Source organism: Lissotriton vulgaris, chromosome 3_1 (genome assembly GCF_964263255.1).
Source record: "Lissotriton vulgaris chromosome 3_1, aLisVul1.2, whole genome shotgun sequence".
Classification (NCBI taxonomy): Eukaryota; Metazoa; Chordata; class Amphibia; order Caudata; family Salamandridae; genus Lissotriton; species Lissotriton vulgaris.
In genome coordinates, this window is record NC_141689.1 from 1310452797 (window position 1) to 1311029512 (window position 576716).

At 46.5% G+C, this 576716-nt stretch overlaps 1 protein-coding gene and 1 long non-coding RNA gene across 2 annotated transcripts; one reads left to right on the forward strand and one right to left on the reverse strand.

Annotated features, from left to right (window-relative positions):
- Positions 1-56999: 56999 nt before the first annotated feature.
- On the reverse strand, positions 57000-432154 carry LOC147727809 (uncharacterized). Its single transcript, XR_015309517.1, has 3 exons — positions 432049-432154; positions 324842-324971; positions 57000-57114 (listed from the first exon to the last, which is right to left on the reverse strand). It is a non-coding gene; the product is annotated as an uncharacterized LOC147727809 (long non-coding RNA).
- LOC147727810 (uncharacterized) lies at positions 217455-220321 on the forward strand. The gene has a single exon (XM_086961783.1). The coding sequence runs from the start codon at positions 217579-217581 to the stop codon at positions 220282-220284; it is 2706 nt and encodes a 901-aa protein (XP_086817909.1). The 5' UTR covers positions 217455-217578; the 3' UTR covers positions 220285-220321.
- Positions 432155-576716: the final 144562 nt, after the last annotated feature.

The window sequence follows — 576716 nt, forward strand, 5'->3', positions numbered from 1 at the left end:
AATTGTCTAGTCTGATAGCTGCTGAACAAAGGTGGTACAGATAAACGAGCTACCATCCTGGGACCGGGTACGTACTATCATAGTTTCAAGGTTACTTTACCTGTGCCCTTCTCTTATGAGAGTGGGAGCAGGCCTACCTACTGGAAAAGGCATGCAATGACAGATAGGTCTATTTATTAGTGCATTGAGGCTCAACCCTGGAAAAAAAAGGAAAACATTTGAGGCTGTTTTCTGCTGAGACAGGAAGTATGAAACAGAAGCTTAATTTCGATCATGGTACAAAATGGTGGCTGAATACAAAATTGTGCCTCAAATGCTAACCTAACTCGAACAGTGCTGGAAGTCGACTAGACACATTTTGCAGTCCAACATAGGAGCTGGAAGTAGAGAAGGTGAATGAACAATAAATATGTCTTCAAAATGTGTCTCTATCTTGTCCCGTTTATTGTGCTTTCAAAGGCAGAGGTCAAATGTCAGGCTATGTCTTTTGACAAATTTCTGCTTGATCATTTAACGTGGAGATTAGTGTTTACTTTTCTTTCTCTGGCTACTAAGTGAGAGGATTTTTTTAAGTGAACTTATCAACAATGTTGCTGCAGTAAAAGGTGTGTGAAAGGAAAGGCTATAGGGTGTCATTAGACTGCACAAATACATCAAAATATATCAGCAATTAAGAAAGCACACATGAAATAAGTTTTTGTAATCCTGAAGTGAGAACAAAACTAAGAATTTTAATAGGATCAAAACATATCAAGACACTTTATTGGATGATGCGCAATTGCTAAGTATTCACTGAAATCCAATTTCCACATATTGTCCTTTGTACAGTGTTAGAAATGGGAGTCTCTAATTGGCAATAGTTTGCACCTTTGTCCAAATAGGGGCCCTTCCTTTTGTCAGGATATGGGAGATACACTCCTAAGATAACCCTGGTTTACCCCCTTGGTAGCTTGGCACAAGCAGTCAGGCTTATCTCAGAGGTAGTGTGTAAAGCATTTGCACATACCCAACAGTAATACAGTGAAAACACTACAAAAGGACACCACACCATCTTTAGAAAAATAACCAATATTTATCTTTACAAACAAGACCAAAAGGATAAAAGGCCAACATACAGTAATCAAAAATAGGCACTTTGCAAGTATGACTCAAAAATGCAGTTCCTTGAAGTCGATAGCTCCGTCAGATGGTACTGTGCCGCTGAAAACACCAGAATCCAACCGTTTCAGGCGAACGCATCACTGCGGACCAGCTTTAGTGTCAGCAGACTCATAAACAGTACCTTTGGTTCTGGCCGACTGCATTGGTGCAGGCCAGTTGTAGCAACCATCATGGTTGCGATGTGAAGGATAGCGGTGCGGTGTGCGGTGACCTCAAGTTGCGGTGCAGGTAGTAGCTAAGTGATGGTCGCCGAGTGGCGTCGGTGAGACCAGGGCTTGCGGTGCAGAGTGAGCCAGTGCTCATTGCGGTGCTGACAGGTCACGATGCAAGTGACAGAGCTGGTTGATGGGAGCTGGCGTGGGGCAGCCCAAACTGCGGTGTGGGACGTGCGGTGTGTCGTGTAACTTACCAACAGTGACCCAAACAAAGCTGCGGTCACACGTCTCGCAGTCAGTAGGCAACAGGCATCAATGTCGTTGGTGAGACCAGGGCAGCAGAGTGAAGCTAGGCGGTGCAGAGTGTGGTGCCCACAGGACGCGGTGCAAGCAGTGGCTCGGTCGCGGTGGCAGCCGTCATCATAGCTGAACCAAGGTTGAGGTGCGAAGTGCGGCAGTGCCCTCTGGGGTGCCTTCCGGACACGGGCCGAAGCAATTTAGGTGATGGTGCCGACTGCTATCCCCCTTTGTGGCAACTGAAACCGAAATTTTCAGAGGCGGTACCCATGGGTAAATGAAGTCTTTGCCGTCCCTAAGACTTCGAGAACAGGAGGCAAGCTTTATTTCTAGCCCTTGGAGATACTCAGCACAAGTAAAAAAAGTTCAGTCTAGTCTTTTCACTGCCCAAGGCAGAAGATAGAACTGCAGACCAACCCACAAAATCAACAACACAATAATGGGGCAGTAATCCTCCTAGAATTCTTCCAGCTCTTCCTTTTGGCAGGTTCCTTGATTCCAGTGAATTCTAAAGTTCTTGGGTCTGGGCCCCGATATTTATGCTGAATTTCTCTTTGATCTCTTGGACAGCGAGTGGCTGTGCTAAATCCAAAACAGTTTGGTCCTCCCTGGCCCAGCTTCTAGGCTGGAGGTGGGAGACTGGGCCCATTCAGGTGTAAGGAAATCTCCTCCCACTACTCTAAATGTGGCCAAGGTCTATCCAGCCCAGCCCTGACTCATCCAGGAAAGGCAGGACACACCTTGACCCCCCCCCCCCCCACTGGCTGTATTAAGAGAATGCACATCCCCAGACCCTGTCACACCAAAGCCAGACAGTCAATCCACAACCCAGCAGAGGCACACAGGATGGCTAAGCAAGAAAATGCCTACTTTCTAAAAGTGGTATTTTCAAACACAGATTCTAAAAGTCATCTTTACTAAAAGATGTATTTTTACATTCTGAGTTCAGGTATGTTGTTAACCTCTGTTTCTCTATCTTGTCCCAAAGGGAAGATATACTTGTAAAATGTTACAGAGTATTCCCCATTCTATCACTTAGGACAGATAGCCTTTCAACAGTGAAAAAACAAATAACAGTGTAGTGGACTATTAGGACATGTCACACACATCAGGACATGTCCTACCTTTCACATACAGTGCACCCTTCCCATAGGGGCACCTTGGGGTGACTCACATGTAATAAAAGGGAAGGTTAGGGCTTGGCAAGTGAGTGCACTTGCCAAGTCAACATGGCAGTAAAAACTGCGCACCGACACTACAGTGGCTCTGGCACTCTCAGTGCACCTCCCTAGGGACTTACCAGTAAATCAAATATGCTAATCATGAAAACACCAATCCATAATCCAAGTTACAGTAGGAGCACTTGCACTTTAACACTGTACAGCAGAGTCCAAACCAGGAGGTCAGAAAGCAAAAAGACTGGGGAAACATGACAATAGATGCCAGGTCTAACATGCAGTTTATAGTTTATTCAGTAACACTTCATGTTTCTGCACATTTGGTCATAATTTCAATGGCAATGTTCTGTCTGTACATGACAGTGCACAACCACACCATGCTCTAGTAATATCTTTGCGACGGTAAGTTCCAAAATGCACCACCACCTACATACCACACCCTTACCACTCTCTGCTAAATGGGCATGGCTTGTTTGCTACAGTCACTTTTGGTGTGATGCCTGAATTTTTCACAATTCCTATGACTTCAGTAATGTAAGAGTGATGGAAGCAGCCTCACACTGAAAACCATTCCAGCATCACTGGTGGAACGCCTAAAGAATGTTTTGGAACTTTCCTGGAGTGTGCTACCTCCCTAGTGATTTCTTAGTCATAAAAAGAATTATGGAACAATTCACATGTGGATGCCCGGTTCCCATTCCCCAACCATGGCAATTTTTATGATATACCCCACATAACCACAGCACAGCTCAAATATTTCTACTGCATTGGATGTTTGCCATTTCTCACGCTGTAGTATACGATCCATGGACGTGCGCTGACTAACTCCAACCCACAGGTCATTTGTATTATTGAAGCATGTCACATTTAATTCAGGCAATTTGACTTGCAATTAAAATACATTTTATAACAGATGTGCAGTCGAATTGTAAAATACATTTTATGTAAATGTTAAACATTTGCAATGTTATTGTCTGGATTTTATTTATGTTTCCCCTTGTAAATAATTACAGAAACATGTTTCCCAAAAATACGCAATCCTGTTGTCTACAGTGAGCTCTGATGTGCATAGTACATACACCTGAGACGATGTAACTGCACTCTGGTTCATGGTGCGACCCATGCAAGTATAGAGACTATTCTGCGTGCTCGTTAAGCGCAGTTTTTGCAAGTGAAGAGTGAACATAGGGAATGAGCACAGCACAGCTGCCTACAGAGCATCGAAGAGGCAGACGAGGGCGGAGCGGCCAAGGGAACGTGTGCGACTGGGAGAACAGATGCTAGTTAATAATTGTAATGACCGCTCTTTAAAAGCCATAGGCAGCACTTATCCAGTTTAGAGAACCCCTATTATCATAACAATTTAATGGGTTCTGGTTGCACTGCCAGTCAAGGAAACCGAGGCATTCCGTAGCAGAGAAGAGAGGTCAGAAATTGTTTTGTGAACGCGTACTTGTGTATATTATCCTTGGTATGCTTGTGCATATGTGTGCGGGGGGGGGGGGAGTGTGGGTGGGTGTGTAGGTGGGTGTGTGCATGTGGGTGGGTTGGTCAATCAATCAATCAATCAATCAAGAATTTGTAGAGCGCACTACTTACCCGCTAGGGTCTCAAGGCGTTGGGGGGGGGGGGGGGGAGAGGCTGCAGCTAGTGGTCGAAGAGCCAGGTCTTGAGCAGTCTTCTGAAGGCAGGGAGGTCTGTGGTCTGACGTAGAAGGAGGGGGAGGGCATTCCAGGAATTGGCGGCGCGGTGGGAGAAGGATCCGCCCCAGAAGTGGTTCTGTGAATGCGCGGGGTGGTGACCAGGGACAGGTCAGCGGAGCAGAGTTTCCTGTTCGGTATGTAGAAGGAGAGTCTGTCGTTGAGGTAGGCAGGGCCGGTATTGTGGAGTGCCTTGTGTGCGTGGATCATGAGTTTGAATGGGATTCTTTTGTCGACGGGGAGCCAGTGCAGGTCTCTTAGGTGCAGGGTGATGTGGTCTCGGCGTGGGACGTTGAGGATCAGGCATGCAGAGGCGTTCTGGATTCTTTGGAGTATGTTGATGAGTTTGGACGGGGCTCCGGCGTAGAGGGCGTTTCCGCAGTCGAGTCGACTGCTGACGAGGGCGTGTGTGACGGTTTTCGGTGTGTCCATCGGGATCCATCTGTAGATCTTGCGAAGCATACGGAGGGTGTGGAAGCAGGAAGAGGAGACCGCGTTGACTTGGTTGGTCATGCTGAGCTTGGAGTCGAGGATGACCCCTAGGTTGCGTGCATGGTTGGTTAGTGCCGGGAGGGGTACCCAGTGATGCCGTCCACCAGGAGTCTTCCCACGCTGAGGGGTTGGGCCCGAGGATGAGGATCTCCGTCTTTTTCGTGTTCAGCTTGAGTCGGCTTGCCTCCATCCAGTCGGTGACGGCCTTCATGCCCAGGTGTAGGTTGGATTTGGCGGTGAGGGGGTCCTTGGTGAGGGAGAGGATTAGCTGGGTGTCGTTGGCATCGGAGATTATGTTGAGGTTGTGTATTCTGGCGATGCGAGCGAGGTGGCCATGTAGATGTTGAACAGAGTTGGGCTGAGGGAAGATCTCTGGGAGACGCCGCAGATGGTTTCGGTGGTTCCGGATTGGAATGGGGGGAGGAGGACTCTCTGGGTTCTGTCGATGAGGAAGGAGTTGGTCCAATCCAGGGCCTTGTCTCTGATTCCTGCTTCGTAGAGGCGTGTGTGGTGGCAGACGGTGTCGAAGGGGGCAGAGAGGTCCAGGAGGATGAGGGCCGCTGTCACGCCGTTGTTGAGTAGGATTCTGATGTCATCGGTGGCGTCGATGAGGGCGGTCTTGGTGCTGTGGTTGCTGCTGAATCATGACTGGGAGGGGTCCAGGATGCTGTTGTCTTCTAGGTAGCGGGTGAGCTGGGTGTTGACGATCTTTTCCATGACTTTCGCCGGGAACGGAAGCAGGGAGATGGGCTGGAAGTTCTTGAGGTCGCTCGGGTTGTCCTTGGGTTTCTTCAGGAGGACGTTGATCTCGGCGTGTTTTCAGCTCTTCGGGAAGGTGGCGATCTCGAAGGAGAGGTTGATGATGTTGCGCAGGTGAGGTGCAATGAGGTTGTCGGCTTTGTTGGCGATGTGGTGGGGGAGCGGGTCAGACGGGGAGCCTGAGTGGACGGTACTCATGGTCTTAGTTACGTCTTCGGTGCTCACGTTGGTCCAAGAGGTCAGGGGATCGTGGTTGGTGGAGCTCGGGGTGTTCGTCGTGGCAGGGTCTGTGGGGTGCGTCTGGGGGTTGAAGCTGTTGTGGATGTCAGTAATTTTGCGGTGGAAGAAGGCAGCGAGGGTGTCGCACAGGGCTTGTGAAGGCGGGATGTCGTTGGTGCAGGAGCTGGGAGCGGAGAGTTCTTTCACGATGTTGAATAGCTCTTTGCTGTTGTGTGCGTTGTTGTTGAGGCATTCTTTGAATGAGGTTTTTTTGGTGGTCCCGATGAGGTGGTGATTGTTGCGGATGGCGTCTTTGTGGGCTGTGTGGTTGGCGGGTGTTCTATCGTTGAGCCAGATGTTCTCGAGTTTTCGGCTGGTGCGCTTGGAGGCTAGGAGCTCCGGGGTGAACCAGCTGGCTCTCTGGCTGGAGTCTCTGTTGGTGGGTTGTTTCATGGGTGCTACGGTGTTGGGCGCAGTCCTCCATCCAGCGTCTGAGGGAGTGGGCCCCCTCCTCGGGGTCGGTGGGGCTGGTCGGAGGGTTGAGTGCGAGGTGTGTTTCTAGTCGTTCCTTGGTGACTTTGCCCCAGCGTCGGCAGGGGATCTGTAGAGTGCGGTGGTGGGTAACGGGTTTCTGGAAGGTGAAGTGGACGGAGTGGTGGTCAGTCCAGGTGAGCTCGGTAGCATGGCTGAAGATGACGTGGAGGCTGGCGGTGAAGATGGCATCGAGCGTGTGGACGGCGAAGTGGGTCGGGGTAGTGACGATCTGTTTCATTCCGAGGGTGGCGAGGTTGTCGACCAGGGTGGAGGAGTTGCTGTCGTTGTTCTCTAGATGGTAGTTCAGGTCGCCGAGCAGGATGTAGTTGGTGGAGGTCAGGGCGTACGTGCTGATGAAGTCGGCGATGGAGTTGCAGAATTGGGGACGTGGGCCGGGTGGTCTGTAGATGAGGGTGCCTCTGAGGGTGGTCTTGGGGTCAGTGTGGATCTTGAAGTGCATGTGCTCGGTGGCGGTGAGGGTGTCGTCGGTGTTTGTGGAGACCTTGATCGTGTTCTTATGGATTATAGCGATGCCTCCTCCGACTCCATTTGTGCGGTCTCTGTGCGAGATCTTGTATCCGTCGGGGATGGCCACTGCGATATCTGGAGTGGAGGCTTCGTTCATCCAGGTCTCGATCAGGAAGGCGACGTCTGGTGAAGTGGTGGTGAGCAGGTCCCAGAGCTCGACGGCGTGCTTGCGTGCGGAGCGGGTGTTGAGAGGATGTAACACAGTCGGTTGGGTTCTGTTGCTGCGGTAGTGGGTGCTTCGGCGTCGCTGTTGCAGGTGAAGTTGCAGTTCTGGCAGGTGAAGGGGCCGTGGGTGCGCTTGGGGGTGGCCTTGTAGCAGTCGAAGGTCCGTCTGTGGTTGAGAGCGAGGAGGGTGCTGGCGTCGTAGCGGAGGCAGGCGACACAGATGGTGGGGAAGCCAGGGGTACTGGCACTGGGCGCGGTCCAGGTGCGGATGGGCGCAGATGGGCTTGCCTTAGGCGTGCCTTCGGCGCACCAGCGGCGCGGCCGCACAGGGGCCGCCATATATAGGGAGGTGGGGAGGGAGGATCAGCTGGGAGGCGGGATGTGGGTTGACCGGGCAGCAAATGGGCACGGGGGCCAGGGCCGCCGGGGGCAGCGGCGGGAAAACAAACTCGGCGAAGAAGCTGAAGAAAAGGAAAGGCAATAAAAACTGGAAAAGCGGGCAGGGGCACAAGCACACACTGGGTACAGAGTGAAAAAGGGTAGGGGCACAGGCACACCGGAACCAGAAGCAGAAAACGGGCAGGGCACTGGCACACAGCAGCGGGAGAAGAGCGGCAGCAGCGCCGAAGAAGGAGGTCGGGTGCGGGCAACAGGAGCGAGTCAGCAGGCAGGAGGCAGCAGGAGGGCACAAGTACAGGTGGCGCTGCAGCTGAGGGGGAGCGACCTACCAGGAAGGTCAAGGGTCGCTCTGGTGTGGAGGTGAGTATGTATGTGGGTTGGCGTGTGTGGGTGTGTATGTTTGTGGGTGTGTGTGGGTGGGTGGGTCTGTTTGTGTGTTGGTGTGTGTGTTGTGTAGGTGGTTGGGTTGGTGTGTAGGTGGCTGGGTGGGTGTGTGCAGGTGGTTGTGTATGTATGTGTGTGTGTGTGTGGGTGGGTTGTGTGTGGGTGTGTAGGGATGTGTGGGGGGGGTTTGGGTGGGTGGGTCTGTTTGTGTGTTGGGTGTGCTGTGTTTGTGTGTTGGGTGTGTGGGTGGGTGAGTTTGTGTGTTGGTGTCTTGGTGGGTGTGTGTGTGGGTGTGTCACGGAGCCTCATGTGTAGTTCAAGCTATGAGGATCGGATACGTCCTCCTAGTACCGTAAACCTTGACAGAACCAAACATACCCTCTCTTTGCCAGGACCGGTGCAGTGTGAGGACCAGTGCACTATGAGGACGGGTCCCTGTAGTGTTTCTAGGCACTTTTGAGCAGGTGTATCACGGCGTAAAAGGCAGTTATATTCGCTTTGGTCCTCTTTACCATCTAGCCCAGTATCACAGGGCATGTCGGGATATAATAGTAAATAGACTCTATCACGGTCAATGGCAAATTACAAAGCAATGTTGATGCTGTCTGTATTGGGGTGTCTATTTCTCTTATGTGTTAAGTAGCTGGTGGGGCTTGTTTGGGGGAGCCTGTGTCTGTTTTAGTTGATTAAAACAAGCTCGCACTCCTCCACAAAGAAGAACGATCGTGCCCTGTATCAAGAGCAGGCTGGTGCAAGGCAAGGAGTAGATCTGGACGCTCTGCAGCTCCTGTCCCAGCGAGAGAGGCCTTTGGCTCTGGAAGACACTTCACTAAATAGATTTTGGTGACAACTAACTCTTCTACTGTTGTTATGTTTTCAGGGTGATTGCCCTTGATGTGCATCCAGGCCTGCTGTAGACTAGCGCTCTAGTAATAAGGCCGTTCAACAAACCCATGTAATAAAATGTAATACTCTCTTTTGAGCCGGTGATGGAGGAGGGAGGCCAGGGGGCTCGAGTTCGCCATTATCTTATGAAGCAACGCCCTTGAAGGCACAACGAAGAAACGTTCTCTTAGAATATACTGCTGCGCAGGACGAGGCTGAAGCTTATCTCGTATTCCATCTGTACAAAGAATCCCTCACCCTTAACGGGCGGTTTAAATCACCTTTAGTATTTTATCACTGTCCTTTCCAAAGCAGATTTATTTTATTTTATTTATTTATTTGGTTCCCTCTGGTACCCTGGAAGCCTGCCCAGCCGTTTCGGTTCGGCGCCTAGGCAGTCGGGCCTGGGTGAGACAATTAAATGCAGGGCACATTTCTGTGATTTCAAGGAAAGCCCATCAAAGTGCGGCTGAAATGCAAGTAGTGTTTTCGGTAACCCTGCCCGACTTCTGGAATTCGGCATTTAATTTATGATGACTGTCCAAGTTCCATTTTTCATTCCACAGTTTTGAGTTTCACAGAGAGTGGTGGCTTCGCCTGGTTGTGGTTTCCCGGCAATACCGGCTTTCGACATTATTCCCATGCCTGCCTTTCCGGGTTGAACGCTCCTAGTCAGCAAGTAGCATGACTTGCACAAAATGCAAATAGATAAAGTATGCTACAGCCATGTTGTTATCTCTAATGGTGGTTCAAAGTTTGTGTTTCTATGGTAGGCATGGAATCTGGCTGCAGGCTGTAGACTGTCTTAAGGAGAGAGATACACATTGTCGCTGTCATAAACTGGCTGCCTTGTCATAATCTACATGTGATGCAAAGCTCAGTTTTATGCAAATTGTGACCAGCGATAGCAGGATTTACTGACATTGCCAACTCGCTTTTACGTGGACTAAGTTCACTACTTATGATTCAGTGGACTTGGACTTTATCCTTACAAATGTAGATTCCTCACACCTAAATTGAAAAGGGTGACGAACAGCTTTGTGAATCTGGCCCCTATGATATGTAAAGAACAATGGTGTCTGCTGGGTTCATTCAGAAAAGAATTCCGAAACGAAAGGGAGGAATGAAAGGTGTGATATTAGTGGAAGATATAATCAGGGCAAAACTTGTCAACACACAGTACACTTGCTGTTTAAGAGTTAAATGTACTTAACATTACATAGATTAGCAGCTATGAGCAGAATGCGGCCCCCGGGGGAAGTGAAGGTCACAGACCAGTCTTCCCCCTGGGTATTCGCGCAATAGTGGAAGGACAAGGCGGCGGATCTAGAGGGGTTAAAGAAAGGGGTGGGATTGGGAGGCCATATAAGGTAGAAGGAGAGGAAGATTCGACCTCTTCCTGACACCTGAGCACCACCGGGAGGCTTTAGAAAGTTTGTTAGGAAGTTGGTAGTTCGGGGGTGGCTGGGGGACAGGTGGCCGATTTGTCGACCTGCCGGAGGGTTAGCAATGTGTTGTGGCGGGGCCAGGGAGATTGTTTCAGTTTGCGGTGCCCCCAGGGAGAATTGCGACGTGGCAGCTGGCTTTGGCACGAGGTGCGTGCGACTCTGATCAGGCCGAGTGGAGAGGTCCCGGCGGGCGTGTTCAGCAGGCGCAGACCTAGGCCTCGATGGGTTTTGCGAGGAAAAGTTGTGCAAGCGCGAGGGAGGGCCGGGTGCTGCCACGGCAGTGGTTTTGCGGGGAGGAGCCGCCACCGGACACGTCGGATGTGGCAGGTGTACTGACGGAGCCACCCGGCCCATCCATACATGCATGCACGCACACACGTAAACACGCATGCACGCATTCATACACCCTGAGGGCGCGAGACCGCTCAAGGTCTTCGGCCCGTAACTACAGTTAGTGTCTGTGTGCTATGATTCACAGAGTGAAGACTAGGCCCCACTAAGTGGCGTAGGCGTTCCCTTTTCCCTGTACCTCAACACTACACTTGGCGACAGAGGGCGGGATCTTAACACACCTCACCACTGTGATCGCAAGCAGCCGCAGGTCTTGCCCTTGCGGAGCTCACGCCTTGGTGTTCGAGCCTGAGGCGATCGTGGCGCACTTGTGACTGACTCGTAGAGCTGTTGGCTGGCCGTTGTACCCGCGGCCCGGCAAGAAACTGTCGCCGCGCACTGTCTTCACGCCTGGCGTGGCGCCAAGGTGAGCCCTCACATCTAAGCCGCCTGCAGCGTGTGGACCCGCTATTCTCGGCAGCGCAGCCCCCACTGAACCAGTAGGGGGAGCAGGAAGCCTAAGTATTGAAATAAAGGACACGCATCAAGTTTCAAGCTGTCATCCCCCCCACACATACATTCTCTCTATTGGACAGGCCCCCAGGAAGGGCTCGCTCCCCCCTGCATGATGGAGCCCGGACACCGGCTCTCCATGTGCTACCCACAGAAGCAACCTGCAACCTGTCCCCTACGGGACGCCTGCCCTCGAACATCTCTGTGTCACTGGCCCGGGCCACCGTCAGCACCATTGCCCGGGCCCAGCCGCCATCTTGGACACTGCACCACGAGGCCGCGCGGCCTCAGCTCGACCCCAACCCTGGGCCTGGCCAGGCCCCGACATCCCGGCACCACCATCCACCCAGGAGGTGAACGGACCACTTGGCAGGTCAATGGGAGAGAGGAGTGTCGATGGCTCTCCCCCGCCAGGTGCCGATCGCCCCCAGCCTCCCCGGGCACTGGCTCCACCCCCCTGCTGGGTGTCTGGACTCCCTCATCCCGGACCTCCGACCTCCAAGCGCGAGGGTCCGGACATCAAAGGGCGCCAGACCTATAACTGGGGCAGCTCCAGAGCAGGAAGGCAGTTGTATCCTGGAGTCGAGAGACACCGTGAAGAACTCATCCTTGACGGACTGCTGGCGCTGCCGCAGCCCTGCCTTGTGAACTGTCGTCCTGCCTGCTGGCGCTGCCGCGGCCTTCTGCAACCTTCATCCTCGTAGGGACCTGCTGGCGCTGCCGCGGCCCTTTGCAACCTACGTCCTCGTCGGGACCTGCTGGCGCTGCCGCGGCCCCTTGCAACCACCATCTTCATCGGGACCTGCTGGCGCTGCCGCAGCCCATTGCTATCTACGACCTCCTCGGGACCTGCTGGCGCTGCCGCGGCCCGACCTTCTAGAACGCCGAGCTCGAGGATTGTGAGCTATCATCATTCCACCTCCATGCCAGATTGGTAACAAGACTGTCCCGCTACCCCCTTTCCCTGCCAGAGACTAGAATTGAGAGGATCCTCGTATCCTGATCTCACTGTACCGTCTTACCTTACTTCAAGAACTATATATAAAAAGCGTTAAACCTTATCTCTGTGTGGTGTCCATCTGTGGGGGGGAAGTTACTAGTCTGTACAATCGCTAGGAGACGGCTCTCCCCGGAGGCCTCTCCCCTTGTCCTCGGCCGACCCTCCAGGTCCCGTCTAACATTGGTGGCCAGCGGCGCGATCCGAACCAACGCGTAATCATACAGAGAGTAACTCACCCCACGACTAAACCACAATGTCAACCAAAGAGAGCTGATCCACAGAGAAATTCCAGATGGAAAAACTAGAAGAGTACAGCCATCGAGAGCTAAAACAATTTTGCATAGAACTAGGCATTGCTACCACCGGTCTGAGCACGAAAGAGGACTTCAAACACGCCCTAGAATCTTGGGCAGAAACAGGTACCGCCAGACCCCGGGACCAAAACGCCGAAGCACCAGAGACAAACACCACTCCGACCGAAGAAAGAAGAGCGGGTCTCTCCCGGGAAGAGATCCAAGAACGAGAAAAAAGCAGACTCCACGAATTAGAATTGGCACGGCTCAAGTTGGACGGAGAACTGAAACTGGCAGAACAAAAGATAAACTTAGAACACTTACGGCTCCGAGAAGAGCGAGAAGAAAAGCAAAGACAAAGAGAACTCGAAGAGAAAAGACTGGCATACGAACACGAGCGCAAGCTGCAAGCTCGCAGAGATAGAAATGCGGTAACAGAATAAAGAACTAGGGGTGCCCGAGCAACCGCGCACTCCAGGCGCTACCGAACCAAAGGTCCACATCCTCAAAGATGTCGCCCGAGAATATTATCGGAACAACGACATACAACAGTGGTTCAAGGCCTACGAGATCGCCATGACCTCCCACCTGATCGATCGAAGTGACTGGGGAGCCGGTCTATGGGGAGGTTCGTCAATGAAGGCCGCAATGCCCTGCTACAGCTCCCGGACCATCAGATGTCATCCTATGACCACATGAAGGCCGCTCTCCTCACTCGATATGGGCTCACGCCCGAGATGTCCCGCCAGAGGTTCCGCGACTGCACACGGATCCCGGGTACGACTTGGGTAGAATATGTGAACTATTTCAGCCGAGCCTTCGAGGGATGGATAAAGGGGAGCCACGTAACCACTTACGAGCAACTCTTCAACCTCATTGTGTGGGAGCACCTCTCCAACAACTGCTTTGTCGAGCTCAGGCAGCACCTCCTCGACAGTAAATTGACTGAACCTCGGCAGCTCGCCTCTGAGGCTGACCGATGGGAAAGCACCCGAGTGGCCCGGAGTGGGCCAAACGAGCAGAACAGAACCAACCAAGGTCACCATCGTCCCCGAGGAGGAGGAGGAGGCCAGGGCCCCGGCCGCTCCCGCCAACACCACCCCGCCCCCGGCCGGTCGGGGAAACCCCCCGATGCGCCCAGGGTTCCGAGCCAACGTTACTTGCCACCGGTGCCAGCGAATCGGCCACTATGCCAGCGACCCGAACTGCCCAAAGAACCAGACTCCCGGGCCCCGCCAGGTCGCTGCCGCCGCCCTAGGAGAAGAGCAAATCTCCGAAGAACATGAAGAGTATGAGCAGGAGCAGCCCGAGTGGGAACCCGCCGCCATGGTCCTAGCTTGCCTAGGGGGAAGAGACATCATCCCGCGGGTCCCCCTACCCGCCAACACCAGAAAATACAGCCAGTGGGTGAACATAAATGGGCGCAAGGCCGAAGCCCTGCGTGACACGGGGGCCAGTGTGAAGGCTGTCCGCTGTCACCTGGTGACCCCAGAACAAATCCTGCCAAACGTTCTTTGCCCCGTCCGATCGGCCGACAGTTCTGGGAGCCTGTGTCGGATGGCCTGCGTCCCCTTCGAATGGGGAGGAGTGTCCGGCATGCTAAAAGTGACTGTCCGCGATGATGCCCCCGTGGACTGCCTCCTGGGGAACGATCTCGAGAGTTCCCCGTGGGCGGCCGTTGAAAGAAGAGAGCACCAGGGGATGTTGGGCCTCCCGGACTGGGCGTGCGTAACAACCCGGTCCATGGCCGCCCGCACCATCCCCAGACCCAAAGAACCCGAATGGCCAGCACCTCCTCCCCCGATCGCTCCAGAGGAAGACACAGTCCAGACTGACCCCCCAGAACAAACCCAAGAAGGGCCCGCTCAGCCCCAAGACCTTCCAGACCTGGCTCAGTGGCGCCAAGAGGGGGGGCCCACCCAGGAACAATTCCGGCAGGAGCAAAAGACCTGTCCCTCCCTCGAGGGATTCCGGCAGCAAGCACTCGCCCAGAGCGCGGGAGACACCGCAGGGGCCCACTGGATCTATTGGGACAATGACCTATTGTACAGCGAGCAAAGAATAGCGGAATTAGGGGCCAGTCGAGTGCTGGTGGTGCCCCTCCGCTTCAGAGACTTCCTTTTGAACTTGGCACATGATGTCCCCCTGGCTGGGCACCTGGGGCAAGACAAAACCTACAACCGCCTGGTAACCCACTTTTACTGGCCAAAGATGCGAAATGACGTCTCCAACCACTGCCGGGCCTGCCCCACCTGCCAGGCCAGCGGAAAGAGCGGCCGAAAACTCAAGGCACCCCTGCAACCATTCCCCGTCGTCACCACCCCGTTCGAAAGAGTGGGAAAAGACATTGTGGGGCCCCTGGACCCCCGAACAGCACAAGGGCACCGATTCATCCTGGTCCTGGTGGACCACGCCACCCGCTATCCCGAGGCCGTTCCCCTTCGAACTGTGACAGCACCAGTGGTAGGCCGAGCCTTGATGGGGATCTTCTCTCGAGTGGGCTTCCCCCGGGAGGTCGTCAGCGACAGGGGCACGAACTTTATTTCCAAATATATTTAATCCCTCTGGCAGCAGTGCGGAGTCACCTACAGATTCACAACCCCCTATCACCCGCAAGGAAACGGACTGGTCGAGCGGTTCAACCGCACTCTCAAGGGGATGATCATGGGGCTAGAGGAACCCCTACGCCGCCAGTGGGACGTGCTACTCCCGTGCCTCCTCTTCGCCTACCGAGAAGTCCCCCAGAAGTCCCTCAGCTTCAGCCCCTTCGAGCTCCTGTACGGACACCCTGTCCGAGGGCCCCTCAGCCTAGTGAAAGAAGAATGGGAAATGGCCCCCCTGAAAACCCCTCCAGACGTCTATAAGTACCTCCTGACCCTCCGCAATCAGACCAGGCGATTCAGGGAGATCGCTAAAGCCAACCTTGAAGCCAGTCAGGAGGACATGAAGAAATGGTACGATCAACATGCCTCCTCCATCGAGTTCGAACCGGGTCAGCAGGTGTGGGTGATGTCCCCCACCGAGCCTTGTGCCTTGCAAGATAAATGGACAGGACCCTTCAAGGTGATCGAACGCAAGGGCCCTGTCACCTATCTCATCGACATGGAATCCCCCCGGAACCCCCTCCGGGTCCTCCACGCCAACAGACTCAAACCAACCTTCGTGCGCTCAGAGCTCAGCCTACTGATGGCTACAGACAGTGGGGCGGAAGAAGACTCCGAGCCCCTCCCTGACCTGCTGAGGACCCGTGAGAAAGATGGTTCAGTGGACGGGGTCCGACTCTCCGATGCCCTGACCCCAGAGCAGCGCCAAGACTGTCGGGCCCTCCTGCTGCAGTTTGCAGGCCTGTTTTCCCTCACCCCCGGGGTCACCCCCTGGTGCCTTCACGACGTGGACACCGGGGACATTCCCCCTATCCGACACCGGGCATACCAAGTACCAGATCGGGTGCGCGCCTGCATCCAAGAAGAAGTCGCCAAAATGCTCACACTCGGAGTCATCGAGCCCTCCGACAGCCCCTGGGCCAGCCCAGTCGTACTGGTCCCCAAAGCGGCTGCCCCGGGCACCACCCCCGAGCTCCATTCTGCGTCGACTATCGGGGTCTGAACGCTGTCACCCGAACCGACGCTCATCCCATCCCCCGAGCAGATGAACTGGTTGACCGCATGGGGGCTGCCCGCTACCTGAGCATCTTCGACCTGACAGCGGGCTACTGGCAGATCGGCCTCACCCCTAGGGCCCAAGAACGATCCGCCTTCTCCACCCCGGATGGACACTACCAGTTCACTGTGATGTCATTCGGCATGAAAAACGCTCCAGCCACTTTTCAACGACTTGTGAACCAGGTATTGGCGGGCCTCGAAGAATTCAGCGCCGCCTACCTGGACGATATCGCGGTATACAGCCGCCACTGGGCAGACCACCTCCGCCACCTCCGAGAGGTCCTGCAGGCCCTCCAACGAGCCGGCCTCACAATCAAGGCCAGCAAGTGCCAAATTGGCCAGGGGTCCGTGACCTACCTCGGGCACCAAGTGGGGAGCGGTCTGGTGGCCCCTCTCCAGCTCAAGATCGCTGTCATCCAGTCCTGGCAGCCCCCCGTCACCCAAACCGAGGTATGAGCCTTCTTGGGGCTCACCGGATATTACCGGCGGTTTGTGAAGGACTATGGCAGCATTGTGGGGCCCCTCACGGAACTCACATCCAAGAAACACCCAAAAATAGTCAACTGGACCCCGGACTGTCAAGCGGCCTTCGAGAAGCTGAAGGCCGCCATGTGCACCGCCCTGGTGCTCCAGGCCCCCGACTACAGCCGTGAGTTCATCGTCCAGACTGATGCCTCAGACCATGGCATTGGGGCCGTCCTCTCCCAACTGAACCCCGAGGGAGTCGACCAACCAGTGGCCTTCATCAGCCGACGCCTGCTGGCCCGAGAACAGCGCTGGAGTACCATCGAGCGGGAGGCCTTTGCAGTAGTGTGGGCCCTCAAGAAGCTCCGTCCCTACCTCTTCGGTACCCACTTTCGGGTACAAACAGATCATCGCCCCCTGCAATGGTTAATGCAGATGCGGGGGGAGAATCCCAAACTGTTGCGTTGGTCCATCTCCCTGCAGGGGATGGACTTCACTGTGGAACATCGCCCGGATCAAGACCACGCCAACGCGGATGGCCTGTCACACTTTTTCCGCCTCGACGAGGAGAGTCCCCAAGAGGATGGGTGACTCTCCCCGCCTTCAGCTGGGGGGGGGACGCATGTTGGACAGGCCCCCAGGAAGGGCTCGCTCCTCCCCCGCATGACGGAGCCCGGACACCGGCTCTCCATGTGCTACCCACAGAAGCAACCTGCAACCTGTCCCCTACGGGACGCCTGCCCTCGAACATCTCTGTGTCACTGGCCCGGGCCACCGTCAGCACCATTGCCCGGGCCCAGCCGCCATCTTGGACACTGCACCACGAGGCCGCGTGGCCTCAGCTCGACCCCAACCCTGGGCCTGGCCAGGCCCCGACATCCCGGCACCACCATCCACCCAGGAGGTGAACGGACCACTTGGCAGGTCAATGGGAGAGAGGAGTGTCGATGGCTCTCCCCCGCCAGGTGCCGATCGCCCCCAGCCTCCCCGGGCACTGGCTCCACCCCCCTGCTGGGTGTCTGGACTCCCTCATCCCGGACCTCCGACCTCCAAGCGCGAGGGTCCGGACATCAAAGGGCGCCAGACCTATAACTGGGGCAGCTCCAGAGCAGGAAGGCAGTTGTATCCTGGAGTCGAGAGACACCGTGAAGAACTCATCCTTGACGGACTGCTGGCGCTGCCGCAGCCCTGCCTTGTGAACTGTCGTCCTGCCTGCTGGCGCTGCCGCGGCCTTCTGCAACCTTCATCCTCGTAGGGACCTGCTGGCGCTGCCGCGGCCCTTTGCAACCTACGTCCTCGTCGGGACCTGCTGGTGCTGCCGCGGCCCCTTGCAACCACCATCTTCATCGGGACCTGCTGGCGCTGCCGCGGCCCTTTGCAACCTTCGTCCTCGTCGGGACCTGCTGGCGCTGCCGCGGCCCCTTGCAACCACCATCTTCATCGGGACCTGCTGGCGCTGCCGCGGCCTGTTGCTATCTACGACCTCCTCGGGACCTGCTGGCGCTGCCGCGGCCCGACCTTCTAGAACGCCGAGCTCGAGGATTGTGAGCTATCATCATTCCACCTCCATGCCAGATTGGTAACAAGACTGTCCCGCTACTCCCTTTCCCTGCCAGAGACTAGAATTGAGAGGATACTCGTATCCTGATCTCACTGTACCGTCTTACCTTACTTCAAGAACTATATATAAAAAGCGTTAAACCTTATCTCTGTGGGGGGGAAGTTACTAGTCTGTACGATCACTAGGAGACGGCTCTCCCCGGAGGCCTCTACCCTTGTCCTCGGCCAACCCTCCAGGTCCCGTCTAACACTCTCGCACTAGTGGCAACTTGGAAAAACAAAACACCCCAGGAAGGAAAGGAGGAGAGGAAAAAAACGGTTGGCACACAGCAAGATTAAAGCTCTTCACGTGGCAAATGAAGCCCTGCCTGACGCTTGGCACCACACACCCCAGCATTTATGTGCAGCCTGCTAGGTCCTAGAACCTGACATTGTGCAACATAAAATCAAACTCCTAGGTTACCAATCATCCAGTGCCAGTAGAGGGTAAATCATTGTGAGTGGCACACCAGTTGGCCCGCTGACTTACATCGGCCAGGGCAATGAGTCAAACCGCTGCCGCTGACAGCACTGTGGGCCCTGCTGCACAGGCCCCACAAGTTGCTGCACCCCAGAATGCTGTGGTACTGCCGGATGGCACTGGCGCACAAGGGTCAGCTACCTCAGCTACCTCACCGGCGTTTAACCCACCGACGCATCTCGGCCATGGCGTAGCTGCTCCTCTGCCACCTTTCAGTGAACTTTCCGATCCCTCGACTGCTGCAGCCCAATGGCGGCTGTGGATTGGTCGACTGGACCACTATTTTGTTGGCGTTAGAGAAACTGACGGAAGAGTTAAGCGATCTTTGTTAATGTGCTATGGAGGTGATGAGCTGTACGAGCTGTTTGAAACCCACCTGACAGGGGTGAAGCTAACGTTTACACTGCGGCAGTAACTGCTCTGAACCGATACTTTGACCCACGTGTCAACCCAGACTATGAGTGGTTCAAGCTGCGCCAAGCACGCCAAGGCAAAAATGAGTCCATTGACACCTACTATGCGCGCCTCCGCAAACTTGCGACAGCTTGCGAATTACCGGACCAGAGAACGGAACTTCGGGCGCAACTAATACAAGGGTGCAGGTCGGTTCAGCTTCGGCGCCTCATTTTATGACAACCACGCATCACGTTGGATGAGATCCTTGTGCTGGCCCGGTCGCACGAACTATCCAAAGCCCGCGCAGATGAGATGGAAGCAGCGCTCCACCGATCGGGACCCACAAATCGCACACCACCCAACAAGGAGGAACACCTTGATGTAATCCACCGGCGGCAGCAGTCGATGAGAGGACCTGCGAGGGCGAATTCTCACTCATCCTGTGGGAACTGCGGAATGGATCACCCTGCCAGTGGAAGGTGTTTTGCGAAGGGCAAGAAGTGTTCCAACTGTGGAAAACAGAACCATTTCGCAAAGGTGTGCCGGAGTGGCCATAATCGTCGTCCATCCAACGCAGGAGCAAGAGGACCCACACGAGGAGTGCATCAGTTGTCGCTTGAAGAACCCGGTCCTTGCAGCGACTCTTCCCGTGCAGCGTTCAACCTGGATGATGAAGACGACGAAGTGTACTTTGTATTCTTTGTTGGCAGGGATAGCGCACGAAGACGGCAGCCACCAATGTGCGATGTGCAGATTGCAGGATCCCCAGTACACGCTCTAATTGATACTGGGGCCTCAGTAAACGTTATGGACAGCGTTCAATATGACCGTCTCACCCATCGCCCATCTCTCTCTCCGTCCAACGTGAAAATCTACACCTACAACAGTGATGATCCGCTACCCCTTCGTGGAGTAATTGATGTGGTGGTATCCAGTAATGGCAATGAAGTGAAGACGAAGTTCCACGTCACCGGTGGGAAGCGTGGCACGCTGCTCAGCTGCCATCCAGCCGAAGACCTTCAACTGGTGTTCTTCGCTAACCAGGTGCACGAGCTGCACGCTGACATGATGCTCAGGGATTTTCCCAACCTCTTTCGGGGTCTAGGTTGCCTCAAGGGCAAAACATTCAAATTGCACATTGATCGTACAGTACGACCGACAGCGCTGAGGCACAGAAGGGTACCGTTTCACCTGCGGCCGCAGGTGGAGGAAAAACTACGGAAACTTGAGGATCTGGGTGTCACCCCTCATGGTCGCCCCAAAGCCAAAACAACCCGGAGCAATTCGTCTATGTGTGGACATGCGCCTCCCGAACAAGGCCGTCAAAAGAGAGAGACACCTCACTCCCACGATGGACGACATTGTTGCGGACTTAAACGGGGCACAGTGGTTCTCAAAGTTAGACCTCAATGCGGGGTACCACCAACTAGAGCTCCACCCAGACAGTTGTAATATAACCACCTTCTCGACGCATGTCGATTTACGGCGTTACAAATGGCTAAGTTTCGGTGTTTCCTCGGCCGCTGAGGTGTTCCAGAATGCGATCAAAGAGACTCTTTCTGGGCATGCCGGTGTCATCAATTTGAGCGATGACATCCTTGTTTTTTCTAAAACACTCGAGGAACACCATGCGCATCTCAGGGCTAACCTCCAGCGCCTAACAGATCACGTCCTTACCCTGCACCGGGCCAAGTGCTCCTTTTACCAGGAGTCAGTGGAATTTTTCGGATATGTGTTTTCCCGAGATGGACTGCGCGTCGACCCAAAGAAAGCAGAAGCCATACGATCTGCGCCTCGGCCTACGTCGGCCACGGAAGTCAGGAGTTTCCTTGGGATGGCAACGTATTGCGGTCGGTTTATCCCTAACTTAGCCTCCATTGCTGAACCCATGCGCGCTTTGACCAAAGCCGGCCAACCTTGGACGCCCTGATTGACGATAAGGTAATGGCTTACTTTCGCCCTCATCGCCGCACGGAAGTTGTAGTGGATGCAAGCCCAGTCGGGCTTGGCACAGTGCTCATGCAAGAGACGGAGAGCCACGAATGGGTTCCTATCGCCTACGCCAGTCGTGCCCTCACTGTGACCGAAATGCGTTACGCACCGATTGAGCGTGAAGCCTCAGCGATAAAATGGTCCTGCCACCATTTTCACTTGTACCTATATGGCCATGAATTCATGGTTGTCACGGACCACAAGCCTTTAGTGCCCTTTTTTGCAGGAACGAACAGGCTCGCCCCTCCAAGGATAGAACGGTGGGCTGTCCAATTGCAAACGTATCGCTTCGAGGTTATCTACTGACCAGGAGCAGACAACCAAGCGGATTTTCTGTCTCGGCACCCCAAGGTCACGTTCCCGACAACGGATCACGAGGACATGGAAGAGGTGGAGGAATTTGTGAGAATGCTGTCGCAAGATGCTTGCCCAGAGGCCCTCACACTCGAAGACATAGGGAAAGCCACTGAGGAAGATGAGTACCTTCGCCGAGCTAAGGCAACGCTGGCAGACCGAAGCCGGAAGCACTTCCTGGATGGAGCAAGCGCCCTCACAGCCGAGGAGAAGTCTTTTTGTCAGCAGATGTGGCAGGCTCGAAGCGAACTCAGTGAAGGGCCCCATGGAATAGTACTGCGTGGCACGGCCATTGTAATTCCCACAAGCCTGCGGAAAGAAGTAGTGCGGCTCGCGCTTCAGGGCCACCAAGGGGTGTCAAAAACTAAAGCACGATTGCGCAGCAAGGTATGGTTCCCAGGAATGGATGCTGCAGTGGAAGAAGAGGTGCGTAACTGCCATTCGTGCAACATCACAGGCCTAGACCCTGCCCCACACCCGGTCATCACGGAGGAACCATGTACAGAACCATGGACGAAGCTAAGTATTGACTTTGGGTCCTTCCCAGATGGGAGACACACTTTGGTGATAATAGACTCGCACTCACGTTTCCCCGTGGTCGAAGTGGTGTCATCCACCGCATTTGCCCATGTCAAGATAGCGCTGGACCGTACGTTTGCCATGATGGGCCTGCCCACCGAAATAAGGTCAGACAACGGCCCACCTTTTCAAGGGAAGGAATTCCAGGCGTATCTAGCAGCACAGGGAATTTGTCACAGGAAAATCACGCCGCAATGGCCTCAGGCAAATGGAGAGGTCGAGAGGTTCATGCGTACGCTGAACAAAGCCCTGCAGATTGGGGTTGAGAAAGGGGAAGTAGCAGAAGAGTGTTTGTCGCAGTTTCTGAGTGCATACCGTCAGACGCCCCATTGCACCACCAAATGTGCACCAGCGCACCTACTGTTTAGAATGTTCCAAGAGACTGTGTACCGATAGGGCCCTCCTGGCACCCGCCAACACTAGACAAGAATAATACCCAGCTAAGAAGGAAACAAACCAATGAAAGAGCAAGCCGGTCAAGGAGGGCGAGGCCCAGGTCCCTGGTAGTTGGTGACAAGGTGGGGGTGAAGAATCGATACCTCAACTGGAAATATCTCACAGCGTATGAACCTGAGTTGTGGGAGGTCGTAAACGTTCGTGGCACCATGGTGTCCGCTACCAGAGGCAACAGAGCTGTGACGCGGAACATATCCTGGTTTAAGCGTGTCACAAGAAGTCAAGAACTTGATGGGCCCACGTCTGCGGGCGTGGACTATAAGATGGAAGATCAGGCCCTAAGTGAGACACTGCCAAGCCAACCAAGGGAGGACACCTCACCAGCAAAACCAGGACTGGAAATGACCATGAGTAGTGAAGGCGCAACCGGCGCAGCTGGGACTTCGGAGGAGTGTGCTGGAGAGGGGGAAGGTGCCGAGGCTCAGCGGAATCAGAGGTACAACCTCCGACCAAATCCAACTCCCAGCCAACGACTGAAGGACTATGCCTGGACACTGGGTCCTGGACAGATGCCCCCATGAGAAGGACTATAGATCTATGAGTCTGGAGGGATGTACTGACGGAGCCACCCGGCTCATCCATACATGCACACACGCACACACGTAAACACGCATGCATGCATTCATACACCCTGAGGGCGAGCTTGCCCGCAGGGTATAATTAAATGGGCGCGAAACCACTCGAGGTCTTCGGCCTGTAACTACAGTTAGTGTCTGTGTGCTATGATTCACAGAGTGAAGACTAGGCCCCACTCTGTGGCGTAGGCGTTCCTTTTTCCCTGTACCTCAACACTACAGCAGGTAAGGGGGGGCATCCTGTGCTGGGGGCGGGCGGTGGAGCCTCGCTGCGCGCGCACCTGCAGCCTTGTTAGCTGCTGCGGCGTCATCGGTGGTTGCGTTGCATGCTGCCTTCGCCCTGGGGTGGGGTTGGGGCTGGAGCCTGTGTGCGCGGGTGCTGGGGTCCTTTTGGTGGTGGTGGGGGGGGTTCTCACCCGCTTTCTGGCTTGGGGGGCCGTGTCGGGGTGCCTCAAAGGGGGGGGGCGTTTTTCGCGCCCAGATTAAGCTCAGGGATGCTTTTTGATGGCAGCTGTTTCTTGTTTTTTCGGTGGCATTCCATCCCTTACCCCAGACAAGGGCACCTTAATTTTGTAGTGGGCTTTTTTATGTGTGGTTAGGTGCGGGCTGTGGGCATCTGTTAATGACGTTGCTAAAAGCCAAATCTGTTTCCATCAGGAATATCCTTTTCTAGCAGTGAGGTGGAGGTATGGGCCCATCCATTATGGGAACCTGCACCATTTAGTTGGTCATGGTGCGCCGGAGATAGCTGGGGGTTCACGGCATGGGAGGGATGGAGGGGGGGTTGTGCGTCGGGTTCTTGTCAGAGTTTGCAGGTGGCGCTGTGAAGGGTATAGAGGACAGGGGTGAGGGACTGCCAGCACGGCACGAGGCACGTGGTGCTTGGGCCCTCCTGGTTGTGGCGACCCGGTAGGGCGAACCAAGGCTGGTGGTCGAGCCCGGCAGTAGGTGTGATGCCAGCGGGGGGCACAACGGCCTTCAAACGCTAGCCAGAAGCAGTAGGGGGGTCCGCGGTGGCCTGCCCTCCATCGGGGGATCGCGCAGTGACCGATACAGCTTTCTTACTCGGACAATGTCACGAATATAATGTTACAAATATAATGCACAAGAGATGGCATGGATGTTGAGGGGAAAATGGGTCGGCTGGCGTGGTTGTGTGGGGCGCAGTAGGGCTCTGGGGTAGTGTGAAGGAGATGTTGTGCAGAATGGTAGTTGTGTGAGAAGGGCTGGAGCTGAGTGGGTTGCTGCGGGGGGTGCATGGTAACTGGACTGTTTCCTTTTTTGTTGCAGTGGTCAAGCGTGGCCATGGAATGACCTGCGGCTATGGCCACGGTTGGCACAGCAGCTATGAACAAGCGGAAGGTGTACTAGTTTAACCCTCAGGTATGTGATTACACCTGCGGCTTAGGAAGCAGAAAGGTTTTGCGGGTGGGGGTATCCTTTCTTGGGCTAACTGGGGGTCATGGGGTCGTGGCGATAGAGGTTTCCTGGGAGGCAGGCAGATTTTGGTTGTGTGTTGTAGGTGGCGGCATGCTTCACATCATGGCTCATAGGATGCGCGGGATAGGGGCTTGTCGGATGGGCTAGCCACACCAGGGTGGGGGCCAGTTGTGACAGTGTAATATGTATGAAGGTAAGATGTTCTTGCACTTTAAGGACGGTTGATGAAGTAATTTCATATATGTTCTAGAGTTGGAATATTCTGTTTGGGATAGCTATGTGTATCATTCAAAGGAGAAGACTTCATGAGAGAAGTACTGGTGGTGTGTTCTTGCATGAATAAATACTTTATTTGAATATAGAAGTCTCTACTTGGATTGCTTGGTAGTAAACCCTTACTACAGATGGGTTATACCGGTTGGTTAAAGGTCTTAGTATCCGGGATTGTTTGCATTGCAGGTTCCTGAGGGCGGGTGGGGCATGTGAGCCGAGTGCAGGTGGCAGGTACAGTCTACGACAGCGAACACGGGTATGATGGCGCTGCTCAAGGGGTAGTGGGGTGAAAGTAATGCGGTGTCGGGCGACTGACGCGTAGGCATGGGCGGGGTATTTTGGAAGATTCATAGGGGGTGGTGTGTTTTTTGGCGGAGGAACGAGGTGATTCTGAAAGCGAGACATGTGTGCCGGGGTGCAGGTGGCGGTTCTGGGTGGCCATTGTTTGGTCAAGTGAGCATGATCGAGATTTAGAGCTGCTGTGTTATACTGTCTATGAGTTTTCCGTTGGACTGGTTGCTTGGTACTGCACACCCTGGAGGCGGGAGTTTATGGTTCAGAGGGAGCTGCGGAAAAAATGGGGGCCATAGGGGGGCAGGTTGGGTTGTGCTGGGCAGTTGGTGATGCCCAGATGGGGCGCGGGCATTTCGAGCAGAGCAGAGGCAGTGCGGAAAAGATGTGACGGAGGTGTGCCTGGACGTGGGGCAGTGAGGGCCGGTTGTAGCGGCATTATTGGTGTCGGTTTGTTCAGGGGCAAGGGGGGTGTGTGTCAAACATAACAAGGAATTGTGAGTGGAGGATGTTGGGGGGGACGTTGTTTTCCTTCCGAAGGGGAGAGGCGTTACTCCTGGTTTTATCTGGCCTTTTGCATAGGCAGGCTGTTTTGTGGCAGGGTTATCATGCGGAGGCGTATGGGTCTTGGGGTCCTGGGGGGGAGGGCTGCTGACTCGAGGTGCCGGGTGTACAGGATGGTGTCTGTGGCGACGAAGGTACTGGGGGCATGGGTTTTTTGCAGAGGTGTTTAGGACGACTGTCGTACGAGGGCTGGGGACCACGATGCATGTCTTGCAGGACAAATTTTTTTTTTTCTACCATAGGATCTGGGAGTAAAGCGGGAGCCAGGGCAGTCGCAGCGTTTGCAGGAAAGGGGGGAGTCTGACCCATTGCATTCTGCCGGAGAGGAAGGAGCAGATCCAGTCGAGGGCCTTGTCCTGGATTCCTGCGTCGTAGAGTCTGCGTGTTAGGGTGCGGTGGGAGACTGTGTCGAACGCCGCTGATAGGTCTAGGAGGATGAGGGCTACTGTTTCTCCTTTGTCCAGTAGGGTGCGGATGTCGTCTGTTGCGGCGAGGAGGGCGGTTTCCGTACTGTGGTTTTTTCTGAAGCCGGGTTGGGAGGAGTCGAGGATGTTGTGTTCTTCAATGAATGTGGCGATTTGGCTGTTGATGGCTTTCTCGATGACTTTCGCTGGGAAAGGGATCAGGGAGATGGGTCTGTAGTTTTTGAGGTCGGTGGGGTCCGCTGAGGGTTTCTTCAGGAGGGGGTTGGCCTCGGCGTGTTTCCAGTCGTCGGGGAACGAGGCGGTCGCCAGGGAGCGGTTGATGGTGTGGCAGAGCATGGGTGCGATGGTGTCAGTGGCTCTGTTGAAGATGTGGTGAGGGCTGCCCAGTCATCAATCGCTGGTTTCCGGGTTTCGGGGTGGTTGGTGAGGGTTCAGTGTGTTGGTTGTCTTCGTCGAAGTTGTCTTAGATGCTGTTGATTTTGTGGTGGAAAAAGGTGCTGAGTTTGTCGCAGAGGTCTTGTGAGGGAGGGATGTCGGTAGATTTGCTGGTGGGTTGGGCGAACTCCTTGATGATGCTGAAGAGTTCCTTGCTGTTGTGTGCGTGGGTGGAGATTCTGTCTTCAATCGCTTTTTTCCTCGTTTCTCTGATGAGTTGATGGTGAGCGTTGGTGGCGGCTCTGAAGTTGTTGTGGGCTTCTGTGGATTTGGGGGTTTCTCCAGGCCTTTTCGAGGCGGCGGCATGTGCGCCTGGACTCTCGAAGTTCGGTGGTAAACCATCTGGCTTTCTTGGCACGGGTATTGTTGTTTTTCTTGAGGGGGTCTATGGTGTTGGTGCTGTCCGAGATTTAGAAACGTGGGTTGAACTCCGTAATAAGTCCCTCCATTGTTTGGGCAGGCATTGCGGCCTCACTGAGGTGTTATTCAAACACTTCAAAATGGCTAGACGGGTTGCGTGGGTGGGCAAAGAAAGAAAAGTGCTACAGGGTGATTGTGTGGTTCTGACGTTTAGTGATCCCAGATTAGTGTATACAATCCTAAACAGGTTAGGAAATGTCACCTTTAGTGATGATGAAATAAAAGTATTGCCGCTAGGAGCCTTATATCCACCAAATATCGGTACATTTAGGCCCAAAGGGAAATATCCCATTGTAGGTCCTGACTTTAGAAAACCCATAAAGGACTCCCTCAAGGGATATCCAGGTGGTGAGAACATTTCATTGTATAATCCTTTTGAACCACTAATGGATCTGGACGAATTAGATTGAACCATTGCGATCACAGGGAGGGAGACTAATAAAAGCTTGATAGGAATCCATTATACCATACAGATATTTATCTTGCAAGCATAAATGGATATATGCTAAATTGGGCAAAAGTGGATCCCGGGGCATTCCTCTCAGGCTTGATTAACAACAGTTCAGAGGAAATAGCGATATGCCTCTCACAGGATACGGAGGACAAATAAATATTTAATGCCTTCCTTAAAATCACAGCTGAGGCCAGGAAGTTATTAACAAGGCAAAAACGTCAAGGCCAGCAGCCCTCACTGGGTTGGTTTGCCAAGGAATGCAATGAGGCCCTATCCCATTTAAAAAAGGCCCTGCATGATGAACCGAGGTGCAGGGAAAAAATAAAGCAGGCAAGATCACTGTACCATTTGGCCCAAAAAACATGCAGATCAACTTTAAAAAGGGAGCAGTGGGATGCCCTACATGAGGCCTGTATAAATAAAGAAAGCACTGGTTTCTGGAAAGCGGTCAATGCCCCTTTTTTTGATAACAGAGAGACAAATCTCATAGACATGGCCATTACTGGTGACATGTGGGTAGACTTGTTTTCAGGGCTCTATACGGACGAGACCATAGATGTTAACGTGATAGAGACAGCTGTATGGAGAGTAAACAATACTACTGATCAAGGACCATTTCCCCTAGAGATCAAGATGACCCTTGAGGAAGTCACTAAGGCAATCAATGATAGTGCCTCAAGGAAAGCACCAGGGCCAGATGGCATCCCGGTGGATGCTTACAAGTCTAACATAGGGCTATGGGCCCCACTTTTAACTAATGTATTAAGTAGTTGTATCCGTCATGGGTTTCTTCCAACCTGGGCGGAATCCATAGTGATACCCATATTCAAGAAAGGGAACAGAAACAAACCTAAATATTATCGCCCGATATCCTTATTGGATGCCTTCATGAAAATAGCGGTTATTTTAAACAAGCTTGAGACCTGGGTCGAAGAGACAGGTGTTTTATCAGTCTTCCAATATGGTTTTCAACCAGGTTTAAGCACCATTGAACAGAGACTAAATCTGTCCCTGATCATTGATAAATATACAAACGTTAAGAAGGGGGAACTTTTTCTCACATTCGTGGACCTAAGCTCTGCCTTCGATTGTGTCAAACACATCATGCTGTGGGAAACCCTTATAGACCTAGAGCTGGACCCACCACTGTTGTTGTTCATAAAGGAATTATATAGGGGTGCTGGTGCGAGGGTACGGTATGAGAAACGGGGAGAATGCTCAGGCAAGTTCCCCATAAAAAGAGGGGTAAGGCAGGGGTGCATTCCTGCCCCCTTGCTTTTCTCTCTCTACATAAATAGCAAGGGACAGTACATGAGGGTGTTCCAACACGATTACCCAACTATTAGGGACAACCCTGTTCCTATTTTATTATATGCGGATGACGCTGTCATAATGTTACGGATACAGCTGGGCTTGCAAAGGTCGGTCTCAAATTGTGTTACTTACATGACGAAGCGGGGTCTAAAGGTAAATATCGCAAAGACATTTACCATGAGCTGTGGAACAAGATTGAAGAAGACATGCAACATTTATATTGATTAAAAAAAATCTTGAGCATGGACAACTTCTCCTATCTAGGTGTAACTTTTGACAGGAAGGGCTCATGGAAAGCGGCCATAAACAGCAGAAAGCTGACTCTCTTGAGAGCCATAGGAGCTGTAACTACCTTTTCAAAAGACTAGGTGGAAGACCTGTCCCTGACTTGTTGTCAATTTATAAATCTAAATGCACCTCAACAGGGACATATGGGGCTGGCATATGGGACATTGTCACGGGTCTGACTTGCAAGAGACACTAAAACCTAATGACTGGTGGTGCGCCACCCCCCTTTCACCTTGCGCCTTGTCTCCACAGCCTCAGACTGATACATGGCACAAGGAAGACGGAGACCCCGAGACTGAGTGGCCAACCGGGGTGAATGTATACGGCTCCTTTAAGGCCGAATGTGGTGATTGCGGAGCCACGCCCCTAGTGACGTCAAAAGCAGGAAGCACAGGATCGACGGCGGACGGCGTTTCCCTCGCAGAGGACATCGAGGAGGAGAGCAGCGCGGAGCGAGAACGAGGAAGAGAAGCAGACGTGAACGACAAGCCAGGAGGCCAACGGTTGGACGATTCGCCCTGCCACGCACCCACGGGAGGAGCGTGGCTAAGAGAGGTACGGGGCCGGGTCGCGGGTTGGGTTGGGAGGCGGAGACAGCCCCCTGTGTGAAACTCCCCGCAAGTGAAACCCTTTCCTGATCACGAGCACCCTCTGGCACGCCCGTTTATAACTTGAGCACTTCACAGGGTTCGTCTTCCCTCACTCCCGGTCCTTTGTGTAATTATTCCCAGAGTGCAGGCAGTAATTCGCCTTCTCTTCATTTCCTTTCTTTTTGGTACCACGTGGGATCCCGGTGCTGAGACGGATCAAGACAAGGACTTCCACGACCAGAAGGCACTGCGACATTCAGCGTTCTAAAGAGACTAGAGACTCATTTCGGTTACATGAAGAAAACGTACATTACAATAAAGCCCTCCTTGAAACCCTTAATTAAAGCCCCAGTGTTTCTCTTTGAGCCGGCATCCCCGGCACCAGTGGTCGAACCTCCTAGTACTTCAGAGCCCCCGGGACAATTGGTGTCAGAAGTGGGATCCCCTTCACCATCCATCTGTGAGAACAAGATGGAGGCCCTAATCGACCACCTCATAAAGGGGCAGGAGAAGTTAGAGTGGGCGGTTGAGAACCAGCTGTCCATTGCCCAGGCGGACCGAGAACTGTTTACTAAAACCATGACAGCACACGTGGAGGGCCTTAAGTCCATACCCCTACCCTCCGTCCAACAGGCAGCCACGGGCGAGGGGCGTATACACACTCCCCATCCATCAGGAATGGCCCTTCAAAAGTATGTACCCGGTGAGGATCCTGACGCTTTTCTGGTGAATTTCGAAAGGGCGGCTCGGGCCATGAGCTGGCCTGAAGACAAATGGCCGTTCTTTCTCGCTCCTCTCCTTACAGCCGAGGCCCAGTCAGCATACCAAGCAGCGAATCCCCTGGGGACACCCCCGTATGCGACCATTAAGATGGTCATACTAGATCATCTAGGGCTGGATCAGGAGGCTTATAGAGTCCGATTCCGAAAAGAGAAAGGGGTTCCTGGAGAAAACCCGAAAACACTGTTCTTCAGGTTAAAAATGGCAGCTGATAAATGGCTACGCCCCGATGTGTGTACTAAGGAAGAGATACTGAATAAAATCTATGTAGAGCAGTTCATGGAGGCGTTACCCTATGCGACCCAGCGTTGGCTTAAACAGCATGTAGGCCTGACAGTGGAACAAGCCATAGAAATGGCATCACAATATGCAAGGGCCCAGCCTAAGACTATTCCGTGGGAGCCTGAAAAGACCTCCAAAGTTGCTCCTATCACCAAAACTGACAAGAGGCCGAAACCAGTACCCGAGGCACCCAGACCGTTCAAACCAACCGGAATGATGGTTCCTATGACAAAAGGTCCCCAGTGCTTCGACTGTGGCGAGTGGGGCCACATCGCCAGGATGTGTCCCAAAAGGAAGAGCCATGAGGAACCCATGGAAGTCGGGTATCTGCCCCGGACTGTGATGTATTCCGCCGAAATGGGCAGCACGTTTTACGTGAGTATAAGGATGAATGGGTACCAACTAAAAGCATTGTTAGACTCCGGGTGTAGGCAATCCATTGTACAGTCAAGGTTTGTTACCCCTGCCCAGATGAATCACAAGAGTCCCGTGTACATTAGATGCGTCCATGGGGACGTGAAGCCATACCCCGTGGCCTCAATCTCCATTACACCGCAGGATAGAGACCCCTGTACTGTTAGCGTGGGGGTGGTTGATTCTCTGCCTGAAGATATGATCCTGGGGACCGACAATCCAGAGTTCCTGTCCCTCTTTAGGGAACACCTTTCTAAATCAAGGCATAGGGCGAATATTCCATCCTACCTCTCCCCAGAACCCTGGGTTATTGATCGTAGCTTTAGATTCACTCAGGCTGAGGATAAAACCCTCTTCCACGCCTGGGAATCCGCCCATAACTCTGATGATCAGACATCACCAAGATTCCCTCGGTTCCTGATCAAAAACGACTTGTTGTATAGACAAGCCAACCCGGAAGCAGAGTTGCAACTGTTGGTTCCCCAGTCTTTTAGGGAACAAGTGTTATTCTTTGCACATGCCCACTTGATGGCCGGACATGCCGGCAAGGAAAAAAACACCGACTGCATCCTACGAAACTTCTATTGGCCGGGGATTTACAAGGATGTTCAAGACTTCTGTGCACGGTGCGAGGTGTGCCAACGAAGAAACACACAGCGTCCTCCGGCTGCTCCCCTACAACGGATGCCCATAATTGGGATCCCATTCGAGTGAGTGGGCATGGACCTAATAGGACCTCTACCTAAGACTGGGAGAGGCTTTCTATATGCTCTGGTGATCGTAGATTACGCTACCCGGTTTGTCGAAGCTTTTCCCCTGAAGAATACCACCACAGCTTCCATTGCTGAAAAATTCGTGGAACTTTTTACACGGGTGGGTTTCCCTAAAGAAGTATTGACAGACCAGGGAACTCCGTTCACCTCAAAATTAATGAAGGAAGTGTGCGCCTCGCTGGTTATAAAACACTTGAAAACCTCAGTGTATCATCCACAAACTGATGGTTTGGTGGAGAGGTACAACCAGACTCTGAAGCAAACCCTAAAGAAAATGCTGACGGCTGAAGGGCCCACATGGGATAGACTCCTACCTATTGCCCTGTATGTGATAAGAGCCCAGAAGCAAAGCAGCCTAGGATGCTCATCGTTCGAGCTGCTTTATGGTAGGTTGCCCCGGAGTCTCCTAGACATCACTAAAGAGATGTGGGAAAACGAGATGTCCCAGGAGCAAAAATCCATGTTGGAGTATACCTCTCAGCTCCGAACCAGACTAGGTAAATTAAGAGAACTTGCATATACCTCCATGGAGCAACAACAGGAGAGGTACAAGAAATCCTATGACAAGGGCAAGAGACTGAGATCCCTGGAGGTGGGAAAATGGGCTCTCGTGCTATTACCTTCCATCAGTAATAAGAACAAGAACAAGTGGCAAGGCCCCTATCAGATTACTGAAAAGATTGGAAACACCACCTATAGACTCAGGTTAACCCCTACCAAGTCACAAATCTACCATATCAACCTCTTGAAGGAGTGGTTGGGACCCCTACCCCGGACGGGACAATTTGTAGGGCAGATGGATGCCCGACATACCTCCACTCTGGACCAGTTGGTGGTGAACCCAGAGCTTTCTCCCAAGGAAAGGCAAGATTTACTCGAGACCCTAACCCCGTACGCAGAGGTGTTTTCCGACTTACCGGGAAGAACAGAATTAGCAGAACACTGCATCGAAACATTTCCTGGAGACGTAGTAAAGCAAAGACCCTATCGAATACCGGCAGCAAGGAAAGAAACAGTACGAAAAGAAGTCCAGGACATGCTCGAATTGGGCATCATACGCCCTTCACAGAGTCATTGGTCATCCCCGATTGTTCTGATTCCTAAACCAGACGGTACCAAAAGATTTTGTATGGACTTTCGGGCCTTAAATGCAGTCTCGCAATTTGATACGTATCCAATCCCTAGAGTCGATGACTTGATCGAAAAAATTGGAGACGCTAAATATATCACCACCATTGACCTCACAAAGGGGTATTGGCAGGTCCCCCTTTGTGAGGAGGATAGAAAGAAAACAGCTTTTGTAACGGATGAGGGAGCATTTGAGTTCACAGTTCTGCCGTTCGGCTTACATGACGCTCCAGCTACGTTTCAGTGCCTGATGAACAAGATCTTGCATCCCTTTTCTCACTTTAGTTCAGCCTACTTGGATGACATAGTCATATACAGTCAGAATTGGGAGGAACATCTACGGCACTTACAAACCATTCTGTCAGCACTTCGAACAGCAGGACTCCACATTAACGCGAGAAAATCGCGAGCAGCTTTACAAAGTGTGAAATACCTAGGCTATGTGTTGGGCGAAGGAACCATCGCTCCACAGAGCGAGAAAGTAAGAGCGATAGCAGCTGTTCCGTTCCCCAGTACTAAAAGAGACCTTAGAGCCTTCCTTGGCCTGGTAGGTTATTATCGGCGCTTTATTCCAGGCTTTGCAGAGCTGGCAGCTCCCTTAACCGATTTGCTCCGCAAAGACGCCAAAGCCAAGGAATTCAGTAATCCATCGACAGAGGCCTTACAAGCATTCCACCTTCTGAAATCCACAATGACTACAGCTCCTGTTTTGATTTCGCCGGATCATAGCAAACCCTTTCTGTTGTCCACGGACGCTTCCAATCAGGGGATAGGTGCTGTACTATCTCAAATCAAAGAGGGCATCGAACATCCGATCCTTTATGTCAGTAGGAAATTGTTCCCCAGGGAGTGTCGATACTCCACCATCGAAAAGGAGGCCTTAGCCATAAAATGGGCAATCGACAAGTTAAGATACTACCTGGAGGGCAAGCCCTTCGTTCTCCATACTGATCACGCTCCCCTGAAGTGGATACACCAAAACAGTAGTCACAACCCCAGGGTGTTACGATGGTTTCTGTCATTACAGCCATATTCGTTCACGGTACACCATCGTAAAGGAAAAGACAATGCAAATGCAGACTTTTTGTCCCGTGTATTCCCTCTCCCTGATCGCGAGAAGCCAGGGGGGGAGGTGTGTCACGGGTCTGACTTGCAAGAGACACTAAAACCTAATGACTGGTGGTGCGCCACCCCCCTTTCACCTTGCGCCTTGTCTCCACAGCCGCAGACTGATACATAACACAAGGAAGACGGAGACCCCGAGACTGAGTGGCCAACCGGGGTGAATGTATACGGCTCCTTTAAGGCCGAATGTGGTGATTGCGGAGCCACGCCCCTAGTGACGTCAAAAGCAGGAAGCACAGGATCGGCGGCGGACGGCGTTTCCCTCGCGGAGGACATCGAGGAGGAGAGCAGCGCGGAGCGAGAACGAGGAAGAGAAGCAGACGTGAACGACAAGCCAGGAGGCCAACGGTTGGACGATTCGCCCTGCCCCGCACCCACGGGAGGAGCGTGGCTAAGAGAGGTACAGGGCCAGGTCGCGGGTTGGGTTGGGAGGCGGAGACAGCCCCCTGTGTGAAACTCCCTGCAAGTGAAACCCTTTCCTGAGCACGAGCACCCTCTGGCACGCCCGTTTATAACTTGAGCACTTCACAGGGTTCGTCTTCCCTCACTCCCGGTCCTTTGTGTAATTATTCCCAGAGTGCAGGCAGTAATTCGCCTTCTCTTCATTTCCTTTCTTTTTGGTACCACGTGGGATCCCGGTGCTGAGACGGATCAAGACAAGGACTTCCACGACCAGAAGGCACCGCGACATTCAGCGTTCTAAAGAAACTAGAGACTCATTTCGGTTACATGAAGAAAACGTACATTACAATAAAGCCCTCCTTGAAACCCTTAATTAAAGCCCCAGTGTTTCTCTTTGAGCCGGTATCCCCGGCACCAGTGGTCGAACCTCCTAGTACTTCAGAGCCCCCAGGACAGACATTGAACGTGCTGACCAATTACAACGCTGTGAAAACGCTTTTTTGCGTTATTTACTGGTGGTTCCAAGTTCAACTGCCACTTATTGCTGTCATAGAGAACTTGCTCTTTTACATAGTTCTGACACCATAAAGATTATCCCTCTTCTTCTATGGCACAAGTTATGGGTGTCAGAGATGGGTTTCAATAGGGACGTACTTAAAGATTGTCTTAAGCTGGATGATGTGGCAAGTCTGCCTTTGATCAGTTATATAAAAAGTATGACACACGATATAGGCCACCCGGAATATTTCTATAATCCCAGCAGCTTGGAATCTGTTTCTAGAAAGTCCCTCAAGACACACTGTCTCAAACACCTAGAGGATAAACTCCAGTTTATCGAGAGAGAAAAGAAATCGGTAATGGCAAATCATTTGATGTCCACTTGCATAGGTATACAACCTTCCTTAACATTTGAACAGAGTAGTTATTCCTGTATGCTTCTGGCCCGCTTTCGCAGCGGGTCTTTTTTTAGGATGGTCACTTTTCCTGATGTCAACGATTGGCCAGAACATCATCCTATTTGCCCATGTGATGACATTTCTAAATTGACCACAATACACTGCACTTTATTTTGTAAATATTATGTCGCACAGAGGAAAACATTTTTATTGCCCATTCTTAGAAGATGAAACCTAAAACAATGCACAATAGCCTTTTTTAAGAATATAAATGCTAGAAAATGAATATATTATTGCAGCTACCTCTTCCTTCTTAAAGGCTGTTATAAGGTTCAGGCATACTTTGTGAAGTTATTGGGAATATCTGGTGTTTTGTGTACCCTTTCTTGTATATATATAGAATTTTGACATGTATTCACGCTTTTTAAATGGATTGTACTTTTTTTGAATTACAGTGCTGTATGGGGGAAATGGTATTTGTTTTAAACTATTTTTTTAATATTGTGCTTTTATGATTTCATTATATGAAATCGAATAAAGCTCACTGAGTTTAAGTTTGAAATAGGGGGCTCTTTTTTGTGTTTTCCATTTTTATTGATGTTATTTTTCTTGTGCTATTACTTGTATCTTATCTCGCCCTGTGGGCCTGCTTTGTAATATTTTAAATTGTTAGTTTGGTTCTTCCGAACATTTCTCCTCAGTTACCCCATTACCGACTTGTCTTGCTGAGGAGGAGCGTTGGAGGTGTTTCAACTATGGAATAAATCCTGACAACTTCATATGCATTAGCGTGATTAATACAAAACAATTTTGGCGACGAGTTACTGTTGTGTTGAAACACCTGTCCAGATCCACTATTTTGCCTTGAAATTTAATTTTCAATTTTACGAGGAAATTCATCAGATCATCTCATCATTGAGGAATTCCATACCTTAGAGGATACACTGTTTAATTTTGGAGTGCCTTTCGCGGATTTGTGGAATTGGTTTCCAAATTACTGTGTCGCTCTGCCGGACAACTCACCAGGTTACCTGGAATCCGTTGTGAGCATTGTTCAAATCTGGAACCATTACAGTGAAGGACTCTTCAGCTCCAACCAGCATCGGTATTCCAGCCTTTGTCACTCCGGACTCTGGAGATTTTTCTGGCTGTCGGATTCCAGCGTTTGCGGTCCCTCGAAGCATGCATCTGTGTGACTTTTCACACATCATGTCACACAACGCGGCGCCATCTTTGTTTTTTTTTTATCTACACAGAGCAGCATTTCTTTTCAGGATACTTGAGTTGTCGGCATCCAACGTTCACTAAGAGTTAAATTTTTAAAATTACACCAATCTCATGCGGAATTGCTACAAGAGGAGTCGCTATGTATTGGTAACTTGTAAAATATTTTCCTTCTTTCACTTGACATTCGTCCTTGTGTAAAGCATATTAACAGCATATTGAAGATTATAGTGAACTAGTCCCTTTGGGTGAAGTCTGGACACTATATCATAACAATTCCTTATGATATGGCTGCACAGAATTTCTCATTACAACCTCCTCAAGCATTTTGGCCTGCAGGGGGCAGTCCATGCATGAAATGGACAGAATGGAAGATTTAAAAAAACAATTAATCAATGCCATCCATGAGGAAAATAAGATGTCTCCTTTAAGGAAAAACACAATTTGTTTACATTCTGTTGGACCTGGCGCAATAAAAGCTTACGAAGAACTGACTAAAGGGGTTGTAGGTGGGGATGTCAATGTTTTCAATGCTATCCTGAAAGATTTTGATAACCATTTTGCTCCTAAGGTGTGCATAGGTATTGTCAGGTATATGTTCTTTCATAGGAAGCAAGAGGTTAATGAATCCATAGATGAAAGCGTTTAGCAGATGATTGTAAATTAGATAATTTATGACATCAATTTATTAGGGACCAGGTTGTCATGCACACCAAAGACCCGGCTATTTAAGAGAGGTTGTGGATTATTGGGGATGCAGAATTGAAGGATATTCTAGCCATTGTAAGGAAGGCGGAATTATCTAGTTGCAGTACAAAGATTCTCAAATCCGATGGTAAGATTGAATCCGAAAGCACTGTTAGCAAAATCAAGACTAAGAACGTGGAAATGCATAGGAAACCTAGTCCTTAAAGACAGGATTCTATCAAAAATTTCAGTTGTATTCGTTGTGATAGCAGTTCCCACTTAGCTTCCAGCAAAGTCTGTCCTGCCCTAAAGCAAAGATGTTCTAACAGCAACATTGTAGGTCATTTTGCGAAAGTATGTAAGAGAAGGAAGAATGCTAAAGTCAAATGTGTGGATGGTGATATACCTAGTTCTAGTGATGAAGAACAGTTAATCAAAAAATTGTCTTCTCACAATTTAACAGAATTTAATAATCAAGAGGAGTATGATTCTAGAGAGTTATTCCTACTTAACATCAATAACAAAAAGTTGATAATAAGAAGAAACCTTTATGTTCAATATCCTTAGGTGGAATCAATGTGTTAATGTATGCTGACTTGGGGTCACCTTACATTATAGTGGATGAAGTGACATGGAGAAATACATTTGCCATTAAGTTGAGGGGTGATCTGCTTCCACCGGATATTCAGCTGGAGGATTTTCCGGGTGAAGAGATTGATATGGTTGGTTTTTCGTTCTTTGTAGTTCAGGTTTAAAGGAAGAGAATCCTATGGGAAACTATACATAGCCAAAAAGGGTCGAGTTTTCCTAGGATGAAAGGATCAGGGTAATTTGGGAATAATTCTCAACCCCAACAGCGCAAACCCTGTTATGATATTAGATGATAATGTAGAATTATGTAAGGATATCTTAAACAAATTCCCAAAGGTTTTCTGCAAGGAAATAGATAGAAACAATGATTTTGAACACTACATCATCTTAAAACCTGATCCTTTCCCAAAGGTTCACAAAGTGAGACATATTCCTAGATGCTTAGGAAAGAAGTAGATTTGGAACTTGTGAAGTTAACCAAGGCAGATATTATTGCACCAATTGATTCCTCGCAGTGGATTTCTCACTTTGTCGTCACCCAAAGTAGCAATGGAAAATTGAGACTTTGCATTGATTTGCACCATTTAAACAACAATATAGTCGTTGATAGATTGCCTTTACCTAAAATTTCCTAAATGTTAACTCTCATAAAAGATGCTAATTGGTTTTCGACCATCGACTTTTCAGCTACGTACCATCAAATACCTTTAAGTGCAGATAGTAAGTCACTCACTGCGTTCATTACCCCATCAGGTTGTTTTCAGTACAAGAGATTACCATTTGGCCTTGCATCTGCCACAGCTATTTTTCAAAGGATAATGCATCAGCTTTTTGGCAAACATTACAATGTACGCTGTTTCCAGGATGATATTCTAATTTTCGGCAAAGACAAGGAACAGCATGATGAAGTTCTGAGGCATGGGTTGAGCATCCTAGGGCAAAAAGGTTTGACTGTTGAACATACTAAGTGCAAATTTGGTGTAAAATACATTACTTATTTAGGTCACGTTATCAGTGGTGTGAGAGTGTTAACCGAGCCTGCACTGGTTGAGTATATTGTAAATGCTCCCCACCCTAAGAAAAAGGATGAGGTATGGTCTTTCATTGGATTAGTAGAACTTTACTCCAAATTTGTACAGCTGCTTTCAGGCAGAATTTTTAACATTAGACAATTACTCAAGAACAGAAACAAATTCCTTTGGAGTGAAGAGTGTCACAAAGAATGTGTGGACATTAAGAAAGCAATTGCCGATGCACCTGCCTTATGTAGTTATGATCCTAATCTTGATAATCGCATTATGGTAGATGCTTGAAACAAAGGTTTAGGTGGAGTCCTCTCTCAGGTTAATCATGAGGGTAAAGAATGTATTGTTGCTTATGCGTCAAAAGCTTTATCACCTACTGAAGAAAATGTTTCAGTCATACAAAATGAAACCCTTGCATGCATATGGGCTTTAGAGTATTTCAGAACGTGTGTATGGGGAAAACATTGCACTGTTCGCAGTGACTACAAACGGTTGGTAAGATTACTAACCACTGAAGGGGTATTTAATGCTTCTGCCAGAATTGCCAGAATGTCTTCAAGATTTCAGGATTACATTTACAAAATTGTTTATGTTCCTGGGAAGGAAAATATCGTGTCAGAATTTTTTTCACACATGCCTACTGAATTACAAGATAGCCCTGACCAGTAGTGGGAAAATATTCAGGTTGCGTGATAAACTGTCCGTACACCCAAGTAATGTCTTAAGAGGTGAGAAAATCATACCACCTTTATTCCTCAGGCTAAGTATTATTACAATTTGTCATGAAGGACATGGTGGCATTGTTAAATCAAAGCAAAGGGTTAAATAGTGGTTTTGATGGCCTGGAATGGATTTGTGTATAGAAAGAGTTGTGAGAAATTGTTCTCGTGTGCCAACTCTGATAAGACCCTTGTCACCTTGATTCCTGAAAGTACTGACTTATCATTCCTAGACAACCTTGCCACACAGTAGCCATCGATATCATGGGGCCTTTTGGTAAACAGGGTAAATACATTTTATCCCTCATAGATATCTTCTATAGATGGCCTCTTCTTAAATTGTGGATAAAGTTTATTCTGAAGAAGTTTTGAAATGTTTGGATAAGGTTTTTGTCGGTGAAGGTTTTCCTGCACTTCTTATTAGTGACAATGGAGTTCAATTCACTTCTAAGATTTCAAAGGATTATTTTGAAAGGGTTGGTTTAAAACATCATACTACCTCTTTATATAATCCAAGTGGGAATAGTATGGTTGAACGTTTTAATAGAGTTCTTAAAAACTCTATTCAACTAGCCATTGCTAATAATTGTGATTGGGAAATGGAGATATATTCAAAACCTTGTGGACATATAGGACCACACCACATGACGCCTTAGAATTATCACCATTTGCAGTAATGAGATGAAGAAAAGTCAGAACCAAATGCAATCCTGAATGGTTGTTTAATACTTCAAGACCCAGTGTACCCTTGGGCATTTTAAGGTCTAGGATTGAAAGGAAGCATCTTTAATACAAGGAGGCGTATGACCTCAAGTTTGGTACAAAAATTTGTAATGTCAAGGTGGAAACTTGGGTCAAGGTAAAAAAAAACATGGAAGGTAAGAAAAGTCAAGAGCCAATTTTCTGAACTCATGAGAGTCACTAAAGTTCTGTGCAATGCTGTTCAATTAGATGATGGCAAAATGTGGAATCTTAAACGCATGCTGTGTTGAAAGGTAACGTTAATGTGTTCGAGAACCGTATAAAACAGGACAACCAGAAGAGGAATTTGGGACTATTTGGCATTGATGATGAATTTTCCTGTAGCAGTAGCTCAAAGGAAAATGTGGGTGTGCCCATTCCTGATGTTCATGCTGCTGATAATCTGGTTAGTGGTCACGTTGAACATGGTTCTGAACAACCTTCTGTTGGTAAAAACATCATGGCTAGTGTTGGGTCTCGCAACGAAGGTGTGGATGAAGGAGGCCGCAGCACACGTATTCATATGAAACCCAAGTGGTTGTTGGATTTTGTGTGTGATGATTCTTCCAGATAAAGCCATGCTTTATGTTTTTTCTTTTCTCTGGAAGGGGAAGATGTGTTGTGTTTTCCATTTTTATTGATGTTAATTATATTGCGCTATTACTTGTATTTTATCTTGCGCTGTGCGCGTGCTTTGTAATCTTTTAAATTGTTAGTTTGGTTCTTCCGAATGTTTCTCCTCAGTTACTGCATTACTGACTTGTCTTGCTGAGGTGGAGCGTTGGAGGTGCCGAGCTTCTGAAGGTGTTGCAACTATGGAATAAATCCTGAAGACAATGGCGGCGATTCCGATCCAGTAAAAAGCGCTCCGAATTGCTGTACGGAGTGTTTTTCCCCGTACGAATCGTACCAGAAGGCGTCCCCGTACGAATGTGCAAGTACGATCACAACTTAATGCGTCACTCCGTACGTCCCGTAAAAAACACCGTACGAATCGAAAGTCCGTACGAATAGCAGTCGGCTGACGCTCGACGCTACGTCCGGACGTAAATAGACCGCGTCTCCCGAACCACAAAGTACGATCCGTGTTCCACACACTCCGTACGGCTCTTTTCCTACGAGCGCTCAAAACTACCGTAAAACCAGACTCCGGCACGGCCCGCACCCCGGTACCCGACAAGCAGGAAATGGACGCCATCGTCCGTGTAATCCCTATCCTATACGCCCACCACCTCGTACTGAGAAACCGACGACGGCGCAGAAGGTGAGTACAACGAGGTTCTACATACCTGTACGTCTTGCTACACGCGCACATCTCCATTTCACGATTGTAATGTCTGCCCATGTTGCGCCACACACTCCCGCGGTACACCAGTGCAATACGGACACCGACCGTACGTACGTCATCGACCAGGGGGTACGGTACGTCACCGCACTACACCAGCGCAATACGCCGCACCTACGTCATCGACCACGGGGTACGGCAGGTCAGTACTACACCAGTGCAAAACGGAGACCGGCCGTACCTACGTCATCAACCACGGGGTACGGTACGTCACCGCACTACACCAGCGCAATACGCCGCACCTACGTCATCGACCACGGGGTACGGCAGGTCACCGCACTACACCAGCGCAATACGGACACCGGCCGTACCTACGTCATCGACCAGGGGGTACGGTACGTCACCGCAATACACCAGCGCAATACGCCGCACCTACGTCATCGACCACGGGGTACGGCAGGTCACCGCACTACACCAGCGCAATACGGACCCCGGCCGTACCTACGTCATCGACCAGGGGGTACGGTACGTCAACGCAATACACCAGCGCAATACGCCGCACCTACGTCATCGACCACGGGGTACGGCAGGTCACCGCACTACACCAGTGCAATACGGACACCGGCCGTACCTACGTCATCGACCAGGGGGTACGGTACGTCACCGCACTACACCAGTGCAATTGACGTGTGGCACATACGCCTGCAATGTTATTGTAAGTGTAAGTGGTGAACACAACACCCCCCAGTGCCCAGCATCGGAGTTTGTGCCTAACCCCCCCCCCCCCAGTGCCCCCCAGTGCCCCCCAGTGCCCAGCATCAGAGTGTGTGTGTGGCTAACCCCCCCACCAGTGCCACCCAGTGCCCAGCATCAGAGTGTGTGTGTGGCTAACCCCCCCACCAGTGCCCCCAGTGCCCAGCATCAGAGTGTGTGTGTGGCTAACACCCCCACCAGTGCCCCCCAGTGCCCCCCAGTGCCAAGCATCAGAGTGTGTGAGTGGCTAACACCCCCACCAGTGCCCAGCATCAGAGTGTGTGTGTGGCTAACACCCCACCAGTGCCCCCCAGTGCCCAGCATCAGAGTGTGTGTGTGGCTAATACCCCCACCAGTGCCCCCCCGTGCCCCCCAGTGCCCAGCATCAGAGTGTGTGTGTGGCTAACACCCCCACCAGTGCCCAGCATCAGAGTGTGTGTGTGGCTAGCCCCCCCACCAGTGCCCCCCAGTGCCCAGCATCAGAGTGTGTGTGTGGCTAACCCCCCCACCAGTGCCCCCCAGTGCCCAGCATCAGAGTGTGTGTGTGGCTAACCCCCCACCAGTGCCCCCCAGTGCCCCCCAGTGCCCAGCATCAGAGTGTGTGTGTGGCTAATACCCCCACCAGTGCCCCCCAGTGCCCAGCATCAGAGTGTGTTTGTGGCTAACACCCCCACCAGTGCCCAGCATCAGAGTGTGTGTGTGGCTAACACCCCCACCAGTGCCCCCAAGTGCCCAGCATCAGAGTGTGTGTGTGGCTAACACCCCCACCAGTGCCCCCACCAGTGCCCCCCAGTGACCAGCATCAGAGTGCGTGTGTGGCTAACACCCCCACCAGTGCCCCCCAGTGCCCAGCATCAGAGTGTGTGTGTGGCTAACCCCCCCCACCAGTGCCCCCCAGTGCCCAGCATCAGAGAGTGTGTGTGGCTAACACCCCACCAGTGCCCCCCAGTGCCCAGCATCAGAGTGTGTGTGTGGCTAACCCCCCCCACCAGTGCCCCCCAGTGCCCAGCATCAGAGTGTGTGTGTGTGTGGCTAACACCCCACCAGTGCCCCCCAGTGCCCAGCATCAGAGTGTGTGTGTGGCTAACACCCCCACCAGTGCCCCCCAGTGCCCAGCACCAGAGTGTGTGTGTGGCTAACACCCCCACCAGTGCCCCCCAGTGCCCAGCATCAGAGTGTGTGTGTGGCTAACACCCCCACCAGTGCTTCCCAGTGCCCAGCATCAGAGTGTGTGTGTGCCTAACACCCCCACCAGTGCCCCCCAGTGCCCAGCATCAGAGTGTGTGTGTGGCTAACACCCCCACCAGTGCCCCCCAGTGCCCCCCAGTGACCAGTATCAGAGTGTGTGTGTGGCTAACACCCCCACCAGTGCCCCCCAGTGCCCCCCAGTGCCCAGCATCAGAGTGTGTGTGTGGCTAACACCCCCACCAGTGCCCAGCATCAGAGTGTGTGTGTGCCTAACACCCCCACCAGTGCCCCCCAGTGCCTAGCATCAGAGTGTGTGTGTGCCTAACACCCCCACCAGTGCCCCCCAGTGCCCAGCATCAGAGTGTGTGTGTGGCTAACACCCCCACCAGTGCCCCCCAGTGACCAGCATCAGAGTGTGTGTGTGGCTAACACCCCCACCAGTGCCCCCCAGTGCCCAGCATCAGAGTTTGTGTGTGGCTAACACCCCCACCAGTGCCACCCAGTGCCCAGCATCAGAGTGTGTGTGTGTGGCTAACCCCCCCCACCAGTGCCCCCCAGTGCCCCCCATTGCCCAGCATCAGAGTGTGTGTGTGGCTAACACCCCCACCAGTGCCCAGCAGTGCCCAGCTGTTACATAACAACATACCATTGTGAACATCATTACCATCAGGAGATTGACACATGTTAACATACCTACATTTGAACATCACATCAGCTCCCAGACACATAGCAGTCACAGACATTATCACACAAACTCTACTTCAGAAAAGTAACATAAATGCTTTATTCAGCTGCTCCAAAAAAGAAAAGCAAATAAGAGTCCTTGCTCATTTAAGGCCAATGGCCAGTCCAAAAAAGTCTGAGCAACAATATGTGCCTCCATGGGTGTGATCACACACTAACTTGCCTGCACATGGCGTTTAATCCGCAGTGCTAACTATGGGGGCACCATCTGTGGAATCCTCCGGCACCGCATGGACAGGAGAGGGAAGGACAGGCGGAGTGGGTGCAGGTGTAGTGGATTCATCCACACTGGCCGGTGCAGCGACGAAAGTAGCTTCGTAAACCTGGCTGCACACCTCAGCCAGTGTGGAAAAACTACCACCTGAACCCGGGGACGCATTGGGGGTGGAGGTAGAGGGCTGTGAGTCTGTACTCCTGGGTGTGTGGATGCGTGTGTGCGTTGTGTCCCCTCTCCCTGTGAGTGTGCCTACATCCCCTTGAGATTGCGTGCGTGGAGCTTTGAGCTTTTTCTGACGTGTGGGTGTGCTGGGTGTGTGTGACCTGTGGCGTCTGCGTGTATGTTGTGTAGATATGGGAGAGGCAGAGGTGGATGGGTCTGAAGGATGGGTGGGGGAGACAGAGGCTGCTGGGAGTAAATTGCTGCCATCAGTGTTGACTCTATGGCAGCCACACTCCGACGTAGATCAGACATGGCCGACGACATGCCCTCCATGAACTACACCAACTGTGTAATCAGTTGTGTATGTCCATGGAGGACAGTCAGTATGGATGTCTGACCTACTGCAATCTGTCGGAGTAGGTCCACAGTCTCAGCACTGAGGGCAGCAGGGGACACAGGGGCAGGGGCTGCGGTGCCAGTAACAAAGGAGACACGGGTGCTAGCACGGACCCTAGGGACATTAACGACTGGGAGGGTGGAGATGGTACTGGAGGAGGGGACGCCAGCCAAAGATGATGGAGAGACCATTGTAGCATATTCCCCCTCCTCCTGAGAGTCTGACTCGGAGTTGTCGGCATGGTAAGATGTGTCAGTCACATGTCGTCCGGCCAGCAGACTCTCATCACCCTCCGTGCCACTGCCTCCCTCCGACTCCTCAAAGCAGGTGGCACTGTCGGTGTGTCCCTCTTCGTGGTCCGCGCCTGTGTCCCCTCCAGATTCAGATGATGATGCTGTGGGCAAGGAGAAGAATAATAACATATCAGTCACGTGTACACATCAGACATGTCAGCTACAATTCATTAGGCTTCATTTCTGAACATGGCATGCATCATGAGTCACAGGAGACTGAACACTGCACAATGATAAGTATAGTTGTGGCCAATTGCGAGAGACACTACGCATAATGTATAGTAGGATACAAGCAACAGTGAATGGAAAAATCTATCATGAGCGACACAATGATGATTGACTGCCTGACAACAGGATAGCTGATGAAGCATCACAGCTCATTTACACACCCAGCCACCCAAACCCAGACCTGCACATGTTGAATTTCCTTACACCTTGTGCCACATGGGAAAAGTCCTTCCTGAAGTGACATGTGATGCCATCCTGGGACCTGAACCAAGTGTAACATCACCTCACATTGGCATCACAGCTGTTGACACCCCAAGCCTCATTGTGTGACTGACCATCAATAGTAATTACAAAGAACATTTGACTTATGTGGCAACTATGCACACACGCACTGCCCAGTGTGGGTATGCATAAGCCCAAAATATTGCACTTGTACATTGTGCACCTGTAGCCAACACATGACTATTTGAAAGAGTACCATGGACAAAGGCCACTGAGGCTGACTCGTGCAGAAGACACATGTTTAGACTCAAGATCAGTGCCCAAATATGTAGAACAGCAGACAGAGTGCACATGTGGTGCCACATGTAAGGTTCCAACAGGTGTCACAGACCCCCCCTCCAACATGATGATGTGCAAAGGAAGATGCATACATAGACATAGCACCATAGGAGTACATGTGAAAAACAAACATCATCCAAAGCGCAGGTGAAAAGTGGATTAGGGCAAGGCATGTAAAGAAGCAGCTGCAGAAACGGGGACATTCTGAGGCCAATGCATGGAGTGCCTGTCTGACCACAACACTCAAACTATGGGAGTGTAACCATTCCTTTGAGCACTGCAGGGAGCATGTGATACACATCACAGCAAACAGACATAAACCTACCCACTACTTGCTGCTGTCCCTCCTGCAACTGCCTATGGAGGTCTGGGAACACCACTTCCAGGACCCGGAGCATGTTGGGGGTGAGGTGGCGGGTGCCGCCATGCCGGCGTGGAGCTTCCAGCTTTAGCTGTACTCTGGCGATGCGGCGGCTCCAGCACCGGATGTCCTGCCACCTCTTTTTGATGTTCCGGAGCCTCCTTCGAGGCCCCCCCTCGCTCCTGACAGCCCTGGCGATGTCCAGCCAGAGTTCACCCTTCTCATAGGCAGATACCTGTCACAAATGTAAAGTAAAACAGCATCAGTACACCTGGTCCATGTTCCAAACACACACATATGTGCACCAAAAACTTGATGATAACAGGGCATTGTAAGATAAACACATTAGCACTTTTGGGCACAAGTATGTGGCATGTGAGCAAACACCACTGCATGACATGCCATTGAAAGGCTACAGATGACATGATGGGTGCTAAACACTCTCCCAGCATGGCACTCACTGAGCAATGTATGCTACGTCTGGGTGCACTGCAGCACGTGACACGCTGTCACACACCCCACTGCAACAAATAAGCCTCTAGTAACAACACTGTACACCCTGGCACTCACTCCCAACAACATTGCATCTAGACACTATACATACACAGTGGCTATAATGTCACACACAAAACAGGTGCACACTCCAAGGTATTGCACACATCACTCTCCTGATCCTCTGGTCTCCCATACAGCTTGCTGTAGTTAGGCAGGAGGGCATCCAGCAGGGCCTTGTTCTCACCATCAGTGAATGCAGGTGCCCTCTCCATGCTAAGCAAATCAGGGTCCAGAGGATTCAGAGACAGCAGCTGTGGTTATCACACCAATGTTGTGCAGGCAAGTGCCCTACCACAGCCACATGCTGCCTTATATCTGTGCTGCAGAGGGGCTGTGAGTCCAAGGAGTAGTGTCTGATAGGCCACCATAGTTAGCATCCTACGTTCCATCCAATCACTTCACACATAAGGACATGACACACATATGCATGGTTTGAAAACTGAGCCTGAGCTGAACAACAACTTTTGCAACATTGTATACTTTTGCCCAACTGAATTTTCCCTAACACCTGTAGGAGGCTCAAAAAATTCAGTATCCATGACAACCTGGTTGCATTTTGATCTGTCCCCTGTTCCCCTAGATGTCCCCTATGTATTTAATCAAATACGCACACAAGTAAGGTGACATTGCCCTTGCTAATGCAACCCATTCAATGGTGCAACGAGGCGTACACACGCGCGTACCATTGGGGTATGCTTTGCTCACGTAGGTCTGAAAAGCAATAGGGAAACGAGGCGTACACACGCACGTACCATTGGGGTACGCTTTGCTCGCGTAGGGCTGAAAAGCAATAGGGAAACGAGGCGTACACACGCACGTACCATTGGGGTACGCTTTGCTCGCGTAGGGCTGAAAAGCAATAGGGAAACGAGTCATACACACGCACGTACCATTGGGGTACGCTTTGCTCGCGTAGGGCTGAAAAGCAATAGGGAAACGAGGCGTACACACGCACGTACCATTGGGGTACGCTTTGCTCGCGTAGGGCTGAAAAGCAATAGGGAAACGAGGCGTACACACGCACATACCATTGGGGTACGCTTTGCTCGCGTAGGGCTGAAAAGCAATAGGGAAACGAGGCGTACACACGCACGTACCATTGGGGTACGCTTTGCTCGCGTAGGGCTGAAAAGCAATAGGGAAACGAGGCGTACACACGCACGTACCATTGGGGTACGCTTTGCTCGCGTATGGCTGAAAAGCAATAGGGAAACGAGGCGTATGTACAGTGCGTCAGACATGCTCAAGTGAACGTTTGTGTAGGCTGCGTTCCTGACCTCCTTCATGTCACCATTGGGAGAGTGACTCCAGGAAATCACATAGCAGGGATGTACTCTACCCTCATGTTGACAATGTGGATGCATACATCAGCATGGCATCCTCACATCAGCATGCCCCAAGTGTGGCAGACATTGAAGGAGCACAGGGACTGTGACCTAGTGCCTCAGTTGATGTGTGAAGAGCTGGCAAGACTTGTCATTACTCCTTCAGCACATGTGCATCACATGCATACAACACTTTGCACCGGCGTAACGTCTACAACATATTGCGATGCACATCAACACTGGACTGCCACACCATTCAGTCAGGGAACTGGCACATGATGACAGCAACATGCCCACTGTGACAGAGGTGTAATAGACGCACAGCATGACCCTGACTCACCACGTCATGTGTGTGCCATATGTGATATTGTGCTTGCTGTTTGCATATGAAATGTTCAGGACAGTATCATATTACTCACCTTAGAATATCCCACGTGTCATCCTGGACATGCCAATTTCCGCTCAGTAGTACACTTGTGTGTCGGTAGGCATGTCCTGCGGCCCACCGTGTGCTGTTGGCGTTGTGTGTGCCGTGATGACGTTGTCTGGGTACTCATACGTGACCTCAGCGTGCTCACGTCAGGTCCTCTGTATTAACAACACCTGCGCTGGTCCCGTATAAGTGTATCCTAACTCATCTTTGAAACAAGATCATAGTACGATCACTTCTGACCATTTCACTTGGATTGTCTGACTCAGGACGGTGCCAATAGGGATGTCCATTTCAAAGCCTGTGAGGATTGCAACCCTCTCATGTTGGTGACTGACCCTCACCGTCGGTGTCTCCACAGTGTTCACGTCAAGCAAGACAAGTAGAGCGGCTCCGACTGCTGGGACCAGACATGAATGCAGGTGTGATTGGTCACACATGCCGCTCAGATTCCAGCAGTTGTCCCTGCAGCACAATGGCTCATGGTCTGGACGTAGGAGGAGTGCCTGGGCGTGGGTGTTGAGACATCATTGCCCCTGGATTTGACATCAGTCCTCCAGGGCCAAGTCCAGGGCCAAGTCGTCAGGTAACCCATATATGTGAAAGAGATGTCATCACACTTCCTAATCTACACAATGCACGTGCAATGCTGCATGGGATTCGGGTGACACAGCCCACGCGGCTCTGTCAAATTTGCAGCGGTTGTAGCCTGCACCACGACCTGTGGTCCTCATGTCCATGATGTCCCTCACACCACCAAAGGCCTACGCAGCGGATTCTAGCCCAGCGGACCCGTCTGGGGGCACTTGCGCGTCTGGTGATTTGCCCGTGACGCCATCACTCACTTTGTCCCTGCCGCAGGCGGCGCATTTGTGCCAGACCCGCTGTGACTGAAAGGATCTGAATGTTGATCCTGGTCCTCGCTGGTTCACGGAGATACAAAAAAGGGGGTTGCTGCACTGTTCCTGTATAGAGATAGGGAAGTAGGGGAAGTTTTACCTGGCGTGACCAAGGGTGTTCAACTTCCCCTACTTCCCTATCTCTATACAGGAACAGTGCAGCAACCCCCTTTTTTGTATCTCCAGTACTTTGTACGGACACTTAGCTGCTACTGGACCTTCCACCATCCTGAGTGGTAAATAGTGTCCTCTTGCCTCCCTGCTTTTGAAATCTCCTCGCTGGTTCACCTCACAACCTCACTGGCAACTGTCCCCCAGGTGCCAGCCTTTGCGGCGTTCTCGGGTGGTGGTGTCCCCGTTACCACACCCTGTACGGCACTGGCGTGGGAACTGTGTGGCACTATACCGCCATTAATGCTGCAGGGGGGATTCAACTCCTACGAGCCGGTCACAGCTCATGACAGGCCTGATTATCATGAAATGGGTGTCAATGAGTATTGGGAGGGTCTTGAAGACCCACTGACACATGAGTGTCGGTCCCAAGGTGACAGGACAGGTGGACTGGGGCATGCAAGTGGTCTGGACACCTAGCCAGACACTGGTGATGTCTCTACTCCAAACCTGTTAATGGATGAGCGGCCAACGTACAGTGTAATGTTTATGTGTGTGGCCATAGCCTTGGCCAATCATTTCCCTGTTGCCGCAGTGAGGACCAACCTCCTCACTGAGGTCCTTCAAGTGCAGTCACGCTCCGCTGAGCGTCTGCAGGCCTATCCTGAGGAATGTACTGTATCTATATTGTTCTGCATGTACAGGCACGCTGCATGTTTGGCTGTAGATAGGCACGTTGTCACACGACCACACTCCTCCCTGGACCGGCCATGTGCCCTGTCCTCCCACCCCACCACAGAGAGCATGGCCATCCTGCCCGCCAAATCACAGACTACATTCCCCCAATCTCTGCTGTAGAGGGTATACAAGAGGTCTGAGCAGTACGGACAGATGTCATCATCCTCCCTGAGTCTGGGACTGAGGTCTTACAACATCACATGCCTCTTTGTCTGCTTCCCACACTGTCTGTGGGACATGGTTGTGTAACTGCTGGCAGAGTGTGCGTTGTAGGTACGGGCAATACTTGGCCAAGCACTTGTAGGATGCCAGTCAGCAACACCGTATTTCATCCAGTGATGACTCAATATCCCCGACTCACATAGATTGCATCCAGGGAGGCAAATTTGTCAGAAGATTGGTATGTATTCAAAGTCAGGAACATGCTACTTACTACTGTTCCATTATGATATGTTGTTACGAAAGGTAAGTAACCAGTACATAAATTTCTGTACATCTTCTGTAGGAGCATCCATATTGTGTCCTTGCCGTGATTACAGGGTTTCTAATGTACGCACACCATGCCACTTGTGTTAATGAAGCGCTCATATGTGTGATGGCATCACAGACCATTTGTGACTAATAAAACAATAATGCAGTATGATGATGTTCATGTAATAGTTAGGGATATATCACACCGCAACATGACTATGTCAGAACAGTGTAAATGATGCCACATGTGGTGTGTGTATGGCTGTAAGCTGTCTGGATGTGCAGACAACCTCCTACTGACATTCACATGCCGTGTGTCACTGAGATGATACATTGTCATGCTCAATAAGACCTTTCCATCAGATATTTCGTATGCATGTCATATCCATTCCACAGACCACAGGTCTTGTACTGTTCACGGAGGAGTGGCTGGGAGTTTGAACATGTTACAACAGTGTGTCTCCCATGCCACACTCACACTTATCTAGATTTGTTGAAGCAGTGTTGCTTGTGCCATGTACATTGTCATTGTCTTAGTCAGACAGTTGAACACATTTCCTGATATTTGTGTATTGCAGGGCACCCCCTCTAGAACGGCCGTTACCTGACTTGGAAGCCATGAGGGAACCCAATTGCATCCGTCGTTATCGCTTTACCAGACAGATGATCAAGGACCTGACGGACAGGCTGGAGGCTCACCTGCAACCACGACACAGGTATCCAACGGCGCTGACACCCAAGGTAAAGGTGATGGCAGCCCTCCATTTCTTTGCCACAGGTACGTTCCAATTGACCATAGCTGATGTGGGAGGATGTCTCAGACCATGTTCAGCCGTGTATTGACAGATGTTTTGGCTGCGATGTTGCTCTACCTTGATGAATTCATCACATTCCCTACTCCAGAACAGTTGACAGATGTCAAGGGGAAATTCTATGCCCTGGGACGCATGCCACATGTTATTGGTGCAATTGATGGTAGACATGTTAGTCTGGTGCCACCACAGGCTCAGGAGCAATCGTATCGCAACAGGAAACACTACCACTCAATAAATGCCCTGGTGGTGTGTCTTGCCAACATGATTATCTCACATGTGTCTGCACGTTTTCCAGGATCGTGCCACGATGCTTTCATCATGAGGCGTAGCAGGGTGCCACAGATGATGCTGCAGCTGCACAACCACCGGGCATGTCTTGTTGGTGAGTATACTCTGTCAGCTATGTATGTCAGTATGTCACACCTTCTTCATCTGAATCATATTACACACTCATTTCCATGATGTGTATTTGCAGGAGACGCTGGATATCCAAACATGCCGTGGCTCATGACTCCACTACACAACCCCAGGACAGCTGCAGACCAGCGGTACAACAATGCTCATGGGAAGACCAGGCGGGTGATTGAGCGGACATTTGGAGTCCTGAAGAGCCGGTTCAGGTGCCTGGACAGGACAGGCGGAGCCCTCCAATATAGCCCACGCAAGGTGTGTGACATCTTCACTGTGTGCTGCATGCTTCACAACATGGCAGTGGAGAAGGCCGTGCCGCTCTACCTTGACACTGATGAGCTGGAACATCCGCCCGTAGAGGATGAAGGCCTTGCCCTGGATACCAGTGATGAGGAGGTAGAAGATGATGTCTGCAGTCACCTCATCCGCAACTTCTTCTCATAATGGTGAGTCATAGCTGGTTATATGTAATACATGTATTAGAGAGTTGCATGGGTAGCATGATGTGTATGCAGCAGACTGTATGCATTGTCACTTGGATGTCTGTAGTGCTGTGTCACACAGGTGCAGATGTAATGCAACACACATACATGCTATGTGTGTACTTGGAATGTACAGGTGTACTATAACAACTGGATATTGTACAGGACATTGTCAGAATGACATTGTACAGAATTTGACCCCTTGTGTGCCACTCTCATCCACAGCTCACCCTGTCTGTTGGCCGTTTGGGTCATCGTGGTCACCCTGCTATTGCTGAAGATGATTGCAACGTGAGCCTAATCAACGGAGCATGCATGGACATGTGGAGAAGTCATTTTGGGTAAGGACTCATACGAGGCTGTTTACCGTTGGTATGTGTTGAAACGTGTGGTACATGTTCATGTGCATGTAGTGCGACCATGAAAACATGCAACAACAATATGCTACTCATTACATGTATGCCCACTCCCATGACAGGATAGTCACCCCATCTGACAGTCATCTGTTGTAGTTGTATATTCTGGTGGATGCATCAATATGTGTAGACATTGCCACTGCGACATTGCATATACCATGGTTTGACATTGTATCAGAGGTCTCAAACACGGACTCTGTGGGGGATTGCAGCATCACTGTGTGCATTTGAATTGACTGGATCCTCGCCTCCACCTTGTGGGACAGTCCAGTTTGGTTGCCATTCCACCATGTCGTGTAGGTGTTGCCCACTGTATGTTCCACATGTCCTGAGAAATGTCCAGTGAATCTGTGGACCTGGATGCATTGCCCCTTGTTGCACTATTTGATGTCACTGTCATGTCGTTACCTCCGTGCAGGTTGAAAATACTGCTCCACCAGCCTTCACAGTGAGTAGCACTTCTGTTTTGAATCACATGATGCCATGTATGTTTTGTTTGAGACATGACAATGTTGGGATGATGCATATCTCAATTATTGTGTTGCACCATTGGAGTGGGGTCATGCACATGATTCTGGAGTCCCGTGCAGCATTTACGTGCAATGGTAGGGTATCATATTGTGGTTTGGTTGTACTTCACTTCCAGTTGATATTTCTTCTAACAGCATCTCATGTTTTGCTTACTAATGCTATGTTGATAGATCAAATGACTGGCTACAGAGTGCCTTCATTGCATGTAGGTAATTAGCTTCCTCATCATATGTGATTCTTACAGCTGTTGTGGGTGAAGTAAATTTTGCCTACATGGCCCTTATGGGTACACATGATCAAAAACAGATATTACAGTCTGCGTAAGTAGCATTGCCAACTGTTGTCATTTGTTTGTGAGGTCCACCGCATCTGAGCCAGTGAAAGTATTTTTACCAACATAGGTCACATTGCATGGTTGCTCACTTGTGAGCGTTTCACAATACTCTAATGGATCACAGACTGTCCTAGGTTTTATGTGTCCGTGTCATTGCATCGGATCTGATGTGATAGCATGATGACTAATGTAATGTTGTCTCCAGTCATTTTACTTCACAGGTGTGACTTGTACAGTGTATCACATGAGGTTTTTGTATTAGCAGTGACAATGGAATGTACTCCTAATGGTTATTTGCCTCTGTTTCAGGTCTCCCTCCCAGCAGTTCCTATCCTCTCCTTCCGTCGCCTGATCACCCTTTTGTGTCTGTCATTTGTACTCAGACCAAGGGGCTATTTGGAGGTGGAACCCTTTGAGCATCACACCACTCTGATGAAGAAAGGTACGGCCAGTCCTTGACAGGCTTCTACCCAATATTACTGCTGCATTACAGGTGACATCATTAATAGTGTCATTTTGAGTCCTTGCCAATGCAAATGTATGTTTGACAGTGCTCCATGGGCTCACAATGTAATTAACTCATGTTGTGCATGACGTGTGTTTATTTTTAAGATTCTGCCGCCTTCATGTCAACGGACATGTCCTTCTAATGTGCATGTTTAGTATTTGGCATGTAGTATGCTTATGCTTGTTGTGTTGACGTGTCCAGCGGGCACATGCATGGTGTATGGGAAGGCTGTAATACTATATTTTGTGTAAGGTTGATGTCTTTGTAGCAGCTGTTCAGCTTTCCACACCCTAGCTGTAGTCTACACCTGTTGACGCTGTGTGTCCTGTGCCCCGCTTGTCTGTAAGGGCCCTGATACAGTGACTGGGATCTTTGGTCATTAGTGTGCCATTTTATTTGCATTGACCCAGAGTGAGTCAGACACTCCTGCCTTCACATTCACATGTAACTCTGTGGCTTGCAAATGCCCTTGCGGTATGTGTCCATTTGGCAAGTTGTCACAGCCCTCCTGCCGTCATGTCTTCACTCATTGCTGCTGCATGCTCAGGCACGATGCAGCACACACGATCCAGGTACACAGACACCCACAGGATGACCCTCCTTCCATCCTTTTGTAGAGCATGCTCCTGCCACCCTACACACAGACAACACCAGACAATCACCCTCCTGATATCACAATGCTTCTGACTCAGCCGCCACTGCAGCTTATGTGTTTGTGTGTGCAGCACATACTGGCACAACTATGCAGATTGACATGACATTGGGTCTACGTACCACCAGGTCATGTGCCGTGTACAGCACACACACACCTTCCATAGGCACAATATTGTACATTGTTACCTTGTCAACACCACAGCAGGAAAAATCATCTTGCTAACAGTCACGTGGCAGTAAACAACCTGGTCACACCACTTCGACATAGCTGTCACAGTCAGTAAAGTTGCCACAGGGGACACACACCATGACCACGTCTCTTGGGTGTGGTGTGATTTACCCAGTCTGGTGTAGGTATGTGTCAGACGTGGGTAGTTGTTCTGTATGCGTTGCTCCCATAACAGGAGTCTAGTACTTGTAGCTACATAGGGGTAGGTCACCTAGTCAGGTGTGCTTGTGTAGAGAGTAACAGCCCATTGCCCACAGTCTGTCCTGCCACCCTTGTCCTTTGCGACATTCATGACATCCACAGTACTGCATCATGTTGATGATAGTTCACATAACCCTAGGACACATTTGTAGGTACTCCCTACGTGGACAACTAGTTTTGTCACAATGATCTGTACACCTCAATGTGACTCTCCTGGGCCTGGCTGTGATGGCAGTTTGGCATCCAAACCCCCCTCCAGCATTTACTATCCCACACAGTTGTGTCTTGCCATCCATGTATGTAGTTGTTAGTGATTACTGACCGATGTGTGTCCTCACACGGAATCTGATACAAGTGTGTGGATTGCTGCTGTTTGTTGCATACCCTTGCATTGTATACATTTGCACACACATATCATTTTATGCTGTGGTTCAAAGATAAATCAACAAATGCGTATGTGGTTCAGTGTATTTATTTGGTGATCTTGTGCTGGAAACGTGAATAGGTGCTGTACATAAAGGGGTGGAATCCAAAGTTCAGTGGTGGAGATGAGATGCCTTACAGTTACTCTCAACAGAGTCCAGGCCACAGTGCTTGGCATCATCGGGTAGACTGTGACCAGCAAGTCCATGTGGGAAAGTCGCATAGGGGATACTGTTGCACCCAGGGGCAATATGCCAGGTCCTGTGTCCTGGGAGTCGTGCATGGGCCACTGGCCCTCAACATCTTAGCCGTGGACGACCCACCTTCCTTGGGGGGCCCTCAGGTGCAGGCCTGGACGATGCATGGGAAGCTACGTCAGAGAGTTCCTCCTCCTCCGCCTCCCCCCTCCCTGCGGCTGGTGTCACACTTTGCCGTGATGTTGATGGCCTTGTGACACAGGGAGGGTTCTGTATGTTGGCAGCTATCTGACGTAGAGATTGGCTCATTTCCCGATGCACCGTCAAGAGCTGAGCCAGACTTTCCTCCACCGTCCATAATGTTGTTGTTGCCTGGCTATTTGCTCTGCCTGCTGTTCTTTCACCTGGTTGAGGACCTCTGCAAGTTGGCCTACCTCCCTGGTGTCCCGCCGGTATGCCTCCAGGATGTTAGTGAGTTCAGGCATACCGGTCCCTGCAGCTGGCTGTCCAGATTCCCACTTCCGCCTTGCACCTCTGCTACCACCCTGACCCACATGTGCACCGCCTGCACTTGTGGGCACATCCGGTCGACGGGCCCCCCGAGTGCTGGCAGAGTGGAGGTTGTCAGCCACCTCAGGGGCGCCCGACAAAGGGTGTCCCTCATCAACAGACAGGCCCTCTGATGGATCATGTGCAAGGCTCTGACCTGTCTGCTGTGATGTGGTGGGAATGGTTCCGATGGTTGGCAGGGATGTAGCTGGTACAGTTGCTGCAGGTGTTTGGGATCCAGAGGTGCCAGGTTGGTTGGGGTCATCCACAGTGCGTTGAGTGGCATGGCTGTCGATGTGGTCTGTGTCCGGCTGAGCCTGGGACTGGAATCCTTCTCCCCCCTGGGGGGGGGCTCCACACGTTGCCCTGTGTGAGGGAGAGAGAGACACTGTTAAGGCACTATCAAGTGACATATTGTTTATTTATCCATTATCTGCATCACTGTTCCACATGCTTTACATTGTTGTCATTGTTCAGTTGTGCCTGTAGTGGTAGTAAATTGACATGTACTCAGGGGTATTTTCATTCTTCCATTATCTTGACAATGACGGACACAGCCATTGCTGTGTCTTGTATTGCCGGCACAACACATGTTAAGCATTGCTCAGGTTGACGCAACTTCCAGGATATGGTGAAAATCCTTATGCCTGCGTCAAGCATGCACAGAGTTTAGATGCAGCATGTTGATGTAAGAGACAGGGCATCATAAATTTGCATGACATCAACTACTTTGGATGTATTTTGCTGTTCCGTGATGGCCACACAATGCCAACACCCCTGGACCTGTACACACACTTATCGATCATGGCTTTTGAACGTGTCACTTCTCTGAGACGCATCACTTTGTCAATACCCATGTCCATGTTGTTACTTACGTGCATCCACATCAGTCATGAGATGGGGCACGTGCATTGTTTGGAAGGCACAATGGACTGGAGCTTCTGCAATGTGCATGTCTTACTTGTATGCATATTCATATGAGTGAGTGTTTAGTTGTGATACATGACAATTGTGACATTGTTGCACTCCTATGCTTGTCCCCAGGGGTCGAGTTTCTGTAAGGGGTGTGTATGACAGGCCATGTCAGTAGTTTGCGTGTGATTAGCAAGCCTCCATCGTTAATAATTTTGCTGCCCCCTGATGTGGCATGCTGGCATATTTGTGATTTTGGGTTCATGCACAGGATGTGTGACCTTGTCCTGGTGTTTGTGTTTGCGGTGATCACATGAGAGACTTGTGGTGCCTACACCTGTGCCCATTGTGTACTACAGACCATTCCCAAATGTGTGTCCTGACACAGTACATTGTCCACTGCAAATGGTGGATGTGTTGCAGGCAATTAGTAGATGACTGCTGTCCCTGGACATTCATCTCTATGGTGTTTTGAGGGCCTGTGCAGTGCTTGGGTGTACCTGTCTGCATGCCCAGGGGGCTGAGGTAAGGTGACTGAGGCAGGTAGACAGAGGGATGGAGGGAGACAGAGGGAGGGAGGGAGTGCAACAGGGGGAGGGGGCGACAGGGGGAGGGGGCGACAGAGGGAGGGGGCAAAAGAGGGAGTGGGCGACAGTGGGAGTGGGAGAGAGAGGGAGACAGGGATGGAGCCAGGTGGTTTGTGCGTGCTTGCTCGCTACACTGCCTTACTGTGCCACAAAATGTTGATTCTCTGGAATGCCGGGCCCCGGGGGAAGCAGAGTCGCAGACTAGTCTTCCCCCGGGTTCTTTTGCGCAGGGGATAGGCCAGGTAGGGGAAGGGGAGGAGTCAGGGGGTGGGTATTTAGGCGCGGGGGAGGAAGGGAACTTCCTCTTTCTGCGCCTGGCACCATCGGGAGGGAGGTCAAAAGGAGGTTAGTTTAGGAGTAGTTATTCTTGGAGTTACCGTAGTGTCAGGTTTGGGTAGGAGTCCGTCCGGAGCTGTTTCACGGCAGCTGGCTTTTTTTTGTACAAGCCTGTAGCATGGTTTTTGGCGAGATGTCGGGGGTATCCGCGGTACAGGTCCGGGAGGCCTTGCTGTTGCTTGCGAGGGCCGGTCGGGAAAACCTTATCCAGCCGGGGGTTTTGGTCGAGGCCTGGGTGGGGGCCACCAGGGGCACACGCGCTGCCTCGGCCGGGGTTAAAGCCGCGGTGATGGCCTGGCAGGATGATGAGCAGGATGCTGCGGGCCCGGATTGACGAACGGAGGGGGGCGGAGTGCCCAAGGACCCGGCGCAAGGCGGGAAACGCTGGAGCCTGCCCCCGCGGGCCTTCCATCTGCTCGAGTTTTTGCCTGGGGCCTCGGGGGCGGCCGTGAGGGCCGCGCCCCCGCGCTTCCGCCCCAAGGGCCTCTGCTGGTGCCGGCAGGGTGAGGGGCAGGCAGACAGCCTTTCTCGGCCTGCCCTGGAGCAGGCGGGAACACCAGGTGGGGGGGGGGCCCTGGGTTTTCCGGGCGGACGGCTCTCAATGATCCTGGGGAGGATGTGCTTGGGGACGCCTTGCGAGAGTCAGAAGGGCTGGAAGAGGTGGCCCACATTGACCTGTCCACCGGCTCTAGGGCTGGCACGCCGGCCATGGCGAGGCAGGTGGTGGTGGGGGAGCTGGTGGGCCGGAGTGGGACCCCCACTCTGGTTCCCATTGGCGGGCCTGGTTGGGTTCCTGGTTTTCCGCAGTTGGGTTTCTTCCCCCAGGGGGCTGACTTTTTCGGCTACAGCCCGCACCCTCCCCCTCAGATCTGGGGTGCCGCTTCCTGGGAGGACAGGGCCCGGGGAGAGAGGATCTTGGAGCAGATTCAGGAGGTCAGGTGGGCCGAGGAGACACGGGCCAGGGTGGGGGCCGTGTGGGGCCATGAGGTTGAGGGCCTTCCCACCCCGACCTCTGAGGAGGAAAGGGAAGCGGAGAGGGAGGAGGAGTCTAGGAGGGTCAGGGCCAGGAAGGCAGTGCAGGTCCACCCCCCCAGGGGGGGTATGGCAGGTGTAGTGACGGCCAGGACGGCTTTGAGGCCCGATGGTGCTGGGGCCCGCTCAGGTTTGAGCGACCTGAGGGGTGGGTGGGGATCCAAGCCGGCGGCTGTCGGCAGAGCCCGGGGTGCATTGCAGGGCGCAAGACGGCTCCAAGACGCAGGACGGAAGCAGTAGGGCAGTCCGCGGCGCCTGTCCCTCCACCGAGGGCTCGGGCACCTGCAACGCGTGGCGGATCTTGAGTGTGTGGGCGGGGAGGTGTGCAGAAAGGTGTGAAACGTGCGGTGAAGGCGGTGGACAATGTGGGTGTGGATCTGGAACCGGTGCTTGAGTTGGATTATGGTGCCAAGAGTGATGAGCTGGAAGACGGGGAGGTGCGGGATGACTTGGAAGGCGTAGGCGGCGCAGCGTACAACGGCGACCTTGGTGTGTTACAGGTCAAAACGGCGACAAAGACAAAGGCCGGATCGGTGGCAGTCCAGGTGACGGAGTCCAGAGGACGGCCCCGGGAGCGGACCTCGGCACTCACAGGTGAGGGTGCCTGGTGGGCAGCTTGGGAGGACGCCCCGCGGGGGGGGGAGGTCGGAAGTGGACTTGCAGGTTGGTGGGTGTGTGGGACGGTTCAGTGCGGGAGGCGGTGAGGCCATCAGGCGATCCACCCGGGGATGGTAAGGAGGTGGATGGTAAGTCGGTGACTTTGGGGTTGCAGACGGACAAAGGGGATGGTAAGGATGAGAAGGGAGTGAAGGTGACTGAGAAGCTCCCATATATGGGGCCGGCGATGCCTCTGGGGTCGCATCTCTCGGAGAAACTCAAGGAGCGGATCTGGAAACATGAGTTTGTCGATGTCTTTAAGTTGCTCCATAGGGAGGTACAGGCTATGGAGGGGTCTAAAGAGGAGGAGTGGGAGCTGACGAGGTGCCCTAGGGTGCCGGTGACGATGGAGAATTGGACGTCAGCTTTCTTGATCTATGCCAGCGTTTACTGCTAGAGGTATTTGGACAGGGCGATTGCACTTTTTGAGTACATGGATATCATTCGCAAGGCACAGATGCAGTTCGGAGGTTTTTCTTGGTTAAGCTATGATGAGTAGTTTTGAGCAAGGGTTAGGGCGAATGCCGAGATGTGTTGGGGGGAGGTGGATCATGAGCTTTGGATGCAGTGGATGGCGTTGTCGCACTCCACGGCGTCCACTCACACGGCCAGCGGCCTACCGGTGGTGTGTTGGTCTTTTCCACTGCGTCCCGGCCAAGGCGGGGCGGGGGGTGGAACAGTGGCCAGCACCATTGTCTCGGGGCAGCAGTCCAAGCAAGGGGGTTATTCCACGGGGGCCTGTTGGAGTTACAATAGGGGGTATTGTTCCAGGTGTCCCTGTACATTCAAGCACGAGTGCTAAAAGTGCAGCGGGAAGCATGCCTTTACGCAGTGCCTCACGCTCGCCACCCCCTCGGAGCAATGGCGGAACGCCAGGGGGCAGGGTCAACCTGGACCGAAGGGCGCCTACACCGGTTAGGGTGGAGGCGATGGCCCCGTGGCTCTCGTGCTACCCGGATCAGGAGGCTGCGGCACGGCTCTTCTGGGGTTTCACTGAGGGCTTTAGGGTGGCCTACCAGGGTCCCATGGAGCACCGTTGGGCCGAGATTTTGAGATCTGGCAATGAATTGCCGGGGGTTGTGTCTGCTAAGTTGAGGAAGGAGGTTGAGGAAGGAAGGGTGGCTGGGCCGTTTACTGACTGGCCGTTGCAGGACCTGATCATTTCCCCGTTGGGGGTGGTGACGAAGAAGGAGGAAGGGGAGTTCAGGATGATTCACCATCTGTCATGGCCGGAGGGCCATTCGGTGAACGACTTTGTTGCAGTGGAAGATTCGAGAGTGCTCTACGCGTCGGTGGACGATGCGATCCGCCTGGTGAGTGTGTGTGGGACGGGAGCGGAATTGGCGAAGTGTGACATCAAGTCTGCTTTCCGTTTACTGCCTATTCACCCGGCGGATTTTTTGCTCTTGGGCATGCAGTTTGGGGGGGCCATCTACGTGGACTAGGTTTGGCCCATGGGGTGCGCCATCTCCTGCGCTATGTTTGAGCTCTTCAGCTATGTTCTGCAGTGGGTCTTGGTGTAGGTCAGTGGGTGTTGTGAAGTCACTCTCTACTTGGATGATTTCCTCTTCCTGGGACGGGCGGAGACCGGGGAATGTGGCAGGGCCCTGTCGTGGTTCCTAGAGATGTCCTAGCATTTTGGTGTGCCTCTGGCGCCCGAGAAGATGGCTGGTCCCAGCTGTTGCCTCACCTTCCTGGCTATAGAACTGGATTCGGTGCGTTGTTTGGCGCACCTTCCTGCGGCCAAAGTGAGGGAGATTCTGGCATGTTTGGAGTGGGCTGTGGGGGAACTGCGGAATCCTTTGAGGGCAGTGCAGAAGCTTCTGGGTTTCCTGAACTTTGCGTGTAGGGTGGTGCGGGCAGGGCGGATGTTATGCAGGCGGCTCGACATGGCCATGTCGGGGGCGGTGCTTCCACATCACAGGGTCAGGATCTCCATGGGTGTGAGGACGGACTTGGGGACATGGGTTACCTTCTTGCAGGACTTCAACGGTGTGTCTTAGGACTTTGACGAGGAAAGGGCGGTCTGGCAATGCCAAATTGACTCTGATGCGGCAGGGTCAGCGGGGTTTGGTGTCTTGTGGGATGGCAGGTGGTGTGCGGAGAGCTGGGCGGCCTCCTGGATCAAAGAGGGCAGGAGCATTGCCTTGTTGGAATTCTTCCCTTTGCTGGTGGCACTGGTGGTGTGGGGGAGGAATTTCGAAATAGGTCAGTGCTCTTCCACGTCGACAATATGACGGTGGTGGAGCTGGTGAATCATCAGAGGGCAAGGGACCTGAGGGTGATGTTGTGGAGGTTCATGTTGGCGTGTCTGCAGTTGAATGTGGTGTCTCGGGCTAAGCATGTCCCTGGGGCGAATAATGACATTGCAGATGCTTTGACTCGTTCGCAGTGGCATCGGTTTCGACACCTGGCACCGGGAGCAGATACGTGCAAGACCGAGCTGCCGGCCGGCATGTGGGCCTTGGGGGAGTGAGGATGATTGGGCTGGTGGAAGGATCACTGGCTGCGACCACAAGGAGAACTTATTGTTTAGCATGGTCTGAATTTAGCGCTTTCATGGGATGGACGGTGGATGGGGTAGTGAGTGGGGAGTCAACTATGGTACAGGGGCTGAGGAGTTACGTGTTGCCTTGCATGGATCGGGGTTTGACTGCGGCTACGATATCTGGAAAGTTGGCAGGGATATCGTTCTACTGTGTTTTGTTCCTGGGCTTTGACCCAACTAAGGATGTGATTGTGGCCAGAATGTTGCAGGGTTGGGGCAGGGAACGTGGGGTGGGTGGGGGTAGGCTGAGAGAGGCAGGGACGTTTGAGTTGTTGGTCAGGCTGGTGGGGATGTTGGCAGAATGCTGTTATGACCTGGGTGAGGTGGGTCTTTTCCGCTTGTGCATGGTGTGGATGTTTTTCGGGGCGTTCCGGGTGTCTGAGCTTTTGTGTATGAGAAGTGGGGCTGGGAGGTTGTTTGAGGAGGTTTGTGTGGATGAGGGGCGCTTGGTTATTTGGCTGCAATGCTCCAAGACGGATCAATTGGGCAGAGGCAAGTGGGTGTGGTTGAACGAGTCTGGCGTGGCGGTTTGCCCAGTGTTGGAATGGCAAACTTTCCTGGGGACAGGGGGGGTGCGTTGTGGGGAGATTTTTTGTCACGCATCTGGCGCAAGAGTGACGGCGGGCCAGTTGTTGGCCGTGTTGCGTAAGGCCTTGAGGCGTTTGGGCATGGATGTGGCTGGTTTTGGGACCCACTCTTTCCGGATTGGGGCTGCAACTGCGGCGGCAAGGTTGGGTTGGTCCTGGGATAGGATTAGGAGGATTGGGCAATGGAAGTTGCGCTGTTGTGAGAGGTATGTGAGGAAGTAGGATGGTCCCAGGCAGGATGTTGGTTGTTTTGGACTGTTTTTCTTGTTCTAACATCTTTTTCTTCGTAGGTTGCGTGGGTGGACCGGGCGGTAGGACAGTGACTTGGATTGTTGGGCACTCCTTCGTGCATTGGGCATCCAAATATGCGGAGCAGCAGGTTTACAGCCGTTACCTGGGACTGAAAGGACACTTGCACGAGGTACAATGGTGGGGCAGAAGTGGAATGCGATGGGGGGCACTACTGCCCTGGCTTGCAAAAAGTGGTCCCACAGAGGGGATGGGCGGATTTGTTGATCATTCTTCTGGAGGAGAACGACCTGGTGCAACTGTCTGCATTGGCAGTGTTACAACTCGGGACCTGGAGGTTTTGAAATAGAGGCTTGCGGGGACTTGCATTGCCTGGACGGAGTTGGTCCCCAGAAAAGTGTGGAGAGGGGCTGTGAAGCATGGAGCCATAGAGAAGGCTCGGAGGAAGCTCAATAGGGCTATGAGACTCTACTGTGCGGACAAGGACATTAAGGTTATTGCACATGGCGGGATACGACTGGAGGAGCCGTTAGTTTTCAGGGATGACGGGGTGTACTTGTCCCAGCTGGGCAATGCGTACTACATGATGGAGATGAGAGATGTGGTGAGCAAGTTGTGGAATGAGGCTATCTGGTGTCGCAGGGAGTGAATGTGGTGGATGGGCAGCCCTGAGGGGGGGGCAGTGAACCACCCTACAGGGGGTTCACAGGTTGGCAGGACTTTTAAGGGACAAGGGGGTCAAGAGCGGGCACACCCATCCCTTGGGGGGGAAGTTTGTAGGGCAGATAGAAGCGTGAATGGCACGACGCAAGGAGTGGGGCTGGATGACGAGTGATTGAGGGGCAAGAATAAAGCGTGATTGGAGCCTCTAGGGCTTGGTGATGAAGCGGGACGAGTGAAACGAATGAGGGGGCAGTGTGAGTGGGGGTTTGTTGTTATTATTATGTTGATGTTACTGTTATGTTCAGATTCGCAGTTCTGGTCTAATGAAATGGCCTTTTACGCTGACACTGCGTGGTCTGTTTATTGCGCAAGGTGTGTCCACCACATGAAATTGTTTGGCAACTGTAGTATACTATCTTGTGTGATATTTCCCTATCCCTGTGCATTGGGCATGGTACTTGGGTGTGTCCCTGGGACATATGGGATGGAGTAGCCTCCTACCCTCCACCTTCCACCCTTTGTGCCTCCCCCTTGCATCAATCCCCATTTTGTTTAGTCATGCTGGGACTCATGGCCACCCACCCCATGCTGCTGGGCACTGTTGTAAGTCCACCCCTGTCACATGTTTTTCTTGTACACTCACCAGGCTCAACGGCTCCTGCTATTCCGTGTACTCCCGCCGGTGCCAGCAGCTCCATGACTTTGTGCTCCCAGGGATGGTATACAGGAGGTCTGCGGGGACCACCACCTCCAGTGTGGTGTGCAGCGGTGTACTCCTGGTCCATCTTCCTCCTGACCATCCTCCGCAGATCATACCACCTGTTCTGGCAATCCGCCCTGGTGCGCCTGATGGGTGCAACAGCATTTACCCGGTCTATGATCCTCTCCCACAGGCGAGTTTTTTCTGCCATGCTGGTCTGTCTGACCAATGTGCCAAACAGTTGTGGCTCAACTCTGATGATTTCATCGGTAAGGATCTCCATTTCCAGGTTGGTGAACTTTGGATTCTTGGGTGTGCCCATGGTGTGGTGTGTATGTGATTGAGGTGGTGATGGTGTGTATGGATGAGGGTGTGTGGTTGTGATTGTGAAGGGGGTGGTGTGGGTGTAGATGTGATAGGGTGTATGTGTGAAGGTATGTGGCTGCAATTGTTGGTGTGCTCTCAGTTTCTTTGCTATAATGGGTATGTTGCAAAGGATGATAGGTTGTATGTGTGGAGCCTTTTATAGGTGAAGATGTGGGTGTGGCTTATTTTGAATTGGTTGGGTGTGTCATATATGGGGTGGGTGTCAGTGTTGAACTCTGTTTAGCTGTGACCACTTCATTCTTACTCAATGGTGTGTACACAGGAGACATATTTGGTGTTGTTGTGGTGTTTTGGGTTTTGGCGTTGTGTGCGTGCGGTACTTGGGCGTGCGATCGAGTTGTACGGGCCGTTGGCGGGTCGGGGGCTTGCGTACGCTTGTTGGGGGGGTGTGCGTGCGGTACTTGTGCGTGCGATCGAGTTGTACGGGCCGTTGGCGGGTCGGGGCTTGGGTACGCTTGTTGGGGGGGATGTGCGTGCGGTACTTGGCCGTGCGATCGAGTTGTACGGGCCGTTGGCGGGTCGGGGGGCCTCGCGTACGCTTGTTGGGGGGGGTGCGTGCGGTACTTGGCCGTGCGATCGAGTTGTACGGGCCGTTGGCGGGTCGGGGGGCTCGCGTACGCTTGTTGGGGGGGTGTGCGTGCGGTTCTTGGCCGTGCGATCGAGTTGTACGGGCCGTTGGCGGGTCGGGGGGCTCGCGTACGTTTGTTGGGGGGGTGTACGTGCGGTACTTGGCCGTGCGATCGAGTTGTACGGGCCGTTGGCGGGTCGGGGGGGCTCGCGTACGCTTGTTGGGGGGGTGTGCGTGCGGTACTTGGCCGTGCGATCGAGTTGTATGGGCCGTTGGCGGGTGGGGGGGCTCGGGTACGCTTGTTGGGGGGGGTGTGCGTGTGGTACTTGGCCGTGCGATCGAGTTGTACGGGCCGTTGGCGGGTCGGGGGGGCTCGGGTATGCTTGTTGGGGGGGTGTGCGTGCGGTACTTGGCCGTGCGATCGAGTTGTATGGGCCGTTGGCGGGTCGGGGGCTCGGGTACGCTTGTTGGGGGAGTGTGCGTGCGGTACTTGGCCGTGCGATCGAGTTGTACGGGCTGTTGGCGGGTCGGGGGGCTCGGGTACGCTTGTTGGGGGGGGTGTGCGTGTGGTACTTGGCCGTGCGACCGAGTTGTACGGGCCATTGTCGGGTCGGGGGGGCTCGCGTACGCTTGTTGGGGGGGTGTGCGTGCGGTACTTGTGCGTGCGATCGAGTTGTACGGGATGTTGGCGGGTTGGGGGCTCGGGTGCGCTTGTTGGGGGGTTTGCGTGCGGTACTTGGCCGTGCGATCGAGTTGTACAGACCGTTGGCGGGTCGGGGGGGGCTCGCGTACGCTTGTTGGGGGGGTGTGCGTGCAGTACTTGTGCGTGCGATCGAGTTGTACGGGCCGTTGGCGGCTCGGGGGCTCGGGTACACTTGTTGGGGGGGTGTGCGTGCGGTACTTGGCCGTGCGATCGAGTTGTACGGGCCGTTGGCGGGTCGGGGGGTCTCGCGTACGCTTGTTGGGGGGTGTGCGTGCGGTACTTGTGCGTGCGATCGAGTTGTACTGCCGTTGGCGGGTCGTGCGTGCGGTACTTGTGCGTGCGATCGAGTTGTAAGGGCCATTGGCGGGTCGGGGGCTCGGGTACGCTTGTTAGGGGGGTGTGCGTGCGGTACTTGGCCGTGCGATCGAGTTGTACGGGCCGTTGGCGGGTCGGGGGGGCTCGCGTACGCTTGTTGGGGTGTATGCGTGCGGTACTTGTGCGTGCGATCGAGTTGTACGGGCCGTTGGCGGGTCGGGGGCTCTGGTACACTTGTTGGGGGGTGTGCGTGCGGTACCTGGCCGTGCGATCGAGTTGTACGGGCCGTTGGCGGGTCGGGGGGGGCTCGCGTACGCTTGTTGGGGGGTGTGCGTGCGGTACTTCTGCGTGCGATCGAGTTGTACGGGCCGTTGGCGGGTCGGGGGGGCTCGCGTACGCTTGTTGGGGGGGGTGCTTGCGGTACTTGTGCGTGCGATCGAGTTGTACGGGCCGTTGGCGGGTCGGGGGCTCAGGTACGCTTGTTGGGGGGGTGTGCCTGAGGTACATGTGCGTGCGATCCAGTATGGGCCGTTTGGGGGGGTAGCGGTCGTGTAGGCTTGCGCGAGGGGTACACGTGTGGTATGTATTGATTGCGCTTGCTGTGAGGCATGGGATCCCGTACGAATCCATCTTCATGCGCGACTAATTTGGCCCGTACGAATCGCGTCCAGGGTTCCCCAACCGGATCGTACTTGTGTGGTTGTACGGCAGGTTTACAAATCGTACGGTTTGATTTCCGACGCAGAGTCGTACGGAGGCTTCGACTGTTGTTCGTACGGATGGCTGATATTCGTACAGGAATAGGCGCAAAAGGATCGTACTACGCAGGTCGGATGGTTTTATACGATTCGTACGGATTCGGCTACGAATACGATTCCTACGTGGGATTTTTTTTACCGGATCGGAATCGAGCCCTTTATTTGCGTTAGCGTGATTAATACACAACACTCTTCCCCATGAAACCTGTTTACACTCACACTCATTTTCATTTCAGCCTCTTAGAACCCTTGGCATTTTGGAGGGCGATTGGCATAAAGAAAAGAAAGTTATCCTTTAGCAGCTAAGGAGCATGCCACAATTTTATCATCTGTGCCTTATATCCTGTCTGTGGACAAACACGTTCTGCTCCTGGCTGCAAAGTCTAGACTGACTTAGAAGAGGGAGCAGTGTAGTGTATTGCAAGTGTTTGCAAACATTATGGGCCTTATTTACAAACATTTTACGCACAGCAGTGCAGCAGGCCTTCCTGCTGCGCTGCTATGTGTCAAAAGAAAAGGGCAGGAATTCGCCATATCTACAAGATACATCGCATTCCTGTCCTTCTCCCCTGCACTGGCACACAAACAGCAGTGTGTGCCAATGCAGACACCCTTGGGCCATGTTGCAAGTGTGCTTGCGTTGCAGGGATGACTGTTTTTATGCAGAAAGAGACACCTTATATGATAGAGGCACGCATGGCTAAACCATACGTGCCAATACCACGCAGCCCAAACCACAAATGCATCTTAACCATGCATTCCTTTACCATGCATATCTTTACCATACACGTTTGTGGTAAAGGCATGAATGGTGATGGGGTATGTGCTGCAAAGATCACCACTACTCTGACCCCCCTCCCGCTAAGCTATATAACCCCTACCTGCCCCCCCCGCCCTGAGGCCCAAATCCTTTCCCCAACACTCTCACCTCTGCACTGTTCCTAAAACTACCCCAACCCCTTCACCTCCCTCTGCCCTGAGGCCTAAAACCATGCCCTTTTACATACATTACCATGACCCCACCCCACCCTGCGCTGTCCCTAAAACTATTCCGACCCCACACACAGCCCTTATGCCCGACACCCTCCTAACCCCTAATTTAAAAAAACTACCCGACCACCCTGTGCCATAAAACCGAGACCAACCCCCCAACCCTGAAAACTACCCCAACCCCACCAGCACTTAAAACTACCACAACCACGTCCCCAGCCCTGTAAACTACCCGACCTTCCAGCCCTGAAAACTACTTGACCCCCAACCCTAAAAACTAACCCTCAACCCATACAAACTGTCCCCATGCTCCCAAAACCCATCCCCAGTACAACCTACCTCACCACGCCCTCCGTTTCCTCGTCTGAGGTCTTCCTGCAGTGGCGGCTCCTCCGCTATGGCGGAGGAGCGCCACCCACTGCTTTTGTGCACTTCACAGTAAAGGAAATATAAAATGATACTAACTTTAAGTGATTATCATTTTATATTTCCTTTGTTGCTAGGCGGGGCTGCTCTACTCTCGGAGCAGGGCAGGGGAGGAGTGGTTTACACTTCTAAGTGCGTAAAGACAGTTTGATCGGTCCTCTTGGGCCGCCCAAACCAGTCATGTGCACTTTCCCCCTTCTCCATGCAGGCTGCATTACAGCCTGCATGGAGAACATGCCCAGACCCCCATTCCCTGGTTGAGCATAGAACCAGGAAGCTCAAAACCAATCACAATGCTGCTTTGCAGCAATTTGATTGGTCAGGGGAGCGTGTGGGCCTACCAATCACAACGCTGCATTGCAGCATTGTGGTGGTGCAAGGGAAACTGGCTGTTCTTCGCAGCTTCCTCTTCCAGGAGGAGAGCAGGAGTTGACAGAGACGCGGGACCAGCAGCACGGTAAGTGAATAAATATTTTATTTCGCTATTGCTCGCCCCTGCGCCCCCACCCCTGCCCATGCCGTGCCCACCCCTGCCCCAACATCCATGAGTCAAGCAGCCAGAAGCTAGACAGAGCACTGCCATAACCACTCATATGCATTGTTAAGGCAAGCGTGATAGTGATAGCTTAGTCGAAACACACGTGGCTGAGGTCGTGGTGTTCCGACTGTTTCCCATTTATGACATTTTCCTCTCTTCTATGTGTGCAGCAGAACGCAGCACGCATAGAAACAGGAAAAAACAAGGAGAAATAAAAGTATTTCTCCTAGATGCGTCAGATAGGAACCTGACGCATTCCCAGGATTACGATTACTCGTAAATCTGGGAATTATTCAGATTATATTTTTTGCTGCGTGGGAACACCCACAGCAGCAGCAATGGAACGCTTCAGGTGGCCTAATAAAGATGGCAGCTAATTGCACAACAGGAGTGTCAAAAAAGTGTCACTTCAGCGGCACAAAAGTGATGCCAGAGCCTCAGAAATTAGGCCCTATGTGCATAGTTTTGACAATGGAGATCATAACTAACGGCATGGGTGCATGTGAAGGATACTTTGTGGCCACCAGCAGTGCACTTAACTGATCGAGAACATCTTTAGATTTGTATCTATTACTCTTGAAAGATAGGGGACAGACGATGCCCACAAACGACTATAGTGACAGCCCCATAATCCACTTCTTATCATCTTGTATCTTTGGTGCCATAATCAACTCAGAATGTACACAAAAGATTTCCTGGGTTATGGCTGCCTAACTACACATAGGCAGTTGTCACTACAATGCATAAGGCAAAGGGGGCCAATTCTAAAAAAAACTCTGTCGATAAAAATTCTGCTTCAACCGGATTTTTCAGACTTTCAAAAAGTGGGTTGCTGCCCAATTTTCAAGACTTAGAAATGGAAGCTGGAGTTTAACTCCAGCCTTTGCACACACATCTGCATGGACTCAGCTACTGTTGGTACTTCCAAAATGCTTAGTGCTGTCCATTTCCTAGTGTCTGAGATGTGGAGGTATACCCTCCTCTGAAAGTCCAAAGTCAGACCCTGGAGTTCAGAGATGTGGACACAGCACTGCTTCATTTGAGCCGGTGGTTACAGGTGGGGCCCATCTGCACTCATTTTTGGGGACTGTCACGTATTTACCTCATCTGACTTTGACCTAGAGCAAGAGATAGGAAAAACACACAAGGGGAAAGAAGGAGAAAAAGAAAGACAAAAAAACTGTGACAAAGGAAGAAATTTGGAACCTACACAATGGACATACATCAGCAGTGATTATCTGGTGGTGGATTTAAGGGGCAGGGCCACTTCATTATCCAAGTTGACCCCCGCCCCCGAGTATGAAGCTGCCAGCCTGGAGCTTTTCTTGCCCACAAGATGTGATTGATTCCCATTTTAAGGTACCAACACCTTCTTGCTTTAATCCAGCAAATGGAAGTTTCAAGCTTTTGCAAACTGATCTCCAAATCTCCTAAGTAATTGATGCAGTGATTATATTTACCAGCCAACCCATGATCAAATACTAAGGGGTCTATTAGTATCTCGGGCGGATCCCCACCACCCTCATGGCGGTGGCGATCCGTCCACCATTTACCACCGCCGCAACCTATTACCCCCGCCATATTATGATGGTGGGGGGACCCCGGCGGATGGAAAGACCGTCCGCCGGTTTTCTGCCCATCGACGAGTTGACCGGGCAGAAAAAGGGCTTGGTATGGTGGCGGCGTCGATACCTCATAAAGAAGGCACGCTCTGTTGAATAGCACGTACGCACAGGACCTACAAATCTTCTTGATGGAACTTATGGAATTTACCCTCATGAACAGCTACTTCACATACAAAAAGAGATGGTTCACCCAACGTAGTGGAACATCGATGGACAATTGCACCGCCCCGGCGTACGTAAATTTGTTCAAGACATCATTCGAGGAGCAATACATTTATCAGAGTCAGGAATGAGCAACACAACTTCTTATGTACGCAAGGTTCATCGATGATATCTTCCTGGTGTGGAAGGGCAATGTTGAATCTTTGATAAACCAATTGGAAATACTAAATAGGAGAAACAACCGTATTAGTTTCACATGGCAAGTCAGCAGCAATAGTATCCAATTTTTAGGTCTCGCCTTTTCCATTCCGAAGGAATGGAAAATGGAGAGAATTCAAGTGCTCAAAATACTCGTGAAACCAAGGGTTTTTTTGTGCGGTTTTCTTCGAGTTCACGTGAATCACGTGACCAAACAAGCACGCGCATCAGCCTCCCTACCTCCCTCCTAATTGCATTTTTTCACGGCCACCACCACATCAAAGGGCTTCTCCCAGCGTGCGCTCTGCGGCTTCTCCTCCCCTAATTATTCATGGCTGGCCGGTCACATGTAGCTGAAATTCAAGCGTCTCCTTGAAAGTTATTTTGAATTCCTTTGCAAACACTTCATTTTAAACAGGAAGATTTGTGGCAGATGCTGGAATTCCAAGTTTCATTTCCAACCTCCGCCTACCTTTCCCTCCTTTTTTTACAGCGAATCTTGCGCAAGTTTCATTTCCAAACTCCGCCTACCGTTCCCTCTTTTCTTTACAGCGAATCTTGCGCTAAGTGCTGTACACGGGATCCTGTACTTGTTTTTAGAGAACTCTTATAAAGTGTTACGTCTATCAAATGCTACGTAGTATGTGTGATTCAGAGAACGTGTCTTTAGAAGACATTGAAGCTGGGAAGTTTCACTCAGAGCAACTAGAGCCCCATGGGACTAATTAAAAGTATTGATAGGTTGAGTGCGCTACTGAGGCGTAGGCGCATCCCTGCGGTTGGGCACACTTGTGTGGTTTGTTGTAACAATACAACTGACTCCAATAAAGTTCACAAATAAAGTCTCTGTGTTTTATTTCAAATGTTCATTTTTAAATTCATTAATTTTCATAGGTTGATGTTCATAATATCTCGTTGATCATTTTCTCAACTTTGTAAGATAAAGATTTATCAAGAAATGCTCCAATGCATTTCGGACCCGAAGGGTTCTTTATCAAGGAGCGCTGTAAAAAGAAACAGAATATAGCTCTAATCAATGGCTGTCTAATGTTCGAATCATGCAATATCCTAACATAAACTAAAACATCATGCAACAATGTGTGCACGTGCATGCTAAGTGACAAAACTAAAGAATGGAAAAAATGAAAAAGTAGGAGAATAGACGTGCACAATATAATAGATCGGAGTGTAAAGAAGGGGTGGATCAAGGATGGGGTGGATTCGTGAAAATGGCTGTCCGCTGGTGCGCGTTAAAAGAGGATTTAACCAGGGGTGGGAAGGTGCGGGGAAAGGAAAAGGTAAACACGCCGCTCGTCCGAGAAGAGACTTACGTGGCAGACTTAAGTCGAACCACTAGTAGGATCTGGGGAAAAAATAATGTGATGATCGGGTCAATACAGGACCGCTGTCAAGTTGGCCTTCTCGGTATGGGTAGAGCTGGGATTTAACTTACTTGGGAAAGTAGAACGCACAAGGCGTATCGCGGGTGTCTGTAGCAGAGTTCAGGGACTTCGCGTAGTGAACGCGGAGTTCTGGTCGAAATCTAAAAGGGTGGAAACAGACAAGGGACTGGTGGTGGCTGGTGTGGGGAGGGCGGCCATCTTGGAGTGGGGTTGAAGCGAGAAAAATAAGTGAAAGAAATAGGCTTACACAACAAACAAAAACAGGTTACAATGTATCCAAAGTGTACCCATGTGGTACTACAAATAGCAGCTGAGTTCGATCCGGTCATTGAGACCGTAAGGCTTCAACGATTGAAGTCTGTATATCCATGCAGTTTCCCTCTGTAGGAATACTTTGTTAATGTCTCTTCCTTCAGTTTTGGGCATAGTCTCAAGAACGAGGAATTTGAGTTGGGCTACATTGTGGTTGGCTTCATTAAAATGGGAAGCCACACTGGACTTGGTGTTTTTGGTGCGAATATTAGATTTATGTTCGTTCAGACGGGTTTTCATCTTCCTGATAGTTTATCCAACATATATCATGCCGCAAGGACACTTTAGTAGATAGATAAGGTTTGATGAATCACATGTTGCGTCTACATTTAATTTGATTTTGAACCCTCTCAGGGGGTGATTAAGACGGTTACCTCCCTACCTTGAGACCATAGGTCCCAACCCCTGCGCACTTTTGCCAATGGGATATACCCAACAGTAATAAACACTCTATATTAAATCATACAAATTATTTCACTATATAATTGAACATTTATTTTGACACCATAAATATTCACTCATTATGTTTACTGTAGAATCATGATTAATATACACGTAGTACATATCATACAATCATATCTTCTTGTACAACATTAATTTTGACAATATTCTTCTGTATTCATTTCGAGATGCTCTATGCATTTCGGGTCTCACAGGACCCTTCATCAGGAGGAAATGCCATCTATAAAGACAATAATGCACAGCAATAAGCTTTATATAGCAACTGGGGTGAACAATGTAACATTTGTAAAAGAGAGAGCAACATGCTTTCTTATAATGTGTGAAAAACTCCATCAAAAAGTGAGTGTGGAACCCAAACCATCACCACTGTGCTATCACTAAAACCTAGAAACAAAATACCAGCTTATTTAATGCTTTTTAAACATTGCGCGTAATACCTGAAAGATTGAAAACAACCATCTATGAAAGAGACACAATGGTTTAACTAGTTCCTCGAGACATAAAATAACTCCGCCTTCTGGACTTACCAAAAGGTTTCGTGTGGATCAAATCTTAATTGCTGAATATTCGTGGTTGATCCTTCGTAAAAAGCGACCGCATTTTAGGCCCCTACAACAACAGGAAATAGGCACAATGTCTATTACAGCCCTCATTCAAAATACAGTGTTCGACCTTCATTACTAACTCGCTCGCTTTCAAAACATTCCATGAATCTTACCGAATCCCTTGGAAATCAAGGTCTCAACTCCGCTCGACCGATTCTCCGCATGAGAACAACTCCGCAAACTCCGCGTCCGCGGGAACACAGTTACCAGCGAGTACGGTAGTGAACACTAACAACGGACTACCTTTCTTCCGTGCAATGCGGCCGCCATAGCTGAAGGGTGAAAACGACTCGACTGCTATCATAAATGAGATATGTAATATTCCAAATCCATGAAGACTGTATAACAACTCGACTTGTACCATATGCGGGATACGTAATATTCCAAATCCACTATAAAATGCATATCCACAATACAACCCAAGTCAAACGCTCATATAAGTGTGCTTCAGAAAACAAAAATGTGTGGAAAATGTTCGACGCAGTGGCATGGCAAAAAAAAAACTGGTGACTCAACCAAAAATTAGTGACACAACCAAAAGTTAAGGTGTGGAAAATATGAGTGTGTGAGCATGCTTTATACACCAAACTAGACATATTTACAATATTAACAATATATATACACATGTGTACTAATCAACAGTTGACCACAGTGATGAGCAAAGTTACAGAAAACACGATAAATCTACCCTTTCATTTAATCCTTTAGGTTCTTGGGTACCCAGCTTCTTTATCCAAAATATTTCTCTCTGAAGGAGGGATCTGGTGCGATCCACTCCCTCTGGGAGAACTACCTGTTCTAACACTGAGAATTTTAATTGAGATATGCTATGTCTCTCATTGGTCCAATGGGAAGCTAAATTGTTTTTCATATTTTTGTTTCTTATCGTGCTCTTATGTTCTGAAATTCGCACTTTTAGTTTTCTTTCTGTCTTACCTACGTAAACTTTCCCGCAGGGACATTTTATGTAGTATATCAGGTTCATAGAATTGCAATCTGAGTTGTGGTGTAATTTTATTTCTTTTCCTGACAGGGGATGATGTATAGTATTGCCAGTTATGACGTTGCTGCAGTGCACACAGTTTGTGCATTTTTTCATACCTCTATTCACTGATGTATCCTTTTTGTGTGATGAGAATTTCAGAATCTCTTTAAGATTCTTGGACCTTGTAAATGCAAAAAGTGGTTTAACATCATATAAACCTTGAAAATCTGTTTCCTTTTCTAGCAAGACCCAATGTCGGTTGATAATGTTCTTGATTTTTTGGGTACTGGTGTTGAATTTAGAGACAAATACATGCCTTTCCTTTTTATCCTTTGGTTTCTGTATTAACAAATTTTTACGTTCCATAGCATGAATGCGTTTATTTGCTTGTTCTATGATGTTGGATGGATAACCTCTTTGTTCATACTTTTTTGCTTGAACAGTCAATTGAACTTCCAGATCACTTTTGTCTGAGCATATCCGCTTTTTTGTCTTACTTAAAATTGAAGACAAACAAATAATCACAAATCTCTTCAGAAAGGACACAGATGTCAATAATGCTTTAAAATACCAAAGTTTTAATCCTCCAAGCTTAAAAAAGAATCTCCCCTTCTCACAATTTATGAGACTGAAGCGGATATGCTCAGACAAAAGTGATCTGGAAGTTCAATTGACTGTTCAAGCAAAAAAGTATGAACAAAGAGGTTATCCATCCAACATCATAGAACAAGCAAATAAACGCATTCATGCTATGGAACGTAAAAATTTGTTAATACAGAAACCAAAGGATAAAAAGGAAAGGCATGTATTTGTCTCTAAATTCAACACCAGTACCCAAAAAATCAAGAACATTATCAACAGACATTGGGTCTTGCTAGAAAAGGAAACAGATTTTCAAGTTTTATATGATGTTAAACCACTTTTTGCATTTACAAGGTCCAAGAATCTTAAAGAGATTCTGAAATTCTCATCAAACAAAAAGGATACATCAGTGAATAGAGGTATGAAAAAATGCACAAACTGTGTGCATTGCAGCAACGTCATAACTGGCAATACTATACATCATCCCCTGTCAGGAAAAGAAATAAAATTACACCACAACTCAGATTGCAATTCTATGAACCTGATATACTACACAAAATGTCCCTGCGGGAAAGTTTACGTAGGTAAGACAGAAAGAAAACTAAAAGTGCGAATTTCAGAACATAAGAGCACGATAAGAAACAAAAATATGAAAAGCAATTTAGCATCCCATTGGACCAATGAGAGACATAGCATATCTCAATCAAAATTCTCAGTGTTAGAACAGGTAGTTCTCCCAGAGGGAGTGGATCGCACCAGATCCCTCCTTCAGAGAGAAATATTTTGGATAAAGAAGCTGGGTACCCAAGAACCTAAAGGATTAAATGAAAGGGTAGATTTATTGTGTTTTCTGTAACTTTGCTCATCACTGTGGTCAACTGTTGATTAGTACAGATGTATATATATTGTTAATATTGTAAATATGTCTAGTTTGGTGTATAAAGCATGCTCACACACTCATATTTTCCACACCTTAACTTTTGGTTGTGTCACTAATTTTTGGTTGAGTCACCAGTTTTTTTTTGCCATGCCACTGCGTCGAACATTTTCCACACATTTTTGTTTTCTGAAGCACACTTATATGAGCGTTTCACTTGGGTTGTATTGTGGATATGCATTTTATAGTGGATTTGGAATATTACGTATCCCGCATGTGGTACAAGTCGAGTTGTTATACAGTCTTCATGGATTTGGAATATTACATATCTCATTTATGATATCAGTCGAGTCGTTTTCACCCTTCAGCTATGGCGGCCGAATTGCGCGGAAGAAAGGCAGTCCGTTGTTAGTGTTCACTACCGTACTCGCTGGTAACTGTGTGTCCCGCGGAGTTTGCGGAGTTGTTCTCATGCGGAGAATCGGTTGAGCGGAGTTGAGACCTTGATTTCCAAGGGATTCGGTAAGATTCATGGAATGTTTTGAACGCGAGCGAGTTAGTAATGAAGGTCGAACGCGGTATTTTGATTGAGGGCTTTAATAGACATTGTGCCTATTTCTTGTTGTTGTAGGGGCTTAAAATGCGGTCGCTTTTTACGAAGGATCAACCAGGAACATTCAGCAATTAAGATTTGATCCACACGAAACCTTTTGGTAAGTCCAGAAGGCGGAGTTATTTTATGTCTCGAGGAACTAGTTAAACCATTGTGTCTCTTTCATAGATGGTTGTTTTCAATCTTTCAGGTATTATGCGCAACGTTTAAAAAGCATCAAGTCAGCTGGTATTTTGTTTCTAGGTTTTAGTGATAGCACAGTGGTGATGGTTTGGGTTCCACACTCACTTTTTGATGGAGTTTTTCACACATTATAAGCAAGCATGTTGCTCTCTCTTTAACAAATGTTACATTGTTCACCCCAGTTGCTATATAAAGCTTCTTGCTGTGCATTATTGTCTTTATAGATGGCATTTTCTCCTGATGAAGGGTCCTGTGAGACCCAAAATGCATAGAGCATCTCAAAATGAATACAGAAGAATATTGTCAAAATTAATGTTGTACAAGAAGATATGATTGTATGATATGTACTACGTGTATATTAATCATGATTCTACACTAAACATAATGAGTGAATATTTATGGTGTCAAAATAAATGTTCAATTATATAGTGAAATAATTTGTATGATTTAATATAGAGTGTTTATTACTGTTGGGTATATCCCATTGGCAAAAGTGCGCAGGGGTTGGGACCTATGGTCTCAAGGTAGGGAGGTTCATGTTTTAGACACAGTTAGGACAAACGTGTCACCCGTGCAGCACGCCGAACAATTCAGAGTTTGATAACAGAGGTTCCGAACTCAGATAAAACTTGCTAGCATTTAGCTTAACAGAAGTTAGTGCATCTCTATTCTTATTAAAAGTGATTAAGACTGTTCCCTTGAATTATGTTATTGCAGTTGTTGCAATGGTGGCACGGACGTGTGCCCGTGTGATTCAACGGTTCATTGGTAATGTTTGATAGAATCTCTTTGAAGTTCTTTGAGCGAGTGTAGGCAAAGATGGGTGGTTCCTGAAATAGGTCGCCAAAGTATGGTTCAGAGGATAAAATCCGCCAGTGTTTCATAACAATATTTTTGAAAGTTCTTCTGGATGTCGAGTATCTGGAGACTAAAGCCATTATTTTGCTGTCTTTCTTGGTTGATTCTTTGAGGGCTTCTGAGCGAGGGATCGTAGATGCTCTTTTAATGGCTTCATTGACTGTTTCCTCAGGGTTTATGTTAGGATATTGCATGATTCGAACATTAGACAACCATTGATTAGAGCTATATTCTGTTTCTTTTTACAGCGCTCCTTGATAAAGGACCCTTCGGGTCCGAAATGCATTGGAGCATTTCTTGATAAGTCTTTATCTTACAAAGTTGAGAAAATGATCAACGAGATATTATGAACATCAACCTATGAAAATTAATGAACTTAAAAATGAACATTTGAAATAAAACAGGGACTTTATTTGTGAACTTTATTGGAGTCAGTTGTATTGTTACAACGAACCACACAAGTGTGCCCAACCGCAGGGATGCGCCTACGCCTCAGTAGCGCTCTCAACCTATCAACAGTTTTGACGCATTAGGACAGTTGCGTCACCTGCTGGAGCACCTTTATCTTTCATGAAACATCCCTAACCATCAAACTAAATCACCCCATAAAACTAAGCAGTGCGCCGTGCCAATACCCTTGTTTTGAATCCACTAATTAAAAGTATATCTGCACGATTCCTCTAAATGAACGCACTATTACCAGCTGCACAAAATACTTGTTTAGATTCGACTTCTGGCTTCCCACACAAGCCCGAGCGAACGAGTGTTATCTTCCTGGGCCGAAAATCACTTATGGTCACAGGAGAGAGTGCTTAGAAACTGACTACCACCTGTAAGCACTAGATACAAACCGGGCATGGGGTCGAAGGGTATTGGTGTGTACACCGTATACGGCAATGGAACTCGCCCTTCCCGCCAACCTCTTACACTGGTGCAATTCACAACATCGAATACTTCGAGCAGTGATAAAGAGACTATTGAAAGTGCCCAAAATTTACAAAAAAATACTTTGGAAGAGACACAATGTCTTACAGCCTGGGCCTTGAACGGCGCAGCCCGCTCAGCCCAGTGGCAGCGTCACTGGAGCAGCAGATACCCCCCGCCCCCAACTTCACCCCATCTTCCTCACACCTCCAGGACCCCCCCCCCCACTCACAACAAATGCCAATCTTTCCATACCACCCAAAGCGCTGTCCCAGTAAATCCGATTTCGGGCCGGCTCCGCTGGCTCAGTAAACAAGCATTGAAAATGCAATAGGTCTCGCCTTAACTTTACTTCTTCCATGCCATTCTTACCTCTCCCTTACTGTCGTTCTGCCCACAGCGCTTTCTTCTGATCTCCATTTCTTCTAGCCACGCTATGAATTCGACTTCACTCTGCCTTCTCCCTAAGCAAACATTTAAAATGCAATACATCTCGCCTCTACGCATGTTTAACCTATTGGCATTATAAATGACAATGCCTTTCTACTTATTTTTTTAAAACCAAATCATAAATAAATGGCATTCTCATTTACAATGCCAATAGCTCATTTTTTAGTGGAACCCATTTCCAGCTTGCAAGCCTGCCTGAAAGCACCATCTAATTTTAGTTCAGCATCTCAATATGCAACTATATGGTAATGACGCTTCGTCACATTTCTTTGCCTATAACCAGTGATTTTATTCTAAGGAACTTTTTAGCCCCGTTTCATTGGTTGCCTCTGCCATCATAGACATTAACTCCTATAGCACCATCAAGGGTCAAGTGATATGCTCCCGGACACTACAGGAAAGGCTTGTTATACCCTAGATTTTACAGAGGTATTTTGTAGTGGTATGGCATGCTGAAATGTATTGTGATAACAATAATATTCATTATCTTTTAAGTACTCACTAATGCTATGGTGCACAGGACAAACAAAGCAGGCATTAAAACAAAAAACAAACAAGCATTTGCAATGCAATAAGTCTCGCATTCACAAGAGTTTGTGCTATTACTATTGCAAAAAACAATGCCTTTTATTTTTGTTTTCATTTTAAAAACATAAAGGGCTTTGTCATTTACAAAACCAATAGCTCCAACTTTCCTACTGCGAGACCTATTGGCAACGCCAGTGCTTGTTAGATGTGGAAATCATAAGAGAAGGAAATCAATTTTGCACGAACTTGTATCGTAAACCCACAGATAGGAACAATCTCCTAAAATACGAAAGCCACCACCCTCAAGCTCTCAAAACGCACCTGCCCTACTTTCAGTTCCTCAGGGTCAGGAGAGTGGTCTCTGAAACACAAGAATGTCAACAGCAATTGGACATCATGGTGCATCGATTTCAGGATAGAGGATACCCTGAAGTCACTATCAAAACAGCACTAGTGAGAGCACTAAATAAATCCAGAGAAGAACTTCTCATCAGCAAGAGCAAACCTTCAGAACAGAGGATCACATGTGTTAGTAAATTTCGAATATGAGCTCCCAGTTCAAATCCATTATAAAAAGACATTGGCAGATGTTAAAATTGGAATTAGACTTCAATGGAGCGTTTGCCAAAGAACCACTATTCGCCTTCACTAGAGGCAGGAATTTGGGAGAGATGTTAAAAACTCCAGAAGAACGCCCGCCAATGAATTCTTTTCGTGGAACAATTCCATGCATGAACTGCAGTAACTGCCATAACATAATGAAGGGAAATACCATTTCCTATCCAATGAAAGGACATAAGGTTCCACTAAAGGTCAACGCTACGTGTAACACTATGAATATAGTGTACATGCTCAAATGCCCGTGTGGGTCAGTATATGTTGGGCAAACAGGAGAGAAAATTCAAGACCCGACTAACGGAACATAAGAGCAACATAAGAACAGGATCGCTCAAATCAACGGTGGCAACTCATTTCCTTGAAAAACATCACCACATTAGTCAATTGCGGGCTTGTATACTGGAAATAGTCCCCAAAACCGAAGGCACTCTTAACAAGAAAAATCTACTAAAGCGAGAAAACTACTGGATTTATCACCTTAACAGTCTAACGATCGAACTGAATTTATATGCTATTTATAAGCCCTAAGAATATAGTCATGATATCCCGCCTTGTCAGATCCACGTTAGCTTCCGGGATTCGGTATGATGCACAAAGGGGTCCACCTCCCGACGTCCCCAACTCTGGATGGAACTCAGAGTAATGAGGCAATCAGGTGAGGGAAAAAAGCAGAAAATAATGGCCCGAACCGCTGGGAAGGGGATGCCTGCAAAAAAGAACACAGTGTAAATATACAACATATACAGTCTACTCTCTTCAAGATCTCACTAAGACTGAACTAATACCTGTGGTCTAAAACTGCCGAAGCCTTCTCTCTTCAAGATACCAATTAATGAACACCAATGGAGATACTCCTCTCCGAGACCACAAAATACCAAATCTACAACAGATAATGTATAAGATGTTATTAATACAATCACACGGGCTATTCAACTAAACACTCTGAGTGAACTCATACATACCAATATGTCACTCGACAAAGTTCACTCCACAAAGAATAAAAAGGGAGAGCATCCAGAGTTCATAAGTAGGAGTTGAAGTTTTGAGTGGATATAACAAGAAATAGTTCCAATAAAGGTTCCAGCGGTTCACAACAAAAATAATAAACTCAGAGTCATTGGTTTCCCCTAATGATGAAAACTCCCAGCGCCAGGCAATAGCGCGAGTGAACTAAATAACATGTATCCAGCGCCTAGAATCCAGCGCAAGTAGAAAGGAAAATAAGAAGATACCCCGAGCCCACTGGCTCAGACTCCAGCAACCTTTGAGGCTTGAAATATCAGCGTGGGGTTCACTGAATGCAGACTCCAAAACAAAACAGAAGCCCCACGTAGATTCCACTCTCAACACTTACGTCAGCGTGAGAGGAACACAAACACAGTGTACAGCAACCAAGGCGTTCACAACGCGGCTCCAACGAGAGTCCTAGCGAAGAGAAACGTTGAAACTGACCTGTTACCTCACGCAGCACGACGTGCTGCAAGTCCGAGGAACAGTGGTAAATAATCCAGGAAACAAACAACACCATCTGGCGTTGTGGAACGTAGAACATAGCCAAACAAGGAAACGGGATCCAGACAAGCGGCAACCTCCGGATAGTAACAGAATTACTGTGGTACTGAAAATTCTGGACCCTGCTATTGTGTGGTACCGAAGCACTACACCCGTGTCGAAAAATATCATCATATCATGACGATTTTAGTATCGGCAGACCGGTAATGATTAAGACATTATACCTATGCTTTTGCGTCTTGATTGAGTGACGCAATCACCTTGAAATCGTACTTTCTGCCTTGAACCCTCGGGTTCCATTTTGTGAGCGGCATCCATTTTGTGATTGCCCTTACATAGTCAAAATGACCAAAGCCGAATTCGATCTGAAAGGACACGTACACCTTTGCTGATTCCTCTGTGACCTGGGCGAGCTGACTCCACTGCCTCAAGCCAAACCTGTTCGGGCAGTTCCTATCCCAAATGGCCGAGCGAGATTAGCATCAAAGCACAACATGTCATAAACCGTTCATCGCATACAAGCTACGTTTAATCACACACACACCTGTCCCTGTTTTCTTCTTTATGACTAGTTTTACAAGGAGGAGGTGCCCGATTTTATTGGGGGTCCATCGATATCTGATGAGAGTTCTGGGCCTCGCCAGGTAATCTATCACGAACTGGACAAAATGAAATGTGGGACTGTCATCATGACTCTGCTTTTCCTTTATAGTAGAAATATTTATATGACTAACTGTAAAACAAAGAATTCTTGCCTGAAGCTTATTTTTGTGTATAAAAAGAAGAGGCTGGTTCTGTAAAAACGAGCAGTCTCCTGAGAACATACATGCGCTTCATGCTGTTGTACTTCTAGGATACCTGTTACTGGTTGCAGCCAATAAACTCGATCCTTGACATCACCTAGAAGACTCTGTGTTTCTGTGGTCCGAAACAGGAAGAACTCAAGAGGTCTTTGGGTGTTCCCCTGGCACCGCCGGGTCCATAAAAACCCGTTACCTCAGTTTGCGCCCATGGTGGGGCGGTATCAAGCGGTGTCGGTCCAAGCCAGATGTTCGTGAGGAGCTTCGTGTAAAAATTCCGGAGGACGGCCAGCCACTTCAGCGACCCCTGTATATCGACGTGGTCCCGAAGGTCTTTGCTGCGAGGTTCCCCGCGTCCCGATGGCTACGAAGGACTGCTGCCCTGACTATTGCCCTGTTTTGGACCCTTGATGCTTGGTAGAGCGAAACGATAGACGAGTCTTCTAGTGACGTCATCGATCATCGATACTTCAGTTAAGTATAAGTGGAGCGTCTCCCAGTCCTTAGTTTGGTTCTTAGTTTGATATCCTTTGGGATAGCTTTGATTTGGAACTTGCAAGCGCCAAAGCCGAGGGACTCGTGTATTCACGAGACTATCATATTCGATAATCCTTTGAAGTTTGAAGCTAGACTAGAGAGCGAAGATGCCTGGTCTTAGCAGACTTGGAAATTTGTTTTGTCTTGGTTGTAGTAGGGACTCCCGTTTGGAGGACTCGTGTCCTGTTCCTCCGATTGGAACTCCAACATACGAGCTCTATGTGAAGCATGGCGTAGGCCCTATCACATATAACGAAGTGTGGATCCGATACACCAGAAACGATGGTGTTTTAAAGTGGCCTCAATATGGTAGCTTTGACACAGAGATTTTAGATAATCTAGAGGTTAAACTTTTTAAAAAGAAAGCCCGGCCGGCGATGTTTGACTCCTTTCGCCTATGGCGCAAAGAAGCCAAACAGAAAGAAATGAAATTAGCTAAGAAAAATAAACGAGGTATGCCAATGGTGCAAGCTGCCATTGCATTCAGGGATAATGAGGAAGAACAAGAGAGTGAACAAGCGCTTAGAAGTAGGAAGTTAGCTGTAGATAAATGCTACCCAGTTCTGCCGCGAAAAGGACGAGGATCAAAAGAAGAACTTGATAAGGTTGGTTGAAAAGCTTTATTTCGATATAAAAGCATATCATAAAAGCATTACATTACAGCAATAAAAACAGTTAAACAATGTACAATATAAAAATCTACAAAATCAGCGGGAATGTCAATGGAGTGAATTATTAGCCCAGACATAGGGACAGGTTCAAGCAAAAAAACACATTACTGGAGGAGTGATTTCTTCGCAGATCTTATCCGCCAAGCCCAGCCCAAAAATTTTGCCATGCAACAGGCGAAGAATGGACGAGCATCTGAACGTAATATGCGTAAAGCTTCCAGGTGTGATCTGGTGCCCAAACTCCTACATAGTGGCTTCAGCCATCTCGACCTGGGCGCTGCATATGCACAACACTCAAACAACAGATGGGCAATGGACTCAACCCTTGAATCACAAAAGGGGCAATATGGAATGGTTTGTAATGGTGGTTTCCAAGTAGAAGTTAACAGCCCTAAGGGAAGTACTCCTACCCTAAATTTGAAGTACAATGATCTGTCGCCCGGGTTATGAATTAAGTCCAGGTATGGTTCTCTATAGGGGAGCTCCTTGATTAAAAGAAACTCAAGAACAGATTTGCATTGCTTAGTATTGCACATTCTCTCATTAGCCACCCATAACCAGTAAGTCTTCTTGAGCATCTGTTTAGAAGGTGCTGTTCTGTTGACCCAAGCGTCTCCTAGACCCAATTCATGGAGAAGCCGCTTGACCTCCCTGAGCCAGCTGACCTTGTGCCAGCCCGCTAGGGATAGGAGTTCTCTTAGGGCATCAGCATAGCTACACAGTTCTGGTACTTTCCATATCCTGGCCCATAGTAAGAGGGGGCGTAGCCTAGCTTGCTCACATATTGGGCGTCCTTTAATCCTTTAATGTCTCATTTACTGAGTTCTCCACCTCCATATGCGCAAAGTGCTACAGCACCGCAGCAACCTTTGGTTGTACAACCCCCTATTGTTGGACAACAGGTTCTAATACAAGCACCAGCTCCTCTTCAGCTTGCTTCTACTCCTCCGGCGCAGCCCTCTCAAGGGCTGCCGCCTTTGCTACATACTCCATCTGCTTTCTCTACGACTTCGCCTACTGCTCCAACTGCTTATCCTAATACTCTGTCTGCTACTGCCTTGACATCTGCTTTCCATCAGCCTGTCTTTTCTGGCGTATCTGCCTTTCCACACCTGAATTAACGTACACTTGGATATGGATTACAAAGTGTTGATGTGCATTATTTACAAGAACATCTCATCATGAATAAATTGGATGTTTGAATACTTTCCTATTTGGATTACGATTTGTTGTTTAAATGGAACATTGAATTAGACCACTGGTCTCTCTAAAGTAGTGCGCAGGGCCGCCCTCTCCCTAGGCGGGAGAGCTTCTTTTGCAGCCTTACTCTACACACTGCCTGGCTAGACAGTGTTTCCCACCCTGCAGCACACGAAAACCCATCACAATCCTCAGCTTGTTGGATTATCTCAGCTGTGCGAGATCCACCACTCCGTACGTATCTGCCTTTCCGTCAGTTTCACCTTCTGTTCAACAGAGAGTGGCAAACACTGTCATTGGTCTTTTCTCACCTTTCTTTGGGTCGCCTAATACGACCCCTAACACAGAACATAGACAGTTGCGGAGTCGACTGCCTGACTATCAAGAGAGAGAAGTACTGAATGAGTTAGCGCGTAAATGGGTTACCAATACTGTAAAGTATGATGTTCAGTCCGTTATGGAAGTCTTCCGTCAGTGGGAAGCATCTACGCAGAGATATGTATTTGAACAGATGTGTGTATATCTCCGTGAAGATTTGAAGGGTAATGATCCAGAATACGACATGCCTGAATTATTCCGTGCACGGTTCAAGTTCGCAGAAGGCATGATTGTGGGTGCTGATGTTGAACAAGCGATTGAGACGTTGTTGTCTTATAGGAGTAAGGGAAGCAATTCTCGATCACTAGCTGAGCATGACATGCCAGTTAGGAAAAAAGCGCGACAGTATCCCATGAGAGCAGTTCCCCCAGTTTGGAGGGAAGGTGATGCAAATGCTAATCCAGCCATTCCGCCGCATTTTCAGCATGTGTGGGTACATGTCCCTTGGAAAAGATCTGAAGTTTTAGCGCTCAAGTAGACATTGCCTGATCCCCGTAAAAATCCTGCAGGGTATTATAAGGAGTTATCGCAAACTGCCAGCTCCTGTATCATGAATTTAGCAGATATAGACATGTTGTTTGGAAATGTTGTTCCACAGCCCTTGTGGGGAAAGATTTGTCATGCAGATCATGACCAAGAGTTAGGTGACACATGGGTTAATATTGCTGCTGCTGATGCTAGACAAGTTGGTGGCTCTAAGCCCGAGCCTTTAGTAGCAGAACTTCCTGGTAGAAGTATCACATATATGAAGACTTTAATGCCTGAATTGCGTGTGAATTGGGACAAGTTGTCTGCGTGCAAACAGAAAAAAGATGAAAATGTGTCCGACTTCTTCACAAGGTTTGAAGAGACTTTCGTCGATCATAGTGGTCAGGATATGGCTACCGAGGGTGGCCAAAGATTGTTTGTCGACAAATTTGTACATAATTTGCTTCCTGAACTATGTAATAAGTTGAAGGATTCAGAGAGTGCTTGGGCTGTTTCCACGTCAGCGCAGATTTTAGCTACAGCCCAGTACTATGAGAATAGGCGCAAAGACGAGCTAGAGAAGGCAGATAAAAAGACTAAAGAATTCAAAACTAAAGTCCATCTACAACAAGCTTATCCGCCTCGTACTGCTAGTCAGCACGATTATCAGCAACACCAGCAGTATTCGAGAAACTCGCAAAGAAACGAGTCTTCTCAACAGCGTTTACCATATGGACCAAATCAGTGTGCGTATTGTAAGGAACAGGGTCATTTCAAGAGTAGTTGTCCGGCTTTGTTACGACGTATGAATAGTGTTTCTGGTGCAAGAGGGCGAGGTGTTCAACAGGCTCCTAGAGGTAGGGGCCGTGGAAATTTCCCCCAGAATGCTCCTTCTTTTCCGCCTCAGAATTCTATGAACCGTTTTGACCAACAGAATAACGCATTTTCTAGGACAGCTTAGTACTATGTTGATGACTACTATGCAGAAAACGAGAATGAGGGTAATGATTGCTAGGACAGCCATAGACAAAGAGAGGGAGTTGTTTCAGTTCCAGTAAATCAGAATGGACCTTATGTTGAGGTGATTACATCAGGTGTGTCAGAGCCTTTTCTGTTGGATACTGGTGCTACAAAGAGTTCTATTATGCACTCAAAGCTCCTTGGCGCACCTTTGTCTGGCGAAATGAACGTTTCAGTAGGTTTTTCTGGCGCCCCGGTTAGGAACCCGATCTCTAGTCCTATGTCCCTTTCTGTTGGGCCATGTGAACTAGAAGCACCCCTCATTCTTACAACAGGTTGTGGTGAAAATTTGTTGGGATTGGATCTGTTAAAGAGATTATATGCGACTTTGTACTGTTCTCCTTCGGGAGTACAACTTACACTGGGTAAGAAAGTGGTTTCTCCAATGTATTTGTCAAAGGAAAAATTTCCAACTGAATTGTCTTCTCTTCCGGATATACTTTGGGCTACTGGTTCTAATGATGTGGGTCTTTTGGAAATAGCGCCATATGTTATAACATTGAGAGCCAATGTTAGACTGCCACGTATTCCCCAATACAAGATCTCTAGCGAAGGTGAAAAGGCGTTATTAGCAATCATTTACGATCTGATTGAGAAAGATGTCATTGAAGAGACAACAGGCAACATCTGTAATAGTCCTGTTCTGCAGGTTTTGAAGGGTGCTGATCCTTCCCAACCACCTGTTTATAGGTTTGTGATTGATCTTAGAGAAGTGATTACAATTGTTGTGCCACAGTTTCCAGTTGTTCCTGATATCACTGCCTTATTGACTATGATTCCAGCTTCAGCCACTTGGTTCTCGGTGATTGACTTGAAGAACGCTTTCTTCAGCATCCCGATTGCCGAGGAGAGCAGAGATATTTTTGGCTTCAATTTAGGAGGCCGAAGTTTCCGCTTCAAACGCGCTCCTCAGGGCTACTGTGAAAGTCCATCTATATTCAGTCAGGCTCTGAAATCACAGCTTGACACGATTGTTTTACCTGACGGCGCGACCCTTATTCAGTACGTAGACGATTTGCTGGTCACTGCAGATACTGAGGAGATTTGCAAACAAGCCACTTTGTCATTGTTGCGTCATTTATGTGATCTGCGCCACAAAGTCTCTCTTTCAAAATTACAATATTGTCGACAAGAAGTGACCTACTTCGGTCACATCTTATCGAAGGAGGGAAGGAAGCTGACCCCAGAAAGAATACAGGCAATTGCAAAATTGGGTGTCCCAAGGACACAGAGAGAAGTGCTTGCTTTCTTGGGCATTACATCATATTGCAGACAATGGATACCGAATTTCTCCTTGTTGGCCAAACCTTTGGTGGCATTAACTTGCAAAGATACACCGAAACCCATTCCATGGTCTGAAGAGTGTCAGAAAAGTTTTTACAAATTGCGTGATGCATTGTGTTCGGCTCCTGTGTTGGGTACCCCCGACTACAGTAAGCCTTTTACATTATATGTCCATGAGAAAGAAGGTTGCCCATTATCAGTCCTGACACAGTCTTTTGGGGGCAAACAGCGTCCATGCGCGTACTTTTCGGCAACTGTAGATCCGGTAGCTCAGGCATTGCCAAGTTGCTTGAGGGCCACTGCGGCAGCAGCTGTCTGTATTTGACAGTCTGCTGGGTTAGTAATGAATAATACACTAATCGTCAGGGTCCCACATGCAGTAGACATTTTGCTAAACAGAACAAGCACACAGCACTTAACTAGTGCTCGACTGTCAAGTTATGAGCTGACACTGTTAGCGAGTCACGTACACATAAAGAGGTGTGACACACTCAGCCCAGCCACGTTATTGCCCATTCCAGTAGAGACAGATGAGGTCGAAGAACATGACTGCTGTTTTAGGACAGAAGAGGAGACAAAAGGGAGAATAGATTTACAGGACACTCCTCTTGCTGAATGTGATGATACCTTATGGGTTGATGGTTCATGTTTCAAGTTGCCGAATGGTGATACAACTGCAGCATATGCTGTGACAACATTGCATACGATTGTTGAAGCTGCACGTATCCCACATAATTCTGCGCAAGCAGCAGAATTGATTGCACTTACAAGAGCATGTGTGTTGGCAAAAGGAAAACAAGTGAATGTGTACACAGACAGCCAATACGCCTTTGGCGTGGCTCACAGTTTTGGACAATTGTGGAGAGAACGTGGGTTCTTGACGTCGCATGGTACTAAGATCCAACATGGTCAGTTAGTAAATGAGCTTCTCGAGTCACTGACCTTGCCACTACAAGTTGCGATTGTGAAATGCAGTGCACACAAAAAGATTCAAGACGATGTTGGTCGTGGTAATGCGTTTGCAGATGAAGTTGCAAAAGAAACTGCAAGGAATGTGATGAGTCGAATGTATGTTGCAGGCCCTGCAAGATGGATTGGTGATGTTGGTATGTGTGAAGATACGATTGAAAGTGTGAAGTCCATCCAAGCCGAAGCCACAGAGAAAGAGGTGAATGAATGGAGAGAACAAAAGGGTAAATTGGATGCGAATGGTTGTTGGATTGAATTGTCAGAACATCAGAGATGGTTGTTACCCGATGCGTACGTGCTTGCAGTGGTGACAATGGCTCATGGGATGGCTCACATCAGTGTGAAAGGGATCTGTAAGTTGTTGGCTCCAGTATGGCAGAATAGTAGAATCCCTAAATATGCAGAGAATGTGGTCAAGAATTGCATGGTGTGTCTAAAGTACACACCTGGTAAGGGAACTCCAACTCCAGCTGGTCATTTTGCACCGCCAACATACCCGTTTGAGGTTTTGCAGCTAGATTTCATCCACATGGAAAGGTGCAACAATCTGAAATACGTACTCGTTGTTGTTTGTGCCTTTTCCAGGTGGGTAGAGGCGTATCCCCTTAAGGACAATACTGCCTTGTCCACAGCCAAAGCCCTTGTCAAAGAGTTCTTCCCTAGGTTTGGAATGCCTAGAATGGTCTGGAGTGATAACGGGAGTGAATTCGTGGGACGAGTGATGAAGAAAGTGTGTGAGGGGCTAGGCATACAACAGAAGTTCCACGCTGCAAATCACCCCCAATCAGCTGGATTAGTAGAGTGCTACAACGGCACGTTAAAGGTGAAACTGGCCAAGATTTAAGCAAGCACAGGTCTTAAATGGCCTGACGCCCTGCCTTTGGCACTCTTATCAACAAGAATGACTGCTCACTCTAGAGTGGGACTTAATCCACATGAAATTGTGTTCGGCCGCCTGGCCAACATATGGGGAGTGCCAAGGCCCACCAGGTTCAGTGAAATAGAGCATCCTGTACTGCTTGACTATCTGTATGAATTGACGGCTAAATTGCGTGTTTTACACCAACAGGTCTACGGCAGTCTACCTCAGGCCTCTGAAACTCCAGGACACCCTATTGATCCCGGAACCTATGTCCTTGTGAAGAACTTCCAGTGAACGAAGAATGACCAGCCCCGCTGGACCGGCCCCCATCTAGTCCTTCTCCCACCAGATCCACCGTCCGAGTGGAAGGGAAAAAACATTGGGTGCATGGGAACCACTGCAAGAGGGTCCCTCTGCCCCTTCCATATGACCGGTGGGTCCAGGAGGGATTTGCTGACTCTGAGGTTGAGACTGTGCCTCGCTTCCTACCCTTCAGTGATGCACGTCTGAAAGGAACTACTTCTGAAAAGGACAGCGACAACATTTTACAAGAAGCTGTGCCTCCGTCAATTCGATTGAACACTGCTGAGCCTGAACTTTTGTTTCTAGACCACACAGCACCTGGTCGAAACCGCTATAACTTGAGGCCAAGACCTATGACTATGGACAAATAAAAAAGTTTTTCTTTTTGATTGTGCAGCTCTCTCATCCAAGAAACTTGCTCATTTTTTGATTTTCGAACTGCCATCCGGTTCTGCTGCTAGGGTCGCGGTTGCCACAGTCTTTTGAGTGCTGCTGGAGACGGTTAGGTCGACAGTTCTGGTCGGTCTAAGGGAGTTGCCCTAAACTGACAGAAGCACTCCTTAGCAGAATCAATCTCCCACCGCGGGCAGCAACTTAGAGGATGGAGTTTCCCAAGATGGAGAGACCTGCCAGATCTACGAATTTTGAAACGAGAATATGCACCGTGATGGCAAAAACACGATTCTTAATAATATGCATTTTCATGTTGTGTAGCATAATGATGTTTTTAATAGGCTATGCTTTATTCACCTTTCGAGTATCATTTGCACACACGACGCAGCCCACACCTCCTCCTACTGTTTTCCCGCACTCTTTTCACCCTCTACCTGAACACGAGTCTGCCAGAAGATAAGAATTTATAAATAACTCATTCGTCCAGCTCCTACACCAGCACCAGGTTGTAATGAACACAACAAATTGTTGGGTATGTGGACTTATGCCACACACGACAGATAAGGGTATCCCGTATTTTGTCCTGCCATTTAGCTACTATGGTTCTTTGTGGTCATTTCAAACAATGTTCCTATTTGCCATAGAACCATATCCCCCGTGTCCCACAGGAAGCAACTCAAGCAACAAGGCACTAGTGGCAGGGATCAGAAATATGAGCAGAGATATCGACACGTATCGAACGATCCCCAAAGATGAATTGAAGGCGTACAGTAGATGGAATATAACTAAATATGGAATTTCCTTGAGTGAGAGCCAGCAAGCAAAGAAATCCTCCCCGATCTGGATAGTACCCCATCGAGGTCACCTATGTCTGCAGGGAAATGGCAAAAACCCCAGAGCTCAGTTAGGAAAGAGTGTCTGTACTGAAACTTACGTTTTCTCGTCTCAGACCTCCCCTTCATTCCTAGCAGCCAAGGGTACCTACTTCGTCTGCCATGATAGAGCATATACATGGCTGCCCCCTGACTTCTCGGGCACATGTTTTATCTCGTTCCTGTTGCCACCCACCTAGACGGCTGAGGCAGATTACCATCAGACAAGGACAGTTAGGGGTGTTGTGAGTAAAGACGACACTGCGGAACAGGACTTTGGGGTTTTCGCAAAAGGTTTTCTGCCGTTTTGGGGGCCTATGGTGAACAGCAGGAACATTCGCCAATTGACGAGGGTAGTTGAATCCGCCGTGATTGAAACGGCTGGTGCCCTTAGTACCTTGACAGCGGAGCTCCAGTCGGACCGCCTTATGACTCTTCAGAACATGGTTGCCCTAGATGTCATACTTGCAGACCGTGGTGGGGTATGTAAAGTGATCCAATCCAGTTGCACCATTTTCATCCCCGACAATGCTCCGACAGTGTACCAGGCCATCTCCAAACTGCATAAGATCTCTGAATCCATTCACGTGGATAAAGGGGACTGGTCATTGACGGGGTGGTTCTGGGAACTGATATCTGCCTGGGGATGGAAGAGTCTAATATTCATTGGAATGGCCTTAGCCATTCTGTTCATGTTCTGCCTGTGTGTACAGTGCGCTCCTGTAATATGTGGCCTCTGTGCTACATCATGTGTAAGGAAGCCTGTATCAAGAGACTAACTAAGTAACAGGATGATGCTACAGCAGCATCTCAATGACTTTATGAATACGGACCTGGACTCAGATTAGCATGAGTATAGGTTGTTGCCTATATAAGGGCAAAAGGAGGGTCTATGGTACTGAAAATTCTGGACCCTGCTATTGTGTGGTACTGAAGCTCTACACCCGTGTCGAAAAATATCATCATATCATGACGATTTTAGTATCGGCAGACCGGTAATGATTAAGACATTATACCTATGCTTTTGCGTCTTGATTGAGTGACGCAATCACCTTGAAATCGTACTTTCTAACTTGAACCCTTGGGTTCCATTTTGTGAGCGGCATCCATTTTGTGATTGCCCTTACATAGTCAAAATTACCAAAGCCGAATTGGATCTGAATGGACACGTACACCTTTGCTGACTCCTCTGTGACCTGGGCGAGCTGACTCCACTGCCTCAAGCCAAACCTGTTCGGGCAGTTCCTATCCCAATGGCCGAGCGAGATTAGCATCAAAGCACAACATGTCATAAACCGTTCATCGCATACAAGCTACGTTTAATCACACACACACCTGTCCCTGTTTTCTTCTTTATGATTAGTTTTACAAGGAGGAGGTGCCCGATTTTATTGGGGGTCCATCGATATCTGATGAGAGTTCTGGGCCTCGCCAGGTAATCTATCACGAACTGGACAAAATGAAATGTGGGACTGTCATCATGACTCTGCTTTTCCTTTATAGTAGAAATATTTATATGACTAACTGTAAAACAAAGAATTCTTGCCTGAAGCTTATTTTTGTGTATAAAAAGAAGAGGCTGGTTCTGTAAAAACGAGCAGTCTCCTGAGAACATACATGCGCTTCATGCTGTTGTACTTCTAGGATACCTGTTACTGGTTGCAGCCAATAAACTCGATCCTTGACATCACCTAGAAGACTCTGTGTTTCTGTGGTCCGAAACAGGAAGAACTCAAGAGGTCTTTGAGTGTTCCCCTGGCACCGCCGGGTCCATAAAAACCCGGTACCTCATTACGCGCACCTCCTGTGCGCTCACACTTGACCTTTATCATCTAAGCTCCTCCCTTAGCCAAAGAGCATGCTGTGCGATGTAGTCCTGATGCATTACGTAGGTGCATTGGACAAACCCTGACACGCCTAGTATAAGCTTAAGTCCTCATTAACCTTCTTGGAGCTCTGAGAGCACTTTTGATACACAAGGTTTGACTTAAGCGAATATTGACATTCCTTACAAAGCCTCTTGAAGTTTATTATGTGCTCTCATAAACAAATATTGACAAAAATCTAATAATGGTAACCGGAGATAAGAATTTTTAAATTTGTAAGTAAAAATTGTACCAATGATAGTCTATGGTCACAGTAGACGAGGGCCTAGGTACAATTTCAAGTTGACCACAATGGAGCATCAGTCAGGTATATCAATCATGTTCGATCTAGTCAATGATTTTACCTTCTGACCCAGTCTTTTTTTAGTCCCAATCAACCAGAGAAGTACAGATGTAAAAACACCCTTTTGCTAATTCAGGGGAGGCACTTAGAGACTCAGAGGGTATCAGGCAGCGGCCAACATAAGGATCCAGTCCAGGTCCATTTGTCACTGGTCAGCTTGGTATTTCCATGAAAAGGCCTCTTGCAGCTTGTCTCCCTGTAACCATGCAAGAGGTCATCCAACTGACCCTTGAAGTTCATCTCTTTGTCCTGGGTGCAAGAGGGAGCAGGTCCAATCTTTCAGGTTTCCTCTTAGGTCACAGACAGCAGGTCCTGTTCTCTTCTGTTCTGCTCTACCACAGGTCCAGAAAGTGCTCTGGAGAAGGTACCTGGGGTGCCACATTTATGATTGCCATCAGCTAGTGCTTGGGGTAGCTTCTGGCACTCCCTAAACAATGGGATAGAAGTTTATGGGACAAACCATACCCAGTTTTTCAGTAGCTCATGTTTTTCTTATTTCAAGCAGATGCTTTGACTTACAATGCCATACGTCAGGGCATTTTCAAGATGGCAAAATTCTTCAGCCGCCCTAAACTTGGGCTCTGAGGCTGGGGTGTGCATCTGAGTGTCATACGTAAATCACCTCTGTCATCCCAGATCTAACACTAAAATCCAGTTTTAAGCAGGCACTTTAACCACAACAAGCCCAGAGACAGAAGTCTGGCAGGACAAAAGCAGGGTCTTTCAGCAACCAGACTGAGGATACACAAGAATTGTTTGGTTACTCTTTTCTCTCTCTTTTAGGTATGCCCCATGTATTACATGTAACTCAGTAGACCTGTCAAGAAGTGTTTGACAGTGTGGTGTCACATGATGTCTACAGCCTAAGCTCTGAATAGTCAGTGGAGATCAGAGAAGTCATCCCTGTCCATTCAGGTCAGCCAATTGTTTTCTCTTGGGGGCATTTCAGATCTCATTGAAAACTTACTCAGGTCAAATACAGGCTGGGAAAAGCTTGCGAGGTAATACAAATTAACATCCCAGAACTACAGGCAGGGTAATGGTGACTTTTTAAAAATTACTTTTCCTTAATATTCATTGAAAATCCTTCTTTACCATTGACTTGGATTTTAATAACTATTACAAATAGTAGTTTTATTATTTTTCTATCTGGCCCCATATTAGTATTTTAATTTGGACTCTGGTTTTCTCCACAGGAAATCTAGGCGTGCCACTGCGAAAATAGCTTTTTAGGCCTTTTCACTGTAGGGACATGGTGACATTAATTTTCTACAAGTCCCAATAAAAAATACAATGCACGCTACCATAGGCGTAACTAGAGCCAAAAATTGGGGAGGGGGGGTGGCGGGGTTAAGAAAAAATGTTGTGGGCTAATTCTTCCAGCAATAGGCAGAGTGAAGATGCAGGGGCTCTAAGAAGGGGTGAAAAAACAACAAAGCCTCATTAACAAGCAAGACTTGTGAAGTACTCGGGTGTGGCTGTGTGTGTGCTGGGCAAGTTGTCTCAGCCCGGGCTGCCACACACGAAGGGGGGGGGGGGCAGAAGCCCTTTGAGCCCAATGGGCGTTGTGCGCCTGCACCCTACCTTGTGGGCTACAAGGCCTACTCATTTATGGCCTATTGATATTTAAAATGGAGGTTTTTGCCTGTTGAAAATAGCTATTTTAACAGGTCACACTGCAGGTTTTGCACTGTAGCAGTCATGCTACAAAGAGTCGCCCTGAAACGATATTTATATTGCCACTATAGTAGAAAAGTCAATTTTGTCATTTTTAAATGGCAGCACAGGCACTCTAATCCTAGTTAGCAGAGGTAACGTGCACAGAGTTCTAAAGCCAGCAAACATATAGGGTCCAGCAAAAGGTGAAAAATCCTGGATGATCATGCAGGAAAGGGGTTTTCATACATCTGGGGTTTACCTTCCTCTATTTTATCAAGTTTAGTTTGAAGAATCAATTTTGATGTAATTGTGATACCCAGTCCCGGGATAAGGCACTCCCTAACATTACATTTCATGGAAGGAGCCAGGCTCATTCAAGGCAACAGTGCCACGGGTGCCAGAGATTAAAGTGGTAAACTTTATAGTACCTAGAATGTGGCACAGTGCTTTTCAAAACTGCTTCTTCAATCTTATACATATATTAAAATATACAGCATTTCACTGAAATATGGACTAATTTCTAAATGTTCTGAAATCATGCAGGGATTCCCGTCAAAGTCTGCTCTTCCTGCATTTCAAACAATTATTGGCAGTGTATTACTGCACCTTTCAACATTGAAATAAATAATGATGCCTGGAAAGCCACAATGTATGTCACACAGTTAACAAAGGTAGGTTAGACAGACCTGAAGTAGGCAGCCACTCCCCAGAGCAGTTGGCATTGTCTCAAACAAAGTGAAAGTGCATTTGAAACATAGATAACAAAATAGCTGGGCAAAGGTTGCCCTTCCCAGAGGGATGGGCATATCCGTGATGTGGTGTTAGTTTATGAATCACGAGCAGTACACAATTTGGGATCTACATAATGCCCATTTGGTGCCATGGTTCTGAGTGTTACACAAATCAGAACACTAAACATTTTAGGTCAGTTGCTAATAAATGTTTGGCTATTTTGATCCAATTGGTTAAGTTGTCTATATCACCTGTGAGAGTGAGTGAGTGAGTAGTTAGTGAGTGAGCGAGTGACTAATCAGAAAGAACATAGGTCCCCAGTCTGGGCACGGTGGCAGTTTAAGTAAGAGTAGTGGAAAGGGATCCAGTGCCTCAAGGGCAGTGACAGGAAAGTCTGTTGATTGTCGGAAGAGGGAATTTTGCCTGAAGGGCATGGACAGGGTGGGGAGAAACAAGAGGAGCATGGCGATCTGACAGAGCGAGGGTGGAGGTGACCGTAACCACTGGGTGTAAGACTTGCAGATGCAACAGAAAACAGTGAGGGCGGAGTTTGTGCCTGGCTGCTAACTGAATCACCAGCTCCAGCGGCCGACCAGAGGGCCCGATTGTAATGAAGGACTCAGAGGACCACAAGACCATGCTTTAGGCCAAGGCAACAACTAGAGATGGACGTGGTCCCTACCCGAGAGCCGTAGAGAAGGCACTGCCGCTTCCTGAGACGTTTGTCTTGAGGCAAGTGAGGTATGGTGGTGCAGCAGGACTGGAGCAGCTGTGGCTGGGTCATTAGAGGTCAGGGTGGCACAGGAGCCTAGGAAGGGGCAGTGTGGCAGTCTAGTGGGATGCATAGTACTCCTTTTGGTTGGGCTGTGTTGTGCTGGACTCCAACACCCATAGCACTTCTCAGCTGGAGAAGGCAACACCCGAGATGGAGGATCTAAACATCACAGAAAGCCATTGACACAGGACATGCAGTAATCCTTGTGGCTGGGCTGTTTTGAGCTGGACTTTAATGATCATAGTTCCACTCAGCAAGAGGGGACAGGACCTATGAAGGGATCAAACTCCTAGCCCATCGCCAAAAGCAGGCCCGTCTGCGCCGGCAGAACAGACCAGTCCTCACCTCTAATATCTGCTATGCAATCCCTGGAGAAATGGGGAAATGCAGATCCACAATGAAACCAAATGAACTGGTAGAGGGTAAAAGTGGACCAGCTTATTATCTTATTTATTATCTGCGGTGGAGGCCCTTAACAAAGAAATTATGAATGTAGAGGAGGAGTTAGCCCTACATGTTTCATCTGTCTCCAACATTCCTAAACCTGCTATCCTCAGTCCTGTCGCACATAGCTCTATCAATCCCATATCCTCTGCTGTAGGAGTGACCAACTTTGTGAAGAAAGAGGCTTTATCCGATGGAAGAAAGCATATGCTGGTTCAGGCTGATGTTCAAGACGAGAGTGCTAACCCTGCCCCTTTGACCCAAGAGCCACCTTTGGACCTTCTGCCCCAGCACATATGAGGAAAAAAAGAGACATGACAGGCCGAAGAGTTAAGGTAACGAAATTCCCACCCAATCATGTGAAAAGTTCTGAGGGTTCAACTGCTGAAGCTGAGATTAGTGCTATGAACTTTTTATCAGACAATTGTATTATAAAATTGAACTGTTAATCAAAGGGCTATTTGAGCCTATGGCAAAAATTCTTGATCATCCTGAACAAGTCCTCTCTGATCTGATGGTTAAGCTTAGCTTGCTCACTCCATTCCTGAGCACCAAATATTTTGAAAGAATTAGGGAAATGGATTTAAAGATAAGACAGGGAGAGACAAATAAAATTGGGACCCCACAGTTACCTAAATTGGTGCTCGGAGATACTTGTGGGTGTAAAAGTGGATAATTGTGACCCAAGCATCTCAGTAAGTGGAAATGCAGTTGCAGTCCCCTATAGAGGCCACCCTAGGTACTATGACCATCCAGAAGAGCTCTTTTCAGTTTCCCCATGGCCATGGTGAGGATCCCTTTGCACCAATCCTCAAAGGAGGAGAAGATTAACTGTCCAGCACATGTCCTTCCGAATAGACCATATAGATAAATATAAAGTGAGCAGTTCCGAGGAGGAGGAAGAAGTCTATTCATCCAAATCCTGAATAGTTCATACCATTCTGAACTTATCATAGGCAACATAGTTGGAAAGCACAGGCCCTCACCCACCAAACGGTGGCATGCTTCATCAACGGGCTGTGCTAGTCGTTGGGCCAACGCTGCAATGCCCAACAGACCCCACAAAAGGTCTCTTTCCGGAGATGTTTTTCACGAATATATGATCTCATCCCGCATTCTTTTTCTCCGCGGGGAATCACAACGCAGTCGTTATCACGACCGCATTGTGATTCCGCTTACCATTACTCCGCAAGTCGTAACAGCGACTTGCGGAGGGGGGCGCTGGATGTTGGATTAGTATAATTTACTATTCGAACTCCAGTCTGTGCGGACACTAGGGAAGGTGTTTGATTTTAAACCCAACACCTCCCCCCCTCCGCAAGTCATTGTCTGACTTGCGGAGTAATGGTATGAGGAATCACAACACGGTCGTAATAACAACCGCATTGTGATTCCCCGTGGAGATAAAGTTTCGTTGTAAACGTCGTTTACCGTTTTTCACGTAAACCTAGAGGACCAGGTTAGCATGGCCCTGGTGTTTTCATAAAGTAAATTGGCCAAATAAGTGATAAGAAAGTAAAAAGTGGAAAAAGTTAAAATTAACTAAAGGCGCCCTAAAACTTTTAATTATGGGTAGTCTTTGTTAAGATTATAAATAAAGATAGACCACAGGGAGTGTCAATGTTCACAAATTCAACATATTTGTTGCCTTACACCATCCTCAAAAGGATCAATGGCATTTTTCAGGACCAAAGTGTGGGCCTGATCTAGTTCTTAGATTCAGAACTTGAATGGAAAAGAAATCGGGTGGTAAGTAATGTAAGCAATTCTGTAACAATACCCACAGTTCTGCCACCATGGGACAAGGGCAGGCTAATATGCTAGGACCCTCCAGACTACAAGCAAGCAATATTAAAGTCCGAACATCCATGGGTTCCCAAGGGGATCTTATCTTTTGAGGATTCCGGCTTAAGCAACACTAATGGTAGTCTCCTAAACATGGGCAACAACCTTTGGATATTACTACAGAATGGCATTTTTATAATTTTTAATAAACCTGGAGTGGACACTCAAGTCAACTTCAACTTTATTCGGTTTCAGATATATAAAACCATAAAAGTTATCCGTACAAGAAAATTTCAAAAGATCAACACAATTCATCACAGTAAAAAAACAATTCACAGCAATCCTTGAGATTAAAAATAAGGTACAAGAATTCAGATGCCCATAATCAGAGTCCATATTTTTAAAAACATGCCAGCAAGGTTAACCCATCCCAGGCCTTTAAATATATGCATATAATTTAAAAATGAACTTGGATCGTGGATCTTATTAATGATTAATCAGGATATAAGCCATGGCCCTTGTAAGTGTTTAGTCAAGGCACGCCTTAGACTTTACCACATATTTCAGATAAACAAGGACAAAACAAATACATTCATCCTTCAGCAGTTGTAAGTACAGGAGAGCTGGGCGAGCTTGTTTAAAATCCAACCTCTTTAAAATGGGCACAATAAAAAACTTCCGGGGACCTCATAAAATTTGCAAAATGGTATAAAGTGTAGCAGATCCTGTGGAGACTCTCCATCACAGCCACAAGGTGCTAACAACTGCCCTCTACTACTCCCACTCGGTTTTGCGGGCAGGAGGTGAAAGAGATCCAGGCAAAGTCTGGTCAATAAAAAACTTTCATGAATTGTAAAAAACCCCAGGAGATAAGGCTCAGCTAGTGACATTGTCTTCGACATTACAAATGTATGTACACTAGGTTTGCACAGTTCCAGCTCTTCCCCCTCCAATTTCCTTAGACTGCCAAAGGACTCCCTTATTATCCCCACATTCTGTTTGGCTATTCGTTGAGGGTTGGTGTACAGTTCACCTCGCCCCAACCTTTCAAGGCTACTCTTGATATACTTAAGCCAAGGTATATTAAGCGCATGATCAAGGGACATACACTCTTTTAAGATCGTCTGGCTCAACATTAATTCCTTGCTCAACAAAGTTTTTATCCAGAATGTTAGGGAACGGAGTGCCAGGATATCACTTAAATAAGGTACCCCTAGTTCCTTGTGTACAACCATATCAAATGAGCCACTAGGAACACCCACAAGATGCTTCAAGAAGTTGTTCTCTGCTACCTGGAGATCGTCTGTATTGATGTGCCCCCATATCTCGCTTCCATAGGAAGCTGTTGCTACACTCTTGGCTTGGTAAATCTTCAACAGTGCTGCAATAGGTATATTTCCCATACTAGAAACAAAGTTGAAGATGGACGCATTCAGCCGCACCAGATCCCCCTTCTTTCTTTGTTTGAGTGGGCCCCATTTCACCTGGGCATCCAACATGAGCCCCAGGTATGAGAAGACGTCTGTGTAGGGTACCTTAGCCGAACCTTCCCGGAACTGGAAACATTTATGGGGGGCGTGTCCCCACTTGCATGACATAGGATTTCGAATCGTTGACAGATAAATCCCGCTCCGACATAAAAGCGGAAAAGGCATCAAGTAGGGTTTGTAACCCCCTGGCAGTCCTGGATATAAGGACTGTATGCTCAGCATAGAGTAGTACAGGTAGACCACATCGGCCTACATGGGGATAATCAACCTCTGTTGATAAAAGGGCTCTATCTAGGTCATTAATATAAATATTAAAGAAAAAGGGGGCCAAAATACACCCTTGGCCTACGCCTCCTAATATCAAAATTCCGTGACACGTGTGGGTCCTGCGAAAATCTAATGTTGGCCTTGCCACAATGGAGGTCTTTTAAAAAATTAACGGTGTTGCTGTTTACCCCGATATCTTTCATGGACTGCCACAATTTGCTCCTATTCACACAATCAAATGTGGAGGATAAGTCCATGAAAGCTAAAACAATAGTGCCAGAACATGCAACTGTGTATTTGCTAAGAATCATTGTAAGGTTAAGGCACTGGGCCACCGTGGACCGACCTGGGCGGAACCCGTACTGAACATTGGAAAGTATATTATGTTTCTCTGACCAATTGGTCAATCTGTCTAAAAGCACCCAGCCCACCACCTTGACCACGGAGTCCAGCAACAAAATCGGTCTATAACAATGTGTGCTATCATGGTCACCCTTTTTAAAGATTGGTACAATGCTCGAAGTGGCCCAGGACTCAGGGTATCCGGCCCTTGCCGCCGCATTAATTACGGCAACAAGTACTGGGACCTAGAAAGAGGGGTCAGATTTGAAAAGGTCACTGGGGATGACGTCCGGTCCCAGGGACTTTATTGCTTGTACACCCGGCAACACCCCCCTCAACCTCCCTTAGTCCAAATATCAATATAGGGGCAACTTCTTCTTGACCTGACTTAATGGGCAACTCAGGGGAGCTCTCAAACATTCTTTTGAAATGAAGCACCCAATCGTCCTCTGTGATGTGTGCACCTAAGGCACTACCTTCAGCATGCTCTAAAAAGGGGCTGTTGATAATGCTTGAAAATCTTGAGCTATTCCTCAGGGTACTAGCATCGGTCAGCTTCCACCAAGCATCCTCATTTAGAGCAGACTTGCGTTTTGCCAGTTTCAACTTATAATCCTTACGGATTGCCCTAACCAAGATCTTATCTCTTGGGCTCCTGTTAAGGGCTTCGCACAGTTTTTTAGCCGTGATCCAGCAAGAAGAATCAAACCATCTAGGATTCGAGGAGACTGTCCCACGTGCTGGGGCATTTGAAAGGTCACTTACTCTAGCAGAGATACTTTTAAAAGCATTAATAACCTCCCCCGGGTGTGTGTGCTGCGAGATGCACATAGCTATTCGCTAGCGCACAATTCTGTAATCAATTTATGGAAGGCATCTGGTGAAATCTGTGTCCACTTTAACCTTCTTCTGCCATCTATCGGTCTTGTTAACCCCTTTTGCTCAACTCTCCTTTTACATATCAAAAGTGACCCACAAAGTTTGACACACAAAGGGTTGTGATCACGAAAGGCACTTTCTTGTATAATAAAACCACAAAATGAGGAAAGTAAAATCAATTAAATTGAGATAAAATCAATAATTGTGCCACCCCTCTCCCTTTAACGGAGGGAACAACTGCCTTTCTGCAAGGATCATTTAGTGACATGAGGGACGATAAGTCAAATTAATGTAGGAGATTATTCAGAACATCCGCCTGGGCAGAGTGCTCAAAATGCATCCCACTCATGTGAGGGCAACCTAGATCAGCCAGTCTTGAAGCCATGGGGTCACCACATGAGTGTATGTTAAAGTCTCCTGTGATTATAAGGTTTTGAAGCTCAGCTGTACAATGATGCCTAATGAAGGAACCCAACATGGTGATGTTACACCCACCATTAAGGCTTGATACAGAGTTGTAAAAAGTAATAAGACCCAATTTAATAGACCCCTTTCTTAAAACCAATGATTGACTACAAGGGCTTGGTGGAGACGAAACCTGTATATGGCAATCCACGGCCACAGATATATAAATAACCAGACCGCCCTTTGGTCCACCAGCTGTAGAGGGGGTGACCAGGACAAAATAGAATTTATAGCCCTCCAAGAATACATTTCAATTTATCTGCCAAGTTTCCTTATATCAAATCACATGAAATTGTTTCACAAATGCGATCTGAAAAGTTGTTAGCCAAACCCGCAACATTCAAGGATATTACATTATTATTTTGTACACACATGGCTTTGCCCTAGAGAGCCCTGCTGGGCTGTAGGATTCACTGTGTCTGCCTTTGGGGAACCACCAAGTCAGTCACAAGTGTCCATTCTAGACAGGGGAGTAAATCTATTAGCAAGCTCCAGAGACTGTGGACCAACATCCTGCCATCACATGGGTCTATGTGTGCAGGGTAAGCTGGAGCTGGAGGCAGATTCAGATGGACGTTCCCAGTGGATGAAATTCTCTGCTGCGGACCATCATTTGGGACCATATTATCAAAGTTCAAATAATTGCACCCAATTTGGTCTGGTTTGTAGAAAAACCCAAGTAATAAGGCCACAATGGACGATTTTAAACCAGAAGGAACAAAATATGAACTTGTAAATAAAATCTTTTCAGCAATATGAGGCCTATTAAAGTTTATGATGACACAATCCCCTGGTTATGATTTATAAGAGCTACCAACCCAGCTCACTCTGCGCAACATATTAATGTTTTTCTCCACCCTAATTCCGAATTGTGTATTGTGTGATAGCCAGTGTAAGACTTTGTTCATTAGCAGGGAGAAATCGTCCTTAGTGCCCCGTGCGAGGGTTGGCACATTCCCCCATACCACTACATACAAGGTTGATTCCACTAGCAGATGTATAACTGGTAAACCCTGGGCCTGGGGTTCCCCTGCCCCCTGGGGCTGCACCCCTGTTGGCTGATTTTTTTCCTGGGGCTGCAAAGTCAATCTGCCCCTGGGATTATGATTTCCACTCTGAGGGGACAGTGGCTGGCTTACACTAACTTGACCCCCCTGTGACTGTAGCTGGCCACTAAACTTTTTAGGCAGGTTGTCCTGGTTAGGTGGATCCGATAGAGAGCTTTGTCCTGGGTGGTCATCTGGCCCTCTATTTGATACAGGTGAAATAAGGCATTGAAAATCCAATAAAATTACGCCAGGCTTCGTCAGACACTCCGTAAGGAGCTGGGCAGATGGAGACACCTCCTGTCTTTTGGCTGGGCAGAGTAGCTGCCATAAAAATGACCATTATTCCGCAAATCCTGTACATATTTCATGTCATTCCGCTCCGTCCCCCCAAGGGTTGGATCTGCCAAAACCAGTCGGAGCTCGCTCGGGTTCATTTGGAATGGTAAGCGTCCAAGAACGAAGCTTAGGCTGGCAATGTTGCCACGGGAGAGGGGAGGCCTAGGTCTGCCTGACCTGATGCTATATTATCAGGCGGCCCAATTCCGGACCCTGGTGGAGTGGAGCAGGTGGGAGTCAGAAAAACACTGGCTCTTTCAGGATCAGGCAGTGGCGGGCCGCCCGTTGCAGGAGGTTCCTTTCCTCCATAGGCAGCAACGACCTCCCAACTTGTATGCCTCGTTTATCATGAGAGTCCCGTTGGAGGTATGGGACCAGACCAGCACCAAGCACGACCTGTCAACATTTACGTCTCCCCTTACGCCGTTGCTGGAGAACCCGGATTTCGGGCCTGGGCGAGACATCCAGGCTTTCGCCCGATGGCACCCGGCGGGGTGTAGACTTCTGTTCCACTTATATACAAGAGAGGGGGTGGCTTCCTTTGAGAATTTGAGATGGGAATATGGCTTGCCGGAAACAGAACGGCTTTGCTATTTGCTAGTGCGTCACTGGGCACTCAATGCCTAGGTCAGGGAAGGGGCAGATCGGAAACTCAGTCCTTATGAATATTGGCTAATTACGCGGAAGGCGGATAAACAGCTCATATCGGACTAGATCGGTACTCACGCGTTTATAACGCAGGAAGGGCCCGCTGGGAGAGGGAGCTGGGGCGGTTATTGAGCAACAAGGAATGGGAGGGCATCTACTATCGAGCACGGCACTCCGCCTACCATATGGGTTTGACAGACACCTTCACTAAACTGGTGACATACTGGTACACGCCTGAGAGGTTGCACGAGATGGATCACACAAGGGAGGCCTCCTGCTGGCGGGGCTGTGGTGAGAGGGGCACGTTGGTCCATCTGTTGTGGGACTGTGCACAGATTCAGGGGTACTGGAAGACGGTCCTTGATGAGATAGACGCACACTTTGACACGGAAATCCCAAGGTTCCCTGCCTACGTACTGCTAGGTTTACCTAATGCTATCACCTACCCGTTGAAATTACGCAGGGGCAGATTGATTGCTATTGCTCTGGGCTCCGCCGTTAAGAACATGCTGGCCTTTTGGCGCACCCTGCATATCCCCACATTCCAATGTTGGTTGCATCGCCTTTGGTCAGTTCTGGGTATGGAAAAGTTATCACTAATCAAGGCAGGGGATGGGGCCAAGTATGCGGAATTGTGGCGGCCATTCTTGTCCGTGCTGGCTACAGAATTTAGAGAGGTGTCATGCCCCATATACTTGCGTTTGTTACGATTGTCACAGGTTGATTCTTGAGACGCTTTGGAGTGGACGGAGGTGTTGACATGGGGGGGCTCTGGACCTGGAACGTGGGTGGTGGGAGGGTAGGCGGGGGGTGGTGTGGAGGTGGGGGTTGGTGGGTTGGATCTTGTTTTTGTTTTTTCTTCTGTATGCAGGCTTGCTTATACAGCACTGTCAGGCGTGGATAGAGCTTCGTGGTTAACTGGGCTCAACAGACATTCTTGTCCCTGTGTTTCTATGCCATTTTCCTATCCATTGCATGTCTTTCGATTCATGGAATCTTATAATGTCTGTGTGCGAGCTGATTTCTCAATAAAAAGATTTAATACTAAAATCCAATAAATTCTTTGCGATCGATGCCTGACAATGGATTATCAGGCCCAGCTTGGAGTCCAGCAAAGTCTTCATCGATGCTTGGAAAGATTCCAGTGCACCTATCAGGTCTGACTTGGACAGTATTGATGTGGTAGTTCGGGCTTTAGGGAGCAGATTGGGTTGTGATCTTTTTACTTTACCCCCCCGTTGTTTGGGATTTCCTTTTGGTACCTGTCCCTAGCCCTAACCCTGCCCCTACATCCTCCAACTCAGTCGCAGGTAAGCTCCCTTGCATGGGTGCCTTGGGTATTACTGTAAGTTATTGCCGTCGCCACGTGCCCTTGATTTGAGTTAGCTTAATAGCCCCTGTGGGCGTTAACGGTAACGGCAGGGGAAATGGGCAAACGATGGGCTGTGGAATACGGGGTTGACCCACTTCCATCAAGCATCCTAGTGTCATTTAGAAGAAGAATGGATGGATCGTTAGCGCCGTCTGCACTGGCCAGTGTCACATGTGTGTTTGCTTATGTAGAAGATGGAGCAATGATAGGGGACCTAGAAAGACGCTGATTGACCAGCTCAATCTCCTTATCCAGGACTGCTGCAGCACGCCGAAGAAATGAGTTCATGGTAGTCACTGGGGCGGTGTTGCCTACGGAAGCCCTTCCAGAGGCTAAAGTCACTTTAAGCCTAGCCATGGTTGATCAGTAATGGCAATTTAAAATATTTTGCTAGTGGTAATTAACTCCAGGGGGTTGGAAAAAAGATCTGTGATATAAGTATAACAGAGTACAACACCAGGAAACTCTGAATCACAAAGGCGCTTCTACAGGTTTCTAAAACGAACTCCCCTACAAACCGTGATTTATATGCAGGAGTAGAGCAAAGTAAGACCGGGCACCTTCCTACCTTCTCCTCAATCACTGCGAGCTCCATGCAAGGCCAGGGGTAGACATCCGGGCTCCACTGGGGATATTGATGAAGTTTCCAGTGACAGACCTAGAGAGTAGGCCCAGCCCAGCCTTGACCGGTCTCGGACTGGCGCAGAAGGGCCCGCCCTTGGCCCAAGCGTAACCCGTGCACAGCCTGGGGAGCCCGCAATCCCTTTAGAGTGCCTCCTGGCGTGAAACAAGCATATTGGGGCCTCCCTGGCACTAGGGACTATGGGCTTTGGAGTCCCCTCTTTATCGGCGGTACTTGCAGCTCAAACCTTACTGCAGCACTGTAGATATGAGCTCTCGCGCTGCAGGAGCCCGCGCCCCCTTTGAAGCGCCTACTGGCGCGTAACGAGCGCATTGGCGCCTCCCTGGCTCTAGTGACTATGGGCTTTGGTTTGCCCTCTTTGTCGGCAGTACTTGCAGCTCAAAACTCACTGCAGCACTGTAGACACTCATTTATTGGCATCCACTAGTTCGTATAAAGTCAATTTTTCTACATACATACTGGCTATACCCCTAGGTTTTTTTCTACAGACCTGAAGTAGCGACTGCTGATGACTTGCAATCGACAATCCACTCTGTTAATTATGTTAGAGTGATACCTACTGTTTTTTCATTAAAGATCTTCAATAGATGTGAACCTTTGAGTTCATTGGAAATTTCAAACAAAACCCTATCGGTCCACACCACATATAGCCCTGTTATACCTTCTATGTCTTGTATGAATGGATTGGAACTCGTAAGTTGGCATATTGCAAGCCTCGCTAGTAAGCTTACTAATGTAAGATACAATTATATTAAGGGTTTTGATATGATCTGTTTGCAGGAAACATGAAACACACCAAATTGTTTCACCTGGAAGGGTAAAGTCCTTTTTTTAGACACTGGATTCAGTCGAGCTCTGGCAGAGCTAAAGGAGGCCTAGTTATTTTGGTCTCTTTACTCCTTAGGGGCAAGTTGGTTGAGATAGCTTCTGTCACACCTAATTTCCAGGCTCTAAGAATTACCCCTCCAAGTGCATCTACATTATTATTGTTGCATTTTTATAATGCCAACCCATCACCATTCAACCTGGTAAACCTACCAGTTTTGAGTTCCTTTGTGAAGGGTTTAGGGTTAGGTTATACAGAGCCTGCCAATGTGTTATTAGTTTGTGATTTTAATATTTTTCTGCACGAGGGTTTGCACTGAAGTTTTGGTAAGCCATCGCGCTGTCGGCCCTGGGTGGGGCTTGTAGGATACTGGCTTTGTATATACTATGTCAAACAAGGAGAGAGCAATGGATTTGCAGGGGTGCATCCTTGTCCCGATTTAAAAAATCAACTAAACATTGTGGATGAACCCACTAGAAGAGAGTTTAAACAACCTCACTGTTGTGGTTAGCTGTCTCTGAGACCCATTAGGTTTTTAATAAAGACCCCTCACTCACCAACCTAGTTGGTGTCATGCTTCATCATTGGCGTCCCAACCGGATGGCCGAATGCCGCCCGGTTCTGCTACGATGCCTGAGTACAGCGGAGCGGGTATCGTGTGTTGTATGTTAGGAGTAAATTAAAAAATATCTCTTGGGACCCTTGTCTGTAAAATTTATGACGGCCCAGGATATTGTTAAAAACAAGTGTGGCAACCAGTGGAGCGATTGGCTCCTTGTTGTCAAGTTAAGGTCTACATGTTTCAGCCCATCAAAAACAGGGTTGTCTGGCTTTCTTCAGAACCATGTGAGTGGCAAAAAATCACGCCACGTGAATATAATATCCAACACCTGCGCTAAGGTGTGTAGTGCTGTGTGTAGGTTTCGGTATACTAACGGACACTCAGTAAAAAACCTGTGGAGAAAAGGAGAGACAGGACAGACACATAAACAAAGCAACATAAAATGAAACCTTATGGTTGTGCCACCGGTTATTCCATTGAGTAGGAAGGACACATAAGCATAATTTGGCTGCACCAAGTGCATATCTTGCTTACATTAATGTGTATCTGTGACTGTTGGATGCCACAGTGGTGAGGATGTATCAAGTCAAAGCCAAGTGAGACTACATGCGAGCGCATGGTGCATGTGCTAGTCTCACATATAAATTAGCTCTGTGACTAAAAAAGAGTTATGCAAAGCATGCAACTGTATTTTAAGCGCAAGATAGTGGTGTAGCATGCCCCTGTGGTTATTAAAAGGACACATGGTAGAATCTCCCTGTGTTGCATTCAGTGAGCGGCGGCATTAATCATGCAGCTAGTGATGGCCACAAGTGGCCTGGCTGGTCTGGTCATGTTTAAATACAGTAAAAAAGATTGTGTGTGCAAAAACCTAAATGAGGAGAAAGAAAGTGCACATAATTACACTATGTTCTAGTTCTCTGCAGAAGTACGTGGCTTGGGAGGGGTCTCATCTGTAGTTACATACTGCGGAAATATGAGAAGAATTAGTGTTTATAAAAGATTAACAATGTTTTTAGAATACAGAGAAAGAGTTACGAGGCCTTACTTTGTCAAGACGTAGACCCGCAATGTACCTATGGTGGTGTCCCATGGTCCCGGCTGCTCGTGTTACCCGGTATGCGAGCTTTGTTAAATGCGATGAGCCCGGCAGCTGACGTGCGGGCGTGCACGTCGGGGAACAGGAGTCTGAAGAAGCTAGACTTCTGATTGTGAGTTAACGGCGCATGCGCTGGGTGCCATATTGGATGAGGGGTCCATAGTTTTCATGTGCATGTCCAATCTGATTGTGCTAAATGAAAGAATCCAATGTAAAGGCCTGATGTGAGAAATAATAATAAGTCTTAATGGAAATAAGGAATGGTACGCAGATGTTTTGCATCACAGAGACTGGCAGAGCAATCTATTGCGAGTGCCCGTGAGTAATGGAAGGTACATGTAGTATGAAACTCGTGCGCTGGTCATGTGTAGCGTCGGTATAGTAATGTCAGTCAGATGTTCACTGGGATCTGGACAGAGCAATTTATTGTGAGTGCCTATGTGCTATTGAAGGTACACGTAGTGGGAAACAGGTGCGCTGGCCATGTGTAGTGTTGGTTTAGTAACATCCACCAGATGATTACTGGGATCTGGATGGACTAGATCTTAAGGTGGGTACCGCGATGTTGGCGCTGGATGGGAAAGTTACGTGACAAAGCCAGTTGCTAAAAAGACATGGTATGAAATTAAAATGTGGACGTAGACTATATGATGAAAAATGACGGGCAAGCTATTGCGAGTGCCAGTATGCTGTAGATGGTACGAATAGTAGGTACTGGTATCATGTAAGTGGTGCCCTGTGTGAGTATTGTTAACAATGTGAAGCGGACAGTGTGGATGACATGGCAAGCTATCTCACGGTGGTTTGTTGAGACAGTTCCACAGTATATTGTCATTAAGGCCTGGACAAAGGGTAAATCCATCTTTCTTCCTTCTCCAGTAGACGCTCTGTATGTTGGGCGTTTTAGGGTTTAATGTCTATCATCACCCATCGCATGTCATTGGTGGTGTGGCCTATCTCCAAGAAAAGGTTAGTCAATCGTGTAGTGTTTTTCTTACACCTGATGGTGCTGTGGTGCTCACAGATGCAGGTCTTTATTTTTCTACTGGTCATGCCAATGTAGATGAGATTGCATGGGCAGACAATGCGGTAGTTGGCATGTGTGGTATTGCAATTTGTATGCTGTCTGATTTGCCAAGTCTTCCTTGGTTCTAATTGCATGCTTTTGGTAGTTTCTGTAATGTGGCAGACACTGCAATTCCCACACGGGAAGTGGCCGTAATGGTAGGGAGACCCTAGGCATTGAGGAGTGTTTTTGTGGGTCTTGGCAGAGGGACCAGGCATGTTGATACTAAGGTGTCTTTGACAGATCTGGCTTTCTTGTGTGAAAGTAAGGCTTGTTCCCATTGCAATTTGCCAGTATGCAGTATCTTCAGTTGTTTTTAATGATTTTAGACACTTTGTTGGAAACTGCATTGAAGGTGGTGACACACGTGAGGGGGATAGGTGTGGGGGGTGTACTCTAGGCTCCCATGGTCCATCCCGATTTTGGTTTCTTGCACGTTTCTTGGCTTTCTCAGTTATTTTCTTTGGGTAGATGCGGTGCTGTAGTTTGGTGATCAAGGCGTTTACCTGTTCTTTGAAGTCATGTATGTCACAGCACTTCCTGCGCAGTCAGCAAAACTGCCCATAAGGGAGGTTCTTGCATAAGCTTGTGGGGTGGAAGCTGGTATAGTGTAGCAGGGAGTTGCGGGCTGTGGGCTTAAAGTGGGTTTTGCTTTTGAGCCCTCCCTCTATTGCTTGTATATCTAGGGCCAGAAAGGTCATCTAGTGCCTGTGGATGTTGTGTGTGAATTTGAGGTTTGGGTCACAGGTGTTAATCAACTGGCAAAATGTTATTAGGGAATGGGTGTCTCCCTCCCAGATCAAGAGGATGTCTTCAATATAATGTTTGTAAAATTTGATCTGGGCAATACGCTGTAGGTTGTTGTTGAGCAGATGGTTCATCTTAAAGTTGTAAACATACACACCTGCCACGGTGGAGGAAAAAACGCTCCCCATGGAAGTGCCGTATTTTTGTAGGTAAAGTTCTCCCTCAAACTCAAAGTAGTTACCTTTGAGTGCCAGTGTAGCGCATTCCAATATGAATCTCTTGGGAATGTGGTAGTTCCAGGCGGTACTGTTCAATGTAGATTCGAGTACTGCAAGGGTGTCATCTTGAGCTAGGCTCGCGTCTAGGCTCTCAACGTCAAGACTGACAAGAAATGAGGTCTCCATGTTGTAAGTCAGGCTACTGATGAGACCCAGAAGGTCTTTAGTATCCTTCAAGTAGGTGCAGGTGGATTGCACTAAAGGTTGTAGAAAAAAAAAATCGCAGTAGTGTGAAGGTGGTTCCAGTAATGACCCTATGCCGGAGACTATCGAGCATCTGGGTGGTGGTATCTTGTTCTTGTGTAACTTTGGTACTGTGTAAAAATATGGTATTTTTCCTGGGGCAGTGGTGAGGAACTGTGCTTCTTGTTTAGTTATCTGTCCGGTGGTTTCTGCTTCTTCAACTAGATTAAGAATACAGGTTTTGAGAGATTCACTCGGGTCCTGTGTTAGCTTTTGATAGCTCTTATTGTCCTTCCATAACAGACGGGCACTCGCAATAGATTGTTCTGTCAGTCTCTGTTATGCATAACATCTGCGTACCATTCCTTATTTCCATTACGACTTATTATTATTACTCATATCAGGCCTTTACATTGGTTTCTTTCATTTAGCACAATCAAATCGGACATGCGTATGAAAACTCCGGGCCCCTCATCCAATATGGCCCCCGTGCATGCGCCGTTAACTCGAAATCAGAAGTCTAGCTTCTTCAGACTCCTATTACCCGACATGCGCATGTCAGCTGCCGGGCTCACAGCATTTAACACAGCTCGCATACCGGGTAACACGAGCAGCCAGGACCACAGGATACCACCATAGGTACATTACGGGTCTGCGTCTTGACATATTAAGTCCTCGTAACTCATTCTCGCTATTCTAAATACAGTGTTATTCTTTAATTTTTTTATAAACACTAATTCTTCTCATATTTCCGCAGTATGTAACTAAAGATGAGACCCCTCCTGAGCCCCGTACTTCTGCCCAGCATTACAACATAGTGTAATTATGCACCCTTTCTCTCTCCTCATTGAGACTTTTGCACACGCAATCCTTTTACTGTTTTTAAACATGACCAGACCCGTCAGGCCATTCATGGCCATCACTAGCTGCATGATTAGCGCCGCGGCTCACCAGCTGGAGAGATAAGTTGGGTTCTTGGGCGATGCCTGGCCACTGTCGGTTGGGCCACCCAAGGCAGTGGGGTGTCTGGTGCAGGGGTGTATTTGACTTCGGGTCTTCTTACCACCTCCAGTCGCAGTCAGGATTACCCTTTAGGTAGAGGCTGCAGGTGTCGTCTTGAGGCTTGCTGGAGCTCAGGGATCATACACAAAAAGGAGCATAAGGGGGAAATAATAATCAGTTTGCCCCCCACTCATTAACTTGTAAATACACTGAACCTGATTATTCACAAATACTTTTAATTAACGGATGTCAGGAGCAGTTTAGACACTATCTCTGCTCGCGGGCTGGCTGCCTTTTACAATTATTGCCCTTCACCTCCCGATCAGAGTGTTCAATTTCTACTATTTGTCAATATACCAGACGGCGTTACATCTTGTGAATAGCAAGAAGAAAAAATGTGTGAAAGGTCGGAGGGTACTTCACGTAAGCATCACAAAGGGAGCTGCTGGTTGGTACTCACCAATTTGCTCACTCTATCATCATTGGTAACTTTCATAACCATAAAGAAAAAAGGAAAGTGTCTAGATTTTGAGAGGTGAAGAAAAGAAAAAATAAGTGGTGTGTATAAGAATGCACTGTAAGTCCTTGTGTCTTTCTATACTAACTGGACTCGGTCTTGGAAAGAAAGAAAGAGATTTGCTTCTCCAAGCTAAAATGAGGTGTAACTCGCTTGCAAACGAACATACTTTATTGGGTGCCATGAGTACCCTCAGCATAAAAGAACGGCATGTATTTGACCATTTTCAAATAAGAAAGGCTGACATGTTTTGTTGCCAATCTATTTGCAGGAAGTTCATCAGGGCTCGGGGGCCTGTCTTCATCTCACTGGCACTTCAAGCTTAGCCTGTGGTGATTGACAAAAGAAAAAAGAAAGATGGTGCCAACCATTGAAAACACGTAGAAAATCAATGACTTACAGCGTCTCCAGAAGGTCAACACATGTAAGCCTGTGGAGGTAATATATTTACCAGGTGGTTGCTGTCATCTCTCGTACCCGCAACACACCATTACTGGGTGCTCACACCTTTTAGCCACGCATCCCCAGAAGTTAGTCAAGGTCGCCGCACCTCAACCTGTAGGTGTATATATGTATATCTTAGTAAGTACACACTGTTCTACTCATGTTGCTGTTCCCTACAAGCCACCTTGTTGTTCACAACCCTGCTCTCACTCACATACATTTGACTATCTTTTGTGGGTTTATCATACCTCCAGAGGGCCATTGTGTCACACAGCACTGTGCTCAGTGCCTTTTGATTATGTCATCTCTCATCTCTCGCACAATACCACTTGGGGAGACACCCCCATTCTTTATGGTTCCCTGTTACCACTGTGGCCTCTGCTTCGTACCCAGTCACGTTACACACGGCAATCGCACGTCCTTTCAAAAGCAAATACCGCAAGTGTTATCTGGGTCACGCCCTTCGCTTTACTCGATACCAAGCCCCATGTTGTACGTCAAAGGCTTCCTACTTGGTCAACGGCCATTTGGAACGGTATTTCGAGCTATACCTAATATGGTGTCTATCTTGGCATCTAAGCTGCACTCTTAAAATGTTGTGCTTCGCATGCTTTCTGTAGTGCTGTTAGCACTCTAGTGTACGCACGTTGCACGCATCCCTACATCCGCAGGCCAGGCTTGGCCTGCGGGGTTGAATAAATGGAGGGTGCGCGCTCGAGCACGTCACTTCCGACTGGCACTGGGTGTGAGGCTCACTGGTTGCTGCTGCGCGCTACCACCCCTGCGCAAGCGATCACGAAGCAGGGCAGGCCCTACGCCCTGCCCCACAACATTGGCGATGAGTGGAGGGAGCCCAACCCTCGCCTGTACGCTTCGACCCTGCCGGAGTGGTCTGCTCGCCTTCGCGGTGCCTACCGCGTGTGACCCGGCGGATCCACCTACTTCACGGAGCCGGCGCGCTCCTCCCTGCCGGGCCCCTGCCTGCTGCGCGGTGCCGGTCCGCCACGCTAGCTGCTCTGGGTAAGGAGCACCTCCTACGTGGCTCGTGCTTCGGCCTGCTGAGGCCTGGTGACGCCTGGAAAAGACGCAGCTGTCGACGACCGCCCGGAGAGTGGACCCTGGGGCGACCCCTGCTGTCCCCCGCTTGCCGACCACGAGGCGCGTGGTTTTGGCGGTGAACACTGCCGTGCCGCCATGGTGGATGCTGATGCCGTGGCGCCCGTTATCAACATTCCTTTCCAACACGCTGCTGCTGGGGTGCTACCTCCGTTCAGTGAGGCGAGCGATCCATCCACGGCCTCGCCTCGATGGAAAATCTGGCTGGAGAGGTTAGAGAACTATTTTGTGGTCACGAGGGAGACGGATGACACAGTGAAAAGATCCCTACTACTCCACTATGCAGGGGACGAGGTGTTCAGACTTTTCAAGCACCTCCCCAACCCGAACGCAGCGACCACCTATGCTGCTGCAGTCACCGCGCTCAACAACCATTTTGACTCCCAGTTAAATGTCGACTTTGAAGTCTTCAAATTGGGACAAGCCCGCCAACAGGAAGGGGAATCCATGGACCAATTCCACACCAGAGTGAGGGAGCTGGCCAGCTCCACCGATGAAGACCAGCCAAGGGCCATACGACGTCAATTGATCCAGGGTTGCCGAGATAAAACACTCAGGGGCCACATCCTGCGGAAACCAGGGATCTCCCTGGAAGACATCCTCATTTTAGCTAGAGCCCACAAACTCTCAGACGCCAGGGCAACGGCTATGGAGCAGGCCCTACACAAAACTCCCGCCAAAACTGAATCCATCAAAGTTGAACGCGCCGACGCAGTGCGGCCTCGAACACGTGGCCAGGCGCATAAAGGATACCGCAGGGACCCGCCTCCAGCTCGCTGCGGATAATGCAGCCATGAACCTCATGCGGCCAAAGACTGCCCGGCTCAGGGTCAAACCTGTGGAAATTGTGGAATCCCTAACCACTATGCGTCCGTCTGCCGGAGAAAGAATCAACCCAGAAATTCCAAGAAGCCGTGGACGCCCTCCAAAGCCGTCTGCCAGCTATCACTAGCAGACCCGCCACCGGAGCAACCGGGAAAACACCTACCTACAATCTACGACGACTCGGACTCAGAAGACGAGGAAGCGTATGTGATCTCATTTGCCAGGGAACTGAAACAAAGACGACGGCCACAGCCAACATGCGTGGTAAAAATGGGGGAGAATGAGGTAAAAGCTATCATCGACACAGGCGCTACTGTCAACGTCATGGGGCTACAACAATTTAATAAGCTTCGCCCCCGCCCTGAGGTCCTGCGCTCCAAGACCAGAATTTTTGCCTATGGAGCAGATACACCACTACCCCTCAAGGGAAAATTTGTGATACCCATTCGGGCAGATGAGACAGAAATATCAGCGACGGTACACATCATTGACCGGGAGGCTGATACCTTGTTAAGCAGCCACACTGCTGAGGACCTAAAACTGATCGCGTTCGCCAACCGGATCAGAACCCATCAGGTGGACAAGTTGCTAGAACGATTCCCTGAACTGTTCAAAGGACTAGGCTGCATTAAGTGCGACCCTATCAAACTCCACATCGACAAGTCTGTCACTCCCAAGGCACTACGTCACCGGCGGATCCCATTCCACCTGCGGCCGCTGGTGGAAAAAGAACTGGAAAAACTTGAGAACCTGGGAGTCATCGAGAAGGTAACAGGGCCCACCCCATGGGTTTCCCCCATGGTCATAGTGGAGAAACCCAAGCAGCCGGGCGAGATTCGCCTATGTATTGATATGCGGTTGCCGAATACCGCCATCAGAAGAGAAAGACACTTGACGCCCACTATGGACGACATAGTGGCCGATGTAAACGGCTCGAGATGGTTCTCGAAAATTGATCTCAACGCAAGCTACCATCAACTGCCCCTCGCGGAGGAGAGCCGCTTCATCACGATGTTCAGCACTCACCTGGGCCTTCGACGATATAAGCGCCTCAATTTTGGAATATCGTCAGCGGCGGAGGTATTTCAAAATACCATCAGAGAGCTGCTGTCAGGTTTGCCGGGGGTGATTAATGTCAGCGACGACATTCTAATCCATTCTGCCACTGCGTCTGATCACTATAAACATCTGCGGGATGTCTTGAAAAGACTGAGCACACACGGAGAAACCCTCCACAGGGACAAGTGTCAATTCTTTCAATCGTCAATCGAATTCTTTGGCTTCGTTTTTAACCAAGAGGGAGTTCAAATTGACCCAAGGAAATCTAAGTCCATAAAGGATGCCCCCGCACTGAAATCACCAACGGAGGTGAGGAGTTTCCTTGGGATGGCTACATATTGTGGCCGGTTCATACCAGGCCTTGCAACACTCAGCGAACCCCTACGAGCACTAACGAAAACGGACGCCAAGTGGCAGTGGGGCCCGAGAGAACAAGAAGCTTTCCAGGGGATAAAGGATGCCCTCCTTGAGCATGCAACATTATCCTATTTTGACCCCGCCAGACGGACTGAAGTAATTGTCGACGCCAGCCCGGTGGGCCTCGGGGCAGTTCTGACTCAAGAACACGAGCCTGGCCAATGGACGGCTTTAGCTTTTGCAAGCAAGGCACTGACCCCGACTGACACCAGATACGCTCAAATTGAGTGGGAGGCCCTGGCAATCAAGTGGGCTTGCAGTCATTTCCACCTGTATCTACAAGGTCACTCATTTATCATGGTGACGGATCACCAGCCCTTAGTGCCTCTCTTCAAGGGCACTGCCCCACATCCACCACCGCGAATTGAGAGGTGGGTGATCCAGCTTCAAACCTATGGTATGGAAGTGGTATACAGACCGGGAGCCAAGAACCCGGCTGACTACCTGTCGCGCCACCCGCTGCCTCATGAGCCAGTACCCGTGGACGACGACTGTGAAGAATACGACCGGTGGGTAGCACTCACCTCCTGCCCCCAATGCATGACCATCGAAGAGATCAAGGAAGCAGCAGTGGACGACAACCCATACATGAGGTCGCTAAAAGCTGTACAGGAAGGATCCTGGACCAACTACCTACACCCTCCTGACACTTGGACAGCCTCAGACAAAGAAGCCCTCACAAAGTTCTGGCACGTCCGCCACGACCTCAGCGCCACGGAAGAGGGTGTACTGCTGAGAGGAACACGATTGGTGATACCACAGCACCTTAGATACCGGGCCACTCAACTTGCTCATGGCGGACACCAGGGCTCCACGAAAATGAAGGCACGCATGCGTGAGAAGGTGTGGTTTCCTGAATTAGAAGCAATGGTAGAGGACTACGTGAAAAACTGCATGTCCTGACAGCTAACGAGTGATCCCGAAAGACCAGCCCCAATAATCACTGAGGAGGCATGCACAACCCCCTGGGCCAAGATCAGCTTGGACTTCTGGAGCTTCCCGGGGGAAGGACACACATTGGTGGCTTTTGACTCGTACTCCAAATATCCTCTAGTGGAAAGGGTGTCTTCCACCGCCTTCACACACGTGGGACCGGCGCTGGAAAAAACTGTTCACCATGTTTGGTTACCCGGAGGAGATAAAGAGTGACAATGGGCCACCGTTCCAGGGAGCAGAGTTCGCCACGCTCCTGAAAGCCAGAGGCATCTCCCACCGACGCATCACACCTCAATGGCCACAAGCCAACGGGGAGGCAGAGAGATTTATGCGGACTCTCAACAAGATGTTCCGGATAGCGGTGGTAGAAGAGGCTGATCCCGAACAAAGGTTACATGAGTTCCTAAGGGAATATCGAGGAACTCCCCACTGCACTACCCAGAAGAGCCGGTGGTCCCTCATGTTCCAGGGCCGACGCCGAGACCTCCTCCCTACGGCCCCAGAGCCGGCGCCAAGTCCGAATAACACGAATGAAACTCAGGAACGTCGACGGCAAAACAACCAGCGGGCGAGTCAACGTCGTAGAGAAACACCACGTCGACTATATCGAGGAGATCGGGTAGTCATAAGGAGCAGACGCCCCGGAGGAAAGTTCCAGACCTTCTACGAGCCAGGCCCATGGACGGTAACAGCTACGAAAGGGACCATGGTGACCGCTAGAAGAGAGGGAGAGGAAGTGTCGAGAAACACATCATGGTTCAAAGTGGTTCCCCCTGGGCCGCGGACGGACACAGGAGACGCAGATAGAGCCGGTGAGTCACCCCGACCCCGGGCTACGACACCTGAGGAAGACGGAAACCCAACAGCGGACCATCGAGGGCCAGTGCCGGAGTCTGCGGGTGGAACACCGACGATGCCGACACCCGTCCGGAATCCATCCCGCAACAGAGAACAAGGGCCAAACAACACCCCACGGTACAACCTAAGACCCAGTCCACCCCCAAGCCAGAGACTAAAAGACTATGCCTGTCAGCTGAGACCCTGAAGCTGTCATCCAAGGGACACGCAAGTACAGAGCAATGTCTTAGAAACTGTTGCAATGTGATAAACGTTTATAGATGGGACATTTTGCAAAAAGTTTATGAAGTTGGATAGTGATGTAGTGCTGTTAGCACTCTAGTGTACGCACGTTGCACGCATCCCTACATCCGCAGGCCAGGCGTGGCCTGCGGGGTTGAATAAATGGAGGGCGCGCGCTCGAGCACGTCACTTCCGACTGGCACTGGGTGTGAGGCTCACTGGTTGCTGCTGCGCGCTACCACCCCTGCGCAAGCGATCACGCCGCAGGGCAGGCCCTACGCCCTGCCCCACAACACTTTCTACTCAGCCACAAGGGCATACTGGAACAATGTTCCGTGTTCTAACATCCATTGTGCGTGCCTTGGCATCTTGGCATATTGTGGTTCAAATGCTTCCTGCTCTGCCACGAGGGCCATATTGGAACGGTAATACGTATTCTAACTTAAATGGTGTATATCTTTGCATCCAAGTGATGTATTGGGGTATCAGAGATCAGAGGGGGTAGAGAGACGGGGTTACATCCAGGTCAAACTACTCAGGCTATTACAACAGGCTCATCATGCTTGGTCACAACACAGTGGTAACTAAATCAGTATAACATGATGTAATTTCTCATTTTTTCGCCAACAGGGTACTGTTGTGTTGTTAATGTAGTTGTAGTGTATGCAGTTATGAAGTGACTGGGGACAAACAAAATGGGTTAAGATCAGTTTAAAAACCTGTTATAGGACCCTGAGCTTCTAACTGGGTTTGACTTGTTCGCCCAATATTTACTGTCTACTGCCTGAGTGTTTCAGTGGGTTGATTTTGATGGGCTATCAGATACATCCATAGGTGTGATATGATGTTATTGCTAACCAACCTCTACTGTTCTATCTACCCACTTTATTCCACTCAATACAATCATTCAGGCCTATTTGGTCCGCCTTCTCTGTGAAGATCCTTGATAGTATGTCATCAATACTGTGTGGATCACCCACTATCCTCTCAAGCACAGTCCATTTCAGGTCCCTGAAATTGGGTTTTTGTTCCTGATAGTACTGAACCAAACTTGTGGTCAATTTCTCCGCCTTGAGGGAATTGATATGCTCTTATATCCGCAACTTCCCTTTTCGTGACTTGAGACCAATGTAGTGCATCCCTCAAGCACAAATAAGTCAGTAGATTACGCGTGTGGTATTACAGTTGCTGAATTTATTAAGGTACCACGTCCTGCCGCTTGCCAAATGTATACTTTTGGCTGCCTCAGTAAGATCACAGACCTAGCAACACCTACAAGGGTAATGCCCCTTTGGTACAACTGATTCTTTTTTTCTGCTGAGTAGGGTGGGTGGGGACCAACACTGGCATATCGACACTTGAGTGGGCCTCCCTGCAAAGCACGTGGATATGCCCCCTCCAGGCTCAATCAGGAGCTGTGCAGCCAGAGAGCTGTGCTGAGGGGGCCCCCAGCAGCTTGGGAGCCTCTGCACTGCGGGGGCTGCAGGGGCCTGTGCTATACCCCTGGGGACCAACCGATCTCATAGGTTGGACACCCTTCTAAATGCAAACCTTGGGGGTGGCATCTTTGTCTCACTTGTGTCCAGTAGTGTCCAATGTTTTTTATTATCTGCCTGATTTTGGTTGACAGGGGATCGAAAGTACTGACCATTGGTACACATGCCTCTTTCTGCCTCTCGTTCCTTTCTAACAGGGCCTCAGGGGGTATTTAAAGATCTTTTCTGTGCCCTTTTCACCGCCTTAGTTGGATAGGCTCTGTTTTTAAGCTTATTCACCATATCCTCAGATTGTTCCATATACCCGGGTCTGGATCGCTGGAGCGACCTCCTCATGGTGCTGGGCCACTTGAATTCTGGCCAAGGGTGTCGGGTGTAGCATGGTGCAAAATTGCAGAGCTGCTTGAAACTGGATTCTGTGGGGGAGTCTTTGTTGAGCAAATCCGGTATTCACAGGAGACAAAGTCTGTAAGTTGAGTGCAGGGCAGGTCCTTTGGGCTCTGGGGTAGCTGCTGGCTGCTGGACATGTCGGGGTTTCCTTTGTAGGCAGGTCGGAGTCGGGACAGGCCGGTAGGGCTGGAGCAAAATCAGTTGGTGTCACCTTCTTCCTGGATCAGCATGGCTCTTTGGTCCTTCTTCTTTCTTCCTCGAATCTGAGGAGGCAAGGTTTAGGGTTGCTCCTAAATACGAAATTTAGAAGCGTTACAGGGGTGTGCCGGTCAGGACCAATGAGTCTCTTCCTTGGGGTGAGTACACCCCCTATTAAACCACCCTTCAGTGAGAGTGCTTCACCTCGCCTCCCCCACCTGAGGGGTAGGGTTGGCAAAGTGGGTCCTCAATTTTCCTTCCGATTCTTCAGCCCAAAGTGGGGGTCAAAAGCAGGGGGAGCCATTAGCTGTAGGAAGAAAAAGGCAGGGGAGCTTACAAGGGAGGCCTTTTTGGTGTTTTCCCCTCTCATGGATCCAGCCCATCCTGGGGGAGGAGGCATGACACCTCAGCCCAGGATGGGCTTTGTTTCTGGACCCAGAAAGGGGGGCCCTCTACTCAAGGAACCAGAAATCTGTCTTGTGGTAGCAAATGGTGGGCAGCCTTTCAGGAACCACATCAATGCTGGTGGTTTTTCAGGGGGCATCTTTAAGATGTCCTCTGTGTGCATTTTACATAAGTCTCACACTGGCATCCGTGTGGGTTTAATGTGCTACTAAGTTTGCTACCAAACTTCCCAGTTGTCAGTAAAACCAGTATAGGGCTGTGGAGTTCATAATGATCAACTCCATGACCATATACCCTTTATAGTTACCTAAAAAATGTGAACCCAAATGTAGTCTCAGGGACCTGGGTGCAGAACAGTACATAGGAACAAAGGTCCCAGAAAGCAATTATACAACACATAAAGTTAAGATGGATCAGACCAAGCAATTCGGACAATACAAAAGATATTTGTTGCACTCAGTATTGTTTAATCACACTGGACATCGGTCTCAGTATCATTTAAACATTCTAGCATCTAAAGTGTCACTAGAAAAGGAACAAGAAAGGAGGGAAGATGTTGGGGTGGTTGTGTTCAAGTGAGGATAAGGAAGTGAATGAAATATACAGTGTACATCAGAAAAGTCTGTTATTCAGAAAACACATGGCTCATTTCTCGAACCTATTATTCAACAATTTATCAAAACAATAAATAGCCATGATTTTAAACAGTAACACAGTGTTGAGTCTTTGTTGTTCAAGCTGGCAAGCAATATAGATGTCGACGTTTCGACCCCAAGAAAAATGTAGGCGGTTATATCCCTAACACCGGGGTCTTCCTCAGGACAGAGATGGTAGGGAAGGGAGGGGGAGTAACCTAGGGATAAAGCATATAACAATAGAGGAGTATCCCCTCGATAGCAGAGAGAAAAAATTCTCTGGGCGTAGGCTTCAGTGCTCAATTCAGCACAGTGTGCCCCAACCTTTTAGCGGATAATGCATATCCTTATAGAAGACCCCTCACTCACCAACCTAGTTGGTGACATGCTTCATCATCGGGGTCCCACCCCATAGGCCGAGTGCCTATAGGGTGTGCTGCGACACCTGACTACAGTGGAGCTGGTTAGTATTTTCTTTTATATGTGCATAACGATCAACAAAAGTGAGTTAAAAAGGGCCAAAACTACTCACTGCAAGTGTTTATTCTTGAGTGCTTGAACCCTTGTTAAAAACGTGTGGCACCTATGCCTAGTTAGGTAGACTTTGGTGTCAAGAGAAGTGTTTCTTAAAAATAGCCAATTGTGCTATGTGAGGTGTGATATTTACAATGCTATTGATTAAAAAGGTCTACATGTTTCAACCATTGTATATATTCATTGGTTTTCGTCAGGACCGTGTTATTGAACTGGGTGGTCCACACACGCTAAGGTGCGTCCTGCCCTAGTCCAAGTTGGAGTGCACAAATTGTGAACTCGTGTAAAATAGTGCGTTTTTCTTTTTAAGAAAAAACCTGTAAGGAAACAGGAAAACAAAAGACAGGAAGGGGTCACATACCGGGGTTGACAATACACATGTACTACATTTAACACATATATTGCTGCTCTTTACCCCATTCGACTCAATAGATGGGGTTATGCCAGCGTTTAGAATCACACAGTGGGATCCATCTATTGCGCCACAGTGCTTCAGTGTTTTACCGGACTGTGCCTATCAGTTGATGGACCAGCCCCAAGAAGGAGGTGTCGAACTGATATTGGCGTCTGGGTATATTTAGTGAAATAAGGGCGGCGTACTATGGGAGAGTGATCTTGGTGGTGTTGCGATGTGGACGGCTGCAAAAAATTGTGAGCAGTCGTGACGTCGCAGTCATGAATCGCGACTGATATATAGCTATTAGCTTACGCTTCGTTGCGGCACTACCGCTTCATGGGCACCAACGCTTCCAAGACGGCAAGAGTCCGTCTCCTGAAAGTTGAAAAAGAACAGATGCCCAGTTTGGATTTGCTGGCTTGTTTGGTAGGTTAAGTATAGCCAACGGGATCATGTGGCAAAATCATTTCCACATTCAGGTATGCCCAACGTTACTTACTTGCAGCTTCTGTTCATGAGGCGGAAAACCTACTTGGTTCCGGCTGGAGGTGCCCCGAGGAATGACCGGGTTGTTCGTAAAGTAAACCCGATGCATAGGTTGGTGAGTGAGGGGTCTTCTATAAGGATATGCATTATCTGCTAAAAGGTTGGGGCACACTGTGCTGAATTGAGCACTGAAGCCTACGCCCAGAGAATTTTTTCTCTCTGCTATCGAGGGGATACTCCTTCATTGTTTTTTGTAATTAATCTCGGGGACCAGGAGTTCCCACCTCACATAATTTATTGTAAACTTCCCTCACTCTCTCTTTTGTTAATGAAGATTTAGGCAGCGTACAGCTGCGAGAGTAAAAACACAATAGACACCACACCACACCGGCAATATCCATTGTAAATATGGCCGAAAACCAGGGCCTCTCCTACAGCTCTGCTGAGATAGAGGAGATAATGAGTAATCTATCGGTGTTTGCGGATGTTAACATAGCACAGAGCATTTCCACAACAAAAGATTGGGAAAACCTAACAGAATTTAAGAGGAACAGAATCAGGACCATTCTACACGGGACAATACTTAAGCAATATTTGAACAACAACATGGCACCCAAGGGGCTACTAGTTTCCAATGCACCTCGTATCTTCCTTGAGGATGAAGCATTCCGAAAAGACTGGGCAGCCATAGCGTGGCACTGCACGCATGACTGGATAGTCTTAATCCTGAAAACAGCCCTAAGACTTTCCGAAAAAATCCAGGTAGAAATCCAGGTGGCGGAAGGGAATATGAAAACTACCATCACAGGCTTCAAGAAGAAGCTTGATGAACTAAATAAGGAGATGACGGATTACAAAGACAATCTGTCACAACAAAAAGTGCAGAAGTTTCAAAAAGACCTGAAAAGATTCTCAATGACCAAAGCATATCCATACTCAGATCCAGAGTATGTACCACCATCTAAAGGAGAAGACAACTCAGATGTCGCCAGCAATGCATCAAGCAACACATCTAACTCCAGTGGAAACTCAGGTGGAGGGAGCACAAAACAAAGGGGGAGGGGACGTGGTAGAGGGCATGGAAATTGGCCATCCTTCAACCCAATGCCAATGCAAGGGTCTGTTGATCCTTATTACCAGCCACAAAACATGGGGATGTATGGTTGGCAACCTCCCTTCCAACAACCTTTCTTTCAACCCAATCCCTACAGACTGCCTTTTTTGTACCGGGGCGGAAGAGGACGGGGAAAAAGAAAAAACCAGAATCAGGGGGGTCAAGTGCACTGGGCACCGGAAGATCCGAGTGGGAACCAGAACAGGCACAACCCTCAACAAGCTGGACCGAGCAATCGGAGAACTTAGTAACAAACCTCTCAAACAGACCCTTGAGCATAGCCGAGAGATCAGTCCTGAATAAAGGCTTAGGCTTTGTACCCACAGCAAATCTGGATAAGTTTAGACTTCATTGCGAACTTTCATCTTTCTTTCGTAAATTGCGATTGAAAGCTTTCTTTGAAAAAAGAACTCACACAGAAGAAAACTTGGATACTAATGAAACAGGACTAAGGACAAAATCCACCTTTACTCCTCCACCACACCTGATTCCTGTCGAGATTTCCACTTTTGAGCAAGCGGTCTTCAACGACATTGAAAATACGAATCCCCAAAAACCATTCATGAATCTGACTAAGCAAGAGAGAATTGCCCTTGAAAATTTGCGAAATTGTGATACCATTGTCATTAAGCCTGCAGATAAAGGCGGAGGCATTGTTGTGCAAGATCGCACAGCTTACCAAACTGAATGTCTCCGACTTCTAGCAGACCAAAACAGCTATCGCAGATTACCAATGGATCCAACAGAAGACCTGAAAAGTGAAATTAAGTCACTAGTGGAACACGGTGAAACTGAGGGATTCATATCAAAACAAGAGGCTGATTTCCTTTGTAGAAGTGAAGGGAAAATCCCCTACTTCTACACCCTTCCTAAAATACATAAAAACAAGACACCACCCCCAGGCAGACCGATTGTCTCTGGAATAGGGTCAGTTCTGGAACCACTGTCGCAATTTTGCGACGTGTTTTTCAAGACAATGGTGCAGAAGACAAGCACGTACCTCCAAGATACCAAAAGTCTATTACAAATCCTAGATCAACTCACCGTGGAGAATGACACGATACTGGTGAGTTTTGGCATTGAGAGCCTGTACACCAGTATCCCCCAGGATGCCACACTGGATGTATTAGGACGAGCGCTAGAAAAGGAAGAGTGGACTTCCAGAACCCCCAGACAATTCATCTTGGAATGTGCCAGATTGGCACTCAAAAGAAATTATTTTGAGTTTGAAGACCAGATATTTCTACAGACAGGGGGAACATCCATGGGCAGCTCTTTTGCGCCGAGCATAGCGGGATTATACGTATATGACTTTGAAGAAAAATACATCCTCAGTGAAACAAACCCCTACAGCTCCAACATCCTAATATGGCGTAGGTACATTGACGATGTGCTGACCATATGGAAAGGCACCGAGGATTCCCTAACCTCCTTTTTTAACTGGATTAACACCTGTGATGAGCACCTACGGTTCACCTATGAAAAAAACCCAGATACACTGGTTTTCCTAGATGTAACGATCACTAAAAAAGAAGGAAGACTGACAACTGTCACCCACTACAAGCCAACCTCCAAAAATAACCTACTGCGATTTGAAAGTTTCCACCCGAGACCCTTACGTGAGAACTTACCCTATGGGCAATACTTAAGGATCCGCAGAAATTGCAGTGAACTGGGAGATTATAAGAACCAAGCCCAGGATCTCACCCAAAAACTGCGAAACCGGGGATATCCAAACAAAATTCTTCAAAAAAGTCAAAAGCGTGCGCGAAATCAACCGCGCGCATCTCTGTTGGAACATACAAACAAAACAGTTGAAGAAATCCCCTTGACATGTGTCACTACTTACAACATTATTTCCAATGATGTCTCCAGAATAATAAAAAAACACTGGAGTATCTTGAACACAGGCAACCTGAGGTGGGAGAAACCCCTTTTCTCGATTAAAAAAGCACGGAGCATAAAAGATAGAATAGTCAACACAAGACCAATAAAGGTGGCCCCAGAAAAAGAAACACAAACCAATTTATGGGGTTTACCAAAAGTGACAGGCCACTATAAATGTGGTAGTTGTAGTGTCTGCCCATACACCAAGAATACCAAAACTTTGCAGTTGGAACCTAACAAAATCTGGACAATCAGAGGACAGACAAATTGCAACAGTGAAAATGTCATTTACAGACTTACATGCCCGTGTGACCTACATTATGTAGGAATGACGAGTAGGAAGATTGAATTACGAATTGGTGAGCACAGAAGCACTATCAGGTGCAAAAAGACAAATACCAGACTCACGGAGCATTTTTTGTCCGCAGGTCACACACCCGATGACCTTCAATGGACAATTATTGAACAGTTGAAGCCAGGAGCTAACCTGACCCAACGACTATTCGAAAAAGAACAGAGGTGGGTTTATAGACTCTCCACCCACAAGTCAGGCTTGAATGACAATATCCTGTGGAACAGTGTAATGACATAAAGACCTGTCCTCTTTTCTCAGTTGGATAGTAGTACCAAACGTTCATCCTTAAACTCTGATTAACCAACATAACATTGCGCAAGAAATCCCTGTGGTTGTTAACCCTGGTTCTGTCCTCTGTTCTAAAAATTCCCAACGCTTTAATATCCCGCGTGAAAACTTCCATGCTGCTGAAAGGCGAAGGGCCATTGCAATCTCCATGGTAACATAAACAGCTCTCGAATTGGGCTCCGTGGAAGAATAATACTACCTTCTGTTCCCACCTCCCAATAATCCAATTGGCCTATCGCGACCCACGTGATTAGACCACATGACGAGGCCACGCCCAACCAGGAAATGCATCGGGTTTACTTTACCGGTATCTACGAACAACCCGGTCATTCCTCGGGGCACCTCCAGCCGGAACCAAGTACGTTTTCCGCCTGATGAACAGAAGCTGCAAGTAAGTAACTTTGGGCATACCTATATGTGGAAATGATTTTGCCACATGATCCCGCTGGCTATACTTAACCTACCAAACAAGCCAGCAAATCCAAACTGGGCATCTGTTCTTTTTCAACTTTCAGGAGACGGACTCTTGCCGTCTTGGAAGCGCTGGTGCCCATGAAGCGGTAGTGCGGCAACGAAGCGTAAGCTAATAGCTATATATCAGTCGCGATTCATGACAGCGACGTCACGACTGCTCACAATTTTTTGCAGCCGTCCACATCGCAACACCACCAAGATCACTCTCCCATAGTACGCCGCCCTTATTTCACTAAATATACCCAGACGCCAATATCAGTTCGACACCTCCTTCTTGGCGCTGGTCCATCAACTGATAGGCACAGTCCGGTAAAACACTGAAGCACTGTGGCGCAATAGATGGATCCCACTGTGTGATTCTAAACGCTGGCATAACCCCATCTATTGAGTCGAATGGGGTAAAGAGCAGCAATATATGTGTTAAATGTAGTACATGTGTATTGTCAACTCCGGTATGTGACCCCTTCCTGTCTTTTGTTTTCCTGTTTCCTTACAGGTTTTTTCTTAAAAAGAAAAACGCACTATTTTACACGAGTTCACAATTTATGCACTCCAACTTGGACTAGGGCAGGACGCACCTTAGCGTGTGTGGACCACCCAGTTCAATAACACGGTCCTGACGAAAACCAATGAATATATACAATGGTTGAAACATGTAGACCTTTTTAATCAATAGCATTGTAAATATCACACCTCACATAGCACACTTGGCTATTTTTAAGAAACACTTCTCTTGACACCAAAGTCTACCTAACTAGGCATAGGTGCCACACATTTTTAACAAGGGTTCAAGCACTCAAGAATAAACTCTTGCAGTGAGTAGTTTTGGCCCTTTTTAACTCACTTTTGTTGATCGTTATGCACATATAAAAGAAAATACTAACCAGCTCCACTGTAGTCAGGTGTCGCAGCACACCCTATAGGCACTCGGCCTATGGGGTGGGACCCCGATGATGAAGCATGTCACCAACTAGGTTGGTGAGTGAGGGGTCTTCTATATGGATATGCATTATCCGCTAAAAGGTTGGGGCACACTGTGCTGAATTGAGCACTGAAGCCTACGCCCAGAGAATTTTTTCTCTCTGCTATCGAGGGGATACTCCTCCATTGTTTTTTGTAATTAATCTCGGGGACCAGGAGTTCCCACCTCACATAATTTATTGTAAACTTCCCTCACTCTCTCTTTTGTTAATGAAAATAAAGCATAAAACACCTTAGAACCGGGGTCAACTCGAGAGATCCACATGTAAAAAAGGGCCTATGCTCAGAACGGTTATTACCTTGTGTAGCCTTTCCATGAAGGCTAAGGACGGAGAAGGGTGAGTGGGCTCCTACATCAAGAGGGTGAGAACCAGCACACGAAAGGTGAAGGTGCAGTGTCAGAACAAAAATTCATACTCTAATTTGGCGAAACGAGGACCAGAACTTTCTTCATAGAGAGTTAAACGTTTGCTGGTTCCTGTCGGATTAATCAGCTGGACCTGACATAGTTAATGTAATCTGAAAATACAAATGAAAAAACGCTATAAAGACCTAAAGAATACCATACTAGTTCGACCGCATTATATTATAACACGTGTACACAAAGTTAAATGTAAGCTGGGCTCTGCCGGATTAATCGGCTGAGCCTGACATAGTTCCTAAAATATGAAAACATAAGTGAATAAACACTATTGAGGACCTTAAAACTGATGTGATAACACCACAGTGGCTCACTCGCATTAAATTGTTACACGTGCTGCGAAAGGGAATGAAATACCTGAGCTACTTAAAAGACGTTGGGCAGAAAGGTCCCCGGTTCCGAGTGAATCTGTCGGCAAATACAGAAAGAGTACCGGTTGGAGGACCGAGCAGTACAAAAGGAACGTGCGTATTTAACTGTGCGTAAGGTAAACATTTTTCATGTTGCGACTGGCAATTATCGATGGATAAAATTACCTGAGCTTTTATATAGAGGCCACAATGGTCCTGGTTTCTTACATGTCTATAATGAAGAACAAGCATTGGAAATGAAATAGGTCTCGGATTTATTTGAATTAGAGCTAATGGCATTGTAAATGGCAATGTCTTTTAGCCATTTTTTATGGAGTGTATGCATGTAGAGTGTAGTGGAATTATGTGGGTTGGATTGGAATTGTAGCAATGGTGGCATGCTGCGCTTTAGATGAATATGTTTAAAAGTAAAGTGCACCATACTGCGATTGCTACAATAGTTAATTGTGGATGTGTTAACAATTGATGTGTGCACTGATGGCTGGTTGTGTGTGTGCTTGGTGGAATTGTGCACTGACGGCTGGTGGTGTGTGTGCCTGGTAAAAGCGTGCACAGACGGCTGGTGGTGGGTGTGCCTGGTGAAAGCGTGCACAGACGGCTGGTGGTTTGTGCGCCTGGTGAAAGCATGCACTGACGGCTGGTGTTGTGTGTGCCTGGTGAAAGTGTGCACTGATAGCTGGTGGTGTGTGTGTGTTTGTTGAAAGCGTGCACTGATGTCTGGTGTTGTGTGCCTGGTGGAAGCCTGCACTGACGGCTGGTGGTGTTTGTGCCTGCTGAAAGTGTGCACTGACGGCTGGTGGTGTGTGTGTGTGTGGTTGTGTGTGTGGTGGTTGTGTGTGTGGTGGTGAGTGTGTGGTGGTGAGTGTGTGGTGGTGAGTGTGTTGTGTTGAATGTGTGGTGGTGAGTGTGTGGTGGTGAGAGTGTGGTGGTGAGAGTGGTGTGTGTGTGTGTGTGGTCATATGTGTGTGGTCTTATGTGTGTGTGTGGTGGACTTAGTTTGAGTGTTCGTACCCTGCACACTCACACACTGCCCCTAAACACACACTGCTCACCCTGCACACTCACACACTGTTCATCCTGCACACTCACACACTGTTCACCCTGCACACTCACACACTGTTCACCCTGCACACTCACACACTGTACACCCTGCACACTCATACACTGTTCACCCTGCACACTCACACTCTGCACCCACACTCTGCACCCACACTCTGCACTCACTCACACTCTGCACTCACTCACACTCTGCACTCACTCACACTCTGCACTCAATCACACTCTGCACTCACTCTGCACTCACTCCGCACTCACACTGACTCTGGACTCACATTCTCACTCACTCTGCACTCTCACTCACTCTGCACTCTCACTCACTCTGCACTCACATTCACTCTGCACTCACATTCACTCTGCTCTGATAAGCGTGGCTCAAATCCACAGGAGTGACTTACAGCACTCACCTATAATTACCTTACAGGAAGTCAGCCGGACAGTGGAGAAGTATAAACAAAAGTCTTTATTAGGCCAAACAACACTCATGTGAGAGGGCCCTGTCCGACCTCACTCCTGGGAGTGCGAACGAGAGGACTGACTCTCTGCATCACAGCAATACATTATAATGCAATACAGTAAATGGGGTACGCCCCTTGTGGAAAGTTACTGAGCCTCAGACCAGTAGACAATGCTCTCATACAGCAGGCATCTGCACCTGCAAGGGATACATTATTATCTCTGCTCAAGGCCATGGAGCTAGGCTTCGGCGTCTCTGGGCATGAGAACATTACAGATAACGAGAAGTGTTAGTTTCGGCCACAGTGAGCCGAGAAACGAAAAACTGCTGTCTTAGTATATTTCTGTATTCCTGCGGGAGGGGCATGAGCGAGCAGAGCCCGCAGGCACAGAGAGTTACACAAAATGGTGGCACACAGGCTAAGCTAAGAAACTAATATGGTCACGCATACATTTGAATATAAGTAATAGGTAAGAATATGAATTCAGCATAAGTGTATATACGAACTGCATTAGTTAGTCATATGATGCTAATTCATACGTCATCATAGGGTAATTAGAGCATCGAAAAGTGAATTCTATCAGACCCTCCTTTTAGCATCATTGGCTAACTATAGCCTCATTTATTTGCATAAAGGTAGTGCCGACATCCATTCTAGGGGCAGGACTATATGTCTTCAGTCTAGAACATCTTCTGCAATAAACATCAACCAACTCGCATCAGCAGGAATTTCAGTAATCATGGAGGTGGTATATTGACCCGGTAACTTCTTTTTCGGACGTATATTTGCAGCACACATTGAGCAACATGGAGGGAGGCAATATATGCAAAGGCAGCAGGACAGAATTACACTCACCACTCCAACCAGACCCATCAATATTTTTCAACCCCAAGAAGAAAAGGCACCCCAGAGCCACCCTTGTAGAGACCATGTCCCATTGTCTTGGTGCAATTCAGCCGCTAGTCTATGCAATTTTTGTACTGCCAAGTTAACAGTGGGGGCGGAGTCTGGGATATAAACACAGCAAGATGTCCCGATGACGCGACAGGCCCCGCCCCTATCAGCTAGTATGACGACAAGGACCATCCTATTCTGGATCGTAAATAATCTCATAGCCTGAACTTCAACAGAGATGTTAGTCGTAATGTCAGCCTCAACCAGAACCACCTTTTCCATTACCCTAGAGAGTCGTCTAATAGCTCTACTGTTGAATATAGGACCCCAGCTAGGAAGCAAACCCTTAGAAAAATCAGTCCATTGCTGATACGAGGTATCTGTCTGATCAACGTCCTCTACCTGAAGTTCCCTCCTTTTACGCTGCTCTTGCGGCTGCTCCTGAGGACTGGGGAATTGTCGATGAGTTCTGTGGTAATCAGAGGGAGCCACATACACGGGAGGAATCATATAAGCCAGGTAGCACACCCCACCCCAACCCTCGGGCAACCATAAGTATCCATTTTCACCGCAAACAAAATAGACACTGGGTGGGGCAATCAAAGAGGGGCTAACGGGCAGGCGTATTGAAGCAGTCACATTACAAGAGCTATTTCCAACCTTTATGGGACCCCTCCCCTCTATACAGAAAAATGGAGGAGGACCCACTACAGCCAGGGGTATCAAGGACTTGGAGCTGTCGTTACTCTTAGGGGGATGCCTATAAGACAAAGTTGCATTCAATTTCATGAAACTATCCCTAAGTCGATCAGTATCATTAGGTGTCAAGAATCGACCCAACCTTTTCTCACATGTCTCTATAAATTTTTGGTCAAAACGTCCGTCAGTATATATTCGTCCAAGGGAAGCTGAAGGCAAAGGGCGTACTCGCATGGTCATTGTCCACCCCCTATTCTGCAGCCGTGGAGTTAGGGAATCTGGCTGTTGGAAATATTTAACAAGACCTATAAGGGTGTACCATCCCACACAACTATTTATCGGAGTCAAAGGAAGAGCAAGGAATCTATCTTTTTTATAAGCAGCAGAAGGCAAAAGCCCACAAACCCAGCAATCTGTCATGTTGGTAGTGGCATGTGCATGATGCAAAGTCTTAATAAAAACATTGTCTTTATAAGTCTTACGTATCATTCTCTCACCATAATCGACAGTGATCATTTTGTGTTCTGGAACAGCAGTAGGTGTGGGTGCAAATGTATGAACGGGATAGTATTTATCTAGGAAAAACAGTATTCCAAGAGTCACCAGAAAAGCAACTAAAACAATTATGATAACTACTATTTTACCCTTTCGGGAAAGGGCCAACCAGGGGGAATCAGGCACACGTCTCGGGGGAGCTGCAAAAGGCTGCTCCTCATCAGGAATGGGCCGCCCAAAGGGGTACATATCTAATGATCGTTCAAAATTATCAAAAATCAAAAAAATAAAAATCACACTGTTACTAAAAAAATATATAGTCCCAGACAATCCTCGACCGGCCAGAGGGTTCTTCAACCCTTAAAAAGGGATCTTCTCCCTGTGTCCTTCAAAGCCTCACAGGCAGGCTTTTACCGTCCATACCTACTCCAACGTCGCTGTTCAATTATTTGAAACAAGGGAAGCACTTAATTCGGGCCCCGCGCCACTCTATAGTCTCAAAGAACACAATCTTCGGCTAAACACCAGGGCTCTTACAAGTCCATCCCTACCACTAAATCTTCTTTTTCAGAATGTCCACTAAGCCCTTCTTCCAGTATTTAGTCCATCATATTCCAGCACTGTACTTATTTTCTTCGGGGCCGCAAATTATAGCGAGTGCTCCCTGGCACTTTGGGGTCAGAAAACAAAGCAGGTGTATCAGCGGCAGATGCTGAACTTTCCGATATCTCTTTGCTAGCAACAGAGGGAGTGGTAGAGCTCACAGTATTCTCAATTCCGCTTCGCTCTTCTCCAATCAGTGAAGCATCCGAGAAAGGAACATACCACGGGATATGTTCACACTCCTGGTCAGCGATGCCATCTTGTACCCATTGATCATAGGGCAACGGGAGCGGGACCCTCTTCACATGAGAGGCATGGGTCCACGCTTTCCTGCCGTCAATCCGAAGCGCCGTGCGTGTAGTGAGGAGCACCTGGCGAGGCTCTGACCACCTCGGTTCCAAACAAGACTTCCGCTGATATCTTCGGACGACGACCCAGTCCCCCGGTAGGATGGTGTGTCCAGGCCCCTCTGGCAACGGTTTCAGAGTGTCTGCTACCTGCTGATGAATAGAACGAAGATCTTTAGTCAAAGCATACAGATAATCTGTCAACAAAGGGTAAGGTATTTCAGTAAAACATTTAGGCCTAGGCACTCCCCAGATATTGGCCGGGCGGCCGAATACCACTTCGTGTGGAGAAACGCCCATTTTTGCATTTACAGTGACTCTCGTGGAAAGCAAAGCTAAGGGAAGTGCATCTGGCCAACGGAGACCTGTACTCTCACATATTTTGGCCATCTTGAGCTTGAGCGTGCCATTAAACCGCTCCACGAGTCCTGCTGCCTGAGGGTGTAAGGCTGAATGGAACTTCTGCGTTATGTGCAGACCTTTACTAATTTGTTTCACTAATTCTGCATTAAAGGACGTGCCATTATCACTCCAGATCACCCTAGGTAATCCGAAACGGGAGAAATACTCCTTTATCAACATTTTCGCAGTAGACATGGCCGTGCAGTCTTTCGTTGGGAACGCCTCCACCCACCTACTAAAGGCACATACGACCACAAGGACGTACTTCAAGTTATTGACTCTTTCCATTTCGATGTAATCCATCTGAATCACCTCAAAAGGGAAAGAGGGGGGTGCAAAATTTCCAGTTGGGACAGGGGTACCTTTTCCAGGATTGTGTCTCAAACACACCATACACTGACGAACCAAATTGGTGGCCATCTTAGAGATATTTTTATTGCTCCACACCGGGTCTAACAATTTGCAAATACCCTTGGCGCTCACATGGGCAGGCCCATGTGCCATTGTCACTACTGGAAGGACATACGCATTCGGTAACATCCATCGTCTCTTGTCTGTCACATCTGTCCAACATTCATCCGCATCCAGTCGTCCCTGCCCATCCTTCCATGCTCTCAATTCCTCATCCGTCGCCTTGCTTTGTATATTTTTGACACTCTGTACCGTGTCTGTGAACATATGAACATCTGGGACCCATCGTGCTGGCCCTGCCACAAACATTCGTGGTAATTTTTCTCTAGCAGTCTCTTTTGCTGTCTCATCGGCAAAAGCGTTGCCTCGCCCGACATCGTCCACTATTGTCTTGTGTGCGCTACATTTTATCACAGCCAATCTTTTGGGTAAAGTCAGTGCCGTTAGCAGTCGTAATATCAGTGGACCATGTTGGATGCGTTGTCCATGGGAGGTCAAGAATCCCCGTTCTGCCCAAAGTCGCCCATAATTATGAACCACGCCAAAGGCGTATTGGCTATCGGTGTAAATGTTCACATCCAACCCCTCACTCAACTCACATGCTCTCAGTAAGGCAATAATCTCGGCAGCCTGAGCAGAATTGTAAGGTATTCTAGAAGTCTCTACCACCGTCTGTAATGTCGTTATTGCATATGCTGCTGTCGATGGCCCGTCTGGCAATTTAAAACAGGATCCATCGACATACAGTTCCCCGTCTGGTTCTTCCATGGGCCTGTCTGTCAGATCCACCCTCCCCTTTGTCTCTTCCTCAGTCCTATACAGACAGTCATGTATGTCATCATCATTTGTGTCATGTGTGTCAGTATCTGTGGGGATAGGTAACAAGGTGGCGGGGTTCAATGTGGCACACCTTTTAATTGTTACATGGGGTGCAAAAAGAGTCATCTCGTAACCTGTCAGACGAGCGCTTGTTAAATGCTGCGTCTGTGTCCTGTTCAATAAAATGTCCACAGCATGCGGTACCATTACTGTGAGGTCTGATCCCAGCACGAGCCCTGCCGATTGTCTTATAGAGACCGCAGCAGCCGCCGTGGCTCTCAGACAGCTCGGCAGCGCTCTTGCCACATTATCGAGCGTTGCAGAGAAATACGCACACGGTCTCTGCTTCCCCCCAAAACACTGAGTTAGGACAGACAACGCGCAACCTTCTGCCTTGTGCACGTAAAGAACAAAAGGCTTCTGGTAATCAGGTGTTCCAAGAACTGGCGCAGAACACAAAGACGTTTTTAGTAACTCAAACGCTTCCTGACATGCGGGGGTCCAGGGTAGGGGTTCGCGCACTTCTTTGGTAGTCAGATACAATAGGGGTTTTGTTAGTAACGCATAGTTAGGTATCCACTGACGACAATACGATGTTATGCCTAGGAACGCGCGCACCTCTCGCTGCGTGTTAGGTATTTGCATGTTAGTGATCGCTTTTATGCGCTCCGGCGTCAATCTCCTCCCCACTTTCGAAAGGAGGTGACCGAGGTAGGTGACCTCCGTTCGACAGTATTGAAATTTCGGAAGGGACACTTTATGCCCCCTTTTAGCCAGATGGTGTAACAATTTTACAGTAGCATCCCGACAACCCTGTTCATCATCCGATGCTATTAGGATATCATCCACATACTGCAACATTACGTTGCCAGGTGGAAGTTCCAGGTCATCCAATTGTGCCTTTAGAGCCTGACTGTATATACTAGGACTCTCAGTGTACCCTTGAGGAATTCTCTTGAAGCGGAAGCTTCGGCCAGCCAATGAGAATCCGAAGAGATAACGGCTTTCCTCATGTACTGGAATACTGAAGAAAGCATTTTTCAAATCTAGGACAGAGAAATATTTGGCTGAAGGTGGAATCATAGTCAATATTGTAGTGATGTCCGAGACCACCGGATACTGTGGCTCCACCACTCTATTTACCTGTCGCAAATCAATCACAAATCTATAAACATCAGGAGTATTATCAGTAGCATCAGGTGACCGTCTTTTAAGTACAGGCAAAATGGGACTGTTACATATATTCGAATCAGTTTCTTCCACTACACCAGACTGTATTAAATCCTGAATTATTTGTAACAAGGCCTTCTCACCCTCCCTAGGTATTCTGTATTGTGGAATTCTGGGCAATTTGGCTCCCACCTTCACTCTTATTGACACCGGGGCAATATCCATTCTCCCTACATCATTATCACTGACAGCCCACAAGCTGTCGGGTATGCCTCGAAACTCAGGTGGCAGCGGGTCGTCTTTTGAAAAGCACTGTAGTGGGCGGGCAACATTGGGGCCTAGAGTAAGGTACACGCCATCCGGAGAACAATAAATGGTGGCATGCAATCTCTTCAATAAATCTAAACCCAACAGATTTTCTCCACAATTTGATGTCAATAAAAACGGTGAATCAAAAGTAAAGGGACCAATCGTTAACGTGAGAGGTTTAGAAATGGGGCTAATCACCGGAGTTCCTGCGAAACCCACGGATATGTTATTCTTGCCAGACAGAGCCGCCCCTGGGACCCGAGAACGAGCCACTGAACTTTTCATTGCACCCGTATCCACTAGAAATTTCTGTTGAGACCCTAGTAAGTCGGCTTCGACATAAGGTCCCCTCTGATCAACTTCCATAAGTACTGGTCCCATGCTCTGTCCTACGCTGTCCTAGTTGTGGGAGAACCCTGTCACATGGTCCACCAAGTAATCATCGTTGTAATACTGGCCCCCACTCCTCTGTGACTGTTGTCTATCTGTCCCGTTGTCAAAGTAATTGCCTCCCGGTCTCCCGCCTCCTTCTGATCGCGCAGCCTGTCTCCCAAAATCACCACTGCCCCGTCCTCGTCCTCTTCCTGGACCGGTACCTGACTGAAGCAACGGGCAGTCTCGCCACCAATGCCCTTCCTGCTTACACTTGGCGCACTGGTTCGGTCCCAGCCTTTCCCTACTCTCACCTCTCCCAAAACCACCTCCGCGACTCAGCGCCGCACCTCTTCCTCTGCCTCTTGCCACCTGCTGCAACAAAACCCTCGTCTTCAAATCTTTAGCCTTCTTCTCCTGCTTGTCCTTGTTCTCATTTTCCCTGTGCTCGTAATATTGCGTCATACTTAGTATTCCCGAAGGAGAGGACGTCGTCCACGTGCTCTCCGACGCTTGCAGTCTGGCTGATATTTCAGGCAATAAATTTGTGACAAACCTGTTAACAAAGAGTCGTAACCCTCCATCCTGTGACACATCCTGTCCACTAAAATCCATGAACGTTTCCTCAAACCTCGTAAAGAAATCTGAGACCGCCTCATCCTTCTTCTGCTTGCAAGCCGTCAACTTGTCCCAATCCACCTTTTTCGGGGGAATAAGGGAGTGCATATACTTTATTATGCGCCCCGGTAAAGCTAATATTTCAGCCTTCGGCTTCTCCCCTGGCTTACGCTCCTTGTCCCAGTCCTGTAACTCTTGCCATGTACCTCCCAGTTCCTCCCTATGATCCGTACCTTTCACCTGCCGCCACACATCAACCGGGACCAAAAGCCCGAAAAACAATTCAACATCGGCCAACGTCATCACCGTAGAAGACGCCGCTTCCGTAAGCTCTTTGTAATAGGCGGTCGGATTCTTTCTGGAATCCGGCAGCTGAGCCTTCAACGACAATACCTCACTTCTCTTCCATGGCGTATACACCCATTGCTCCTGAAAATGCGCATCAATTCTGTTCCTTGTAACAGCCCTCGTGACTGGGTCTAACAACTCGGGGACCTCAGGATGAAAAATAGGGTGCACCTCTCGCATTGGGTGGAGACCTGGGAAATGGGGTGTACCTACAGAGGGCAATTCATTCCTGTATTGCAATAGCGCGCGCAGACTACTCATCACTTCCTTCACCCCCGTGTTCGTTCTGTACGCTCCAGCCTGTATATCCCGCAAAACCGCCGGAGCCACACCTCCATATCCCTGCTCCCATAGCGGTATCAATACACCAGCCATGTGCCACAAAGCGTGCTGCTGCATCAATGGCTCAAAATCTTTCATGGTGGACCAGATATCTTCGAACGAATAAATATTATTCCTGGCCCATTGGCATGCCTGGTTAGCCACCATACTTTTTTCATCCAAACCAACTGTAGAACGTGTAAGCAGCTTCCGTACCTGTGAGAACAATCCGCTACCTGCACCTGCGCCGCAACTCGGTGTTAGCATCTCCTGACTGGGGGTGGTACTAGCTGAAACAGTAGGGAGTGCTAAAGAAAATGGTGAGGGGGCAGGTGAAGTGGTCTGGAGTAGAGAAACGAGGGGTGTCGAGGGTAGGAATTGTTGGGGTGCACTCGCTGAAGGACCTGCACTACTAGGGGCCGAAAGTGGCAAGGAGGGGTATAATGGCTGCGGGGCATAAGGGGGAGGGGGTCGGGCATTCAAAATGTCCTCCATCTCATCTGGGTCGTCCTCTCTCACTACGTAACTTTTATTTTCCTTCAACCTACAAAGTCTATCTGCGCGCTCCATGCGTAGTGCATTCTCATTCCCCACCTGTTCCTTCGCTTTCTGCGCCATAGTCTGGGTGGACTTTTTAAACTCCTCTTTCTCCTCTCGCATCTTACGTTTCCTGGCCTCTTTCTGCCACACTCGCAAAGAGTCAAACATACTCTGGCGGCTACGCCTAGCAAACAGTTTGTCTTGCAAATAATCCAATTTAGCTTCATCAAAAGAACCCGTCAAAGGCCATTGTAAATCCACATTATCAGCAGTGTACCGATGCCACAAAGTACCAAACAAAATCGGGACCAGTCCATGTTTAACATACATATCAAAACTCGGTGTCCCTTCAGGGGGTGCAGGTTGGCTCTCGGCCAGTCTAGTATCTGAGGGTCGACAACAGCATCCAAAACATCGTAACTTGCTAAAACACGGCATCTTTACTTTATCTTGAATCACAACTCAAGTTCATTCACACACAAACATATAGACGGACATCAGAGAACCACGTACACATATACAATATCTCCAAACACGTGTTACCAAATGGGACAAGGCCCGTCGACCAAGTCCTGGGGAACCTGGACTCTACCGCAGACCGAACAGTACGTTAACTGTCCTGAGGACGGGGAACGGATCAGCCACCCATGCGGCACTATGGATCGCTGCGCACTTTACCGCGGGAAACCCGGATCACACCTCCGCTGAATCACCACACTAGGAGTCAGGGTAAGCGCACCAGAGTCTACCCACAATGAGCCACGCTTTCACCACAGTACCATTCGGTCGGATCGCTACAAACAATTATCTCGAAATACGTCCCCAACCCCGTCAAGTCTGTCAGAGCACCAACTCGTACTCTGAGTTCCCCGGAGCACGCTAGCCCCAGGAGCACGCCGGCTCCTTAAACCATCGGAGACACTCTAGTCTCTCGGAACAATCCCGTTCTTGCAACAATCACAGGTGGACCACTCACCTTCCGTAGGCGGCACCGACCTCTACCGTTCTCCACTTCCGGCTGCCAGGACCAACACGGTCAGCTTCAAGTTCCGCCTTCTGGACCCCGGCGTAAGATCCGAACCGGGACCTCTCCCGATCAGCAGGGTGGGGCAGCGCTGCGAGAACCAAGCTCGGCATCAAATGGGATCCCGGGCCCACCGTGCCGACCAGCGGGTCCCCGGCCTTCTGCTACCCACTTACGGGTGAGAAAGATCCTTATCGCGGGGTCCCTATTCGGGCGCCATCTGATAAGCGTGGCTCAAATCCACAGGAGTGACTTACAGCACTCACCTATAATTACCTTACAGGAAGTCAGCCGGACAGTGGAGAAGTATAAACAAAAGTCTTTATTAGGCCAAACAACACTCATATGAGAGGGCCCTGTCCGACCTCACTCCTGGGAGTGCGAACAAGAGGACTGACTCTCTGCATCACAGCAATACATTATAATGCAATACAGTAAATGGGGTACGCCCCTTGTGGAAAGTTACTGAGCCTCAGACCAGTAGACAATGCTCTCATACAGCAGGCATCTGCACCTGCAAGGGATACATTATTATCTCTGCTCAAGGCCATGGAGCTAGGCTTCGGCGTCTCTGGGCATGAGAACATTACAGATAACGAGAAGTGTTAGTTTCGGCCACAGTGAGCCGAGAAACGAAAAACTGCTGTCTTAGTATATTTCTGTATTCCTGCGGGAGGGGCATGAGCGAGCAGAGCCCGCAGGCACAGAGAGTTACACAAAATGGTGGCACACAGGCTAAGCTAAGAAACTAATATGGTCACGCATACATTTGAATATAAGTAATAGGTAAGAATATGAATTCAGCATAAGTGTATATACGAACTGCATTAGTTAGTCATATGATGCTAATTCATACGTCATCATAGGGTAATTAGAGCATCGAAAAGTGAATTCTATCAGCACTCACAAACACTCACTCTGCACTCACTCTCACTCTGCACTCACTCTCACTCTGCACTCAATCTGCACTCACACTCACTCTGCACTCACACTCACTCTGCACTCACACTCACTCTGCACTCACTCTCTGCACTCTCCTCTCACTATGAGATTGTTCTTCAAGTTGGCAGGTATGAAATGCAGGTGTGAGAGAACTTCACCAGCTCCTCCTTGAAGCCACAGGTGGCCTTAAGTGGCCTCAGGGCTTTAAGTGGGATGAAAAAATTGGGGAGGTCTCTCAAAGGAGTGTGTCCGTTCTAATTTAGAGCGTGACTTGAAACACGTAAGCTTAAAATCTTTGCTTACCATAGTGTGACGCCTAGCTGGCATTTTGCTGCTTCTGACTGCATCCAGATATATAATACAGCAAGTAACATTACCCCTACAACAAGCCAGGACTATTGGCTTTGTCAATGGTTGTTAGTTGCATAAGATAAATAAGCAAAAACTTTGGCTTCGTTGTATAGAACATTGAAAATACGTAAGGTCTGAAATGATGAGACTGTGAACGAAATATAACGAGTCTTTTCGAAGTTACATCAAAGGCAGAGCTAAGATGTATCTCAGCACCTGCTTTTTACAACTGCCGGTGCAGAGCACCGGACCCGGCTCACTTAAAGCCGTGAGTGGCCTCATTCACATACATACTACGCTGTGCTTTCTACGCTCTGAAAAACAAACCCCACACATCAAGAGGCGGGGATTCCAAGGAAATCGAAAAAGTCTTACTTCCTACAGGTCAGAGCGGTTATGTTTCCTGTTCCCTGTGAAGCTCTCCGGTGATTCTGGCTTTGTCCACGGTTTATAAATATCATTATCGCAATATTGAATATTCATCTCCATGCCTGTAATAGAAATTAAAATTAAAAATGCAGATCCACGCAATAAGCACTACAGATATGTTTTATAAGGCTGCCGCCTTTTATTGGTAATTTTCGTGTCATCTGCTATTTCTGAAGAATGCACGAGCCAGCGTACCAGCACAGCTCCAATTTCCTCCCGCACGGAAGGCATTGCATGTCAGTGGGGGATTTAATTTGCACAGTGGGCGCTGCCGGGTTCCATCTTCTGCAGACGCTCAATTACTCACCCGACCTGGCGCCCCTCAGTAAGTGCGGCGGGCATGGCCTCACTCACCTGCCATCCTGGGGGGATGGGGGGGAGGCTTTGATGGGCTGTTCCCTAATGTGCACGGAGGGCCATATTTCCACTTTTCACAGCCATAAATAACTGCGCGCCGGCTGCAGGAATTATAGCGCCTCTCGGCCCGCTGTCTGCGCAGTATTATAAATGTGTGCGTAATATGGAGTGTTGAAAGGGAGAGGCCATTTCTGCACAGAGGTCGCAAATTGAGTTTTCTTCCCAGATGAGCATTTATTTACATACCAGCCCTAAAGCACCTATGTGTGATTTTTTTTCTGACACGTTGAGGTGTAGAATGCTGCGGCTCGTCGCCTGCCATCAACATCAAGTCTTTTCCCGCCGTGCCAGCCTTTAAATGCTAAAAAGAAACGGAGCCGCCTTTTAAAATGTGTCATATGTCAACTTTTACGAATACATTTTTGGCTACTGTTTTCTCCTCACCTCACAAACCTTAGATATCAAACATTACCCATCCAGATCCATTGCTGGGTACACTGGCCACTACGACCGAAGAGCAGAGAGTAGCCGGAGGCATCTGAAAAAATGCACGGCGAAGAGCGGGTCGGTTCGTGGAGGCAAGTCTGCGCTGCGAGGGGGCCTGGCCACGAGAGCACACAGCAAAGAATGGTGCACACGCGCCCGGCATCTGTCTTCAATTACCGCGGGCCCTGACAGCTGGTAATTGAAGAAATATGCCCTTCTGCTGCGCGTGTCCGCACAGAATATGCACTAGGCGGAGCAACTCTAACGCCTATGGCCTATTGGGTGCTGGCTTGTAAAAACACACGCATTCGAGGCCCAATTGCCATGCAGCTGCCAAAAAAAAACAGCAAAAATCACGAGCTTTCTGGAAATCGGTAGGTAAGATTTTCGAAGCACTCAGAAAAGGACTCTTAAGCCACGCCCACTTCGAGGGACGTAGGCCGAGCCCTAAAAAGGGTACCAGTTAGTATTGCCGGCTTTCGCACTAGGACTGTGCGTGAAAAATGACTAATGAGTGAGAAGTCAAAAGCTTCCCGATGACTCACCGCTGCTCGTCTCTGATGTCTCCGTACTCAACTACCCAACCGGAGCTCAAAACTCAGCTGTTAAATAGAGCCGTCAGCCATGCTTGTCGATCAAGCGTGCAGACACTCAGTGCTAAACATTAATGACAGCGGAAGTGGGAGTAAGTGAAGAAAGACTTGCAGTAAATGGCTGGAAGGGAAAGAATCTTCTAGATTATACCCTGTTCAATGTTAAATATTAAATATTAAAACGGGGGAAGGAACTGCATACCCATCGCAATAGAATTATAATAACTTCGAATGCCTGCATGTTCAATACATTCTTACTGAAAAACTCGCTGTGAGATGGTGTGGTCATATCTCTTGTTCCTGGCATGTTGGGAATTGCAAACCTAGACTAACTGAGTCTCGTTGGGACTTAGACTTGACCAAATTGATAACCATGGTGACATTAGGCATGTCTACATATTTACATATTCACATAATTAGCGTTGTTATGAAAACACCCTGAATAAACAAAGTCTTGTTGGGACTTGGAATACACAAAATCAGTAACCATAATGCCATCTGGCATATTTACATATTTAGCTTTGTTATAATTACACCGTCAATAAACAAAATATCACAGGCAAAGCGGTCTGAGTACGTTTGGGTGTTATCTATGTTACATCACATGCTAGATTTGCATTTCAAAGATATTCAGTGCCAGAGGCACCGAAAAATTGACCACATTAATAGGTTTGTAGAGGAGATAAAGGGAACCTCCAATAGTTCTTATAGTAATAAACAGAACATAGGAAACAATACAATTACTGGGTTATTGTGTAGACAGTACATCCATGAAAATACGTTCTGTTTGCTAGATTCAAGTGTCAGGCAGGCAAATTGGGAACGGCTAACCTCTGATACATTTCTTCCTAGAGACCGCAGATGCACAATCGATCCGAAAAAATATGGAACCTACCACCAACACTGGGCCACTTTAAGTGCAGGCAGTGCAAGGCTTGTCTGACAACCATCCAAACTAAAGAGTTCACCTACAAACACCATGTGATCGCTTTGAACTCCTTTACCAACTACAACACAAATAACGTGATCTATGGCATTGCATGCCCGTATCATCTCATCTATATAGGTCAAACTCAACAGAAAATGAAGGCTTGCATTCTCCAGCACTGTAGCCGTATATGATGTGGTGTACAGGGAGCGCCGCTGATGGAACATTTTACAACTATGGACCACAATCCAGATGAATTGCGATAGGTAGTACTGGAAAAAGCTTCCCTGGGCTCCATGGGAGGGAACATTGGAGCAATATTCAATCTGAGGGAATGTAAATGGATGTCCGCATGCATGCTGTCCGCCCCCGCAGCACATTGCGGGAGAATCCTACACTGCTGACTGGTAACCCTATGACATGCGGAACGGCCGCCATTTCGCAACTCTAATTGGCAAGGTGAGCCGCTAACTGAGCGACCCCTATTTGCTGCCGTAGCTGTGAGGCTGCGATCCGTGTTGGTGACTTGGGAACGGCGACCCTGGGAACAACGCGCCTAGTGCACTGCTAACTCTGCAACTTACCGGGGCTCTGTCACGCTTCTCCGCACGGCCTGCAGCTCTTGGTTGATGGTCGTTTGCTGCCCCCGCATCTCAGCATCACTGTAGACGGTTCCTGAGCCCTGTGTCGGCGGTGAGGCTTTCTTGGGGAGCGGCCGCGGGTTTGATCTGGTGCGGAGCTCTGATTAAACAGGGGTCAGCTGCAGCTCTCGCAGAAGAACAAACGCGCCGCCAATGCTGACAACGAAACGGGGGAGGTGCCGCTAGCGTTCTGCTCAGAATATCAGCATGGGGCCTCACTGCATCCTGGCACCGCATGGTGCACTTTCAAGCTGCGCCCTTTGGAGGCCTGAGGGCATCGCTGGACTGACTTTTGCTGCCACAGGACTAAAAATTGCAAAAAACACAGTTGATGGACAGAATGTAGAACAATGTCATACATTCACCCCAGAACAAGGATCTGGGCCTAAATCCATCGTTTTTTTGCACTCCACACCACCCTGGGTTAGACACTGGCTACATGCAAATCAGCTCTGACCCTGTGCCTCATGGGAACAGTCCAGTCCGAACTGCCAAGCCATGTCTTTCCCAGACCGGAATCAAGCATCCAAGGACCGGTTTCCATTGTCTAACCCGGGGTGGTGTGGAGTGCAAAAAAACGATGGATTTGGGCCCAGATCTTTGGACTGGGTTGAGTGTGTGACATTGATCCACATTCGGTCCATCACCTGTTGTTTTTGCAAATTCCGCCCTAAGTGCGCTGGGGATGCCCAGACGTGGGTCCCAGGCACTCCACACCACTGGAGTCAAGCTAGCCGGGCTGATGAGAGGTGTTACCTCGAAACCGGTCCGGTCCTCGGATGCTTGATTCCGTTCTGGGAAGGACATGGCTTTTGTAGTTTGGACTGGACTGTTCCCATGGGGCACAGGGTCAGAGCTGATTTGCATATCGCCATTGTCTAACCCGGGGTGGTGTGGAGTGCAAAAAAACGATGGATTTGGGCCTAGATCTTTGGACTGGGTTGAGTGTGTGACATTGATCCACATTCGGTCCATCACCTGTTGTTTTTGCAAATTCCGCCACAGGACTAAGGCCTATATTATTAGATCAACGGCAGTTTATAGTGCTGGCCTCACCCTGTGAGTGAACTACGGCCTGTGTCCCACTGCAGTGCCTAATACTAGCACCTCCTCTGTCTATCCGCCACTGACACAGGCACATGTATCACGCTGCCAGTTCTTGCGGCCCCTATCTTACTCACCTGCTGGTGCTAGGAGTGGCAGGGGCGTTGGGCCACTGCGGCAAGCATAGCTTTCACTACACATTGGACGGACCTGTCTCCTGTGCTCTGCTTCCTGCGTGACGCCCCCAGTCCACTATATATACAAACAGCAGAGTAAGCTGCACTTTGACGCTAAGAAGCACATTAAGCCTCAGACCCCAAACGCCTCGGACACTGACCCGGATCCTGAACCCGGAATGATGACGAAGCTGTAGCACTTGATGCTAACTATGCCACAGAGCTTGCAGTCCATCGACGCCAAAATCGATCACGTCATCTTGCGCATGGATACCATGGTGACCAAGATCGACAAGCATGGGTCACAGATTGCGGAAGCAGAACAGCGCATCTCGACCACGGAGGATCACGTGGAGGTCATCGGCACATCCTGTACCTACATGGAGAAGCTACTGGAGGTAATAGGACCAAAGAATGAGGACATTGAAGCCCGCTCTCGCAGAAATAACCTCTGCATAACTGGTATTTCAGAATCCACCAACACTGGGCCCATGGAGTTGTATGTTGAAACACTGCTGTGCTCATTATTGAAAGAGCTCACCGCTCATTAGCTGTTCGACCAGTCCCTGGTGCCCCGCCTCGTCCCATAATTGCCAGACTTCTGAATAACAGGGACCTGGACACAGCACTCTGTCTGGCTAGGGAAAAAGGCAAGCTCGACTACCAAGGCATGAAGGTGGATCTCTTTCCTGACTTCACCATCGCTGTACTACAGGCGTGCCAAGAATTCCATGCGGTCAAGAAGAAACTACAGGAGCTCCATATTCAATACGCAATGATTTACCCTGCCCGACTACGAATTCAACATGCCAGGAAGGCGCGTATCTTCTGACACCTAAAGAATCGCTTTAATATGTACGTATGATCAAGCAACAGGAGATGCTGCGAGAGAGAGGTGTGAACTCTGACTCGGAGGGATGAACACGTGAGATCTCTGGTGTGCTTTGTATTTTGTTATTATGGTGTGCATGCTCTGTAGGGCTTTTGCATTTCGTATGTTGGGTTTTTCTTTGAAGGTGAGGTGGCTACTTAACAATGATGGACATTTACCGAACTTCTTTGTTTAACATGAAAATTTTTTTGCATGGTACCTGTATGTACCTTGTGTTCCTGGCTAAGTAGGAACTCTTATGATTGATGTTATCACAATGTGGACTCTATGCTATGTATCCTTACTAATTAACGTCAGGTCGTGGGTGGATTAGCCTATATATACACATTCTGACCCACCCTGTTTACACGGGGGACCGGGGGCTGCTAGTGACCCACAGTAAGGGAATTCCCCAAAAGGTTTCATTTTCTGGTTGGGCCCAGTTTGGAGCCCCTGTAGGGCTACTTTTTTTATCCACCTTCTCATGAAACCTGATTCATGGATGTTAATGGTCATTTATTGTTCTGTTTCAGGGGGGGTTCATTCACGGCATGATTTCAGTGCTGAAATGGGTGGGTGACTGTTGGGGAACACTTTACTCATATGATGGCATTGATTATAGTATGTTGGCAGGAATTGACTTGTATGATAAGTGCGCCCTAGAAAATGATGCACTTTTCATCACAGACTTTACAGACATGGCTGACTCCAAACGCTCCATAATCTCTTGGTTGAGTTGAAATGTGCAAGTGCTTAATAATGCTAAGAAAGTACAACTGGTGTTATCTTATCTCGATCAGCACCATATCCAATTTGCCCTATTGCAGGAGACACATCTTGCCTAGCGGACAGCCTCTCATGTGGCCACTAGATGGGCCGGGGTACGGTTGGCTGCCTCCTATTCCTCATATGCGAGAGGGGTTATGATTCTGGTAAAGAAAGGCATTCCCTTTGAGCTGACACATGTAGACGAAGATGACGAAGGGCGTTATATTATAGTACAGGGTACACTTTATAACACGCGGCTAACCATTGTGAACCTATATGGACCTAATATTGACAACCCTGCCTTTTTTGAATATGTGGATAACAAGGACCCCTGTAGAAAATAGATACAATTCCTAGGACAGGGAAAACAAAATGTGTGAATCAAACCTAGGCATATTAGACCAACATAGAGGGAATTAAGGTTGCAGTGGAGGAGAACAATTGAGGCAAAAAATATTAAAAATTGTATTATTTTTAATTAAACATACATGTAGTAAAAGTTACAGCTCATAATAAAGAAATCCAATAATATACAATAAAATACATTAAAAAATTTACAATTTGTCAAAATAATCAATTTAAAATCAACCAGTGGCAAAGATTATTGTCAAAACAGTGGCAAAGATTAGTGTTGAAGCACGGTCGGTGTTGGGAAAAACACCTTCTACAGGAGCCACAAATACTTTTAAAACATGGAAGATGTTATTTTCAAATATCTGTGTACGATATTGGAATAGCGGTATTCTAATATCATTTAAAAACACGGGACAGTCTTGATGGAGATGTCACTGTCTGCACCTATTTCTTTTTGGTCGCTTCGTTAATCCTAACGAGGTTGTATTTATTTTTAGATGCTCCTTAGATTCTATTCTTGGATATTTGTGGGACAGTCGATAACAATGATTTCATCTGGCCCAATAGGAACTTCCTAGTCCGGGATATCATACGGGGTTGTTATATAGTCCCCAAGATAGTTGCAGTAAGTGCGAATTACTTGATAGGAGTCAGGTAGCGATGTGAAAATAAAACGCGACTTCCTAATCTGTTGTCGGTCGCTATGGCACAGGATCAAGAAATGCGAGTCAAGATGCGGTCATTCGTAAAATGCATAGGAGCAAGGACAGGAGATGGCTGTCGGCGTCCTCTTGGCAGTTAAAATCGGCAACCTGCCTTTTTTGATACACTATGGAGTAAGCTTTGTAAGTTGTCTTCCTCAGCTATTATATGTGGGGGCGATTTTAACATGGTTTTGGACCCTTGAGTGGATCGGGTAACTGCAGGAGAACCCCCACCCCGGAGAGCTGCTGCATCAGTGCGCGATGGCATGTGGTCCTTGGGCTACACAGATATCTGGAGAATGAGACACCCACACACTAGAGAGGGTACATGTCATTCATATGGTCGACAGTCCTGGTGGCGCATTGACTACTGGCTGGGTACACAGGAGGTCTGCACATGGACTACTCAGATTAAACACTTGCCCAGAACATTGTCGGATCATTCCCCAGTGGTTCTTAACATGCTGCTACCATCTCATACCTCCTCCCTTTAAATGGCGACTGCAGTCTTCCTCGTTGTTAGATCAGGTATTTCGGGAGGGAATTCGGGAGGCCATTTCCGATTACTTTTCACTTAATACTGGGTCCGTCCAAACTATGGAGATGCTCTGGGAAGCCTTCAAAGTCACGATACAGGGAGGCAACGAACACATCTCCGATCACCTTAAAGACCTCCACTGGCTACCCGTCAATAAGAGGATCACTTTCCGCCTGCTTACCCACGCACACAAATCACTCTACGACATCGGACCAGATTGCCTCAATTCACGACTGTCCTTCTACACCCCCTCCCGCCAACTACGTTCTTCCAGCCAAGCCCTCGCCACTGTACCTCGCATCAACAAGACCACCATGGGAGGCAGATCCTTTTCCTACCTGGCTGCCAAAGCATGGAACTCACTCCCCGCGTACCTTCGCCTTACCCAGAACCACCTAGCATTCAGAAAGCAACTTAAAACATGGATATTTGACAAGTAACCCTCCTCTCCTTCCTAAGCGCCTTGAAACCCTCTGGGTATGTAGTGCGCTATACAAATTCCATGACTTGACTTGACTTGAAGTCTGTGCGTCACACCATGGCAGATCTTCAGCGCGAACTGCGGGACTTAGAACACAAATATGACACTCAGGCAGATCCTGGTACACTAGCGCTTATCAAAGGGAAAATTATAGAATATAATGAAATGGATGCTCAAGAGATCAATCATCAATTACGCCGGTGCAAAGCACGTTATTATGGGGAAGGGGGCCGGCCAGGGAGAACATTAGCTAACCGTATCCTGGAGCCTCACTTTAAAGCGTATATGGTTCAGGCAATCATCGCGGGTGATGACACGCATTATGCCACGCCCACCATACTGCACACATTTGCGGACTGCTACACCAAGATGTATGCTCAACAGCCGACTGGTGACATGATGGAGCTGGAACAATATCTGGACGATATTGCCTTGGTGTGGCTATCGAGAGGGCAACAGGAGTTTCTGAGACATCCGCTCACATTGGGCGAAGTGCTGGATGCCGTTATGGCATTGCCCAATGGGAAGGCAGCGGGTTGCCAGCTGAGTTTTATAAAGAATATATTGATCAACTGGCCCCATGCCTCCTTCAACTATATGAGGAGGCGTATGAGACTCAATGTTTGCCGCCAACTCTGAGAGAGGCTCTAGTTGTCGCACTTTTAAAACCTGGGAAGCCCACGGATAGATACGAGTCATACAGACCCCTATCCCCAATCAATACTGACGTAAAAATATTGGCAAAGGTCTTGGCAACCAGGCTGCAACTACTTCTTCCCATAATGGTGCTTTCTGACCAATTGGGGTTTGTCCCAACCCGATCTACATTGCACAACCTGCGTACACTGTTTGCTGTGATGCATGTGTTGAAGCCCACTCTAACGGTGGTGGTGGTGTTCCGAGACGCTGCCAAAGCTTTCAACCCAATTTCCTGGTCATATATGGCTACTATTCTACACCGCATGGGTGTCTCCTTTATCTTTACTAATTGGATAAAATTATTATATACCAATCCTGTAGCACGGGTTAGAATTAACAGGCAATTATTGGAGGAAATTCATATAAAGTGTGGCACACATGAGGGGTGCCCGTTGTCACCTTTGTTATTTGCTCTCGTCCTTGAAACCTTAGCCTGTATTCTTAGACAGTGCCATGCTCATACTGCTTTACGATTTTTACAGCGTCCTCTTGCTGTCTCCATGTATGCAGATGACATGGTGCCGTACGTTCACGAACCTGCATGATATCTTGCACAGCTTATACAGGAGTACATACAATTTGAATGGTTCTCAGGACTGGGCATCAACTGGTCTAAATCGGTTGTGCTCCCCCTCACAGACTGTAGCCATCCATTCAACATGGACTACCCCTTATCCTGGTGTACTGACACTGAAATATTTAGCAATATGGCTCCACAGGGATCCAAAGGCTGTCGTACAATCTAACTTTGGCACTGCCATCACGCGGCTTGAGGGGCAAGTCAGTCATTGGATTAGGCTACCATTGTCGTTTGCGGACCGAATAGCGCTGATGAAGATGGTGATTCTTCCACGCTATTTGTATCCTTTTTTAAATATTCATGTATATTTAACACAACATTTTTTTGACCTGCTATGTTCCCTTTTGATCACATTAGCCTGGGGAGGCAAACAATCTCGGCTTAAGCGGGAGAACTTTTCCCCTTCCTACTGAACAGGGGGGTTCGCTGCACCTGACTTCCATCTCTACTATCTTTACGCGCAGGCGCATTATGCGCACAATTGGCAACATGACCCAGCATACATCCCATATGTCGAGGTGGAGGCGGGTGCTGTGCACCCAATACAGCTCAAAGCCATGATTGTCAACAGGCACACGGTCTTCGAAAAAGCGGAGTTTGACACTGTACAAATCACATCTAGGGCTTGGCATGAACTAGGTAAAATAGGGCAGAGGTTATCATTGTACGCACCCAGCATGCTGCTGCTGCATCACGCAGAACTCTCTGTCACTGGGGAAGCTAGCACATTAAAGACCCTCAAGGATATGGTGTCCACAATGGAGAATGGAGAATGTGTTCCCTGGAGGTCAATTTATAACTTCAGATAATAGAAATGCCCGGGGTACTGTTACCGCCATGCACCTCTTTGTTTACACAAGGCTGTGCTCCGCTATGCGTGCGCTCTATCCACAGTTTCCTACAGAACCTCCGGCACTAGAAGCACTACAACTTATATACACCACTACATCCAAAGCCAAGCTGGTCACTAGACTCTACCAGGCATAGCAGGGGGAGGTAACTGCTAGGGATGCATCTGTGTTAGCTAAGTGGAATGCCATGCTACCCACACCGCTATCTGAAGCTGATTGGGTCGCTAGTTGCCGCTTAACGGGTCAGCTGATGGAGAATGGTAATTTACGGTTGGTGCACTTTAAATATTTGCATCAGCTGTATTACACTCCCATTCAACTTCATAAATATGGATTACGGGACGCTGACAAATTGTAAACACTGTGGAGCACCTGGCGCAAATTTTTGTCATTACCACAAAGTACATGAGTATTAGACCTCAGTCACACAAATTTTATGCCTGGTGATAGCAGAACCGATTGAGTTTAGCCCACATGTATGCCTGTTAGGTATTGTCTCTAAGATTAAGGCATCTAATAGGAAGTTTGTGTCTATAGCACTGTTACTAGCGAAGCGCAGGGTCTCCATATGTTGGGGAGGCAGGCCGGTCCCTACCATCAAACAATGGTTGCAAGACCTGACTTACTGTCGGGATCAGCTCACTTGTTATGCAGAAGAATTGCCTGTGACGTCCAAGCCCGAGATATTTGGGGGCCACTCACGTCTTATCTACTATGGATAATGGACATTTGATGCATGGTATGTTTTGTAAGACTGCTCTGGCTGCTGCACTATTTTATCAATAACTGCCATGTCTGTGTATATCTGCACAATTGTATTTTGTAACACTGAGATCTGTAAGTTGTATTTTTCTCTGATCTGCCAATATTGTACCAATGCCCTAATGTGGATAAATGTATGTTGTTCTTTACTTTTGAAAATGCATAAATAAAATAGAAAAAATAAATAGAAACTATGTCAGGTCCAGCTGATTAATTTGACAGGGCCCAGCTAACGTTTAACTTTCTATGAAGTAAGTGACCATTTCTGGTCCTCGTTTTGCTAAATTAGTATATGAATTCTTGTTCTGACACTGCACCTTAACCTTTCAGGTGCTGGTTCTCGCCCTCTTGATTTAGGAGCTCACGCGCCCTTCTCAGCCTTCATTGAAAGACTACACATGCTAATAACCGTTTTGAGCATAGGCCATTTTTTACATGTGGATCCCTCGGGTTGACCACATTTCTGAGGTGTTTTTTGCTTTATCACTAGGTTACTTCCCCTCCCTTCCCTACCACCTCTGTCCTGAGGAAGACCCCGGTGTTAGGGATATAACCCCCACATTTTTCTTGGGGTCGAAACATCGACATCTATATTGCTAGCCATCTTGAACAACAGAGATTCAACCCTGAATTACTGTTTAAAATCATAGCTATTTATTGTTTTGATAAATTGTTGAATAATAGGCTCGAGAAATGAGCTACATGTTTTCTGAATAACAGACTTTTGTGCTGTACACTTTATCCTTCATTCACTTCCTTATCCTCACTTGAACCACAACCACCCCACCATCTCCCCTCCTTTCCTGTTCCTTTTCCAGGTACACTTTAGAATCAAGAATGTTTAAATGATGATACTAAGAGACCAATGACCAGTGTGATTAAACAACACTGAGTGCAACAAATATCTTTTGTATTGTCCGGACTTTTTGGTCTGATCCATGTGAACTTTATGTGTTGTATAATTGCTTTCTGGTACCTATGTTCCTATGTACTGTTCTGCACCCAGGCCCCAGAGACTACATTTGGGTTTACCCTTTTTAGGTAACTATCTCAGAGCAGGTGCATACCTGTGAGGTATGATATTGATTTAGTCAATCCTTTGAAAATGGAGAGACTCTGTCTTACACAGAAGTATATATTGATCAGCTATTACAGGACCCCACTAATAATTTTCTTTATGTGACCACCCTGAACATTGACTTTACTTTAAATGATCAATTTGTATGCCTAGAGCGTCTAGAGAAGAAATTTGTACAAACTTGCCTACATGGGCATATGTTGACCAAGTACTTGCAGGCCAATATTATCCCGGTTGGACTGCAGGTGCGGAACAAGCCAGCCATCTTCGTAGACTTACCGAAGTTCAAAGAGGGCTTTAGTTTAGTTGACAATAATTGCTCATGGCACTGGATGGTGCTGGGAGTAGAGACAGCGGCAGAACAGGTACAAGTCATTATAGGCCAAATCACTGCACTGAAGACAGAGATTGCTGGGACTCTACACTCAAGAATGTCAAAGACGCCTTGGAACATCTAGGCAAAAGATTAAAATACTTTGAGACAACTGCCCAGACCAAGAAATTTGAAAAACTAGCTAAGGATATTAGGTATTACGAGAAGACAAATTTCTACCCTTATCTACAAGAGGACTACTACAAACAGGATAACCAGGGGTGTTTCAACAATAGAGGCTGAGGTGGTTTCCGCAGACGTAGGAACTACACAAACTTTTCGGATTCATCCTACAGGACAGACAGCAACAACGAGCAGCCAGGCACAAGTGGAAACTATAGATACCACCATACATGGTACCTACCCCAAGGACTCTACCCCTCTCCCTCTTTTTTAGGAGAGGGCCAATGAAGACCACTCATAGGTCGAGGTGGGAGCTGGCCCAGAGGACAACAAGGACAGTTGGAGAACAACAGCAACTGGGAGAGAGGACGCAGGAAGACACAGAAGCAGGTTTGTTTCCATCCAGAGAACCATTTAGAGATCCAAGCCCAAAGCAGGGTCTACAGGTGATAAGGAGACAGCAGAACCCTGTGGTGAATATTTCCTCCTACACAAAGATGAAGAAACTAGTGTTTTGAGTAAAGGTCTCCCTTGTGCCGACAGCACGGCCCAATGAATTTGCACTTAAAACAGAACTCCATTGTTTCTTCAGGATAATTCCTCTCAGATATTTCTTCAATCACTCCCCCCCATCAGGAGTGACTTCATAGACTGGATTGAGGATTCATTCGACGTTTGTCCTACCAGCCAACCGACTGACGCATAAGATCCTGACCTATGAGAGTGTTGTTTTGAGGGGTACATCTAAAATACTGAAGGAATACAAACTAACTAAATATAACATCACCAGGCTGGAGAAGGAAGCACTGACATCCTTGAAGAACAATAAGGATATAGTGATCAAGCCAGGGGACAAGGGCGAGGCCATTGTTGTGCAAGATGTCATTAATTATGAAACAGAAATCCTGAACCAACTCCAGGATGGAGTGAGCTACTTGTGGATCGGCACAGACCCAAGGATCTTGCGCAAGAGATACTTACCCTTACCACACAAGGCCTTGAACAAGGTTTTCTGATTAAACATGAGGTTATGTATTTGAATCAGAAACAACCCCGGTTGCCTACACTATATACATTGCCCAAGATCCACAAGGACCCACTGAATCCACCCGGGCGACCCATCGTCTCGGGATGTGGCTCGATGCTTGAACCCCTGAGTAGATACATTGACCCATTCCTCAAACCCATAGCTGAAGCCACTCGGGCATATCTAAGGGACACAATGCAAACAATCAACCTAGTTGACAAACGCCTGATTAATCCCAATAGTAAACTTCTTGTGGCCTGCGACGTTGTGTCTCTGTACACTAGCATACAGCAACAAACTGTCCTTGAAGTAATGGGTGAAGTACTGGATCAGCGTACGGCCCCTATGACAGTTCCAACAGAATTCATCATTGGTCTCCTACTTATTGCCATAATGAAAAACGTTTTCTTTTTCAATGGCCACTTCTACTTTCAAACTAAGGGAGTAGCAATGAGGGCTGCTTTTGCCCCAGATTTGGCCATCATCTTTATGGGCCGTTTTGGAAAATCTTTCAGCTAAGAAAACCCCTACTTTGAGAAGGTATCCCTGTGGAGGTGGTATATCGATGATAAACTAATGATCTGGACCCGTGATTCAGCTGAACTGGGCAACTTCCACTCCTGGCTCAATGAGCGAAGCCCCGACATCCAATTTACTATCCACTCTGATTCTAGTGAAATTGACTTCCTAGACATAACCATTAAGACTGAGGACAATCAACTGTACACCACCCTTTATCGCAAGCCTCCTGAGAGGAACTCTCTCCTGAGGTATAACAGCCATCACCCAAGAGGACTCAGAGATAATCTCCCATTTGGCAATTCCTACGTATCCGCAGGAATTGGTCCAAGACGACTCACTACTCGGCTCAATCGGATGACTTGTGGAACTGAATTATAGAGCAAGGCTACCCCAAAAGGCTCACCAAAAGGCTCACCAAAAGGGCACAAAAATGGGCTTGGTAGAACTTGCTCACACCCAAGGAGCAGAAAGATGGGCTTATGGAAAGGATGATATGCATCGCCACCTTCTCGACGTAAAGCCATGCTATCAAGAAGGCCATCAATAGACACTGGGGACTGATATCAGACGACATAGAGCCAGACAATCCCCCATGCGCTCTTTTAAGAAAGCGAAAAGCATCAGGGAGCACGTAGTACGTTCCTTCCTAGAGACCGCAGATGCACCATCGATTCGATCAATGTGGAACCTACCACCAATATTGGGCCACTTTAAGTGCGGGCAGTGCAAGGCTTGTCTGACAACCATCCAAAGTTTACCTTCAAACACCATGTGATCGCTTTGAACTCCTTTACCAACTGCAACACAAATAATGTGATCTATGACATTGTGTGCCAGCGTGATCTCATCTATATAGGTCAAACCCAACAGAAAATAAAGGCTTGCATTCTCCAGCACTGTAGCCGTATAAGATGTGGTGTACAGGGAGCGCTGCTGGTGGAACATTTTACAACTATGGACCAAAACCCAGATGAATTGCGATGGGTAGTACTGGAAAAAGCTTCTCTCGGCCCATGGGAGGGAACATTAAAGCAATACTCAATTTGAGGGAATGTAAATGGATGTCCCTCCTGGACTTCATACAAAATGACTTGAACGAATCAGAGGTTAGCCATGCCCTATTTGCCTGCATGACACTTGAATAGAGCAAACAAAATGTATTTTCTAGGATGTACTGTCTACACAATAACGCAGTAATTGTATTGCTTCCTATGTCCTGTTTATTACTATGATATCTGTTAAAGGTCCCCTTGATCTCCTCCACAAACCTATTAATGCAATCAATTTTTCGGTGCCTCTGGCACTGAATATATTTGAAATGCGAATCTAGATGTGATGTAACATAGATAACAACCAAACATACTTAGACCGTGTTGCCTGTGATATTTTGTTTATTGACGGTGTAATTATAACAAAGCTAAATATGTAAATGTACCAGATGGCATCATGGTTACTGATTATTGTACTCCAAGTCCCAACGAGACTTTGTTTATTCACGGTGTATTTATAACAACGCTAATTATTTAAATATATAAATATGTAAACATGCCTAATGTCACCCTGGGTATTGATTTAGTCAAGTCTAAGTCCCAACGAGACTCTGTTTGTCTAGATTTGCAATTCCAAACATGCTAGGAACAAGCGATATGACCACACCATCTCACAGCGAGTTTGTCAGTAAGAATGTATTTAACATGCAGTTATTTTAATTCTATAGCGATGGGTATGCAGTTCCTTCCCCTGTTTTAATATTTGACATTGAACAGGGTATAATTTAGAAGATTCTTTCCCTTCCAGCCATTTACTGCAAGTCTTTCTTCCGTTACTCCCGCCTTCGCTGTCATTCATGCTTAGCACTGAGCGTCTGCACCCTTGATCGATATGCGTGGCCTACGGCTCTATTTAACAGCTGGGTTTTGAGCCCCGGTTTGCTAGTCGAGTACGGAGACATCAGAGACGAGCAGCGCTGAGTAATCGGGAAGCATTTGGCTTTTCACTCATTACTCATTTTTCACGCACAGTCCTAGTGTGAAAGCCGGCAATACTAACTGGTACCCTTTTTCTGACATTATAGACATGAAAGAAACCAGGACCATTGTGGCCTATACATTTAAGCTCAGGTAATTTATCCATCAATAATTACCAGTCGCACGATGCAACACGTTTACCTTACGCATGTTCCTTTTGTACTGCTCGGTCCTCCAACCGATACTCTTTCTGTATTTGAACAGAATCGTCCTTCCGAGGACTCAACTGTAAGAGCAGGCCTCAGCCAGACCCGCTAGTGCAAGGGGTTCGCCCTTCTCTGCACAAAGTCCTCAGACCAATAAGAAGAAGTTGGCATGAAAACTGGAATAGAAAAAGTAACATTTATTACACCTCATGAGGGGGTACTATGGTTCAAACAGTACCCTCCGGTATTGCAAGAAGTAGCACCACGAGCCAAGAAAACATGGTTTATTTATACCCGCACAGGGGCTCAAAAGAATGCGGTACAAACACAAGAGCACAGTTTATGTACATATCAGATAATATCGAGAGGCACAATCGATCAGTGGGAGGAGCTAACAGTTTTGGGGGTCGACATACACATTCCTATCTGGAACTAATCACTAACAGATGTGGACTCTACTTGACATGCGCGAAAGTGAGGGATGCTAAATATAACTTGTTTCCGGGCAGGTTTCAAGCGCCGTAGACAGGAAGATAGGACAAAGCACGTGGTCGGCATGAGGTAGCATATAGCAGACAAAATGGCTGCCGCAAATACAAAATGGAGTCCGCTAAATGTCAAGATAAAGGCTAGAACTAAGATGTCTTCTGCTAATGCTTAATCTAATCGCTGTCAAATTACAACAGACAAACCTTTCAACATTAGCTGAAGACATTCACTCTTCTGGGATAATCTAAATACTCATCTCGTATATCTATTCGCATTATGTCAGCTACTTCCTTATTTAGCATGTGTTGTGCTTTCGTTTCTACAATATTCTTCCTAGTCGGCATACAGGCAGTAATGCACATAGAACATAGCATTGGGCCACAATGAATACACATACAACAGGTGAAAATCACTGCAATAACGATACATAGAACAGTCAGTAGTTTCCAACCCCAAGCAGAGACTAGAGCCCAAAACCATCCAGTAAAAGACCAAGTGCCATTCTTTGCATGAATGTCTGTAGCTATCTTATGCAGTTTAAAAATTGCATCATACACTGAGGGCGAATTGTCAGGGATAAACACGCAGCAACTACTACCGATAATTGTATATGCTTCTCCTCGATCTGCTAGCATCACGTCCAGGACCATCCTATTTTGGAGCACTACAATTCTAACAACTTGCAACTCCTCAGTAATATTTCCTAGCGCTATAGCAGTCTGGTTGGTGACAGCTTCTACAACTCTAGTTAACCGTCTCACTTTCCTGCTATTCAGTGCAGCACCCACAAAAGAAAACAATCCCAAATTAAAATCAACATACTGCTGTAGACTAGTGTCTGTTTGATCCACTTCATCAGTGCTTATTGTCCTCTTACTTCCATTTAACGAAACATTTTGGTACAATTTAAAATCTCGATGATATGATGCAGGTGCCAAAAAAACAGGAGAAACATAACATACACCTGACAACCCAACTGGTAGTCGATGATATCCATTACTGCCACATACTAGATATGTGTTATGAGAAGCTAAAAAAGAACTATTATTTATACCATTTACATTCAATACTGTAATGCAATTGCTGACTCCAACTGGGATATGTCCAAAACTTTGTACACATAAGTTTTCTTTAGTCTTTGTAACAGTAATCACAAATTGTTCACTTTTGGCAAAGTCTCTTGTGTGGGTGAAGACATATAGCGTAGAAGAATTTTCTGGTCGATATTCCTCCCATTCCCATATAGTTTGATTGGCTTGAGGATACCCATCTTTGTCCTGGTAACACTCTTTATTCAAACAGAATAGAAGTCCACCTACTGCAGGTTTCCTAGTTGCAAACAGTAAGGTGTACCAGGCTTGATAAGAGCCATTATGCGAGAAAGGAAGTGGAATAAAAGGCGATCCTCCTTTCTTTTGATGCACTGGAATCATCCCACATACCCAACAGTTGGTGATGTTCGTAGCGTCATGGGTATGGTGAAGCATCTGAACAAAAGTGTTATTAAGAAACGACTGGCGGTGTTTCTGCTCATGATACCGAAGAGTGAAATGCTGGTGCTCCTCTGGGACGGGAGTAGAAGCAACAAGCAACCTCATGAGCAGGAATCATCACCTTAACAGACCAAGTAGTTACTGCTATAATTGTCAAAGCTGCAAAAATTCCTATAACACCTAATATTTTCCTTTGTTTGTTCATTTTAGCAAGAAAATCAACTCTCTCTAAAAAAAAACAAAATCAAAAATAATTGTAGGAGCTCTTCTCCCGTGGGTAGACGTTGGTTTTTTCACCGAAGATCAAGACGGATGTCACTACACTACGCAGGGATGATCCCCCCCTTGTCATATCGGCATTCCGTTTCCACTACTCAGGGCGGTTGCTCAACCTGTCTCTGCCAAAACTGTAGATTCTTTCCTTGGCCTCAAGGTGTATCGCGATGCTCCAGGGATGATCTGGTCCGGGAAGAACTCCGCAGATTCGTCAGGTGATACAGCATGGCCTTTCTCCGTAGTCAAGATCTCTCGATGATCGGTCAGCACAGCAGGTTCCACCAAGGTCGACAATACCTTGCGACAATGGGTACTATGCACCCAATTTTTCTTGTTCGTGACTCGAACCGCTGTTCTCGTGGCAAGGATAACCTGTTCTGGTCCACGCCACCTCGGCTCCAGGCTGCTTGACCTCTCAAACACTTTCACCATCACGAAATCACCAGGTCGGAGTACATGGCCATCACCTGCAGATCTGTCGGGGAGTGCCTCTCGAACCTGTTGATGAATAGAAACCAAGCTGTCAGTTAATTGTGCCAAACAGTCATTCATTAAGACACAAGGTACATCATATACAGAACTCGGTTTCAGAACTCCCCAAATATTCATCGGCCTCCCAAATACCACTTCATAGGGAGTGAGGCCTGTTCGAGAATGTGGTACTGATGTAATAGACAATAATGCCAGAGGAAACACATCCGGCCAAGTCAAAGATGCAGAAGCCTGAATCTTCGCTATTTTCAACTTCAGAGTAGCATTATACCTTTCCACCAATCCTGCTGATTGTGGATTGAACACTGCATGGACCTTCTGTTTAATTCCTAATCCTTTCAGGACATGTTTGATAACCTCCCCAACAAAATGAGGTCCGTTATCATTCCATAAGAATTTTCAAACACCAAACCTCGGGAAGAATTCCTTCAGCAACACTTTTGCAGTAGTAATAGCAGTATTGTCCTTCATGGGGTACGCCTCAATCCATTTACTGAAGGCACCACTAAGACATACTTCAAATTATTACAACGCTCAAGTTGGATATAATCCATTTGCAAGACTTTGAAAGGTGATGTTTGTGTAGCAAATCCTCCAGCTGGAGTTTGCGTCCCTTTCCCAGGATTATATTGTAAACAGATCAAACAAGATTGTACTACTCTCTTAGCTGTGCTAGCAATTTCTGTATGCCCCCAAACTTGCGCTAGCAATCTCGTTATTGCTGACGCTCCAACATGTGCTAGCCCATGTGCCATTTGAACCATAGGTTGTACAAAGGCTATAGGCAGCTTCCATCTATCCATCTGCTTATTTCGCCAACAACCTTCATCATCCAACTCGCCCTCTTCAGACCATCATTCACATTCCTTTACAGAAGCAGATTTCTGTATCTCTCATACTTCTTGCCTGGCATCATGCCAACGCTCAGCTTGTGACTTCACTACATACATAGAAGTAGTCCTTCTCTGCGTCGCAGTCTCACGTGCCACGGGATCTGCAAAGGCATTCCCTTGTCCAATCTTATCTGTCACTTTCTTATGCGCACTGCACAATAGCTATTTGCTTCAGATATGTCAATACAATCAAAAGATTATTTTCTAAATCTCTGTGCATTATCTGCATTTCGTGAGATGTGAGAAAGCCTCTTTCCTTCCAGAGCAGGCCAAAATCATGCGCCACTCCAAAAGCATGGCGGCTATCTGTATAGATATTCACACATAGATCAGTACTAAGTTCACATGCTTGTGTCAAGGCTATCAATTCAGCTGCTTGAGCCGATTTCTGTGGTATGCGAGCTGTCTCCACTATTGTCTCAAGCGTGGTAATTGCATACGCGGCTGAGGTCGTACCATCTGGTAATTTCAAACAGGACCCATCAACCCACAATTCACCATCCATATCTGGAAGGGGCGTATCTTGCAAATCAATGCGACCCTTTGTCTGTTCCTCAGTCAGGAATATACAATCACGTGTTTCTCGTGACTGGGGCTGAGTCGCCGGATATGGCAACAAAGTAGCTGGGTTTAAAATTGCACATCTCTTCAATGTAATGTGAGCAGCTAGCAATGTCAGTTCGTATCCTGTCAAACGAGTGCTAGTTAAGTGCTGCGTCTTTGTCTGATTTAAAAGGGCATCAACAGCATGGGGTACCAGCACTAACAGCTTATGTGACAAAACTATTCCTTCACGCTGTCGTATTGACACAGCTGTTGCTGCTACTGAGTGAAAACACCCAGGCAACGCTTGGGCAACAGGATCAAGGACTGCTGAAAAATAAGCACAGGGACATTGCTTATCACCATGTAACTGAACTAAAACTGACAACGAGCATCCATCTTTCTCGTGCACGTAGAGTGTAAAAGGCTTCGTGGAATCTGGTGTACCTCACACTGGTGCTGAACAAAGGGCTTGTCGTAACTGCCGAAAAGCAGTTTCACATTCATCTGTCCATGGAAGGGGTATTGGAGTGTCTTGTCAAAAGTGCTAGCAAAGGTTTAACAATGTAGGAAAACCCCAAAATCCATTGTCTACAAAAAGAAGTAAGACCAAGAAATGCATGCACTTCTTTCTGTGTCGAGGGTACTGGTGTGTCTAAAATTGCTTGTATGCGATCTGATGTCAATGCCCTTCCTTCCTTAGACAAAAGGTGACCAAAGTAGGTTACCTTTGGTCTATAATATTGCAATTTCTTTCGTGACACTTTATGATGATGTGAAGCAAGAAAGGAAAGCAAAGACAAAGTGCATTTCTCACATTGTTCAGGGGTATCGGCTGCCACCAAGATGTTATCGGCATATTGTATGAGAGCCACACCTTCAGGCAAAGCAAAGGAATCAATCTCTCTTTTCAATGCTTGACTGTAAATACTCGTACTCTCGGTATAGCCTTGAGGAACTGTACAAAATCTATACGATTGATTATTCAAAGTGAAACCGAACAGATATCGGCTATCAGAATGAATAGGAATCGAAAAGAAAGCATTCTTCAAGTCTATAACAGAAAACATAGTCGCTGTTTGAGGAACCAAAGTGAGAAGTGTCGTAACATCAGAAACCACAGGGTATTGTGGTACTACGATCTTGTTCACCTCCATAAGGTCTATAATGAACCTGTAAACTCTAGTATCAGTGTCTTTTTTCAAAATCGGGAGAATCGGGCTGTTACAAACATTAAATGGAACTTCCTCAACAACCCCAACTTGAATAAGATCATGTACAATTTATGTGAGTGCTTCCTCACCCTCCTGTGAAATTCTGTATTGAGGCAAGCGTGGTAACACAGCTCCCTCCTTGACAATAATGTGTACCGGTGGGATAACCATCTGGCCCACATCAGTGTCTGTGGTAGCCCACAAAGTTTCAGGGAGTGAAGCTAATGAAATATCCTCTAGAACAAGACAAGCTCTCTCAGTCCCAGAATGATTATCATTCAAAATGACACGCACTGCTTCAGGAGAGCATCGTATTGTGGCTCTGAAATACTTGAGCATGTCGAGACCCACAATATTGTCTGGTGTGTTTGGAGAAATCAGAAACGGACATGGAGCACTAAATTTATCAACGTGGAATGCAAGTGGTTGTGACAACGGGCTAAGGGAAGGTGTTCCATCAAAACTTATCGAAGTAATAGTTACGCCAGACAGGGGAGCCCTTGGAACCAATTGTTTAGACAAAGCGCTACGAGTAGCTCCTGTATCAACCAGAAACCGATCAGTAGAACCCAAAACATGTGCTGCAACATAGGGACCCGTCAGATCTACTGGAACTTCAACTGATTCCTTACCCCATCCTAGGCAATCCTATGCATGAACAGAATCGTAAAGGTCAGGCTGCACATAATCGGACATTGGATACTGATTTCGTCTATCAAAGGTGTTAAACCTATCCTGTGTTCGTACATTGGTGTCGAATCGAGCACGATCATTTGTATTTCCTCTAGGCCCTGAATAACCTGAACGATTTCTCATTTGTCCCCGACCTCGCGAACCCTGTTGAGCACGCAACACTGGACAATCGGCCATCCAATGGCCAAATTGCTTACAATACGCACATTGATTAATAGACAAATTCGAACGAGTATAGGGGGATTAAAAGATCCACGTCCGCCTCTATCATAACCTCTAGAGGGCGGACCATAAACTTGAGCTAACCTAACCTCCGTTTTCAGATCTTTAGATTTCTTGTCTTCATTGCCTTTCGCTTCTAATTCTTGACGCTCATAATATTGAGCCATCGTTAAAACAGATGCTGGAGAAGATGTAGTCCAAGAACTTTCACTGGCTTTTAAATGGCTGGCTATCCCTGGTAACAGATTCGTAACGTATTTATCGACAAAAAGATGTCTGCCTGTATCATCTGTCAAAGACTGACCGCTAAAATCATGAAAAGCTTCCTCAAAACACGTAAAGAAATCAGAAACCGATTCATCTACTTTTTGTTTGCACAATGCTAAAACAGTCCAATCTATCTTTTTAGGGGGGGTAACAGTTTTAAGCTTAGTCAATATAACTTATGTGGCTTTTGAGCGGGTCCCCTCTCCACATCCAATAGTTCTAATTCTCTCCATTCCGTGCCAAAAATAGCTCGATCGTCAATTCTACGAACGGTCCTCCACATATCCGGTGGTAATATCAACCCGAAAAATAAATTGATATCACACAAAGTTATGGTACAGGAATTTATAGCGCCTTCAACTTCCTCATTGAAAGCGGGTGGATTTTTACGTGGATCGGGCAATGCTGCTTTAAGCGCCATTACATCTGCCCTATTCCAAGGAGTGTAGACCCAATTATAAATAAAATAACCTTTAGCATCAACAGAATTTTTATAATCCTTGTCACCCGTTCCTTTAGGAGGAACATACAAGGGCGCGGCTTCTCGCATGGGCTTCATATAAACTGTCATTTGCTTATCTGTTCTGAAGATAGAAAACTGTGACCCTCCGGTCTGAGATTACTGCGCAGTCTCATCTGCAAGCTTTTTCTTCTCCTTCAAGTGAACTGCCTCAGTTCGTAATTTAACCAACCGTCTAATCGTGTCAGCCACCTGAGAGAAAACAAAAAGACCATCACGCCTGTTCTTACAATCAGCTGCTACATCATCAGGTTCTAAATCTGGAGTGAATTTCCAAAATAATTCAACGACTTCTGCAGCAAACGTCTCAGTGAAATACATCTGCTCCCTTTCCGGCCACCCCTGTGTACTAGCTAAAGATCGAGAGCAGGATCAGTGCTACGTAATGCCTTACGAGCAGCTTCTCTGATATCAGCTGCACATTGTGCGGACAGCATAGAACGGGTGTCCCGGCCCTTTCGTTGTTCTGAATCGGAATCCTCACCACCATCGGACGGAGCGGACGGAACGGCATACGGAGGTGGAGGTCGATCTAATAACAAAAAATCATCTTGTGGTTTATTAAGGACAGGATAGAGAGGTTGTCGAACAGGGTATTGGCCAGATACCTGTTATCTATGTTCTTTCTCCTCGCTCTCTCAGCTCTTTCGCTTCTTTCTTTCTCAACTCCAGCGCTTTCTCATACACATTCTTCCGCTGCTCCTTCTCAATCAATGCTTGCTCACGTTTCGCTTGTTCATGGACTTCTTTCTCCCACATATGCACACATTCAAACATAACACGTCTAGACTTCCGCTCAAACATACATCGCTCCACATACTCAATCTTTCGTATATCGAATGACCCATGTATAGGCCAACGTAACTCAGGATTCTTTTGGTATATTTATTCCACAACGTGCTGTACATTAAGGAAGAAAGACCAAATTTTATATACATATCCCTTTTAGGCGTCCCCTCTGGGGGAGCCGGTTGCGAGTCTTCAAGTCTAAGTCGGGCCCCATTACAAAAGCAGCACATCCTTCGAAGTGCGCTGAAAACAGGCATGCCAAAAATAATGCAAAATATGCAGTATTATACGCCAAGTGGCACTTAAGGTACTTCTAGTACGTTGCGCCGTTCAAATTTGACTCACTGAAGAAAAATATCCACATTGCCTGCCTACATGTGTTATAACGCATATATCAAATCATACAAATACTCATACAAATAAGACTAGTCTTTACCAAATACCAAATATGCCACAGTAAGTGTTCCTAAAACTACCTTACCATACAAGGGCATCCAAACCCATAGTACGTGCCGTAAAACAGCCCTTACAAATCATAGGGTGTCCAGGTTCCAACTGCCAAGTTCTAAATTCGACCAAATGGCCACTGCACAGCGAATCGACAGAAGAGATCTCAGTCGAGGACCGGCGCCACCTGGATGGTCAGATCGGAAAGAAGGGAAAAACGCCTTGGATGCCAAGACTCAGGTCTCCTCTGGCAGTGATCACGTCCGCGGCGAGATCCAAATCCTTCGTCGCAACCACTCCTTTGGGCATCTGAGTCGCCGATGAGCCCCACCTTGGGCGCCAATTTGTAGGAGCAGGCCTCAGCTAGACCCGCTAGTGCAAGGGGTTCGCCCTTCTCTGCACAAAGTCCTCAGACCAATAGGAAGAAGTTGGCACGAAAACTGGAATAGAAAAAGTAACATTTAGTACACCTCATGAGGGGGTGCTACGGTTCAAACAGTACCCTCCGGTATTGCAGTATAATAAAACAAGGGGACCCTTCTAGGTAGTTGAGGACCTCAGGTAGTGACTGAATTTATAAAGAACAAAGGTCCTAAACTCTTTTGGTATCTTTGTAATTGGTAAACATAGGCTTAAATAAGAGCTATGTCACTTTTTTGTCCTAAGTCCAGTCGGACAGAGGAATATTTAATGCAAAGAATTATCAGGAATATACAGATATGTGAAAAGGAACAAATAACAAGGCACAAGCCTGTACCAAGTCAAAAAGAAGGACAACACAAGGGGAAGCAATTAACAGGCAAACACAGAATGGAGCAAAGTGTGGCTTACAGTACAATGTAATCTTGCGTAAACTCAAACCAACAGTAACTGCAGCACATATTATACAGTTTACAAGTGCAGTACTGTTAAAACAGTCGACGTAATGTTTCGATCCCTATCTCGAACAATAACCTGGGATCATCTTCAGGACTACAATAAATGCTTTTGCCTGAGTAAATTTAAAAGCCTTCGGGTTGTTGGGAATAACAAGTACTGGCTTTGCGTGAGTGGCGGCGAGGCAAGTCTTCCTTTGGTTGTAATACGCAATTACTCAGCGACCTTCGCACAATGGCGGGATGGGAATCCAAAAAGGGAAGCTAGGTGGCAACTGCAAAATTATGCAGTGCACTGCCTTCAGGTCCGCAATAGGGTCTCCGAAGCCGACGTGATGGATTACATCTAGGTTAGCGCGATGGCTTCACCAGCGGTAGAGGCGGTACAAACGCAAGAGCACAGTTTATGTACATATACAGTAATATCGAGAGGCACAATTGATCAGTGGGAGGAGCTAACAGTTTTTGGGGTCAACAAACACATTCCTATCTGGAACTAATCACTAACAGATGTGGACTCTACTTGACATGCGCGAAAGTGAGGAATGCTAAATATAACTTGTTGCCAGGCAGGTTTCAAGCGCCGTAGACAGGAAGATAGGACAAAGCACATGGTCGGCACGAGGTAGCATATAGCAGACAAATGGCTGCCGCAAATACCAAATGGAGTTTGCTAAATGTCAAGATAACGGCTAGAACTAAGATGTCTTCTGCTAATGCTTAATCTAATCGCTGTCAAATTACAACACAACAGTCAGTAATATAATATCAATGAAAAAAGTTTCTTTCTTCAGTTGTAGGTCCAGTCAGCACAGTTTCCCGGATTTATTAGTTCCAATAATCAAAGACAATTCAGTTCCAATTCAAAGAGAATTCAGTACATCCAGTTCCAATTCACAAGATATACGCACAGCCAACACGTGTTTAGTCTTGTCAGTATAAGGCAATTGACTTCTTCAGGGCTGCAACCCAAATAACAACATATACGATAATAGCATCATCTAACACTATTTACACAACATTATCAATACTGTTCCAGGCTAAAGAATCATTAACTGAAAATCAGAAGTAAGTATACACCCACAAGCCAACCAGTGTAAACAGAATAGAGGGAAAGAGCCAAGTTCCTCAACAAGATGTCACCTACATAGTGTGCCAAAGAGTAAACTCCATTACTATACATCACTAATTCAAGAAGACACTACCAACCTTATTCCAATCTTGAAATACAAAGTTTCCTCACTTTGGAAGTTCAATTCAAATCATAAAAATAACTGTATTCTTCAAATCAAAACAATGGTCACTGCAAACGCATAAGTAAAGGTACGTCTCACCATGTTATCAACTTCTCTGCTTGCGAGAAAGGATTGTAAAGGTTAACAGTAATTACTGATCATCACATAGCTAATGTGCCTGCTATATACCAACCTACATAGTCCCAAATTGACATACCACCGTAATAGAAATATACAATAAGCAGTATTTAAATTAAAGACATCAGGCCTCCCCAACCACACAGAGCCACCAGCAATCTGTGTTGCTAGGCGCTGTGATCGATAACGTAAAATCACACCTATTTGTGCCAATGGCCACCTATAAACAGTCTTCAGCAGTATTCCAATAAGTAAAGTAATTCCTCCGTAATCCACAGTCAAACTTGAACAAAAAAATCACCTGCAAAAACAAAAGTGATATTACATTAGAATTCCCGTTTTAATCTTTGTAAGAATCAATATTCATCTCAATACCCACATCACACTCACCTCCAGTAATCCCAGCTATACCATAATTTCAAGTTTATCTTCCTCTCGATCTGCACCCAGTAATCAACCCGCAACTTCACGTGTATGTGATCTGTAATCATCAAACAATTCATATAAGAACTGCAACGTATCGAAAACCAACATTTCACAAACCCCCCGTGCTGAGCGCTCACCTCAACTCCGTAGCGACATCCCTCTACTAACTCCGGCGTCCCACGTAAGCGCCATCTTTAAATGGCTATTTATATGCTTCCTACGCGGGCGCCATCTTGGACTAGTTCTAAAGTAAGGTGAGACGCGTAACAATACCCCAAGTGCTAAAAATCAACTTGGTCACCCCTAGTGATGCCACTGTAATGTAAAAATTCTCTAAACTCCCAAGTAATATGTAAAGGTCAGTGAGTACACGTACAGTGTCTCAAACACTAAATCACGAGAAGCCCGTTATCACACAGAACCAAGTCTCGTTCCGTGGTTATCACCATATCTAGTTTAGCTTCATACAGTAACCAATAATATACACCAGACCTCTCAATAGTATCCATTCTCACAATAATATCAAGCATCAGTATATCGATGCTAATGTCAAACCAAGACCTAATTAATCAATCTATTCCGCAGTACCTAGCGAGCTACCATCTGAGTCCATATGGTATATTACTCAATATATGTCAAGACATTACTTAGTCCTATGCTGCAAGACTCTCAATAAGCATTCAGGGATATCGTCAGTCACAGATGCACAAGTACAATACCGCTACTGTAGGGACCCAAATCTTGCCCTCCCATGTACTATACCAAGAATGTGTATCATAAAAGTTGAGTAAGTCATCAAGGAGGTAAGTGTGAATAAACTCTGCCACGACGCACAGATACCCGCCCAGTCAATAGGGGTGCGCAACTTCCAATTATGTAACTGCGTGCCTCAAACACACTCATGTAAGGCAACTAATGCCATAAGCTACACCACATAAACATGTACAATCTCCGTCAATAGTACCTCCATTGTAAGTAGGTATTGATAGGGAAAGGGAAGTAGAAGGAAAAAAGAAAAGATAGCAGGAGATTTAGTCTACTCCTTAAGTACATGAGATAAAAATAGCATTCCTTTTCAAGACAAGGTCCTCACTAGTCCATTCCTAACATCAAAATAATACATTAGCAAGGTATATATAAATTCGGCCTCCTGCATTACCAACGTACATACGGGATAAACACAACAGTAGTCACCATGTACATTACTAGTCCTCATAATCGTTTCATACCACACATGATAATAAGTAGATCTTATAATATGACGAACATAGCAGATAAAATTAAATAGATCACATGATAAAAGAACACAGCAAAATCATACATAACCACGGAGACATCATTCCTGACCTAGGAAATACTGAAATTCATTGTCTATGTTCAAACCCCGTTCCACATCTTTAAGTTTCATCAACCAAAGAACCTCTCGCCTCCTCAGTCGTAGTTGTCTATTACCCCCTCTAGGGTCTTGTCTTACATGATCCATACCGTGAAAGCTAAAGACATGCTGGTCTCTGTTCTCCTGATTCCGTATAGCATGTGATGCAATAGGGTACCGCGTATCCCCATTTTTCAAGGCTCTGAAGTGTTCCATCATCCTGTCTCTAAGTCTCCTGATCGTAATACCTACATAGATCATATTGCAGGAACATACTATTACATATACTACATATGTCGTGTCACAATTGATAAACATGTTTATAGTATGGTTCCCTGTATCATTGTAATTAAAAGTTGTTACTTTATTCATGACCCATCTGCATGAGCTACACCTACCACACTTATAAAAGTCTTTCAGTTTGTTCTTTAACCATGTCACTTGCTCGGGTTAATTAGGGTAACTAGGACTCACCAGATTAGCCAATGTCAGGCCTCTCCTAAATGTAAAACCAGATTTAGTTGTGAGGTAAGGCAATAGATCATTATCTGTTCGAAGTAAATACCAGTGCTTCCTGAGGATAGAGAATAGTCTCTCACTATCTGAGCTATAGTTAGTAATTACCCGTATAGTATCTACCTCTCGACTCGTGGTATCAGGCTTAATAGTTTCCAGAGTCTTCGTACGCTTGAGACACCTAGCTCTAGTCACTGCCTTATCAATCACCTTCTTCTCATAGCCCCGTACCAAGAATCTCCATGACAAATCACTCAGGTTATGTTCAAAGTCACACTCATTGGTACAACTCCTCCTGGCACGTACCATTTTGCCGTATGGTATTGCATTAACCTGCCCTGCCTGCTCGGGTGACAGCTTCAACTAGTAGGTTTCCTATACATCCTACTACATAGTTTGTTGTTGTCCACAAAGAGCTCTATGTCTAGGAAAGTTATATGATCCTCATCATATTGCATAGTAAACTTTAGATTCAGTTCATTATCATTAAGGTAATCAAAAAAAAACCTTTAATTCATCCACAGAACCTGTCCAGATTAGTAGACAGTCGTCTATAAAACGACTGTAAACAAAACACGCCTTACCTACTACTACTACATCAAAAATTCATTGACCAACAGGGATAATCTGATGAGCCATCTAGATCCTCCAAGTGTGTTAAATAATACTAATCTCATGGGTCAAGGATGTGGGTTTAAAGAAAAACAGAAAATTGTCCCCAATACCACAAACAATATGTGAGCAGCAGAGAGAGCGCCTCACGGTCGTAACTCCCGATGGGGTTCCTGGTTAACAGTGCCCAGTATACCCACTTCTCATCATCGGTCACTCTCTCTGTGTGCAGTGTGAAAAAATGACCAAAAAGTGACCAAGTATATAAATACTAATGGTGGTATGTAAAGAAAATAGCCAAAACCAGAGAGCATATTTGTAAATAGTGTACCAGTGCACCTATGACCCCAAAAAAATATAATAAATAAACTAATGTGTTAAGTTCAACCAAAGTTTAAAAAGATTTTTGGTAAGGGTTGCTAGCTCTCTATCTTTATTCTGTTGCTGCAAGCCTTCCAGATTAAAAATGGGTTTTCATATACCATACAAGTTCAAAGTGCCGACATGTTTCATTGCTCTCCTTTCAACAATTTCATCAGGGCAGTTTGGGGTTCTTGGTTCGTAATCATCACACTATGTATATATCGGTACTGTATCAAGGAATAAAACACAACACAGAGGTAAAATCATAAACACCCCTCAACCGGGGGTTTATATTAGCGGTCACTCACACATAACCCATAGATATAAGGGCCAAGGAATTACCTTATGATTGCCACATCCGGACGTACCGGCAACCATACAGAAGACCCCGTGTCAACTGATCACGTGTCCTTCGGTAACTTGGTAAAACTCAAGCCCGCTGGGAAAATAAGTGTATACAAGGAAAGAGCAATCATTATGAGCCAAGAGGTACAGGTCTTAATTCAACACTCACAACTGTATTTTTCGCAAAGGGCTTACTACCTTCTCATAATTCTGATGCATAGTCTGTCATGACAACTGGGCACTACCTAGCTTCATGGAGTCACTGTCATTCACTTACTAAGATTTCAATGAGAGTCCAATTGGAAATAAGTGCATGAGAGGAAAGAAATTGAAACTCTGCTTTTGAATAAAACTGAGAGGCTTAAAAAACCACTGCACTGCTACATTGCAACCCATGACATGACTCCAAGCAGTAGTCTAGAAAAATTAAGATACTTATAAAGTGCTGTGATGTGCTTTGTTTTCAAAATAGTAATAGTATTGGAAACAAACTAATTCACTCTTTAAAAATTAATATCATAGCATCCGATTGATCTCATGAAATGCTTGACTGCTTTGGCTTTGGTTATTATCCAGCAACACTTTACATCTTGGGATTTTCAGACCCAACGTACAATGTAAAAAAAAGGGGAAAAAAACAAGCACCATAATGAAGCATTGTGGTAAATGGAGAGTCAGGAATGGCTGTAGGTGTCTCACAGTACAATGGGCAACTATGCAAAAAGTTTATAAGCAAGTTTCCCATTGTGATTTTTGGCCCAGTTTTTTTTTACCCAATCAAAAGCTCTGCAATGAAATGGTGAATGCACAAAGAATCCATGTCATGTGCTGATCTTAGAATTCAAGGGATTAATGTCAAACATTCAAACTCCTCTAAAATACTGAAGCTGGCTAAAAATGGACTGCCCACCACAGTGACAGGTCCGATGGACTATTGGACCAATGCTTTGGCATCACTTGCAACCCTTTGGACATTCTGTGTATTAACAGCAACAGAAAGTGTCTGAACTGAGAAGTTGAACCGAAAACCTCAATGCTGGTGTCTGTGTGCAGAGCCGAAGCTTTGGTGTGCTTTCACGAGTCCCAGCCACTCCACTGAAATATTGTTGAAACGAGAGCCCAAGTGCTCTGAAGAAGCTGTTGCTGGTGTGCAAAGCCTCAGACAGTTCTCCACTCCGGTACCTGCCTCCACAGAGCACTGCCTTCATGCAGGCCAACAGGTTCAAACACTGATCTACGCTGTGGCTTCAGCAACAGCAAAAACACCAGCTTCCTCTGCATCCAAGGGAGCTCAGGTAAAGGATTAAAAATTAACTCTGGATCCAGTGCCACTTCACCACCTGCAATGCGCCGTTGACCTAAGTCCCCACTCTATTCCATTACCAGCTCATAGCCTCTGTCGTATTGCTTCATCCTTTACCTCTTATGCCTGCTTCGCCCTTCTGTAGCATTTGCCTGCTTTCTCCTCTTGTACCAAATAGACACCTGCTCCCAGCTTATCCCCACAGCTTCAGACTGATCCTCAGTCCCTCACCATCCCCCAAAGCCTCAGCCCTGATCTCACTCATTTCGCCATCACTCTCCACTCTTGCACCGGCCACGAAGTTATAGATGGTACTGACTAGGTATCTAAGGCCTCCTTTACAAGGCCATTGTGCCACCAGTGCCTAATTTTTTGTGTGATGCACCAGCGGTTCAGTGTGCCTGCTCCTAGTTACAAGGCCACGCAAAGTAACCCTGCATGACTTTTTGTGGCCTTGTAAATATGAGCCCCTTTCACACATTACTCTGCGTCAAAGAGGCGTCCATGGGTGTTGCTGTGGGTATTTCCACGCAACATCCATGGAACCTGACATTCCCAGATTTAAGTTTTATAAAGCTGGGAATGCATCAGAATGCTACACTCCACAGGGGAGGTGTAGGAGTGGCGCAATGAGGAAAAATATTTGTCATTTATCATCATTTTTTCCTCTTTCTATGTGTGCTGCATTCTGCTGCATGACTAGAAAGAGGAAAATGCCATCAAAGATCGTTTTTGTGCAGGAAGGTGTCTCTTCCTGCACGAAACAAATCATACCTACAACACAGGTATCGGTGCAACAAGATGCTAGGGTGCCTGCACAAGCACATGGCAGCCAATAGTGAACCAGCGCAGGGGAAAGTACTCAAATGCATAGTATTGTTGTTAATACGATGTACCCTGTGCTTTTATAATGACGCAGCTAAGCACAGCAAAATGGCTTGCGGCGCAGCACCATTGTTTTGTAAATGAGGCCCCTAGTTTTGCAGAAAGAACAGATATTTTGCAGGTGCCTATTTGAAATGTGTATATTTATTACAGTTGGGTAATTTTTAGGTCTTGCCTGTGAAAGAGTATGGGCTGCTTGCGCATGCACTCTAGCTTGCAAGACATATGTTATACAGTAAGGGGCTTTGCCAATACTTGTTATGTGTGCAGCATAAGAGGTGAGCTCATATCAATGTTGGGTGATTGTGAACAGTGTGAGTAAGTGCTGTGTGAGTTTTGCGGGTTTAGGGTGAAAGGTGTGCCAATGTTAGTGCAGGACAAGCTACAAGTGCAAGATGAGAGAAGGGCCCATGTGAGTACCGGGTGAGAGGAGTGCATTCAGAGTGAGAGTAATGACGGCAGGGTGGGTGGTGTGAGCAGTGTAAATGCAGAGGGAGTTATGTGTCTGTGTGCATTCTGGGGGACAAGTGTGCCTGTGTGAGTGCAGTGTGAAGGGCAAGAGTGAAGGGTGAGCTGTGATTGTGAGTGCATGGTGTGAGAACTTAGGGCAGGGTGAGTGGTGTGTCCATGTGAGATGTGGCAGACTATTGTGCCTTTGTGCAAGAAGAGAGAGCTGCGTGAGTAATGGGTGAATGCAGTGCCTGTGTGAATGCAGGTTGAGCAGTGTGCCCATGTTAGTGCAGGAAGAGAGACGGGAGCGGGAGTGCATGGTGAGTGGTGTAAGTTCACGTTGAGTGTTGAGCCATTTTGAGTGTTATGAGTGCAGGTTGAGTGATGTGCCCATGTGAAAGTAGGGTGAAAGGAGAGAGTGCAAGGTGAGTGTTGTTAGTGCAGGGTGAGTGAGGAATGTGCCCATTTGAGTTTGGGTGCGGGTGAAAGTGCAGAGGTGAGTGGTGAGACTGCAGGATGAGCAGTAAGAGTGACAGATGAGTGGAGTACCATGTGAGTGCAAGGTAATCAACATGTGTGCAAGGTGAACTGCATGAGTGCATAGTGAGATCGCTGTGAGTGCAGACTGAGTGGTGAGACTGCAGGGTGAGATTGACAGGTGAGTGGAGTGTCATGTGAGTGCAGGCTGAGAGGTGTGTTCCTGGGGGGGTAGAAGACTTTCCTATTGGGTGGCTAAGCTTTGGAATGAACTCCCAGTCACCACCAGGTTACAACCTATTAGACCCCTGTTTAGGAAAATGCTTAAGACCTGGCTTTTCCCCTCATAGGGAAATGAAGCATTGCCTTCCCCGAAACAGTACACATTACTTGTTACATTCAGCGCTAAGATGCCTCGGCATTTGTGCGCTCTATACATGTTTTACTTACTTTACTTATTTACTCTGTGTGCAGGGTAAGTGGAGGGTGAATGGCAAGAGTGCATGGTGATCGCTGGAAATACAGTGTGATCACAGTGAGTGCACGGTGAGCATTGAGAAGGATGGATTAGTTGTCTAAATGCAGGCCAGTCACTTTGAGAAACTCAGCATAATTGTTATCCTTGGTAGTGAGTGGGGTCTTAGATATAATTTGTAATTATGTATCCATCAATGATGGAAAGTGGAGGAAATAAATAATCTGTGGGTCCTGCAACAAACTTTCTGACTATTGATATGCTTTGATATGAGATGTAATGCTATGACTTGAAAGTAACAAGCATTTGCAATGCAATAGGTCTCGCATTAGTAATGTTAGAGGTATTAGTATTGTAAATGACAATTTTTTAATTTATATTTTTGTTTTGAAAACAGCGAAATTAATAACTTTGTCATTTACAATGCCAATAGTGTTAACTTTTGCAAACCTGACACCTATAGCATTTGTAATGCAATATGTGTTGTATTTACATGACTTAGATGTATAAATATTAAAAATAACAATGGATTGTATTTTTTTCAATAATTAATACTTAAATAAAAGTTATTGTAATTTATAATGGCAATAGCTTAAACCTTTGCAAATAACTTTTTGGAAGATTATGTTTAGTGTATTTTATTGTGTTGAAAATACAAGAACAGACGTGAAATATTAAAAAAAAATTGTGACATTTGTAATAAAGTTTGAAACATTGAGAGAACATATTTGAATCAGTTGTTGTTGAATGGTTGCACAGATTGATGCTGTAGTGGCTCTGAATGATGTTGTGGCGGCGACGAGTGATGCTGTGGCGTTCAGTGATGCTGTGGTAGCGCATAGTGATGTTGTTGTGCCCCTGAGTGATGCTGTGGTGATGCGATGGATAGTGAGGGCGATAGATAGATAGAGGGAGGGCGAAAGATAGAAAGAGGGAGGGCGAGAGATAGAGGCAGGGTGAGAGATAGAGCCAGGGCAATAGGGAGAGGGATTGAGTGTGGGCGAGGGATGGAGTGTGGGGCAGGGGAGGGATGGAGTGTGGGGTGGGGGAGGGATGGAATGTGGGTCGGGGGAGGGATGGAGTGTGGGGGGAGGGATGGATGGAGTGCGGGGATGGATGGATGGAGTGCGGGGATGGATGGATGGAGTGCGGGATGGATGGATGGAGTGGGGGGATGGATGGTTGGATGGAGTGGGATGGATGGATGGATGGATGGAGTAGGGGGATGGATGGAGTGGGGGGATGGATGGTTTGGGATGGATGGATGGAGTGGGGGGGATGGATGGATGGATGGAGTGGGGGGATGGATGAATGGATGGATGGAGTGGGGGATGGATGGATGGAGTGGGGGGATGGATGGATGGATGGATGTAGTGGGGGGATGGATGGATGGAGTGGGGGGATGGTGGATGGAGGGGTAGAAGGGAGGTAGAGGGGAGGTAGAGGGGTAGTAGAGGGGTAGAGCGGTAGTAGAGGGGTAATAGAGGTGTAGTAGAGGGGTAGTATGGTAGAGGGGTAGTATGGTAGAGGGAGTAGAGAGGTAGAGTAGAGGTAGAGGGGTAGAAGAAAGGTAGAGGGGTAGTAGATGGGTGGTAGAGGTGTAGAAGAGGGGTAGTAGAGGGGTAGAGAGGTAGAGTAGAGGGGTAGAAGAGAGGTAGAGTAGAGGTAGAAGGGTACAATAGAGGTAGAGGGGAGGTAGTGGGGTAATAGAGGGCTATAAGAGGTGTATAGGTGTGGTAGAGGGGTAGTAGAGGGGTAGAAGAGGGGTAGAAGAGGGGTAGAGAGGTAGAGTAGAGGTAGAGTAGAGGTAGAGGGGTGGAAGAGAGGTAGAGGGGTAGAATAGAGGTAGAGTAGAGTTAGAGTGGTAGTAGAGGGGTAGTAGAGGTGGTATTATGTGTGGTGTATTTATGTAGCATTGAGTAGAGTGTAACTATGTGGCGCGTTATTACGTGGCACAGAGTGGAGTGTGAGAGGGAGGAGTGATAAAGAGAGGGAGAGGGAGTGAGAGAAAGAGAGCTACAGAGAGAAAGAGAGAGAGGTTTCGTCAAGAGACAGAGAAAGATAGGAATAAAGGAGAGAGTGAAAGAGTGAGAGAGAGAGCAAGAGAGCGCGGGAGAGACAGAAAGAGAAAGGATAGAGATAGAGAGGGAGGAGAGAAAGAGATAGAGGGGAGAGAGAGAAAGAGATAGAGAGGCAGAAATAGAGAGGAGAGGAAAGAAAGGGAAAGAGTGAGAAAGAGATGAGGAGAGAGAGAGCTAGCGAGAGTGGGAGGGATATTGGGGTGATTTTCACTTCCGAAATGAATAAACTAAGGCTGTGAGAAATGTGGGCACTAGGAGGTGCTGTACAACTGTTTCTGTATTCTGCACCTACGTTGTTGAAGCTCTGGACCTCCCCAAAGCTGAGACTTAAAAAGTCCCATACATAAGAAGATATTCTTTTTCCAAGGATGTTGTGAGATACTAACCTGCAGTTCTAATCTGCCCTTATTATAAATAATTGTTAAAAGGAATTCCTCCCTCAAAATAATTCCTTCTGATACGCTCGCTAAGGTTTGCTTATTACAGCCAATTAAGTGTATCCTGCAAACAAATGGCTACGCAGGATTGCTTTACAAACAAGACAAGCTGGAGTTAGCCAAATGTTGAGACACAGCCCACTGAGAACATCAAAGCTGTGAGAAGCTGTCTGAAGAGAAGGAAACAAAGCCGTAATTGAAGGCAGGGTGAAAACCTGGTGTAAAATAGCAACAGGGAAGGGGCGGAGAGGAGGCACTGAAGAAGAGCTGGAACACGCTTTAAAAAGCCTCAGTAATAATAAAAACAAGCATTGGCGCCGCGCGGCAAAATAATAGTTGCTCTTGCGTTTTTCGTTTTTTTTTTCAAATCTTACTTTTAACAGCAAAATAAAAAAACATTTCTTGTCGAGCAATCTTGTGTTTTTTTATTTAAACAATGAGGGCATTTTCACAGAGTTAATAGCCAGATATCATGCGGTTTCGCTTTTACGTCCCTCAAAGTAGAATAAAAACAATTTACTTGAGATTAGCAAACAGCTCAATGCGTGTACATGGTATTTGTATAGCACAAAGCCAAACACCAGATTACTGTGCAGGGTAAAAAGGCACAGATCCAGTGAATAAATGATTGGATGAATCGCTGGGTTCTGAAAATGTATTGCATGTAGAATCCACACACTACAAAGGCTGAGCAGACACTGGGCACGAGTAGTCAGATCAGCATTCGGGCTAGCTATAATTTTAATCAGGAGTTTCCCGTTTACGTAAGGGCAGCAGGCACCAAGAGATGTATTTAGTTGGATGCGAAGTCTTCCATGTAGAAACAAGCTCAATGCGCAAGTGCATAGCGTGCTAGAGAGAAGGGGGGTGTGATAAGCGTGAGGCGAGAGATGGCCTGGCGGCCGTCAAAGTGAAAGCCGTGGGCAGTGAATAAATTAGGAGAGGAGAAATGCCTGAGGCACAGCGCACGCTTGGGGATGCCTGTGGGAGGGAGGTTGGTGGCTTTGATGTGCACGCGCTTTTTAGGTCAATGCGCTTGCGCATTGAGCTTGCTTTTCACGGGCACAGCATCAAATCGCCCGATAGTTAAGCTCTGGTTAAGCCCCAATATCTCTCGCAAGCTCAATGCGCAAGCACATTGGCAGGCTCGACCTAAAAAGGATGGATGTGGTATAACTGCCAGAGCTGCTGGCTTTGAGTTGGTGAACAAGGTTCAAGTCACAGCACCAGCTCAACATCATGTGATCCTGGGCAAATCACATTATCTCTCTGTGCCTTCAAAAATGAATGTTTCTCAGTATAATGTAACTGGTGTTCATGTAAAGTGCCTCAATACCTTTGGTGGAGTTCGAGCTATATAAAAAAAAAGCCTAAGGTTACTTTTGCATGGAATGCATTCTCAAACTGTGGCAGCAAAAGTAATTTGCAACTTTAAGGAATAGGCAGAGTGGAGATGCAGGGGCTCTAAGAACTGGTGAAAAAACAACAAAGCCTCGTTTTCAAGTAAATGGTCTTTTAAAGACCTGTGAAATACTCAGGTGCGGCTGCGATAAGAAGCCAGACCAGCCAGCCCACAGCAGCTCAAGAAGTGTGTGTGTGTCCGGGAAGCTGTCTCAGCCCGAGCTGACACACAGGACGCAGGGGACTAAAGTCCTTTGAGCCCTATGGGCGTTGCGCGCCTTGCAGCGATAATGCTCTCAGTCAGTGGCCTAACACAAAATGACAGGGCTTCGTGCAGAATGTGATGAAGCGTCCATTTATCACAGATATTTATTGACCTTGGGGTTGAATGGGACCCCCTGGAAAATTGCTCCCCGACCCGCACCACATAGGCTGCAGGCAGGAACATGAGTTGCACCCTGCGTTCTGTAAACATCACAGAACAGCATGCCTAGGGGCTCATTTCCGTAAATCTGATAAGAGTTGTTAGTTACTTTGGAAGAAATTATGATTTTTCTTGAACAGACCTGTTTTGCCACCAAGAAAGGTTAACTATTTTGAGGGAAAGGTAAGAGTTATGTGAGAAGTGTGAGCAATAAATTCTAACTTGTCTAAAACAAAATAAGAATGTCTTAAAAATTACTTGTTAAAGGGCCTTCATAGTGTCTAGTACTAGTTCGAGATGACTCTTTTTTTGCAATCTTGAACTGATGGTATTTTTTCTATAGGTCGACATTGGAAATAAGTCCTTAAGGGAAAACGAGTATAAACATATACAAATATGGTATCTTAGTTTGTAAACTTGAATGTGATCTGCAAATCTGAGGTATGAATATCTTAGTGTTGACAAACAGTTCGTTGATACTGGAATCGAACATGATCATAAAAGAGTTGCCTCTTATACAACATGTATGGGGTTAAACTCCATATTCTATATTTTCAGGATAGTGCAAGCCACTGAGGATTACCTTTTCCATATTGAGACACAAAACTACTGCCCAACTACCTTTATAAGGCCACCGTAAGTGGCAAAATCGTTTTCAATATACACGTTGGTGCAGTTTTTTCCTTACTATATGTGACACAACTGTTCTCACTGTGATATTTCTTTCCAGAATGAGTATTATTAACTGGTAATCCTGTACCAGCACTACAAATATGATTCATTCAATTCAATTGCAGTGTATGTGACTTGAGGTGCCTCTTGCTTTGATTAGGGTCTGGAATCTACTATAACTCCTAAATCAGGTACAAAATGGGCCTTACAGGGGACTCGTCCTCTGAGGGTCATTGGGAGATGGAGGCAAAATTAGCCCCCTCATGATTAGAGAAACATATTAGAGAGGCCGGATATAAGACTAGATTACGCAGAGTTTAACTTGGTGAGAAAATATCTTCTAGATAAAAGGTAGTTCTGCCACATTAACTTTTAGAAACGTATCCCAGACGTTAAATGTCAAGGGAAACATAAATTACGACTAACTTTGTAGCTTTGATCATTCAGAGAGTCCTCCAAGAACAAGAACCGATTCTCCAAACTACATTTATTATCCCGCCCAGAGACACAGCCACCTTCCCTGGGAAGGGTGAAAAGGGAGTCTGAAGGGTCTGGTTACTCCAGCCATTGGGCTCATGCTGACTATTATTTGCTTGCCCGTCCAGCCGACACGGCTTGGCTTTTCGTGCTGGCTCCACAACTGTCTGGCAGTCTTTGTGGTGCTTCTGCTGAACTATGGCGACTTACATTAGCCTCTTAATTAAGACTTCAAAAGCTCCTCTATTCCGTAGGCCACAGCAAGTTTTGTTTTGCTGCTGGCACCGCAGAAACCGTGGTAGTTTCACGGGTCCCCCAGGCACGTACAGTGCGTATTTCTTCAGCGCCTCTCCTCTCCATTCTCCGGGCGCGGATTCTGTCACCATGCTTCCGCTGTGCATTCAGCCATGTTCTTTAAATTGATGTTTTCGAACACCACCAACAGAAAGACGTTCCTGCATTGAACTCTACAGCTTTGTTCCCACAGGCGTACTTTTCCTTTCTTTTAATTCCTTTTAAAACACATTTTAGCGATGCAAGCAAGCTACGGCTCAGTTTTAAGGTGGTAATTTGTGTTTTGAGCTTCAGGGGAGGCTGAAACAGATGTCTGTCCTTTATGCACTTCTAAAATCGGCAGCCTAGCCATGAAACTTTTGTATGATACACTTATTAAATATGTACCCCACTCTCACCCATCCCCACTGCACCAGATACCCTCTGCTCCCTTGCCTTCCTGGTGCCTCCCAAGAAGAATCTAGCCTATTCTGTTGCAGATCTCCTAGGCTATACAGCTGAAGCAGAAACACACAGGACATGATTCACAACATGCCTCTCCGATTGTGTGTGTTTGTCTAAGGCCTGGCACTGTGCTTTAAGTGACCCCGCTTGTTATTGTTACCTTCCTGTAAATGACTTAAGTCTGGTAATGTCCGTCATGTTGGCTGTTCGAGGCTCGGAATATAGTGATAAACAATTTACTGTGGCTTGCGAGCTGCATTAATCTGGAAGTCAATCATGACAACTGGTGCAGGGCAGACACCAGGGGCGTGCAAAAGGATGCCCAACAAGAGTGTGCATAGGTGATCATCGTGCAATAACCACACTCCACGTTGTTGTATTAGCGTAAAAAGCCATTTATTAGGACAGGGTTGCTAACATTCTATTAAAATTTATTAACATGAACAATATTTCACATCATGCATCTTGACATGTACCAGGACAGTTCCATTCTCCCTGCGCCATTCACACTCACCCTCTTTCAATTGCCCAGATGGTCCACATCCTTTTCTTCATTCCTCCCCCTTTCACTCACTGACCTCGTCCCAAATAACCAGTCATTCCTTCACTTGCCCTACAAACATTCTCCCTTGAAGACCATTCCCTTGGTCGTCGCATCCCGTACACCTCCTTCAGTCACCTGTGTTCCCCCCCCCCTTGAAGGGTGGATCTGACTGCATGTGACTAACCACGCCCTAAAATACTGCCTACACCCTGCAACCCTGCAACCTGCCTAAACCAGCAATGCTGTTAAATCAGCCACCACCAATAGCCTCCTACAGACTTTAGGGTGGGTGGGAGGACCTCAAACAATTTTCACCTCCATGTCCTGGTAGTTCTAGGCATCAGAAGAGGCCAGTGTCTCATTCAATATCTATATATAGCACCCTTAACGCCCGCCCCTTCCTCTGACCTAACCCCACTCTGGGGGCCTACATAGTGATGCATATGTCTTCTTACCTATTCATAAAGAGTGAGAATGGATGTTTATGCAGACATGGATAGTGTGGCTCACTGGTTAGAGGCGGCAGACCCGAGAGCAGAGGACGGCCCGGGACCAGGGTTCGATTCCCGGCGCGGCAGGTTTCTGGACCAGGGTCAGCGGACTCGATAATTCTCTCGCCTCGGTGCCACTCTGATCAGCGATCACACTCGGCAACTCTGGGCATTAGCTTGCCTCATCTTCACTAACGGCCCCACCAGACCGCCGGGGATGCCTGGTCTCACCCTGGAGATACCCATTAAGGGACCATCTCTCAGGGAAGCCAGGAAGGGTTTCGCAGCGGTCGAAGCGCCTTGGGACCCTACGGGTAAGTAGTGCGCTATATAAATGCCAATACATACATACATGCTTAAAATTCGGGCCTCCCCGACATGCCTGTCCTGTGCTGAGAGAAAGACAACAGGGCAAAAAATAGATTTGGGGCCTGTGAACTCTGATCTAAAGGGAGTGGAGAAATAAATGTAGATGCAAGCATCTCATTCATGCAGTACACATTGTATTTTGCAGGGTATGCACCTGTTACAACGCATTTTTTACTCCGCACTACCACTACAACGCAGGCATTACAACGCATACCGTTACAAAGCATGGCGCTGGGGGGCGCTCTAGGATAAGAGGTAAGTTTAATTTACTATCCAACACCTTCCCTAGGGTCCACGGGGACTGGAGTTAGAATAGTAAATTATACTTACCACTATCCAGCACCCCAAAGCGCTATGCGTTGTAGCGGTATGCGTTGTAAATACCGCGTTGTAATGGTATGCGGAGTAAAAGTATGCGTTGTAACGACATACATCCATTTTGCAGCTGCTAAGGCATAGTATTTAAACTGTGATATTTTTAAAATTGAAAAGTGCACTAGCGCTCTTTTACTTGTATTTCGTTCTGAGGGCTGATCTGCCCTAGCTCCACTGTGTCCCGATCCCTTGTCCTCGCGCAGCAGATTACTTGCTGACGCCGGACTGGAAAGGGACAAGTCGCCATCTTGGGGGAAATTGGAGGGGTGCAGACTAGTTGTTCATCTTCCCGCCCTCCCAGGGATTTAAAATCGAGCTAGAAGCGCCCGCGCGCTTATCTTGTGTGAACGCTCCTGAGGCGGAAGCCGGGAGACTGTATGTTTCAAACCCTCGAATTTTAAACTGTGATATTTTTAAAATTGAAAAGTGCACTAGCGCTCTTTTACTTGTATTTCGTTCTGAGGGCTGATCTGCCCTAGCTCCACTGTGTCCCGATCCCTTGTCCTTGCGCAGCAGATTACTTGCTGGCGCCGGACTGGAAAGGGACAAGCCGCCATCTTGGGGGAAATTGGACCCCTTCGCAAGACCTCTGCAACTCCCCCGCCTCCTTCTTCCACAACAAGATCGCGGACATACACAACAGCTTCAGCACTCATCCGACGAACACCACGACCGAACCACCGCCCCCACCACCACCCTCCGCACCTGGACTCCGATCAGCACCGAAGACACCGTCCGCACGATGAACTCCATCCACTCCGGATCTCCGACCGACCCCTGCCCTCACCACGTCTTCAACAAGGCCGACGCTGTCATCGCACCCCACCTGCGGGACATCATCAACACCTCCTTCGACACCGCTACCTTCCCGGAGAGCTGGAAGCACGCCGAACTCAGCGCTCCACTCAAGAAACCATCGGCTGACCCCACCGACCTCAAGAACTACCGCCCCATCTCGCTGCTCCCGGTTCCTGCAAAAGTCATCGAGAAGACTGTCAACAGACAGCTGGCCGCCTTCCTCGAGACAAACGGATCCCTCGACCCCTCGCAGTCTGGCTTCCGGGCCAACCACAGCACCGAGACCGCCCTGATCGCAGTCACCGATGACATCCGAGCGCTGCTCGACAACGGAGATACAGCGGCCCTCATCCTCCTTGACCTTTCCGCGGCCTTCGACACTGTCTGCCATCGTACCCTAGTACAACGCCTCAGCAACGTCGGATTCCAGGAGAAGGCACTGGAGTGGATCATCTCCTTCCTCGCCGGAAGGACACAGAGAGTCCGCCTCCCCACGTTCAGATCTGAAGCCACCGAAGTCATCTGCGGCGTCCCTCAAGGCTCCTCGCTCAGTCCAACCCTCTTCAACATCTACATGAGCCCACTCGCAGACATCGCACGCCATCACAACCTCAACATCATCTCCTACGCCGACGACACCCAGCTGATCCTCTCCCTTACCAACGACCCCGCCACCGCCAGAACCAACCTTCACGAAGGGATGAAAGAGGTAGCCGAATGGATGTAGAACAGCCGCCTGAAACTGAACTCGGACAAGACGGAAGTCCTCATCCTGGGATCCTCACCCTCTGCCTGGGACGACTCCTGGTGGCCCCCCGCCCTAGGCAGCGCACCCAAACCAACAGATCACGCACGAAACCTGGGCTTCATCCTGGACTCCTCCCTCTCCATGACCAGACAAGTCAACGCCGTCTCCTCGTCGTGCTTCAACATCCTGCGCATGCTACGCAAGATCTTCCGGTGGATCCCCACCGAGACCAGGAAGACGGTCACCCAGGCCCTCGTCACCAGCCGTCTGGACTACAGCAACACCCTCTACGCCGGAACCACCGCCAAACTCCAGAAGAGACTCCAGCGGATCCAGAACGCCTCAGCACGACTCATCCTGGACATCCCCCGTCGCAGCCACATCTCCGGACACCTGAGAGATCTGCACTGGCTCCCGGTCAACAAAAGAATCACCTTCCGTCTCCTCACCCACGCACACAAAGCCCTACACAGCCAAGGCCCAGGATACCTCAACAGCCGCCTCAACTTCTACACTCCCAAACGCCAGCTTCGTTCAACCATCCACGCCCTCGCCGCCGTCCCCCGCATCCGTAGAACCACCACAGGGGGACGGTCCTTCTCCTACCTCGCCGCCAAGACCTGGAACTCCCTCCCCACCCACCTTCGCCTGACCCAGGACCACCTCGCCTTCAGGGAGCAACTCAAGACCTGGCTGTTCGAGCAGTAGCGGACCCCCCCCCAGCGCCTTGAGACCCTCTGGGTAAGTAGTGCGCTATATAAATTCGATGATTGATTGAGTGATTGATTGAGGGGTGCGGACTAGTTGTTCATCTTCCAGCCCTCCCAGCGATTTAAAATCAAGCAGGAAGCGCCCGCGCGCATATCTTGTGTGAACGCTTCTGAGGCGGGAGCCGGGAGACTGTATGCTTAAACCCCTCGAATTTTAAACTGTGATATTTTTAAAATTGAAAAGTGCACTAGCACTCTTTTACTTGTATTTCGTTCTGAGGGCTGATCTACCCTAGCTCCACTGTGTCCCGATCCCTTGTCCTCGCGCAGCAGATTACTTGCTGACGCCGGACTGGAAAGGGACAAGCCACCATCTTGGGGGAAATTGGAGGCGTGCGGACTAGTTGTTCATCTTCCCGCCCTCCTCACGCCCAATAAATGTGTATAGGATTTCGTCCGCGCAGCGGGCGCGCAGGCGGCGCGCCAAAGGCAAGCCCGTCTGCGCACGTCCTGCCAGTCCTGCGCCTCTCGCCAGAGATGCTGGTGGTGATTTGCCAGTAGGCGAGTTTATTCTAGAAATGAGATGCTTAGCTTGCGCCCTTCTAAACTCCAGGGCTGTTTGGCCCCCTTTGATCCCATGAGTGGCCCGGTTACATGCTTTTGTGATCAATTTAGTCTTCCGAATTCTACTACTATAGGAGCTTTTAGTACTTCTTCTGCGCAGCAACGATTAAAAGTGCTCCAACTAAATGTAAGATCATTACCGAAGCACCATGCGGAAATATTCGATCTCATAGTGGACGAATCTCCGGATATCCTTTTCATTACTGAAACTTGGATGAGTGATGATTTAATGACCATTCCTAACTTAGCACTTCCGCCTGGAAATTCGATCACTCTGATAAATAGGGCGTCTAGAGGGGGTGGCATTGCTGTGATTACTAGATTGGCCTACTCCTGCTTTCTTGAGAAGATTAACCTAAAAGGGGGTGAATGTGGACATTTTAACAACACTGTTAACACTCATTTTACTTTTTCGGGGTTATTAATATACAGACCCCCTGGACCTATGTGCGGGTTTAATACTTCTCTCCTGGAGATCGTAGAAGCCTTTGCTATGGGATCAGATAACTTCAGTATTTTGGGCGACCTTAATTTTCACTTTGAGCTGGAGCATGAACCGATGATTTGCACCCTGATTGCTGATCTAGCAGCCTTCCAGCTCTTCCAACTAGTTAAAGGTCCTACGCATAATGGAGGCCATACGCTGGATCCAATCTTTACTAATATTGAATCATCTAGCACCTCTGTTCCTACACCCATTGCCTGGTCAGACCATTTTATGGTTGAACTGACCTTTTGTATCTCCACCCCTGACATGTGTAAAACTCAAAGAGCCGTATGCAAAAGACCTTGGCGTAAACTCCGCTTAGCGGATTTCCACGCCCTCTTGGAAACTGATCCTTTGGGCCTTTTTTCTGATGTTGAATCAGGTTATGACTCGTTCTGTACTTGGTTAACCCGGGCACTAGATAAACTTATTTCAGTAACATGGGGTATAGGATGCACGCAGGACGCCAATCCTTGGTATAACAATACTTTGGTGGGCCTCAAGAAGATCTGTAAGAGGTATGAACGTGACTGGAGAAAAGACTATTCCACCGAGAAAAAGGCCTGCTATTTAATACAACTTAAGATATATCACAAAGCCATCTGCAGGACTCGGGAGGAGCACTATGCCACCGACATAAAAATCAGCCCCAATCCTGCTAAGGTGATTTTAAAAATTCTTGAGGAACTCAACACAAAGAAACCCGCTACCAATATTGTTACTTCGGCAGCTCAGTGCGAAGAGCTAGCCTCCTTCTTTGTGGAGAAGATCCGGGGCATCTATCAAGCCTTCACTCCTGTGACTCAGCCCTGCTGTAGCTCAGACACGAGACTCAGTTCTGTCTCTAGGTTATCGGCTATCCCCTAAATCTCTGATGAAAGGTTCGGTCAGCTAACTAAGTTTATTAAATCGGGCTCCCCGGCGGACCCCCTTAAGCCTGCCCAATTCAGAGACTCTTCTCTGTACTGTCTTGCCCCGTTATATAGCCTTATTAACGCCTCCTTTTCGGCCGCAATTGTGCCAGTTAAGTGGAAACAGGCATGGTTCTCTCCTATACTAAAAAAGCCCACCTTAGACCCTCAGAAGCCCGAAAACTTTAGACCTATATCGTTGCTTCCTTGGGCTACTAAGATTGCTGAGGTCCATGTAAATTCCATTCTTACCAATGTTTTAAACACAAATGACACTCTGGATGAAACTCAGCACGGGTTTCGTGCCGGTCATAGCACGGAGACGGCGCTCCTGGCTATGACGGAGCATCTTCGGGCCTCTCTTGATCAGGGCCAAACGGCGTTACTGATCCTATTGAATCTCAGTGCCGCGTTTGACACTGTCTCCCACCAGATTCAGCTCTGCCGGCTTGAAGAAGCAGGGATCACGGACATGGCTCTTGCTTGGTTTAGGTCTTTCCTGACCAACAGATCATTTCGTGTTTCCACTCCTCCCTTCCTTTCTAGGGCGTACTCTATTGAGCAGGGTGTTCCCCAGGGCTCGCCTTTGAGCCTCACCCTGTTCAACCTGTACGTTCAGCCGCTGGCTGCTGTCGCCAAAGCATGGGACCTTAACATCGTGTCGTACACTGACGACACGCAGCTAGTGGTTGCCCTATCGGAAGGTATTGCTATGGACCATCTCAAGTTTAATGCAGGCCTGGCTGCTGTAGCAGAGTGGATGACAGCTAACTGCTTACAACTTAATGCCGCCAAGACAGAGGTGCTATTGGTGGGTAGAAATACGGAATTATGGGGAGACCATTGGTGGCCTTCTACTCTGGGAAAAGCTCCTAACCCAATTCAGAAGTAAAGAACTTGGGAGTCTGGTTAGATTCAACATTAAGCTTCAGCACCCAAACAAAAAAAGTTGCCGCTACTTGTTTCGGCATACTACGCAGTTTGAAAGCAGTCTTGAAATGTTTTGACCCTGCTACCAGACAACTAATTGTTCAATCTACGGTGTTGTCCAGCTTGGACTATGCCTCCTCTCTGCTCCTGGGTGCTAATAAAGTGGAAATTGCCTGTCTGCAACGCATTCAAAATGCGGCTGCTAGAGCCTTAATAGGCCTGCCTCGTTTCAGTTCTACCTCCAGAACTATTCGGAAACTCCACTGGCTTCCTGTAGCCCAGCGGATACAGTTTAAGGTCTTATGTATCTCATTTAAAATCTTAAAACAGTCGAACCCTAAAATGCTGGGGCCATTGCTGAAGATGTATGCGCCTACGCAGGCTCTACGTTCAGCTGGCCAGAATCTGGTTGAGATCCCCCGGTTCAAGCGATGCAGAGCCGGTGGGCATTCCTTCCGTTTCTTAGCAGCAAAATTATGGAATACTCTACCAGTCCATATTTGAGAAGTAAAGGAGCTGTATCAATTCAGGAAAGCCATCAAAACTCATCTATTTCCTTTGCTGGGGCAGCTGTGCGCTTTATAAATCTCATAACATAACATAACATAGTATTTGGTCTCCTTCTTTCTTGCTCCCTGTAATGGAACTTTCTAGGTGCCCGAGGAATTAAAGAAGATAGGATCAACTACAATTTAACAATTACAGTGTAACCCATTTTGCCACACAGTACAACTCTAAGTCGGAAGATGGGATTAAGTATGCAGCATTACAAATTCATACCCAGACTGAGATACTCAAGTCGCAAGAATAAATAGTAAAAATACAAAATAACCACAGGCAGACCGAACGGTCTTACAAAATTTAGTCTCATTCACACGAAGCATACAAGAAATTTGGTGATAGCAATGCAAAATATAAGGAAAAGAACTTGCTGATCTGTTTATGATTAGCGGTCTTCTTTCCTGTTATGCGTGAGGAAATTCTAAATCCCCTAATCAACTCTACTCTAACTAATACTGGATGAGGAAACTCTAATTAGAGGCCTTAAAGGAGAAAGGTGTCAGCATAGCAAAACCTCTGTAGAAGTTCTCTAAAGGAAAGGAATATTGTATAGCATAAAGCCACATAGCAGAGATGCCGGAAAGAGGTGTCTACCGCTCGTAGTCTAAGAAGGAATCTGAATCTAGCTAAAGTGTTATCTCCAATCACACCCCCCAAAAGAACCGTTGAGAAATCCAGATTATGTGTCTCATTACTTTCTACTTTCACACAGTAAAACTTGGCAAGTACACTTGAAACTCCTTTCCTTTAGGCCGCACATCAGAAAGTTCTTGGATTCCTCCTGTCTCCCAACTCTGTACAAGTTGTAGTACCCTCTTTATTTATTAAGGCTTCTCATCGTTGCCAAAATATACTCTTTTCGAGCCCCACTAACTCTGTTGATCAATGAGCCCTTTCTATTCATAAGATCACACAACTGCACATGGAGAGGAGAGAAAAACACTTCATGCAAAGCTTAAACATTAAGAAATCCAAATTAATAAGGCCTTTGGTCACCTTAACATAGCAAGCATCTGAATACATGTTAAAATGCATGATTATAGATACGTATACAGTAAAATATAGATACAGAGTACTATTCAAATGAGTATATAAAGATATATGAGTTAACAACATTATTTAAACCATACAAATGCAGATGTATATATATATAGAAACTGCAATTCGATGATCCTGTAAATAAAAAGTTAGTTATGAACACACATATATATGTCGAGATTACACAGTGAATGCACTTTCTGTACTGTTAGTGCACCACATAATATGAATAATGTTACATCACATGAGTACATGAGGCCATGTGGAAAAATACATAGATATTTGTATATGTGGCCTGGTCAAACATGAAAGGGTGGAGCCAAAATTACATGGCACCAGTCCCCCCTCTGATGGCTAATCAAGCCATCACAAATTACAATTAAATCATTCCAGGCAGACCATCCAAAACCTTATGGTCTTAAGCAACTTTTGTCTAGAGTCTTCCATTCGTTTGTGCCATCATAACACCTATTCAGACTCTCGCCCAACTCTACATCAGCACGCTACCTCTTCACCCCATCTAACTAGTGCCTATTTGCATCCCTTAAAGATCATAAGTAGGAATAATGCACAAATGGCAATTATCAAAAGCGGTTTCAAAATAGTGGCCAGAATTCCTGTTCCCAAGCTTCCAAACCAATTGCCTATTGAAGCAAATCCACTTCCAATAGCTTACAAAGCACCTGTTGCTTCTAACTCTTTCAAATCTTTTGTCAACCCAGATATATTATAAATATATTTCTCCAGAACCTTACTTACATCTGTGATTTAAGCACAGCATTGCTGAACTTTTAACATCTTGCAGACTCCGCCCAATTTTGCAAGTAGAAGGTCTAATGCAAGTATGTTTTACAAAACCATAGACATTATCGCGACCATTTCCGTATTTACAAGTAGTAAAGAATTTATGGTACTAGTAGCCAATTTATCCACTTTTGTAGACTGCTTTCTAATTTTCAGATCATTCAGAACTACTCCTATAGATGGGATTATGGCACCAAAAATATCTCCTACAACTTCCGCTCCACAAACACCATGTCTAGTTCTAGGTCTTGTTTCCCATAGATGATCATTAAAATGTTCCATATGGTAAAACTAAGGAAAAACTATACCAAGATAACATGTACCATGCCATTTATTAGGCAATTTAAAATTAGCACACTGTCCACAAATAATGTGCACTCCAGGAAACACAGGATCCTGTACCTTCAAGAAAAGGTCATTTTTCCTTCTTGCCTCGAAAACATGTTAACATTCACTCTTCCCTATAAATAATGGGTCTATTTAACTCTGATCAACATGTATACCCAGCTTTCCCTTATGTTGCCAATCTAAGGTCAAGGTGGGGAAATTTCCCTTCACCTGATGGTCAATTTCTTTATTACTCCACCTGTGGTGTCTCTTAAGATTTTTTTTATCAGTTTCAGATTTAGACTCTAGGGGCTAGATGTACACGGACTCTCTGGAGACACAATCGGGGCACTTTTCCCCTCACTGTTCTCCCCTTCTGTATTCACAGAACGTCCCCGGGGAGTACGGCCCCTTTAAGTCCGCTGCCTGGGCCGGTCATGTGACGGGATCACATGGTGCAGACGCACTGAAAATGGGAGACGCGGAGGAAGTTCGGCGTTCGACAGGACCCGCCTGTGAGGAGTAAACGCTGGTGACGACCTTCGAAGTCTTTCCATGGAACAAGTACTCGTCGTTGAGAGAGGACGCAGACCCGGTTGCTGGCGAAGACGTCTTGCTACTGGGAAGAACGGACGACCGACAAGAAGGGCAGCCAGACCCTAGCTGGCAACGCGCTGACGCCCGCCACGGCCCAGGAGAAGGGTCGTGGCTCCACAAGGTACGGGGACGCCTTGGGTTAGTGTGGGGAGGTGAAAGGGTGGAGCGTAAGAGTGGAAGCAGTAAGGGGGAGCAAACCTAGAGGCGTGTTCTCCACAGCACGAGCGCTACACTGGTGACTGTAGTGGTGGCTTCCCTGCACTTTCCCCGGCACACCCGCGACCTAGAAAGGAAGGAAACCCCCTTCCTAACTGTTCTTTTCTGTTTTCTTCTTTCCCTGGGGTCCAACTCACCAAACCACGGAGCAACTAGTGAAGGAAGAGGCTGCCACAAGACACAGAGGTGTTGGCCTATAACCCCAAGCCATAACCAGACTACAACTCCCATAATCCTCTACTGGGGAAACAATTGAAGATTCTTTAGTAGCCCGTTTTTTGGAAGAACATTTCCATACCCTCTAAGTTTGTTTGCCCTAATAAAACTCATCTTAGTGAACAGCAACCCACTTTGTCCTGGTCTGCTTCTCGCCCACGTTACACGTGGTGCCAGAAGTGGGATCTGGTTCGCCTCACGATGGAAAACTTAATTCAGCAACTAATCCGTGGGCAGGAAAAGCTGGAATGGGCAGTAGAAAAACAGATGACCTCTTCCCAAGCAGACCGGGAACTTATGAGAGACAGTCTGGCTAACCATGCAGACCAAATGAAGAAAGTAGCAGACGACAGGCGGGAGTTAACAACACAACTCCAAATAAGGGCAGGAACCGGGCCAAACGTATCTCTCCAGAAGTATGTGACAGGAGAAGACCCAGATGCCTTCCTTCTTAACTTCGAAAGGGCGGCAAGGGCATCTGGGTGGCCTGAAGCTAAATGGCCTTTCTTCCTAGCACCCCTTCTTACTGGAGAAGCACAAGCCACCTACCAGGTGGCTAATCCTAATGGCAATACTCCGTATGCAGAAATAAAGGACTTTATATTGGATCATATGGGCATGGATGCTGAGGCATATAGGGTACGGTTCAGGAAAGAACGCGGCACCGCATCAGATAACCCCAAAACGCTGTATTTCAAGTTAAAAGCAGCAGTGGATAAATGGCTAAGACCCCGTTCACAAACAAAGGATGAAATCATGGATATGATTTATATAGAGCAGTTCTTAGAGGCCCTGCCATTCCCATTCAAAGATGGCTGAAGCAACACAAACACCTAAGTCCTGAACAGGCTGTAGAAATGGCCTACGTTTTATAGGGCACAACCTAGGGCGTTACCATGGGACTCTGACAAACCCACAAAACCAATGGGAGGTCCAGTAAAACCTGAAAAGAAACCACTAAAGGCCCTGCTAGACATAGTAAAGCCAAGAACACCCCGTTTAGAACCACCTCCCCTACGTAATCCACAGTGCTTTGAATGTGGAGAGTGGGGTCATATAGCACGTAACTGTCCCAGGAAGAAACAACCCGAAGAGCCGATGGACATTGGATGTATTCCCCGTTCCAGTCTATATTCTGCGGAACTAGGACCCAGCTTCCACATAAGTGTCCAAGTAAAGGGTGTACAAGTGAGGGCGTTGCTAGACTCAGGATGCAAACAGTCAGTCATTCTCCAGTCCATTGTGTTACCTCTCCCTGATAAGGTGAAAGACTCTGTACCAATTAGGTGTGTCCACGGGGATGTGAAGGTTTATCCGGTCATCCACGTCCCTGTCACTCTTCCCCAAGGTCAGACTATAGATATCAGGCTTGGGGTTGTTCCTAGTCTGCCCGAACAAATGATAATAGGGCAAGACAATCGCTCATTCCTTAAAATGCTAAGAAACAAGTTGCAGAACATCCCTTCCACATCCGGAGCACTGCCTACTCTTCTAACCCAAGCTCCATGGGTCATTGATCGAAGCTTCAAGTATGCTCAGAAAAACGACCCAACCTTACAATCAGCATGGAATCAAGTTCAACAAACACCCAATAGTTACCCTTCTTTCCAAACAAAAAACGACTTGTTATATCGCATAGGGAAACAAGGGGATGATCCCCAGTTGTTGGTGCCTCAAGCTTTTCGGGAACAGGTTCTTTTTTTGCCCATTTGCATCTGCTCGCAGGGCCCAGAGGGGCCCAAAAGACAATGCAGATGTTGTTGCGACATTTTTATTGGCCTGGCATATTTTCACAAGTCACTCGGTTCCACCAAGAATGCGAGATTTGCCAAAAAAAGAACCTGTACAGGCCACCAGCAGTCCCATTACAACCATTGCCGATTGTGGGTAACCCATTTGAAAGGATCGGCATGGATCTCATTGGTTCGTTGCCACGTACCAAGAAGGGCCACGTCTACGCTTTGGTCGTGGTTGACTATGCCACGAGATACCCGGAAGCCTTCCCTCTACGCACTCCCACAACCCGCAACATTTCTGTGAAACTCCTGGAGCTCTTCTCACGGGTTGGTTTCCAGCGGGAAATACTTGCCGATCAGGGTACCCCCTTTGTCTCTAAGCTAATGGGACAAATCTGTAAGTCTTTGGACATTTCCCACATTAAAACGTCTGTATATCATCCCTAGATGGATGGACTCTGTGAGCGTTACAACGCCACTTTGGAATTGACATTGAAGAAGCTTCTAACTGTCGAGGGTAAAGAATGGGACCTGCTGCTTCCTCTAGCCTTGTATGTAATCCGGAGCCAGGTTCAAGCCAGTCTAGGGTGCTCCCCGTTCCAACTCCTGTATGGGAGGGAACCTCAGAGCCTTTTGGAGATTACTAAGGAGGTATGGGTGCAAGAGAAGTAAGAGGATACTAAAAATTTTCTTGAGTATACACAGAACCTCCCCTCACGACTCCACAAACTAAGGGAGTTTGCTGATTCCAATATTGAGAAAGCCCAAAGACAACAACAAACAATATATAACAAGGGAAAGAAGTGGTGCCACCTCAATGTAGGGGATTGTGTGCTGGTCCTTTTACATCCAACCTAGGGAAATCACGGTCAGGGTGGCAAGGCCCATATAAAGTCACAGAGAAAGTAGGTTTAACATCTTACAAGATACAGATCAAACCCAAAAAGACCCAACTGTATCATATAAATCTACTCAAAAAGTGTCTAGCCCCCCCCTTAAGATGTACATAGCATAGACCAACCATCCCAGAACGAAACTACTCTGAAGGAGTTGGTAGTCAATTCCGATTTGTCTAAGGACCAAGATAGGCTCCTTCAGGATACCTTGAGTGCCTTTTCCCATCTTTTCTCCAACATACCAGGAAAGACCCAGTTAGCTGAACATGCCATAGAAACACAAGTAGGAAAAATAGTAAAACAGAAGCCCTACCGCATACCAGCTACCAGGAGACAAGCCATAGAAGATGAGGTTAAAAACATGCTAGACCTAGGCGTCATAAAGCCGTCTAAAAGCAATTGGTCCTCTCCCATAGTGCTCGTGCCAAAACCGGACGGCTCAGTTCGCTTTTGCATTGACTTCCGGGCTGTACACTCTATATCAAAGTGCGACTCTTATCCCATACCTAGGGTCGATGAGCTGATAGAGAAACTGGGGGAGGCTCAATATATTACGACTCTTGACCTCACAAAAGGCTATTGGCAGGTGCCTCTCAAACCAGAAGACCAGGAAAAGGCTGCCTTTGTTACACCAAGCGGCTTGTACGGATTTACAGTCTTACCCTTTGGGTTACATGGGGCCCCTGCCACATTCCAACGCCTCATGAACAAGGTATTGAGAGAATATCAGGAGTACTCCTCCGCAGACCTTGATGACATCGTTATATTCAGCCCCGATTTGGAAACCCATTTACAGCATTGTACCCAGGTTCTTAAGTCCCTTCAAGAGGCAGGTTTGCATATCAATGCAAAAAAATCCAGAGCAGGGTTTAGGAAAGTGAAATACCTTGGGTTCCTTTTGGGAAACGGTGTTATCGAACCGCAATCTGAAAAAGTAAAGGCTATACTGGAGGCCCCTTTTCCATCAAGCAAGAAAGAGGTTAGGGCCTTCCTGGGGCTCCTTGGGAATTACAGAAGGTTCATCCCACAGTATTCTGAACTAGCCGCTCCTCTGACCAACCTACTGCAGAAAAACATTAAGACGAAAGACATCCAACACCCCTGCGCGAGCGCCAAAACAGCCTTTAAGAACCTAAAAACAGCTATAACCACAGCCCCAGTTTTGAGGTCTCCTGATTTCTCGAAACCTTTCTTGTTACACACAGATGCATCCGAACACGGGTTAGGGGCTATGTTGTCCCGATTGTCTCCCGAAGGGGTAGAACACCCAATCCTTTTCATTAGCAGGAAGTTATTTCCCCGTGAGCAGAAGTATCCGATAATAGAGAAGGAATGCCTTGCTATTAAGTGGGCGATTGAGAAACTAAGATACTATTTGGAGGGGGCCCATTTCCTTCTATATACGGATCACTCTCCCCTACAATGGATGAGTCGCAACAAGGGAAACAATCCACGAATATTGCAATGGTTCCTTTCCCTCCAGCCTTTTTCTGTGAGGTGGTCCATCGGAAGGGAACCGACAATGGAAATGCTGACTTTTTTTCACGGCTTCCTATGTTCCCAGAGCGTGAACAAACTGGGGTAGGGGTGTGTGAGGACACGGACTCTCTGGAGACACAATTGGGGCACTTTTCCCCTCACTGTTCTCCCCTTCTGTATTCACAGAACGTCCCCGGGGAGTATGGCCCCTTTAAGTCCTCTGCCTGGGCCGGTCATGTGATGGGATCACATGGTGCAGACGCGCTGAAAACGGGAGACGTGGAGGAAGTTCGGCGTTCGGCAGGTCCTGCCTGTGAGGAGGAAACGCTGGTGACGACCTTCGAAGTCTTTCCATGGAACAAGGACACGTCGTTGACCGAGGACACAGACCCGGTTGCTGGCGAAGACGTCTTGCTACTGGGAAGAACGGACGACCGACAAGAAGGGCAGCCAGACCCTAGCTGGCAACGCGCTGCCGCCCGCCACGGCCCAGGATAAGGGTCGTGGCTCCACAAGGTACGGGGACCCCTTGGGCTAGTGTGGGGATGTGACCGGGTGGAGCGTAAGAGTGGAAGCAGCAAGGGGGAGCAAACCTAGAGGCGCGTTCTCCACAGCACGAGCGCTACACTGGTGACGGTAGTGGTGGATTCCCTGCACTTTCCCCGGCACACCCGCGACCTAGAAAGGAAGGAAACCCCCTTCCTAACTGTTCTTTTCTGTTTTCTTCTTTCCCTGGGGTCCAACTCACCAAACCACGGAGCAACCAGTGAAGGAAGAGGCTGCCACAAGACACAGAGGTGTTGGCCTATAACTCCATGACATACCCGGACTACAACTCCCATAATCCTTTACTGGGAAAACAATTGAAGACTCTTTAGTAGCTCGGTTTTTGGAAGAACATTTCCATACCCTCTAAGTTTGTTTGCCCTAATAAAACTCACCTTAGTGAACAGCAACTGAGGTTCCGTGACGATTTGAACCCGTGTTTTCAACATTGTCGTAAATACATAATTTTGGTATCAGTGGACCGCAAATGATCCATTTAACATATCCTGGTGTTTTCGCTATGCTACGAACAAGAGCACTCCTGTTATGAACACATTTCTGATCTACCCATGGCATCCATCTTAGATCACGGAAGCCATTTTGTGTTTCTTGCCCTCACGTAGACAATGGACACGCAGTGACCCCTTTTACCTAAGGACACGTAAGCGTTAGCCGGAGATTCACCTTGCTAGTGACACGTGCACCTTAGAACAGAACACGCCATGGCTGCATGACTCGACAAAAGCTGCCTCCTCTGCCCGAGGCCAGTCCTGCTATACTGGTTCTCGTATTCGTTGGCCTGATCATGATTAGGCGGCCGAAGCTGGTAGCCTTGCCCATTTACGACCCACAAACATCTCTTATCCTGCTTTTCTATCTTCTATACCTGGCTCTGCTCTTTTCCTTCTGGGCCTTTATTAGGGGGAGGTAACGAAATTTACGATGAGGCGGTCCGGGTCTTGAATGAAAAGTTGACATGGAATTATGATGGAAAAGTGGGAACCCCTCGTTCGTAATGTTTTGACATCAGATATTGTCGACGATTCCTGTGCAACGCCAAATATTTATTGTTTAGGACACAAAGGTTTGGGAATGTACTAACATGTAAAGAATTTGCCCGAAGCCCAATTTTTAGTATATAAGGAGCAACCCTTTCTGTACAAATCGAACAGGCTCCTAGATACTGCCCGTGTGTAGTTTCTGTGACTTCTGTGTCCCTGCAGTAATAAACCTTTGGCCTTTGACGCCACCATCGAGAAGCCCGTGTTTCTGTTTATTTGTGCACCGAGACAGGTAGAACTCCGGGGTCTTCGGGTGTTATCCCTGACATCTCTGGACGGAACCAAAAAGTCCAGAACTCCAATTGGCGCCCAACGTGGGGCGACGTCATTCGGTACCGGTCCAAAAGCCTGAAGAGTTCGAGAAGCTTCGTGTGAAGATTCCTGAGGGAGGCGCCCCACTTCATCGATCCCGGCATATCGCAAAAGTGGCCCGACGTTCTCTTCCACGAGGGTTCCCGTTCGGACGGCTGCAGTGGTCCGTTGCCTTGACCGTCGCCCTGTCTTGGACCCGAGGTGCAGTCCTTAGTACGGCGAGACGTGACGGGTTTCTCCTTGGTGACGTCTTCAGTGCCTCAGTTAAGTATTAAGTGGTTGCTAGTTGGTTACTTCGTAAGGGTTGTTCCTGTTTGGATAAAATCCTTTTTAGTTCTTGGTTTGGTTTGGTTTCGTAAGATTATCACTGGTTGTTCTAGTTACGATAATCTATTGGTTTAGTTTGGGTATCGATACATTAGTTCGCTTTTGGTAGGCCTAAGTTCTTGGTTCGAGTGCACATTTCTGTTTGTGTTTTTGTTCGTTCTGTGTTCCGGATTATAAAATGGTAAGTCGGAAAAATTGTATGTTGTCGTGTTTTGGTTGCAACAGTGATTCCCGGTTGGAAGACTCATGTCTGGTTCCTCCGATCGGAACTCCTCTATATGACCTTTATTGTAAACATGGTGTGGGTCCTATATCTTATAATGAGGTGTGGGTCCGATACACCGAGAAAGACGGTGCCCTTAGTTGGCCACTGCATGGTAGTTTTGAACCCGAGGTCCTTGATAATTTAGAAGTGAAATTGTTTAAGAAGAAAGCCCGGCCGGCAATGTTTGATTCTTTCCGTTATTGGCGAAAAGAATCTAAACAGAGAGAAATTAAAAGATTGAAGAAAGAACAGAAAGAACAAGAGTTGACTTTAGAACAGGCTGCTAAGCAGCTGCAACTCAATGAGTCTGAGAAAGCAATAGAGGTGGCTACTAGAGAGCATAATTTAGCGATGGACAAGTGCTACCCTGCCTTGCCATCGAGTACAACTAAGACGGTAGAGGACTCCGAAAATGATTCTCTATTGTCTTATTTGTTAAGGTCACCCCCACCGTATGCACAGGGTGCTACGGCTCCACCTCTACCGAATGTTCAATTACCGGTTGCTGGACAACCTGGTATTCCTGCTCCTGCTCCCCTGAATCAAGCTCCTGTACCTCATGTGGTCAATGTTAATGTTCCTTCGGCACCCCCTCTTCCAGGGTTGCCGGCTTCTTTACCTGTACCGCTTACACCTATTGTTTCACAAGCTACTTTGCCTGGCACTCCTACTGTTCCTGTTTTATCTGTTCCAACTGCTACTGTGTTTTCTACTTCTGCTAGTATTATGACTCCGCTTTCTGTTCGTCGGAGAATCACTGATTCTGTCTCCAATATTCTGTCTCCCTTCTATAAAACTTTAATTAAGACTCCTGCCTCTGACTCTGTACAGAGACGTAGTCAGCTTCCCAGTACTGAAGAACGGGGAATATTAGATTCCACCGCTCTTAGATGGATTTCAAAAAGTAGAAGATATAGTACTAGAGATGTATTAGATACATTTATGCAATGGAAAGAACCGACACAACGATATGTGTTCGACGAGATGTGCTCCCTTTTGCGTGACGAATTAGAAGAAGATGAATCTGAATCAAATCTAGAAGAATTAATTAATGTTCAGAAAGAATTTGCTGCGGGTATGATAGTTGGTGAGGATATAAAGGAATCGATGGAACTAATTTTAAGCTATAGGAATGATCCATCCCTTCGTTCACCGAGAGAGCTAGAGAAAAATAGTACGAAGCAGAATCGCCAATATCCAATGAGGGAGGTTCCTCCAATTTGGCGCGAAGCTGTGCCAGCTGATGTGAACCGTGGTATTGCTGCCGCTCCGGCCCAGTTCCAGAGAGTGTGGATACACATTCCGTGGAAGCGAGCTGAAGTGTTAGCAGTGAAACAGGCCTTGCCAGATCCGCGTAAAAATCCTGCCGGATACTATAAGGAGTTAGCGCAGACAATTGAGGCTTGCGTGATGAATTTAGCGGACATTGACATGCTATTTGGGAATGTAGTTCCGCAACCAATTTGGGCTAAAATTCGTAAAGAGAATCATCCAGTTGCCCTAGGTGGTGACTGGGCAGCTATCATAGCGGCGGATGGTCAGCAAATAGGTGGTTTCAAACCCGAACCTCTAATTGCTGATCTTCCAGGTAGGATAATTGAGTTAATGAAGACTCTGATGCCAGCATTGCGCGTTAACTGGGACAAGTTGTCCGCATGCAGGCAGAAGAAAGACGAAAGTGTCTCCGACTTTTTCACAAGGTTCGAAGAGACTTTTGTAGATCACAGTGGTCAGGATATGAGCACAGAAGGAGGACAGAGACTATTTGTCGATAAATTTGTACACAATTTGTTGCCAGAGCATATCCGCCTCGCACGAGTCAGACTAATACACAGCAAGGGTCATATCAAAGGACAGAATATAGTTCGCCAAGGCCTCAATACCAGTGGAACCAGTGTGCCTACTGTAAAAAGGAAGGTCATTATAAAAATGACTGTCCGATCTTAGCACGGAATAATGCTACAGCAGCTCAGAGAGGTCGTGGTGGTTCCATGCAAAATTCTAGAGGACGAGGTGCTATGCCTCCACAAACGAATGATCGTCCTTCCAATCACTTTGATCAGCGAAATGGACAGTCTGCCCAACAAAATAGATCGCAACAGTATCATGTTGAAGACTATTGTGAAACTGATGAAGGATTTCAACAAACTGAATACTAGGACAGCCATGGACAAAGAGAGGGAGTAGTATCAGTTCCAGTGGATCAGAGTGGGCCTTATGTCGCAGTAGCAACATCAGGTATAGTCGAACCGTTTCTGTTGGATACTGGTGCCGCAAAAAGTTCTATCATTCATGCGAAACTCCCTGGCGCACCTTTGTCCGGCTTAACAAATGTTTCAGTAGGTTTTTCAGGCGCCCCTGTTTACAACCTCGTATCTGGTCCTTTGTCTATTTCTGTTGGACCGTGTCAATTGAAAGCACCCTTGATTTTGACGACCGGTTGTAATGAAAATCTGCTTGGTTTAGATTTGTTAAAACGCCTGTATGCGACATTGTACTGTTCTCCATCAGGAGTACAGCTTACATTGGGTAAAAGAATCACCTCTCCGATGTACTTGTCAATGGATGCGCTCCCACCAGAGCTCCGTTCTCTCCCTGATACTCTTTGGGCGACTGGTCCTAACGATGTGGGTCTTTTGGAAATTCCACCGTATGTAGTCACTTTGAAAGCAAATGTAAAATTTCCACGAATTCCTCAATACAAGATTTCTAGTGAAGGTGAACGTGCACTATTATTGATCGTGCAAGATTTGATTAAAAAAGGCGTGGTTGAGGAAACTAGAGGAAATGTCTGTAACAGTCCTGTATTGCCAATTTTGAAACGTACTGATCCCTCAAAGCCTCCAGTATATAGGTTCGTAATTGATCTTAGGGAGGTTAATAAAATTGTGGTTCCGCAGTTTCCTGTGGTTCCAGACATTACTGCATTGTTAACGTTGATTCCTGCTACAGCTACATGGTTTTCAGTTATCGACTTGAAGAATGCCTTTTTCAGCATTCCAATAGCCGAGGAAAGCAGAGATATTTTTGGCTTCTCTCTAGGAGGTCGAAGCTTCAGGTTTAAACGTGCTCCACAAGGCTATTGTGAGAGTCCGTCCATTTACAGTCAGGCATTAAAAAGTCAGTTAGATTCCTTTGTACTTCCTCCTGGTTCTGCTTTAGTGCAGTATGTAGATGATCTTCTAGTGGCTGCAGATGACAAGGAAACTTGCAAAACAGCTACAATTTCGTTATTGCATCATTTGTCTAATTTGAATCACAAGGTGTCACCGTCGAAAATGCAATATTGTTGCCAAGAAGTGACCTACCTAGGTCATCTCTTGTCAAAGGAGGGAAGGAAGTTGACCCCAGAAAGAATAAAAGCAATTACGCAGATGAGTGTTCCCCGCACACAGAGAGAAGTACGTGCCTTTTTAGGTATTACCTCATACTGTAGACAGTGGATCCCAAATTTTTCTCTTTTGGCAAAACCATTGGTAGCTTTGACTGGGAAAGGTGTTCCGAGTCCGGTGCCATGGTCTGCTGAATGTCAGGAGAGTTTTTCTGAGTTACGAAATGCACTATGTTCAGCTCCTGGTTGGGTACACCCGATTACAGTAAGCCATTCACGCTCTATGTTCACGAGAGAGAAGGTTGCGCGTTGAGTGTTCTGACACAGAGATTTGGTGATAAACAACGCCCTTGTGCGTATTTTTCATCAACATTAGATCCAGTAGCTAGAGCGTTGCCTAGTTGGTTGAGAGCTACAGCAGCAGCTGCAGCTTCCATTCGACAATCTGCTGGTTTGGTGATGAACAACATGCTAGTGGTCATGGTTCCTCATGCCGTGGATACACTCATGAACAGAACAAAGACACAGCACCTTACCAGTGCTAGATTATCAGGCTATGAGCTGACACTGTTAGCGAGTCATATTCAGATCAAAAGATGCAATATATTGAATCCAGCAACATTGTTGCCGACTAATCAGGAGTCGAGTGATTCTAAACCCCATGATTGCTGTTTTAGAACCGAGGAAGAGACTAAAGGACGAATTGATTTAAAAGACACTCCGTTGTCAGATCCAGATGGCACGTTGTATGTTGATGGGTCATGCTTTAAATTGGAGAATGGTGATGTGACTGCTGCTTACGCAGTAACGACTTTGAGTACGATTGTGGAGACTGCAAGAGTGAGTCAGAATTCTGCCCAAGCTGCAGAATTAATCGCTCTAACGAGAGCGTGTGTTTTAGCTAAGGGAAAGAGAGTGAATGTGTTCACAGATAGTCAGTACGCGTTTGGTGTGGCCTGATGGAGGGTCCCGTTCTACCATCTAACATCACCAGAAAGGAGAGTTCTGACAGCCTTGGTAACATGAAGGTCTGATGTGGGCCCTGCATGATAAAAATCTGAAAACATGCCAAAATAACTAGCTTTCCTCATTAGTAAATAAAGGCCCCAGGGCCCACTATGCATGCAGGCTTACAATCACACGTTTCTGTGCACCAAAATAAACAAGATGAAAATAGGCCTTCAAAAGAGTGTTTAGCTTCACTGTCAGCTCCCAGACCAACACCCTCACACACACACACACTTACCCTGGTACACGTGGTACAGCTTCCTGAAACCTCTGCTAACGTTATATTTTGAAACATAGCTTGCACAAGTATAAGCAGCAATTTCTAGCAATAAACAGCATCTATCATGGAAATTCACACTTTCAAATATGTAGAAATGTGCGTGACAGAAAAATGTCCTTTTTTAGTAATGTACAACATGTAACCATTGTGTTTAGAAAGAGGTTCCGGAAATATTCTCTTTCAAAGGTACAAGATGTTCTCTTTCAAAGGTACAAGATGTTCTCTTTCAAAGGTACAAGATGTTCTCTTTCAAAGGTACAAGATGTACTCTTTCAAAGGTACAAAATGTTCTCTTTCAAAAGTACAAGACGTTCTGTACGGAACATAATGTACTGAAAACATTTCCTTCCGGTGTCCAAAACACTTGTGGTTAAACCACCTGCACCAAAAGGCCAGGGGCCAGCGTCATCATAGAACCCTAGTTCCTCAAATTTGGGTATAACAGGCCCAACTGTCAAATCTGAAAGCAGACCTTTCCTGCGGGTGCCCAGCTGCATGAGCGTGGAAGGATCTCTCGGCTAGCCGAAGACTATCTGACTTGGGACGTCGACGCCTCACTCAGGTTGTGGATCTCCCGGGGCAGATAGCCCATCTCTCTCTCTCTCTAGATCTCTGACCCTTCAACTATCTCTCTTCATGGATATATTCCTGTATGGTAGGCTCCTTTTAACATAGGTAACTGGCCTCACTCTCAGCCATTTCCAGACACTGAATCAGTAGCAAAATGTTGTGTCTTAGCTAAATCTACTTGCACCTTCTTTGCCCTGCCCTCATAATTCAGGGCTCTGATAGAAATGTGCAATCTATGACAATGGACCTGTCTCAGATGGTTGGCCCATAGATAGTTGGGCTCTATATTCTTGTACTCAGTAGTGTAGCATCTTTGATCATCTGTGTTTATGTTTTTTTTAAATACATTTCACTCCAGTATTTCTTTGAGATATTTTGAGCATTAGTCATCCAGCATTCTTACCAGACTGAGCGAAGTCTGGGTCATATTTAGAAAATTACATTGTTGCTTGAATTGATATGCATTTAGCTCTTTGTTTGTTAATTGAAAAATAAAGTGCCACTCCAACTGGAACGTCTGGTATCTTACATTTATATTCCTTTTCTTACTCAGTGAAGTGCTGTGTTGGTGATGTGCGAATTTTAGCCACACCTAAAGGTGGTGACCACTGACCGAAGGGGTCAAGACCTTCCCCTTCACACGTGGCGCCCAACTTCATCGTACCTGCCTGTTCCATTCTGAGGAGGAATTCGGTGGTCTACCACGAGCCGCATTGGGTGCCCCCGCCGCAGCCTCTTGCCTAACATTGGTGAGTCAAGGAACGTTTTATTTTTCCCCCCTTGAGTCCCGGTGTTGGCTATTTGGCTGTGCGGGCCCCGTGTGCCTGGTTCTGGGCTAGACTCCTAACTCCCCCCACAGAATTGCACATGGTCACGATCCAAGAACCCTCTGTGCCCCTCAGTGGTCACATTTTCTAACTTGTCATTTACGATTTTCATGTCAATGGTTCTGCGCCTCATTTTTGCACATATCTGTTCTTAACAATTGCTGTTGTGGTTTGTGGTTTGTCGGTGTCAGACAATTCTCTCTCTGTCGGTTCCAGGCCGAGGAGAGCGCCTCTGTGGTTACTCTTTCCTGTCAACTACCCCCAGGTTTCTGATCCCACTCGACAGTTTGAGTCTGTGAGCTGGGTGTGGTCCGGACTGTACAGGTCCTGACTCGGGTTTGAGACCCACCCTGCCCCTTTTCTGTGGGCAGGTTCCTGATCCCTCTTCCAAGTCGAGTCTTGGGAGCTGGGTGTCCCCTGGAATTATCCAGGGTCGGAGGTTCTAGGTTCTCCACTGGGGGTCGTTTGACTCTGACTTTCACACTCTGGCATCCTTGCCACCTACCTTTCACACTCTGGCATCCTTGCCACCTACCCTTACCACTGCCTGCGTCCCTTCAATCTTTACTAAAATACTACACTGTCTTCTTTCCTTTTTTTCTCATCGTCATACCTTTTTTTTTTTCTTCACCGCCTTCTACTCCCCCACCCACCCCTCCCTTCACTCCACTTCTCAGCTTTACTGTCCACCGCTCTTCTGTCCACCCCTCTTCAATGAGGGCTCTGCCTTCGCTTTACTTTCCTCCAGACCTATTTTTACACGGTCTGGCTGTATTATTGTACATTTCCCAGCCGCTCCTACGGCCACCCAGCCAGCGCCCCAGCCAACGCCCACGGACTTCCTGCCTTTCACACCAGCAGAAAGAGGAACTGCTCTGTGCTATCTGTGGTTCATTCCGCTCATCGCGGACTCACTTCCTCCCCTGGCGCAGCAGCGCCACTCTGCCTCACAGCTCCCCCGAGCACCCACCCGTCTATACCATTTAAAATCTACACACGTTCTCTCGCTCATCTTTTCTCCTCTTCCGTGCTCTTCCTTCATTCTTTTTCTCACCACCACTGCTACACTTCTCTCTCTCCCTATCCATACCTACCTCTTTCATTCACTCCACTCTGGTTTTCCCTCCCTCCTCTTCACATTTATCACACCCTTGCCCCTGCCTGTGCTTACATTGCTGCTGACATTATTGTACACTGGGTCATGGATATCTTCAGGTCATTTATCACATTGTCAAATAAGTGACACTTCTTGGTAATTGTTCTGCTTTTCAAGTAGTGAAATTTAATTTCTACATCGTTCTTTTATTTCATATTGGTCATTGATCTGCTCTTCACGTACTGACATTTAATATCTACATCGTTCTTTTATATCTTGGTGATTCATCTGTTCTTCTACATCGTGTACTTCAGGATGCATCCTCTGTATGTCATCAGTATTTATTGTTCTGTCATTTGTTGATTATGTACTATGTTGAATATTGACCCTCTCAATTTTATGTTTTGTTCATTTGCCCTGCTCTATGTCACATGTGCTCTTGCATTCATGTGCTTTGTGTAAGTAGCATCTGTGCTTTGTGACACCAATTCCCTTCCCTGTGACCCATTGTTCCCTTACTCATCTCTGCCCTGCCCCTCCCCTAGATACAGTTTACCACACGCCTTATAAATACCCCATTCCTCGCACGCCTCATTGTTCGCATTGCCTTTCCCACATTGCCCTTCCTTTCTCCACACATAGCACGCCCATTTTGTGCCAATCATTTGCTTCACAATTGATTGCCAACAGGAGGGAAGAAGTCATTCATCCTCTCTTGCCTCCCTACATCCCTTGCCTATACGTGTTATGCCTTACACCCGCCTATTTCCGTAATGTCCACTAGCCCCCCACACATTCATCAGTGTACCATTCAGTTCCTTCACGGCATACCTGACCTACTTCACAATTCCGCAACCAACGAGTTCACATCCCTTACCGACAAAGACCGCACCATACTCAAAGACGCATGGACGCTTTTAGGAGCTAATCTTACGCCAGGCACCCAACTTAATATCTCCACCCAAGCTCTTGATAAACTTCCAGACATATCTCTTACCCCACCATCCCCAGACACCGCTGCCCCTCAGCAGTTATATACAGAGGACACCTCTAGTTCTGGCTCTTCCACCCTATCTGTTCCCCACTCACTTCCCCCTGAATGCCCAGAGTACCCATATCACCCTGCTACCTCACCCATTCTCATCACTGACGACGAGTCTTCACGAGATTCAATTCTCACCATTAACAACGATTTTTCACTGGAATCAATACTGTCAGGTACCACATTTGAAATAGTATACATCCCACCGCCAGAAGGAAGAGGACCAAACTCTCCTCAACCATCCGGCCCCAACGAAGATACATTACCCCTTTTGAGAGCACTTCTGTCTGATCCCTCATAAAATCCTGACCCCAGCATTCTGCCACACCTGCAGAGTCCATCACACTGCTCCAACTTTCACATAAGGGAATGTGCGATCATACCACTGATCATATCACCATATTCCTGATAAACAACAACGTTGTAGGCATTTCTGACGGCCACCCCTCTTGTTTCGTACACGTCACACCCCTCAGTAGCACTGTTCTTCTCTCAATATTTCGGGCACTCAATATCGATTACGCCTACCCTCGTCAAGTCACTCTATCTCTCGCACCAGCATTTTCACGCCCCGCCGAGCCTGTAGTAAAGGCTCTCCCACACAAACAGTTCCACGCACCACCGCCCCCATAGTAAAGGATCACAGCAGCACTCACTACACCTCTGCATCACTTGCCTAATCAAATCACAGGAAACAAACCCCATGCAGGCTCTTCAGGCAGTTTATGATAAACGAATATTTGGCACGTCAGTGCATACAACTCCAGAGTGGATCTATATAAGGATCCGCCTACTATCCCCAGGCCTAGAACTTCCCACTGTATTCGAGTCCTCCTGGCCACGGAACCCACTGCAAAGCAAAATTCGCGACGCCTTTGCCCGTCACAATCTTGAATTCCCTGACTTCTCCCCAGAGGGAAAATACAGGGGACCTGACGAAATAGATTTAAGATTCATACTCTACCACATCGTCTGTACTGAAGTAGGAGAAGAACTCATCAGAGACCTGCCTCCTCACGACTCTAGTCCTGCACAAACTTCACAGCACACAGACCCTAGCCCTCACAACGTCTAGGCGAAAACACAACCAGGCAGGGTTGCTCAGTTTCTCATATATACATCAGACGGTATCTCACACAGGTCTGCAGCAACCATATAGGCACTAAGTAACCTCATGAATAGGATACAGAACCCCACCGTGTATAAAACACCGCACGGCTATCATATATATTTTATTGTGCATCTTGCAAATTTGGGAGGACCAGCAATCCTGTCAGGATTCTTCCCCAGACACCCACTCCAGTCTCAGATAGCAGACGCCTGCTTTGGTGGCCAACTCCAGTTCCCTGGTTGCACCCCCACACAAAATAGAGAGTTGCAAAAGGAGGTTTATGACCACGCCCTAGCAGGAGTAGCAGAAGAACTCGTGCCTGATCTCTAGAGAAGCGTGGCCAATACCCCACATTGAAGTCCCTGCCTTGCCGGCCCACAAACATCTTGTCATGGCAACACCACTCCAACATGTCCTGAAAACTTTCAGTGCCCAAGAAAAACGCATACTCAAACACTGTAGGGAGCTTCACAAATTAACAAAGAATATGGATTATCCGTGGCCCTCTGAAGGTTCTTTTGACGTAAATACTCTCGAGCACGCCACCACGTTCCTAAACACCAAATATTCTGGAGCCAGATTACAAAAAAGGAAAGAAACCTTAGCTCTCTGGCGTATTTTTAAAGAAAACACGCAAGAGCATCCTGCCACCCTGCCCACTGCACCTTCTGCGCCCCCACCATATCAGGCCAATGGCATGTACCCTGCCCTAGGATCAGCAAAGAACAAAGAACTAGATTTACAGAGCACAACTAACTCCTTACCCACTGTCGGATACGATCAACTCCCAAGTGACCTCTTTTCCACACCCGAACACCCTCCACCAAGTGGTGACGGTAGTACTGCCTCATCGCCGCCACCCGGCATCAGCAGTGGCCCACTACTCCCCGTCACAGGTCCAACCACCACACCCGTCACAATGCAAGCCCCAGTCAGTCCCCTCCACGTAACCCCTGCCGCCGGTGGCAGTCCAACACTGCACGCCACAGTCCCAGGGTTGCCAGGACAAATAAGTGCGCAGTTTTCACTGCAACTGAACCCCACCTCCGTCCCAGCCCTACCGGGTGAGGAGGAGGACGAAAATGCGGACTGTAGGTCCATCGCCTCACCAAACAATTCACACGCGTCATCACACCACTCCTCTCGCCATGCACTCCCGCACTACCATGATCCCAATAGCCTCCGCGAGGCCAATGCTCCACTCTCTCAGGACCAAGGGCCCACTTCGCAAAAAGATATGCCCTTTTGCGGCACAAACACAGCCGAACCGTTGATAACCTTCGCCTCGGTTCACCAACAAAATAAGGACAGGGAGACACAGGGCCCGCCGGCACCTGAGTTGATCCATTATGACAACTGGAGACCGGCCACAGAGCTCAATAAAAGCCTAGAGTGCAGTCCCAACGGGGATACCCGAGCAGACATGATCAGCAGTGAAGCACCACACGACCCTGACCATGACGACCTAATGCGGCTAATGCGACGCGCGTCATGTAAGCTAGAACACATCAGCGACAGGCTATCTGAGACTCTCAGAATCACTCACCCCAACACGTCACCCACCCAGCAAACATCACAGGCCGATCCCTTTGGAGGTGCTGAAGGGACTAGGGACCCAGGCCACGGTCAACTACAGACACTACCTTTCCCGTCCACATCCATGCAAAAAGTGGGTCCCTCTCGGGACATGGGAAACTATGAAAGACTACCCGGAGTACAGTACCATGGGTCCCCCTCCCAGAGCCACCAGACTACTGCGCCTGACCATACACCCATGCCCATTGGGTCGTCACAGGTCCATTTCACACTCCCTGACACACCATCTCGGCATCTCGCGCCCATAGCAGACCCGTTTGCTCAACTATCCGCCCCAGCCATGAGAGACTCCCTCAGCCCGTCACGCGCCCCAAGCTTGACAGAACAACCAACAAACCCATTCTTTGACAATCAGACAGAACGTCCAATAAACCCATTCTTTGATAATCAGGAATTATCAAACACAAGGGACCCAGTGAGGAAAAAGAAGAAAAGGACAACGGAGGTAGAAAGACTAACTGTGTTGGGAACACACGGACGCCCAGAGGACATCGCATACGATGCCCCTGGCAATGACGCTCCCATCAAATACCAAGTCACCGGCACCGCCTCCATGCGAAACACTCGAGCTAGAACAGGCAATGGCATGTTCCTCAGCAGGCCTTGTGCCCTGCGGGACAAGGACCTTACTCCCAACCAAATAGTGGAGATAGGCGAGAATTCAGACTTCGCTGTCATCCCCTTCACAGACAATCTGGCCGGATGGACAGAGTCCCTAGCCCCACAGATGATCCCCTGGCCAAGGGAAGGGTCTTTCGAACCACAGCATATGGCCACAGCTGTAGAATGTATCCTGGAGGGTGTAGGGGATGAAGACTGGGATTACGACTATATGCGAGCCAGTCTCGAAATTTGGCAGAAATATGCCATAAGATACGACACCACAAGACCAAGATATCCAGGTGTAGGGATTAGCCGCCAGATGCCGCTAATATACAAAACACCAGGGGCCCCCGCCATATATAACTGCTGGTCTTATGCAGAAAAGGAAGCCATTAAAAAGAACCTTCCACCCCTCACAGAGGGTGCCAGCAAATGGATAGTGGCCCTAGAGAAGAACACCACCGGCACCAAACCAGGGATTGGAGACATGAAAAGTTTGCTTATATCCGTCATGGGAGGGGAAGCAGAAGAAATTTTCACAAGTATCAGTAGAGGATTAATAACAATGAACGAGACAAAATATGATGGGGAACCATTTGATAAAATAAGGGCGGCAGTCTGGACTAAGTTGAAATTAAAATACCCTGATGTTCCCGACATTGGGTCTCTCATGTCTCTGACTATGCAAACAAATGAGGACCCTATTAATTTCATTTCTAGAATGAAAGAAAAATGGCATCAAGAGCTAGGTGACTCCTGGAATACAACTGGAGGAAATAGCAGGCTCTTTTACCACATGGTTAAGAGGGGATTGCCAGACGACGTGCAGGAGAAATTAGATGGGGTAGTAGCCATGGAAGCAAAACCATGGCCTGAAATACAGGACCACATCATACATTTCTGCAAAAAGAAAATAGAACAGGAAAAAAGTAGACAATTAGCCATTGAAAACGCAGCCGCAAAGCTAGTACAGCAGAAGCTTAATAAGAAAAAGGATACAGTGGACAATCTCATGCTGGCGGCACCAGTCAGCCAAATGACAGCTGTCACCACCTTTCCACAGGACGCTCGAAATGTCCTCGCCAACAATCCCCAGCCCCCTCCACAGCAAGTGCAGCAGCCTGCCGTGCAGTATGCGCAAGCACAGCCGCAGCCGCCACAAATACAACCAGCCATACAGTATGTACAGACTTCACCACAGCCAGCCATACAGTATGTGCAGACTCCACCACAACAGACAGTACAGTATGTGCAAGCCCAGCAGCAGCCCACAGTGCAGTACATCCAACAACAGCCCCCGGTGCAGTATCTGGCACCACAACCGGCCTACAGTAATGACCAACATCAGTATTACAACAACAACAGAAATACCGGGATGCAGGGAAGGGGCAATGGACAGCAAAGGGCCCAACCACAGTCAGGCCAACGTACATGCTTCTATTGTCACAAGGCGGGACACCTGCAAAGAGAGTGTCGCTCTAGGATTCGAGACCAAGCCCAGCAAGTTATGGGTCTCGCCCAACAAGCACCCCTGCAGTTACAACCACAACAACAAATGTACGCACAGGCACCCCAGATGGTGTATGCTTATGCCCAACAAGCACCGCAGCAGAATATGCAACTAGCACAGCTCCAAACACCTGTAATGACCCAAGCTCAACAGCCATCCACAATGATGCAAGTTCCCGTGCAACTGCAGCAACAGTCATCCTCGTACCAAGCGATGCCCCAAGCCCAAGCTGCCCCACCACCAGGTGGTGTGGTAATCACTTCCAATAACCCATTTGCACAAGGCACCATCCAGCAATACTCACGCTAGGACAGCCCACAGACAACTCTTGTGTGCCCAGTTTTATCATGCATCATGAGCGGTGAAGATGACCCCACCGTCCTGGTCACGATAAATAACAAAACATATAGCTTCCTCATTGACACAGGCGCCACGTACTCCTGCATTACAGGCGGACACCTGCCTATTTCTGATCAAGTAGCGGACACACAGGGATTCTCTGGGGCAATAGCAAGGGTCCCCTTCACAAAGCCAGTACCCCTGCAAATAGGAGACCGGGTGCTGGAGCAACAACTGCTTTATTCACCACACTCTCCAGTCAACCTTTTAGGGAGAGACCTAATGGCTAAACTGAACATGACTATTCACTTCCATGAGAACGGAACAATGGTTTGCTCTATACCTGGCACACCCTTAGCTAGAATGATGGCACTCACAGCTCAATCTTCCCTGACAGATCAAATGAGGGCTCGCCCTGTGGATGAACAATCGTTCTCCACCGCGGTACACATCATTGTAGCCAACACACCTGAACTGCACCAGCGCACTGTCCAGCTCCCGAAGGAATTTCTCTTTCGTCCGGAGTCCCAGCACTTTCACATATGGGACAAAAGCATGATCCTAGGCATACATGCTCTTCACATTACACCTACATACGGGGCATTCATAGCAGGAGACGACAATATGCGCTCCTGGGCGTGTGTAATTTTCATACACCCCGGACACCAAGTGAGGGACATCTCAGATGAACAGCTCTTTGGTGATCCTGACAACCATCCAATAACAGAGATTGTCTATATGGATGAGGTACCTCTATCGGTGACGGTAGAAAAAAGAACGCCCACTGCCCCGCAGGAATATGACTCAGTGCGTGAAGCTGACTTAGCTCAAGTCCCGCCACACCTGTGGACCACTGGTCCCAATGATGTGGGCCTCATCCGCTCTGCTACTCCCTTTAAGATAACACTGAAACAAGGCGCGATCCTACCCAGAATAAAACAGTACCCACTTTCCAAGGAAGCAGAGGAAGGCATTGCCCCAACAATACAAGCCCTGCTAGATCAAGGAGTCATATACCCATGTGTATCTCCAGTTAACACCTGCCTTTTTCCTGTGCGCAAGGGCAAGACCAATCAGTGGCGTCTAGTTCATGATTTGCGCTCAATTAACAACATAGTGGTACCAGAATTTCCCATTGTCCCAGACCCTTCCGTCATCCTCACCAATGTTCCCCCGAATGCACAATACTTTTCGGTGATTGACCTGAAAAATGCGTTTTTCAGCGTCCCCCTTCACCCAGACAGTCAGTACCTATTGGCTTTCGTATTCGGCGGGGTGCAAATGACTTACCGGCGTTTGCCTCAGGGGTACTGTGAGTCCCCGAGCGTATTCAACAGAGTCGTCAAAGAGGACTTATCGAACTTCCAATGTCACAGTACCTTACTGCAGTATGTCGATGACATTTTGCTCTGCAGCACTACAGAATCCCAGTGCAGAACTGATACAGTCTCTCTGCTCACCACACTAGCTCACAGAGGCTACAAGGTGGACAAAAACAAACTTCAGTACTGCCAAACAGAAGTACAATACCTCGGTCAGTTAATATCAGCATCAGGGAGACGGGTCACGCCAGACAGAGTTAAAGCCATCAAAGGGACATCAGAGCCCCAAACTGTCAAAGACATGCAAAAGTTCCTAGGATTAGTGAACTATGTCCGCCAGTGGGTCTTTGATTTTTCCACAATAACTGCCCCTTTGTTGAAAGCAGTTAAAGCAGCCAAAGACAGACGCAACAAAATAGACTGGACACCTGAAATGACAGCATCCTTTAAACAGCTCAAAGATGAAATAACAAACGCACCAGTGTTAGGCACACCTGACTACACAAAGGAATTCTACCTCTTTACCCACTGCAATGGCCAGGTCATGACTGCCGTCCTCACTCAGAAATACCCAATGGGCCACAAGCCCCTTGCTTACTTCAGCGGAATGCTAGATTCAGTCATGAAAGGTCATTACCCCTGCGAGCAAGCTCTTGCTGCGGCAGCCTTCGCAGTGGATAAAAGCACACCCATTGTCATGGGATCCCCTTTGACACTATACACTGAGCACGCTGTCTTTGCCATAATTCAGAAAGCTAAAACAACATTGACAACACAAAGAGTGTCAGGTTATGAAGTCATACTGTCGTTACCCACCCTGAAGGTTGTTAAATGTCACACAGTCAACCCAGCCACATTCTTTGCCCATCCCATTGCCGCATCTGATGATGACACCCATGACTGTGCCACATATTGTCCCGATGAGTCAGGAGCAGCAAAAGAGGACCCCCTGCCAAACAGCACTGTATATTTTGTAGATGGGTCCTCCACAATAGACCAAGAAACAGGGATCAGATACACAGGAGCCGCAGTGGTTAGGGCTCAGCAGCATGAGTCCTCTGACTCCCTAGACATTGTACAACAAATTACATTGCCATCGCACTACTCCGCCCAAGCCGCTGAACTAGTGGCACTAATTGCCGCTTTAAACAACGGGGCTGGTGACCGCATCACTGTATATTCAGACTCTGCATATGTCACAACAACGACACACTCAAGCATCTTGCGCTGGAAAAGGCGCGGATTCCTCAAATCAGATGGAACACCGGTATGTCACAAACAATTGTTGGAAGAACTAATAGAAGCCCTGACACTTCCAACAGAGGTAGCCGTTGTCAAATGTGCTGCTCACACGAATGGACAAGACTTTGTGTCCAGAGGCAACGCTCTGGCAGACTGGGCAGCCAAAGCTGCAGCCAGACCCCCCCTACCTTTCACTGAGCATGACCCACACAACACCCCAATTTTACTTGCCCAAGCTGTAACACCAACAGAACTGACAAAGACAAATGAAGACAGTGTACCCTTAACACCACACACAGACAACAACAACGACACAAACACCACCCCTCTTGATCCAAATGCTTTCTGCCCACTCGATGACACACAACCATACGATTTCATTGCCCAATTGCATCTCAGAGAGATACAAGAAAGTGCACCACCACAAGAGAAAGAGTTATGGAAAAAGAGGGGAGTACAGCAGGACCCTGCTGATTTTATTTACAGACAGACCATGTCCGGAAAACCTGTCATGCCACAAGCCTTACTGCAGGTAGCGTTAGATCAACTTCACCTTCCCGCACATGTCTCCCGAGATAACATGTCCACCACATTACAAGCAGACTGGTTCATTCCCAATGCTTATGAACTAATACAGCTATTTGTTAACAAATGCATCATTTGCCAACAGTATTCCCCAAACCCAACTCTCAAAACTGTTGCCTCCACTATTCCTAAACCTTCTGGCCCATTCAAAGAACTCCACCTTGACTATGTCGACATGATTGATCGGTGCCAAAATTACCGATATCTCATTGTGGTAGTATGCCCCTTCTCACGGTGGATCGAAGCTGGACCATGCGTCCACTGCGATGCCAAAGCAGCAGCCACATTCCTGCTCCGTGACGTCATCTCCCGCTTTGGAATTCCTTCCGCCATCAGGACTGACAACGGAAGCCATTTTTCAAACGCCATCTTCTCCTCTCTCACCACAATGCTAGGCATCAGACACAAGCTGACATCCGCTTACCACCCCCAAAGCAATGGCATCTGTGAGCGCCTCAACGGTTTACTCAAAACAAAAATAAGCAAAATTAGCGCCACCATTGGCAAAAAATGGCTCTACTGTCTCCCACTGGCCCTCTTCTCATTAAGAAATTCCCCGAGCTCGGATCACCACCTCACCCCCCACCAACTTGTCACTGGACGATCCATAAATGTAGCAGTCCCTCCCAGCAGGCCCAAAACTGATAGCGAGTCATCCTCTGAGATTGTTAAGGCTGAGCTTTATGACTTCCTGTGCACACTAACCCGCGCTGCGCAGTTCCTCTCTGTCCAGGTATCCAAAAGGAAGGAGAAGGGCCCCATCGATCCTGAGCTCCCACCTATCCGTCCTGGAACTCTCGTCTTCATCCGGAGGCACGTCAGGCGTTGGAAAGATCCTAAGTTTGACGGACCCTTTGAAGTGATTGACTCTTCTCCAACTGCCATCCGGATAGCCGAAAGGAAAGCATGGATCCACAGGAGAGACGTCCGCTTCGATCCTGCACCTGCGCAGCAACAGCCAATGGACTAAAAGAGGGAAGCAACATGGCCATGATCCCCCTGAATGAGGACGACGACTTCCCATCCACCGTTCCATCCATCATTGAAGAAGAAGAAGAAGAAGAAGACGTCCACGAACATAGCGCCTATGAAGCAAAGTTATGTATACTCACTGTTCTTATGTTTTGTATTATTGTTGGAGTGGCACTAGCAACATTCAACTGGTATATCTTTTTTCTTGCTGTAAAAAGTTATAGTGATAGAAACAGCCAAGTTGCCTCACTGCCTATTGTTCCATCCACTGTACCAGCGGTCACACTCAAACAGCAAAAAGCACCACACAGCACACTAGGTCCTGAACTCCCAGAAAACAGCACTGCTAGCAACACGTCCATTAGTGTGCACCTTGAGCTCTCACCCAGTACCCCAGAGGAAAGGACTAGCCCCTGGAATACAGCTACCAACGCCACAGAACGAGTGTACCGTCGACACCCTCCCCGCCACCATAGACCACGTAGATTTGCCTTCGCCATACCCCCATACATGACAAAGTCGAAACCCCGTATCCCCTCCCCGTTTGTCCCCGGCACCCATATAGACACAAGACACAAGCCCAAAGGAATGTCGCTAAAAACATTCCAACATCTCGTGCAAATACAAGAAGGCCTAGGGCCCATGCTCAGCCTACCCCAAATAGTAAGGGACCATTCAGTCCACTCCTCTATGGTAGACAACTCCTGGTACAGGGACATGACAGCAGTTGGGAAAATAGTAACAAATGAGTCTTGCTACGTATGTTCCTACATTCCCCATGCAGTAGGGGCTGACAGACTGATTTTTCCCAAGGAAGTTCCACCACACATAGCCACATGCCTTCTTCACTTGTACCTCTGCCGGATAAAAGGGCAGATTCGGGTCCTTTCAGCCCGAAAGGAAGTAGTCTTTGTAAACACCACTACATGGGATTACATTTACACTGTGCACAAGGTTGTCACCGACCTAGCTGAACTCGGGGAGGAATTCAAAGAAATGCGAAGGACAGGGGTACAGGACATGGATTGGCAGGAACAGGGCATTAGGAAACGGGGGTACATAACAAACAACACACCCCGGACAGGATGTGATCTATCATACAGACACCCCCACCCCCCAGGCCAACGCCATTGCACATGCAAGGATAGGACAATGCTACGCCTCCTAGCGCAGGTCTACCTTAACAACAAGTGGCAGAGCCCCGGAGGGTTTTGGTGTAAGGCGGCAGCCTTGGGACCCCCTTGGGCGGACGGGAACGAAGGGGAAAAGTGTGGTCAAATATGGGCTGAGGAGAGCGGGAGGTACACGTGGAGTGGGGAAGGAATGCCAGAACATAAAAAAGGATTCAAACTAAAAAACCCTTCTCTTTGTTTCATAGGAAATGGCTCGGTGGCTGTTGGGCGCAACACAGATTGTAATTCCACGATTTTCAGCTTCGATATGCAGTTCGGCACCACTACTCTAATGGATTATTACTGGGCTTGCGGAGAGCACCTCTATCCCCAACTACCTCCTCAGTGGCTCGGACTGTGTACCTTGGTAACTTTGCATGAAATTCATCTGGTCGTACCAGCATCAAATGCTTCCCACATCCTGTCACATCCAATGACGGGTGACCTGACATTCCTCCATCGACACCGGCGAGCAGCAGAGTACTTTGCAGGAGAAGCCCGTGGTAAGGTCCCAGAAGAGTTCCGCCTCTTCAGCGAGGCCCAGCTTTTCTTCGGAGGGGCATTCCCAATGTTTCAAACTCAAGCTACTGCCCGTTGGCTGGAAGTAACTCGCTATGAGGTCATGAAAGCAATAAACAGCACCAGGGATGGCCTAAATGCAATAAGGGAAGAACTGCGCCCATTACGACTAATGGTTCTGGAACATCGCTACTTCCTTGACATGCTAACGGCCAAAGATGGTGGTCTGTGTCATCAAATAGGGAAATCCTGCTGCACTTTCATACCTGGAAACGACGAGGACAACGGATCCATATCAAGGGCCATTGAGGAGTTGACTAACTTGGGAAAAGAAATGATCGAGGAAGGAGGTGCCCCTGCAGACATTATCCCAACGAACTGGTTCGACTTTGACTGGATGCCCTCCTGGCTAACTGCTATTCTAAAGCTGATGATACCCATAGTCGGGATTATGGTCTTTCTGTGTTGCACCTTTCAGCTGGGGAGTCACTGTATCAAGAGATTGAGCACAAAAGCGGTAGGGATGAATTATGCTAGGACAGGGATTTACCAGACACCAAAATATGAAGACATAGATCGGGCTCCTGGGGACGGGAATGGAGAACAGGTACAAATGATCGAGCTGGGACAATGTAGTACACATCCAGCACCACCTGACACACACTCTGGAGTACCATCAGCCCCACCTCTTCCCCCAGGTAGAGACACACTGAGCAACGACACTGCAGATACTCAGTATGAGCGCCTGCTCAACAAATCAGGTCAACAGTATATCCAACTACTAAGGTCAGACGAAAATGTTGCACGTCCAACTAGTTTTAAGTGCTATGTCAATGACATGCCATGGATTCCACCATTAGCAGAAAATTCAACAAAATACTCACTTAAGAGTGTGTTCATAAATGAACAAGAGGGGGCAGATGATGGAGGGTCCCGTTCTACCATCTAACATCACCAGAAAGGAGAGTTCTGACAGCCTTGGTAACATGAAGGTCTGATGTGGGCCCTGCATGATAAAAATCTGAAAACATGCCAAAATAACTAGCTTTCCTCATTAGTAAATAAAGGCCCCAGGGCCCACTATGCATGCAGGCTTACAATCACACGTTTCTGTGCACCAAAATAAACAAGATGAAAATAGGCCTTCAAAAGAGTGTTTAGCTTCACTGTCAGCTCCCAGACCAACACCCTCACACACACACACACTTACCCTGGTACACGTGGTACAGCTTCCTGAAACCTCTGCTAACGTTATATTTTGAAACATAGCTTGCACAAGTATAAGCAGCAATTTCTAGCAATAAACAGCATCTATCATGGAAATTCACACTTTCAAATATGTAGAAATGTGCGTGACAGAAAAATGTCCTTTTTTAGTAATGTACAACATGTAACCATTGTGTTTAGAAAGAGGTTCCGGAAATATTCTCTTTCAAAGGTACAAGATGTTCTCTTTCAAAGGTACAAGATGTTCTCTTTCAAAGGTACAAGATGTTCTCTTTCAAAGGTACAAGATGTACTCTTTCAAAGGTACAAAATGTTCTCTTTCAAAAGTACAAGACGTTCTGTACGGAACATAATGTACTGAAAACATTTCCTTCCGGTGTCCAAAACACTTGTGGTTAAACCACCTGCACCAAAAGGCCAGGGGCCAGCGTCATCATAGAACCCTAGTTCCTCAAATTTGGGTATAACAGGCCCAACTGTCAAATCTGAAAGCAGACCTTTCCTGCGGGTGCCCAGCTGCATGAGCGTGGAAGGATCTCTCGGCTAGCCGAAGACTATCTGACTTGGGACGTCGACGCCTCACTCAGGTTGTGGATCTCCCGGGGCAGATAGCCCATCTCTCTCTCTCTCTAGATCTCTGACCCTTCAACTATCTCTCTTCATGGATATATTCCTGTATGGTAGGCTCCTTTTAACATAGGTAACTGGCCTCACTCTCAGCCATTTCCAGACACTGAATCAGTAGCAAAATGTTGTGTCTTAGCTAAATCTACTTGCACCTTCTTTGCCCTGCCCTCATAATTCAGGGCTCTGATAGAAATGTGCAATCTATGACAATGGACCTGTCTCAGATGGTTGGCCCATAGATAGTTGGGCTCTATATTCTTGTACTCAGTAGTGTAGCATCTTTGATCATCTGTGTTTATGTTTTTTTTAAATACATTTCACTCCAGTATTTCTTTGAGATATTTTGAGCATTAGTCATCCAGCATTCTTACCAGACTGAGCGAAGTCTGGGTCATATTTAGAAAATTACATTGTTGCTTGAATTGATATGCATTTAGCTCTTTGTTTGTTAATTGAAAAATAAAGTGCCACTCCAACTGGAACGTCTGGTATCTTACATTTATATTCCTTTTCTTACTCAGTGAAGTGCTGTGTTGGTGATGTGCGAATTTTAGCCACACCTAAAGGTGGTGACCACTGACCGAAGGGGTCAAGACCTTCCCCTTCATAGTTTTGGCCGTTTGTGGAAAGAGAGAGGTTTCATTACGTCCCATGGGACTAAGATTCAACATGGTCAGCTAGTTAACGACTTGTTGGAATCTCTAACCTTGCCGACTGAAGTTGCGATTGTGAAATGCAGTGCTCATAAAGCAATCACGGATGATGTTGGTCGTGGGAATGCTTTTGCTGATGAGACCGCTAAACAGACAGCTAGGAATATGATGAGTAGAATGTATGTTGCTACGTCTGCAAGATGGATTTCGGAGTCTGGAATGTGTGAAGACACAGTGGAAAGTGTGAATGAAATCCAGAAAGAGGCGACTGAGGAAGAAAAGCTTGCATGGAAAGAGAGTACGGGTAAATTGGACTCGAGTGGGTGTTGGATTGATTTGTCGGAACAACAGCGTTGGATGTTGCCTGATGCGTACGTGCTTGCAGTGGTAACGATGGCGCATGGAGCAGCGCACATCAGTTCTAAAGGGATTTGTAAGATGTTGGCTCCAGTCTGGAAGAATGATGGGATTAGTAAGTGTGCAGAGAGAGTGGTGAAAAATTGTATGGTATGCCTGATGCATAATCCTGGCAAGGGAGTCCCCACACCTGCTGGTCACTTCGCTCCTCCTTCCTGCCCCTTTGAAGTGATTCAGTTAGACTTCATTCACATGGATCGTTGCAACAACCTAAAATACGTCCTAGTGGTAGTTTGTGCTTTCTCCAGATGGATCGAAGCATATCCACTGAAGGACAACACTGCCCTGTCCACTGCCAAAATTCTTCTCAAAGAATACTTCCCTAGGTATGGCATGCCGCGGATTGTATGGTCAGATAACGGAAGTGAGTTCGTAGGGAAAGTTATGCAGAGTGTGTGTGCCGGTTTAGGAATCAAGAAATTTCACAGTGCGAACCATCCCCAGTCTGCTGGTTTAGTTGAAGGTTACAATGGCACCCTCAAGCTGAAACTTGCTAAAATACAGGCATCCACGGGTTTGTCCTGGCCAGATGCACTACCCTTGGCTTTGTTATCTACGAGAGCGACTGTACATTCTCGAGTAGGGCTTAGCCCTTATGAGATTGTATTCGGTCGTCCTGCCAATATTTGGGGGGTGCCTAGGCCAAAAGAGTTCAGACAGCTGGAATATCCAATGTTAATTGATTACCTTTTCGACTTGACTGCTAAATTGAGTCTTATTCACCAACAGGTTTTCGATGCATTGCCAAAGCCACCGGAGAGTCCAGGTCATCAGCTGAAACCTGGAGATCAAGTCGTCATCAGGAATTTTGCAAGAACGAAAAATCTTCAGCCCAGATTCGTCGGCCCCTTCCAGGTGCTGCTGGCGACGAGAACTGCTATTCGTGTGGCCGGAAGGAAAAATTGGATACACACGACACACGTCAAACGTGTGCCCCTGCCACTTCCTTACGATAACTGGGTGAAGAAGGGAATCGGTGCCTCTGAGTTTGAACGAACACCCAGGTTTATCCCTTTCAGCGATGCCGAACTAATAACTGACACATCGAACTCTGGCTCTCCTCCTGAAACTGTCCCTTTGAACCCTGAACATTTGTCCTCTGCATCAGAAGAAATGTTGCCATCTGCGAACTTGAACATTGCAACCCCTGCTGAAAGTACACTGTTTCCAGATCAAACAGCTCCTGCTAAACTGAGATACAATTTACGATCTCGCAATATGGACAAATAAAGCAGGAAACTGCCTATTTTACACATTTGAAATTTTGACACTTTGCCTCCAGCCAGGAAGTTTGCTATTGTTTTATTGTTTTAAAATTGCCTTGCCGTCTGGGTAGCCGTAGGGTCGTGGCTGTGTGCCTAGTTGAATCTGCGGGGGTCAGACACTAGGTCGATCTTTCTGTTAGTTCTGGGAACTCCCAGGGCTGATAGAGGCATTTTCATCTACGTACACATCATCAGTGGTCGCGAGCGGATTGTAGAAGATGGAGCTTCCTGAGCTGCAACGAGAAAATGTAATTTATGTTCGCAGAAATAGACTGTACAGAATTCTTCACAGCAAATGCTTTCTAATGCAATGTGCCATTACGTTTTTGATTGTTTTGATAACGTTGGTGGGTGGAATCGTTTTTGGTGTACATTTAATTCTCATGCCAGTAACTACAGTACCTCCCCTTGATCTTGCTACTTCTACTGTTTCTTCTATGCATTCTTTTCACTCGTTTCCTGAACATGAGCAAGCTCGACGCTCAGAATTCATTAACAACACTTTTGTACAGCTCCTACACCAACACCAACTGGTAGTTAACACTACAGACTGCTGGGTGTGTGGCTTGATACCCCACACTATGGATAAAGGCATTCCCTATCTGGTTTTGCCTTTTAGCTATAATGGATCATTTCAGGCCTTTCAGACCATTTTTGCCTATGCCCTTGAGACCTATCCTCCGCGTCCACCACGTTCCACTAAATACAACTCTGCCAACAAAGCTTTAGTCCAGGGAATTATTGACATGATTAGAGACGTCAATAATACTCCATTTTACCCTAGAGATGAATTACGGGTGTATTTGAGTTGGAACTCTACAGAGTATCGCCTTAGTTTGGGAGAAAGCAAGCGTAAAAGCTCAACTCCAGTCTGGGTCGTACCTCACCGAGGTCAGGTCTGTTTGCAAGGAAATGGGAGAAATCCGAGAGCTCAGCTAAGGAGGAGTGAGTGCGTTGAGACTTACGTGTTTCCGTCCAACTCTTCCCCTGCCTTTCTTACTGCTAGGGGTACCTACTTCATCTGTCAAGACAGAGCGTATACATGGTTGCCTGCTGACTTTTCAGGTTCATGTTATGTTGCTCGATTGTTGCCTCCAACGTACACTGCTTCTCCAGACTATCACAAGACCAGAGTAGCAAGAGGTGTCTTCAGCAAGGAAGATACCGCTGGTCAGGAAGCTGGAGACTTCTTCAAAGGTTTCCTTCCGTTCTGGGGGCCTATGGCCAATAGTAGAAATATACGTCAGCTAACACGGGTAGTTGAATCCACTATTACCGAAACTGCTGGTGCCCTTAGCAACTTGACAGCTGAGCTTCAGGCGGATCGTCTCATGATGTTGCAGAACCGTATGGTTCTAGACGTGATACTTGCAGATCGAGGTGGGGTATGCAGAATGATCCAATCGAGCTGCTGTGTTTTTATTCCCAATAATGCTCCAACTGTCTATGAGGCAATCTCTAAGCTACATAAGATTTCCGACTCTATACACGTAGACAAGGGAAACTGGTCCTTCATGGAGTGGTTTTGGACTCTAATATCAGCGTGGGGATGGAAGGTTCTGATGGTCATTGGTGTCATCCTAGTATTTCTATTCTCATGCTGCCTGATTATCCAGTGTGGTCCCGCTTTGTGTAGTCTCTGTGCTGCAACATGTTTCAGAAAACCACCTGCGTTTGGAGAAAAGGCGCGAGAAAGAATGATGATGCAGCAACATGTCACTGACCTGATGAGCATAGAGATAGACTCGGACATCGGGTGATTGCCTACGTTAGGGCAAAAGGAGGGTCTGAGGTTCCGTGACGATTTGAACCCGTGTTTTCAACATTGTCGTAAATACATAATTTTGGTATCAGTGGACCGCAAATGATCCATTTAACATATCCTGGTGTTTTCGCTATGCTACGAACAAGAGCACTCCTGTTATGAACACATTTCTGATCTACCCATGGCATCCATCTTAGATCACGGAAGCCATTTTGTGTTTCTTGCCCTCACGTAGACAATGGACACGCAGTGACCCCTTTTACCTAAGGACACGTAAGCGTTAGCCGGAGATTCACCTTGCTAGTGACACGTGCACCTTAGAACAGAACACGCCATGGCTGCATGACTCGACAAAAGCTGCCTCCTCTGCCCGAGGCCAGTCCTGCTATACTGGTTCTCGTATTCGTTGGCCTGATCATGATTAGGCGGCCGAAGCTGGTAGCCTTGCCCATTTACGACCCACAAACATCTCTTATCCTGCTTTTCTATCTTCTACACCTGGCTCTGCTCTTTTCCTTCTGGGCCTTTATTAGGGGGAGGTAACGAAATTTACGATGAGGCGGTCCGGGTCTTGAATGAAAAGTTGACATGGAATTATGATGGAAAAGTGGGAACCCCTCGTTCGTAATGTTTTGACATCAGATATTGTCGACGATTCCTGTGCAACGCCAAATATTTATTGTTTAGGACACAAAGGTTTGGGAATGTACTAACATGTAAAGAATTTGCCCGAAGCCCAATTTTTAGTATATAAGGAGCAACCCTTTCTGTACAAATCGAACAGGCTCCTAGATACTGCCCGTGTGTAGTTTCTGTGACTTCTGTGTCCCTGCAGTAATAAACCTTGGGCCTTTGACGCCACCATCGAGAAGCCTGTGTTTTTGTTTATTTGTGCACCGAGACAGGTAGAACTCTGGGGTCTTCGGGTGTTATCCCTGACACCTCTGGACGGAACCAAAAAGTCCAGAACTCCACAACCCACTTTGTCCTGGTCTGCTTCTCGCCCACATTACAATAGGTTTTACCGATTCTAAAATACCGAATTTTACCGATTTGGTATTTTAGAATCGGTAAATCCTATGTTGGTAAATATTCGGTAAAAATTACCGAATTGTTAAGATTCAGTAATTACCGAATCCGCATTTACCGATTCGGTAATTGCCATTCATTCCTATGGGCCTCCAGGCCCAAAGGAATGAATGTCAACTACCGAATCGGTAATTACCGATTCGGTAAAATTGGAAAAAGTCAAGAGTGCCAGGGTATCACTTTGACACCCTGCTGCACCCCTGATAAGTGCTTGTGTGCACATGTGACACACATACATGCCCTAAGGGCATGTATGTCTGTCACATGGCACGGGTGTAAATGCACATATTTGCATTTACATAGGAATTCGTTATTTACCACCAACTAATAGTTGGTGGTAAATAACGAATCCTTTAAGCCCAGAAGCACTGTTTACAGTGCTTCCTACATCTCATTTACCGATTCGGTAAATACCGAATCGGTAAATGATGATTCGGTAAATACCGAATCGTTAAATACTGATTCGTTATTTACCGAATCGGTAAAAAAGCCTCCTACTTAGGAAAAGGCTATTACCGATCGGGACCGGCCGAATTCGGCCGTTACCGACTGGTAAAAGCCTACCTACATCTAGCCCGTGATCTCTTTTATTTTCCACTAGATTAAGGAATTTCATCTCCACATCTGACACTGAACAAGTCAAAATATGTCTCTGTGCATATGCAGTGTCCAGTGGCTTAAGAGACACAAAATATTTGACTGCAATCTCTGCAGCTTTAAAATATGAATTCTTATTCAAATGTTTGAACATAGGAACTTCTAAAAGGACTAAATCATAAATCAAAAAATAATATTGGAAACTACCCTTTCTATAGAATATGCTTAAAAGCAATGCTTTAAAAAAATGCGTAAAAAATGAAAATAAGTTACGTATATCAAAGGAGGTGTTACCCTCTGAAACAGACGTAGGCAACTGAGTGCACACATAACAATTCCTTGTAGTAATAGTGGTCGGTTACGATGCAGCCCGTAAAGGCTACGACCGACGGTCAGGACCTTCCGGGCCACATTGTAATCGGCCACTCAATTTACTTTCTGACTGCCGCATTATTATGCTGTGGGCCGGAAAGTAAACCAGCTGGTTATTCAGGCTGGCTTCTGACACGCTCAAGGAGCCAGTTAGCCAGTCGGAACTGGCCTCGCAATCCCAAAGGGCGGGCCTTTTTGCCCTTGGGATTACAATGCACGGATTTTGGCATGGTTTCAATGCTGGCCTGTCCGACATGGAAACCGTGTTGGAAAGCATGTTTGGAGGCCCAGTGCAGGGCCCTCTTATGTGCATGACCTCCAGTGGGGGGCCGCCCTGTTGATCCCTGCACCCCATGGCAGGCACCTTGCGGTGCCTGCCACGAGGTGCAAGGAGGAACACCACCTCTCATTGCTCAATGGGAGCTTGTGTTACAGTCGTAACACGAGCTCCCATTGAGAAATGGGAGTATGCGGCCGAACAGTGTTCAGTTGCATTGTAATTAGCTGTTCGGGACTGACGACCTGAGGTCAGTCGTTCCCAGGACTGAGATGGTGTTGGGCAGACGCAAGTCTGCCCGACATCGTAATTAGGCCCATAGTGTCAGTGTATTCATAAAGCAATCTAAAATAAGTGTTTGAAGAAAAACCTTTCCTGTGTGCAATTTCTTAACCCCACAACAACTGTAGGTTTCTATCAGTAGAATGTGGTATAGTAGGAGCAACATTAGGCTTGATCTCAACTGAACTATATGTAGAGGAATATAACCCTGTAAGCAATACGACTATTAGTGTGCCTGCTATGCCGTATCTACACCTATTAATATTAGAATTGGCTTCCATTTCTTACTCAGAACCTAAACTTTTGGGTGGAACATAGCAGCTGCAGAATCTTCTCTATTGGTTTCTACCTTTGCAAACAGCAAAAACAAAGTTCAAATGATATATAATAAGAATATGTACAAAACGTCTTCGTGAGTCTTCCTTAGCCCTACTCTGTTTTCTTCTAAAGGACAACCTTGGGCTCCTTCAGTTGCCTCAGTACTTTTCTTTCTTCCCTTCAAAGTCTATGTAAATGTCTAATAATAAATGGTTCAAGTTCATTAATAATCAGTTCCTGAATTAAGTGTTTCAGCTCATCAACTACCACAGGGAACTAATTCACATTCAGGAAAGGAAACTCAGCCACATCCAGAATAAGATGTCTCAAGGCACTCAATCTCACTACTACAGGAAGTTCAAAAGTAAGATCGAACTGAAGATCAAGTTCCCGAAGTTTTAATTGAACTTTCACAGTGATTCCAGAATTTCAGAACTAGTTCTCCCTGTCATTTGGAAGCCCATTCAGGGGAAGAGTACCTCTGACAGGACACTCTTCCTCGCTTTGACCTTCTGAGTGCAGTCTCCTCTCTTCTTCTGGCACTCAGATTAGAATCCTCAGTATCCTCTGGGATGCCTGGGAGGTCACCTTCTCCCTCTGGGTTCAGTCTTCCCTTCGCCTGCCTTTATGCCAAGCTCTCCTGCAGCCCTCCATGGTTCCACAGCATTAGGACATTCGTCCGAGTCTGGCTCAGTCACAGCTATAGGACTAGCCTTTCTTTTTTGTAGTTTCGACAACCAACTCTCCAGGCCCCCCTCAGGTCAAACAAGCACCTTTTCAGGTTCTTTCTGATACCCTACATCTTGACTAACCCCGGAACTCAGAGAGTATGAGCAGCATGTACTAGTTGGAGAGACCACAGCACTTCACAGCAGTTGTGGTGAGAAGGATCAACTGGGAGGGCCCACACCAGTAAGGCTTCAGACAACTCTTTGGACATATTTCTTCATCAAGACCCAGTCTCTGGGACTAAGGTCATTGCACTGCTCCTGATGAGCTGGAGCAGTGGTGGCTTCAGCCAGATGAGAGACAGAGCCCACCACATCAGCCAGTCCTTTGCAGTAATCAAGTATCAGGTCATCAGTAATGTTCACAATGCATTTATAGGCGCAGCTGCAACCTCATTGCCCTGCCCATGATGATTTCATGGGGGGACAATCCTGTCCTACAGTCAGGTATGCTGTGTAGACTCATCAACACAAGCAGCAAAGCATCAGGCCATTTCAAAGACATGAAAGCACACACTTTCCCAAGTCTGCATTTTAAAGTCCCATTGACCTATTCCACCTGACCCAAAGCCTCAGGTCTGTAGCTTCAATGCAATCTCTATTCAACCTGTAAAGTGGCACACATCATCCTCTATATTTTATTAACCCAACCCTGCTGTTCTGCCTCTGACACTTCTTCCTGTAATCTCTTGACTTCCTCCCAAGTATCATCTGTTGTTAAGAAGACATTGTACTTGGTCTTGTCTGGCCCCTCGTTCGTATGTTTACCATTGGAAGTACAAGAATTATGTCACTGGACAAACCATGGGTAAAAGCAGCAGGTGTGAAGCCATGGTGATTAAATTTATGGTTCGCCAAGTGTCACTGGATACACTGCTGGGGATGGTTCAAAGTCCGTCTCGGGCTGCTTCTTTTCAGCAGGGGTTCTCGCCTTTTCGCTCTTGGCCAATTGCTCTTCGGTGGACCTCTTGTGTCAGGTTTCCCTCCAGGAAAAAAAGAAAGGGAGAGGCAATAAGTTCTCGGACCGACCTCCAGTATACTCAATAGGCTGCTTTTTAAGGCAGTGGAAAAGGGGTTCTAGGAAGAAAGCAAAACACAAAATAAACAATAGTGATTGTGATGCAAGGGTGGGAAATGTTATCCTTCATGTGACCCTAATGTCTCCCTTCACACCCAGCCTGGGTTCCTCCCATCACCTGGGCTTGTGTCCTGGACCTAGCAAGATACCCAGGATCTGCCCTCTAAACAAAAGGGAATCTCTGTCTTCCCTTCAGTGTACCGTACAGACTCCATTATAAGCCCGTTAAGTAATCCTGGGTGAAAAACCACCCGCCCATCAAATGCCCGCCTGTTCGGGCCACTTGCCTGAGGCCGTGGCTCGCTGGCAGAGCCAAGGCTGCCTCATCCAAAGCGCCTTCCCCTGAGAAATTGACCACCACCGGTCTGCTCTGCCCCTGCTGGTCTCCGGTCTGGTCCGTGATCTCCACCATTGTCTCCCCTGGCTCCCGCTGTTCTGCTGTTTGCGGTTCTTCATCTCTGTCGCTGCTGAACGCTCTCTTCTTCTCACGCAGCGTACTTGTAGTCACTTCGGGGGTTGGCTGAGATACTGGGATCCATCACCCACGGACACCGAGGACACCTTTGAGATACCCCTGGGTCACAAGTAGTCATCCTCCGAGGGTGCCCAGTCACACATTATAAGCACAATACTTTGCAACCTCATCAGCATATGTTTCACCAACAGTCACATAATCATCCCCATGTCAATGTGCAGCACGCTTGAAGGCTGCAATTTCGTTAGGCATCTGCACTGCCTCAAGAAGCTTTTGAACTTGTTCTCTATTCAGATAGGTGACCCCAAGGAGGTCATAAACCTCCTTTGGGAGCATAACAGTACAGAATCATACACAACACCAAAGCCATACTGACTATCATCTAACTGCCTCACTGCGGTCACCCAAGCCATTATTGCCTGCTGGATAACAATAATCAATGCCTCACTTCAGCAGGGCTCTATCCCAGACCCCTTGAAAGCCGGTTAAGTCCTTCTTATCCTAAAAAAGCCATCGCTGGACCCCTCTTCCCCCGAGAACTTCTAACCTATCTCCAATATCTCTCTGTTAGCTAAAGGGTTAGAAAAATGTGTCCAACAGCAACTAAGTGAGCATATCAAGAACTTCCACCTATTGGACAACTTTCAATCTGGCTTCAGACCAGGGCATAGCACGGAAACCACAATGCTCCACATCGTGGATGATGCCCTACAAGGACTTGACCAAGGCAAAACCTGCCTTCTAATTGTGAGAAGTTGGCCTGATTATGTGATGTCCACTATTCTAGTGGGCACCCTGTATCAGTCCAAACAACCCTTATGGTGATGGTTGTAAAGTCAACCTTATAGACCAGCTATCCTAGAGGTAGCATGTACAAAGCAGTCTTGGGCTAAAACTTCAGAGGGCATGTAAAGCCAGCTGTTTTACCATATGTAACTCCTTTAATACCAAATGAAAGGACACCACACAGGTTATATATAAAATATATATGTATTTATTTCTAACACAACCCGCCTGAACTCTTTATGAGGTCAGAGGCACAAGCACATAACAAGATACTTAATTATCATACCATAAGTTGCACAATATACAGTAGAGCCCTAGGGGCACTTCAAACCATATACTAAAATAGTGGTATAAGAACCATGTCACAAACAAAGGATAAGCCTAGGGCTGGGGCTACACTGTACTACCAAAGGATAGGAAGTAGGAGGCCCACAGGAGGCGTGTGCAGTGTCTTTACACACACACGAGTTACCATAGAGTTAGAATGCGAACAAAAGAAATAGAAACTTGTTCTTTTAGGTCACTTCCGGATGGACTAGGAGAAAGCTACCGAAAACTGGGACACTAGAATAGTTAATACCCACAGGAGCACCGGAGTACTCGCGTTACCTCACCCACAGGAAGCAGGTGCATAGGTGTCAAAGTGTGTCGGGTTTCGTAGCTGAATCCTATGGAGCCTCGAAGAAAGATGCTACAGGCGACCAGGAGAGAAGTGTCCGGTTTGATCCAAGGGCAGATCAAGGATGAAGAGTACCTGAAAACAGAGGGGACAGAGTCTGGGTCACTAGCCAGTGACCAGGAAGGAACCAGAAAGGAACCAGGCGATGTCGCGAAGCAATCAGGTGCTGTCATGAAGCTTGTCTCTGCAGCCACGTGGACCAGGAGGTGTCGACGACAACCAGGAGCTGGGCACAGATTTTCCCGCAAAGGATCTCTCTGTCAGCGGTGTCGGCTTCTGGATTGGAGTCAACAAGCCTTGGCTAAAGCAACCCACGCAGGAATCAAAGATGGCTTCTGGATCAAACCAGCAAGGCGTGATGGGCTTCTCCTTTTCGGGGAAGCAAGGGTCAGCCTTGATCAACCAGGCCAGCAGTGGAAATTCAAAGGTTCAGCGTCACAGAGGCCACTAGCCAATGGTCAAGTGACCGGACAGACGCGTCGAGCAGAAAAATGCAAAGGGCCCCACACGACACTTGTGGAGTGTGGAGGGCTGATCTTCGGTGCAGATGATGCTCGGGGCTGGGGCTTCTCAATCTCCAATGCAGAAACTTCGAGGGTGCCTCAGAAGTTGCACGGAAAGCAATTTGCAGGCTTTCCAAGATGGCCGCTCCCACGTCTCTCGTCGCCTCCATGGGTCTCAGCTTTGCTGTGGCTGTGGATCGGGCTGAAGGAAGTCTGGAAGTCTGGGTCTTGTCAGGCTCTGTGCTCGGGCTCCGGTGGGAGCGTTGACAAAGCAAACAGTTGATCAATTGATGGTGCCTGCTTGGACAGGGTGGTCACTCCTTGACCACAAGGGAGATTCTTCAGTCTTCTATCTTCAAGTAGAACGTCAAAGGTCCAGAGTTTCGTTTCAAGTTTCAGTCAGGATAATTCTAAAGTCTCTTGACTCAGCTCAGACCTATATACCAATCGGAGGGGCTGGATTATCTGCTAGGTCCCTCCTATGGGTGGGACCAGGGAAGGGGGTGGTTACACCCCTTTCCCTTTGTCCAGTTTCGCGCCAGAGCTGGGGCTGGAGTTCCCCAGCAACTGGTTTGAACCGGGCTATGCATGGGACACCTTGTGTGCCCCAGGCAGTGTCTCATTTCATTCAGCTCTCCCTGCCCCAATACACTATGGCCTGTCTGGGGTGGTGCTAGCACCTCCCAAGACAGGAAACCTATTGTCCAAGCCTCCCTCGCTGGAAGGACTCCCAGCAGCAGGAGGTCAGACTTGTGTCTGTGGCAGTAGCATCCATTTTGTGATGCTGATGCTCTGGTTAACTTTAACCGGGTTTAGTGGGAACAACATGTCTTCTCCCTCTAGAAGGGTGGAATGCTACCCCCGTCACCAGGACTGGCGAGGGGGTAGTATTCCAAAGCGTATGACACTTACATGAAATGTTTTGATAAAGCCAAACCAAAGTTAGCGTTCAACCGCGAGGATTGTAATGCACTTAAGAGTATATGGTATGGCTAAATCATAGAACAGCTATAAGGACATGGTTCCGAAAGCTGCAGACAGGCTCAGCTCATACTAGAGCCTCATCTCACATAAAACCAAGCACTCTGCCTCCAGGATTGTTAAGGCCTGCCATAGGAGTGACTTATAGGCATAAATGTGTCTATATGTAAAGTTAGGTATAGGGATACTACACGGTAGCAAGAAGTGATTACACGACCATGCTCCATCTGAGTGATCAGCCAGTTGTGTCAATGTGAGTGACCAGCCAGGGGTGGCATAATACATGCTGCAGCCCTTGGTAGGCTTTGGATGCACCTATGCCCTAGGTACCTAAGGTACACTATACAGGGGCTCATAAGGTGACCCAATATCCAATTGGAGATGTACCTAAAGTACATGGATTCCATTTTACAGTGAGAGCAGATAGCCTGGGGCCCTTATTAGCAGGTTTCCAGGCCAACTAAGTCGAAAACCAGCTAAACACTAGGCAAAAAATCTGGGGTAACCATAGTCGGGTATCCACCTTCCTACACTAATCCTCCTAGATCTATCCTCCGCCTTCGATACGGTCAACCATGATAAACTGCTGAGGAGGAGCTTTGCGCGCCTCCAAGATGGCCACGTGAGCTTAGGGCTCTCGAGACCCCCGTAGCCCCCAGAATATATCCTGTCGTTTTCCTGGTCACTGTGAAGTGATTCTTGCTGCGTAACCGAAGGAGTATTGGATACTGAAAACCGCATCCCCAACGTGCCCCGGAAATCGGAGTTGGTGAGTTGAAAAGTTTGAGGCCTGTCAGTCTCGAATGTCCGGTACTTGGGTTGGCATTGTGCCCGAGGTGAAGTGCGAAAACAACAGCGCTGGGTACCGGAAGTGGCCTGCCAGGCCCTGCAACTTAATTTGGTTTCACTTTTGCTTTGGCCCGGAGCGCTTTTCATCCCCGCTGGAGTGCACTCCAGATTATCGGAGACCCTAGGCGGTGACAGTGGGCCATATTGTGAGGATATTTCGACAAAGTGGAGACCTGTGGAATCGAAACCGAAGATTTGGGGTATAAGTCGCGCCAGTGAGGGGGCTGAGGCCTGGGGTCTTTGCCGATCAATGGGCACAACAGAACTGCAGATGGTTAGCAGACTATCCTAAAGAGTCGAAAGCAAAGGATTCGATATTGGTCCAACTACAACGACTATTGAGCACTGCCGCCCCAAATTGGATGAGGAACATAGGATTGTCCCAAAATGGTGACCAAGCGGGAGGGTGATAAATGGCAATCGAAGACCACTAGGGGGTCAAGGTATACCCAATCTAGCAACATGGACCGATATTCGCAAACTAAGGGATCGCCTACCTAGTGGACTGGGAAAATCACAAGAAGGAGCAAAAGAAACCTCTGCGCTGGAAGCTGAGCCGACGCTACAAGATGTGATGGCCACCATTGATGGGGTCAAGTCCTCTCTCGGGCAGAAGATGGAGACCTTGGCTCATAAATTGGACACTGTGTCTATTGAGGTTAACTTGATCCGGTCAAAAACACACGAGGGTCCCTGAAAATAAGTGCTTGGGGGAGGAGGCAGGGAAAACACTGTAATCAAGAACGAGAGGACCCCCCTAGGACTAAATCTATGAAAAGGCAAACACTCTAATCTTTGAAAAACATCATTAGAGAGAATTTCTTTGAAAAAACATGTATCTATTTATTATTATTTTCTGAAATTTTCATTTGTAGATCCAACAGCAATAAGGACATCAATATATATACAAAATCTATTTACATTTCAAAACATATGTGACGCATGCCCTCTCACAACTTCATAGCAATCTCCAATCACACCCATCCTAACCATCATCAGTCATACCAATCAACAATATATACAAAGAACACAAATAATTTACAAAAATATATACCATTGGAAACAGACATACAAAAGCAAAACAAAACAAAAGGCGCTGACGCGCATTTCGGAACAGGACCGATATCCACCAATCCTTCGTCAGGGCGCAAATGAATACATGTAGTCTCTTCTGTAACTTCTCAGAACATCAGAAGTATATCCTTAAGTTCAAGATATGAATCAGTAGATACAGTAAATTGTATAAATTATACGTTGAAAATTAAACTCAGGGCTGCAGCTTCACATCACAGTATTCGGTCATTTAGACAATATCCCTATCTTCAGACAGGGAATTGCGTAGATGGTACACAAGCAAAGCAGGGTGCTTCACAGAAGGAATGAAAAGGACTCAAAATAAGAGGGCTGTAAGTCAGGGTATATTCATAGTGATGATTCAACTAGCGATGAGTAGGATCAGACTCAAAACTCCTAACGATATCTCCAGGTAGAGACACCTCACGATCGGGAGGAGCACGTACCCGGAACAGGCTCCTAGATAGAGACAACCGTCTTATTCGAAAATGTAGATAAGGACCTGATTCCTTATACAGTCTTCTGGGCGCAAACGGATAGCGCGTCTCTTGTGGGAAATGTCGTGGTGTGAGTCCCACGGTAAAGCCGGGGCGGTCCTTTGATCCGAACAGACCTCACGAAGATGAGTGAGAAGGTGAAATCTCTGGACATTAAGACGGCTAGTCTTGCGGATGATGTAACAAAATTACAATCGGAAGTTCGGACTCTGAGGGCCTCAAATGAACTGGTTGTCCGTCGACTGGAGGATTTTGAAGGTCGGGCCCGAAGAAATAACGTACGTATTATTGGAGTGCCGGAAAAGGCGGAGGGGCAGGCTGCAGATCTCTTTATCAAAGATATAATACTCAACCATTTTACTCCCAAAGGCCTGAGCAATTTCTTCGCCGTTGAGAGAGCACATAGAATTCCCGGAGGAAGAGCACGTGTTGGTGCCACGCCCCGGCCTTTGATAGCGAGAATATTCAATTTTAGGGACAGAGATGCGATCCGCCAGGCCTTCAGAACTGGGGGCTCTTTGAAGTATGAAAACTCATCCATCAGTTTTTTCCAGACTTTACGCAGGCTGTCCAGAAGCAGAGAATGAGCTTTATGGGGGTAAACAGAAGCTTTGTGATAAGGGACTCAAGTACGCCATGATGTACCCCGCCATGCTGAGAATTGAACACGTAGAGAGGGTTTTTATTTTTTTTGATAAGCCGGAGATCGCTGCGGACTGGTTGGACACTATAACTGCTCAGCAAGAGCCCCATGCACAGAGTGGAGATAAAGAAGAGGGTTCGCAAGAATAAGTACTGTTATCAAGGGAGCTGGGGAGGTTTAGGGAACGGACTATTGTTGTAATGTTTCCGACAAAATGTTTAGCATATTGAATATGGGGGGTCAACGGGCTATCGGTGGGTCTCCTTCCTCCTCAGACCTACTTTTTTGTAGTTTAGTCTAGATGTTGGGGCGGCAGGCACACTGCAAGTTGGGGAGGCTTGATAGTCGTACGCAGGGGTGCAGGGTAAGGGGTAGTGTAACGAGAAGTTTGGGGGGAGTGTTCATTTTTCGTTTTGTTTTTTATGTTTTTTGTGTTTTTGCAAGGCATTGTATTTCAAGATTGCTCATTAATGGTGCAGGGATCAGGATAGGGTTGGACCTTCTTTATGTTCCGTGATGGGGGTAAGGGGTTGAGGGTATTGAGTTGGAATGTGAATGGGTTGGGGGATAAAATCAAGTGCAGTGTGGTTCTGCAGTTTCTCAATAGGCATTCCCCGGATGTGGTCCTCCTTCAGGAAACACACTTGGTAGGGAATGCATGTAAGGCGATGCGTAGAAAAGGCTATCGGCTGGTAGCGCATGCGGGATTTACTTCGGAGTCTCGGGGAGTTGGGATCCTTCTTAAAAATTCTCTCCCATTTGTAGTTGACTCTGTCGTCGCGGATGAGAGAGGTCGATATATAGCGGTGTCAGGACGTTGGGAGGGATACACTCTCTCCTTGGTCTTGGTTTATGTCCCCCCGGGTCTGCAGAATACTACTTATCCTGCGCTAGGGAAGATTATTCTGGACCTTCCTAGCAGATTGTTGATTCTGGGTGGAGATTTCAATGCTGTGGTCTCCGGCACCATGGATAGGTATCCGCCCGTGACGTGGGACGGGCACAAAGATGGCTACCTGACTTTATGGAGGCTTTGGATCTAGTAGATGGCTGGAGATTGTTTCACTCTAGTCAGCGACAGTATACCTTCCACTCGGGTGCTCATGGTAGTCTTTCTCGAATTGATTATGGTCTAGAGCCGGCTGCCCAGGCGTCGTATATTACTGAAGTGCAGCATCTGGCTAGAGGCATTTCTGATCACTCGCCGCTTTGGCTCAGATTTTAAATGACTTCGGGTTCAAGTGGTAGAGTCGCCCCCATCAATCCTTGGTACTTGCGTAATCCTAAGATTCGCAAGGATTTGTTAAAAGCATTGGAGCAATATTTTCAGGAAAACGAGGGTTCAGTTTCCTCTTCGATCTAGTTGTGGGAGGCCTTTAAGACAGTGATTAGAGGTCAAGCCTTGTCCCTGATCACAGGAGTTAAAAGCAGAAAGAGGAAGAAGTTGTGAGAGTTGAATCGGAAATAGCAAACATCGAAATGGAAATAGAACAGGAGGTGTCCCGCGCTAGATTGCATGTTTTACAACTTAAGCAGCTTGAGTACAGGACGCTAGTCACTGATAGTGCTAGAGCCCTGAGCCGGGAACAACAAGGGCATCTATATGACGTGGGGGACAAGGCCGGTAAACTGATTGCCTGGCTGGATAAGAAGGATAGAGCGGATCGGGTGGTTCCTGAGATTGAGACAGAGGAGGGGACTCGTATAACTGACCCTCAAGGGATAGTGGATAGTTTTGCGGAATATTTTTGTAAAGTTTACACTTCCGTCTCAGATAGGCCGGAGGAAGATTCGTGTCTATTGCTGAGGGATATTCAACTTCCATGTCTGACTGAGGAGGATAGCGACTTTATGGATAGCAAGCTTACTGTCGATGAGGTAGCCCTAGCGAGACGCTCTTTGAATTCGGGGAAAGCGATAGGTCCCAATGGTCTCCCAATTGAGTTGCACAAGCTTAGACCAGGAAAGATTGCCCCTTATATGAGAGACATGTTTTTGGAACCCCGAGAATGCGGGATGCTGCCCCAAGATCATAGACTGGCCTCGATAGTGGTGATACATAAGGAGGGGAAGCCGAGATCCAATTGCGCTTCGTACAGGCCGATCTCATTGTTGATTTCGGAACCCAAAATATTGGCTAAAGTGTTGTCTAATAAATTAATCAAAGACATTAGTGAGCTGGTACATCCCGACCAATCTGGATTTATTCCGCACAGAAATACGGCTTTGAACCTAAGGCGGTTACACGGGGTGTTGGCTAAATCGCATGCCTTGCGAGAGCCGGTCATAATAGCATCACTGGACGCAACGATGGCCTTTGACACAGTGGAGTGGCCATATCTATGGGCTGTTTTGGCTAAATTCGGTTTTGGTTCAGAGTACATTAGCTGGGTGTGTCTATTGTATACTGAGCCTCTTGCGCAGGTTGTTGTGAACAATCGTGTCTCGGCGCCATTTTGTCTGGGGCGGGGCACTAGGCAGGGTTGTCCGCTTTCCCCCCTTTTGTTCTCGCTGGCTCTCGAGCCTCTGGCGGCTTGGATCCGCTGGGAGCCCTCGATTATGGGTATTCGTTGGTCTCCACAGTTCGAAGACCGAATCTCTTTATATGCTGACAACATATTACTTTATTTGACCTGGCCCAAGAAATCCCTTAACGTTCTCTGTGATGTATTGGCTTCCTATGGTAGGAATTCGGGATTGATAATAAACTGGACGAAAGCTTATCTTTATGTATTATGTGGTGACGTCCCCATCCTGCCTCGGAATTGTCCTATTCAGATCGCTAAGGAAGGGTTCAAGTATCTCGGGATTTATATTTCAACGGATCCAACAATTCGATATGACAAAAACCTTCTCCTTCCGCTAGCTCGGCTGAAAAGCGACGTGGCTGGCTGGAAGAAACTTCCGCTCTCGCTGTTGGGATGGGCAGCTCTTTTTAAAATGATGTCCTTACCCCGTTTTCTTTATAAGTGGAAGAAATGCAGCGTAGCCTACTTTGGGAAGGCAGACCACGTATAGCATTGGATAAGTTGACGCTCCCATGGTATGACGGAGGAATTGCCCTCCCTGATATCAAGAGATACTATTGAGCATCGCAGTTGGGAGCTATAAATCATAGTACCTACGGGTCCAATACGGATCCGGGATATGCAATGGATAAATGGCTGCTCCCTGGTGGTAATAATAATAGAGCGTTGTATACCAAGTCCATAGAGAAAAGTCTGATGGGACCTACCAGAGTGGCGGTACGTATATGGCATGATGTTACTAGCTCACTGGGATGGAAAAACCGCCTGACACTGGAGAAGTGTGGCTCAATGGTTAGAGCGGCAGACCCTGATGCAGAGGTCTAGCCTGGGACCAGAGTTCAATTCCCCGCCTCGGCGGGTCTTGGGCTCAAAAATTCCACGGACCTGATATTTCTCGCCTCGGTGCCTATTCCAATCATAGAGTCCCACTCTGCAACTCTGGGCAATAGCTTGCTTAATCTCCACAATGGCCCCCACAACGCTAAGGATGCCTGGCCTTCACCCTGGGGGTGTCCAGGAGTGGATGCCTCACAGGGAAAGCCAGGACGGGTTCCACAGCGGTATTCGTACAAGCGCCTTGAGACCCTTGCGGGTGAGTAGTGCGCTATGCAAGTATCAATTTACATTTACATTTACTCCGTTATTTGGATCTGATAGGTTGGGCAGGCTATGGAACACAAAAGGTTTTGACAGATGGAACTTGATAGGGATTACTACTGTGGGCGATATTTGGGCAAAGGGGAGGGTTAAGTCATTTGCTGAATTACAAACTGAATATGAACTAAGTGGGACTGAGTATTTTCGTTATGTGAAAGTGAGACCTGCATTGATGTCGGTATTCCCTGAAGGGGAAGAGATACAAGAGGCATCCCGATTGGAAGATAGAATACTAAATGGGCATCTGCCTCATAGCATCATTTCTCTCATCTATAAAAAAACGGATAAATCACAGAGCGGATCTTTTAGTAGATTTGAGGGACAAGTGGACGTGAGATGGTGTTGAAATTGATGACAAAGATTGGCAATCTGCAGTTACTTCCCCTAAAGAAGTTGCGATTCCGGCGAGACTGAGGCTCGTCCAGTTGAAAATACTACACAGGGTTTATGTCACTGGTCCACATCTGATTAGAATGGGTTTAACGGAGGAAGGTCTGTGTAAGCGTGGATGTGGTCAATTGGGGACGTTTCTTCATATCCTGTGGGAATGTTGATATATGGTAGACTACTGGGGTACTGTCCATGATGTCATGCAGGAAGTAACAGGTGTGGCTCTCTTGCCAGAAGCAAGGAGATGTCTATTGAATATTTGGGAACAGACGGAACTGAACACTGTACAAACTCAGTGGGTTACTCTAGGGGCCATGATAGCTAAGCGAAATATAGCACAGCATTGGGAATCTGAACGGCTGCCTACGATAGAGGGGTGGAAGGAAAGTATGGATTGGTGTATGTTCCGTGAAAAAACTATTTATCTGGCAAGAGGTTGCCCTCGGAAGTGGAATAATGTCTGGGATCCATGGAATCAGTACAGAGGAAATATTTATGCGCCACCTGCAACTGTTGTCTTTGATGCCCCGCTTTCCCCATGACCCCTACATGGTAATATGTTTTATATCTGTGCCCCCCCTCTCGCCAATATTTATTGTATCACATTTTGAATTTGTGAGCGATCCTCTTCTGTACTAAGCACCTGTGTATTTATTGATGCCTTGTTTTAATAAAAAGAAATACAAAAGAAAAAACCATGATAAACTACTCGAACGTCTTAATCAGGATGGGGCTCGATGGCGTGGTCCTAGTATGGTTTAGGTCCTTCCTACAAAACCGATCTCAGAGATTCCTCATTAACGGTACCTTTCAGCTCCCACCCCAGTCACAGTCGATGTGCCCCAAGGTTCAACCTTACCACCCACCTTCTTTAACCTTTACTTAGAGCCTCTCACTGAAGTTCTTCGTACCTCCAACATCTCCTACCACATGTACGCGGACGATACCCAAATATAATCAATATTACATCACTTGAGGAGATCATGACCCTGAACGGTTGTATGGCATTACAACGCGGGCTTTTACCACGCGTGCCATTACAACGCTGTTTTTACAACGCAAGTTGTTACAACAACTTGTGCTGTAAGCACTGGATAGTGGAATAGTTTAATTTTCTATTCCAACTCCGGCCCACATTACAGTAGGGAAGGTGTTGGAATAGAAAATTAAACTATTCCCTATCCAACAGCGCCCTCCAGTGCAATTCATTGTAACGACTTGCGTTGTAAAAGCAGCGTTGTAATGGTAGCGCGTGGTAATACCCATGCTGTAAAGGCTGTTTCCCCCCTGAACAAGACCCTGAAACTAACTGTCCAATGGCTTGCCGCTAACCAACTGAAACTCAATGCAAAGAAAATTGAATTCATCCTGATATCCCCCTCTAAAGCCAACCCTGAGACCGAGACTTGGATCAAAGCCATCACAGCCTTAAACTGCACGTCGACCATTGTGAACTCTGCCAAATCCTTGGGCATACTCCTCGACAGTAACCTGAACATGCATGACCACATCAACTCAATGGATCAGCCAGATTCCACCTGAACTACCTGTGGAAGCTAAAACCCTTCATAGATGCTCTAAACTTAAAAATGGCAGTCCAGGCACTAGTCATATCGTGACTGGAATATGGGTGCTTCACCCTCACTGGTTTACCCAAAATTTCTTTGGCTCCTCTAAAAGCCTGCCTCAATGCGGCCACACGATTATTCACAGGCACCAGGAAATTTTACCACATTTCTCCACATTTGAAAGCACTAAACTGGCTCCCTATGAAAGCCAGATTACAACTGAAAATTGCATGCATTACTCACAAGGACCTCTACACAAACTCCCCTGCCTATCTGGTGCAGAAACTGGTGATGTCTGGAGGAACCAGGAACTCCCGGTCCGCTCGAAACCTTCTGCTCCAACCTGCTTGCTTTCAGAAAAAAAGAACCTACAATAGGGCATTCTCCGGAGCAGCACCAACAATTTGCAACTCTCCCCACCTGACATCCGAAAAATCCCCTCTCTATCATGCTTCAAGAAGGAGACCAAAACCTTCCTCATGGGCAAATTCCTAGGCCAATGACATGCTTGCACCTACCACAGTGTGTCTATCGGACCCATAACTATTGCCTCTTCTGCAGTTTACCAACTCGCCCTGATATGTAATCGTGGGGCTTCTGTTTCTGTTTTTACTGATCCCACTATAACTGTAACCTATGCTCCTCAGCTACCCTACCCCGCCCCAAACCTTGTATATTTCTGCACTTGAGTTTATGTTGCTTTGTTATCTCGCTGTGTCGCATTAATAATAATAATAATAATAAGTTCGCGCTATATAAAACATTGAAATAAATAAATAAATAAAATCAGTGAAAACGGTCACTGTTAGCTCGTCAGAGACACAACATGCTCTACTAAGAGCAATTAATTCAGCCACTTGTGCAGAAGAGCGCTCCTTGGAGCCTCATGGCTTCTACTACTCAGTGTACAAACTGTATAGGCAGCTTGTAAATTTCCTTCATGGTCTCGCAAACACAAGCCACTAACAAACAAAGCAAACTCAGGTTCATCTGCTCTTGGCTTGGTGCACAGTTCAGTAACATTGACCCAGTCATGCTCTACTTAATTTTCATCACTGTGCATCTCAGGGAAGGGCAACTGTTTTCAAAAACAGAACATCATTTTAAGGTTACATTTTCAGCTGCCAGTATGATCTGTCCATACTTGGACAGGCGGCTGTTCGTTAAGTATTGAGTGCAAGTACACGTCAACAGTATTTCCAAAGAGTGAGGCACGTACACTGTTAAAGAATGACTCATTACAATGCCTTCATACAACTTCATGCTGACACCCACAGTGGCCATGATTTAAAGCATCCGGGCAATGCTGCAGATACTGGATCAAGGGTAGCAGAGAAATAGGCCACCGGCCTACGGACACTTCCATGAGTCTATGTAAGCACTGAGAGAGCGCAGCCCTCCTTCTCACTGCAAAAAAGCAGAACCACTTTGTTATAATCAGATATTTCTAGTTACGGAGCATGGTAGAGGCTTTCTCTCTAATCTAGGTGGGCAACCAAACAATCATTGTTCCAGTGCACCGGATTGGACACATCCATGTGTGTCTGCCTCTGTAAAGGCTTGGCCACAAGGGAAACATTTGGGTTTGACTGGTGACAGTAACCCCACCATAACCAAAACATTCTAACTTCATTCTGTGTTGTGAGGTAATAGAAATTTTAAGGTAGCCAAAGTGTCCCCCAACTCGCACCCTATCCATGCACCCATGTTCCTTGTATGTCGTGTAACTTCCGTCCTGTTCATGCTAGAGAGACGCAAATACATTTGCGTCAATCCTTAACATGTTAGCTATCCAATCATACCAAGAAATCCTGTTAAACATGTTCCTAAACATACGTTGCCACTGTCTTTATGTGGTGCACTTCTGAAATTCGCACACGTTTTCTCCATGTTTTCCTGACCCAGTCAAGCTAGACCCTTAACGAGGCCTCTCTGCCTCATCTCTCCTGTCTCCGAAAGCTGCATGCATCCCTGACCCCTGCCTTACTTCCTGCCAGCGCGGCGGTGCCCGGCTCGGCCTGGACTGCCTGCCAAATTCATGTTTTGGCTACAGGTATCTGCTCAGCCTCCTCGAAAACACATTCCAGTCTAGTGAAATAGGTAAACATCTTCCCGGCTGCAGAGCAAAGGGCCCGGCCTTTTCTGTCCCCCTTGCAAGTGATTTACTGACTCCGTTACCATGGTAGGCCCATGGCTCCGCACGTTGCACCCAGACACGTATGCACGCACTAGCTTTTAGTATGGGATGGCCCCTGCCCGAGAGACCTTTTACTTCAGACACTACATCCTCCAAACATAAGATACCAGATATGCTATAGGTACAGGTTGCCCTGACACTCCAGACACCAGACTACTCCACTAGTGCTAAAGTCACAACCCCCAGTTTTACGTCATGCTAGTTGCGCGCCCATCCGGGTTAAGGGTTTCTGCTGATCCTGCAACTTCTCACTTTACATCCACCCACATGTGACGATTCTTGTGACGTTTCTCTGACATGTACAGTACACGCCCATGTGTACGCCTCTTTTCACGCCTCCTCTTACGCACATGTGTTCTTATCTCACTCTTTTTCACCTGTTACGCCTACTGTATTGGATTCAATTATGTTACTTTACTATATATAATGTGTAATGTTAATAAAACGTTGACTGTCCCTTCCCGAACCTTAGTGGTGACGGAACATGATATCCATCCTCGAGGATCATTGATCATTGTCCATTAAAGCCCGTATGACTCAGATACCACGGACTCTGCCTCTCTTTTGAATGAGCTGTCTTGTAATGATAATTATGCGGAAAAATGTTTAGGTAAATTTATTTACCACATAATTTGGCGCCCGAACAGGTACCCCCCTTCCCCACACGCCGGTGAAGTCACGCGGCCTTTGCCCCCTTCCACAACCCCGACGGAAACCGTGCACGTTGCGGGGTTTCCCGCTATCTTCCCTCGGGTCCACGAGGGAGACGGAGACTGCGGTCCGGCGTCCAGACGAGGCGGTGAGGAATGCGGAGGATCCCGACCAGAGCCCTAGTCGAGAGAGCAAGGTCCGAGGTGTCCGGAGGCCCACCTGTTCCGAAGCGCATGCGTAGAAGCGTGATGCGTTGTCAGATGTCGTAGCAGTCCAGTCCAGTCCAGAGTCCAGTCCAGTTTCCGAGGCCTTCAGTTTCTTTGCTTCCCGGTGAGTACCGTTGTTGGGAACGCATCTAGACAGGTTCATTGATTTGTGCCTGGTAAAGACAGAGTTGGGTACACAATTCTGGTCCTGACGTGTTCACTTAGATGGATGCGGTCCGACGTGTCTCTTTATGAGACCGGTCTGTAATGTTTTAGCAGTGCATCTAGTTATCCAGTTTATGGTTCAGTTCATGATTGTTCAGTTTCAGTTTTATCCCGAGAAATTTACTGTATTTTCTGTGTTCCAGGTATTTCCAGTTCGACATGTTTTAATGTGTTTCAATGTTGTGGGGTGAATAATTGTTTACTGTTTATTACCGTGTTTATTGTGCTCACGTCCGAATCACTCTAGAAATGCCGCTGTTTTCGAAGTTACGTCAGATAGGTACTAGGAAAGGGATACTTGAAGAAGCAGTTCCTGTCCCACCTAGGGACACTCCAGGATATTTTATGTACCATAAACATGGCTTAGATGCTGTGTTGTATTTAGACTTATGGGTGGAATATACCAAGAATCTGGAGGAGAAGTTTAGATGGCCTGCCTCAGGGACATGGGATGCCGAGTGCATCATGAGAGTAGAAGAAGCGTTATGGAAAAAGAAATCCAGACAATCCCAAAAGGATGCCATAGAATTGTGGCGTAAAGAATCGCATAGACGAACAGAAAAAGAACTCAGGAAAGCCGAGAGAAGTAGAGAAGAATCCGAAAAAGCCAGAGAAAAAGAGTTACTAGAAGAAGGAGAACAGGTCAGATCAGAACAATTAGACCGCCAAAGAAATGCACTCATTACAGGCTTGTATCCAGTCTTAACCGAGGGCCTGCCCAAGGCGACCCCGGTAGTACCCCGTAACTTGCCAGCACCATTGGTCCCGACTAAACTCCACCATAAAAAGACCGCAGCAGACATTTTCCTTTCTTCCTATTTAGATGACGTAGCTCCCGCATATACCAATGTACCCGTACAACCTGCTAATAATAATATGCCACAGCATATTCCTGCTGCTCTAGCCACGACCCCTCCACGTCAAGATTTACTTCCCGCACCTGCTGCTATTTCTCCCTCTGCTGCTGCTGCTATTGGTCCCCCTACTATTGGTCCTCACAATCCTTTTGCTACAGATGCGACTCAGAGTCAGTCGTCCCCGTTAAATGTACCTTTCCCACACGCTATGACGTCAAGTCATGCTCATGGTTCTGCTTCAGGAGGTGCTTCAGGAAGCCACTATCACACCCCGCCACAGTTACATCGAGTGACAATGAGAGAATTAGCTACACAGCGTACTCCGGCAGCGATGCCTCATGAAAAACTTAAACAGTATTTGACGGATTGTAGATATGATCCAGTACCTGGCAAGACAGGAGACATGATGTTAGCTTCGTTACGTCTACGACGTGTTACAGATTATCAAATGTTATTACCAGAAATGCCAGAACATCTAGACAAAATATATCATTTTATTAGGACAGATGAAAGACCAGAATGTGTCCGTGAAGCCATGGCATATCAGAAAGTTGAGACACAAGGTTTACTATTACGATTCTTGATTAATTGTTTGATAAGGGAACAAGATCAGACAGGTGTTGTTAAGGAAGAGATGAAAGTTCTAACAAAATGGAGTCAAAATATTGCGGAAGGTAAACATGACAGACAGAAGTGTATAGAAGCTATGACCAGAAAGGTCCGTAAAGAAATAGTGGCGATACATACCAGACAGAAAGCCGAAAAAGAAGCCGAGTCAGACAAGTATGACTCCTCGGAGGAGGAGGAGGTAGAAACAGAGACTCCAGCCGAGACAGAAGATAGAATAGCGTACGTAGGTAGAGTGAAACTCCCTAAACAGTATTCTCCTGATAGACCTTTTGATAGACCAATTTGTCCAGGAAGCAAGAAATGTTACCTTTCCCCGATACCAGAGCAATGTTCTCTTGAACATATATTCCAAGTTACTGATAAAATCCTGAAAGAAAGAATAGGTTATCATGAACTCACTACCTTACGTGATCAGGAACTAGCCCGGTCAGCAGTCCAATTATCCGGGGATGATAGTATATGTAATGATGATTTAGTAGTGCAAACATTTTTAAGTCTTACTCCAGAAGAACAACGTTTAGCTGGTATATACATGACCCAACATCTCATTACACAGTATGAAAACCAACAATCTGATCCAGGTCCATTGTATAATCTATTACAAGACTTACTCCTGAGAAGATGGAGAGGTCTAGGTACCGATTTAATTGACATCATTCTAGAACAACGTCACAAATATAGAACTTTCCTGACTCCACGTCATGTTTCCGTTCCACCCCCAGTAAGACAACCATATCACCTAGACAGACAGAACCCTTTACGAGAAGTACATCCAATCCGGAAACCCGACGACACACTTGAACGTGTATTCGTATATACTCCTTTGACTAAAATGGAATTATTGGAAATGAAGAAAATTGTACCTTGTCACGACAAAGATCCTGCAGGTTTCCACCGTGAACTAAAAGACATGTTACTCATGGGAGATTACACATATTCAGACATTCTTAAAATGCTAAAAGTATTATTACCAGCAGGAATTTACGAAAAACTGAAAGAAAAAGAATGGGAGCTGGGAGATAAAAAGATTGTTTGGACTGAATTAGAAGACGAAGAAAAAGGACGTACCCCAGGTTTAGGTCTTGGGGACAAAACTAAAGCATTGCCAGGATTGTTAGTACAGGTTTTGCCTAGATTATTGACTGTTAAAAAGGAAGATTGGGATGCAATCTCAGCCTGCAAGCAGAAACAAGACGAAGACACTAGTGATTTTTATTCCAGATTCGAGAAATGTTTTATTATTAATAGTGGCCTGAAAACAAGTAGCGAATCATTCCCACATCTTTTTGTGACCAAATTAGTCGAGAATTCCTTGCCCCAGGTTAAAAACAGAGTATTGAAAGTCGAAAGTACATGGCAAGCTAATACGCCTTCACAAATGTTACAAATGTTACAGTACCACCAGAACAGAATCAGAGAGGAACACGATCATGAACAAAGGCGCATGAAAGACACGAAAATGAAAGTACTAATTGCCCAGTCTGTACCAGCAAATGGTCAGAAGGGTGGTAACACGCAGAACACACAGACCAGTCATTCCACAGGCCCAGTTAAAGGTAATTGCAATATTGCAAGCAGCCAGGTCACTTTATAAGTGATTGTGCCGTTCTCAGACACAATATTGCTACAGGCAAAACTAAAGAAAGACCACGTCCGCCTAGACCTGAACACGTTCAACAGAATATTCCACAGAATCCGCAACCTCCACAGCACGTACAGCAACAGACAGTAGCTGTACCCCAACCCCAACCTATTGCTGCAACTCAACATGTCACGTCACAAATGTACCAGTATGCACAGTCAGATTACCCTGATTATCAGCAGTACACATGAAACAGCCTAGAGAGGGAGGTTGGCTTGCCCCTTATAGAGGTTCCTGTAGATCAAGATGGTCTCTATGTACATAGTCAGGTATTAGGGAAAGACAGAAAATTTTTGATTGACACAGGGGCGAGCAGAACTACCATTAGTCATGACGAGGTTCCAGGGGCACCCCTCTCAGGCTCACAGAATGTTTCCCTTGGATTTTCAGGAAAACCTATTGTTAACGAAGTATCACAGCCAGTTCCCCTTGCAGTTGGTCCATTGTCCCGTACTACAGATTTATTGCTTACCAAATCATGTCCTGAAAACCTGCTTGGTATTAAAACACTGAAAGCTCTAGGAGCTGTTATATGTTGTTCTCCGGAAGGAGTGAGACTGTTCCTACGTGACTTTAAGGGTCACTATGTTTTGAGAGATTTTGATGTCAGATTGCAAAATGTTCCACCGCATTTATGGGCGCAAGGTCCAACTGATGTAGGTTGTATGCACATTACTCCCTATCGTGTCACACTCAAGCAAGGTGTTGTGCTGCCTCGTATCCGACAATACAAATTGCCCCCCGAGGCTGTGACAGCCTTATTGAAAATAATTGACGAACTCATTGCACAGGGAGTGGTCGTAGAAACTGACTCCAATGTATGTAATTCTCCAATCATTCCGATTCTTAAACGAACTGACCCAAATGCACCTCCCGTCTATAGGCTGGTGATCGATCTCCGGGAACTTAACAAATGCATAGTACCACAGTACCCAGTGGTCCCAGATATTTCATCCCTATTGACTGCCATTGATTCCGAAGCAGCGTTCTTTACTGTAATTGATCTTAAGAACGCTTTCTTTAGTGTTCCCATTCATCCGGAAAGCCAATATTTGTTCGGATTCTCATTAAATGGCCGCAGTTTTAAATTTGCACGTGCACCTCAAGGGTTCACAGAAAGTCCCAGTATTTACAGCCAAGCCCTGAAACGACAATTAGACAGTATTCACATGCCTACTGACACTGCTCTACTACAGTACGTTGATGATCTGCTGATCACAGCACGGACCGAACGTGACTGCGAGAGCGCGTCACTGACAGTCTTGTTTTTCCTTGCCGACAAGGGGCACAAGGTGTCCCCTTCAAAGCTCCAATTCTGTGCCCAGCAAGTGGTGTACCTTGGGCACTTGCTGTCCAAGGAGGGGAGACAGTTGACACCAGATCGTATCCAGTTAATAGCACATCTGCCACAACCCAAGACTCAAAAGGAAGTACGGGCTTTTATTGGCCTCACTTTGTACTGCAGACAATGGATTCCCCAATATGCATTTCTAGCCAAACCACTTATTCAGTTGACAACACAGGAGGCAGCGACTTCGATTGTCCTCCCTTGGACTCAGGAACATATACAAGCTTTTAATGACTTGAAGAAAGCTTTATGTCAAGCACCAGTTCTAGCGACACCATGTTACAGCAAACCTTTTACACTTTTTGTCACAGAACGCGACGGCACAGTGTTGTCCGTTCTCACACAAGATCAAGCAGGACACCATAAGCCATGTGGTAATTTTTCCAGTACATTGGATCCCGTAGCCCAGGCTCTGCCTGCGTGCCTAAAATCAGTTGCAGCAACAGCTCTAGCTATCAGACAAAGCGATTCAATAGTGTTAGGACATCCCTTGACCGTACAGGTTCCACACTCCGTGGAAGTACTTCTGAACCGAACCCAGACTCAGCACTTGACCATAGCACAACTGACAGGTTATGAACTGACACTGTTCCAGCCACACATAGAAATCAGACGATGCAACATACTTAATCCTGCCATATTGTTACCCTCGAGTACAACAGATCCAGCACCACATGACTGCGTAGAAGTCATTAATACAGTAACTAAGCCCCGACAGGACTTGACAGACATTGCATTATCCGATCCAGATCTGACACTTTACGTGGATGGCTCATGTATGAGAACAAACACAGGAGAGTTAGTGGCCGCCTATGCAGTGACCACTGAAACTGAAGTTTTAGATACGCATCGTATTGACACACTATCTGCTCAAGCTGCAGAACTTATAGCCTTGACACAAGCATGTATATTAGCCAAGAACAAGAGAGTAAACATATACACTGATTCACAATATGCATTCGGAGTCGTTCACGACTTCGGAGTTCTTTGGGAAGAGAGAGGTTTCTTAACTTCTCACGGTACCAAGATCCAGCATGGCCCCCTCATTCAAGCCCTGTTAGAAGCAATACACTTGCCTGCAGCCATAGCCATTATGAAATGCAAAGCACATACCAAAGTCACGGACAGAATTTCCCAGGGTAACGACCTGGCAGACCGTACAGCCAAATTCACAGCTCAGACAGTAATCCCGACCGACATGACAAAGACTACACTGACACATTGCCTGACAGTTAAGGATCTCATTCTAGATGTACTCGACATACAGACACATGCCACACCAGACGAAATCAAGAAATGGACTGAACAAGGAGGGATCCAAACAGATCAGGGATGGATGACGAAGGGAAGAGCTACATGGTTCCTCCCCGACTCTATGGTTCAAGTCATTATTAACACAGCACATAGTCCAGCACACTTAGGAGAGAAAGCTATGTTAGACAGTTTACAGAATCTTTGGTACAACAAACATTTACGAGCAGCAGCAAAACAGAAAGTGCGTACTTGCATGATCTGTTGTCAGTTCAATCCAGGAAAAGGTGTCCCCGTGGAACAGGGTGGATTTCATCCTCCTGACCATCCTTTTGAAGTCCTCCAGATGGATTATATCCAGATGGACCGATGCCGAGGTTTCAAATATGTTCTCGTAATCGTATGTGCTCTTTCCCGATGGACAGAAGCATATCCAGTACCAGATTACACTGCCCCGACCACTGCCAAGCAGCTGGTTCGTGAATTTTTCCCACGATACGGCTTGCCCCGTGTCGTGTACTCTGATAATGGACAGCCATTCTCGTCCGAGTTAATGAAACAGGTGTCACTCCTGTTAGGTTACCAGCGGAAGTTCCACTGTGTCCGACATCCTGAAGCCGCAGGTCTCGTAGAGAGACACAATCAGACTCTGAAAACCCGCCTTGCCAAGATTTGTGCCGAGAAAGGTGTAGATTGGATAGTTGCCTTGCCAGTTGCACTCTTTTACATGCGAATGGTAGCTCATTCTAGGACAGGGCTATCCCCGTATGAGGTGGTCTTTGGAAGGCCTCCGAATATGTGGGGGACGCCTATGCCCCGTAAGATCACAGATGTTGATAGTACTATGCTGACAGATTACTTGGCTGCATTGATGTCTGCACTACAATCTTGTCGTTCACAGGTCGCAGCTGCCTTTCCGGACAACACCCAAGTAAAGCCACACAAAGTCCGCCCTGGTGATATCGTCTTGATACGGAACTTCGACCGGAGGAGTCCGCTGGAACCTAGATGGAAGCAGCCGAAGTTGGTTTTGTTATCTACAAGGACTGCCGTTAAGGTGGAGGGGAGGAAGGGGTGGCTGCACTCGAGCCATATTAAAAAAGTTCACGGACTGTTGCCAGACTCCCCCTTTAAGGACTGCCCCCTTCCTCCACCTCCAGAGACTGAACCTAAACTCCCCCTGCTAGATTTAACTCCTCAGCAAGAATACAAGCTAAAATTGAGGTCTAGTAAGTCAGACAGTTTAATTGTTTAAGTCCCCTCCTGGGTGAAGCGGTTAGACAGGTTCCTGACATGTACAAGTTAGACCCCAATAGAGAGAGAGATAGACAGGAGATCAAGAAACAGAAATATTGTAAACATCTCCGAAGTCATTGTGTTATAACATTGCTAATCATGTTTTTTCTGAGTCTTACGATAATCTGTATAAGTTTAATGTTACATATGCTTTTTCCTATTGCACATTCTTTTTCGAATGACACTGTGGAACACACTTTTAGTGAACTGCCCCCACATGAGCTTTCCTATCGTTTAGCAATGCGCAACAATACATTCATCCGTATGTTACATCATTCACACCAAACCAGCAATGCCACTAATTGCTGGATATGTGGCCGACTCCCTCCCTATCAGAAGTACAAGGGAGCTCTGCCCCTCTTTCCTTACCCGTTCACACATAATGGTTTGTGTGGTGCATGGTTTACTTTAATGTCCTCCCTAGATAGTAAGTCCAAAATTTCCCAAGGCAATTGGATATGGGGAAACCTGAATACAGTCCTGAATAAAGCATGTTTTCCAGACGCAGACGGTCTCCCACAAAGGACTGGGACCGATCTAGAAAATGAAGTATATGGATTAGGTAATTTTACACTTAACCTCATGATCCTGAATGTGCAGTCCGAGACTAATTCGGATTTGCCGTCTATTACAGTTTTACCAGTAAAAGGTGAATTATGTGTCAGAAAAATTGGTTCAGTACATCTAGGACACAGTGATTGTGATTCTGTTGTCGAATTCAGTGATAAAGGCAAGTCTACTTTCAAAGCTTCCCGACATTCCTATTTCATTTGTGGTCAGACTGCCTATTTGCGTCTACCTCCAGACTGGGATGGTACTTGTTTTATTGCATTCCTACTGCCACCTGTTTTTCTAGCCCCATCTGATTATCATAGAAATTCTCGCCTCACTCACGTTAGACAGAAGAGAGATCTCCCAATAGTCGATCAGACTGAAACTACATGGGAACAATACACAGACTTCAATAAAGGATTCTTTCCTTATTTAGGCACTGTCTCAAATAGTAAACTTATACGCAAATTGACCAGAATCCTTGAAGCAGTAGTGAACGAAACTACTTCTGCCCTAGGTAACTTAACAGAAGAGCAGTCTGCTATGAGACTTGTTGTTCTTCAGAACCGCCTTGTCCTTGACGTCATCCTGGCCGATAGGGGCGGGGCTTGTAGAGTCATCGGATCCAGTTGTTGCGTATTTATTCCTAATAACGCGCCATCCGTGTATAAAGCCATAACTCGGCTTCATGAAATAGCTCATCTGATACACCAGAATCCAGGCTCCTGGACTTGGTCCGGTTGGTTCTGGAGTGTAGTATCTGCCTGGGGATGGAAGCTACTGTCATTCCTGGGAATCGCACTGCTCATAGTATTCAGTTGTTGTCTATGTCTGCAATGTGGACCAGCGATTTGCGGCTTGTGTGCCACAGTCTGTATTCCCCGTCCAAGTCCACGTTCCCGTTCTCGAATAAAAAAAGATGAACAAATGATGCTCTATGAACAGATAGATGGTCTCATGAAAATAGATATATCCTGAAGGGTGTAGTAGGGTCCAAGGAGGGAATGAGGTAATAGAAATTTTAAGGTAGCCAAAGTGTCCCCCAACTCGCACCCTATCCATGCACCCATGTTCCTTGTATGTCGTGTAACTTCCGTCCTGTTCAAGCTAGAGAGACGCAAATACATTTGCGTCCATCCTTAACATGTTAGCTATCCAATCATACCAAGAAATCCTGTTAAACATGTTCCTAAACATACGTTGCCACTGTCTTTATGTGGTGCACTTCTGAAATTCGCACACGTTTTCTCCATGTTTTCCTGACCCAGTCAAGCTAGACCCTTAACGAGGCCTCTCTGCCTCATCTCTCCTGTCTCCGAAAGCTGCATGCATCCCTGACCCCTGCCTTACTTCCTGCCAGCGCGGCGGTGCCCGGCTCGGCCTGGACTGCCTGCCAAATTCATGTTTTGCCTACAGGTATCTGCTCAGCCTCCTCGAAAACTCATTCCAGTCTAGTGAAATAGGTAAACATCTTCCCGGCTGCAGAGCAAAGGGCCCGGCCTTTTCTGTCCCCCTTGCAAGTGATTTACTGACTCCGTTACCATGGTAGGCCCATGGCTCCGCACGTTGCACCCAGACACGTATGCACGCACTAGCTTTTAGTATGGGATGGCCCCTGCCCGAGAGACCTTTTACTTCAGACACTACATCCTCCAAACATAAGATACCAGATATGCTATAGGTACAGGTTGCCCTGACACTCCAGACACCAGACTACTCCACTAGTGCTAAAGTCACAACCCCCAGTTTTACGTCATGCTAGTTGCGCGCGCATCCGGGTTAAGGGTTTTTGCTGATCCTGCAACTTCTCACTTTACATCCACCCACATGTGACGATTCTTGTGACGTTTCTCTGACATGTACAGTACACGCCCATGTGTACGCCTCTTTTCACGCCTCCTCTTACGCACATGTGTTCTTATCTCACTCTTTTTCACCTGTTACGCCTACTGTATTGGATTCAATTATGTTACTTTACTATATATAATGTGTAATGTTAATAAAACGTTGACTGTCTCTTCCCGAACCTTAGTGGTGACGGAACATGATATCCATCCTCGAGGATCATTGATCATTGTCCATTAAAGCCCGTATAACTCAGATACCACGGACTCTGCCTCTCTTTTGAATGAGCTGTCTTGTAATGATAATTATGCGGAAAAATGTTTAGGTAAATTTATTTACCACAGTTGTTGGCAGTTTAATTTGCAGAATCGCCGAAATCCTTTCCTGTGATACCTACCAGACTCCTTCTCAATGTGGTGATCAAGGTACAAAACGTCCTCTACATAATCCCCTTCAGAATACCTTGTTGGATCAGTGCCTCTATTACCTGGGTTATTCTAACAACTATTTTGGGTGTCAAATTGTACTGTGGGGTTCTGGGGTACTCAGCATTTGGTTTTATCGGTATGCAGATAGGCTCAACTCCTTTGATAAGTCTAGTGTCCTTTCCTGAAAATCCCAAACTTCTGAACTTACAGTAGCTTCAAGATCCAGTGGTATTTCTTTGCTCGTCATCATAGGGTACAGTGCAACAGCTGGCATTTGATTAGCCAATTTGAAGGCGAGATCCTCGTCATGGGTCTGAAACTCCACACCTCTCAGTGTCTCAGAAAATGGTATAACTCAGGTTGTAAAACAAGTCACGTCCCAATAAACTCACAGGGCTCAAAACACAGACCACAAATTGGTGATTAGCCTCAACATTTCCTATTGCTACAGGGACCTCTTCAGTAATGGGATTCCTCATTTGTTTATCAGCAACTCCAACAACTTGGGTACTTCTTACTGAGAGGGGTATGTCTGGAACTTCCACTGTTCTCACAATAGAACAAGTAGCACCTGCAGCAACTAAAAAAGATATGGTGCGGCCATTTACCTCACCATCTACAAATAGGCCAATCTGGTCTACCTCCAAGACTACCCCAAGCATGAAAGCTTCCTCCCCTCTCCAGGAGGACTGATCATAGCCATAAGAGTCATGCGATACTGGTGGAAAGGTTTGTTATTCTGGAAAACGATTCTAGTGCACATTTGAAACCTGATTCGAAAAGTATTTAGGAACATTTGCATCCTACTGTGGTATTGGGGGTTGTGGACAAAATGTAAATCTTGACCTAGTCAATATCCTGGGGTTACACTTCAGACTTCACCATGTCATCCCCTGGTTGTACTTTCTTATTACTAAGAATGGATCCCTGGCTGGTTCCCTCTCATGCCACTCCATTGCTCTCTTATAGGGTGTTAATAAGTCACTTGGGACCACAATATCAAAGTATTCAAATCAGTCCATAAAACTTTTGAGATTTTTCAAACCGCTCAACTTTTTTGTACCATTCCACAGGTTTCTCTCTTAACCAGGGAAAATCATTAGTGAATGACGCAAGATCACTCCTACTCCAAGGTACATGAAGATAACCTCCACTAAGTACCCCTCATAATGGAAAACTTGTAGCTCCTGCTTCCCCCTATCCAGGAAGGAGGTGTTTCCCCCATCGATCTTTTGGGACTTTTCCTTTTTGACCATTTAACTTCCCACTTATCCAGCTCACTTCAAATCCGGATGCTTTGCATCAATTCCCGAATTTGCATCTTTATCCCCAGTACTCTCATATTCTCTATATCCTGATCGCAAAAGCAGAGTCGGTGGCCCTTCTGTAATGCCTTTGTACGCTCTAAATTGACTTAATATTTTTGAGCTATTGAGCCGATGGCAGCATGTCTCAGACAACACCATAACGGCCAGAGGGTTGGGATTCATATCCAGGGGATTCATTGTCTGACTGTCAGATTTGGGGGTCTCTAGTTGGCAGAGGTAGGTGCCTTTGACGAAATAGGGACCCTTGCGTCTAGTCAGGGTAAAGGGCTACACTCCTAAAATAACCCCTGCTCCCCCACTTGGTAGCTTGGCACGAGCAGGCAGGCTTATCTCAGAGGCAGTGTGTAAAGCATTTGTGAACACATATAGTAATACAGTGACAACACTACAGATGGATACCACACAGGTTGAATTATAAAAATAAGTATTTTTATATAAACTTAACACAAGACCAAATGACAAAAATCTACAATACTGTACTCAAAAATAGACTTAAAAAATAGGATGTTCACTTAAAATCTATAGCAACCAATAACTCCAACGTGAGTTATCACGACGTCATGACAGGAGGAATGCCAAAGTACGGCGCCGACCGAGAGGTGCGCGGCGTCCGACCCGGAGTCAAACAGACCCCCAAAGAACAGTACCTTGGAAAAGCGATGAAAAACAAAGACAGCTCACGGAGTCGGGGAGGTGCAGCTTCATTGGCGCTGCACGGCGTCGGTTCCTTATGACCCCAGGGGAGGTGTAGACTCGGTTTCTTACTGCAGCACAGGAGAGGTGAGACGGCGATACCTTACTGCGTTCGGGAGGGGACGTCAAGATGGCACCAAAACCACAGTTCCTTACAATGTTGTGCTGTCGATGGATTCTCGGTCACTCACGTCGAGGATCAGCCTCGCAATGTCGATGTCAGCTTCTGAGTCGATGCGGCCCAACAGCAGGCATCGGGACCAGGGCACAAGTCGGAGCAGCGCTCACAGCTTCGGGCAGGTTACGGCGTCGTTCGCTGGCATCGATGTGGCACGGCAGCCGGCAGCGGGTCTAAGGTGTAAGTCAGAGCAGCACTCACTGGTTCGATGCAGAAGACCGCATCGCTCGCCGGTGTCGGTGTTGCAATTTCCTTCTGCAGCAGCTAAAACCACAGTTCTAGATGCAGGCAAGCAGAAGGGGTGAATTCTTGTATCCCTGAGACTTCAGGCAGGAGGCAATCTCAAGTTCAAGCCCTTGGAGATCTTCCTCAAGATGATGAAAACACACTCAGTCCTTTTCTCCTTTCTTTGGCAATGAAGCAACCACTGCAGGCCAGCCCCAACATCACACAGATTAGGGGCAGTCTCCTCATTCAGTTCAACGGTTCTTCTCCTCAGCAAAGGGTTGTCTTGATTCCCAGCAGTGATCTAAAGTTCTGGGGTCTGGGTCCCCTCTTTTATACACCCAAAATCCTTTGTCTCTGAAGGCAGAGAGTGTCTGTGCCTAGTCCAAACCAGTTATGTGCAGTCCTGGAGCACTTTGTTTATAGGACTCCTTTTTTCCTTTGACAGTGTGGGCCAGGGTCATCAGACACACCACAGGAGGTGGAGCCAGCATTGTGGAAGGCAGGTACAGCCCTATTCAGGCCCAGGTGCAACTCCTCCCACGATTCTACATGCAGATAGGTCTATTCAGCACTGCGTTGACTCACTCTGTCTCCTGGAGCCCCCAGCCCCTGTCACTCAAAAACCAGACAAGGAATACACAAATTAGCAGAGGCAGGCTTGGATATTTTAGGCAAGAAAATAACTACTTTCTAAAAGTGGAATTTTCAAACACTGGATGTTAAAACCAACTTCACTAAAAGATGTTTTTCATCATTCTGACTAAATGTGTTTTTCTACCACGTTCCCTGGGTCCATTAGGATTGTAAGGTGTTATAATCAAACTGCCCATTCTGGCCCCTGGGCAACAGGTAGCCTTGCAATAGTGAAAAACAAAAATGGCTGTAATTCACTATCAGGACAGACACACACATCAGGGCATGTCCTACCTTTTACCTACAATGCACCCTGCCCTTGGGCCTACCTTAGGGGTGACTAATATGTAGAAAAGGGAAGGTTTAGGGACTGGCAAGTGGGTGCACTTGCCAAGTCAACATGGCAGTACCAGACTGCACACAGGCTCTGCAATGGCAGGCCTGAGACACACTTTACAAGATGCTCCAATGGGCGGCACAAGCAGTGCTGCAAGCCCACCAGCAGCATTTGATTTACAAGGCCTGGGCACACGCAGTGCACTATACTAGGGTCTGACAAGTAAACCAAACTAGCCAATCATGGAGTCACTAATCCATACATAAATTTACCATAGGGAGCACTGTGGCACTCAATAGCAGTGGTACAGTGCCCAACGGATCTAAAACCAGCAAAAACATAAGAGGTAAGAGCAAAAAAATGGAAGGGAGACCCACGCCAATGGTGCCAGGTCTAACACTGGCTATATGCAGATGACATCACGCTGTATATAAACAACCCTGATGAGCACATACTCCCTATTCTTCGTGAAATCACTAAATTTGGTGGATTGTCAGGAATTCATATCAATTGGTCTAAGTCAATCCTTTACCCCCTAACTGACTGTACAAAACTTTTTGAGCTTGACTACCCCTCAAATGGGCGGATGGGCCGGTCAAGTACCTTGGGATTTGTTTGAGTCGTTATACACAAGAACTCTGGAGCATGAATCATGGGCACACTCTTACCTGGCTAGAAGGGGAGATGAATACCTGGTCAAAATTGCCATTTTCATTAGCTGGAAGAATAGTGATAGCCAAAATGGTAGTCCTTATTATATCTCTTTGTAAACCACCCTCTCCCACTCACCCAAACATTTCTTATGACACTGCTCTCCCTGATTGATTTGATTTGATTTGATTGAGGATTTATAGAGTGCGTAGCTACCCTCGGGTGTCCCAGCGCTATCGTACCACCTTTACAGTTCTCCTAGGGAAGGATTATTGGGGGAACAACCAGGTTTTCAGCAGTCTGCGGAATGAGAGTAGATTGTTTTCTCTGCGGATGTTGAGGGGGAGGCTGTTCCAAAGCTTAGAAGCGTTGTAAGAAAAACTGTGCACGCCCGCGCGTGCCTTCCTTATTCTGGGGATACTGGCTAAAAATAGGGCGTTCGACCTGAGCTGTCTGGTGGTTACGTGAGGCTTGATAAGGGGTTTCAGTATGGGAGGGCCTTTGCCTTGTAGGATTTTGTGGGAGATGCATAAGGCTTTGAAGGCAATGCGCTCTTGGATGGGAAGCCAGTGCAGTGCCTTGAGGGAGGGTTTGGCTGAGCATCTTGGTTTCGTCCCCGTTAGAAGCCTTGCTGCAGCATTCTGGGCATGCTGAAGTTTTTTTATGACAGCTATTGGTGCGCCCAGGTACAGGGCGTTTTCATAGTCCAGTCTCGATATAATAAGGCCCTGGATCAGAATTTTCCTTGACTAGGGGGATAAGGGGGAGGATCTTACGGGCTGCCCGCATGAGCCCGAAGCAGGTGCCGACTGTCTTTCTTGCTTGGGCTCTGAAGCTAAGGTCCTGGTCGAGCCAAAAACCCAGGCTTTTGATTTCTTGTTTTGGTATGGGGGGGGGGGGGGGGGGGGGGGCATGCTAGGTGGCCAGGCAAGGGTTTTGGGGAGTTTGCTTGGGTTGTCTAGGAGCATGATTTCAGATTTTTCTCCGTTAAGTTTGAGTCTGGAGTCGCCCATCCATTTTGATATATTTTATATTTTGCAGGCATGTGACTAGGTTCTCCATGGATTGATCAGCTTGGTTGATGGAGACGACTAGTTGTGTGTCGTCTGCATACATGACAACCTTAATGCCGAATGGTGAGGCGATGTCGTCTAAGGGGGCCATGTAAACATTAAAAAGAGTGGGGCTCAGGGAGGAGCCCTGAGGAACCCCACAATTCAGGGGGAGAGCTTTGGAGTGGCCATAGCTGTCTGCCACTTGAAAGGTCCTATGTTCCAAGAATGATTTTAGCCATGCCAGGGCGGTCCCCGAGTTGCCGTTTTTTTGGAGACGGTGGAGGAGGATGGTGTGGTCCACCATGTCGAAGGCGGCACTCAGGTCCAGGAGGATCACTGCCACTGATCCTCCTGCGTCCAGGATGGACCATGTTTCCTCTGTTACGGCTAGGAGGGAGGTGTCAGTCCCCTGACCTGGTCTGAACCCTGTCTACGAATGGCGGAGGAGGTTATTAGTCTCTAGGAATGTTGAGAGCTGTTCATTTACAATTCTCTCAGGCACTTTACTGATGCCTGGGAGGAGGGAGATGGGTCTGAAATTCGAGGGGTCCAGGGGGTCTAGGTGGGGTTTCTTTTTTTTTTTTTTTTTAAACCTTTATTGCAACATTATGAAAGTACAAGTATGGGCCTACAACCGCAGGGGCCGGCCGCTAGTCATAAGTGTAACCAGTCATAGCACGGTGTAACACAGCTCATCAGCCGACATCCCTGAGGTCCGGCAGCGAATCAGGATGAAGTTCATCTTGGAAAGCATGGATAGGTCACAGGATATACTGAAGGTTTCATTTTATATTATATAACTAGACGGATCAGGTGCCATACAATCAAGCTAAAGGAGACGGGGTACAGGCCAAGAAACAGGATATACGTTCAGAAACAACAATATAAGGAACCCTGGCGCCAATTCTTATGAATCGAAGTGAACAACAATACAGAATACAGTTTCGTAAGCGCCGGTTCCCAGAGCCTGTCCACCCGGACTTTTGATTAACCTAGGAAGCGTAATCACAAGATTCCAGAACACAGTGTAATTAGAATAGAACACAGACGATACTGACCCGAAAGGAAAGAGAGGGAAGGGAGAAAAAGTCCATAGAAAATAAGAAAGGCAAAATAACCCCCCCCCTCCAACCCCCCACCCTGCACCCCTGCCGATGGCTATAGCCTAACCCCACTAGCAGCGTGCCTGTCGCCCTAAAGAGCTAAAACCCTAAAAGAAGGGAAAGAAAGAGGAAGAGTGGAGGAGGGCCTAGTAATACATACCCCCGGCCCCTTAGTCCCCCCCGCCAGAAACAGACACCCCCTATCACAAAGAGACAGATGTGGAGCGACCCTTATGAGAGAAATTAGGGGGCACCGTGACACACCGCCCAGCCTCTTAAATCAAACCATTGCAAATCGAACAGTCCTATTACCATTTCAAACCGCCCGAGTTGATTAATCTCACCCCTGACCCTTCCGGACCAGCACACGAACCCTCCCCAGCGGGACCCAAAGGCATACAAGCAAGTCATAGAGGAGAGGGAAATCATCGAGAGTCAGTCCGTTACCAATTGCAGCAAGTAGGTCCACAGGAGCTTCAGGTGCAGGAAGTCTCCCTCCCCCATCAAGACAGTCCCGATGATCCTTGCCCCGGGGTCGCAACGTTTCCAAAAGGGGGGGGGAGACGACCACAAGATGAAAAAAGAGTCTACAACACAAGTCTCCGGGAGTAGGATGTCAGTCAATACCTCAAAAGTCAATAACGGTGGAAGGTGCGGTGGCGCACTCACGACCTCTAGGACACCATCCTCCAGGGCTTCATCCGATGATTCCAATACTCGCATCCCCACGGGGTCCTCGCAGTGAGTCAAAATGGCCACTGCTTGAATGGCTACAGATGGTAGTTCCAATAGTGGGGCAGGGTCCGGTACAATAAGCAGCATCCCAGATAGGCTTGCATCAATTTTATTCATTGAAACAGTTACTTGTGATTGAAACACCCAGAGTTCTGCCAGCAATGACCTCAGCGATGGCTCAGACACATTTCAGTCCATGGTCTCACGCCCGAGACCGATCACAATCACCTCCCGAGTGAATTGGTGTCTCCGGGGGCGACAGACAAGGATCACGAGAGGGCAAGCGTGGACGGTGACCCGTCGTTCTCCACAGCCGCGATCACCCAGCTTAACGCCGCAGGCCGGGCCCCCGAGCCGCCGGACCCCGGAGGGGACGGCACCGGGTCCGCGGGATGGGAACCCCCACCTGCCGTCAGTAGCAAGCCAGGTCACCTCTCCAGCAGTGCTGAGCAATGAGAACAATCACTGCCAATTCCGGGCGCAAAAGAAGCCTCCACTACGATCGACCGGACCCTGCCTGGGTCTCTCAGTCGTTGTTGTTGCACTACCACCTGGCCATGCAGATACTCGAGGCCCCGGCTTCACCGCTGGAGTAGGCCACAATCTTAAACACGGTGCAACTCTGTGAAACCAGCCGATAAAAATTCCCGGATTTCACCCTCGGAGTGAGGAACTGTTCATGCACGCAAGGGCTGGGTGTAAACTCAGGATATTGTGCAGGATCTTGCGGCGGGATACGGAGGTCGGCGGAGCCGGGAGCCTAAGCAGCCATCTTGCTTGCTGTCGTAGCTCCTCCTCCCTAGGTGGGGTTTCTTGATAAGTGCCCGAACTGTCGCACTTTTCCAGTTGATGGGGACTATCCCACTGGAGAGAGAGGCATTTATCAGCCTAGTGAGAAGGGGGGATATGGTGGAGGCTACAAGTTTCAGTTTACTCATGGGGGCTGGGTCATCCGGGGATCCACTCTTCACACAATTGAGAGTGTCCACCAACCTCTCGATGAATATGGGGAGGAAGGCTTTCAGGGCAGGGGCTTCTGGGTCAATGGGCCTAGTTGGGAGGTCGGTTAGGGGGTAGGGTTTGGGGAAAGTCATTTTGATCTTGAGGATTTTGGATGAGATCGGAGGCAGACTGCGGTTCGGGAACCTTCATAAGAGATTTTACTATGAGATAGGTCTCCCTGTAGGAGTTGGAGGCAGCTAGGATTTTTCCTTCGTAATAGGAGGCTTGAGTAATTTTGATAATGGTTTTGTATTGCTTTATGGCCGATTTATAGGTTTCTTTGTTGTTTTTGTTCCAGTCTTTTCTCCAGAGTCGTTCGAGTTTTTTACATCTTTTTCGGGGATCACGCAGTTCCGAATGGAACCAGGGAGATTTGAACGAGCCCCTCTTACTAGGAAGCTGTTTGACAGGGAGAACTGCGTCAAGGGAAGATTCTATCTAATCTCAGATTTGGATGTCAGCTAGTGAGGGATCCGGGTTCAGGGTAGGGGTGGAGGCTAAGAGCTGGCTGGTCCTGGCGTCCGTGTCTAGTTTGTGCCACGGGTGCAAGGGTGCTTGGGGTGGACGGCTGACGCTGATTTCAGTGGAGATTGGAATTTTGAGAACGATAAGGTGGTGATCTGTCCAGGGGATGGGTAGGGGTGGGGATGTGGAGAGTTCTGGAATATTAGAAAATATGGGATCCAAGAGATGACCCTTGTTGTGGGTGGGCAGGAAGTTTTTCAGAGAGAGGCTGAGTGCTGAAAGATCTTCTTTGAGGTCTCCCGCTATTTTGTTCCCAGGATCATCAAAATGGATGTTAAGGTCTCCTAGCACTGTGAAATTAGAAGATAAACAGGCTAGGGAGATGGCGGTCTCCACCAGGGAGTTAGGGAACTGTCCTAGTGGGCCCGGCGGTCGGTATATGAGGAGACCCAACAGAGTTTTCTCCGGGGAGAGATGTAGGGAGAAGTGAGCGTTTTCACAGTTGAGGATGGGACTGTCCTTGAATTGGCAGGTGAAGTGGGCTTTGGTGATTATTGCTAATCCGCCTCCTGATCCTTGAGGTCTGTCTAGATGTTTAATTGTATAACCCGGAGGAAGGGCTTGGACTATATCTGCGTCAGATGCTGAGTTGATCCAATTTTCCGTGAGAAACAGCACTTCTATGTCGTTTTATTTCAATGCTGTGCTTGGGGAGGGATCTACAGTTGAGGAGAGCCATTTTGATTATCCTAGCTTTAGGGGGTGAGTGGGGAGCGAGTTTGTATGAGCAGTGGCTACATTTGTTGTTATGCTGATCTGGAGAGATTGAGTGAAGACAGGGGTCTAAGGTGCGCGTTGCCAGTTTCCAAAGAGTGTCTGGGGGATAGCTAATAGGTGGTGGGGTGAGAGAAACAGGGGGGCTGGGCCCTGGGCTCGTAATGGCGTGGACGGGTGCAGACGGGCTTACCTTTGGCGCGCTGGCGCCGCTCCCGCAGCGCGCGTCCGCTGCGCGTCCGACCAAGGCACATCCTTTTGAGGGAAGTGGGAGGGGGTGTGGCCTCGGGCGGTGGGCGTAGCCTCACTTCCCTTGCTGATGGCGGCCATTGTTGTCAGGCCCGCGGCAGCGTTAATATCAGCTGCGCGGTGTATGAGAGCAGCTCTAAGGAGGGGGGAGTGCTCGAGGAGATGTGCAACCAACAGGTATTAAAACAATTTTGAGTTCAGTGCTTTTTTAAAAAACGGCGATCGATTTCTTCCGGCTTCCACCTCAGGAGTTGTCTGTGTCAGCTAATGCGGGCTAAGAGTCAGCGCGTCTTATATAGTATGCAGGGGGGGGGGCGTGAGCTCGGGCAGTGGGCGTGGCCTCACTTCCCTTGCTGATGGCGGCAATTGTGGTCAGGCCCGCGGCAGCGTTAATATCGGCTGCGCAGTGTATGAGAGCAGCTCTAAGGATGGGGGAGTGCTCGAGGAGATGTGCAACCAACAGGTATTACATTTTTTTTGAGTTCAGTGCTTTTTTAAAAAACGGCGATCGATTCCTCCCGGCTTCCGCCTCAGGAGTTGTCTGTGTCAGCTAATGCGGGCTAAGAGTCAGCGCGTCTTATATAGTATGTAGGGGGGGCGTGGCCTCGGGTGGTGGGCGTGGCCTCACTTCCCTTGCTGATGGCGGCAATTTTTGTCAGGCCTGCGGCAGCGTTAATATCGGCTGCGCGGTGTATGAGAGCAGCTCTAAGGAGGGGGGAGTGCTCGAGGAGATGTGCAACCAACAGGTATTAAAACAATATTGAGTTCAGTGCTTTTTTAAAAAACGGCGATAGATTCCTCCCGGCTTCTGCCTCAGGAGTTGTCTGTGTCAGCTCTGATGATTTCATTGGTAAGGGCAGGCAAGCAGGCTAGGGTCTCCTGGGAATTACTCTTGCTCCCGCTTAACAAGGGCAGACTGGGAGCACCAGACATTTTCCATATGCCTACTGCTCACAAGCCCAATTTCTTCATAATGCGCTACACCCGACCCCGTTTCAAGCACAGGTAGGGATAGAGGTGGACAAAACGGCTCCCATTTTCTTGAATGTAGCCATATATCAAACATACCGTCGACCCAGAAATGAAATCGATACAACTGAAACACTGCGCTGGGCATGGGACTGGCTGTGAGGCAGGGCTGGTGCTGACTCACATTCAAATAAAACCTTGCCTGCGGGGAATCACCCTGATCAGTACAGTTTCCCTCTGTGCAAACGGTTTACTACACTAATCATATTCACTTTCATGCATAAAGATAAATGCCCCTATCTAAAGTTGGCTGTCAATGGCATCCCACACAGACATCACAAACCTTAGCATACAATTACAATACAGTATGTTCTACACTTTTTAACATTTTCCCAGAATCCTAGGCCACGTTGTACCTGTTATCAACTTCAGCTTAAAAACTTTAAACACTGCATTCACACAACTTTCAAAATATCTCCGCCAAACATCATTCAATTGCTATAACACTGCAAGCAAAGCATAAGTCGTACATACGCAACCCTATTAATACTCACTCCTCCACTGTTACCACTCCGCCACAAACCACTAGAACTCTGCCGACCCTCCTACTCAACACATAGGCTCTAGGACTAGGATTGGGACTGGGACTGCGACTAGGAGCCTAAATATTGATGTATAAAATCTCTTGACTCCCCTGTCTCAGGACCTAAACGTCCTCTGCTACCATCTGCTAAGGCATAGTAATTTGGCTCTGTCTTCCTTGCCCCCTATAATGGAACTTTCTAGGTGCCCAAGGAATAAAAGAATCTAGGATCAACTACAATGTAACAATTACAGTGTAACCCATTAGGCCACACAGTAAAACTCTGAGTTGGAAGACGGGAATAAATATGGATTTATTACAAAGTCAAAGCTAGACTGATATACCCAAGTCTCAAGAATATACTATAAAAATACAGATGAATTGTTGGCAGACCGAATCATTTGACAAATGTTGTCTCATTAATATGAAGCAAGCAAAGAATTCAGTGATAGCAATGCAAAACATTAGGAATGATGACCTGTATATGATTTGCAGCCCTCTTACCTATTCTAATTCTACTCTAAATAATGCTGGATGAGGAAACCCAAATTAGATCCATTAAAGGAGAAAGGTGTCAGAACACCAGTAGATATTTTCTAAAGGGAAGGAATATTATATAGCATGAAGTCATACTGTAGTGTAGTTCCTATATTCCCAATAGGCTATGCGCATTGGAATACTATATCCTATAGATCAGAGGTAGGACTGAGGTCGACTAGGTCTCTATCGAATATATTAGACTTAATTGTGAGTGCCAGATAGCTCAGAGGTCACTAGAAACTTTCTCAAATTCACAAGAAGGGATTCGTTTCTGACCACCGCATAAACATGACAACTGTGTTTCCCCAAGATAAAACTGATCTTCAAAGTCGTGGAAACAATAGATAGATATTTCACTCAGTCAATCATGCATGCTTTTTTCACTAGAGGTGCAGAGAAATAGATAGACGGGGGTTTTCAATAAAAAGGTTTTATTGAACAGTCTTCTTTCTCAAGCATAAGAAATGAACTGCTACAATCGTAAAACTGGTTGTAAAATATAATACATACAGTATAAAGAGTAGAATTAAATAATACTGTAAGAGCATTGTATGGTTCCTAAACCATAGATACATACATACATAAAAAACAGAGGCTAAAAGTACTCAACTAGTGCTTCTAAAATACGCCTACCCCGATATACCTAACTTAAGCTTAGTACGAGGGAAGAAGTAAGTGTGGTGGAGCATAAATATAGGATTCTTTTGCCAAGAATCTGTCCAAGATTTCTCTTAGGGTCTAATCAGTTCCGTACCTTAGTTTGGAATGAAGAAGGTCCGTCTCAGGACTCGATTTCCCAACAACCTGCAAGGGTAGCTTGGAAACACTGGAGCTGGATTTCTCGGCAAGAGAAAAGACAGCGTCTCTCTCAGTGCATCTGCTGGAGGGTCAGCTTCCTTCGGCACTTGCTGTAGCAGGATGCGTCGGGTAAGTAGATAGTCGAACTGCTCCAAACCACTGTGTGTTTGCTAAGGCAAGTGTGGGCATATTTATACCTTGAAGTTGCCGAGTTTGACGTAAAGGTGGACAGAATAACGTCATTTAAGACTCTTGGTTCTTTGAAAACTCCATGAGTTCTTGGACAAGTCAGATCTCGAGGAAGGGAAAGTCCCTAGCTGCTGAAGCCGAGTTTTCCAAGAAATCGTTGTAGATTTTCGGAACTAGTGGAAGCAGCTTTGCCGTATTTGGACTGTATGAGCTATGTCTAAATATGGTTATGATTATTATGCCTATATAAGGACATAGGGCCAGATGTTGGTTGCCTAATACCGGTCAGTAACGGCCAAAATTACTGAATTTCGGCCGTTACCGATCGGTATTAGGCTTTTCAGATGTAGGTGGCATGATTGTAGGATTTGGTATTTTACCGAATCGGTAACTTAAGGAATCAGTAAATTACCAAATTCCTAACATACCGATTCGGTAAATTACCGAATCCGTAATGTAGGGAGCACTCAAATGAGTGCATTTCCCATTTTAGGATTCGTTATTTACCACCAACTACAAGTTGGTTGTAAATATCGAAAACCCTAAAAGAAGCAATTTTTTGCAATTTAAAACAGTGACATGTGGCAGACATACATGCCCTTAGGGCATGTATGTATGCCACATGTGCACCCATGCACTATTGAGGGGTGCAACAAGGTGTCAAAGTGACACCCTGCCACCCTTCAATGTGTTCCCCTTTTTATCGAATCGGTATTTACCGAATAGGTAATTCCCATACATTCCTATGGGCCTCCAGGCCCATACGAATGAATGGGAATTACCAAATCGGTAAATACCGATTCGGTAAATACCAAATCATACCGATTCGGTAATAGTTACCGAATTTTTACCTACATTGCATTTACCGATTCTAAAATACCGAATCGGTAAAATTTGGTATTTTAGAATCGGTAAACGTGGTTTACCTACATATGGCCCAGAGTGATTTATACCTATATTTATACCTATACAAGGGCATGAATCGGGAAATTTACAATAGTGTCCTAAAATAGTTTACAACACCCACTCCACACTATTATGTTCATCTAAGAGTAAATACTAAAACATAGAAGCCAGAGTATGTGTTTTTACAATCCCACCCAAAAAATACATGTATTTAAAAAATGGTCGTACATAAAATGAGCATTTGTACAGTATGCATCTAAAAGCAATGATTTCATTGTAAGCATTATGGTATGATATTAGAACTGCAACCAAATGAATCACGAAATTTACATTTATGAAATGGCTCTAGATACAGAAGAGAAAGTCGAGACCATCCCATAGCAGAATATGCAAGCATTAGGTCATTATTGTTTCCAGGAAGTAGTCAAAGAATTCTTGTTCTCTAAGAATAATTCTACTTTAAGCAGATTACTGTGTGCCAAAGTTCAGTCTGTTTTGGAAAAAAGTCAAATTAAATTGTAGTGAGAGTTCCAAACTTGGAAGCTTTTATTTTGAAAAAAGTGAAGGTCGAACTTCAGAGTTCGAAAGAATGCTGTGTGCTAATTTCAAAAGTTATTCTCGGTGTCAGGAGAAAACATTAAGTCATCCAGGCTGGCAAAGAAATCGTCTACCGCAGTAGATGAAAGTTCAACTACTTCATAAAGAAGTTCAATTGAACACAGATGTGAAGCATCGCCCTCAGCGTCAGCCGCATTAGCAATGTTCATAGCAGATGGTACCTTTGTGCCTGTTGGTCCGCGTATCTCACCCCCAGTTGGATTTGCCGGTGAGATCTCAATGAATGCCGTCATCAGGATTGGTAGCCGTTGGAGGCAACACAACAGATAAGCCGTTACCGGACCCAGTAATGCGTCAACATCCGTTGGCATAGCCGATGGTAGTGTTAGACAGATATCTAACACACATTCTTGTCCACAAAGCAGGCATCATAGAACAGGTAAGATGCAATATTGCCAGATTGGTCTGAATGACAGGAACCATGTGGTATTCAGATCTCTCAAACGGCCAAGCCAAGCCTGTGTTATTCTGTCACGATACCTCACGGCCTGGAGTGCATTCTCCATGCTGACTTGGGTATTGCTGGTGGCCAGATTTGCCATAACGGAGCAGGAGGAATAAATATAGTATCCCTGCTACAGGTCCCAAAATGAGAGGCAGGCCGCCGAACACAGAGTGTACGAAGTTAGGAAAAATGCCCAGGACTGCTTCAAAGGGTGCTAACAGTCCCAAAGAAATCGTCTTAAATACATGTGCAATACCACTGGTATCAGACATGTTAAACATACGACCTAACATTTCTGTGAAATGTATTGGGCAGTTTGTTGATAATATTGCATGTATCTCTGCAGAGGACCTTGCAACTTGTAGATCATACGTCTCTCTGGACGAGTTCAGTGGCACAGTTTTTTGCAAAAGAATGGCTTTCATTCTGCTTAAAGTATCAATTCGTATAGAAGAGATGTTCAGTGAAGGCCATAGTGGTGACTCCCCGTCTGTCTTGGTTTTAGGAAACAATACTTGCATACAACAAGTGACCTGGCTGACACACTAACGAGATAGCCAATTCTTGGCATCATTCCACAACAGCTTTGATCATTTAACATAATGTAGCTACCATTGGAAAGCTGCCTAAAAACTGGATCTATCACCGCTGTGGGCGAACCTTGCAGGTGGCAAGAAAGGTTATTGGAAGAACCCTTGCAGGCTCCGTGTAAATTAATACCTTGACATAACAATGTACCGCTTAGTGAGTTTTTAAACTTTTTACCACTAAGAAATGCCTCTTTTCCCCAACTCCAACATTTGTGTGTATATGGTAAATCCCAGGTCAACTTAATGTATTCTTTACCCAACCTTTCATACAGGCCTGCTGGTATGTGTTTTAAGCAATACTGAAACTGGAAAGTCGTCACTGGGATCGTGATGGTGCCATGTATTATCCATTCAACTGATGATTTCTCAGAAACGGTCAAAGGTAATCTCTCCAGTTTTTTATGCTCAGCACCGTATAATCTGCTCCCCTCTGTGCCAAAGAGATTTGTTTATCTGTAAGGTTAAACACAGTAAACAATGACATAGTGTTGAATAAACGCCAAGGCACATAGCCTGAACGAAGATTTTGTAACGTCCAGCCTAGCAGCATTATAGAACGTAATTGAGACTGGCCATGTTGTAACATTAGCAAGTCCTGTTCCATTATGTCTATGGCAGAGGATACAATGCTGTAAGCAACAATCGGTGTACAAAGTTCCCCAAGGAAAGCTAAAAACTTTAGCTAGTATACTCTCTCATTCAATTCGACTAGGGGTGGTGTGAGGGTCTATAGTGCATGGTGTAGACCCTTATTCCAGAATGATGGGATGGTCCCCCCAGAGGTCATAACATTTGAAAGAGCAGTCCTGAGAACCATGAGGAACGTACCATCAACTAAACCATTCAACAATCTTTCCAATGCTGAGAGACAGGCAGCTTCCTCGCTTGGTCAGGATACCTCGATTGTCATCAAACAAGCCGACAAGGGGGGTGCCACCGTCATTCTAGACTACGACGATTACGATCTGGAATGCAGACGTCAACTGTCTAATTCAAACCATTACAGATTATTGACAGAGGACCCAACGAACCGACTGACGACTACCGTGATGTCCCTGGTGCTTGAAGCAGAGACCAACGGTTGGCTAAGTAAAAAAGAGGCAGAATTTCTGGTAACAACGGACCCTGTCATTCCGTATTTCTACATTCTGCCCAAAATACACAAGGGCATCACCCCAGTCCCAGGAAGACCCATCGTGTCTGGGATCGGTTCTATTTTAGAACCCCTCTCCCAATTCTGTGACGCTTTCCTGCAACCTTTGGTCAAACTCATCCCGTCTTACCTACAGGACACTAGAGATGTGCTTCGTCTCATCAACGACATGGATGGCAGAGAGGACATCGATTTTCTGCTAACACTCGACGTGGAAGCGTTGTACACGAATATACCCCAACAGGCAACGCTCGAATCGGTGGAATCTCTCCTCAGACAAGAGGAATGGATGTCCCCTACTCCAGTCTCCCTCATTATGGAGTTGGCACATATTGCGCTTACCGAAATTTTTTTTAAATACGAGTCGAACTTGTACCACCAGATACGCGGGACATCTATGGGCTCGACCTTTGCGCCGAGCCTGGCCTGCATCTACATGGCATCGTTTGAGGAAAGATGCATCTACCCCCCAGAACACAATCCGTTCCGTGAGAATCTCACTTGCTGGCGTCGATACAGTGACGATATCTTGGTGTTCTGGAAGGGGGACCGGACGACCTGTGAGGCGTTCTGTACGTGGATAAATCAACAAGACCCGTTTCTGAAGTTTACGGGCACCATTTCGAGTGAATCCATCCCTTATTTGGACCTCACCATAGTACTGGAACCAACCACAATCAGCACCACCCTTTATAAAAAGGAGACCGACAGGAACAGTTTGTTGCCTTACAATAGTCACCATACGAGATCCCTGAGGGACAATCTACCATTCGGTCAATTTCTCCGCCTCCGGAGAAATTGCAGTTCTACCAATGACTACAAACGACAAGCACGCTCCCTACAAACCAAACTTCTGGAACGTGGGTATCCCACCCGCCTTTTGAAAGAATCTACCAAAAGAGCCCTCAATAACAACAGGGAGGCTCTGCTTGAGGTGCATCCCAAGACACCAGATGACAAGATCACCTGTGTTACCTCGTTCACCAGAAACTCTTCGTTTATCAAAAACACTATCAACTCACACTGGGGCATTCTTAACTCCGCAGGGTTGGAGCTACCACGTCCACGTTTTGCTTTTAAAAGGACGGCAAACCTTAAAGACACCCTTATCCATACCCGTCCAAAAAAGACCTGCATCCAGAGTGTCAATACGCTCTGGGACCTGCCCCCAGTCACTGGACATTATCGATGTGGTACTTATGTCGTATGCCCACAGACCATCCAGGGCAAGACCATTGTACTCAATAACAATTTCACGTGGACTTTCAGCAAACATACGAACTGTAACAGCTCCAGGTGCATTTATGCCTTGATCTGCCCATGTGAACTGTTATACATCGGGATGACCATGCGTCCCGTTAAACAAAGGATTATGGAGCACAACAGCAACATTCGATGTCATAAAACACACACTAGACTTTATGACCACTGCAAAGAGAAAAACCACCCTCCAGACAGCATTCGTTGGACTGTTATTGAGTCCCTACCACATCTCAACCAACAGGCACTCTTCAAACATGAACAAAGATGGATACACCGATTGCAGTCTGAGACATTGGGATTAAATGATGGGGTGCCCTGGACGACACTCGCCAGATAGCTTGGATTCTGGACCTGTTGTTTACTTTCATATGCCTTGTGCTTGCCTTATTAAGACATCTCAGTCCACTCTAAGATGGCGCCTACGTTAGTATGCACAACCCGCGCCGTCCGTAAGCAAACCCTTCCTTTCTGTTTACCTTTGGGTGCCGTCACCTAGCAACCTGACGGACCCGCCCACGCAGCGCGCAAACCTTCCCTTTATTTAAACCCGGACATTGCCTTACTACAATGCCGGCTGTCCAGTTACTCGGTTTCCAGTGGGAGGGGTAGGTGCAGAGAAGCCTGCCTGCAGCGACTTTAGAGGTAAGGTGTCGGGCAATAATATCGCTCGCGAGCAGCTCTCCTCACATCCTTAGTCACGGATGCCCGGTTGGCTTTATGTAAATACCCAGCGGCCTGCCTTCCTCTCCCCTTAGGATCCCCTCACTCGCTGCTGGCCCCACCTGGACAGCTCGTGAGGCTCCCTTAAGGAAACTAAAAGGGTAAGTGCACCGCCGTTTTGTAGAACTATAACGGGACGCGCTACCGGTTTTTTAAGGGCACTCGTCTCTGGTTCCTCCTTCTCCCTCGCAATCGGAGTCGGAAGCGCATGCACCCCCCAACCGCGTGCTGGTTGATAAGAACCAAGTACCAGCGTTTGAAGTTACCTTTCTACAGAGTGTCAAACTCCGATTTTGGGTTCAGTCTGTGTGGCTTTTGACTGTATATGGCTTACAAATTGAGACCACTACCTTTGATCACTATAGTCACACGCCGCTGCTGCGAGAGGTATGATTGACACTGATCATGCCACGTGATGACCTGATCCACCACGCATGCTGCATAGCCGAGATCACGGAAGAAATAAACTTGTTCGGGCATGCTAGCTATAGCGAGCCAACACGGCAGCACAACACAGTGCGAGATGCCTACACGCACTGAATGAATTGTAATTTTATTCTCTCTCTCTCACGATAGCACTTTTACGCTGTCACCACCTTTGACAGGGTCGCACACCGGGCACGCATGTTCTGACACTTTGAACATAGGCACGAACAAGAAAAATCTAAAGTCAGATTAACGATGCCATCATTTGTGTCTGTTGTTGTTTCTTTTTACTTTTCTTTCAGTTCCCAGGAAGCCCTCTTTGCGGAACCGTTTCTGTACGACACCTTTACAGGTCGTATATTGGTGTTCTCCTAATTCAGAGAATCCAAGCAATTTCTATGAGCACATAGGTCCTGATGAATCGCCCTTAGGGCGTGAAACATGTCGACCGTCTTTTCACTTTAAGGGTTGAATAAGGGTTGGTCCCATTGTCAACCACCCCTTAATACCCCTGTACCTTTTAATCAAAGCAGTGAGCCTGACCATTAAAATATTCACCAACAGGACTCTACTGACTTTTTTTAAACCACTCCACCCTGCTCACGATTGCACTCCCTTAGGCCCCTCACACACACACACCCGCTGGCCCAGAATAGAAGATCTCCGCCAAAGTGCAGCACCCATCGCTGCCCGACGGGCATTGCACCGCCAGCCTGCCGAAGGAGCAGGATACAGATGATGACGCTGGACGGTCATCGGTTGGGACTGCAGTTGTGGTCCTACCGGTAGCCTGTGTGAGGTATCCTTACATTCTGGAATAAGGGTCTACACCATGCACTATAGACCCTCACACCACCCCTAGTCGAATTGAATGAGAGAGTATACTAGCTAAAGTTTTTAGCTTTCCTTGGGGAACTTTGTACACCGATTGTTGCTTACTGCGTTCTAGGACAAGTACTACTGGACCCCACTAAAAATCGTCCTCCTCTATTCCCCCTTTTTGATATCAGAGGATACAATGCTGTCCAAAGAATATATGCTGGACGACAGAGTTGTTAACCCATTGTCAACTACAGAGAGTGATTTCTCTAAGTTTAAACAATCAATTTCTCGTATTCTTTCAGCTGTTTCAATTTGTGTGACTTTCCAAGCTTCATTGTATGCAGCGTTGATACCGGCGTATATGAAACATTTATGACGTGGATTACGAGGTCCCAGTAAGAATTCTCGTAAATCAACGCCATCTTTAAGCAAAGATAAGTGTTGTTTTATTTCTTGAAGTGTAGACTTCTGCAGCAAATCAAGGCATAGTTTACCTACACTATAAATTGTTATTATCCCTGGATGTTGTCTTTGGATATATATTCGATTCGGCCGAGTTATTGTGAACCCTTGTGTCTTGTTCAGGAATCTATCTTGACAGTTATTTGAGTCTGTGGGCCAGATTAACAATGTTTTCCATTCAGGATTTGTTCTGTTCAGTTGTAAAATATAGTTTACGTCTACCTCCTCACCTGAAGTTAAATTACCAACAGGTATGGGCTTAGGTATGGACAGTTTGTTTAAATCTTTTATCTTAGCAATGCCAAGACAAGATGTCTGTTGAATAGTGTCATTTAAAAACATCATTTGTTCTGGGATGATGCAGGCTCTGAACACTGCTTCTAAACCTTGTACCTGCCAGTCCTTTGTGCCCCAAACAGTTTGGGTCTCAATGTTGTCTTTCCAAAAGTCAAAGTCTAAGGTGGACAATTGAGCATAAAAGGCCGCAGAATAAAATTGTTTAGTATTTGTCAACACACTTTTCATGCCTGTCTTTTTAAAAAATGTCTGGGTTTGTAACATTAAAACCTGTAAAATATGGAAATGTTCTAATAAATGTTTTAGAACTACCTTTTGGAGGTGTTGGGCAAGGTTCCCATTGATTATAAGTTAAAACATTTCTAGGGTTTGCAGATTTATGCAAGTAATGATGGCCAAAATTATTAAAACAATACATGTCTTCATAATTTGATGAACCTTCTAAGTATTCATATTTTGTAAATTTAGCTGACATTTCTAAGTCTGCCACATATTATTAACAGTTTCAAAGTACCAATCATCAGAAAATGTGCTGGGTGAAACAAAGTCACTCAAGGAAACTTTAAATTGGTGTAGAATTTTCAGCAGCTCGACAGGGCCATAAATGTCATAATCAGTTGTATTCCAAGCTATTCCACCAAGTAGAGGAACCACTGTGATGTTCACTGATGACAGGTCTCGTTGTTCACGATGAGATGACTTGTGTGGCTTCAGGAGCAAGTTGATGTTCTTACTTGCTGTGTTCATTTTAATGTGTTATCCATCTATCAGCTTTCCCAAACTTAAAACAAGAATGAGCCATAGCAGGAGATAAAATACACCTAATCCAATCCGAAATTCAACCCATGGTGACACCAGATATGTTTTTGCAAGCTCTTGACCAAGTTCAGTTAATTTTTTCTTGAAGGTTTTATTTGCTGGAGTAGTTTCAGGTTTACTGGGATCCTCAGAAAAGTTATCAAAGTTGATAAAATAGCCAGAGGCAGTTCTGTCAATTGTTGGTATTGCATCCGGATTCTCTGAAATCGCTGGAGTTGCTTGGTCCCTTGACATATTAGTATAGTCAGATGCTACTTCATTGTAGATGGGAGTTTCTTGACGAACTGTTATTTGGGTTTCAAGAGGCACAGGTTCCAAGGCTTTGTTGCATAGTCCTTCTTTTCTTACTTTAGAATCTTCAAAGGGGATGAGTCTTTCAGTTTGAACCTCTTTGATAGTAGCAAGATTTGGTCGTCTGCTACATCATGGGAGCCCACTGGGTCTACTACTTATTATCGGCCGCATAGTTTGGTTTTACCAGGTCAATTGATACAGACCGGTTCTCCTTTCTTCTAGCAAGGGGCGGCAGTAGCACTGTTCTTGATCCGTGGATTGCTAGTACAGGTATTGGTTTTCTGTAAGAAGGCCCAAATTCCTCCTTGTCCGCTAATTTTTCCCTGACCAGATCCCCAATCTTTGGAATCCAGACAGGTCTTGCTGGGACAGGTGGTTTTTCTTCAGTGGTCGTTGGCTTTTCACTGTTGTTGCTTAGACTTCTTCTTGTTTCATTTGAGGCCTGTAAAACAGTAAAAACGATCTTTGATATCAAAGGGTTTTTGTTCCACCACTGAAGTGTGATGATTGAGATCTTCAACCAACATTCTAGTACCAAAAAGGATTTCATATGGAGTGAATCCACCCCGAGAATTTCTTGGCAGGTTATTAAGACTATGTTGGACATTTATTAGATGTTTGACCCACCCATCACCCGAACCTAATACCCTAGCTATTATAGATTGCTTTATGTCACGGTTTTTTCTCTCCACAACCAAATTTCCCTCAGGATGGAATGGACTCGAAAATTGCAATGCAACGCCCAAGCTGGCCATGGCCTCCTTGTAAGCCCAAGAGCTAAAAGCCGAACCCTGGTCAGAATGTAGCGTGCCGATTGCGTATGTGCCAATAAAGACTCGTAAATCTTTTATAACAGTTTGGGCGTCAGCAGAGTGCTGAGGCCACATCCAAATTAATCTTGTCCTAGTATTTGTGGGACCACTTTTGTCCATTGGGACGTTTGAGCGTGGATAGTCTAATGCAATCGAACAATGGTGTCTGTACTGGGCTGGCTACACTGTTCTCAGGAATCTGGTGGTGTTCAAAGCTGTGGTATTTGTAACAGTCATCGCAATGAATTCCGAATTCGTATACATGAGCTTTCATCCCTGGCCACCAGCACATCTCTTCTAATTCTAATAGAGATTTAAAGATCCCTTGATGTATCAGACCCTCTCCCATATGTGCTTCATGAATCAGAGCACCTGTCCGGTTCCTGTTTGGAATTACCCTATCCCCCACTAAAGGGATTTGAGCAAAAGGAACAGAGTTTGCATCAATTATGTATGCATATTTGAGTGGATAATTTAGAGGTAACACAGCTCCGCTGCCTTTGCTCGTGGCATTGACGGCAAGCATGGTTTCACCGTCTATTGTTGTTTTTGAACGAGTGATTGCAGCTATGGAAGCTGTTTGCAAAGCTGCCTTCGCGGCTTCATCAGCCAATGAATTCACTTTAACGTGAACGCCATCACGCTGATGACTCAGTGTATGGATCACGTGAGTCTTTTGTAGTTCTTTCTGCAAAAGAACTACTTGTTCCCAAAGCATTTTATGCTTGATTGGGCCACCTTTTGCGTCTTTAAAACCATTTTGAACCCAGTTCTGCAGATATTCATTATAAGACTGGACACAGTAATACGAATCGCACACTATGAGTGTGGAGAATTCGCGATCGGTATTTTCAAGTGCCATCTTGAAAGTCTGTAGTTCAGCTCGCTGAGCTGTACAGTCTCCTAGTGATTGAGTTTTTGTGACCACGGGTCAGAATTTACCATCGCGCCAGCAACCTTTAACAATCGCGCATGCAGCATTATTAAGCTTGTTTATTCCCAATTGCGGGCTATGCTGATCCGTCTGTATATATTATACAGCCGTAATGTTCTAGAGGTAGAATTTCAGTAGGCAGAGAACATTCTTGTTCGTATTGGAGAAATTCTTGTGTCTTCAAGTAAGGGTCAAAAACGTATGCAACGTCTGTTGCAGCAAGAGAATTAACCCATTGTATCCATCTTGGATGTAGAGCTTTTGCATTTGGAATGCTAGCCTTTGTCACTGCCTCTAAGGCAAGTACAGGTGTAACAACTTTTATGCGTTTACCCTGTGCGAGGGCTCTCTCCTTTGCTTCAGCCGCCTGAACAGCTGTCAGAATTGTTTCTGTTAAAGTGAATTTCATTTCAGCTTGTGTGTACAGGTGTGATTTGTAAGCTATTGGTACCTCTTCACCATCATTAAAGGTTAGGTATGTGAATGTTATGTTATGTTATGTTATGTTATCGGTATTTGTTATGCGCACAGCTGCTCCAGCGAAGGAGCGTCCTGGCGCAGTGACAAGGTAGGACATAACATAACAAGGAACTGAACAAGGAAAGACCACTAAGAAGACTGACTAAAACAAGAATGTTTTAATAGCTTTCCGAAAAAGCTTGAGGTCCTCCAGCAGGCGGATTTCAACCGGAAGGGAGTTCCAGATGGTTGCAGCTTTGACACTAAAAGAGCGTCCACCCGCACGACAAAGCCTGAATCTAGGGACCACAGCGAGAGCCTGGCCTTGAGATCGCAGGGTACGTGTAGGTACATAAAAGGACAGGAAGCTAGACATGATCTGGGGACCTATACCCTTCAGAATTTTAAAGGTCAAACAAAGGACTTTAAAATGGATTCGCTTCCTCACTGGAAGCCAGTGCAAGGAGCCGAGGACAGTTGAGACAGGACAAAATCTGGGCAGGCCGACAATCGCTCTAGCCGCAGCATTTTGTACCCGTTGTAAGCGGGTGATTTCTGCCAGGTTGGCCCCCACCAGGAGAGAGCTGGCGTAATCCAGGCGAGAGATGACAGTGGCCTGGATTACCAGCTGCCTGGTTGGGGCATCAAAAAATTCGAGGACTGGTCTTAAGCCCCGAAGGAGGCCAAAACAGCACGCTGCTGTTTTCTTGGTGTGGCCAATGAAGGTGAGACCAGCATCCAACCAAACTCCCAGGTTTTTCAGTTCCGACACCGGAGTCGGAGTCGGTCCCAACTCTGACGGCCACCATTGAACACCCCATAATTCCACTCTCTTTCCGACAATCATAACCTCTGTCTTGGTGGCATTGAGCTGGAGACAGTTCCCCATCAACCAGCTGGCCACCGCCTTCAGTCCATTCTGGAACCTGGGGGCATCTTGTTCCGCATCCCCGCTGAGAGTAACCGCCAGCTGTGTGTCGTCGGCATATGAGACCAATGTCAGGCCCCACTGCCTAGCGACCTCAGCCAGCGGTCTCACGTACAGATTGAATAACGTGGGGCTCAGCGAGGATCCCTGCGGAACCCCCATGGCCAGCGGCTGGAAGTTGGACTTGAAGGGAGGGATGGCCACACAGAAGGAAAGATTGTCGAGAAAGGAGCGGAACCACTGCAAGGCCTGGCCCCCAACGCCAATCTCCTGTAGCCGGTGCAATAGGATGCTGTGGGAAACTGTGTCAAAGGCGGCACTGAGGTCTAATAGTATCAGCGCCGCCGTTTGACCAGCATACAACACCGCTCGTAGATGCTCTACCATCACGAGGAGGGCGGTTTCCGTGCTGTGCCCAGCACGGAAGCCATTCTGCAGAATCCGCATCTCCCTGGGATGATTCGGATTACAAGGTTGCGTACATTGTCGCATGTTTGTAAGTGTGTTGTTGCCAACATGTCAGTTTGTACTGAACGCAAAATTTCTGTTTGTTTTTTAGTCCAATTAGTAGGTTTGAAGTCAGGTTTGATTAGTTCGTAGAGAGGTTTAACCCATTCTGCGTAATTCAGATTGGAAATTCTTCCGAAGTTTAGGAATCCTAAAAATTGACTGTAAGTTTTTCAGCGATTTTGGAGGTTGGAGCAGAGCACATTTTTCTAAAAAATTGACTACCAGGTTTTTGCCTTCACTTGAAAGTTCGTATCCTAAAAATAGGACGTTGAGGTGGGCAATTCTTGATTTTTCAAAGTTGAATTTATACCCTTCAGAGGCGAATCCAAGTATTATGGTGTTCACCCTGGTCAAGTGCCTGTCCAAATCATCATCTGTAAGATAGATGTCATCGACATAAGATAATGCCTCATCATCGTACGTTTGTAGTAACTCTGTTACACTGGCTGAAAATAATCCAGGACTGTTCTTGAATCCCTGGGGGAGGCGACAAAAGTGTTGTTATGTCCCCATTATTAAGAAAGCGGTCAAGTACCTGCTTTCAGGTGCAATGTTTTGACAGAAGAAACCGTTTGAAATATCTAATGTAGTTTTATATTTCTTGCGAACAATGTTATTAATTAGTGCTGCACTGTGTGAATTTTTGTACTGCAAATGTTTAAATGTCTGTAATCCAAAACTAGATGATTTGTTTTGTCTGGTTTGGAGACAGGAAACAAAGGATTGTTCATGGACGAGGTGCATGTTTCAATCACCCCTTGGTATTCAAGTTGATCTAAGATCTCCCAGACTTGCTTTTTAGCTTCCTGTTTTACTTGATACTGCCTCTGAGCAGTAGGTTAATTTTTTTACTGAATTTATGGTGAGGAGAATCCTCATCCCATCCTACATGATTTTTATATAATGCTGGAGCCTGGGCCACAGCCCATTTTCTGACATAGGTGTATTTTTTATGAATCGAAATATGATCTAGAAGGCTGACATAATGATCTATTCGCCATGTGGGCACTCCCTGTCAAACTCAGGTGGCCAGTCTTTTTCAGCCAGAAGGATGTCATAACCCTTAGATAGTTTTTCCCAAAAGAGTGCTTTTATTTTTCTAGTTATGTCCCCTCTATCCGGAGTGTTACTTCATATAAATGATAGGGTACACTAACTCTGGTGTCGGCAGTTTCAACCTGAATGCATTCATTCAGATCCACTGTCTCCAGATGATCTTTCAGGATCCTGCGAGATATGATGACCTCTGCTGCACTGTCCAGCATTGTCTGGGCCCACTCCCCGTTCTTGAGTTGTGTCCTCAAGATCCTCGGCATGTCTGATTTTAATACTTGCTACTTGTTTTTTTTAATTGAGTTTTCTTATTTTTTGGAACGTGTTGATCGTCTTTGGACTTCACGCGTTCTTCTTTGTGTTCTGATCGTCCTCTTCTTTCGGATTTCTGCGAGGAAGTCTGAAAGGTACGAGAGGATCTTATATCAGTATCTTGATATCTATCAGGTTTTCCTAAATTATACCTATTTCTAAGGCTATATCTCTTTTTAGAGTACTCCTTTTGAGGAGATCTACCTCTGGACTGAGAGTGCTTCTTTTTAGGAAGTGGCTGTCTACTATTTTCCAATTTCTTTTTAGGAGTAGTTAGATCATTTTTGATGAAAACGTTTTCAGGATTTTCTGTTAGTACGGGCTTTACAGGTTTCCCTCCCAAACTATCTCTTCCTAGTTCTTCATAGGATTTTTCAATAATTCTGGCAAGTTCATACGGTTGCTCAGTAATATCGAGTTCTTTTAATTTTTGGCGGATTGCCACAGATGCTGCTTCACCTTTAATGTTAGCTAATAAGATAGCTGAGCCCTGTTTGAAATCTTTCAGTAATTTCATACCAAGATTCAAAGTTGGTTCTGGACCGTATTTATTTTTAATCTGTCTCAGAACATCTGGTATTACCGTCATAGACGGGACACCATGTGTTTTTGTGTAAATTGAAGCAAAGACTGTACCCCAAGTGTGACAGTCCTCCACGTGTGGTGCAATAACCATTGGTAAACAGATTGTTAGAATCCTGTGTTTCTTGTGAGGTGTACTATTGGGAAATACGGCCTCTATTTGAGTAATTTTCTGGACTAACCAGAATGGAATTTGTTCCCTTTTTCCGGGCAATTTACCGATTACTGACTGTATAGTCTGTGGTGTGATTTTGTTTGTATTCCCCTGATGAGAGGTGTGCTGTGGAATTCTTATAGCAGGTTGGACTGTTAAAGTCCGCATGACATATTGTACCAATTGTCTATGTATTTTAATTAATTGTTTTAGCTGAGCTAACAGTTCTACATCTGACATTCTTTCAATGTTAGGATGTGGTGTATAGCTGGCTAGCCGGCCATGTTGCTCCTGGTCTACCTAGTGGACCGAGCCTGGTATTGTGATTTTGATGTTGTAGGGCGCCTTTCAACCAGAGCTGATGCTCTTGGTAAGTTAGTGGAATTTCAACGCCCTCAAAAGGAACGTATTCTGCTGGATGTTCTTCCATCTTGTAGAAGTGGAACACCTGTGTTGTTGGATTTGCTTGTGGAAAGATAATTCATGAATAGAATACCTCTGTCTGCCGATATTCATGTGCCTCTATGACAAATGTGACTCTACTACCTCTTGGTGATAAGCCATTTTCTATAAGCTTTATAGCTATGGTTTTCCACACATTTTCCGGGATGTTTATAGCATCCACGTCGTCATGTCGGAAACCTGTAGTGTCAAAATCTGGTTGGTTTGCATTTACTGCAGTTCCACTGCCCCCAGGATTGTCTTCGTCTGACATTTTGTTTAAGAAGTTTGCAGAGCAAGTTTCAATGAAATTGAGATTAGGTTCTGTTTTTCATGCGTTCTGCTGTCTGGGAGCCCTGCAATCCTTAATCTCTGTCGCCGCTGGCCCTAACGAACCTTGCTGGCTCGTAGTCCTCCTGCCGCCGCAACTACATCCAAGCGGCCGCTGAGAGGAGGACTACCTTTCCCAGCGAGCTAAGCGGCGGACACGTCATACACGCGCCCGGAGGCGCCTTAAATTGTGCTCACCATCCGCGTCGCTGGAGCGCGTGGGAGCGCCCGGGGCAAAGCCCGGGCAAAGGGCGGGCCGTTTTGTGGCCATTCGGGGGCCGAAGGAGGCTGGGCTGGGACACCCCCCTTGGCCCTCGGCTGATCTCTCCACAGGACCTCACTACACTGTAAAGTTAGAACTGTCTACACTGGCTTGCTGGTCTACTGTCTTCAATTAGCCTTTCTTGTCCATCATCATGCCCCCCTCCAAATCAGTTAAACCACCCAAGCCCAACATGCAATCACTAACAGCTATTGATCGCATGTTACCAAGGACCATCGGAGTAGTGACAACCGCTATTGAGCACACTGAAAGACGCTTGTCGCTACCCGTGGGCTCACTGCCCCCACTTTCCATAATCAATCTGTCAGATACCACTAATAACTCTCAGGATTCTTATCTACTACCATCATTCGTATCCCTTCCACGTATTCCACCTGTGACACATGTATAACACATTCAAAAGGACACTAGTATTACGGAATTGTCTTCCTTGCACTCCACGGCACTTTGTCCATCACTGGCTAATGACATCAGTGCTTCTTTGGGGGTAAATAATTAATTGAAACAACAGGAGAGAAAGGGTTTCTAGGACCACTCTTTTACCCCTTACAGATAAATTTATATCAATCAACATAAGAGTGTCAAACAAAGGAAACAGACATCAAGAAAGGGAACGTGAAGCCAGATGTGCAGGTAGTCAGTGTAGAGGTTTACACCGACTGTAGATTCCCATTTAGTAAAGAGATAGAGTGCACGTGCTTAGTGTGGAAAAAGGACCCTCAGGCCCCAACTAAAAGTTGGTAGCCAGTTGTCTTCATTGGGTCCCTGATAGTTTGAAAGGAACATGAAATAGTGATGGGAAAAGTGCTTTAAAAAGAGTGTAGGCTACTCATCCGGCAATTCGTTTTATTGAGAAGGTAGCTCCGACTCTATTAAAAACGGTGAAAAAAAGGATGGACTGGTGATTGGTTGAGTTAGTTTGAACCAATAAGTCCTCACAGTAGTGACAAGTAAACAAAAATGGTCAACATGTTTCTGCTTTAAAGCCTAAAGTCAGCTCAGCATTCATCAGGACCAGAACATTCATTCATACTCCTTGGTGGACACGCACTAAGGTATCCTAGCCTAAGGTGTAGAAAAAGGAAAAAAAGTGGACTAATACAACCTGATTTAGTAAGAGTTCCTATGGAGGATAATATCCAGAGGTCTCGCCTCATTAAGGGAGACAAAAAAAATGTTATAGTCCGTTTTCGAACATCATGGGCTGGCGGCAGGGGGAAACCTTCACGCTCGGTCAATTTGCTCCTAAGCGACTCCCCGCCTGTGAACCTGCTTCAGCCACGTCCGCCGCCTTTGGTGGTAGGCAGCAAGGTCATGTCCCCCTCACACCAACTTGATGCCCAAGATAAAGAGGGAGATATTAGCATTCCCCTCCAGTTACGTGAACAGATCTCCCTTTCCAACCCCACAATAGACTTACTAGAAAATGAGGCTTCATTAGAAGGGACTCCGCTGTCATTGCCCCAACAACTTACTCTCTTACCCATAATGACTAAGAGTCAGGTTGCCCACAGAAAGAGGAAACGAGGGGTGGACCTACTTCAAGGTAGAAGCGCTAAGTCTAGGAAGAAAACGGATACCAAACAAGGGAACGCAAAGAATATAGAAAAAGAATCGACATCAAACGAGACAAATTTGCCAAATAATCACATAGCTCCACCCCCTTTAATCAAAGAATTGATAGGGAATTTCGAGCATTTGATCAAATCGTTAATTTTACCCATAGTACATAGGTTAAAAATCATCTCAGAAAAGCTAGGAGAACTAGAAAGTACAACTCAAACCAATGTAGAACTCACTAGAGAACTTATTAAACAGACATCTAAGAACACAGTATGTAGGAAACCTACTATCCCACCAGCTTCCCAGGAAAAACACACTAGATCTGACAGTAAATCAATGAAAGGGCAAAAAAAAAACAAATCTACTTGCGAAAACACCGATATGGCGCAACTCCCACAGCCTGAGTTGGCTCTTAAAAACCCTACACCTATATCTCAAACTCAACAAGGCTTAAAAATACAGGGGATAAAAGCACTAGGGTCGTTGCAGCAAACAAAGATTCCAATGCTGGAAATAAAAGCATAATAGACGCTAATGGGGCTAAAAATAAGGTTAAACCCACATCTGGTAAAAATAACCCTATTTCCCAAAATAGGCTAGAAACCAGAACTCGGCGTGAGATTCAAATTACGTTTCCTCCTGAATCAGCTCCCTTTGTCGCTGTGTTGACAGGGGTTCTTGAATTACTTCCAGCCCAATACGAGGACTACGGGAGCCTCAAAAACAAATCAATATACTGGTTAAAAAGGAATAGACCCCTTCCCCCAAATATTAACGGCGAGATCCTACATGTAAGAAGGACCAAATGGTTGGGCGTTAGACCAAAGGACATCAGTGGAGATGTCATAATTATCAACTTTAGAGACTACAGAGTTATAAACTATCTAAACGACTGGTATCAGGAAAAGGAGAACTTAGGTATACAGCTGCAGCATTTAAACTAATTTTACCCTAGGACACTGATACTACCCAAACACCAACAGGAGTCTCAACATCGTAGAAACCATGAGGCTTATCATTATTCACCCACCTTAACAAATAGATATCACGCTCTCCTAGGTCTAGAAGGTGTAGACTGACGTACCCAGGGACTCTCTACTAAGGTAAACCCCCAATCCCAATCACATTTTCAGGCTAACAACCATTAGCTCACCCTGAACCCGTAGTTATTATGAGAAATGTAATTGGTTCACTTACTCAAACCACTAAAATTGATTCACCTCCAAAACCTCCAAATAATTCGCCATTCCCCTTAAACACAGAAACCCCAGGCTCAATCATTACTTGGAATGTGGCGGGCCTAGCTGGTAAAATTGAAGATACCCACTGGCAGATAACAACAATGACCCATTCCATCTTTGCCGTGCAGGAAACATGGGCAACTGAAGAACTGCATCTCCTCGGTTACAAAACATTCTCTACACCAGCCATACCTAGTAGAAGAGGTAGACCGAAGGGAGGTTTATCCCTGTACTTATCAATCACTACTGGACCAACCGTCCTAAAAACCTACCTGGATAACAACTATTACCAAATTCTAAGTACCTCCCGGGGTCTTCAAAAAAATGTAATCATAATAAACTTTTATAACAACATCCCAACACCAGAAGTAGAAACGGTAATCAAAAAATGTTCAGCTATTCTTAATTCTATCGAAGAATGCCTAACTGGGGACATGACCATTATTTGGGTAGGCGATTTCAACTGCTCCATATGCTCAATGAGCTCAAAGGGGGTGTGTGGCTTAGAGGGAGAAGACCATGGGGCGATATTCCATCACTTCTACCACACAAAGTTTGGGGACTTAATGAATAACATAATGGGAGATTACTCCCTGGCCTTCATCAATGAGCTTTGTAATCCACCTAAAACATTTAGCCCAACCTTTAATGGCAGAGGAGCAAAATCAATTATAGATTTTGCACTATTTTCAACCCGTTACGCTGCCCTGGTAACTAACTGGGAGACTGTTAATACAGCTATGAGTGATCATTACCCTATTTCGGTCACTTATAATTTCGACTTTAATAGCCGACTTCAATCCACCCATACTCACTATGACCTGAACCCGACCCTTGGACAAAAAAATGGGTTTTCCATTAAATGGGAGAAAGTAATCCCAGAAAACTTTATAAAAAGTCTGACGACTTCTACCCTTAACGATATTAATGTTTGCCTGTCCTTAGAAGAAGATCCAACCTCTGTTCTTAGATCCTTTGGTAATATCTGCTCCCGTATTAAAAAGCTTTTGACGAGAATTCCTCGTAATACCATTAAGAGTTCCCCAGGCTGGTTTGATGGAAATTGTAGAAGGGCACTTACTGCACTCAAAAAAATCCACTAGAACACAGATTAGATCTGCAAGACGTAGATACCGCTCTGCTCTAATTAACAGAAAAAAGGATCTTAAAGCTAAAGCCTGGGCCACTTTGCATTCGGCGTCCGAAAAAAAGGACAATGTTGCCTTTTGGAAGGCCGTAAATGCACCGTTCTATCAAGAGCGGTTGGGCCCCTGCATAGACAATGCAATTTCAGCACAGGAATGGGTGAAACATTTTCCAGGCCCTTTGTAGTATTCCCGCTTCCCTAGAAGATTCCACTCATTTAAGATCTATAACAGAAAACTCGGGAACTTCCTTTCCAATAGATATCCATTTTGAATTGGAAGAGGTTCAAAAAGCTTTAAAGGAAAGTCCAGCGGCAAAAGCTCCCGGACCCGATTGTGTTCCAATTGACATTTTTAAAAATCTTCCTGATCTCTGGGCCCCAATACTTACAAAACTACTAAATTCCTCATATCAAATCGGTTTTATGAAGACTTGGCAAGAGGCAGTCCTGGTTCCCATATATAAAAAGGGCGATAGGGATGAGCCTGTCTGCTATCGGCCTATTTCGCTTTTAGATAGCTTAATGAAAACGGCGGGCAGGATCATTCTTACTCGAATACAGGAATGGCTCGAGGAAAATGAAGTTCTATCCCCACTACAATATGGATTTAGGAGAGGGAAGGGAACGATAGAACAGGGTCTAAATCGTGCCCTCATTACCTCAAAATATATACATGCTAAAAAGAACAACCTATATGTAACATACGTAGACCTTAGCTCTGCGTATGACTGCGTAAGGCATGATATTTTGTGGCAAACCTTAGGGGATATTGGGCTAGATAACAGGATTCTTACTTTTATCAAAGAACTTTATTTTGGGGGCTGGTGCCCGCGTGAGATACGGCAAAAAAGGAGAATGCTCAGATTTCTTCCCCATTCACAGAGGAGTAAGACAGGGGTGCATTCTTGCACCCCTGCTTTTTAATCTATATATAAACGATGTGGGTTCTTTCCTAACACAACACTACAATGATTACCCAGTAATCAAGGGAAAATCCATAACCATACTTCTATACGCCGATGATGCGGCAATTTTATCACAGACAAAGAGGGGATTACAAAAGGCAGTAGAAATATTTTCACACTATATGAGTAAAAGGGGGCTTCATATAAATGTCTCCAAGACCTTTACTATGTCTTGCGGTCCAAGGAAAGTTAGAGCACCTTGTAACATTATCTTAGAAGACAGACGTGTTGACCTAGCGGACACTTTTTGTTATCTAGGTGTGCATTTTGATAGACGAGGCACTTGGAAACCCGCAGTCAAAGCGAGAGCCCTAGCTTTTAACAAAGCAACTGGAGCACTCCTAAATTTTGCCAAAAAGATAGGATCGAGGCCACCTAGGGAGCTCCTCCAAATTTTTAAAGCAAAATGCGTCTCAATAGGAACCTACGGAGCAGGTTTATGGGGATTACAGCCTGTGGAAGCAATTCAAGGAATAGAGAATAAATTCCTACGATATCTCCTGGCAATGCCAAACAGCACATCTACATACCTGCTCCACGCCGAGCTTGCTATACAACACATCTCGGATATCATAAAGGTGGCACCAATTCTACTTTGGCATAACATCTGGACCAACCCTGCCACAACACTAAACAGAACTATAATAGAGGACTGCTTCTTGTGTGAAGGGGTAAAAAACATTACATGGCTCACTTATATAAAGAATATTGTATCTGAAATTGGTCACCCGGAATATTTCTCAAAACCAACCACAATGGATTTAGTTTCACGATCCACGCTAAAAAAAACTTTGCTGGAACGCCTTGAAATGAAAAGATGGAACAAAGAGAGGTCCAAGATATCAGTTATCAATCATGATGATGGTACATTGCACAGAAACATTCAGCTGTATCTTGTAGTAGACCAACCTTTTTTCTTCCGTAGGCTCCTAACATGCTTTCGACTGGAAACGTTTTATAGATTAATAACGCTCCCAAGGTGTAATGACTGGTCCAAAGATAAAATTATCTGTCCTTGTGATGAGGTGTCAACCCAATCCAATATTCATTGTTCTCTCTAGCGCACTTTCTATTTACACCCAAGACGACAAATATTAAGACCTCTTTTGCTATCCTGGGGAGTAAGAAAGTCAAGAGAGGCATACAACAAACTAAGGATATTGGAAGATTACTACACCATTAACACCATAACCATGTATCTGAGAGCAATATTGAGATTGAGAAAGGCCATCATAATTGAATAACCGTTGCTTCCTTGATGAATTAATTTTTAACCATTTTTCTACTGAAACCTTTTGTCTAGTTTTTAGAAACCAGTTAGACTGTATTTTATTATTGGTTTTCTGTTTTTAATTCATAATTGTACTCATGATGAATTTTAATGATTGTGATTGTTGCATATGCTTTTATGAATTGTTTTTACACTTCGAATAAAGCTTTTTGAACTTGAACTTGAGATAAGGTGCACAATATTTTGGAACACTGTATCCTTCAACGTTGAACAAAACCAAAACTAATTCATAGGATTTTTCGTCCTACTCAGTTTATGGCGGATATTTTATCCTTTAAACACACTCTAGACGTCTATTGAGTTTTTACGAGATAAAGGTGTCTCTGTGAAAAGCACAACTGAGTTACTCTAGTATCTAGAGTTAAATTAGTGCCTTACCAAACATTGGGCGCCATGTAGTGTAGTTCCTATATTCCAAATAGTCTCTGCGCTTTGGAATAATATATCCTATAGTTCAGACGTAGGACTAAGGTCGACTAGGTCTCGATCGAATATATTAGACTTAATTGTGAGTGCCAGCTAGCTCAGAGGTCACTCAAAACTTTCTCGAATTCACAAGAAGGGATTAGTTTCTGACAACCGCATAAACATGACAACTTTGTTTCCCCAAGATAAAACTGATCTTCAGAGTCGTGGAAACAATAGATAGATATTTCACTCAGTCAATCGTGCATGCTTCGCTTCACTAGAGGTGCAGAGAAATAGATAGACGGGCATTTTCAATAAAAAGGTTTTATTGAACAGTCTTCTTTCTCAAGCATAAGAAATGAACTTCTACAATCGTAAAATTGGTTGTAAAATATAATGCATACAGTATAAAGAGTAGAATAAAATAATACTGTAAGAGCATTGTATGGTTCCTAAACCATAGATAAATACATACATAAATAACAGAGGCTAAAAGTACTCAACTGGTGCTTCTAAAATACGCCTACCCGATGTACCTAACCTAAGCTTAGTACAAGGGAAGAAGTAAGTGAGGTGTAGCATAAATATAGTATTCTTTTGCCAAGAATCTGTCCAAGATATCTCTTAAGGTCTAATCAGCTCCGTACCTTAGCTTGGAATGAAGAAGGTCCGTCTCGGGACTCGAATCCCCAAAAACCCACAAGGGTAGCTTGGAAACACTGGAGCTGGATTTCTCAGCAGGAGAAAAGACAGCTTCTCTCTCAGTGCGTCTGCTAGAGGGTCGGACTCTTTCGGCACTTGCTGTAGCAGGATGCGTCGGGCAAATCGAACTGCTCTAAACCACTGTGTGTTTGCTAAGGCAAGTGTGGGCATATTTATATCTTGAATTTGCCGAGTTTGCCTTAAAGGTGGACATAATAACGTCATTAAAGACTCTCGGTTCTTTGAAAACTCCATGAGTTCTTGGACAAGTCAGTTCTCGAGCAATGGAAAGTCCCTAGCTGCTGAAGCCGAGTTTTCCAAGAAATTGTTGTAGATTTTCGGAACTATTGGAAGTAGCCCTGCCTTATTTGGACTGCATGAGCTATGTCTAAATATGGTTATGATTCCTATGACTATGTAAGGACATAGTAATTTATACCTATATAAGAGCATGAATCGGGAAATTTACAATAGTGTCCTAAAATGGTTTACAACAATACCATATAGATGCAGCAAAGAGGTCTGTACCTCTCAAAGACTAAGAAGGAATCGGAATCTAGCTAAAGTGTGATCGCCAATCAAACCCTTCAAAAGAACCTTTGAGAATCCCAGATCATGTGTCTCATTATTTTCCTCCTTCACATAGTAAAACCTGGTAACTATACTGGAAACCTTTTTCCTTTGGTCCGCACATCAGAACGTACTTGGATTCCTCCCATCTTCCCAACTCTGTACAAGCAGTAGTCTTCCCTTTGTTCATTAAGGCTTCTCATCCTTGCCAAAAGATACTTTTTTCTAGCCTCACTAACTCTGTTGCACAATGTGCCTTTTCTATTCGTAAGATCACACAACTGCACCTGCAGAGCAAAGTAAAACATTACACACAAAGCAAACATTCACTTTGAAGCTTAAACATTAAGAAATCCAAAAGCTGATGGCCTTTGGTCAACTTAATGTGGCAAACATCTCAATGCATGTTTAAATGTATGACTATAGATATGTATACTGTAAAATACAGCTGCAGAGTACTATTCAAATGAATACATTAGTATATATGATTGAGTAAACAACATTGTTCAAACCACATTAAAAAAGACGGTGCAAAAGACTTGAGCGATTATGGCGAAAATCCGACAGTATTGAAGCAAAAGCTATCTATAGGAAGGCAGTGAATCAATTTCATAAACTAAAACATATAGCCATAAAAGATTACTTTGCCAGTCAAAGTAAAGCATCCAAAAACTCCACAAAAGAAGTTTTCAAAATTGTTCAAGGCTTTATGAAGGCAGAGGCCTTGAAAAGCAACATAACCCCTTCGGAAACTCTTTGTGAGAACTTAGCAAGTTTTTTTCATGGAAAAATTGAAGATATATATACTTCATTCACTGAGAGCGAGTGCCCAGTTACATCTAGGTCCCCAATCTTAGAAACTTGGACAGACTTTGGCCCTTTTAGTACGGAAGATTCGCTAAAACTAGTGCAAAAAAACAAGTCTGGCTCTCCCCTGGAACCCCTCCCGGCCAGATTCTTCAGCACATTAGTACGCTTGATTAACCCCTCATTACATGAACTTTGGAATACCTCATTAAATACTGGCATCTCTCCATCTCTATGGAAAACAGCCTTTATACAACCCATCCTAAAAAAAGAAAATGCTGGTCCGGCCATTCTAAAAATGTTTAGACCCATTTCCCTTCTACCAGCCCCAGCTAAGGTTCTTGAGAAGGAGGTTCAAAAACGGCTGTCTAGCTTCCTGGAATCCAACAAACTATTGCATGACACACAATCTGGATTTCGCGCTGGCTACAGCACCGAAACAGCTCTACTGGAAGTAACCAAATCTATCCGAGAATCCCTTGACAAAGGCTGCTACACAATGCTGGTGCTGCTTGATCTGTCAGCAGCATTTGACATGGTGTCGCACAAAATTCTGCTTGACAGGCTCAGGCATTTAGGGATTTCTGGGACCATGCTGGCCTGGTTCCAATCCTTACTTGAAGGTCGGGTCCAGAAAATACGATTACAGCCATTTGTCTCATCATCTCGCCCCCTAATATGTGGACTCCCTCAGAGATCGGCCCTTAGCCCGATTATTTTCAATGTCTATCTTCGCCACTAGCCCCACTCATTGAACAGCATGATGTTAGTGTCATCTCATATGCTGATGATACTCAGCTGATTTTTTCTTTCGAGGATCATTCGGAAGCAGTCCTCAAAAAATTTCGAGAATGTCTGGCTGATACATCCACCTGGATGACCAGAAACTGCCTGCGGCTGAATGCCGAAAAAACTGAAGTTCTTTTTTTTTAATCAACCATTATCCCCTAGATCTAATCTTTGGTGACACCCGGCACTCAATCCAACTCCTTGTCCTGTTCCATCAGCAAGAAATCTGGGTTTTAAAATTGACGAGACTGTGTCATGTAAAGCCCAGATAGCTCAAGTTTCATCCACATGCTTTTGGAAACTAAAAGCCTTGCGTAAATTCCTTCATCCGCTTCCGGTTGAATGTAGGAAAACAATTGTTAACGCATTAGTGACATCCCAACTGGACTACGCTAATAGTCTATATCTAGGCCTGCCAGCCTACATGTACAGAAAGCTGCAGACAATACAAAACGCTGCCGCAAGGCTTATCCAAAACATCCCCTTAAGACATCACATTTCACCACACCTACGTGCCCTTCACTGGTTCCCAGTAAGAAAACGCACAGAATTTAAAGCACTTGTTTTCAGGTATAGAGCAATAAATGACACTGGTCCATGCTATCTAAGAAAACGCATCCAAAAACTAAGACACACAAGAAACCTAAGGTCAAACTACCAAGAACTTCTTGTCATCCCCCGTTTTTCAAAAGCCAGGCTGGGTGGACGGTCCTTTTCAGTAAAAGCAGCCACCCTGTGGAATTCCTTACAGCTACAAATCAAACTTGCCCCATCTGAACCCAATTTCCGTAAATTAGTGAAAACGTGGCTCTTCAGCCAATTGTAGTTCAGGCGGGTCACACTATGTTGACCTCATTTCAGCCGCGTAGCTAGGGGAGGGCGGACCGCCCCAGGCGGCACCATTTTGGGGGCGGCGGCCACGAGGGACTGGCAGGCAATTGCGGTGGCCTTTATAATTTATTTGGGGACACTACTTTACTACTTTACAGTAGTGTCCCCAAATACATTATAAAGGCTGCCGCAACCGGACGCCAGTGCTAGGCGCGCGGCCCGTTTAAAGTGCGCAACTGCTACCTGCAGCGTGCAGCACACACACGCCACGGCACCAACTAGAATAGGCCAGTCGCATGCAGAATTAACTTCTGCAAGGTTGACTGCGACGGGCGGGAGGCTGCATGCAGGCTAACACAACTCCCCTTAACACTCAAAAGTCTGATGGACCACCGCAGACAGCTCAGTATTGCTGGGGACGATCGGGAGCACTTCACTTCAGACACCACCATACCTCTGTCTTACTCTGGCTTAGAACTGAACAGACGAGGTAACATTTGTGACTGCACTGCAGCTGGCCTAAACGCTCTCATTGACTCTTCTTTTACTATGGCACAGATTTTCTTCACAATTGCCCGACATTCATCATATACATTTTTTTTAAACGCGCCTTTAATTCAGGGTCTGGACAGCAGCGTGCGCGCGATCTCTACAGGTCATCAAAACAGCTGAGACCTTTGCCCTGCTCCAACCCCCCTCCCCCGCACACGTCCAGGTTAGGCTGGGTTATATTGGCATTTGGGTGGCACTTAATTTGTTGGAAGATAATTGACAAACACTCAGTTGCTAGTGCTTACTGCTGTAGTAGAGACTTTTCAAAACGTGCCTTTGAAAAAGAAAATGGACTCCATTACACTCATAATTACACCGATTTTTAGAAAATGTCAAACATAAGCAATCTGAAACCTTGGCAGCTATGGGAGAGTCCTGCTCGCGTCGTCAGACATGTCAGGCCCAGCTCTACAGACAAACAAAACTGCAGCTAGAAGCCTTATCGATGAGCAACTCTGCCTTTCTTCTGCTAGGTCTCTGCTGTTAGAGCTCAGAGCACAGCAGTCGAGTCATCACCTAGAAAGAGAGCCTGTATACACAGCAGAGAATTGGCTAGCACTGCACATCTCACAGCAAAGCACGTGGAAGCTTGAAGATGCAGTAACGAAGAGGCCAGAAATTTCTTTTTTTAGTTAAAAAAAATATTTTGAAGTTCTCTGGTTACGTGTTGTTTTTTAAGATACGTTGTGTTCTTATTGTATTCAGGTTTGATGCAAGGGACATGAATATCGTTGCACACTGTCTAGTTGCGCAACTCTTTCCTGTAAAAGTGGTTACTTTCTTAACCTGTGCCAGCCAGCCTCCCTTTGGCATACAAACCCCAAAATGCTGTATTACCATCAGCACATTTCATTCATCATCGTCAAAGTGAAATGATGGGTTTCTGCACAAAATTGTTTCTTGTAGCATTTTTATTCCTTTTGTTAATGACAAACTTTCAGGGCAGTTGTAATTTATGTTCCTGACACCCAGGAAATTCCACGTTTTTCGTATTGCGTTTTTCGGCTTGGTGTCTGCAAAATGAGATACAACTGCCCTGTGCTTTGGAGCAGTTTTAGGCCCATATGCATCAACGCATTTTCCCATAGACACAGAATGGGCAAAACCCTTTGATGCATCTGGCCGTTAGTTTTTTGTTAGTCAAATAGGTGTAATTATTGATGTTTATATGTTTTTCTTGTCTAATTGCTTGATTTTGATTGCGAAAAAATGTCACTCATACTTGTTGAATGTCCCTCATAATTACACTGAAATTATGAAAATGTCACACCTAAGCAATCTGAAACCTTGGCAGCTATGGTATCCTGGTGCTTGCGAGCCGAGGACAGGACATTTAAACCCGGCAGAAAGCTTCCTCCGCCGCAAGAGCACTGTTTGTGGAATGGGAGGGGAACTTCATATGCAAGAAACTGAAAGGTGAACAGTTTACCTTGCAAATGAGCAATGGTATTAGCAGGCATAAAACGTATAAGTGCAATAAAACTCACTTTCTTTCAAGACTGGGTTAATCTTAAACTTCAGTATTATCAGGTTCGGGGGGGGGGGGTGAGTTAACTGTTTGATGGTGTGCTTAGAAGCAAGTCGACTTTTTGTCGGGAGAAATTTAAATGTGGTCGAGATTTTGTCAGTCTTCGTTTCTGAGCCTAAAATGTTGCAGTCAATGTGCTTACGTCTGGCCTAGAGACGCCTGATGTTATCCCAAACGTAATGAAATAATAAATACAGGGCTTTCGGTTCCCCCAATTCATTCATTGGTCTGTTCATACTGTCAGTCAGATTTACTTCCGCCCAACATGGTATGGGCTCAGTGCGTCAGTCAACTTGACCCATTTGCTGGTGTGCACTGTGAGTGGCAGCACTTTACCAGCGTGTGTGTGCTTAGCCGCCTGAAAAGGATGGCACTTCAGTATCAGGGGAGGTATGTCAAGGCTGCTGAGACACTGCTTCAGTTTCAGTTTTTTATACATTTGGCAATTTATTTTTGGATATTGCAAATGTTTATAAAAAAAAGACATACAAAAACAATTTCACACTTTTCAAGGCCTAGTCTATTTTCTTTGCCAATCCTGGTTTCATCAGGTTCTCAGAAGCTACTCTGGGTCGTTCAAGGACCTGTGGAGACTTATTGATCTGTTTCCCCATGTTTTGATGGTTTTAAGCTTTGCTCATGCTATGTATCTGCATTGCAACATCTCATCACACCTTATTGTTGGTTATTCTGAAATGGAAATACAGTGTGATAGAATGACAAATGAGGGGGTGCATTTGAATACTGGGATCAGAGCTGTCCTGCAATTCATTGTAGTGGGACGTGTGTGACACTCAAGGAGGTTTTGGTTGTGATCTGGCCAGATGTTAACCCTGCACACCAGGGTTGCTTTGGTTTAGTTCATGGTGATGTGAGCAGGTTAGTGAAAAAGCTAGAAACGCATTCCTCTGGCACTTGGATCGTTAGCAAAGCAATCCGTGTCCTGTCATTTGTACATCCCAACATAAAGGTCAACAAGGAGGCGGCCTCATGCCATGACCACAGAGCTGATGACGCACCACACAAAGTCTTCCTGCACAGACTGTGCAGCTCAGGGCCAGCTTTAGCACTGGTGGCATCCAGTCAATAAAATGATCTTCAACAGCTGGAAACTGTATGGCACCAACCTATGATGCATTTGAGCTAGAAACGTTTTATGTAGAGATCTGCAATTTATATAGCAGATGGCGGATTATGTGGAAAGAGCAGCAAATCCATATTTTTGTGGATGCAGCTCCAGATTCCTGCCATATTTTCAAAGTAACTGATATGTAAATGAGTCCTATTTAGATTTGCGGCATGTAAATATATACTATACTCATATTCTGAAACTGTATCATTGATCATGCCTTGCTGGCCCAGCCGCGTATTGATGGCCACCGCTGACTTAGATCATGTTTCAGTGAACATTTAGGGCATTCAAAAATTTGAATGACCTGAAAACATCCTACAGCACCCCATTGTTCCCGCTCTATATTAATATAACCCTGATGTCAAACAAATAGAGTAGAGGACATTTTTTTAAAATATCACACTACTACACTGGAAGCTAATTCATACTGTAGCCCTTATATAGTGTATTCAACTGTGTAGCCTTGGACTGTGTCATGTATGTGCATGTAACTTGCATGATCCAGGTAACTATCAGCAGCAATACTACGTGTCTCTCTGACCTGTTTCAAGTGTTCAACGTCCTTTTTCCCCAGCACTACACCCCCCCACCCCCCCTACCCCAGGCGGCAATTTGAGGGATAGCCCCGGGCGCCACAAGCTCTAGCTACGGACCTGCCTCATTTCCCTTTCTCTGCTTAGCGCCGGGACACTCCCATTGGGGGTAGCTGTGCGCTCTATAAGATGCATAATAATAATAATAATAATAATTAATGCAGATATATATAGGAATTGCAATTTGATGTTACTGTTATGAAAACAGTATTGATGCACACACATATATATGTCGAGATTACAAATTTCTGTACTGTTAGTGCACCACATCATATTAATAATGTTACATCACACAAGTACATGAAGCCATGTGTAAAAATACATAGATATGTGTATATGTGGCCTGATTAAACACGAAAGGGTGTAGCCAAAATTAAGCTGCTCCAATGATAAAAAATAATAAAAACGTTCTCTTCTAGTGTGGGGGATTCAAAGCTGGTTTCCAGTACAGAAATACAATTGCACCCTCATGGCTTGTCCAGCAATCTTCTGAAGTTAAACAGGTTCTTTAGCTCATCTCTTTGATTTTTATAAATAAAAGAGTACCTGGAAGTTAAACGCATACCTAACAACGTTAGTTATATTATAAAAATGTGGTGAGGGGAATGTAAATCTGACATTTTGTAGCAGGTTGAGTGATCATACAGGGCAAGATTTAAAGCTGGGTATTAATAGAGATCCTCAGGTTTCTAGGGGAAGAGCATATTTCACAAAATTAAGCCTACACCTTAGAGTAAGTTTATGATTTTTTGCAATTCACTAACTCATTTTAGAAGTGGTACATTTATAACTGCCTATCTTTTGTATGCAGAGTCTCTGCCACGTGTGTAGAGATTTCACATTCATTAAAGACATTACTCTCAAAATTGCTCTATGAATTGTAAAAAATCATAAACTTATACTAAAGTGTAAGTTTCTGTTTTTGAATCAGGTCAGAAATTTTTAATTTGCTGTAACCACTGATGAAAATGGTAGGGATGTTAAGGTGGAAGAAAGTCCATTATGGATTCTCCTGTAGATTTAGCATTTCTTCCAGAAATCAAATGATCTTCCATATTCACTCAACTACAAATCAGGCTTCGACTCTCCAAAAGAACACCAACATGTGAAGCCATCAACTTTTTTAACACAAAGAGGAAAGCTAACATTTCTTATGTCCCTCTTTGAACTGTTTGTGGAGAAGATGGCCTCAGGCATGCATCAGTCACTCCAGCAAAGTTATTGTCATGACATTAAATGTTAAATGTCGTATACTTGTAAAGCACACAGCTGCCCCAGCAAAGGGGCGTCCCGGCACTGTATACCGCTGGGGAACCCATCCTGGCTTTCTCTATGAGATGGTCCCTCCTGGGCATCTCCAAGGTGAAGACAAGCATCCCCGGCGCTGTTGGGGCCGTTAGTAGAGATTAAGCAAGCTATTGCCCAGAGTTGCTGAGTGGGACCCATGGTTGGAGTAGGCACCGAGGCGAGAATTATCGAGTCCGCTGACCATGGCCCAAGACCCTGCCGCATCTGGAATCAAACCCTGGTCCCGGGTTGACCTCTGCTTCCCGGTCTTGCGCCTCTACCCAGTGAGCCAACCAAAGCCACAACACTTAAATACTAGTAGAATAATAAGTGTTTTACACACCTATCTTGGTGGTGAAAACCCATACAGCACGGCATCCAAAGTAAATTCACTCTTTCTGACAAGCTAAGAAATGCATAGGTAAGCAGTTAGGTATCACTCTCTCCTGGTAGAAGAGGGCACCACGCTGACCTAAAGGCTGCCACACCTATTCAACTAGGCAGGGGACCCAAGAATTATAACAGACGCATACCCTCAATCTAAGACTTGCAGGCATGCAAAGATTTGTATGGTGTGTGAGATCTCTATAGTCACGAAAGCAGGAAGAGCACTTGTTGCCATTTTAAAGTTAATATTTTCAGAACAAGCAGCACGGTGAACTGCTACTTATATAACAGAAGAAAGTAACACCAGGACTCTAACCAAATACTAAAAGTAGAAACATTTTGAGAGGCATTTCTGAAAACTGGTCTGAAAGCGGGACATTAATTCTGAAGGGGAACCTGATTTCAGCTTAGTAAGCATATTCTGGTCAGGCCTCAACACAAGCCTCAGTGAAACTTCGCTCAAACCCTGGTATCTATGGAACAGGTAGCAGATGCTTCCACAAGGAAATATGTGTTAAGTTCAAGTAGTAGCTACAACTATAAAGCTAAAAAAACATATAATGACACTCCAAAACCAATTTAGAAAAAGATTGAAAAATGTAATGAGTAGAAAAGGCACTGTCGGACCTGGCCCTTTTTGCAGGGTTATCCCTAAACCTTTTGGGCCCGATTCACAGAATGAACTTAAGACTCAATCCTAAACTTACTACTGTTTTGGTATTCACAAATTGCACTTACTACTTTTGGTATTCACAAAATGAATTTACTACTTTTGGCATTCACAGAATGCACTTACTACTTTTGGTATTCACAGAATGAACTTACTCATTTCAGTATTCACAGAAGTTAGTACTCCTAACTTTAGGACTCCTAAATGCCTTCTGTGAATACCGAAAGTCTTAAAATTACGATTTTCTCAATTTAGTAGTAGTAAAGTTAGGACTCATAACTTTAGGACTCCTAAATGCCTTCTGTGAATACCGAAAGTCCTAAAATTACGATTTTTCTCAATTTAGCAGTAGTAAAGTTAGGCCAAGGGGTTAAACGTGATATTATTGCTTTACACCTGTTTGGCATATTTAATTTACTTATCAGTTCATTTTAAAGTGGTATGCCATATACCCAGGGCCTGTAATTTAAATGCTACTAGTGGGCCTGCAGCACTGCTTGTGCCACTCACAAAAGCAGCATTTCAGGCCTGCCACACTGACTTGGCATTTAAAACTACTTGCCAAGCCTTAAACTCCCCATTTTGCTACTAATAGGTCACCCCTAAGGTAGGCCCTGTGTAGCCCTATGGATAGGGTGTGGTGTGGGTAAAAGGTAGAACATGTGCCTTTATTATGTGGCATTTCCCGGTAGTGACAAACAGCCTATTCGGTTTCTCACTACTTTGAGGCCTACTCCTCTCATAGGCTAGCATTGTAATTTCCTTAGATGTGTTTAAGTGATAATTCCTGATCTGAAAATAGTATCGTGGCCATGTTTGGTATGTTTAGAATGGTAGTTGGTAATCCTGCTTACCGATGTAGTTGGATTTTTAAGACTGTTTTAGAAATGACACTTTTAAAATGCTAACCCAGTATCAAGGAAGATCTAAGAACCGGTTCACCACTTTCTCCGAGTTATCGTCCTCGGACTCATCTGGTGACACAAATCCACGAGAACCCGAAAGAACTATTACAAGAGTTGAAAACTACGTCTATAGTGAATTTATCAATGAGAGAATTGTCACAAGCTGAAAAATCGGTTCTTGAGCTGGGCATCAATATTGTCCCATCCACACGGACTGACTTCGCAAATTTTAAAAATAGAGACACTTGATCTTTTTCGTAAGATCAGATTGAAGGTATTCTTTGCAAGAAAAGAATCTCAAGGAAACCAAGAAGCGTCTGGTTTAACTAACAAATCAACATTCATCCCTCCCCCACACTTGATGCCTAAACAAGTAATGGCGTTCGAACAAGCCGTCATGTCCTCAATTTGTCATCTTGAGAAGCAAAAACAGTTCATCAAAATGAATATTTCAAAACAACAACATGAGGCAATCAAGAATCTACAGAAGGAAGATTTGGTGATTATAAAACCTGCCGACAAAGGCGGAGCCCTAGTTGTGTGGGCCAGGCATCTGTATGTAGCTGAAGCGAATAAGCAAATTCTGAATAAGGAATGATATCGACAGTTGAGCGAAGGTCCCACGCGTTCAATTGAAGAGGAAGTAAAAGAAAAACTTAAATGGGGACTGGACGAAGGAATACTGGGATCAAAAGAGTATGAGTTCCTGAACAAAGGAAATCCACAGACCCCAGTGATTTATTTCCTACCAAAAGTCCACAAGAACATGGTGGATCCCCCAGGGAGACTGATCGTCTCCGGGTGTGAGTCTGTATTAGAGTCGGTTGCCAAATATGTTGATATTTTTCTGAAACTCTTTATCAACCTTGAACCATTGTATTTACACGACACAACCGACTTTTTAAATAAAATCGAAGGACAACCATTTGATAGCTACTCACATTGGCTAGTGTCGTTTGACGTAACATCGCTGTACACACAAATTCCTCAGGACGAGGCCCTAAAAGCAATGGAGGCCTACCTGGAAACAATTGTAAGACCGCACCGAGTGCCCACAGTGTTCATTCTGGATTTGGCTTGCATCGCACTGACACGCAATTACTTCAGATTTGAGAATATATTTTACATGCAGGTGAAAGGCTCAGCAATGGGGTGTCCCTTTGCCCCAGAAATGGCCACTCTGTGCATGGCCCTATTTGAAGAACGGTTCATTGACAATGACAATCCTTTCAGTGAATATATCACTCAGTGGTATAGATACATCGACGACATCTGGTGTGTTTGGAGTGGACTAGAAAACCGATTAATACAATTCCATGAATGGTTGAACATGAGACACCCAGACATCAAGTTCACGATGACGAAAAGCCGTTCAGCTTACATTTCTTGATGTAGAAGTCTTTGAAGAAAACCAAAGATTGACAACGACATTACACCGAAAATCAACAGATAGGAATACCATTCTTCACTATCAGAGTTCTCATCCCAGTAATCTAAAAAACAATTTACCATAAGGACAACTGCTAAGAATCAGATTCAATTGTGCAGGTAAAGAAGATTTCATGGCCAATGCATCTATGTTCTGTGACCAACTAAGAGATCGGGGTTATCCCCGCAAACTGCTGAAACATGCGGTCAAAAGAGCGTGGTATACCCCACGGGAGACGTTGCTAACCAAAAGAGTAAAAACCACTGATGGAAAAACTTGTATGTGTATCTACTTTTGGCCCCCATACCAACAAGTACAAGAAAATCATTCTATCAAATTGGCACCTCCTTTCACAGTTGGAGTACCCAATTGGAAAGCCCCTATTTGCCATGCGCAAAAAGAAATGCATTGGCCAAAAGACAATTCGAGCAGATATGGGAACAGCACCTACCAAAGTTAAAGACTTACGCACACATTGGAATTTACCTCCCATACGAGGTCATCGCAAGTGCGGAAACTGTTCAGTCTGCAGTATGACTATCGAAGGGCAAGAGTTTACACATGATCGCATCAAATGGACCCATTCCGAATTCACCAACTGTAAAACAAGAAATATTGTCTATGCCATCAAATGTCCCTGTTCCAAACTCTATATTGGTAAAACTACACAACAAGTAAACCAGCAAATTGTGCAACACAGATCGCGCATAAAGAATAAAGTACTGACTGCCCTGATGGTCCAACACTTTGTGAACCATAATCACTCAGAGAAAGACTTTGAATGGACAGTTCCGTCCAGTGTCAAGCTGCCTCAACGCGCAGGAAATATGGAAAACATGTTGGCCAAAAAAGAAGCGTATTTAATTCTGAAATTCCACTGTACGACTAAAGGATTGAATGACCTAACAGAATTGAATCAAGTGTGAACAAGAGCAATGACCAAAGATGCTAATAACCGTGATTGTTTAGCCACATTTTCAACAACCAATGAAATGTATTCTACACTGAACGACACTCACACTCCAAACAACTACGAGTCCCATAATCCTTTTGAGACAAAGAACAGGAAGAAGAATGTGTATAAGCAGAGCCAGCACAAGCACAGCATGATATGCGTTTGTGGAGAGACACCACCATGAACTGAAGTCCAAGGAACACCACTGAAATGTGAGTTGAGTCATTGTTTCGTTGGGAAATGACCTGCCATGGAATGTGGTTAAAAATCAGCAGCGCGACTTAAAGAATGCAGGGCCATGTGGAGAACTGGTAAACATGCGCGCACTGCAAAAAGCGCTTCTGCATTAGACTGAAACCGCAGAGATGCAGACATTTAATGTCCGATCTGCGATGTTGGGAATGCCACAGCACGCGAAAGGCAAACAATACGGCTCCATGAACCAGCAGCAGTAGTAATACTATCAGAACGATGCGACGCGCACGCAGCGCGAGTACGAAATAAATGGGCGCACACACTTGAAAATGCACAGCATCGATTAAGTTACCTCCTCCCTCTCTCCAGTTCTGACAGGGAGTCATGACTATATAAAAGAAGACAAGGACGAAAAATCCCTCGCTAAAACAACCCCTCGTCAAAGAAGACCAACATCCACAAGTAAGGGAGATGCCACAGCTAGCTCGTCCTGTGCTTAAAATAGTGAGTTACAATGTTTTATTAATGACTACTATTTAGTTTTGCTCTAGGGCGGAATACAAAGCCCCAAACAAATGCCCTGGTTAACTTCAAATTGAAAATATGGACGCAAGGTGGGAGTCATCGGAAAAGAAGTGCGAAGACTCCTGTAAGTTCTATAAATATAGACAGAACCGAATTAATATCTGTAAAAAGTGATCAGACTCAAAGCCCCATATTCATATAATAAATTTGCCTATGTTTAGGTACAGAAGAAAGACCAATAAGAGAACGATCCACAGCAAAGAAGATTAGGTACCCAAAAAGCAGTGCCCGATTTGCCTAAAAAAAAAAAACCTGAGGTCCAAGGGACACTGCTGAAATTTTGGACAGGAAATCATGACTATATAAAAGAAGACAAGGACGAAAAATCCCTCGCTAAAACAACCCCTCGTCAAAGAAGACCAACATCCAGAAGGTGGACTACAAAGCCCCAAACGAATGCCCTGGTTAACTTCAAATTGAAAGGTGGGAGTCATCGGAAAAGAAGTGCGAAGACTCCTGTACAGAAGAAAGACCAATAAGAGAACGATCCACAGCAAAGAAGATACGATTACACCGTGGTCTAAGCCCTGATGAGAATCCCCTAAGGCAGAGGGGGATTGGAAATGCGTCGGCACATCCATACTTACCTGCGAGGGACGCACATCAATTGAGACTCTAGAGAGGGGGTCACTCTATGAAATATACCCCAAGAGCAAACTTTCTTGAAAGACAGTTGTCCCCGCAGTCTACCTGTAATAAGCGCCGCATTGAACTGCATAACGATAATTGTCCTAGCCCTTACAGGTACTGTTTGAATTACCGACTGGTGTAATTGTATGATTTGTATGCATTGTTGTTTTTTCGTTATGTTTTGTTCATTTTGTTATGAGTTCATCAATATACGTTCATATAATAGTGCATATAATGAATGAAATTTGTATTCTTGTATTGCAACAAAAAATATTGAAAGGTTGCTTTAAATTAACTTAAACCATTACAATTGTGAAAGTAAAGTGCAATGTCTTGTCGCGTTGTATTTTGAATCTGCAGAAGTAATTAGCAGTACTCAAACTGGTGGCCAGGTAACCCTTTTTAGAAAAAAGTATTACACGTCCTACCCGGCCCCCTTAACGGACGTAACCCCTATAGTTTAAATTAACTTTTAGAAAATGAGCGTTTCTGTGCTCATATCTCTACTGTTTTGCAGCGTATTTTGCAGCCTGGCTCCAACCCACGTCTAGGGTAGAGTGACAGCTATTCTTTTTGCATACTTCCCAGACAGTCATCATGCAGGAAGGGCTCAGTGTGACATGTGAGGTATCTGCACCCAATGGAATACTGATAGCCTTCCAGGGCTGGGGAGATGGAGGCAAAGCGTGCTTTCATTTGTATAGGCTGTGTCCTTTCATTACACAAAGGGCTGATTGATCACCTAGTGATGTCTGGAGCCAGGGCTGGGGTTGAAAGGGAGTGTTGTGCAATTTTGTAAGTGACCCCTAGATCAAAAACATTTGGAGTATAAGTACAGGGGCTCTGACCCCATTTTGGGAGAGCACTTTTAGAACTGGGACTGAACCTCTGTCAGAGGAACTGCTTCTTGTTTGTTGCCCTGTAGCTTGTTGACTCTGGTGTCACTGGAGACACTTCATGGGACTTGTAACAAGAGCTGGTGGCTCTACATTTGCACATTGCTAGGAGAATGTCTATGCTGCCAGGAGAAACAGCCATTCTACTTTACTGCTTTGCTGTGCTGGCCTGCTGCCTAGTGATTACTGGTCTAAAGGAGAGACTGGAGAAACCAAACACAAGGAGAAGATGGACTGCCACTTTACCAGTACTTCGGATATGCTAGCCTGTTGCTTTTCCATGCTTCTGCATACCAAGGGTTTTCCCCAGGCTCATGGAGTTGTCCTTATGTCCTATTTGGTGAGGTCTGCATTCCGCCCAGGGGCCAGCGTGTCCTGTGTGCTGCAATGGTGAACTGCTGCCGCAGCGCAGAGGGAACTCTTTGAGCACTATGGCTCTGGCACCTGGTGCGTGCTCCTTATATCCCTCAGAACCAGTGCTGTGTGAGGCACCCATGTTTCCTTGACATATCACCATAGTTGAACTATGGCTGCCACCTTCAACCTCAAGGCACTGAGGGGTCGCAAAGGAGGCATAGTCATGCCACACTCCTTCTCGCACGGCTGCACTGAGGAGAGGTCAGTTGCCTGGGCAACACAGAGATGCCTGTGATGTCAGTACTATCGCCAGAGGGAATAAACCAGTGCTGTGCTTCCACTAAAGCCATACCACACTACTTACGACAGACCCGTTGTTTGAGCAGCTCCACTTGGTGACAGTGGTAACGGCAGCGGTCTGATAAACCCTGGAGTGTCCCGGACGCATTGCCACCGTGGCTGTCCAATTTTAAAGTTCTAAATTGAGTCAGTAACTGCTGCATGTAACTGCAGGCAGTTGCCTTGTTTATGCCCATGTTGATCTTGCATACCTCGGGGCACCTGTTCACTCCGGTGTTTTCTTATGGGGTGAGACCTCGAGGGAGACCCCTGATTACCACATGATTTGAAATTACCATATTACAGCTATTAGGCACACAGATTCTACTGTGCCCTGCCCTTGGTGACTAAATCACTGTATAAAGCATAATAGGAGCATAGCAGTGCTGTGCTCTATGTTTTGTAACATGTAGTGATACATGTGTTTTTATCCATTACCTGCACAGGATATGTGCTGCATTATTAATATATCGGTACAAAAGGGGGTGGTGATGGACTGAGCATCTGAATCAATCAAACACTCACACCCAGTCAAAAGATCTGGGTTTAATCCATCAACGTTCTTTAGCCCACTCTGCCACCCCAGTTCAGACATGGCTATATGCAAATCAGTCTGACACTGTGCCTCATGGGAACAGTCCAGTCCGAACTGCCAAGCCATGTCTTCCCTGGACTGGAAACAAGCTACTAGGAACCGGTTTCTGGCATTCCAGCCGACTTCAGCCCGGCTTGCTTGAATCCAGTGGCAAAGTGAGCAAGGGACTCACATCTGAGCATACCCTGCCACACTTATGGCGGCCAAAAGCGGTACAAAAGGGGGTGGTGATGGACTGAGCATCTGAATCAATCAAACACTCACACCCAGTCAAAAGATCTGGGTTTAATCCATCAACGTTCTTCAGCCCACTCTGCCACCCCAGTTCAGACATGGCTATATGCAAATCAGTCTGAACCTGTGCTTCATGGGAACAGTCCAGCCCGAACTGCCAAGCCATGTCTTCCCTGGACCGGTAGCAAGCTACTGAGGACCGGTTTCTGGCATTCCAGCCGTCTTCTGTCCATCAACTGTGTTTTTTGCAATTTTCACCCCGAGTGGGCTGGGTATGCTCACACAGCTCTGATGATGCACCTCAGGCACGGGGCTGATGCAGTTATTATTCACACAGCTCTGATGATGCACCTCAGGCACGGGGCTCACAGCTGTTATTATTCACACAGCTCTGATGATGTGGTGTGGGCAGAGTATTAAGGCAGAGTGTTGAAGGCAGAGAGCAGAGTGTTGAGGGCAGAGGGCAAAGTGCAGAGTGTTGAGGGCAGATGGCAGAGTGTTGAGGGCAGAGGGCAGAGTGTTGAGGGCAGAGTGCAGAGTGTTGAGGGCAGAGTGTTGAGGGCAGAGTGAAGAGGGTTGAGTGCAGAGTGTTGAGTGCAGAGTGTTGAGTGCAGAGGGCAGAGTGCAGAGGGCAGAGTGTTGAGGGCAGAGTGGTGAGGGCAGAGTGTTGAGGGCAGAGGGCAGAGTGCAGAGTGTTGAGGGCACAGTGTTGAGGGCAGAGTGTTGAGGGCAGAGGGCAGAGTGTTGAGGGCAGAGGGCTGAGGGGAGAGTGTTGAGGGCAGAGTGCTGAGGGTAGAGTGTTGAGGGCAGAGGGCAGAGTGTTGAGGGCAGAGTGTTGAGGGCAGAGTGCAGAGTGTTAAGGGCAGAGGGCAGAGTGTTGAGGGCAGAGTGCAGAGTGTTGAGGGCAGAGTGTTGAGGGCAGAGTGTAGAGTGTTGAGGGCAGAGTGCAGAGTGTTGAGGGGAGAGGGCAGAGTGCAGAGGGCAGAGTGTTGAGGGCAGAGTGTTGAGGGCAGAGGGCAGAGTGTTGAGGGCAGAGTGTTGAGGGCAGAGTGCAGAGTGTTGAGTGCAGAGGGCAGAGTGCAGAGTGCAGAGGGCAGAGTGTTGAGGGAAGAGGGCAGAGTGTTGAGGGCATAGGGCAGAGTGTTGAGGGCAGAGTGTTGAGGGCAGAGTGCAGAGTGTTGAGGGCAGAGTGTTGAGGGCAGAGTGTTGAGGGCTTAGGGCAGAGTATTGAGGGCAGAGTGCAGAGTGTTGAGAGCAGAGTGCAGAATGTTGAGGGCAGAGTGTTGAGGATAGAGTGTTGAGGGCAGAGGGCAGAGTGTTGAGGGCAGAGGGTTGAGGGCAGAGGGTTGAGGGCAGAGTGTTGAGGGCAGAGTGTTGAAGGGATCCTTTATTTTGGCATCAGTGTGGATGAAACTTTGAACTGTATTGTATTGTAATTGCATTTATATAGCGCTTACTACCCCTGACGTGGCGTCAAAGCGCTTTTTCGGCGGGTAGCACGCTACTCCGGGACCCGTAGAAGATTAGTGTTGAATTAGTATAGTGAAACATGCAAGTACATTTTATGTGGTGGATAGGTTAGGCAGTTATTTGGATATGAAATGATAGCAGAAGGATAGAGGAGGACAAAGGTTAGTATTTATTTATTGCTTGTTGACTCACGGTATTCCGGAAGCCTATAAAGGATTAGTGGTGAATTAATTTGGTGAAATATGAGGTAATTTTAGTGGTGGATATTAGTCTGTTACTTGGAGTGAAAAGGATAGCGGAGGGATAAAAGGGGAAGAAAGATTAGCATTCATGTAGCATTTGTTACCCCTGATGGGTGTTGAAGTGCTTTTCTGGTGAGTAGCGCGCCACTCCAGAACCCATAAAGGAATTGTGTTTAAAATTAGTATAGTATAAATATGAAGTCATTTGAGTAGTAGATATGTTATTCAGTTATTTGGGCAGTATATTAGCATAGTTGAATATGGTATTTGGGAAGTGAACATGTTAGTCTGTTAATTTTGATTGAAAAGGATAGTGGAGGGATAATAGAGGGAAAGTTTTTTTGTTGTTTTTTTTAGGTCTTAGCAGTAGGAAGAGAAATGAGAAAAAGGGCAGCATTTCTGGCCCTAGTCCCGAACAGGCTCAAACAGGCAACTACCCTTGTCCTCTCCGCCCTTAGGCTCGATGCCCGGGCTGAGACGCACTAACCCTGGCCTTGTGTAGCCCTAGTAATCAGGTGACCCCTTCAGCCAATAGGAACACTAGCCCTAACACTATCCAATCACAACACTAGCCCTAAAATCTAGAACCAATAGGAGACCAGGACCTGACTGGAAATCTTAGCCCCAGTCCAAGCACCCAATCAGTTCAAAACCCTGATCTCTACTTCCAATAAAGGCCTAAGCCCTACCAGTAGTCCCAACCCAAGTCCAAGCAGCCAGTGGTACAGGTAGCCCTAGACCCTACTTCCAATAGAAATCCTAACCCTAGCCCTAGTCCCAACCCTACAATGATTGAATCACAGACCCAGAAACTAATCAGAACCCTCAAATACCCAACCAATGAGGACATTAATCCTAACCCAATAGAAACACCAGATACAACCAATCAGTGTACATATATGCCAACAACTAGCTGACCATATAAGGTCCCAGCGACCTCAAACAAGGTTTGCTCACCAGGAAGTTGGAAGTTGCTTCTCCTGTTCAATCAATCAATCAATCACTGCATTTGTATAGCGCGCTACTCACCCGGGAGGGTCTCAAGGCGCTGGGGGAGAGGGTTAGGTCCCTGCTCGAACAGCCAGGTCTTGGGCTGCTTCCTGAAGGAGAGGTGGTCCTGGGTCGGCCGAAGGTGGATGGGGAGGGAGTTCTAAGTCTTGGCTGCAAGGAGGAGTGTGGCTCAATGGTTAGAGCGGCAGACCCTGATGCAGAGCTTTGGCCCGGGACCAGGGTTCAATTCCCGCCTCAGCGGGTCTTGGGCTCAATTTCCTCGGACCTGACAATTCTCGCCCCGGTGCCTATTCTAATCATGGGCCCCATGCTGCAACTCTGGGCAATAGCTTGCTTAACCTCCACTCCGGCCCCAACAGCGCTAGGATGCCTGGCTTCACCCTGGGGGTGCCCAGGACTGGACACTTCACAGGGAAAGCCAGGAAGGGTTCCACAGCGGTATGAGTAATATCGCCAGGAAACCGCTTGGTGGCAGTGCGCTCTACAAATACCTTGACATTTACATTTACATTTAAGGTAGGAGAAGGATCTTCCTCCGGCAGTGGCTCAGCGGATGCGTGGTACGCAGGCGAGGGCGTGGCTCGCTGAGCGTAGCTGGCGGGTGGGCGTGTAGAAGGTCAGGCGGTCGTTGAGGTACTTTGGGCCCAGGTCGTGGAGAGCCTTGTGTGCGTGGGTGAGGAGCCTGAACGTGATTCTCTTGCTGATGGGGAGCCAGTGCAGGTCTCTCAGGTGTCCGGAGATGTGGCTGTGTCATGGGATGTCCAGGATGAGTCGTGCGTAGGCGTTCTGGATGCGTTGGAGTCTTTTTTGAAGTTTGGCTGTGGTTCCGGTGTAGAGGGTGTTCGCGTAGTCCAGTCGGCTGGTGACGAGTGCCTGGGTGACGGTCTTCCTGGTTTCAGTGGGGATCCATCGGAAGATTTTGCGGAGCATGCGCAGGGTGTTGAAGCATGATGAGGAGATGGCGTTGACTTGTCTGGTTATCGAGAAGGAGGAGTCCAGGATGAAGCTGAGGATCCGTGCATGGTCCGTTGGTTTGGGAGTGGTGCCCAGGGCAGGGGGCCACCAGGAATCGTCCCAGGCGGAGGGCGATGATCCCAGGATGAGGACTTCCGTCTTGTCTGAGTTCAGTTTCAGGCAGCTGTTCTTCATCCACTTGGCGACGTCTTTCATCACTTCATGTAGACTAGCTCTGGCGGTGGTGGGGTCGTTGGTGAGGGAGCGGATCAGCTGGGTATCGTCGGCATATGAGATGATGTTGAGGTTGTGTTGGCATGCGATGTCTGCGAGGGGGCTCATGTAGACGTTGAAGAGGGTTTGGCTGAGTGAAGATCCATGTGATACGCCGCAGTTGACTTCGGTGGCTTCAGATCTGAACGGGGGGAGGCGGCCTCTCTGGGTTCTTCGGCCGAGGAACGAGATGATCCACTTCAGTGCCTTCTCTTGGATTCCGATGATGCTGAGGTGCTTTACTAGGGTGCGGTGGCAGACAGTGTCGAACGCTGCGGAGAGGTCCAGGAGGATGAGGGCCGCTGTTTCCCCGTTGTCAAGCAGGGCTCTAATGTCATCGGTGGCTGCGATCAGGGTGGTCTCAGTGCTGTGGTTGGCTCGTAAACCGGACTGTGAGGGGTCGAGGGATCCGTTTGTCTCGAGGAAGGCGGCGAGCTGTCTGTTGACGGACTTTGGCAGGAAAAGGGAGGAGCGAGATGGGGCGGAAGTTCTTGAGGTCGGTGGCGTCCGCTGTGGGTTTCTTCAGGAGGGCGCTGAGCTTGGCGTGCTTCCAGCTCTCCGGGAAGGTGGCGGTGAGGAAGGAGGCGTTGATGATGTCCCGGAGATGGGGTGCGATGATGGCATCGGCCTTGTTGAAGACGTGGTGGGGGCAGGGGTCGGTGGGGGATCCGGAGTGGATGGAGTTCATCGTGCGGGTGGTGTCTTTGGTGCTGACCGGGGTCCAGTTGCAGAGGGTGGTGGTGGCGGGCGTTGGTTCGGTGGTTGGGTGCGTGGTCTGTGTTCAGAATCTCCTAGGAGACAGACAGGCTCAATCCACACTTAGGACTTCTGCAGGAAAAGGCTTCACTAACTCAAAATCTAACAATACTGTTTGAATAAAACGTTACTCCCCCTGCTGGACAAAAAACGAAGTGCACAGGCCCAGTAGATACAGTTTAAAGAGCTCACAGAAGCACCCTTTGATGTAGAATATCCCTGTTGCTGGGGGGGGGGGGAGGGGGCCTGGCCTCACTGGCTTGTGAACATATAACCCTCACACCGTGCCCATTCCGTGGAAACCATAACTATGCCCCCCCGCCCGTCTACCATCCTTACCAGAAAGTTAGCCAACAATGCGCTCTATTGTTGCGGTCGTTGTTGGCCGCAGTTTTATTATGATTGTACATATGCTGGTTATACATTTGTCATTTGCGAACTGCATGCTTGTCATAAATCATACATATCATAAACCATCCTGGGCTGATACTGTTGTGGTACCTCTCAGTTCGTAAATGGCATGCCCAAACCAGTTCTTTTGTTAGTTCTTGGTAGTCCTCTTTGTTTGTCCCTTCTGGGATCACCATTTGGCTGATCACCCACGCCCTCTGCGTGTAGGGAGGGTAGCTTCTCTCTCTGGAGTTAGGCCCCCAGCTCACTACCTTTTGCGCCCTGCCGTCCGGCCGGGTCTGGGCCGCGAGCGCCGTCGCCTTTGCTACTACGCTCTTTGGCGCGGCCACCTCACCCTGCCGTGCGGCATCCAAAAGTGAGTGGCCCTCATCCTACACACCGCCTGTCGGTGTGTCTCCTCTGCCAATCATTGTACCAATTTCCGCCACGCCGCAGGTAGGCTACCGTCTTTCCGTGGCTCCCCCCACGACAAAATTGTTTGTTTCTTTTTTTTTTTATCTGCAACCTGCGAGGACCATTGTGCCCCACAAGTTGTCCCAGAAGACTCTCATCCCTCCGACGGAGAGATTTACCCCGTCTGGCCCGTACAATTCCGGGCGTCCTGGGTGATTCAGACCATGTCTGGCAGATTCCAGCCCGTTTGTCTTGCAGAATTTGTGCATTGCGATGTTCAGTTTTCTCCTGGCATTATCCACCGCCTTGTTGGACTCTGTGCCCCTCCAATGCCTCCTGCTAACCATCTCGGACCATATGACCGTCGTGTCACCGAACCATGTAGCCGCCCTGGTGAGGTCCGTCTGGATAGCCTGCCCCAATGCTTTGCGTCCCATCTGGGTCAGGTCGTTGCCGCCGAGATGAATGACCAGGACATCCGGATGCCATGCTGAATCTGCCAGTAGATTGTCCAGTGTTGCTGGTAGTTGATTCCATGTCATCCCTGGCTGCCCCAGCCAGCTAATGCATGTTGCTTTGGGTTTGTTCGCCAACCTGTGTCCCGACTGCTGCCACCAGGTCTCCATCCTGGACAAAAAGAAATGTCCCACCACCCATACCAGCCGTGGGCGTCTCCCTGCTGAAACAAGCATAGCAACATTAAGGTGGCATGCTGCGCACCAATACCTTTTGACTGCAGACTGGGGTGCGGAGGTGGAAGTTCTGACACCCTGCCGTGCGGCATTCCAAGGTGCCCTACTTGCTGCTCCCAAAGTGACTGCCCCTCCCCATTCAATGCCTGTTCAGTTTTACAAAAATTGAGGCCGGATGTACGTCTTGTAGGCCTGGGACCGCCATCTGCCGACGGCGATTCTTTCCTCTGGCATGCCATGCTGCGATGCCGAGGTGGCTGCGCCGATTCTAAAAGAGTGAGGGGCAAAGCATTCCGGGTGGAGCCCGTTTTTTTGGAAGCCCTGGCGCATAACCGCAGTGAATTGGAAATTGCTCAAGTTACTCCCATCCTGATGTGTGAAGAGCAGTCCTTCGCCTGCACCTGGCGTCCGGAATGCATTGGAGCCACATAATCCCGCCCTTACCTGCCTTGTCAGTTTTTGACCTTCTTAACCTTATCTCTACTGCCTTTATTAAGGGTCTGATGTCTGAGGCCTGGAGACACCATTGGGCCGGGCCCCGCTAGTTAGATGCCACCAATTCGCTGATGTGGAAGGCGCCAAAAAATGCAGTGGTAAATGCTGCCCTGAAGAGTTGAAGTTCAAAACTGTCTTTTGTAACCCATACTAATGCTTCTAGTAGCTGGTCCAGCTTTTTAAAATCAATGGGGCGCCTGGTGTCCGCCCTTACCCCCTCAGCTCTTTTCCACCCTTTTAATGCTGTTTTGAGGTATAGGGGCGCCGTGGGATCCTCCCCGTGTGGATCTTGGCAAAATGGGCAATGGCTACCAGATGAGCCTGCGCCCACGACCTTGTCTTTTTGTTATTAAATGCCCACTGTATAAATTTCTCCAACGCTGTTTGTGTCCCAGCCCTATTGCCCAGTGACTGTATGCCCCCAATTCTCATTACTGTGGCTGCGTACTTCTTGTACCTTCTGGTTGCCTCGGGGGTAAGTGAGTGATTTACCAGTGTGAATAAGTCTATCCCCCCAGGTCACACAGGTATGCCGGGAAAGGGGTCATCTCCCTGTCTTCCCCTGGCACCAGCTCTCTGAATAGTTTCATCTGAAATCGTGAAAGGGCGTCTGCCGCCGTGTTCTCCACCCTCAGCACATGGCGAGCCTTCAGCTCCAAATTTCCCTCCAGCTGCAATTTAATCAACTGACGCATTAACCTTAACGTGTCAAGGCACCTCGCTGCGCCTTTGCTAATGGCCTGTACTACCCCCTTATTGTCAGACCAGAGGGTTAGCTTCATGTCTCTTAGCTCCTGTTTCCATATTGTTAGTGCCACTATTATTGGAAAAAGTTCCAAGAACGTGATATTACTGGTGGTGCCCTGTCTGTGCCATTTCTCCGGCCACTGGCTCGCACACCACCTTTGCCCTAGGATTGCCCCATAGCACAGGCTCCCTGCCGCGTCCGTAACAAGGGCTATCTGTTTGGCTGTCACCCAACCCTCTCTCCATATCAAGATGCCATTAAAATTTTTGAGGAACTCATCCCACAAGAGTAGGTCCTGTTTAACCCCTGCTCCTAGCCGGATGTGGTAGTGTTTGTGGGTGATGCCTGCTGTCAGCTGCGTCAAGCGCCTGGCAAAAACTCTCCCTGCGGGAATGACCCTGGCCGCGAAATTGAGTTTCCCAATCAGGCCCTGCAATTCGCGGAGTGTGGCCTTACTCCGGCCAGACAAGTTCCTAACCTCCTCCCTGATATCCTTCACCTTGTCCTCCGGCAGCCTGGCTGTCCCAGCTATGGAGTCCAGCTCCATGCCCAAGAACGTAAGTCTCGTGGTTGGGCCCATGGTCTTTTCGGATGCTAAGGGGACCCCCAATATCCCAGCCAGCTCTTCAAAAGCAGCCAGGGCGTCCCCGCATGTGGAGGATCCTGCGGGGACAGTGCACATGAAGTCATCCAAGTGATGAAGTTTCCCACCCCCGGGTGTCTGTCATGAAAGGCCCACTCCAGGAAGGTAGCAAATTGTTCAAAATATGCACATGATATGGCGCAACCCAGGGGCATGGCTTTGTCGATAAACAGGTCCCCCTCCCATTGGAAGCCCAACAGGTGAAAACTGGCAGGGTTGACTGGTAAGAGGCGAAATGCGGATTCAATGTCCGCCTTGGCCATTAGTGCCCCTTTACCTGCTGCCTTTACCAGGTCAATTGCATCATCCACAGATGCGTAGCCCACTGAGCAAGCCTCTGGGGCGATCCCATCGTTCACGGAGGACCCGTCAGGGAATGAGAGGTGGTGTATGAGTCTAAATTGCCCTGGCTCCTTCTTGGGGACCACCCCCAGGGGGGAGACAACTATGCCCTTGTGCAACTGTGGAGGGAGAGGTCCCTCAATTCTGCCCAATGACTTCTCTTTATCCAATTTGGCGCTCACCACGTCAGGGTAGTTGGATTGCGGATTTTAGATTGCTGGCCCCCTCTAGTGGCAGAGGGCCCATGAATGGGATCACAAAACCATCCTCAAAACCTCCCACCAGGACCGTGGCGTCTGTTCTGTTATGGTATTTGTTAGCTAGTCTGTGCAGCTGTTGTGTGTTAACTGGGGATCTGGCCAGCTGGCAATCTTGCAGGTCTCTCAAATCCCCCCCACCTGTTGTCTTGAATCTAGTGTATCTTATTCTTGTTTTTTTTGTTCCTTTTTGGCTCACGCTTACTCCGACATGCCACTGCCGGGTGCCCTCCCCCGCAGCTTGAGCATGGGTGCTGGAATTTGCACGCGGCGCCCCATGAGCAATCCCCGGCATCGTATTTTCAGCAAATGGCCGTGGCACCATCGGGGGACAGGGGTATCCCTGCCCTGTGCTTCGCCCTGTGGAATGACCTGCCCGTTCCCTTGTGGTGAGAGCTCCGAAAGGACTGGTCGCTTTTTCCTGCCCAAGCTTTTACCTCCTTGGCCACTAGCATCTTATGTATAAAGCCAGAAACATCCTCCTCATTCCATTCCATCTCAGGGTGTCTCTGCATCTTCAGCCTGAAACCCTTGTCATATTCCAGCCAGGCGTCCCCCGGAAACTGCCACTGTGCCCAGTGAATATTGACCTCGTAGAGCCATAAATCTGCGGCGCAGCGCGGGAATCTTTCAACTATAATGCAAGCCATAATTCTAAATGCATCCAGCCAATTGTCAAAGTTCCTTTCCTTCCTAGCGCTGCGCCTTTCCCTCCTGTCCTCGTCCTTCTTATCGCAAGTTGTGAGGTCCAGTCCCTCAAGCTGGATCTCAAGCAGGGAGAAAATATCTATAAATTCTTTACGCCATATCCTCTCCTTGACTGCCAGGGGGATAAGACAGGCTACGCCGGTGGCTCTTGTGACAAATACGCCAGACCGGGGGACGGCCTGGTGTATGGATCAGTAACTAGACCCTCGTGCGTTGTCGTACTTGCAATGCTATTGTACCCCCATGCTGCAACTGGGGATCCCTGCCCACCGTGGGCAGTTTGCCCTACCTGCCCTCGTACTCTCGCCTGTCGAGCCCAGCCTGGGTCCAGCAAGTGCCATGGTAGACCTGATGTCTCCTCTGCGCGCTGCTCCTCTGGCCCTATTGCCCCCTGCCCTGCACCCTTAAACCACATAGGCGCCATGGATTTAAGACATTCTTTCATGAGGTTGTTATTATGCTCAGCATTCGCCATGCTGCTGGTAGCCTCGCTGTCGTCCTCTGCCCTGGTTGGTGGGCCCCCGGTCGGCCGCTCTCTCCTTTGGGGCTTCTTGCTGGGGGCTTTCTTCTGCGGTGTGATTCTGCACTTTTTGGGCGAAGAAGGGCCGGCCTCATCCTCCCTTCATGCTTCTGGGCCGTCCCCCCCTGCCTGCTCCAGGTGCGGCTGCAGCCAATCGCTGCCGTGGACCGCCGATACCTCGTGGTTCCGCTTGAGTAGTTCAGCGACCTCCTCTGGCTGACCGTCGGCCATGACTCTTGGCGGGGTACTGCCGCCTCCGGATGTAGCAAGTGGAAATAAATGCTTTCTTCAACTTTCGACTGCTTCAGGAATCGGAGCTACTATGACGTGTGTTATTCTTGTGACAAGCGACCTTTTAGCTTGGGCGCTGAAACAAGCCTGCAGTGCTTGCACAGTATGACGCGGGCACTGGAGCAGGAGCCAAATGGGCAAAGCGTGAAAAAAAAAAAAAAAACGAGCCCCTCCTGCCCCGCTGCTCGAACAGCTGATCCCAGCGCCGGGCGCAGATCCTGGCCGCACGGGACTGGTGGAAAACGGATGGCCTGTGCCGGTGCCCTCGCACGCGGCTGCTGTTAGTCGGTAGTTACTCAATTGCTTGCTCGCTCCTGCCAAGGGCTCTCCGCCGCTCGCGATGTTAATAAAGCGCTTAGGTCCGGCCAAGGGCTCTCAGCCGCTACTCTTAGTCTGAGGTTACCTCACTTAAACGCTCGCTCCTGCCGAGGGCTCTCTGCCGCTTGCGATGTTAATAAAGCACTTAGGTAGGGCTCTCCGCCGCTACTTTCAGTCTGGGTTACTTAAATGTTTGCTCCTGCCGAGGGCTCTCCGCCTCCTCTCCGTTGCCTTGCCGCCTGTTTCCACGTTGTGCCTCTACCCCTAGGCCTCGACCAAGGGGGAAGATGCTCTTCTGTAGGTGTGGTGCGTCACGCACCTCGCTGTCCACCTGAGCCGAGCCTCACTCCGCCACGAAAACACAAAGCATGGGAAGGTCTGTGATGAAATCACCGGCACCGTGGGTAGTTGGGGCGTCTTGATGACAGCGGGTACCGATCATCCGGCAGGCGCACCGCGTTCTTGGCTGCCCAGTCCGCTAGTCCCGTGGTCTTCACGCTGATCGTCCTCTCCGACAGGGCTTCGCCATGCACTGCTACTTCGGGCCTCCTTCTGCAGAAATCAGTCCGGTGCGCCGCGAAGTTATGAGCTACTCAGGTGAGCGGCGACTTATATCTCCATTTCCTTACTCTTGGCGCTCAGATGTTGCCCCCTGATTGGGGGGTTCAAACCTAGCGCCACCTGCCCATTGGTCGCCTTTTGGCGCCTCTGGGCACTCTCCTTTTTGCAGGGTGGCATCTCCTTCCGGCTGGCTTCTGGGCCCTTCAAAGCGCCCAGAACCGGTTTTCCCCTGGGGGCCCGGCGCGGGTTATGGTGCCGGCCCCTGAGCCTCCCCCCTCCTTCGGGGGGGTGAGGCGGCCTCTGCAAAAATGGTGGCTGGGGGTGCACTGTTTTAACACACTGGTCTTCGCACAGAGCAAAGGAGAAATTTGGAGGGAAACAGATTTGTCACCAAGGAATGAGAGGGACAAACTACAGAGGTTGGACTGCAAATCCCACAATTCAACACGGTAATTGCAAGCAATCATGGGCAGGAAAAACCACAAGTTTAAAACACAAAACTGATGATAAAATATGCAATCACAGGCAGGTCAAAACTGCCATTTTAAACTGTAACAACCACATGCAAAGACTAATCACAGAAAGAAAAAATTGTTTTTTTACACAACTTTTGTTTTGGGAAGAGACAGCACTAGTCTGTCTCCTTACCACTTCCTGGACTCTGCTCACTACAATCTGGGGCACAGGTAGGTGAGAATATGTGATTGTCAATTCCAAGGGAAACTTTACTTTTTTACTGTTTGCGTTGGCACCCAGTCCCTTGGTTGGTTGGGCCACTCCCTTAATTGTTTTAAGCAATAGCGCTCTCAAACATCAGGGGCGGGCATTAAATCAGTGAAGGCAAATCAACGTATACAAGCACCATTTGGCTACATTCATAGAGCTTAAGAAGGAGTATAAGAAAGCAATTTGGGAGGCAAAGTACGCAAGGAACAAACAAGACTGGATTGAAATTTTACAAGCCTGTAAATCAAAGTACAACAAAACCCTGTAGGCCCTGAGTAATCTGTTAGAGCAGCAATTCCTAAACTGTGTGCCGTGGCCATCCGGTGCATTGCCAAAACCATCCAGGAGCACTGTGATTGCAGTTGCTGGGCAGAGTCTATTACGAATTACATTGGCCTCTGGAGAGCAGTCTGGGTGCACTGCATATGACGCTCGTTAGGTGGTGCACTTATTGTCCCTCAGTGACGCACCAGAGAGCAGGAGGCATTAACACAGGCAATCTTCCATATCACTAAACCCTGCAAGTCATCAGAAAATATATATCTCGGCTCTGAGCGGATGAACCACCCGCTCTGACAGGTACCACCTCGAGTCGCACCTGAATATAAACACTCTCGGCATCGGAAGAAATTGTCAGCCTCACGTGGTCTGGCTAGCACGCGGTGCTTAATTTGAACCAGTCGTTTCCGATGCTCCACACTGGCACTTAATTGCAGGCACCAGCACTTGGAACAGCTGCTCATTTAAAGATCAGCAGGATAGCAGGTCTTTATTAATTCAATGCATGTTTAAAGCAACTAATAGCAACCACCCAAACCATTTTTAAAGCTTGGGGGCCTTGAACAGTCTGAATTCTCACACTTGTAGCAGTGTGATGGTTAGTAGTTGTGTAGGTTTTGTCACTGGCAGTGTCAATGTGTGATACAAATTGCGGTGGCCGCATCACAAGGGGCCCGGCCCAGATTTGTTTGCAAATTAAGCACTGGATAACAGGCTTCACCACAGCATCTTCTCGCTGAGTTGACCTCGAAGAGAAGTGGGTACTTGTCACTGCGTGGAGTTGCTCCTTTCAGCAGGGGTCAACCAGTGAAGTCCATGGTCAGCCAGGAGATATAACTGGCACGGTAGCTCAACGTTGGCTCTTCTGTTTTTAAAAGTGAAAAAAGCCCAGTGAGAGCAACCCACCCCTGTACAAAAGCCTGGAATGAAAATGCCCATGTGAATAAGTGGCACACCTATTTGTAGCACACTTTCTTTACACACAATAAGTAAATGTGTATACATTTCTTTTTAAATTCCAGATCTTTTATAACAAATAAAACAAATAGCAGATATGGTAAGCTTTCAGTTGTTAGTCTATATGCCAGATTTCTTTTGATATATAAACCAAGCATTTGTTTGCTAGTGTACGTTCCTCCTGTATTACTGTATTATTTTTACAACAAAAATAGAAAGATTGTTGCATGAATGATTCTTAGGGAATCAACTTTATATGCTGCTTTGTTCTATCTAGAGTCCTTAGGTTTATGGTCAAGTCCTGGATTACATTACCTTCTACCTGCTGTAAAGTAGTCAGTTTAATTCTTCTTTCGAGCCAACCTTCTCAAGCATACCCAGAATTAACTCACTGTCCTCAGAAACAATAAATACTTCTGCCCTGTTTTCTATTTATAAAAACAAAATTCTGATTATTAAAACGTCCGTGGAAGCTCCACGGCCAACCTGATCCCTGACCAAACTATCTTTTTGAGGACAGTTTAGAGGCCACAACATTTGCTCTTCAGTCCAAGGATTAAACAGCTTTAAAATAAGGCCTGCCTGCATACAGACTTCAGTAATACCACTCCTTCAGTATTCTGTGCAGTCCCCAAGGTTGCCCATCGCCCTGTGGATAAATTGGTTCATCTTCCTTCTGAGGCCCAGCCCATAGTGCAACACACTAGGAGAACCTTGGATTTCCCTTTCAACCATCCATTTCTAAAGTGAAAGAATCACAGTTTACCAGGAAAATGCATTCTTTAGAGACATAATGTTTGAGGTAGATGTTGGTGAGGTTCAGGGTTATCACTTAAAGACTATTGTTCCTAAGAAGTGAAAAAAATTAGTAAAAGTGTTGTAGGGGTGAGTAAAGAAAAAGTGAACCTGAGAGCTTACAGTTCAGTGAGTGGGGCAATGCTAAATAGATGTGCTTTTTGAGGAAATGTAAGAGGGAGAGGGTTGATGTGAGTGGGCATAAAAAGTGACAAATAAGCCATAAGAAGACTATGGAAAGCGGAACTAGCAGACATGTTCATCTGAAATGATGGTGGAGCGTGTCCAGCAGTGGTTCCCAGACTGTGCGTGTGGCACCCCAGTGCCTATGGCTCATTTGGTGGGATGTAACCAGATACAGGCTGAGCACACACAAACAGTAAACAGATGCAGTGGCCCGAGGGCTCATAAATATTGTGAAAAAAGAGAGTAGACTTATCCTAGCATTGCACACACTATTCTGCATACCTTCATCACATTTATTTTCAGGGATTAAAATGGAAGTACTACAGAGGCTAGGCTTACACCCCCCCCCCCCCCCCCCAAAGAAAAAATTAATGCAATGAGAAGCCGCGGCCAACAGCCAATTGGTGAAGAGAGCTGCGGGTCAAAAAAGATTGAGAACCATTAAGCTAGAGCACAATTCCACCTGCACTGCTGGCAATAACGTTGAGCCACAAACCCAGCTTCCACACATTGGGACATTATATCGCAGCGACTGTCACGCTCCACACTCCAGGCTCCACTGTTCACAATCAACAAGAGTAACATTACAACTCCTTCTTTCCCCCAGGCCATTAGTGACGCACAAATAAAGAAAATAAGGGGCTAACTGACACCAGGCTCAAATGTGGTGCAGCTTTAATCTATAGGTATAACCCAGACTTGTGGAATAAATTACAAATGTAGTTTGGTAACCAGGTAACGCTAGTGGCGCTCTACTCTTGTCACAGGTTAAGTACACCTTCAATTTGCAACCTTGGTGGTGCTCAAAAGGGAAGAAAGATTGGTTACCAATTCAATCTTGTGGTTGCCTTCCTCTGAAGGGTACTTCATACATTCAAAATCGACCCTGAGCACACAGTTAGTAAGTTCAACAGTCCATGATATATTGAGAAAGTCCAGTTTTTTCAATCCAATGTCCATGTATTTATTCAGTGTTTCCAATTCTCAAAACGGAAACAGGTAAACTTTTCTAGACACAGCTAGATCTTCAGTTCACAGAGCAAAACAGCAAACACGTGTTTAGTCATACAGTATGATGCACATTTGACCTCCTTAGGTCCTTAGGGCTGATAAGAAGAATTCCTTATAAATTGTAAATGATAAAGTATTCCAATTGTATGAATCCTATAAGATCAGAAACCTTGTACCTCGCTAAATTCTTCTTAACAAGTATCAGTTTCTGTATCAAAATTCTGAGTATATAATAATATGACCAAATGTAAGTGCTTATAAGCTACGGTATAGGCGATCAAGATCTGAGAGTGATATTTCATCCAGCAACTTCCCTAGAGCTCAAGTAAGAGACAAGTATAGAAAAACGAAATAAATATCACGAGTTTGTGACCTGTAAGGATTACTTTGTCCTGGTAGTCCTATTCTCTCGAAGGCGTACACCGTTGAGAGAAGAGGACTACCAGGACAAGCCATTCCAATACGCAGACAATGTAATCCTCATAAATGTAACCCTGATTGGCCTGCAAAACTTGTTGAACAGACTGACTCTTTATTGCACAACAAATGGTATGACAGTCAATTTAGAAAAAAATAAAATAGTCATCTTTGGAAATGCTCATTAAGAGAAGGGTAAATGGTACCTGCAAGGCAATCCAGTAGAAAAGAGCTCCAGCTAGAAATATCTTGGGGTCTGGTTCCAATAACACCACTCTCAGGCTACATCTAAATACCATGAAGCCGTGCCTTGCTTCACTCATACTAAATTCCCCCCACTGACTTGGAAACCAATTCTGCAGCAATTAAAGCAAAGCCAACCCCAATGTTTACTGTGGATCAGTAGTCTTCCCGGGAAAGTTAAGCATTTTTCCGAACAACGCCCAGAGCAAAGTCTTTCACCTCATATTCCATCCAGGGTCAGATTGGGAATGCGGGCACTCGGGAAATGGCTGAAGGGCCGGTAGCCGAGTTCTAGCTGTGAGCTGCTTATTTGGGCAGCCTGAGGCTGTCTGTGCAGTTAGGATGCACCCAGAGGCCCAGTGGGTGCCTGAGTGGCCTTTCTGGAGGCAGATGGTCGAATGTATCACTCCCTTTCTGTCGCTGGGCCGGCCCATTAATGTATGCTGATTGAGTGGGGGCAGGGGGCCTGAGCAGAAGTGGTCTCACTTGCATTCATGTTTTGATAAACAGTGTGAACTAATCTGTGCATTTAAAAAAAAAAATTCTGAGTGAAGTTAAAAAAAACATGCCCCCCCCCACCCCGTTTCTTTTCATATAACTTTGCTGTGCTGAAGCAGTGTTTTTGCGGAAAGGCAATATGCAAATGTGGGCCACTTTTTTGGTATGCCTAAATCTAACCCGGATTCCATCCTCCACAGGACACATCTCCTGTACAAAATCCTTTAAGAATTCGGGCTACAAGAGCCTGGGCTAGTGCAGCAAAGCGCCCTCCTCAAGTACCGGTCATCCCTAAGAATGGGTCCCCCGAATGCACTTAAAGCCCTAACTAGGAAAGAGATTCAGTACAACAGTCAAACAAACTGTTTGGGCCCACGTGAGAGGCGAGGCCTTAGGAGCACTGGACTCACAACATCTATGGGAACCACACTTACCCCATAATGTTTTTAAACTTGCAATGAACAAATAAACAAAGCTATTATCTTGGGTGCAAGTCAAGGAACGTTTTCAAAAGCGTAAACACTTGTGGTTATGGATCAATACATACAAATCACAGAGCTACCTTTTTGAAACTGTTGATCCAGCGCCAATATCAATATTTGATCGATACTCAACAATTCACTACAATGGTCCATACAAATTTACCCATATCCCTGATGCACTGGTGTCAATTTGCTTCGTTAATCACTTATTTGTTTTATAAATCTCCTAGGACATCCGTTAAATACCTAATCTTGATATCAACTCTTCTTTTACTTGGTCAATGGACCAATTAGTTGAATAGTTGACGGTAATGATAATAGTAACTCACCAATCATTAGTCAAAATTAATTACAGACCCTCGGTAAGTATATTAATTTTTTTCCCCTCAGATTTCAAGGTAAATGCTCATCTGCATCAGGTCACAATTACAAACATCGAATCTCACGACAGGAGAAATAATAGCATTTTACACAGACTCATTATGCAATGAAGGAGTGGATAGAGTAAGAGACAAAGGATTCAGCCAAATGATAGATGAAGAGACAATAGGTTCATCTAAAATAATGCATATCAATATATTGTTGACGGCGTGGATAGGTGGAGAGTCTAAAGATTCAGAGAACAAGTACATTAATGCTGAGATTTCAAAAATGATTTAAGCTACATACAAACCTATCGGTCTGTTGCAAAAGCCCACCCCCCTGAACCCAGGAGATGTTAGAGGTTTCCCAAAAGATAATCAGGAAATGCAAGATATTTGGACAGGAACAGCACAGGATAGGAACAGCTAGACCTTTCTACAAACAGACGGACAGCGACGCATCTCCCCTCTTCTCTTCTTTCCCCTAAGCTTCTTCGGCATGCCCCTGTAGGCACCCTAATTATAGTCTAAATTGACATGTCCATCCCTCAAATGTTGCATTTTACTAACTCACACAGGGATTGGTGGGAGGGGAGGTGGTGTTATCACACAACCATGACTTTACATTTATTCAAAAGCGTTTTTGTGTACAACAGGTCCCGTGGTCAGAACTTCAGCTTATTCACATGCTCCCCACACTAGCAGCACATTTGCATTCTTTTTAATATGAATTATAGTCATTTGCAGAGAACATCTCCGGTCCCATGCTCGGGTATAGTAGTTGGCAGGCGACCGACAAACTGACCTTCACTCCTTCATGTCATATGCGGTGCACAGCACATCATTTTCTCCTCTTCGCAGAACGAACTCGCTCCAAACAATTTCCCCCTCCGACCATAGCTAAGTTAAATAAGATGGCGTCTTCATCGAATTCACTAAAGTAAACAGAAATTAACATTTATTAATTATGTGATAATGTAACCATCACTGTTTACCTCCCACAATTTACTACTTCCAATTAATGTTACCTAGCATAAGCCTAGTGCGAACAAGCGGCATTAATCATTACATTTAAAGGAAAATATGACATGCAAATACTGAAGCACTTGGGGCCTATTCATGCAATTTCTTCGTTTCTTCAAAAACATAGAAGTTATTTCAATACTGTATGATTATGTGTTAATTCAGGCATGAGCAAAGCAGTTCCCCTGTGTGTATGTGGGTACACTTTAGGTTCACTAGGTCTACTTACTGTTAGTACGTATAATGAGGGTTCTCGATTCGAGCAGGCTTCATTTTTGTGAAACACTGCTCCATCAATTCCCTCCTCTGATGGCTTTTAGAGGCCATCATAAAATACCTACCATACCAAGTACCTTCTTTATTCATTTTTTTTTTAAACTCCGTATTCTTTTCTCTTTTTATGGCCCCCTCATCTAAATCTTTCATTAAGTCATAGTATTGTCCTTTCATCTCTTCTAATTCTCTCTCTTCTTCTCTTTCTTGCTCTTCTTTTATTCTATAATTCTTTTATTTTTCTTCTCTCCACTTACAACATTTATATGCTGTTATTATTACTAAAGCTATTATTACTGTTGAGACTATTGGTATTAATATTTTTCCTAATAGACTACTTCCAAAGGTAGAACATTACTTATTGAGGAGAAACTCTTAACAAGTCTCTCCCAAACTCCGTCGGCCTCCAGTTAGGTCAAATCTGTATGTAATTTCGTAATATTCTTTATATATCCCTCAATTCCTTTACTTTTATCTGGGATATAAGTGCAGCAATGTTGAACTTTCAACATTCCATAGACGCCACCCTCTTTTGCCTCTAATATATCAAGGAAAAGTCGATTTTGCAAAACCATTCATCTGATTGCAACCATTTCTGTGTCAAACATCAAATACCTACCAGTAGGATCTGTAGATATTCGATCAACCACTGTGGACAATTTTCGAATTTTGTGTGAATTCAGAACGACTCCAACTGAGGGTATCAGTGTACCAAAAATATCACCTACTATTTCTGAGAAACTTGCTCTTTTTTTATGTATTAGTCCTTGCTTTATTTTGTCCACTTTATAACTGTTTCGGTCCATATGGTACACCTTAGTGAAAATGATGGCAAAATCACTACTTCCATACCAATTGGAAGGCAGTCGATAATAAGCTTTCTTGCCACACGCATAATAAATTCCTGGAAAAACAGGATCAGTTCCACCCTTCAATCCCCAACCACCAGTAATTTGGAAGGTATGCTCACATTCACTTGAACCAATGAAGTAGTTATTATAGTTAGTCTTAGTTCTAAACAGACAAATCTTCCCTTTCTGTGACCAGTCCAGATACATTGCAGCGTATTTTTCGCCCTTTTCGTAATTTCCTTCTCTAAAGTCCCAAGGTGGTATTCAGGACTTTTGTTCAGCAACCTTCTTTTGGAAATTTTCTCTTCTATTTTCTACCACCTCTATGAATACTTTTTCTTTAACCCTTAAACTGCATCTTAAATTATTCTTATAAGCATATTCTATATCTAAAGTTTTAGTAATTTGGAAAAATTCTCCCATAAAGCGTGCATTCTTACCACTTAACACTGTTCAATTATTTAATAATAGGAATTTCAGAAAATACTAAGTCTATATTGGAGTAGAGGTAATCAAGTTTCCCCGCTAAATAGAATAGGCTGGTAAGTATAGTACAAGACACACCATACGGTAATGGGAGGTGATGATAAGTCACCTCTTCAGAAACAGGCAAAGGTAATTGAATGCACACCCAACAATCACTCACATTCATAGCTTTCCACATACTCCTAGAGTTATTCATTGAAAGATGATAGACGTGGTATACCCATGTACCTTAATGTTATCTATAGACAGCCTCATCAATTTGTTCTCTCAAGACTGAGATTAGGTATAGCACATAACCTGGTTGCCTTCCCCACAATGAAATGTCACCCGGCCACCCCTTGTCCATGTGACGGTTTTACTAAACAAAGCACACTGCACTTTTTACTACTCTGTCCTTTGTACAAAGCGCAGCGTATTTGTTATCTTAAGCCTATGTTCTTAAAATACTCCATGTATACTACAGGAAATGCCATGAGGCTTTTATTCTCACTCGCGAGCCCAGATATATGTTTTTTTACTGCTACCTTCATTTTGAAATCTATTAGAGCAAGACTTAGTATGGTTTTCCCGTAATTTTATGTGCAGCAATCCCCACACCAAATGCCTAGTTCTCCCCGCTCATTACCTTTGTTTGTCACGCATATGTAATGTTTTAAGCTGTATACTTTTATGATGTTTTTTTAAACAATCGAATAAAGTTTATAAACTGAAACTGAAACTACTCCTAGAGTTACTTGGTAAAAACATTTAACAAGAAATCACTTATTGATTTATCATGATGGAGAATGTTTCCATCAAAGGGTACTATTTTAGTAATTGGGGTTCATTAGTGACATCATTCTTTTGCTTGGTATATCTTTAGTATTGTTTCTTTTGTCAGTTACCATTAGAATAGGTATAAGAACAGTTGATAGTATCCACATAAATCTTAATAACAAGACACTACATAAGCAAGCTTTAATACACCTACATTTTAAACTAGGTTTTGGAAGTTAAGTCACTTCTGCTTCAGCAATTTTTCTTTCTATAGAGAATGTAAAAATCTATCTATACCTCTAAATTTCTAAAATATATATTAAAAAAGTATAGTAGTGCAATCCTACACTTCAAGGTTTTCTTCTTTGCACCCTTTATTTTTATTATTTTGATTAGGTCTGCTTTGAATTTGTATTTCATTTGAATATCCAAGGTTGCCCCTTGATTTGTAACAGTTCTTTAAGGAGGTCTTAGTTTGCTTTCATCCATTTGCCCAGTGTCGGAATTTTCTTTTTCTTCTCTTGGATCTGAGCTTTCGACTTCTTCCAGTATCACATACGTCCACTCAGGTGCTCTATATTTTCTACTTGGAAACTAACCCTTCTTGTTTTCCGCTCAAATTCTTTCCCTGACTCTTCTTGATCTGTTTGACTTGAAACCTCATTACTTTGTTCTGGTCTTTTTCTTAACCTATTCTTCACAGGAGTGTATTTTAGTCTTTTCACTCCTTTCACTCCACTTGGCCAATTATCACCTTTCCTTGGTTTCTTTGCTTTGACATCGTTTTCACCTTCTACATCTGGTTCACAGGTTCTTTTGTTTGCCCTTTCTTCTGTCTGACTTACTTCTTGATTTTCAGTTTCTTCCTGTTTTTCTGTTTCTATAGTAACTTCTCTTTCAACTGTGAACTCACTTATTTCTGGTTTAAATACTGTTTCACCTGGAAGTTCACTTTCTTTTGGATCATCTCTTTTGGTTCAATGACAGTTTCACCTGTTTCAGGTTTGGTTGTAAATTCACTTTCTTCTAGATCATCAGTGAACTCACTTCTTTCTGGTTCAACGACAGTCTTCGAAAAAACTAGAATCTCTCGTCCACTCTACTCGACTTGTGCTTGGCTGTTTACCATCTGTTGGTTCACTAGAATCTGTCACTCTAGATTCTTCAGCTTCACACACTACAGTCACTGACCTTTGTTTTTGATTCACCGGTTGTGTCTCTTTCGGTCTTTCAGGTGGATCTAGGGTTTGTTTGGCATGGCTCATGTGAATCCAATTTGGTAAGCCAGCATACTTTACTGCCATTGCCATCAACAAGATGATTTGATAAAGTCCGTGCCACCTGGGGTCTAAACCTGATTTTCTTATGTGTTTCTTGATGTAGACCCACTTGCCAGGACTCCGATCATGAGCTTGATTTCGATGTATTGTTGTGGCTTCTTCTCCAACCTGGTGAGACATAGAATTTACCAGTAAAGCCAATCCTCTGCAATAGTCAAGCACCAGATCATCAGATATACTCATTAGTATGTGCGCTGGTACATATGCCTGTCTCATTGCTCTTCCCATGAGGATTTCATGGGGACTCAATCTAGTCTTTTTGTCAGGAATGATTCTCAAACTCATCAGCACAAGGGGTAAATCGTCAGGCCATTTCAGTGATGTGGATGCGCACACTTTCCCTAACCAGGATTTTATTGTGCCATTAATTTGCTCAACTACTACAGATGCTCAGGTCGATAGACACAATGCAGCTTCTGTTCAATTTTAAATGCTGCACAAATCAGCCGAATTATCTCATTATTAAAATGAGTTCCTCTATTTGTCTGGACTGGAATTCCAAACCTAGGAATCAGTTCTCTCAAAAGTAGTTTGGCTACTGTGAGGCTCTCATTTCTTCTCGTGGGGTAGGCATTCCACCCAGCGAGAGAATAAACAAACAATGACTAAAACATATTTCAGCCCATTCAAAGGGGGAAGCTCAATAAAATCAAGCTGGAGTCGGGTAAACGGACCTCCTGCTCTCCCAATTCGTCCCCAACTTACAACTGTCTTTCTCCCTGGATTTCACTGCTGACATATAATGCACCTCTGGCAAAGGCTCACTACAATGACCCTGTACTTCGGAATATACGATGTCTGCTTGAAGAGTCTGATCATTGTGTCTCTTCCAATATGTGCATGTTCATGGTACACCCTGGCAATGCGAGAAACTAAAGAGTCTGGTAAAACTGGTCTCTCGTCCTGATAAACCCATAGTTCATCATCTGCTCTTTTTCTACAGCCTGTAAGTTTCTGAATTTCCTTTTCCTCATCATTTGCCTCTTCCTGCATTTCCCTCACCTCATCCCAAGTTTCTAATGTTGTTGTGGTTGTAAACATAAGATGGCATTCGATATTTTCTCTTTGAATTTGATCTATTTAGATCTATTTAGAGCCATTGTAGTTTGGGCACAATAACATGCAATTTGGTCTGCAGATCTATTGCCTTTTGTCACATAATCATCTCTTGATTGATGTGCGGAACATTTAACTACTGCAGTTCTTTTGGATAATTGTAAAGCATCCAATAGCTCTTTCATAAATTTACCATTTCTTTTAGTTGAACCTGAAGAAGTCAAAAATCCCCTATACATCCATAGCTGGCTGAACTTGTGCACAATTCCCAATCTATATTGGCTGTCTGTGAATACGGTTACTTTCAGACTTTTGGTAACTTTACATGATCTAGTCAGAGCTATCAGCTCAGCTACCTGGGTGGAGTTTACTCCTTTCAGACAGGATGCTTCAATAACTCCTTCTAGGGTGCAAACAGCATAGGCATTGCGTAATTCAGGTCTTTCATTCCTCAAACACGATCCATCAACAAATATCTCACAATCAGATTCTTCCAGTGGACTATCCTCTATATCTGGCCTAGGTTTCATGCATAACTCTGTCACATCCAGGCAATCATGATCTGCTCCCTCTCTCACTTCCTCATAGCGAGAATTGGGCAATAGAGTTGCCGGATTCACAGTAGGGCACCTGACCACAGTCAAATTTTCAGCACCCAGAATCACTCTTTCATACTGGGTCCTAGTGTGAGTCAAAAGAATTTCAACAGAATGTGGCACATACACTTTGACAGGGTAACCCATTACAATCAGTTCACTCTGTTCCAGACTCATACACGTAGCTGCTACTGCTTTCAGACACCCTGGCAATGCTGCAGCCACTGTATCTAAGGTAGAAGAAAAATATGTTACTGGATGTCGTGCCCTTCCATGTTTCTGAGTTAGGACTGAGAGTGCACATCCATCTCTCTCACAACATTACAATGCAAATTCTTTTGTATAGTCTGGCATACCTAATCCAGGTGCTCTACAGAGACGGCTTCTCAGTTTTATGAAAGCATACATTCCTTCATAATCTAGAACAATCGGGTCTTTCACATCCTTTCGTGACAACCTCTGAAGAGTTATTGCAATTAATGAAAAACCACATATCCAATGTGCAACAATATCCAACCATTCTCAAAAACATTTGCACCTCTTTCTGAGTTTTGAGTGGATTCATCTCTTTAATCACACAGATTCTTTCTGGGGTTACTTTTCTGACTCCCTTTTCTATTTTATGTCCAAGGTACTGTACTTCTTGTTAGCAAAATTGTAATTTTGCTGGGGACACCTTGTGTCCTCCATTTGCTAAATGGTTCAATAGGGCAATTATGTCTGTTACACATGCCTCTTGTGTCTTATGCCACCAGTAGGTCATCAATGTATTGAACCAAAACTGAATTTCCTGACATGAAGAAAGTCTCTAAACATTTTTTCAAGATCTGATTAAAGATTGAGGGGCTCTCTGTGTACCCTTGATGGACTAAGCACCATGCTAAAACACGGTCTACAAACCGGAAAGCGAACAAATATTGGCTATCCAGATGCAAAGGAATTTAGAAAATGCTTTGCACAAGTCAATCATGTATACCATTCAGCATCACATGGAATTTGATGAATCACTGCTGGATTTGGCACCACTGATTTGTATTGCGTGAATCCTGTACTATCCGGTACTTCCCACTGGGCTTTTTTATTCCTATGAAAGGCAATTTACAAGGACTGCTCATTATTTCTTATAGGATTTACTGTTCAATCATTTGGTCAATTACTGGAGCAACTCCTGCAATCACTTGTGGACTCATTTTGTATTGTTTAGATACACAGCACCATTCTTCACTATTATCTGAATCGGATCTACTCTTGTCATTAAACCAAATTCCTTTCCTGTAAATCCCACACATCTGGATTCACTGTGCTTTTTAATTCTTCAGGTAGATTTTCTTCAGTGAGAAGTGTAAACAACTCATTCACTTCTGTCCCTTGCTTCGCTAACATCATCTTAAACTCCATATCCTCATCTGGGTTCTGAAATTCAATTCCAACAGATGGTGTAATTCATTTTGCACAGCAATTCTCTTCCCAAGAGATTTACCGGGCTTGAGTCACAAGCCACAAACCGATGCATGTCTTTAACATTTCTGATATGAACTTCTATTGGGTTTGTGACTGGCATTCTAAAATGCTGATTTGAGACTCCTAAAACTTGCATAGTTTCTCCCGAGAGGGGTTGGTTCGGAATTTCTGTTGCTCTCACAGTAGAATGGGGTGCACTAATGTGCACTAAGAATGTAATATCATTTCCCTCCACCTTTCCGTTAACAAATGGACCTGACGATGCGACAAGTACGCACTCTTCCTCCCCCCTCAGGCACTGTCATTGAGAGGAGTCTGAATAATTTCCATTACATTGCATCCAATACTGCTGACTCACACCGGGTCTCCTCCATGATATCCGGTGTTCACATTGTACCTTTGCACCTGAGTACTCACATTATTTTTTAGTGGAGCTATAGGCACCTGTAACTGTTGTGTAACTATCTGCAGCTGCTGCTTTTGATTTACACCCACCTCATTCTGCATCTGTGGAATTAATTTTGATTTCCCCTGTTATTCCTTTTAGCAGATCTACACTCATTCCTCCAAAGTCCAAACTTTCCGCACGCATGACAAGGACAGTTCTTCATAGCTTCTTCCTTACTCATTTTTCCCTTTCCTTTAACTCCACTGAATTCTGCCCATTCTGACTCTGTCCACTTGTTTGATTATTACTGTTTTCTTGTTGTCCAGCTACCTTCACTTGGGCCCAAATCCTACATTTTTTAGGTTTACTATCAATTTCGTCACTACAATACTTTGCATACCGTAAGATTTCATCCACGTTCTTGCTCTGCCAACAGATGAAATACTGCTGTATCATTTTGAGAATCTCAGGCTTCAATCTGAACACACACGATACATAAAATATCCCATGTCTTTATCTCCAATATTTTCAAAACCACTATGCTATTTAAATACCTGTAGCAATCGTACGTAATAGGCATGTACTGACGCTTTTGGTTCCTGGGAAGTTCTATCAATCTTAACCCAATCTGTTTCTTTAGGAGAGATTTTTCCTTTTAAGGAAGTCATTACCTGATTATACATTTTCATTACTTCTTCTGTTGGTGCACCCGTTTTAGGATCCCTAGGGTATTCCTCTTTTGGCCAATCAAAAGTAATCTTACATTCTGTCCACAGATCAACTGGAACGACAATATCGAAAAGACCATCTAAATCTTTTAACAAAACTTTGGACACCTTTACAAACCCATCTACCTGTTTGTACCCTTCAACAGGTTTTCTTCTCAATCTGGGAAAATATTTGTAGAAGATAATATATCTTGTCTTGATCATGGAGCATGTACAAATCCACCATCTAGTACTTCGCTCATCGGACACGCCATTTCAACCTGTTCATTTTCTTTCATGGGAAACATAGTCGCTCCTTTATTTGCTGCATCTTCCTTCCTTTTAGATCATCTAACATTCCAACAATATACATCTTCCCCATTTTTTCAAAATATTCATTATTTCCTTTATCTGTAACCTTTTTCCTGATGCATTCAAACTTTCGAAGTCCTTGTAAGTGAATGTTAACCTGTACGATGTATGCAATACTTTCGACTTCTTCATGTCTACTCCATACTCGTTAGCAGTTTCACATATTTTTTCATGTAAATTCCTTGCCCCCCAGGTAATACTCTTACACAAAAACAACAATTCTTCATCATGATAGGTCCCTAATCTGTTTGGGTTAATGTTCCAATTATCATCTCTTTCAAGTCAACCTTCAACTGGCTCACATTTATACTCTGTGGTTGTGCTTTTGGCTTCGTCATTTCTTTTATCCAATTGTTGAATTCTTCTAGTGAGGAACCTGCTGAACTCCCCGCTATTAGAGTATCATTTGGTCCTATTCTTCTGTCTCAAATTGAAAAATTTTCTGAGGGGGTCTCAGTTATCAGCTCTGGGCTAATGCATGTACTTTAGATACATATTCTCTATCTCCATACAATAGTACTACAGGACCAATCGTTAACGGTACCGTCAATGCTTCTGCATTTAAACTCAATTGATTCATTTTCTGAACCAGTCCTAATCTGGCCTTATTCAACATCTTGGCTTCATTTTCTTTCATTTCTTTTGCTATATTTGTAACTTGCAGAGTCAACAGGGTTCCCAATTGCGGGAAACTTGGAGTCACGACCCCTAAATGTTCTTCATATGGTGGCGTTTTTTCATTCATAATGAATTCTATCAATTCATCATCATCAGAATCTTTCATATCACCTCTTACACTTGGAGCCTCTAAATGGTTTATTTTCTCTTTACATATACTTCCAGTCTGCTCATCAACTGTTAAAACTGGGTATAATCCTTCCATTACTACAGCTCTTCTCTATGTTTCAAGTTTTTCTTCCCTGCTTTCAAAAGGGTATCTGAACATCATACTCCTGTAACCTCGATACTAATTCTATATTTTTCTCGCTCAAATGCATACACTTCCCATTCTTCCAATGCTTCGTACTGAGTCAATCTAGGATTTGGGACTAAATAATTAAGTTGATTTCTCAAATTTTCCAATATCCTCACATTAAATGCACCATAGTGTGGGAAAGCTAAAACACCATCCCTTTTCTTATACTTAATCCAATTTTTCAACCACATACATGTGATATCCTCATTCTAACATAAAAGAAGCAGGCGTTTTTAGAGGGTGAATCGGAATTCCTTCTCTAGTCACTATTGGTTTGTCCTTCTTGAAAAAATTCTTTATTTTCTGCATTAACTTCATTTTCTGGCTTCCTACAATAATGGGTCTTATCATGAACGAACAAAAACAATCTTTCCGTAATTCTACTTACTCTATTGGTTAACTTTCTTCATATACCAGCGTGTTTCAACCAATACTAGCGCAGCTCACACCAACCAACCAACACAATCACAGTCCGGCACATGCCCGCAGCCTGACCAATGTCACGCGGCCTTTTCTGACGTCAATATTACTCCTTCTACTGACCCTTCCTTTACAAAATTAAACGGCAATATTTTTCTGTGCTTTCTTTAGTCTGAGTTCTATTAGTGACAACATACAACAATGCTACTTTGTCTGTTTCACTAAATAAAGAGACAGTTTTCACCTTTTCAGAGATTTTCCCACTCTGAGTCCAAATAACAACCAGCGCTATTTTTACCCTTCAAACAAGCTCCGGGTGGACCTATTACTTTTCTAGGGATAAAACCAAGATTTCACAAGAGGACTTTTTGGTGTGAAAAAGAGTCTTGCTATATTCCTCGAAATAAGGCTAGAATTTCAGAAGTGGACCCTTCAACATTCAAACACTCTACTCTCATATGAAATTTCCCAAAATATAACATCTGCAGACCTCCGTAGCTTGTAGGCATTATTTCAACAAAGTACTTCTGCGGTGTGATTTGTTTACCACACTCTTCTTCTGCCTACTTCCAGCAGATGCCTTCCTGGGATTCCTCAGCTATATCAGTACCTGGAGTTCTAGACAATATAAAACATGACACTAACCTTTTTGTGTTAAGAACATATAATCAATAATCATTACCAAACTAATCAATAATTAAACTATCCTCTGCTACCAAGAAACTGATCCTGCGCCAATATCAATAATTGATCAGGGATCGATACTCAACAAATCACTACAATGGCCCATACACATTCCCTCAGTATCCCTGATGAGCTGGTGTCAATTTGTTTTGTTCATCACTTATTTCTTTTATAATTCTCCTAGGACATCTGTTACATAACTAATCTTGATATCAACTCTTCTTCTACTTGGCCGATGGACCAATTAGTTGAATAGTTGATGGTAATGATAATACTAACTCACCAATCATTTGTCAAAATTAATTACAGACTCTCTGTAAGGTTAATAAATGTGTTTTATCTCAGATTTCAAGGTAAATGCTCCTCTGCATCAGGTCACAATTGCAAACATCGAATTTCACCACGGAGTCATAATAGCATTTTACACACAGACTCATTATGAAATGACAAAATGCAAGGAAGGACTGGATAGAGTAAGAGACAAAGGATTCAGCAAAAATTATTATGCCAAATGTTATAATGCCTAACGGAGCGATAGATAAAGAGACAATACGTTCATCTAAAATAATGCATATCAATATATTGTTGACGTAGTGGATATGTGGAGAGACAAAAGATTTAGAGACAAGCACATTAATGCTGAGATTTTGAGAATGATTTAAGCTAAATACAAACCTATCGGTCTGTAGGAAAAACCACCCCCTTGGCCAAAGACATGTTAGAGGTTCCCCAAAAATAATCAAGAAATGCAAGATATTTGGATAGGAACCGGATAGGAACAGTTAGGCCTCTCTGCAAGCCGACGGAGAGCGATGCATCTCCCCTCTTCTCTCCTGTCAGCCTAAGCTTCTTCAACACACCCATAAAGGTACCCTAATTATAGTCTAAATTGACACATCCATCCCTCAATTGTTGCATTTTACTTTCTAACTCGCACAGGAATTGGTGGGCTCGGAGGTGGTTCGCTTTGAACATCTCCGGTCCCACCCTCAGGTACAGTAGTTGGCAGGTGACCGACACACTGGCCTTCACTCCTTCATGTCATCAGCGGTGCACAGCACATCTTTTTCTCCACGCCGCAGAATGAACTCGCTCCTAACAATTTCCCCCTCCCACCATAGCTAAGTTAAATAAGATGGTGTCTTTATCGAGTACACTAAAGTAAATAGAAAGGAGCTAGCGCCTCTTACACCATCTCAGGTGTTCCAGTGTTCTTAGGGCTCCCAATGTTGCATGAATTCCAGTTTTAATAGAAGATTGTGCAGGGTTTTCAAGCAGACACTCAAACACGTATACGCTTCCATCTTGCCTGCCACACAATTGAGGCTCGCATGACTTGCGGGTGGGGTTTTGGGTCACGTGGGAGTTCGGGGGCTGGGGGTTGAGGGGATTAATTAGAAAAAATATACCTCACCAGGACCCGCGCCGCCTGGGCAGCTGGCCAGGCCCCATGTTTTCCTGCTGCTTCAGGAGAACAGGAAGCAGGCATGCTCCCTCCCCTCCCCTAAGCTAATCACAACACTGCATGGCAGCATTGTGATTGGTGCGGACGGCACCCAGCCGGGTGCCTGTAGAGAGGCCATTTTCTCTATGTAGGCTGAATGCAGCCTAGATAGAGAACATGTAAAGTGTGCATGACTGGTTTGGTTGGCCCCAGAGGGTCGACCAAACAGTCAGGGCCCACAATAGAGGGTAAACCACTCCTCCCCTACCCACCCGCCAGGCCCCAACCAGGCATACCCTCTCGCCCGCCCCCAACCAGGCATACAGTTCTGCTTGCTCACAGCGCGAGAAGCAGAAACATAAAATGGTATTCAAAATACAATTTTATGTTTCTGCTTCTCGCACTACGAGAAAGCAATGGGACAACGCTCCTCCGCCATAATGGAGGAGCTGTCCCTGCTGTCACACCCTCCATATAGACCCGTTTGGATAGTGAGAAGATGTCAAAGAGCACAAGAAAGGCACAACTTGACCAATTACTTAATATTTCATTATATCAAAAAGTAATATACAAAGCATACAGGTCTATTACCTGATTCTCAGTAGGAGACGCTTGGGGCAAGCAATAGTAAAAAAGAAAAACAAACTATTAAATTAGTACTAAAACTGATCTTATTGTGTTATATAATTCTCTGTGTTGAGCAAACGGGTATTTGGAAAAAGCTCAAAAGCCCAGAAAAGTTCTCACTTATGCCGCGAGATGTGAAGATATCAACAAAAGGAGTAAGGAGGATTAAGAACACAGAATTTAAGAGATTGCGCAAAAAGAGAAAGGGGAGAAAAAGCAATTCTAAGGAAAAATTACATAAATATAAATTCTTCTCTCAGGGATGGTGGCTCACTTTTCTTGAAATAGAGGCAGTCTAAGTTAGAGCAAGCATTTGCAATTCATGCCCCTAAATGTTCAAGAAGGAAACTAACAACAAGCAAGATCTACCAAGAAAATAGGTAATAATTATTTGCGTCTCAAAGAAAATGGCTTTGCATAAAGATTTCCACACAAGATGTAAAGTTGGTGAGATTTTTTAAAGTGATAGGCAAAGACGTGATAAAAAAATGACTTAATACAGCCCATTTTGTTAAGTAAATGGTTATTGAGGCCTCAAACTATTGACAGGTTTTCCTTGATATGATATTTAGTAAATTAACCAGAGTGAATATTCATTACTAGCACGTAACTTTGGATTGGTGAGCTATCAATTGAATTTTGATTGTTACAACTGTTCTCAAAGAAAATTAAAAAGAGGTTAGTTTAGGGTTAATAACTTGTCCCATTATTATGTGCATCGAGAACAATATGAGAAAACTGGTTCGAAAATAGCAATCATTTAACAGACAAATTGATTACTTTATCTTACTTGCTCCTTATGCTCTGAGCAATTGCTCCTGCCACAGAGCGTAACTAAAGGTGGTGTCACAACAATGATTAACCACTTTGTGATCCCATTATTCACACTAAAGGATTCCAATGGAAGCCATTTACAACAAAGGAAAAACAAAAGACGTGAGTATGCATACATACCCAGGCATGAGTAACAATTCATGCACACATATGCATTTGATACTATGGCAGCCATAGTGTAATGATGCGTGTGCGTACATGCGTCACTGTGTGGATGCATTCAGGACATAATGCAGCGCCCATTTTGTTTTTTAGGTCTCGCCTGTCGATGCGCATGCGCATCGAGCAAGCGAGAGTATTGGGACTTATCCACTCTTTCCCCAACTTGCAAGGAATCGTGGCGATTCCTTGCAGTGCCCGTGACTTTTAAGCTCAATGCGCATGCGCATTGAGCTTAAAAGCGCGTGCACATGGCCCCAGCCGCCTGCCTTGCCTACTCTCCCGCCCCCTCACTTCTTGATTGCACGTCCGCTAGACCGTGCCTCCCCTACTCCTCCTCCTACTCTCCTCCCCTCCCGTCTGTTCCCGCACTCCTCCCACACCCCCGCTCCGCCCCCTCACTCTCTCTGCCCGCCCGCTCTCCACTCTATCAGGCAGCCAGCCGCACTCCTCCCACACCCCCGCTCCGCCCCCTCACTCTCTCTGCCCGCCCGCTCTCCACTCCATCAGGCAGCCAGCTTCAGGAGAGCAATCTGGAGAGCAATCTGCGGGGTGCCGCCATTTTGTATAGGGTAAAGGCTCAGGCGCCAGCATCTAAAAGTTATATTTAAACAGCCCCCTCTCGCAGCAATTGTGTCCCGCACTCCTCCCACACCCCCGCTCCGCCCCCTCACTCTCTCTGCCCGCCCGCTCTCCACTCCATCAGGCAGCCAGCTTCAGGAGAGCAATCTGCGGGGTGCCGCAATTTTGTATAGGGTAAAGGCTCAGGCAGCCAGCTTCAGGAGAGCAATCTGCTGATGCATGCAATGTGTAGATCTGGCGCTCGAGGCAGCGCGGTCCGCCAGCCCCAGGCACCTTTGCGTGCTTTGGTTCGTTCTCCGCAGTTTCCCACAGCTGCGGCCTTCAGTCTCGCTTTCCGCCTCGGGCTCGATTTTAGCAGCGAGATAATGGTGCTCGCCTGCGGCTGGTTCAGTGTCTCCCAATCGGGTCCCACCTTCCTCCGGATCTCGCCCAGCGGGACACTTTTCGCTACGTTGTTTTTCGTTCGAGGGGCCACAAAAGCTTACCCCACCGTGTAGAGTGAACAGCACGCCAGTTACAGCTTGTATTGCAGGATAAATTAAGAGGATTAATCCCCCGGTCGGCGGAGCTCGCTCACATGGCGGCCATCTCGCAGCTCGGCTAGCCACGCACCCCCAATAAATCACCGAACTTAGTGGAGAATGAATCAAAATAGAGTGGGACATCACAAGAAAAACACACTCACACTCACGCAACGTCACACACCCGAAGCCTCACACCCCCTCACTCACACTCACCCTCACACCCCCTAACCCGCACACCGCCTAACGCTCACACCCCCTAACGCTCACACCCCCTAACAATCACCCCCTAACCCTCACCCCCTCACTCTCACCCCACACCCTCACCCCCTTACCCCCCCACCCTCACCCTCCACCCTCACTCACCCTCAACCCCTCACCCTCACACCCTCAACCCTTCACCTTCAACCTCTCACTCACCCTCACTCACCCCAGCCTCACCCTCACTCACCCTCAACCCCTCACACTCACTCACCCTCAACTCCTCACCCTCACTCACCCTCACTCACCCTCACTCACTCACCCTCACCCTCACTCACCCTCCCTCAACCCCTCACTCATCCTCAACCCCTCACCCTCAAACCTTCACCCTCAACCCCTCACTCACCCTCACTCTCACTCACCCTCACTCAGCCTCAACTACTCTCACTCACCCTCAACCCCTCACCCTAACTCACCCTCACCCTCACTCACCCTCAACACCTCACTCACCCTCACCCTCACTCACCCTCACCCTCAACACCTCACCCTCAACCTCAACCCCTCACCCTCACCCTCACTCACCCTCACTCTCACTCACCCTCAACCCCTCACCCTCACTCACCCTCACTCACCCTCAACCCCTCACCCTCACTCACCCTCACCCACCCTCACCCTCACTCACCCTCAACCCCTCACCCTCACACAGTGCAATAGGTCTCGGAGCATTTGAGTTAGGGCTTTTAGAATTGTTTATGGCTTTTTTTATTTGTAATTCTTTAGCATTGGCTACAGGAAACAAAAATGCTAAAGATTTACAAAAAAAAACCATAAACAATTCTAAAAGCACTAACTCTAATGCTGCGAGACCTATTGCATTTCCAATGCTTGTTTATTTAAATGGGCCATTCTAAGATATCAGACTCATCTTGGGAGAATTCAATTAAAAATATATATATAAAGTGTGCAAAAGCACATGTGGGTAAAGAAACTGCCAAGTAGCACATTGTTGTTCCAGGCACTCGTAAAGAGCAAAAAAAACTAATATTTACAAGAAAATACAACACAGAGGCCAGGGAAAGAATGGAAAAGTGGGGACTGGGGAAGGGTAATGCCCTGCTGACTGAGGTGCGGAGGGAGGGGAAGAAGCAGAGGAAAAACGGAAGAGCAACAGGGTTGCAGAAGTGATAGTATAAAAGCAGAATCAAACAGGGATGGATGGAAGGAGGAGTGTGAAACCAACAGGAGAGAGTATGTTTCGGGGTAACAAAACACAGTGAAAGAGAAGCAAGAGCAACAAGACATGTGCACTCCCATAGAGTGCATAAAGCAAAAGGAAAAAATAATTGTTTATGAATATTAGCAGTATGAAGATACAAGTCATGAAATTATTAGGATGCTACAGAAACTATGGTCCAGGGGAGGAACAAACACCAGGGGTGTGTTATAGAAAGAGCCAGGGGTTGCAACAGGCATGTGCATGCGTTTTGTGTGGTCCGGGGCAATTTGGTTTCAAAGAATGGGCCGCAGACACTTATGCAACCCTTTGTATAATACAGGTAGGGCTGGCACACATAGCGCCAGCGCTATTATCAGAGGGTGTTCCCACATTTGCATGGGGGCGTGGCCTTCGGATAGCAGCAATTCCCGAAGTAGGTGGATTGTGGCGAGTCGCGGCGTATCAAATCACACGCAGCGTGAAAAAGTATGCCCTGCTGCTAATCTATGGGGGAAAGCAAAGTCCCATTATTTTAGTGGACCCCTGGTGAATTTCTAGGAGCTCGAAGAAACGGTATAAAACCGTGAGTCTGTATGAGAAACTTCTGAATGCGTTTTTTCTTAAAACAAAAAAAAAAAATTGTATATTTGTTTTTTACATATATATCCTCTGGGTTGGACGTGCCTTAGCGAGCACGGACCGCCCGTGGATTTCACTCAATGGTCCTGATGAAAGCTGAGCTGAATATGGCAACTAACAGCAGAAACATGTCGACCTATTTTTAGGACACAGTGGTTTCCAAAAAAATCACTATATGGTCCTCACTTGTTTTTAATGTGATCAGCTAACCCGTGAATAAAATCATTTAAGGGTACTGCTGGGATCTTTTAACATTAGCACGCACTTCACTGAACACACACTGTCTGTTTCACAAAGAACCTGCTCCGCTGCAATTGCAGGCGTTGAAGCACACGGGGGGGACATTCGGTCTCCCTCGTGGGAACCCCATGATGAAGCATGTCACCACTAGGGTGAGTGAGGGTTCTTTTTACAAATAGAGTTCTTTCTCTTTACCAATAGGTTTGTGTCTCTCTCTTTTTTCAGATTTTTTCACTGATCTTCACACTTACTTTCGAGTGTGTTTTGGTTTCTAAATACACAGGTAGTCACTCTTTAGTTGTTGTATGAATATTGATAGGGGTAGAAGAGTGACCTCTTAACACCCTCACTCTCTTGTTGTTTAGATATATCTGGCACACATAGCGCCAGCGCTATTATCAGAGGGTGTTCCCACATTTGCATGGGGGCGTGGCCCCATGCAAGTAAAGGAATCCCTTTGCCTCTGTGGCTGTGCCGCATTACAGACGCGGGCGCAGAGGCAAAGAAGCTGTCACTTCTAGTGCACCCACTGATAGAAGCCCCCTGGAAGGGGGAAAGGTTGCCCCCTCAGGCATCCCCTTGCAGGCGGGTGCAGTCACTCACTGCACCTGCCTACAAGGGGATCTCTAATTCCCCTTAAAAGTGCAGGCAGGTTGCTGTCTGCACAGTGAAACACGAAGCGGCTGATTCAAAGCTGCTGCATACTTTACTTGAATGCTCTGCTCCCACGGCAACACGAGTTTGCAGCTGCCCTGGAGGAAGCTCATTCAATCTAATAGGGCACATTCTCCTTGTTAGCTCCGAGTGCACATTTTGAAAAGTGCGCCTGGGCTAACAAGGATAATGCGCCACATTGCAAAATACTGCCCATGGATGGGAAGGAATTAAGGCTCAAGCAAATTAGATTGACAAGAAAGCCAACCAATGATACGCAATGGGCTGACCCAAAGTTGACTAAAAGTATTGGTATTGTGCCCGATAGGTCTTCTACAGAAGACTACTAAAAGCTGTCTTAGACGAGAGTACAAGAGCACCTCATGGGGCTGGGTGAAAGGAGGATGCGAAATGAGATAGGAGGTGCGAGAAATGGACAGACTTACATACAGTTCAGAGGAAACTGAATTGGCGAAGAAAAGCAAGAGAGGAGAAAACACTCGCGTATGGGGAAAGTTTAATGATCACTGTTGATGGCAGAGTTAAAAATAGAATGTAAAGCATAAAAGTAAGATGGAGGCAGAGCAAGTAGAACAGAGGAATAACAGTAAATGTGTAAATTACCAAGGTAGGGGCAAGAGTTTCAGCTGAAGTGTGAGGAAAGGAGTGTTACTCAGTTGGAATCAACAAGAACAGGGTTGAAAGGAGAAGTGAAGGGAGAATGCAGCATGGAGTTAAAATTGACTTCAAATATTCAAAAAGAAGAGGACGGAATAAATATAGGGGAAAAGAACTGGAAAATTGGGAAGACAGGCACGGAGGAAAGAAGCAGCAAATTAGCGTTCTTAGAATATAGCTGAAAAGAGCAGGAGTTCATCTAAGAATATAATTTTAGAATGTAATTAAACAGCAAGATATGATATAGTGTATCTGGGAAGAGGCTGAAAAAAAGAACTGGGTGTCACCACCCTAGACATGATAGAAAACATGAAAACAAGGCCCAACCTTTGAAGGACAATTAAACAGAGAGGTATAGAAGGTTGTAGGATCTACAAAGGGGGGTGAACAGAAGCAAGAAAACAGTTGTAAGCATACAAGATATAATAAAAGTGAAAAGGGAAGAGTATTAGTGGCTACATAGCTTTGGTTATGGATAGTAAAAGCTGCCTTAAAGTGAACGTGTGCAGATGCTACAGTATCAAATGATCAGCAGCATTGAGCTCGTGATAGCAGTCAAAACAGCAGGGGAACAATACCAGGAAGGGATTTATAATTAAAATAATATTTTGTTTGTATGTAGAACTTCCTACTAAAACTATAATTTTATAAACAACAGGTGCTACAATTATCACACTCAAAAGAACCCATTTAATGAATTACTGAATAATAAATGATTGAGTCAACCTTGCGCAACTTAATCCTGTAGGTTACTTATAGAATGCAGCAGCCACAGTTTTGCCTACTGAGTTTTCTTACAATGTCATGAAGACTAGGATATATGCAGACCTTAAAACGTAGCTCTATCAGCATTCTCTGTCAAATTCTAAAACACTATTGAATGTCAGATGCAAACAAGAGATTAGCTCCTACTGGGCAAACTTTGTCCAACAAAACAGATCCTAACCGCTTGGTGCCTAGCATATCATCACTGTTTGCAGCACTGTGAGGGCAGAAGGTAAGTAAACTTCTTGGCACACAAACTGTGGCAAAGAACACAAAACAGCTCCTATCATAAAAGTAAAGAGTAACTATGCGAGAAACTGTGACATCATGGTGTTGTAGTGCATTGTATTGTAATTGCATTTGTATAGAGCTTTCTACCCCTGACGAGGCATCAACGCGCTTTTTTCGTCAAGTAGCATGCTACTCCAGGACCCATAGAGGATTAGTGTTGAATTAGTATAGTGAAACATGAAAGTAAATGTTAGTGGTGGATAGGTTAGTCAGTTATTGGATTCAGAAGGATAGGAGAAGGATAGTAGAGAAAAAAGATTAGCATTCATATAGCGCTTGTTACCCCTGATGGAGTGTTGAAGCACGCTACTCCGGAAACCCATAAAGGATTAGAGGTGAATTAGTATGGTTAAATATGAAAAGTAAATTGAGTGGTGGATATTAGTCAGTAATTTGGAGTGAGAAGGACGGCTGAGGGACAGAAGGGGAAGAAAGGTTTGCATTCATATAGCACCTTTTAACCCAGATGGGTGTGGAAGCGCTTTTCTGGCGAGTAGAACGCTATTCCGGAACCCATAAAGGATTAATGTTGAAAATTAGTATAGTGAAATATAAAGTCGTTTGAGTGGTGGAAATGTTATTCAGTTATTTGGATAGAGAAGGGTAGGTGGCGGGATCGAAGAGGGAAAGAGGTTTGTATTTATTTAGCGCTTGCTACCCCTGATGTGGTTTTCAAGCGCTTTTTTGGCGAGTAGCACACTACTCTGGAACCCATAAGGATTAGTATTGAATTAGTATGGATAAACATGAAATTATTTGACTGATAGATATGTTAGTGAGTTATTAAATTGAGAAGGGTTGGGGAGGGGTAGAAAAGGGGAAAAAGGTTTTGCATTTATATAGCGCTTGTAACCCTAATGGGGTGTTGAAACGCTTTATTGGCGAGTAGCACGCTACTCTGGAACCCATAAAGGATTGGTGGTGAGTTAGTATAGTGGAATATGGAATTTGAGAACTGAACATGTTAATCTGTTGAAAAGGATATTGGAGGGCTAGAAGAGTGAATGATGTTTTTTATTTCTTTTTTTAGGGCATAGCAGTAGGAGGAGGCTTTTATGTGAGTAAAAAGGGCTTTGAAGGGGAAGAGTTTAGTGAGGTTTGTTATGGGGATTGGTATAGTAAAAGAGGTGTCAGATGTTGCAAGGAGGAGTAGAGTAGGAGACAGTCTAGAAAGGGTTATTTTGGGGATCATAGTATTTGTATGGGGTTTGGAATAAATGAGAGAGTGGCTGTAGAGGATATATTGATAGATGTATAGGGTGAAAGGGTAGTGCATTAGAAAGAGTAGTAGAAAGTTGTTTGAGATGAGTCAGAAAGTTGGGCTAGAAGATATATTGAGAGAAGTATAGGCTGAGAAATAGGGTAGTGCATTGAAAATGCCAAAGAAAGTGATAAATATATAGCTCCATAAGTACATTGAAAGTCTGTAGATGCATAAAGGAGGTAAGTATATGAAAGTATATGTAGATTAAAGATATTGATACAAGTACAGGATGAGAAATAGGGTAGTGCATTGGATATGCTTTTTCAGGAGAAAAGTAACAGACACACAGATCCAAGTATATGGAGGTACATAGATGCACAATGGAAGCAAGTACATGTAGACCAGGGATGATTTATTTTTTCAAACATAATTATTCTATATGTTTATAGAAAGCAATACACAAATATAGGTACATATCTATAGTGAAAATAAATTGTGGATGGGTATTACTGAATGGGTTTTATATATTATAAACAACAAAGGAGTGACTGTGATACCAAAAAATAATAAATGTGATAATTGGAAGGTTTGCTGGAGCCAAACTCCGCTGTGCGCCGCACGCGTGATCAATGCTCACACGCGTGTAGGGCACACAGCGGGGTAGTCTCGAAATCCCTGCTTATCCCCAAAAGGCTATCCTCAGCTGGAGAAGAGTCTAGGGGCTTGTTGGTCACCCAGCCGTGGGTGGAGGGAGAGAACCCTACTTCTTTGAAGGACCCTCACTCACCACTAGTTGGTGACATGCTTCATCATCGGGTCCCCGCTGGGGTGACCGAATGTTTCCCCAGCATGCTACGACACCTGGTTACAGCGGAGCAGGATGTGGTGAGTGCAACAGTGCCAAATTAAGAAGTGACTAGCTGTGATTGTGCAAAAGTGTCAAAAAATTAAAAAATGCAAGGGTTGTACCTTTAGAACATTTTTTAATAATGGCCACCCCGCATTAATTAAAAACAAAGTGAGCGGACTCCCCAGGTTCTTAATTACGGAACCGGAATCCTAAATCAGAGGCATAGGTTGGTCGACATGTTTCAGCTGTTTGTAGCGTGTCACTCAGCTTTCTTCAGGACCTAAATAAAAGTCCTCCGGTGGTGTGCGCGCGCTAAGACGCACCCTCTCAAGAGGCTCTAAGTGTGAAAAAAATATATATATAGTGAAATAAGACGGAAAATGTCCGTCAACACCACACTACTCAATTGGTAGGGATGTATGAGAAGACCTGTGGGGGAAAAAGGGACAGACAAGACCACAACACCTAGACATAAAGAAGGTGGGTTACTATCTTCATTCTGAAGTTTTGATCAGCAGTAGTTGTCACCTATAGGTAAGTCTAGGCATTATGCATCTTTTTTGTGCCACCAGAACTGGGGTGCTACCTTAGAATCCTTCATTTAGGTGCTTCTAAATTAGCCACAAGGACTGTCCCTGCGATTAGGTCCGTGCCCAAATATTGCTCCATAATCATTTGGAGCGAGCAAAAACGCCACTCGCTTTCCATTCTAAAAGCGGTGAGGTTGGTGAACCACAGTGTTATACGAGGGTATTTGCAAGTGTTCTAAGATATGAATATTAATGGAGAACCATAAGCCCCCACCACGAGAAGGAAGTACCCCTCACAGCGTGACAAGAAGGCAAAAGCAATTTACAAACAAACGTGAGTGGGATTTGATGTTTCTGCAGAGACTCACTTCAAAAGGGACATGGTTGCGCCCCTACGGGAATGGCAGCGTGGGATGTCTTCACGCGGCGTTTATCTAGGACATAGTAACAGGTAAGGTCAAAGATCATGAAGGAAAAAAGGCGAGTGCTCGCCTATGTGGCAGGGAGGAGAATCAACTTACTTTCGCGCACGCGGCTCCCCTCTGTGTACCTACACGGTCAGCGTCTGTCTCCCGGAAGTGCAGGGAGCAAGTCACCAGTGTGTTTATATTCATTGTTCCCCTGATTGTATTGTTCAGCCCTCGTGGGTCCGTGACGCGGAGGCAACGCCCCGCGTCTATGGGCGATTGGCAGTGAGGGTGTAGAGGCAAGCGCGATTGGTTGAGTATGCCCACGTGGGAGGGCGGATCGGTGCTTGCAATGCCAGGATTAAGGGTTCGAGTCCCCGTAACGATCACGACTCGGGTCCGGTTTCTTCTTTTTAAAAGCAAATTTTTGTTTATTTATCAGTACACAAGTCAAGGGGAATGTGGAAATTAAAAATAGGAGCCCGAACCAAATAGAGCGAGTTATAGGTCATGCCCAAGAAAAACGAAGGTTGATTATGAATCCTCATAATGATATCTAAACACTGGGCAGTGAATGGCTACGATGTAGGTGTTTCCCGGTAATGTAGGGAGGCGATCTGTTTATAAACCCACTTTTCCTGAATAGTTAACACAGCCCTCGTTGGTCTAAGAACCCTGCGTCTGTAGTTGATCGGCAACAAGGGTGTGTGGGCCAGTACGATTGGTTCAATAATCCCTCGGGGGAGGTGGGTGAGTTGGTGCTTATGGCACTAAGTTTGGGGGTTCAAGTCCCCTATTCTAATCACGCCACTAACTGAATGGGAACACGGGCAGCATTTCTGGCCCTAGTCCCGACCAGTCTTGAACAGGCTCAAACAGGCAACTGCCCTTGTCCTCTCGGACCTTGACGTCCGGGCTGAGATACCCTAAACTTGGCCTTTTATAGCCCTAATAATGAGGTGACCTCTTCAGCCAATGGGAGCCCTAGCCCTAACACTATCCAATCACAGCATTACCCCTACAATCTGTAAACAGTAGGAGACCAGGACCTTACAGCCAATCTTAGCCCTAGTCCAAGCCACCAATCAGTTTAAAAAACCCTGATCTCTACATCCAATAGAGGCCCTAGTCTTACCAGTAGTCCCAACCCAAGTCCAAGCAACCAATGTCACATGACGCCTTAGTACATACTTCCAATAAAATGCCTAACCCTACTCTTAGTCCCACACCTAGTCCAGCAATCAATCACACCAGAAGCTCTAATCATTACTTCCAATTAAAGGCCTAACGCGACCCCTAGTCCCAACAACCAATAACACAGGAAGCCCTAGTTCCTACTTCCAATAGAAATCCTAACCCTAGCCCTAGTCCGAATCTTACATTGATTGAATCACAGACCCAGAAACTACTCAGTACCCTCAAATACCCACCCAATGAGGACTCCAACCCTAATCCAATAGAAACACCAGATACAACCACCAATCAGTGTACACATGTACCAAACAATAGCAGACTATATAAGGTCCCAGCTAACTCAGAAAAGGTTTGCTGGCCAGGGAGTTGGAAGGTGCTGCTCTATTCAGAAATCTCCTAGGAGATAGACAGGCTCAATCCACACTTTGGACTTCTGCAGGTAAGGGCCTAATAAACTTGTCCTTTAATAATACTGATTGAATACAACTTTACTACCTCTCCTGGCCCAAAAACGAAGTGCACAGTCCCTATTGATGCAGTTTAAACAGCACACAGCTGTGAGAAAGTGGCTCTAAATGTACTGGACCAGAATAAGGTACAGTGTGTATAGAGTCCACAAACCCCAGAGGTATAACAGAGGTTAAAGCCAGATGTGACCTTACTCTCTAAAGGGGTAGCTTGGTTGAGCAGTAGGCAGTACCAGAGGACAGTGTACAGCATTTGTTGTACACACTCAGTCAGCAAAGGGTTTCACACACTCAAAGACTGAACTCCAGGCCAATTGTTTTTATATCAAAAGATATCGTTGTTTTATTTTTGGAACCAACAGGTATCAAAATATACTGCCCTCAATATGAGAGGTCTCAGGTGAATATTTATTTATTTATTTCAAAGCTTTTTATATAGTGCTACTGGATCCAAGAGTATCAGAGCGCTTTACAAGGCAGGTGAAAACAAACAATGAAATAAACTAAAAATCAAGCAAGAACGAGTTACAAAATGATAGTCTATTCAACATGTCTAATGGGGCAAAGAGACATAGAGATAGAAATTAAGATGAAAATGGATAATGAAAGTTAGGAGAGAGAGGGGGTGAAGAGAGGGGGAGTAAGAATATGAGGGCATAGAGAGGGAGAGGGAGGAGGAGTGCATAATAGAGGATAGAGGAGTGAACATGTAAGGTGTCACTAACATTATAGTACTTGTACTTGGAACATGTACAGTGTCAGTAACATTAGATACCCCAATATTTGTTGAGAAGAAGTATTTTTAGTTCTTTTTTGAAGAGAGGGTAAGAGGGGTTGCAACGGATATCTTTTGGGAGAGAGTTCCAGATTGTGGGAGCGTTACCAGAGAATGCACAGGATTGGGTCTTTTGACATTTGAGTCTAGGTGGGATCAGGACAAGGGAGTTTGTGCTCCTCAGGGATCTGGAGCAACCTGCTTTGTGTAGTTGTGTTGCAAGGTAGGAGGGGGTGTTTTGGTGGAGAGCTTTGTGAGTGATGCAGGCAATCTTATAGGTGGATCTACCTTCTATTGGGAGTCACCTGAGATTTTTGAGGACAGGGGAGATGTGATCAAATTTTCTACAATCAGAGATGAGTCTAGCAGCAAGGCTGAGGACAGATTTAACTGGAGCAAGATGGATTTTAGGGGTGCCAGCCAAAGTGGCGTTGCCATAGTCAATCCTGGAAAGGACCAGCGATTGGACAACAAGTTGGAAATCTTCTGCAGGAATAAAAGGTTTAGGTTTCTTAAGGTGAAGAAGGGTGAAAAGATCGCTTTTGGATGCATTTTTAATGTGGGGGATGAGATTAAGATTCTGGTCAATACTGATGCCTAGAGATTTGACAGAATTAGAGGTGGAGAGAGGGCAGTTTAGAGCTTTGATGTCATTTAACCAAAGTTGAATGGGAAGAGATTATTTTTGGGGGAGAAAATTATGATTTCTGTTTTTTTGGGGTTCAGTTTGAGATGGTTCAGATGGAACCAGGTTTGAATTTTTTTCAGGGTCTCATTGAGGTGAAGGATGTCTTTGTGAAATTTGGTCTTGTAGTATAATTGGGTGTCGTCAGCATATAGGTGGTAGTTGATATTAGAATGTTTGAGGATGAGGGTGAGTGGTTCCATGAACAGATTGAATAGGGTAGGGGAGAGGATGGATCCTTGAGGGACACCGAGTGAGACAGGTTGAGATTTAGAGAGGAAATGGCTAAGCTTGATTTGTTGAGATCTATTTTGTAGGCATGAGGAGAACCATTTGTATACCGTGCCTTCCAAACCGAATCGATCTTTGAGAGTGCTGAGAAGGGTGGGGTGGTGGACGGTATCAAATGCAGCTGAGAGGTCTAGACGGATTAGAACTGAGGATTCCCCTGTGTCAAGGGAACGATGAATGTCATCAATGATATTAAGCATAGCAGTTTCTGTACTCCATCCCTTTCTAAAGCCGGACTGGAAGACATCAAGGAGGTTGAAGGAGACAATATGTTTCTCTAGTTGTAATAGGACACATTTTTCAAGGGCTTTGGAGAGGAATAGAAGGTTAGAGATTGGACGAAGGTTGTTTGGATCATTAGGGTCAGCTGTGGTGTTTTTGAGAATAGGCGAGATTTGACCAAGTTGAAGGGAGGCAGGGACACATCCAGTGGAAAGAGAGGAGTTGATAATTTTAGCCCATATGGGGGCAATGATAGATTTAAGTTCTTGAACCAGAAGGGCAGGGAGAGGATCTTTGGAGTGGGCAGAAGGTTTTAGTTTGACAATGATATTAGTGATCACAGATTCTGATACTGGACTAAAATCGCTCCAAGAGGCATTGTTTTTAGGAGGGAGGTTTGTTTTTGGAAGGGTATCCTGTTGGAGTAGGGCAGGGAGGGGAACAGAGGTATAGAGCAGTGTGGAAAAAGTGGTCGAAGGAGAGTTATGAGTGTTGGGAAGGGTGTGTAGGATGGTGGTAGGTTGAAGTGAGAGTGGGAGGGAAGATAAGGAAAGTTCGATCATGTTGATTTTGTTCGTAAAGAAACTGGCAATTTCTTCGCATTTGTCAATGGAGGCTACTATTTTAGGAGGGCCAGTGGAGGTTTGTTTTTTTACAATGCTAGAGTTCTCTAGGGCGGTTTCTGGCCTGATCCAGTTGAGAACGTAGGAAGGAGGCTTTTTCATTAAATATGTGTTTTTGTACTGGATCTAGCAGTTCTAAGGCTGGCCAGATTGTCCACGCTTGGATAAATTCTCCGGATCCATTCAGAATGTCTAAGGGACCTGTAGGAAGGTAAATATCTGACTATGATTACCCCAAAACTTTTTGCCTGGTGTTTAGCTGGTTTTTGACATAGTTGGCCTGGGATCCTGCTATTCAGGGCCCCAGGCTAATTGCTCTCTCCTTAAAATGGACTCCATGTACCTTAGGTACATACACAATTGGATCTGGTTCACCTTATAGGCCCCTGTAACAGTGTACCATAGGTACCCAGGGCATAGGTGTAGCCATGGCCTACCAGGGGCTGCAGCATGTATTGTGCCACCCCTGGCCTGGCCTCCATATTTGACACAACAGGCTGATCACTCAGCTGGGGTAAGTTGGTGTAATCACCTCTTACTTCGGTATAGTATATCTATATCTAACCTAACTGGACACATGGTAACCTATAAGCCACTCCTATGGCAGGCCTTAACAATCCGGGAGGCAGAGTGCGTGGTTTCATGTGAGATGGTGCTCTAGCATAAGCTGAGCCTGTCTGCAGCTGTCGGGAACCACTAGCCTTAGCTGTTCCAGGATATTGCCCTACCATATACTCTTAAATGCATTATAATCCTCGCGGTTATATGCTAACTTTGGTTTGGCTTTATCAAAACATGTCGAGTAAGGTGTCATACGATTTGGAATACTATCCCCTCGGCAGTTCTGTCGACGGGGATAGCATTCCACCCTTCTAGAGGGACACGACATGTACATAACCTGAACCCCGGTTAAAGTTAAACTCGAGCCTCAGCATCACAAAATGGATGCTGCCACCACAGACACAAGCCTGACCTCCTGCTGCTGGGAGTCCTTCCAGCGAGGGAGGCTTGGACAAAGGGTATCCTGTCTTGGGAGGTGCCAGCACCACCCCAGACAGGATTTTGTGTATAGGGTAGGACAGGGCTGAATAGATTGAGACATGCCTGGGGCACACAAGGTGTCCCCGTGCATAAGCCAGTCCAAACCGGTGCTGTGGCTTTCCAGCCCCAGTCCTGGCACGGAGCTGGACAAAGGAAAGGGGGTGTAACCGACCCCCTTCCTGGTCCCACCCAGAGGAGGGACCTAGCAGGTGATCCACCCCTCAGATTGGGAATAAGAGTGGGAGCAGTGCCATAGCACCTCAGATCATCCTGAAATCAACTTGAAACTAAGAAGACGACTGAACTTCGAGATTCTGCTGCACAGAAGACTGAAGAGCATCTCCCTTGTGGCCTAGGAGTGGCCACCCTGTGAACACAGGCACCATCTAGCAACTTAATGTCTGGTTTGCCGCCGCCTCCTACCGGAGCCTGAGCCCGAGCCCAGAGCCCAACGAGACCCAGACTCCCAGACTTCTCACAGCCCGATCCACAGTCCCTGCAAAGAAGGAACCCGTGGAAGCACCGAGAGACGTGGGATCGGACATCTTGAAAGACCCCCGAGAAGTTGACTGCGCAGCACCCGAGGCACCCTCGATGCTGTGCTCCGGGGTTTGAGAAGCCCCACCACCGAGCAGCATTTGCACTGAAGATCAGCCCCCCAGCATCTACACGATCTGCGTGGGGCCCTTTTACACTTTGCCACTCGACACGCCATCCAGGCCACTTGCCACCTGGTTAGCGGCCATCTTGGCAACAAAACCTACAATTTACACTGCGGGTATAATTGCTCCAGACTTGCCCTCGCTCCTGTAAAAAGGAGCACCCGCTCTGACCTTGCTGGTCCGAGTGATAAGCTTTCTTCACTTCCTGTGTGGCTTGCATTATCCAAGGCCTGTTTGCTCCAATTAAGTTGCCGACACCGCCATCAGCTAGAGCCTTCGTGGGACAGCTCGTGATCGACTCCTGGACGTCCTCGACCTCATCGTGTCCACGTGGCTGCGGAGACAAGCTACACCTCATCGCCTGTTTGCACCCGACATCGCCTGGTTCCATCCTGGTTCCACGGTAGTCACTGGCTAGTGACTTTGAACATTGTCCCCTCTGCTTTCAGGTCTTCACCACTTCAGATCCACCCTTGGATCCACCGGAACGCTTCTCGTCTCGACGCCTGCAGCATCTTCAGCTCCAAGCACCATCGACCTACGTGACGAAACCCGACACTACTTCGCACCTGTGCACCGGCTTCCTGTGGGTGAGGTAACTCAGCAACGCCAGTGTTCCTACACTGGTATACACCTCTAGTGTCTAGGTCTTAAGTTTCATCCTTATAGGTCACTCGGAAGGTTCCTTAAACACTAACTTTGTAACTTTTACGCACCATTGACATTGCATTGGTGTATGCGTGCACTTTAAGCGCTGCACCCGAGTCCCGCGGGCCTTTCCCGACTTCTTCACTGTTAGTCCCGAACAGCTCCAGAGATTCCCAAGGCCCTAGGCCTACTTCCTTTCAGCTAGGTGGTTCTTATACCACTATTTTAGTATATGGTTTAGGTGGCCCCTAGGGCTCATCCATATTGTGCAACTTTTGTGTATTTAAACTGTGGGTTTTTTTACGCATTTGCTTCTGTGCTCATAAAGAGTATAGGGGATTTGTAGTAAATAAATATATATATATTTTCAATATATATCTGTGTGGTGTCCTTTCATTTGGCATTCAAGGGGATTGTGTATGGTAAAACAGCTTGCTTCACATGCCCTAACAGAGTTTAGCCTAAGACTGCTTTGTCCACGCTACTAGGATAGCTGGTCTAATAAGGTTGACTTACAACCAATCATCATAAGGGTTGCTTGGCATGGTACAAGGTGATCACTAGAACTAGTGAGCATCATATACCAGGCCAACTTCTCACAGGACCGTCTTTCATTATTGAGTTCAGAATAGAACCAAGACTTAGGAGGAATATTTTTTTTGTTGTTTGTGTTTGATTGGAGCAATTTGGTCGAGGGTTTCAAGCATAGAATAGTTAAAATGGTTGGTTAGGTCAGTGGTGCTGTCAGAGAGATCGGTAGAGCTAAGTGAGCCTTAATTGCAGTTTCCAATTCGCCCGGAGGAATAAGGTGAAGGTTGCGGGTGGATTTCTTGGATAATATGCTGCTGGGGGTGGGGCGAGTAATGGATTTAGCCATGGTGAAAAGGATAAGGTAGTGGTCAGACCAATCTACCGGAAGAATATTTGAGAGGGAGGCTAGATCGTTGTTCGTTATAATAGCATCAAGGGTGGCACATTTGTTATGTGTGGGAGAATGGCAGAGTTGGGACATATTGGTGATGTCCATGGTATCATTAAGTAGGATGACAGCAGGATCAACACTATTGTTCCAATGGATGTTGTAATCACAGAGGAAGAGATTTTTAGAATGTGAGAGTGATGATTGTATGATAAGATCAGTCAAGTCTTCCGTAAAGGGGATGTTGTTTCCAGGGGGGTGGTAGATACTGTGTAACCGGGTAGTGGGGGAGTCAGGTATGATGAGATCAGCGCAAAGGTATTTAAAGGAAGAAGGGTCTTGTAGATTGACGAGTGAGATGTTAAGTTCAGCTTCAAAAATGATGGTGAGTCCACCACCTGTTTGTTCGATTCTGTCTTTTCTAATGATAGAATAACCAGGGGCATAAGCAGGTCGAGGATGGGAGTGGAGTGGGAGGTGAGCCATGTTTCAGTTAGGAAAGCAATGTCAATGTTTTCACTAAGAATGGATTCAGCGATCTCGGAAGCGTGACAGGAGGCAGATCTGCAGTTAATCAGCATGCAGCAGAGGGGGGTGGGGACTGGCCGTAGAGAGGGGGGACAGGTGGGGATAGGTTTGAATAGTTGGGGTGGTCTAGGAGAGGAAGGAGGAAGGTAGAGTTTGCTTGTTCCTAAAAGAACTGGAATAGTAGACAGATGCGTAGGGCAGGAGGCGGATCGGCAGTTAGTCATCGTGTATGCAATATAGGGGAGTGGGATCTGGCGATTGGGAGGGGGACAAGGGGAGATAGATCTAAGTTGTTGGTGTGGACTAGGGGAGGAAGGCGGAAGTGGGAGTCTTCTAGCTCCTAAGAGAACTGGGATGGAAGATTTATGACTAGAGGGTAAATTGGACGACGGTGGTGGTGGAGAAATAGTTAAGTTCGAGGAACTGTTAGCTTTAGAGGATAGAGATGGAGAGATAGTTAGGTTAGAGGAACAGTTTGCTTCAGAGGTTGTTGGTTGATTACCACGTTGTGGTTGTGTGGACATGTTGATATTATATGGGGTCACGACTTGTGAGGGTTGATTGGGTAATGTGCAGGTTGTGTGGTTGTTAGAAGGAGGAGTGTTTCTGTAGGTGATTGAGTTAGGCTGACAGTATGTGGGTCTGCTGAGGAGGGTGTAAATGTGTGAGGAGATAGTTTTAGAAAGGAGTGAGATATTGCTTCTAAGAGAGGAGATTTCTAAGATGAGGGACAAAAGGACAAGTTCAATGGTAGGGGAAGCTAGAGTGTGAGTTGATGAGTGCGGAGGGTCTGTGTTTATTGGTCTGTTCATCGAGTAAGGGTTGTTAAGTGGGGGGATAAAGTGTGGAGGAAGAGGTGTAAAGCCTGGAGGGGAGGGAAGGGAATTGCGTGTTCTTGGAATCGGGGGAGATCAGGGGGTAAGAGGGGGATGTAGGAGGTAATGTTGTTTGGATGTAAGAAGTATTGCAAGGAGGGGGATGTTGGGGGGGAGGTTGAAAGGAGAGGCGTGGTAATGGAGCGTAGCGAATTAGGAAGAGGCGATAAGGGGGGGGACAGGTGAGGGTAGATGAAGAGGGGGATGTAGGAGGTAACGTTGTAAGGATGTTAGAGGTGTTGCAAGGAGGGGGATGTTGGGGGGGAGGTTGAAAGGAGAGGCGTGTGTATCAGAGCATAGCTGTAAGAATGAATCTTCAAGAGATGATTTGTTGGTTCAAGATATAAGTTTATTTCAAAGTAAGGATCCCATCCAGTTCAGCCCTCTGACCATCAGCAATGTCCAGCTTCAACTGTCTCCCAGCATCCAGAGACACACACATGACCTCATCGGATTCTGAGGCACCTAGCAACTAGCATCATGACATCTAAAGATGCCACAATAGCGAATTGGGAAGAGGCGATAAGAGAGTGGGAGAAGTGAGGGTAGATGAAGGTAATAAGAGTTGGGGAAGGTCGTGGGGATGAGGTAAGAGGGACGGGGGTGAAAAGGTGGGTGATGAATCTAGGGGTGGAAGGGGTGAGAGGGCAGTGTTCAGGGATTGTGAGAAGGTTTGGGATAGACTGCTAATTTGTTGTTTATTGGGCACAGGAGAGGGAAGGGGAGAGTCCGGAGGGAGCGATAGAGGGGAGGGAGAAATCAGGGGAGATGCATGCAATAAAAGTTGGGGATGGTCAGAGGAACAAGGTAAGAGGGAGGGGGATGGAGTGGGGGTTTGGGATAAAGTGCTAATGTGTTGTTCATTGGGAGTATGAGAGGGAGGGGTAGAATCAGGAGGGAGCGATGGGGGAGAGGGAAATGAAGGGAGATGTAGGCACTGGGGGTTGGGGTAGGTCAGAGAGGTGAGGAGTCTAGGGTTAGATGGGGTGAGAGGGCAGGGTTCGGGGATTAAGTGGTGGTTAGGGATGAAGTGCTAATATGTTAATCATTGGAAGTGGGAGAGGAAGGGGGAATCAGGAGGAAGCGATGGGGGGAGAGAGAAATGAGGGGAGATGCAGGCATTAAAAGTTGGGGTTGGTCAGAGAGACAAGATATTGGTGACAGGGATGAGAGGGTTGGGTGAGTCTAGGGGTAGAGGGTTATAGCGGGCAGGATTCAAGGATTCTGTGAGGGTTTGACGTAAGGCGTTAAAGTGTTGTTCAAAGATGACGAGGTGCTTTTCAGATGCTTGGATGAGTATGGTTCCTGATTTGAAGATGGAGATATCTATTTCGCCAGGAAAGGAAAAAGATGGTGTGGTGGAGAGTTTAAAACCGTAGGGGATGTTGCGTGAATTGGAGATCAGGAAGTGACCTAGGAATATGCTTTTCCATTTAGAAGGGCGTTTAGTGAAAAAGATGAAGTTGGTGACAAGTGAAGAGTTAAGGCTGTTATGGTGATCAGCGAATACGTTTTCAGGGTGGAGACAAATAAGTTTGTGTTTGAGTTTTTTTTTACCATGTTTAGAGAGACGGGGTGGGTAGATGATGGACCAAGAGTTAGGGCCAAATTTGGAGATGTGTGGGGTTGAGATTGACGGTAGAAGAGTGAGTGGAGGCATGGTTTAGAGAAAAGAAGGGGGGGAAGAGAAAGCACACTGGAGTAAGTACACACTAGTCCTCCAAGGGAGTATGGAAGGTGGTGCTAAGAGAAGAGGGGGGTAAAATAAGTGAAATCAAAGCTGACTCATCCAGAGAGTTGAGTGGGTGGGGTTTAACTTAATCATAAAAGGCGAGGGAGCAACGTAATCGTAGGAGATAACATTTCAACAAGTGAGGATGTAAACATAAGCACAATATGTGAGGTGTTGACGTAAGCATATAAATTACAATTCAAGGTGGAGGAGGGGCAGCCCAGAGAAGTTAGTAGATAGGGTTGTATAGTAGGGGAAGGAGTTAAACAATATCCTGAACAAATTATACAGTTAGGGCATAATTCTGATCTACACCTAGTAACATAAGGATACACATTGAGAACAAAAGCAAAGTGATAGAAGGATTAAACATAGAGAGCAGTCTGCACAATATCGTGAGACAGATTACAATGATCGGCAATGAGGGTGGACTAAAGTAGGCAACACAATTCTACAGACAATTTAGCATTGAGCTCAATGGGTTTTTCTAGATAAACACAGTTGATTACTTTGTAGATTACTTTGGTAGTTCCAGGACTGGATCCTAGATTCAGCCCTGGGGTCTAAGCTGAAAACAATTTAGTAAAAACGTTTTAGTTATTGCAGTGATTTTTCAGGAATATAAAGCTATTTTAAAAATTCACACTTAGAAACTTTTCAACAGGAATCTGGCAATTTTATCCAACTGGAAAAAATTCAGGTTGCAGGTAAAGAACGATCTTGTTACTTTTGTAATCCAGTACTGGGCTCCTAGGTCCAGGACTGGGGTCTCAACTTAAGTAATCACTTTTCAGTGGTTGATATGATTTTTTTCAAAAGTAGACACTTAGAAGAAATTTCACAGAAAACCACACAATGGATCCCTATGGAGAAAATTCAAGTTACTAATAACCCCAACTAGGATTACGTCTGCGGTTCAGTACTGGGCGACAAGATGCAGCACTGGCTTCTCTCCTGATCACAGGTGAGTACTTTGGAATTCGGTTGATTTTATGTGAATATTTTAAGTTTTCAAAAGTAGGCACTTAAAAGACTTTCCAAGTCAAAGCAGTCAATGTTATCCAAAGGCAGGTAAGTGAGTTACCGGTTTCAAGGTGAGTATTTGGCTGGGGAAGTTTGGGTCTGGGCATAGACTCAGGGGTCCCCCAGGGTCAGGTAGGTACAGTTGGGTACAGTTGGTTCACCCTTAACGGCACAGGGGCGGCCGGGTGCAGAGGTAGTTAGGCCTAATGTTATCCAATGAGGGGCAGGGGGCCTCCGGTTGGTGGCTGCTGGCTAGCAGGCCACGCGGCTGTGGGAGCTGGGTTCCTGGTCACTTGCTTAGGGCAAATGGGAAAGTAGGGTAGGGCACAGGTTGCGCTGCCAGGGTCACTTGGGTGGCTGGGTGCAGGGTGCCTTTGAGCCGTCGGGCGCTCAGTTATTCAATGGGAAAGGTAAAAAGGGAACAAAGGCTGCAGACTCGGGGACGGTGATTCTTCAGGTGTGACCACCACTTCGAGAGGTACGTTGGGATCCTAGAGAAGAGGTAGGTACCCCAAAGGGAGGCACAGGGGGTTGCAGGGTGCCGGGTGCAGGGGTGTCTTTGGGTGTCGGGAAGTCTTACCCTCGGCTGGTCGCGGTAGGGGGGGTCCCTGGTTCTGAGTCTGCAGGCTTCATCTAGTTCGTTGAGGAGGGTCTTTGGGCACTGGACTTCAGGTCCCGGTCGCAAGGGGGACGTCCTTGTGGTCTTGGATCACTCGGGCACGGGCCGGGCTCGGCGGGTGCAGAGTTCGCGCGTCCGGAGCTTCCTGGCTGGCAGCAGAGCCTCTACTGATGGGAGTTCCATGCTTTAAGAGGGTCAAGGCAGGCAGGTCCTCTGGGTGTCCCATGGTTGCTGTCTGCAGAAGTTGCCGGCATTGGGCAGGAGCAGGTTCCAGGATCGACAGGCCGGTAGGGCTGGGGCCAAGTCAGTTTTTGTCGTCCTGTTGTTAGCAGTTGCATGGCGGGTCTTCTTCCTCTTGATCTTCTTTCTTCTTTTCGAATCGGGATCTGAGGAGGGAAGGTTCAGGGTGTCTCTAAATACTAAAGTTAGGGGCCTTATGGGTAGGGCAAGGGCAGGGACCAATAGGTCCCTGTCCTGGGGTGGGTATACCCCCTAGCCTGCTCCTCTCCTGTGGGAGCGGGGCAGGAGCCTAGCTGTGATTGGGCAGGGCTTCCCATCTTAAAGATGGCCGAAGCCTGGGGTCGTGCTTCACCTCGCCTTTCCCACCTGAGGGGTGGGGTTGGCACAGGCTGGCACACCCCCCTTCCTGACGTAGGGTTTCCCGCCAGTCTTTCTACCAGATTGGGGGTTAGAACCGGTGGGGGCCAGTTCCTGAGTACAGCCAATGGTCTGGAGAAGCTCACAGAGGCGGCATGCCTTTGAAGCTTCCCCCTGCCCATCCTGGGGGAGGAGACCTAGCACCTCACCCAGGATGTGCATTGTTGCAGGCCCAGGAGAGCTGGGGGCTCTCCACCCAGGTGTCCAGCAACATGTCGGCTGTGTGGCAGCCTCTGCAGCCACTCAGCCCAGACGTGGATTGTAGGTTAGGTTTTCAGGGGGCATCTCTAAGATGCCCTCTAGTGCATTTGTACATTAAATCCCACACTGGCATCAGTGCAGGTTTAATGTGCTGAGAAGTTTGGTACCAAACTTGTCAGTCTTCAGTGTAGCCATTATGGTGCTGTGGAGTTCGTAATGACAACCTCCCAGCACCATATACTCTTAATGGCATTACTGCACTTACAGTGCCCAGGAATGGTCCTGGGTACTGTAGGGGCACAGAGCTCATGCACCTGCGCCCACACCTCTGGCATAGGGCACCCAGCGACAGGGGTGACTGAAGTATACCAGGGCAGTGGGCGCTGTGGGCAGGTGTGCCATGTCGACTCTTTGTTTAGTTCTGTACCCAGCCACTCTGCCTGCAAAGGCAGTGTGTGGGTGCCAGGGTACAGTGCCCCTGAGGGTGGCACAATAAGTGCTTCAGCCCTCAGTGGTCTTCTCTGGTCACCATGCCCTGGACACCTGGTTGTGGTACAAAAGGGGGTGGTGATGGACGGAGCATCTGAATCAATCAAACACTCACACCCAGTCAAAAGATCTGGGTTTAATCCATCACCGTTCTTTAGCCCACTCTGCCACCCCAGTTCAGACATGGCTATATGCAAATCAGTCTGACCCTGTGCCTCATGGGAACAGTCCAGCCCAAACTGCCAAGCCATGTCTTCCCTGGACCGGAAACAAGCTTCCGGGGACCGGTTTCTGGCATTCCAGCCGTCTTCAGCCCGGCTTGCTTGAATTCAGTGGCAAAGTGAGCAAGGGACTCACGTCTGAGCATACCCTGCCACACTTATGGTGGCCAAAAGTGGTACAAAAGGGGGTGGTGATGGACGGAGCATCTGAATCAATCAAACACTCACACCCAGTCAAAAGATCTGGGTTTAATCCATCACCGTTCTTTAGCCCACTCTGCCACCCCAGTTCAGACATGGCTATATGCAAATCAGTCTGACCCTGTGCCTCATGGGAACAATCCAGCCTGAACTGCCAAGCCATGTCTTCCCTGGACCGGAAACAAGCTTCCGAGGACCGGTTTCTGGCATTCCAGCCGTCTTCAGCCCGGCTTGCTTGAATCCAGTGGCAAAGTGAGCAAGGGACTCACGTCTGAGCATACCCTGCCACACTTATGGCGGCCAAAAGTGGTACAAAAGGGGGTGGTGATGGACGGAGCATCTGAATCAATCAAACACTCACACCCAGTCAAAAGATCTGGGTTTAATCCATCACCGTTCTTTAGCCCACTCTGCCACCCCAGTTCAGACATGGCTGTATGCAAATCAGTCTGACCCTGAGCCTCATGGGAACAGTCCAGCCCGAACTGCCAAGCCATGTCTTCCCTGGACCGGAAACAAGCTTCTGAGGACCGGTTTCTGGCATTCCAGCCGTCTTCAGCCCGGCTTGCTTGAATCCAGTGGCAAAGTGAGCAAGGGACTCACGTCTGAGCATACCCTGCCACACTTATGGCGGCCAAAAGTGGTACACCTGGTTGGCAGGAGCCCAGGGCATACTCAGTCAAAGTACATCAGCAGTTCGGCAAAAAGTGAAAGCATACCAATGCAAGAAAGATGGCACTTTCTCACAACAGCAGATTACTGCTGTTTCAGAGCACCCTCTGATGTAGAATATCCCTGTTGCAGGGAGTGGGGCTGGTTCCACCGACTTGTTAATACACAATGGTGGCTGGGAGTGCACTGCTTAACATACAGGTCTTAGCACAGAGCAGAGGAGTATTTTAAAGGGAAAAACTGGTAGTCACAGGAAATGAGAGGGAAACGTTACAATTTGGACTGCAAATCCCACATTTCAACAAGTTAAATAGAAGCAGTCACGGGCAGGAACAAGCACAAGTTTAAACACAAAACAGGTGATAAATTGTGAAATCACAGGCAGTTAAAACTCAAATTTTAAACTGTAACAACCACAGGCAAAGACCGTTAAAGAAATTCAAAAAAGAAAAAATGATGGAATCACAGGTCGGGAAAATTGTTTTTAGGGAAGAGACAAAACTGCTCTCTGTGGAGTTCCGTTCCTAAATAATGCAAGTGTGTAATGCAAGGCAAAACCACCACCTAATGTGTTAATGAGGTTTGGCATAAATGTAAGCAGAGAGGGCACCACCACAGGCCCTGCCATTATTAAACATTCGAAATTAAGAGGAAACACTCACAGGTTGGTGGCGCACTCCACTACAAGAAGTATCTTCCAACACACACTGCTTCAAAGCGCTGGATAGACTGATGTGGGAGTGCTGTGTCACACTCACAATGCGCACAACTATTTTCAGCCGGAACTGGTGGGTTGGCGCATACCACCTAATGTGAAGGAGACCAAAGCTGTCTACCATTCTCAGTGCAAATGTTTGTTCACCTGACCCAATAATTTGACCTCATGCCAGACCATAAACCAAGATGTACAACATTCTTTGTGTTTTTTAAAGTTCTCTCTCAGCACAGTACACGAGAATAGACCACCACGTCCGTAATCTTTATTGTGGTGTCCACAGTGGCACCTACAGGAGGAATTTCAGCTGTATGGCGCAAACAGCCAGTGTGGACAGGTTTCGGGCTTGTTGTTAGCACTCTACTGCTAACGGATAGTCAATTTAAGTCAAATAATTGTTCATTTAAACCATGGTCCATAAACACTGCCGTGAAAGCCCTCCTAAAATCATAGATAAAAAGTGGTTAAAAACACTTCAACAGTATAAAGACAGCAATACAAAAAGAAGAGTCAGATTGATGGGCGGTGGGGGGGTCTATCAACCCACCAGGTCATCTACAAATTGTCTGACAGTCCTTTTAGTAGTTCACATATCGAGTTAAAAAAACACCTAATTGCACAAACAACATTAAAAAATCTAATGCTGCAAACAGGTTGAAGGCTTGATCCCTATCGGTAATTCCATAAATTATAAAAATTGGCTTTTAAAATGTTTTGTTCGCCTATGAACCATAGCAGTCCAATAAAATATGCATCCAATTACATTTCACCTTTAACCCACTTGTGCACTTGTCCTGTTCATCTCTCATTACTATTTGTGTCTTCTTATCTACATAACGTGGATTTATCCCGACCTGGAATTTTAAGACTGCATTGCTAAGTTTGGGGTTAGGTACCTCCACCTATGGGAATTGGACACTATTGCTCCACGCTTCAACCAGCAATTGAGTGACTGATTTATCCCTCAAGTAAAGAAAGTCTTCCTCTATTGCACTTTTATCTACAATGCTGTGCAGCTCCTGCTTAGGGACCTGTGACCTTTCCTCCAAGGATCTGGTGCTACTGACAGTTTGACATAGAGCTTCCCTAACATATCTCTTATTTGAGAGGTCCAGAACCGTTCACTGTTCTCTATCTCAGCTTAGAAGAGGTGCGATATTTTAGGGGTTTCCTTTCTATTTAATCCCTGCCTGAAAATCAGTGTGGGTTGTACCCCCAAATAGCTCAAGGCCGTTAGCTGACATTCTACCCTTACAGCTTGAATCATAGTTGAGGGTAGCAGTGTAAGGAGCCGTTTCATACATTTACCCTCTTCCAGATTCCAATCCAACTTGCCATCGAGGGTTAGCACTTCTCCCCCATTTTGGAAGTTAGGCGGAACCAAAGAATTAAAGGTTGACAATATAGGCATAGAGGGCGCCATCCATACCTACGGTTAAACTGTTTTAGGGCCCATACCAAAGGCAAAGCAGTTGATATTAGTGGTTCAAGGTGATCTCTCCAGTTTAGCTTTGTGTCAAACCACAAATGCAAGTATTTATGCCCAAATGTCAGTTAAAACCCCCTTTCCTTTCCCCAACACCATTATCTTAGTCTTATCCAAATGAACAGTAAGTCTTTCATTTAAGCAGTAGTCATGAAAGGAATCCAGTTTCTTTTGTAATCCCCCTTCCGTCATTTCCACTATCACCAAATTATCAGTGTATAGTAGGTATGGGACAAGGGTCTAGTCCATTTTGGGACAGAGGCCTCTTACTTTCATTTTTAATGTTCAGTAGGTCAAACAAGAATAGAGAGAATGATAGGGGAGCCAGGACACACCCCTGTCATAGGCAATTCTTTACCTGAAATCTCTTTGATAAGGTCCTCTGGTATCTAAGATCTCTCGGATCCAATTCTGGCTATGTATTGTATAGTAATTGCATTTAAAAAGCGCTTACTACCACTGATGAGGCGTCGAATCGCTTTTTTCGGCGAGTAACACGCTATTCCGGAACCCAAGAAGGATTAGTGTTGAATTAGTATAGTGAAATACGAAAGTAATTTGAGTAGTGATAGGTTAGTCAGGTATTTGGATTCAGAAGGATAGTGGAGGGATAGAGGAGGAAAAAAGGTTTGCATTTATATAGCGCTTGTTACTCCTGATGCAGAGTTGAAGCGCTTTTTATTGGCGAGTAGCACACTACTCCGTAGCTCCTGAATTATGTCCATCAGTGTGTTGTTAATACTTAGCCACTTCTGTATATCCCACAGCAACTTACAGTCGACCAGGCTGCAGGCGGCCCGGAAATTGACAAAACAAAATAGTCAGCCCCTCAACGCAATAGACCACTTTGCCATTTCTCATAGGCTAAGGTAAAGGTCAATAGTTGATTGTCCTTTTTTAAAACCACCTTACTCAACCGGTATTACGTTTCTTGCTCTACCCAAGTTTTTATTATATCTAACAATACTTTGGAGAATACTTTCTCCCCCACATCCATCAAACTGATTAGGTAGAAATTATTGGACTTTGCATCATCTTTCTTATATATCGGCCAAATTGTCGCGCCTTTCAAATTTCTGGACTGTTCCCAGAGGCTAAGGCCTTTTGAAAGGTGGCATTGTGTAAATGAGCCTTTTTAGGGGCCCACCGATGCAGGGGTTCACCCTTGTCTGTCCACTGGTCCTTAAACCAACAAAATAGAGATTGGCACAGAAGCTGGAAGATCAAGAAAACAAGTTTATTAACACTCATGAATGGGACTACATCAATAAAACACCCTTGGGCACTGTATGAGGTAGTACAAGGAGTACAGAAACTATGGTGCTTATATATCCGATTTGTTGCTGAGTAAGCATGGAGACTCACAGAGGATGTACAGGCATATACAGGAATAGTTATAAACTAACATGGGCAGACAGAAATCACTTGGGGCCATATGTATGAAGGTACCGATTTGCGATTCTGAAATAGCGATTTTTAAGAAATCGCTATTTCAGAATCGCAAATTGGTATGTATGTACAAATCCGCTTTTATTTAGAGAATTCTTAGTATTCCTTAATTGCGATTAGCAAATTGTGAATCGCAATTAAGGAATACTTTGGCATTCATTTCGATGGGCCAGGAGGCCCATAGGAATGAATGGGAAGGTATTCTCAATTTTGCAATTCGCAATTTGAAAATCGCAAATTGAGAATAATTTCAAGGGTGCAGGGGTGTCTAAAGGACACCCTGTTGCACCCCTGAAATATGTATGGGTGCACATGTGGCGCACATACATGCCCTAAGGGCACGTATGTGCGTTACATGGCACTTTGAAAAATGCTGAAATGTGCATTTTTAAAGGAAATCGCAACTTACCACCAACTAGAAGTTGGTGGTAATTTGCGATTCCTTAAGGGCATTTTGGAATTTGTTTGGGCTTCATACATTGCATTTAAGGAATTGCAAAATGTGCGATTCCTTAAATGCAATTGCAAAATAAGGAATCGCAAATTTTGCGATTCCTTATTTTGCACCAGATTTTAATTCATACATATCATTTTCCTAATTCGCATTTGCAAAGGCCGAAATTCTGCGAATTTCGGCCTTCACGAATGCAAATTTGCTTCATACATATGGCCCTTAGTCAGCAAAGTGGGAGGGGAGACAAAACTGCTTACTTTAGTTTGAATAACCTGACAGTTATATTCTAAAACAGGTGCATTCTAGCAGCTACAGGCCTTTCTGAGCTCATACATTACTCTGGCTTAGAATAGAAGGAGTTAACTAAAGCAGATGACTCAAGCAGAATATAAAGGCAGGCAACAGTGAAGACGGCAGAATAACATGGTTAACACATGGCTAATGCAAATGGATGCCACAAACAAAATGGCTTCAGCTTAGGCTAACGGTATTTTCTGCAATTTCCACAGATGGCCCTTTCAGCATTAGCTGAAGACATTCTCTATGCAATAGAGGAAACATGAAAGTTATCTCCTATATTAATCAACATCAGTTGACTAAGCTCTTGATGAGTTACTAGTCGGACATTTACATTCTGAACATTTCATTAATCTTGTGTACAAGAAGTGCAAGTAGAAACACATAGGGAACAAAGCATTGGGCCACATTGAATAAAATGGCACCAGGAACAAAGATTCGCAACAAATATACATAAGGTGGATAATAACTTCCAGCCCCAAACAGAAAACAGTGTCCATAGCCATCCAGTCCAAGTCCATGTCCCTGAGTCAGGGTGGATTTCAGTGGCTGTCTTGTGTAATTTAGAAATTGCCTCAAAAACTGAAGGGGCGGGGTCAGGGATATGCACGCAGCAACTGCTCCAGATAATGCAGCATGATCCACCACGATCAGCCAAGATCACGTCCAACACCATCCTATTTTAGAGCGCCACAATTCTCGCAATTTGTAGTTCTTCCGTCAGATTTCCAAGTGCCATAGCTGTCTGATTGGTTACAGCCTCTACAACACGTGTCAGGCTACTTATCTTTCTGCTGTTTAAGGCCAGACCAACCAAGAAGAACAGCCCCAAATTAAAATCAAAATATTGCTGCAATGCAGTATCAGTCTGATCCACCTCATCATGATTTATTGGGTAACTGATTTCACCGCGCTTGTTGGTCTCTGCAAGCCAGTACCAGGACCACAATCACCAGGGGGCATCACGTCATACGCAGCCAGCGAGATTTCGCGCCAGGAGGCGCTTATCTGCCAGCAAGGGCTCCTGCAGCACGGGGGCTGAATTCACCACGCTTGTTGGTCTCTGTCTGCCATTATCGGGACCACAATCACCAGGGGGCATCGTGGGATGCGCCGCCAGCGATATTTCATGCCAGGAGGTGCTTATCTGCCAGCAAGGGCTCCCACAGCGTGGGAGCTGAATTTGCTGCACTTGTTGGTCTCTGCCTGCCATTATCGGGACCACAATCACCAGGGGGCATTGCGGTATACGCCACCAGTGAGATTTCGTGCCAGGAGGCACTTATCTGCCTGCAAGGGCTCCCGCAGTGCGGGCGTTCCCAATATAAGCCCGGGCCAAGGGCGGGCCCGTCCGAGTCCAGAAAGGCCGGGCTAAGCACACCCTCCAACGTCTGGACCAAGGCACCAAGGGCCCGATGTAGGTAAATCGCTTTTTCCGATTTCAAAATACGGAGGCGCACCGAATCGGTATTCTGAAATCGGAAAACGAGATGTAGGAAAAAAAATACGAAAAAATACCGATTCGTTCGTCATCGGTATTGTGATTCGATACGTACCGAATCGGCATGGACCGATTCGGAATGTACCGAATCGGCTACCACCGAATCGGAAATTGCCGAATCGGCAAATACCGATTCGGCAATTACCGATTCGGAGGTCGAAATACACCCCCATGGCCAAAATGCCCATAGGAATGCATTGAACAATCCGAATCGGCAAAATCCGATTCGGTAGAATCCGATTCGGTAAAATCTGAATCGGTAAAATCCGAAACAGCCAATGAGGTGGATCCACCCTCCCCCACCCAAGCAGGGAGTGGCTACCCAGGCAGGTGCAGCTCATTAAGAACTTTCTGGAGAGGCAGCCTGAGCTGAACATTCACAGTGAGCAGCAGTGGAAGCAGGAGCCAGAGCACTGTGATAGCAAGATGGCAAGCAGCAGTGAGAGCCAGAAGGCTGGCCACAAGAGAAAGCCCAAGTTTAGTACCATGGAGCTGCAGGTGTTGGTGGAGGAGGTGGTGAGGGTGCACAGGCAGCTCTTTGAGAGGCTGTCCCTCACTGTACCGGACAGCACGAAGAGGAGGCTCTGGAGCGAGATTGGTGGGAAGGTCAACTCAGTAGGTGTCACCCCCAGGACCCTTGATGACCTAAAAAAAAGATTTTATGACATCCGCAGCCTGACGAAACGCAAAATGGCTGAGCTGCAGAGGCAAGCTGCACTGACTGGTGGAGGCAGGAACCCGGCGCCACCCCTCACTGAGCTGGAGGAACTGGTGTCCAGCACCATCGAGAGGGAGAGTCTGACTGGAATCGGGACCCTGATTAGCTCAGCCAGAGCTACAGCTACAGGTAAGAAGCATGCGCATCATGACACACCCTACCAGACACCTCCCCTTTAGACACAATGCACAGCCAAACCCCAGCCCAGTACTGTAACCAACATACAAGAGAAAAGCATCATGGTAAATGTAGTCAGCAGAAGTAGGCAAAATATGGCAGTGCAGAACCACAATATAGAAAACAGTGGAACACATTCAAAGTATATGCAAGGACATGTGCAATGCTTTAATTGTAGTGACTGTAATACATCGGCACTCAATTCACAAATGCTTCTTTATACCTAGGGGCACCATCAGGCGGAGGAGCACAAGCTACTGAGGCACCGGCACCAGCACCAACTTCCAGTGCGGTGGCAGGGCTGCCCTGGAAGAGGTGGAGGAGGAGGACAACACCATTGGCCAGGGAAATGAGGGAGACCTGGGACTAGACTACGCATTTCTTCACTCCCCACAAATGTCTGGCACACCCCCATTGCTGTTCTCCCCTGAGAACTCTCCGACAACGGCCCACCCTGCACCTACCACATCTCCTGCCAGGAGTATGGTTGTGGCTCCACTCAACCCTATCCAGGGAGCAGCGGGTCAGGCCCCAGCCACCACCACAACAACACCAGTGGCACCCCAGCCCACACAGCAGGGCAGCAGCAGCAGTTCCCGGAGGCGTGCCATTTCCAGCACTGCACCTCCGGCACGGGAGGGCAGCGTCTTCCAGGGGCTTGAAGGCAGCATGGTCAAGATCCAGCGCATGCAGGCAAAGTCCATCATGGCCTGCCAGCGCCAGCTTCGCCAGCACAACCTGCAGATGGGCGAGATGGTGCAAGGGTTTAAGGCTTTTGTTGACACAAATAAGGAAGTTGCTGCAGGTCTTGGCAGGCTGACCACAGCCATCACACAGCTATGCTATGCTATGCTATGCTATGGTGACTTATATAGCGCACGGCTGCCCCAGCGAAGGGGCGTCCCGGCGCTGCAGAAGGACAGTTTACAATGAGGAGGAGACGTAAAGGATGAAACTATTGTTGAAAGAGGTGTGTTTTGACAGCCTTTCTGAAGGCTAGGAGATCTTGTATCCCACGGATAGCTTCAGGAAGGCTATTCCATAACTTGGCCGCTAGGAAGCCGAAAGAGCGGCCGCCCATTCTAGCCAGTCTGATGCGGGGATGATCGCCAGATGCTACCCCTCTGACTGGAGCGATCTCCTGGGGATGTACTCTGACAGAAGTGGGCGAAGCATTGGGGGGGAGGAGGTTTTAAGGATTTTGAAAGCGAGGCACAGTGCTTTGAACTGGACCCTTTTGCCCACCGGGAGCCAGTGCAATTTCTTCAAGGTTCCAGATACCGAGGAATGGCGCGGGAGACCAACCAGAGCCCTGGCAGCCGCATTCTGAACTCTTTGCAATCTAGTGATTTCAGCTAGATTAGCCCCCAGTAGAAGGGAGCTGGCATAGTCCAGTCTAGAAAGGATGGTCGCCTGGACGATTAGTTTGCGAGTGCGGCAGTCAAAGAACTTCAGAATGGGCCTGATGTTACGCAGGACGGCAAAGCATGTGGCGGCAACTTTTTTTGTGTGGTGCGTGAACTTTAGAGCAGAGTCCACCCAAACTCCCAGGTTTTTGACACAGTCCTTAGGCGTAGGCGGTGGGCCTAGCGCATCCGGCCACCAGCTGTCACCCCAGGACGAAGTGTTTTTGCCCAGGAGGAGAATCTCAGTTTTCCCGGCGTTTAATTGAAGAAAATTCGCCGTCATCCAGTTGGTGATGTCAGTGAGTGTCTGTTTAAAGTGTTGTGCTTCCAGACCACTGTTGTCATTAAGTGCCACCACCAACTGGGTATCGTCTGCATAAGCTACCAGGGCAAGTCCATTTCTTCTAGCCACCTCTGCCAGGGGGCGGACGTATACATTGAACAGGGTAGGGCTCAGGGAAGAGCCTTGCGGCACTCCCTGTCCAATGCTGTGTTCCTCAGAGCCATGGAGGCAATGATCATTTCCAACACTGCGGCCAATCCAGCCCTGGACCTGGGGGAGGCTGGGGACAGCAGCAGCCGCAGCAGCCCGGCCAGCGCTGTGTCGGAGCCGCGCTGGAGTACCAGGCGCTCTGCAGAAGCCGCTGGACATGCGGAAGGGGGTGAGGCACACCCCAGTGGGGCTGCTAAGCGCAGCAAAAAGTAGGCTTGCCAGGGCGGGTGAGGCAACCCGGACCTTTGACATTTATTTTCTTTACATTGACATTTTCTTTTATTGCACATCAGTGCAGTAACGGTGTTGCAACATTATTAAAATTTGCTTTTCCTCACAACCATTTACCTGTCTGTGCATCTGTACTCACTCAGAAATAGTTTTCTGTAATCTCCTCACGTCTGTATCTGCCATCACTTGGCGTAGACACCCCAGCAGGTTGTGTTAGTGGCACAGCAACGTCGTCGTCATGGTCCTCGTAGTCAGACAACTCCACCTCAGTGCCCTTCTTCACCGCAAGGTTGTGCAACATTGCACAGACAGCTATGATCTTGCAGCAGGTGATGGGGGTATACTGCCTTGCACCTCCACTCTTGTGCAGGCATCTGAATCTACTTTTCCAGATGCCAAAAGTCCGTTCAACTACATTCCTTGTGCTTTTGTGGGCCCGGTTATACCTCCTTTGGCTGGGTGTGGAGGGGTTGAGGTAGGGGGTGAGTATGAATGAGCGGAGGGCATATGCACTGTCGCCTACAAGGAAAAGGGGTAACATTACTCACATGCATACATGTATTACACTTAGCTACTTTGTGTTATGGGGGTCTGATGATGTGTCCCACCTAGGAGGTATCCTTCACCAAATTCGCCAGCCATCAGCCGTGCATAGATGCCACTCTGTTGAAAAATGTAGGAGTCGTGGGTACTCCCTGGGAATTTTGCAACCAGGTCTGTGATGGTGCACTTCGCATTGCAGATCACCTGAACGTTGATGGTGTGCGTAGACTTCCGATTGCGGTATATGTATTCTGTGTCAGCTGGGGGGCAAATCGGAATGTGCGTGCCATCTATGCAGCCAATGATTTGGGGAAATTGTGCCATCTGGTAGAAGTCAGCTTTAGTTTGTACCAGTTCTGCGTGGGTTGCAGGGAAAGAGATGTATTGGTCCATCCTGTGTATCATGGCATCAAGGAATGTGTGGAAGAACCTTGACAGGCTGCTCTGGGTCACCCCTCCTACCGCTGCAACTCCACTTTGATAGCTGCCAGACGCAAGCAGGTGTAAGCTGCATAGCACCTGGACGTGCGCTGGGATGGCGTGTGCCCTTGGGGTGGGGTGGTCCAACAGTGGTTTGAGGTCCCTGATGAGCTCCAGAATGGTGTCTGAGTCCAGCCTGTACCTCTGTAGGATCTCTGCCTCTTTGAGCATGAACAGGGTGATCCTCTGTCTGTAGACCTGTTCCTCTCTTTGCCATTCCCTCTGTCCTTCCTGATGTAGCCGTAGCCGCCTTGCAATGACATAAAAAGCTGCCATCCTGCAAGTTGCAATGCATTTTGGGTCTGTTTTTATGGGTTGGAGTTGGTTACCACCTGATTGTAATCCATGGTAAATACCGAGTGAGAAATACCGATTTAGAGCCAAAATCGGTATTTCTGTGCTTCCCTACATCTCCCTATCTGTCCGAATCGGGGATTTTCCCATTCGGTGATTCTACCGATTCGGTAGGTTATCCGAATCGGCTTATTTCCGATTCGCTGTCCCTACCGGATCGATACATGAACCGAATCGGAATTTTTCCGATTCGGTGTCACTACCGATTCGGTACATGGTCCGATTCGGATGATTTCCGATTCGGTGTCACTACCGATTCGGTACATGGACCGAATCGGTCTTTTTATCCGATTCGGTATGTTACCGATTCGTTACATTTCCGATTCAGGGTATGTCCGAATAGGATTATTTTCGATTCGGTAGTCATTCCGATTCGGTATTTGTACCGGTTTGGACGTTTTTCTTTGCCCTACATCTCGATGGCTGTATACCGATCGGTAAGGGCCCAAAATCGGTATTTTCGGCCGTTACCGATCGGTAACGGCCTACCTACATCGGGCCCTAGGAATCTCAACACCAAGGTACAAGGTTTATATACTTTTCAAGTCCCAAGAGTCCCACGAGAGTCTTTGATTTCGGGCCAATGGGCAAATGAATGGAACAATGTGCACCTCCCGGGGGAGGAATTGTGGGGACCTTAGACACCTTCCTTACAAGGGCAGAGTCGGTCCTAATTAAAGAAATCCTGTTAACAGAAAGGCGTCCCTCGCTGGACACTATTGCTATTCAGAAACATTCCTCACTAGGAGGTATAAATACGGCTAAATCACCTGTGTCCTCCCAAGGGGGCACCAGCTTGCAGATTTGGCAAGCCTGACGGTGGTGGAGATGGGGGACCAATCGATTGTATGCCAGCACTGATAGGCCCAGGCGCTACTATCAGAGGAAACAACAGGCTTTGACTCTGATTTGAAGGGACAAGATGCTTTACCATCACCGTAAATAACCCCTGGCAATTGGCTGGTTTTGTGAAAACTCCTGCAATTTTGATACCCCCCACACAGCTAGTGGTATGTGATCTAGATGGTAGCGAGGTTTCCACAAGAGCTAAGAAATTTCAGAGAGATTGTTCGTCAAGGCTGCCCATCGTAATTAATAATGAACCACCTGCCAATCGGAGTCGGGGAGGGAGGCACTCTATAAAAGCATAAAGCCAGGTCAAAGCAGCCAACCACTAAATCATCGAACACTGGAATAATGGCTATAGAAACCGACCAAGGTCTGTTATTACTTAGTCCAATGGCAACTCTTGCATCACATTGGGCCCCAGCAAGACGCTGACCAATGGAAAAGACTAGAGACTTTGGTTCAGTTCTATTGAATCCGCTAGTAAGCAAATCATTAATTGAGGAGAGATTGTCCCAAATAGAAAGGCCAGGAACATGCCATTGTAAATGTAAATGCAAAAACGTAGACCACAGTTCCGCAGCACTCTCCGAGGGCTCTGAACCTTCTGCGATTAGAGGGCCCCCATTAGGGGCACAAACTACAGAGGTTCCTAATCTACCTGTGGATAACTCAGTTGTATTGTCAACAAAAGGGAATAAGGGAGGAAATAAGAACTTTAATATAAATCGCAAACCAATCCCCAGCCATTGCAGCAGGTATGGTCACTGATATCGGTCAACCATCAAAGGTGTCGGGAAAAGAGACTGTCGCTTTACAGCAAGGTGTGGACCGAAGGCAAACCAACACAGTGCGTCAATCACTATATCTACCGGAGGCTTCTTCCCCAATTGTATTGCTTCTGGGAAATGTCCCACCCTTGAGGGAAGGGCACTTGGGAGTCTACTGAACAATTAATGAACAATTCTTTGCATTGGCTAACCCTTCAAGTAAAACTAAGAGGGATCCGGGGGGACTCACTTAGTAACCAAGTTATAATGTCTAAAGGAGTAGAATGGTTAGGACCAGCCCAAAAAACATTGAGGGGAGATTGTGTGATTTTAAATTGTAATAAATTGGTTAACGCCATGCTTTCTAATAGATCAACTGTGTTGTATTCCACGTGATTGTTCTGAAATTAGAGCATTGCCTTATGCGTTTCTTTTTAAGTCACCACACAGCCAGGGTAGTGGAACTGGTGGTTTTGGTATGCCCATGGGGGGAATGGAGCCAAATCGAGTGCTCAAGGCAACCCTGACGGCATGGTATATGTACAGAGAATAGATTTGCCCCCTCAGTGGGTGGGATTGCTGTGACTGCCTCACACCAGAATTGCACGTCAGTTCACAAAGTATTAAAGGGTTAGTAGGTTATCAAACCACACACCTTGATAAGGAGGGGGGGGAGATCGATCCACAGTGTAACCAAACTAGCAGCTTGGATTTGCAGTCACCTTTGCATTCTGTACCGATATCTTACAATTCCGGGAACATTGTGGGTCTGCAGTCCAAGGTAGAGTCACAGGACTGGCAGGAATTAATAGAGCATTTTGACATCTGCATATTCCAGGAGGCGTGGTCAACCAAACCTTCATATCGGTTGGGATTTTTTAATATCTTTAAACCGGCAACCCAACGGCAGAAGGGTAGACGCGCAGGGGGACTAACTATCTGGGTCAAGCAGAATTTGGGTTTTACAATGAGTATAGTCCCCATTGATAGTCCAAATATTATGGCCATACGCCTACTGGCTAACCCTAATACGGAGATAATGATCGTAAATATATACGCAGGAGGTCTCACTGGAGAAAGACAATCTAGCACAGTTGATTGTCTAGAGGATTTTCTGGGCTGATTGGCAGGCCCCCCCAAAATATTTTTTGCGGGGGATTTCAATACCACCTTTGAACCCCTTGGTAGTGAGAATTCGAAATAAACGGAAGAAGAAGATGCACTTTGGAGCATCACTAGTTTAGAGATACCCCCCATCAAGCGATGGTCAGAGGCAGCCTTCAAACTTAAGGCATTGTGTATGGAGGGGGCTTAGAGCAGTAAATGTTCACCCTCAGATAAGCATGGAGCCAACCCTTTCAATAACGGTGTGAGTACAAGTCAGGTTGATTACATACTCATAAATTTAGAACACTGGTCTGAATTTCTATATAGAGAGGCCTTGGAGGGAGGGGAAAGCGACCATAATCCTCTTTCATTACAGATGGAAATTATGGGTTCTACACAGCTAATAAATCCACCACTGCTTCCTCCAACTAGCAAAGTCCAGCTTTGTAGCAGTATGAGGAGGGTAGAATGGGACACGGTAGTGGCTAGTGAACAAACACTCACTGACATTAGGGCAGCAGTCTTTGAGACCCTTGGACAATTATGAGTAACCACACTACAATCTGAGATAAATGAGAGAATAACAAAGTTGCATGAGGGTCTGTTTTGTAAAATTAGTACCTTCTTCTTAAAACCAGTTAGTAGCTCAACTAGACGGAAAAGCAAAGACGTTAATTGGTACAATAAGGACTGTAGGGTAGCCTATAAGTCATTGGCTGAGCTATTAAGCTGAACAATTATACTGCAGTCAAGCGTACCCAGCAAAAATATAAATCTGTTTAATTACAGCAAAAAAGGATTGGGACGAACAAAGGTGGGCAGACTTCTATCAGGCCAGTAAAGAAAGTAACTCCCAGTTTTTTTGGCAGCAGGTAAAATGGGGGAGAGGGGGGCAAGCTTCCACGCCCCATAATCATGAAGAGCCGGAGAAGTGGGTCTCCCATTTTGCAACGCAATTGCTTTGGAAGCAGGGGGCGAAAACGAGGATGTACATACTACCTCGTTTTCTGACACAGTATTGAAATTTGATATAGGGAAAGTAGAAATAGCGCTGGGTTTAGTTGCTAATGGTAGAGCACCTGGTCCGGATGACGTACCGGCCTATCTGTTCCAGAACGACAATGTAATCTGGCAAGAATATATACTCCTGCTAGTGAATGCTATAGCTAGTAGGTCAGCAATTCCATATTCATGGAAGGGCGCATAGATTTTGCCAATATTTAAAAAAGGGAATCGCTCGTGCCCAGCCAACTACAGACCAATCAGTCTCATAGATGCCATTTAAAAAAATATGGGTAGAATGGTACTAAACAGGATATGTGATTGGATTGTAGACAAGAATATACTAACTCCACTACAGGCAGGATTTCGCACCCATGTGAGCACGATAGATCAGGTCTTTCGGTTTGTTCTGATTTACTGGGGTGTTGTTGTGCTGGCTGGTGGTACCATTTACGCAGCCTTTGTGGATTTAAAATCCGTTTTTGACCTGGTTTCGCTGAGACAACCTTGGAGTGTAAGCAAGGATTTGGGTATGCCTGCAGATTTGCTAGCTGTTGTTGAGCAATTACATGGAGGAAACTATGCCCGAGTACGTTGGAGCACCCAGGGTAATAAAACCAACCCAATCCCAGTATCTAAAGGTGTGCGTCAAGGGTGCGTCTTGGCGCCGACCCAGTTTTCATTGTTTAATAATGGGGTTGTAGACTATTTCTCTGCTTTTCCAACAGACGCACCATCTCTTGCAGGTGTTAAAATTACCATACATATGTTTGCAGATGATACTCTGATTATTTCTAAGACCCAGAGTGGTCTGCAGAGGGCCTGAGTAACATTTGAGGGGTTTTGCAAAGATCGTGGGTTAGTGATAAATGCAGACAAAAAAAAGTTTATGGTTCTGCGCAAGCACAGAGCAACAAAGGGCAGAGTGTTCCTTAATGGTGAATTATTGGCGCAAACTGATGTTTTCAATTATCTGGGGTTTACGTTGGGGAATAGACTCAACTGGAATTCCCAGATAAATACCTTGGCCCTATAGCATATTCACTTAACTGGTGCTTTGCTGAAAGAATATAAGACCTCACATACCCAACCTATGTACCCATTACTTAAGATATACAACACCAAAGTTATAGCCTCTGTAACGTATGGCGCACAACTCTAGGATTTTAGTGAATTAAATCCATTAGTCTTAGCACAAAATAAATTTGTGAGAAGTGTTATTGATCTGCCATGGAGCACTCCTTTAAAACCAATCTTCTACGACCTAGGCAGTAGCAGACTGGAAGAGGTTGCTAAATTCCGTCCAATAGCTTACTGGCAGAGATTATAGACTACCCCAGAGCTGCTTCAGAATGCAGCTGCTCTAAAAGCTGTATTTGTCCTAGATACTTCATGTAAGTTCAAGTGGCTGCAACATAAAATCCAATTTGGTTAGTATGGGACTGCAACACTTGTGGGATGAGCCAGAGAGCCATCAACCCCCCCCCCCCCAAATGAAAAGACTTTACTGGTCTATGGTGGTAAATAATAATGTATCTACATCAGAGTCTACATCACTGATGGGCAGATTCTTAGAGTGTGAGCCCTGCCTACAATACGAACAGTATTGAGATGTGATCACTAAAACCCAGGGATAGATGTCTATACTTCCAATTCCGGGTAGCGTAAACAAAAGAAGGGTTATGCCAAATCAATTTAGGGGAGGAAGGGGATTTTGTGATCCGTCCAGTTCCCTGGAATCTAATATCAACTAATCAATGGAGGAGGATCACTTGTCCTGCATAACATTGGGTATATGTAAATGGTTCTGTCAAATCCCAATAAAAATCCCTCATGCACGTGTTGGTTGGTGGTAGCGTTTAGCGGTATATCTTTGTTCTCCGCTTTCCCTTACACGTGTCCGCATAATTATAGGGCTTAGTGGTTATGCCACCTCCACAAGGAGGTGATACCCTTTGTTAACACAGTAGTGATCAGAAAAGGTGCTCGTGATTCAGTGAGGTGTGTTAAAAGTCTCTAGGTTCAAGACACAAATCCTTTATTCATTCTGGTTTCAAAGAGGCGATAAAATCAATATAGGTGATTCAGAGTTATTAGGACTCTTTTACCCTAGAATGGTGAAGTAGGTCGACATGTTTCAGCCCTCAGTCGCCAGTAGGTCGGTCGGGCTTTCTTCAGGACCAGGGGGTGGTGTGCGAAAAGGTGAAGATTACTCCTATGTACTACTTAGTGTAAACGTTTGATGGAACCTTAATTCTAGTTCCTAAAAGGCCTATAGTACCTGTGAAAGATAGAAATTTAAAAATTTAGAACTTTACAAAGGGAAGGGGTTTATTCAAAAGTGTTGGGACTGGTAAAAATTATACCAAGAACCGATTAAAAATGCTCAAAAAATGTAGCAACTCATTGAGTGATTATACTTCAGATTAACCCTGGGCGGAGTTCGCGGAGTGGGGCTTCGCGGAGCTACGCGAAGTGGGCGAGAAACTACGCCCACCTCCGCACTCCGCGTAGCCCCACTCCGCAAACACCACTGGCCGCCAGCCCCGCCACCCGCCTCCCTCCCGCCCTCCCTAAATACTTTGAAATAAAAGAATCAAATAATTTAAAAGCACTTACCTTGCCGCCGCTGCCCGCCGCGTCCCCGGGGCTCGCGATCTTCCGTCTTCCGTACTAATGCGCATGCGCGGGCGGCCGCGCATGCGCATTTTCTCGTGAAAATGCGCATGCGCGGCCGCCCGCGCATGCGCATTAGTACGGAAGATGGAAGACGGAAGATAGTGAGCCCCGGGGACGCGGCAGGCAGCGGCGGCAAGGTAAGTGCTTTTTAAATTATTTCATTTCTTTATTTCAAAGTATTTAGGGAGGGCGGGAGGGAGGCGGGTGGCGGCCAGCTATGCTCCGTCTGCGGAGTGCCGCCTGGCTCCGCCAGCTCCGCAAAATGCGGAGTAGGCGGCACTACGCACACTCCGCAGACGGAGCGTAGCTGGCCGCCCACCGTTACTTCAGATCTAACTCCCTATATCATGGACAAGGTCAACTCTCTCACTTTTGTCAAACATTGCATGTATTGTTCTCAATTAGCATTTAGGCATTCCTTTTAGGCTTTGTTTCATGCAGTTTTGTCGTAAAGTGACAATTACAAGAAGGCGTATTTCATGTATCTTCAGATGGGATATGACAGCACTCGCGTTAGTTAATTCACTTGTTCTCAATACATAATACTCATGCTTATGAAGGCGTATTTCATATACCTTCAGCGGCGTTTCCCATGCACACACTCCGGTTTACGAATGTCTCGTTGTGTTCTGGATTAAGAAGGCGTATTTCATGTACCTTCTGGGGGTAGTGTTCATGATTCAATGTAGAAACGTGTCACACTCACAAATCACTACACACATAATTGGGTTTCTTCAAACAGACCATACAGGAAAATTAAAGGCGTATTTCATGTACCTTCAGGGGCTCGTCTCATGCATACAGCTTGATTTTGTTAAACTAGGACGCGTTCAAACACATTCGACATGCCATATTTCCGTTTTTTTTCGAACCTCATCGGGATCTGCGTGGGTCAGCGGTGCCTGCTATAACAACAGGTTTATTTCAGTTAGATTATCACAGTATAATACGTTACGTGTTTGTCGCGGTTGGGTCTCCTGCTACCTGCGGTCACTCCATAATGCCACTGGTTCTGACTCTGCCACTGCGGTCCCGGAAACATTACTATTTCCGGGTTTGGGTGTTTAAGTAAGAAAGGCTAGGTCGACAGATCGTCGTCTATTCATAGTCTTTTTTCTGTTTTTAGCCCATTTTAACTGTAGGCGGTATTTTGGAAAAAATATTTTTACTGTAAATGGTATTTGGGGAAAGGTATGTATACGAAAATTATCTCAACGAATCATTTTTCGGTTAGTTAAGAAGATTCCTGTGCTCCTGTTATTTCGATATTTCCTACTCCCTTAATTCGGGTTTGCGTATTATTATTACCCAGTTTCCATTATGGACTTATTCATAACGTGATTATGCAGTAGAGGGTAGTGTGTATATTTTTACTTTCTGGCTCTTTGTTGTATAGGTAACTGTTAGAGAGTATCATAGTTGTATGGTTGTTGGTCCAGTGTTTCATCGTTTTAGGTATTATTTATAGATACTTCCACATGGGATATTATCGTTGAGTCCCTCTCGATCTGTACCTAGTCTGTGAACCCATCTTTGTTCCTTCTCGAAAAGGATTCTTTCTGCATTGTAGTCTTTAAGGGTCAAGGATTCCAGAATGACCCATTCCAGGTTGTTGACAGTGTGTCCTGCCTCCAAATAGTGTGTGGACATTTTGGTTGTGATCTTCTTACATTTTATATTGCTTCGGTGTTCACATAGGCGCTGTTTCACCTTTTTACATGTCATGCCAATATAGAGTTTTTTGCACGGGCATGTGATCATGTATATCACATGACTTGTGTTGCAATTGGTGTGGTTTTGTAATTTCCATTTGAAATCTGGCAACAGTTGTATTTCCTTTGTGACTTTTGTTAAGGGACAGACCGAACATGAGCCACAGGGGTAATGTCCAGCAACTGGGCGGGCATCCCATGGTGACATTGTGACTGTTAAAGGTTTTTTTGGAGGGAGTCTTGTATGTACCAGTATATCCTTTAAGTTTCTAGTTCTTGGTTTGGGCCAATCTATGTTTGCTGAGGTCAGGATCCTCCAGTTTTTGTTGCTTGCTGGGCAGGATCCTCCAGTTTTGATCCTTCAGTTTGTTGCTTGCTGGGCCGTAGGTCGTTACACAAGTTAAGATATCTGGTTCTGGTTCTCGTGGTGTTGGTTCAAGGAGCCACTCTCTGTTCTGGTTACGTGCTCTTTTTTTGCATCTCTCGATGATCTTTTTAGGGTAGTTCCTATCTCCAGGTTTTTGTCCAAGGTCATTAGCTTGTTGTTTATATTCAGTGATGTTACTGCAGTTCCTGCGTAACCTCAGGAATTGACTGTAGGGGAGATTTTCCCTTAGTGTTCTGGGATGGTAACTCTGGTAAGAGAGGAGACTGTTTTTGGACGTTGGTTTGTGAAAAGTCTTGGTCTGTAGGGTTAGGTTTTCTGCATAAATTGTGATGTCCAAAAAGTCCAACTGTTTTTTATCGGCTGTGTATGTGAACTTGAGCCAATCATCACATGTGTTGATCCAATTATGGAAGTTTATTAGACTTTCCAGGTCACCTTCCCAGATCAGAATGACGTCGTCAATATAACGGCGCCAAAATAATATCTGATTGTGAAAAGGATTACTGTGGTTGTTGATGTACTTCACTTCGAAGTTGCTCACATAGAGGCCTGCCACACTCTGCAGTAAGGCCAAGCCGTATACACTAAGAAACAACAGCAGTTTACCACTACTGCAATATAATCATCTCGTAACTAGACTATGAAGAACAGACTCAAACTGATTCTTCCAATCAAGTGTTCATTGAAATCAATCTATTTTATTTAAATTATGAAATCAACAAATATTGATTAGAAGAACATTTTTTCATTATAAACTGACATAGAAACCACAGGAGAGAAAGAGGGAAAGGATCCTATCTAAAAAAGTTTGCGCTCACTTATAACTAGCATTCTGTCAATCACTCATCCATCTTCATTCATACTCATATGTGCAAGTCTTTTGAACAACGTGAAAAAAGGTGGGAAGGAAAGATGGGGGAAAACACAAATAGTAATTACTCAGTACCACACATATAGTGGAAATCAAATGGTACACTTAAGGTGTACTTTCAACAAAACATTCACTAATTTATCCAATAGGCCATCTAAACATATGAAAGTATTCAAAATTGTTCTTTGAACATTTGAAAGATTGGCCTAACAACGTGGTGGTCGATGCGTTTCGAGTTCCTTAATGAAGGAACTCTCTTCAGGGCCTCAAAATATTTCTGTAAAACAAAAAGGAAACCTTGTCTTACTTTATTATGTGAAATATTGCTATCTGCACACTCTCTAGACCAGGAGCGGCGGCCCTCTTACCTTAAAAATTCATATGATTTGCTGATATCCTCATTAGTGGAACTCATTCACTAGAAAGCAATCATAACAATAGGAACCATAAGAAAGTATCTAAACCAGACCCATTTGGGAGGCGTGTCAGTTTGTTTGTAAGAAATAAAAGCTTTGGTCCTTACTTTAGAACAACGTGTGTTGCCTCCCCGCAGGGGGTTTCTGTTGGTGATTATGCTCAGGACTTTGTCCAAGAAATTTCTGCAATGCAAAATGGTAGGCGTTGGTTGTGTCCGTTTTTTTTACGCAAAATTTAACGTCTATCGATAGATAAATGAAGCTTTCATACCTTAGGAGTCTTTCTTATGTGATTGTCTCTTTATTTGGAAAAGGGTTGTGATTATCATTCTGTGGAGTAAAACGGAAGAAGAGCCATAGTTATGTATCATGTTGTTGGTATAGTCTTCAGCTCTTGTTCTATCTAAGACAGGTCATGGCAATGCATTTCATATATCTTGGTGTTTACTGTGAGCCAAGCGAAAGCGGCGGGGATTTTTTGTAGTGCAGACGTGCATATTACGTTTGAAAATGCAGGGGGCAGCGTGGCCTTTTCGAATAATGCATGGAAGCAGTATCATGACAGACTCGTATATTATGTTTCGAAAGTGCTGAGGACAATATAGCGTTTTAAAGTGGTATTGTCTGGCACAGGGGAGCAGTATCGGCATGTATTTTGAATCGCAGTATAATTTTACCTTCGCATGTCCGATTTCCGCGTTTCTTTCTCATATCTCTCCCGTTGCTTTGTTTGTCGTTGTCGATATGCCGGCCACTGATAGTCTCGCGATAATTAACCCGAGTTGGATTCTCGAGCGTTTCTGGGAAATGTAGTATTACGGCCCGTCTAAAATTGTGCGAAGGAGCAAAATTGCATTATGACAAAATGCATTGTATGGAACACTCCCGTTGCTGTGGATGCGATTGCTCTGGCGGGTGGTCGCGCACTTTTTTTGACCAAATGTTCTTATAGCGTGCTGGTGACACCTAATGATGCGGCACTCACGCTGCTCAGAAATGTTTGTTTTAAACTGGCAAAGGTGCGTGTGGATGGATTATGCAAGGTTACCAATAGTCCATTCTGATTCTGATTGGCACGTTGGTGATGTTTTGTAGAGGACACGTGTTCAAGGTGGCTTTTTTGTGACTTGTAGCGTGTGACTCACCATTTCGGACATTTCATGGACCTCTCTCATTTGGAACCGTCCAGTGTGTGTGGAACAGTCTTATGTCCGCTGAGGCGCCACTCATTTATAGATGGTAAATTTCTTACAGCTCATTAAGGCCTTCTATCGCAGTGTTAAATTTGATGATAAGCATTGCTTCTCTTTTGGATAGTTTGGCCTCCATGTCACCTCCTCTCTCATCTTGTTCAACTTTCGAAATTATAGTCCACTGTAATTGTTGTTCTGTATGTGTATTTGTGTGCCAGTGATTTACAAGTGGGGCTGTTTGTACATTTTTTCTGATCCTTGATTTATGTTGGGATATACGTTGACGTATCTCCTGATTCGTTTTTCCAATGTAAATTTTTCCACAAGGACAGGAAATTGCATAAATGACGTATTTAGATTTACAATTCGTGAAGCTTTCATGCTTCCAGAATACTCCTTTATGACTGAACAAATCTCCTTCTATTGTGGAATTGCAGCACGCACAGGTGCCGCATTTATGATGACCTTTGACCGGGGGCAGATTAACAAAATCCCGTATTGTGGGTGTCCGTTCTTTTGGCAGAGCAGCTCGTACCATCTGGTTTGCTATACTCTTGTCCTTTTTCAAGGCAAAAAGGGGGATTTCTTGTAATTTTACATCTAAATCTTTAACGAGATGCCAGTTTTTTTTAATCTGTTTCTTAAGCCAATTTGATGTTGGACAGTATGTTGAAACACAAACTATACGAACCAGAGGTTTTTTCTGTTTTGGTTCTAGTAGTACCTCACGAGGGGTCCACCAAGCTCTTTTTATTGCCTGTGTTAGCAGTTTTTTAGGATATCCTCTGGCAAGTAAGCTTTGTTTTAGTTGGCTTGCATGAAAGAAGTATTCGTCCTTATAGGAGCAATTGCGCCTGATTCTCAAAAATTGGCCCACTGGTAAATTGTCTTTTAGACTACGCGGGTGATTGCTAGTGTAGTGAAGGGATTTCTTTCAGTCTATTTTCGTCTTGTAGAGTGTAGTTTTTAAGCCTCCTTCTGAGGGGTATATATTTCAACGTCAAGAAATGGTAGTGTTTTCTTTGAATGATTTATGCTGAATTTTATGTCCTCTGTTTGATTGTTCAACCATTAATGAAATCTATGTAACTGGTCTTCGGGCGTTTCCATGTCAAAAAAATTTTGTCAATATATCGGACCCAACATCCGATATACTGATGGAACGGGTTGTTTTGGTAAATGAACTTTTCTTCATATTGAGCGTGAACAACACGGCTAGCTCTGGGGCAAAGGGGCACCCCATCGCCACACCTTTGATTTGGAAGTAGAAATCTTCTTTAAATTTGAAATAATGTCTTTTCAGAGCCAAACTGGCAAGCTGCAAGATGAAATCTGTTGGTACTTTCATTGGTCTTTCTCTCTCTTCCAAATACAATTCCAATACTGCCAGTCAATCAATCAATCAATCAACAGAATTTGTATAGCGCGCTACTCACCCGTAGGGTCTCAAGGCACTGGGGGGGGTGGGGGTTGTTTCTGCTCAACAGCCAGGTCTTGAACTGTTTCCTGAAGGGGAGATGGTCCATGGTCAGCCGTAGGTGAGTGGGGAGGGCGTTCCATGTCTTGGCTGCCTCATCCTGGGGGATCTGGGTATAGAGGGATGTCTTGTCCATGCTTACTAGGAGATCATTCTGTTCATCAAAATGTATCACTCCAAGTTTATTAATGACATCAGTTGTATCCTTAATGTAGGATTTAACACGGCTCATGCAGGGTTTTAGAAAAAAATCAATGAATTTAGAAATTGGCTCAAACAGTGATTCGCACCCTGAGACGATTGGACGTCCAGGTGGATGGTATTCATCTTTGTGCACTTTAGGCAGCGCATAAAAAATAGGAGTCCTGGGATGTTTATTTTGCAAGTAATCATTTTCTTTCTTACCAAGAAATCCATTTTCGAAGCCCATTTGTAAAAAATTGAAGAGCTCCCCTTGCAATTCACGAGTGGGGTCTTTTGTGATTTTTTTATAACATTGTTCATCTGAAAGCTGTCAAATGACTTCAATTGTGTATTCCGATGTTTCCCAGATCACTATTGATCCACCTTTGACGGCTTGTTTTATGACGATGGAATGGTCATTTTTGAGATTCAATAAAGCTTCCTTTTGTGGTTTTGTCATATTGTATTTAATGAAGCCTTGTCTTTTTTTCTCTTTAGCTGCAATTGCCGATAGAATCGTCCTTTCAAAAATAGCAACGTCTTTTGGAATTTTGCTCGTAGGCGGGCAAAATTTTATGGTCTCTTTAGCCCAGTGGTTTCAGTGCTTTCAGATGGTGGCTGACCCGAGAAAAAAGTAGTTAGCCTGATCTTTCTACAGAACACTGTCACGATTCACCGAGTCGCCACTGTTAGCTCTCCAAGACGACAATTCAGTTCACTGTCAATGTCCCGTTTTACCCGGGCTAATGTCTGGTTTCCCTGTTCCTCTGAGAAGCTTTGGCATTTTTAGGGAAATGCCTGAGTGATTACAGAAACTGCCTAAAGATTGTATATAGTTCACTCCCCTTAAGATGGCCGCATTAAGTTCCCTTAGGGCTAAGATGGGTGGTGCGCCCTCTAGTGGTTGTCGGGAAGTCGCGCGCTTCAAACTGCGCACTTCAACGCAGATTTTCGTACAAGCAGCTGTTCCTTGCCGCCGCTCCGCGTCAGAAATTCATGACGGGGTTGTCGGAATTAGGAACTGCAGAGAGTATGAAGACACAACCGGAGTTATCCTAGAGACTAAATCTGTGTGAAAATTTCGTTTTCCGCTGAGCGCTCTCGTTGTTCTGAGAGGTGTCAGCATTAGGAAGGAGTCACCGAGCTACAGGGTTTTACGACCGCCCTATGAACTGAAGGGTCGTATTGGTGGTTCATCAAGTTACAGCCTTACAGGTCCCTGAGAATATTCTGTATCCAGTGAAGCTCGACCTCAGAGAAGATAAGGCTTCTTTTCTGGAGAGATGTTGCAGTAATGACAAGTAAGGCAGTAACGCTAAATGTAAATAATTGCTACAGTGCGCAGGAGCTAGAGCGCTGAACTATCCAGCAGAGTATTTCCCCAGGACATTTCCCACTTGCGCTTTCCCTATTCTTTTCCTTCCCTAACCTTCCTTCCTAGTCCCTTTTTACGCGCAACTGAGGAAACGCTTGGAGAACAGTTCTTCGACTTGCACCAAAGAATGTAAAACCTTCCAAAAACAGAACCCCCAAGACCACATCTAGCAGAAGGCTTCACAGGTATTAGTTTAGTACTGAGGGAGGTAGAAGGGAGATACATTGTGAGATAGGGACTAATGTTTATGCATTCTTTCACAGCTAGAAGCCTTGCCAGATACTTACCAACATTAATAGAAGAGGGGCAATTACCTTGGCTAGAACTGGTAGGACATGTTTTGCTTTACCTTTAAGAAAGACTGTTTGGTGAAAGAAGGTTTGTGGTATATTCTCTTTCTTTCCCTACTCTGTGTATTAGGCACCTCCATAGGAAGACGGCAGGAAGTTAATTCGCAGTCCCTAGAAGGTGCAGGTGACAGTTGGAGCCAAGGTTTCTCTCCTCTTTCCACTTCCCCTCCCCCCCCTGCTGGTGGGCTTGCTCTTAGAAGCGGGAGTACCGGTAGAGGGGTGATTGGGACATTCGTCACTACTGCCCCTGGGGAGAGTTGGAGCGCTTGACAGATTGAAGAGCCCACGTACTTCCTTCGCCCGGGCAGTATGGCTGAAGGAATGAATTTAAAGGATTTTGGGGAGATATTAGTAGGAATACAGAGAGACTTAGGAGCAGTCCGGGAGGAAAATCAGAGTTTAAAATTAGAGTTAGTGGCTTCTCGTCAAGAGACAAGATTATTAGCACAGAAGGTGGACTGGTTAGCCATTGGAAATCCTGTACAGAGTCCCTCAGTTCCTAGTACAAATGGTTTAAGTACAGACGCTAAGGCCGTTGCACAGGTAAGCCATTTGGTATCCCCTTTGATTCCTTTGGCAGCCCCAGAAAGGTTTTCAGGGATCCTCAGAAGGCACAATATTTTTTGACGCAGTGTTCCCTCCATTTCATTTGCCGTCCCAGCCTGTTCCCTGATGCTCAATCTAGGGTAGCGTTTATCTTATCATATTTAAGTGGGGATGCCGCCAATTGGGCTATGCCTTTGGTTAGTGAAGATGACCCCCTGCTGTGTGTAAATTTAAAGCAGAGTTTCTCAGGATTTTTAATCGGAGAAGGATTTCTCAGGCCACCGATAACGAGTTGTTGGAATTACGGCAAGGGTTTAAAGATCTAATTACTTACCTTACACAGTTTAACAAATTGATCCTGGAGACCAGCTGGCCAGAGGAAAAAAGAGCAGCTCTATTTTACCGCGGATTAAGGGAGGAAATCAAGGATACGTTGGCCCAAGTTCCCAATCGACCCACAGAATTGTCAGCTCTGGTGGATTTGGTGTTGGAATTGGATTTTCGCAATTCAGAACAAAAAGGTGAAAAGAAGAGGGATTGGATGGTAAATTTCCCTCGCTTTGACAGAGCAAAGACTGAGAAAGGATCAGGGGGAAGTAATGAATCGGAGCCTATGCAAATAGGAACAGTCCGTGGGCCACTGAGTAAAGAAGAAAAGGAACAAAGGAGGTTGAAAAAGTTATGTTTATATTTTGGAGCTTCAGGCCATTTTGTTAAGGAATGCATCAAACAGCCCAAGACTCCGTTTAAGGGAAACGAGGTGAACCATCAGTAGGCGGAGTCGCTCTGGTGGTGAACATAGACAAGACGACTCCAGAACCTCACCTGATCTTAAATACTCTCCAAACTATGACGCCTCATGTGATTCTTCATGTGAAGTTGCAATTTCGTGAACATCAGATCTTGGGAGTGGCCATCATGCTGGATTCAGGTGCCACTGGAAACTTTTGTGATATACGATATGCTCGTCAGATGGGAATTCGAGCTATCAGGAAAGATCGACCGGAGCCTGTAGGCGCAGTAGATGGTACCAGCCTGACTTCTGGACCCATCACCAGTCATACAGAAGAATTGGAGTTAACTCAAGCGGATGGTCTTCGTGAGGTGTTACAATTTAATTTAATCGACGCCCCACAATTCCAACTGATTCTTGGATTGCCTTGGTTAGCTCTTCATAACCCAACCATAGACTGGGAAAATCGAACAGTCAGTCTGCAATCGAAATTTTGTTTATCTCACTGCTATGGTCCTAAGACACTGGTGGAAGAACCCACACAATCTATGTTGTTGTCTTTTGGAGGTCAATCTATTGGAGCGGTTACTACTGAAGAAATTCCTTTGGAGTATCGAGATTTGGAGACGGTATTTAGTGAACAGGAAGCAGATCAGTTGCCACCTCACCGTGCTTATGATTACAGCATTGATTTGGAACCAGGAGCAGTTCTTCCTTGTAGCCGGATCTATGCTCTTACGGAAGCGGAAAACGAACATCTTAAAGAATACTTGGATCGATATTTGGCAAATGGATTTATTAGACCTTCCCAGTCGCCGGTATCATCGCCGCTGTTCTTCATTCCGAAGAAGCAAAAAGGAAGTTTGAGAACTTGCATAGATTATCGCGCTCTAAATCAGATCACCATCAAGAATAGATATCCGTTACCGCTGATTTCTGTTTTGTTGGACCAAATAAAAGAAGCTCAAATTTTCACTAAACTTGATTTGCGGGAAGCTTATCATTTGGTCCGTATGACGAAAGGGCATGAATGGAAGACCGCTTTTCGAACCAAGTTTGGTCTTTTCGAATACTGTGTTATGCCATTCGGCCTTTGCAATGCACCCGCGGTGTTCCAGCATTTCATCAATGACATCATGAGTGATTTGATTGATACGATTGCGATCATCTATCTGGATGACATTTTAATTTATTCCCAGAACACCCAGGAACACTCTCGGCATGTGCGGATGGTCTTGGAGCGATTGCAGTCTAATCATCTGTTTGTCAAATAAGAAAAATGTGTGTTTCATGCTTCCAAGGTGGAGTTTCTCGGATTTGTTATCTCCCCTCAGGGGGTTACGATGGATCCAGGAAAGGTGAAAGCGGTGGAGGATTGGCCAGCACCAAAAAATGTTAAAGAAATTCAAAGGTTTTTGGGCTTTGCCAATTTTTACCGACGATTTATTCAGGGATTCTCTCAGCTGATTGCCCCCATCACGGGTCTTCTGAAGAAAGGAGTCAAATTCGAGTGGACTACCGAGACCAATACAGCCTTTTTAGCTTTGAAGAAAAAAGTTATCTCGGCCCCCATTCTCTTGCATGCTGATCCTGCCGAACCTTTTTGCTTGGAAGCAGATGCTTCGGATCAAGCGATTGGGGGAGTTCTTTCTCAGCGCCACTCAGCCACCGGACAACTTCACCCGGTTGCTTACCGTTCAAGAAAACTGAATTCCGCTGAGTTGAACTACACCATCACCAAGAAAGAGTTATTAGCAGTGAAAGATGCCTTCGAGGACTGGAGACATTACTTGCTTGGAGCACGGCATACTGTTACTGTCTTTTCGGATCACAAGAATTTACAGTTCCTTAAAACTGCCAAGACCTTAACGCCATGACAGCTTCGTTGGTCTCTTTATTTTGCGGATTTTGATTTCGTGATTACCTATCGGCCAGGTCCTAAGAATGGGAAAGCGGATGCATTGTCCCGATTGCATACTGAAGAATCCGAACATACAGTGGAAGCGAGACCAATAATTCCTGAAGCCAAGATAGTGTGTACTCTTTCTTTAGATAACTTCCAGGAAGAGGTTCGTAAGAACTTATCTACGGAGGACATTCAGCAGTTGGTCCAGCAGGGAGAAGAAAGACATTGTCAGCAGCAGCTACCCTATTTTAAAGAAGCCTTATATCTTCCTACGACCATCCTACAGGAAAAGGCGTTACAGAGCTGCCATGATCATCCGCTGGCTGGTCACAAAGGTATTGCAAAGACCCAGGAGTTGGTGCAGCATTATTTTTGGTGGCCTGGGATGTCCACTCACATCAAAAGATATGTACAGTCTTGTGAGTCATGTGCTCGAAGTAAATCTAGTAGACAGGCTCCACAAGGATTATTGCAGCCCCTGCCCACCCCAACTTATCCATGGCATACTATTTCTTTGGACCTTATAGTAGATCTGCCGTTAAGTAGGGGATTTGATACGATATTGGTGATAGTAGATACCTTCACAAAAATGAGTAATTTCATCCCAATGTCAGGCACTCCAACAGCAGCTGAGTTGGCTCGAGCCTTCAGTGAAAATATTGTGAAAATTCATGGTGTCCCCAAGATTGTGGTTTCTGATCGTGACCCTCAATTTATTTCTCACTTCTGGCAGGATATCTGAAAGGGTTGGGAATTGAGAGTAGGTTGTCCACTAGCTACCACCCCGAGTCAGATGGGCAGACGGAAAGAACCAATCGGGAATTAGAACAGTACCTGAGGCTGTTTTTGATAGATCAAGGCGGGGAGTGGTCAGAAAAATGGTGGATGGCTGAGTTTGCTTGCAATAATGCGAAGAGTGCTTCTACAGGGTACTCTCCGTTTTATTTAAACTTCGGCCGGCATCCAAACTTCTTAGTAACACAGGAGGAGTTAGGGGTTCCTGCAGCTAAGAGTTTACTCACAGACCTGAGCTCCTTACATAAAACTGCAGAGCAAAATCTGGTCAAAGCTAAATCCTCCTACAAAAGATTTGCAGATACACATAGACAAGTTGCCCCACAATATCAGGTAGGAGATCAGTTGTGGTTGTCCACTAAGAATCTCCATTTGATGGGTAACAGGAAGTTCCAACTGAGATTTGTGGGTCCTTATCAAGTAGACAAGGTGTTAGGACCAGTTACAGTGCGATTGAAACTACCAGCTAAGATAGGTATTCATCCTGTTTTCCATGTGTCCTTACTGAAAAAGATCAAATCACCCATGCGGCTAAGTAAACCTCCAGACCCACTTAACATTCAAGAACATACTGAATATGAGGTAAAAGACATTTTAGACTCCAAGTACCAGAAAGGGAAATTAAGGTATTTAGTGGATTGGAAGGGGTATGGCCCAGAGGAGAGGTCCTGGGAACCTTTTGCTAATATCCATGCCCCTCAACTGCTAAAACGTTTTCATTCCAGATTTCCACTCAAACCAGGACCGATGAATCGGTCCTTGAGAGGGGGTACTGTCAGGATTCACCGAGTCGCCACTGTTAGCTCTCCAAGACAACAATTCAGTTCACTGGCAAAGTCCCGTTTTACCCGGGCTAATGTCTGGTTTCCCTGTTCCTCTGAGAAGCTTCGGCATTTTTAGGGAAATGCCTGAGTGATTACAGAAACTGCCTAAAGATTGTATATAGTTCACTCCCCTTAAGATGGGCGCGTTAAGTTCCCTTAGGGCTAAGATGGGTGGTGCGCCCTCTAGTGGTTGTCGGGAAGTCGCGCGCTTCAAACTGCGCACTTCAACGCAGATTTTCGTACAAGCAGCTGTTCCTTGCCACCGCTCCGCGTCAGAAATTCATGACGGGGGTTGTCGGAGTTAGGAACTGCAGAGAGTATGAAGACACAACCGGAGTTATCCTAGAGACTAAATTTGTGTGAGAATTTCGTTTTCCGCTGAGCGCTCTCGTTGTTCTGAGAGGTGTCAGCATTAGAAAGGAGTCACCGAGCTACAGCGTTTTACGACCGCCCTATGAATTGAAGGTTCGTATTGGTGGTTCATCAAGTTACAGCCTAACAGGTCCCTGAGAATATTCTGTATCCAGTGAAGCTCAACCTCAGAGAAGATAAGGCTTCTTTTCTGGAGAGATGTTGCAGTAATGACAAGTAAGGCAGTAAAGCTAAATGTAAATAATTGCTACAGTGCGCAGGAGCTAGAGCGCTGAACTATCCAGCAGAGTATTTCCCCAGGACATTTCCCACTTGCACTTTCCCTATTCTTTTCCTTCCCTAACCTTCCTTCCTAGTCCCTTTTTACGCTCAACTGAGGAAACGCTTGGAGAGCAGTTCTTCGACTTGCACCAAAGAATGTAAAACCTTCCAAAAACAGAACCCCTGAAGACCACATCTAGCAGAAGGCTTCACAGGTATTAGTTTAGTACTGAGGGAGGTAGAAGGGAGATACATTGTGAGATAGGGACTAATGTTTATGCATTCTTTCACAGCTAGAAGCCTTGCCAGATACTTACCAACATTAATAGAAGAGGGGCAATTACCTTGGCTAGAACTGGTAGGACAAGTTTTGCTTTACCTTTAAGAAAGACTGTTTGGTGAAAGAAGGTTTGTGGTATATTCTCTTTCTTTCCCTACTCTGTGTATTAGGCACCTCCATAGGAAGACGGCAGGAATTTAATTCGCAGTCCCTAGAAGGTGAAGGGGACAGTGGGAGCCAAGGTTTCTCTTCTCTTTCCACTTCCCCTTTCCCCCCCTGCTGGTGGGCTTGCTCTTAGAAGCTGGAGTACCGGTAGAGGGGTGATTGGGATATTCGTCACTACTGCCCCTGCGGAGAGTTGGAGCGCTTGACAAACTCTATGAATTCTGTTTTCATTTGTACATAGTTGGTAAATCTTGTTGGGACAAAAAAAAGTCCTTTTTCTAATGCACTTATTTCTGTGAGAGTTAAATTTCTCGCTGATAAATTGTGGATGGAGGTTTCCTTTAATTTCTGTATGTCCGTATTCGAGTCGATATTTCCCATGGTGGATGGTTGAACCTTGTTTTTCCCTGTGTTTTTTGTTGGCCTCTCCCTAAAAAAGGCTGTTGTTGTGCTTGAGGATTTTGTTGGAAGTATTGTTGGAAATTCCCTCTTCTATTGAAACCTATTCTATTGTTGGTATTATCCATTTCACTCCCACTTGATGATGATGTGTCCGAAAAAGCGATGAAATTGTTTCTGGGCCTTCCTGGATAATCTGATAGATAGCGTCCTGAATCATATCTCGTATAAAAATCCTGCTGTAAATAGGGATACGCCTTTTCTAAGGAGAAGCTCCTTTTATCTTTTTCAAATTTCGTTTCTTTTTGGTTTATTGTGTAGTCTTTGAAGTCATGAAGTCCTTTTCAACTTTGTCCAATAAGGTCTTTTTTAGCTGTAATACGTTGATTTGTTTGTATATCTGATTCCAGTTTATCAATCTCGGTTAGTTGTTCTTTTGAGAGGTGTTGCGCTGTCGCAACGGTAAGGACCATGAGGTCCCTACTGCATTTCGTCTCAATGAAACTATATCCCTTCTTATAAATCGGGTCTTCAGTAAAAATTACTGGGACATTCTGTATAATTAATCCATTTGGAATAGTTCCTGATCGTAGATGTTTAATGAGGTAGTGACCATGGAGGTCTGTTCTTATCTGTTTCTTTTTCAGTCTGATTAGTTTTTCTGATTCGTTATTGATTTTGGCTGAAGAGCTCAGAGCTGCTAAGCTAAAGAGTGGAGGGTTGCTGATTAGTTTTTGGATATGATCTTCACTGTAGGCGAAAGTTTCGTTTCATTTTCTGATATTGTCTGATGGACTTGAGAGTGTCACCCAATGTGTCTAACTGAAAAAAGATGCAAAAAAAGAACTTCAAAAATTAAATAATAATGAACTCAAAATAAAATAAAAATGTGATGTATCATTCATACTCTGCCTGTCCTGACGCATGCTCATGTGAGCCATACAACCAAATTATTCATATGAGACAAACCACAGTTTGTCTGTGCATATCCCCCTCATGGTCGGAATAATACAACTTACACCTGATCAGACGATCTATCTCGTCCTTTGTAACCTCGCGGGACCGCTCCCGCTCCAAATAGCGTAAACCAAAGAAGGGTTATGGCCAATGTGCAGTAAGGCCAAGCCTTATACACTAAGAAACAACAAAAGTTTGCCACTACTGCAATATAATCATCTCGTAACTAGACCATGAAGAACAGACTCAAACTGATTCTTCCAATCAAGTGTTCATTGAAATCAATCTATTTTATTTAAATTATTAAATATACACATATTATTTAGAAGAAAATTTTTCATTATAAACTGACATAGAAACCACAGGAGAGAAGGAGGGAAAGGATCCTATCTAAAAAAGTTTGTGCTCACTTATAAGTAGCATTCTGTCAATCACTCATCCATCTTCATTCATACTCATATGTGCAATTCTTTTGAAAAACGTGAAAAAAGGTGGGAAGGAAAGATGGGGGGAAAACACAAATGGTAATTACTCAGTACCAAACATATAGTGGAAATAAAATGGTACACTTAAGGTGTACTTTCAACAAAACATTCACTAATTTATCCAATAGGCCATCTAAACACATGAAAATAAATTAAATCAGTTATGGTTCCTTTGATCGCTCCATCTGTTACTTGGATAACTGTGGTAATTCTAGAGCTAATACATGCCGACGAGCGCTGACCTCCCGGGATGCGTGCATTTATCAGACCAAGACCAATCCGGGCTCGCCCGGCCGCTTTGGTGACTCTAGATAACCTCGGGCCGATCGCACGTCCCCGTGACGGCGACGATACATTCGGATGTCTGCCCTATCAACTTTCGATGGTACTTTCTGTGCCTACCATGGTGACCACGGGTAACGGGGAATCAGGGTTCGATTCCGGAGAGGGAGCCTGAGAAACGGCTACCACATCCAAGGAAGGCAGCAGGCGCGCAAATTACCCACTCCCGACTCGGGGAGGTAGTGACGGAAAAAAAAAAAAAAAAAAAAAAAAAAAAAAAAAGAAAATATTCATAATGGTTCTTTTAAAATTTGAAAGATTGGCCTAACAACGTGGTTGTCGACGCGTTTTGAGTTCCTTAATGAAGGATCTTTCTTCAGGACCTCAAAATATTTATATAAAACAAAAAGGAAACCTTGTCTTACTTTATTATGTGAAATATTGCTATCTGCACACTCTCTAGACCAGTAGCGGCGGCCCTCTTACCTTAAAAATTCACATGATTTGCTGATATCCTCATTAGTGGCACTCATTCACTAGAAAGCAATCATAACAATAGGAACCATAAAAGCTATCTAAACCAGACCCATTTGGGATGCGTGTCAGTTTGTTTGTAAGAAATAAAAGCTTTGGTCATTACTTTAGAATGACGTGTGTTGCTTCCCCGCAGGGGGGCTTCTGTTGGTGATTATGCTCAGGACTTTGTCCAAGAAACTTCTGCAATGCAAAATGGTAGGCGTTGGTTGTGTCCGTTTTTTTGACGCAAAATTCAACGTCTATCGATAGGTAAATTAAGCTTTTATACCTTATGAGTCTTTCTTATGTGATCGTCTCTTTATTTGGAAAAGGGGTTGTGATTCTCACTCTGTGGAGTAAAAAGGAAGAAGAGCCATAGTTATGTATCATGTTGATGGTATAGTCTTCAGCTCTTGTTCTATCTAAGACAGGTCATGGCAATGCATTTCATATATCTTGGTGATAGCTGTGAGCCAAGCGAATGCGATGGGGATTTTTTGTAGTGCAGACGTGCTTGTTACGTTTGAATATGCAGGGGGCAGCGTGGCCTTTTCGAATAATGCATGGAAGCAGTATCATGACAGACTCGTATATTATGTTTCGAAAGTGCTGAGGACAATATAGCGTTTTAGAGTGGTATTGTCTGGCACAGGGGAGTAGTATCGGCATGTTTTTTGAATCAGAGTATAATTTTACCTTCGCATGTCCGATTTCCACGTTTCTTGCTCGTATCTCTCCCGTTGCTTTGTTTGTCGTTGTCGATATGCTGGCCGCTGATAGTCTCAGGGTAATTATCCCGAGTTGGATTCTCGAGCGTTTCTGGGAAATGTAGTATTACGGCCCGCGTCAGGATGAGGGACTGGCAGTATTGGAATTGTATTTGGAAGAGAGAGAAAGACCAATGAAAGTACCCACAGATTTCATCATGCAGCTAGCCACTTTGGCTCTGGAAAGATATTTTATTCAAATTTAAAGAGGATTTCTACTTCCAAATCAAAGGTGTGGGGATGGGGTGCCCCTTTGCCCCAGAGCTAGCCGTGTTGTTTATGGCTCAATATGAAGAAAAGTTCATTTACCAAAACAACCGGTTCCATCAGTATATCGGATGTTGGGTCCGATATTTTGAGGACATTTTTTTTACATGGAAAGGCCCCGAAGACCAGTTACATAGATTTCATTAATGGCTGAACAATCAAACAGAGGACATAAATTTCATCATAAATCATTCAAAGAAAACACTACCATTTCTTGACGTTGAAATATACCCCTCAGAAGGAGGCTTAAAAACTACACTCTACAAGAAGAAAACAGACAGAAACAAATCCCTTAACTACACTAGCAATCACCCGCGTAGTCTAAAAGACAATTTACCAGTGGGCCAATTTTTGAGAAGCAGGCACAATTGCTCCTATAAGGACGAATACTTCTTTCATGCATGCCAACTAAAACAAAACTAACTTGCCAGAGGATATCCTAAAAAACTGCTAACACGGGCAATAAAAAGAGCTTGGTGGACTCCTCGTGAGGTACTACTAGAACCAAAACAGAAAAAAACTCTGGCTCGTATAGTTTGTGTTTCAACATACTGTCCAACATCAAATTGGCTTAAGAAACAGATTAAAAACAACTGGCATCTAGTTAAAGATTTAGATGTAAAATTACAAGAAATCCCCCTTTTTGCCTTCAAAAAGGACAAGAGTATAGCAAACCAGATGGTACGAGCTGCTCTGCCAAAAGAACGGACACCCACAATACGGGATTTTGTTAATCTGCCCCCGGTAAAGGTCATCATAAATGCGGCACCTGTGCGTGCTGCAATTCCACAATAGAAGGAGATTTGTTCAGTCATAAAGGAGTCTTCTGGAAGCATGAAAGCTTCACGAATTGTAAATCTAAATACGTCATTTATGCAATTTCCTGTCCTTGTGGAAAAATGTACATTGGAAAAACGAGTCAGGAGATACGTCAAAGGATATCCCAACATAAATCAAGAATCAGAAAAAATGTACAAAGAGCCCCACTTGTAAATCACTGGCACACAAATACACATACAGAACAACAATTACAGTGGACTATAATTTCGAAAGTTGAAAAAGATGAGAGAGGAGGTGACATGGAGGCCAAACTATCCAAAAGAGAAGCGATGCTTATCATCAAATTCAACACTGTGATAGAAGGCCTTAAGGAGCTGTCAGAAATGTACCATCTATAAATGAGTGGCGCCTCAGCGGACATAAGACTGTTTCACACACACCGGACGGTTACAAATGAGAGAGGTCCATGAAATGTCCGAAATGGTGAGTCACACGCTACAAGTCACAAAAAAGCCACCTTGAACACGTGTCATCTACAAAACATCACCAACGTGCCAATCAGAATCAGAATGGACTATTGGTAACCTTGCATGATCCATCCACACGCACATTTGCCAGTTTAAAACAAACATTTCTGAGTAGCGAGAGTGACGCATCATTGGGTGTCATCAGCACGCTATAAGAACATTCGGGCAAAAAAAGTGCGCGACCACCAGCCAGAGCAATCTCATCCACAGCAACGGGAGTGTTCCATACAATGCATTTTGTAATAATGCAATTTTGCTCCTTCGCACAATCTGAGACGGGCCGTAATACTACATTTCTCAGAAGCGTTCGAGAATCCAACTCAGGTTAATTACCGCGAGACTATCAGCGGCCGGTATATCGACAACGACAAACAAAGCAACGGGAGAGATACGAGCAAGAAGCGCGGAAATCGGACACGCGAAGGTAAAATTATACTGCGATTCAAAATACATGCCGATACTGCTCCCCTATGCCAGATAATACCACTTTAAAACGCTATATTGTCCTCAGCACTTTCGAAACATAATATACGAGTCTGTCATGATACTGCTTCCATGCTCTATTCGTAAACGCCACGCTGTCCCCTGCATTTTCAAACGTAATATGCACGTCTGCACTACAAAAAATCCCCGCCGCTTTCGCTTGGCTCACAGTTATCACCAAGATATATGAAATGCATTGCCATGACCGGTCTTAGATAGAACAAGAGCTGAAGACTATACCAACAACATGATACATAACCATGGCTCTTCTTCCTTTTTACTCCACAGAGTGATAATCACAACCCCTTTTCCAAATAAAGAGACGATCACATAATAAAGGCTCATAAGGTATGAAAGCTTCATTTATCTATCGATAGACGTTGAATTTTGCGTCAAACAAATGGACACAACCAACGCCTACCATTTTGCATTGCAGAAATTTCTTGGACAAAGTCCTGAGCATAATCACCAACAGAAGCCCCCTGCGGGGAGGCAACACACGTCGTTCTAAAGTAAGGACCAAAGCTTTTATTTCTTACAAACAAACTGGCACGCATCCCTAATGGGTCTGGTTTAGATAGGTTCTTATGGTTCCTATTGTTATGATTGCCTTCTAGTGAATGAGTGCCCCTAATGAGGACATCAGCAAATCATGTGAATTTTTAAGGTGAGAGGGCCGCCGCTACTGGTCTAGAGAGTGTGCAGATAGCAATATTTCACATAATAAATTAAGACAAGGTTTCCTTTTTTTTTTACAGAAATATTTTGAGGTCCTGAAGAGAGATCCTGCATTAAGGAACTCGAAACGCGTCGACCACCACGTTGTTAGGCCAATCTTTCAAATGTTCAAAGAACCATTTTGAATATTTTCATAAGTTTAGATGGCCTATTGGATAAATTAGTGAATGTTTTGTTGAAAGTACACCTTAAGTGTACCATTTGATTTCCACTATATGTGTGGTACTGAGTAATTACCATTTGTGTTTTCCCCCCATCTTTCCTTCCCACCTTTTTTCACATTGTTCAAAAGACTTGCACATATGAGTATGAATGAAGATGGATGATTGATTGACAGAATGCTAGTTATAAGTAAGCGCAAACTTTTGTAGATAAGATCCTTTCCCTCTTTTTCTCCTGTGGCTTCTCTGTCAGTTTATAATGAAAAAATGTTCTTCTAAATAATATGTGTTGATTTCATAATTTAAATAAAATAGATTGATTTCAATGAACACTTGATTGGAAGAATCAGTTTGAGTCTGTTCTTCATGGTCTAGTTACGAGATGATTATATTGCAGTAGTGGCAAACTGTTGTTGTTCCAATTCCGGGTAGGCACCTTACCTGTAAATGTATTCACATGCAAGTGGCACAGTGACAACAATGGCATGTGTAAGCTGTGTCTGGAACACGAGGAAACTTACCCACATTTTTTATTTGTTTGTCCGGCATACCAGACTCCACGTAAAAAATGGTTACACCCATTATGTAGGACAATTGGCGTTAGGAGCAGTGCCATTGTCCTGAGAGTACTGCGTACCGACACTGGCGCACAGTGTGTAATTGCTGTTGCCAAATTTTTGAGCTGGACGTGGTCAATCAGGGAAGGAAATATGGCAAAAATTGGCATGACCACCGAAATATATCCAAATCAAAGCTTGTAACAAAACAAAATGATGCATTAGTGGGCATGCAGGTATCATACAGGAAGGTGGTTGTCATTTCAACATTAGGTGGTATTTCTTCTTGCTACTTCTAAACCCACTTTCTGTATGATTCTGTGTACCTATGATAAACACTGTATTCTATCTTTAGTGTGCTTTATCGCTTGTGTGACTTATGGTTATGGGTTCCCAGACCATCTGTCTTGCCAAAATAATGCCAATTGTATAACTGAGTAATTTACGCCTTTTTATATTAATATGAATTTTAAGGTATTTTATCAAATTAATTGAAACTTTTTATTGTTTGAAATTTTAACATGATTGTCTTTTTATATGTATACACCATAATAAGATTTGTATCAATTAACGGAGGGAAAAACGCCTTTTTTATTGTAAATTGTCTTTTATGTTCTCAACTGATCGAAATAAAGATTGATGATGATGATGATGATTTATTGTCCTTTTTGATTGGCTCTTAGTGGTGTCATTGTATAGTCTATAGTCTTTATGGTAGGATGCAGGAGCCAACAAGCATTTGCAATGCAATAGGTCTCGCATTAGGAAAGTTTGATGTTTTGGTATTGTAAATGATATTAATTTTTTATTTATGTTAACAATGGCTTCTAATGAAATGAATGAATTAATTTTTAAATAAAAGTTATTGTAATGTATAATGGTAATTGGTAAAATGTTTGCAAATAACTTAGCCCCAGTGCACAAGAGGGCAGTGCCAGGGTACAGTTACCTGTGGGGTACTGCATCATGATGCACACGGCCCAGGTGCTGGAGGTGCAGTGGCACTAGGCACCACTTAACTGTGGAATGCTTGGCCCACTGAGCCTCAGCATTACCGTGGAGACAGCCGACAGTGGGGCGCTGGTACTGAGGCACACAGACAAAAGCGCAGGGCAGCAGACCGGGCATGTCTTACTGTTATTAAAGCCTGCAGAGGCGGTGGGGGAGAAGGGGTAGTGGAGCGCTCAGTATTGTTGAGAGCTGGGTTCGCATAATACAAGCTCTTTTCTTAATAGCTGCTCTGCTTAAGTGCTCGAACAAACAAAGTAGTCCTGAAATCCCATGTTATTTTAAAAGCGGGCCTGAAGCCTAAATAACGCATAGCGCCCGGGACCAGAGTGGGCTGCGGGCGGCAAGCGCCATTGTTGTGGATGTGAAATAAAAGTACACTGGGACTGGAGAGGAGAAATGCGAGACACGGCCTGGCGGCCGTGAAAGTGAAAGCCTTTGCGGGAGAGAGAGAAAGAGAGAGGAGAGAGACAGAAAGAGATGGAGGAGAGATAAGGAGAGCGAGGGAGGGAGAGAAAGGGAAAGAGTGAGAGAGAGTGGGGAGGGAGAGCGAGAGAGGGGAGTAGAGAGAGCCAGAGAGGGGGAGAGAGAGCCAGAGAGAAAGAGAGACCGGGAGAGACAGAAAGTGTGAGGAGAGATAAAGAGAGAGAGAGGGAGGTAGAGAAAGAGAGAGATAGAAAGGGAAAGAGTGAGAGAGAGGGCAAGAGAGGGGGAGAGAGAGAAAGAAAGCGAGAGACTATGCACCCTGGTGGGAGCTGTGGGAAACAGGTTCAAACAAATTCTGTTGAAAAGAAAGGGTGACATAAGTAAGATTAGGTGGATTCTTGAAAAGCACCCCGGCTCCTTGCCTGGGCTCTCAGCAGGCATCAGCTTTACACAGCAAGTTTTTTTTAGCCTTCCTAACACAGAGCACATAAATTGTTCAAATAGGGGAGGCGATGTTGTTTAAAGGGCAAAAGTGCCAATGAACAAGTTTGGAAACTAGGTTTTAATGTCCGAGTGTGCTTAATAGCCTGTGATTGTGGACGTATTCTTATACACACCAAAAATAAATATGACCTAAAATGGAGCTACGCTACTAATTTTATTTGTGTATAGCTGCAAACACGCAGTGACAGCCGCCTTACTAGTGGTTAATTTGTAACAAAGGAAGTGCCGGTGTTGTGATCAGGCAGCAGATTCATACTCTATAATTCTTTTGTTAGTTTGCGTAACAGGGAGAAAGCACATAAACTGAAATTTAATAATGGCTTGGCTACAGCCGCTTTCAAGTGGCTGTAGCCAAATCACTATTAAAATTCGGTTTATGTGCTCTCTGTTACGCAAATAAACAAGTAGCCTTGGGAACAGTGTGTCCTGCAGAGTAAGATGGCGGGAGGTGTGGATAGAGGAAGGGGCTTTGAGAGGCAATTAGAAGAGCGCATAGGCAAGTGAAGCGGCAGAGTGGTTAGCGCCTAGAGGAAAAGCATACGTCTTTTGATGCTAAGGAGTGGAGAACTGGAGAAAATATGAAAACCCAAAGGAGGGAATGTTAAGAGACAATCTAGGGCAGAAGGAGGAAGCCTAGCCAAGAAGAAGAATGTTAACAACATAGAGAGAAGAAGAAATGAAGAATCCTGGGTGAAAAGGGACCATCAAGAAACGAGGCAGTGAAAGAGCAGAAGAGATGCAAGAGCTAAGGTGGGGAGGAGGGGACAGAGGGAGGAGGGGAAATAAAACTGGAGAGAAGAGAGGGGTGAAGGAAGTGAAAGCTGAAACCACAGATAGGGGCGATATGGAAGCCAAGGGAAACAAGCTTTTGGTATTGCTGTGGGGAGGGGGGGGGGAGAAATGCGAGACACAGCAACAGGGGCAGAAAAAACGCGGCTGCGAAATGAATGTAAATAAACGCGGCCGCGAAATGAAAACCTTTGATGCAGCAGGAGGCGGAGCGGATCCCTTTCAAGTGAAGCTGCTGGCGGCACGACGCTGGGGAAGCAACAGATGGCTGGCTTTGATGTGGTGATGCCAGGCAGGCAGGCGGATAGAAGCGCGTGCACGGGACACATGCACTTCTGGAAATCCGCATTAATTCCTCCCGATGGTTTGAGGACTTATTTTGCACACTAAAATTCGATCCTATCCATCACTTGCAGATTGGGATAGGCTCGACCTAAAAACAAAGGTGGTAAGAAAAAGGACACAAAACAGCTACCAGACCACCCAACAGGTAAGTGGTAATAGCTTTTACTTCCACAGATAAAATAAGTATTATGTGATGACAAAAAAATGCTATTGTTTATTCCAGTAATGTTTAGTGTTTTAGTGCAATCACTTTTCTCCACAGGAATGCTACCAATACTACTCACACATAGGTCTGCTTGAGCTCTAGTAACAGCTATAACAGGAGGTCCATTTCCTTTGGTTGTTCGTATATTAGAGGAAACATAGCGCGCCGAGGAATCTCCTCGACGATACTCCTTCATTTCCCATACAGTTCCTTTAGCTTGTGGATATCTGTCCTCGTCAGGGTAACACACTTCGTTTAATTGAGCATTCCGTCCACCTACATCAGCTTCAGTAATGTTAGCAACTTTAGAAACTCATAGTAGCACAAACCAGGCCCCACAAGAACCATTGTGTGAAAACGGCAGAGGAATGAAAGGCGTTCCTCCCTTTTTCTGATGAGCTGGCATCATTCCACACAACCCACAGTCAGTAATGTTTGTAGCATTGTGGGTGTGATGCAACATTTGAAATAACTTATTTTTTTAGATAAGACTGTTGATGCTTCTGCTCATGATAAGGGAGAGTGTAGTAATGGTGCTCAATGGGGACAGGAGTAATAGCAGTCAGTAGATTTCGAGCAGGAGCTAATCCCTCTACAACCCATGTTATCGTAGCAATGATGAAAACAATGGAAGTAAGTCCAATAACAAACATAGTCTTTCGATCACAGACTCTCGTAGCAATAGATCTCTTCTTCACAGGCATGTTCATCTCAATGTTAAAAAACAAAACAGTTGGAGTCCTAAGGTGCTGGACAGCCATTGGTTTCTTCACTGAGGGTTGAGACAGGTATCACTACAAGAGTCCCCCCCCCCCCCACTTGTAGCTCAGCCTTTCACTAACCCAGCTAGAAGTGTTCTGTCAGGTACAGAACAATGTATTTGCTTCACTGTACTTGTTTTTTTGACGACTAAGTCCTTTACTTGCTTTTCATTATACAACTGATCTATATTTAAGTGAAATAAGAGTCATTTGTTCTTTATTTGCACTGGTTTGGACTTTTTATTCAAATGAATTATAGGAATAACTTTGTATTTTCTTGTTCATTTGATTGAGTTATGATTAATTCTCATCGTTTACATGTACCCAATGAATTTTTGCATATAAAATCTATATAAAATACAATATAATTTCCCGTGTTGCTTTCTTCTCATGTTTTTGTCTACATAGGTAGCTTTATGATATATTGTTTCAGACATTAATTTAGTTTGAACAGACATGTGCAGGCATTGAATAGGCAGTCTGTAATCTGTGATAAAATCCTCTAAGCAAAATCCCTTGCTGGCACCATTCTAAAGCTATTCACTGTACTTAAAACATATTATGTATCAATATTGAATGTACGGTACACAAAGACACACACACCGAATTTAGTATAAAAGGTATCTCTATTGTAAATACCTTGCATGTATTAATCAATAGACAAATGGCTTTCCGGGGGTGTCAGCCAAAGGAACGGCTGAAGATATAACTCTAGCTTTCCACTTGTTTTCAGGTGAGGCTGCCCTGGGCACTGCCTCCTCTCTAATTAGTTCCCCCCTGACACACACAGAGTTCTGATCCCCCCCTTTTTTACGTTTGCAGGCTGTCCTACACATCCCCTGTCCTGATGAAGACCAGACTCAGATGTATTTAAGTCTGCATTACATTACAGGGTCGAAACGTCGACGTTGTTTGTCAATCCGTCCATGCAAAGTCGCAACACAAATAAGAAAAATTTGAGTCTGTTTTGACTATTGAATTCAAAAGTGGACACACAAGAATTTATGTTTTGTTTATTTGTAGGAATAAATGTCACCCTCCTTATCCTTGTACAGCACGGTCATCACCACTCACTACCAGTCACTAAGCATTGCACGCTTTATGTGTTCTTTATGTCATTTTGTCTCGGACAGTCATTTGTCTATTGATTAATACATGCAAGTTATTTACAAAAGAGATACCTTTTATACTAAATTCGGTGTTGTGTGTCTTTGTGTACCGTACTTTCAATGCTGATACATAATATGTCTTAAGTACAGTGAAGCAAAGAAATTGTTCTATACCCAACAGAACCACTGTTTTTGTTTGGCTTCAAGACCCAGGTTCTGAGGGTCACTGGGTTACCCGATTATAACTAATGGTTTCACTAATCCAGGACAGTGGCTCAAACAGTCTTTTTCAACGATGAAGTGTTTCTTTTCCAGGGTGGCAGCTGATATTGGGATGTACCAGGGATCGTTTGGTCCGGGAAGACTTCCTCAGGTTCTTCAGGTGACGCAGCTTGGCCTCTCTCTGTGTCCAGGATGTTGCGGTGATCTTTCAGACCAACAGGTACCACCAAGGCAGATGGCACCCTCTTGCAGTGGATGGAATGGGCCAGTTCTTCCGATTGGTCACTCGGACTGCAATTCTAGTAGTGGTTCCAGGCTGCTTGACCTCTGGAACACCTTCACAATCACCAGGTCACCGGGATGCAGATTTAATATATATATATTTTTCTTTTTTTTATAACAGTTATATTTTTTCTTTACCTTTGGCCAGCCAATAACCATTCACTTTAAAACTTCAGCATGGTTACTTTATTGGCTATTTTTGTTGAGACTAAAGTAAGCAGACCACCTGAAGTCCGACCAGGGCCCAAACACCTAGCATCCTTAGACATCATTAAAAATCCATCAAATGATTTGGGTGCTTCACACAGTCAAGTCTCTTGTAGACAGATAATTCCATACCTTCCCAGCATTTCTTTGAAGCTGTTTTTGGTTAGCTGTTTCCCTTAACCGCCTATGTTCCAAGACAAGACTGCTAGGCTGTGCGGAAACTCGAAACCCTAGTAAAGGTTACTCATGCCTCCCTTCTACTATCCTCACAACGTATTACTGTATCAGCCTTAGCCCTTTATCTCTGCATGCTATGGTCACTCGCAAGCCCCCTATACTTGGGCGGTACATGTTCTTCTATGTTGGACCCTTTGTGAGCAGTTCCTCACTTGATCTGTGCATAGGCCTGCATGGTAGGTTAGGGCCCTATGTCCCCTCCCCGCCTCTGTTCCTAGTTCCCCCATCTGTACCAGTCTTAAGCCCTCCTTCCCTAGTTCTTCCTCCGCCCTCACCACCATCTGTTATACACATTCTGAGCAGAAAATTGCTTTTTGTCACCTCCTTTCCCTCTCTGTTTATGAAACCTATTTGCCTTATATCACCAGTTGAAATCTCACATAGGCTAGGGCATTTGACCTACACTTGCAGTAGATGTGAGCGGTTCAAGGGCCGAAGTTTCCTCTGACATTTGCTACCGGTCCCTCTTCCCTGGGGTTATAAGTATATCCATAAACTGTCCCCAACATTGCTCCCCTACTTTTGAATTCACTGACCAACATTAAGGATTCCCTCATCCCAACTTATTCTAAAATGACTTCTCCCCTTTTGTTTATACCAGGTGCCACAACCCACAATTTGCATTTCTCTCTTTCCAAGGAGGTAATTCCCCTAGCTCTATTTTTGTGGGTCTATGGTGTTGCATCTTTTTAGCCTGTGTCTGGGTAACCCCCTTTGTAGTATTTTTGCCCCCTCAAGGGCTTACTTGCCCTTTTTCTTCCTCCCATGTTACTATTCTTTCAGGCTTCAGACCTTGAGGCCCATTGCTACTCTTTCGTTCTAATTTAGTTTTTGATCCCTTTCTTGTTGGTCATATCCTGTTTTCCCTGTTTGGGGTATATAGCCCTTAATACCCCTTTACTTCTCTCATGTTCTAACCATCATATGTTGTTTTGAGATGTATACCGTTGGTAATCTCACTGTAATAATGGGGTTTAACTCATCATCATCAACTAATGTGCACACCCCCTGGTCTCTTTTCTCTATCATGGGTCTCACTAAGGTGGGCATACAATTGTTAATTTGTGTTAACTCCTCCGTAAAGCCTTGTAATTGATTTTGTGACTTTGCCCCAACCTATCATTCACCATCAGAGCCTCTAATATTGCCGGGAGAGTGTTCTGCATTAGAAACATCGCCTCTAACAATGGTAAGAAAGGGGTTGCTGTAATATCTTAGCCCAGGGAGGTCTGGGAGGAAATTTAGGTGGAGGGAGATCTTCTGAGGATTATCCCTTCCCAACTCTTCCAATGATCTATTCGCCTCTGTTTCCATTCCCTCCTCCCCTGGACCACCCACCTTGTGAGATGAGCCCTCACTATCTTCCATGAGGCTAGTAACCACAAAGGGAGAGAGACGGGGGATGAGGATAACCTTAGTTCAGGTAGGAGCATCCCTCCAATTCCCTTACCCAATTAAACCCCAAAAACAAGGTCCAAGTTTGGTGCTTTGTCTAGAATAATAGGATCACTTATAGTATTCCTCTGGCCCACCTCTTTGTTTCCCACTAAGTGGTTTGGACGATTATCTGTGCTGTCCATGAATATCCGGTTTCATTTTAAAGCGTTTCCCTACAACCTCCTTTATGGACTGTCCCATGGGGATTGCCCCAGTTTCCGTAGAGTGCACCAAGGTCCCTCTGAGATCTTCCTCCCCTGGTGTACTACGGGTCACCATTCTTTTTAGGGGGGCTGTATGGTGCTTCCCACAGAATCACTATGTTGGGGCTGCTGTGACAAGTGTCTTTTTACTGAGGTGTCACCCTGCAACTTCTTTTGACAGTGGTCACTGCGTATTTTCACTTTTGGTTTACTAAGTGGCTTTTTCCCCTTATAGTGTCCTTATAGACAGACAATCAGCGGCAAGTTTAAGTTGAGCAGTCAGGTTAAAGAAAGAATAGTACAAAACTAAGGGCATACCTCCGGCTCTGCCTCAGTGCTACAGCCGCCTTCACTTTCCTCAGTCTTTCATGGACAGCTTTGTGTTTTAATTTCAGCCGATTTGATTTTAGTGTTCCATCTCCATCTGAGATAACTGTCGCTGGATATCACAGCTTTCCCAGCCCTCAATCGTCCTCCATTGCTGGGCAACCCACTCAGTCATACACCTTTAGCCCCCATGCTCCCCGGCGGGGGGGGGGGGGAGAAAGAGAATCTTGTGGGGCAAAGGGCTTGGGACGTGCTCCACTCCAGTGGAGCTAAGATTATGTGACTGTGCTAGAATACTAACTCAAAAATATGTGGTACAAAGGCAGTTCTCCGAAGTATCACTCCCCCAAACACACAGCTAGTTGCCTCTAGATTGACTAATGACTCCTCACCATACACTGGCTCTGACATTGCCCCTGGCTGCAATTCAGCATTTGGGTGTCTTGAAGGTCCTCCGTAGGCGGCATAATAGTGGAACAACAGAACATCCAGCAGCAAACATGTGGGTGAAACAGCAACATCAGGCAGCCGGCTTGAAGGCAGGCGAGAACAGGAATGGTTGTGGGGGGCACAAGCACGGTAGCAGCAAAGGTGGAGTAAGACTGTGCTAACGGATGGCTAGTTCTCTGCCGCTCTGATACAGGACATCATCAGTCACATGAAGCTGATCATTTTGTAAGCATCATCAGTCCCAGCACATGATGCGTCAATCAGTGATGGTGCGCACACAAGAGGGAAGGCCTGAAGAGGGATTTATCTAGTGAGCTTTTTAGAATTTCAGCAAATAAACCAAAGTAAATTCATTTAAAAAAAAGAGACAGATGGTGGCCTGCAAGATCCTAACCTCTGCTAAAGTTCTTATGTATCCTCCAACTCTGCCTAGCACAATCTTTCATAATCACTAACTTAACATTCATTGGATCAAGTAGCTTGGTAAGTATCTCTAGGTCCTAAGCCAATACAAATTTAAATTGTATAGTGACAGAGATGGGGGGGGGGGGGCGTATGAATGATAAAACCCTTTCAGGGTGTATAAGGTCATTGTCCTGAAAATTGCACCAATCCTATACCAAGCGCCGGTACAAAGTAGTAAAAAAAAAAAAAAGTGTCTTTCTTATTACCACAATGTTCATGAAATGGTGAAAGATGACGCAAGCACTCGTAAAAAAGCAAGGGCACAGTTGGGCCTAGAGACTCACAGCCTGTACAGGTGTAATATGCATGCACCTTCAGAGTCTTTCCGGTTTTAAGCATTGCCATTTGGCACAGAGAAAACTGATGAGGATGCCTACAGGGAAGGCTTCTCCGTAATGCTGGAGGAGCGTCGTCCCATCGGTCAGAGTCGGTCACAGAAAAATTAAATGATATTAAAACAATAATATAATTAGATTTTTCTGTAACGGGCTCTGGCTGATGGTGTGTGTGTGTGCCGGGCCGGGCCATGACAAGCACGAGTGGTGGGTACTTAGAAGTGCACATGTAAGTTTGGCTGCATGTCTTAGGCTGGTCAAACAGACATGTGCACTTCTATTTCTTCAACCCAGCTGTGTTCACAGCCAGATTGGAGAAAAGCTGCAGGCTCCCAGGCAGAGTCTGGGCGGCAGACCAGGGCACTCGATCCAATCCTGGAGCTGCTCTCATAGCATGAGAGCAGCGTCTGGATTGGGTGGGGAGCCTGTGCCTTCCTAAAGACTGCGGGGAGTGAAGCACTTGAAGCAGCTGTCGGTTTACTGGCAGTAAAAGATAAGTTTTTCAAAAATATTTTTTTTCACCCTCAATTCCCTATCCCATCCTCCCCCACTTTAGTTGTGCGGCAGCCGCCACTGGATACCTACCTCCTGGAAATCAACGTCTCAACTCTCCTCAACATAGCTATTTTCATTTGAATGCACACTTATTCTAATCTCTAGTGGGATTTTTGATTCCGAAGTTATGAGGTTCCAATTAGGAAAGGTGTTTCCCCGTGGATTTGCCCACAGAGATGGAGGTCATAATTCTAAATTGGTTGCAGTGAATGGCATGTCTCAGTGCATTGCCGGGAGAACTCATGGGAGTACAGTTCCATCGTGGCTTCTGGCACAAGTCAGTGAGTCTGGCTCATTTGCTCTACAACCCCACCATAAATTAGGCATGCAGGCTCCGCTTTCTTTTCAGAGTTCGAGGGTTGTGGGTTTTGGACATTTAGGGCTAGATGTAGGTGGGCAAATGCCGGTCTGTAACGGTTAAAAATCGGTAAATTTCCTGTTACCGACCGGTATTTAGCCCTTTGCGATGTAGGAGGCTAGATTTAAGGATTCGGTCATTTACCGATTCCTTAATTTAAGGAACCGGTAAATTACTGAATCCTTAAATCCTATGTAGGGAGCACTCAAGTGAGTGCATTTTTGGTTTAATAGATTCATTATTTACCACCAACTACAAGTTGGTGGTAAATAACGGATACCTTTAAAAAAGCAATTTTGTGGGGGGGCGTGGCCTAGAGCACAGCGGCATGGCCGCTTCTTGAGAGAGCTCCGCCTGTCAGACTATAATCCTTCTTTTATCCTGCACTTGGGAGTGCCCTCGCGCGACCCACACCGCATGCTGAGCTCAAGGGAATCGGGACCAACTTGGCAAAATCTGGAGCCCCGGGGTGCTGAGGAGCTGAAATTGGAGGAGGCGAAGTGCCGGACCGGACTGCCCGTGTGATAGGGCGGAGCTCAGAGATCGGCTGCCTGTCGCACTCTAGCCCGTGCCTCACAGGCCCTGATCTGCTGCGACGGAGTGGCCGGCTCGTGATCTGACATCTGAAAAGCTGGTTCCCACGCGGGCGCACTGCAGTTGCCGTGAACGGTAAGACGGAGGGTCTCCTGAACTCGCGTGTGACCGGTGAGTTGTGTGGGGATGTGGAGACTGCTGGAGGAAGTGATTAAACTTACCTGCAGAGCTGGCGGATTACATCTGGAGATGGCGCTGCTCGCCCGTCTGGCTGTTTATGCGGTGGGAACTTTTGTGAAGTGGGGACATTTGTGACGCCGGGCTGGTACTCCGCCATTTGCGGTAGAAAGGAGATCACGACGACTGCCATTTTAAGATGCTCCTTTGGTGGCGTATTGCTTAACGAGAAGGGCGGCTGTGCACTCACTCCTGGATTTCTCCGAGTGAATAGGACGGGCTGACTGCGTCCTTTCCTTTGCCCCTGACGCCACCATAGTAAACTGGGTGATCATCTAAAAGCGATACTGTCCTTGCTATTTTGCCGCCACACGCCGAATTGCGCATTGAGGAGAAGGAGGCACTGTGCCCCGGGGGCAGCATTCACCATGGGACGGCTCTGAGGATCTGCTGATTGTGCTCTCTGGACACCCCCGGTGTACACGGACGAGCGGAGCCATCGCCCCTTCTGCCAGTGCTGAAGCCGAGAGAGTCTGAAGTGGTCTACCTCTGTGGGACGTGTGGTGGGTGACGACGGCGGGTGCCCCCCTCAGCTATACACCCTAGAAATTGCTGGTGTGAGACTATCGTCTGCCTGCGGTGCAGACCACTGGTGCGCTCCTTATACACCCTCAATTTGCTAGTGTTGGGCTGCGTGGCCCCTCAGGCCTAACGTCCTGCGACGCGTGCATCATGGGGCGACATGACTTCAAGCGGCAACAACTCATCTTCGAGAACAAGCGCACCGCTAAGCAGGATGATGCGGAGTCGGAAATGCAGACGGGCGGATCCGAAGATCGGGCTACAGGTGACCAGAATCCGGACCTCCGAACACTTAGGTTAGATATGCGCACCAGTCTCCGGAACATAGATGCCAAACTTGACAACTTGATGTCCCAACTAGACGCTGTAAAAACACAGGTCACCACGCATGAGACGCGTTTGGATGTGCTTGAGAACCGGCACACACAATGTCACGAATTCCAAGTTGAAACGAAGGAGCAACTGCTCCAAATGGATAAGCTCCTGGGCATCATACGCGCCAAAAATGAGGACTTGGAAGCCAGATCGAGGCGCAATAACCTACGCGTCACGGGAGTTCCGGAGACGACTGCTTTCGCCAAGATGGAAACGTACCTTACAGACCTCCTCCATGAGTTGTTTGATCTGCACCTCTCCGCAGTCTTCGTAGTGGAGGGGGCGCACAGGTCGTTGGGTCCAAGACCTCTGGTGGGGACTGCACTGAGGCCCATTATTGCCAAACTTCTGAACTATCAGGATAGAGACATTATCCTTCGTTTAGCTAGGGAGAAGGGACAGATCACGCCCAAAAGGGAATAACCTGTCCTTTTACCCTGATTTTACACCAGCTGTGCAGGCGGCGAGGCGGGGGTTCCTCCCTGCAAAGCGCATCTTACTACAAGCACAGATCCCCTATTCTCTACTGTACCCAGGAAAGTTGAAAGTGTCTGTGGATGGGAAACCTCACTTCTTCACGGATGCAAAATCAGCGCTTAAATTCGCAAAACATCTGGGGGAAAAGCCATCCAAGAAGAAGCAGATGGTACAGGAGGCATCTGATGGTGCTCTGAGCGATAATGACTGACTGGGGAATCGTATGGTCACTGTATGCATCGTCTCTTAACTCTCACTCAGGGGATCATAACGGTCTAATTGTTACACTTTGAGTGGTCCAATGTTTACTTCACATACAGTCCCTCCTTACGTTTTGAATAAGCTATAGTTTGGGGAACGCTGAGGTCTCCTTTGTACTTCCGACCACCTTGTTAGATGCAAGGTAGTTTACCGGCATTGCTACGCCTCCAAGGGAAGGCTCCCATTTTTGATGTTAAATGTTCTGTGGGCTGTATCCGGGGATGTAGGGTGGGGTAATCTGCAACCTGTTTGGGCGGTTGGAGTGGGTGGGGGGCGGATGGGAGGGATTGTTCTGTTATGCAATGCCAGTCAATTCGTTTTATGGTGTCAGATTGTTCATCTAATGTCCAGGTTGTGTCTGGGAATGCGGGGTGCTAAGGTATTCTTTGATGTAGTTACACATGGCTACCTCTAATCAGTTGACCTGTTTTACTTGGAATATCCATGGTCTAAATGACGGCAGAAAATCAAGACTGGTGCATGCATATCTAAACCGGCATAATGTGGACTTATGCTTATTGCAGGAAACGCACTTAAACAATGTACCGCCACGTAGGCTTCACCACAGCAGATGGGGAGATGTATACTCCGCAATTTATTCTAACTCTGCAAGAGGGGTGGCGGTCTTGCTGGGCCGTGGGTTGGACTGGAAGGAGAACTTGTCACAGGCAGACCTGGAAGGCCGCTATCTCCTGGTGCAGGGGCTCCTCTGCGGTATGTCCGTCCTAATTGTGGGTATATACGGCCCGAACACCGACTCTCCTGATTTTTGTATATCACTCTGGTCCAAAATTAAAACCATTGGGTGTGACACGATCATATGGGGCAGAGATTTCAACGCCATACTTGACAACCAACTAGACAGACGAGGTACTGCCAGGTCCCTGCACCCGATAGCCAGTGCGGCCCTACTAGAGATAATGGCGGAGGAAGATTTATTTGACATTTGGAGGCATAGAAATGTCGGGATACGTGAGGGCACTTGTATCACGGAACACCACAGTGCTTGGTCTCGACTGGACTATTGGCTGCTATCCTGTGACATGGCTGCCTGCACAGTGAAATCAAACATTTGCCCCGTTCCCTTTCTGTTCATGCTCCGTGCCTGCTGCGGCTGGCGCTGCCCACTATGTATAAGCGAGCATTTACTTGGAGGCTACCGCCACATGCCCTAGACGACGAGGCCTTTAAGGCAGAGATAGGAAATGACATTGCAGATTATTTTCAGAACAACACAGGGTCAGTAGAAACTGAAAGTGCGCTGTGGGAGGTCTTTAAAGTGGTTATAAGGGGGCAGTGCATCGCCAGACAGGCAGGGGTGCTTAAAGCGATAAGGGGCTCCCTGGCTTCCCTTGAAGCTGACATTATGAAACTCGAAACACAGTATTGTGCCGAGGAGGACTGTAATGCCTCGGGCTGTTGAAAGCTAAATTGTTGGATTATGCAGAGGTAGCACTGCGCGAAGTTGAGTTCTTAGGGAAATATGCAGAGGCGAAAAGGTATGGTGAGGGGGACAGACATTGGCAAACATGTTTAGACCTTCCAGGTTGGCGACACACATACACGAGATAAAGGACATATCCGGAATTGTGGTGAGAGGGCAGGATGAGATATTAAGAATGTTCTCTGAATTCTACTCCAATTTATATACCGCCACCTTAAGTGACTGCTCGGAGGGGTTGGGGTCATTTCTTGAATCTATAGAACTAGCCTGGTTCAATGATACATATAGGAAATATATGGACCTCCCGATCACATCTGAATACGTAGCAATGGCAATAAAAAGTTTGCCCCTAAATAAAGCGCCAGGCCCGGATGGACTAACTACTGCCTTTTACAAAACCTATGGGGAGGTGCTTGCGCCCAGACTGCTGGCGGTATACGAAGAAGCGTTAAAAGTGGGCAAACTGCCTGAGTCAATGAGAGAGGCCCTAATTGTTACACTGCTTAAACCGGGTAAAGCGGAGGACGAACTAGACTCTCACAGACCCCTCTCGTTGACCAATGTTGATGCCAAAATTTTCACCAAGTTGTTGGCGGACCCCTTGCAGCCCTTATTGCCCCTAATATCCCAGGACGAGCAACGTCGCATAATTTGCGTACCATTTTCTCCACATTACACTATTTACATCCGAGTGTACATGCAGCTGCGGTGTTTCTGGATGCCACGAAAGCGTTCGACACCCTGGAATGGCCCTATCTGTTCACGATCCTTGCCAATATGGGATTTTGCCGCTCTTCATGAGCAAGATTCGTCTGTTATACACTGCCCCTAGTGCCAGGATACAAGTTAACGGGGTGATTTCTGACCCTTTCCCCATCTCGCGGGGCACGCAGCAGGGATGTCTTCTGTCCCGGCTGCTATTTGCTATAGCGATGGAACCCCTAGCGGCCGGTATACGGCAACACCACACTGCGCTGGAAATTGGTTTTACCTCCCGAAGCCTGTTAATATCACTATATGCGGACGATGTGACCCTGTACCTTGTGGATCCTGAGGTCAATTTAGATCTGGTTTTGCGTGAATTTATCTGGTTTGGAGGGCTGGCAGGTGTTTGCATAAATTGGTCTAAGTCAGTTGTGTTCCCCTTGACTGACGGCACTCCTGAAGTTGTCTCTGAGTTCCCGTTGAGGTGGGAGGTAGATGAGGTGAAATACTTGGGGATTTGGATTAGTAGGAATTTTCAAGAACTCTGGAATATGAACTATGGGCGTTCTATGACCTGGCTTGAAGGTAAAGTAAAGCTGTGGGCGGGGTTGCCCCTATCTCTTACTGGGCGGATTGCCTTGGTAAAAATGGTTGTGTTACCCAAATTTGTTTACCTTTTTGTGATGTTCCAATCCCCCTGACGTCCCATTTTTTTGCTAGGCTGAAATCGCAGCTCATCACACTGGTGTGGGCGGGTGGGCAAGCCAGGACAGCGTGGGATGTACTGTCGCTGCCTTTGCAACAGGGTGGCTTGGGGGCACCAGACATGCACCTATATGATCTATGCGCCCAGGCTCAGTTTCTACATTTTTGGGTGCACCCCACCCCACCCCATTCCAACCACATGTTGCTGTAGAGCAGGATAATATGGCACCAACCCCACTCCAGGTGGCAGTCTGTGCTAAGGCAAGGCGTCCCAGAGGGGAGGTTGACACAGCTGAGACGGTAAAATGGGCATGGGACGAGTTGAGAAAAAGGGCTGGTGTGCCGCTTCTGTATGCAACACTGTTGTCCTTGGTACAGAATCCCCTATTACCCTGCATTAAGGGAAACATGGGTAAGTCAGTGCAGCAAAAGCTGGGTCTCCACAAGTTTGCTGATTTGTTTCCCAATGATGAGTTTATGCCCCCCCCTGAGGCTGAAGAGGGACGTGATGTTCCTTTCTCAGACCGGTTCCTGTACCACAGACTAAAATCGGCCTGCCGTGAGTTGAGTAGTGAATTTCAGCTTGCTCCTCCAACATTTCAAGCGCTAGAAACAATAGTGAGCTCCCCCTCTCCATGTAAATTGATAATTAGAATATATAGGCAGATGCAAAGCAGTGCACCCATAGTATAGATCACAGCCCTGCAAAAATGGAACGATGAGCTAGACCTCCCGCTCACTGAGGTCCTTCTGTTGTGGGCAACTAACTGAACTGTCTCCTAATTACAGGCTGCATTTGATTCATTTTAAATATCTGCACCGATTCTATAGGACTCTGGTCAGCTTGCACAGAATGGGGATCTGGGAGGATGATCGTTGCTGGAGATGTAGGCACTCCCCCGCTACGTTTCTGCACATGTCATGGTCATGCAGCAAACTGGTGAACTATTGGTCATTAGTGTTTGGGACCATTAACAAGATCGTTAGACGCGCTGATGCCCGTCCCCTGATTTAGCGATTCTAGGATATGTGAAACAAACTGCTCCCGAATTCAGGAAATTACACGCTATGCTACTGTTGTATGCTAAAAGACAGGTTGCAGTACATTGGGGGAGTCGGAAAGCACCGTCAGTCAAGAGCTGGCTGTCTGATGCAACATATGGGCACCCGCAACTGGGCACCTTTTGAGAACTGATGCCGCCCACTTCCAGACCACGTGACATCTGGGAACCATTCCTCCAATGGCAGCGGGAGAAGCAATGTGACAGCGGGCCTGATGGTGGAGCTGGTGATTGAGTGGATCATTTATTAACTTTGTGCCGCATTGTGATGAGTTTTGAGCTGGGTGAGGGTTCCCTGTTGGGCGGGATGTGTAGAGTGGGCTTTGGACAATCGGCTCACACTTCTGGAAATTTTTGCCCTGTACTCTGCTGAAGCTTTAGTTATGTGAATTGATGACCTGCTGTGGTGCAGACTGCAGACAATTGCAGCTATTTGAAAGTATGTACTGTGTTCCCGATGATGACACAAAGTTATGCTGTGCTTTTTACTTCTAACTATCATACAATGTCTGCCCCTGATTACAGTATTGTAAATGTACATTGACTGGCAAATTGAGTTTGTTTACTGTTGTATACGGTATTGAAAAATGCCAATAAAAAAATAAAATAAAATACAAAAATAATAAAAAAAGCAATTTTGTGCTTTTTTAAAAGTGCCATGTGGCAGGAGCATGTATGTGCGCCACATGTGCACACATGCACGGTTCAGGGGTGCAACTGGGTGTCAATGTGACACCCTGCCGCCCTTGAATATGCTCCCCCTATTTCTGATTTGGTATTTACCGAATCGGTAATAGTGAATGGCTTCCCATTCATTCCTATGGGCCAGGCCCATAGGAATGAATGGGAAGGTATTCCTTATTACTGATTCGGTAAATACTGAATCGGTAATAACAAATATTAACGAATCGGTAAAATTTACAGATTTTTTACCTACATTCTATTTACCGATTCTTAAATACTGAATTGGTAAAATTTGGTATTTAGGAATCGGTAAATAGAAATTACCTACATCTAGCCCTAATTGATCCATTTTTAGGAGTTTTGTAGAGCGCGAACAAGACCATGATTAGGTATCAGAGCGCTTTACAAAAAAGCAGAGTAAGTGTAAAAACATTTGCAAAACAAAGCAGAGATAGTATCAAAAACATGTTTAACAAATGTGGGCAGGTAAAAGAGACGGTATTAGATAAGAATTGTTGGGAGCAGTGGGAACAAGTCCGAGTACGAATACGTCATATTGTCGGTGGTGTCAATTGCATCTCGGGGAACAGTTTTTGTGTCTGATGGTTGTTGTGTCGGGCACGATGGGGTAGCGCCAACACAGGAGGGGTTCAGGAGGATATTAGGGGGCTGTGGGCCTACAACAAAATAAATACAGGAGGCGGATATGGTATGCAACTAGTGGGTATCGTCTCCGTCGCCAACTGGCTGACGTGAGCACGCCCTTTCATTTATTAACCTCGGGTCACATGACCCTCACATCGTGACGTGATGTAATCGTCACCTATCGCGACATTACATTCCTTCCCAACAAGGTTTAAAACAACATAACATTCAAAGCTTCATCAGCAACCATTTAACTTATCATAGTCCAGATTGAAATCGTCCACCACACCAGGACACAGGTACTCAGCCATCACAGTAACACCCATAGAACAGTCTTACGTGATATAGTCCCTCAGTCTGGAGGAGTGCTCGGGATTTCTTCGCAGGTGATATTGAGACAGACCTCGATCAGAAGGAGAAGGACTTGCCACTTCTGGAACCACCTCAGACTGACGATCATCCCTCAGAGGTGGAGGGTCAGCACTGTTGTCATCATCCGTACCACTGACTCCGGTCTCATCTAGATCAGCATTCTCAGACGTACCACTAGCAGGAGTAAGGACCGTGGCTTCTCGGCCACCATATTCCATTCTTGAAGACGCATCCGCAAGGGTGGCAGGAGCCATTGGTTCAGCATAAAATGGTCTCCCGTCCCGAGTGGCGATGATTCTGGTTCCTTTGACCTTCACTACTGTCCAGGGTGATTTCTCATAGGGGAGTTGGAATTTGCCAGCATGACAGCGATTTCTTAGCAGTACTAAGTCCCCTTCCTTAATCTGGCTCTCCTTGGCATGCCGTCTGTGACTTACATGTGCATGGGCCTTTTTCCGTCAAGCATCAATCCGAGGGTCATCAGGGTCCTTTGGCTGCCAGTGGGGATGATGGGGTATGGACTCGGTAATAACCCGACCCATCAGCAGGTGAGCAGGGGCTACCCCAGTGGTGGTGTGAGGGGTCTGCCGATAACTACGAAGGAACGTGAAGATGGCCAGTTCAAGGGATTGTCTCTTGTCATGAGCAATGCAAATGACCTTGTTGAGAGTCCTCATGAATCGTCCTGCCTCACCATTGGCTTGAGGCCAATGAGGCGTGATACGACGATGGTGTACACCCAGGGCTTCAAGGTTCGGATAGCTCTTGTCCCTGAAACGGGGGCCCATTATCTGTGGGCAGCTCTTGTATCAATCCGTGGGTTGCCATTATCTTTTCTATCTTGGGTATCACCTCGGCAGCACTGGGAGACCCCACAATTTCCACCTCCGGATATTTGGAATAGTCATCGGTGGCTACCAGGGTGTGTTGACCATCTGGTAGGCTGCCAAAATCCATGCTCACGCAATACCAAGGTGACTGCGTCGTGGCTCCGTGATAACAGGGGCAGGATGAGGCAGGTCCCCAGTAGCTTGATAGGCAGGACACGACCGAACCTTACTCTCCACCAGTTCGTCCATGAGGGGAACCACACCTTGGTGCGAAGACGTGACTTGGTCTTGACCATGCCCTGATGTCCCACATGGGCCAGCTGTACACACCGATCTGTGAGTGCCGTGGGGATGACCAGACGATGCCCTCTTAATAAACATCCCGTGGCGTCTTCAGTGAGTTCATCCTACACGTGATGCAGACTCTCCATGACCCTCTGAGCCTCAATGGTTAGAATCTTCCAGTCTTCTTTGGCCTTGTGCCAATTTCCATGCTGAAGAATTCGCTTGGCCCTTTGGAGACACTCATCTCTGGCAGTAGCCTCGGATAGATCCTGCATAGACAGAGGAATGGGACAGGACCGGGCGGTGATACATTTGACGTATTCTTCCGTGTCAGCAGCGTCCTCCATTTCTTAGTCAGTGGCTGCTCAAGGATGTCGTGATAAATAATCCGCTGGATTACAGGATCCCGGTTGATACTCCACCTGACAATTGTAGTCTTGAAGTTGTAACATCCATTTCTCAATTCGCAGCGGAGGTTTTGTGGAGGTCCCTGCAAATAAGACCACAAGGGGCTTATGATCAGTTGTAACCACGAACGGTTGCCCATAAACATATAAGTGAAAATGGCGACACCGCAATGGATGGCGATGGCCTATTTCTCTATTTGAGAATACCGCTGTTCCGTTATTGTGAGGGATCTGCTTGCGAAGGCCACTGGGGCCCAGTCTTCCTCCTGTCATCGTTTTTGTAATAGAACAGCACCTAGGCCTACCGGGCCTGCATCCACGGCGATTTGGGTAATTTTCTCCGGATCAAAGAAGACCAGTGTCGTGGCTTCCGATAGAGCATTTATTATGTTCTTGAAGGCCTTTTCCTGTGGCAGACCCCATTTCCAGGGGACAGAGTCTTTGGTCAACTCTCTTAGTGGCAATGTGAGGGTGGTATGGTCTTTGATGAATCTACCACAATAGTTGACCATTCCTAGAAAACAACGAACTTCAATCACACTGGCAGGGGCAACCGCACTCTTAATGTCTCGCACTTTGTCGGGATCCGGGTTGACTCCCTCTGTGGAAAATGTATAGCCAAAAAACTGTAATTTGGTCCTTAAGAACTCACATTTCTTACGATGCAACGTAAGACCAGCGTCTCGCAGTTATCGCAGTACTTGCGTGAGACGGGCATTGTGTTCCGGCACTGACTTGGCATGGATCATTATGTCATCACTGACATTGATGACCCCTGGGATGTCTGCGATCAGCTCCCATATCACATTTTGGAACACCTCTGCGGCGCTGGAAACCCCGAAACCTAGCCGGGTGTAACATTGTAACCCCACATGAGTTGAGAATGTGGTTATGTTTCGTGACGCCTCAAGGACCAGTTGATGGTAGCCAGGTCGTAGCTCGAGCTTGGAAAACCAACAGGCTCTCGCCATCTCTCCAATGAGGTCGTCGATGGTCGGGGTGATGTGGCGCTCACGTTTTATGGCGGCATTGGGGAGGCGCATGTCGACACAGATGCACACTGCTCCAGGCTGTTTGTGCTTTCGCGTGACTAGGATGGGGGAGACCCATGGCATGGGACCGGTGACCTTTTCAATAATCCCAGCAGCCTCCAACTTCTTCAGCTCCTTCTCAACCTGTGATCTCAAATGAAATGCAATTCTCCAATGTCGCAGTGCAACAGGTTGAACTGTAGTGTCTACATGAAGATGTACTTCTCTCCCCTTGAACCTTCCAATGCCCTCAAATACTTCAGCAAATTCCTCCAATAGATGTTGTAGGGACTCCTGATGCACACTGAAGGCAAATGAGACGACACCTAGGTCTTCGGCAGCCCAACACCCTAGGAGCATGCCTTGTCCATCTTTGGGGACATATATGTTAGTATGGACCATTCATTCTCCATGAGGCACCAACATTTTAAAGCTCCCCAGTATCTTCAACGGCGTGTTCTGACCATATGCAAACACTACGATTGCTGAGGGCAGCAGTGGGGGTGCAGGTCGTAACATGCGGTGTAGAGCCGCAGCCATGATGTTAATGGTAGCCCCAGTGTCTACCACGGCCATGACTTCTTGGTTCCCCACCTGGATGTTGCAATGGGGGAGGCGTCGCACTTTGCGGGTGGCGGCACCAATCATGTGCACCTTATGCACCACTCTCTCTTCCTCCTCGTCATCATCCATGTTGCTTGGTGATTTATCACCCTCCTGCACCGCATTGACTCTCTGTCATGGCTTACGGTACTTCTTGGCCCTGCACACTTTTTCAAAGTGATTAAAGCGCCCGCAACCTGAGCACCTTTTTCCCTTTACAGGGCAGTTGGCTTGCAGGTGTGGTGGTCCACCACAATATCCACACATGGTGGCTGGTGCTGCAGGAGCGTTGCGTGACCCTTTCTTGTTCCACTTCGTCGCGGGCTTGTTGGGTACTGCGTTAACCGGCTCCGTCTTCACAGGGACTTGAAGGGCCGCCTCCATGTGAGCTGCCCGAGTTTTGGACAGCTACTTGGTACGCCCTAGACTCAAGATTTCGGCCAGGGGTTTGCCAAACTTCTCGAGCATCTGTTCCCTCAGTTTGGCGGAAGCACACACTTGTATTACCTGTCCCCTTATTTCCTCGGTTTCGTCCCGGAACCCACACGTCGAGGCCAGATTTTTTAGCAACGGATGGTAGGTGTCCAAAGATTCCTCCGGAAGTTGCCGTGTGTGAGAAGTTGGCCTGGTATATGATGATCACTAATTCTAGTGAGCACCTTGCGCCAGTCCAAAAGACCCTTATGGTGATTGGTTGTAAGTCAACCTTATAGACCAGGTATCCCAGGGTAGCATGGACAAAAGCAGTCCTAGGCTAAACTCAAGAGGGCATGTGAAGCCAGCTGTTTTACCATATGCAATCCTTTTAATAACAAATGAAAGGACACCACACAAGTTATATATTATAAAATATATGTATTTATTACTAGAATAATCCCCTATACTCTTTATGAGCACAGAAGCACAAGCGTTAAACAAAGAACTTCATACAGCATACAAAAGTTGCACAAATATGGATAGGCCCTGGTGGCCACTCAAACCATATACTAAAATAGTGGTATGAGAACCACGTCACGAACAATGGTAAGGCCTAGGGCCTTCAGAATCGCGGGGACTACACTGGACTAACGAAGGTTAGGACATAGGAGGCCCACAGGATGCGGTTGCAGTGTCTATAGGCACTTGCGTTTAAAATAAAGTCAATGGTGCGTAAAAATTAGAAAGTTACTGTTTTAGGAGTCTTCAGACTGGACTAGTACTTAGCCACTTAAAACTAGGACACTAGAGGTGTAAACCACTACAGGAGCACCGGAGTATTCTCGTTACCTCACCCACAGGAAGCGAGTGCATAGGTGTCAAAGTGCGTCGGGTTTCGTCGTGGAGTTCTATGGAGCCTGGAGATGAAGATGCTGCAGGCGACCAGGAGAGAAGAGTCCGGTTGGATCCAAGGGTGGATCGAGGATGTAGAGTACCTGAAAGCACAGGGGACAGAATCTAGGTCACTAGCCAGTGACCAGCGTGGAGCCAGGAAGGAACCAGCCGATGTCTGGTTGCGATCAGGTGATGTTGTGAAGCTTGTCTCCGCTGCCACGTGGACCAGGAAGGATCGAGGATCACCAGGTGGTGGACACGAGCTGCCCACGAAGGCTCTCGCTGTCGGCAGTGTGGGTTCTCAAATCAGAGTCAACAGACCTTGGCAAATGCAACCCACGCAGGACTTGAAGATGGCTTCTGGGTCAGACCGGGAAGGTCTGATGGACTGCTCCTTTTCAGGGGAGCGAGGGCCAGTCTGGAACAACTAGACCAGCAGTTTAAATTTGAAGGTTCATCGTCTCAGAGGCCACTTGCCAACGGGCAAGTGACCAGACAACGCGTCAAGCTGGAAAATGCAGAAGGGCCCCACGCAGCTCTCGGTGAGTGTGGAGAGGTGATCTTTGGTGCAAAAGCTGCTCGGGGCAGGGGCATCTCAATCCCTAATGCACAGCTTCAAGGGTGCCTCTGGAGCTGCACAGGAAGCACTTTGCTGGCTTTCCAAGATGGCCAGTCCCACGTCTCTCGTCGCCTCCACGGGTCTCAGCTTTGCTGGGACTGTGGATCAGGCTGTTGGAAGTCTGGAAGTCCGGTTCTTGTCGGTCTCAATCGTTTGAGCTCCGGCGGGAGCAACAACAAAGAAAACCTTTGAGCGCTGATGGTGCCTGCTTGTGAAGGGTGGTCACTCCTTGACCACAAGGGAGATTCTTCAGTCTTCTACATTGAGTAGGATGTCGAAGGGTCCAGAGTTTCATTTCAAAGTTTCAGTCAGGATGATCTAATGTTTCATGGCACAGCTCCTACCTTTATTCCAAATCAAGGGGCTGGATCTCCTGCTAGGTCCCTTCTATGCGTGGGACCCAGGATGGGGATGGTTACACCCCTTTCCCTTTCCCTTTGTCCAGTTTTGCGCCAGAGCTGGGGCTGGAGTGCCCCAGCACCGGGTTGAACTGGGCTTTGCCTGGGACACCTTGTGCGCCCCAGGCAGTGTCTAGTTTCATTCAGCCCTCCCTGTCCCAATCCACTATCTCTGTCTGGGGTGGTGTAACACCTCCCTGTGACAGGAAACCTTTTGTCCAGGCTTCCCCTGCCTGAGTTTCGGTCAGCAGCAGGAGGCCAGACTTGTGACTGTGGCAGCAGCATCCATTTTGTGATGCTGAGGCTCTGGTTAGATTTAACCACGTTTAAGGAAAGTAACATGTCTTCTCCCTCTAGAAGGGTGGAATGCTACCCCCGTCACCAGGACTGGTGAAGGGGTAGTATTCCAAAGTGTATGACACCTTACACGACCTGTTTTGATAAAGCCAAACCATAGTTAGCATTTAACCGAGTGGTTCATAATGCACTTAAGAGTATATGGTATGGCAATATCCCAGAACAGCTATAAGGACTTGGTTCCGAAAGCTGCAGACAGGCTCAGCTCATGCTAGAGCACCATCTCACATAAAACCAAGCACTCTGCCTCCAGAATTGTTAAGGCCTGCCATAGGAGTGACTTATAGGTGTATATGTGTCCAGATATAGGGTCAGATATAGGTATACTATATCTAAGCAAGGGGTGATTACACCACCTTGCCCCAGCTGAGTGATCAGCCAGTTGTGTCAATTCGGATGGCCAGCCAGGGGTGGCAAAAGTTATGCTGCAGCCCCTGGTAGGCCTTGGATGCACCTATGCCCTGGGTACCTATAGTACACACTACCGGGGCTCATAAGGTGACCCAATATCCAATTGGAGATGTACCTAGGGTACATGGAGTCCATTTTACAGAGAGCAGATAGCCTGTGGTCCTTATTAGCAGGATCCCAGGCCAACTAAGTCGAAAACCAGCTAAACACTAGGCAAAAAATCTGGGGTAACCATAGTCAGGTATCCACCTTCCTACACCGTGCCTGACGAAAAATAAACCGCTCTTAGTCCTGGTTGGCCATCGGTTTGAAGTGAGCATTGAGCGCATTTCTCAGCGTGTGATGGTTCTTTGGCGTCACTTCCACAATCGTTTTGGCGATATTGTGTATGTCCTTCCCTCCGAGGTGGAGCAGCATCGCTCTTTTTTGTTCCTTGTGTACCTTGGTGGCCTCGAAGAAGATCTGTAGGTGGTCCACCCAGTCTTTCCATTTGGGCGCAAGGGAAGACGGCGATCTTTCCACTATGAAGGGCTCTATTGGGGGTATCTGTGACATGATGTGGAGATACGCGGGTGCGCCTGGGTCCTTCCTGCGCGCTACCAGTACCTGGGACTTCCTGCGCTGCCTTGCAAGCCGGGACAGGCAAGGTGCTTTGGGTGTAGGTAGCAACCGCCTTCTCAGGTGTTAGGGTAGGGCCATAGTGCAGCTGAGGTGCTGCCTCGCCTGTGCGCCAAAAAGTTACTGATTGCGACGGTATTCCTAGGAGACATGTGTGTTTTCCCTCAGTTCTCTATGTATTATGTGTTGTTTCCCTTTTAGTTAATTTCGGGAGGCCTTCCTGCTCTGCCTTGTGGTGTTGTGCTGGTGTCCCCTCCTTTGAACAGCGAGGCTTGAGAGCTGTGCTGCCACGTGTGAACTGAGCGTTATGCCCTTCTCCCGCCCCGGCTGGGCACTTTGGGGCCGTGACAGCCTCACACAATGTTCCTTTCCAGCGCTGGGAGCACGTGGGGGCGGGCCAGGCGCTCGGCTTGCTCCAGTCTCTCTCACGAGACCATGACCCTCTTCGCGCAGCGGGCAGCCGCCTGTGCGCTCCTTGTCTGCACAGAGCAAGCAACGCGGTAGGCAGGAGTGGGCAGGGTGGGCAATTAGTGTCTCCACGTGGGGCTGGAGCACTGGGCGCCAGTCAGGGGCAGCGCCGGCAGAGGGGCACGAGCGCCGCGAGCTCAAGGACACGCTCGCGCACGCCACACCAGAGTACGAGGGCACGCCCACCCTCGTTTCCAAATGTTGTGTCGGGCGCGATTGGGTAGCGCCGACACACGAGGGGTTCAGGAGGATATCAGGGGGCTGTGGGCCTACAACATAATAATTACAGGAGGCGGATATGGTATGAAACTAGTGGGTATTGTCTCCGTCGCCAACTGGCCGACGTGAGCACGCCCCTTCATTTATTAACCTTGGGTCACATGACCCTCACGTCGTGACATGATGTAATCGTCACCTATTGCGACATTACAATGGTGTATACGGATTTCAAGTGTTTTATTAGTTCATCAGTATTATTTATCATGCTTTGGAAGCTGGGACGATGTGGACCTATTTACAGCAACTGCATCCATTGAAAGCGTATATTTTGGGCGTTTTCGATAGCATATCGTATTTCATTACCACGCTTTCCGCTGTTGGGTCTCATCGAGGCTGGTCTTAAATCACCGGGTGAGCCCAGCATCTGTACACCTTTGGCAGGCCTGCATTTTTCGGGGGGACCCAGGGAGAGCCGTGCGCGAGCTGGTCTCTCCCTGGGCAGGTTCGCCGCAGACGAGGTGGCCACAGGTGGTGCATGATTAGTGAGGGACAGAGGCTACATATAGGGCTAGCCCAGGGATTCGGAAGGGTGTTTTTCAGCGGGAGGCAGGCGGTGGCGTTTGTTTTGCGCTCGTGCAGGCCTTGCACTGCGTCTCTCGCCGACTTTGTCGGGCTATGGTGCTGTCAGTGGGGGTTAGGCGGGCTCACCAAGTCCTCCGGGAAGGGGGCCGGGAGGACCCCCCCCTTGCGGCTGGAGCTTTTGGTGTGGCGCTGGTTGGGCGTGCGTGCCCTTGCAGGAAGGCGGTTGGAGGTGTGGCCTAGGCGGTCTCTGCCTGCCTGTCTCCACCGTCGACTCGGAGGACGGCGCTGCTGCCATGCCCATTGAGCCGGTGAGTGAGGGGTCGAGTGCCAGACAGTTGGTGATGACCCAGCGTCGCTGGGCGCTACTCCAGTGGTCTGTCTGCCCCCTCTGGGGCGGGGGGATGCTGGGGGGGCGTCTGGTGGTTGGTGGGGGCGGTCCTTTGTAAGGGCTGCTCTGTCCGGGGGTGGGGCTCTTGGTGGTGTGCCCTTGGCTTTTCTGGAGCTCGGGGGAGATGGGGGTGGAGCTATGCCATGCCAGTGTGAGCAGCTTTCTGTTAACTGTTTCCCCACCTCCCAATGTCCCTGCTTCACCGGTATGTGTTGGTGCTGGCCAGGTTTTTGCTCTGGCCATTCAGTGTCATGTCTGGACTTCTGTATTGTCTCCTCCACCAGCAGGCTCAGTCCTTGGATTTTTGGCATTCTTATCTGTAGGAGGCCCCTTTAGTATAGACAGTCTCTATTCTCCATGACTATGGAAGTGCCTTCCCAGTGTCTTCGTGTGGTTTGAGAGACTGCCATTTATTGCAGTAATGCCCCTTTTTTACCTGTGTTTGGTACTCTTTTGTAACATGCACTTGTCGCTGTTCTCTTGTAACACACGGTTTGCTACCTCTTATATTTTGTTTGCTTTAGATACTTGCACAAGTGCCACCATTGCCTACGTAACGTTTGTTCTTGTGTTTGAGTGTCTTCCATTTACTGCAGTATTATACCTCTACTTGTACTTTGTACGCCTTTAGTAACCTGCACACATCATTTTTTCTTCCTGTAATGCACCGTTTGCTACTTCTTGTACTTTGTTTGCCCAAAATTGTCACTTTCGCCTCATTGTAATGTAACTTTTAATTTTGGGATTTGTACTTGTAATGTTCTCACTTTTCAGTTCTGTTCCTATGGTGAAGCGCTCCGACACCCTTGGGTAAAGTCTGTGCTATATAGCAACGCATACATAAATAAATAAAAACTCCGTTTCCCCCGCTGGATTGGTTCTGGGGCATCGGGGGGGGTTTGCCTCTTCAGGGTGAGCCTATTCCTTTGGGAGGGGTGGTAGGGACTGCCTTTCTTACCGCCTGCGGTGACGTTGTCAGTTGTTTCTTTGCACAATTCTGAGCCCCCAGCTGTGCTCATTCCCTCCGCCCGAGTCATGCCCAGGTGCCACAGTTTTTGGTGGGTGTTGGGACTCCTGTAGAAGTGCAGCTGTGTCCCCTCAGCGTTTTTCCTTGGGTTCTCCTGGTGCGTGCCGGGACCTAGCTGTTGAGGGGGTGAGCGGTGCGCAGGAGGGTGGTAAATGGGTGGGGGCACAGGTCCGGTGTGGTTTCAGTGGCTGATGTTTCTGGCGCAGCGGGGGCTTGCGGGTCTCTATTTCAGGTGCGGTCTGGTTCGTGCGGCTCTACATGAAAGGTCATCAGCTATGGTGAGCCTGTCCTCGGCTGCCACGAAGAAATTGAGGACTGCACATGCGGCGGTTCAGTCTGAGGAGGGGGCACGGGAGGGGAATCTGGAGCGGATTTCTCTTCTGGGGTGTGAGGTGCAGTGCGCAATGCCGATATTTTATGGCCCCTTTTTACGATGGTGGAATTGATGGACAATGGCCCAGTGGCAGTGGGGTTTATGCTGGGCATGCAGATGAACTGGTTATGGATGTTTATGATGATGATCTGGAGGAGGGTGCATTACAAGATGTGGAAGTTCCACTTGTGACAGTCATGACTCGGAGTCATGACTTACGGCTACCTTCCTCCTTAAAGCAATCAATGTAAGGAAAAGTTTGAGTTTTTAATTATTTATTAACCCTTTGCCTGTATATTTTTTTAATGTTTTTTATTGTGCTTTTATGGACATTGTTCTTGATTCCGAATAAAGCCTTATGAAATGAAATAAAAATGACTCGGAGGGTAGTTTTGGGGCAATCTGGTTCGTTTAGTCTTTTGCAGAAGTCAAGTGCAGACCAAGCAAAAGGTTGTGTTTCATCTTTCTCTTCGACCAGCAAGCCGCAACAAGGGGACCCTGCGGTGTTTCGCCATAAATTGTTCGACATGGGGAGAGTCTCCCGGTTAAGTGCACTAGATCTATTGGTATTGGAGATGGGAATGCTGGGGAACAAGTTGCTCTTAAACCGCTGCCTGTGCGGCACGCTGATGTGCAAGGGGACCCTGCGGTGTTTTGCCAGAAATTGTTCGACAAGGGGAGAGTCTCCCAGTTAAGTGTACTAGATCTATTGGTATTGGAGATGGGAATGTTGGGGAGCAAGTTGCTCTTAAACGGCTGCCTGTGCGGCAAGTTGATGTGAATGATAAGTCTCAAGGGGACAATGCCGCCGTTTCAAATGGGCGGACAGGGGACTCTGATCAACACAAGGCCCAGGAGGAGGAGGATATGAGCATCAATAAGAAATTGTCTTATTCAGGTACTAGTATGCCTCTGGGTTCTCAATTGTCAGTCAAAACAAAATTCAGGATTTGGAATAATGAAGTTGTTGATATGTCACCCGACAGTACTGTAAGTATAAACATGAGTGTTCACAATGTGGGGGCAGTTACCCTCTCACACACTGCTTCCTGGGACAGTGTTTTCGAGGTCAAGGGAGGGGACAAGGGGGCAGAGGCCAGTCCATTCAGTTTGTCCCAAAGGGCTCCTATTATTTTTAAGGTGACAGTCTTTAAATAGTGGTTGCAGGATTATCCAGACTCTGATGCAGCAAAGCGTTTGTTATGGGGCTTCAAGGTGGGTTTCACGATTGGTTCCAGGGGACCCGGCAGCGTGGGTGGTCGGATACCTTGCAGTCTGCGAAAGAGAGTCCCTAGATTGTGGGAATAAATTGGAAGCTGTACTTGCTGCGAGCAGGCTTTATTGGTCCTTTTGTGCACTGTCCGTTGCCTGATTTGATTGTTTCACCTCTGGGCGTGGTATCCCAAAGGCAGTTGGTGATTTCCGACTTATTGCGGATGAGAACACGATTTGGCAGGTACAAATCTACACGGATGCGTCTGGTGCACTGGGATTTGGCATATTCTGGCTGGGGCGCTGGTGCGCTGCTAGCTGGCCTGTTCACTGCAGCGTCAGGTTCGCAGTATTGCATTTTTGAAGTTGTTCCATTTGCTGGTGGCCCTGTACATCTAATTGTATAGCAGATGCTTTATCTCGATTTCTGTGGATGGAATTCCTCAGGCTGACTCCTGGGACAGATCTCGAGCAGACAAAGATCCCACAGCACGTATGGGCATGGGGGGTTTGGGGGTCGCCCAGTTGGTCGAGAATTCATTGGCTACTTTTACTCGGCGGTCTTACTGCCAAGCATGGCAGGAATTTTAGAAATTTGGTGATGAGTTCCTTTTTCCAAGGGGGGGGGGGTGTTGTCTGAGGAGCAGTTTTTTGTTGAGTTTTTGTTTTACCCTAAACTGGCCGGGATCTCTTGTTCTGGGCAGCTCAGGTGGGGGAGGGATCCGGTAGGGGGTGTTTTTGGTCAGAAAGGTTTTGATAGGTTTGGGTGGGCTACAGGCTGTTTCTAAGAGGCTGCGGCAGCCTGTCACTTTTGATTTACTTCAGCAAATGTTGTCACAGTTGCCTTCTTGCTGTTAAGATGATTTTGAGTGCGTCAAATTTAGGTTGTGTTTTGTATGGTTATTTTTGGAGTAATTTGGGCTTCGGAACCCTTGGGTCTGCAACACAGGTCTGGCATGTCTAGTACTGAGGTTTTGTGGAAGGGGATAGATTGCGCCTTTAGCTATGAGTCTCTAACGCAGATTCAGTTGCGTAGGGGTACGTGGGCTTTCCTGGGGAGGAGTGGTTTGGTTCTTGTTGCCCGGTTCGGGAATGGGAGGTTTTCATGGATTCTTCTGATTTTAGGCCGGTAGTTATTTTTGCCATGCGGATTTACACTTTGGCACCCATTCTTTTCGAATTAGGGCGGCGGCTGAGGCTTGCAGATTTGGGTGGGATTGGGCTCAGATACGCAGAATTGGAAGTTGGAGGTCGAGATGCCGCAATTAATATGTAAGAAGGTAGTGCACCTTCTTTTTGTTAATATGTGTTATTTCCCCTAGGTCCTTTGCACTGGATGGCAGAGTTACAGGAGGGTTTGGATTGTTGGTCAATCCTTTTTTAAATGGGCAGCAGTCTCTGCAGAACGCCATAATTTGTGGGAGGTCTCTTGGTCTCAGCAGTTAACGCATGAAGTGTATTACCACTGTAAAGGGGGAATGTGTTGGGGGGGATTGTTTCATTTTGTCTTCAATCTGTGAGGGGAGGGGGGGTCCGCCAGTCTTGCTAGTGATTCACCTGGATGTAAATGATCTGGTTTCTCTATTTGGTCTGACTTTGATAAGAATGATGAAGATGGATATGGAAGTCATCAAGGATGCCCGGGCGAGCACCATGGTGATCTGGACGGAATTTGTGCCACGTCTAAGCTGGAATGGAGCTCTGAATCGCACAGCTATGGACAGAGCGAGGAAACTGAATCAATCTATGCAATTGTTTTGTAAGGGCGTGATATTTTCAGTTTGGCGCATCCGCATTTACAAGTTTCTGAGCGTTATTTGTTTCGTGAGGGTGGGGTTTCACCTTTCCCAGTTGGATCAGTTCTTTTATTTATTAGAATTACGTGCTTTGCTTGCCAAATTTTTGGGGATGTTCAGTTGCGGTGTTCTCAGAGTTATGTTTAATTTGCTTTCTAGGTGGGGCAGGAAAACTCTAAAGGTTTTCCTGGATGGCGGGTTTTTAGAGGGGGGTGGGCAGCCTGGAGCGGGTTGGTCCTTCCTCAAAGGGCAGGTAAAGGACAGGAGGGGTAGTACAGGAGTTAGTTGCCTTTGTTTTGTGAGGTTTTACTTGGTGGGGGTTTACTTCTTATTAAGGTTGCTCAGTGAGCTGAAAGATTTGGGTTTAATAAATAAATAAATAAATAAAATATGTTGAAAGATGTTTTGGTTTCACACCTGTCTTAATAAAGTGGCCTTTCTTGCTTACTAAGAAGTTGTGGACAGTGAATTCTTGCGCGAGGGGGGACCCGGGGAGAGCCGTGCGCGAGCCGGTCTCTCCCTGGGCAGGTTCGCGCAGACAAGATGGCCACAGGTAGTGCTTGATTAGTGAGGGACAGAGGCTACATACAGGTCTGGGCGCAGGGATTCAGAAGGGTGTTTTCGCCAGGAGGCGGGCAGCGGCGTTTGTTTTGCCCCACACACACTTCCCTCTTTTTCACTTTAGGCCTTTTTTCCTTTTCAGTGCTTTAGGTACTGATTTTGTTTTTGTAGGTTTGCCACGCTAAGACAGGTTGTAATTTTTTCCTTTCTGTAGGTGGGTTTTAGTGGGGGGTGGGCAGCATGGAGCGGGTTGGTCCATCCTCAAAGGGCAGGTAAAGGACAGGAGGGGTAGTACAGGAGTTGGTTGCCTTTGGTTTGTGAGGTTTTACTTGGTGGGGATTTACTTCTTATTAAGGTTGCTCAGTGAGCTGAAAGATTTGGGTTTAATATAAATAAATAAATGAAATATGTTGAAAGATGTTTTGGTTTCACACTTGTCTTAATAAAGTGGCCTTTCTTGCTTACTAAGAAGTTGTGGACAGTGAATTCTTGCGCGACTGGCGTTGTGCGGTCGCGATGCGTCACCTGTCTGTCTGCTTATCCATTCCTAACCATTTTCTTATCAATCCGCCGCCCGACTGCTATCTGTAGTCCGTGGGCTATCTCCATGGCGGCTGCAGTCTTGCATCTGTAACCAAGTCTTTCCAGTGCTTTAAACTGTGGATTGAGTGTCTGAGCTGCTTGATATATGTGTGTACTGCGGGGTCAATTCGATTAGCAGGGCCTACCTTCCAAACAACGCCCCCCCCCCCTCTCCCTCCAGTAACTGGCATTTTCCAAAGGGTTCGAAAAAGGAGAGAGTCCGCTTTGTAATCTTACCGTGTAAACATTCTATCAGTACCTAGGAAAAGGTATGACTTCATTCTTTCATTCGCTGCCTCAGCCTTCTTCGTGATCGCAAGCAACGGTCGCGAGGACGATCCTTGTGAACGCTTCCGCGTGACCCCTGCTGCGTACTGCGTACCTGCGCCATCAGCACAGCCAGACCGCTTGAAAAGGCGCCTCTCCGGTTACAGCCAGTGCTTCACAAAGTAAACTGCTTTTGTTAGATGTAATCAGAGCAGGGCAAGGCGTATTGCTTGCTTTAGGGAGAGGAATTCTCGAAGTATTTAGTTTGTTCTTGCAAATTGCTGGGGCGGATCTGGAAAAACACTTAGCAAATGTTACGCTGCTCCTTAATTACTTTCAGCTGACAGCGAACGTGACAGGTATCCTCCTCGAGATTTCAAATGACTTTGCTACTGTTCACGGTTTAGTCAAACGTGTGCACTTTTTTTTTTTACAGTTTTATATAGCGTGAACTCGAACAAAATGTACTGGAGCGCTTTGCGAGAGCCATCCGTTAGTTCCATTCCACAAGGTGACGTTCACTTTTTAGACACGGTGAAATTACGTATTTGCTTTGCTGAGAGTCATAGGGTGTTGAGTGGGCGCCGTGACTCGAACGTGGCCCTCCAGTTTCAAAGTCTACAACTCTGGCAGTAGAGCCACATCATCTATCTTCCTTGTAGTTTTCTAATGTGGTCAAGCTTCACCCTGACACACGGGTAGTAGGAATGAGCGCTTCGTTTCATAAAATGAGCTCCATATGGGTAGGTGACAGACGAGGGCCATTTCTCTTCACGTTATCTTAGTTTGACCTGACTAGGTTGTTTTTGGCTCCTGGCTTTTGCCAAGGAGAAAGACAGTGGAAAATCAATGCAGTTTCCACGCATCAAAGTCTCTAATTAGGTTACACACTTCGTGTTATTGATTTCTTAATCTTCAGGATAAATATTGCCTGGAGACCTGATACATTTTGCACATGGGGATGCTTTGCCAGGGTGGATGCTGTGGCATAATGCAAATTGATGGCCATGCTGCAAAATTTGTTGAAAGACTCCTAAAATTTCACATTGGCTAGCCACCTCATAGATACAGAATAGCACGGTCCTGAATAGGTGCTGCTGGGGCCGTCTATGCTCCCCTGTGCCTATGTTCTTTGGGCACATTAACGCCTTTAGAAGGTAGTGGATGCTATATTTAATAATCAAAGAAGACCTCACACACAGGAGGGAGTGCAGCCAGCTCTAACTAGTCTCCACATTTAATAAACAAAGAAGATCATAACCAGGTTGTAACTGCTGACCGGGGGGGAAAAACCTGATACAGGTCAATAAAATACAGAACCCTGCAAATAATCACGTTCCTGTCACAGAAAGCTAAACACAAATCAGCTGCACAAGTGAAACTCAACAACCCTGCAACACCTGTATTGGTCCTAATTAATTGGCCTCCACAATCTACCTGTGCATTAATCTTCTGAAAATGTAAAACAAATGGATGCACAATTTTCTTTTGTGCTCTGAAAGTGGAAACTATCACGCCGTCACACAGGCAACAGCACAGCAATGTATCTTGCAAGGATGCATGATGGTGTAATGACCCCAAATGCCCCCTCATTCTGTTGTTATATCTATCAATACATGAACATGCCTACTTCTAAGGTGCCCACAATCAAAGACATCTTTAATTTATCTGAATTTTAATGTTGCATAAATCCTCTATTTAAGAAACGCGGTATATGCAGTAAAATAAATGGCTAGAGCATTCTAGTTGGTGAGAGTGGGTGTAGTAGATGACTGAAAGTAAGAGCCTTGATCCATCTGATCCTTTATACCCAAGAATTCTAGAAATGAAGATGTAATTGTTTCAGTGGACCACTTTGCTGCTAGGGTATCTATGCACGGGGGAGACCTGTTACATAGGAGTACACTTACCCCCCTAAGGTTGACAACAGCGTGAGCCTGTAGTAGAGCAAAAGCAAAAGAGTGACAAATAACTAGAATTTTCTGCTGCTGCTGTGGTATCTGGGGGCAGAGTCAGTAGAAGTGGCATTCAAATGGGGAAGAAAGGTCATGACGATCAGCTCGGCAAGGCTTGTGGTGGATGGATTGCTGACAAGTTAAAAGTACGATTAGAAAAGTTAAGGGAACCTGTATCAAGGTGACAGTCAACATCTGGTGTCAAGGGGGAGGAGCTTCGCGGGCAACCAAGATGGCCGCGTAAGCTCGGAGCTACGCGGACCCTCCGATCCTCCGCAAATATCCTGTTCGAAATCCTGATCCACGTTGGTGGATACTACTTCGTGAATGGTCACTGACGCGGGAGCCGCTTTCCGCCTCTAAATCGGTGGTTCCTACGCTGAGATACGTCGAGTGGAAGTTCGTGCCAGGGACGCGCCATTGTCTCCTGGACCTCCGTCACTCCGCACGACTGGAATGCGAAGTGGCTGCTCGAGGTCCCATCTGGCGGAGTGCTTGTGAACGAGGCGCCATTTATCATCGGCATGGCCTGAATATCGACTTTGTCCCCGGTTCGGGACACTTGGCTCTAGCTTGGGCGGTGTGGCCCTTTGTTCTCATCAGATCTGTCATGGCGGGCAGAGGAGACCCCGACAAGACGACGAACAAAGGCGTCCGCGGCAAGACCCAGACACAACAGAATAGGATTGAGCGTTATGTCCAGCCACGGACGCCACCCAACGTGGTGGCCTCCACTAGAGACCTTCCTCAGGCGGGCTCGCCCGGTGGGTCCGAGCCTACCCGTGGCGACGTTATGGGGGCCATCGCGGGCATTCGGTCCGAAATGCAGAAGCAACATGAGGTCTTGACCCACAAGGTGGACACTTTGGCAGTGGATCTCACTCTTATCAGGGCCGACCTGGGTAAGACAAACGACCGTGTGAAGTCGCTTGATATCAAGACCTCTAGCCTAACCAACGATGTCTCGGACCTACAGACTGAGGTCCGGAATTTGCGATTGACCACCGATCACTTCTCCAGGAGGCTGGAGGATTTGAGGGACGTGCCAGGCGGCAGAATGTCCGTATCATTGGTGTTCCGGAAGGCTCGGAGGAAGCGGCAGTGGACCTTTTTGTGGAGGAACTGGTGCAGACACATCTGGCGCCTTCTGGCCTGAGTAATTTCTTTTTAGTGGAGCGCGCCCACCGGGTTCCGGGCGGCCCGCCGAAATCGGGCGTGACGCCCCGACACATCATTGCACGGCTCCTCAACTTTCGGGACCGGGATGCGATCCTACAGGCATCCAGGAGGCATGGACCGCTTAAGTTCCAGAATTCTGAAGTACATTTTTATCCGGACTTCACCAGGACTGTACAGAGGCAGCGCCAGAGCTATGCGGGAGTGAAACGGCGCCTGAGGGACATGGGCTTTAAGTATTCAATGTTGTTCCCTGCCAAGCTCCGGATTAAACATGATGGTCGCGCTCTGTTTTTTGATGTTCCCGAAAATGTGAGCGACTGGTTGGACACTGCCACAACGCCGAGATGGCCATGGTGAACACGATGGAGGCGCGACTGGTGGTTCCGATCAGTAGGACTTGGCTCTACTTCATAGATTTTGGCGGTTGGTGGCCCGGCTGTATGTGACTGTTGACACTGATGTTGCGTTGACTTTGCCAATTCTCCTGTCGTTTACATGGAGGGTGGCGGGAGGTGTTCGTGGAGATTCCTTACTCCTCTGGGGACTTCTCGTAGATTAGTTTATGGGGCGACAGGCACACTGCTGGTTGGGGGGGCTTTTTAGTCTGCTGCAGGGGTGCAGGGGGGGTGGAGTTGGGCAAGTTTGTTCGTTTGTTTGTTCTTTCTTTCTCTTCTTCCTTAGGCAATGGGTTGTGTACAATGTTCAGTTTCACTTGCTGTTGAGGATTGTTGGGGTTGGATGGGGCGGGTGGCATGATGATGGGGGGTAGGAAGTTGCGAGTACTCAGTTGGAATGTTAATGGGCTGGGTGACCGTATCAAGAGAGGGGTTGTGATTCAACTGCTTAAACGCCACATGCCTGATGTTGTCCTTCTGCAGGAGACGCACTTGGTTGGGAACACGTGCAAAGCACTCAATCGTAAGGGATACAAAATGGTGGCCCACTCAGGGTTCTCTTCCGGATCTCGGGGGGCGGGTGTCCTTGTACGTACGTCCCTTCCACTTGAGATAGACGTCACTCTGATTGATGAGAGGGGGCGGTACGCCACAGTGGCGGGGAGATGTGAAGGGCGTGCCCTGACGTTGCTTTCGGTTTACGTTCCCCCAGGCCTACAATCTAGTACTTTTCAAGACCTTGGTGGCGCCATTTTAACTTTGCCTGCTGGTTTATTGATTGTGGGGGGTGACTTCAATTCAGTTTGTTCTGGCTCCTTGGACCGCCACCTGCCTAGGGACCTCCGGGGTTCCCAATTGTGGTTGCCATCCTTCCTCGAGACCATGGGATTAGTGGATAGCTGGCGGCTTTTACACCCCTCGCTCAGTCACTTCTCCTTCCACTCCGGTGCTCATGGTAGTCTTTCTCGTATAGATTACGTTCTCACCCTAGCAGCACATGCGCCCGCCGTGTCTGAGGCCCGATTTTTAGCGCGGGGTATATCTGATCATTCCCCGTTATGGGTCTCATTTGACTTTGACATCATCCTGACGGACCGGCCGGTGGCGGTTAACCCCTGGTATTTCCGCAATCCCGAAACTCGCGCTCTCCTAGCCAAGGCCATCGACCTTTACTTTTCTGAAAATGAGGGTTCGGTTGGCTTGGCCGCGACCCTGTGGGAGGCGTTTAAGACTCAGAGATGCCGACTTGGTACGCATCGAGGAGGAGATTATGAGCCTTGACTCCCAGTTGGAGACCGAGCCCGACCCCGCTCTCCTACACGCCCTTTCCCTCAAACAGTCTGAATACCGCGATCTTGCCACAAATGCTGCCCTGGCTTTGGCTAAGGAACAGCAGGGTCGTATCTATGACGTTGGGGACAAGGCTGGGAAGTTGCTGGCCTGGCTGGACAGGAGAGAGATGGCTAGCCGAGTCGTGCCCGAGGTTATGGGCGACGACGGTGTGGTTGTCTCTGACCCCAGAGCCATTGCCGAGTCTTTTGCTGATTATTTCCGGGGTGTCTACACCTCTACTTCGGACCACTCCGAGGCTGACTCGACAGCGCTTCTCTCGACCGTTGACCTTCCCTGTCTCTCTGATGAAGACCGCGACGATTTGGACAGAGATATATCTGCCGATGAGATCGCTCTTGCGATCCGTTCGTTGCGGTCGGGTAAGGCACCTGGCCCCAACGGCATCCCGGTCGAGTTGTATAAGATTCGGCCAGACGTGGTTTCCCCGCACTTGCGTACTATGTTTTTGGAAGCGCGAGACGCCGGCCTTCTTCCCCTTGACCAGAGGTTGGCCACCATTGTGGTCATCCATAAGGAAGGGAAGCCGAGAGACCTGTGTCGTTCTTATCGTCCCATCTCTCTCCTGAATGTTGAGCCTAAGATCCTCGCCAAGCTACTCGCCAATCGATTGATTGGAGTTATTGGTGACTTAGTGCATCTGGACTAGTCGGGCTTTATTCCTCACCGCAACACTGCTCTTAACTTGCGTCAACTCCACGGCGCCCTGGCTAGGGCTCATACTCTTGAGGAACCGGCAGTCCTCGCTTCCCTTGATGCCACAATGGCCTTTGATTCTCTTGAGTGGAGTTACCTCTGGGCGGTGTTGACGAAGCACGGTTTTGGCCCGGTGTTTGTGGGTTGGGTAAAACTTCTCTACGCCGAACCGCTGGCCAACGTGGCTGTTAATGGCCGTCTATCGGCGTCTTTTGCCCTTCACAGGGGCACCAGACAGGGCTGCCCTTTGTCGCCTCTGTTGTTTGCCCTTGCTCTTGAACCGCTTGCGGCCATGATGCGCACACACCCTGATCTGCATGTTTCGAGGACAGAATCTCCCTCTATGCCGATGATATTCTGCTCTATTTAACCTCCCCCTGCAAGTCACTCATCGTGGCATGCGATGTACTCAGACTTTTTGGACGGTACTCTGGCCTTGTTATCAACTGTATTTACAACAAGGGGTGGTGAGGGACAGAGTCTCTGAATTAAACAGAATACTCTCACCCAGTCAAGAGATCAGGGCTAGATCCAACACCGTTTTTTAGCTCACTGCACCATTGGACTGGGTAAGAGTGGTCTGCTCAATTCAGACACTCTGTTCATCACCACCCCCTTTTGTAAATCGATTTTGGCCACTATAGGTGTGGCAGGGTATACTCAGACATGAGTCCCTTTCTCACTGCTCCATCAGGATTCAAGCAAGCCGGGCCGAAGAGGCTGAAATGCCAGAAACCGGTCCCCGGTAGCTTGTCTCCTTTCTGGTAAAGAATTGGCTTGGTAGTTTAGTCTGCCCTGTTCCCATGATGCACTGGGCCAGGGACAGACTGATTTGCATATAGCCAGGTTCTGAGCTGGGATGGGGCAGTGAGATAAATAACGGTGATGGATCAAGCCCTGATCTTTGGACTGGGTAAGAGTGGTCTGCTCAATTCAGACACTTTGTTCATCACCACCCCCTTTTGTAAATCGATTTTGGCCACTATAGGTGTGGCAGGGTATACTCAGACATGAGTCCCTTTCTCACTGCTCCATCAGGATTCAAGCAAGCCGGGCCGAAGAGGCTGAAATGCCAGAAACCGGTCCCCGGTAGCTTGTCTCCTTTCTGGTAAAGAATTGGCTTGGTAGTTTAGTCTGCCCTGTTCCCATGATGCACTGGGCCAGGGACAGACTGATTTGCATATAGCCAGGTTCTGAGCTGGGATGGGGCAGTGAGATAAATAACGGTGATGGATCAAGCCCTGATCTTTGGACTGGGTAAGAGTGGTCTGCTCAATTCAGACACTCTGTTCATCACCACCCCCTTTTGTAAATCGATTTTGGCCACTATAGGTGTGGCAGGGTATACTCAGACATGAGTCCCTTTCTCACTGCTCCATCAGGATTCAAGCAAGCCGGGCCGAAGAGGCTGAAATGCCAGAAACCGGTCCCCGGTAGCTTGTCTCCTTTCTGGTAAAGAATTGGCTTGGTAGTTTAGTCTGCCCTGTTCCCATGATGCACTGGGCCAGGGACAGACTGATTTGCATATAGCCAGGTTCTGAGCTGGGATGGGGCAGTGAGATAAATAACGGTGATGGATCAAGCCCTGATCTTTGGACTGGGTAAGAGTGGTCTGCTCAATTCAGACACTCTGTTCATCACCACCCCCTTTTGTAAATCGATTTTGGCCACTATAGGTGTGGCAGGGTATACTCAGACATGAGTCCCTTTCTCACTGCTCCATCAGGATTCAAGCAAGCCGGGCCGAAGAGGCTGAAATGCCAGAAACCGGTCCCCGGTAGCTTGTCTCCTTTCTGGTAAAGAATTGGCTTGGTAGTTTAGTCTGCCCTGTTCCCATGATGCACTGGGCCAGGGACAGACTGATTTGCATATAGCCAGGTTCTGAGCTGGGATGGGGCAGTGAGATAAATAACGGTGATGGATCAAGCCCTGATCTTTGGACTGGGTAAGAGTGGTCTGCTCAATTCAGACACTCTGTTCATCACCACCCCCTTTTGTAAATCGATTTTGGCCACTATAGGTGTGGCAGGGTATACTCAGACATGAGTCCCTTTCTCACTGCTCCATCAGGATTCAAGCAAGCCGGGCCGAAGAGGCTGAAATGCCAGAAACCGGTCCCCGGTAGCTTGTCTCCTTTCTGGTAAAGAATTGGCTTGGTAGTTTAGTCTGCCCTGTTCCCATGATGCACTGGGCCAGGGACAGACTGATTTGCATATAGCCAGGTTCTGAGCTGGGATGGGGCAGTGAGATAAATAACGGTGATGGATCAAGCCCTGATCTTTGGACTGGGTAAGAGTGGTCTGCTCAATTCAGACACTCTGTTCATCACCACCCCCTTTTGTAAATCGATTTTGGCCACTATAGGTGTGGCAGGGTATACTCAGACATGAGTCCCTTTCTCACTGCTCCATCAGGATTCAAGCAAGCCGGGCCGAAGAGGCTGAAATGCCAGAAACCGGTCCCCGGTAGCTTGTCTCCTTTCTGGTAAAGAATTGGCTTGGTAGTTTAGTCTGCCCTGTTCCCATGATGCACTGGGCCAGGGACAGACTGATTTGCATATAGCCAGGTTCTGAGCTGGGATGGGGCAGTGAGATAAATAACGGTGATGGATCAAGCCCTGATCTTTGGACTGGGTAAGAGTGGTCTGCTCAATTCAGACACTCTGTTCATCACCACCCCCTTTTGTTATCAACTGGGCCAAGTCCTCCCTGTACGTCCTAAAGGGGGACACGCCGCGCCTCCCCAGAGGCTGCAACATACAGATGGCCAGTCAGGGTTTTAAGTACTTGGGGATTTACATCTCTGGGAGTTCGAAGGCGAGATATGACCACAACTTGCTCCCTCCTCTCCTGCGTCTCCGGCGGGATGTGGAGAGTTGGCGCAAGCTACCGCTCTCCCTGCTGGGCCGTGCGGCATTATTCAAGATGATGTCTTTACCCAGATTCCTTTATGCTTTGCAGAACACCCAAGATCCAGTCCCGGCCCGCTATTTTAGGGAGATTGAGAGCCTTCAACGTGCCTTGCTCTGGGATGGCCGTCCCCGCGTCGCTATCACGAAGCTCACGCTTCCGTGGTACGACGGAGGCGTTGCACTGCCGGATGTGCGGAGGTATTATTGGGCCTCCCAACTGGCGGCTATAAACCATGGTTTGTATGGTCCGGTGAACAGCCCCGGCTATGCAATGGATAGATGGCTCCTGGGTGGTGGCAATTACTACCGGGCACTATACTCGAGGTCTTTGGATAGGCGGATGTCGGTCCAACGAGGACGGCGGTCCACATTTGGCGGACGATCACAAAGGCGCAGGGCTGGCAGGGCAGGCTGACCAGATTCACCCCTCTGTATGACTCTGATATTTTGGGCAGGCTATGGCACACCAAGGGCTTTGACAAATGGGACCTCATAGGTATCTCCAGGGTTGACGACGTGATCTCTAAGGGTGAGATCAAGACCTTTCCTCAACTGCAGGCTGAATACCAGTTGGGCGGCTTGGAGTCCTTCCGCTATGCTCAGCTGCGGCACGCGCTGCTCTCTGCCAAGCCGGCGGAGGGGCGATTCCAGAGAGCTCCCCCTTGGAAGACAGAGTGTTGGATGGCCATATGCCTGATAGTGCCATCTCACTGTCGTATAAAAAACTAATCAATGTCCGCACCGACCTTCTCCTTGGAGTGCGTGATCAGTGGGTGGGTGACGGCCTGGTGATTGACGATGAGGACTGGCAGAGCGCTGTGTCCTCCCCTAAGGAAGTTGCCGTCTCCTCTCGTCTTCGGTTGGTGCAATTCAAGATCCTACACAGAGTGTATGTGACTGGCCCCCGGCTTGTGCGTATGGGGTACTCGCCCGACGGGCTTTGTCGTCGTGGTTGTGGTGCCCTTGCTACCTTTCTGCACATTATATGGGAATGTCCCACCATTGCCTCCTACTGGAGACGTGTACAAAGGATTATGAGCGAGGTAACTGGGGTGGGGGCGAACGCTGAGGCTCGGAGGTGTCTTCTCAACATCTGGGAACCATCCGATCACAATGTAGCACAGACCCAATGGGTGACCCTGGGCAACATGGTGGCAAAACGGGACATTGCGCAAAAATGGGGTGCTGCCACGGCTCCCCTGGTGGTACAGTGGAAGGCCAACATGGATTGGTGCATGTTCAGGGAAAAGACGGTCTACGTTGCCAGGGGTAGGCCCCAGAAATGGACAAAAGTGTGGGGGGCCTGGAATGCTTACCGGGGAGATATCTGCCTGCCGCCGGAGCCTGTCTCCATAGATGAACATATGTCACCATAGCCTGTGACACCAACTGTGATATGTTGTACTGTCTGATCCTGTTTTTCCTCCTCCCCTCTACTATCCTGCTTCACTCTCCTGTATCAGCGATTCAATGCTTGCTCTCCCCTGTCCGCTACCAACTCCTCGATAGATTCCTCTTTTCCATTGCCAGTCTTTAGCGCCGCTTGGCATTTCTACTTTCCTTGTTCTACGTTTTCTTCCTATATAAAATATAAAAACAACCTGCACTGTACTGTAACGAATGTTTTGCACTATTGCTCTCCTGATTCACCATGCTGCCTTGCCTCCGGGATGTCAGGCTAAATAGCTTTGTGCATTTTCAAATAAAGGTTTTAAAAATTTAAAAAAAAAAAAAAAAAAACATCTGGTGTCAATCGTTGTAAGAGAGTGTGGATGGTATTAGGTTGAATATGATGCCGACAGAAAAATTGTGGACTTTTTTTTAGAGGCTGAAAGAAGTCTGGGGCAACACCAAGATGAAGGCTGTTGCATTTGCTCAGTCTGCTACTGGACTAGAATGCTGAAGAATTTAACAGCCTCGGAGGAGAGGTGTACACAGAGACTGTAAACATTTTGTAGATGATATCTGAAAGAGTATGACTTGGGTGGGATCAGCATGAGGAAGTGGTTGACTTTCCAGTAGATGCAACAGCTTGAAGATGTGCCCTCAAGTAGACACCCAGGCCTGACGTGCAGTATACATCTTTCAAAGCTGAGGCTTGCCCTTTGACCCTGCGACTTTACAGAATGAGACATCACATGGTCTTTAGCCTTGATGACATCACAGATATTGGCATCATGTGATGTTTGGCCCTGATTTAGCCACAGAAAGGGAGTCCTTATTTCTTTGATTCAGTTAGGGCTGGCACATTGCAAGTATTTTACCAACAAGCCTGGTATTATATTGCCAATGCCAATCAAACAAATGTAAAAATAAGCGGGTCCTTTTTTCACTTTGAAATCTTAAAACAGCAAAATAAGAGGAATTCATTATAAAGTATTTTAAAGCTCTATAAATAAACCCTTTTTGATTGCTTAAGCAGACAGAAGTAGAATGAGTCTGTTATTAAATACATAAAGAATGTTACATAACATATAGAAGTACCAGCTCAGGTTTATCCAAATAATAAAAAAACACACAAACAAATTGCCAGTATTATTCTGTGCGAAAGAGCGTCAGTCTAGATTGAGTCCAGTCCAATGAAACAGACCCGGTCCCAGTCTGCAGGACAAGCAGAGCTGTGCTTGGTGAAGCCTAGGCCATAGGAGGCACTAAAGTGAATTTTGCTAAGCCACGCCTGAATACATGAAAGAAACTGAGACAATGTAATGTTTCAACTGTTTACTGTCCTGAGTAGCCTTGAATAGCTACTGTTTAACAAAAGAAACGTCCAAAAGCTGTTTTTTTATTTTCTAACATGGACAGGATGTGGTGCTGCTTTTGCAGGTTGGTGCCAGGGGTTTAAAGGGCAGTGTCAGGGATGGCAAGGATCTTGGCAGGGGTCACTCCTGCAAGCCCTGGCGACCCCTAAAATGATCTCTATTGGCTTGCCAGGCATGTCTTTTCGTGAAACACTAAAAAAGTTATTATGTGGTCCTGAAATCCCATATGAACATTCCCAGTGTAATACTCATTGGTCAGTTTGTATATAGGGTTTGTGTGCACCCTTCCTCCTTTGGCCCTCATTCAATAAGAATGTTGACATTTACTTCCAGGTTTGATCATGAAGAGCTCAGAACATACTTAGGAATAACCCAGACCTCATTCCACAAAAAAGGTCATCATCTTTAGCTTGATTCCATAACCGATTAACTCTGTAGCATGACAGCAATTACAAAACCCCAACATTTTCTACTTACTCCAGATAGCACGAAGGTCAGAAAACAGCCAGGTGAACCTCTGCTGGAAAATAAGGGATCCAACCACTCTCATTTGGCATTACATTTGTAATGCCTTACCTCCGGCTCTTCTTCATCTCACATTTACACACAATTCACAAACCATCCATCACAGAGCCTTTAAAATCTAAGGACAGAGATCCTATGTGGCTTCTTTTAAAACATCACCCATCACCAATGTGGATCCCAGCCATATTTAGAGTCACTTTGCTGCTTAGGATCATTGCCATCCTAAATGAAACAAAGAGGTAGTGGAACTACAAACACAGTACACTGCTTATTGCCATCTCTAGTATAGCAATAAAATAATTTAATTGGAACATTAATATGATATAAATCAGGGGCGGCTCCTCCATTAGGGCGGAGGAGCGTCACTCTACTGTTTTCTCGCAGTGCAAGAAGCAGAAACATAAAATGGTATTTTAAATACCATTTTATGTTTCTGCTTCTCGCATTGCAAGAAAGCTGAAGGGTATACCTGGTTCGGAGCACGTGGTTCAAGGAGAAGTGGCTTGCCCAATGCTGTGGGCCTTGACTGCTTGGTCGGCCCCAGGACTGTTTGGTCGGCCCTCTGGGGCCGACCAAACCAGTCATGCACACTCTGACTTTTCTCTATTTAGGCTACATGCAACCTACATAGAGAAAATGGCCTCCCCAGAGGCGCCTGGCTGTGCGCCGTCGCCACCAATCACAACGCTGCCATTGCAACATTGTAATTGGCTTAGCGAAGGGGAGGGAGGCTGCCTGTGGCTGCATCCTGCTCAGGAAAGCAGGACCCAGCCGGGAGATGAGGCATCGTGGGACCCAGGAAGGTACGTTTAATTTTTTTTAATATTAAATCCGTCCTGCCTCCACCTTTGCGAACCCACGCAACCCACCCACCAGCGAGTCATCCCGGCCGCGACTGATATAAACTGAGAAACTGTCCACTTATGCCTCAATTACTCTGAGTCCTACTCCCTCGCTTCCATTACTTACACAATGAGGCATCCCTGCCTCCCCAGACACCCATACCACCGGATTTATCACGCGGGGCCATATGTAGCCCCCACCCCCTCAAACCTCCTGTAATACCACATACACCGAAACCATACCAAAAGGTTGGCCTGAACTACCAGGGAGGGAGGGAGGGATGTAAGTAATAGAAGCGAGGGAGTAGGACTCAGAGTAATGCAATTACTGGTAAGTAATTGAGGCATTGCCTCCTCGTCCCTCCCTTGCTTCCATTCCTTACACAATGAGATGTACAAAGCCAATCAGGACAACCAAAGAAGGTATGCAGAAAACAGGTTTATTAAAAAACACAGACAACAAGGAGATCCCACTATTTAGGAACCATAGAGGAAAGAACCTTGTACCCAAAAACATCAGAACGGTCAACCTCCCGGCCAATCCTGTAATGAGAGGCAAAGGTCATCGGCGAAGCCCAGGTGGCAGCCCAACAAATCTCAGAAATGGAAGCCCCTTGAACCTCCGCACAAGATGCTGCCATGGACCTAGTGGAACGACCCTGAACCCCCAAAGGGGAAAGGTGCCCGCCGCCTTGTAAGCCAAAGAAATCAGAGACCTAACCCAACGACTCAAAGAAGGAGTTGGATGACGCAAACCCCAATTTACCAGTTCAAAATTCACAAAAAGGGAATCAGAAAGACGGAAAGGAGTGACTCGCTCTAAATAGACCAGGAGAGCCGGCCGGACATCCAAAGAGGGCAGTCGCACCTCAGACGCCGAGGACGGGTAAACAAAAGAGAAAGGAAGAACCAATTCCTGATCCCGGTGGAACTGAGAATCCACCTTGGGACGAAAGGAAAGAACCAGCCTCAAAATGATCCTGTCATCAAAAATCCTACAAAAAGGGTGGTTGGAAGATAAAGCACCCAGTTGACCCAGGTGGCGAGCAGAGGTAACGACCACTAAAAAGAAGGTCTTAAAGGACAAAAGACGCAGGTCCACAGAAAGCAAAGGTTCAAAGGGAGGTGACATCAAAGCATCCAAGACAAGAGACAGATCCCAGGTGGTAAAATGGCACAGAGGGGCAGGAAGAACACTACCCCTACCCTTAAAAAGGCGACCAACCAACCCATCAGGATCTGAGAGATTGTACCAAGAGCTCCAGAAAGCCCTAATCGCAGCCCACTGCAAACGAAGGGAAGAAACCTTCAAGCCCAATGCAGCACCATCCTGGAGAAACAACAGCACCTCAAACAAAGAAGAGGAAGCAGGATCCAAACCCTTGTCACAACACCACCGACTGAAAGAACACCAGTGCAGCAGATAAGACTTGTTGGCCGAAGGGCGCCTAACCGCCTGCATAGTAGAGGTCAAACCAGCCGGAACCCCTTTACGCAGTAGACCTAAGCGTTCAATCTCCAGGCTGCCAGAACATCCCACTGCAACACAGGGAACACCAAAGGGGATGGTGACAGAGGCAGGAGCTACTCCAACTCCTACCTTATCTCCACCAGGAGAGGAAACCAGGAGGCACAAGGCCAAGCCGGAGCCACTAGAACCACTGGCGCCCCAAGGACCGGACCCTCAGAAGGAATCTGAGAAGAAGGGGAAAAGGAGGAAAAGCATACAGAAGCCAGTGAGACCAAGGGCATGAAAGAGCATCCACGGCCCAGGCGGAACCCTCCCGACAGAGGAAGACAAACTGAGCCACCTTGGCATTGTCCACACTCACAAAGAAGTCCACCACCGGAACACAACGAGCGCACCGTCAGAGACACAAACAACTCTGGACAGAGACAGAAATCCACTGAGGACGGGATGGCCCTGCTGAGAGCATCCGCCAGGGAATTGGACACCTCCCGGATATGAATCGCCGAGAGCGCCACCAGATGGGACTCCGCGCAACCGAACAACTGCACCACCACCGCCACCAGAGACAAGGACCTGGTCCCCCCTGCCTGTTCAAGTAAGCCGTGGCAGTGACGTTGTCTGTCCAGACTAGAGCAACAGAACCCTGCAGAAACTGGGAGAAGGCCTACAGAGCCAAACGGACCGCCTCCAACTCCCTCCAATTCAACGACTTCCTGCTCTGCGAGGGATACCAGAAGCCCCTGGTCCGATGAACCCTCAGCCAGGCCTCACACCCCGAGAGGCTGGCAACCCTAGTGACCACCACAGGAGCCGGAGGAGATAGAGACCCCCTTCAGCAGATGATGCTGAACCAACCACCATCCCAGAGCTGTCCTGATCTGAAGGGGCACCAAAATTAGAGAAGAGAAGGGGAGGCAAGGGGGAGACCAATGTGCCAGAACATGAGCCATCAGAGTGTGAAAATGAAACAGGGCCCATGGAATCAGAAAGACCAGGCCCGCCATGTCCTCCTGCACCTGGAGCCAATGAGCTGCCACCCGAACCGGACTGGACAGAAGAGACAGTATGTGAGACTGAATCTTGTCCACCCGAGCCTCGGGCAGAGTGACCACACCCAAATCCATCCGAAATCGTGCTCCAATGTGTGGTTCCGAAATTCTGGACCCTGCTATAATATGGTACCGAGGCCCAACACTCGTGTCACAAAATATCATCGTACCATGACGAATTTGGTATCTGCAGACCGGTAATGATTAGGACATTATCCCCATGCATTTGCGTCATGATTGAGTGATGTTAACACCCTTAAATCGTGGTTTCCGTTCCGAACCCTCTGACTCCATTTTGTGAACAGCATCCATCTTGTGGCTTGCCCTCATATAGTCAATTGATTGAGGCCGAGCTTGATCCAAAAGGACACGTCCACCTTAGCTGACTTCCCCATGACATGGCCGAGCTGACTCCACTGCCTTCAGCCAAAACCTGTTTGGGCGGTTCCTCACCCAGTGGCCGAGTCAGATAGCATCAAGGCACGACATGTCATAAACCATTCACTGCATACAAACCATGCTTTATCATACACACACCTGTCCCTGTTTTCTTGTTTATGGCCAGTTTTACGATGACGAGGTGCCCGAGTTTATTGGGGTTTCATCGATATCTGATGGTAGTTCTGGGCCGAGCTGGGTCATCTATCACCAACTGTACACACGAAATTATAGGCTGACCGTCATGACTGTGCTTTTCCTTTTGTTGAACAAATATGTATATGGTTGCATCATAAAACAAGGAATTCTTGCCTGAAGTGTAATATTTTGTATAAAAGGAGAAGGCTGGTTCTGTAAAAACGAACAGTCTCCTGAGAACTTACATCCCGTGCTTTTGTACTTCTAGGACACTTGTTACTTGGTTGCAGCCAATAAAACTCGATCTCTGACTTCACCTAGAAGACTCTTTGTTTCTGTGGTCCGGAAAAAGGAGAACTCAGAGGTCTTCGGGTGTTATCCCCTAGCACCACCGGGTTCCTAAAAACCCGGCACCTCAGTTGGCGCCCAACTCGGGGCGGTATCAAGCGGTATCGCTCCAAGCCAGATGTTCGTGAGGAGCTTCGTGTGAAAATTCCAGAGGACGGCCAGCCACTTCAGCGACCCCTGTATGTCGACGTGGTTCCGAAGGTCTTTGCTGCGAGGTTCCCCGCGTCCCGACGGCTACGAAGGACTGCTGCCCTGACTATCGCCCTGTTTTGGACCCAGTGATCCTTGGTAGAGCGAAACAATAGACGAGTCTTCTAGTGACGTCATCGATCTTCAATACTTCAGTTAAGTATAAGTGGAGCGTCTGTCTCCCAGTCCTTAGTTTTGTTCTTAGTTTTGGTATCTTTGATATACACCTTGTTTGGAACTTGCAAGCGCCAAAACCAAGGGATTCGTGTATTCACGAAAATATCGTATTCGATAATCCTTTGAAGTTTGAAGCTAGACTAGTGAGCGAAGATGCCTGGTCTTAGCAGACTTGGAAACTTGTTTTGTCTTGGTTGTAGTAAGGACTCCCGATTAGAGGATTCGTGTCCGGTTCCTCCGATTGGAACTCCAACATATGAACTTTATATAAAGCACGGAGTAGGCCCTATCACATATAATGAGGTATGGATAAAGTACACCAGAAAGGATGGTGTTTTAAAATGGCCCCAATATGGTAGCTTTGACGCAGAAATTTTAGATAACCTCGAGGTTAAACTGTTTAAGAAGAAAGCCCGGCCGGCGATGTTTGACTCTTTTCGCTTGTGGCGCAAAGAAGCCAAACAGAAAGAAATGAAACTAGCTAAGAAAAATAAAATAGGTATGTCAATGGTGCAAGCTGCCGTTGCATACAGGGATAATGAGGAAGAGCAGGAAAGTGAACAAATGCTCAGAAGCAAGAAGTTAGCAGTAGATAAATGCTACCCAATGTTGCCACATGAGGGACAAGGTTCATAGGGAACACCCGAGAAAGATCCACTAATGTCCCATTTACTGAATTCACCACCCCCATATACATCGAGCATTACTGCACCCCCAAAGCGCTTTGTTATACCGCGCCCCAGCGCACGAAATGCAGTTCTCGCACAAGCACCAGCTCCTCTTCAGCTGGTTCCTACTTCTCCGGCGCAGCCCTCTCAAGGGCCGCCGCCTTTGCTACATACTCCGTCTACTTTTCCTACGACTTTGCCTACCGCTCCAACTGTTTATCCTGATACTACTTCTGCCACTGCCTCGACTTCTTCTGCTATTGCCTCGACTTCCTCTTTACATCAGCCTGTCTTTTCTGGCACATCTGCCTCTCCGCAAGCTTCTCCTTCTGTTCGAAAGAGAGTGGCAAGTACTGTCACTGGTCTGTTCTCTCACCTTTCTTTGGGTCGCCTAAGACGACACCTAAAACAGGATGTAGACAGTTGCGTAGTCAACTGCCTGATTACGAGGAAAGAGAAGTGCTGAATGAGTTAGCACGCAAATGGGTTACTGACACTGTTAGGTATGACCTTCAGTCTGTTATGGAAGTCTTCCGTCAGTGGAATGCACCCACTCAGAGATATGTATTCGAAGAAATGTGTGTATATCTTTGCGAAGATTTGGAGACAAATGATCCCAAACGCAAAATGCAGGAATTATTCCGTATGCGATTCAAATTTTATGAAGGCATGATTGTAGGTGCCGATGTTGAACGAGCAATAGACTTGTTGTTATCTTATAGTAGTAAGGGAAACGTGTCTAGATCACTGTATGAGGATGATTTGTCAGGTAGGAAAAAGGCACGACAGTACCCCATGAGAGAGGTTCCTCCAGTTTGGAGGGAAGGTGACGTGAATGCGAATCCAGCAATTCTGCCACATTTCCAGCGTGTATGGGTACATGTCCCCTGGAAAAGATCTGAAGTGTTAGCTCTAAAGCAGACATTGCCTGATCACGTAAAAATCCTGCAGGGTATTATAAGGAGTTATCACAGACTGCCAGCTCATGTATAATGAATTTAGCAGATATAGACATGTTTGGGAATGTTGTTCCACAGCCTTTATGGAGTAAGATTCGCCATACAGATCATGATCAAGAATTAGGTGGCACCTGGGCTAATATTACTGCTGCAGATGCTAGACAAGTTGGTGGTTCCAAGCCTGAGCCTTTAGTAGCTGAACTTCCTGGTAGAATTATCACGTACATGAAGACCTTAATGCCTGAATTGCGTGTAAATTGGGACAAGTTGTCTGCGTGTAAGCAGAAGAAAGATGAGAATGTGTCTGACTTTTTCACAAGATTTGAAGAAACTTTTGTCGACCACAGTGGTCAGGATATGGCTACCGAGGGTGGCCAAAGATTGTTTGTAGACAAATTTGTACATAATTTGCTTCCTGAACTGTGTAATAAATTGAAAGATTCAGAGAGTGCTTGGGCTGTTTCCACGTCAGCGCAGATTTTAGCCACAGCCCAGTATTACGAAAATAGGCGCAAAGACGAGCTAGATAAGGCAGACAAAAAGACTAAAGATTTAAAAACTAAAGTTCTTCTCCAGCAAGCCTATCCGCCTCGCACTCCTAGTCAGCCCGACTATCAGCAACCTCAGCAGTATTCGAGAAACTCACAAAGAAATGAGTTTCCTCAAAAGCGTGTACAGTATGGTCCGAATCAGTGTGCGTATTGCAAGGAAGAGGGTCATTTCAAGAATAGTTGTCCAGCTTTATCGCGATGTTTAAATGGTGTTTCTGGCGCAAGAGGTAGAGGTGTTCAACAGGCTCCTAGGGGTAGGGGCCGTGGAAATTTCCCCCAGAATACCACTTCTTTTCTGCCTCAGAATTCTATGAATAGCTTTGATCAACAGAATAATGCGTCTTCTAGCTCAGTACTATGCTGATGACTACTATGCAGAAAACGAGAATGAAGGTAATGATTGCTAGGACAGCCATGGACAAAGAGAGGGAGTTGTTTCAGTTCCAGTAGATCAGAATGGACCTTATGTTGAGGTGATTACATCAGGAGTGTCAGAACCTTTTCTGCTGGATACTGGTGCTACAAAAAGTTTGATTATGCACTCAAAACTTCCTGGCGCACCTTTGTCTGGCGAAATGAATGTTTCAGTAGGTTTTTCTGGCGCCCCGGTTAGAAACCCGATCTCTAGTCCTATGCCCCTTTCTGTTGGCCCATGTGAATTAGAAGCACCCCTCATTCTTACAACAGGTTGTGGTGAAAATTTGTTAGGTCTGGATTTGTTAAAGAGATTATATGCAACTTTGTATTGTTCTCCTTCGGGAGTACAACTTACCCTAGGTAAGAAAGTGGTTTCCCCAATGTATTTGGCAAAGGAGAATATTCCAAATGAATTGTCATCTCTTCCAGATATACTTTGGGCTAGTGGTTCTAATGATGTGGGTCTTTTGGAGATAGCGCCATATGTCATAACGTAGCGAGCCAACGTTAGGTTGCCACGTATTCCCCAATACAAGATATCTAGCGAGTGTGAAAAGGCTTTGTTAGCGATCGTTTACGATCTGATTGAGAAAGATGTCATTGAAGAGACACCAGGCAACATTTGTAACAGTCCTATTTTGCCTGTCCTAAAGCGTACTGATCCCTCGCAACCACCTGTGTACAGATTTGTAATTGATCTCAGAGAAGTGAACAAAATTGTTGTACCACAGTTTCCAGTTGTCCCTGACATTACTGCCGTATTGACTATGGTTCCAGCTTCAGCCACTTGGTTCTCGGTGATTGACCTGAAGAACGCTTTCTTCAGCATCCCGATTGCTGAGGAGAGCAGAGATATTTTTGGCTTCAATTTAGGAGGGCGAAGCTTCCGCTTCAAACGCGCTCCTCAGGGCTATTGTGAAAGTCCATCGATATTCAGTCAGGCTCTGAAAACACAACTTGACACGATTGTTCTACCTGATGGCGCGACTCTGATTCAGTATGTAGACGATCTGCTGATCGCTGCAGATACTGAAGAGATTTGCAAGCAAGCCACATTGTCGTTGTTGCGTCATTTATGTGACATGAAGCACAAAGTCTCTCTTTCAAAAACTGCAATTTTGTCGACAAGAAGTGACCTACTTAGGTCACATCTTATCGAAGGAGGGAAGGAGACTGACCCCAGAGAGAATACAGGCAATTGCAAGATTGAGTGTCCCAAGGACACAGAGAGAAGTGTGTGCTTTCTTGGGCATTACATCGAATTGCAGACAATGGATACCGAATTTTTCATTGTTGGCTAAACCTTTGCTGGCACTAATCTCTAAAGATACACCCAATCCTATGCCTTGGTCTGAAGATTGTCAGAAGAGTTTTCACGAGTTGCGTGATGCATTGTGTTCGGCTCCTGTGTTGGGCAACCCCGACTACAGTAAGCCTTTCACACTAAACGTCCATGAGAGGGAAGGTTGCGCATCATCAGTCCTGACACAATCCTTTGGGGACAAACAGCGTCCATGCGCGTATTTTTCCGCGACTCTAGATCCTGTAGCTAAGGCATTACCAAGTTGCTTGAGGGCCACTGCTGCAGCGGCTGTCTGTATTCGACCGTCTGCTGGGTTAGTAATGAATAACACTCTGATCGTTAAGGTCCCACATGCAGTAGACATTTTGCTAAACAGAATGAAGACACAGCACTTAACTAGTGCTCAACTGTCAAGTTATGAACTAACACTGTTAGCGAGTCACATTCACATAAAGAGGTGCGATACACTCAACCCCGCCACGTTATTGCCCATTCCAGCAGAGACAGATGAGGTCGAAAAACATGATTGCTGTTTTAGGACAGAAGAAGAGACAAAAGGGAGAGTAGACTTGCAGGACTCTCCCCTTCCTGAATGTAATGATGCTTTATGGGTTGATGGTTCATGTTTCAAGTTGCCAAATGGTGATACGACTGCAGCATATGCGGTGACAACATTGTACACAATTGTAGAGACTGCGCTCATTCCCCATAATTCTGCGCAAGCAGCAGAGTTGATTGCACTTACAAGAGCGTGTGTGTTGGCAAAAGGAAAACGAGTGAATGTGTATACTGATAGCCAATACGCCTTTGGCGTGGCTCACAGTTTCGGACGATTGTGGCGTGAACGTGGGTTCCTGACATCGCATGGTGCAAAGATACAGCACGGTCAGTTAGTCAACGAACTCCTCGAGTCACTGACCTTGCCACTACAAGTTGCGATTGTGAAATGCAGTGCACACAGAAAGATTCAAGACGATGTTGGTCGTGGGAATGCATTTGCAGATGAAGTTGAGAAAGAGACTGCAAGGAACACAATGAGTCGAATGTATGTTGTGGGTCCTGCGAGATGGATTGCCGATGTGGGTATGTGTAAGGACACTATTGAAAGTGTGAAGTCCATACAGTCCGAGGCGACTGAGAAAGAGGTGAAAGAATGGAGAGAAAGCAAGGGTAGATTGGATGCGAATGGTTGTTGGGTCGAATTGTCAGAGCATCAAAGATGGCTGTTACCCGATGCATATGTACTTGCAGTGGTGACGATGGCACATGGGATGGCTCACATCAGTATGAAAGGAATCTGTAAGTTGTTGGCCCCGGTATGGCAGAATAGTGGTATCCCGAAATGCGCAGAGAATTTGGTCAAGTGCTGTATGGTGTGTTTGAAATACAATCCCGGTAGGGGAACTCCAACTCCAGCTGGTCATTTTTCGCCTCCAACGTATCCGTTCGAGGTTTTGCAGCTCGATTTCATCCACATGGAGAGGTGGAACAATTTGAAATACGTGCTTTTTGTTGTTGTTTGTGCTTTCTCCAGGTGGGTGGAAGCGTATCCCCTTAAGGACAACACTGCCTTGTCAACTGCCAAAGCCCTGGTCAAAGAATTCTTCCCTAGGTATGGTATGCCTAGAATTGTCTGGAGTGATAATGGAAGTGAATTCGTGGGACGAGTGATGAAGAGAGTGTGCGAATGTCTAGGCATACACCAGAAGTTCCACGTTGCAAATCACCCCCAATCAGCCGGATTAGTAGAGTGCTACAACGGCACGTTAAAACTAAAATTGGCCAAGGTCCAAGCCAGCACAGGTCTTAAGTGGCCTGACGCCCTGCCTCTAGCACTCCTATCTACAAGAATGACTGTCCATTCTAGACTGGGACTTAGCCCTCATGAAATCATGTTTGGCCGCCCAGCTAACATCTGGGGCGTGCCAAGGCCAAAGAAGCTAAGCGAAATAGAGCACCCTGTACTGCTTGACTATTTGCACGAATTGACAACTAAATTGCATGTTTTACACCAACAGGTCCACAGCTCCTCTCCGCCAGCGTCTGACGATCCAGGCCACGCCATCGAACCTGTAAATGTAAATGTATTTGAGCTTATATAGCGCACAGCTACCCACAAAGGGTTTCCCGGCGCTTGCTTAGGGAACCCGTCCTGGTATTCCCCTGTGAGATAACCCCGGCAGGATATCCACAAGGTGAAAGCCAGGCATCCCGCCGCGAGGGGCCGTTGTGGAGATTAAGCAAGCTATTGCCCAGAGTCGCAGAGTGTGAACCCGTGAGTCGAGAAGGCACCGGAGCGAGAATTATCGAGTCCGTGGAATTTTTTGAGCCCAAGACCCGCCGAGGCGGGGAATTGAACCCTGGTCCAGGGCCGATCTCTGCTTCCGGGTCTGCCGCCTCTAACCCCTGAGCCACACTTCTCCACAACCCCTGAGCCACACTTCTCCACCTGGTTCCTGGGTCCTAGTCCGGAACTTCAGGCAAACCAAGAACGAGAAGCCTCGCTGGACTGGACCCTTCCAAGTCCTGCTGACTACCCGCTCTGCAGTACGTGTCCACGGGAAAAAACATTGGGTGCACGGCGCCCACTGTAAACGGGTCCCGCTGCCCCTTCCATATGACCGGTGGGTCCAGGAGGGAATTGCTGACTCAGAGACTGATCTGTGCCCCGCTTCGTGTCTTTCAGTGACGCACGTTTGAAAGGAACTGGTACGGAAAAGGAGAGCGACAGAGTTCTTCAAGGATTTGTGCCACCGTCAATGCAGTTGGACACTACAGAACCTGAAACATTGTTTGAAGACCACACCGTACCTGGGAAACAACGGTATAATCTGAGGCCAAGAGAAACGAACTAATGAAAGCAAACTAATAAGACCTTTTTTCCCCCAAGAACTATTTTTGATTTTACAGCTCTCTCGCCCAGGGAACTTGCTTATTTTTGATTTTCGAACCGCCATCCGGTTCTGCTGCTAGGGTCACGTTGACAGTCTGGGGAGTGCAGCTGGAGACGTTTAGGTCAACGGTTCTGGTTGGTCTGAGGGAATTACCCTGGGCTGAACAGAAAGCACTCCTTGGCAGAATCAATCTCCCACCGCGGGCAGCAACTAGAGGATGGAGTTTCCGAGGGTAGAGAGACCTGCTAGATCTACGAACTTTGAAAAGAGACTATGCGCTATAATGGCAGGAAGACAATTCTTAGTCATATGCATTTTAATGTTGTGTAGCTGTGAGGAATTCACGTCCCCGACCCAACCCAAGATGGCCGCGGGATTGGTCCCGGCCGGAAGTCAGGTCGGTATTCCAGCCGTGACCACGGAAGGCGCTGTATCCGCTTTGCGGACACAAAAGACGGCGTCCACAACAACCAAGGGTGCTGAGCTGGAGTGGGAGACGGACGGATCCGGAGAGACCGACGAGAGCACTTGGAGGCGGAGAGTACAGGGAGGTGACATCGGCGAGAGCGAGGACAGCCCGGAGGACAGCCCTGAGGACAACCAGAGCCCGAGGAACCAACCCGAAGACCTCACAAGAACCCCAGATAAGGCGAGCGAGACCGGCCCCCTGAAGGAACCAGAGGAGGCGGGTTCTCACGATACCACGGTCACCTGGGACCGTGGCAACAGGCAAGTGACGGGGGAGACTGGGGGCTGGTTCAAAGGGTGGTGGAAGGGCCGCCTGAGCACAGCACTGCGTCACTAGCACTTGTAATCCCTCACTTAGGCACTACACCGTTAGGGACCTGTGTGTGTGTTTTTGCACAAATCCCCCCCCATTACCTGACAGAAAGGCAGAGGCCTGACGCCTGTTTTCTTTTGTTTCTTTTTTATGCTCCCTAACCCCATCTGGATTTCTGGAGGCCGGTCGACGTCTTCTACACCCGAAGAAGGGATAACGAGTCCATACCTGGGACAGAGCGCCTTGTTTCCTTAGAGACTTCCTTCTTTTTGTTGATTCTTTAGCTGAACTCAGTGACTGTGTAACTGACCAGTAAAACTTACTTTGTTTCATGAGCCATCCAGATCACTCAAAGCCAAAACGTACCAATAAAGCTGGTAAACCATATCTACAGACTCGCTCCTACCTTCGTGTGCCTAGTAGCCGGGGCGGAAGTCCTGACAGTGGTGTCAGAAGTGGGATCGCGGCCGCGACCCAGCAGTCGGATCCTACCACTATGGAGAACGTCATTACTCAGCTGGCGGAGGGACAACGCCATCTACAGTTGATGGTGGAGGAACAGGGAAAGCAAGCCCAGAAAGACAGAGAGGAGCTACACGGAGCCCTCAGAGACCAGGCATCCCTACTAGTTACCAACCAACAAGTACAGGACACGGCCATTCTCCAGCTATCAGACGTAGTGGCCAATACTAGGATCCATCCCAATGTACCCAGTGCAGTGCTACAGAAATACCAAACAGGCGAGGATCCTGATTTTTTCTTTGTAAACTTTGAAAGAGTGGCCACCACAGCTGCCTAGCCTCCCGAGCGTTGGGGACAGTATGTTCCTCCTTTGCTATCCGGAGAACTGCAGGCGGCCTACCAGGCAGCCAACCAAGACGGAAGCACCCCCTATGTTGAGATCAAAAGAACAATCCTAGAGAGATTAGGATATGATACCGAGTATTATAGGACACGCTTCCGGAAGGAGAAATGGTCCACAGGCGATAATCCCAGAACTCTATTCTATCGCATTCGTGATCTGGGGTGTCGTTGGCTACAGCCATCCAACGCCTCGGTTGAGAACCTGACGGAGAAAGTAGTGCTTGAACACTATTTGGAGGCGCTACCCGGCAACACACGGGCTTGGATCCGGCAACACCCGAATCTGACAATAGCTCTAGCGGTAGATTTGGCTTGTGCTTTCCATCGTGCCCCTGATTCCCGTCCCATGGCGCAACGCGCCCCCTTTACTCCTGTTCGTCCTCCCCTACGCCCACCTAACACCATACCTGAGCCCCAGAGCACTCCTCTTGCGAGTAGAACAGCCCCTAGGTTTCAGTCCCCCGCCCCAACTCACCAAGGACCCCAGTGCTTTCAGTGCGCCGAGTGGGGACATATCGCACGCAACTGTCCCAATAGAACCCCAGGGCCAGAACCTATGGATGTGGGGTTGACAAAGGGGAAGATTTATAGCACTGGAGACGTTGTCAACCCCTACAACCTGAAGGTACACGTGAATGGGAAGCCAGTGATAGCCGTCCTTGACACAGGTTGCCAACAAACGGTGGTCGCCGCGGATTTGGTGCCCCAGGCTCTTCTGATACCCAACACACAGGTGAAAGTTACCTGTGTGCACGGGGACCAAAAGTTGTATCCGCTGGCAGAGGTAGCCTTGGAGATCCAAAAAGAGGTTCAGCTACGTAAAGTAGGGGTGATCCCTGAGTTGCCTGACCGTGTACTACTAGGCACGGACTTACCACGTTTTTCGGACTACTTACAGCAAGTCACCGAGTCTCCCTCATCAACCGAGTGGTTGACCAACGCCCCGTTTTCCAACACCCCTATAGCACAGCCAGCGGACAGAACGATAAAAAGCAAAAGGGAAAAGAGGGAGGAAAGGCTGCTTTATTCCCGACCCCTAAACATAAACCCAATGCATGTTCTTTCCTCCTCAGAACAGTCTCCTGGTTCCTATCGCAACTTCAGGGCTGATCAAAGAGATGACACCTCGCTACAGAATGCATGGACACAGGCTGAGGAGGAACAAGAAGGAAAGGTAGGACCCTATTTTGTAGTAAAAAGGGGCTTGTTGTATCGCCTAACTCATACGGCTAGTGGGAAAAGGGAACAACTTCTGGTTCCGGGGCCGTTTCGCCCTCAGGTCCTGTTGCTAGCCCACAGTCAAGCCGGGGGAGGCCATTGTGGGAAAGAGAAAACTCTTGATTATTTGTTGGACCGTTTTTATTGGCCTGGGGTATATCACAAAGTGGCCAGGTTTTGTGCTGCATGTGTGCGCTGTCAACTGGTTAATGACCCTACTCTTCCCAGAGCCCCCCTTCACCCGCTACCCGTGATCGACATCCCTTTTTCTAGGGTGGGTATGGATTTAGTGGGTCCCCTAATTCCTTCTGCCCGTGGACATCGCTTTATCCTGGTCATTGTGGATTATTCCACGCGGTATCCTGAGGCTTTCCCCCTGACCACAGCAACCTCCAAGGCGGTGGCTCAGGCTATGGTAACACTGTTTTCAAGGGTGGGCTTCCCTAACGAAATCCTCAGTGATCAGGGGACTCCTTTCATGTCAAAACTGATGAAACAAGTCTGTGACATTCTACAAATTAAGCAGGTAAGAACTTCCGTGTATCACCCCCAGACCGATGGTCTGGTGGAACGATACAACAAAACCATCAAGACCTTGTTGAGAAAACACATCGATAAAACAGGAAGAGACTGGGACCGTCAACTACCCCTAGTTCTCTATGCCATCCGCACTCATGAACAGAGGTCGACAGGGTTCTCGCCATTTGAACTGATGTTTGGAAGGAAGCCACGTACACTCCTGGACATGGCTGCAGAACAGTGGGTGGAACCAGAGGATGAGGGTAAACCCCTGCTCCAGTATAGTGAAGATCTCAAGGAAACCCTATCTGCCGTATGGGAAGAAGCACACACACACTTAGAAAAAGCACAAACCCAGCAGAAACGATTGTATGACAGGAATACTAGGGTGAGGGAGCTAAAGGTGGGAGACAAGGTACTCATTCTCTTACCCTCTTCAGACAAAAAGTTGTTAGCCACATGGCAAGGTCCCTTTACCGTCCTGGCCCAAATCACGCCGGTCACTTATAGAGTGGCCGTCCCACACCACCCTAAGGCTTCCCAGATTTATCACATCAATCTTTTGAAAGCCTGGAAAGAACCAGATGCTCTCCCTTCCGGTTCTGGAACTCAGGTAGGGTTAGTCGTCACAAATAAGCCCCTGGAGGTCTCTCACTACACTCAAGAGAACACCGAAAACCCCTCATGGGGTTCTCAGACCACGAAGGAACAAAAGAAGCAACTAGAAACCCTCTGTGCTTCATTTCCCACGGTAGTCTCTGGCAAACCGGGGAAAACCAGCCTGGTAGAGCATTCCATCACCATCCATACCTCTCAACCCATTAAACAGGCTCCCTATCGTATCCCAGCAGCAAGAAGGGTGGCGATAGAAGAAGAGGTGAAAATGATGTTAGAGGCAGGAATAATAGAACCCTCAAAAAGCCCCATGTCCTCTCCCATCGTTTTGGTGCCTAAGCCGGATGGAAGCATCCGCTTCTGCATCGACTTCCGGAAAGTGAACGCAGTATCCCAATTCGATGCCTATCCCATGCCACGGGTAGACGAATTGGTAGAGACATTAGGGCAGGCCAGGGTCATGTCGTGTATTGATCTAACCAAAGGTTATTGGCAGATCCCTCTTCACCCCGATAGCAGAGACAAAACCGCCTTTATAACCCCCCTGGGTCTCTTTCAGTTCAGGGTAATGCCCTTCGGTCTCCATGGGGCGCCCGCGACGTTTCAGCGGCTGATGGATCTTATTCTGGGCCCCCATAGAGAATACGCCAAAGCATATCTGGACGATATTGTGGTGTATAGTCCAGACTGGGAAACCCACATGCTCCATTTACACCAGGTATTCAGGGCCCTTCAGAAAGCAGGGCTGACGCTCAACCCTCGGAAAACCACCCTAGGGGCTAACCATATCGAATACCTGGGGTACGACATCAGGGAAGGACAGGTACGCCCACAAGTAAACAAAGTAGCAGCCATCTCCCACATCCCTCGCCCCACAACAAGAAAAGAGGTTCGTTCCTTCTTAGGCCTGGTGGGTTATTACCGACGTTTTGTTCCGCATTTTTCCTCTTTGGCCAGCCCTTTAACTGACCTACTTACCAAACCCTATTCGAGAGACAAGCTGCCCTGGACAGCTGCACAAGAACAGAGCTTTCTAGACCTGAAAGCAGCCCTATGTGGTGACCCAGTATTGTCTTGTCCGGATTTCCGTACAACATTTGTGCTACAGACCGACGCCTCAGACAGGGGTTTAGGTGCCATTTTGTCCCAGCCCAACGAGAAAGGCCTTCTCCACCCAGTACTATTTCTCAGTCGCAAACTGTTTCCCAGGGAGGTCTCTTATGCCACCATTGAGAAGGAATGCTTGGCGATTAAGTGGGCTGTGGAAGCTTTGCAATATTACCTCCTGGGTCGTCATTTTATTCTCCTGACTGATCATGCACCTTTGACTTGGCTTGCCCTGCATAAAAACACTAATCCCAAGGTCTTGCGTTGGTTTCTTGCCCTCCAGCCTTTCTCCTTCAGCAGTTTCCACTTACCGGGATCTATGCAGAACAACGTGGACTTCCTCTCCCGGTGTCCTTCGAGTGAATGGCCCGATCGTCCATTCTCGGGGGAAAGGCAGTGTGAGGAATTCACGTCCCCGACCCAACCCAAGATGGCCGCGGGATTGGTCCCGGCCGGAAGTCAGGTCGGCATTCCAGCCGTGACCACGGAAGGCGCTGTATCCGCTTTGCGGACACAAAAGACGGCGTCCACAACAACCAAGGGTGCTGAGCTGGAGTGGGAGACGGACGGATCCGGAGAGACCGACGAGAGCACTTGGAGGCGGAGAGTACAGGGAGGCGACATCGGCGAGAGCGAGGACAGCCCGGAGGACAGCCCTGAGGACAACCAGAGCCCGAGGAACCAACCCGAAGACCTCACAAGAACCCCAGATAAGGCGAGCGAGACCGGCCCCCTGAAGGAACCAGAGGAGGCGGGATCTCACGATACCACGGTCACCTGGGACCGTGGCAACAGGCAAGTGACGGGGGAGACTGGGGGCTGGTTCAAAGGGTGGTGGAAGGGCCGCCTGAGCACAGCACTGCGTCACTAGCACTTGTAATCCCTCACTTAGGCACTACACCGTTAGGGACCTGTGTGTGTGTTTTTGCACAAATCCCCCCCCCCCCATTACCTGACAGAAAGGCAGAGGCCTGACGCCTGTTTTCTTTTGTTTCTTTTTTATGCTCCCTAACCCCATCTGGATTTCTGGAGGCCGGTCGACGTCTTCTACACCCGAAGAAGGGATAACGAGTCCATACCTGGGACAGAGCGCCTTGTTTCCTTAGAGACTTCCTTCTTTTTGTTGATTCTTTAGCTGAACTCAGTGACTGTGTAACTGACCAGTAAAACTTACTTTGTTTCATGAGCCATCCAGATCACTCAAAGCCAAAACGTACCAATAAAGCTGGTAAACCATATCCACAGACTCGCTCCTACCTTCGTGTGCCTAGTAGCCGGGGCGAAAGTCCTGACAGTAGCATAATAATGTTTTTTATTGGCTATGCTCTGTTCATCTTTCGAGTTACCTTTGTACATAACACTCAGCCCACACCTCCTCCTACTGTTTCCCCACATTCTTTTCACCCCCTACCTGAACACGAGTCTGCCAGAAGATTAGAATTCGTAAATAATTCATTCATCCAACTCCTACACCAGCACCAGTTCGTAATGAACACCACGAACTGTTGGGTATGTGGACTTATGCCACACACCACAGATAAGGGTATCCCATACTTCGTCCTGCCATTTAGTTACTATGGTTCTCTGTGGGCTTTCCAGACCATGTTCCTGTTCGCCATAGAACCATATCCCCCTCGTTCCACAGGGAGCGATTCCAGCAACAAGGCACTAGTGGCAGGAATAAGAAATATGAGCAGGGATATTGACACGTATCAAACGATTCCTAAAGATGAGCTCACCCCATACAGTCGTTGGAAGATAACTATATATGGGATTTCCTTGAGTGAAATCCAGAAAGCAAAGAAACCCTCCCCAGTTTGGATAGTACCCCACCGAGGTCACCTATGTCTGCAAGGTATTGGCAGGGATCCCAAAGCACAGTTGGGGAAGAGATTATGTACGGAAACGTATGTGTTTGCATCTCAAACTTCCCCTCCATTCTCAGCGGCTAAGGGTACCTACTTCGTCTGCAATGACAAAGCATATACATGGTTGCCCCCTGACTTCTCGGGCACATGTTTCATCTCGTTTCTGCTGCCACCCAGCTACACGGCCGGGACAGATTACCATCGGACAAGGATAGTTAGGGGAGTCGTGAGTAAAGACGACACTGCGGGTCAAGAGTTTGGAGACTTCGCAAAGGGTTTTCTGCCGTTTTGGGGGCCTATGGTGAACAGCAGGAACATTCGCCAGTTAACGAGGGTAGTTGAATCCGCCATGACCGAAACGGCCGGTGCCCTTAGTAACTTGACAGCTGAGCTCCAGTCGGACCGACTTATGACTCTTCAGAACAGGGTTGCCCTAGATGTCATACTTGCAGACCGTGGTGGTGTATGTAGAGTGATCCAATCCAGTTGCTGCATTTTCATCCCTGATAATGCTCCGACAGTGTACCAGGCCATCTCCAAACTGCACAAAATCTCTGATTCCATTCACACGGATAAAGGGGATTGGTCCTTGCTAGGGTGGTTCTGGGAACTGATATCTGCCTGGGGAAGGAAAACTTTGATATTCATTGGGATGATCTTAGCCATTCTGTTTCTGTTCTGCCTATGTGTACAGTGCGCTCCTGCAATATATAGCCTCTGTGCTAAATCATGTGTAAGGAAGCCTGTGTCAAGGGACGAATTGAGCAACAGGATGATGCTACAGCAGCATCTCCATGACTTCATGAATACAGATTTGGACTCAGACTAGCATGAGTTATTGCCTAATATGAGGGCAAAAGGAGGGTCTGTGGTTCCGAAATTCTGGGCCCTGCTATAATATGGTACCGAGGCCCAACACTCGTGTCACAAAATATCATCGTACCATGACGAATTTGGTATCTGCAGACCGGTAATGATTAGGACATTATCCCCATGCATTTGCGTCATGATTGAGTGATGTTAACGCCCTTAAATCGTGGTTTCCGTTCCGAACCCTCTGACTCCATTTTGTGAACGGCATCCATCTTGTGGCTTGCCCTCATATAGTCAATTGATTGAGGCCGAGCTTGATCCAAAAGGACACGTCCACCTTAGCTGACTTCCCCATGACCTGGCCGAGCTGACTCCACTACCTTCAGCCAAAACCTTTTCGGGCGGTTCCTCACCCAGTGGCCGAGTCAGATAGCATCAAGGCACAACATGTCATAAACCATTCACTGCATACAAACCATGCTTTATCATACACACACCTGTCCCTGTTTTCTTGTTTATGGCCAGTTTTACGATGAGGAGGCGCCCGAGTTTATTGGGGTTTCATCGATATCTGATGGTAGTTCTGGGCCGAGCTGGGTCATCTATCACCAACTGTACACACAAAATTATAGGCTGACCGTCATGACTGTGCTTTTCCTTTTGTTGAACAAATATGTATATGGTTGCAAACAAGGAATTCTTGCCTGAAGTGTAATATTTTGTATAAAAGGAGAAGGCTGGTTCTGTAAAAACGAACAGTCTCCTGAGAAATTACATCCCGTGCTGTTGTACTTCTAGGACACTTGTTACTTGGTTGCAGCCAATAAAACTCGATCTCTGACTTCACCTAGAAGACTCTTTGTTTCTGTGGTCCGGAACAGGGAGAACTCAGAGGTCTTCGGGTGTTATCCCCTGGCACCACCGGGTTCCTAAAAACCCGGCACCTCAAATGAAGAGACGATCTTGGGACGGAACAAGGAATGGCTTCCCCACATTGATAAGAAAGCTGTGCCCCCTCAAAATGGCCAGAACCACTTCCGTATGGCTGAGAGCCAATTGGAACGAGGGAGCATGAACCAACCAATCGTCCAGGTCAGGTAAGGATGGAGAAATATCCCCTGGGCATGGACCAAGGCCACCAACGGAGCCAGAAGCTTGGTGAAGACCCGAGGTGCGGACTTCAGCCCGAATGGCAAAACCGCAAACTGGAAGTGGGAGTGGCCAATCGCAAAGCGTAAAAACTTCTGATGCTCCCGAGCCACTGGAACATGAAGATAGGCATCCGGCAGATCGATAGAAGTCATGAAGTCCTGGACCCCCACCAATGAAATGACAGACTGCCAAATCACCATTTTGAAGTGAATGGTCCGAACCCAACCATTCACCCTCTTGAGGTCCAGAACCGTCCGGAACCCCCCTGACACATTCTGAACCAGAAACAAAATGGAATAACAACCCAGACCCCGTTGTGCCAGGGGGACCGGAACGATTGCCCTCTTCGCCAGAAGATCCCAAACCCCCTCCAGAAGAGCGTCCCGCCTCTCCGGGGACCTGGGGACAGGAGTACGGATGGTGCCCCAGCCTGGTGGAATAGCGACAAAGTGGATAGGATAACCTCTCCTGATAACACTCAATGCCCAGGGATCCCTCACATCCAGTCTCCAAGCCTCCAGAAAAAAACGACAGCTTCCCACCCACAGGTCTCGAGACCACCACGCCATCATTGTCAGGTACTTTGGCTTGAATGCATCCGACTGACCTTTGGGACCAGCCACGGCAGCCGCCTTCTTGGGCTGGAACTTACACCGACGGTCCAAAATGGCCCTTGAGAACTGCTGGGAAGACAGGAAAGAAGAGGCAGAGGAAGGAGCCGGATTCCAGAAGCGGCGAGAGTGAGAAGCTGATGACTTTCCGTTGTAAGGCAGACCATGCTTACGTTCCTTGAATGCTTTCGTGATCATTCTGTCCAGCTGCTCACCAAAAAGCATCTTGCCGTCAAAGGGGATCTTAAGGAGAGAGGACTTCTCCAAAGAATCCACCTTCCTGTCACACATTCACAGGTTCCTCCGAGCCAGGACCAAGGAACCAGAAGCCATGGCAGAAGAAAGAAGCACATCCGAAGAGACGTCAGCCATGAGCTTGGCCTGCTGCTCCATGTGGACAAGGAAGCCGGAGCAGTCTGACTCATCTTGAATAGCTGTGGCAAGCTTTCCAAAGTCAGATACTAACGATTGTGTCGCATAAGCAGAATAAATGCCAGCACGCATCGATAAGTTACCAGCAGAGAAGGCCTTCTTTAGCGCCCCATCCACCTTTTTCTCAGTAGCATCAGCTGGAGGACAATCTTCTGGATTAATCATCGCTGTGTGACCAATCAGGGAGGCCAACAAGGCATCCACTTTGAAAGAGTGAGGAAGAGAGACCTTCCTCTCCTCCAAGGAGTACAGCTTCTGCAAGAAACGAGGAATCCGATGAGCGCTCCAGATCCCGCCATTCCCCAGAAATCAAGTCCTTGATGCGTCCATGAAAGGGCATAGCGAGAACGGGAGGCTTAAAAAACTGCAGAAATATGTCTCCGACCCCTCAGGAGCAGAAAAGGTGAAACCCAAGTTTTCCCTAATGTGCTGGAGAATCGCAGGAACCTCCTCCCTAAGAACAAACTTCCCGGAAGAGGTAGAAGGCTTGTCATCTCCCGACGAAGAAGAGTCCTCAGAGGGAGAGTCCACCAGACCCACCGCCGAACGAGAAGACTTGCGCTTAGCAGGGACCCAGGCCTTAGACCGCGAGCCACAGCAGCCTCAATCATGTCCTGGACCTCAGAAGCTGACAGCAGGGCATCAGAATCCCTTGGACCTACTCCGGTGAGCTGGAATTGGTTCATCATCTTCAGACAAGGAGGACAATACATGTCTGCGTTTGGAAGCACGCTATGCCATAATGAAACAACACCCAAAAGCACAGATGAGAGATGTGTAAATAGGGAACAGCTGAACACCAGGGACCAACCAACAGGTATGAAAAACAAGGAGGGATTCCCAGAAAACCAATCAGAAATGAGGTAAAGTGGACAAAAAATATAATCCATTCAACAAACACACATAAAAGGATAAAAAACGGCCTCACACGAGGCCCTTACTGTAATGAGGAGCAGAAACAGCCAGCCGAGGATCCCAGTCGACCTCACTGCTGCTGCTTCCCTTTCCGGCCTCCAACCCGGAAAGACAGCCCCAGACTCACAGGTCTGGTGACTCTGTCAGCCGGACCCACCAGCTCCACCGCCAAGAGTGCACCGCTACTCCAGACACGGTAAGGGAAGGAACAGCGCTGCCCAGGCCGGACCGCCAGGCCCCGCAGGCAGAAAACAACAAGGGAGAGGACCTCCCATGAAGAATCCACGTAGAAATCCAAAGAAGGAGACTGCAGCACCGCAAACGGCCAGCACGTGGTACGCGCGTCTCAACAGGTGAGACAAGAAAAAACAGGAGGTTTGAGGGGGGTAGGGGCTAATTATAGGCCTGCATGATAAATCATGTGGCATGGGTGTCTGGGGAGGCAGGGATACCTCATTGTGTAAGAAATGGAAGCGAGGGAGGGACGATGAGGTAATTGTTATTACAATATCATGTTGCACGTTCATGCTTCTTGTGGTTAAACTAACACTCTGCTACTTACTTCAGAACATTTAAATTGAGTAAAGGATGAGATATAATGTTCTTCTTGGTATTCTGGTACCAATTCACTACTTTTAAATCCGAATTTGTTGAACCTATCCCATATTGGAAGACCTCAAATCTCACCTTCAAGAGAGAACTTTGCTCATTAAGCTCATTGACGTCAGGTGAGTTGACTTTCTATTCAATACCCTTATTTCTGATTCAGTAAATTATCATCACTCATTTCACCATCTAGATGAGACTCATTTCTGCTTATTATTAATATGCTTTATTTTGCTTGCTCTTTCGATTCATTTTATTTTTTGCCATCTTCAAGGTAAATTATTGTGGTATTGGCTTGATGTGTGGGGTCATTGTCTACATAGCGGTGTTGTAAGTACCATTTACTGAAATACTGACATTGATTTGAGTGAGGAGAGGCAGTTAACAGCAAGCTGTGAATGGGGGCAGTATTAAACCCTTTTTGATCCTGTTATTCACTTCTTGATCTGCGTCATGCTTACCTTTCTTTACTGGCGATGAGCATATCATTGCCTCAACATATTGAGAGAAATACCTACAGGTAGGAGCTGTCAGTTGTCTGTTTTGGAGCTGAAGATCTTGTTGGTATTGTACTTCGTGCAGTCAAGGTGCCCGAGGACCCAGCAGCATAAGGAGGTGAGGAGCAGCATTTTGGAAGGTTTGGGGGACCCGAGACGATGTTGCTCCTTCAGAGAGGCAGACACCGACCGCAGCAGTGCACCTATGTGTTGTAGATGTAGTGCGCAGGTGTGTCCACTATTTTATAGCGTTGGGAGTGCGTAGATAAAATGTGTATGTGCAGTGGTTAAGAGATCTGGAGCATTAGTTAAGCATGAGTGAAGCTGCTGGTGTGAGAAATGCGCAAGTGTGTCCACCATCTCCCTAGCGCGACAGTGTTTTAAGGCGAAGATTGGTAATGCACAAGTAAACAAAACCACCATGTTATATTGGGAAGACTTATGCATTGGAGACGCTCCAATGCAGCCACCATCTTATGTGTGCTGGATTTTTTGTGTTTTGCTGGCTTTAGGACTCTGGGCACTTTACTACTGCTGACAAGTGTTAAAGTTTAAGAGCTCCTTGTCTAAAATGTAATGGTATTTGGTTTCTTCATGATTGGCCTGTTTGATTTACTAGAAAGCCCCTCGTACAGTGCACCAGGTGTGCTCAGGGCCTGTAAGTCAAATACTACTAGTGGGCCTGCCTCGCTGATTGTGTCACCCACACGAGTAGCCCTAGAAACATTTCTCCAACCTGCCACTGCAGTGTCTGTGAGTGCCGTTTTAAACTGCCATTTCCACCTGGCAAGTGCGCCCACTTGCCAGGCTTAAACCTCCCCTTCTATTACATGTAAGGGACCCCTAAGGTAAGCCCTACTTAGACCCCTGGGCAGGGTGCAGTGTATTTAAAAGTTACGTGTTGTGCTTTGTATGTCCTGGTATTAAAATACTGTTAATTTTACTTTTCACTACAGCGAGGCCAATCTCTTCCATAGGTTAGAATTGGAGCTGCCTTCTAACATCTTACAAGTGTATCTGCAAATTGGGAGCTGATGGAATATTGGGGTTTGGTGTCTGTGGACAAGATTAAGCAAGCTATTGCCCAGAGTTGCAGAGTGGGACCCATGATTAGAATAGGCACCGAGGCAAGGATTATCAGGTCCGAGGAAATTGAGCTCAAGACCCGCCGAGGCGGGAATTGAACCCTGGTCCTGGGCCAGACTACTGCATCAGGGTCTTCCGCTCTAACCATTGAGCCTCACTTCTCCTGGATATCAAAGCCAATAGGGTAGAGCCCAGCATAGATGGTGGCAGCGTGTTTTCAGTGCAGTCTGAAGGAAAAGTGCACATACCCAAAAAACTTGGGGAAAGAGTATACCTAGGAGGATGACAGACATAGGTGGTTTTAGGACTATGAGTCAGCTCTCCACATGAACAGGGTCGCTGAGGGAGATTGGAGGCAGGTTTGTGGAACTTTTTTACAGTGGAGAGGATGTACACATTATTGGAATGAGGGGTAGCAAATTACCTTACCTACCCTACCATGAAGAATTTCCTAATCATTATGTATGGTCTAATCTCAGAGAGAAACATGGACAAGTTTAAGAAGAGTACCAAGTTTGAATTTCCAACCTGGCTTGAGTTTGTTGATTCTTTTTGCAGAGCATTGGATCGTTGGGTGAAGGACAGTGAGGTAACAGATTACCAGAAACTGTACAATTTGTTTGTATGTGAACACTTATCCAGTCTCTGTTTTCCAGAGCTGCGCCAGCACTTGATTGCCAGTAAGCTTACTGACCCCAAAAATCTTGCTCAGGGAGCGGAGTGCTTGATGAGCACCAGGGCCCACAAGAGGTTGTATGTGGGAGACTCAGCCAAGGTTGGACAGGTTCCACAACAGAAGAATAGGGGGACAAATATAACAAGAGTAAGGAGTTCTCAAAGGGGCCCCAAAAAAAGTTCCCAGGGTAAGGATTCTAAACCCGCCGTTGAGAAGAAAAGTTGATTCCCGTCAGGAAAGCCTAGAGGGGAGGGACCCCTGATGTGTTTGACTGTAGCCAGAACGGACATTTTAGAGGGAGTCCCAAGTGATCCAAGCAGGTAAAGCCCTCCTCCAGTAGGCAGTCACAGGGAATGGCGAGTGCAGTGCTTGGGGAGGAGTTGGTCCCAGTTAGTGGTGAGGAACCCGCTGAGATGACCGTAGTCTCCCTGGGTGAGGGTGAGGTGGTCCAGAAAAACCTCATGCCTAATAATACTAAGAAGTACAGGCAGTGGGTGACCAACAATGGGAGGAGGTTGGAGGCTCTAAGAGACACAGGAGCCAGTATGACAACTGTCTGCTGTCATCTGGTGTATGAAGAGTAAGCAGTCCCTATTGTGGTCCACCAAGTTGTGGTAGACAACAGTGAGCACTAATGTGTGGTGGCTCAGGTTCCCTTTCAGTAGGAGAGGGTTCAGGTTCTTTGAGGGTAATGTGTGTCCATTCATGCCTGTTGATTTTCTACTGGGCAATGACCTGGAGCCTACCGCCTGAAAGGCGGTGGAGCTCAGGTCGCACTTGGTGATGTGGGAATTGCCAGAGTGGGTATACCTGACCACACTGTCCATGGCAGCCAAAGAGGCTGATCAGAAGGACTTGGAGCCTGAAACAGTGGCCCAGGTGCCTGTCAGGAAGAGAAGGGGCAAGTCAACCCTACTCTTGAAATTCCAACGGTCCGGGAGGATGCTGAGCCTGAGGGTGAGGCAGCGGAACCTACAGGGGAAGATGTGGCTAATCTGGGAGACCTTCCTGGGCTGAACCATTGGCAGCAAGAAGGAGGCCCCAACAGGCACAAATATGGTGACAATCACATAGAGATGCTGCAACATGCACCTCCAGACAACAAATGTCAACAGATTTCACGCGAAACATACAGACCAGGTCAGCCATGGAGTGGAACAGCCACAACCATCACACGCCTTTTGGCTTCTGCGAAAGGTTCAGATTTCGGTGAGGTTTATTATTGAAATTGCAAATCTTTATGTTCAGACGACACAGACTCCAGTGGGAACTTGATGCTCTTGGAATGACTGCGAATGAACAGTGCGAATGACTGCCCTACTCTTGTGGGTCTTTGGAAACAGGCCAAGGACCAGGCAGCTGGTAACACCTCAGGATCACACCTGTTCTATTGGGAGGACGATGTCTTTTATAGCAAGCTTGAGGTTGTTGAGCCTTGGGCAGCCCATGCACTGGTGATACCCCAGCGCTTCAGAGACTTCCTACTGGGTTTGGCTCTTGATGTGCCTCTGGCAGGTCTTTTGGGCAGGACATGACCTTTCACAGGCTTGTGACCCACTTTTATTGGCCCTAAATGAGGAAGGCCTAAGAGAACATCCCTATCCCTATCCCTCTCACGGCTCACTTTTTTCGCAGGCTTCACTCACTCATAATCACCCTCGTCTGGGCCTGGCGCCATCCCAAAATCACATACAGCATTCTCACACTTCCCTTGTCGCGTGGGGGACGGGACGCCCCCGACTTCAAACTATATGCCCTCAGCGCCCAAGCAAGCTTCCTTCACTTCTGGCTGAACCCTATGTCCTTTCAACCTCACATTGCGGTACAGGCTGACCTCAATGGCCCTTGACCACTCCTGACTGCTCTCTTCGCCCCTGCAAGATCCTCGCGCTGCGAATTGACACAGTGGAGGCCTTGCGCTAGGCCTGGATTGGACTCCGGAGGTACTCCGGCTCCAGCATGCTCTCCACTAATGCCATGCCCCTCGCACACAACCCCACATTCCCCCCTTTGCAGACTGCTGGGATGGTCAAGCGTGCAGCTCGCCTGGGAGTAACTACGGTGTCGGACTTTTATCCCGATAACACCTTCTTGAGCCTTGCTGCTGACTCCGGCCCCATGGACACGCTGCTTTATTACCAACTTAGAGCTTCCTGCAGGGAGATTCACTCCTCATTTCCTCACCCCCCCTTTCAATGGCCGCCCTTGACTTCACTTACACATCCTGTTCCCCCCGTAAGTTGGTAACCAAGATTTACGCCCTCACACTAGTGTCGCCCTCGATTACTGCCGACCGTGCCCGCGCTGCCTGGAGTGAGGACTTGGGCACCGATCTCTCTCAGGAGGTCTGGCTGTACTGCTGCAATGAGACTAAATGCCTCTCCTCCAATTACTGCTTGCGCCTCATACATTTTAAATACCTACACAGATGATACCGCTCTCCTGTCATACTGCACAAAATGGACCTCATTCCCAGCAACAGATGTCTGCGATGCTCTGCTCCTGCTGCAGACTTTTCCCATCAAGCCTGGTTATGCCCAAAGGTCTCAGCCTACTGGTGCGATGTGTGTGCCGCCATCGCCGAGATCACCTCCGCGACTGTCATGCCAGACCCACTGCTTTGCCTCTTAGGCTTCGTAAAATACTGCTCAGATGCCTCTCGCAAGCTGGTTGCCATGATGCTCGTTCTTGCCCAGCGTAGGGATTGCAAGCACTGGGGTCGACGATCTGCGCACCAGGTCAGCACTTGGCTTGACGACGCTGCGCATTGCCAGACGCTTTTGTCAGATTCTGGGACCTTGTGCCGGCAACCAGCATCCGATTGACATTTGGGGTCCCCTCTTCTCTTACCTTCAGCGCCAGAGCGCCCTGCCTCTGCGGCCTGTCCCTCGCCCTCGGCGGGCACTTCGCCGGCAGCGGTTGCCGGAGCTGGTTCAGGATATGTAGCACTTCCATTCACATGCACTAGTAATACCTTGATATCATTCCCACTAATGCCTGACTCCTTGGGCGCTCCCCTGTCTTCTCTGCTTCGCTCCACGCAGTTTCTCTCCAAGTTCTGTGCCAGGCTGCCTCGGCATGATTGTCCTTACATTGTATGTAACAGATGTGATGTCCTTGATTGATTGCGGACCTTCGGCTTGAATATATTGTAACATGTTGTGCAATTATCTCAATGAAGATTTTTAAAAATAAAAAATAATAATAAAAAAATTTACAGATACAAAAATAAATGGTTTCTGTCTGTATTTATCTGTAAAATTCAATGAAAATGGAAAACAGGGAGCCTTATTTATAATACTAGTTTAATTGGGCCAGCTGTCTTTACAGAAGGCAGTAGAGTACCAAAAATATGTTCTTAGTCGTATTACTAACAAAGCAGAGGAAAACTAGTACAAACAGGAGAAATCCAGTTACTAAAAAAATATGAAATATGGAAAAAAAGATAATGTAAAGATAACAAGAATTAAACAAATATTGGATAGGAGAGGAGGAAAAAAATGAAACAGTATGAAAAAATAAACAAGTCAACATTTTTAAAGTAGCATAGTGGGAAGAGGAAAAACAACTAATCAACTGTCCTTTGCAAGCATGGGTTCGTATCCCATCCTCATCGCCACTTGAAAGGAAGACGGCACGTAAGGGTTTCAGACTTTATTTCTCGCCAGCAACACCAGACTCCAGGCAGCAACCCCTGTCCTGGAACCCAGCAGCAACATTCCAATACCCCAAGATTCTACCCTAAGTCCACAACAATCATACAAGCCAGCATTAGGGAAATGCTAATAATAAATAATAGGATTTACTGGGGTTAGGAGAGCTCTCAGCATTGGTGATGGTGGGCGGATCCTCCTGACCATCTCCTAGCGCTCCTGCCTCCGCAACGCCCGTCTTCTTGTCCTTGGGTGCTGATAAAAGAAATAAAGAAGATACCAAAAAAATGATTTGTGGTAGAGTTAATCTCCACAACATTATTATGACAGGCAAAGACAGTCACATTGTACCTATGTAAAACAAATCTCCTGTAGGACTAGATTTGAGCCTATCGACTGTCACTGAGTTGGCCATAATGATCCTAAAATCCCTATTCTAAAGTTACCTAATAAAACTTACATTTGGAACTAATGCATTGGAATGAATAATCTTTGATTCTATTCTCATTCCTTAAACCCCTTCATGGACCAACTCATTCTCCTTTTTTTGCAATGCAAAGATGCACACACATCTCTTTGAAAGAGCTTGGGATTGTACAAGCTATGTAAAGAAAGACAGACAGAATGTTAACTCCCTGATGTCACTAATTCACTATGGTGACAGAATGACAGAAGAGTCAGCAATGGCTTCTTAATTAATCACCCAAACCGAGCACTGATGAGTGTGATTAGGTAGTGCTGAGCACCTGCCTAGCTGAAACTGGGTCACATAATATTCTAAAGTAAACTAAACGTAACTCACCCGCTAAGAATGTGAGCAACATGCTATTCGGATTTTTTTGTAGCATTGTAGAACACAAACACAACAAATAATTAATTTTCACCAAGTCCCGGAATCTCGACACCTAGCAGGTCAAGCAGGTTTTGTTCCCAATCTAAGATATCCTCCCAGCTGTGTGTCAGCTGCTGGGTGGTGTGCTGGACTCCACTGGTGTGTCGCACACCCTTGTGCATTCTGCCCCAATGTTGCTGACGCTCTCGCAGGAGTTACCTTCTGCCAGGTCTCCTACCTATTGCAAGCATGGAGGGGAGGTGGTGCTGATATGAAAAAAACAGTGCTGCCACATCCACCCCTCAAAAGATTGCCCAGGGCTGCACCCTTGGGTGTCACCTTGTACCTTGTACGTTTCTTGTTAGTTGATGTTTTTGTAATCTGTCATGTGGGCATATTTTAGGTGTTGAACTGTTGTTTTATTCTTGTAACTTGACTGTCTGCTGTGATAGGTACACCTACTGGTGCTTATCATTTAAAAGAAATCTGCAGTAATATGCACCCTTATTGGTACTTATCTTTTTAAGTAAAACTTCTGCCACTACACATTTGATTCTTGAAGATGCAGAACATTACAGCTCTACTATTTCTTTCTTTAAACTGCTGGTGGTCAAAGTTGAAGAAGGTTTTTCTAAATCATATCCGAGTATGTGCGAGTAGTATGACGAGGGACAAGAAAGAGACTTTGCTAATTCACTGCTTGGGGGTGGAAGGTCAGGAGATTTTTGAGAGTCTACCAGAATTGGACGTGAAGGATTTGCAGTGGGTGAGCAAACTTGACATTGAATTATTATTTTCCTAAGATAAGTATGATTCTTGAATGGTTTTATTTTGGTAAATGTGTCCAAGGGGAACAGGAAAGTGTTGAAGAATATGAAACAAGTTTTCGCCTACTGGCGTGAACATGTACATTTGGAGTGTTGTGTGATGAGTGGATACGTGATCAATTTCATCTAAACTGTAAAGGTGAAAAGATACAGGAGGAGCTGTGGCTTGAGGAGGAGCCATCACTGTCTGAAGTTTTGTTGACTTGCAAAAGTGTAGAACAGATGTTGGTGTGGGTTCCTGAAATTCTGAGAGACACTAAAGAAAAGGTTCAATTCCAATTTAATGTTCTGTAAAGGAAAAGGAACAAGCATTTACAATGCAATGGTTTTGCCTTTGTTAAAGTTAGAGCTATTGGCATTGCTCTTGACATTATTTTTTTTATTTTATTTTTTAACATAAATAAATGACATTGTCATTTACAATGCCACTAGCTTTATCTCTTGCAAATGACACACACAAACACACACAGAGCCCCCCCACACACACAGCCACACAAAGCCCCCCACACACACACAGCCACACAAAGCTCCCCACACACACAGCCCTCCACACACCCACACAGAGCCTTCCACACACACCCACACAGCACAAGCAGGCAACAGGGGCACACGGAGGCACAAGCAGGCAACAGGGGCACACGGAGGCACAAGCAGGCAACAGGGGCACAGGGAGGCACAAGCAGGCAACAGGGGCAAACGGGCGTAAAATGAACCCAGAAAGTGTCATAGCCAATTGAATACCACAGAACTGACAACATAAATATTATTTCACATGTTGACTATAAACACCTAAACTTTTCTTTAAAAAAACCACGTGAAAAGGCATGCATGATGCACGAATAAGTTAAGCCTATTGAAATAAAAATACAAATTTAAATGCACATGCTTGTTTTTATAGTTGTACTCACACACACCACACTCACTCATTTTGATATATGAAACGAATGCTACTTAAATAAGGCAGGGTTCGAATATCGTGGGAATTCCAAACTTTTATCTATTCGTTTTTTTAGCACTACGCCCAGAAATCATGTTTGAATTGCACATGCAAGGATTAGTGCAAACTCTGTCCACTAACACTGAGTTGTTGAAAACCAAGCTTAGTCTCATCACGTTAGTGGCGAGAGACAGCTGGAATACACCCTGCTCTCCAGAGAGGATAGCATTGTTGGAGTAAGAAGCATGTTTATAGAAGAATCTATCTATCTATCTATCTATCTATCTATCTATCTATCTATCTATCTATCTATCTATCTATCTATCTATCTATCTATCTATCTATTTTTCGCTGTTTAGTTCGATGTCTGCCATCTGTTGGACAGTGTGTTTATTTTACTATCTGTTTCCTACAGAGTGGCAGATCTTGGCTGAGTGTCGCTTTACGCACCCTCTTTGGCCCCCTCGCAACCCTAGCAAAACAATCAAAAGAGTAAAACACCCCTCCTGAGCCCTCGGACCCCCCTGGAAAATCTATGCGCTGCCCGCCCAGAGCCAGGCCATAGACTCCGGCACTGGAAACACGCACTGGAACACGACAAGTGTAGTATCATTATTATCATTATGATGGTGATGATGATTACTATTATTAATTATTACTAATATTAATTGTTATTATTACTATTGTTATCATTACTATTGTTATTATTACTATTGTTATTATTACTAATCTTATTATTGTTGTTATTGTTGCTGTTGAATTTTACTATTAAAAGAATAAGAACAACAACATACTTATTATTAGTACTAATAAAAACAACAACAATAATAATAACAATATTAATACAATACCAAAACGAACACTTTCAGTAACGGTCCCAGTAGCGAAACTTATACCAACACGATGACTAATATTGAGAGTGCGTTAATAATAACAGGAACGTATTTAATAACGTTAATAGTAACATCACGTAACCTAACAAAACATCAGCAAGAATAACGATAGGAATAACATAGTCGTAATAATAATAAGAGTCACAGTTTCCGCCGATGGGGGAGTGGGGGGCGGAAGCTCTTTCCCCTGGCCGCCATTCCACGGCAGGCTCTCAGTGTGAGCCCTTGACGTCACACGCTGGTGGGGAGCCGCCGTCTCGCGCCTTCATCCTGGGCTGGCTCGGTGCCTCGCGGTGTTTGTGGGAGGACTCGAGCCGCCCGCGCACTGGTGATTTGCACACGGGTCTGAATGTGGTAACGCGAGCAGTACCGCTGTTCTGCGCCTGCATTTGCTACTTGCTACACTGACTGTACATTTCCACACCACACACCAGAATATTTGCATTGAACACCGAATATGAGATGCCTCTGTCCTAGCCAGCTGTTATCAAAGGCTGATCAGTGCTCGCCAGCACCCCCACCCCACACCACACACACCCCTACCTTCAAATAACGGAGGATGCTGCCTCCCTCTCTGGAGGGGACAGACCAACACTCAGTGCCCACTGGACAGACCCGTCCTGGACCAGGGCTCAGCAGGTACCCACCCTCATCCAGGCTTTCACCGATCCAAGGATATACTCACAGGGATGCTGAATTTAAAGCCTTCTTAGCACAGATTTTCACTTTACGTGTTTAAGCCCCGCCCCTATCCCCATTGGCCACGCCCCTTTGCGAGACTCCCCAGTTTTTTTCATCCCACTTAAAGTCCTGGCCACAGGTTCCACTGCCATTATTATGTCATGAACTGACAACTGTGCCAGGAATAAGCCCCTTATGATATAGGGTTTTGGTGGTCCTTGGCATAGCTTCCAAGGAGCAATACTGGTTATTAGGGGGAGACACGTCACATGCAGACCGATGCACACAGAGAAGTGCACGAGGCACTTAATTGCTTCAGCTCTGGATCCATACCCAGCTTTTGTTCATTTTAAACAACCGATTTGAGAGAATGTCAGATTTGTTAAGAGTGGTAATGTCACCGTAATCATAATTCCCATAAGAGATGCATCCATAACAATGTAAATACTACAACAAAACACACTCAACTTAAAGGAATTTGAGAGCTTTGCATGAGCACCAGTTACACTACAAGCAACACATTCATTGTTTGAAGGCAAGGGGAGAGTACGTGATTTGCCTAGAAGCACAGGATGAGCGAACGACGAGACTCGAACCCCGTTCCCCAATCCCAAAGGCGGCAGCTCTGGTTGTTATGCCTTATCCTCGTTGACAGCCCTTATTACTCTTAGGAGCTATGACAAATTACCGTGCTTCCAGTGAATTTATTATCGCCCCATAGTAACGTTAGCATTTCTCCATATCAACACACATCCAATAGTCACCTCGCTCCTCCTTTGCCCTTACATTACAGACCGACCCTGCGCGTGCAGCCGAGATCTGGGGACTACACAAGAAGTAACCCGAAAGACAGCAGCTTTCCTGGGGCCGCAGATCGCAAACAACGCTGTCCGGGCGAGAAACATCTTCACTGTCTTGGTGCCGGCGGGGAAAGGAGCAGGGGGCGGGAGGAGGCGGGAAGGGGTAGAATCGGCTGCGTGGAGGAGGGGGCGGCGGCGGAATTCGGAGGAGGGGAGTGATGCTGATCGATTTGCTGTCACCCAGGGCCGCCTGATGTGACAGATTCCTCCTTAGGAGGAAACGAGAGCCAATAGCCATCTATCACCGAGGAAGGCCTGAGGGATGGATGGAGAGACAGAGGAGAGAGGGGGGCACCGCGGGAGAGCACCGAGGGGGTGTCTGACATTCCACCCCCCTTCTCCCGCCATCACTCAGAGCTCGCGCTCGGCCCACACCGCCGCTGATTCACACTGGGTCGCTTTCCTTCTTTCCGGGCCTTTTGCTAATCGTTGCGCTATGCAGATGCGGCCTGTTCTCCAGTTCCATATACCACCCGCACACCCTTATTATATGATATCCCACTGAAAGGTGGTCTTACTTCCTTACTTGCGCGTGACGCGTCTCACTTACATCTATGTACACCTCGCCGGCGCGTCTTCCTCCTATCGTGGCTGGCACTTTGTCATTCTATACTGCTATGGCACCCAGGCCATTATACCACAGGGATATGCTGTTCTTATATCCGGAATATCCCATCCAGGTGAAAGGATCTCCTTCAGACTTGCATCTCAAATTTGAACCACGTGCACATGCCCACTTATAGCGGAGTTACGTCAAATATGCCGATGTAAACACAAAAGAGATTTCAGATTTAAGTGAGAGCACGTGTAATTGGAGATTAGTAAAAAATTCAGAGCTAAAAATACCAGATGTACCGAATCCCACCCCCTTCCTAATACAGTTAAGTAATCTCCTAGGTTGCACGCACAGCCATCCCCCTGGCACAGTGTTGTACATGTCTGAGGGGAGTGAGTGGGTGTGAAGAGGAGTGGAGGGGAGGGATAATAGTCACCTCGCTCCTCGTTTGCCCTTACATTACAGACCGACCATGCGCGTGTAGCCGAGATCTGGGGACTACTCGAGAAGTAACCCGAAAGACAGCGGCTTCCCTGGGGCCGCAGATCGCAAACAACGCTGTCCGGGCGAGAAACATCTTCACTGTCTTGATGCCGGCGGGGAAAGGAGCAGGGGGCGGGAGGAGGCGGGAAGGGGTAGAATCAGCTGCGTGGAGGAGGGGGCGGCGGCGGAATTCGGAGGAGGGGAGTGAGTGGGTGTGAAGAGGAGTGGAGGGGAGGGATAATTATTCCCGTCCGAGCCTGAGGGAAGAAACACAGAAGGTCAGGAAGGCGGTGCCGGCTCAATGCCGGAACAGATTCGGGGGCGTTCCCGAGGGCTTTTGGCTGACGTAGCGTGACGTCGCCAAAAGCCAAAAATTCTCGGGAACGCCCCCGAATCTGGTCCGGCATTGACGGACAGTTACCTCTCCCAATGGCTAGCCTCCATTTATGGAGCTAGCCAATGGGAAGAGGGGGCGGAGACCCGACGCAAACACACAACTCATAATGTTTTTTGGCGCATGCGTACTTCGTACGCATCGCCAGCCAAAACCTAAAAAGGATGCAAGGAGAGTTTGTTCAAAGTGTTTTAGGTGTGTGCAAGTTGGTGATATGGCCAACTTCAAGGATTGTCCTGCTTTAAAAGCCATATGTAATAGGTTTGGAAAAAAGGGAATTTTGTGAAATGTTACAAATCAACATCACATTTTAAAAAAATGGATGAATTGAGTGAGTGTTGTGGTGAGGTGGTGTTAGTACTTGGAGGTAATGCCTCTTGTAACCCCTGTGAGACTGACTGGATGGATTGGGTAATGAGATGTTATTTATTCTTGTTTACAGCCTACAATAATTTCACTTTACGTATCAGTGTTTGGAGAATGTCAGTAAAGCTATAGAATCAATGGATGCGAATCCTGTGAATCCTGTTGGGTAAGAAGGGCAAGGAATTCCCTTGTATGGATAATTTCTTGGTAGTATGATGTTCAGAGACAACACTGTGGAAGGGAAAATGTATGTATCCGACAAAGGTGATAACATTCTTGGTTGGCCCATGCAACGACATCTGGGTGTGTATCTTTATCCTGATGCTAATCCTCAGGTCCATGTCCATGAGGTGGATAGTGGTTGTATGAATGTGGTTGGAAGATTTCCTTTGAGAGTAGAATTGGTTGGGCAGAGAAATGCTAGAAACACTGTTTGTGGCTGTAAAAGTTCCAACTTAATATTATTTGCCTTTTGTGGGGTGTTGCCTGGTCCTTCTATGATTTGTACTCTGCACTGTGTCGTACTCTTGTACTCATAATGTCTTCTCTGGCTCTGTATTGGATGATGAGCTTTGTTCAATAAAAAGAGGTTAAAGAAAAAGAGACTAGAATAGGGTGCTTGAAATCCTGTGTTCATAACATTAAACTGAAAGAAAATGCTGTGCCATGTGTTTCTAAGGTAAGGAGATTGTCAATTGGAGGACATGAGCAAGTGAATGCAAATTTGGAGAGATTGACTGATCAAGGTGTGATAGTTGCAGTAGGTGCTAGTGAATGGCTTGCGCCTGTTGTGGTTGCTGGGAAGCCCAGTGGTGAGATTCATCTTTGTGTGGAATCGAGAGCTCTTAATATTGGATAGTAGAGGATTGTCATCCCATTCCGAACATGTCCAATGGTGAGTGGAGTACGTGGGGTGCGTGAGGAGCACTCTCTTTTGGAAACGCTATGCCTACTTATGAGTTGGTGCTATGATTGTGAGGGTTGTCACTCCTGGATTAAACTGTGGTTAAGACTATCCAAAAGGTTAGTCCAATCATGCACTGTTCACTCGGTGTATTCCCACACCTATTCTGTTTCAAAATTCTAATTGATTCTTAATACCATCAGTATTCATACTTTTTTAATTTTCAGTTTTCACCACAATTCATTTGATATGATTTGAATCATTAATTCTTCATGATCATCTCAAAACTGTAAATTGCATATACATTTACATTTATACATAACATTGTTTTTTCATAATACATGTCAATTACAATCAACATTAACATTTAACACGCCCGATTCATTTCGGTACCCTCATGGTACCTTCCTCAGGGGCAATACTAGAAAAGAAAGAAAATATTATGTGTGTTAATTCGTGTGCCCATGGTAGCTAATTTGGTGTATGTTTCCTGATCATTCTGTGTTCATACCTTGTTAAGGATGGTATCAACGCTGTCTCCCTACAGAGTAGAAAATATCTATTTGTTATATGTATTTGCGCAATTCCATTGTGAGTGTAAACATTATCAGCGTGTGTCTCTTACCTAGAAGTGTTCTGAGCTGAGGCTATTGCTGCAATGAAGACCATAAGTATAATAGATTAAAACCATACCTATGCGTGCTTCAACAAACATATTTGAGAAATTCCATGCTCTGAAATAGCACAGCCTACCTGTGTATGACGCTATCTTCTACGGGAACCTATTTTGTATTGCAAAGAAAATTGTTCGAAATTACGTTAATTCTCTCATTACTCATAAAAATGACCTACTTCAAAATACTTGGTTAAGGGTCCTACCTGAAAAGATGGTCTGCGTGTATCTGTAAAAAACAGACACAAACATAATACGAACGTTATTATCCTTCGTTTAAATTGAGCGCTGGCTATGTAAACAGCCAGTTGTTTCAATAGTGCTAATCGAGCTGTAACATACCGTATGCCTTGTATTTTCGATTTCTTTCTCGGACGCCAAAGTTACCGGGACGTTATCTCCCTTGTTGTTTCCTGTGGATATAATAGTCACGAACACCTATTACAAACTCAGGTAAAAACCACAAAGGACAAAATGGTTTTTGTATCTAAATATACTACCCAGTCAAAAATGATTAAAACAATCATCAACAAAAGATGGGAACTACTGGCAACAGAACCTGACTTTAAGGGCCTCTTCAAGGATGTACCACTACACGCGTACACTAGAGGGAGAAATCTGAAAGAAATTTTAAAACACCCTAAACCACAAGAAACAACAACATCCCACAAAGGAACAAGACGTTGTCAAAATTGCATACACTGCAAACAAGCATTTACAATGCAACGGTTTCGCCTTCGGAAAAGTTTGAGCTATTGGCATTGTAAATGGCAAACTTTTTATTTATGTGTTGGTTTTGAAAACAGATAAATAAATGGCATTCTCATTTACAATGCCAATAGCTTACTCTGTCGCAAATGCAAGACGTATTGCATTTGCACACACACACCCACACAAGAGCCCTCCACACACACACACACACACAAGAGCCCCCCACACACACCACACAAGAGCCCCCCCCACACACACACAAGAGCCCCCCACACACACCACACAAGAGCCCCCCACACACACCACACAAGAGCCCCCCACACACACCACACAAGAGCCCCCCACACACACCACACAGAGCCCCCCACACACATAGGGAGCACCTTTGTCTTCCTTGAAATGTGCCAAATTTTGAATTTTATTTAATGGATAGTGGTCACTCCCCTTTACTTTTAGAGCCTCGAATGTCCTAATCAAACTAAAGCATTTAAGATAAAGAGCACTGCCTCTCCAAAGAAGTAGGTTCAAGCTAAAGAAAGTAGAGGACTATGTTCTTAGCGTGTTTAAGGAGTGACTGTACTACTTTCACCCACAGTGATTTTAGACCTATTTTAAATATAGCTGGCTGGTGTGGGATTTTTTTTTAGGAATTTATGTGATGGTGTGAAAATTATAAAACAATATTCGCAGAAGGGTGAGGACAATTCACGGTCTCTTGACCACAAGACTACCACAGATGTAGCACACTACAGCACCAGACGATCCTTCTTCCTGTTCATTACACCCCCAACAAATGTATATTCCTCTATCCTTTCACTAGGAGTCATAAACTGCTTTTGTTGTCTCACACTAATCCATGTACCAGTTTCCTGGCCTTCTCCTCATTACATGCTGCTTGACAAAATATAATTGACAAACAAACCCAACAGCCTAAATGGTCAACAGTGATTTTTTTGTTTAAAAAAGTGCTCAGTCATGACGTGCAATTTGTATACTGTCAGTCCCTACTTCCTCCGTGAAACATCGATGCCTCATGGACTGTCGCTTAAAATATTTACTAGAAGGTACATGGTTTTATCTGGGCAAGCACCTTACTAGCTGCAGGGAGTTACAGCATTCTGTTTCTGTAACGATTGGTAGCTCCTTCCTATTTGAGTTCCACTTGGAAGGGATGCACTTTCTGTTGCACTCGGTACAAATTAATTAGGTTGCACTACTCGCATTAATGGACACGGCCATGGTGCCTGCCTTAACAGCTGAGTCATCTCAAGAGAACAGAGCGGATCCGCCAACAGAAGAGGCAGTGAAGAAACGACCGGCAACATTGGGAAATCTGGAGATAACTTGTTCCCGAGTGCACTGCACCCGCTGCACGATTTTCAACTTTGAAGAATTTAGTGTAAACAGGCCTCTTTTCAAAACCGGTGCATGGAAGCAACACAGAAAGCTGCATCATGTGCATTCCTTTTAAAATAAAACTGCATATGCCCATTTACATCACCAGACCGTAGGACTGCCCACGCTGCAAGGGTGTCATTGGTGCACGGACTGCGGGGCCATTCATGCCTAAATAAAAAACAAGCACCACGAGCACAGGGAGGGAGGGGGGCGGGAACGGGCACAGGACGGGTGGGGGGGGGGACGGCGCACGGCAAACCCAACAGCCTAAATGGTCAACAGTGATTTTTTTGTTTAAAAAAGTGCTCAGTCATGACGTGCAATTTGTATACTGTCAGTTCCTACTTCCTCCGTGAAACATCGATGCCTCATGGACTGTCGCTTAAAATATTTACTAGAAGGTACATGGTTTTATCTGGGCAAGCACCTTACTAGCTGCAGGGAGTTACAGCATTCTGTTTCTGTAACGATTGGTAGCTCCTTCCTATTTGAGTTCCACTTGGAAGGGATGCACTTTCTGTTGCACTCTGTACAAATTAATTAGGTTGCACTACTCGCATTAATGGACACGACCATGGTGCCTGCCTTAACAGCTGAGTCATCTCAAGAGAACAGAGCGGATCCGCCAACAGAAGAGGCAGTGAAGAAACGACCGGCAACATTGGGAAATCTGGAGATAACTCGTTCCCGAGTGCACTGCACCCGCTGCACGATTTTCAACTTTGAAGAATTTAGTGTAAACAGGCCTCTTTTCAAAACCGGTGCATGGAAGCAACACAGAAAGCTGCATCATGTGCATTCCTTTTAAAATAAAACTGCATATGCCCATTTACATCACCAGACCGTAGCAAGGGTGTCATTGGTGCACGGACTGCGGGGCCATTCATGCCTAAATAAAAAACAAGCACCACGAGCACAGGGAGGGAGGGGGGCGGGAACGGGCACAGGACGGGGGGGGGGGGAACGGCGCACGGACTGCGGGGCCATTCATGCCTAAATAAAACCAGTAGATATACATGCACAACTCTGCTCTCACCGCGCTCTCCGGTCCGCCCCCCCCCCCGCCGCCGGGGGGCTCCTTGCGACGGCGGCAATCTGTTGACTTCTCCGGTCTCCCTCTTCAGCATGGGAGACCGGCAACGTCCTCCGCTTCTTCCGGGGCTCCCTCCAGGCAGGCCACGGGAGCCCCGCGTGGGCCGCCATACTTCTTGTGGGCCGCCGTCTTCCTTCTTCCCCCGGGCGGCGGGGGGGCGGGCACTTCCGGCCGGCCGCGCTAGGATTGGCCGGCCGGCTGAAGAAACCCCCGGGCGGGGATCGAGCAGTAAGGGAGGGAGGGAGGGGGAGAAAGGGAGGGAGGGGGAAGGTCACTCACCTGCAGACCTGGGCATAATAAGGAGACCCGTCCCGAGCAGCAAGGGAGGTGCCGGCAATGCCGGAACAGATTCGGGGGCGTTCCCGGCTTTCGCCTGACGTCGCGTGACGTCGGCAAAAGCCAAAGAATCTCGGGAACGCCCCCGAGTCTCCTCCGGCCATGACGGACGCCTCTCTGTTCCAATGGCTAGCCTCCATTTATGGAGCTAGCCAATGGGACAGGGGGGCGTATTCCAGAGTCACTACTGCAATCAAGAGATTTCTCTGGAGGCGGAGCCTAAAGGCTCCGTTCCCCAGCGAAACCTAAAAATGTAATAACAGGCGATACCTTCACTCATCCAACAACAGGCAAAAAGATAAAGTTGAGACATACGAGCGATTGCAACACACAAAACGTGATCTACGAAATCAAATGCCCTTGTGGCAAGATGTATGACGGTAAAACCGAGCGCAAAATCAAGATCAGGATGACGGAACATAAGAGCAAAATTAGAAACTCAGCTCTAGCATCACCGCTAGTACAACATTGGAAAAAATCCAATCATTCAATTTCCCAACTCCGTTTTTTCGTAATTGAAAAGCTAGCAATACAACAGGGAGTAGATAATAGACAAAAATTACTCCAACTTGAGTTATTTTGGATTAAGACATTACAAACAATGTCCCCGAAAGGTTTGAATGACAGATATGACTTATCATGTTATCTATAAAAGATGTTAGCATAGATACTTCTGCAAATTTAGACCTATGATGTTCACCCAATAGGACACAATGGCAACATGTTTATGAGTAGGTCAATCACCTTATTACACCAATATAACCTCTGATTTTGAGCATAAATGCATTTCTGATATGCTTTTCCATTATTGCTTGTTTGCAATTACAGTTATGAGTGATGCCTTTATTATAGATGTAATAGTGCATATTCTGTCTAAATACTATATTTTTATTACAGCAGCACAAGTTACAATTTCCAAAACACCGAGTACACTCATTAACTAGCAGACATCACAGTACGGAGTACACTTAACATTATGATTCTATAAATATTAACTATAGAGGACCGTCATCTATGACCACTCGAATTGTCATCAGTTAATCGCGTAGAACTGCAATACACTGCTCCAAGATGGAGCCTGAACAGGTACTAGTAGTTTAGAGTAAGAAACATTGAGTCCATTTCAAGTGAAACGCTCATACATCCACTGTTACAAATCGCTTTTACAATTTCAGGCGGCCGCCAAGATATACCACAAGTATTAGAAACGGATTACAAGGCTAGTGTATTAAAATATTTCAATGATCGAGCTAGTCCCGCTCCATCCAAAGATGGCGGTCGACACTAGCATACATTAGTCCGCTTTTAGTGTTCGTGACTATTATATCCACAGAAAACAACAAGGGAGATAACGTCCCGGTAACTTTGGAGTCCGAGAAAGAAATCGAAAATACAAGGCATACGGTATGTTACAGCTCGATTAGCGCTATTGAAACAACTGGCTGTTTACATAGCCAGCGCTCAATTTAAACGAAGGATAATAACGTTCGTATTATGTTCGTGTCTGTTTTTTACAGATACACGCAGACCATCTTATCAGGTAGGACCCTTAACCAAGTATTTTGAAGTAGCTCATTTTTATGAGTAATGAGAGAATTAACGTAATTTCGAACAATTTTCTTTGCAATACAAAATAGGTTCCCGTAGAAGATAGCGTCATACACAGGTAGGCTGTGCTATTTCAGAGCATGGAATTTCTCAAATATGTTAGTTGAAGCACGCATAGGTATGGTTTTAATCTATCATACTTATGGTCTTCATTGCAGCAATAGCCTCAGCTCAAAACACTTCTAGGTAAGAGACACACGCTGATAATGTTTACACTCACAATGGAATTGCGCAAATACATATAACAAATAGATATTTTCTACTCTGTAGGGAGACAGCGTTGATACCATCCTTAACAAGGTATGAACACAGAATGATCAGGAAACATACACCAAATTAGCTACCATGGGCACACGAATTAACACACATATTATTTTCTTTCTTTTCTAGTATTGCCCCTGAGGAAGGTACCATGAGGGTACCGAAATGCATCGGGCGTGTTAAATGTTAATGTTGATTGTAATTGACATGTATTAAGAAAAAACAATGTTATGTATAAATGTAAATGTATATGCAATTTACAGTTTTGAGATGATCATGAAGAATTAATGATTCAAATCATATAAAATGAATTGTGGTGAAAACTGAAAATTAAAAAAGTATGAATACTGATGGTATTAAGAATCAATTAGAATTTTGAAACAGAATAGGTGGGGGAATACACCGAGTGAACAGTGCATGATTGGACTAACCTTTTGGATAGTCTTAACCACAATGGTGAGTGGAGCCACGTCTTTCTCTACCATGGATTTGGCATCTGCCTATCCTCAAGTGCGTTAACATGAGGAATCACAGTATATTACCTAATTTATTACACCAATAAGCACACTAAGGGGTCAATTAGGATGGCGGTGGCGGGCCTTTGGTACACCGACCGTGTGTTTATCCTTACCAAATTAGGATGGTGGGGGATATCACCACGACCATGGCGGTCGCAAAGACCGTCCTCCACGGAACCGCCACAGGCAATCCTTAGGATTGCCCGGCGGAGCGTTCCTCACCAGTAAAATGGTGACGGTGCCTAGCAGGCATGGTCCGTCAAATTACGATGATGGCATGAGACAGCCTTTCCATGGCGGTGGAACCGCCATGGAAAAGCTGGCAGGGATCATGTTTGGGGGCCCTTTGCTCCCCTTGTGTTGGGGGAGGTGAGTGTGCACTGTGGGGGAACACATGGTACCCCCTACATTTCACAGCACTACGTGGCAGGCACCGTGTCGTTTGTACCACGTTGTGCTGTGAAATGCACGACATGCCATATTGACATAGCACCAGGTGCTGCTATCAGCAGCACCCAGCCGCAAATTTTAAACTACAGAATGCGTCCTCCATGGTGGCGGTCACATCCTGATTTGTGGGTGCAGGACCGCCACATGTATGGCGGACAGTCCCGGTTTACACCAGGATGTCCGTCCGCCATCCTAATGAGCCCCTATATTTGTTTGTATGCCATTTCAATTAGTTGCAGCATTTTGGTCTTCCAGAGAGTTAAGGGAAATATGTTGGATGGTATACCTGGTGTTAGATGCTACCAGAATGATGTTTTGGTGTTTGGTAATACTTGGGAAGCACAGCAAGACATTGGGGCCTGTTCTATTGCACTTTAAAGAAAATGATTGCACATTAAAGGTAGAAAAATGCAAATTCAGAAGAGTGGCGATTTGTTACTTGGGACATGTGTTATCCTGTAGTGGTTTTTCTCTTTGAGGTGAAATAGTAAAGGCTGTCAGTAAAATGCTTTCACCCAGAATAAGGAATAATTGCTTTCTTTGCTTTTGTGGATTTGTTAGAATGTTAAGGATGTTTTGTGGAAGGTCTTGCAAGTAAGATATCGAGAATTAGAAAACTGCTAAAGAAGGGTATAATGTTTTGCTTGGTCATAGGCATGTGAGGAGGAGTTCAAATAAATAAAACGGTCTTCACAGAAAACTCAAAATCTACTAGCTGTTGTTCCAGATTTTGTGGTTACATATGCAAGTTTTAAGGGCTTAGGTGTAGTTCCTATACAGTTGGACTGAAAGGAAGAGGTCACTATAGCTTTTTCCATTTGTGCACTGAACGAACAAAAACATTTTTATTCAATAACTGGAAGGGAGCCTCTTTCAGTTAATTGGGCCTCGAAGATATGTGAGAATTGTTTGTGGCTAAGTCCTTTTGCTATGAAAACTGATCATAAACCTCTTTGTCAGATGTTTGTGAAAAAAGGGTTAGATTCTGCCTCTTCTAGGATACGCCGCTGGGTAATTGTCTTGCAGAGAGTTAGTTTTGATGTAGAATGCATATCCTGAGCAATCAACAGAGCTGTAGATTGTTTATCGAGGCTTGCCAGTGCTGATTCTATGGTTGCGAAGAGAAATTATGTGGATGAATTTGGTGACATAAATGTATGTCTGATAACGGATAGTGTGATCTTGAAAGATGAGTGGATAAAGGAAATTACATTTGGGACAATGTTAATGAAAGTGATTTCTTGTTTAAAGAAGCAAGTGGTGTACCGGCAAGAAGATAAGAGGTGTTCATTCTAAACCTTTTTAGAATGTAAGAGAAGAATTGAGTAAGTGTGATGGGTTACTATTCAGAGGTATCCATCTGATTTCACCCTTATCTTTGCAAGACAAAATTGTGAAGATCGAACATTTGGGTCACTTAGATATTGTGAAAACCAAATAATGGTTTAGGCATAAGTTTTGGTGGCCAGGTCTAGATGTTTTGGTGGAAAGAGTTTTTCATGATTGTATTGCATGTTGTAATAGTGACAAGATTCTAAATACACATAGGACCCCTATGCAGAGAAGACGTTTGTCTCATGCCCCCTGGAAAGAAATAGATATTGATTTAGTTAGCCCTATACACAGGGTGCATGCTACTTCATACCTGTTTGTACATGTGGACCTCTATCCAAAGCAGTCTGGGGTTAAAAGTGTGCAGGATATTAGTTCTAAGGGTGGACGATTTGTTCCATGGAGAGTGTTTTCTAAACTCTTTACTCCTCAATAATGGTATGCAGTTCTGTTAGGAAGCAACACATTTTCTCAAAAAACATGGCTTAGTGCATAAGAAATGTGTGGTTTAGCATTTCAAAACCAAGTGTGTTTGGAGCGCTTTAACAAAAAACTCTTAAAGAAGGTATTCAAATTGCAAGTATTTGTGGTTTTCCTTGGAAAGATCATCTGAAAAGTCTTTAATGTGTATACCTGATGTGTCCTCATGCAACAACTGGGCAGTCTCTTCTTGAGTTATTCAGAGGAAGCAAAGCAAGCAGTTGTTTTTCCCTTGGGCGGAGTCATGGCAGAAAGGATATCTGGAGAACTTGGGAAAGGAGTATGGAGAGAGAGAGAGAGAGAGAGAGAGAGAACAAGTGTCTCAGGAGATAAGGAAAGCACTTTATGATAAAAAAATTGTGACAAAAAAGTCAGATATTAGGGTAGGTGACTTGGCCAAGATCAGAGTTCTTATTGGTAATGCTCATTGGTCGAAGTATACAGGTTGTGAAAGTTTGTTTTAAATGCTGTAAAAGCCGAAGATAGCAGAATATGAAATCTCAGTGGGGTTTCTAAATGCCCTACTTTGTGCTTTGGTCTTGGAAGGGAGAGGGTCGGTGGTGAGAGTTTTGATGTGCCTGGTAAGGATGGAAGTGAAACGGTAGTTGCAAATGCCCAACAAGATAATTGTGGTTATATGAGAAGTGGAAGGAAAGTAAGTAAGCTTGTATATTTAAAATAATATATTTAATTTGTTGATTTATTAGGATGTCGTTACATTTTCGGTACAATCGCATTTGCCAATATATTTGAAGGAGTATATATTATTTGTTGATTCATTAGGAAGAGTGTTAATTTTACGAATTCCCATTCTCTTTAGAATTGGCAAGTTTCATCTGTTAAACTTTGTTTCTGGTTTAGAGACAATCTTGTATCAATGTTGTTAACTAGATCTTAGTTGCTTTGTCTATTTATTTATTCACTTATATATAAAAAAAGAAGGGGGAAATGTAATGTCTTGGAACGTTCGAGGTACTTACATTTTGAGTCTGCCCACAAGAATCCTGCTGTGGCAGCTGGTGGCAGATGCTTGTGCGTGAGGTTCTGCCCATTAAAGGCCATACTCGTTTTAGGAATTTCACTATGTGAAGAGCACTCTTTTTCATATGGCTCTGACCTACTCTATGACTTCCAACTGATATTTGATAACGATCAGTCCGCATCTTCTGTGTCCAATTTCCAGTCCACCATGCTATTTACAAGAGAGTGGATGAACAGTAACCATTTGAAATTGAACCCCGATAAAACAGAGCTAATCCTAATCGGCAGGCCAGCTAACCCCTGGAACTCCAACTTCTGGCCAATCGAACTGGGAAATCCTCCACTCCCTGCGTGCTCAATCAAAAGTCTGGGCATTATCATTGACAGTGATCTGTCGATGAAAGCCCAGAGTGGGACAGTAGTCTCCTCCTGTTTCTTTCAGCTTCAAAGGATCAGGAAGATCAGCAGATTTCTTACCACAGAAGCCCTGACCCAACTTGTTCTGGCATTGGTCATCTCCTGCATTGATTATGCCAACTCACTCTATGTTGGTGTCCCGGCATATCAACTAAAACACTTACAGCTGGTGCAAAACCAGTCGGCCAGACTAATCTACCAACAGCTCAAATGGCACCATGTTACGCCACTAATGGAAGATTACACTGGCTCCAAGTAGCCAAACGTTGCGCATTTATGCTGGGGTGCATCACCTTTAAAGCTTTTTATGGCAATAGCCTGGCATTTATATCCTCTTGGATTCAGCGTTACGTCCCTTCTCGGGATGTCAGGTCTTCTCATCTGAATCTTCTGGTCACCCCGTCCATTAAAAGCAAGAAACATGGGGTACTAAGATTTGCGGTATTGTTCCCTCAATTCTGGCGTTCCTTCCCTCTGGATATTAGATCGCTGACCTCCTATGCACAGTTTAGGAAACTTTTGAAAGACCTGGCTCTTCCGCCAGGCATGACTAAACCTCTCAAGCGGCAGTACCCTCTGGACTCCAGCGTCATGAAACCAATTGGTGTACGTGTGCTTTACAAGTGTATTTATCATAGCATACTCTCTCCCAACTTTGGTTGCTGCAATGTGTTGCCCTATTTCTTTGTAAGCCTGTCACCTTGTCTTTTTGAAGTCTCTCAAAGAGTCCTGTTCGCTGAAAGTTTTAGATCAACAACACCAAACAGTTCTCCTTAATTATTAGCGAGGATCAATTTATAACAAGCATTTACAATGCAATGGTCTCAGCATTATTAAAGGTAGAGCTATTGGCATAGCTCATGATTTTTTTTATCTCAAATAAATGTCATTGTCATTTACATTGCCAATAGCTTAATCGTTAAATAAATGGCATTGTCATTTACAATGCCAATATTTTAATCGCTCGCAAATGTATGACCTATTGCATTTACACCCAACCAGAGCCACACACAAAGCCACCCACACACACAGAGCCCCCCCACACTCACAGAGCCTCACACACACACACACAGAGCCACACACAGAGCTCCACACACACACACAGCCCCCCACACACACACAGAGCCCCCACACACACATACACAGAGCGCCACACACAAACACACAGGGCCACACACACACACACAGAGACACACACACAGAGCCACACACACAGAGCCACACACACACAGAGCCACACACATAGAGAGACACACACACAGAGAACCAGAGCCACACAGAGAGCCAGAGCCACACACACACCCAGAGCCACACACACACCCAGAGCCACACACACACACAGAGCCAAACACACACACACACACCCAGAGCCAGAGCCACACACACACACACCCAGAGCCACACACACACATAGAGCCACACACACACACAGAGCCACACACACACACCCAGAGCCACACACACACACACACACACCCAGAGCCACACACACACACCCAGACACACACACCCAGAGACACGCAGACACACACACACACCCAGAGCCACACACACACACACACAGAGCCTCACACACACACACACTCAGAGCAACACACACACACCCAGAGCCACACACACACACACACACCCAGAGCCACACACACACACACCCAGAGCCCCCCACACACACACCCAGAGCCCCACACACACCCAGAGCCACACACACACACCCAGAGCACATCTACTTACAGTTCCTCTACTCATGCTTCTCTCTGTATACCCCTGCCCCTCACACTCTTGCTACCTCTACCTGCTCCTCACTCTGTACACACAGTGCCTCTACACCTCCCTCACACTCCATGTACCTGCCCCTCGCACTTACACTGCCGCTACACGCCCACCATACTTCTCACTCTGTATGCACCTTCCCCTCGCACTCGTGCTACTTCTTATGCCTCTTCAAACAACAGGAGAGTCAGGGTAATAATAATCACTCTTCAACCCCTAGTATCAGTATTAATCAACAACGGAAGAGTGATAAATGTCAAAAACCTCAAATAAAGAATTCCAAAGAGGAGAAAACATTGTGCCTGGTGAAAAAGAACACAAAAGTTAATTGTAAAAAGAACCCTCACTCACCAACCTAGTGGTGACATGCTTCATCACTGGGTTCCCACTGGAAGGACCAAGTGTCCTCGCAGTGTGCTTCTACACCTGTTTACAGCGGAGCTGGTTCTTTTGTGTGTTGATACAGTGAAAAACCCAATTGTGCTAAGTGTGTGCAATAAATAAATAAATAAATAAAATGCGTAGTTGTGATCTATAGGACTAAGGGTTTTCAAATAAAGGAACTCATTTAGAAGTCCCAACATCACCTGTTTGTAACCAATGCGGGTTGGACTATTAATAAATTAGTTGACAGTCACAACTACACATTTTTTTTTTTTTGCACACACTTAGCACAATTGGGTTTTTTACTGTATCAACACACAAAAGAACCAGTTCCGCTGTAAACAGGCGTAGAAGCACACTGGGAGGACACTCTGTCCTTCCAGTGGGAACCCAGTGATGAAGCATGTGAACACTAGGTTGGTGAGTGAGGTTCTTTTTACAATTAACTTTTGTGTTCTTTTTCACCAGGTTCAATGTTTTCTCCTCTTTGGAATTTTTTATTTGAGGTTTTTGACATTTATCACTCTTCCGTTGTTGATTAAAACTTCTCATGCCCCTTCACACACTGCCACTGTACACGCTGCCACAGCATGCACCAGAAGCTCGCAAGCTTGGGTTACATCACCCCTCAACGCTCCTCACAGACTCCGAGTTATGGTAAAGACTGTTGACATTCATCATTACAGATACAAGGGCGCAAATGTGAAGTAATCTTCAGATAGAGCGGCGCTTCTGCCCGCAATGATGGGAGCCTCTGCTCCCCGTAGCTGTGTGCCCCACGCGGCCCTCCACCCCTCAGCTCGCCCTGCCCCGGTATTTCCCTGCACACTATGATCAGGTTCTTCCGCTCCACGTCGCATTCCTGCTAATGCTTTTGTTACGGGAGAGGTTGAGGCTCAGGGTAGCCATCTCGGACCACAGGGCGTGCTCAGCCCCGCAGCCCCTCCATGCACTGGTACTCGCCTGCTGTGCCTACGATGTGTGCGTGTGTTACCTCAGCGCTGAGAGGCAATGGCTAGCATGAGGCAGGGGTGGAGTGGGTCCCTGGCATTTGCGAGGGGAGGCACGGACAGTGGGCAGGCAGGAGGGAGGAGGCACGGACAGTGGGCGGGCGGGAGGGAGAAGGCACGGACAACGGGAGGGAGTGCGGGGGATAAACAAGGCACAACAACGGGCAGTGGAGGATAGAGAACATGGACAACAGGGAGGAGGCGGGAACAAATGGATCACTGGCAACGGGAGGAGGGCGGGAGGATGGAAAACGCAGACAATGAGGGGTGTAACTTACCTGCAATGGCAGCGGGGCTTTTCCAGAAAACAACCCAAAAAAAAAACAAGACGATCCTCACTGGCAGACGCAGAGACTCTGGAGCAGCAGCAGGATCCACTCGTTGCAGCGTTCACCGAGAAAAAACAAATGGCGGCCGCACAGCTCCACAAATTTCGGATTCGGGGGCGTGTTTTTGCGTTCGAAAAAGGGGCGTGGTTGAAAAGTGGAAAGAACAGAACGAGAACGCTCCCGAATATGAAAGAGACGGAGCTTGTTTCGAGTGACGCCTCTCTCCTCCAATGGCTGGCCTCCGTTTAGGAAGCCAGCCAATGGAGGAGAGCTGGAGGAGAGAGGCGGGTTAAACCACCATACCCAAAAGCATAAGATCTTCGACCGGAGACTGCGCAAGCACAGCCTTTCAGTCCCTCGACCTAAAAAGAACTGTTGAGAATCTAAGACATGTTGTCAATTAATTTAGCATTGCTGATAACCTGCTAATTTGGGATTCTTCATGAAATGGCCTAGATCTTGAAGGAATTGAAGAAGATGGTCAGAGGGCTCAGCATGTAATAACAAAAATATTTCCCAGGTTTTCTACTTCCAATCAAGATCTATGTGAAATGACAATATGTTAGCTTCCTGCTTCAATGCAATAATTCACAATCAAAAAGGACATTGGGAAAACTTGTAATGATAATTATAATAGAACTATTTGTTTTCACATCAATTAATTAGTCATTCATCATCTTTGTTGATTTTCTGACCCACAAAAGCCCTATTTACTAACTGTACTAATCGTTATATACAACACGTTCTGCCTCAAGAATGGAGAATTTCTGCTTGATGATCGTGACATTACTGCATTAACAAGACATCAGAGAAAGCTGGACACAGACTTTAATGACTTTATCTTTTACTAAACACGTGTGAGTCTTGTAGGAACTGTACTGAGTGCCTAATGTGGAACAACTAGACAGTAGTGGGAACATGGAGTTCATTTGAATGTACCTTCTCTTGCTTGAGCTTGCTAGCATATGGCGTGCCTGCATTTTTGTTGAGATGAATAACATTATCAGATAACTTCAAGAATACCTAAAAAATCAAGAAATGATAACATCTGCAAGTTATTTTGTCATAGACAGATATTTGACTGTCAACAATCCACTGGCCCCCTGTATTAATATTCTACCTATAATTCATAAGGAGGTCTTGTTTCCTCCAGGGTGCCCCATTATTGTCAGCATTGACTCACCCACAGAACGTCTCTCACAATATGTAGACAAATTCCTTCAGCCTTTTGTGACCAATCTTCCGCCATACATTCAGGTCTTTTGAGACATACTACAGAAATTAGATGGTGTAACATGGTCAGATGATTTGATGTTCGTCACCATGGATGTGAAATGCTATACACATGTATTCAAAAAGATTTTGGTATAATGGCGGTGTACTCAATACGTTACACACCACCAATGCCCACCCAAATCTGTGATTAGGAATATCCCAATTGGGGAAATGATACAGGTTCACAGGAACTGCAGTACTGATCTAACATTCAGGGAGAATATCTGAGTTGTTAAAAACAGATTCAGGCACCGAGGTTACAAGATGAGATTTTGAGAAAAGCTGACCAACTAATCCAGAAGGTTACAAGGGCTAGTACAATAGTGACTAAGACACATGGAGGCCACATTAAAGCCAGGAGGTCACATTTGTCTTTTATCACACAGTATACCAACAACAGTAATGGTCTGTTTAACATCTTGAGAAAACATTGGGGCCTCTTATACAACCTTCCCAGTCTGAGGGAACACATTACACCTACACCCAAAGTGACATTTCGCAGGGGCGATACACTACGAAATTTACTCTGCCCCAGTTACACCAGAAGTATCACTAACAAACCTTGGCTACTTTCAGCTCTAAATGTTTTTGACACATGCCTGAATTGTAACATGTGCCCAATAGTGAGAAATAAGATCAAGAAGTTCTCCTACAATACAACAAAGGAATATGAAATCAGGCACTTTAAAAACTGCAATACCAAATATGTAGCTTATGTACTTGGCTGTGATTGTGAGAAAATTAATGTTGGGAGCACTATTAGACCACTTAAGCAACGCATACAGGAACATATACGTGCTATTAGGAATAATAACCTTAAGTACCCCATGACCTGTCATATGAGGATACATCATGTTAAGGATTGTAGAGTGTGGTTTCATGGCATTGATTACATTCCCATACACCCGCGGGGTGGGAATCGTGAATTAGCGTTGCGCCGCAGAGAGGCATTCAAAATGGGACATAACACCGATGATGAAATGCACTACCACCTATAAAGGTTTCAGTCGCATTGGGCATTATTCCTTTTTGGACGATATTCATTGCCTCTTCTCCAAGACCTTTTCATGACCACACCCTTGATCCATGGGGTCTCATTTTCATAATACACCAAATCGGGTCTAATCTGTGTTCTTTAGAGTGACTGTTTCTGAATAGATATGGTAGTATTGCATTTTCACTCCTGTTCCCTTATTTACTGGTCTAAACATATACTGCACCTCGCTTTTAATCGTTTTCAACCATACTGTCCCGGATGCTGTTACCGAGTTTGATCAACGGGCCAGAGTGGGACTTGTTTATCCCTCCATCCAGCTTTCAACATCTCCGCTTATCATACACACAGAGGACTTAATGTACAAAGGCAGTGTTAGCACGCTGCATTCTATACATCTTCATTGGCTTTGCAGTTAGTCTTTGATAACTGCTCCCCTCGTTTGTCTGAATGTTGCACACCTTTCCAACATGGTGACTTGTTTTCCGCTTTCATTACACATGCGGAAGCTCAGACACAGAGCTTAAACATGTCACTTATTGACGTGACCCCTGTGAGGCCAAGTTTACTATTGGGGCTTCTAATGTCACAAGATCAAGGCTCCTTTAACATCTTGATCTGTTACTTCCCATTTATCCTCATTTCGCTACATTCGTGTTTTAACCAATGGTTTGCTCAAATAGGGCTCTCTTGAGTACATAATCATTTTTACCTGGTCTGTTTCTATATACGTTGACTGGGGGTGAGTGGTAACTTTATTGACTGTGCGATTACTTAAAATCTTTACAGTATAAAACACATGAGCAACACCCCCCCCCCCCCCCCCCCCACCGGAATGCCCTTTTCCCAATAAAACCCTATGTACAACTTTAACATAACATAACAAATGTTTTCATTACCTTTTGTCCATTAAAAATTCTGTTAAAAAGAAACATTTTTATTTGTTCCTTATCTTCCCACCTTTGAGAATCTAAAGGTTGTGTGGGAATTCCGCATGGTTGTTCTCATCACAATGCCAATTGTCAGTAAGAAAGATCTTCATAAGTCCCTTGACCAACCCTGCTTTGATTCCTGGGTTCGGTAATTCCACTTACTTTGCAAGCTAAATTAACTATCAGCTAGCATGGTTGGGGTACCAGATGGATCTCCTTGCACAATGTCAGGACCCTTGGGATCTGTGACCTTTTGGTGGAGATCAAGTGCCATTCTGACTTGGTGGATGAACTTGCCGACCCTAGCTAGTAGGCAGGTCGTAGTTTCCGAAAAGCATCAGTCCGAGGCCTCTCTGCAGGTTCTGTAGCCTAGGTTCCGTAGGGCCGGGCGCAGCAGACGATGTCGATCGCCGTCCAACTTAGTGCAGCAGCACAGAAGATGTAACCGGGATTCTCTGTGGTAGTTGCATAGCCGGCTGGCGATGGCACAATCCGTACGTGCCCATTTTGGGTTAAAGTCCTCAATCCTGAGGGCCAAGAGGTGCAGATACAGAATTTTCTTCCTCGCTTGAATTGATAGCGAGTCTTGCAAGTATGGTTGAGGTTTGCCGAGAATATAAGACTGATCCAGGGCCAAAGTTAGTGAACTGTGCCGAAGTGATGAGCAGTCAAGCTCGAACGAGATGGTCTTGACTTGGCGCTTTACGGCTTGGGCCCATGCTGAATAGGGAATTTCATGAAGAGGTAAGCTCATGCCCTCGATTTTCATTGAGGCTTTTTCCACCTTAGCATGCCATGGGGTGCCCGCTTGTCCAAATATAATTTTTAGAAAATGTTTGAGGTTGTTTTCGGGCGCTTTCAGCACTCTGATGCAATATTTTAGCAGGTCCCCCTGTAGTACAAGCTCTGGGCGTTTCAAGCCTATTTCTAGCCTTAGTCTATTATTCCTTGCCTGTTTTGGGGCTTGTAGCACGAGTTTATACGCTTTCGCCTGGGCCGCATTGATCACTTTCTCAAATGCTCCTGGATACGCTATGTGGCCATACGTAATAGAGGGAATCAGTTTTGCCCTAAGTACAGTCAGCATAGGTTCTACTGAAGGGCTGGCTAGGCGATGGCTTAAACGTCTCAGGGACAGAATTATTTTGTTAATTCTTGGTTTTAGCTCCTTTAGATGTTTGACTGTGGTGGCCCTCTCTGACACCCAGACACCAAGATAATTGTAGGATGGGGCTGTACTGATTCGGTGCTCCCCCAAGGACCATGTTGCTTGTTTCTTATGGTGGTATTTACCGAAGATTACTATCTTTGTCTTGCTCTCGTTGATCCGAAGGCTATTTTCCTTATTATATGTTGCCAGACTGTTTAAAGCTCTTGGGAGCCCCACCCTGGTGTGGTCCATGACCACTGTGTCATCTGCATACTGAAGGGTACCCAAGACCAGCTTCCCCAGTCTTGGAGGTACTAAGTTTGCATCTTTCAAGGCTTGTCCCATGTCTGCTGTATACAAGCTGAAAAGTAGGGGGGCCAGAACGCACCCCTGCTTTAGACCAGAGTTGGTGTTGATTCTTGCTGTTGTGAGTGTTGGGCTTAATTTCACCTGGACCCACGTCCCCTCATAAAGAGCTTTTATGGCTTTGAGCAGAACTTGAGGGAGCCCCCAGGTCTCAAGCTTTGCCCATAACCGACTTCTATTTACTCGATCGAAGGCAGTAGAATAGTCTATAAAACAACAAAACAGGGGCAACTTATTCCTCATGTTGGCTTGTTTCGCAAGGTAAGAGAGTGCTATGATATTGTCCAAGGTGGAACTATTGGCCCTAAAGCCAGTCTGTGAGGGCGGGAGAATACCGTTCTTGTACACCCAGTCCTCCAGGTCCCTTAGTAGTAGGCGGGCGTATACCTTGGCTTCTATGACAAGAAGCGCTATGAGCCTGTAGTTAGCCGCGTTCGAGTGGTCACCCTTCTTATGTATAGGAAATAGGACTGAGCCTTTCCAAGATGTTGGCAGGATTGCAGTGGCGAATGAGTGATTGAATAGCGGGGTGAGTATGGTTGCAAAAAAGGCTGGGGCAGTTTTAAAGACCTGGGCAGGAATACCATTTGGGCCAGGAGCCCCATCTGTTCTTATAGCCCTAATGTACTTTAAAATCTCCTCCTCTGTGTACTTTACGGATTGGCTGGGCCCTGAAAAGTCTTTCGGCGTGCTTTGAGTTTTAATAGTTGCAGCAGCCGCCTTGGGTTTACCCCACTGGTGTACAGCCCCTTTGTGTATTCGTCCCACACATCCCCTGCAACACTGTTTTCCTTGTGCTTGCCTCTGGGGGTCAGGCTATTAATGTAACGCCAAAGCTTGCTGTTGTCTTCTTCTTTAATTAGGGAAAACACTTTGAGCCAGTTCTTTTCTGACCACTGCCTTTTCAGCTCCCAGACTTTCTTTTTGTAATTGGCTCGCAGAGATAGAGGTCTTCACTGGCAGATGAATGCCTTGCTTTTTTTCCTTGATTGCCTTGTTAAGCGCTTCCTTGCTTTGTGTCAAACTCCGTGATTTTTTGCGTCTTGGCCTGGTGTTATTTTGACAGCTTCTTGGTTGGTTGGAGTTACCCAAGCTCTTCAGTAAATCCACTGTCAGTATTTCCCAGAAATATGTGATGTTCTTTATGTCTTGTGACTTTAGTTCTGCCTCCCTACTGGCTACATACTGTGACAGGCTGTGGCTGAGGTTGGTCGACCATTTTATTCTTTTGAGGACTCGATAGTGTTCTTTGCCTTAGGTTGCACCGATTATTTCCTGAGCTTCCACCTGTTCCCACACCAGGTTGAATGTGGCACGGAGGGGCCTGTGGTCACTTTCCTCTCTATCGTCCACAGTAAAGTCGCAAAGTTTATGGGCCAGCCATTCGTTAGTAAAAATGTAGTCTATGGTGGAGACATTCCTGAAGGTCGGTTTAGCGGTCCAGGAGGGATGGCTCATTTTTTGTGTCCCATGCGTGGATTGTAGGTTAAAATTTGTGAGAAATTCGGTCAGTGGGGCTGACTTTTTGCTTGGGGGTGCAACAGGGATCAGACCCAGGCCTCTTATGTTGAAATCCCCTGCAATTATCACGTCATGGTGCTCTAAGCTTATGAGTAGATCTTCCAACGTGGTAATGAGTGATTCCATGGCCTGATGCGTTTGATATTCGGTTGGATTGATGTAACAGTTGATTCATAAAATGGGGATGGGACTTTTGACCCATTTTCAACCCCTCTATTGTGATGGCTTGAAGGTCAAGTGACACCACGTTTAGTTCCGTGACCTTGAATTTGCAAGCATGGCTTACAAAGATGGAAAGGCCCCCTGACGGGCGTCCAAAGATGGTCCTTTTGGTCGTTGATTTAAAGTGTTCGTAGAAGCCTCCAATTGGAGTGGTTGACCTCGCCCAGGTCTCTTGTATGCACAATATGTCCCCCTGTGCGAGGTATTCAAGTGAGGCTATGTCTCCGAAAATGTTACTTAACCCTGCTATGTTCCATGAGATGATGGTTAGCTTACGGTCTTGACCCCTGGGCAGATATAAGTGTGCACTGTTTCCATGGGTATATATTTGGTTAGGGACCCTGTCTCCGTGTGTCCTCCGTATAGTCCAGTCCTTGCTGAAGCCGCTGCACTCTCAGCTGCGTGTCTTTATGCAGGATGTTAATTTTTAGCTGGGTTATTGGCCTTCCTATTTACGTCCCCCCGTCTAGGCTTATGGGCCTTGTTCCTTTAAGGACTGAGGTAGATTCTTGCTGGCCATGATTAGGCGCGAGGACATATATACGTTTTGAATTGACCAGCGTTTTCGATTCACACACATATGTTATGTGGTGTACCACGTTGTCGTCATTTATGTATAATTTTTTGCTTGTAGACTCTTGCTGTCCGTTTGTGACCTCCTGTTGGTCTGGAACGTAGAGTTTTTTCCATGCTGGCTAAACTTCTTTAAATATGGCGGCATCCATTTGCTTAGATTTAGCTCGCTGATTGTAGCTCGCATGTGTCATCTGACAGCGTGACGCTTTATTGCCGCGCTCGCCTCTAATTTCCAATGGTCGAGCGGCAGGATAACGCCGAACACCGTGCGGGGTGACACTTCTCCCTATGAAGTAAGTTAATTTCGGAATGGATATTGTGGAAAATTGTGTGAGGTCTTGCCACTTGTTGAAAGCGTCACTTCACCTTCCTCGCAGAAAGCGTTATTGTTCTGGCCCTTTTCACTCTTGAGTTCATATTTGTTTAGATATTTAAGGAATCATCTCCCCAACGGGTTCCTTAATAAGGGGCTGGTATAAGTCGATCTTCCACCTGTGATTGTTGCCATAAGTTTATGACACTGTTGCATCTGCAGAGCAGAACGTATTATGGTTCTGTTGCTTCGTAAATTCAATTTATATTCATCTTCGCTACATATGAGTGTTTGCTTTTCAGTGGTCACCTTCATAATGGTTTCGAATCAGTCAATTTCCTACCAGTATACGTTGTGGACAGCCTTTGGCTTGATCAGTTTTTGTGATTAATTGTCTATGACAACCATGGATATGGTGTTGATAATACGTGGCTGGGAGGGATCACTGAAATAATATCGACCTCACAAATATCGAGTTGACAAAATATCATTGCCAAAATATCGATGGACAAAATATCGACTGGCTATCTTTAAACAGGTAAGTACAAAAATATTGACTCTAAAATATCGAGTTACTAAAATATAGACTGTAAAAAATATCGTTTTTTTTAAATGTCTTTAAATTAAGTTAATACTAATGTAGTAATAAATATGTTTAGTCTAAACTTACTTTAAATTATTAAAATAATGTTATATTAATAATTATTTATTTTAAAATAAAAATAAATCTAAAAAAATAAGACATATATTTATATAATTTTTTTATATTAAATAAACATATATAATAATTTTACCGTAGCATAGCAAAATAGTTAACAATTATTGTAACAACTGTTGTGAATTCTACAATAGCTAAAGCGTTGGATAGCGTAGGGGTAAAATTTACTATTCCCACTCTAGTGGGTGCAACAGTAGGGAAAGCGTTGGATAGCGTAGGGGTAAAATTTACTATTCCCACTCCAGTGGGTGCAACAGTAGGGAAAGCGCTGGATAGCGTAGGTGTAAAAATTACTATTCCCACTCCAGTGGGTACAACAGTTGGGAAAGGGTTGGATAGCGTAGGGGTTAAAATTACTATTCCCACTCCAGTGGGTGTTACAGTAGGGAAAGCGTTGGATAGCGTAGGGGTTAAAATTACTATTCCCACTCCAGTGGGTGCAAAAGTAGGGAAAGCGTTGGATAGCGTAGGGGTTCAAATTACTATTCCCACTCCAGTGGGTGCAACAGTAGGGAAAGCGTTGGATAGCGTAGGGGTTAAAATTACTATTCCCACTCCAAAGAGTGCAACAGTAGGGAAAGCGTTGGATAGCGTAGGGGTTAAAATTACTATTCCCACTCCAGTGGGTGCAAAAGTAGGGAAAGCGTTGGATAGCGTAGGGGTTAAAATTACTATTCCCACTCCAGTGGGTGCTACAGTAGGGAAAGCGTTGGATAGCGTAGGGGTTAAAATTACTATTCCCACTCCAGTGGGTGCAACATTAGGGAAAGCATTGGATAGCGTAGGGGTTAAAATTACTATTCCCACTCCAGTGGGTGCAACAGTAGGGAAAGCGTTGGATAGCGTAGGGGTTAAAATTACTATTCCAACTCCAGTGGGTGCAACAGTAAGGAAAGCGTTGGAAAGCGTAGTTGTAAAAATTACAATTCACACTCCAGAGAATACAACATTAGGGAAAGTAAATCTTTCATATATAAATCAAAAATCTAACAAGAAATATCTAATAATAATTATTAAAAATCAAATATACATTTTATGTAATAGAATAAATAATAATTGACATTTACTAATTAACAATAATTCTTTTAATTATTCACCTATTAATACAAATTAATTAAACATAAACAATTAATTTTTTCATAATTAAATATTATTTCACTATTATTTCCAAATAAATAACGTGTATTTTATTTTATTATTTAATTAATTTTTAATATATTACTTTCCACCCTATGCCCCTATAAACTCACAACCCGCTACAGAAATTAAATTAGTAAAAATCACATAATAACCCATTAATCAATTAATATAAATTAAATAACAATTATTATTAAATTAATTAACACATATAAATTAATTAACAATTAATTACTAATTACTATCAATAAATATATTTACATATTTAATTATTTTTAATTAAATTACTTCCCACCCTATTCCCCTATAATCCCACAACCCGCTACTGCATTAAATTAGTAAAATTTGCATATTTATCAATGAATCAATTATTAATAATTGGTGCACAGACATAATATCGAGTCCAAAATATCGTTTGGACATAATATCGAGTAAATAATATAGACTGGACAAAATATCGACTGGACAGAATATCGACTACAAAAATATCGTTTTTAAGGTAAGTGAAGTAATATCGACTGTATAAAATATAGATAGCAAAAATATCGATTTTTTAATAATATACAATATTTTATAGTGTATTTGTATGTAATAATATGTGTGATAAGTGTGTATTTATGTTATAAATAATTTTATTAAATGATTTTTGTTTTTATAATTATTGCGTAATGTAATTCTGTAGCAGGTTGTGGGTTTATAGGGGAATAGGGTGGAAAGTAATTTAATTATAATTAATTAAATATGTAAATTTATTAATTGATATTAATTTGAAATTAATTGATAATTATTTATATGTGTCAATTAATTTAATAGTAATTGCAAAATAATTATTAATAATTGATTAATTGATAAATATGCAAATTTTACTAATTTAATGCAGTAGCGGGTTGTGGGATTATAGGGGAATAGGGTGGGAAGTAATTTAATTAAAAATAATTAAATATGTAAATATATTTATTGATAGTAATTAGTAATTAATTGTTAATTAATTTATATGTGTTAATTAATTTAATAATAATTGTTATTGAATTTATATTAATTGATTAATTGGTTATTATGTGATTTTTACTAATTTAATTTCTGTAGCGGGTTGTGAGTTTTATAGGGGCATAGGTTGGAAAGTAATATATTAATAATTAATTAAATAATAAAATAAAATACACGTTATTTATTTGGAAATAATAGTGAAATAATATTTAATTATGAAAAAATTAATTGTTTATGTTTAATTAATTTGTATTAGTAGGTGAATAATTAAAAGAATTATTGTTAATTAGTAAATGTCAATTATTATTTATTCTATTACATAAAATTTATATTTGATTTTTAATAATTATTATTAGATATTTCTTGTTAGATTTTTGATTTATATATGAAAGATTTACTTTCCCTAATGTTGTATTCTCTGGAGTGTGAATTGTAATTGTTACAACTACGCTTTCCAACGCTTTCCTTACTGTTGCACCCACTGGAGTTGGAATAGTAATTTTAACCCCTACGCTATCCAATGCTTTCCCTACTGTTGCACCCACTAGAGTGGGAATAGTAATTTTAACCCCTACGCTATCCAATGCTTTCCCTAATGTTGCACCCACTGGAGTGGGAATAGTAATTTTAACCCCTACGCTATCCAACACTTTCCCTACTGTTGCACTCTTTGGAGTGGGAATAGTAATTTTAACCCCTACGCTATCCAACGCTCTCCCTACTGTTGCACCCACTGGAGTGGCAATAGTAATTTTAACCCCTACGCTATCCAACGCTTTCCCTACTTTTGCACCCACTGGAGTGGGAATAGTAATTTTAACCCCTACGCTATCCAACGCTTTCCCTACTGTTGCACCCACTGGAGTGGGAATAGTAATTGTAACCCCTACGCTATCCAACGCTTTCCCTACTGTTGCACTCTTTGGAGTGGGAATAGTAATTTTAACCCCTACGCTATCCAACGCTTTCCCTACTGTTGCACCCACTGGAGTGGGAATAGTAATTTTAACCCCTACGCTATCCAATGCTTTCCCTACTTTTGCACCCACTGGAGTGGGAATAGTAATTTTAACCCCTACGCTATCCAACACTTTCCCTACTGTAGCACCCACTGGAGTGGGAATAGTAATTTTAACCCCTACGCTATCCAACCCTTTCCCAACTGTTGCACCCACTGGAGTGGGAATAGTAATTTTTACACCTACGCTATCCAGCGCTTTCCCTACTGTTGCACCCACTGGAGTGGGAATAGTAAATTTTACCCCTACGCTATCCAACGCTTTCCCTACTGTTGCACCCACTGGAGTGGGAATAGTAAATTTTACCCCTACGCTATCCAACGCTTTAGCTATTGTAAAATTCACAACAGTTGTTACAATAATTGTTAACTATTTTGCTATGCTACGGTAAAATTATTATATATGTTTATTTAATATAAAAAAAAATATATAAATATATATGTCTTATTTTTTTAGATGTATTTTTATTTTAAAATAAATAATTATTAATATAACATTATTTTAATAATTTAAAGTAAGTTTAGACTAAACATATTTATTACTACATTAGTATTAACTTAATTTAAAGACATTTAAAAAAACGATATTTTTTACAGTCTATATTTTAGTAACTCGATATTTTAGAGTCGATAGTTTTTGTACTTACCTGTTTAAAGATAGCCAGTCGATATTTTGTCCATCGATATTTTGGCAACGATATTTTGTCAACTCGATATTTGTGAGGTCGATATTATTTCAGTGATCCTTAATAATCATTTTGCAATTACTATTAAATTAATTGACACATATAAATTAATTATCAATTAATTACAAATTAATATCAATTAATAAATTTACATATTTAATTAATTATAATTAAATTACTTCCCACCCTATTCCCCTATAAACCCACAACCCGCTACAGAATTACATTACGCAATAATTATAAAAACAAAAATCATTTAATAAAATTATTTATAACATAAATACACACTTATCACACATATTATTACATAAAAATACACTATAAAATATTATATATTATTAAAAAATCGATATTTTTGCTATCTATATTTTATACAGTCGATATTACTTCACTTACCTTAAAAACGATATTTTTGTAGTCGATATTCTGTCCAGTCGATATTTTGTCCAGTCTATATTATTTACTCCATATTATGTACAAACGATATTTTGGACTCAATATTATGTCTGTGCACCGGCTGGGAGACCTCTGTCTATCTTTAAGATGTTGACAAACTTTGGGCTTGCTCAGAATGTGTGCACTAATGTTTTAGCGGCGAACATGGATAAAATGTTATAATCACGTTGCATTGAGACCTCTGCTGTGTTGTAACTTTCCCATGCCAAGTGTTAAGATAGGACTTGCTGTCTTCACAGCATTTTAATCTAGGCATTGGTCCATTATACTACAAGTTCATGTATGTTGTTTCTAGCCTTTCAACAACTAAGGTGTCCCCTTTGTCATTTTCCTCGTGTGGTTCCCTTTTTAGGTATACTTGCCAGCTCTGGCTATGTGTAAGGGAGCGCCGATTACATAAATAACAGTACATGATTGTGGCTATCATACCACGCTTGCTATACTAATTGCTGCTGATCTCTAATACACACAAAGAATTTGGATTCATATTGGACTTTTTATCTTCCTTATCTAATTGGATCATTCGCTCGCTGAACAGATGAGGTAAGCCCATATATAATTTGTGTACATACACTGTGCATTAAGGCGGAATCAGGTCATATGTATTTTTGTTCCTATCCATTTGCTTATTTTCGGTCTTTTCTCCTTTCTGCATTTACTTTCAGCTTCACGCATTGGTGTGACCGCCACCTTTGCCAGATCACACATATGCTCTAGGTTACTACCACATCCAGTGACGCCAATTGGTCTATATAGAATTTTCAATGGTAGGTACCCATACCAGCTCGGGTATATTGACACAGTGACTTGAATTCTCGCACTTGGGTTCTGTGGTACACACTGTTTTGGGGCTATCTCATCAGCAGGCCTCATCACGGACACGTCTTGAGTTTTAGTTGTTGAGGTTTTATGCGTGATTGACACTATTTATGAGCTGTAGGTGTCTATTTATTCAGTTTAGACCACCTATGGACTGCTTTTTACTGACACCAATATACGTTTTTACTTGTTTCGTCTTAATCTTGGATGTATTGGTCTGTATTTTTGATGTTATCATTGGTTTCCTTTTCCTGTTACATCATGGCTGTAATGTGGTGCTTGTGTGTTTCTGTTCATCATTCAAAAGTTATTTTGTCTAACAATTGTCTTGATAAATGAGGAATGTGGGGTATGGTCTCTTTTTAAGTGTTCAACCTGTATTTTTCGTCTGAATGTCTTATTTATATATGTGATTTCTTCATTGTTGGTCTCAATTGTCTATATATATGTGTGGATTAATATTGAACGTATTGTTCAGTTCATGTATTGTAAAAGTAGTTTTTACATGTTATTAAATTTATAGCCCTGAAGAAGTCCTGTGCCTAAGGACGAAACGAGTTGGCTGTTTGTCTTTAAGGAATGAATTAATAAAGAATAGAAAACTAGGTCTTTGTGCAACTGCTTCGTTGAACATTTACTATTTACCTGAATTTGATCTTTTTTTAAAGTGGTGCAGCTCTGATGTATTTTTTATCATTTTGTTGCCCCTGGCACTAGGGGAGTATTCTTGGACAGGGGTACTTTTGGAGACTTGCACACATGATTGCTTTCTATTGCCTGACTCTTATTGGTGACTTTATGTTATTGGTGCCTTATTGGTTGCTTTCGGTTCACTGTCCAACTTTTTGTGTTTTGGTGTTTTATCTTCAGTTGACCTGCTATGATATACTTTAACCAGGAGATATATCCAAAATAGTAGATAATCAAAGAAATTTCATAGCTTGGTGGAGTCAGCAAAACCCAAACTACCAGTTACGCAAAATAGAAATTCTTCCTGATAGACAAAATAAGAGCATTTTGAAAGCTTCTTAGACCTGACGATTGGCCAATGCATGACTAGTGGCCTCTGTAGTTTCATTGAAAGAAGTGTAGATGACATCTGGACAGAGTAAAGGTACATGGAGATATGTAGGAAATGTCCTCTTAAAGCACCATTATCAGTTATGCAAGAGCTATGTTTACTGGATAACAGTGGCAACATTGAAAGTGAGGGGGATTAAATTCCAGCCCTGAATTGCAATAAATGAGCGAGCAACTTCCACTTGGGGTAGGCAGCATGCAGCGAAATAGTGAATTTTGCAACACAGTTTTCACAAAAATGTACCTGAAAGTCTTTTGATCTGAAATGAAACTCATGAAATTGTCCAATACTTTCATGGTGTGACAATCAAGACAGGCGCTCCCCAAAAGTGTTGGGGGTCATAACTGCCCACCCAGAAAAACTTTGTGAAAATATATGGGCATTTTGCACACTCATAGCTACAAACTAGGCCAATATTTTTCATGATTGGTCAACCAAAATTCCCATATTTTGAAGTTTCTGTTGTCCAGGTACACAGTCCTACTTTTTTCATAGGAACCGTATAACACGGTGCCAACAACGTTCTAGGTCAGGTACTTATTTAATGGGTCTCCTGGGCAGTTTTTGCATATGCCCAAGGTCTTCTTTTCACCTTATACGGAGACGTCCATCGTTTTAGGGATTACACCTCCCCACCTTATTAGAAAACCCTATATTTTAGTCTATAGGCTGTTCAAAATTTGAACCTTTAAAAGGATGACCTAACTATCATATTTTCCTTTCTTTGAATTCCCTTTATTAAATATGGCACTAGCAACAATCATTCCTGTTAACTGTAAACATGCTGTTACAGCATTATTATAACCACAAGGGCTTCCTGTTGGAGGGGGAGATATTGCCTTCATGGTTGGGGCCCAGAAAGCATACAAAACAGAAGTATTCTCCCCTTGGTTTCAATTTCCTGCAGTTGATGGCACTTCACAAGCATTTCAACCTGATTTTTAACCTGCACGTTCGTCGCTCTTCTTTTAAAAAATTGAAATTGCTCACTTACTGCATTGAATGTTGTTCCTACAGGGCATGTGACTAGGTCACTCCTTACACTGCTTCTCACCCAATGGAGGGTTGGACGTCAGCTGGGAGGGGGCGGAGCCCTTGACGCTGGAACAGGCTTTATATTCATGCCTACGGTGCGGGTGCTCGTTTGAGCAGATTTTGTTTGTGACACTGCTCACTTTGCTAATTCTCTGCTTATTAACCTGCATATTCAGCGTTCTTTTAAAGAAATTGAAATTTCTCACTTACTGCATTGAATGTTGTTGCTACCAGGCATGTGACTAGGTCACTCCCTACACTGCTTCTCACCCAATAGGAGGGTTGAGCGTCAGCTGGGAGGGTTGCGGAGCCCTTGACGCCGGAACAGGCTTTAAATTCATGCCTGTGGCACGAGCGCTCGTTTGAGCAGATTTTGTTTCTGACACTGCTCACTTTGCTAATTCTCTGCTATTTAACCTGCACCTTCATTGTTCTTCATTTAAAAAATGTTAATTGCTCACTTACTGCATTGAATGTTGTTGCTACCGAGCATGTGACTAAGTCACCTCCTAACTGCTGCTCACCCAATAGGAGCTGTGAGGGGGGCAGAGCCCTTGATACCGGAACAGGCTTTAAGTTCATGCCTTCAGCACGTACGGGCAGCGGACGCACGCAGCAGGCGTGCCGCTGGCACACCAAAGGCACGCCTAAGTCAAGCCAGTCTGTGCCCGTCCGCGCCAGGCCGGGGCATGGGGCATGTTACTCTGCCCAAAAATATTATTACTCAGCGGTTAGTCTTAAAAATATGGCACACAAAACAGTACAACTGCTAGAAACTCATCTGGTACAAAAATTGCAAAACGTGGAGCTCCTAAATCCTAATCCTAGACCGTACACCCTCACCACAAATATAGTGGAACAGCTCACTAGCCCGACAGCCCTTCCTACAATTGCTACAAATATAGGTCTGAATAAACGGCTAGCTAAAGACCTCAATGTTATGTATTTAAACATGCGCTCTATGGTAAAGCATCAACTAGAAATTTTTAATATATTGACTACTGATTCTCCAGACTTGCTCCTATTGACTGAAACTTGGCTCACAGAGGTATCCTCCCCTAAGATTCTATCAGTGCTTCCTGACAATTATTTGCTTTTTCATACTGACAGACTGCCAGGCAAAAGAGGGTGTGGAGTGGCAGCTGTCAATAAAAAAGAACTATTCGTTACTACTATGCCTCACTTTGAACTGCCATCAGTTGATTCCTTAGTAGTTAAATTCGACCTACACAACAGTACTCTTCTGTCTGTGGTATTGTATAGACCCCCCAAATCGATGCCTGATTTTCCCAAAGCTCTAGCAAATCATATTGCGTCTTTGACCACAGATTATGATAAAGTTTTGGTCGCAGGTGATCTGAACTATTGGGCCAATGAAGTAGATGAGGGAACTTTGTCTAAGGAACTTACTGAGTCCCTCACCAGCCTCAACCTCACCCAACATATTCATTCTCCTACGCATACCGGAGGCCACACTCTTGACCAAGTGTGGTCTACTAATGTTACCTTATAAAACTAGGTAACTCAGCCATGCGTATGGTCAGATCACTATATCATTAGCTTTAAACTGAATAATCTGTCACTATTGAAACAATTATCCCACTCTAGAAGCACCTTCAGAAATTGGAATCGTGTTGATCTGAAAGCACTCCTTTATACTCTCTCCTTTGAGCAGGTTTCCTCTCAAGGAGATTTAGAAAATAGGGAAAGAGAGATCACTGACTGGCAAAGGAAGACATTTAACATCCATGCCCCCTTCAGACTAAACACTCTCGCCTTAGGCAACATGAAGCATCTAAATGGTTCACAAAGGAGTTTGAAACTTTAAAAGTTCATGTACGCCAAGCCGAACGGAAATGGCAGAAATTGTACACCATAGAAGCCAAAACTAAATATTTAGCAAAACTACATGAGTACAAAATAGCTATTGTGGAGGCCAAAAGAGCTGTCTTTACTAATAAAGTACTAAACTCTGATAATAGCTCTAAGGAATTATTCAGGATTGTGAAAGAACTTTCCAATCGGAGCCGCATGGCTCCACCTGTTAAAACCACTCAGGAACTATGTAATGATATGAACTGTTTCTTTGTGGAAAAAAAAATAAATAAAAACTCCATTGTTGTAACAATAATAATATTGAAGACGGTGCGGTTCCTCCTAAACCTTCCTCTCTAGACACCTTTCCCATGTTAGATAAGGAATGCTTTCTGGAATTGGTAGTGAAGTTTAAATCTGGCTCCCCCAAGGAGGAATGCCCCAAATATAAAGAAAGCAATTTATTGGGCTTTCCCCGATACCTTTCTTGAGCTCCTTAATCTCTTCCTGTCCCAGGGAACTGTACCGTCAGCCTTTAAGGAAGTGGTAGTTATCCCACTTTAAAAAAACAAGGTTTAGATCCTAAAAAGTTGGAAAATTACAGACCTATTTCATTGCTCCAGTTTCCAGCAGAATTACTGGAAACTCATGTTGCATCCTGCCTCAGTTCTTTTCTAGAAGCATCCAAGTTTCTGGACACTCACCAGGCTGATTTCCGCCCTACGCATTCCACTGAATCTGTGATCCTATCAGTCCTGGTTTATCTTAATAGACATGCTGGCATTGTTCGCACTCAGGCTCTGATCCTCCTTGACCTGTCTGCAGCATTTTACACTGTGAACCACTACATTTTGTTGGACCGTATTGCCGCAGCGGGTCTTGGGGACTCGGCACTGGACTGGTTTGGGTCCTTTCTAGAGAACCGCAAACACTCGGTGTGGCTTTTGCCCCACAAATCTAACACTGTTGAAATGAGCTGTGGCGTCCCACAGGGCTCCTCACTGTCACTGATCCTTTTTAATATTTACATATGTCCTTTAATTTCAAGTCTTCGGCAGATGGGGGTAAAAATCTTTAATAACGCTGATGATATGCAGGTAATTTTTACTCTTGAGAACTCCACTGAATGCAAAGATTTTGTTAGGAGCTCTATGATGTATGTAAAAACCTGGATGGATAAGAACCAACTCAAACTCAACTCTGAAAAAACTGAGATAATCATCCCGAGCAACAAACTTACTCACAGGACACTCACTTACTGGCCACCTGAGTTAGGTGCGACCCCAATCCCTAAACGAGCGATCAAGAGTCTGGATCTTCACATTGACTCTGACCTCTCTATGAGCACCCAAATTAACGCACTTACTTCTGCCTGCTTTGTCCAACTTCATAAACTGCGTAAGATCAGATGTTTCTTTAGTGGAGAGGCCTGCATTCAAATTGTGATTGCCCTCATCCTTTCAAAATTAGATTATGGAAATGCCCTCTACCTTGGCATTCCATTATATCTGAGACACCGCCTTTAGATGATTCAAAATCAAGCAGCTAGAATAATCCATGTTAAGGATAGGAGATGTCACATTACCCCGCTACTTAAAGATTTCCACTGGCTTCCAGTGGAGCAGCGTGTGATGTTTAAAATCTGGTGCATCCTTTTCAAAGCCATTCAAGAAACCGGCCCAAGTTTCATTCTCTCATGCATCAGAGAGCACCTGCCTCAGCGTAATACGAGATAGAAACTTCTGAATCTTTTGATGCTGCCTAGAATTAAACAGAAACAAATTGGTGGGACCCAGTTTTCCAATCTGTGCCGAAGTTCTGGAACTCATTGTCTATTTCTATTAGGCTGGAGGCTGACTACATGCGGTTCAGGAAATCTCTAAAAACCTGGCTGTTCTCCCTGGCCTATAATTAGCTGTTCCTCTGTCTGTTTTTACTTCTTTTTCTGCTGAAACCCACCAGCGCCAAGAGACCTATAGGTGAACGTGCGCTTCCATAAATTCACATATAACATAACATAACATAACATAACATTTCACATATATACTCCAGCGCCATTACCTGGTCAATACAGAGCTTATGAATGTTTAGAAATACCATTAACATGTGGATCCAATGCTTCCTCTCACATACCGAACACAATGTAAAAATTTGTCCTATCAGCAATGAGGAGACGGCCTGGCCAGTCTTACCCAGCTATACATCATACCCAATCTTAATACCATTAAATGTTGCAGAACTTCCTGCTCTTTACACAGGTCTAGTTCAACTGTATAGATGTTTAACGCAGTTTGTGATGCATACAATACCGGATACCCCAGCGATGGCTGTTCAAGCTGTAAAGCAACTGTTACCTGTGCCTGCAATTAGTTCAGTCACTATTAACTCAATTATGGGTAAAGTACCCTCCAGACGGAAGGAAATTCCATTCTCGATTGCACAAAAAACCAAATCAGCTTGAAGCTCGAATTATCAAAAACTATTTCTGGAACCTATACATCTATAGGTCAAGAAAATTTGGGAGCCAGACCTAATAAGCCATATCGTAAAAGCAATTTAGAAAAGGATAATAACACTGAGTATTCTAAAAAAAAACACTGGGACAAAAAGAAAAATAAAGATAACACAAAAACATGGGGTGCATCTCCGCAACCGGATCCCATTGAGAAATGCTATAATTTATGTAACAGTGATACGCTGAAACAGCCTGATAGATACACGTCCTGGTGTGGCTCACTGGTTAGAGGTGGCAGACCTGGAAGCAGAGGTCAGTCCGGGACCAGGGTTCAATTCCTGGCTCGGCGGGGTCTTGAGTCCTAAAATGTCCATGGACTCGACAATTCTCGCTCCGGTGCCTACTCGATTCACGGGTTCACACTCTGCGACTCTGGGCAATAGCTTGATTAATCTCCACAACGGCCCCTCGCGGTGGGATGCCTGGCTTTCACCTTGCGGATACCCTGCCGGGGTTATCTCACAGGGGAATACCAGGACGGGTTCCCTAAGCAAGCGCTTAGAAACCGCTCGGTGATTTGTGCTATATAACTTCCTGTACATTTACATTTACATTCTCATTCCTTTCAAGCCTCACCTGACAAACTTTCGGAGAGAGGGAGACAAATGGAGCACAGCTATGAAGGGTATGTGACACCAACAAAGGACTCTCAACGCTCATCTAGCATCATCATAAAAAGGAAGAGAAACTTCCACAACAAAAACCTCAATTCAGAAAGAAGAAGGTTGCAGGTACTTCCACTAAACATGCCACACATATTGAGAACACTCCATCAGAACATGACATGGGCATTGACACTGCTCGACAGCACAGCAGAGGTCTACCAGAGTCTGCAAGAGTTTCTGGATTCAAGAGAAACTAATGGATTTATTCAGGTTGAAACATCAGATCAACAAGTTAGCCCTCCAGATAGACTATGATTTGGACATCCAAATTGAGGGTAACATACCGCGTACTATTAAAGTAATATTCTGGGAAACTTAAACAACCACCTATGACTTTCTCCTGGTTGAAGTGGATTGGCCTCCTAAGTTTGTTAGAAACATCTCACAAGGGCTGAAAGCAGATAATTAACTATGTTTTCTACTTTAGGGGTCTAGAGAAAATTCTGCTGACTTTCTCAGGGGTATAATAACCCTACCAAGTTTGTGTTCTGCCCAAGAAACATCAATTCTACATGACATTGACGTAAAAGCATTGTACTATGTTGATGACACATACAGGAGCAGGAGAGGATGTGGCGTAACAGCATAAGCTGCTGACTTCAGAGCCTGTGGGAACCAGTCCTGTAATTCTGGGTAAATCATATAATCTCTCCATGCCTACAAATCAGCACCTTGAGACCCTCACTGGTGATTTGCCGTGCTTTACAATACCTGGATTTTTTTTTGTCTCATGGACGATGGTGTAACATATGTTTAGCCTAAGTAGATTGCATTGTTTTGGGATTTACTATTTTTAACTTTCAAAAAACAAAGATTTCTTTTCTCAGTGTCTTATTCTTGGGATGCGAGTTGTCAAATAATGCAAAAGCCTTGTCACACATTTCTCAGAGAAAGGGCACCCTTACAACCACCACACACCATAAAAAATTCTACAATCACTGTTGGGCTTTCTCAACTTTGGTAGAACATACATACATCCATCCTGACTGCTCCAGTACAAATTGGACATCAGAACACACAGATTTTGCAAACACTTCGGACCGCCATGCTTGCATCTAGACACTTACACACTCATGCCAACACAAGTATCTTGGTGATTCGTATAATTGCAGGATCCACTGGCTATACACGTCACCTTTAAAAAGGGTGATACAGTACTGATTCTAATTGTCAAATGTGTTTTGTAACAGCAGAGAAAAACTGACTATAGTTCAGATGGCTGTCATAAAAGAACGACCATTGGCTCAGGGAAAACACATAATTGTGGTTACTCCCATTCCAGCCTTAGAGGCTGCCACAAAGGTGAGCACTCCTAACACAAAGCCTTAAATCGAAGACAGATACAATAGGCCACCTTGTTAACAGCTATTGATTTTGACTGTCTTTGACCCTACATTGCAAACACAAAAATGTCTCCAGTTTGAACAAGAATACCCAATGCCCAGTGATGTTTTGCCTCTCGATTAGTATGAATACATAATATATACTGACAGTTCGGCTCAGCCCGCAATTGACACTAAGCAACAATATTGAGCTGCATGTGCAGCAGTTTTGCATGTCATGACAAATATAGAATTCCATCAACAAAACTCATTTCCACAATCTTCAGGGGAATCTTTTGCTCAGCTGGCTGAACAGAAAACATTAATTCTGGCACTAGAAAATACTGATCCTGGATTCTCCACACTCATAATCTGTGATTCGTAATACTAGGTCCAGTCTTTTGAAACAAAACCTTACATTATTGGTGCTTCAATGAATTCAGAGAGTCTAAAGGAAACACTGTCAAGCATAAACTGCTTAGGGGAAAGGTGGCACATGTTAAAGATGGCTTGCCATGGTCTCATGTAATTCATACATTGAGTCATCAGTGTGTTGGAATACATATTGTAGGGAATTCACTGGCTGATTAAGCTGCAAAAACAACGCTTCACACTGCTGTAGTAGCTCTTAATACTCGTTCACACAAGAGGGTGGAAGGATACATCATTGTTGTTGTCAGTGCTTCACTCTATGGCACTCCAGTACCCAAATATTATCCAGCAAAATACTCCTACCTATTGAGTGCTCAAAATATACCTTTTGCTTGCATTCCCTGGGTGGGTGATCAAGTGACGTCCAACCAGAACTGAAGGGTAGAACTAACCATAGATGCTCATGAAGGATTCGCATCTTTGTGTAGCGACTACAGTTTCCTTACTACAGAAACTCTATTGGTGATATGCGCAGTACAGGCAGACTAAACAATATGCTCTTAGCTGTAACATTTGCCAGCAAATTAAACGTTCCACCACAGCTCGCCCACCACAGACACCATTCTCATTTCAAACAAGCCCCTAAAATGTATCCGTTTGGATCACTGTGGACCTCTGCATTGAGATGGTGTATTTAAATGTATTCTCTTGGCCGTAGATTAATGTTCAAGATATCTATGTGTATGACCAAAGCTATTGGCTGACTTTCAAACTATTAATTAAGATCTGCAAGTCTCTATTGGGACATATGCTGTAGCAACATTTCACTTGAACCAGGGACCAGAATTTGCCACTAAGGCTTACCAACATACCCTTGGAACCCTGGGTGTTGCTGTGCATTATTCCTCTCCCTATCATCCTGAGGACAATTCTAAAGTGAAATGTAAAATCCATGACTTAAATTAGTCCTTAACAGCTAGAGTATTAGATTCAGGTCGTAGTTGGATTCATCACTTAATTGCAGTCCAGAGAATGTTAAATATTCTGATTAGACGATCCTTGGGTGGCCGGACTCCCAATAAAGTCCTCTTTGCAGTCCAGATATACATTTCAGATTTCGACAACCCTGGTACAGTGGCAGCAGAAACGCCTTTTGACATCAATGAATATATATATGTCTTACAGGAACTACAACACGTCCGGGATGAACACTCAAATGAAAATTCTAAACGTTTTTCCACTGGCGAAGTGAAGGAACAAACAGCAACTTATGGATTGATTACTAATGTTGGGGATCTAGTTCAGGAGAAGATTACTGACAGAAAATATTTTGGTCCATCACACAGTGCACCCGTGCCAGTCCTTGACATTCAATGTATCAGAACTGTGATTTTGCCAGTGCTTGATGGTTGTAGAAACAAACATTTTGTTTCAACAGATTTGTTCAAGCAACACAATGTGGCCAGTCCTACACAGTAGGCCAAGAAGGCTCTTTGCTTGTTACCTGTCTCCTCTCTCTACCATATAGGAAATCCCAATTCCAAACATTAAATATTACAAATGTTGCTTCTCCCCAGCTGAGGACTTCAGATGCTGAAGTTACACTATTTCCTGTTACTACTGTTGATATAGGATACACACCAGATGTGAATTTATAGTTTTCCACTGCAACTCATACCATTTTTTATTTTCATTTTTTTTGTACGAATTTTGAAACACATCACTTGTCTGCGTCACATTACATGCCAAACAAGGGTATGTGGATCGAGTTAAAAGAGGATTTGACTTCGGACAGCTTACTCGATTTACGTATTTGGAGATTTTGACGACGAACGCTGAATTTGAAATAAGATACCACCGCGGATGTAAAATCTAATGGGAGAAGTTAATGGATCTCTAGAAACAACATACTTTATTTGTTTATGGCCCTGAGGGAGCCCAAATGTTGGCCGAAACACATTGGCTGTGCTGAACTGTCGGTCATAAATAAGAAGATAATAAATAAAAGAACTATTACTAGCACAGAAAAGACCTCTTGTATCATCTTTTACCTTTGAATACAGCAATTTGCTGAGTTACTTCAATTGTGCTCTTGACAGTACAGGTAGTGTTAGGTAGGAATATAATCATACATTAGATGACATCCTCCTCACTCTGACTGACCTTTAACGGTTGCTCCTGGTGCTACTGAGTATCATTGACAACTTTTCAACTCTCTCTGGCTATAAAATAATCTGGAACAAAAGTGAAGCCCTCCCAATCTAAGCTGGTACTACTAAAGCAGCCGTACATGGCTACCCTTTTGGTTGGCAACCCCCCTTCTGCCTTAAATACCTGGGAATACTGGTAAACAGGGGCACAGAAGGGATGTCTCGGAGAGCATAGACCCATTAATAACCCAACTGAAACAAGACTTTGAGAAGTGGTCTAAACTGTGATTCTCCATGTGGAGTTGAGTGCAAGTGGTACGGATGGTACACTGCCTCACTTCACATACACGCTTGGAATGCTTCCCATCCAGGTACCTCTCCCTACGCTTCGTCTCATTGATACCCAAATCCGGTCTTTTGTTTGGGGATCACCAAAACCAAGACTGGCTGTTTTCAAACTGATGGCACACTGCTCAAGTGGTGGGCTGAGCCTCCTGTAGGTAGAAGATTCAGTAGAACATTAGGCCCTTGCTCTCCATCTTTCCCAGTTGACATACATGCTGCCTGGTGTTTCAGGTCCACTGCAATGGGTCCACATTGAGTGGGAAATATTTTCAGCAGGCACACAACTTTCTATCCTATATGGGGATCGCACTGGCCAATCCGGCCTTACACACCCAGTGTTACGTGCGCATAAGGCTTGGCGGCAGGCGCACAGCCTATTTTGGATTAACCCATGAATACAGAACAAAGCTCCCTTATGGGACAAAGATGGCATACATATCGATGGGGAGAGGAGTTGGTCTAATGGCTAGGGCGGTTGACCTCGAATCTGAGGAGCTCGGTTAGAGTCTCAGCAATGACGCTGAACATCCTGTGATTCTGGGCAAATCACTTAATCTCCCCTTACAAAACTGAATGTGTCCTCATGTAATGCAACTGGTGCTATGTAAAGCACTCTGATACCCGATTTAGGTCAAGTTTGCGCTATATAAAACTCTGTAAAATAAAAATAAAAATGTCATGGACCCAATGGAGAGAAGCAGGGATCCACACATTAGAACAACTACAACTTAATGGAGACCTCAAATCATTTTCCAGCTGAGAGAGGAATTCGGCCTCCACCCAAGACAAATCTTGCCCAAATGCAACAACAGCACTGCTTGAGGAACTGCTTGGGCCCTGCCCCTGGTCCCTGCAACCCTCGTCTGTAGCATCCTATTGGAACGTATGGGTGGTCAGAAAGGTGTGATTTAAGGATTACATGATACGTTCTCTTCCCACCTCTTCTCATTACCCCTTTCAGCAGCCCTTCATGCTAAATGGCATGCCCGTCTGCAGATCACTTACAAGGACGATGAATGGGCGGATGTCCTAGAAGCCCTAGATAGGGGCACAAGAGAGTCTCGTCTGAAGTTCTGCCTCTTCATGACTGGCACAGGACACAGAGGAAATTGAATATGTCACGTCTCCTTCCACATGCGAATTGCTAGAGATGCACGAACACCCACTGCAACATTACATATATCATCTGTGAATGCCCTTCGATCCAATCCTTTTGGTCACACGTTGGATCAGTCTTGAGTGCCTCCATGCCTCTACACTTACCTCTTTAGCTATCCTCTTACACGACGTGCCCAACTCACCTGGCCTTTCCTGTCCTCAAAACTGCCTTCTTCACACAGCCAAGATATGTATTCTTCTGCAATAGAGATCGTTCATACCCCCATCACAGGAGTCCTGGCTGGTGGCCCTGATCTAAATGGCCTCACACAAATGTGTCTGTACAACCTGCAGGACCAGACTGAACTATTACTGCAGACGTGGGTACCTTTCCTTCACAACTGGACCAATGGCAGACACCATACCACAGGCCCCACACCCCTCCCTGAATCATATCGGACTATACTGACATGTACAATCAGTTGCCATTACAAACTGTATGCCCGCCTCCCTACCATACTCCCCCTTTGCCTCCCACTTCATATCTCAATTTGCTTCCTATGACCTGTCCCTCTCTGCTCCCCTTTCATTATCTCCTCCTTTCCCATTACCCCATCTTCCCTTGACCCTCTTTCCCCATTTACATCCCCTTCCCCTCCCTCTCCTCCCCTCCCTCTCCACCACCCCTGTCTCTTTTCATCCCCCTCTCCTCTTTCACATCGCTATAAACCCATACCAAGCCTCAAACCTATTAACCTCTTTCTCTTCCCCCTCCAACCCTGATCCTCCATCTTCTCACCCTCTTATCCCCACCTTCCCTTTCTACTACCCGCCTCCCATGACCCCTTCTCCCTCCCCTCTCTCCCCCCTCCCCAGGACATGCAGGCACATTGAACAGCATGATCCTTTCTTTCCGCCCACACCAACAGTGACTGAGGCTGCCCCAGCCCCACCAACCTCGTTTTTATATACCGCTCCTAGCATGGCATCACCCTCCCAGCAACATACAAATGTATCACTGAAAGCAGGAACAGAGGACCTTTCTCTCTTTCTTTCTCGCCATTCTCCACCACGACGCTTGTCCTTATCACATCTACTGCCAGCGCTGCCCGACCTTAGGCGTCATATCTTAATTCCTTGCCACCTTTTAATGCAGGTGATGCATCCCATCTGGGTGGTCATCGCTACACATCCACACCCGAACAACCCTGAACCCACAATCAACTTCAAACGCAATGATTGTGGGTCCATCCCACAATAGAGACACGATCTACAACTACCCTTCCCTCCCCGGGTTACCATTCCTGGGATTCAGTACTATTCAAGAGCATCCACTGGTGCCCCCGAGCAATCCACGTATTCTATTCTCCCTGCACTGCACCCTGTGACCGTTCCTCTGTCCTCTCTCCCCCCTTCTGGATAATATGTACCATTTCATCCTCTTTACTGCTGTACGACGTTGTCACTTCTGGCGAATGATTGGCAATTACTCATGTTGTAACTGTCTCCTTTACCTAATAAAAATAACTGCAACACATAAAAAAGAAATCATATAGTAATGTTATAAGCATTGAACTGTTTATCTTTTTCACTATTCTTGTAATGCTGGTTACAATGCTATGTTTCTTCTGACTATAATTCCAGTGCACTCTTTCTATAGAAGAATGTGATTGTTTCAATAAATGTTTGAAAAGCCAATTCTTATCTTTCTTGTGTTCACCTTGGTCATGCAGAAGTAAATGATGAAAGGGTAGATCTGTTTCCAGGATTTTCTTGAGGAATAAAGAGTGGTCATGTTAAAAGTTGCTAATACCAACTGGTACTCTGGTAAGGTTAGGGGTTCAGATAGGGCACTGTGAGATAGCTAAGAACCAGGCCAACATTTCTTTATGATATGTGTGAACCAAGGTCCCTTATTTTTAAGTTTATGTTGTCCAGGTACACAGTCTTACTTAGTTCATAGAAACCCTTTGATGTGAAATACAAGCATTTCATTTTGGAAAACTAAGCTCAGTTCCCTGAAAGAAAAGCTTAAAATTTTCAAGAAAAACACAGAGGCTGAATTTGAGTTTAGTGGAGAGGGTGACTGAGTACCTTACTGCCAAACGGAAGGACCATCTGCCTGATTTACAGATTATCGGACCTACTAATCCATCTTCATCGCTGACATAATCTTCTGACATTCTGCATTCTTCTTGCGCTGGCACACTAGTGGCTGCCTAGCACCAATGCAGGCTGCCTTAATCTACACATGGGAGCCTGCATTGAGATCAGGATTGTTTTGTGGAGGAAAGGATACCTTACCTCATAAAACAATCTTTAGAGTTGTATTCCTCTTTGCGTTTGTGCTGCAGAATGCAGCACACTTGCAAGAGGAAGTAACAAGGAGAAATACAATTATTTCTCCTTGTTATGCCTCTCCCGGCTAGGTGCACGAATTTGGCACAAACCGGGGTTTGCTGACATTAGCAAATCTGTGTTTTCGCCAGAATACCTGGGTGGATGCATAGGAATACCCATGCTCCACCTATGTAATGCCTGCCCGACGAGGGGTAATGCACAGCTGTGCAAGGCACTTCTTTGAGTTACTCTGGGACTGAAAAGTGATGCAAAGCCACACAAATCTCGACTTTCATGGCTTTGCAAATGTCAATAATTCAGCACTGACAAACCAAAGGGGATGATGGACGGAGCGTTGACAATACAAACACTCACCCCCAGTCAACTGATCTGGGTTAAATCCATCACTGTTCGTTAGTTCACTCCCCCACCCCAGTTCAGACATGGCCATATGCAAATCAGTCTGACCCTGTGCCTCATGGGAACTGTCCAGCCCGAACTGCCAAGCCATGTCTTCCCTGGACTGGAATCAAACTTCCCAGGACCGGTTTCTGGCATTTCAGCCGTCTACAGCCAGGCTTCCTTGAATCCAGTGGCAAAGTGAGCAAGGGACTCACGTCTGAGCATACCCTGCCAACTTAGGGCGAACAAAGAAAAACCAAAGGGAATGATGGACGGAGCGTTGACAATACAAACACTCACCCCCAGTCAGTTTGGGCTGGACTGTTCCCATGAGGCAAAGGGTCAGACTGATTTGCATATAGCCATGTCTGAACTGGGGTGGCAGAGTGGGCTAAAGAACGGTGATGGATTCAACCCAGATACTTTGACTGGGTGTGAGTGTTTGATTGATTCAGATGCTCCGTCCATCACCACCCCCTTTTGTACCACTTTTGGCCGCCATAAGTGTGGCAGGGTATGCTTAGACGTGAGTCCCTTGCTCACTTTGCCACTGGATTCAAGCAAGTCGTGCTGAAGACGGCTGGAATGCCAGAAACCGGTCCTCGGAAGCTTGTTTCCGGTCCAGGGAACACATGGCTTGGCAGTTCGGACTGGACTGTTCCCATGAGGCACAGGGTCAGACTGATTTGCATATAGCCATGTCTGAACTGGGGTGGCAGAGTGGGCTAAAGAACGGTGATGGATTCAACCCAGATCTTTTGAATGGGTGTGAGTGTTTGATTCAGATGCTCCGTCCATCACCACCCCATTTTGTACCAAATAATTCAGCACTTGCATTGCCATACATCAACTTGCGTGACACAGAGACAACGCAAGTGGTTAGTAAATCTGGCCCTTAGTTTATGTTATTTTACCTTGCAGCATTGTAATCAAGCCTAGTCGAATATATCATAGTATTTAATCTGAGTTGGCAGCTTTTTTTTGTACTAAATAATTATTGTGTTATGAGCATGTTATATCACAGCAATCTGATTGTTGGACAGGCCTCGTGAAGGGGCCGCACCCTCCCCGCATAATAAGACCCGAACACCGGCTCTCCCGGTGTCACCAGAAGAACCACCCCGGCAACCCACAGAAGCAACCCGCAACCCGTCCCCAACGGGACGCCTGCTCCCGAACACCCCAACATCGGCCGGCCCGGGCCACCATCAGCAGCATTGCCCCGGCCCAGCCGCCATCTTGAACACTGCACCACGAGGCCGCGTGGCCTCAGCTCGACCCCAACCCTGGGCCTGGCCAGGCCCCGACATCGAGGCACCTCCATCCACCCAGGAGGTGAACGGACCACTTGGCAGGTCAATGGGAGAGAGGAGTGTCGATGGCTCTCCCCCGCCAGGTGCCGATCGCCCCCAGCCTCCCCGGGCGCTGGCTCCACCCCCCTGCTGGGTGTCTGGACTCCCTCATCCCGGACCTCCCGACCTCCAAGAGCGAGGGTCCGGACATCAAAGGAGGCCAGACCTATAACTGGGGCAGCTCCAGAGCAGGAAGGCAGTTGTATCCTGGAGTCGAGAGACACCTAGAAGAACTCATCCTTGACGGACTGCTGGCGCTGCCGCAGCCCTGCCTTGTGAATCATCGTTCCTGCCTGCTGGCGCTGCCGCGGCCCTCTGCAACCTACACCTTCGTCGGGACCTGCTGGCGCTGCCGCGGCCCATCCTTGTGAACCATCGCTCCTGCCTGCTGGCGCTGCCGCGGCCCTCTGCAACCTACACCTTCGTCGGGACCTGCTGGCGCTGCCGCGGCCCATCCTTGTGAACCATCGCTCCTGCCTGCTGGCGCTGCCGCGGCCCTCTGCAACCTACACCTTCGTCGGGACCTGCTGGCGCTGCCGCGGCCCATCCTTGTATGAACAATCGCCTTGCCTGCTGGCGCTGCCGCGGCCTTTCTCAGACGAGACTTATCATCCTAGCCTGCCGGCGCTGCCGCGGCCCGACCTTCCAGAACTCCGAGCTCGAGGATTGTGAGCTACCCATCTTGCCACCTCCGTACCAGACCGGTACCAAGACTGTCCCGCTACCCTTTCCCCTTCAGAGACTAGAATTGAGAGGACCCTCGTGTCCCGACCTCACTGTACCGCTGATAACCTTGCTTCAAGAATCGTATATAAAGAGTGTTGACCTCATCCTTGTGTGGTGTCCATCTGTGGGGGGGAAGTTACTCGTCTGTACGATCGCTGGAGAGGGCCCTCACCGGAGGCCTCTCCCCTGTCCTCGGCCGACCCTCCAGGTCCCCGTCTAACATTGGTGGCCAGCGGCGCGATCCGAACCAACGCGTAATCGTACAGAGAATAACTCACCCCACGACTCAACCACAATGACAACCAAAGAGAGCGGATCCACAGAAAAATTCCAGATGGAGAAATTAGAAGAGTACAACCACAGAGAGCTAAAACAATTTTGCATAGAACTAGGCATTGCTACCACAGGACTAAGCACGAAAGAAGACTTTAAAAAGGCCCTAGAATCTTGGGCGGAGACGGGTACGACCGTACCCCAGAACCAAAACCTCGAGGCGCTAGAAACGAGCACCACTCCGACAGAAGGAAGGAGATCGGGTCTCTCCCCGGAGGAGATCCGAGAACGAGAGAAAAGCAGACTCCATGAATTAGAGCTGGCACGACTTCGGTTGGACGGAGAACTGAAATTGGCGGAACAAAAGATAACATTGGAACACTTGCGGCTCCGAGAGGAGCGGGAAGAGAAGCAAAAACAGAGGGAGTTAGAAGAGAAAAAACTGGCCTACGAACATGAGCGCAATCTAGCGGAAATAGAGCTTCGGAAACAGAATAAAGATCTCGGGGTGCCCGAGCGCCCGAACACTCCTGGCGGATGAGCTGGTTGACCGCATGGGGGCTGCCCGCTATCTGAGCATCTTCGATCTAACAGCAGGCTACTGGCAGATCGGCCTCACCCCCAGGGCCCAAGAACGATCCGCCTTCTCTACCCCGGATGGCCACTACCACTTCAAAGTGATGCCATTCGGCATGAAAAACGCTCCAGCTACTTTCCAACGACTCGTGAACCAGGTATTGGCGGGCCTCGAAGAATTCAGCGCCGCCTACCTGGACGATATCGCTGTGTACAGTCGTCACTGGGCAGACCACCTTCACCACCTCCAAGAAGTCCTGCACGCCCTCCAGCAGGCCGGCCTCACCATCAAAGCCAGCAAATGTCAGATTGGCCTGGGGTCCGTGACCTATCTCGGACACCAAGTGGGGAGCGGTCTGGTGGCCCCCCTTCAGCTCAAGATCGCTGCCATCCAGTCCTGGCAACCTCCTGTCACCCAAACCGAGGTCCGAGCCTTCCTAGGGCTCACCGGATACTACCGGCGGTTTGTAAAGGACTATGGCAGCATTGTGGGGCCCCTCACAGAACTCACCTCCAAGAAAAACCCCAAAACTGGACTCCGGACTGTCAAGCGGCCTTCGAGAAGCTGAAGGCCGCCATGTGCATCGCCCCCGTGCTCCGGGCCCCCGACTACAGCCGGGAATTAATCGTCCAGACGGACGCCTCAGATCATGGCGTTGGGGCAGTACTCTCTCAACTCAACGCCGAGGGAGTCGATCAACCAGTGGCCTTCATCAGCCGACGCCTGCTGGCCCGAGAGCAGCGCTGGAGCACCATCGAGCGGGAGGCCTTCGCAGTAGTATGGGCCCTCAAGAAACTCCGGCCCTACCTCTTCGGTACCCATTTCAGGGTACAAACAGACCATAGACCCCTGCAATGGCTGATGCAGATGCGGGGGGAGAACCCAAAACTGTTGCGATGGTCCATCTCCTTGCAGGGGATGGACTTCACTGTGGAGCATCGCCCTGGCCAAGACCACGCCAACGCGGACGGCCTGTCACGCTTTTTCCGCCTCGGCGAGGAGAGTACCCAAGAAGATGGGTGACTCTCCCTGCCTTCAGCTGGGGGGGACGCATGTTGGACAGGCCTCGTGAAGGGGCCGCTCCCTCCCCGCATAATAAGACCCGAACACCGGCTCTCCCGGTGTCACCAGACGTTAATACGTACGCAAGTAGGGCAAACCTTTTAAGTCGTGTAATTCTGAATGAATTGTGTGCGGCATTTACTATGTAATCTTAATCAGGTTTTGACTTTTGACCACAAAATGAATGGGTGCTACAGAGGCGGGGTCTAGCAGTACAGACTTTCAAGAGTCCCTTTGTCGGGGGAGAGGATGGGGGGGCGGGCGGGGAGCTTACTTGCAATCGGCTGGCGTCCTTTGGTAAAGATACTGATACACTAAAACATGCTGATTTACGCTCTAAATTCCAGATAATTCAATGTCATGGGACATAACATTTATAGTTCCTTGCTTTCCTTCTCGAAGGTGTTCTTTTCAAGTGTATTCACTCACAATTCTAGTTTGAACGGAATCAAGAATAAAACTCTTGGATGCACTAATTTTGTTAAATGACCTTTCAGGACTGGGAACGAGGTGCTTCGAAGAGTTGTCCTAAACTCCCCAGTGTGACAAAGGTCTTTTACTGGCAGCTGGGATGGAGCTGTGTGACTCGGCTGCCATCGAATAAACTCACTTCTAATCTAACTCTAGTCTTTATGAGTGTCCTTGGCCTGCTGTTTCTGGGGTTATGCTAATTTCTCAAAGGCAATGACAAGCGTGGCTTTCGCAACCTCAGAAAGACAATTACTGAAGAGAGAAAAGGATTTGTGTTGTCTACTTAAAGTTGACAAACGGTGGTCTTCTCAGGCTAACAAGGTTAGAAGATAAATACCTGCAGCGGAGAGGGAGCGGATGCTCAGAGGCATCCTGGAAGCCTGTTTTGGGAGTTTATGCCCCGGTTACTTACCGGTAATCTTCATTACTCCGAGTATAGTCTTCCTCGCCACATGACTTACATAGTGAGCTTCAGCTCCACGACAGAACCCTCCAAAGCAAAAAAAGCCTCCCACCCCCTCCCAACATGGCCGACCAGTCACCCCTGACCTCTATAAGAGGCGGGCCGGCCCAACCAACAGCCTGAACCACCAAGCAAACAATGAAGCCGATAGCCAGACAGGGAGGGGGGGAGGGAGCTCATGTGGCGAGGAAGACTATACTCGGAGTAATGAAGATTACCGGTAAGTAACCGGGGCATTACCTCCTCGTTAGTCTTCCTCGCCACATGACTTACATAGTGAGCAAATACCCAAGCCAAAAGGCTTCATTGACCACAAGAAGAACAACACCACACGGTGATGCAGAAAAACCAACACAAGGGTTATTCAGTACAAATGAAAAGAAAACAGGAATTCCAGCAAACCTGAATCAAGACACAAAGAAAAAGCCATCAAGGAGCCCCAGCTCCCGCACTCAGAACGGCCCCAGCGAAGTCCCCAGGGACAGAACCACCCAAGACAACGCGATAGTGTTCCATGAACATGTGGGGGGACGACCATGTCGCCGCCCGACAAATCTCCACAGTGGAGACACCCTTGAAGGAGGCCCAGGACACAGACACACTCCTAGTGGACTGACCCTGGACCCCCGCCGGTACCACCGAACCCAGTGAAGCATAGGAAAGGACGATAGCCTGTTTAAGCCAGCGACACAAGGTGGAAAGAGAGGGCTTGTGGCCAGAATGAACGGGACCGAAAGTCACGAACAGGCTATCACACCGGGAAAGGGAAGACGTGCGCTCAAGTTAAACTAAAACAGCACGCCGGACATCCAGCAAGGACAAGGAAGGATCCGTGTCGGGAGGGAAAGAAGGCAATGACACCTCCCGAGACCGGTTCACCAGGGACGGAACCTTGGGAAGAAAACGGGGGTCATGCCGGAGAAGTAAACCCGCAAGAAGGGAGGGGAGCGGAGGAATGAACCCAGCTCGCCCATCCGCCCGGCAGACACCACGGCCACCAGGAAAACCACCTTAAAGGTGAGAAACCGCAAAGCCACCGAGGCCAGGGGTTCAAAGGGAGGACCCTGAAGGGCTCGTAGAACGAGAGGGAGATCCCAAGGGGGAGACAGGCAGAGCGTCCGAGGGCAACGGAGAAAACAACTCCGGAGCAAACGATCCACCAGGGAATCCAGCCCGTCGAAATCGGAACTGCAGAAGGCCCGCAAGGCCGCCCACTGGGCCCTCAGGGAAGAAGGGGCCAAGCCCAAGGAAAACCCCTCAGCAAGGAAATCCAAGACCCGCAAGGGATCCACGGAGGCAGGGTCAGCCCCCTGCAGAACGCACCAACGTGAGAAAGAAGCCCAATGCCGGGCATGGGATGATAAGGTGGAAGACCTGCGGGAGCCCTGCAGCAAATCCACTACTCCAGAAGAACAACCCCGAGCCAGCAGCGTCACCCGCTCAAGAGCCAGGCCTGCAGATGGAGCCGGCGCAACACCGACTCCGGGAGCGGGGGGCCCCTCAAAGGAAAGGGAATATCCGGGATCGGCCAGTAGGCCTGAACCGCCAGCTCGCAAAGGAGAGGGTACCATGGGCGGCGGACCCAGCCGGGAACCACCAGAAGCACCCTGGCTCTGTCCAAGCGAATCTTGCAGAGGACCCGGGGAATCAGTGGGAACGGGGGAAAAGCGTACAGAAGACCGGAGGGCCAAGTGAATGACAGAGCATCCACACGCCATACCCCCGGAACCGGGAGGAGAGAGCAGAACATGGGTAGGAGGGCCGAGTCCCCATCCGCGAACAGATCCACCAGCGGCAGACCGAAGCGAGACACCAGGCGTTGAAACACCACCGGAGTCAGGGAGAGACAAGGCAACGATGGAAAGATCCGACTCAGTCGATCCTCCTCCACATAGTCGGACCCCGGGAGAAAGACAGCCCGAAGAGACAGGACCGACGACTCCGCCCAAGACAACAACTCCTGAGTCAGCAACCAAAGGGAGCGAACCCTGCACCCCCCCTGACGGTTGACATAGCTCCTCACAACCTGGTTGTCCGTCCTGACCAAGACATGGTGACCCCATAGAGAAGGAGCAAAATGACGGCAGGCCAGGAGGACTGCCTTCAACTCCCGATAGTTCGAGGAGCAGCGCGACAGAAGGAGATCCCAACGACCCTGGATCGACCCTGCGCCCAAGGACGCCCCCCAGCCGAGGAGACTGGCATCGGTCGTGACCACCCTGGACGGGGATACCATGGAGGTAGGACCCTCGGAGAGGCGAGACCCCACCAACCAGCCAACCCAACACTGAAAGAAGCAGAGGGGAGACCGGGCCAGGCACTCGACCCCCGAAGGAGGACAAGACCGAGATGGGAACAGATGGGACTACCGCACAAGGAGCAGGGAGCCGAGGGAGGGGAGACCCCGTCCGACGTGAAGCCTCTCCCAGGAAAAAGAAGAAGGCAGAGATGTACCACACGCCCAGGCCAGGAAACCATGACCCCCTCCCGGCGAAGAGGACCCACCAGGCGGGTCAGGAGCACAGCCAACACCCTCGGGCCAGCAGACAAGCCCCACGGAAGCACCCACAACTGAGAGCGGTAACCCCCAATCGCAGAACTGGATAGACCATCCGGCCACTCAGACCAACCTCCGGGACACGGAAGGAACGAGACCAGAAAATGCAGAAAACGCTGTCGAGAGACAACTCGAACACAAAATGAGGAATGGAGGGACACAACCACACCAAAACCAAAACTGGCCGACCACATCCCAGCAACCATCCAGAGCAGACAAAGGAAGGAGCAGATGCCCGAACCCCCTGAGAAGGCGGGACCCGGCGGAAGGCCCGCCTGACAAGCAAGACCGAACACCGGCCAGCAAGGCCCGACCCCACACCAGGGAGAAACGGAGCGTGGGAAAAACCGTAGGAGGGGACGAGAAGGCGAGGGAACACCTCCCCCCAACACCATCCGAAGAGCCCAAGATCCGAGACAGGCCCGTCCCATGCCGGGACGAAACGGCGGAGACAGCCCCCCACAGGGAACACCCCGGAGGGAGACGGCCGAAAGCCAGGATCCAGTGGCGGAAAAGGGAGCGGCAGCACCAGGACGAGACCGGGAATAGCCGAAGAACGGGGTGCCCTGGCCGCGACCCAGCCCTCGAAAGGGCGAGACGCCCACACCCACGGGTGGACGAGGAGAAAAAGTAGGCCGTGCCCAGGGAAGCGGGCCCCAGACGAAACGAAGGGAGTCAGCCAATATTGGCCTCCCGCAGAAAACTCCGAATCCACCAGAGCAAAGCACCCCTGGCCGCCACCAACTTCCAGGCCGCAGCCAGACCAGACGCCGAGCCAGCCACGCAGCACCCTCAGCGGCCGCAGCCGCACCCAGAGCGTCAAAGGAGACGATCGATAGAAGGCGCGTCCGCCGGGCCATCAAGGCAAGGACCAGGACAACCATCCCCCTAGGGACCGGAAATCCAGCAACCACAGAATGCACAGTGTAAGAAAAAAAAATACAGGGCAAGAACGTACAGCAGTCGCCTCCACGTGCACGACCCCAGGACCAGAGGGGCAGGCGCCCACCGGGAAGGCAGACCCACCACCAGAGAGTCCCCCCTAGCAGCCAGGGGGAAAACTCCAGCGAACCCGTCAACAGCACTAGAAAGTAAGCGAGGGAAGGACCGACAATCCAGCCCCAAGCGCACCCCCTCCATGACCAGCACGACGGACGCAAGCAGGTGAAGTGGGTCCAGAGCCCAGCGCAGAAATCCGAACCAGGTGCCCCCTTGCACTAAGAGAACCCTGGGAACCCCCACCGCCGCCGGAGGAGGGAAAGACAAGTCTGACGTGAGGAAAAAACACCCGAAGCACCCGACCCCGGATGCAACGGCCATGGAGATCCCTCGCTGCCAGGGGGAAATCCACCCCCCCCCGACACCGGAGCCATGAGGACGCCGAGGCGAGCAAGGGACCAGGGCATACAAGGGCACCATGCAGGACAGCGCAGAAAACAACGCCGACCAGGAGTCAGTAAGTACTAGAGCTGATTCCAAGACCGATTTCGTTAGAAGCAAGGAACCTCTCAGCTGTGCCCAAACCCAGGATTGAACCAGGGACCTTGATATCTTCAGGCCAACGTTTGCCCAACTGAGCTATTTCGGCCTTCTGCCAAGAGAAACACCCCACCACCGAGACGAAATGGAGGAACTCAAGGGCACCCAGGACGCCGGAAAAGGCAGCAGCCAGCAGGGAAATTCGTCCCAACAACAAGTATATGAGCTGCCGAAGCGAGCACCACAGCCGGGACCTGGAAGGGGTAGGCCCACAAACAGCAGCACCTGGCGAGACATACCCCGCCCACAAGAAGGCGAGATGCGCCCGCGGCCACTCCCAGCACGGCAAACAGCCGCGGCGGCGAAGCCAAGAAAACCCCCTCCCAGGCGGCAGCGACCAGCGCCGCAAAATGAGCCTCAGACACATGAACCCCGACAGCGGAGCCCCAGAGGACACCAGAAAACTGAGGTAGGATCGCGCCCCCCCAAGCCGCCCCTACGCGGCAGACAGGGACGCGCTCACTAGCAAAGGGGGATACATCAAAAAAGAAACGCGCCTGCCCAAGCCGCACAAATGTGGCAGTCAGGGACGCGCCCCCAACACAAGCACCCTCGCACAAGGGAGCCGAGCCCGTACTCGAAACGCGCCAGCTCAAGCCGCACCAACGCGGCAGTCAGGACCGAGACGCAAGACGTACTTGCAGTCCACAGCCGCCAAACGCCAAACAGCGCGAGCACCAAGCAGGCCAGGCCCGATATCCAAAAGGAAAACGGCGGCCGCCCCACGCAAGGAGCTAGTAAGCAACCGGAGCTCCATCATGAACACAGGAGAACCCCCAGTGCGGGCCCCAGAGCCCAAAAAGGACAGGGGCCCACCAAGTTACGACCGGGGGAAGACAAGGGAATGCACAAACACCCCACCTCCCCGGCCGCCCCCCCCTGTAAACCCTTGGCACGCTATAGCAGCACCTAACCGGCCCCACAGGACCGGGGGAAGGAAGAGGGGGGGGGATTGAAGTTCCAGGAACCAGGGACCGCTAAAGCAGGACCCTCACCCCAAAACCCATGGACCCGCTAAAGCAGGTCCAACCTTACCTGAACAGCGCCTCTGGAGAGAATCGTGCAGAACAAAAAAAACAGGCTGTTGGTTGGGCCGGCCCGCCTCTTATAGAGGTCAGGGGTGACTGGTCGGCCATGTTGGGAGGGGGTGGGAGGCTTTTTTTGCTTTGGAGGGTTCTGTCGTGGAGCTGAAGCTCACTATGTAAGTCATGTGGCGAGGAAGACTAACGAGGAGGTAATGAGCAATGCCAGTCCATGTCTGTGACGAGGAAGACATGTACTCAGAGTAATAAATATTACTGGTAAGTAACCGGGCATTACCTCCGAGTCGTCTTCCTCTCACAGTCCTTACGTATGAGTACGTACCCAAGCCAAGAAACGGATTTAGACCAAATAGCTACAAAAAAGCAAAACAAGGGACCTCAACAAGGACCCCAAGCTGACAGACACTGCAGGAGGACCCACAGACGGAAACAGCAACACCAAGCACCGAGGGCATAGCACCACCCAGAGGCAAATGGGAAGGGAACCCAAATGCGAGGGGCAGCGCCCACCCAGCAGCAAAGCCAACGATGCGAAAGGAAGCACTTCCAAACGTTTCCACAAAAAGCAGCACACCCCTGGAGACCACCCACAGAACAATACTGGGACACGTAGGCTATTCCAGGCAAAGGAGAGGGAGAAGACCACCAACAGCACAAGGAAGGGAGAAAAGGCATGGAGCCTCCGCACCGCCAGACCCAGGGCGACAACATCTGTGCGTAGCAATATAGAGAAGAGCACAAAGTACATCCTGGGAATGAACCATGCAGCAGACACAGAAGCCAGAAACCAGAGACCAAAGGCTAAGAGGAGACTACTGGCAGGAGAAAAAATGGATGAGGACCCAAAATGCGCGGAAAAACCGAAGCAAACAATGCCTCAACTCCCCTACCAGCTCCCTGACAAAAGGGCCACCAGAACAATCACAGCCGAAAGAAGCTCAAAGGTGGCCGCTAAAAGGCACAAACGGAGCAGCCTGTAAAAGCAGCAGACCAGAGGCAAGCCCTACAACCTGCCACAGGGAAAAAAAATGGCTGCCAAAGAAACAACACAGCAGGAAGCGAGACACCAGAGGGGCATGGCCAGCCCCAGGAAAAATAGGACAGGCAGTCCACACACCATGAGGGAAGAGACAGCCAAAACCTGCCAAAAACGGTCCAGGATGAGCAACACAGACAGAGGCCCAAGAGTAAGTGGAGAATCTCAGCCAGATACAGGACAGAAAAAGACCACCAATGATGGCAACCTGATGCAAGGACATACAGCAGCTGTGAAAGCCGGCCACAGAACAGCCGTGGCCCAAGACGGACTGCCTCACCAGAGACAAATCACAACCTGCAACCAGCGAAGTCAACCCAGAGGATCAAACGGAAGCCACAGAGGCAACAGAGAGAAACGCAAACCCGAACGGGGCTTCACCAGAGACCCCAGGTTGTATAACCCAAGCGGGTCAAGCAACGGGACCACTGCATGCTGCCGAACAGTCCAAAGACCCTCCAGAGGGGAAAAGAAGCATGGAAACAAGAAAGGGGCCCCTGGGCCATGAAAACACCAGAAGAACGACAGCCAAAGCACTCAAGGATGAACCAAACATCAAAATGAGGGTAAGAAGGGAAGCCCCTCTGCAGAGAAACAACACAGGCAAGGGAGACCACAAGAAAGAGGAACAGACCAGCAGGGACTCCCAAACACACCGCCACAGAGGAAGGAAAACACTGTCACAGGGCAGCAAATGCAGGGAAAGGGGAAATGGCCCAGTGGCAAAACAACCAGAAAAGAGAAGCAGAGAGGACACAACCGTTCTGCCAAAGAAGCGGACAAGCAGGCCACCAGGCAGACACACTCCGCCACGTGCAAGGAACAACCGCCAGCATCAACTCAGCAGAAAACAACAAAGCACATCTACGGGGCACCACCGCCCAGAGCAGCGACTCCCTCCCCAAGTGGTACTCGAACTCAAGCCCTGAAAATTGGACACAAGAACCAGCCCAGGAAGAGGACCAAGGGTAAAAACTACAGCTAAAGGAGAGGAGCCCACCACCACAGGGGAGGCACATGTGAAAGAAAGACACCAGACCAGAGACCCGCACCCCTGAAACAATGGGAAGAAAGCCAAAAGAGACTGTAAACAAGGGAGACAGGCGCAAACCCTCCCAGGGTAAAAAACCCAATACAGAGGACACACCCCAGAGAGGAGGATCTGCCAGAAGCCAGACCCACAAGCACAGAATCAAACCAGCCCAAAAGTGGTAACAGCAACAGTCAAAGACCCTAGCTGATATCCTGTCGAAAGAAACCGGAGGACAACAGCTGCTGCAACGTCCACCCACTCCTCAACACAAGTGCAAAAAGAGTGCCCACAATGGCACAACTGAAAAAAAAACGAGCCTGCATAGGACCCAAGGGAGTGAAGCTCCACTAAGAGATGCAAAAGGAGCACAAGCAGCAGCAGCAAGAGAACCAAAGAGGAGACCCACCCCCAACCTGAAGCCAAACCTTTGGGAAAAAAGGGCACCACAAGGACATGACCCAACAGATCCCCAAGGAGACCACAGTCCGAGCGACAGAGAGACGCGCCACTCCATGCTCCCCAAAAAACCAAGAAGAAGACTAGGGGGACAAGTTAAAGATAAAAAATCTTTGACTGACCCCCGGTTTCCCTTTATTCTTGGGTCTGTCAGGATAAAAAAAACCTTAAAAAGGCAGGTCGGTATAGGAGTGTTATGGTCCTAAGACCCTAGTGCCAACATGTTTCAGTCCATATGCAGCCATAAAGGACCAGGACTTTCTTCAGGGCAGAGGTCAGCCTCCCAGGGGTACAGAGAAGGAAGGGTCCCTATCCTGTAAATGAAATAAGGGCAGAGTAGCTGGTCCTTACGTGTATGACAGATCAGTTATCTGTCTAGTCCGGTTCTTCACCTGTAAAGAGAATCAGGAAGAGATAAAAAAAAATACAGATTCGTATGAATGCTGCTTGAGGTTCGGTCAGAGAGACATTCTCACACGCGGTTTAAACTAAGCAGACGCACTTTCTGCTGTAGAAAAGGCCACGCACAAAAAAAGCAGTTGTTTTCATGAAGGAAGAGCAGGCACTTAAACACTGAAGAGAATGCCAGGATACCCAATTGAGACGCATAATTAAATAAGAGCCCTAGGCACAGTTAGTGTTTCTACCCCTAGGAACGCCATACAGCCGGAGGCCAAAGAAGGTAAACCCAGCTGCTGGGGAGGTGAGCGTATCACAAAATATATGAGTTCAAACAACCACAGAAACCGTTAAGTCGCAAACCACACACGGGGCCTTTAGAGCACACAGCATGAAGGGGGCAGAGGCAGAAATCCAAAAGCCAGACAAAATCGTGGGTAAAATCAAGCAACATTATTTGCAAGCACTCACCTGGCATGAAAAAGAAGCATTGGCTGTGCGGTGTAAAAGTAACGCTGCGCAGCTGCGAAATGAAATAATTAAAAAAAACGCAAGTGGTGACCCGAGTTTGTGCGCAGGCACACGCGCGATGGGAAAAAGTATTGTGCACATCGCGCGTGCTTGTGCGCGTAATAACAAGCTGGTGACCAGCCTGGGTAGCACTATTAAGCCACCTACTAAATTTCTCGCAAGAGCAGCGCTGACTCTAGCAAGACCTAAAAAGGAGATCTACGCCAACTTATGAAAATAGCAAGTATCTTTAGATATGTGTAGGCATCAGTGACAAATCATTCAGGTAGGTATATTTTTAAATATCAATTCTTTTCAGTTCAAACAGTGGACACAGTGCACATTTTGAGTTCTGCATTTTATCGTATGGAAGGAAGAACAAGTTCTGCAAACAGGCGAATTACGGGACCAATCCCCAAGAATTAAGGTGAGTGGTGGGCAAGGTCCAAGACAGAACCAACAGTACACCACCAGCGGCACGATGATGGTTGGATGCAGGATGCAAAACAGTGTTGTGAGCCCAATGTTAATCAATGGAGATTGGTTACTGCAAAAAGGGCTGCAGGCTCTGGCTAGGAAGCCAGTTGGTCTGAATAATCAGAAGGGCTCAGGCCTCAGGATGCTCAGGTATGGGGGTACACCTTTAGTCTCTTGTCCACAGCCCAGGGGCGACAGGCGCAGAGGTGTCCTTAGGTATCTGGTTTTTCCCTACTGGAGTAGTTGCAGTAGAGGGGGCCTGCGTGCAGAGGCTGCAGGTGATGTTGGAGGGTCCATGAGCGGTGAAACCATGATGGACTCAGACTCTGGAGGGCTGGGGAACCTTGTTGGCAACCTTGATCCATTTCCACTTGGGCTTAGAGAGGCAGTTGCAGTGGTGGCTTCAGGTGTCAGGTTTGGTACATCCGGAAGCCTCAGAGTCCCTTCTTTTGGAGTTGCTGCAAGATGCAGTGAACAGGTCTGTTGTCCCACAGGAGGTCTTGGTTCTGTATCGAAGACAGGCAGTCCTCTCAAGTTTCTGGAGTCAGCAGGACGAGACGACTTAGGGACAGTTTTTGATGAGGGATGCAGACAGGCCGGCAGGGCTTGGACCAGGTCAGCTGCTTCTTCTCTCCTCTTTTGCTGTTTCTTCCTTTCAGAGTACTCTCTCTTCTTCGGTCATCAGGATCTGCTTCTCTGGTGCTAGGGGTTCCGCTAAATATTACATTTCGGGGCGTTAGGGGAGTGTATGGTAGTAGCTAATGGGCAACTTCCTGCGGGAAATGGGCTGAACCCTGTCTCAGAATTCCTAAATATGCCATGGCAAAAATGGCTACTTCTGAAAAATCATGTCCGCCTTAGTTTAGCCCACCTTAGAGATGATACTAGCCTGGGGAGGTACGCCTACCTGACTGACTATTTACTCCACCAGCGGAGCAGCGTAGGGTGGTAGAAGGAGGCCGACTCAGGCGGATTTTATTGCGGATCCACCTACCTACCCTGGCGTTCTGGATATGCTCATGAGGCAGGACACAACAGTCACTATGAGACATGCAACTGCATGACCCCAAAAAACCGCTGTAGGCACATTTTAGCCTCCTTTCTTCACTGTAAATAATTTCACTTTTTTTCTACTTTAAGAGAAAACATTTTTTCGTAAAAACACGTGAGTAGGGTTGGGAAGTTGTGCCCCCGTCCTGAAGAAGGAACACCAGTTCCGAAACATGTCGACGCACACCAGAGGTAGTGTCCATAATAAAGACAACTGACCTCACTTTGCACTTCTTTTGAATAGCACCAGCTAGGGGTCTCGAATAAAGTTTTTTCACAGAGCCCACTAGCCAGGTACTTTTTAATTCTCACCACACCCTTCACTCACATTTTCCAATACCCCATCACTTGCACTTAACACACACCACACATAGTCAACTTTGATAGTGCTCCCGCGTAGTCGCTTGTCGCAGCACGCCGCATCCCTCTAGCGGGATGCGAAGACCCCGATGATGAAGCATGACACCAAGGGGCTTGTTGGTGTGTGAGGGGTATTTTTCACAACACTGAGTGTCCCCCATCCCTGAGGTGTGCACTCTGAGTAGGATTCTTCTTGTTTAATTATCAGTGCCCGTGGAGTGAGAATCCTATCTCTATACTCTACCTCCCCCCGTTGTTACCTTTTGACTATTTATTCCGCCTGTCCAGGTGCCAAACGGGGCCCTGGACAAAGGTGTTGGCTTCCTCTTTTGTGAGGGGCAGCCAGATTCACACTTTAAAGGTGACAGCTCTTTGAAGCTTGCCAGCCTGGGAATGCTAATCAGCAGATCATCCTGTGGGAGTGGGTGCCACACCCTCTTCCCAGACAGGCTTTTGTTCTGGGCCTCCTGAAAGCAGAGGCTTTCACCCTAGGAGGTCAGAACAGTGTCTCTGGTCGCAGGCTGGCATAGACCGGTCAGTAGCCACACCATAGACTGGTAGGTTTTCGGGTGGCACCTCCAAGGTGCCCTCTGGGTGCATGTATTGATAAATCCAGTACTGGAATCTGTGTGGGTTTATCAATATGAGATGTTTGATAGCAAACATTCCTTTTTTTCAGTGAAGCGATCATGCAGTTGGGGATCTCGTTTTTACCAGTGTCCAGCACATGTTTTAAAATAGCTTCCCTGGTCACTTGCACTGGCAGTAATAGGACTGACCAGCAGAGGGGCATGTCTGCTCATGCAGGTATGCCCTCACATGGAATATTCATCACCCTGCCATAGGGCTGTCAGGCCTGCTGTTTTATTTATTTTAGGAGATTTTATATAGCACTGGCTAGACCCAGAAGTATTGGAGAGCTTTACCTAAAAGAGAATATGAGCAATGCACAGCTTACATACAATAGATACACACATCAATGTCCAATACTAGAAAAGTGCAGCGGAGCAATGGAAAGAACACAGGTAAATGTAGCAAAGAGCAGAGAGGGATCAGGAATAAAGCAGACGGTCATGAGAAAGAGAGTTCAAGATGAGCAGACGGGCACCAACAAAAGTAGGGTAGGGGTGACTTACAAATATAGCATGCAGTGGTAGGGGACATGGCACACAGGGATATGTGACATGTTGTGTTTTCATTTTTGGCTGCACCAACCTTGCATGTGCTTGGTGAGAGGGTCTCTTAGGGTGGCACAATTTGTGCTGCTGTCCTTAGCAACCCTCTTTAGTACTTTAGACCCTTAGTACTAGGGGTACCATGTAGAAGGCATTTACAGAGGGTGCTAATGATGTTGCCCATTGGGGAAACACTTGTACAGTTTTGAGAAAGAACGCTGGCACTGGGGATCTGGTTAGCAGGAACACAGTGCACTTTCAGTTGAAATCACATCAGATACCTGGTGGCCATGTCAAAAATGGGCACTTTCCTACATTAGAAGATTAATCTAACCAGTGGCAGTTCATGATGCTGTAAAGTTAGAGAAACTCTGCAGGTCTGGGGTAATCATGACAGGTGAGGCCATGGATTGGCTAGCCCTACTGGCGGGGGGTCATGTAGGTCAGTGGAGAGGAATGTGTATGAATTGACCTGCTAGCCCCCAAAAATGAAATAGTTGTTAATACTATTTTGTTAATGCTATATTGCAGATGATCACCATGCTAGCGGGTGCTAAGATCTTTACCACACTTGATCTTGCATCAATATTTGTATGTATGCCATTTGTCTTGGTGACTGCGGCCCCCATTTTCCAGCAGGTCATATCATTATTGCTGAGCAGGACGTCTGGGATGGTGTTCTTTCAGGATGATGTTTTAGTATATGGTGGAACTTGTGTAGGAGCATAATAAGCTTGTGTTGAAGATTTTCGAGGGACCCGAATGGACAAAGAGGGCAGACATATACTGTTTTGGATGGGGATAACTGCCGTACATTGGTCTTGAGATTTGTGATGGAGAAGTACATTGTGTATTAGGGTGGGGGTGACAGATAGTGCACTGAAAGAGGATGAATGGTAGAATAAAGTAAAAAAGGACCACATTCTGACCAAGGTGATCTGTTGGTTGATAGATGGTCCTGGTCATGAGGCTCCACGAGGCCAATTATGCTAAAATCCAGTGGGGTGGCCAGGGGAATGTCACTTCTGAATTTCCGGTTGAACGTGGAGTGCGCCAAGGCTGCGCAATGGCCCCTACACTCTTCTCGTTGTATGTCAATGGAGTGGTGGGCGGCATGACATCAGTAAACACAGATGCACCTAAGTTGGCAGGGGTCAGGAAGCCAATGCTATTGTTTGCAGATGACACGCTCATTGTATCCAAAACTCAAAGTGGTCTACAACGCGCTCTGGCAGTGTTCGAGAAATTCTGATTTGACCACGGCTTGGAGGTTAATGTGGCTAAATCCAAGTTCATGGCATTCAACCCACACTCAAACTTTAGAGGGAAGTTCTATATGAGTGGGCACGCTCTGGAAAGGGTTCAATGATTTTGTGTACCTGGGTATGCATATAGAAAAAAGTAGCACATGGGATAAACACGTAAGTATGGCTGCCCTAAAACACCGCCAAGTCTCGGGGGTCTTGAACCTGGAACACAGTAAGTCGTCAACCAAGCCAATTAAGGCAGTGCTCTAGGTCTATGAAGCAAAAGCTCTGAGCTCAGCGCTTTACGGCGCTGAGCTGTGGGGCTTCGAAAAACTGACTCCGCTATCTCTCTCTGAAAATAGATTTCTGAGGAATGTCACTGGTCTTCCACAAAGTACCCCATTGAACCCATTAGGTACGATTTGGGAAGAAGGGCTGTTGCAGATATAACGAGGCTACTCCCTGTTCTGTACTGGAGGAGAATTTGGACGACGCCGGAACTCTCACATTATGCTGAGGGCCTCGTGGACGTCATTAATCTGGACGTCTTCCATAAGATTGGCTGGCTAAAAAAACTTTGTGAGTCCCTGACGGGAATGGGTATGCGAGAGCTCTGGGAAGACCCGATGGCAGCTTTGTTTCCATCAAAACAGATATTAAAAGAGATCTATTGGGAACGGGTGGCGTTCCGTGTTTGGAGTAACGCAGATTCCTCTGGAATCACGGGGTGTTTTTTAGAGGCAAAAGTTACTCCTAAATTGGAACCATACTGGGATTCCATCACTAAACCCGGTGATAGGAAGCTCTACTTCCAGCTTAGAACTGGATCTTTGCCACTAAAATCCTTTACTGGAAGGTGGGTTGAGGTACTCTTTTTGCTAAGGATGGGTGGTTTCAGGAGGAGAGTGATAGAGCTTCTTGAGGCTCTCCCACTGCAGGATAATTCAAGCTTTTGCGCTAGGTACCTGTGAGTTTTTAAATGCACAGCTTGCACCCATGAAGGTTATCAAGTTCTTATTGGGCAAAAAAGATGAGAATGACCAATTGTATGAATCTTCTGTTGGCAAATACCTTACTATGCATGTAGTGCCACATGCAAAGCATGTGATAATGTCCGCACACTTACCCTTTGCTCTGTGCTAAGACCTGTATGTTAAAACAGTGCACTCCCTACCACCATTTTGTGTTCACAAGCCATTGAAACCAGAACCCCGCCCCCTCCCCGCAAAAGGGATTTTTCTACATCAGAGGGCGCTTCTGTGAACTGATTAAACTGTATTTTACTAGGGCCTGGGCAGCAGGGGGAGTAAAGTTTTATTCAAACAGTATTGTTAGATTTCAAGTTAGTGAGGCCCTTACCTGCTGAAGTCCAAAGTGTGGATTGAGGCTGTCTGTCTCCTAGGAAATTCTGAACAGGAGAAGCAGCTGCCCAGCCCCCACCCGAGGCTAGCAGACCATTGGCTATTAAGCTACCAGGCAAGTCTGAGCCCTCCTCTCACACCTGCCTGGGCCCCTTAAGGCCTTGCTGGGTGCCCCCCAAATCATTCTCCTCCATCTTGTGAGTTGGAGCCTACCTGTGCCCCAGATTGCAGTGAGAAGAGTCCAGGAAGTGGTAAGGAGACAGACAAGTGCTGTCTCTTCCCAAGACAAAAAGTTGTTTAAAAAAAGATTTTCACTTTCTGTGTTTACTGTCTATGCCTGTGGTTGTGACAGTTAAAAATTGTAGTTTTAGCCTGCCTGTAATTGCATATTTTATCACCTGTGTTGTGTTTTAAATTTGTGGTTTTCCCTGCCCATGATTGCCTCTATTTAGGGTGTTGAATTGTGGGATTTGCAGTCCAACCTCTGTAGTTTGGCCCTCTCATCCCTTGGTAACAATTCTGTTTTCCCTCCGATTTTCTCCTTGGCTCTGTGCTAAGACCTATATGTTAAAACAGTGCACTCCCAGCCATCATTTTGTGTTCACAAGCCAGTGAAACCAGGCCCCCTGCCTCTCCCCCCCCAGCAACAGGGATTTTTCTGCATCAGAGGGTGCTTCTGTGAGCTGTTTAAACCGTGTGTTACTAGGGCCTGTGCACTTTGTTTTTTGGCCAGCAGGGGGAGTAAAGTTTTATTCAAACAGTATTGTTAGATTTCAAGTTAGTGAGGCCATTACCTGCTGAAGTCCAGAGTGTGGATTGAGCCTGTCTGTCTCCTAGGAGATTCTGAACAGCATAAGCAGCCGCCCAGCCCCCACCCCTAGGCCAGCAGACCATTGGCTATTCAGCTACCAGGCAAGTCTGAGCTCTCCTCTAACACCTGCCCAGACCCCTTAAGGCCTTGCTGGGTGCACCCCAAATCATTCTCCTCCATCTTGTGAGTTGCAGCCTACCTGTGCCCCAGATTGCAGTGAGCAGAGTCCAGGAAGTGGTAAGGAGACAGACTAGTGCTGTCTCTTCCCAAGACAAAAAGTTGTTTGAAAAACGATTTTCACTTTCTGTGTTTACTGTCTATGCCTGTGGTTGTTACAGTTAAAAAATGTAGTTTTAGCCTGCCTGTAATTGCATATTTTATCACCTGGGTTGTGTTTTAAATTTGTGGTTTTCCCTGCCCATAGTTGCCTCCATTTAGTGTGTTGAATTGCGGGATTTGCAGTCCAACCTCTGTAGTTTGTCTCTCTCATTCCTTGGTGACAATTCTGTTTTCCCTCCAAATTTCTCCTTTGCTCAGTGCTAAGACCTGTATGTTAAAACAGTGCACTCCCAGCCACCATTTTGTGTTCACAAGCTAGTGAAACCAGTCCCCCTGCCTCCCCCACCCCACCCCCCCCCAGCAACAGGGATTTTTCTACATCAGAGGGTGCTTCTGTGAGCTGTTTAAAGTGTGTTTTACTAGGGCATGTGCACTTCGTTTTTTGGCCTGCAGGGGTAGTAAAGTTTTATTCAAACAGTATTGTTAGATTTCAAATTAGCGAGGTCCTTACCTGCTGGAGTCCAAAGTGTGGATTGAGTCTGTCTGTCTCCTGTTCATGAGATTCTGAACAGGAGAAGCAGCTTCCTACTCCCTGGCCAGCAAACTTGTCTGAGGTCGCTGGGACCTTATATGGTCTGCTAGTGGTTGGTACATGTGTACACTGATTGGTGGTTGTATCTGGTGTTTCTATTGGATTAGGGTTAATGTCCTCATTGGTTGGGTATTTGAGGGTTCTGATTGGTTTCTGGGTCTGTGATTCAATCATTGTAGGGTTGGGACTAGGGCTAGGGTTAGGATTTCTATTGGAAGTAGGGACTAGGGCTTCCTATGTTATTGGTTGTTGAGAGTAGGGTGGGATTGGGCTAGGGTTAGACCTTTAATTGGAAGTAACGATCAGGGCTTCTGGTGTGATTGGTTGCTGGACTAGGGGTGGGACTTAGAGCAGGGTTAGGCGTTCTATTGGAAGTAGGGACTAGGGCTACCTGTGCCATTGGTTGCATGGACTTGTTTTGGGACTACTGGTAGGGCTAGGGCCTTTATTGGACGTAGAGATCAGGGTTTTTGAACTGATTGGGTGCTTGGACTAGGGCTAAGATTGGCTGTAAGGTCCTGGTCTCCTATTGGTTCCTAGATTTTAGGGCTAGTGTTATGATTGGGTAGTGTTAGGGCTAGGGTTCCCATTGGCTGAAGGGGTCACCTGATTACTAGGGCTATAAAAAAGGCCAGGCTTAGGGCGTCTCATCCCGGGCGTCGAGGCTATGGGCAGAAAGGACAAGGGCAGTTTCCTGTTTGAGCATGTTAAGGGCAGAGAGGACAAGGGCAGTTGCCTGTTTGAGCCTGTTAAGGGCAGAGAGGACAAGGGCAGTGTCCTGTTTGAGCCTGTTCACGACTGGTCTGGACTAGGGCCAGAAATGCTGCCCTTTTTCTCATTTAGCAATAACCAGCCCACACCATCCACATCCACAAACAGAGCAACACACTCACACCAAATGTACACCACGCACAACACTATGCTCAGATTATTGTACCAACCTGCACTACAAACCCAACCAAACCACATCTACACACCCTACTATCCGAACTACCACATATATCCACCATCACCTACAAACAGTACACAACTCTATCCTATACCATTAACCAATATGCTCATGACTAACACAACACCAATCAACACCATACATAACTACATCCCATTCAGATACACTCTCCCTCCTGTATTACACCTAACAGACCACCTTTTATCACTAACAAACGTATAATCATCCTTCCATCAGTTGTCCAACAAACACCCTCCTCTCCCTTCTACCATAATAACACTAACGCAAAAAAAGACTGCACACCACCACACTTTGTAACTCTTGCAACAAACCAGTCTAAGATAAACACTCTCACCTCTACTTCATTCCCTCCTACACACAACATACACTCTACTAATAAACACATCACCACCCCCTCTACGTCACATCCTCCTCTCACAAACACAGCAGACACGCGCAGCGGGCGAGCCAGCGGCGCACCAAAGGCGCTCCACAGGCGAGCCCGTCTGCGCCGGGCCGGGCCCAGGGACCACCCCCCTGCACTAATTACCACATACTCCTCGCAGGAACTAAGAAGTCTATATCAGTCCACCTACACTCTTTGTCCCGCCATCTATGCCCACCTGAAGCACACTGGTATCGCACAAAGTCAGAGTACACCCCATGGACTCCCGCGCACCTTTCTCTATCAGGGTCAGACTCTGATCCCTTCTCAGGCCAAAAAAACCACATTACGGACACTCTACCTCAACACCCGCTCTCTCGTCAAACACCAGCTAGACATCTTCTTACTCCTATCATCGGAGGCGCCTGACATCTTTTTTATTACTGAGACTTGGTTAAATCTTGATTCCACCCCTGACATTCTGGCCGCCCTTCCTCCACACTATTACATCTTACTCGCCAAATGGACCCCAGGGAAAATGGGAGGCGGAGTAGCTGTACTTATTCATAAAGATCACTCATTTACCTCTATGTCTCCTTTAAATCTCCCCGCTGCTGATAACATGGTTCTCAAACTGGACTCCAGTGCTGGGCAACTTATTTGTGTCCTGATATATAGACCCCCTCAGCATATGCCATTATTCCCTCTCTCACCTTGGGAGCAACTTGGTCACAGACTATGCAAAAATACTGTGCTAGGGGACCTTAATTACTGGTGCAACGACATATCCGGTGGACCCCATGCCACTGAATTGACGGAACTGTTTTCCAACCTAAATTTCATCCACCACATTTCCTCAGCCACGCATACTAAAGGACATATCCTGGACCAGGTGTGGACTACTAACCTCATGGTCTCAACACCCACAATCTCCCCGTGCATCTGGTCCAATCACCACCTTATAAAATTGTCCATATCAATCCCCACTTGTACTAAGCCCCCATCGATCAAGGGAGGCTTCATCAGAAAATTGAGAACCCTCAATAAACAATACTTTCTGGAGGTCTAACCAGCTCCATTCTTGCAGCGGTCCCGGATGTTGACCTCGTCGAAGCTAACATCTCAGCCTGGCTACTCGCAGCCAGCAATAGGCATGTCCCATTCAAGAAACTTAAAACTGTCTGCCGCTCTGATGCTCAGAGATGGTTTTCCCCTGAGCTCAGAGCTCAAAAATTAGACCTCCATCAAAAAGAGAGGAAATAGAGACTCTCGTATATTCCGGAAGGTAAATGCCACTACCTGATGGCCCGCAAAGAATATAAGAGAGCTATCATCTCAGCTATAGCCTCATACTTTTCGGAAAAAATCACAAAGTCAAATAATAAATCCAAGGACATCTTTGCCATAGTAAATGAGCTATCCAATGCTGAGAGAATTCTCCCCAAGCCCGTGGCCACCCAAGCTCTGTGTGATTCTCTGAATACATACTTTCTAGAAATTGCTAATATTAAGACAAGTATTCCCATCACTTTCCTTAAAGAGGATCAATCTGCTTTATTACCTAACCCCTATACCCTTGACCACTTTCCCCTCATTAATGCCCAGTCTCTTCAAGCTCTACTGTCCAGGGTGAAATCTGGATCGCCAAGGGACAACTGTCCTCCTCATATTTTAAAGGACGCATTCTCTGTCCTTTCCCCTCCCATTTTGGCCTTCCTGAATGAATCCTTATCCCAGGGAGGGTCCCCAAAGCATTTAAGGACGCTATTGTAGTCCCCCTCTTGACGAAATCAGGTGTGGACCCCCAGAACCACTCCAATTACAGGCCTATTTCTCTGCTTCCCTATCTGACCAAGGTCCTTGAAGCTCATGTAACAACATGCCTGTCTAACTTTTTGAGCATTCTGACTACTTAGACCCTCACCAAGCAGGATTTTGCCCTGCCCATTCCACCGAGACAGCAATTCTCGCAGTGCTGGATGCTTTAAGAGGTAATGCTGACAGGGGAATCCCCCAGGCCCTCGTCCTTCTGGACCTATCGGCCGTGTATGACACGGTCAACCATACCATCTTAATGGACCGTGTCAAACTGGCCGGCATCCGCGGTGCGGCTTACAGCTGGATTCGATCCTTCCTTAGCGACCACTCTCAGGCCGTACAACTTGTGGGGTTCCGCAGGGATCTTCACTCTCTCCCTTATTTAATTTATAATTGATACCCCTGATTCAGTCCTTAAAGAAACTGAAAATAATCACCTTTAATTACACTGATGATCTCCAGCTGATTTTTACTATTGACAACTCCCCCGAATCAATTCAGGATTTTCAGGGTACCATGCTTCACATCCGCCAGTGAATGGACCATAATCACCTGAAGCTTTACCCCTGTAAGACGGAGCTGGTTCTGAACGGGCATAGCCAATCCCCCTGGGGCCCACACTATTGGCCCACCGACCTTGGCCCACCCCCATTCCATCAGGCTCAGTGAAAAGCCTAGGGTTGATCATCAATGACGACCTCTCCTTAAAGACCCAAGTTGGCATGGTGGTGTCCTCCTGTTTCTTCCAACTTCGTAAGATCAGGAAAATCAGCTGCATGTTTACCCACTCAGCCTTGATCCAGGTTGTGATACCCTTGATACTGTCACATCTGGATTATGCCAACGCTATATACCTGTGCCTCCCACTCAGACTCTTCAAACGCCTCCAATTGGTTCAGAACCAGGCGGCCAGGCTAATCCATCAGCAACTTAGGTTCCAGTCCGCCAGACCACTGCTAAAAAAACTTCACTGGCTCCTCATCCCTCAACGCACTGCATTTAAGACGGCCTGTATCATCTTTAAGTCCCTTCACGGCCGCACCCCTAAGTTTATCACATCCCTTATACCTACCTCGGTATATCCCTGCCAGCAACCTCTGCTCGGCTAATCTTCAACTCCTGGCCACTCCATCCTTTAAGCTACATCACCAGGGAGGACCCAGGTTCGCAACTCTGGCCCCCAGACTATGGAATTCCCTCCCATTAGAGATTCGATCCTGCAATAACCTCTTGACCTTCAGAAAGATGCTCAAGACATGGTTATTCACACAGGCACACGTGTAGTCCTTGCCTGGTTCCGGCATTCGTTAGAGTCAGCGCCATGAAACCTCCCGGTGAACGTGCGCTCTATAAGAAATTATTAACATAACATAACATAACAAACAATACTACACAACCAAATCCATTGCATGACACATATACATCAGCACCCTTTTTCACTACTCCTCAAAAGCAAAACATATCCCATACACCAGCACAACAAGATCTTCAAAGCGCAACACCTCATAATACTTACCATCACAAAATACTAACATATACCCACCTTTCAAACCACACAAAGGAACAAACTCCAATGCCAAGATTTCACTCTTCCACCACATCTAACACAAATACAGCAATACAGCACCTCTCTTCTAACCGCCTCTCATCCATTGGACAATTTAGAACATTAATACATGACCCACAAGGTGCACGACCTCCCCTGACTCATACACCTTCCGCCTTAAACACACAAAAAAAATATAAGCAACATGCCACATGTCACAACTTTGCTTCCCCATGTCTATTTCACAACAATGTTACACCACAAAAGCAACACAGCACTCCAACTCACTCTCACACACCATCTCCAACACATACACATGCAGACCCATCAAAATGCCTTCTTAGCATGCTGGATGAGGAACACAATACAGAACAGCTACACAATTACTATCCTAATACAGCTAATACCAGCACTAAAAACGCACATGATACAAACCCACACCATACTGATCACTCTGCTACCAAACAAAGTCCCACTATCACCAAAGGCCACTCACTAAACTGTCTACTAATAAATGCTCGATCCCTCTCTAAAAACAAGCATCACATCTACGACCTTCTCACCGATGTAAAACCAGACATACTATTCATAACCGAATCATGGTTGGGAGAAGATATGGCTCCAGTCCTGCATGAAGCCATTCCTCTAGGCTATGAAATAATAACCCAAAATCGTATAGTCAAAAAAGGAGGTGGTCTAGCTGTTGTATTCAGGCAAACAATACATATCACTAAAACTGACAACATCTCCATAAAGAATTGTGAGGCTCTTCTAACAAGATGCAATCCTACACCATCTTCCTCCTGTAACTTCCTGCTCCTTAACAGACCCCCACCTAGCAAGGCAACATTCCCAGACGCACTTCTAGACACAGTTTCAAACCTGATAACAATACACTCCAACCTATGCGTTCTGGGTGACCTTAACATTTGGTTTGATAAACCCAATATGACCCATCCAAAAACTATAATCACCGGCCTAGACGCATTGAACCTACATCAGATTGTCCACAATCCGACACACACTGCTGGACATATCCTAGATGTCATTTTTGCTAATACTGAACAAGTTACCTTTCAAACTATAACTCCAGTCACATGGTCAGACCACCACTTGCTTGCCTTCCAACATAAAACAATGCTAAGCAACTCACCTAAAACTACCTTACATCCATCCACCTATCGGCCGTGGAACAAACTCAATTTGGAACACTTGGAAGCACAACTAACATCCAGTACAAATCTGGAAAGCATACATTCTGTTCAAAATCTATATGAGTGGCTACAGGAAGCTTTTGACATCCTGATTCCACTCAAAACCACACAACAGAACAAAAGAAAAAAAGCGCCTTGGAGAAACATAGAAATAAAAGACATAAAACAACAAATTAGAAAGCTGCAACGTACCTGGCTCAAAACAAACGCCAAACGAGACAAACTTCACCTACAGAAAATTAACTGATTATAAAAGTCTGCTATTTAAAAAGCTAAGAAAAGGTACTATTCAGACAGAATTCAAAACGCTAAATGTGCAAATAAAGAATTCTATAAAATACTCAATGTATTTCGCAAACCAAATTGCCTAGAAGGAACTCATCCTGTTACTCAAGATTTCACAGACAAACTCGCAAATCATTACACGGACAAAGCAGACACATTGGAATCGTACTTAAAACAGAAACAAAGCACCAGCACTAACCCTTGTACAAAACAACAATCCAAAAATGCTCTAATCAAGCATCTCCGTTCCTTCCAACACATCTCACACGATGACTTTATGGACCTGGTCAAAGCAAGCAGGCCTGCTGGCAGCCCTTCTGACCCCTGTCCGCCACAAGCTTTCAAGACAATTCTTTTAACAACCTCTGCTGCCACTCCAGTAAGAAGAATCATCAACGATTCCTTAACTACTGGAATATATCCAGAAGAACTCAAAAAGTCATACATACGCCCTTTACTGAAGAAAACAAACTTGAACCGCTGAACCCTGACAACTACAGACCCATTGCAAATGGACCGTTCCTGGGCAAACTGATGGAAAGAGCAGCGTTCGCCCAGATGTCAAAATTCATTGAAGAGAATGACATACTTTCAGACTTCCAAACAGGATTCCGTCCTGGAAGAGGCATTGAATCTGCCCTCCTTGCCATCTGGGATGACCTAAAGAATACAGTTGACCGCAACGGGGTTGCTGCGCTACTCCTCTTGGACCTCTCAGCTGCCTTTGACACGGTTGACCTTGACACCCTGAAACAAAGACTCTATGAAGCCGGCATAGAGGGAACTGCTTTAGACTGGATAGCGTCCTACCTTCGAAACAGAACTAATGTCATCCATACCCCACCTTTCTCGTCCAAACCATACTCCACAAAAGCAGGGGTCCCTCAAGGTTCTATCATATCGTCCATGCTTTTCAACATCTACATGAATTCATTACAAGTACTGATCAATAAATGTCACCTCACGTGCTATAACTATGCAGATGACATGCAAATACTCCTTCAAATGGAATGACCCAAAGACATTGGAAAATCACCAATTTCCAGCTGTCTCAGAGCAGTGGATCAGTGGATGACCTGGAGCCATCTCAAATTGAATGCTTCAAAAAACTGAAATACTCACGTGTGGCGATTGGAAACATTACAACCCGCTTGCCGCATGGCCTGATGAACTGGGATCACTGCCTAAAGTATCGAAGGAAGAAAGAAACCTCGGAATGACCATGGATTCCAAGCTGTCGATGAATGACCAAGTGGATAAAGTAGCAAGATCAAGCTTTGCTACTATAAAAAAGCTACAACACATTTTCCCTTATTTGGGATTCCCACACAAGGTCCAAGCTACCATCTCCCTTGTTCTGTCCAAACTTGATTACGCCAATAGCCTCTACCACGGATCACCTTTACCAACCATGAAAAGACTACAACAGATTCAGAACTTGGCTGCCAGACTACTCTTGCATATCAAACCACGAGAACACATCTCCCCTGCCTTGAAAGCGCTGCATTGGTTACCAGTTGCCAGAAGATCCATGTTCAAGCTGCTTTGTATCACCCACAAAGAAATACATGGAATGGGACTCCTCTTCATCAGGAATAAAATCACCAAACACATTCAACAAAGGAACCTCCGCTCTAAAGGAGCATCTCGCCTCAAAATCCCACCATACAAGAAAAAAACAATGGGTGGCACATCCTTCTCTGTTCAAGCAGCCAAACTATGGAACTTTTTACCCCCCAACATAAGGTTCACCGACAACCACCTTATCTTCAGAAAACTACTCAAGATTTGGCTCTTCCCCACATAAGCACCATACGCAAACAGAAATTTACAACATATCCCTCTAGATACAAGCATTTTTTTCACTATAGATATGTACCTATCTTTGTGTATTACTTTATATAAACATGTAAAATAATTATGTTTTTGAGCGAAAAAAAAAAAATAATAATAATAAATAAATAAAAATCATCTGCGGTTTACATGTACATACTTCCATTGTGCATCTATGTACCTTCCATGTACTTGGATTTGTGTGTCTTACTTTTCTCCTGAAAAAGCATATTCAATGCACTACCCTATTTCTCATCCTGTGCCTCTATCAATATCTTTAATTTACATATACTTACCTCCTTTATGTATCTATATACTTTCAATGTAATTATGGATCTACATATTTATCACTTTCTTCTAATTTAGCATTTCCAATGCACTACCCTATTTCTCAGCCTATACTTCGCTCAATATATCTTCTAGCCCAACATTCTGACTCATCTCAAACTTCTTCTACTACTCCTTCCAATGCTCTACCCTATCTCTCATCCTATACATCTATCAATATATCCTCTACATTCACTCTCTCATTTATCCCAAACCCCATACCACTTCTATGATTGCCAAAATAACCCTTTCTAGACTCTCTCCTACTCTACCCCTCCTTGTATCATCTGACACCTCTTTTACTATACCGATCCCCTAAAACAAACCTTTCTAAACTCTTTCCTCTGAGTCCTCCCCTCCAAAACTCCTTTTTACTCATCCAAAAGCCTCCTCCTATTGCTAAGACCTAATAAAAACAACAACAAAAATATTTCACTCTTTTATCCCTCCACTATCCTTTTCAATCAAAATTAACAGAATAATATGTTCACTTCTCAAATTCCATATTAAACTATACTAATATACTACCCAAATAACTGAATAACATATCCACTACTCAAATTATTTCATATTTTTTTTACTATACTAATTTTCAACAGTAATTCTTTATGGGTTCCGGAGTGGCCTGCTAATCGCAAGAAAAGCGATTCAACACCCATCAGGGGTAACAAGTGCTATATGAATGCAAATATTTCTTCCCCTTTTATCCCTCAGCTATCCTTCTCACTCCAACTAACTGACTAATATCCTCCACTGAAATTACTTCATATTTCACCATATTAATTCACCACTTATCCTTTGTAGGCTTCCTGAATAGCGTGCGTCAAAAAGCGCTATATAAATACAAACTTTTGTCCTCCTCTATCCTTCTGCTATCATTCCAAATCCAAATAACTGACTAACCTATCCACCACTTAAAATGTACTTGAATGTTTCACTATACTAATTCAACACTAATACTCTATGGGTCCCAGAGTAGCGTGCTACTCGCCGAAAAAGCGCTTTGACGCATCGTCAGGGGTAGTAAGCGCTGTATAAATGCAATTACAATACAATACAAAAGGAACATAGATGTGGAGTTAAGGAGAGTGAATCTATACTTACCGATTTGTTTTTACCATCTTAATATTTTGGTCCTCTATATTTTTTACACAATAGTCTGTTCACACAATAGTTTTGTTTCTGATATTTTGTCAGTGATAACAAAAAAACAGGTTATCTTAAAGTCTACATTTTCTGAATGGTTGAGGTTTATCCCTATAAGGTTTGCACAACTGTTCCATTTTGTTTTCTGTTGGCCTTGGCTTTCCTAAGTCATTTATGTTTGTTTGTTGTCATTCCTTAGTTTAATTTTTGTTGTTATCGTGTTTGAGAAGGAGGCTATGTGGTGTCTTGGAATTCCATTGCCTAAGAATTCCACTTTTATGGAACCAATCTTTTTATTAATGTTGGTAAACAAACCTTAAAGCAATACTCAGCTGTGTGCCTACAACCACATTGGCCGGCAGCATGGAGTAATTGAATGAAAGCACGTTTACACAGAGTCACTGCCTACAACCCAGGGGCTGGCAGCGGTACTTGGATCGTTTTATATAAACCTATTTACAGAAAGAAAAAGCATTTAATCAATAAGCAACACTTTTAAGAATGAAAAGAAACCCCCTCCGTCCCGCCCCCAAAAGAGAAGAAAAAAGATCCTGCACCGGTCATACTTTAGCACTCATTTATGCCTTATACCTTAATCTGTCAGGCCTCTTCTTAGATCTGCGCCATTATGCGTGTCTCATCGTTACCTCCTCTACCCCAGGGATCAGGTGCAATATTTGCAGGTATTTGGGGCATGTTGCCTCCCTCAATTCTTTTGACAGTAACTTAATGAAAGGGGCCCACAATTCCGCATAGGTCTTGCCTTTATAGTTCTGAATCAGGGAAAAGCGTTCCATGGCAAGAGTCAGACACAGCCTATGAGGTCAGGCCATGTGGTCTGGGATATTCATAGTGTCCCACTGCACAAGGATTGTTTGACGTGCCGCAAGCAATGCCAGTGCCATCTGCCTTCCCCTCAGTGAGCGTAAGTGAAATGTCAGCGCGTTTGGTAGCCCCAAAAGTGTATATGCCGGGAGGCATGGGATCTCTGTATCAAAGGCATTGTCGATATCGTTCAGCACTCCCTCCCAGAAGCGTTCCAGTTTTCGGCAGTGCCAAAGTAAATACGATAAAGAGCCTGAGAGACCACATCCCCACCAACACTTCTCAGTATGATTTTTGTCCCAGCTGTGAATACGGGCCTGTGTGAGATACCAATAGGATATGAATTTGTATGTCGATTCGGTTCCCGCTGTGTTATGTGCCGTATGGTGCACTCTGTAATGGATGTTCTCCCATTCCTTGTCCGACAGGGCCCTACCTAGCTCCTCCTTTCAGTGCAATTGGCCCTTGGTATGCCCCCTTTCTTCCCTGTGGAAAGCAATGTATAAAGCTCTGAGATCAGATGTTCATCTGTTTTGCTTACCAGCCACTTCTCAAAGGCAGTGAGCTGCCGAGAAGCCTTTGCGAGATTGTTTGGGGATGTGACCCAGTGTCTAAGTTGTAAATAGTGGAAGTCATCTGATTTGGGGAGGTCATAGTCTAGCCTCCGTTGTTCATATGGGATTATGCCTTCTAAGTTGAACAAAGAACCCACTCTCTTGCATCCCGCTTCTCTCCACCTCTGGAAGACCGCTGATTTGCAGCCTTGTGGAAAGCTGGGGTTTTCCACTATCGAAGACATCGAGGAAGGAAATGTTGTTAGGTCCCTTCTTAGTACTAGGGTATCCTGCACTTTCAGTGTTGCAGCTGTAACAGGGGAAGAGTAAAGACCCCATGCTCTCAGTTTGCGTGGGAGCCATGCCTCCCTCCACACATTCGCTCCAGCTACTGCCTGACCCATGAAGGTCAAGGGCTTTTCGGAGAGGAGGCGGTTCCACTCCACTATATAGCAGAGGTGGGAGTCTTGTAGATACCTGTGCCCCAATGGTAGGCCCACTCCTCCCTCCTGCCTGGGCTGCATCAATTGGGATATATGCAATTGTGCCTTCCTCCCACCCCAAACACATTTGTTGATGGTAGTTGTAATGTGCCTATAGCTTTTGGTGGGAGGATCAGAGGTAATGTTTGAAATATATATAGGATCAGTGGCATCACCGTCATATTTACCGCTGCTATACATCCAAACCAAGCCAGCTTTAGTCTTTATCACACATCCAGGGCTTTTGTAGTGTGCTCCACCAGCGTTGAGTAATTCAGAGCCAGTGTCTTGGACAGAGTCAGAGCCAGACGGATACCCAGGTAAGTTGTTGGTTGCTTTGCCAATTGCAAGGGAAATCTCTTCCTTAAGATCTCTTCATGCACCTTGGGGAAAATAGGTTGATAACCTGCAATTAGCTCCGATTTACTTTAAATCCCAAGGCTTTCCTGAAGTCCTCTAGCTCGTCCAGGAGAGCTGGCAGGGAAGTGAGTGGTTCTGAGAGTGATAACATTACACAGATGTGGCACTAGAGGATCTCTAGTGTCATCCCTTAACGGGCACACAAGTATTTGTCTTCCCACACAAAGAAGACTTTCAATCCAATGTTTCAATTGTTCATGAAATTTATTTTATATTTGTAGAAGAATTTATCATCATCATCTTTTATGTTGTTCATTCGATAACATTCTTATATTTGTAAATCAGACATTGTCATAATAAGGCATCCAATGCATTTCGGGCATTATATAGCATGCCCTTCATCAGGGAAATAGACACTGTAAAACAAGGAATAATAAAATCATATCATCAAAAGGTTCTGTGTGAGTCTTCGTAACATCAATCATAACATAAACAATGCAGGATCTGCTAAATATATGCATATAAATCAGTATGAGCTGTGTGTGAATTCAAGAGTTTAGTGATTCACATGCTGTGGTTAGTATTAGTGAAGAAAGAAAGAATCTTCTCAAAGAAAAAATGCTCTAACTCACATGGCTGGGTCTCTAACAATACTTGTAGTTCTGCAAATCAAAAATAAGGCAGTGTTATAAAAACAGCCTCAACTAGTGGGGCAGTTCATAAGGTAAAAAAACATACTAACAACCAGGCTGGTGGTCTATAAAGTCCCTCACAACTAACCTTGTTCAAGAATAGGTGCGCGATAGCGTCCTTCTCTCCTCGTACTCCGCGATGGCTCAATGAAATGCCACTCGCGTTCACCTATTTAACCTGGATTCTGGTCATGTGACAAGTCACATGGCATGGCCATGGAAGAAAGACTCAAAATCGAGGGTTCTAAGTAATACCCGAATCACTGAGCATTATCTAACTACTGATTATCGTGATGGGTGGCCTGGAGAGCCGGTTGCGAAAAAATGCTAGAAAATATAGAAGAAGATATATATAAGCTAACACGATTAAGAAAAATAGGTTAAAAAAATTAGGTTAAGAAAATGAAAATGGTTAGAAAGAAATACCGGGAATCGAACTAATCACTACTGGGGTGTTAAATGAGCTGTTCTCTGGTTAGTGCTATCATGGAATGTGAAGATATGGAAAAGAATATAAGAAGGTGTAAGTGTCAGATGTATATATGAACTCACATAGTATACACAAGGAACAGTCAGGGGAGCAATTAATTATAGGTAACATGCAAATTCAATTCTTTCATTTAACCCCAATGGTTTCTGGCAGGATAAATTTTGTATCCAAAAGTTCTCTCTCTGCAGAAGGTATTTAGAATTGTCTCTGCCTTCTACTTTCTGGACCGTTTCAAGGATGATGAATTTGATCTGGGAGATGTTATGATGTTCTTCAACAAAATGGGAGGATAATGCAGATTTCATATTTTTCAAACGAATGTTGGACTTGTGTTCGGTTAGACGTACTTTGATTCGACGTTCCGTCTTACCAACATACATTTTGCCACAAGGACATCTGATTCCATAGATGACATTACTCGATTCACAGGTGGCATTTACCTTTAGTTTGATGGGGTAACCTTTTGAAGGATGACAAAATGTGTTGCCACGGATTATGTTGTTGCAACTTCCACAGTTAAGGCAAGGTTTCGTACCAGAGAATTTCGTTGCAGGTGTTGAGGTTGTAGATGTTTTTTGTTGAAGAATTTCTCCAAGATTCTTTGATCTAGTGTAAGCAAAGATAGGAGGTTGATTAAACGACTGTTTGAAATCGGGTTCAAGATTCAGGATGGACCAATGTTTTAAAATGGTTTGTTTGTATTTCTTGCTGGATGTGGAATATCTGGATACCACCACTGTACGTGTTTGTTCAGATTTAGTTTTGATGGTTAGGAGTTTCTCTCTATCCAATGTTTCAACCTTTTTCTTTGATTCCTCTAGTAGAGATTCAGGGTAACCTCTGTCCAAGAATTTCTTTTTGATTTTTCATCTGAGGTAATTCTCTTTACTCTTGCCATTTGTGAAAACGGCAGATTATTAATCAAGTTAGGTTGATGAAAACTCGAGTATAACAACATGTTGTTCCTGTCCGTTGGTTTGGTGTAAACATCTGTTTTAAAGCCTGCTGGAGTTCTAGTGACTTTAACATCCAAGAAATTTACTGAGGTTTCTGATGTGGTCCATGTCAGTTGGATTCGTGCGTCCAGATTGTTGAATTTAGTGAGTTCCGTTATTAGTTTCTCCTCAGTGTTAGACCAAAGAATGAAAAGGTCATCAATGTATCTGATCCTTGTTTTGAGATTGCGAGACCATTCTGTGTTCAAAAAGATGTGTTGATTTTCATACCACTGCATGAATATGTTGGCATACGAGGGTGCTGCCGAATTGCCCATAGCCATGCCGGTTAATTGTTGGTACCAAGCTTCATTGACCTTGAAATAGCTGTGATATAGAATGAAACACATCAGCTCCATGAGGAAAGTTTGGAATTGTTGATCAAGATCTGTGTTTAAAAGAGCAGACTCTATTGCCTCTAAACCCATGTCATGGGGTATGCTGGTGTATAAACTGCAAACGTCTGCAGTACACATAATTAGTTTTTCTGATGGATCCAGCTTAATTTGTTGAAGTATTTGCAAAAACTGAGATGTATCTCTAACATAAGTTTGCATCGATTGTACTGTCGGCTGTAGATACCTATCGATAAGTTGGCCAATCGGTTCATGTAAGCTCCCTCTCGTCGATACTATAGGTCGCATCGGGGGGTCATAGGTATTCTTGTGTATTTTTGGTGTCATCCGCAATGTGGGACTCTTGGGATTGAGTGTCACCAAGAAATTCTTTGTCCGGTCTGAAATGGTACCTTGTTTATGTGCGCCGTCAATGATATTTTTTAACACTTTGGAGTACTCCAGTGTAGGATTGTGATCCAATTTACAATACGTGTTTGTATCATTGATATGCTCTGTCACTTTGTTGTTATACATATCCATGTTCATTATGACGATCGCACCGCCTTTATCAGCTTTCGTAAACATAATTTTGTCATTAGAAGCCAATTTCTGCAAGGTATCAAGATCCTTTTGTGTGGTGTTCCTTCTTTTGGGTTTATAATGTTTGAGCTTGCGGAGGTCTTGTTTCACCAAGTTTTCAAATAGGTCTAGCGTCTTGTGGCTAGTTGGAGCTTGAAAAGTACTGTGGGGTCTTAGGCCTAACAGTTGGTCTTTCTCGATGCTCGGTCGGTCCGGTATTGTGTTGTCAAAAAAATGTCTGAGTCTAAGTTTCCGCATCAGTTTAAAAAAACTGACTTCAAGTTCCAGACTATTTGTAGTGGTAGTTGGGACAAATGATGTTCCTTTTTGCAATAGGCTTAACTCATACGGGCTCAAAGTTTGGTCACTGATGTTGATTACTAATTGTTCTGAGGCTGAGTCTTTTTGAGTTTCTTCTCTTTCTCCTTCTCCTTGGCTATAGCTGACGTGCTCCGTGTCGTCGGCGCATCCCTTTCTTTGTCCTTTTCCTGTTCCTTTTCCTGACCCTCTCCTGGGTCTCCTTTTTGGGCTTGGCCCTGGTCTAAAAAAGGACTAGTGTCTGTGGTTTTGCTGGTAGTGGGTTGGTCAGTAGTTGTTTGCTCCTGTGGTGCCGGGGTCGATTGAGGTTTCCGTGGTCTTTGACTAGTATCACTGTCTGAGGAAGATGTCGTAGTATTTGAATTGTAAGGACGATTTTTACGTTTTTGTGCATATACCTCCGCCCAAGTGTATACTTCTCCTAAGCGGTAGTCCAGTGTGTCTCTTTTAAATTTCCGGATTTTCCGTTCATTAATTTCTTTGGAATGTCGATCTATTTGACTTTTGATATCCTCTAAGGTGGTTTTTAATTCATCTTCCGTCAGCATCTTGGATAATTCAGACTGTGTTTCCTCAATTTCCATACTTAATTCTTCCAGAATAGAGGATAATTCTTGTATGATCAGGAGAATCAAGTCTAAAGAGCATTTATTCAATATTTCATACCAGCGCTCCTGGAATTTTTTGGAATGTTTACAAAGGGATGGTTTGAGTGCAATTCTTAGCCCCCTAGGTATGCGTGAATTCCGGTGATATTTTATGAGAGTACTAGCGTGGAGTTGCTGATTGGTTTTCCTTTTTAGTAGATAAATTAGTTGTCTTATGTTTTGCTCTTTTGACCGGCTCGTGGTTTCCTGTGTGAGTTCATCCCTGATTAGGGAGTAAATTTGATCAACATCCTTTGATTCAAACGCAAAAGTGGAGGCTCTGGCCTCAGTAGTTTTAGAGATGTCCTCGTAATTACTCATGTTTCAAGTTATACTGATTTTTGGTGCGTGCTATTAATCCTTGGGACACTAAAGTGATACAATATTAGAATTGGATAAATGCACAGCGATTTGTTAACTTTCAAAGTTCAACAGTTAGTCATTTTTTTGGTGCACCGTAAGGTGGCGTCGAGGGTCCTGCGACGTCAAGATACACAACACAGATGTGGCACTAGAGGATCTCTAGTGTCATCCCTTAACGGGCACACAAGTATTTGTCTTCCCACACAAAGAAGACTTTCAATCCAATGTTTCAATTGTTCATGAAATTTATTTTATATTTGTAGAAGAATTTATCATCATCATCTTTTATGTTGTTCATTCGATAACATTCTTATATTTGTAAATCAGACATTGTCATAATAAGGCATCCAATGCATTTCGGGCATTATATAGCATGCCCTTCATCAGGGAAATAGACACTGTAAAACAAGGAATAATAAAATCATATCATCAAAAGGTTCTGTGTGAGTCTTCGTAACATCAATCATAACATAAACAATGCAGGATCTGCTAGATATATGCATATAAATCAGTATGAGCTGTGTGTGAATTCAAGAGTTTAGTGATTCACATGCTGTGGTTAGTATTAGTGAAGAAAGAAAGAATCTTCTCAAAGAAAAAATGCTCTAACTCACATGGCTGGGTCTCTAACAATACTTGTAGTTCTGCAAATCAAAAATAAGGCAGTGTTATAAAAACAGCCTCAACTAGTGGGGCAGTTCATAAGGTAAAAAAACATACTAACAACCAGGCTGGTGGTCTATAAAGTCCCTCACAACTAACCTTGTTCAAGAATAGGTGCGCGATAGCGTCCTTCTCTCCTCGTACTCCGCGATGGCTCAATGAAATGCCACTCGCGTTCACCTATTTAACCTGGATTCTGGTCATGTGACAAGTCACATGGCATGGCCATGGAAGAAAGACTCAAAATCGAGGGTTCTAAGTAATACCCGAATCACTGAGCATTATCTAACTACTGATTATCGTGATGGGTGGCCTGGAGAGCCGGTTGCGAAAAAATGCTAGAAAATATAGAAGAAGATATATATAAGCTAACACGATTAAGAAAAATAGGTTAAAAAAATTAGGTTAAGAAAATGAAAATGGTTAGAAAGAAATACCGGGAATCGAACTAATCACTACTGGGGTGTTAAATGAGCTGTTCTCTGGTTAGTGCTATCATGGAATGTGAAGATATGGAAAAGAATATAAGAAGGTGTAAGTGTCAGATGTATATATGAACTCACATAGTATACACAAGGAACAGTCAGGGGAGCAATTAATTATAGGTAACATGCAAATTCAATTCTTTCATTTAACCCCAATGGTTTCTGGCAGGATAAATTTTGTATCCAAAAGTTCTCTCTCTGCAGAAGGTATTTAGAATTGTCTCTGCCTTCTACTTTCTGGACCGTTTCAAGGATGATGAATTTGATCTGGGAGATGTTATGATGTTCTTCAACAAAATGGGAGGATAATGCAGATTTCATATTTTTCAAACGAATGTTGGACTTGTGTTCGGTTAGACGTACTTTGATTCGACGTTCCGTCTTACCAACATACATTTTGCCACAAGGACATCTGATTCCATAGATGACATTACTCGATTCACAGGTGGCATTTACCTTTAGTTTGATGGGGTAACCTTTTGAAGGATGACAAAATGTGTTGCCACGGATTATGTTGTTGCAACTTCCACAGTTAAGGCAAGGTTTCGTACCAGAGAATTTCGTTGCAGGTGTTGAGGTTGTAGATGTTTTTTGTTGAAGAATTTCTCCAAGATTCTTTGATCTAGTGTAAGCAAAGATAGGAGGTTGATTAAACGACTGTTTGAAATCGGGTTCAAGATTCAGGATGGACCAATGTTTTAAAATGGTTTGTTTGTATTTCTTGCTGGATGTGGAATATCTGGATACCACCACTGTACGTGTTTGTTCAGATTTAGTTTTGATGGTTAGGAGTTTCTCTCTATCCAATGTTTCAACCTTTTTCTTTGATTCCTCTAGTAGAGATTCAGGGTAACCTCTGTCTCCAGCAGGCTTTAAAACAGATGTTTACACCAAACCAACGGACAGGAACAACATGTTGTTATACTCGAGTTTTCATCAACCTAACTTGATTAATAATCTGCCGTTTTCACAAATGGCAAGAGTAAAGAGAATTACCTCAGATGAAAATGCATTAGGTGTGAAATCAAAAAGAAATTCTTGGACAGAGGTTACCCTGAATCTCTACTAGAGGAATCAAAGAAAAAGGTTGAAACATTGGATAGAGAGAAACTCCTAACCATCAAAACTAAATCTGAACAAACACGTACAGTGGTGGTATCCAGATATTCCACATCCAGCAAGAAATACAAACAAACCATTTTAAAACATTGGTCCATCCTGAATCTTGAACCCGATTTCAAACAGTCGTTTAATCAACCTCCTATCTTTGCTTACACTAGATCAAAGAATCTTGGAGAAATTCTTCAACAAAAAACATCTACAACCTCAACACCTGCAACGAAATTCTCTGGTACGAAACCTTGCCTTAACTGTGGAAGTTGCAACAACATAATCCGTGGCAACACATTTTGTCATCCTTCAAAAGGTTACCCCATCAAACTAAAGGTAAATGCCACCTGTGAATCGAGTAATGTCATCTATGGAATCAGATGTCCTTGTGGCAAAATGTATGTTGGTAAGACGGAACGTCGAATCAAAGTACGTCTAACCGAACACAAGTCCAACATTCGTTTGAAAAATATGAAATCTGCATTATCCTCCCATTTTGTTGAAGAACATCATAACATCTCCCAGATCAAATTCATCATCCTTGAAACGGTCCAGAAAGTAGAAGGCAGAGACAATTCTAAATACCTTCTGCAGAGAGAGAACTTTTGGATACAAAATTTATCCTGCCAGAAACCATTGGGGTTAAATGAAAGAATTGAATTTGCATGTTACCTATAATTAATTGCTCCCCTGACTGTTCCTTGTGTATACTATGTGAGTTCATATATACATCTGACACTTACACCTTCTTATATTCTTTTCCATATCTTCACATTCCATGATAGCACTAACCAGAGAACAGCTCATTTAACACCCCAGTAGTGATTAGTTCGATTCCCGGTATTTCTTTCTAACCATTTTCATTTTCTTAACCTAATTTTTTTAACCTATTTTTCTTAATCGTGTTAGCTTATATATATCTTCTTCTATATTTTCTAGCATTTTTTCGCAACCGGCTCTCCAGGCCACCCATCACGATAATCAGTAGTTAGATAATGCTCAGTGATTCGGGTATTACTTAGAACCCTCGATTTTGAGTCTTTCTTCCATGGCCATGCCATGTGACTTGTCACATGACCAGAATCCAGGTTAAATAGGTGAACGCGAGTGGCATTTCATTGAGCCATCGCGGAGTACGAGGAGAGAAGGACGCTATCGCGCACCTATTCTTGAACAAGGTTAGTTGTGAGGGACTTTATAGACCACCAGCCTGGTTGTTAGTATGTTTTTTTACCTTATGAACTGCCCCACTAGTTGAGGCTGTTTTTATAACACTGCCTTATTTTTGATTTGCAGAACTACAAGTATTGTTAGAGACCCAGCCATGTGAGTTAGAGCATTTTTTCTTTGAGAAGATTCTTTCTTTCTTCACTAATACTAACCACAGCATGTGAATCACTAAACTCTTGAATTCACACACAGCTCATACTGATTTATATGCATATATTTAGCAGATCCTGCATTGTTTATGTTATGATTGATGTTACGAAGACTCACACAGAACCTTTTGATGATATGATTTTATTATTCCTTGTTTTACAGTGTCTATTTCCCTGATGAAGGGCATGCTATATAATGCCCGAAATGCATTGGATGCCTTATTATGACAATGTCTGATTTACAAATATAAGAATGTTATCGAATGAACAACATAAAAGATGATGATGATAAATTCTTCTACAAATATAAAATAAATTTCATGAACAATTGAAACATTGGATTGAAAGTCTTCTTTGTGTGGGAAGACAAATACTTGTGTGCCCGTTAAGGGATGACACTAGAGATCCTCTAGTGCCACATCTGTGTTGTGTATCTTGACGTCGCAGGACCCTCGACGCCACCTTACGGTGCACCAAAAAAATGACTAACTGTTGAACTTTGAAAGTTAACAAATCGCTGTGCATTTATCCAATTCTAATAGTGATAACATTACGTCATCCGCATAGAGGCTGATCTTGTGTATATTACCTTCAAATCAAAGCCCCCCTATCTGTGGAAGGTCCAGGATATTTTGGGCGAATGGCTCCATATATAGAGAAAAGAGGAGGGGCAAAAGCAGGCACCCCTGCCTCGTGCCCCGTGCTATTGGGAGCGGTTCTGAAGACGTTTCATTCACCCGTACAAATGCCTAATGGGCCTGGTATATGCATCGGATCCATTTTATAAATTGTTCTCTGAAGTCAAAACAAAGGAGTGTGTCAAAAAGATAACTCCACCGAACTCTTTCAAATGGTTTCTCTGTGTCTATTGGAAGGAATAAGGCTTCTTTATTAGCTCTATATATACTTTCCATGAGATGTAGTAGTCGCTTAGTGTTATCACCTCCCTGACGGGTGGGGAGGAATCCCGCTTGGTCGGGGTTGATACGGCCCGCCATCAACGGGTGTAGTCGAGCTGCTAAAATCCCAGCAAAGATCTTTGCGTCTTTGTGAGGTTTGAGAATCACAGAGATGGACGCCTCTGCCATGGAGTCTGTGACCGCACCGCTCTCCAAAATAGGAATTGAATAGATGCTTAGTATTGGCGCCAATTTCATACATAAAGTTTTATAAAACAGTGCTGGATACCCGTGTGAGCCAGGGGCTTTATTTAATTTCAGCCGAGAAATGGCTGAAATGACTACCTCCGGGCATATTGGGTTGTCTAATTGTCTCGCCGGGGTCTAAGGGAGGCGTTTCAACTTACTTGCCTCTAGATACGTGCAAGCTTCTTGTTGTCTTGCTTCATCTATGGCGTATAAAGATTGGTAAAACTGTCTAAAGGTCTCTACTAAAATTTGTGTTGTAGGCGGAGTTGGGCATATTCTGCCCTCTCTAGGTCTAGCTGTTTTAGGAGGAGCTGCTTCTTCTCCAATTCTCTCCATACCCTGTGTGACTGTGAATAGTCTCTGTCTCTCTAACTACCTACTCAATGTTTTGTCACGTTTCCGGGTGTCTTCTATTGTAGGCTGATGACCATACCATAAATTCCCACCTACTTTCCAATTTCAGTGTCTCCAAGATCGCGGCTAAAGGTGTGTCCTCCCTATCAATATGCTGTAGATATTCTACTAGTTTTGTGCGCCTCTCCTTCACCGTGTTCGGGGATTGAAGCAGGCCTTCTCTTAGGCGCCATCTAGTAAATTTATGTCGGACATCATCTGGTTGAATAGTGACTTTGATCAGTGCATGATCCGAGAGGGATCTCAGCTCGATAGTTGTATCTCTCAACCTAGGTATCAGCGCTGTGGAAGCTGGGAAAGGATCTTGACACACATAAGATTTGTGTGCTGCTGAGTGGTGTGTAGTCTCATGTCTCTGGTGCTGCTGGTGCCACACATCGTGCAAACCATTTTCTTCAAACCACCTTCTACCCTCCTGCAAGAGCCTCCGTTTGTGCAAATCTCTGGCAAGAGCGATCCCTGGTTTTGTCCATCACTAAGTTAAAATATCCTCCCACTAGGATTGTTGCGTCAGGAGATGCTAAACCCTCTGAAAGGGAACTAACAATAAAAGGTTCCTGTTGCGTGTTTGGGGTATAAATGTTGATTAAAGTGAAATGTGTGGTGTCCTTTACCTCGCATAGTGTTGATATTACTTTGCCCTCGAATTCTTCTCCAAGAAGGATAGCTACTCCGTTCTTTTTCGCTGCTCTAAAGGACCAGTATTGGTGTGGGAATGGACATGTGTGCATGCAAGCTTTGTCTCTAGATAGGAGGTAGGTCTTTTGGAGCATACAGATATTTCCATCTGAACTCTCCAGCAGGGAGAGAATGGCTGAACAATTTACTGGGTGGTTGAGGCCCCGTACATTTAGACTTACAATCTTGAAGTCTCTACACATGGGATTTAACCATTGTCAGTGTTCATGATATGATGAGTAGGGTAGGGTAGGTCTAATGATGTGCCTCAATGCATCTGAGTATCTGATGACCCAATGACTGGTGCAGGCTACACAAAAAAAGTATAATCCCAAAACATGCTAACAGTATAGTGTCTCCTTTCATTCAGGATGAAACAAAACTATAAACCCTTGAGATAAAAGTTTGTCTGAGTAGAACAGTTTGAGTGGGTGAAGATCAAAGGCAGTCCTTCTAAGTAAAGTGAGGGCGGTCTCTGAATTCGCCTCATTCTTTTGCCCATCCTGTGCTCTGTAAACCTTCAGCTAGGGGTGACTGGACGGGGCCAGTGGTCAATGAGGAAATGACTGCCTCCCGTTATTTGACTGTTGTTGCTGTGTCTGGTTTATGGAAGGAGGAGGGTCTCCACACTGTTTGCCAGCATGGGTTTGGAGAAGTGTGGCTCAATGGTTAGAATGGCAGACCCTGATGCAGAGGTCTGGCCCGGGACCAGGGTTCAATTCCCGCCTAGGCGCGTCTTGAGCTCAATTTCCTCAGACCTGATAATTCTCGCCTCTGTGCCTATTCTTATCATGGGTCCCGCTCTGCAACTCTGGGCAATAGCTTGCTTAATCTCCACAACGGCCCCAACAGCGCTGGGATGCCTGGCTTCACCTTGGGGGTGCCCAGGAGTGGACATTTCACAGGGAAAAGCCAGGAAGGGATCCACAGCGGTATGCGTTACAGCGCCAGGACACCCCAGTTGGGGTATTAGTGCGCTTTACAAGAACAAATTAAATTTACATTTTACATTTGGCAATCTCCAGTACCTCCCAGGCCTCCTGAAGCGAGCGTAGCTCTCGGCTCTTGCCCTCATAGCAGAAGATTATCTAAAAATGTTGACCCCTTGAGTATGCTATTACTTTCTCCTTCAGGTGCAATGTGATAGGTCAAAATTCTCTTTGCTTGAACAGGGTGATAGCCAACAGATCCTGGAAAAATGTTGAAGAGAGACAGCGAAATTGTGTCAGATGTGCATTTCTGGCCTTTTTGATGATCAGCTACTTCAGCTGGAAGTCATGCACACATACCAAAATGTCCACTGGGGGGGACTTATTGCTTCATGGCATGCCTACTCTGTGAACTCGGTCAATCTGGATGTTGGTCGTGTGGTCTTCGCACAACACATGTCGAAAGAGGGCCAGCACAAATGCCCAAATATACTCTCCCTCTGCACCTGTTTGCACTCCTCTGATGTGTATATTATTTCATTGGAAGTGGTTTTCTAGGTCCTCCGCTTGGCCTTGTTACTCAATTTTAAGCATGGGCGAATTTAGCGAATCTGGCGTTCGCCAATTTTGCGAATTTGCGAACCCGCAATCTGCAAAATCCGCGAATTCTCGCGAATTTGCGGATTTTTTTTTGTGTTCGCAAGGATTTCTGCCAGTTCGCAAGGATTTCTGACAGTTCGCGAGGGTTTTGTAACAGTTCGCAATCGCGAACTTACATGTAGGCTCGCAACGGTCACGATTATGTTGTTTCTACGTCTGGTTCATCATCATAGGTTCCCAGCAACCTCTGTTTCACCCCTGCCACCCTCTGTTTTTCCCATGCCACCCTCTGGTACATCAATGCCTTATGCCACCCTCTGGTTCATCATCACTGTAGATTATGGGGGGGGGGAAGCAAGCACACCTGCCTGCTTCAACTGACATGAATTAATTTGGGGTTGATTTATTAATGTGTCACTGTTTTAAAATTCCAGTCTGGCACCTGCATCCTTATCTGTAATTTGCTTTCTGTTGCAGTGCAATTTTTTTTTCCAGGACCTTTGTGGCCTACTTGTAGCTATTCTATGAGCCTGCTGTGAGGGTCAGAGCAGGGTCATACAATTGTTGCAACTAGCAACTGAGCAATTGTTGCAACTAGCAACTGAACTTTGGAGGGGCCCTTGTCAGGAAGCACTACAGGGAACGGTTACTAATGATGAGTTTGAACTTTTGAACCTGCTTTCACTTTTGCAAAACTCGTTTTTCTGCAGAGCAGCATTACAGCAACTTTAATGCCCCACCAAGCTTATAAGAGAAAGTGGATTTCTACTCCAAAAGTTATCCAAAGAAAATCAAAAGGCCTCAAATCTAAAAAAGTGCAGGCAAATGTCAACCTGAGGAGTTATTCTGATAAAAATAATCATTTTCAGAAGGTCTATGCTGCTTGCTAGTAGATTTCTTGTGCGGAATTGCAATTTTTGTAATTTCGCGAGTGCGAGATTGTTGCTGCCCGCCGCACCTACATGTTCGCAATTGTGAACTTACACCGCAAAGAAAAAAAATCCGCTGCGTGCGAATTTGCGGATTTTGCGGGTAATTCGCGAATCTCGCGGATTGCGAATTTACCGAAAATCCGCAAAATCCGCGAGCGTAACGGATTTTCCGCCCATACTTACTCAATTTGTTGCTCTTTCAGCTGAATAATTTCTTGTTGCATCATTTCCAGCTCATCGTCCCTTCCTGTTTGGTGCTTTTCTAGGGTCATCACGCATCGCCAATTTCTTTCACATCGCGCTTAGTTCTTTTAGGTCGGCTGAGATTTGTCCTTTCAATTCTTGTAAGTCTTCACGCAGGGATGTGAATAGCGCAGTCATAAAGGCCTTTGTGGCTGGGCATCTGCTCCCTCTTGTCCTCCCTGCAGCCCCTCCTTGTCTTAGTCCGTATTCCCGGTGGCACCCTGCGAAGACTGTTTCAGCGGCATCTCCTTTGCAGAGCGCTCTTTCTTTAGCCAGGCACTTCCCATTTGGATACTTGCATTTTTGTCTTGCCTCAGTTCTATCTATGTGTTCCAATTCCTGGGTCGCCGTGCCACAGGCGTCTTTACTCCTCTTTCCGGCGTCTGGACCATTCCGGCCCAATGTGGAAGGGGTTCCGGGTATGTGCTGGGTCGTGGGCTCCTCGGGTCCCATCTCTGCAAGCGATTTCTCCAACCAGGTGTGTCCAAGAAGGGTGCTGTTTTCCCTTTTCAGCCCATGGTACACAAAGTATCTAGGGGTGGGCTCACTGTCGTTTTTGCTGTACAAAAGGGGGTGGTGATGGACAGAGCATCTGAACCAATCAAACACTCACAGCCAGTCAACAGATCTGGGTTTAATCCATCATCGTTCTTAGCCCACTCTGTCACCCCAGTTCAGACATGGCCATATGCAAATCAGTCTGACCCTGTGCCTCATGGGAACAGTCCAGCCTGAACTGCCAAGCCATGCCTTCCATGGACCGGAACAAGTTTCCTAGGACCGGTTTCTGGCATTCCAGCCGTCTTCAGCCAGGGATGCTTGAATCCAGTGGCAAAGTGAGCAAGGGACTCACATCTGAGCATACCCTGCCAACTTATGGCGAACAAAGCGGTACAAAAGGGTGTGGTGATGGACGGAACATCTAAACCAATCAAACACTCACACCCAGTCAACAGATCTGGGTTTAATCCATCACCGTTCATTAGCCTACTCTGCCACCCCAGTTCAGACGTGGAATGTGGCCATGTCTAAACTGGGGTGGCAGAGTGGGCTAAAGAACGCTAAAATGTTTTATCAAATACCAATAATCATGTATTGATTTTATCAAATAATATTCTCTATAATGAATTAAAATGTATCCTATGTGTTAAAACAGTAGTCGATTATTATTTGTGTGGTGTACGCCACCTTTTATGTGCTAGTAGGTATTGAGATTTTGCCTGGGTGTTTTATTCACACATATTGTTTACCCTGACCCAGGAATTTGATTCTTATCAGGGGGTCCTTGTTTCTTTACATGATGCTCCGTCCATCACCACCCTCTTTTGTACCACTTTCTTCGCCATAGGTTTGGCAGGGCATGCTCAGACGTGAGTCCCTTGCTCACTTTGCCACTGGATTCAAGCAAGCCTGGCTGAAGACGGCTGTAATGCCAGAAACCGGTCCTAGGAAGCTTGTTTCCGGTCCAAGGAAGGCATGGCTAGGCAGTTCAGGCTGGACTGTTCCCATGAGGCACAGGGTCTGACTGATTTGCATATGGCCATGTCTGAACTGGGGTGGCAGAGTGGGCTAAAGAAGGGTGTTGGATTAAACCCAGATCTGTTGACTGGTTGTGAGTGTCTGATTGGTTCAGATACTCCGTCCATCACCACCCTCTTTTGTACTGCACTGTTGTTGTTGAGCACTGTTCTCAGCTATAAGTGGTTCCGGACGCGTCGCCAGGCAGGCCACAAGCTCAAATCACTCCTCAGGACCCTGTTTGCAAGTGTTGCTCGAGGGAGCCTCTTCGGTAAGCCCTGTCTTATGTTAGCGGAGATGCCTCCCTTCATTGGCAATACTGCCGGGTCTAGGCAATGGCAATGCGCTGTGGGACACGATCAGACCAATGCCCTCCTGCTCTGCCTCCAGTGGCCCTTGCTCCTTCCCTGCCTCCTTAGGTGAGTTGTAGTGCTCACAAGGCCCTGGTGCCAATTGGACTCAGGCTCCTGGGAGATCTAGTGGTCTCACCTCCGGGCACCGCACTCATCGTCTGTACTATTGTGTCTTCCGTGAGGCTGGCATCAGGGGGGGCTGCTGGTGCTATCTCACACGTTGTGGAGCCACGTAGCTTGTGCCCTGATATCTTCAGGTGTAGGAGCCTCGGCTTCCCCCACGCTGCAAGGCCGGCACCAGGACTCCACCGTCCGTGCACCACAATGCGCTAAGGGCCAGTCTCTGCTGCTACTGTGGTGCTCTGTCACACTTGCCCTGGTCACCTCTGGGGAGGGCACAGAAGGGCCCCCACTGCAGCCGCACACAGCTCGGAGTCTCATCACTCACGACTCCGATGATGTCAGCTCGGGCAGCTCCGTCTTCATGGCCCGATCGCCCGGGCTCTGTCTTGCCTCCGCTCCGCCGAAAGTCAGTCTCTGATACCTCCGAAGTGCTCCCTGTCCCCGCCCTGGCAGCTTCAGCGCTGCAGTGGGTCAACGCAACTCAGGGGGGGCAAGGACCGCCCTCTTCATCCGTTGCAACCTAGGCAGTTGTACCGCAGGCCTCTGCCCTCGTTTCGCACTGGGCAGGCCACTAACAGCACACTCTCTCGGTCAGTGGCTATGTGGCTGAGCAGGCTAAAGCAGTGCAATTATTCGGCTTAGATCGAGAGACCGTAAAACTCGCCTTATTTGGCTGCCGTGTTGGCCACGCCCCCAGGATTCCACTTTTAACTGGCAAGGGACTTCTGTGGACTGTTGTGCTGGAACTGCAGCTGAGGGGCCACTGAATAAACCCATCTCTAATCTTACTCCACTCTTTATGCAAATTCCTTAGCCTACAGTTACAGGTCGCACTAATTTCATAATGGAGGTTTCTTGAAACCCAGCAAACACAAGGAGATGATGGACGGAGTGCTGAAACTTTTCAGACACTCACCCCCAGTCACAGATCTGGGTTGAATCCATCATCTTTCTTTAGCTCACTTTGCCACCCCAGTTCAGACACAGCTATATGCAAATCAGTCTTGACCCTGTGCCTCATGGGAACAGTCCCACCCGATTTGCCAAGCCATGTTTCCACTGGACCGGAAACAAACATCCTCGGAATGGTTTCTGGGTAACACCCTTCATTAGCCAGACTAGCTTGAATCCAGTGGCAAAGTAAGCTAGGGACCCACGTCTGGGCATACCCTGACAACTTAGGGCGAACAGAGCAAACACAAGGAGAAGCCCATGAAACCCTACAATCATCACTTACCCTGACTCTGAAGTCAATCTAGCAGGGCAGAGGAGCAGGAAAGAGAGGCCTTCTGCCAGTGGTGAAGAGATCAAGGCAGTGAGGCAGAGTCATAGAAGGTAGACCCTACTGCAGCCAACAGAAAAGAACAGAGTATCTTGGAGTCCCCATCAGTATGTTAGTGATGCATTCCAAGGTGCAAACAGAAAAATGTTCTCTATTTGAGATTCCAACGTCTGCTATGATTATCACATATGGCCAGTGTACTTTCATCTTTTCCGCAGAGTGTGCTGTCTTCATACCATCTGACACTGACCACGACCATGCGATAGCCTACAAGCTACATGACAAAATGTTATAACCCAGTGCAGGCACAACCTCACAATCTTGCATGGGGTGACAAATACATAGATACAATTTTATTGTTTCCAATTAATTAAAACCACCACATTAGTGGGAGGGGCTTGAGCCGCCGCAGGATGGCAGCATTTCCTTGCGGCTCCGCGTCTTGGCCGAGATCTTTCTCACTGCTGAGCGGCAGCATTCCTCCTCTGAAGATATGGACAGGCGCTTTTAATAATCCTGATGCGAGAGAGCAAGTAGCGGTCTTTTTTTCTGCTTTATGTGCCATTTTTCCACTCTACTTCTCCTGTGTTGCGTTCCCCTCAGGGGATATAGTTGCAGCCGGTATTTTGTCTGCCGCGAGTCATGGCGGTGACTAGCTACCGTTCTCTAAAGTCCTGGTATTATCTCCAGAACGGAAAATGAAATGGTGACTAAATACTCTTTTTGGGATGCTGTATTGGGTATTCTGTGCCTTGTATTGCTGAAATTAAAGCTGTTTGCGTTTTGAAGGTTACTAGCGTTTTATCTGCGGATTTTCCTCATTTCTCTTTGTTGTTCTTTTGTCTTCAGCAAAGGAGGGTCAAAAAGAGAATGAGTAGGGACTTATGTATGTCTTTCCTCTCAGCTGAGCTCCTCTGCTACACGTCATTAGCTCTGCTAGTCCACTAACTTTGGCGGCATCTCTCTCTTCATATGTTTACGGAACCTCCTCCTTCCCTCAGTCAAAAGATTGCCTCTGCCACTAAGTCTGCCATACATAAAGACTCCACCACGGTTGCGTCAAAACACTAAAAGAAAGAGCCGGGCTCTCGCTCGAAATTTCCATTACCCATAACACTTGACGATCTCAGGTAGGAGATAAAGCTTTTAAAACCTTTTGTAATTGACACCAACGCTACCCATCAGAGACTTGAGTAGAAATGGTCCAATTTAGAGTCAAGGATTACGGTGGTGGAGCAAAAGATTGGTGAAACTCAGGATGTGATCCCCAAGGTGGAAGCTATGTCCAGAGAAATAGCTCTCCTCAAACAGCAAATGGAAGACTTGGAAAATATCAACAGGCGCAACAATATTAGACTTATTGGTATTCCTAAAGGAGAGGAGGGCTCCATAATGATCGCTTTTCTTAAAATTCATCTTCCTAAGCTAGTTGGCTTTAATGAAGGTACTATCCTCAACTTGCAATGTGCGCATCATATTGATCCTAAACCTGGGGATTCTCTCTCTGCCTCGTCAGTCAGGCAACCCAGAGGGATAATTGTTCTTTTCTTAGAATATACCAAATTGTTGATGGTTTTGTCTGAAGAGAAACAACGGAAGCAGATGTTATGGTCCGGTCACAGAGTTTTTCTCTTACAAAATGGGGCTCGTGCCACTGCCGCTTGTCATAAGGAATTCCTTTCCTTCCGCCCTACTCTCGGTTCCAATAATGCTAGATAGGGTTGGGTACATCGTTGCTTTTTTAAAGTCACTCTTTTGACCGCCCTGAAGATTTAAAACAATTCATTTCTTGTCAAAAAGGAGAAGAAATGGACCTTGGGAAAACTTGAATACTGACTTTCTAGCTTGTGTTTTGTTTCAATTTACAGGCTCAGATGTTTTTCTTTGTCTCTATTCCTTCATTTATTCTGTGATTAATGTATGTTTACCCTAAAAAACTACCATCCTCTAATGATTTTATGGTTTGCCTTCACAGATGTACCTTGTCTAGTACGGACTCCCATCCTTGCCGTTCCACCCTCAGTGTGCCTCCCCTCCAATTCCTCTTGTTTAAAGTACTTCACTTATTGGTAAGTGCTTCTCCTTCCTTAAAGTGTGTTTGTTACCTATATTTGTTGTCATTATATTTCCTTCTTTCTAGTTACTTTGCTTGTTAAGTTTCTCCACTGCTGCTCCCTATTTTCTTATATTCGTCTTACCTTACTTATCTATTGGTCTCTGTCATTTCTCTTTGACTTCTCTGACTCTCATCTGTCCTCTCTTCGCGGCTCCCTGCCTTGGTATGTTAATCTCTTCACTCTGGCAATATGTTTTGGTTATCTTGACTGGAGTCTTCGGGCTTCTTGTCAACCTTTCTTTCTCTTTCACATCTTTCTTCTTCTGTTTTCTCTCTCTATCTCCTTTTCTTTCCTTTGGCTCTTTTGTTTTCTCCCACATTCTCTGAATTTTACTAATGTATCATTTTTGATTACTTTCTTTTTCTTCTTTTTTCTTGTTCTTTACTCTCTTACTATTTTTTCTCTTTATTTGATTCTATTACGTAATATCCTGCTTGTTGGTTCTAAAATGTCTGCATGTTCAATTTTCAGTGTTACTAATTTAAGAATGCTCATGATGTTGTTAAATGTTTCTTTCCTCTTAATATGATTGACAATGTTTGCATAATATCCTGGAATGTGAAGGGTTACGTAATCCTGTCAAGAAACAAATGGTACTTACCCATTTATCTAGATTACACTGTAAAATTGCTATGCTTCAAGAGACTTATCTCAAAGAAAATGATATCAGTTTTCTTAAAAGACAATGGGTAGGCTATGTATATTGCTCCCCAGCTAAGGGCAGAAAGAATGGAGTGGTGACATTATTTCATACCTCCCTCTCTATTACTATAGAGAAGGAAGAGAAGGATGCTGATGCCAGATGGCTTATTTTACATCTCACCATTAATGGTTCCCCTATTTCTCTTCTTAACATGTATGGCCCCACTGGTGTTGAATCACAGTTATGGCAGTCTATGTCCCATACTCTTCACTCCTGCCCTGACTCTAACCTCCTGGTGGGTGGAGACTGCAATCAGGTCATGGATCCCTTCACTGACAGAAAATCCACTGCAAAGTACATTCCTAATAAAATGCCCCAAAAAACTTTACTAATACTATTCATTCAAGAGGTCTGGCGGATGCCTGGAGACTATATAATCCTGCAGTTTGGAATATACTTTTTATTCTCCCACTCATAATTCTACATCCAGAATTGATTACGTTTTTTCTTTTTTTTGAGTCCTCATCTCATCCTTAACTATATTCACACTGAAATTGGGTCCATTCTTATTTACGACGATGACCCGGTTTTGATCAATTTAGATCTCCCTTCGGAGTCCTCCAAATCCCGTAGATTGTGCTTCAATAATTACTTACTCAAAGATCCCACTTTTATTGGGCGCTTCAAAGAGTTTTTGTCAGACTTTTTCCCATTAATGCTAGTCCTGCCATCCCCTTCCGCACCATTTGGGACGATTTCAAGGCGACAGCCAAAGGTTTTATCATTGATTATGTTGCCGCTGTGAGAAGTTGGCCTGGTATATGATGCTCACTAGTTCAAGTGATCACATTGTACCATGCCAAGCAACCCTTATGATGATTGGTTGTAAGTCGACCTTATAGACCAGCTATCCTAGTAGTGTGAACAAAGCCGTCTTAGGCTAAACTCTGTATAGGCATGTGAAGCAAGCTGTTTTACCATACACAATCCCCTTGAATACCAAATGAAAGGACACCACACAGATATATATTGAAAATATATATATATATATATATATATATTTATTTACTACAAATCCCCTATACTCTTTATGAGCACAGAAGCAAATGAGTTAAAACAAAACACAGTTTAAATACACAAAAGTTGCACAGTATGAATGAGCCCTAGGGGCCACCTAAACCATATACTAAAATAGTGGTATAAGTACCACCTAGCTGAAAGGAAGTAGGCCTAGGGCCTTGGGAATCGCTGGAGCTGTTCGGGACTAACAGTGAAGAAGTCGGGAAAGGCCCGCGGGACTCGGGTGCAGCGCTTAAAGTGCACGCATACACCAATGCAAAGTCAATGGTGTGTAAAAGTTACAACGTTAGTGTTTAATGAACCTACCGAGTGACCTATAAGGCTGAAACTTAAGACCTAGACACTAGAGGTGTACACCAGTGTAGGAAAACTGGCGTTGCTGAGTTACCTCACCCACAGGAAGCGGGCGCACAGGTGCGAAGTAGTGTCGGGTTTCGTCACGCAGGTCGATGGTGCCTGAAGATGAAGATGCTGCAGGCGGGTCGTCAAGGAGAGTTCCGGTGGATCCAAGGGTGGATCTGAAGTGGTGAAGACCTGAAAGCAAAGGAGACAATGTTCAAAGTCACTAGCCAGTGACTACCGTGGAACCAGGATGGAACCAGGCGATGTTGGGTGCAAACAGGCGATGAGGTGTAGCTTGTCTCTGCTGCTATGTGGACACGAAGAGGTGGAGGACGTCCAGGAGTCGATCACGAGCTATCCCACAAAGGCTCTAGCTGATGGCGGTGTCGGCAACTTGATTGGAGCAAACAGGCCTTGGCTACTGCAAGCCACACAGGAAGTAAAAAAAGCTTATCACTCGGACCAGCAAGGTCAGAGCGGGTGCTCCTTTTTACAGGAGTGAGGGCAAGTCTGGAGCAACCAGACCCGCAGTGTTGATTTCAGATTTCATCGCCAAGATGGCCGCTAGCCACGTGGCAAGTGACCGGGATGGCGCATCAAGTGGCAAGATGCAAAAGGGCCCCACGCAGATCGTGGAGATGCTGGGGGGCTGATCTTCGGTGCAAATGCTGCTCGGTGGTAGGGCTTCTCAAACCCCAAAGCACAGCATCAAGGGTGCCTCGGGTGCTGCGCAGTCAGCTTCTCGGGGGTCTTTCAAGGTGGCTGGTCCCACATCTCTCGGTGCCTCCACGGGTCTCTTCTTTTCAGGGACTGTGGATCGGGCTCTGAGATGTCTTGGAGTCTGGGTCTTGTTGGGCTCTGGGCTCGGGCTCCGGCAGGAGGCAGTGGCAAAGCAGACGTCGAGTTGCTGGATGGTGCCTGTGTTCACAGGGTGGCCACTCCTAGGCCACAAGGGAGATACTCTTCAGTCTTCTGTGCAGAAGAATGTCGAAGTCCAGTATTCTTCTTTGTTTCAAGTTGATTTCAGGATGATCTGAGGTGCTATGGCACTGCTCCCACTCTTATTCCCAATCTGAGGGGTGGATCACCTGCTAGGTTCCTCCTCTGGGTGGGACCAGGAAGGGGGGCGGTTACACCCCCTTTCCTTTGTCCAGCTCCGCGCCAGGACTGGGGCTGGAAA

What these genes read in the sequence shown, in the direction of transcription:
- LOC147727810 (XM_086961783.1), top strand. Translation starts at nt 217,579, where the DNA reads ATGGATCCACAGGAGAGACGTCCGCTTCGATCCTGCACCTGCGCAGCA.